The 576,716-nt window shown below is 37.6% G+C and overlaps 2 long non-coding RNA genes across 19 annotated transcripts; one reads left to right on the top strand and one right to left on the bottom strand.

Moving 5' to 3' along the window:
* Positions 1-257,821: 257,821 nt before the first annotated feature.
* LOC146696572 (uncharacterized) lies at positions 257,822-267,813 on the bottom strand. Of its 10 annotated transcripts, none has more exons than XR_014923276.1 (9): positions 267,728-267,813; positions 266,079-267,522; positions 265,380-265,541; positions 264,794-265,127; positions 264,490-264,651; positions 260,501-260,614; positions 259,617-259,774; positions 259,132-259,189; positions 257,822-258,178 (listed from the first exon to the last, which is right to left on the bottom strand). It is a non-coding gene; the product is annotated as an uncharacterized LOC146696572 (long non-coding RNA). The 10 variants fall into 10 exon arrangements; XR_014923275.1 differs by having other exon boundaries at positions 266,079-267,632; XR_014923277.1 differs by having other exon boundaries at positions 264,794-264,913; positions 265,089-265,127; positions 266,079-267,809.
* A 186,844-nt stretch (positions 267,814-454,657) lies between these two features.
* Positions 454,658-466,297, top strand: LOC146696573 (uncharacterized). Of its 9 annotated transcripts, none has more exons than XR_014923283.1 (10): positions 454,658-454,741; positions 454,837-456,390; positions 456,928-457,089; positions 457,342-457,450; positions 457,556-457,675; positions 457,818-457,979; positions 463,399-463,512; positions 464,239-464,396; positions 464,824-464,881; positions 465,835-466,297. It is a non-coding gene; the product is annotated as an uncharacterized LOC146696573 (long non-coding RNA). The 9 variants fall into 9 exon arrangements; XR_014923287.1 differs by adding an exon at positions 463,706-464,014 and having other exon boundaries at positions 454,658-456,390; positions 465,835-466,296; XR_014923284.1 differs by having other exon boundaries at positions 454,947-456,390; positions 465,835-466,296.
* Positions 466,298-576,716: the final 110,419 nt, after the last annotated feature.

The following is a 576,716-nucleotide window of genomic DNA, read 5'->3' on the forward strand; positions in this document are numbered from 1 at the left end:
ACATGCATTTGAATGGGAAACTCGCCTGAAACAAAGTATAGGTTTTCATTATGTGAATAATTTTAAAATCTTAGCTCAAACGGCTGCAAAACCTGTTTGCCCAGCACGGGGATATTGAGTTCTATAAGATAAAGCCATAAACATGTTTGTCTGAGTCTTCTATCAAAAGTTACAGCGATTTATATGAAGTGGTTGAAAAACGCTTTATTTCGCCAAGACAGTGTGTTTCTCACTGTTACATGCATTTGAGTGGGAAACTCGCCTGAAACAAAGTATAGGTTTTCATTATGTGAATAATTTTAAAATCTTAGCTCAAACGGCTGCAAAACCTGTTTGCCCAGCACGGGGACATTGAGTTCTATAAGATAAAGCCATAAACATGTGTGTCTGAGTCTTCCATCAAAAGTTTCAGCGATTTATATGAAGTTGTTCAAAAACGCTTTATTTCGCCAAGACAATGCGTTTCTCACTGTTACATGCATTTGAATGGGAAACTCGCCTGAAACAAAGTATAGGTTTTCATTATGTGAATAATTTTAAAATCTTAGCTCAAACGGCTGCAAAACCTGTTTGCAGCACGGGGATATTGAGTTCTATAAGATAAAGCCATAAACATGTGTGTCTGAGTCTTCCATCAAAAGTTACAGCGATTTATATGAAGTTGTTCAAAAACGCTTTATTTCGCCAAGACAATGCGTTTCTCACTGTTACATGCATTTGAATGGGAAACTCGCCTGAAACAAAGTATAGGTTTTCATTATGTGAATAATTTTAAAATCTTAGCTCAAACGGCTGCAAAACCTGTTTGCCCAGCACGGGGATATTGAGTTCTATAAGATAAAGCCATAAACATGTTTGTCTGAGTCTTCTATCAAAAGTTACAGCGATTTATATGAAGTGGTTGAAAAACGCTTTATTTCGCCAAGACAGTGTGTTTCTCACTGTTACATGCATTTGAATGGGAAACTCGCCCGAGACAAAGTATAGGTCTTCATTATGTGAATAATTTTAAAATCTTAGCTCAAACGGCTGCAAAACCTGTTTGCCCAGCACGGGGATATTGAGTTCTATAAGATAAAGCCATAAACATGTTTGTCTGAGTCTTCTATCAAAAGTTACAGCGATTTATATGAAGTGGTTGAAAAACGCTTTCTTTCGCCAAGACAGTGTGTTTCTCACTGTTACATGCATTTGAATGGGAAACTCGCCTGAAACAAAGTATAGGTTTTCATTATGTGAATAATTTTAAAATCTTAGCTCAAACGGCTGCAAAACCTGTTTGCCCAGCACGGGGACATTGAGTTCTATAAGATAAAGCCATAAACATGTGTGTCTGAGTCTTCCATCAAAAGTTTCAGCGATTTATATGAAGTTGTTCAAAAACGCTTTATTTCGCCAAGACAATGCGTTTCTCACTGTTACATGCATTTGAATGGGAAACTCGCCTGAAACAAAATATAGGTTTTCATTATGTGAATAATTTTAAAATCTTAGCTCAAACGGCTGCAAAACCTGTTTGCCCAGCACGGGGATATTGAGTTCTATAAGATAAAGCCATAAACATGTTTGTCTGAGTCTTCTATCAAAAGTTACAGCGATTTATATGAAGTTGTTCAAAAACGCTTTATTTCGCCAAGACAATGCGTTTCTCACTGTTACATGCATTTGAATGGGAAACTCGCCTGAAACAAAGTATAGGTTTTCATTATGTGAATAATTTTAAAATCTTAGCTCAAACGGCTGCAAAACCTGTTTGCAGCACGGGGATATTGAGTTCTATAAGATAAAGCCATAAACATGTGTGTCTGAGTCTTCCATCAAAAGTTACAGCGATTTATATGAAGTTGTTCAAAAACGCTTTATTTCGCCAAGACAATGCGTTTCTCACTGTTACATGCATTTGAATGGGAAACTCGCCTGAAACAAAGTATAGGTTTTCATTATGTGAATAATTTTAAAATCTTAGCTCAAACGGCTGCAAAACCTGTTTGCCCAGCACGGGGATATTGAGTTCTATAAGATAAAGCCATAAACATGTTTGTCTGAGTCTTCTATCAAAAGTTACAGCGATTTATATGAAGTGGTTGAAAAACGCTTTATTTCGCCAAGACAGTGTGTTTCTCACTGTTACATGCATTTGAGTGGGAAACTCGCCTGAAACAAAGTATAGGTTTTCATTATGTGAATAATTTTAAAATCTTAGCTCAAACGGCTGCAAAACCTGTTTGCCCAGCACGGGGATATTGAGTTCTATAAGATAAAGCCATAAACATGTTTGTCTGAGTCTTCTATCAAAAGTTACAGCGATTTATATGAAGTTGTTCAAAAACGCTTTATTTCGCCAAGACAATGCGTTTCTCACTGTTACATGCATTTGAATGGGAAACTCGCCTGAAACAAAGTATAGGTTTTCATTATGTGAATAATTTTAAAATCTTAGCTCAAACGGCTGCAAAACCTGTTTGCAGCACGGGGATATTGAGTTCTATAAGATAAAGCCATAAACATGTGTGTCTGAGTCTTCCATCAAAAGTTACAGCGATTTATATGAAGTTGTTCAAAAACGCTTTATTTCGCCAAGACAATGCGTTTCTCACTGTTACATGCATTTGAATGGGAAACTCGCCTGAAACAAAGTATAGGTTTTCATTATGTGAATAATTTTAAAATCTTAGCTCAAACGGCTGCAAAACCTGTTTGCCCAGCACGGGGATATTGAGTTCTATAAGATAAAGCCATAAACATGTTTGTCTGAGTCTTCTATCAAAAGTTACAGCGATTTATATGAAGTGGTTGAAAAACGCTTTATTTCGCCAAGACAGTGTGTTTCTCACTGTTACATGCATTTGAGTGGGAAACTCGCCTGAAACAAAGTATAGGTTTTCATTATGTGAATAATTTTAAAATCTTAGCTCAAACGGCTGCAAAACCTGTTTGCCCAGCACGGGGATATTGAGTTCTATAAGATAAAGCCATAAACATGTTTGTCTGAGTCTTCTATCAAAAGTTACAGCGATTTATATGAAGTGGTTGAAAAACGCTTTCTTTCGCCAAGACAGTGTGTTTCTCACTGTTACATGCATTTGAATGGGAAACTCGCCTGAAACAAAGTATAGGTTTTCATTATGTGAATAATTTTAAAATCTTAGCTCAAACGGCTGCAAAACCTGTTTGCCCAGCACGGGGACATTGAGTTCTATAAGATAAAGCCATAAACATGTGTGTCTGAGTCTTCCATCAAAAGTTTCAGCGATTTATATGAAGTTGTTCAAAAACGCTTTATTTCGCCAAGACAATGCGTTTCTCACTGTTACATGCATTTGAATGGGAAACTCGCCTGAAACAAAGTATAGGTTTTCATTATGTGAATAATTTTAAAATCTTAGCTCAAACGGCTGCAAAACCTGTTTGCCCAGCACGGGGATATTGAGTTCTATAAGATAAAGCCATAAACATGTTTGTCTGAGTCTTCTATCAAAAGTTACAGCGATTTATATGAAGTTGTTCAAAAACGCTTTATTTCGCCAAGACAATGCGTTTCTCACTGTTACATGCATTTGAATGGGAAACTCGCCTGAAACAAAGTATAGGTTTTCATTATGTGAATAATTTTAAAATCTTAGCTCAAACGGCTGCAAAACCTGTTTGCAGCACGGGGATATTGAGTTCTATAAGATAAAGCCATAAACATGTGTGTCTGAGTCTTCCATCAAAAGTTACAGCGATTTATATGAAGTTGTTCAAAAACGCTTTATTTCGCCAAGACAATGCGTTTCTCACTGTTACATGCATTTGAATGGGAAACTCGCCTGAAACAAAGTATAGGTTTTCATTATGTGAATAATTTTAAAATCTTAGCTTAAACGGCTGCAAAACCTGTTTGCCCAGCACGGGGATATTGAGTTCTATAAGATAAAGCCATAAACATGTTTGTCTGAGTCTTCTATCAAAAGTTACAGCGATTTATATGAAGTGGTTGAAAAACGCTTTATTTCGCCAAGACAGTGTGTTTCTCACTGTTACATGCATTTGAGTGGGAAACTCGCCTGAAACAAAGTATAGGTTTTCATTATGTGAATAATTTTAAAATCTTAGCTCAAACGGCTGCAAAACCTGTTTGCCCAGCACGGGGACATTGAGTTCTATAAGATAAAGCCATAAACATGTGTGTCTGAGTCTTCCATCAAAAGTTTCAGCGATTTATATGAAGTTGTTCAAAAACGCTTTATTTCGCCAAGACAATGCGTTTCTCACTGTTACATGCATTTGAATGGGAAACTCGCCTGAAACAAAGTATAGGTTTTCATTATGTGAATAATTTTAAAATCTTAGCTCAAACGGCTGCAAAACCTGTTTGCAGCACGGGGATATTGAGTTCTATAAGATAAAGCCATAAACATGTGTGTCTGAGTCTTCCATCAAAAGTTACAGCGATTTATATGAAGTTGTTCAAAAACGCTTTATTTCGCCAAGACAATGCGTTTCTCACTGTTACATGCATTTGAATGGGAAACTCGCCTGAAACAAAGTATAGGTTTTCATTATGTGAATAATTTTAAAATCTTAGCTCAAACGGCTGCAAAACCTGTTTGCCCAGCACGGGGATATTGAGTTCTATAAGATAAAGCCATAAACATGTTTGTCTGAGTCTTCTATCAAAAGTTACAGCGATTTATATGAAGTGGTTGAAAAACGCTTTATTTCGCCAAGACAGTGTGTTTCTCACTGTTACATGCATTTGAATGGGAAACTCGCCCGAGACAAAGTATAGGTTTTCATTATGTGAATAATTTTAAAATCTTAGCTCAAACGGCTGCAAAACCTGTTTGCCCAGCACGGGGATATTGAGTTCTATAAGATAAAGCCATAAACATGTGTGTCTGAGTCTTCCATCAAAAGTTACAGCGATTTATATGAAGTTGTTCAAAAACGCTTTATTTCGCCAAGACAATGCGTTTCTCACTGTTACATGCATTTGAATGGGAAACTCGCCTGAAACAAAGTATAGGTTTTCATTATGTGAATAATTTTAAAATCTTAGCTCAAACGGCTGCAAAACCTGTTTGCCCAGCACGGGGATATTGAGTTCTATAAGATAAAGCCATAAACATGTTTGTCTGAGTCTTCTATCAAAAGTTACAGCGATTTATATGAAGTGGTTGAAAAACGCTTTATTTCGCCAAGACAGTGTGTTTCTCACTGTTACATGCATTTGAATGGGAAACTCGCCTGAAACAAAGTATAGGTTTTCATTATGTGAATAATTTTAAAATCTTAGCTCAAACGGCTGCAAAACCTGTTTGCCCAGCACGGGGATATTGAGTTCTATAAGATAAAGCCATAAACATGTTTGTCTGAGTCTTCTATCAAAAGTTACAGCGATTTATATGAAGTGGTTGAAAAACGCTTTATTTCGCCAAGACAGTGTGTTTCTCACTGTTACATGCATTTGAGTGGGAAACTCGCCTGAAACAAAGTATAGGTTTTCATTATGTGAATAATTTTAAAATCTTAGCTCAAACGGCTGCAAAACCTGTTTGCCCAGCACGGGGATATTGAGTTCTATAAGATAAAGCCATAAACATGTTTGTCTGAGTCTTCTATCAAAAGTTACAGCGATTTATATGAAGTGGTTGAAAAACGCTTTATTTCGCCAAGACAGTGTGTTTCTCACTGTTACATGCATTTGAATGGGAAACTCGCCTGAGACAAAGTATAGGTTTTCATTATGTGAATAATTTTAAAATCTTAGCTCAAACGGCTGCAAAACCTGTTTGCCCAGCACGGGGATATTGAGTTCTATAAGATAAAGCCATAAACATGTTTGTCTGAGTCTTCTATCAAAAGTTACAGCGATTTATATGAAGTTGTTCAAAAACGCTTTATTTCGCCAAGACAATGCGTTTCTCACTGTTACATGCATTTGAATGGGAAACTCGCCCGAGACAAAGTATAGGTTTTCATTATGTGAATAATTTTAAAATCTTAGCTCAAACGGCTGCAAAACCTGTTTGCCCAGCACGGGGATATTGAGTTCTATAAGATAAAGCCATAAACATGTTTGTCTGAGTCTTCTATCAAAAGTTACAGCGATTTATATGAAGTGGTTGAAAAACGCTTTCTTTCGCCAAGACAGTGTGTTTCTCACTGTTACATGCATTTGAATGGGAAACTCGCCTGAAACAAAGTATAGGTTTTCATTATGTGAATAATTTTAAAATCTTAGCTCAAACGGCTGCAAAACCTGTTTGCCCAGCACGGGGATATTGAGTTCTATAAGATAAAGCCATAAACATGTTTGTCTGAGTCTTCTATCAAAAGTTACAGCGATTTATATGAAGTTGTTCAAAAACGCTTTATTTCGCCAAGACAATGCGTTTCTCACTGTTACATGCATTTGAATGGGAAACTCGCCTGAAACAAAGTATAGGTTTTCATTATGTGAATAATTTTAAAATCTTAGCTCAAACGGCTGCAAAACCTGTTTGCAGCACGGGGATATTGAGTTCTATAAGATAAAGCCATAAACATGTGTGTCTGAGTCTTCCATCAAAAGTTACAGCGATTTATATGAAGTTGTTCAAAAACGCTTTATTTCGCCAAGACAATGCGTTTCTCACTGTTACATGCATTTGAATGGGAAACTCGCCTGAAACAAAGTATAGGTTTTCATTATGTGAATAATTTTAAAATCTTAGCTCAAACGGCTGCAAAACCTGTTTGCCCAGCACGGGGATATTGAGTTCTATAAGATAAAGCCATAAACATGTTTGTCTGAGTCTTCTATCAAAAGTTACAGCGATTTATATGAAGTGGTTGAAAAACGCTTTATTTCGCCAAGACAGTGTGTTTCTCACTGTTACATGCATTTGAATGGGAAACTCGCCCGAGACAAAGTATAGGTCTTCATTATGTGAATAATTTTAAAATCTTAGCTCAAACGGCTGCAAAACCTGTTTGCCCAGCACGGGGATATTGAGTTCTATAAGATAAAGCCATAAACATGTTTGTCTGAGTCTTCTATCAAAAGTTACAGCGATTTATATGAAGTGGTTGAAAAACGCTTTCTTTCGCCAAGACAGTGTGTTTCTCACTGTTACATGCATTTGAATGGGAAACTCGCCTGAAACAAAGTATAGGTTTTCATTATGTGAATAATTTTAAAATCTTAGCTCAAACGGCTGCAAAACCTGTTTGCCCAGCACGGGGACATTGAGTTCTATAAGATAAAGCCATAAACATGTGTGTCTGAGTCTTCCATCAAAAGTTTCAGCGATTTATATGAAGTTGTTCAAAAACGCTTTATTTCGCCAAGACAATGCGTTTCTCACTGTTACATGCATTTGAATGGGAAACTCGCCTGAAACAAAATATAGGTTTTCATTATGTGAATAATTTTAAAATCTTAGCTCAAACGGCTGCAAAACCTGTTTGCCCAGCACGGGGATATTGAGTTCTATAAGATAAAGCCATAAACATGTTTGTCTGAGTCTTCTATCAAAAGTTACAGCGATTTATATGAAGTTGTTCAAAAACGCTTTATTTCGCCAAGACAATGCGTTTCTCACTGTTACATGCATTTGAATGGGAAACTCGCCTGAAACAAAGTATAGGTTTTCATTATGTGAATAATTTTAAAATCTTAGCTCAAACGGCTGCAAAACCTGTTTGCAGCACGGGGATATTGAGTTCTATAAGATAAAGCCATAAACATGTGTGTCTGAGTCTTCCATCAAAAGTTACAGCGATTTATATGAAGTTGTTCAAAAACGCTTTATTTCGCCAAGACAATGCGTTTCTCACTGTTACATGCATTTGAATGGGAAACTCGCCTGAAACAAAGTATAGGTTTTCATTATGTGAATAATTTTAAAATCTTAGCTCAAACGGCTGCAAAACCTGTTTGCCCAGCACGGGGATATTGAGTTCTATAAGATAAAGCCATAAACATGTTTGTCTGAGTCTTCTATCAAAAGTTACAGCGATTTATATGAAGTGGTTGAAAAACGCTTTATTTCGCCAAGACAGTGTGTTTCTCACTGTTACATGCATTTGAGTGGGAAACTCGCCTGAAACAAAGTATAGGTTTTCATTATGTGAATAATTTTAAAATCTTAGCTCAAACGGCTGCAAAACCTGTTTGCCCAGCACGGGGATATTGAGTTCTATAAGATAAAGCCATAAACATGTTTGTCTGAGTCTTCTATCAAAAGTTACAGCGATTTATATGAAGTTGTTCAAAAACGCTTTATTTCGCCAAGACAATGCGTTTCTCACTGTTACATGCATTTGAATGGGAAACTCGCCTGAAACAAAGTATAGGTTTTCATTATGTGAATAATTTTAAAATCTTAGCTCAAACGGCTGCAAAACCTGTTTGCAGCACGGGGATATTGAGTTCTATAAGATAAAGCCATAAACATGTGTGTCTGAGTCTTCCATCAAAAGTTACAGCGATTTATATGAAGTTGTTCAAAAACGCTTTATTTCGCCAAGACAATGCGTTTCTCACTGTTACATGCATTTGAATGGGAAACTCGCCTGAAACAAAGTATAGGTTTTCATTATGTGAATAATTTTAAAATCTTAGCTCAAACGGCTGCAAAACCTGTTTGCCCAGCACGGGGATATTGAGTTCTATAAGATAAAGCCATAAACATGTTTGTCTGAGTCTTCTATCAAAAGTTACAGCGATTTATATGAAGTGGTTGAAAAACGCTTTATTTCGCCAAGACAGTGTGTTTCTCACTGTTACATGCATTTGAGTGGGAAACTCGCCTGAAACAAAGTATAGGTTTTCATTATGTGAATAATTTTAAAATCTTAGCTCAAACGGCTGCAAAACCTGTTTGCCCAGCACGGGGATATTGAGTTCTATAAGATAAAGCCATAAACATGTTTGTCTGAGTCTTCTATCAAAAGTTACAGCGATTTATATGAAGTGGTTGAAAAACGCTTTCTTTCGCCAAGACAGTGTGTTTCTCACTGTTACATGCATTTGAATGGGAAACTCGCCTGAAACAAAGTATAGGTTTTCATTATGTGAATAATTTTAAAATCTTAGCTCAAACGGCTGCAAAACCTGTTTGCCCAGCACGGGGACATTGAGTTCTATAAGATAAAGCCATAAACATGTGTGTCTGAGTCTTCCATCAAAAGTTTCAGCGATTTATATGAAGTTGTTCAAAAACGCTTTATTTCGCCAAGACAATGCGTTTCTCACTGTTACATGCATTTGAATGGGAAACTCGCCTGAAACAAAGTATAGGTTTTCATTATGTGAATAATTTTAAAATCTTAGCTCAAACGGCTGCAAAACCTGTTTGCCCAGCACGGGGATATTGAGTTCTATAAGATAAAGCCATAAACATGTTTGTCTGAGTCTTCTATCAAAAGTTACAGCGATTTATATGAAGTTGTTCAAAAACGCTTTATTTCGCCAAGACAATGCGTTTCTCACTGTTACATGCATTTGAATGGGAAACTCGCCTGAAACAAAGTATAGGTTTTCATTATGTGAATAATTTTAAAATCTTAGCTCAAACGGCTGCAAAACCTGTTTGCAGCACGGGGATATTGAGTTCTATAAGATAAAGCCATAAACATGTGTGTCTGAGTCTTCCATCAAAAGTTACAGCGATTTATATGAAGTTGTTCAAAAACGCTTTATTTCGCCAAGACAATGCGTTTCTCACTGTTACATGCATTTGAATGGGAAACTCGCCTGAAACAAAGTATAGGTTTTCATTATGTGAATAATTTTAAAATCTTAGCTCAAACGGCTGCAAAACCTGTTTGCCCAGCACGGGGATATTGAGTTCTATAAGATAAAGCCATAAACATGTTTGTCTGAGTCTTCTATCAAAAGTTACAGCGATTTATATGAAGTGGTTGAAAAACGCTTTATTTCGCCAAGACAGTGTGTTTCTCACTGTTACATGCATTTGAGTGGGAAACTCGCCTGAAACAAAGTATAGGTTTTCATTATGTGAATAATTTTAAAATCTTAGCTCAAACGGCTGCAAAACCTGTTTGCCCAGCACGGGGATATTGAGTTCTATAAGATAAAGCCATAAACATGTTTGTCTGAGTCTTCTATCAAAAGTTACAGCGATTTATATGAAGTTGTTCAAAAACGCTTTATTTCGCCAAGACAATGCGTTTCTCACTGTTACATGCATTTGAATGGGAAACTCGCCTGAAACAAAGTATAGGTTTTCATTATGTGAATAATTTTAAAATCTTAGCTCAAACGGCTGCAAAACCTGTTTGCAGCACGGGGATATTGAGTTCTATAAGATAAAGCCATAAACATGTGTGTCTGAGTCTTCCATCAAAAGTTACAGCGATTTATATGAAGTTGTTCAAAAACGCTTTATTTCGCCAAGACAATGCGTTTCTCACTGTTACATGCATTTGAATGGGAAACTCGCCTGAAACAAAGTATAGGTTTTCATTATGTGAATAATTTTAAAATCTTAGCTCAAACGGCTGCAAAACCTGTTTGCCCAGCACGGGGATATTGAGTTCTATAAGATAAAGCCATAAACATGTTTGTCTGAGTCTTCTATCAAAAGTTACAGCGATTTATATGAAGTGGTTGAAAAACGCTTTATTTCGCCAAGACAGTGTGTTTCTCACTGTTACATGCATTTGAGTGGGAAACTCGCCTGAAACAAAGTATAGGTTTTCATTATGTGAATAATTTTAAAATCTTAGCTCAAACGGCTGCAAAACCTGTTTGCCCAGCACGGGGATATTGAGTTCTATAAGATAAAGCCATAAACATGTGTGTCTGAGTCTTCCATCAAAAGTTTCAGCGATTTATATGAAGTGGTTGAAAAACGCTTTATTTCGCCAAGACAGTGTGTTTCTCACTGTTACATGCATTTGAGTGGGAAACTCGCCTGAAACAAAGTATAGGTTTTCATTATGTGAATAATTTTAAAATCTTAGCTCAAACGGCTGCAAAACCTGTTTGCCCAGCACGGGGACATTGAGTTCTATAAGATAAAGCCATAAACATGTGTGTCTGAGTCTTCCATCAAAAGTTTCAGCGATTTATATGAAGTTGTTCAAAAACGCTTTATTTCGCCAAGACAATGCGTTTCTCACTGTTACATGCATTTGAATGGGAAACTCGCCTGAAACAAAGTATAGGTTTTCATTATGTGAATAATTTTAAAATCTTAGCTCAAACGGCTGCAAAACCTGTTTGCCCAGCACGGGGATATTGAGTTCTATAAGATAAAGCCATAAACATGTTTGTCTGAGTCTTCTATCAAAAGTTACAGCGATTTATATGAAGTGGTTGAAAAACGCTTTATTTCGCCAAGACAGTGTGTTTCTCACTGTTACATGCATTTGAGTGGGAAACTCGCCTGAAACAAAGTATAGGTTTTCATTATGTGAATAATTTTAAAATCTTAGCTCAAACGGCTGCAAAACCTGTTTGCCCAGCACGGGGATATTGAGTTCTATAAGATAAAGCCATAAACATGTTTGTCTGAGTCTTCTATCAAAAGTTACAGCGATTTATATGAAGTTGTTCAAAAACGCTTTATTTCGCCAAGACAATGCGTTTCTCACTGTTACATGCATTTGAATGGGAAACTCGCCTGAAACAAAGTATAGGTTTTCATTATGTGAATAATTTTAAAATCTTAGCTCAAACGGCTGCAAAACCTGTTTGCAGCACGGGGATATTGAGTTCTATAAGATAAAGCCATAAACATGTGTGTCTGAGTCTTCCATCAAAAGTTACAGCGATTTATATGAAGTTGTTCAAAAACGCTTTATTTCGCCAAGACAATGCGTTTCTCACTGTTACATGCATTTGAATGGGAAACTCGCCTGAAACAAAGTATAGGTTTTCATTATGTGAATAATTTTAAAATCTTAGCTCAAACGGCTGCAAAACCTGTTTGCCCAGCACGGGGATATTGAGTTCTATAAGATAAAGCCATAAACATGTTTGTCTGAGTCTTCTATCAAAAGTTACAGCGATTTATATGAAGTGGTTGAAAAACGCTTTATTTCGCCAAGACAGTGTGTTTCTCACTGTTACATGCATTTGAGTGGGAAACTCGCCTGAAACAAAGTATAGGTTTTCATTATGTGAATAATTTTAAAATCTTAGCTCAAACGGCTGCAAAACCTGTTTGCCCAGCACGGGGATATTGAGTTCTATAAGATAAAGCCATAAACATGTTTGTCTGAGTCTTCTATCAAAAGTTACAGCGATTTATATGAAGTGGTTGAAAAACGCTTTCTTTCGCCAAGACAGTGTGTTTCTCACTGTTACATGCATTTGAATGGGAAACTCGCCTGAAACAAAGTATAGGTTTTCATTATGTGAATAATTTTAAAATCTTAGCTCAAACGGCTGCAAAACCTGTTTGCCCAGCACGGGGACATTGAGTTCTATAAGATAAAGCCATAAACATGTGTGTCTGAGTCTTCCATCAAAAGTTTCAGCGATTTATATGAAGTGGTTCAAAAACGCTTTATTTCGCCAAGACAATGCGTTTCTCACTGTTACATGCATTTGAATGGGAAACTCGCCTGAAACAAAGTATAGGTTTTCATTATGTGAATAATTTTAAAATCTTAGCTCAAACGGCTGCAAAACCTGTTTGCCCAGCACGGGGATATTGAGTTCTATAAGATAAAGCCATAAACATGTTTGTCTGAGTCTTCTATCAAAAGTTACAGCGATTTATATGAAGTTGTTCAAAAACGCTTTATTTCGCCAAGACAATGCGTTTCTCACTGTTACATGCATTTGAATGGGAAACTCGCCTGAAACAAAGTATAGGTTTTCATTATGTGAATAATTTTAAAATCTTAGCTCAAACGGCTGCAAAACCTGTTTGCAGCACGGGGATATTGAGTTCTATAAGATAAAGCCATAAACATGTGTGTCTGAGTCTTCCATCAAAAGTTACAGCGATTTATATGAAGTTGTTCAAAAACGCTTTATTTCGCCAAGACAATGCGTTTCTCACTGTTACATGCATTTGAATGGGAAACTCGCCTGAAACAAAGTATAGGTTTTCATTATGTGAATAATTTTAAAATCTTAGCTCAAACGGCTGCAAAACCTGTTTGCCCAGCACGGGGATATTGAGTTCTATAAGATAAAGCCATAAACATGTTTGTCTGAGTCTTCTATCAAAAGTTACAGCGATTTATATGAAGTGGTTGAAAAACGCTTTATTTCGCCAAGACAGTGTGTTTCTCACTGTTACATGCATTTGAGTGGGAAACTCGCCTGAAACAAAGTATAGGTTTTCATTATGTGAATAATTTTAAAATCTTAGCTCAAACGGCTGCAAAACCTGTTTGCCCAGCACGGGGACATTGAGTTCTATAAGATAAAGCCATAAACATGTGTGTCTGAGTCTTCCATCAAAAGTTTCAGCGATTTATATGAAGTTGTTCAAAAACGCTTTATTTCGCCAAGACAATGCGTTTCTCACTGTTACATGCATTTGAATGGGAAACTCGCCTGAAACAAAGTATAGGTTTTCATTATGTGAATAATTTTAAAATCTTAGCTCAAACGGCTGCAAAACCTGTTTGCAGCACGGGGATATTGAGTTCTATAAGATAAAGCCATAAACATGTGTGTCTGAGTCTTCCATCAAAAGTTACAGCGATTTATATGAAGTTGTTCAAAAACGCTTTATTTCGCCAAGACAATGCGTTTCTCACTGTTACATGCATTTGAATGGGAAACTCGCCTGAAACAAAGTATAGGTTTTCATTATGTGAATAATTTTAAAATCTTAGCTCAAACGGCTGCAAAACCTGTTTGCCCAGCACGGGGATATTGAGTTCTATAAGATAAAGCCATAAACATGTTTGTCTGAGTCTTCTATCAAAAGTTACAGCGATTTATATGAAGTGGTTGAAAAACGCTTTATTTCGCCAAGACAGTGTGTTTCTCACTGTTACATGCATTTGAGTGGGAAACTCGCCTGAAACAAAGTATAGGTTTTCATTATGTGAATAATTTTAAAATCTTAGCTCAAACGGCTGCAAAACCTGTTTGCCCAGCACGGGGATATTGAGTTCTATAAGATAAAGCCATAAACATGTTTGTCTGAGTCTTCTATCAAAAGTTACAGCGATTTATATGAAGTGGTTGAAAAACGCTTTCTTTCGCCAAGACAGTGTGTTTCTCACTGTTACATGCATTTGAATGGGAAACTCGCCTGAAACAAAGTATAGGTTTTCATTATGTGAATAATTTTAAAATCTTAGCTCAAACGGCTGCAAAACCTGTTTGCCCAGCACGGGGACATTGAGTTCTATAAGATAAAGCCATAAACATGTGTGTCTGAGTCTTCCATCAAAAGTTTCAGCGATTTATATGAAGTTGTTCAAAAACGCTTTATTTCGCCAAGACAATGCGTTTCTCACTGTTACATGCATTTGAATGGGAAACTCGCCTGAAACAAAGTATAGGTTTTCATTATGTAAATAATTTTAAAATCTTAGCTCAAACGGCTGCAAAACCTGTTTGCCCAGCACGGGGATATTGAGTTCTATAAGATAAAGCCATAAACATGTTTGTCTGAGTCTTCTATCAAAAGTTACAGCGATTTATATGAAGTTGTTCAAAAACGCTTTATTTCGCCAAGACAATGCGTTTCTCACTGTTACATGCATTTGAATGGGAAACTCGCCTGAAACAAAGTATAGGTTTTCATTATGTGAATAATTTTAAAATCTTAGCTCAAACGGCTGCAAAACCTGTTTGCAGCACGGGGATATTGAGTTCTATAAGATAAAGCCATAAACATGTGTGTCTGAGTCTTCCATCAAAAGTTACAGCGATTTATATGAAGTTGTTCAAAAACGCTTTATTTCGCCAAGACAATGCGTTTCTCACTGTTACATGCATTTGAATGGGAAACTCGCCTGAAACAAAGTATAGGTTTTCATTATGTGAATAATTTTAAAATCTTAGCTCAAACGGCTGCAAAACCTGTTTGCCCAGCACGGGGATATTGAGTTCTATAAGATAAAGCCATAAACATGTTTGTCTGAGTCTTCTATCAAAAGTTACAGCGATTTATATGAAGTGGTTGAAAAACGCTTTATTTCGCCAAGACAGTGTGTTTCTCACTGTTACATGCATTTGAGTGGGAAACTCGCCTGAAACAAAGTATAGGTTTTCATTATGTGAATAATTTTAAAATCTTAGCTCAAACGGCTGCAAAACCTGTTTGCCCAGCACGGGGACATTGAGTTCTATAAGATAAAGCCATAAACATGTGTGTCTGAGTCTTCCATCAAAAGTTTCAGCGATTTATATGAAGTTGTTCAAAAACGCTTTATTTCGCCAAGACAATGCGTTTCTCACTGTTACATGCATTTGAATGGGAAACTCGCCTGAAACAAAGTATAGGTTTTCATTATGTGAATAATTTTAAAATCTTAGCTCAAACGGCTGCAAAACCTGTTTGCAGCACGGGGATATTGAGTTCTATAAGATAAAGCCATAAACATGTGTGTCTGAGTCTTCCATCAAAAGTTACAGCGATTTATATGAAGTTGTTCAAAAACGCTTTATTTCGCCAAGACAATGCGTTTCTCACTGTTACATGCATTTGAATGGGAAACTCGCCTGAAACAAAGTATAGGTTTTCATTATGTGAATAATTTTAAAATCTTAGCTCAAACGGCTGCAAAACCTGTTTGCCCAGCACGGGGATATTGAGTTCTATAAGATAAAGCCATAAACATGTTTGTCTGAGTCTTCTATCAAAAGTTACAGCGATTTATATGAAGTGGTTGAAAAACGCTTTATTTCGCCAAGACAGTGTGTTTCTCACTGTTACATGCATTTGAATGGGAAACTCGCCCGAGACAAAGTATAGGTCTTCATTATGTGAATAATTTTAAAATCTTAGCTCAAACGGCTGCAAAACCTGTTTGCCCAGCACGGGGATATTGAGTTCTATAAGATAAAGCCATAAACATGTTTGTCTGAGTCTTCTATCAAAAGTTACAGCGATTTATATGAAGTGGTTGAAAAACGCTTTCTTTCGCCAAGACAGTGTGTTTCTCACTGTTACATGCATTTGAATGGGAAACTCGCCTGAAACAAAGTATAGGTTTTCATTATGTGAATAATTTTAAAATCTTAGCTCAAACGGCTGCAAAACCTGTTTGCCCAGCACGGGGACATTGAGTTCTATAAGATAAAGCCATAAACATGTGTGTCTGAGTCTTCCATCAAAAGTTTCAGCGATTTATATGAAGTTGTTCAAAAACGCTTTATTTCGCCAAGACAATGCGTTTCTCACTGTTACATGCATTTGAATGGGAAACTCGCCTGAAACAAAATATAGGTTTTCATTATGTGAATAATTTTAAAATCTTAGCTCAAACGGCTGCAAAACCTGTTTGCCCAGCACGGGGATATTGAGTTCTATAAGATAAAGCCATAAACATGTTTGTCTGAGTCTTCTATCAAAAGTTACAGCGATTTATATGAAGTTGTTCAAAAACGCTTTATTTCGCCAAGACAATGCGTTTCTCACTGTTACATGCATTTGAATGGGAAACTCGCCTGAAACAAAGTATAGGTTTTCATTATGTGAATAATTTTAAAATCTTAGCTCAAACGGCTGCAAAACCTGTTTGCAGCACGGGGATATTGAGTTCTATAAGATAAAGCCATAAACATGTGTGTCTGAGTCTTCCATCAAAAGTTACAGCGATTTATATGAAGTTGTTCAAAAACGCTTTATTTCGCCAAGACAATGCGTTTCTCACTGTTACATGCATTTGAATGGGAAACTCGCCTGAAACAAAGTATAGGTTTTCATTATGTGAATAATTTTAAAATCTTAGCTCAAACGGCTGCAAAACCTGTTTGCCCAGCACGGGGATATTGAGTTCTATAAGATAAAGCCATAAACATGTTTGTCTGAGTCTTCTATCAAAAGTTACAGCGATTTATATGAAGTGGTTGAAAAACGCTTTATTTCGCCAAGACAGTGTGTTTCTCACTGTTACATGCATTTGAGTGGGAAACTCGCCTGAAACAAAGTATAGGTTTTCATTATGTGAATAATTTTAAAATCTTAGCTCAAACGGCTGCAAAACCTGTTTGCCCAGCACGGGGATATTGAGTTCTATAAGATAAAGCCATAAACATGTTTGTCTGAGTCTTCTATCAAAAGTTACAGCGATTTATATGAAGTTGTTCAAAAACGCTTTATTTCGCCAAGACAATGCGTTTCTCACTGTTACATGCATTTGAATGGGAAACTCGCCTGAAACAAAGTATAGGTTTTCATTATGTGAATAATTTTAAAATCTTAGCTCAAACGGCTGCAAAACCTGTTTGCAGCACGGGGATATTGAGTTCTATAAGATAAAGCCATAAACATGTGTGTCTGAGTCTTCCATCAAAAGTTACAGCGATTTATATGAAGTTGTTCAAAAACGCTTTATTTCGCCAAGACAATGCGTTTCTCACTGTTACATGCATTTGAATGGGAAACTCGCCTGAAACAAAGTATAGGTTTTCATTATGTGAATAATTTTAAAATCTTAGCTCAAACGGCTGCAAAACCTGTTTGCCCAGCACGGGGATATTGAGTTCTATAAGATAAAGCCATAAACATGTTTGTCTGAGTCTTCTATCAAAAGTTACAGCGATTTATATGAAGTGGTTGAAAAACGCTTTATTTCGCCAAGACAGTGTGTTTCTCACTGTTACATGCATTTGAGTGGGAAACTCGCCTGAAACAAAGTATAGGTTTTCATTATGTGAATAATTTTAAAATCTTAGCTCAAACGGCTGCAAAACCTGTTTGCCCAGCACGGGGATATTGAGTTCTATAAGATAAAGCCATAAACATGTTTGTCTGAGTCTTCTATCAAAAGTTACAGCGATTTATATGAAGTGGTTGAAAAACGCTTTCTTTCGCCAAGACAGTGTGTTTCTCACTGTTACATGCATTTGAATGGGAAACTCGCCTGAAACAAAGTATAGGTTTTCATTATGTGAATAATTTTAAAATCTTAGCTCAAACGGCTGCAAAACCTGTTTGCCCAGCACGGGGACATTGAGTTCTATAAGATAAAGCCATAAACATGTGTGTCTGAGTCTTCCATCAAAAGTTTCAGCGATTTATATGAAGTTGTTCAAAAACGCTTTATTTCGCCAAGACAATGCGTTTCTCACTGTTACATGCATTTGAATGGGAAACTCGCCTGAAACAAAGTATAGGTTTTCATTATGTGAATAATTTTAAAATCTTAGCTCAAACGGCTGCAAAACCTGTTTGCCCAGCACGGGGATATTGAGTTCTATAAGATAAAGCCATAAACATGTTTGTCTGAGTCTTCTATCAAAAGTTACAGCGATTTATATGAAGTTGTTCAAAAACGCTTTATTTCGCCAAGACAATGCGTTTCTCACTGTTACATGCATTTGAATGGGAAACTCGCCTGAAACAAAGTATAGGTTTTCATTATGTGAATAATTTTAAAATCTTAGCTCAAACGGCTGCAAAACCTGTTTGCAGCACGGGGATATTGAGTTCTATAAGATAAAGCCATAAACATGTGTGTCTGAGTCTTCCATCAAAAGTTACAGCGATTTATATGAAGTTGTTCAAAAACGCTTTATTTCGCCAAGACAATGCGTTTCTCACTGTTACATGCATTTGAATGGGAAACTCGCCTGAAACAAAGTATAGGTTTTCATTATGTGAATAATTTTAAAATCTTAGCTCAAACGGCTGCAAAACCTGTTTGCCCAGCACGGGGATATTGAGTTCTATAAGATAAAGCCATAAACATGTTTGTCTGAGTCTTCTATCAAAAGTTACAGCGATTTATATGAAGTGGTTGAAAAACGCTTTATTTCGCCAAGACAGTGTGTTTCTCACTGTTACATGCATTTGAGTGGGAAACTCGCCTGAAACAAAGTATAGGTTTTCATTATGTGAATAATTTTAAAATCTTAGCTCAAACGGCTGCAAAACCTGTTTGCCCAGCACGGGGACATTGAGTTCTATAAGATAAAGCCATAAACATGTGTGTCTGAGTCTTCCATCAAAAGTTTCAGCGATTTATATGAAGTTGTTCAAAAACGCTTTATTTCGCCAAGACAATGCGTTTCTCACTGTTACATGCATTTGAATGGGAAACTCGCCTGAAACAAAGTATAGGTTTTCATTATGTGAATAATTTTAAAATCTTAGCTCAAACGGCTGCAAAACCTGTTTGCAGCACGGGGATATTGAGTTCTATAAGATAAAGCCATAAACATGTGTGTCTGAGTCTTCCATCAAAAGTTACAGCGATTTATATGAAGTTGTTCAAAAACGCTTTATTTCGCCAAGACAATGCGTTTCTCACTGTTACATGCATTTGAATGGGAAACTCGCCTGAAACAAAGTATAGGTTTTCATTATGTGAATAATTTTAAAATCTTAGCTCAAACGGCTGCAAAACCTGTTTGCCCAGCACGGGGATATTGAGTTCTATAAGATAAAGCCATAAACATGTTTGTCTGAGTCTTCTATCAAAAGTTACAGCGATTTATATGAAGTGGTTGAAAAACGCTTTATTTCGCCAAGACAGTGTGTTTCTCACTGTTACATGCATTTGAATGGGAAACTCGCCCGAGACAAAGTATAGGTTTTCATTATGTGAATAATTTTAAAATCTTAGCTCAAACGGCTGCAAAACCTGTTTGCCCAGCACGGGGATATTGAGTTCTATAAGATAAAGCCATAAACATGTGTGTCTGAGTCTTCCATCAAAAGTTACAGCGATTTATATGAAGTTGTTCAAAAACGCTTTATTTCGCCAAGACAATGCGTTTCTCACTGTTACATGCATTTGAATGGGAAACTCGCCTGAAACAAAGTATAGGTTTTCATTATGTGAATAATTTTAAAATCTTAGCTCAAACGGCTGCAAAACCTGTTTGCCCAGCACGGGGATATTGAGTTCTATAAGATAAAGCCATAAACATGTTTGTCTGAGTCTTCTATCAAAAGTTACAGCGATTTATATGAAGTGGTTGAAAAACGCTTTATTTCGCCAAGACAGTGTGTTTCTCACTGTTACATGCATTTGAATGGGAAACTCGCCTGAAACAAAGTATAGGTTTTCATTATGTGAATAATTTTAAAATCTTAGCTCAAACGGCTGCAAAACCTGTTTGCCCAGCACGGGGATATTGAGTTCTATAAGATAAAGCCATAAACATGTTTGTCTGAGTCTTCTATCAAAAGTTACAGCGATTTATATGAAGTGGTTGAAAAACGCTTTATTTCGCCAAGACAGTGTGTTTCTCACTGTTACATGCATTTGAGTGGGAAACTCGCCTGAAACAAAGTATAGGTTTTCATTATGTGAATAATTTTAAAATCTTAGCTCAAACGGCTGCAAAACCTGTTTGCCCAGCACGGGGATATTGAGTTCTATAAGATAAAGCCATAAACATGTTTGTCTGAGTCTTCTATCAAAAGTTACAGCGATTTATATGAAGTGGTTGAAAAACGCTTTCTTTCGCCAAGACAGTGTGTTTCTCACTGTTACATGCATTTGAATGGGAAACTCGCCTGAAACAAAGTATAGGTTTTCATTATGTGAATAATTTTAAAATCTTAGCTCAAACGGCTGCAAAACCTGTTTGCCCAGCACGGGGACATTGAGTTCTATAAGATAAAGCCATAAACATGTGTGTCTGAGTCTTCCATCAAAAGTTTCAGCGATTTATATGAAGTTGTTCAAAAACGCTTTATTTCGCCAAGACAATGCGTTTCTCACTGTTACATGCATTTGAATGGGAAACTCGCCTGAAACAAAGTATAGGTTTTCATTATGTGAATAATTTTAAAATCTTAGCTCAAACGGCTGCAAAACCTGTTTGCCCAGCACGGGGATATTGAGTTCTATAAGATAAAGCCATAAACATGTGTGTCTGAGTCTTCCATCAAAAGTTTCAGCGATTTATATGAAGTTGTTCAAAAACGCTTTATTTCGCCAAGACAATGCGTTTCTCACTGTTACATGCATTTGAATGGGAAACTCGCCTGAAACAAAGTATAGGTTTTCATTATGTGAATAATTTTAAAATCTTAGCTCAAACGGCTGCAAAACCTGTTTGCCCAGCACGGGGATATTGAGTTCTATAAGATAAAGCCATAAACATGTTTGTCTGAGTCTTCTATCAAAAGTTACAGCGATTTATATGAAGTGGTTGAAAAACGCTTTATTTCGCCAAGACAGTGTGTTTCTCACTGTTACATGCATTTGAATGGGAAACTCGCCTGAGACAAAGTATAGGTTTTCATTATGTGAATAATTTTAAAATCTTAGCTCAAACGGCTGCAAAACCTGTTTGCCCAGCACGGGGATATTGAGTTCTATAAGATAAAGCCATAAACATGTTTGTCTGAGTCTTCTATCAAAAGTTACAGCGATTTATATGAAGTGGTTGAAAAACGCTTTATTTCGCCAAGACAGTGTGTTTCTCACTGTTACATGCATTTGAATGGGAAACTCGCCCGAGACAAAGTATAGGTTTTCATTATGTGAATAATTTTAAAATCTTAGCTCAAACGGCTGCAAAACCTGTTTGCCCAGCACGGGGATATTGAGTTCTATAAGATAAAGCCATAAACATGTGTGTCTGAGTCTTCCATCAAAAGTTTCAGCGATTTATATGAAGTTGTTCAAAAACGCTTTATTTCGCCAAGACAATGCGTTTCTCACTGTTACATGCATTTGAATGGGAAACTCGCCTGAAACAAAGTATAGGTTTTCATTATGTGAATAATTTTAAAATCTTAGCTCAAACGGCTGCAAAACCTGTTTGCCCAGCACGGGGATATTGAGTTCTATAAGATAAAGCCATAAACATGTTTGTCTGAGTCTTCTATCAAAAGTTACAGCGATTTATATGAAGTTGTTCAAAAACGCTTTATTTCGCCAAGACAATGCGTTTCTCACTGTTACATGCATTTGAGTGGGAAACTCGCCTGAAACAAAGTATAGGTTTTCATTATGTGAATAATTTTAAAATCTTAGCTCAAACGGCTGCAAAACCTGTTTGCCCAGCACGGGGATATTGAGTTCTATAAGATAAAGCCATAAACATGTTTGTCTGAGTCTTCTATCAAAAGTTACAGCGATTTATATGAAGTGGTTGAAAAACGCTTTCTTTCGCCAAGACAGTGTGTTTCTCACTGTTACATGCATTTGAATGGGAAACTCGCCTGAAACAAAGTATAGGTTTTCATTATGTGAATAATTTTAAAATCTTAGCTCAAACGGCTGCAAAACCTGTTTGCCCAGCACGGGGACATTGAGTTCTATAAGATAAAGCCATAAACATGTGTGTCTGAGTCTTCCATCAAAAGTTTCAGCGATTTATATGAAGTGGTTCAAAAACGCTTTATTTCGCCAAGACAATGCGTTTCTCACTGTTACATGCATTTGAATGGGAAACTCGCCTGAAACAAAGTATAGGTTTTCATTATGTGAATAATTTTAAAATCTTAGCTCAAACGGCTGCAAAACCTGTTTGCCCAGCACGGGGATATTGAGTTCTATAAGATAAAGCCATAAACATGTTTGTCTGAGTCTTCTATCAAAAGTTACAGCGATTTATATGAAGTTGTTCAAAAACGCTTTATTTCGCCAAGACAATGCGTTTCTCACTGTTACATGCATTTGAATGGGAAACTCGCCTGAAACAAAGTATAGGTTTTCATTATGTGAATAATTTTAAAATCTTAGCTCAAACGGCTGCAAAACCTGTTTGCAGCACGGGGATATTGAGTTCTATAAGATAAAGCCATAAACATGTGTGTCTGAGTCTTCCATCAAAAGTTACAGCGATTTATATGAAGTTGTTCAAAAACGCTTTATTTCGCCAAGACAATGCGTTTCTCACTGTTACATGCATTTGAATGGGAAACTCGCCTGAAACAAAGTATAGGTTTTCATTATGTGAATAATTTTAAAATCTTAGCTCAAACGGCTGCAAAACCTGTTTGCCCAGCACGGGGATATTGAGTTCTATAAGATAAAGCCATAAACATGTTTGTCTGAGTCTTCTATCAAAAGTTACAGCGATTTATATGAAGTGGTTGAAAAACGCTTTATTTCGCCAAGACAGTGTGTTTCTCACTGTTACATGCATTTGAGTGGGAAACTCGCCTGAAACAAAGTATAGGTTTTCATTATGTGAATAATTTTAAAATCTTAGCTCAAACGGCTGCAAAACCTGTTTGCCCAGCACGGGGACATTGAGTTCTATAAGATAAAGCCATAAACATGTGTGTCTGAGTCTTCCATCAAAAGTTTCAGCGATTTATATGAAGTTGTTCAAAAACGCTTTATTTCGCCAAGACAATGCGTTTCTCACTGTTACATGCATTTGAATGGGAAACTCGCCTGAAACAAAGTATAGGTTTTCATTATGTGAATAATTTTAAAATCTTAGCTCAAACGGCTGCAAAACCTGTTTGCAGCACGGGGATATTGAGTTCTATAAGATAAAGCCATAAACATGTGTGTCTGAGTCTTCCATCAAAAGTTACAGCGATTTATATGAAGTTGTTCAAAAACGCTTTATTTCGCCAAGACAATGCGTTTCTCACTGTTACATGCATTTGAATGGGAAACTCGCCTGAAACAAAGTATAGGTTTTCATTATGTGAATAATTTTAAAATCTTAGCTCAAACGGCTGCAAAACCTGTTTGCCCAGCACGGGGATATTGAGTTCTATAAGATAAAGCCATAAACATGTTTGTCTGAGTCTTCTATCAAAAGTTACAGCGATTTATATGAAGTGGTTGAAAAACGCTTTATTTCGCCAAGACAGTGTGTTTCTCACTGTTACATGCATTTGAATGGGAAACTCGCCCGAGACAAAGTATAGGTCTTCATTATGTGAATAATTTTAAAATCTTAGCTCAAACGGCTGCAAAACCTGTTTGCCCAGCACGGGGATATTGAGTTCTATAAGATAAAGCCATAAACATGTTTGTCTGAGTCTTCTATCAAAAGTTACAGCGATTTATATGAAGTGGTTGAAAAACGCTTTCTTTCGCCAAGACAGTGTGTTTCTCACTGTTACATGCATTTGAATGGGAAACTCGCCTGAAACAAAGTATAGGTTTTCATTATGTGAATAATTTTAAAATCTTAGCTCAAACGGCTGCAAAACCTGTTTGCCCAGCACGGGGACATTGAGTTCTATAAGATAAAGCCATAAACATGTGTGTCTGAGTCTTCCATCAAAAGTTTCAGCGATTTATATGAAGTTGTTCAAAAACGCTTTATTTCGCCAAGACAATGCGTTTCTCACTGTTACATGCATTTGAATGGGAAACTCGCCTGAAACAAAATATAGGTTTTCATTATGTGAATAATTTTAAAATCTTAGCTCAAACGGCTGCAAAACCTGTTTGCCCAGCACGGGGATATTGAGTTCTATAAGATAAAGCCATAAACATGTTTGTCTGAGTCTTCTATCAAAAGTTACAGCGATTTATATGAAGTTGTTCAAAAACGCTTTATTTCGCCAAGACAATGCGTTTCTCACTGTTACATGCATTTGAATGGGAAACTCGCCTGAAACAAAGTATAGGTTTTCATTATGTGAATAATTTTAAAATCTTAGCTCAAACGGCTGCAAAACCTGTTTGCAGCACGGGGATATTGAGTTCTATAAGATAAAGCCATAAACATGTGTGTCTGAGTCTTCCATCAAAAGTTACAGCGATTTATATGAAGTTGTTCAAAAACGCTTTATTTCGCCAAGACAATGCGTTTCTCACTGTTACATGCATTTGAATGGGAAACTCGCCTGAAACAAAGTATAGGTTTTCATTATGTGAATAATTTTAAAATCTTAGCTCAAACGGCTGCAAAACCTGTTTGCCCAGCACGGGGATATTGAGTTCTATAAGATAAAGCCATAAACATGTTTGTCTGAGTCTTCTATCAAAAGTTACAGCGATTTATATGAAGTGGTTGAAAAACGCTTTATTTCGCCAAAACAGTGTGTTTCTCACTGTTACATGCATTTGAGTGGGAAACTCGCCTGAAACAAAGTATAGGTTTTCATTATGTGAATAATTTTAAAATCTTAGCTCAAACGGCTGCAAAACCTGTTTGCCCAGCACGGGGATATTGAGTTCTATAAGATAAAGCCATAAACATGTTTGTCTGAGTCTTCTATCAAAAGTTACAGCGATTTATATGAAGTTGTTCAAAAACGCTTTATTTCGCCAAGACAATGCGTTTCTCACTGTTACATGCATTTGAATGGGAAACTCGCCTGAAACAAAGTATAGGTTTTCATTATGTGAATAATTTTAAAATCTTAGCTCAAACGGCTGCAAAACCTGTTTGCAGCACGGGGATATTGAGTTCTATAAGATAAAGCCATAAACATGTGTGTCTGAGTCTTCCATCAAAAGTTACAGCGATTTATATGAAGTTGTTCAAAAACGCTTTATTTCGCCAAGACAATGCGTTTCTCACTGTTACATGCATTTGAATGGGAAACTCGCCTGAAACAAAGTATAGGTTTTCATTATGTGAATAATTTTAAAATCTTAGCTCAAACGGCTGCAAAACCTGTTTGCCCAGCACGGGGATATTGAGTTCTATAAGATAAAGCCATAAACATGTTTGTCTGAGTCTTCTATCAAAAGTTACAGCGATTTATATGAAGTGGTTGAAAAACGCTTTATTTCGCCAAGACAGTGTGTTTCTCACTGTTACATGCATTTGAGTGGGAAACTCGCCTGAAACAAAGTATAGGTTTTCATTATGTGAATAATTTTAAAATCTTAGCTCAAACGGCTGCAAAACCTGTTTGCCCAGCACGGGGATATTGAGTTCTATAAGATAAAGCCATAAACATGTTTGTCTGAGTCTTCTATCAAAAGTTACAGCGATTTATATGAAGTGGTTGAAAAACGCTTTCTTTCGCCAAGACAGTGTGTTTCTCACTGTTACATGCATTTGAATGGGAAACTCGCCTGAAACAAAGTATAGGTTTTCATTATGTGAATAATTTTAAAATCTTAGCTCAAACGGCTGCAAAACCTGTTTGCCCAGCACGGGGACATTGAGTTCTATAAGATAAAGCCATAAACATGTGTGTCTGAGTCTTCCATCAAAAGTTTCAGCGATTTATATGAAGTTGTTCAAAAACGCTTTATTTCGCCAAGACAATGCGTTTCTCACTGTTACATGCATTTGAATGGGAAACTCGCCTGAAACAAAGTATAGGTTTTCATTATGTGAATAATTTTAAAATCTTAGCTCAAACGGCTGCAAAACCTGTTTGCCCAGCACGGGGATATTGAGTTCTATAAGATAAAGCCATAAACATGTTTGTCTGAGTCTTCTATCAAAAGTTACAGCGATTTATATGAAGTTGTTCAAAAACGCTTTATTTCGCCAAGACAATGCGTTTCTCACTGTTACATGCATTTGAATGGGAAACTCGCCTGAAACAAAGTATAGGTTTTCATTATGTGAATAATTTTAAAATCTTAGCTCAAACGGCTGCAAAACCTGTTTGCAGCACGGGGATATTGAGTTCTATAAGATAAAGCCATAAACATGTGTGTCTGAGTCTTCCATCAAAAGTTACAGCGATTTATATGAAGTTGTTCAAAAACGCTTTATTTCGCCAAGACAATGCGTTTCTCACTGTTACATGCATTTGAATGGGAAACTCGCCTGAAACAAAGTATAGGTTTTCATTATGTGAATAATTTTAAAATCTTAGCTCAAACGGCTGCAAAACCTGTTTGCCCAGCACGGGGATATTGAGTTCTATAAGATAAAGCCATAAACATGTTTGTCTGAGTCTTCTATCAAAAGTTACAGCGATTTATATGAAGTGGTTGAAAAACGCTTTATTTCGCCAAGACAGTGTGTTTCTCACTGTTACATGCATTTGAGTGGGAAACTCGCCTGAAACAAAGTATAGGTTTTCATTATGTGAATAATTTTAAAATCTTAGCTCAAACGGCTGCAAAACCTGTTTGCCCAGCACGGGGACATTGAGTTCTATAAGATAAAGCCATAAACATGTGTGTCTGAGTCTTCCATCAAAAGTTTCAGCGATTTATATGAAGTTGTTCAAAAACGCTTTATTTCGCCAAGACAATGCGTTTCTCACTGTTACATGCATTTGAATGGGAAACTCGCCTGAAACAAAGTATAGGTTTTCATTATGTGAATAATTTTAAAATCTTAGCTCAAACGGCTGCAAAACCTGTTTGCAGCACGGGGATATTGAGTTCTATAAGATAAAGCCATAAACATGTGTGTCTGAGTCTTCCATCAAAAGTTACAGCGATTTATATGAAGTTGTTCAAAAACGCTTTATTTCGCCAAGACAATGCGTTTCTCACTGTTACATGCATTTGAATGGGAAACTCGCCTGAAACAAAGTATAGGTTTTCATTATGTGAATAATTTTAAAATCTTAGCTCAAACGGCTGCAAAACCTGTTTGCCCAGCACGGGGATATTGAGTTCTATAAGATAAAGCCATAAACATGTTTGTCTGAGTCTTCTATCAAAAGTTACAGCGATTTATATGAAGTTGTTCAAAAACGCTTTATTTCGCCAAGACAGTGTGTTTCTCACTGTTACATGCATTTGAATGGGAAACTCGCCCGAGACAAAGTATAGGTTTTCATTATGTGAATAATTTTAAAATCTTAGCTCAAACGGCTGCAAAACCTGTTTGCCCAGCACGGGGATATTGAGTTCTATAAGATAAAGCCATAAACATGTGTGTCTGAGTCTTCCATCAAAAGTTACAGCGATTTATATGAAGTTGTTCAAAAACGCTTTATTTCGCCAAGACAATGCGTTTCTCACTGTTACATGCATTTGAATGGGAAACTCGCCTGAAACAAAGTATAGGTTTTCATTATGTGAATAATTTTAAAATCTTAGCTCAAACGGCTGCAAAACCTGTTTGCCCAGCACGGGGATATTGAGTTCTATAAGATAAAGCCATAAACATGTTTGTCTGAGTCTTCTATCAAAAGTTACAGCGATTTATATGAAGTGGTTGAAAAACGCTTTATTTCGCCAAGACACTGTGTTTCTCACTGTTACATGCATTTGAATGGGAAACTCGCCTGAAACAAAGTATAGGTTTTCATTATGTGAATAATTTTAAAATCTTAGCTCAAACGGCTGCAAAACCTGTTTGCCCAGCACGGGGATATTGAGTTCTATAAGATAAAGCCATAAACATGTTTGTCTGAGTCTTCTATCAAAAGTTACAGCGATTTATATGAAGTGGTTGAAAAACGCTTTATTTCGCCAAGACAGTGTGTTTCTCACTGTTACATGCATTTGAGTGGGAAACTCGCCTGAAACAAAGTATAGGTTTTCATTATGTGAATAATTTTAAAATCTTAGCTCAAACGGCTGCAAAACCTGTTTGCCCAGCACGGGGATATTGAGTTCTATAAGATAAAGCCATAAACATGTTTGTCTGAGTCTTCTATCAAAAGTTACAGCGATTTATATGAAGTGGTTGAAAAACGCTTTCTTTCGCCAAGACAGTGTGTTTCTCACTGTTACATGCATTTGAATGGGAAACTCGCCTGAAACAAAGTATAGGTTTTCATTATGTGAATAATTTTAAAATCTTAGCTCAAACGGCTGCAAAACCTGTTTGCCCAGCACGGGGACATTGAGTTCTATAAGATAAAGCCATAAACATGTGTGTCTGAGTCTTCCATCAAAAGTTTCAGCGATTTATATGAAGTTGTTCAAAAACGCTTTATTTCGCCAAGACAATGCGTTTCTCACTGTTACATGCATTTGAATGGGAAACTCGCCTGAAACAAAGTATAGGTTTTCATTATGTGAATAATTTTAAAATCTTAGCTCAAACGGCTGCAAAACCTGTTTGCCCAGCACGGGGATATTGAGTTCTATAAGATAAAGCCATAAACATGTTTGTCTGAGTCTTCTATCAAAAGTTACAGCGATTTATATGAAGTTGTTCAAAAACGCTTTATTTCGCCAAGACAATGCGTTTCTCACTGTTACATGCATTTGAATGGGAAACTCGCCTGAAACAAAGTATAGGTTTTCATTATGTGAATAATTTTAAAATCTTAGCTCAAACGGCTGCAAAACCTGTTTGCCCAGCACGGGGATATTGAGTTCTATAAGATAAAGCCATAAACATGTGTGTCTGAGTCTTCCATCAAAAGTTTCAGCGATTTATATGAAGTTGTTCAAAAACGCTTTATTTCGCCAAGACAATGCGTTTCTCACTGTTACATGCATTTGAATGGGAAACTCGCCTGAAACAAAGTATAGGTTTTCATTATGTGAATAATTTTAAAATCTTAGCTCAAACGGCTGCAAAACCTGTTTGCCCAGCACGGGGATATTGAGTTCTATAAGATAAAGCCATAAACATGTTTGTCTGAGTCTTCTATCAAAAGTTACAGCGATTTATATGAAGTGGTTGAAAAACGCTTTATTTCGCCAAGACAGTGTGTTTCTCACTGTTACATGCATTTGAATGGGAAACTCGCCTGAGACAAAGTATAGGTTTTCATTATGTGAATAATTTTAAAATCTTAGCTCAAACGGCTGCAAAACCTGTTTGCCCAGCACGGGGATATTGAGTTCTATAAGATAAAGCCATAAACATGTTTGTCTGAGTCTTCTATCAAAAGTTACAGCGATTTATATGAAGTGGTTGAAAAACGCTTTATTTCGCCAAGACAGTGTGTTTCTCACTGTTACATGCATTTGAATGGGAAACTCGCCCGAGACAAAGTATAGGTTTTCATTATGTGAATAATTTTAAAATCTTAGCTCAAACGGCTGCAAAACCTGTTTGCCCAGCACGGGGATATTGAGTTCTATAAGATAAAGCCATAAACATGTGTGTCTGAGTCTTCCATCAAAAGTTTCAGCGATTTATATGAAGTTGTTCAAAAACGCTTTATTTCGCCAAGACAATGCGTTTCTCACTGTTACATGCATTTGAATGGGAAACTCGCCTGAAACAAAGTATAGGTTTTCATTATGTGAATAATTTTAAAATCTTAGCTCAAACGGCTGCAAAACCTGTTTGCCCAGCACGGGGATATTGAGTTCTATAAGATAAAGCCATAAACATGTTTGTCTGAGTCTTCTATCAAAAGTTACAGCGATTTATATGAAGTTGTTCAAAAACGCTTTATTTCGCCAAGACAATGCGTTTCTCACTGTTACATGCATTTGAATGGGAAACTCGCCTGAAACAAAGTATAGGTTTTCATTATGTGAATAATTTTAAAATCTTAGCTCAAACGGCTGCAAAACCTGTTTGCAGCACGGGGATATTGAGTTCTATAAGATAAAGCCATAAACATGTTTGTCTGAGTCTTCTATCAAAAGTTACAGCGATTTATATGAAGTTGTTCAAAAACGCTTTATTTTGCCAAGACAATGCGTTTCTCACTGTTACATGCATTTGAATGGGAAACTCGCCTGAAACAAAGTATAGGTTTTCATTATGTGAATAATTTTAAAATCTTAGCTCAAACGGCTGCAAAACCTGTTTGCCCAGCACGGGGATATTGAGTTCTATAAGATAAAGCCATAAACATGTTTGTCTGAGTCTTCTATCAAAAGTTACAGCGATTTATATGAAGTGGTTGAAAAACGCTTTATTTCGCCAAGACAGTGTGTTTCTCACTGTTACATGCATTTGAGTGGGAAACTCGCCTGAAACAAAGTATAGGTTTTCATTATGTGAATAATTTTAAAATCTTAGCTCAAACGGCTGCAAAACCTGTTTGCCCAGCACGGGGACATTGAGTTCTATAAGATAAAGCCATAAACATGTGTGTCTGAGTCTTCCATCAAAAGTTTCAGCGATTTATATGAAGTTGTTCAAAAACGCTTTATTTCGCCAAGACAATGCGTTTCTCACTGTTACATGCATTTGAATGGGAAACTCGCCTGAAACAAAGTATAGGTTTTCATTATGTGAATAATTTTAAAATCTTAGCTCAAACGGCTGCAAAACCTGTTTGCAGCACGGGGATATTGAGTTCTATAAGATAAAGCCATAAACATGTGTGTCTGAGTCTTCCATCAAAAGTTACAGCGATTTATATGAAGTTGTTCAAAAACGCTTTATTTCGCCAAGACAATGCGTTTCTCACTGTTACATGCATTTGAATGGGAAACTCGCCTGAAACAAAGTATAGGTTTTCATTATGTGAATAATTTTAAAATCTTAGCTCAAACGGCTGCAAAACCTGTTTGCCCAGCACGGGGATATTGAGTTCTATAAGATAAAGCCATAAACATGTTTGTCTGAGTCTTCTATCAAAAGTTACAGCGATTTATATGAAGTGGTTGAAAAACGCTTTATTTCGCCAAGACAGTGTGTTTCTCACTGTTACATGCATTTGAATGGGAAACTCGCCCGAGACAAAGTATAGGTTTTCATTATGTGAATAATTTTAAAATCTTAGCTCAAACGGCTGCAAAACCTGTTTGCAGCACGGGGATATTGAGTTCTATAAGATAAAGCCATAAACATGTGTGTCTGAGTCTTCCATCAAAAGTTACAGCGATTTATATGAAGTTGTTCAAAAACGCTTTATTTCGCCAAGACAATGCGTTTCTCACTGTTACATGCATTTGAATGGGAAACTCGCCTGAAACAAAGTATAGGTTTTCATTATGTGAATAATTTTAAAATCTTAGCTCAAACGGCTGCAAAACCTGTTTGCCCAGCACGGGGATATTGAGTTCTATAAGATAAAGCCATAAACATGTTTGTCTGAGTCTTCTATCAAAAGTTACAGCGATTTATATGAAGTTGTTCAAAAACGCTTTATTTCGCCAAGACAATGCGTTTCTCACTGTTACATGCATTTGAATGGGAAACTCGCCTGAAACAAAGTATAGGTTTTCATTATGTGAATAATTTTAAAATCTTAGCTCAAACGGCTGCAAAACCTGTTTGCAGCACGGGGATATTGAGTTCTATAAGATAAAGCCATAAACATGTGTGTCTGAGTCTTCCATCAAAAGTTACAGCGATTTATATGAAGTTGTTCAAAAACGCTTTATTTCGCCAAGACAATGCGTTTCTCACTGTTACATGCATTTGAATGGGAAACTCGCCTGAAACAAAGTATAGGTTTTCATTATGTGAATAATTTTAAAATCTTAGCTCAAACGGCTGCAAAACCTGTTTGCCCAGCACGGGGATATTGAGTTCTATAAGATAAAGCCATAAACATGTTTGTCTGAGTCTTCTATCAAAAGTTACAGCGATTTATATGAAGTGGTTGAAAAACGCTTTATTTCGCCAAGACAGTGTGTTTCTCACTGTTACATGCATTTGAATGGGAAACTCGCCCGAGACAAAGTATAGGTTTTCATTATGTGAATAATTTTAAAATCTTAGCTCAAATGGCTGCAAAACCTGTTTGCAGCACGGGGATATTGAGTTCTATAAGATAAAGCCATAAACATGTGTGTCTGAGTCTTCCATCAAAAGTTACAGCGATTTATATGAAGTTGTTCAAAAACGCTTTATTTCGCCAAGACAATGCGTTTCTCACTGTTACATGCATTTGAATGGGAAACTCGCCTGAAACAAAGTATAGGTTTTCATTATGTGAATAATTTTAAAATCTTAGCTCAAACGGCTGCAAAACCTGTTTGCCCAGCACGGGGATATTGAGTTCTATAAGATAAAGCCATAAACATGTTTGTCTGAGTCTTCTATCAAAAGTTACAGCGATTTATATGAAGTGGTTGAAAAACGCTTTATTTCGCCAAGACAGTGTGTTTCTCACTGTTACATGCATTTGAATGGGAAACTCGCCTGAGACAAAGTATAGGTTTTCATTATGTGAATAATTTTAAAATCTTAGCTCAAACGGCTGCAAAACCTGTTTGCCCAGCACGGGGATATTGAGTTCTATAAGATAAAGCCATAAACATGTTTGTCTGAGTCTTCTATCAAAAGTTACAGCGATTTATATGAAGTGGTTGAAAAACGCTTTATTTTGCCAAGACAGTGTGTTTCTCACTGTTACATGCATTTGAATGGGAAACTCGCCCGAGACAAAGTATAGGTTTTCATTATGTGAATAATTTTAAAATCTTAGCTCAAACGGCTGCAAAACCTGTTTGCCCAGCACGGGGATATTGAGTTCTATAAGATAAAGCCATAAACATGTTTGTCTGAGTCTTCTATCAAAAGTTACAGCGATTTATATGAAGTTGTTCAAAAACGCTTTATTTCGCCAAGACAATGCGTTTCTCACTGTTACATGCATTTGAATGGGAAACTCGCCTGAAACAAAGTATAGGTTTTCATTATGTGAATAATTTTAAAATCTTAGCTCAAACGGCTGCAAAACCTGTTTGCCCAGCACGGGGATATTGAGTTCTATAAGATAAAGCCATAAACATGTTTGTCTGAGTCTTCTATCAAAAGTTTCAGCGATTTATATGAAGTGGTTGAAAAACGCTTTATTTCGCCAAGACAGTGTGTTTCTCACTGTTACATGCATTTGAGTGGGAAACTCGCCTGAAACAAAGTATAGGTTTTCATTATGTGAATAATTTTAAAATCTTAGCTCAAACGGCTGCAAAACCTGTTTGCCCAGCACGGGGATATTGAGTTCTATAAGATAAAGCCATAAACATGTTTGTCTGAGTCTTCTATCAAAAGTTACAGCGATTTATATGAAGTGGTTGAAAAACGCTTTCTTTCGCCAAGACAGTGTGTTTCTCACTGTTACATGCATTTGAATGGGAAACTCGCCTGAAACAAAGTATAGGTTTTCATTATGTGAATAATTTTAAAATCTTAGCTCAAACGGCTGCAAAACCTGTTTGCCCAGCACGGGGATATTGAGTTCTATAAGATAAAGCCATAAACATGTTTGTCTGAGTCTTCTATCAAAAGTTACAGCGATTTATATGAAGTGGTTGAAAAACGCTTTATTTCGCCAAGACAGTGTGTTTCTCACTGTTACATGCATTTGAATGGGAAACTCGCCCGAGACAAAGTATAGGTTTTCATTATGTGAATAATTTTAAAATCTTAGCTCAAACGGCTGCAAAACCTGTTTGCCCAGCACGGGGATATTGAGTTCTATAAGATAAAGCCATAAACATGTTTGTCTGAGTCTTCTATCAAAAGTTGCAGCGATTTATATGAAGTTGTTCAAAAACGCTTTATTTCGCCAAGACAATGCGTTTCTCACTGTTACATGCATTTGAATGGGAAACTCGCCTGAAACAAAGTATAGGTTTTCATTATGTGAATAATTTTAAAATCTTAGCTCAAACGGCTGCAAAACCTGTTTGCCCAGCACGGGGATATTGAGTTCTATAAGATAAAGCCATAAACATGTTTGTCTGAGTCTTCTATCAAAAGTTACAGCGATTTATATGAAGTGGTTGAAAAACGCTTTATTTCGCCAAGACAGTGTGTTTCTCACTGTTACATGCATTTGAGTGGGAAACTCGCCTGAAACAAAGTATAGGTTTTCATTATGTGAATAATTTTAAAATCTTAGCTCAAACGGCTGCAAAACCTGTTTGCCCAGCACGGGGATATTGAGTTCTATAAGATAATGCCATAAACATGTTTGTCTGAGTCTTCTATCAAAAGTTACAGCGATTTATATGAAGTTGTTCAAAAACGCTTTATTTCGCCAAGACAGTGTGTTTCTCACTGTTACATGCATTTGAGTGGGAAACTCGCCTGAAACAAAGTATAGGTTTTCATTATGTGAATAATTTTAAAATCTTAGCTCAAACGGCTGCAAAACCTGTTTGCCCAGCACGGGGATATTGAGTTCTATAAGATAAAGCCATAAACATGTTTGTCTGAGTCTTCTATCAAAAGTTACAGCGATTTATATGAAGTGGTTGAAAAACGCTTTCTTTCGCCAAGACAGTGTGTTTCTCACTGTTACATGCATTTGAATGGGAAACTCGCCTGAAACAAAGTATAGGTTTTCATTATGTGAATAATTTTAAAATCTTAGCTCAAACGGCTGCAAAACCTGTTTGCCCAGCACGGGGACATTGAGTTCTATAAGATAAAGCCATAAACATGTGTGTCTGAGTCTTCCATCAAAAGTTTCAGCGATTTATATGAAGTTGTTCAAAAACGCTTTATTTCGCCAAGACAATGCGTTTCTCACTGTTACATGCATTTGAATGGGAAACTCGCCTGAAACAAAGTATAGGTTTTCATTATGTGAATAATTTTAAAATCTTAGCTCAAAGGCTGCAAAACCTGTTTGCAGCACGGGGATATTGAGTTCTATAAGATAAAGCCATAAACATGTTTGTCTGAGTCTTCTATCAAAAGTTACAGCGATTTATATGAAGTGGTTGAAAAACGCTTTATTTCGCCAAGACAATGCGTTTCTCACTGTTACATGCATTTGAATGGGAAACTCGCCTGAAACAAAGTATAGGTTTTCATTATGTGAATAATTTTAAAATCTTAGCTCAAACGGCTGCAAAACCTGTTTGCAGCACGGGGATATTGAGTTCTATAAGATAAAGCCATGAACATGTGTGTCTGAGTCTTCCATCAAAAGTTACAGCGATTTATATGAAGTTGTTCAAAAACGCTTTATTTCGCCAAGACAATGCGTTTCTCACTGTTACATGCATTTGAATGGGAAACTCGCCTGAAACAAAGTATAGGTTTTCATTATGTGAATAATTTTAAAATCTTAGCTCAAACGGCTGCAAAACCTGTTTGCCCAGCACGGGGATATTGAGTTCTATAAGATAAAGCCATAAACATGTTTGTCTGAGTCTTCTATCAAAAGTTACAGCGATTTATATGAAGTGGTTGAAAAACGCTTTATTTCGCCAAGACAGTGTGTTTCTCACTGTTACATGCATTTGAGTGGGAAACTCGCCTGAAACAAAGTATAGCTTTTCATTATGTGAATAATTTTAAAATCTTAGCTCAAACGGCTGCAAAACCTGTTTGCCCAGCACGGGGATATTGAGTTCTATAAGATAAAGCCATAAACATGTTTGTCTGAGTCTTCTATCAAAAGTTACAGCGATTTATATGAAGTGGTTGAAAAACGCTTTCTTTCGCCAAGACAGTGTGTTTCTCACTGTTACATGCATTTGAATGGGAAACTCGCCTGAAACAAAGTATAGGTTTTCATTATGTGAATAATTTTAAAATCTTAGCTCAAACGGCTGCAAAACCTGTTTGCCCAGCACGGGGACATTGAGTTCTATAAGATAAAGCCATAAACATGTGTGTCTGAGTCTTCCATCAAAAGTTTCAGCGATTTATATGAAGTTGTTCAAAAACGCTTTATTTCGCCAAGACAATGCGTTTCTCACTGTTACATGCATTTGAATGGGAAACTCGCCTGAAACAAAGTATAGGTTTTCATTATGTGAATAATTTTAAAATCTTAGCTCAAAGGCTGCAAAACCTGTTTGCAGCACGGGGATATTGAGTTCTATAAGATAAAGCCATAAACATGTTTGTCTGAGTCTTCTATCAAAAGTTACAGCGATTTATATGAAGTGGTTGAAAAACGCTTTATTTCGCCAAGACAATGCGTTTCTCACTGTTACATGCATTTGAATGGGAAACTCGCCTGAAACAAAGTATAGGTTTTCATTATGTGAATAATTTTAAAATCTTAGCTCAAACGGCTGCAAAACCTGTTTGCAGCACGGGGATATTGAGTTCTATAAGATAAAGCCATGAACATGTGTGTCTGAGTCTTCCATCAAAAGTTACAGCGATTTATATGAAGTTGTTCAAAAACGCTTTATTTCGCCAAGACAATGCGTTTCTCACTGTTACATGCATTTGAATGGGAAACTCGCCTGAAACAAAGTATAGGTTTTCATTATGTGAATAATTTTAAAATCTTAGCTCAAACGGCTGCAAAACCTGTTTGCCCAGCACGGGGATATTGAGTTCTATAAGATAAAGCCATAAACATGTTTGTCTGAGTCTTCTATCAAAAGTTACAGCGATTTATATGAAGTGGTTGAAAAATGCTTTATTTCGCCAAGACAATGCGTTTCTCACTGTTACATGCATTTGAATGGGAAACTCGCCTGAAACAAAGTATAGGTTTTCATTATGTGAATAATTTTAAAATCTTAGCTCAAACGGCTGCAAAACCTGTTTGCAGCACGGGGATATTGAGTTCTATAAGATAAAGCCATAAACATGTGTGTCTGAGTCTTCCATCAAAAGTTACAGCGATTTATATGAAGTTGTTCAAAAACGCTTTATTTCGCCAAGACAATGCGTTTCTCACTGTTACATGCATTTGAATGGGAAACTCGCCTAAAACAAAGTATAGGTTTTCATTATGTGAATAATTTTAAAATCTTAGCTCAAACGGCTGCAAAACCTGTTTGCCCAGCACGGGGATATTGAGTTCTATAAGATAAAGCCATAAACATGTTTGTCTGAGTCTTCTATCAAAAGTTACAGCGATTTATATGAAGTGGTTGAAAAACGCTTTATTTCGCCAAGACAGTGTGTTTCTCACTGTTACATGCATTTGAATGGGAAACTCGCCCGACACAAAGTATAGCTTTTCATTATGTGAATAATTTTAAAATCTTAGCTCAAACGGCTGCAAAACCTGTTTGCCCAGCACGGGGATATTGAGTTCTATAAGATAAAGCCATAAACATGTTTGTCTGAGTCTTCTATCAAAAGTTACAGCGATTTATATGAAGTGGTTGAAAAACGCTTTATTTCGCCAAGACAATGCGTTTCTCACTGTTACATGCATTTGAATGGGAAACTCGCCTGAAACAAAGTATAGGTTTTCATTATGTGAATAATTTTAAAATCTTAGCTCAAACGGCTGCAAAACCTGTTTGCCCAGCACGGGGACATTGAGTTCTATAAGATAAAGCCATAAACATGTGTGTCTGAGTCTTCCATCAAAAGTTTCAGCGATTTATATGAAGTTGTTCAAAAACGCTTTATTTCGCCAAGACAATGCGTTTCTCACTGTTACATGCATTTGAATGGGAAACTCGCCTGAAACAAAGTATAGGTTTTCATTATGTGAATAATTTTAAAATCTTAGCTCAAACGGCTGCAAAACCTGTTTGCAGCACGGGGATATTGAGTTCTATAAGATAAAGCCATAAACATGTTTGTCTGAGTCATCTATCAAAAGTTACAGCGATTTATATGAAGTGGTTGAAAAACGCTTTATTTCGCCAAGACAATGCGTTTCTCACTGTTACATGCATTTGAATGGGAAACTCGCCTGAAACAAAGTATAGGTTTTCATTATGTGAATAATTTTAAAATCTTAGCTCAAACGGCTGCAAAACCTGTTTGCCCAGCACGGGGATATTGAGTTCTATAAGATAAAGCCATAAACATGTTTGTCTGAGTCTTCTATCAAAAGTTACAGCGATTTATATGAAGTTGTTCAAAAACGCTTTATTTCGCCAAGACAATGCGTTTCTCACTGTTACATGCATTTGAATGGGAAACTCGCCTGAAACAAAGTATAGGTTTTCATTATGTGAATAATTTTAAAATCTTAGCTCAAACGGCTGCAAAACCTGTTTGCAGCACGGGGATATTGAGTTCTATAAGATAAAGCCATAAACATGTGTGTCTGAGTCTTCCATCAAAAGTTACAGCGATTTATATGAAGTTGTTCAAAAACGCTTTATTTCGCCAAGACAATGCGTTTCTCACTGTTACATGCATTTGAATGGGAAACTCGCCTGAAACAAAGTATAGGTTTTCATTATGTGAATAATTTTAAAATCTTAGCTCAAACGGCTGCAAAACCTGTTTGCCCAGCACGGGGATATTGAGTTCTATAAGATAAAGCCATAAATATGTTTGTCTGAGTCTTCTATCAAAAGTTACAGCGATTTATATGAAGTGGTTGAAAAACGCTTTATTTCGCCAAGACAGTGTGTTTCTCACTGTTACATGCATTTGAATGGGAAACTCGCCCGAGACAAAGTATAGCTTTTCATTATGTGAATAATTTTAAAATCTTAGCTCAAACGGCTGCAAAACCTGTTTGCCCAGCACGGGGATATTGAGTTCTATAAGATAAAGCCATAAACATGTTTGTCTGAGTCTTCTATCAAAAGTTACAGCGATTTATATGAAGTTGTTCAAAAACGCTTTATTTCGCCAAGACAATGCGTTTCTCACTGTTACATGCATTTGAATGGGAAACTCGCCTGAAACAAAGTATAGGTTTTCATTATGTGAATAATTTTAAAATCTTAGCTCAAACGGCTGCAAAACCTGGTTGCAGCACGGGGATATTGAGTTCTATAAGATAAAGCCATAAACATGTTTGTCTGAGTCTTCTATCAAAAGTTACAGCGATTTATATGAAGTGGTTGAAAAACGCTTTATTTCGCCAAGACAATGCGTTTCTCACTGTTACATGCATTTGAATGGGAAACTCGCCTGAAACAAAGTATAGGTTTTCATTATGTGAATAATTTTAAAATCTTAGCTCAAACGGCTGCAAAACCTGTTTGCCCAGCACGGGGACATTGAGTTCTATAAGATAAAGCCATAAACATGTGTGTCTGAGTCTTCCATCAAAAGTTTCAGCGATTTATATGAAGTTGTTCAAAAACGCTTTATTTCGCCAAGACAATGCGTTTCTCACTGTTACATGCATTTGAATGGGAAACTCGCCTGAAACAAAGTATAGGTTTTCATTATGTGAATAATTTTAAAATCTTAGCTCAAACGGCTGCAAAACCTGTTTGCAGCACGGGGATATTGAGTTCTATAAGATAAAGCCATAAACATGTTTGTCTGAGTCTTCTATCAAAAGTTACAGCGATTTATATGAAGTGGTTGAAAAACGCTTTATTTCGCCAAGACAATGCGTTTCTCACTGTTACATGCATTTGAATGGGAAACTCGCCTGAAACAAAGTATAGGTTTTCATTATGTGAATAATTTTAAAATCTTAGCTCAAACGGCTGCAAAACCTGTTTGCAGCACGGGGATATTGAGTTCTATAAGATAAAGCCATAAACATGTGTGTCTGAGTCTTCCATCAAAAGTTACAGCGATTTATATGAAGTTGTTCAAAAACGCTTTATTTCGCCAAGACAATGCGTTTCTCACTGTTACATGCATTTGAATGGGAAACTCGCCTGAAACAAAGTATAGGTTTTCATTATGTGAATAATTTTAAAATCTTAGCTCAAACGGCTGCAAAACCTGTTTGCCCAGCACGGGGATATTGAGTTCTATAAGATAAAGCCATAAACATGTTTGTCTGAGTCTTCTATCAAAAGTTACAGCGATTTATATGAAGTTGTTCAAAAACGCTTTATTTCGCCAAGACAATGCGTTTCTCACTGTTACATGCATTTGAATGGGAAACTCGCCTGAAACAAAGTATAGGTTTTCATTATGTGAATAATTTTAAAATCTTAGCTCAAACGGCTGCAAAACCTGTTTGCAGCACGGGGATATTGAGTTCTATAAGATAAAGCCATAAACATGTGTGTCTGAGTCTTCCATCAAAAGTTACAGCGATTTATATGAAGTTGTTCAAAAACGCTTTATTTCGCCAAGACAATGGGTTTCTCACTGTTACATGCATTTGAATGGGAAACTCGCCTGAAACAAAGTATAGGTTTTCATTATGTGAATAATTTTAAAATCTTAGCTCAAACGGCTGCAAAACCTGTTTGCCCAGCACGGGGATATTGAGTTCTATAAGATAAAGCCATAAATATGTTTGTCTGAGTCTTCTATCAAAAGTTACAGCGATTTATATGAAGTGGTTGAAAAACGCTTTATTTCGCCAAGACAGTGTGTTTCTCACTGTTACATGCATTTGAATGGGAAACTCGCCCGAGACAAAGTATAGCTTTTCATTATGTGAATAATTTTAAAATCTTAGCTCAAACGGCTGCAAAACCTGTTTGCCCAGCACGGGGACATTGAGTTCTATAAGATAAAGCCATAAACATGTGTGTCTGAGTCTTCCATCAAAAGTTTCAGCGATTTATATGAAGTGGTTGAAAAACGCTTTATTTCGCCAAGACAATGCGTTTCTCACTGTTACATGCATTTGAATGGGAAACTCGCCTGAAACAAAGTATAGGTTTTCATTATGTGAATAATTTTAAAATCTTAGCTCAAACGGCTGCAAAACCTGTTTGCAGCACGGGGATATTGAGTTCTATAAGATAAAGCCATAAACATGTGTGTCTGAGTCTTCCATCAAAAGTTACAGCGATTTATATGAAGTTGTTCAAAAACGCTTTATTTCGCCAAGACAATGCGTTTCTCACTGTTACATGCATTTGAATGGGAAACTCGCCTGAAACAAAGTATAGGTTTTCATTATGTGAATAATTTTAAAATCTTAGCTCAAACGGCTGCAAAACCTGTTTGCCCAGCACGGGGATATTGAGTTCTATAAGATAAAGCCATAAATATGTTTGTCTGAGTCTTCTATCAAAAGTTACAGCGATTTATATGAAGTGGTTGAAAAACGCTTTATTTCGCCAAGACAGTGTGTTTCTCACTGTTACATGCATTTGAATGGGAAACTCGCCCGAGACAAAGTATAGCTTTTCATTATGTGAATAATTTTAAAATCTTAGCTCAAACGGCTGCAAAACCTGTTTGCCCAGCACGGGGATATTGAGTTCTATAAGATAAAGCCATAAACATGTTTGTCTGAGTCTTCTATCAAAAGTTACAGCGATTTATATGAAGTTGTTCAAAAACGCTTTATTTCGCCAAGACAATGCGTTTCTCACTGTTACATGCATTTGAATGGGAAACTCGCCTGAAACAAAGTATAGGTTTTCATTATGTGAATAATTTTAAAATCTTAGCTCAAACGGCTGCAAAACCTGGTTGCAGCACGGGGATATTGAGTTCTATAAGATAAAGCCATAAACATGTTTGTCTGAGTCTTCTATCAAAAGTTACAGCGATTTATATGAAGTGGTTGAAAAACGCTTTATTTCGCCAAGACAATGCGTTTCTCACTGTTACATGCATTTGAATGGGAAACTCGCCTGAAACAAAGTATAGGTTTTCATTATGTGAATAATTTTAAAATCTTAGCTCAAACGGCTGCAAAACCTGTTTGCCCAGCACGGGGACATTGAGTTCTATAAGATAAAGCCATAAACATGTGTGTCTGAGTCTTCCATCAAAAGTTTCAGCGATTTATATGAAGTTGTTCAAAAACGCTTTATTTCGCCAAGACAATGCGTTTCTCACTGTTACATGCATTTGAATGGGAAACTCGCCTGAAACAAAGTATAGGTTTTCATTATGTGAATAATTTTAAAATCTTAGCTCAAACGGCTGCAAAACCTGTTTGCAGCACGGGGATATTGAGTTCTATAAGATAAAGCCATAAACATGTTTGTCTGAGTCTTCTATCAAAAGTTACAGCGATTTATATGAAGTGGTTGAAAAACGCTTTATTTCGCCAAGACAATGCGTTTCTCACTGTTACATGCATTTGAATGGGAAACTCGCCTGAAACAAAGTATAGGTTTTCATTATGTGAATAATTTTAAAATCTTAGCTCAAACGGCTGCAAAACCTGTTTGCAGCACGGGGATATTGAGTTCTATAAGATAAAGCCATAAACATGTGTGTCTGAGTCTTCCATCAAAAGTTACAGCGATTTATATGAAGTTGTTCAAAAACGCTTTATTTCGCCAAGACAATGCGTTTCTCACTGTTACATGCATTTGAATGGGAAACTCGCCTGAAACAAAGTATAGGTTTTCATTATGTGAATAATTTTAAAATCTTAGCTCAAACGGCTGCAAAACCTGTTTGCCCAGCACGGGGATATTGAGTTCTATAAGATAAAGCCATAAATATGTTTGTCTGAGTCTTCTATCAAAAGTTACAGCGATTTATATGAAGTGGTTGAAAAACGCTTTATTTCGCCAAGACAGTGTGTTTCTCACTGTTACATGCATTTGAATGGGAAACTCGCCCGAGACAAAGTATAGCTTTTCATTATGTGAATAATTTTAAAATCTTAGCTCAAACGGCTGCAAAACCTGTTTGCCCAGCACGGGGATATTGAGTTCTATAAGATAAAGCCATAAACATGTTTGTCTGAGTCTTCTATCAAAAGTTACAGCGATTTATATGAAGTTGTTCAAAAACGCTTTATTTCGCCAAGACAATGCGTTTCTCACTGTTACATGCATTTGAATGGGAAACTCGCCTGAAACAAAGTATAGGTTTTCATTATGTGAATAATTTTAAAATCTTAGCTCAAACGGCTGCAAAACCTGGTTGCAGCACGGGGATATTGAGTTCTATAAGATAAAGCCATAAACATGTTTGTCTGAGTCTTCTATCAAAAGTTACAGCGATTTATATGAAGTGGTTGAAAAACGCTTTATTTCGCCAAGACAATGCGTTTCTCACTGTTACATGCATTTGAATGGGAAACTCGCCTGAAACAAAGTATAGGTTTTCATTATGTGAATAATTTTAAAATCTTAGCTCAAACGGCTGCAAAACCTGTTTGCAGCACGGGGATATTGAGTTCTATAAGATAAAGCCATAAACATGTGTGTCTGAGTCTTCCATCAAAAGTTACAGCGATTTATATGAAGTTGTTCAAAAACGCTTTATTTCGCCAAGACAATGCGTTTCTCACTGTTACATGCATTTGAATGGGAAACTCGCCTGAAACAAAGTATAGGTTTTCATTATGTGAATAATTTTAAAATCTTAGCTCAAACGGCTGCAAAACCTGTTTGCCCAGCACGGGGATATTGAGTTCTATAAGATAAAGCCATAAACATGTTTGTCTGAGTCTTCTATCAAAAGTTACAGCGATTTATATGAAGTGGTTGAAAAACGCTTTATTTCGCCAAGACAGTGTGTTTCTCACTGTTACATGCATTTGAATGGGAAACTCGCCCGAGACAAAGTATAGGTTTTCATTATGTGAATAATTTTAAAATCTTAGCTCAAATGGCTGCAAAACCTGTTTGCAGCACGGGGATATTGAGTTCTATAAGATAAAGCCATAAACATGTGTGTCTGAGTCTTCCATCAAAAGTTACAGCGATTTATATGAAGTTGTTCAAAAACGCTTTATTTCGCCAAGACAATGCGTTTCTCACTGTTACATGCATTTGAATGGGAAACTCGCCTGAAACAAAGTATAGGTTTTCATTATGTGAATAATTTTAAAATCTTAGCTCAAACGGCTGCAAAACCTGTTTGCCCAGCACGGGGATATTGAGTTCTATAAGATAAAGCCATAAACATGTTTGTCTGAGTCTTCTATCAAAAGTTACAGCGATTTATATGAAGTGGTTGAAAAACGCTTTATTTCGCCAAGACAGTGTGTTTCTCACTGTTACATGCATTTGAATGGGAAACTCGCCTGAGACAAAGTATAGGTTTTCATTATGTGAATAATTTTAAAATCTTAGCTCAAACGGCTGCAAAACCTGTTTGCCCAGCACGGGGATATTGAGTTCTATAAGATAAAGCCATAAACATGTTTGTCTGAGTCTTCTATCAAAAGTTACAGCGATTTATATGAAGTGGTTGAAAAACGCTTTATTTTGCCAAGACAGTGTGTTTCTCACTGTTACATGCATTTGAATGGGAAACTCGCCCGAGACAAAGTATAGGTTTTCATTATGTGAATAATTTTAAAATCTTAGCTCAAACGGCTGCAAAACCTGTTTGCCCAGCACGGGGATATTGAGTTCTATAAGATAAAGCCATAAACATGTTTGTCTGAGTCTTCTATCAAAAGTTACAGCGATTTATATGAAGTTGTTCAAAAACGCTTTATTTCGCCAAGACAATGCGTTTCTCACTGTTACATGCATTTGAATGGGAAACTCGCCTGAAACAAAGTATAGGTTTTCATTATGTGAATAATTTTAAAATCTTAGCTCAAACGGCTGCAAAACCTGTTTGCCCAGCACGGGGATATTGAGTTCTATAAGATAAAGCCATAAACATGTTTGTCTGAGTCTTCTATCAAAAGTTTCAGCGATTTATATGAAGTGGTTGAAAAACGCTTTATTTCGCCAAGACAGTGTGTTTCTCACTGTTACATGCATTTGAGTGGGAAACTCGCCTGAAACAAAGTATAGGTTTTCATTATGTGAATAATTTTAAAATCTTAGCTCAAACGGCTGCAAAACCTGTTTGCCCAGCACGGGGATATTGAGTTCTATAAGATAAAGCCATAAACATGTTTGTCTGAGTCTTCTATCAAAAGTTACAGCGATTTATATGAAGTGGTTGAAAAACGCTTTCTTTCGCCAAGACAGTGTGTTTCTCACTGTTACATGCATTTGAATGGGAAACTCGCCTGAAACAAAGTATAGGTTTTCATTATGTGAATAATTTTAAAATCTTAGCTCAAACGGCTGCAAAACCTGTTTGCCCAGCACGGGGATATTGAGTTCTATAAGATAAAGCCATAAACATGTTTGTCTGAGTCTTCTATCAAAAGTTACAGCGATTTATATGAAGTGGTTGAAAAACGCTTTATTTCGCCAAGACAGTGTGTTTCTCACTGTTACATGCATTTGAATGGGAAACTCGCCCGAGACAAAGTATAGGTTTTCATTATGTGAATAATTTTAAAATCTTAGCTCAAACGGCTGCAAAACCTGTTTGCCCAGCACGGGGATATTGAGTTCTATAAGATAAAGCCATAAACATGTTTGTCTGAGTCTTCTATCAAAAGTTGCAGCGATTTATATGAAGTTGTTCAAAAACGCTTTATTTCGCCAAGACAATGCGTTTCTCACTGTTACATGCATTTGAATGGGAAACTCGCCTGAAACAAAGTATAGGTTTTCATTATGTGAATAATTTTAAAATCTTAGCTCAAACGGCTGCAAAACCTGTTTGCCCAGCACGGGGATATTGAGTTCTATAAGATAAAGCCATAAACATGTTTGTCTGAGTCTTCTATCAAAAGTTACAGCGATTTATATGAAGTGGTTGAAAAACGCTTTATTTCGCCAAGACAGTGTGTTTCTCACTGTTACATGCATTTGAGTGGGAAACTCGCCTGAAACAAAGTATAGGTTTTCATTATGTGAATAATTTTAAAATCTTAGCTCAAACGGCTGCAAAACCTGTTTGCCCAGCACGGGGATATTGAGTTCTATAAGATAATGCCATAAACATGTTTGTCTGAGTCTTCTATCAAAAGTTACAGCGATTTATATGAAGTTGTTCAAAAACGCTTTATTTCGCCAAGACAGTGTGTTTCTCACTGTTACATGCATTTGAGTGGGAAACTCGCCTGAAACAAAGTATAGGTTTTCATTATGTGAATAATTTTAAAATCTTAGCTCAAACGGCTGCAAAACCTGTTTGCCCAGCACGGGGATATTGAGTTCTATAAGATAAAGCCATAAACATGTTTGTCTGAGTCTTCTATCAAAAGTTACAGCGATTTATATGAAGTGGTTGAAAAACGCTTTCTTTCGCCAAGACAGTGTGTTTCTCACTGTTACATGCATTTGAATGGGAAACTCGCCTGAAACAAAGTATAGGTTTTCATTATGTGAATAATTTTAAAATCTTAGCTCAAACGGCTGCAAAACCTGTTTGCCCAGCACGGGGACATTGAGTTCTATAAGATAAAGCCATAAACATGTGTGTCTGAGTCTTCCATCAAAAGTTTCAGCGATTTATATGAAGTTGTTCAAAAACGCTTTATTTCGCCAAGACAATGCGTTTCTCACTGTTACATGCATTTGAATGGGAAACTCGCCTGAAACAAAGTATAGGTTTTCATTATGTGAATAATTTTAAAATCTTAGCTCAAAGGCTGCAAAACCTGTTTGCAGCACGGGGATATTGAGTTCTATAAGATAAAGCCATAAACATGTTTGTCTGAGTCTTCTATCAAAAGTTACAGCGATTTATATGAAGTGGTTGAAAAACGCTTTATTTCGCCAAGACAATGCGTTTCTCACTGTTACATGCATTTGAATGGGAAACTCGCCTGAAACAAAGTATAGGTTTTCATTATGTGAATAATTTTAAAATCTTAGCTCAAACGGCTGCAAAACCTGTTTGCAGCACGGGGATATTGAGTTCTATAAGATAAAGCCATGAACATGTGTGTCTGAGTCTTCCATCAAAAGTTACAGCGATTTATATGAAGTTGTTCAAAAACGCTTTATTTCGCCAAGACAATGCGTTTCTCACTGTTACATGCATTTGAATGGGAAACTCGCCTGAAACAAAGTATAGGTTTTCATTATGTGAATAATTTTAAAATCTTAGCTCAAACGGCTGCAAAACCTGTTTGCCCAGCACGGGGATATTGAGTTCTATAAGATAAAGCCATAAACATGTTTGTCTGAGTCTTCTATCAAAAGTTACAGCGATTTATATGAAGTGGTTGAAAAACGCTTTATTTCGCCAAGACAGTGTGTTTCTCACTGTTACATGCATTTGAGTGGGAAACTCGCCTGAAACAAAGTATAGCTTTTCATTATGTGAATAATTTTAAAATCTTAGCTCAAACGGCTGCAAAACCTGTTTGCCCAGCACGGGGATATTGAGTTCTATAAGATAAAGCCATAAACATGTTTGTCTGAGTCTTCTATCAAAAGTTACAGCGATTTATATGAAGTGGTTGAAAAACGCTTTCTTTCGCCAAGACAGTGTGTTTCTCACTGTTACATGCATTTGAATGGGAAACTCGCCTGAAACAAAGTATAGGTTTTCATTATGTGAATAATTTTAAAATCTTAGCTCAAACGGCTGCAAAACCTGTTTGCCCAGCACGGGGACATTGAGTTCTATAAGATAAAGCCATAAACATGTGTGTCTGAGTCTTCCATCAAAAGTTTCAGCGATTTATATGAAGTTGTTCAAAAACGCTTTATTTCGCCAAGACAATGCGTTTCTCACTGTTACATGCATTTGAATGGGAAACTCGCCTGAAACAAAGTATAGGTTTTCATTATGTGAATAATTTTAAAATCTTAGCTCAAAGGCTGCAAAACCTGTTTGCAGCACGGGGATATTGAGTTCTATAAGATAAAGCCATAAACATGTTTGTCTGAGTCTTCTATCAAAAGTTACAGCGATTTATATGAAGTGGTTGAAAAACGCTTTATTTCGCCAAGACAATGCGTTTCTCACTGTTACATGCATTTGAATGGGAAACTCGCCTGAAACAAAGTATAGGTTTTCATTATGTGAATAATTTTAAAATCTTAGCTCAAACGGCTGCAAAACCTGTTTGCAGCACGGGGATATTGAGTTCTATAAGATAAAGCCATGAACATGTGTGTCTGAGTCTTCCATCAAAAGTTACAGCGATTTATATGAAGTTGTTCAAAAACGCTTTATTTCGCCAAGACAATGCGTTTCTCACTGTTACATGCATTTGAATGGGAAACTCGCCTGAAACAAAGTATAGGTTTTCATTATGTGAATAATTTTAAAATCTTAGCTCAAACGGCTGCAAAACCTGTTTGCCCAGCACGGGGATATTGAGTTCTATAAGATAAAGCCATAAACATGTTTGTCTGAGTCTTCTATCAAAAGTTACAGCGATTTATATGAAGTGGTTGAAAAATGCTTTATTTCGCCAAGACAATGCGTTTCTCACTGTTACATGCATTTGAATGGGAAACTCGCCTGAAACAAAGTATAGGTTTTCATTATGTGAATAATTTTAAAATCTTAGCTCAAACGGCTGCAAAACCTGTTTGCAGCACGGGGATATTGAGTTCTATAAGATAAAGCCATAAACATGTGTGTCTGAGTCTTCCATCAAAAGTTACAGCGATTTATATGAAGTTGTTCAAAAACGCTTTATTTCGCCAAGACAATGCGTTTCTCACTGTTACATGCATTTGAATGGGAAACTCGCCTAAAACAAAGTATAGGTTTTCATTATGTGAATAATTTTAAAATCTTAGCTCAAACGGCTGCAAAACCTGTTTGCCCAGCACGGGGATATTGAGTTCTATAAGATAAAGCCATAAACATGTTTGTCTGAGTCTTCTATCAAAAGTTACAGCGATTTATATGAAGTGGTTGAAAAACGCTTTATTTCGCCAAGACAGTGTGTTTCTCACTGTTACATGCATTTGAATGGGAAACTCGCCCGACACAAAGTATAGCTTTTCATTATGTGAATAATTTTAAAATCTTAGCTCAAACGGCTGCAAAACCTGTTTGCCCAGCACGGGGATATTGAGTTCTATAAGATAAAGCCATAAACATGTTTGTCTGAGTCTTCTATCAAAAGTTACAGCGATTTATATGAAGTGGTTGAAAAACGCTTTATTTCGCCAAGACAATGCGTTTCTCACTGTTACATGCATTTGAATGGGAAACTCGCCTGAAACAAAGTATAGGTTTTCATTATGTGAATAATTTTAAAATCTTAGCTCAAACGGCTGCAAAACCTGTTTGCCCAGCACGGGGACATTGAGTTCTATAAGATAAAGCCATAAACATGTGTGTCTGAGTCTTCCATCAAAAGTTTCAGCGATTTATATGAAGTTGTTCAAAAACGCTTTATTTCGCCAAGACAATGCGTTTCTCACTGTTACATGCATTTGAATGGGAAACTCGCCTGAAACAAAGTATAGGTTTTCATTATGTGAATAATTTTAAAATCTTAGCTCAAACGGCTGCAAAACCTGTTTGCAGCACGGGGATATTGAGTTCTATAAGATAAAGCCATAAACATGTTTGTCTGAGTCATCTATCAAAAGTTACAGCGATTTATATGAAGTGGTTGAAAAACGCTTTATTTCGCCAAGACAATGCGTTTCTCACTGTTACATGCATTTGAATGGGAAACTCGCCTGAAACAAAGTATAGGTTTTCATTATGTGAATAATTTTAAAATCTTAGCTCAAACGGCTGCAAAACCTGTTTGCCCAGCACGGGGATATTGAGTTCTATAAGATAAAGCCATAAACATGTTTGTCTGAGTCTTCTATCAAAAGTTACAGCGATTTATATGAAGTTGTTCAAAAACGCTTTATTTCGCCAAGACAATGCGTTTCTCACTGTTACATGCATTTGAATGGGAAACTCGCCTGAAACAAAGTATAGGTTTTCATTATGTGAATAATTTTAAAATCTTAGCTCAAACGGCTGCAAAACCTGTTTGCAGCACGGGGATATTGAGTTCTATAAGATAAAGCCATAAACATGTGTGTCTGAGTCTTCCATCAAAAGTTACAGCGATTTATATGAAGTTGTTCAAAAACGCTTTATTTCGCCAAGACAATGCGTTTCTCACTGTTACATGCATTTGAATGGGAAACTCGCCTGAAACAAAGTATAGGTTTTCATTATGTGAATAATTTTAAAATCTTAGCTCAAACGGCTGCAAAACCTGTTTGCCCAGCACGGGGATATTGAGTTCTATAAGATAAAGCCATAAATATGTTTGTCTGAGTCTTCTATCAAAAGTTACAGCGATTTATATGAAGTGGTTGAAAAACGCTTTATTTCGCCAAGACAGTGTGTTTCTCACTGTTACATGCATTTGAATGGGAAACTCGCCCGAGACAAAGTATAGCTTTTCATTATGTGAATAATTTTAAAATCTTAGCTCAAACGGCTGCAAAACCTGTTTGCCCAGCACGGGGATATTGAGTTCTATAAGATAAAGCCATAAACATGTTTGTCTGAGTCTTCTATCAAAAGTTACAGCGATTTATATGAAGTTGTTCAAAAACGCTTTATTTCGCCAAGACAATGCGTTTCTCACTGTTACATGCATTTGAATGGGAAACTCGCCTGAAACAAAGTATAGGTTTTCATTATGTGAATAATTTTAAAATCTTAGCTCAAACGGCTGCAAAACCTGGTTGCAGCACGGGGATATTGAGTTCTATAAGATAAAGCCATAAACATGTTTGTCTGAGTCTTCTATCAAAAGTTACAGCGATTTATATGAAGTGGTTGAAAAACGCTTTATTTCGCCAAGACAATGCGTTTCTCACTGTTACATGCATTTGAATGGGAAACTCGCCTGAAACAAAGTATAGGTTTTCATTATGTGAATAATTTTAAAATCTTAGCTCAAACGGCTGCAAAACCTGTTTGCCCAGCACGGGGACATTGAGTTCTATAAGATAAAGCCATAAACATGTGTGTCTGAGTCTTCCATCAAAAGTTTCAGCGATTTATATGAAGTTGTTCAAAAACGCTTTATTTCGCCAAGACAATGCGTTTCTCACTGTTACATGCATTTGAATGGGAAACTCGCCTGAAACAAAGTATAGGTTTTCATTATGTGAATAATTTTAAAATCTTAGCTCAAACGGCTGCAAAACCTGTTTGCAGCACGGGGATATTGAGTTCTATAAGATAAAGCCATAAACATGTTTGTCTGAGTCTTCTATCAAAAGTTACAGCGATTTATATGAAGTGGTTGAAAAACGCTTTATTTCGCCAAGACAATGCGTTTCTCACTGTTACATGCATTTGAATGGGAAACTCGCCTGAAACAAAGTATAGGTTTTCATTATGTGAATAATTTTAAAATCTTAGCTCAAACGGCTGCAAAACCTGTTTGCAGCACGGGGATATTGAGTTCTATAAGATAAAGCCATAAACATGTGTGTCTGAGTCTTCCATCAAAAGTTACAGCGATTTATATGAAGTTGTTCAAAAACGCTTTATTTCGCCAAGACAATGCGTTTCTCACTGTTACATGCATTTGAATGGGAAACTCGCCTGAAACAAAGTATAGGTTTTCATTATGTGAATAATTTTAAAATCTTAGCTCAAACGGCTGCAAAACCTGTTTGCCCAGCACGGGGATATTGAGTTCTATAAGATAAAGCCATAAACATGTTTGTCTGAGTCTTCTATCAAAAGTTACAGCGATTTATATGAAGTTGTTCAAAAACGCTTTATTTCGCCAAGACAATGCGTTTCTCACTGTTACATGCATTTGAATGGGAAACTCGCCTGAAACAAAGTATAGGTTTTCATTATGTGAATAATTTTAAAATCTTAGCTCAAACGGCTGCAAAACCTGTTTGCAGCACGGGGATATTGAGTTCTATAAGATAAAGCCATAAACATGTGTGTCTGAGTCTTCCATCAAAAGTTACAGCGATTTATATGAAGTTGTTCAAAAACGCTTTATTTCGCCAAGACAATGGGTTTCTCACTGTTACATGCATTTGAATGGGAAACTCGCCTGAAACAAAGTATAGGTTTTCATTATGTGAATAATTTTAAAATCTTAGCTCAAACGGCTGCAAAACCTGTTTGCCCAGCACGGGGATATTGAGTTCTATAAGATAAAGCCATAAATATGTTTGTCTGAGTCTTCTATCAAAAGTTACAGCGATTTATATGAAGTGGTTGAAAAACGCTTTATTTCGCCAAGACAGTGTGTTTCTCACTGTTACATGCATTTGAATGGGAAACTCGCCCGAGACAAAGTATAGCTTTTCATTATGTGAATAATTTTAAAATCTTAGCTCAAACGGCTGCAAAACCTGTTTGCCCAGCACGGGGACATTGAGTTCTATAAGATAAAGCCATAAACATGTGTGTCTGAGTCTTCCATCAAAAGTTTCAGCGATTTATATGAAGTGGTTGAAAAACGCTTTATTTCGCCAAGACAATGCGTTTCTCACTGTTACATGCATTTGAATGGGAAACTCGCCTGAAACAAAGTATAGGTTTTCATTATGTGAATAATTTTAAAATCTTAGCTCAAACGGCTGCAAAACCTGTTTGCAGCACGGGGATATTGAGTTCTATAAGATAAAGCCATAAACATGTGTGTCTGAGTCTTCCATCAAAAGTTACAGCGATTTATATGAAGTTGTTCAAAAACGCTTTATTTCGCCAAGACAATGCGTTTCTCACTGTTACATGCATTTGAATGGGAAACTCGCCTGAAACAAAGTATAGGTTTTCATTATGTGAATAATTTTAAAATCTTAGCTCAAACGGCTGCAAAACCTGTTTGCCCAGCACGGGGATATTGAGTTCTATAAGATAAAGCCATAAATATGTTTGTCTGAGTCTTCTATCAAAAGTTACAGCGATTTATATGAAGTGGTTGAAAAACGCTTTATTTCGCCAAGACAGTGTGTTTCTCACTGTTACATGCATTTGAATGGGAAACTCGCCCGAGACAAAGTATAGCTTTTCATTATGTGAATAATTTTAAAATCTTAGCTCAAACGGCTGCAAAACCTGTTTGCCCAGCACGGGGATATTGAGTTCTATAAGATAAAGCCATAAACATGTTTGTCTGAGTCTTCTATCAAAAGTTACAGCGATTTATATGAAGTTGTTCAAAAACGCTTTATTTCGCCAAGACAATGCGTTTCTCACTGTTACATGCATTTGAATGGGAAACTCGCCTGAAACAAAGTATAGGTTTTCATTATGTGAATAATTTTAAAATCTTAGCTCAAACGGCTGCAAAACCTGGTTGCAGCACGGGGATATTGAGTTCTATAAGATAAAGCCATAAACATGTTTGTCTGAGTCTTCTATCAAAAGTTACAGCGATTTATATGAAGTGGTTGAAAAACGCTTTATTTCGCCAAGACAATGCGTTTCTCACTGTTACATGCATTTGAATGGGAAACTCGCCTGAAACAAAGTATAGGTTTTCATTATGTGAATAATTTTAAAATCTTAGCTCAAACGGCTGCAAAACCTGTTTGCCCAGCACGGGGACATTGAGTTCTATAAGATAAAGCCATAAACATGTGTGTCTGAGTCTTCCATCAAAAGTTTCAGCGATTTATATGAAGTTGTTCAAAAACGCTTTATTTCGCCAAGACAATGCGTTTCTCACTGTTACATGCATTTGAATGGGAAACTCGCCTGAAACAAAGTATAGGTTTTCATTATGTGAATAATTTTAAAATCTTAGCTCAAACGGCTGCAAAACCTGTTTGCAGCACGGGGATATTGAGTTCTATAAGATAAAGCCATAAACATGTTTGTCTGAGTCTTCTATCAAAAGTTACAGCGATTTATATGAAGTGGTTGAAAAACGCTTTATTTCGCCAAGACAATGCGTTTCTCACTGTTACATGCATTTGAATGGGAAACTCGCCTGAAACAAAGTATAGGTTTTCATTATGTGAATAATTTTAAAATCTTAGCTCAAACGGCTGCAAAACCTGTTTGCAGCACGGGGATATTGAGTTCTATAAGATAAAGCCATAAACATGTGTGTCTGAGTCTTCCATCAAAAGTTACAGCGATTTATATGAAGTTGTTCAAAAACGCTTTATTTCGCCAAGACAATGCGTTTCTCACTGTTACATGCATTTGAATGGGAAACTCGCCTGAAACAAAGTATAGGTTTTCATTATGTGAATAATTTTAAAATCTTAGCTCAAACGGCTGCAAAACCTGTTTGCCCAGCACGGGGATATTGAGTTCTATAAGATAAAGCCATAAATATGTTTGTCTGAGTCTTCTATCAAAAGTTACAGCGATTTATATGAAGTGGTTGAAAAACGCTTTATTTCGCCAAGACAGTGTGTTTCTCACTGTTACATGCATTTGAATGGGAAACTCGCCCGAGACAAAGTATAGCTTTTCATTATGTGAATAATTTTAAAATCTTAGCTCAAACGGCTGCAAAACCTGTTTGCCCAGCACGGGGATATTGAGTTCTATAAGATAAAGCCATAAACATGTTTGTCTGAGTCTTCTATCAAAAGTTACAGCGATTTATATGAAGTTGTTCAAAAACGCTTTATTTCGCCAAGACAATGCGTTTCTCACTGTTACATGCATTTGAATGGGAAACTCGCCTGAAACAAAGTATAGGTTTTCATTATGTGAATAATTTTAAAATCTTAGCTCAAACGGCTGCAAAACCTGGTTGCAGCACGGGGATATTGAGTTCTATAAGATAAAGCCATAAACATGTTTGTCTGAGTCTTCTATCAAAAGTTACAGCGATTTATATGAAGTGGTTGAAAAACGCTTTATTTCGCCAAGACAATGCGTTTCTCACTGTTACATGCATTTGAATGGGAAACTCGCCTGAAACAAAGTATAGGTTTTCATTATGTGAATAATTTTAAAATCTTAGCTCAAACGGCTGCAAAACCTGTTTGCCCAGCACGGGGACATTGAGTTCTATAAGATAAAGCCATAAACATGTGTGTCTGAGTCTTCCATCAAAAGTTTCAGCGATTTATATGAAGTTGTTCAAAAACGCTTTATTTCGCCAAGACAATGCGTTTCTCACTGTTACATGCATTTGAATGGGAAACTCGCCTGAAACAAAGTATAGGTTTTCATTATGTGAATAATTTTAAAATCTTAGCTCAAACGGCTGCAAAACCTGTTTGCAGCACGGGGATATTGAGTTCTATAAGATAAAGCCATAAACATGTTTGTCTGAGTCTTCTATCAAAAGTTACAGCGATTTATATGAAGTGGTTGAAAAACGCTTTATTTCGCCAAGACAATGCGTTTCTCACTGTTACATGCATTTGAATGGGAAACTCGCCTGAAACAAAGTATAGGTTTTCATTATGTGAATAATTTTAAAATCTTAGCTCAAACGGCTGCAAAACCTGTTTGCAGCACGGGGATATTGAGTTCTATAAGATAAAGCCATAAACATGTGTGTCTGAGTCTTCCATCAAAAGTTACAGCGATTTATATGAAGTTGTTCAAAAACGCTTTATTTCGCCAAGACAATGCGTTTCTCACTGTTACATGCATTTGAATGGGAAACTCGCCTGAAACAAAGTATAGGTTTTCATTATGTGAATAATTTTAAAATCTTAGCTCAAACGGCTGCAAAACCTGTTTGCCCAGCACGGGGATATTGAGTTCTATAAGATAAAGCCATAAACATGTTTGTCTGAGTCTTCTATCAAAAGTTACAGCGATTTATATGAAGTTGTTCAAAAACGCTTTATTTCGCCAAGACAATGCGTTTCTCACTGTTACATGCATTTGAATGGGAAACTCGCCTGAAACAAAGTATAGGTTTTCATTATGTGAATAATTTTAAAATCTTAGCTCAAACGGCTGCAAAACCTGTTTGCAGCACGGGGATATTGAGTTCTATAAGATAAAGCCATAAACATGTGTGTCTGAGTCTTCCATCAAAAGTTACAGCGATTTATATGAAGTTGTTCAAAAACGCTTTATTTCGCCAAGACAATGGGTTTCTCACTGTTACATGCATTTGAATGGGAAACTCGCCTGAAACAAAGTATAGGTTTTCATTATGTGAATAATTTTAAAATCTTAGCTCAAACGGCTGCAAAACCTGTTTGCCCAGCACGGGGATATTGAGTTCTATAAGATAAAGCCATAAATATGTTTGTCTGAGTCTTCTATCAAAAGTTACAGCGATTTATATGAAGTGGTTGAAAAACGCTTTATTTCGCCAAGACAGTGTGTTTCTCACTGTTACATGCATTTGAATGGGAAACTCGCCCGAGACAAAGTATAGCTTTTCATTATGTGAATAATTTTAAAATCTTAGCTCAAACGGCTGCAAAACCTGTTTGCCCAGCACGGGGATATTGAGTTCTATAAGATAAAGCCATAAACATGTTTGTCTGAGTCTTCTATCAAAAGTTACAGCGATTTATATGAAGTTGTTCAAAAACGCTTTATTTCGCCAAGACAATGCGTTTCTCACTGTTACATGCATTTGAATGGGAAACTCGCCTGAAACAAAGTATAGGTTTTCATTATGTGAATAATTTTAAAATCTTAGCTCAAACGGCTGCAAAACCTGTTTGCAGCACGGGGATATTGAGTTCTATAAGATAAAGCCATAAACATGTGTGTCTGAGTCTTCCATCAAAAGTTACAGCGATTTATATGAAGTTGTTCAAAAACGCTTTATTTCGCCAAGACAATGCGTTTCTCACTGTTACATGCATTTGAATGGGAAACTCGCCTGAAACAAAGTATAGGTTTTCATTATGTGAATAATTTTAAAATCTTAGCTCAAACGGCTGCAAAACCTGTTTGCCCAGCACGGGGATATTGAGTTCTATAAGATAAAGCCATAAACATGTTTGTCTGAGTCTTCTATCAAAAGTTACAGCTATTTATATGAAGTTGTTCAAAAACGCTTTATTTCGCCAAGACAATGCGTTTCTCACTGTTACATGCATTTGAATGGGAAACTCGCCTGAAACAAAGTATAGGTTTTCATTATGTGAATAATTTTAAAATCTTAGCTCAAACGGCTGCAAAACCTGTTTGCCCAGCACGGGGATATTGAGTTCTATAAGATAAAGCCATAAACATGTTTGTCTGAGTCTTCTATCAAAAGTTACAGCGATTTATATGAAGTTGTTCAAAAACGCTTTATTTCGCCAAGACAATGCGTTTCTCACTGTTACATGCATTTGAATGGGAAACTCGCCTGAAACAAAGTATAGGTTTTCATTATGTGAATAATTTTAAAATCTTAGCTCAAACGGCTGCAAAACCTGTTTGCAGCACGGGGATATTGAGTTCTATAAGATAAAGCCATAAACATGTGTGTCTGAGTCTTCCATCAAAAGTTACAGCGATTTATATGAAGTTGTTCAAAAACGCTTTATTTCGCCAAGACAATGCGTTTCTCACTGTTACATGCATTTGAATGGGAAACTCGCCTGAAACAAAGTATAGGTTTTCATTATGTGAATAATTTTAAAATCTTAGCTCAAACGGCTGCAAAACCTGTTTGCCCAGCACGGGGATATTGAGTTCTATAAGATAAAGCCATAAACATGTTTGTCTGAGTCTTCTATCAAAAGTTACAGCGATTTATATGAAGTGGTTGAAAAACGCTTTATTTCGCCAAGACAGTGTGTTTCTCACTGTTACATGCATTTGAATGGGAAACTCGCCCGAGACAAAGTATAGGTTTTCATTATGTGAATAATTTTAAAATCTTAGCTCAAACGGCTGCAAAACCTGTTTGCCCAGCACGGGGATATTGAGTTCTATAAGATAAAGCCATAAACATGTTTGTCTGAGTCTTCTATCAAAAGTTACAGCGATTTATATGAAGTGGTTGAAAAACGCTTTATTTCGCCAAGACAGTGTGTTTCTCACTGTTACATGCATTTGAATGGGAAACTCGCCTGAGACAAAGTATAGGTTTTCATTATGTGAATAATTTTAAAATCTTAGCTCAAACGGCTGCAAAACCTGTTTGCCCAGCACGGGGATATTGAGTTCTATAAGATAAAGCCATAAACATGTTTGTCTGAGTCTTCTATCAAAAGTTACAGCGATTTATATGAAGTGGTTGAAAAACGCTTTATTTCGCCAAGACAGTGTGTTTCTCACTGTTACATGCATTTGAATGGGAAACTCGCCCGAGACAAAGTATAGGTTTTCATTATGTGAATAATTTTAAAATCTTAGCTCAAACGGCTGCAAAACCTGTTTGCCCAGCACGGGGATATTGAGTTCTATAAGATAAAGCCATAAACATGTGTGTCTGAGTCTTCCATCAAAAGTTTCAGCGATTTATATGAAGTTGTTCAAAAACGCTTTATTTCGCCAAGACAATGCGTTTCTCACTGTTACATGCATTTGAATGGGAAACTCGCCTGAAACAAAGTATAGGTTTTCATTATGTGAATAATTTTAAAATCTTAGCTCAAACGGCTGCAAAACCTGTTTGCCCAGCACGGGGATATTGAGTTCTATAAGATAAAGCCATAAACATGTTTGTCTGAGTCTTCTATCAAAAGTTACAGCGATTTATATGAAGTTGTTCAAAAACGCTTTATTTCGCCAAGACAATGCGTTTCTCACTGTTACATGCATTTGAATGGGAAACTCGCCTGAAACAAAGTATAGGTTTTCATTATGTGAATAATTTTAAAATCTTAGCTCAAACGGCTGCAAAACCTGTTTGCCCAGCACGGGGATATTGAGTTCTATAAGATAAAGCCATAAACATGTTTGTCTGAGTCTTCTATCAAAAGTTACAGCGATTTATATGAAGTTGTTCAAAAACGCTTTATTTCGCCAAGACAATGCGTTTCTCACTGTTACATGCATTTGAATGGGAAACTCGCCTGAAACAAAGTATAGGTTTTCATTATGTGAATAATTTTAAAATCTTAGCTCAAACGGCTGCAAAACCTGTTTGCCCAGCACGGGGATATTGAGTTCTATAAGATAAAGCCATAAACATGTTTGTCTGAGTCTTCTATCAAAAGTTACAGCGATTTATATGAAGTTGTTCAAAAACGCTTTATTTCGCCAAGACAATGCGTTTCTCACTGTTACATGCATTTGAATGGGAAACTCGCCTGAAACAAAGTATAGGTTTTCATTATGTGAATAATTTTAAAATCTTAGCTCAAACGGCTGCAAAACCTGTTTGCCCAGCACGGGGATATTGAGTTCTATAAGATAAAGCCATAAACATGTTTGTCTGAGTCTTCTATCAAAAGTTACAGCGATTTATATGAAGTTGTACGAAAACGCTTTATTTCGCCAAGACAGTGTGTTTCTCACTGTTACATGCATTTGAGTGGGAAACTCGCCTGAAACAAAGTATAGGTTTTCATTATGTGAATAATTTTAAAATCTTAGCTCAAACGGCTGCAAAACCTGTTTGCCCAGCACGGGGATATTGAGTTCTATAAGATAAAGCCATAAACATGTTTGTCTGAGTCTTCTATCAAAAGTTACAGCGATTTATATGAAGTTGTACGAAAACGCTTTATTTCGCCAAGACAGTGTGTTTCTCACTGTTACATGCATTTGAGTGGGAAACTCGCCTGAAACAAAGTATAGGTTTTCATTATGTGAATAATTTTAAAATCTTAGCTCAAACGGCTGCAAAACCTGTTTGCCCAGCACAGGGATATTGAGTTCTATAAGATAAAGCCATAAACATGTTTGTCTGAGTCTTCTATCAAAAGTTACAGCGATTTATATGAAGTTGTACGAAAACGCTTTATTTCGCCAAGACAGTGTGTTTCTCACTGTTACATGCATTTGAGTGGGAAACTCGCCTGAAACAAAGTATAGGTTTTCATTATGTGAATAATTTTAAAATCTTAGCTCAAACGGCTGCAAAACCTGTTTGCCCAGCACGGGGATATTGAGTTCTATAAGATAAAGCCATAAACATGTTTGTCTGAGTCTTCTATCAAAAGTTACAGCGATTTATATGAAGTTGTTCAAAAACGCTTTATTTTGCCAAGACAGTGTGTTTCTCACTGTTACATGCATTTGAATGGGAAACTCGCCCGAGACAAAGTATAGCTTTTCATTATGTGAATAATTTTAAAATCTTAGCTCAAACGGCTGCAAAACCTGTTTGCAGCACGGGGATATTGAGTTCTATAAGATAAAGCCATAAACATGTGTGTCTGAGTCTTCCATCAAAAGTTACAGCGATTTATATGAAGTTGTTCAAAAACGCTTTATTTCGCCAAGACAATGCGTTTCTCACTGTTACATGCATTTGAATGGGAAACTCGCCTGAAACAAAGTATAGGTTTTCATTATGTGAATAATTTTAAAATCTTAGCTCAAACGGCTGCAAAACCTGTTTGCCCAGCACGGGGATATTGAGTTCTATAAGATAAAGCCATAAACATGTTTGTCTGAGTCTTCTATCAAAAGTTACAGCGATTTATATGAAGTGGTTGAAAAACGCTTTATTTCGCCAAGACAGTGTGTTTCTCACTGTTACATGCATTTGAATGGGAAACTCGCCCGAGACAAAGTATAGCTTTTCATTATGTGAATAATTTTAAAATCTTAGCTCAAACGGCTGCAAAACCTGTTTGCCCAGCACGGGGATATTGAGTTCTATAAGATAAAGCCATAAACATGTTTGTCTGAGTCTTTTATCAAAAGTTATAGCGATTTATATGAAGTTGTACGAAAACGCTTTATTTCGCCAAGACAGTGTGTTTCTCACTGTTACATGCATTTGAGTGGGAAACTCGCCTGAAACAAAGTATAGGTTTTCATTATGTGAATAATTTTAAAATCTTAGCTCAAACGGCTGCAAAACCTGTTTGCCCAGCACAGGGATATTGAGTTCTATAAGATAAAGCCATAAACATGTTTGTCTGAGTCTTCTATCAAAAGTTACAGCGATTTATATGAAGTTGTACGAAAACGCTTTATTTCGCCAAGACAGTGTGTTTCTCACTGTTACATGCATTTGAGTGGGAAACTCGCCTGAAACAAAGTATAGGTTTTCATTATGTGAATAATTTTAAAATCTTAGCTCAAACGGCTGCAAAACCTGTTTGCCCAGCACGGGGATATTGAGTTCTATAAGATAAAGCCATAAACATGTTTGTCTGAGTCTTCTATCAAAAGTTACAGCGATTTATATGAAGTTGTTCAAAAACGCTTTATTTTGCCAAGACAGTGTGTTTCTCACTGTTACATGCATTTGAATGGGAAACTCGCCCGAGACAAAGTATAGCTTTTCATTATGTGAATAATTTTAAAATCTTAGCTCAAACGGCTGCAAAACCTGTTTGCAGCACGGGGATATTGAGTTCTATAAGATAAAGCCATAAACATGTGTGTCTGAGTCTTCCATCAAAAGTTACAGCGATTTATATGAAGTTGTTCAAAAACGCTTTATTTCGCCAAGACAATGCGTTTCTCACTGTTACATGCATTTGAATGGGAAACTCGCCTGAAACAAAGTATAGGTTTTCATTATGTGAATAATTTTAAAATCTTAGCTCAAACGGCTGCAAAACCTGTTTGCCCAGCACGGGGATATTGAGTTCTATAAGATAAAGCCATAAACATGTTTGTCTGAGTCTTCTATCAAAAGTTACAGCGATTTATATGAAGTGGTTGAAAAACGCTTTATTTCGCCAAGACAGTGTGTTTCTCACTGTTACATGCATTTGAATGGGAAACTCGCCCGAGACAAAGTATAGCTTTTCATTATGTGAATAATTTTAAAATCTTAGCTCAAACGGCTGCAAAACCTGTTTGCCCAGCACGGGGATATTGAGTTCTATAAGATAAAGCCATAAACATGTTTGTCTGAGTCTTTTATCAAAAGTTATAGCGATTTATATGAAGTTGTACGAAAACGCTTTATTTCGCCAAGACAATGCGTTTCTCACTGTTACATGCATTTGAATGGGAAACTCGCCCGAGACAAAGTATAGGTTTTCATTATGTGAATAATTTTAAAATCTTAGCTCAAACGGCTGCAAAACCTGTTTGCCCAGCACGGGGACATTGAGTTCTATAAGATAAAGCCATAAACATGTGTGTCTGAGTCTTCCATCAAAAGTTTCAGCGATTTATATGAAGTTGTTCAAAAACGCTTTATTTCGCCAAGACAATGCGTTTCTCACTGTTACATGCATTTGAATGGGAAACTTGCCTGAAACAAAGTATAGGTTTTCATTATGTGAATAATTTTAAAATCTTAGCTCAAACGGCTGCAAAACCTGTTTGCCCAGCACGGGGATATTGAGTTCTATAAGATAAAGCCATAAACATGTTTGTCTGAGTCTTCTATCAAAAGTTACAGCGATTTATATGAAGTGGTTGAAAAACGCTTTCTTTCGCCAAGACAGTGTGTTTCTCACTGTTACATGCATTTGAATGGGAAACTCGCCCGAGACAAAGTATAGCTTTTCATTATGTGAATAATTTTAAAATCTTAGCTCAAACGGCTGCAAAACCTGTTTGCAGCACGGGGATATTGAGTTCTATAAGATAAAGCCATAAACATGTGTGTCTGAGTCTTCCATCAAAAGTTACAGCGATTTATATGAAGTTGTTCAAAAACGCTTTATTTCGCCAAGACAATGCGTTTCTCACTGTTACATGCATTTGAATGGGAAACTCGCCCGAGACAAAGTATAGGTTTTCATTATGTGAATAATTTTAAAATCTTAGCTCAAACGGCTGCAAAACCTGTTTGCCCAGCACGGGGACATTGAGTTCTATAAGATAAAGCCATAAACATGTGTGTCTGAGTCTTCCATCAAAAGTTTCAGCGATTTATATGAAGTTGTTCAAAAACGCTTTATTTCGCCAAGACAATGCGTTTCTCACTGTTACATGCATTTGAATGGGAAACTTGCCTGAAACAAAGTATAGGTTTTCATTATGTGAATAATTTTAAAATCTTAGCTCAAACGGCTGCAAAACCTGTTTGCCCAGCACGGGGATATTGAGTTCTATAAGATAAAGCCATAAACATGTTTGTCTGAGTCTTCTATCAAAAGTTACAGCGATTTATATGAAGTTGTTCAAAAACGCTTTATTTCGCCAAGACAATGCGTTTCTCACTGTTACATGCATTTGAATGGGAAACTCGCCTGAAACAAAGTATAGGTTTTCATTATGTGAATAATTTTAAAATCTTAGCTCAAACGGCTGCAAAACCTGTTTGCCCAGCACGGGGATATTGAGTTCTATAAGATAAAGCCATAAACATGTTTGTCTGAGTCTTCTATCAAAAGTTACAGCGATTTATATGAAGTGGTTGAAAAACGCTTTCTTTCGCCAAGACAGTGTGTTTCTCACTGTTACATGCATTTGAATGGGAAACTCGCCCGAGACAAAGTATAGCTTTTCATTATGTGAATAATTTTAAAATCTTAGCTCAAACGGCTGCAAAACCTGTTTGCAGCACGGGGATATTGAGTTCTATAAGATAAAGCCATAAACATGTGTGTCTGAGTCTTCCATCAAAAGTTACAGCGATTTATATGAAGTTGTTCAAAAACGCTTTATTTCGCCAAGACAATGCGTTTCTCACTGTTACATGCATTTGAATGGGAAACTCGCCTGAAACAAAGTATAGGTTTTCATTATGTGAATAATTTTAAAATCTTAGCTCAAACGGCTGCAAAACCTGTTTGCCCAGCACGGGGATATTGAGTTCTATAAGATAAAGCCATAAACATGTTTGTCTGAGTCTTCTATCAAAAGTTACAGCGATTTATATGAAGTGGTTGAAAAACGCTTTCTTTCGCCAAGACAGTGTGTTTCTCACTGTTACATGCATTTGAATGGGAAACTCGCCTGAAACAAAGTATAGGTTTTCATTATGTGAATAATTTTAAAATCTTAGCTCAAACGGCTGCAAAACCTGTTTGCCCAGCACGGGGATATTGAGTTCTATAAGATAAAGCCATAAACATGTGTGTCTGAGTCTTCCATCAAAAGTTTCAGCGATTTATATGAAGTTGTACGAAAACGCTTTATTTCGCCAAGACAATGCGTTTCTCACTGTTACATGCATTTGAATGGGAAACTCGCCTGAAACAAAGTATAGGTTTTCATTATGTGAATAATTTTAAAATCTTAGCTCAAACGGCTGCAAAACCTGTTTGCCCAGCACGGGGACATTGAGTTCTATAAGATAAAGCCATAAACATGTGTGTCTGAGTCTTCCATCAAAAGTTTCAGCGATTTATATGAAGTTGTACGAAAACGCTTTATTTCGCCAAGACAATGCGTTTCTCACTGTTACATGCATTTGAATGGGAAACTCGCCTGAAACAAAGTATAGGTTTTCATTATGTGAATAATTTTAAAATCTTAGCTCAAACGGCTGCAAAACCTGTTTGCCCAGCACGGGGATATTGAGTTCTATAAGATAAAGCCATAAACATGTTTGTCTGAGTCTTCTATCAAAAGTTACAGCGATTTATATGAAGTGGTTGAAAAACGCTTTCTTTCGCCAAGACAGTGTGTTTCTCACTGTTACATGCATTTGAATGGGAAACTCGCCTGAAACAAAGTATAGGTTTTCATTATGTGAATAATTTTAAAATCTTAGCTCAAACGGCTGCAAAACCTGTTTGCCCAGCACGGGGATATTGAGTTCTATAAGATAAAGCCATAAACATGTGTGTCTGAGTCTTCCATCAAAAGTTTCAGCGATTTATATGAAGTTGTACGAAAACGCTTTATTTCGCCAAGACAATGCGTTTCTCACTGTTACATGCATTTGAATGGGAAACTCGCCTGAAACAAAGTATAGGTTTTCATTATGTGAATAATTTTAAAATCTTAGCTCAAACGGCTGCAAAACCTGTTTGCCCAGCACGGGGACATTGAGTTCTATAAGATAAAGCCATAAACATGTGTGTCTGAGTCTTCCATCAAAAGTTTCAGCGATTTATATGAAGTTGTACGAAAACGCTTTATTTCGCCAAGACAATGCGTTTCTCACTGTTACATGCATTTGAATGGGAAACTCGCCTGAAACAAAGTATAGGTTTTCATTATGTGAATAATTTTAAAATCTTAGCTCAAACGGCTGCAAAACCTGTTTGCCCAGCACGGGGATATTGAGTTCTATAAGATAAAGCCATAAACATGTTTGTCTGAGTCTTCTATCAAAAGTTACAGCGATTTATATGAAGTTGTACGAAAACGCTTTATTTCGCCAAGACAGTGTGTTTCTCACTGTTACATGCATTTGAGTGGGAAACTCGCCTGAAACAAAGTATAGGTTTTCATTATGTGAATAATTTTAAAATCTTAGCTCAAACGGCTGCAAAACCTGTTTGCCCAGCACGGGGATATTGAGTTCTATAAGATAAAGCCATAAACATGTTTGTCTGAGTCTTCTATCAAAAGTTACAGCGATTTATATGAAGTTGTTCAAAAACGCTTTATTTCGCCAAGACAATGCGTTTCTCACTGTTACATGCATTTGAATGGGAAACTCGCCTGAAACAAAGTATAGGTTTTCATTATGTGAATAATTTTAAAATCTTAGCTCAAACGGCTGCAAAACCTGTTTGCCCAGCACGGGGATATTGAGTTCTATAAGATAAAGCCATAAACATGTTTGTCTGAGTCTTCTATCAAAAGTTACAGCGATTTATATGAAGTGGTTGAAAAACGCTTTCTTTCGCCAAGACAGTGTGTTTCTCACTGTTACATGCATTTGAATGGGAAACTCGCCCGAGACAAAGTATAGCTTTTCATTATGTGAATAATTTTAAAATCTTAGCTCAAACGGCTGCAAAACCTGTTTGCAGCACGGGGATATTGAGTTCTATAAGATAAAGCCATAAACATGTGTGTCTGAGTCTTCCATCAAAAGTTACAGCGATTTATATGAAGTTGTTCAAAAACGCTTTATTTCGCCAAGACAATGCGTTTCTCACTGTTACATGCATTTGAATGGGAAACTCGCCTGAAACAAAGTATAGGTTTTCATTATGTGAATAATTTTAAAATCTTAGCTCAAACGGCTGCAAAACCTGTTTGCCCAGCACGGGGATATTGAGTTCTATAAGATAAAGCCATAAACATGTGTGTCTGAGTCTTCCATCAAAAGTTTCAGCGATTTATATGAAGTTGTACGAAAACGCTTTATTTTGCCAAGACAATGCGTTTCTCACTGTTACATGCATTTGAATGGGAAACTCGCCTGAAACAAAGTATAGGTTTTCATTATGTGAATAATTTTAAAATCTTAGCTCAAACGGCTGCAAAACCTGTTTGCCCAGCACGGGGACATTGAGTTCTATAAGATAAAGCCATAAACATGTGTGTCTGAGTCTTCCATCAAAAGTTTCAGCGATTTATATGAAGTTGTACGAAAACGCTTTATTTCGCCAAGACAATGCGTTTCTCACTGTTACATCCATTTGAATGGGAAACTCGCCTGAAACAAAGTATAGGTTTTCATTATGTGAATAATTTTAAAATCTTAGCTCAAACGGCTGCAAAACCTGTTTGCCCAGCACGGGGATATTGAGTTCTATAAGATAAAGCCATAAACATGTTTGTCTGAGTCTTCTATCAAAAGTTACAGCGATTTATATGAAGTTGTACGAAAACGCTTTATTTCGCCAAGACAGTGTGTTTCTCACTGTTACATGCATTTGAGTGGGAAACTCGCCTGAAACAAAGTATAGGTTTTCATTATGTGAATAATTTTAAAATCTTAGCTCAAACGGCTGCAAAACCTGTTTGCCCAGCACGGGGATATTGAGTTCTATAAGATAAAGCCATAAACATGTTTGTCTGAGTCTTCTATCAAAAGTTACAGCGATTTATATGAAGTTGTTCAAAAACGCTTTATTTCGCCAAGACAATGCGTTTCTCACTGTTACATGCATTTGAATGGGAAACTCGCCTGAAACAAAGTATAGGTTTTCATTATGTGAATAATTTTAAAATCTTAGCTCAAACGGCTGCAAAACCTGTTTGCCCAGCACGGGGATATTGAGTTCTATAAGATAAAGCCATAAACATGTTTGTCTGAGTCTTCTATCAAAAGTTACAGCGATTTATATGAAGTGGTTGAAAAACGCTTTCTTTCGCCAAGACAGTGTGTTTCTCACTGTTACATGCATTTGAATGGGAAACTCGCCCGAGACAAAGTATAGCTTTTCATTATGTGAATAATTTTAAAATCTTAGCTCAAACGGCTGCAAAACCTGTTTGCAGCACGGGGATATTGAGTTCTATAAGATAAAGCCATAAACATGTGTGTCTGAGTCTTCCATCAAAAGTTACAGCGATTTATATGAAGTTGTTCAAAAACGCTTTATTTCGCCAAGACAATGCGTTTCTCACTGTTACATGCATTTGAATGGGAAACTCGCCTGAAACAAAGTATAGGTTTTCATTATGTGAATAATTTTAAAATCTTAGCTCAAACGGCTGCAAAACCTGTTTGCCCAGCACGGGGATATTGAGTTCTATAAGATAAAGCCATAAACATGTTTGTCTGAGTCTTCTATCAAAAGTTACAGCGATTTATATGAAGTGGTTGAAAAACGCTTTCTTTCGCCAAGACAGTGTGTTTCTCACTGTTACATGCATTTGAATGGGAAACTCGCCTGAAACAAAGTATAGGTTTTCATTATGTGAATAATTTTAAAATCTTAGCTCAAACGGCTGCAAAACCTGTTTGCCCAGCACGGGGATATTGAGTTCTATAAGATAAAGCCATAAACATGTGTGTCTGAGTCTTCCATCAAAAGTTTCAGCGATTTATATGAAGTTGTACGAAAACGCTTTATTTCGCCAAGACAATGCGTTTCTCACTGTTACATGCATTTGAATGGGAAACTCGCCTGAAACAAAGTATAGGTTTTCATTATGTGAATAATTTTAAAATCTTAGCTCAAACGGCTGCAAAACCTGTTTGCCCAGCACGGGGACATTGAGTTCTATAAGATAAAGCCATAAACATGTGTGTCTGAGTCTTCCATCAAAAGTTTCAGCGATTTATATGAAGTTGTACGAAAACGCTTTATTTCGCCAAGACAATGCGTTTCTCACTGTTACATGCATTTGAATGGGAAACTCGCCTGAAACAAAGTATAGGTTTTCATTATGTGAATAATTTTAAAATCTTAGCTCAAACGGCTGCAAAACCTGTTTGCCCAGCACGGGGATATTGAGTTCTATAAGATAAAGCCATAAACATGTTTGTCTGAGTCTTCTATCAAAAGTTACAGCGATTTATATGAAGTTGTACGAAAACGCTTTATTTCGCCAAGACAGTGTGTTTCTCACTGTTACATGCATTTGAATGGGAAACTCGCCTGAAACAAAGTATAGGTTTTCATTATGTGAATAATTTTAAAATCTTAGCTCAAACGGCTGCAAAACCTGTTTGCCCAGCACGGGGATATTGAGTTCTATAAGATAAAGCCATAAACATGTTTGTCTGAGTCTTCTATCAAAAGTTACAGCGATTTATATGAAGTGGTTGAAAAACGCTTTATTTCGCCAAGACAGTGTGTTTCTCACTGTTACATGCATTTGAGTGGGAAACTCGCCTGAAACAAAGTATAGGTTTTCATTATGTGAATAATTTTAAAATCTTAGCTCAAACGGCTGCAAAACCTGTTTGCCCAGCACGGGGACATTGAGTTCTATAAGATAAAGCCATAAACATGTGTGTCTGAGTCTTCCATCAAAAGTTTCAGCGATTTATATGAAGTTGTTCAAAAACGCTTTATTTCGCCAAGACAATGCGTTTCTCACTGTTACATGCATTTGAATGGGAAACTCGCCTGAAACAAAGTATAGGTTTTCATTATGTGAATAATTTTAAAATCTTAGCTCAAACGGCTGCAAAACCTGTTTGCCCAGCACGGGGATATTGAGTTCTATAAGATAAAGCCATAAACATGTTTGTCTGAGTCTTCTATCAAAAGTTACAGCGATTTATATGAAGTTGTACGAAAACGCTTTATTTCGCCAAGACAGTGTGTTTCTCACTGTTACATGCATTTGAGTGGGAAACTCGCCTGAAACAAAGTATAGGTTTTCATTATGTGAATAATTTTAAAATCTTAGCTCAAACGGCTGCAAAACCTGTTTGCCCAGCACGGGGATATTGAGTTCTATAAGATAAAGCCATAAACATGTTTGTCTGAGTCTTCTATCAAAAGTTACAGCGATTTATATGAAGTTGTACGAAAACGCTTTATTTCGCCAAGACAGTGTGTTTCTCACTGTTACATGCATTTGAGTGGGAAACTCGCCTGAAACAAAGTATAGGTTTTCATTATGTGAATAATTTTAAAATCTTAGCTCAAACGGCTGCAAAACCTGTTTGCCCAGCACAGGGATATTGAGTTCTATAAGATAAAGCCATAAACATGTTTGTCTGAGTCTTCTATCAAAAGTTACAGCGATTTATATGAAGTTGTACGAAAACGCTTTATTTCGCCAAGACAGTGTGTTTCTCACTGTTACATGCATTTGAGTGGGAAACTCGCCTGAAACAAAGTATAGGTTTTCATTATGTGAATAATTTTAAAATCTTAGCTCAAACGGCTGCAAAACCTGTTTGCCCAGCACGGGGATATTGAGTTCTATAAGATAAAGCCATAAACATGTTTGTCTGAGTCTTCTATCAAAAGTTACAGCGATTTATATGAAGTGGTTGAAAAACGCTTTCTTTCGCCAAGACAGTGTGTTTCTCACTGTTACATGCATTTGAATGGGAAACTCGCCCGAGACAAAGTATAGCTTTTCATTATGTGAATAATTTTAAAATCTTAGCTCAAACGGCTGCAAAACCTGTTTGCAGCACGGGGATATTGAGTTCTATAAGATAAAGCCATAAACATGTGTGTCTGAGTCTTCCATCAAAAGTTACAGCGATTTATATGAAGTTGTTCAAAAACGCTTTATTTCGCCAAGACAATGCGTTTCTCACTGTTACATGCATTTGAATGGGAAACTCGCCTGAAACAAAGTATAGGTTTTCATTATGTGAATAATTTTAAAATCTTAGCTCAAACGGCTGCAAAACCTGTTTGCCCAGCACGGGGATATTGAGTTCTATAAGATAAAGCCATAAACATGTTTGTCTGAGTCTTCTATCAAAAGTTACAGCGATTTATATGAAGTTGTACGAAAACGCTTTATTTCGCCAAGACAGTGTGTTTCTCACTGTTACATGCATTTGAGTGGGAAACTCGCCTGAAACAAAGTATAGGTTTTCATTATGTGAATAATTTTAAAATCTTAGCTCAAACGGCTGCAAAACCTGTTTGCCCAGCACAGGGATATTGAGTTCTATAAGATAAAGCCATAAACATGTTTGTCTGAGTCTTCTATCAAAAGTTACAGCGATTTATATGAAGTTGTACGAAAACGCTTTATTTCGCCAAGACAGTGTGTTTCTCACTGTTACATGCATTTGAGTGGGAAACTCGCCTGAAACAAAGTATAGGTTTTCATTATGTGAATAATTTTAAAATCTTAGCTCAAACGGCTGCAAAACCTGTTTGCCCAGCACGGGGATATTGAGTTCTATAAGATAAAGCCATAAACATGTTTGTCTGAGTCTTCTATCAAAAGTTACAGCGATTTATATGAAGTGGTTGAAAAACGCTTTCTTTCGCCAAGACAGTGTGTTTCTCACTGTTACATGCATTTGAATGGGAAACTCGCCCGAGACAAAGTATAGCTTTTCATTATGTGAATAATTTTAAAATCTTAGCTCAAACGGCTGCAAAACCTGTTTGCAGCACGGGGATATTGAGTTCTATAAGATAAAGCCATAAACATGTGTGTCTGAGTCTTCCATCAAAAGTTACAGCGATTTATATGAAGTTGTTCAAAAACGCTTTATTTCGCCAAGACAATGCGTTTCTCACTGTTACATGCATTTGAATGGGAAACTCGCCTGAAACAAAGTATAGGTTTTCATTATGTGAATAATTTTAAAATCTTAGCTCAAACGGCTGCAAAACCTGTTTGCCCAGCACGGGGATATTGAGTTCTATAAGATAAAGCCATAAACATGTTTGTCTGAGTCTTCTATCAAAAGTTACAGCGATTTATATGAAGTTGTACGAAAACGCTTTATTTCGCCAAGACAGTGTGTTTCTCACTGTTACATGCATTTGAGTGGGAAACTCGCCTGAAACAAAGTATAGGTTTTCATTATGTGAATAATTTTAAAATCTTAGCTCAAACGGCTGCAAAACCTGTTTGCCCAGCACAGGGATATTGAGTTCTATAAGATAAAGCCATAAACATGTTTGTCTGAGTCTTCTATCAAAAGTTACAGCGATTTATATGAAGTTGTACGAAAACGCTTTATTTCGCCAAGACAGTGTGTTTCTCACTGTTACATGCATTTGAGTGGGAAACTCGCCTGAAACAAAGTATAGGTTTTCATTATGTGAATAATTTTAAAATCTTAGCTCAAACGGCTGCAAAACCTGTTTGCCCAGCACGGGGATATTGAGTTCTATAAGATAAAGCCATAAACATGTTTGTCTGAGTCTTCTATCAAAAGTTACAGCGATTTATATGAAGTGGTTGAAAAACGCTTTCTTTCGCCAAGACAGTGTGTTTCTCACTGTTACATGCATTTGAATGGGAAACTCGCCCGAGACAAAGTATAGCTTTTCATTATGTGAATAATTTTAAAATCTTAGCTCAAACGGCTGCAAAACCTGTTTGCCCAGCACGGGGATATTGAGTTCTATAACATAAAGCCATAAACATGTGTGTCTGAGTCTTCCATCAAAAGTTTCAGCGATTTATATGAAGTTGTACGAAAACGCTTTATTTCGCCAAGACAATGCGTTTCTCACTGTTACATGCATTTGAATGGGAAACTCGCCTGAAACAAAGTATAGGTTTTCATTATGTGAATAATTTTAAAATCTTAGCTCAAACGGCTGCAAAACCTGTTTGCCCAGCACGGGGATATTGAGTTCTATAAGATAAAGCCATAAACATGTTTGTCTGAGTCTTCTATCAAAAGTTACAGCGATTTATATGAAGTTGTACGAAAACGCTTTATTTCGCCAAGACAGTGTGTTTCTCACTGTTACATGCATTTGAGTGGGAAACTCGCCTGAAACAAAGTATAGGTTTTCATTATGTGAATAATTTTAAAATCTTAGCTCAAACGGCTGCAAAACCTGTTTGCCCAGCACGGGGATATTGAGTTCTATAAGATAAAGCCATAAACATGTTTGTCTGAGTCTTCTATCAAAAGTTACAGCGATTTATATGAAGTTGTTCAAAAACGCTTTATTTCGCCAAGACAATGCGTTTCTCACTGTTACATGCATTTGAATGGGAAACTCGCCTGAAACAAAGTATAGGTTTTCATTATGTGAATAATTTTAAAATCTTAGCTCAAACGGCTGCAAAACCTGTTTGCCCAGCACGGGGATATTGAGTTCTATAAGATAAAGTCATAAACATGTTTGTCTGAGTCTTCTATCAAAAGTTACAGCGATTTATATGAAGTGGTTGAAAAACGCTTTATTTCGCCAAGACAGTGTGTTTCTCACTGTTACATGCATTTGAATGGGAAACTCGCCCGAGACAAAGTATAGCTTTTCATTATGTGAATAATTTTAAAATCTTAGCTCAAACGGCTGCAAAACCTGTTTGCAGCACGGGGATATTGAGTTCTATAAGATAAAGCCATAAACATGTGTGTCTGAGTCTTCCATCAAAAGTTACAGCGATTTATATGAAGTTGTTCAAAAACGCTTTATTTCGCCAAGACAATGCGTTTCTCACTGTTACATGCATTTGAATGGGAAACTCGCCTGAAACAAAGTATAGGTTTTCATTATGTGAATAATTTTAAAATCTTAGCTCAAACGGCTGCAAAACCTGTTTGCCCAGCACGGGGATATTGAGTTCTATAAGATAAAGTCATAAACATGTTTGTCTGAGTCTTCTATCAAAAGTTACAGCGATTTATATGAAGTGGTTGAAAAACGCTTTATTTCGCCAAGACAGTGTGTTTCTCACTGTTACATGCATTTGAGTGGGAAACTCGCCTGAAACAAAGTATAGGTTTTCATTATGTGAATAATTTTAAAATCTTAGCTCAAACGGCTGCAAAACCTGTTTGCCCAGCACGGGGATATTGAGTTCTATAAGATAAAGCCATAAACATGTTTGTCTGAGTCTTCTATCAAAAGTTACAGCGATTTATATGAAGTGGTTGAAAAACGCTTTCTTTCGCCAAGACAGTGTGTTTCTCACTGTTACATGCATTTGAATGGGAAACTCGCCCGAGACAAAGTATAGCTTTTCATTATGTGAATAATTTTAAAATCTTAGCTCAAACGGCTGCAAAACCTGTTTGCAGCACGGGGATATTGAGTTCTATAAGATAAAGCCATAAACATGTGTGTCTGAGTCTTCCATCAAAAGTTACAGCGATTTATATGAAGTTGTTCAAAAACGCTTTATTTCGCCAAGACAATGCGTTTCTCACTGTTACATGCATTTGAATGGGAAACTCGCCTGAAACAAAGTATAGGTTTTCATTATGTGAATAATTTTAAAATCTTAGCTCAAACGGCTGCAAAACCTGTTTGCCCAGCACGGGGATATTGAGTTCTATAAGATAAAGCCATAAACATGTTTGTCTGAGTCTTCTATCAAAAGTTACAGCTATTTATATGAAGTTGTTCAAAAACGCTTTATTTCGCCAAGACAATGCGTTTCTCACTGTTACATGCATTTGAATGGGAAACTCGCCTGAAACAAAGTATAGGTTTTCATTATGTGAATAATTTTAAAATCTTAGCTCAAACGGCTGCAAAACCTGTTTGCCCAGCACGGGGATATTGAGTTCTATAAGATAAAGCCATAAACATGTTTGTCTGAGTCTTCTATCAAAAGTTACAGCGATTTATATGAAGTTGTTCAAAAACGCTTTATTTCGCCAAGACAATGCGTTTCTCACTGTTACATGCATTTGAATGGGAAACTCGCCTGAAACAAAGTATAGGTTTTCATTATGTGAATAATTTTAAAATCTTAGCTCAAACGGCTGCAAAACCTGTTTGCAGCACGGGGATATTGAGTTCTATAAGATAAAGCCATAAACATGTGTGTCTGAGTCTTCCATCAAAAGTTACAGCGATTTATATGAAGTTGTTCAAAAACGCTTTATTTCGCCAAGACAATGCGTTTCTCACTGTTACATGCATTTGAATGGGAAACTCGCCTGAAACAAAGTATAGGTTTTCATTATGTGAATAATTTTAAAATCTTAGCTCAAACGGCTGCAAAACCTGTTTGCCCAGCACGGGGATATTGAGTTCTATAAGATAAAGCCATAAACATGTTTGTCTGAGTCTTCTATCAAAAGTTACAGCGATTTATATGAAGTGGTTGAAAAACGCTTTATTTCGCCAAGACAGTGTGTTTCTCACTGTTACATGCATTTGAATGGGAAACTCGCCCGAGACAAAGTATAGGTTTTCATTATGTGAATAATTTTAAAATCTTAGCTCAAACGGCTGCAAAACCTGTTTGCAGCACGGGGATATTGAGTTCTATAAGATAAAGCCATAAACATGTTTGTCTGAGTCTTCTATCAAAAGTTACAGCGATTTATATGAAGTTGTTCAAAAACGCTTTATTTCGCCAAGACAATGCGTTTCTCACTGTTACATGCATTTGAATGGGAAACTCGCCTGAAACAAAGTATAGGTTTTCATTATGTGAATAATTTTAAAATCTTAGCTCAAACGGCTGCAAAACCTGTTTGCAGCACGGGGATATTGAGTTCTATAAGATAAAGCCATAAACATGTGTGTCTGAGTCTTCCATCAAAAGTTACAGCGATTTATATGAAGTTGTTCAAAAACGCTTTATTTCGCCAAGACAATGCGTTTCTCACTGTTACATGCATTTGAATGGGAAACTCGCCTGAAACAAAGTATAGGTTTTCATTATGTGAATAATTTTAAAATCTTAGCTCAAACGGCTGCAAAACCTGTTTGCCCAGCACGGGGATATTGAGTTCTATAAGATAAAGCCATAAACATGTTTGTCTGAGTCTTCTATCAAAAGTTACAGCGATTTATATGAAGTTGTACGAAAACGCTTTATTTCGCCAAGACAGTGTGTTTCTCACTGTTACATGCATTTGAGTGGGAAACTCGCCTGAAACAAAGTATAGGTTTTCATTATGTGAATAATTTTAAAATCTTAGCTCAAACGGCTGCAAAACCTGTTTGCCCAGCACGGGGATATTGAGTTCTATAAGATAAAGCCATAAACATGTTTGTCTGAGTCTTCTATCAAAAGTTACAGCGATTTATATGAAGTTGTTCAAAAACGCTTTATTTCGCCAAGACAATGCGTTTCTCACTGTTACATGCATTTGAATGGGAAACTCGCCTGAAACAAAGTATAGGTTTTCATTATGTGAATAATTTTAAAATCTTAGCTCAAACGGCTGCAAAACCTGTTTGCCCAGCACGGGGATATTGAGTTCTATAAGATAAAGTCATAAACATGTTTGTCTGAGTCTTCTATCAAAAGTTACAGCGATTTATATGAAGTGGTTGAAAAACGCTTTATTTCGCCAAGACAGTGTGTTTCTCACTGTTACATGCATTTGAATGGGAAACTCGCCCGAGACAAAGTATAGCTTTTCATTATGTGAATAATTTTAAAATCTTAGCTCAAACGGCTGCAAAACCTGTTTGCAGCACGGGGATATTGAGTTCTATAAGATAAAGCCATAAACATGTGTGTCTGAGTCTTCCATCAAAAGTTACAGCGATTTATATGAAGTTGTTCAAAAACGCTTTATTTCGCCAAGACAATGCGTTTCTCACTGTTACATGCATTTGAATGGGAAACTCGCCTGAAACAAAGTATAGGTTTTCATTATGTGAATAATTTTAAAATCTTAGCTCAAACGGCTGCAAAACCTGTTTGCCCAGCACGGGGATATTGAGTTCTATAAGATAAAGTCATAAACATGTTTGTCTGAGTCTTCTATCAAAAGTTACAGCGATTTATATGAAGTGGTTGAAAAACGCTTTATTTCGCCAAGACAGTGTGTTTCTCACTGTTACATGCATTTGAGTGGGAAACTCGCCTGAAACAAAGTATAGGTTTTCATTATGTGAATAATTTTAAAATCTTAGCTCAAACGGCTGCAAAACCTGTTTGCCCAGCACGGGGATATTGAGTTCTATAAGATAAAGCCATAAACATGTTTGTCTGAGTCTTCTATCAAAAGTTACAGCGATTTATATGAAGTGGTTGAAAAACGCTTTCTTTCGCCAAGACAGTGTGTTTCTCACTGTTACATGCATTTGAATGGGAAACTCGCCCGAGACAAAGTATAGCTTTTCATTATGTGAATAATTTTAAAATCTTAGCTCAAACGGCTGCAAAACCTGTTTGCAGCACGGGGATATTGAGTTCTATAAGATAAAGCCATAAACATGTGTGTCTGAGTCTTCCATCAAAAGTTACAGCGATTTATATGAAGTTGTTCAAAAACGCTTTATTTCGCCAAGACAATGCGTTTCTCACTGTTACATGCATTTGAATGGGAAACTCGCCTGAAACAAAGTATAGGTTTTCATTATGTGAATAATTTTAAAATCTTAGCTCAAACGGCTGCAAAACCTGTTTGCCCAGCACGGGGATATTGAGTTCTATAAGATAAAGCCATAAACATGTTTGTCTGAGTCTTCTATCAAAAGTTACAGCTATTTATATGAAGTTGTTCAAAAACGCTTTATTTCGCCAAGACAATGCGTTTCTCACTGTTACATGCATTTGAATGGGAAACTCGCCTGAAACAAAGTATAGGTTTTCATTATGTGAATAATTTTAAAATCTTAGCTCAAACGGCTGCAAAACCTGTTTGCCCAGCACGGGGATATTGAGTTCTATAAGATAAAGCCATAAACATGTTTGTCTGAGTCTTCTATCAAAAGTTACAGCGATTTATATGAAGTTGTTCAAAAACGCTTTATTTCGCCAAGACAATGCGTTTCTCACTGTTACATGCATTTGAATGGGAAACTCGCCTGAAACAAAGTATAGGTTTTCATTATGTGAATAATTTTAAAATCTTAGCTCAAACGGCTGCAAAACCTGTTTGCAGCACGGGGATATTGAGTTCTATAAGATAAAGCCATAAACATGTGTGTCTGAGTCTTCCATCAAAAGTTACAGCGATTTATATGAACTTGTTCAAAAACGCTTTATTTCGCCAAGACAATGCGTTTCTCACTGTTACATGCATTTGAATGGGAAACTCGCCTGAAACAAAGTATAGGTTTTCATTATGTGAATAATTTTAAAATCTTAGCTCAAACGGCTGCAAAACCTGTTTGCCCAGCACGGGGATATTGAGTTCTATAAGATAAAGCCATAAACATGTTTGTCTGAGTCTTCTATCAAAAGTTACAGCGATTTATATGAAGTGGTTGAAAAACGCTTTATTTCGCCAAGACAGTGTGTTTCTCACTGTTACATGCATTTGAATGGGAAACTCGCCCGAGACAAAGTATAGGTTTTCATTATGTGAATAATTTTAAAATCTTAGCTCAAACGGCTGCAAAACCTGTTTGCAGCACGGGGATATTGAGTTCTATAAGATAAAGCCATAAACATGTTTGTCTGAGTCTTCTATCAAAAGTTACAGCGATTTATATGAAGTTGTTCAAAAACGCTTTATTTCGCCAAGACAATGCGTTTCTCACTGTTACATGCATTTGAATGGGAAACTCGCCTGAAACAAAGTATAGGTTTTCATTATGTGAATAATTTTAAAATCTTAGCTCAAACGGCTGCAAAACCTGTTTGCAGCACGGGGATATTGAGTTCTATAAGATAAAGCCATAAACATGTGTGTCTGAGTCTTCCATCAAAAGTTACAGCGATTTATATGAAGTTGTTCAAAAACGCTTTATTTCGCCAAGACAATGCGTTTCTCACTGTTACATGCATTTGAATGGGAAACTCGCCTGAAACAAAGTATAGGTTTTCATTATGTGAATAATTTTAAAATCTTAGCTCAAACGGCTGCAAAACCTGTTTGCCCAGCACGGGGATATTGAGTTCTATAAGATAAAGCCATAAACATGTTTGTCTGAGTCTTCTATCAAAAGTTACAGCGATTTATATGAAGTGGTTGAAAAACGCTTTATTTCGCCAAGACAGTGTGTTTCTCACTGTTACATGCATTTGAATGGGAAACTCGCCCGAGACAAAGTATAGGTTTTCATTATGTGAATAATTTTAAAATCTTAGCTCAAACGGCTGCAAAACCTGTTTGCAGCACGGGGATATTGAGTTCTATAAGATAAAGCCATAAACATGTGTGTCTGAGTCTTCCATCAAAAGTTACAGCGATTTATATGAAGTTGTTCAAAAACGCTTTATTTCGCCAAGACAATGCGTTTCTCACTGTTACATGCATTTGAATGGGAAACTCGCCTGAAACAAAGTATAGGTTTTCATTATGTGAATAATTTTAAAATCTTAGCTCAAACGGCTGCAAAACCTGTTTGCCCAGCACGGGGATATTGAGTTCTATAAGATAAAGCCATAAACATGTTTGTCTGAGTCTTCTATCAAAAGTTACAGCGATTTATATGAAGTGGTTGAAAAACGCTTTATTTCGCCAAGACAGTGTGTTTCTCACTGTTACATGCATTTGAATGGGAAACTCGCCTGAGACAAAGTATAGGTTTTCATTATGTGAATAATTTTAAAATCTTAGCTCAAACGGCTGCAAAACCTGTTTGCCCAGCACGGGGATATTGAGTTCTATAAGATAAAGCCATAAACATGTTTGTCTGAGTCTTCTATCAAAAGTTACAGCGATTTATATGAAGTGGTTGAAAAACGCTTTATTTCGCCAAGACAGTGTGTTTCTCACTGTTACATGCATTTGAATGGGAAACTCGCCCGAGACAAAGTATAGGTTTTCATTATGTGAATAATTTTAAAATCTTAGCTCAAACGGCTGCAAAACCTGTTTGCCCAGCACGGGGATATTGAGTTCTATAAGATAAAGCCATAAACATGTGTGTCTGAGTCTTCCATCAAAAGTTTCAGCGATTTATATGAAGTTGTTCAAAAACGCTTTATTTCGCCAAGACAATGCGTTTCTCACTGTTACATGCATTTGAATGGGAAACTCGCCTGAAACAAAGTATAGGTTTTCATTATGTGAATAATTTTAAAATCTTAGCTCAAACGGCTGCAAAACCTGTTTGCCCAGCACGGGGATATTGAGTTCTATAAGATAAAGCCATAAACATGTTTGTCTGAGTCTTCTATCAAAAGTTACAGCGATTTATATGAAGTTGTTCAAAAACGCTTTATTTCGCCAAGACAATGCGTTTCTCACTGTTACATGCATTTGAATGGGAAACTCGCCTGAAACAAAGTATAGGTTTTCATTATGTGAATAATTTTAAAATCTTAGCTCAAACGGCTGCAAAACCTGTTTGCCCAGCACGGGGATATTGAGTTCTATAAGATAAAGCCATAAACATGTTTGTCTGAGTCTTCTATCAAAAGTTACAGCGATTTATATGAAGTTGTTCAAAAACGCTTTATTTCGCCAAGACAATGCGTTTCTCACTGTTACATGCATTTGAATGGGAAACTCGCCTGAAACAAAGTATAGGTTTTCATTATGTGAATAATTTTAAAATCTTAGCTCAAACGGCTGCAAAACCTGTTTGCCCAGCACGGGGATATTGAGTTCTATAAGATAAAGCCATAAACATGTTTGTCTGAGTCTTCTATCAAAAGTTACAGCGATTTATATGAAGTTGTTCAAAAACGCTTTATTTCGCCAAGACAATGCGTTTCTCACTGTTACATGCATTTGAATGGGAAACTCGCCTGAAACAAAGTATAGGTTTTCATTATGTGAATAATTTTAAAATCTTAGCTCAAACGGCTGCAAAACCTGTTTGCCCAGCACGGGGATATTGAGTTCTATAAGATAAAGCCATAAACATGTTTGTCTGAGTCTTCTATCAAAAGTTACAGCGATTTATATGAAGTTGTACGAAAACGCTTTATTTCGCCAAGACAGTGTGTTTCTCACTGTTACATGCATTTGAGTGGGAAACTCGCCTGAAACAAAGTATAGGTTTTCATTATGTGAATAATTTTAAAATCTTAGCTCAAACGGCTGCAAAACCTGTTTGCAGCACGGGGATATTGAGTTCTATAAGATAAAGCCATAAACATGTGTGTCTGAGTCTTCCATCAAAAGTTACAGCGATTTATATGAAGTTGTTCAAAAACGCTTTATTTCGCCAAGACAATGCGTTTCTCACTGTTACATGCATTTGAATGGGAAACTCGCCTGAAACAAAGTATAGGTTTTCATTATGTGAATAATTTTAAAATCTTAGCTCAAACGGCTGCAAAACCTGTTTGCCCAGCACGGGGATATTGAGTTCTATAAGATAAAGCCATAAACATGTTTGTCTGAGTCTTCTATCAAAAGTTACAGCGATTTATATGAAGTGGTTGAAAAACGCTTTATTTCGCCAAGACAGTGTGTTTCTCACTGTTACATGCATTTGAATGGGAAACTCGCCCGAGACAAAGTATAGGTTTTCATTATGTGAATAATTTTAAAATCTTAGCTCAAACGGCTGCAAAACCTGTTTGCCCAGCACGGGGATATTGAGTTCTATAAGATAAAGCCATAAACATGTTTGTCTGAGTCTTCTATCAAAAGTTACAGCGATTTATATGAAGTTGTACGAAAACGCTTTATTTCGCCAAGACAGTGTGTTTCTCACTGTTACATGCATTTGAGTGGGAAACTCGCCTGAAACAAAGTATAGGTTTTCATTATGTGAATAATTTTAAAATCTTAGCTCAAACGGCTGCAAAACCTGTTTGCCCAGCACGGGGATATTGAGTTCTATAAGATAAAGCCATAAACATGTTTGTCTGAGTCTTCTATCAAAAGTTACAGCGATTTATATGAAGTGGTTGAAAAACGCTTTATTTCGCCAAGACAGTGTGTTTCTCACTGTTACATGCATTTGAATGGGAAACTCGCCTGAGACAAAGTATAGGTTTTCATTATGTGAATAATTTTAAAATCTTAGCTCAAACGGCTGCAAAACCTGTTTGCCCAGCACGGGGATATTGAGTTCTATAAGATAAAGCCATAAACATGTTTGTCTGAGTCTTCTATCAAAAGTTACAGCGATTTATATGAAGTGGTTGAAAAACGCTTTATTTCGCCAAGACAGTGTGTTTCTCACTGTTACATGCATTTGAATGGGAAACTCGCCCGAGACAAAGTATAGGTTTTCATTATGTGAATAATTTTAAAATCTTAGCTCAAACGGCTGCAAAACCTGTTTGCCCAGCACGGGGATATTGAGTTCTATAAGATAAAGCCATAAACATGTGTGTCTGAGTCTTCCATCAAAAGTTTCAGCGATTTATATGAAGTTGTTCAAAAACGCTTTATTTCGCCAAGACAATGCGTTTCTCACTGTTACATGCATTTGAATGGGAAACTCGCCTGAAACAAAGTATAGGTTTTCATTATGTGAATAATTTTAAAATCTTAGCTCAAACGGCTGCAAAACCTGTTTGCCCAGCACGGGGATATTGAGTTCTATAAGATAAAGCCATAAACATGTTTGTCTGAGTCTTCTATCAAAAGTTACAGCGATTTATATGAAGTTGTTCAAAAACGCTTTATTTCGCCAAGACAATGCGTTTCTCACTGTTACATGCATTTGAATGGGAAACTCGCCTGAAACAAAGTATAGGTTTTCATTATGTGAATAATTTTAAAATCTTAGCTCAAACGGCTGCAAAACCTGTTTGCCCAGCACGGGGATATTGAGTTCTATAAGATAAAGCCATAAACATGTTTGTCTGAGTCTTCTATCAAAAGTTACAGCGATTTATATGAAGTTGTTCAAAAACGCTTTATTTCGCCAAGACAATGCGTTTCTCACTGTTACATGCATTTGAATGGGAAACTCGCCTGAAACAAAGTATAGGTTTTCATTATGTGAATAATTTTAAAATCTTAGCTCAAACGGCTGCAAAACCTGTTTGCCCAGCACGGGGATATTGAGTTCTATAAGATAAAGCCATAAACATGTTTGTCTGAGTCTTCTATCAAAAGTTACAGCGATTTATATGAAGTTGTTCAAAAACGCTTTATTTCGCCAAGACAATGCGTTTCTCACTGTTACATGCATTTGAATGGGAAACTCGCCTGAAACAAAGTATAGGTTTTCATTATGTGAATAATTTTAAAATCTTAGCTCAAACGGCTGCAAAACCTGTTTGCCCAGCACGGGGATATTGAGTTCTATAAGATAAAGCCATAAACATGTTTGTCTGAGTCTTCTATCAAAAGTTACAGCGATTTATATGAAGTTGTACGAAAACGCTTTATTTCGCCAAGACAGTGTGTTTCTCACTGTTACATGCATTTGAGTGGGAAACTCGCCTGAAACAAAGTATAGGTTTTCATTATGTGAATAATTTTAAAATCTTAGCTCAAACGGCTGCAAAACCTGTTTGCAGCACGGGGATATTGAGTTCTATAAGATAAAGCCATAAACATGTGTGTCTGAGTCTTCCATCAAAAGTTACAGCGATTTATATGAAGTTGTTCAAAAACGCTTTATTTCGCCAAGACAATGCGTTTCTCACTGTTACATGCATTTGAATGGGAAACTCGCCTGAAACAAAGTATAGGTTTTCATTATGTGAATAATTTTAAAATCTTAGCTCAAACGGCTGCAAAACCTGTTTGCCCAGCACGGGGATATTGAGTTCTATAAGATAAAGCCATAAACATGTTTGTCTGAGTCTTCTATCAAAAGTTACAGCGATTTATATGAAGTGGTTGAAAAACGCTTTATTTCGCCAAGACAGTGTGTTTCTCACTGTTACATGCATTTGAATGGGAAACTCGCCCGAGACAAAGTATAGGTTTTCATTATGTGAATAATTTTAAAATCTTAGCTCAAACGGCTGCAAAACCTGTTTGCAGCACGGGGATATTGAGTTCTATAAGATAAAGCCATAAACATGTTTGTCTGAGTCTTCTATCAAAAGTTACAGCGATTTATATGAAGTTGTTCAAAAACGCTTTATTTCGCCAAGACAATGCGTTTCTCACTGTTACATGCATTTGAATGGGAAACTCGCCTGAAACAAAGTATAGGTTTTCATTATGTGAATAATTTTAAAATCTTAGCTCAAACGGCTGCAAAACCTGTTTGCAGCACGGGGATATTGAGTTCTATAAGATAAAGCCATAAACATGTGTGTCTGAGTCTTCCATCAAAAGTTACAGCGATTTATATGAAGTTGTTCAAAAACGCTTTATTTCGCCAAGACAATGCGTTTCTCACTGTTACATGCATTTGAATGGGAAACTCGCCTGAAACAAAGTATAGGTTTTCATTATGTGAATAATTTTAAAATCTTTGCTCAAACGGCTGCAAAACCTGTTTGCCCAGCACGGGGATATTGAGTTCTATAAGATAAAGCCATAAACATGTTTGTCTGAGTCTTCTATCAAAAGTTACAGCGATTTATATGAAGTGGTTGAAAAACGCTTTATTTCGCCAAGACAGTGTGTTTCTCACTGTTACATGCATTTGAATGGGAAACTCGCCCGAGACAAAGTATAGGTTTTCATTATGTGAATAATTTTAAAATCTTAGCTCAAACGGCTGCAAAACCTGTTTGCAGCACGGGGATATTGAGTTCTATAAGATAAAGCCATAAACATGTGTGTCTGAGTCTTCCATCAAAAGTTACAGCGATTTATATGAAGTTGTTCAAAAACGCTTTATTTCGCCAAGACAATGCGTTTCTCACTGTTACATGCATTTGAATGGGAAACTCGCCTGAAACAAAGTATAGGTTTTCATTATGTGAATAATTTTAAAATCTTAGCTCAAACGGCTGCAAAACCTGTTTGCCCAGCACGGGGATATTGAGTTCTATAAGATAAAGCCATAAACATGTTTGTCTGAGTCTTCTATCAAAAGTTACAGCGATTTATATGAAGTGGTTGAAAAACGCTTTATTTCGCCAAGACAGTGTGTTTCTCACTGTTACATGCATTTGAATGGGAAACTCGCCTGAGACAAAGTATAGGTTTTCATTATGTGAATAATTTTAAAATCTTAGCTCAAACGGCTGCAAAACCTGTTTGCCCAGCACGGGGATATTGAGTTCTATAAGATAAAGCCATAAACATGTTTGTCTGAGTCTTCTATCAAAAGTTACAGCGATTTATATGAAGTGGTTGAAAAACGCTTTATTTCGCCAAGACAGTGTGTTTCTCACTGTTACATGCATTTGAATGGGAAACTCGCCCGAGACAAAGTATAGGTTTTCATTATGTGAATAATTTTAAAATCTTAGCTCAAACGGCTGCAAAACCTGTTTGCAGCACGGGGATATTGAGTTCTATAAGATAAAGCCATAAACATGTGTGTCTGAGTCTTCCATCAAAAGTTACAGCGATTTATATGAAGTTGTTCAAAAACGCTTTATTTCGCCAAGACAATGCGTTTCTCACTGTTACATGCATTTGAATGGGAAACTCGCCTGAAACAAAGTATAGGTTTTCATTATGTGAATAATTTTAAAATCTTAGCTCAAACGGCTGCAAAACCTGTTTGCCCAGCACGGGGATATTGAGTTCTATAAGATAAAGCCATAAACATGTTTGTCTGAGTCTTCTATCAAAAGTTACAGCGATTTATATGAAGTGGTTGAAAAACGCTTTATTTCGCCAAGACAGTGTGTTTCTCACTGTTACATGCATTTGAATGGGAAACTCGCCCGAGACAAAGTATAGGTTTTCATTATGTGAATAATTTTAAAATCTTAGCTCAAACGGCTGCAAAACCTGTTTGCAGCACGGGGATATTGAGTTCTATAAGATAAAGCCATAAACATGTTTGTCTGAGTCTTCTATCAAAAGTTACAGCGATTTATATGAAGTTGTTCAAAAACGCTTTATTTCGCCAAGACAATGCGTTTCTCACTGTTACATGCATTTGAATGGGAAACTCGCCTGAAACAAAGTATAGGTTTTCATTATGTGAATAATTTTAAAATCTTAGCTCAAACGGCTGCAAAACCTGTTTGCAGCACGGGGATATTGAGTTCTATAAGATAAAGCCATAAACATGTGTGTCTGAGTCTTCTATCAAAAGTTACAGCGATTTATATGAAGTGGTTGAAAAACGCTTTATTTCGCCAAGACAGTGTGTTTCTCACTGTTACATGCATTTGAATGGGAAACTCGCCTGAGACAAAGTATAGGTTTTCATTATGTGAATAATTTTAAAATCTTAGCTCAAACGGCTGCAAAACCTGTTTGCCCAGCACGGGGATATTGAGTTCTATAAGATAAAGCCATAAACATGTTTGTCTGAGTCTTCTATCAAAAGTTACAGCGATTTATATGAAGTGGTTGAAAAACGCTTTATTTCGCCAAGACAGTGTGTTTCTCACTGTTACATGCATTTGAATGGGAAACTCGCCCGAGACAAAGTATAGGTTTTCATTATGTGAATAATTTTAAAATCTTAGCTCAAACGGCTGCAAAACCTGTTTGCCCAGCACGGGGATATTGAGTTCTATAAGATAAAGCCATAAACATGTGTGTCTGAGTCTTCCATCAAAAGTTTCAGCGATTTATATGAAGTTGTTCAAAAACGCTTTATTTCGCCAAGACAATGCGTTTCTCACTGTTACATGCATTTGAATGGGAAACTCGCCTGAAACAAAGTATAGGTTTTCATTATGTGAATAATTTTAAAATCTTAGCTCAAACGGCTGCAAAACCTGTTTGCCCAGCACGGGGATATTGAGTTCTATAAGATAAAGCCATAAACATGTTTGTCTGAGTCTTCTATCAAAAGTTACAGCGATTTATATGAAGTGGTTGAAAAACGCTTTATTTCGCCAAGACAGTGTGTTTCTCACTGTTACATGCATTTGAATGGGAAACTCGCCCGAGACAAAGTATAGGTTTTCATTATGTGAATAATTTTAAAATCTTAGCTCAAACGGCTGCAAAACCTGTTTGCAGCACGGGGATATTGAGTTCTATAAGATAAAGCCATAAACATGTTTGTCTGAGTCTTCTATCAAAAGTTACAGCGATTTATATGAAGTTGTTCAAAAACGCTTTATTTCGCCAAGACAATGCGTTTCTCACTGTTACATGCATTTGAATGGGAAACTCGCCTGAAACAAAGTATAGGTTTTCATTATGTGAATAATTTTAAAATCTTAGCTCAAACGGCTGCAAAACCTGTTTGCAGCACGGGGATATTGAGTTCTATAAGATAAAGCCATAAACATGTGTGTCTGAGTCTTCCATCAAAAGTTACAGCGATTTATATGAAGTTGTTCAAAAACGCTTTATTTCGCCAAGACAATGCGTTTCTCACTGTTACATGCATTTGAATGGGAAACTCGCCTGAAACAAAGTATAGGTTTTCATTATGTGAATAATTTTAAAATCTTTGCTCAAACGGCTGCAAAACCTGTTTGCCCAGCACGGGGATATTGAGTTCTATAAGATAAAGCCATAAACATGTTTGTCTGAGTCTTCTATCAAAAGTTACAGCGATTTATATGAAGTGGTTGAAAAACGCTTTATTTCGCCAAGACAGTGTGTTTCTCACTGTTACATGCATTTGAATGGGAAACTCGCCCGAGACAAAGTATAGGTTTTCATTATGTGAATAATTTTAAAATCTTAGCTCAAACGGCTGCAAAACCTGTTTGCAGCACGGGGATATTGAGTTCTATAAGATAAAGCCATAAACATGTGTGTCTGAGTCTTCCATCAAAAGTTACAGCGATTTATATGAAGTTGTTCAAAAACGCTTTATTTCGCCAAGACAATGCGTTTCTCACTGTTACATGCATTTGAATGGGAAACTCGCCTGAAACAAAGTATAGGTTTTCATTATGTGAATAATTTTAAAATCTTAGCTCAAACGGCTGCAAAACCTGTTTGCCCAGCACGGGGATATTGAGTTCTATAAGATAAAGCCATAAACATGTTTGTCTGAGTCTTCTATCAAAAGTTACAGCGATTTATATGAAGTGGTTGAAAAACGCTTTATTTCGCCAAGACAGTGTGTTTCTCACTGTTACATGCATTTGAATGGGAAACTCGCCTGAGACAAAGTATAGGTTTTCATTATGTGAATAATTTTAAAATCTTAGCTCAAACGGCTGCAAAACCTGTTTGCCCAGCACGGGGATATTGAGTTCTATAAGATAAAGCCATAAACATGTTTGTCTGAGTCTTCTATCAAAAGTTACAGCGATTTATATGAAGTGGTTGAAAAACGCTTTATTTCGCCAAGACAGTGTGTTTCTCACTGTTACATGCATTTGAATGGGAAACTCGCCCGAGACAAAGTATAGGTTTTCATTATGTGAATAATTTTAAAATCTTAGCTCAAACGGCTGCAAAACCTGTTTGCAGCACGGGGATATTGAGTTCTATAAGATAAAGCCATAAACATGTGTGTCTGAGTCTTCCATCAAAAGTTACAGCGATTTATATGAAGTTGTTCAAAAACGCTTTATTTCGCCAAGACAATGCGTTTCTCACTGTTACATGCATTTGAATGGGAAACTCGCCTGAAACAAAGTATAGGTTTTCATTATGTGAATAATTTTAAAATCTTAGCTCAAACGGCTGCAAAACCTGTTTGCCCAGCACGGGGATATTGAGTTCTATAAGATAAAGCCATAAACATGTTTGTCTGAGTCTTCTATCAAAAGTTACAGCGATTTATATGAAGTGGTTGAAAAACGCTTTATTTCGCCAAGACAGTGTGTTTCTCACTGTTACATGCATTTGAATGGGAAACTCGCCCGAGACAAAGTATAGGTTTTCATTATGTGAATAATTTTAAAATCTTAGCTCAAACGGCTGCAAAACCTGTTTGCAGCACGGGGATATTGAGTTCTATAAGATAAAGCCATAAACATGTTTGTCTGAGTCTTCTATCAAAAGTTACAGCGATTTATATGAAGTTGTTCAAAAACGCTTTATTTCGCCAAGACAATGCGTTTCTCACTGTTACATGCATTTGAATGGGAAACTCGCCTGAAACAAAGTATAGGTTTTCATTATGTGAATAATTTTAAAATCTTAGCTCAAACGGCTGCAAAACCTGTTTGCAGCACGGGGATATTGAGTTCTATAAGATAAAGCCATAAACATGTGTGTCTGAGTCTTCTATCAAAAGTTACAGCGATTTATATGAAGTGGTTGAAAAACGCTTTATTTCGCCAAGACAGTGTGTTTCTCACTGTTACATGCATTTGAATGGGAAACTCGCCTGAGACAAAGTATAGGTTTTCATTATGTGAATAATTTTAAAATCTTAGCTCAAACGGCTGCAAAACCTGTTTGCCCAGCACGGGGATATTGAGTTCTATAAGATAAAGCCATAAACATGTTTGTCTGAGTCTTCTATCAAAAGTTACAGCGATTTATATGAAGTGGTTGAAAAACGCTTTATTTCGCCAAGACAGTGTGTTTCTCACTGTTACATGCATTTGAATGGGAAACTCGCCCGAGACAAAGTATAGGTTTTCATTATGTGAATAATTTTAAAATCTTAGCTCAAACGGCTGCAAAACCTGTTTGCCCAGCACGGGGATATTGAGTTCTATAAGATAAAGCCATAAACATGTGTGTCTGAGTCTTCCATCAAAAGTTTCAGCGATTTATATGAAGTTGTTCAAAAACGCTTTATTTCGCCAAGACAATGCGTTTCTCACTGTTACATGCATTTGAATGGGAAACTCGCCTGAAACAAAGTATAGGTTTTCATTATGTGAATAATTTTAAAATCTTAGCTCAAACGGCTGCAAAACCTGTTTGCCCAGCACGGGGATATTGAGTTCTATAAGATAAAGCCATAAACATGTTTGTCTGAGTCTTCTATCAAAAGTTACAGCGATTTATATGAAGTTGTTCAAAAACGCTTTATTTCGCCAAGACAATGCGTTTCTCACTGTTACATGCATTTGAATGGGAAACTCGCCTGAAACAAAGTATAGGTTTTCATTATGTGAATAATTTTAAAATCTTAGCTCAAACGGCTGCAAAACCTGTTTGCCCAGCACGGGGATATTGAGTTCTATAAGATAAAGCCATAAACATGTTTGTCTGAGTCTTCTATCAAAAGTTACAGCGATTTATATGAAGTTGTACGAAAACGCTTTATTTCGCCAAGACAGTGTGTTTCTCACTGTTACATGCATTTGAGTGGGAAACTCGCCTGAAACAAAGTATAGGTTTTCATTATGTGAATAATTTTAAAATCTTAGCTCAAACGGCTGCAAAACCTGTTTGCAGCACGGGGATATTGAGTTCTATAAGATAAAGCCATAAACATGTGTGTCTGAGTCTTCCATCAAAAGTTACAGCGATTTATATGAAGTTGTTCAAAAACGCTTTATTTCGCCAAGACAATGCGTTTCTCACTGTTACATGCATTTGAATGGGAAACTCGCCTGAAACAAAGTATAGGTTTTCATTATGTGAATAATTTTAAAATCTTAGCTCAAACGGCTGCAAAACCTGTTTGCCCAGCACGGGGATATTGAGTTCTATAAGATAAAGCCATAAACATGTTTGTCTGAGTCTTCTATCAAAAGTTACAGCGATTTATATGAAGTGGTTGAAAAACGCTTTATTTCGCCAAGACAGTGTGTTTCTCACTGTTACATGCATTTGAATGGGAAACTCGCCTGAGACAAAGTATAGGTTTTCATTATGTGAATAATTTTAAAATCTTAGCTCAAACGGCTGCAAAACCTGTTTGCAGCACGGGGATATTGAGTTCTATAAGATAAAGCCATAAACATGTTTGTCTGAGTCTTCTATCAAAAGTTACAGCGATTTATATGAAGTTGTTCAAAAACGCTTTATTTCGCCAAGACAATGCGTTTCTCACTGTTACATGCATTTGAATGGGAAACTCGCCTGAAACAAAGTATAGGTTTTCATTATGTGAATAATTTTAAAATCTTAGCTCAAACGGCTGCAAAACCTGTTTGCAGCACGGGGATATTGAGTTCTATAAGATAAAGCCATAAACATGTGTGTCTGAGTCTTCCATCAAAAGTTACAGCGATTTATATGAAGTTGTTCAAAAACGCTTTATTTCGCCAAGACAATGCGTTTCTCACTGTTACATGCATTTGAATGGGAAACTCGCCTGAAACAAAGTATAGGTTTTCATTATGTGAATAATTTTAAAATCTTTGCTCAAACGGCTGCAAAACCTGTTTGCCCAGCACGGGGATATTGAGTTCTATAAGATAAAGCCATAAACATGTTTGTCTGAGTCTTCTATCAAAAGTTACAGCGATTTATATGAAGTGGTTGAAAAACGCTTTATTTCGCCAAGACAGTGTGTTTCTCACTGTTACATGCATTTGAATGGGAAACTCGCCCGAGACAAAGTATAGGTTTTCATTATGTGAATAATTTTAAAATCTTAGCTCAAACGGCTGCAAAACCTGTTTGCAGCACGGGGATATTGAGTTCTATAAGATAAAGCCATAAACATGTGTGTCTGAGTCTTCCATCAAAAGTTACAGCGATTTATATGAAGTTGTTCAAAAACGCTTTATTTCGCCAAGACAATGCGTTTCTCACTGTTACATGCATTTGAATGGGAAACTCGCCTGAAACAAAGTATAGGTTTTCATTATGTGAATAATTTTAAAATCTTAGCTCAAACGGCTGCAAAACCTGTTTGCCCAGCACGGGGATATTGAGTTCTATAAGATAAAGCCATAAACATGTTTGTCTGAGTCTTCTATCAAAAGTTACAGCGATTTATATGAAGTGGTTGAAAAACGCTTTATTTCGCCAAGACAGTGTGTTTCTCACTGTTACATGCATTTGAATGGGAAACTCGCCTGAGACAAAGTATAGGTTTTCATTATGTGAATAATTTTAAAATCTTAGCTCAAACGGCTGCAAAACCTGTTTGCCCAGCACGGGGATATTGAGTTCTATAAGATAAAGCCATAAACATGTTTGTCTGAGTCTTCTATCAAAAGTTACAGCGATTTATATGAAGTGGTTGAAAAACGCTTTATTTCGCCAAGACAGTGTGTTTCTCACTGTTACATGCATTTGAATGGGAAACTCGCCCGAGACAAAGTATAGGTTTTCATTATGTGAATAATTTTAAAATCTTAGCTCAAACGGCTGCAAAACCTGTTTGCAGCACGGGGATATTGAGTTCTATAAGATAAAGCCATAAACATGTGTGTCTGAGTCTTCCATCAAAAGTTACAGCGATTTATATGAAGTTGTTCAAAAACGCTTTATTTCGCCAAGACAATGCGTTTCTCACTGTTACATGCATTTGAATGGGAAACTCGCCTGAAACAAAGTATAGGTTTTCATTATGTGAATAATTTTAAAATCTTAGCTCAAACGGCTGCAAAACCTGTTTGCCCAGCACGGGGATATTGAGTTCTATAAGATAAAGCCATAAACATGTTTGTCTGAGTCTTCTATCAAAAGTTACAGCGATTTATATGAAGTGGTTGAAAAACGCTTTATTTCGCCAAGACAGTGTGTTTCTCACTGTTACATGCATTTGAATGGGAAACTCGCCCGAGACAAAGTATAGGTTTTCATTATGTGAATAATTTTAAAATCTTAGCTCAAACGGCTGCAAAACCTGTTTGCAGCACGGGGATATTGAGTTCTATAAGATAAAGCCATAAACATGTTTGTCTGAGTCTTCTATCAAAAGTTACAGCGATTTATATGAAGTTGTTCAAAAACGCTTTATTTCGCCAAGACAATGCGTTTCTCACTGTTACATGCATTTGAATGGGAAACTCGCCTGAAACAAAGTATAGGTTTTCATTATGTGAATAATTTTAAAATCTTAGCTCAAACGGCTGCAAAACCTGTTTGCAGCACGGGGATATTGAGTTCTATAAGATAAAGCCATAAACATGTTTGTCTGAGTCTTCTATCAAAAGTTACAGCGATTTATATGAAGTGGTTGAAAAACGCTTTATTTCGCCAAGACAGTGTGTTTCTCACTGTTACATGCATTTGAATGGGAAACTCGCCCGAGACAAAGTATAGGTTTTCATTATGTGAATAATTTTAAAATCTTAGCTCAAACGGCTGCAAAACCTGTTTGCAGCACGGGGATATTGAGTTCTATAAGATAAAGCCATAAACATGTGTGTCTGAGTCTTCCATCAAAAGTTACAGCGATTTATATGAAGTTGTTCAAAAACGCTTTATTTCGCCAAGACAATGCGTTTCTCACTGTTACATGCATTTGAATGGGAAACTCGCCTGAAACAAAGTATAGGTTTTCATTATGTGAATAATTTTAAAATCTTAGCTCAAACGGCTGCAAAACCTGTTTGCCCAGCACGGGGATATTGAGTTCTATAAGATAAAGCCATAAACATGTTTGTCTGAGTCTTCTATCAAAAGTTACAGCGATTTATATGAAGTGGTTGAAAAACGCTTTATTTCGCCAAGACAGTGTGTTTCTCACTGTTACATGCATTTGAATGGGAAACTCGCCTGAGACAAAGTATAGGTTTTCATTATGTGAATAATTTTAAAATCTTAGCTCAAACGGCTGCAAAACCTGTTTGCCCAGCACGGGGATATTGAGTTCTATAAGATAAAGCCATAAACATGTTTGTCTGAGTCTTCTATCAAAAGTTACAGCGATTTATATGAAGTGGTTGAAAAACGCTTTATTTCGCCAAGACAGTGTGTTTCTCACTGTTACATGCATTTGAATGGGAAACTCGCCCGAGACAAAGTATAGGTTTTCATTATGTGAATAATTTTAAAATCTTAGCTCAAACGGCTGCAAAACCTGTTTGCCCAGCACGGGGATATTGAGTTCTATAAGATAAAGCCATAAACATGTGTGTCTGAGTCTTCCATCAAAAGTTTCAGCGATTTATATGAAGTTGTTCAAAAACGCTTTATTTCGCCAAGACAATGCGTTTCTCACTGTTACATGCATTTGAATGGGAAACTCGCCTGAAACAAAGTATAGGTTTTCATTATGTGAATAATTTTAAAATCTTAGCTCAAACGGCTGCAAAACCTGTTTGCCCAGCACGGGGATATTGAGTTCTATAAGATAAAGCCATAAACATGTTTGTCTGAGTCTTCTATCAAAAGTTACAGCGATTTATATGAAGTTGTTCAAAAACGCTTTATTTCGCCAAGACAATGCGTTTCTCACTGTTACATGCATTTGAATGGGAAACTCGCCTGAAACAAAGTATAGGTTTTCATTATGTGAATAATTTTAAAATCTTAGCTCAAACGGCTGCAAAACCTGTTTGCCCAGCACGGGGATATTGAGTTCTATAAGATAAAGCCATAAACATGTTTGTCTGAGTCTTCTATCAAAAGTTACAGCGATTTATATGAAGTTGTTCAAAAACGCTTTATTTCGCCAAGACAATGCGTTTCTCACTGTTACATGCATTTGAATGGGAAACTCGCCTGAAACAAAGTATAGGTTTTCATTATGTGAATAATTTTAAAATCTTAGCTCAAACGGCTGCAAAACCTGTTTGCCCAGCACGGGGATATTGAGTTCTATAAGATAAAGCCATAAACATGTTTGTCTGAGTCTTCTATCAAAAGTTACAGCGATTTATATGAAGTTGTTCAAAAACGCTTTATTTCGCCAAGACAATGCGTTTCTCACTGTTACATGCATTTGAATGGGAAACTCGCCTGAAACAAAGTATAGGTTTTCATTATGTGAATAATTTTAAAATCTTAGCTCAAACGGCTGCAAAACCTGTTTGCCCAGCACGGGGATATTGAGTTCTATAAGATAAAGCCATAAACATGTTTGTCTGAGTCTTCTATCAAAAGTTACAGCGATTTATATGAAGTTGTACGAAAACGCTTTATTTCGCCAAGACAGTGTGTTTCTCACTGTTACATGCATTTGAGTGGGAAACTCGCCTGAAACAAAGTATAGGTTTTCATTATGTGAATAATTTTAAAATCTTAGCTCAAACGGCTGCAAAACCTGTTTGCCCAGCACGGGGATATTGAGTTCTATAAGATAAAGCCATAAACATGTTTGTCTGAGTCTTCTATCAAAAGTTACAGCGATTTATATGAAGTTGTACGAAAACGCTTTATTTCGCCAAGACAGTGTGTTTCTCACTGTTACATGCATTTGAGTGGGAAACTCGCCTGAAACAAAGTATAGGTTTTCATTATGTGAATAATTTTAAAATCTTAGCTCAAACGGCTGCAAAACCTGTTTGCCCAGCACAGGGATATTGAGTTCTATAAGATAAAGCCATAAACATGTTTGTCTGAGTCTTCTATCAAAAGTTACAGCGATTTATATGAAGTTGTACGAAAACGCTTTATTTCGCCAAGACAGTGTGTTTCTCACTGTTACATGCATTTGAGTGGGAAACTCGCCTGAAACAAAGTATAGGTTTTCATTATGTGAATAATTTTAAAATCTTAGCTCAAACGGCTGCAAAACCTGTTTGCCCAGCACGGGGATATTGAGTTCTATAAGATAAAGCCATAAACATGTTTGTCTGAGTCTTCTATCAAAAGTTACAGCGATTTATATGAAGTTGTTCAAAAACGCTTTATTTTGCCAAGACAGTGTGTTTCTCACTGTTACATGCATTTGAATGGGAAACTCGCCCGAGACAAAGTATAGCTTTTCATTATGTGAATAATTTTAAAATCTTAGCTCAAACGGCTGCAAAACCTGTTTGCAGCACGGGGATATTGAGTTCTATAAGATAAAGCCATAAACATGTGTGTCTGAGTCTTCCATCAAAAGTTACAGCGATTTATATGAAGTTGTTCAAAAACGCTTTATTTCGCCAAGACAATGCGTTTCTCACTGTTACATGCATTTGAATGGGAAACTCGCCTGAAACAAAGTATAGGTTTTCATTATGTGAATAATTTTAAAATCTTAGCTCAAACGGCTGCAAAACCTGTTTGCCCAGCACGGGGATATTGAGTTCTATAAGATAAAGCCATAAACATGTTTGTCTGAGTCTTCTATCAAAAGTTACAGCGATTTATATGAAGTGGTTGAAAAACGCTTTATTTCGCCAAGACAGTGTGTTTCTCACTGTTACATGCATTTGAATGGGAAACTCGCCCGAGACAACGTATAGCTTTTCATTATGTGAATAATTTTAAAATCTTAGCTCAAACGGCTGCAAAACCTGTTTGCCCAGCACGGGGATATTGAGTTCTATAAGATAAAGCCATAAACATGTTTGTCTGAGTCTTTTATCAAAAGTTATAGCGATTTATATGAAGTTGTACGAAAACGCTTTATTTCGCCAAGACAATGCGTTTCTCACTGTTACATGCATTTGAATGGGAAACTCGCCCGAGACAAAGTATAGGTTTTCATTATGTGAATAATTTTAAAATCTTAGCTCAAACGGCTGCAAAACCTGTTTGCCCAGCACGGGGACATTGAGTTCTATAAGATAAAGCCATAAACATGTGTGTCTGAGTCTTCCATCAAAAGTTTCAGCGATTTATATGAAGTTGTTCAAAAACGCTTTATTTCGCCAAGACAATGCGTTTCTCACTGTTACATGCATTTGAATGGGAAACTTGCCTGAAACAAAGTATAGGTTTTCATTATGTGAATAATTTTAAAATCTTAGCTCAAACGGCTGCAAAACCTGTTTGCCCAGCACGGGGATATTGAGTTCTATAAGATAAAGCCATAAACATGTTTGTCTGAGTCTTCTATCAAAAGTTACAGCGATTTATATGAAGTGGTTGAAAAACGCTTTCTTTCGCCAAGACAGTGTGTTTCTCACTGTTACATGCATTTGAATGGGAAACTCGCCCGAGACAAAGTATAGCTTTTCATTATGTGAATAATTTTAAAATCTTAGCTCAAACGGCTGCAAAACCTGTTTGCAGCACGGGGATATTGAGTTCTATAAGATAAAGCCATAAACATGTGTGTCTGAGTCTTCCATCAAAAGTTACAGCGATTTATATGAAGTTGTTCAAAAACGCTTTATTTCGCCAAGACAATGCGTTTCTCACTGTTACATGCATTTGAATGGGAAACTCGCCCGAGACAAAGTATAGGTTTTCATTATGTGAATAATTTTAAAATCTTAGCTCAAACGGCTGCAAAACCTGTTTGCCCAGCACGGGGACATTGAGTTCTATAAGATAAAGCCATAAACATGTGTGTCTGAGTCTTCCATCAAAAGTTTCAGCGATTTATATGAAGTTGTTCAAAAACGCTTTATTTCGCCAAGACAATGCGTTTCTCACTGTTACATGCATTTGAATGGGAAACTCGCCTGAAACAAAGTATAGGTTTTCATTATGTGAATAATTTTAAAATCTTAGCTCAAACGGCTGCAAAACCTGTTTGCCCAGCACGGGGATATTGAGTTCTATAAGATAAAGCCATAAACATGTTTGTCTGAGTCTTCTATCAAAAGTTACAGCGATTTATATGAAGTTGTTCAAAAACGCTTTATTTCGCCAAGACAATGCGTTTCTCACTGTTACATGCATTTGAATGGGAAACTCGCCTGAAACAAAGTATAGGTTTTCATTATGTGAATAATTTTAAAATCTTAGCTCAAACGGCTGCAAAACCTGTTTGCCCAGCACGGGGATATTGAGTTCTATAAGATAAAGCCATAAACATGTTTGTCTGAGTCTTCTATCAAAAGTTACAGCGATTTATATGAAGTGGTTGAAAAACGCTTTCTTTCGCCAAGACAGTGTGTTTCTCACTGTTACATGCATTTGAATGGGAAACTCGCCCGAGACAAAGTATAGGTTTTCATTATGTGAATAATTTTAAAATCTTAGCTCAAACGGCTGCAAAACCTGTTTGCAGCACGGGGATATTGAGTTCTATAAGATAAAGCCATAAACATGTGTGTCTGAGTCTTCCATCAAAAGTTACAGCGATTTATATGAAGTTGTTCAAAAACGCTTTATTTCGCCAAGACAATGCGTTTCTCACTGTTACATGCATTTGAATGGGAAACTCGCCTGAAACAAAGTATAGGTTTTCATTATGTGAATAATTTTAAAATCTTAGCTCAAACGGCTGCAAAACCTGTTTGCCCAGCACGGGGATATTGAGTTCTATAAGATAAAGCCATAAACATGTTTGTCTGAGTCTTCTATCAAAAGTTACAGCGATTTATATGAAGTGGTTGAAAAACGCTTTCTTTCGCCAAGACAGTGTGTTTCTCACTGTTACATGCATTTGAATGGGAAACTCGCCTGAAACAAAGTATAGGTTTTCATTATGTGAATAATTTTAAAATCTTAGCTCAAACGGCTGCAAAACCTGTTTGCCCAGCACGGGGATATTGAGTTCTATAAGATAAAGCCATAAACATGTGTGTCTGAGTCTTCCATCAAAAGTTTCAGCGATTTATATGAAGTTGTACGAAAACGCTTTATTTCGCCAAGACAATGCGTTTCTCACTGTTACATGCATTTGAATGGGAAACTCGCCTGAAACAAAGTATAGGTTTTCATTATGTGAATAATTTTAAAATCTTAGCTCAAACGGCTGCAAAACCTGTTTGCCCAGCACGGGGACATTGAGTTCTATAAGATAAAGCCATAAACATGTGTGTCTGAGTCTTCCATCAAAAGTTTCAGCGATTTATATGAAGTTGTACGAAAACGCTTTATTTCGTCAAGACAATGCGTTTCTCACTGTTACATGCATTTGAATGGGAAACTCGCCTGAAACAAAGTATAGGTTTTCATTATGTGAATAATTTTAAAATCTTAGCTCAAACGGCTGCAAAACCTGTTTGCCCAGCACGGGGATATTGAGTTCTATAAGATAAAGCCATAAACATGTTTGTCTGAGTCTTCTATCAAAAGTTACAGCGATTTATATGAAGTTGTACGAAAACGCTTTATTTCGCCAAGACAGTGTGTTTCTCACTGTTACATGCATTTGAGTGGGAAACTCGCCTGAAACAAAGTATAGGTTTTCATTATGTGAATAATTTTAAAATCTTAGCTCAAACGGCTGCAAAACCTGTTTGCCCAGCACGGGGATATTGAGTTCTATAAGATAAAGCCATAAACATGTTTGTCTGAGTCTTCTATCAAAAGTTACAGCGATTTATATGAAGTGGTTGAAAAACGCTTTCTTTCGCCAAGACAGTGTGTTTCTCACTGTTACATGCATTTGAATGGGAAACTCGCCTGAAACAAAGTATAGGTTTTCATTATGTGAATAATTTTAAAATCTTAGCTCAAACGGCTGCAAAACCTGTTTGCCCAGCACGGGGATATTGAGTTCTATAAGATAAAGCCATAAACATGTGTGTCTGAGTCTTCCATCAAAAGTTTCAGCGATTTATATGAAGTTGTTCAAAAACGCTTTATTTCGCCAAGACAATGCGTTTCTCACTGTTACATGCATTTGAATGGGAAACTCGCCTGAAACAAAGTATAGGTTTTCATTATGTGAATAATTTTAAAATCTTAGCTCAAACGGCTGCAAAACCTGTTTGCCCAGCACGGGGATATTGAGTTCTATAAGATAAAGCCATAAACATGTTTGTCTGAGTCTTCTATCAAAAGTTACAGCGATTTATATGAAGTGGTTGAAAAACGCTTTCTTTCGCCAAGACAGTGTGTTTCTCACTGTTACATGCATTTGAATGGGAAACTCGCCCGAGACAAAGTATAGGTTTTCATTATGTGAATAATTTTAAAATCTTAGCTCAAACGGCTGCAAAACCTGTTTGCAGCACGGGGATATTGAGTTCTATAAGATAAAGCCATAAACATGTGTGTCTGAGTCTTCCATCAAAAGTTACAGCGATTTATATGAAGTTGTTCAAAAACGCTTTATTTCGCCAAGACAATGCGTTTCTCACTGTTACATGCATTTGAATGGGAAACTCGCCTGAAACAAAGTATAGGTTTTCATTATGTGAATAATTTTAAAATCTTAGCTCAAACGGCTGCAAAACCTGTTTGCCCAGCACGGGGATATTGAGTTCTATAAGATAAAGCCATAAACATGTTTGTCTGAGTCTTCTATCAAAAGTTACAGCGATTTATATGAAGTGGTTGAAAAACGCTTTCTTTCGCCAAGACAGTGTGTTTCTCACTGTTACATGCATTTGAATGGGAAACTCGCCTGAAACAAAGTATAGGTTTTCATTATGTGAATAATTTTAAAATCTTAGCTCAAACGGCTGCAAAACCTGTTTGCCCAGCACGGGGATATTGAGTTCTATAAGATAAAGCCATAAACATGTGTGTCTGAGTCTTCCATCAAAAGTTTCAGCGATTTATATGAAGTTGTACGAAAACGCTTTATTTCGCCAAGACAATGCGTTTCTCACTGTTACATGCATTTGAATGGGAAACTCGCCTGAAACAAAGTATAGGTTTTCATTATGTGAATAATTTTAAAATCTTAGCTCAAACGGCTGCAAAACCTGTTTGCCCAGCACGGGGACATTGAGTTCTATAAGATAAAGCCATAAACATGTGTGTCTGAGTCTTCCATCAAAAGTTTCAGCGATTTATATGAAGTTGTACGAAAACGCTTTATTTCGCCAAGACAATGCGTTTCTCACTGTTACATGCATTTGAATGGGAAACTCGCCTGAAACAAAGTATAGGTTTTCATTATGTGAATAATTTTAAAATCTTAGCTCAAACGGCTGCAAAACCTGTTTGCCCAGCACGGGGATATTGAGTTCTATAAGATAAAGCCATAAACATGTTTGTCTGAGTCTTCTATCAAAAGTTACAGCGATTTATATGAAGTGGTTGAAAAACGCTTTCTTTCGCCAAGACAGTGTGTTTCTCACTGTTACATGCATTTGAGTGGGAAACTCGCCTGAAACAAAGTATAGGTTTTCATTATGTGAATAATTTTAAAATCTTAGCTCAAACGGCTGCAAAACCTGTTTGCCCAGCACGGGGATATTGAGTTCTATAAGATAAAGCCATAAACATGTTTGTCTGAGTCTTCTATCAAAAGTTACAGCGATTTATATGAAGTTGTTCAAAAACGCTTTATTTCGCCAAGACAATGCGTTTCTCACTGTTACATGCATTTGAATGGGAAACTCGCCTGAAACAAAGTATAGGTTTTCATTATGTGAATAATTTTAAAATCTTAGCTCAAACGGCTGCAAAACCTGTTTGCCCAGCACGGGGATATTGAGTTCTATAAGATAAAGCCATAAACATGTTTGTCTGAGTCTTCTATCAAAAGTTACAGCGATTTATATGAAGTGGTTGAAAAACGCTTTCTTTCGCCAAGACAGTGTGTTTCTCACTGTTACATGCATTTGAATGGGAAACTCGCCTGAAACAAAGTATAGGTTTTCATTATGTGAATAATTTTAAAATCTTAGCTCAAACGGCTGCAAAACCTGTTTGCCCAGCACGGGGATATTGAGTTCTATAAGATAAAGCCATAAACATGTGTGTCTGAGTCTTCCATCAAAAGTTTCAGCGATTTATATGAAGTTGTACGAAAACGCTTTATTTCGCCAAGACAATGCGTTTCTCACTGTTACATGCATTTGAATGGGAAACTCGCCTGAAACAAAGTATAGGTTTTCATTATGTGAATAATTTTAAAATCTTAGCTCAAACGGCTGCAAAACCTGTTTGCCCAGCACGGGGACATTGAGTTCTATAAGATAAAGCCATAAACATGTGTGTCTGAGTCTTCCATCAAAAGTTTCAGCGATTTATATGAAGTTGTACGAAAACGCTTTATTTCGCCAAGACAATGCGTTTCTCACTGTTACATGCATTTGAATGGGAAACTCGCCTGAAACAAAGTATAGGTTTTCATTATGTGAATAATTTTAAAATCTTAGCTCAAACGGCTGCAAAACCTGTTTGCCCAGCACGGGGATATTGAGTTCTATAAGATAAAGCCATAAACATGTTTGTCTGAGTCTTCTATCAAAAGTTACAGCGATTTATATGAAGTTGTACGAAAACGCTTTATTTCGCCAAGACAGTGTGTTTCTCACTGTTACATGCATTTGAATGGGAAACTCGCCTGAAACAAAGTATAGGTTTTCATTATGTGAATAATTTTAAAATCTTAGCTCAAACGGCTGCAAAACCTGTTTGCCCAGCACGGGGATATTGAGTTCTATAAGATAAAGCCATAAACATGTTTGTCTGAGTCTTCTATCAAAAGTTACAGCGATTTATATGAAGTGGTTGAAAAACGCTTTATTTCGCCAAGACAGTGTGTTTCTCACTGTTACATGCATTTGAGTGGGAAACTCGCCTGAAACAAAGTATAGGTTTTCATTATGTGAATAATTTTAAAATCTTAGCTCAAACGGCTGCAAAACCTGTTTGCCCAGCACGGGGACATTGAGTTCTATAAGATAAAGCCATAAACATGTGTGTCTGAGTCTTCCATCAAAAGTTTCAGCGATTTATATGAAGTTGTTCAAAAACGCTTTATTTCGCCAAGACAATGCGTTTCTCACTGTTACATGCATTTGAATGGGAAACTCGCCTGAAACAAAGTATAGGTTTTCATTATGTGAATAATTTTAAAATCTTAGCTCAAACGGCTGCAAAACCTGTTTGCCCAGCACGGGGATATTGAGTTCTATAAGATAAAGCCATAAACATGTTTGTCTGAGTCTTCTATCAAAAGTTACAGCGATTTATATGAAGTTGTACGAAAACGCTTTATTTCGCCAAGACAGTGTGTTTCTCACTGTTACATGCATTTGAGTGGGAAACTCGCCTGAAACAAAGTATAGGTTTTCATTATGTGAATAATTTTAAAATCTTAGCTCAAACGGCTGCAAAACCTGTTTGCCCAGCACGGGGACATTGAGTTCTATAAGATAAAGCCATAAACATGTGTGTCTGAGTCTTCCATCAAAAGTTTCAGCGATTTATATGAAGTTGTACGAAAACGCTTTATTTCGCCAAGACAATGCGTTTCTCACTGTTACATGCATTTGAATGGGAAACTCGCCTGAAACAAAGTATAGGTTTTCATTATGTGAATAATTTTAAAATCTTAGCTCAAACGGCTGCAAAACCTGTTTGCCCAGCACGGGGATATTGAGTTCTATAAGATAAAGCCATAAACATGTTTGTCTGAGTCTTCTATCAAAAGTTACAGCGATTTATATGAAGTTGTACGAAAACGCTTTATTTCGCCAAGACAGTGTGTTTCTCACTGTTACATGCATTTGAATGGGAAACTCGCCTGAAACAAAGTATAGGTTTTCATTATGTGAATAATTTTAAAATCTTAGCTCAAACGGCTGCAAAACCTGTTTGCCCAGCACGGGGATATTGAGTTCTATAAGATAAAGCCATAAACATGTTTGTCTGAGTCTTCTATCAAAAGTTACAGCGATTTATATGAAGTGGTTGAAAAACGCTTTATTTCGCCAAGACAGTGTGTTTCTCACTGTTACATGCATTTGAGTGGGAAACTCGCCTGAAACAAAGTATAGGTTTTCATTATGTGAATAATTTTAAAATCTTAGCTCAAACGGCTGCAAAACCTGTTTGCCCAGCACGGGGACATTGAGTTCTATAAGATAAAGCCATAAACATGTGTGTCTGAGTCTTCCATCAAAAGTTTCAGCGATTTATATGAAGTTGTTCAAAAACGCTTTATTTCGCCAAGACAATGCGTTTCTCACTGTTACATGCATTTGAATGGGAAACTCGCCTGAAACAAAGTATAGGTTTTCATTATGTGAATAATTTTAAAATCTTAGCTCAAACGGCTGCAAAACCTGTTTGCCCAGCACGGGGATATTGAGTTCTATAAGATAAAGCCATAAACATGTTTGTCTGAGTCTTCTATCAAAAGTTACAGCGATTTATATGAAGTTGTACGAAAACGCTTTATTTCGCCAAGACAGTGTGTTTCTCACTGTTACATGCATTTGAGTGGGAAACTCGCCTGAAACAAAGTATAGGTTTTCATTATGTGAATAATTTTAAAATCTTAGCTCAAACGGCTGCAAAACCTGTTTGCCCAGCACGGGGATATTGAGTTCTATAAGATAAAGCCATAAACATGTTTGTCTGAGTCTTCTATCAAAAGTTACAGCGATTTATATGAAGTTGTACGAAAACGCTTTATTTCGCCAAGACAGTGTGTTTCTCACTGTTACATGCATTTGAGTGGGAAACTCGCCTGAAACAAAGTATAGGTTTTCATTATGTGAATAATTTTAAAATCTTAGCTCAAACGGCTGCAAAACCTGTTTGCCCAGCACGGGGATATTGAGTTCTATAAGATAAAGCCATAAACATGTTTGTCTGAGTCTTCTATCAAAAGTTACAGCGATTTATATGAAGTGGTTGAAAAACGCTTTCTTTCGCCAAGACAGTGTGTTTCTCACTGTTACATGCATTTGAATGGGAAACTCGCCCGAGACAAAGTATAGCTTTTCATTATGTGAATAATTTTAAAATCTTAGCTCAAACGGCTGCAAAACCTGTTTGCAGCACGGGGATATTGAGTTCTATAAGATAAAGCCATAAACATGTGTGTCTGAGTCTTCCATCAAAAGTTACAGCGATTTATATGAAGTTGTTCAAAAACGCTTTATTTCGCCAAGACAATGCGTTTCTCACTGTTACATGCATTTGAATGGGAAACTCGCCTGAAACAAAGTATAGGTTTTCATTATGTGAATAATTTTAAAATCTTAGCTCAAACGGCTGCAAAACCTGTTTGCCCAGCACGGGGATATTGAGTTCTATAAGATAAAGCCATAAACATGTTTGTCTGAGTCTTCTATCAAAAGTTACAGCGATTTATATGAAGTTGTACGAAAACGCTTTATTTCGCCAAGACAGTGTGTTTCTCACTGTTACATGCATTTGAGTGGGAAACTCGCCTGAAACAAAGTATAGGTTTTCATTATGTGAATAATTTTAAAATCTTAGCTCAAACAGCTGCAAAACCTGTTTGCCCAGCACGGGGATATTGAGTTCTATAAGATAAAGCCATAAACATGTTTGTCTGAGTCTTCTATCAAAAGTTACAGCGATTTATATGAAGTTGTTCAAAAACGCTTTATTTCGCCAAGACAATGCGTTTCTCACTGTTACATGCATTTGAATGGGAAACTCGCCTGAAACAAAGTATAGGTTTTCATTATGTGAATAATTTTAAAATCTTAGCTCAAACGGCTGCAAAACCTGTTTGCCCAGCACGGGGATATTGAGTTCTATAAGATAAAGTCATAAACATGTTTGTCTGAGTCTTCTATCAAAAGTTACAGCGATTTATATGAAGTGGTTGAAAAACGCTTTATTTCGCCAAGACAGTGTGTTTCTCACTGTTACATGCATTTGAATGGGAAACTCGCCCGAGACAAAGTATAGCTTTTCATTATGTGAATAATTTTAAAATCTTAGCTCAAACGGCTGCAAAACCTGTTTGCAGCACGGGGATATTGAGTTCTATAAGATAAAGCCATAAACATGTGTGTCTGAGTCTTCCATCAAAAGTTACAGCGATTTATATGAAGTTGTTCAAAAACGCTTTATTTCGCCAAGACAATGCGTTTCTCACTGTTACATGCATTTGAATGGGAAACTCGCCTGAAACAAAGTATAGGTTTTCATTATGTGAATAATTTTAAAATCTTAGCTCAAACGGCTGCAAAACCTGTTTGCCCAGCACGGGGATATTGAGTTCTATAAGATAAAGCCATAAACATGTTTGTCTGAGTCTTCTATCAAAAGTTACAGCGATTTATATGAAGTGGTTGAAAAACGCTTTATTTCGCCAAGACAGTGTGTTTCTCACTGTTACATGCATTTGAGTGGGAAACTCGCCTGAAACAAAGTATAGGTTTTCATTATGTGAATAATTTTAAAATCTTAGCTCAAACGGCTGCAAAACCTGTTTGCCCAGCACGGGGACATTGAGTTCTATAAGATAAAGCCATAAACATGTGTGTCTGAGTCTTCCATCAAAAGTTTCAGCGATTTATATGAAGTTGTTCAAAAACGCTTTATTTCGCCAAGACAATGCGTTTCTCACTGTTACATGCATTTGAATGGGAAACTCGCCTGAAACAAAGTATAGGTTTTCATTATGTGAATAATTTTAAAATCTTAGCTCAAACGGCTGCAAAACCTGTTTGCCCAGCACGGGGATATTGCGTTCTATAAGATAAAGCCATAAACATGTTTGTCTGAGTCTTCTATCAAAAGTTACAGCGATTTATATGAAGTTGTTCAAAAACGCTTTATTTCGCCAAGACAATGCGTTTCTCACTGTTACATGCATTTGAATGGGAAACTCGCCTGAAACAAAGTATAGGTTTTCATTATGTGAATAATTTTAAAATCTTAGCTCAAACGGCTGCAAAACCTGTTTGCCCAGCACGGGGATATTGAGTTCTATAAGATAAAGCCATAAACATGTTTGTCTGAGTCTTCTATCAAAAGTTACAGCGATTTATATGAAGTTGTACGAAAACGCTTTATTTCGCCAAGACAGTGTGTTTCTCACTGTTACATGCATTTGAGTGGGAAACTCGCCTGAAACAAAGTATAGGTTTTCATTATGTGAATAATTTTAAAATCTTAGCTCAAACGGCTGCAAAACCTGTTTGCCCAGCACGGGGATATTGCGTTCTATAAGATAAAGCCATAAACATGTTTGTCTGAGTCTTCTATCAAAAGTTACAGCGATTTATATGAAGTTGTTCAAAAACGCTTTATTTCGCCAAGACAATGCGTTTCTCACTGTTACATGCATTTGAATGGGAAACTCGCCTGAAACAAAGTATAGGTTTTCATTATGTGAATAATTTTAAAATCTTAGCTCAAACGGCTGCAAAACCTGTTTGCCCAGCACGGGGATATTGAGTTCTATAAGATAAAGCCATAAACATGTTTGTCTGAGTCTTCTATCAAAAGTTACAGCGATTTATATGAAGTTGTACGAAAACGCTTTATTTCGCCAAGACAGTGTGTTTCTCACTGTTACATGCATTTGAGTGGGAAACTCGCCTGAAACAAAGTATAGGTTTTCATTATGTGAATAATTTTAAAATCTTAGCTCAAACGGCTGCAAAACCTGTTTGCCCAGCACGGGGATATTGAGTTCTATAAGATAAAGCCATAAACATGTTTGTCTGAGTCTTCTATCAAAAGTTACAGCGATTTATATGAAGTTGTACGAAAACGCTTTATTTCGCCAAGACAGTGTGTTTCTCACTGTTACATGCATTTGAGTGGGAAACTCGCCTGAAACAAAGTATAGGTTTTCATTATGTGAATAATTTTAAAATCTTAGCTCAAACGGCTGCAAAACCTGTTTGCCCAGCACAGGGATATTGAGTTCTATAAGATAAAGCCATAAACATGTTTGTCTGAGTCTTCTATCAAAAGTTACAGCGATTTATATGAAGTTGTACGAAAACGCTTTATTTCGCCAAGACAGTGTGTTTCTCACTGTTACATGCATTTGAGTGGGAAACTCGCCTGAAACAAAGTATAGGTTTTCATTATGTGAATAATTTTAAAATCTTAGCTCAAACGGCTGCAAAACCTGTTTGCAGCACGGGGATATTGAGTTCTATAAGATAAAGCCATAAACATGTGTGTCTGAGTCTTCCATCAAAAGTTACAGCGATTTATATGAAGTTGTTCAAAAACGCTTTATTTCGCCAAGACAATGCGTTTCTCACTGTTACATGCATTTGAATGGGAAACTCGCCTGAAACAAAGTATAGGTTTTCATTATGTGAATAATTTTAAAATCTTAGCTCAAACGGCTGCAAAACCTGTTTGCCCAGCACGGGGATATTGAGTTCTATAAGATAAAGCCATAAACATGTTTGTCTGAGTCTTCTATCAAAAGTTACAGCGATTTATATGAAGTGGTTGAAAAACGCTTTCTTTCGCCAAGACAGTGTGTTTCTCACTGTTACATGCATTTGAATGGGAAACTCGCCTGAAACAAAGTATAGGTTTTCATTATGTGAATAATTTTAAAATCTTAGCTCAAACGGCTGCAAAACCTGTTTGCCCAGCACGGGGACATTGAGTTCTATAAGATAAAGCCATAAACATGTGTGTCTGAGTCTTCCATCAAAAGTTTCAGCGATTTATATGAAGTTGTTCAAAAACGCTTTATTTCGCCAAGACAATGCGTTTCTCACTGTTACATGCATTTGAATGGGAAACTTGCCTGAAACAAAGTATAGGTTTTCATTATGTGAATAATTTTAAAATCTTAGCTCAAACGGCTGCAAAACCTGTTTGCCCAGCACGGGGATATTGAGTTCTATAAGATAAAGCCATAAACATGTTTGTCTGAGTCTTCTATCAAAAGTTACAGCGATTTATATGAAGTTGTTCAAAAACGCTTTATTTCGCCAAGACAATGCGTTTCTCACTGTTACATGCATTTGAATGGGAAACTCGCCTGAAACAAAGTATAGGTTTTCATTATGTGAATAATTTTAAAATCTTAGCTCAAACGGCTGCAAAACCTGTTTGCCCAGCACGGGGATATTGAGTTCTATAAGATAAAGCCATAAACATGTGTGTCTGAGTCTTCCATCAAAAGTTACAGCGATTTATATGAAGTTGTTCAAAAACGCTTTATTTCGCCAAGACAATGCGTTTCTCACTGTTACATGCATTTGAATGGGAAACTCGCCTGAAACAAAGTATAGGTTTTCATTATGTGAATAATTTTAAAATCTTAGCTCAAACGGCTGCAAAACCTGTTTGCCCAGCACGGGGATATTGAGTTCTATAAGATAAAACCATAAACATGTTTGTCTGAGTCTTCTATCAAAAGTTACAGCGATTTATATGAAGTTGTACGAAAACGCTTTATTTCGCCAAGACAGTGTGTTTCTCACTGTTACATGCATTTGAGTGGGAAACTCGCCTGAAACAAAGTATAGGTTTTCATTATGTGAATAATTTTAAAATCTTAGCTCAAACGGCTGCAAAACCTGTTTGCCCAGCACGGGGATATTGAGTTCTATAAGATAAAGCCATAAACATGTTTGTCTGAGTCTTCTATCAAAAGTTACAGCGATTTATATGAAGTTGTACGAAAACGCTTTATTTCGCCAAGACAGTGTGTTTCTCACTGTTACATGCATTTGAGTGGGAAACTCGCCTGAAACAAAGTATAGCTTTTCATTATGTGAATAATTTTAAAATCTTAGCTCAAACGGCTGCAAAACCTGTTTGCCCAGCACGGGGATATTGAGTTCTATAAGATAAAGCCATAAACATGTGTGTCTGAGTCTTCCATCAAAAGTTACAGCAATTTATATGAAGTTGTTCAAAAACGCTTTATTTCGCCAAGACAATGCGTTTCTCACTGTTACATGCATTTGAATGGGAAACTCGCCTGAAACAAAGTATAGGTTTTCATTATGTGAATAATTTTAAAATCTTAGCTCAAACGGCTGCAAAACCTGTTTGCCCAGCACGGGGATATTGAGTTCTATAAGATAAAGCCATAAACATGTTTGTCTGAGTCTTCTATCAAAAGTTACAGCGATTTATATGAAGTGGTTGAAAAACGCTTTCTTTCGCCAAGACAGTGTGTTTCTCACTGTTACATGCATTTGAATGGGAAACTCGCCTGAAACAAAGTATAGGTTTTCATTATGTGAATAATTTTAAAATCTTAGCTCAAACGGCTGCAAAACCTGTTTGCCCAGCACGGGGACATTGAGTTCTATAAGATAAAGCCATAAACATGTGTGTCTGAGTCTTCCATCAAAAGTTTCAGCGATTTATATGAAGTTGTTCAAAAACGCTTTATTTCGCCAAGACAATGCGTTTCTCACTGTTACATGCATTTGAATGGGAAACTTGCCTGAAACAAAGTATAGGTTTTCATTATGTGAATAATTTTAAAATCTTAGCTCAAACGGCTGCAAAACCTGTTTGCCCAGCACGGGGATATTGAGTTCTATAAGATAAAGCCATAAACATGTTTGTCTGAGTCTTCTATCAAAAGTTACAGCGATTTATATGAAGTTGTACGAAAACGCTTTATTTCGCCAAGACAGTGTGTTTCTCACTGTTACATGCATTTGAGTGGGAAACTCGCCTGAAACAAAGTATAGGTTTTCATTATGTGAATAATTTTAAAATCTTAGCTCAAACGGCTGCAAAACCTGTTTGCCCAGCACAGGGATATTGAGTTCTATAAGATAAAGCCATAAACATGTTTGTCTGAGTCTTCTATCAAAAGTTACAGCGATTTATATGAAGTTGTACGAAAACGCTTTATTTCGCCAAGACAGTGTGTTTCTCACTGTTACATGCATTTGAGTGGGAAACTCGCCTGAAACAAAGTATAGGTTTTCATTATGTGAATAATTTTAAAATCTTAGCTCAAACGGCTGCAAAACCTGTTTGCCCAGCACGGGGATATTGAGTTCTATAAGATAAAGCCATAAACATGTTTGTCTGAGTCTTCTATCAAAAGTTACAGCGATTTATATGAAGTTGTACGAAAACGCTTTATTTCGCCAAGACAGTGTGTTTCTCACTGTTACATGCATTTGAGTGGGAAACTCGCCTGAAACAAAGTATAGGTTTTCATTATGTGAATAATTTTAAAATCTTAGCTCAAACGGCTGCAAAACCTGTTTGCCCAGCACGGGGATATTGAGTTCTATAAGATAAAGCCATAAACATGTTTGTCTGAGTCTTCTATCAAAAGTTACAGCGATTTATATGAAGTTGTTCAAAAACGCTTTATTTCGCCAAGACAATGCGTTTCTCACTGTTACATGCATTTGAATGGGAAACTCGCCTGAAACAAAGTATAGGTTTTCATTATGTGAATAATTTTAAAATCTTAGCTCAAACGGCTGCAAAACCTGTTTGCCCAGCACGGGGATATTGAGTTCTATAAGATAAAGCCATAAACATGTGTGTCTGAGTCTTCCATCAAAAGTTACAGCAATTTATATGAAGTTGTTCAAAAACGCTTTATTTCGCCAAGACAATGCGTTTCTCACTGTTACATGCATTTGAATGGGAAACTCGCCTGAAACAAAGTATAGGTTTTCATTATGTGAATAATTTTAAAATCTTAGCTCAAACGGCTGCAAAACCTGTTTGCCCAGCACGGGGATATTGAGTTCTATAAGATAAAGCCATAAACATGTTTGTCTGAGTCTTCTATCAAAAGTTACAGCGATTTATATGAAGTGGTTGAAAAACGCTTTCTTTCGCCAAGACAGTGTGTTTCTCACTGTTACATGCATTTGAATGGGAAACTCGCCTGAAACAAAGTATAGGTTTTCATTATGTGAATAATTTTAAAATCTTAGCTCAAACGGCTGCAAAACCTGTTTGCCCAGCACGGGGACATTGAGTTCTATAAGATAAAGCCATAAACATGTGTGTCTGAGTCTTCCATCAAAAGTTTCAGCGATTTATATGAAGTTGTTCAAAAACGCTTTATTTCGCCAAGACAATGCGTTTCTCACTGTTACATGCATTTGAATGGGAAACTTGCCTGAAACAAAGTATAGGTTTTCATTATGTGAATAATTTTAAAATCTTAGCTCAAACGGCTGCAAAACCTGTTTGCCCAGCACGGGGATATTGAGTTCTATAAGATAAAGCCATAAACATGTTTGTCTGAGTCTTCTATCAAAAGTTACAGCGATTTATATGAAGTTGTACGAAAACGCTTTATTTCGCCAAGACAGTGTGTTTCTCACTGTTACATGCATTTGAGTGGGAAACTCGCCTGAAACAAAGTATAGGTTTTCATTATGTGAATAATTTTAAAATCTTAGCTCAAACGGCTGCAAAACCTGTTTGCCCAGCACAGGGATATTGAGTTCTATAAGATAAAGCCATAAACATGTTTGTCTGAGTCTTCTATCAAAAGTTACAGCGATTTATATGAAGTTGTACGAAAACGCTTTATTTCGCCAAGACAGTGTGTTTCTCACTGTTACATGCATTTGAGTGGGAAACTCGCCTGAAACAAAGTATAGGTTTTCATTATGTGAATAATTTTAAAATCTTAGCTCAAACGGCTGCAAAACCTGTTTGCCCAGCACGGGGATATTGAGTTCTATAAGATAAAGCCATAAACATGTTTGTCTGAGTCTTCTATCAAAAGTTACAGCGATTTATATGAAGTTGTACGAAAACGCTTTATTTCGCCAAGACAGTGTGTTTCTCACTGTTACATGCATTTGAGTGGGAAACTCGCCTGAAACAAAGTATAGGTTTTCATTATGTGAATAATTTTAAAATCTTAGCTCAAACGGCTGCAAAACCTGTTTGCCCAGCACGGGGATATTGAGTTCTATAAGATAAAGCCATAAACATGTTTGTCTGAGTCTTCTATCAAAAGTTACAGCGATTTATATGAAGTTGTTCAAAAACGCTTTATTTCGCCAAGACAATGCGTTTCTCACTGTTACATGCATTTGAATGGGAAACTCGCCTGAAACAAAGTATAGGTTTTCATTATGTGAATAATTTTAAAATCTTAGCTCAAACGGCTGCAAAACCTGTTTGCCCAGCACGGGGATATTGAGTTCTATAAGATAAAGTCATAAACATGTTTGTCTGAGTCTTCTATCAAAAGTTACAGCGATTTATATGAAGTGGTTGAAAAACGCTTTATTTCGCCAAGACAGTGTGTTTCTCACTGTTACATGCATTTGAATGGGAAACTCGCCCGAGACAAAGTATAGCTTTTCATTATGTGAATAATTTTAAAATCTTAGCTCAAACGGCTGCAAAACCTGTTTGCAGCACGGGGATATTGAGTTCTATAAGATAAAGCCATAAACATGTGTGTCTGAGTCTTCCATCAAAAGTTACAGCGATTTATATGAAGTTGTTCAAAAACGCTTTATTTCGCCAAGACAATGCGTTTCTCACTGTTACATGCATTTGAATGGGAAACTCGCCTGAAACAAAGTATAGGTTTTCATTATGTGAATAATTTTAAAATCTTAGCTCAAACGGCTGCAAAACCTGTTTGCCCAGCACGGGGATATTGAGTTCTATAAGATAAAGCCATAAACATGTTTGTCTGAGTCTTCTATCAAAAGTTACAGCGATTTATATGAAGTGGTTGAAAAACGCTTTATTTCGCCAAGACAGTGTGTTTCTCACTGTTACATGCATTTGAGTGGGAAACTCGCCTGAAACAAAGTATAGGTTTTCATTATGTGAATAATTTTAAAATCTTAGCTCAAACGGCTGCAAAACCTGTTTGCCCAGCACGGGGACATTGAGTTCTATAAGATAAAGCCATAAACATGTGTGTCTGAGTCTTCCATCAAAAGTTTCAGCGATTTATATGAAGTTGTTCAAAAACGCTTTATTTCGCCAAGACAATGCGTTTCTCACTGTTACATGCATTTGAATGGGAAACTCGCCTGAAACAAAGTATAGGTTTTCATTATGTGAATAATTTTAAAATCTTAGCTCAAACGGCTGCAAAACCTGTTTGCCCAGCACGGGGATATTGCGTTCTATAAGATAAAGCCATAAACATGTTTGTCTGAGTCTTCTATCAAAAGTTACAGCGATTTATATGAAGTTGTTCAAAAACGCTTTATTTCGCCAAGACAATGCGTTTCTCACTGTTACATGCATTTGAATGGGAAACTCGCCTGAAACAAAGTATAGGTTTTCATTATGTGAATAATTTTAAAATCTTAGCTCAAACGGCTGCAAAACCTGTTTGCCCAGCACGGGGATATTGAGTTCTATAAGATAAAGCCATAAACATGTTTGTCTGAGTCTTCTATCAAAAGTTACAGCGATTTATATGAAGTTGTACGAAAACGCTTTATTTCGCCAAGACAGTGTGTTTCTCACTGTTACATGCATTTGAGTGGGAAACTCGCCTGAAACAAAGTATAGGTTTTCATTATGTGAATAATTTTAAAATCTTAGCTCAAACGGCTGCAAAACCTGTTTGCCCAGCACGGGGATATTGAGTTCTATAAGATAAAGCCATAAACATGTTTGTCTGAGTCTTCTATCAAAAGTTACAGCGATTTATATGAAGTTGTACGAAAACGCTTTATTTCGCCAAGACAGTGTGTTTCTCACTGTTACATGCATTTGAGTGGGAAACTCGCCTGAAACAAAGTATAGGTTTTCATTATGTGAATAATTTTAAAATCTTAGCTCAAACGGCTGCAAAACCTGTTTGCCCAGCACAGGGATATTGAGTTCTATAAGATAAAGCCATAAACATGTTTGTCTGAGTCTTCTATCAAAAGTTACAGCGATTTATATGAAGTTGTACGAAAACGCTTTATTTCGCCAAGACAGTGTGTTTCTCACTGTTACATGCATTTGAGTGGGAAACTCGCCTGAAACAAAGTATAGGTTTTCATTATGTGAATAATTTTAAAATCTTAGCTCAAACGGCTGCAAAACCTGTTTGCCCAGCACGGGGATATTGAGTTCTATAAGATAAAGCCATAAACATGTTTGTCTGAGTCTTCTATCAAAAGTTACAGCGATTTATATGAAGTTGTTCAAAAACGCTTTATTTTGCCAAGACAGTGTGTTTCTCACTGTTACATGCATTTGAATGGGAAACTCGCCCGAGACAAAGTATAGCTTTTCATTATGTGAATAATTTTAAAATCTTAGCTCAAACGGCTGCAAAACCTGTTTGCAGCACGGGGATATTGAGTTCTATAAGATAAAGCCATAAACATGTGTGTCTGAGTCTTCCATCAAAAGTTACAGCGATTTATATGAAGTTGTTCAAAAACGCTTTATTTCGCCAAGACAATGCGTTTCTCACTGTTACATGCATTTGAATGGGAAACTCGCCTGAAACAAAGTATAGGTTTTCATTATGTGAATAATTTTAAAATCTTAGCTCAAACGGCTGCAAAACCTGTTTGCCCAGCACGGGGATATTGAGTTCTATAAGATAAAGCCATAAACATGTTTGTCTGAGTCTTCTATCAAAAGTTACAGCGATTTATATGAAGTGGTTGAAAAACGCTTTATTTCGCCAAGACAGTGTGTTTCTCACTGTTACATGCATTTGAATGGGAAACTCGCCCGAGACAACGTATAGCTTTTCATTATGTGAATAATTTTAAAATCTTAGCTCAAACGGCTGCAAAACCTGTTTGCCCAGCACGGGGATATTGAGTTCTATAAGATAAAGCCATAAACATGTTTGTCTGAGTCTTTTATCAAAAGTTATAGCGATTTATATGAAGTTGTACGAAAACGCTTTATTTCGCCAAGACAATGCGTTTCTCACTGTTACATGCATTTGAATGGGAAACTCGCCCGAGACAAAGTATAGGTTTTCATTATGTGAATAATTTTAAAATCTTAGCTCAAACGGCTGCAAAACCTGTTTGCCCAGCACGGGGACATTGAGTTCTATAAGATAAAGCCATAAACATGTGTGTCTGAGTCTTCCATCAAAAGTTTCAGCGATTTATATGAAGTTGTTCAAAAACGCTTTATTTCGCCAAGACAATGCGTTTCTCACTGTTACATGCATTTGAATGGGAAACTTGCCTGAAACAAAGTATAGGTTTTCATTATGTGAATAATTTTAAAATCTTAGCTCAAACGGCTGCAAAACCTGTTTGCCCAGCACGGGGATATTGAGTTCTATAAGATAAAGCCATAAACATGTTTGTCTGAGTCTTCTATCAAAAGTTACAGCGATTTATATGAAGTGGTTGAAAAACGCTTTCTTTCGCCAAGACAGTGTGTTTCTCACTGTTACATGCATTTGAATGGGAAACTCGCCCGAGACAAAGTATAGCTTTTCATTATGTGAATAATTTTAAAATCTTAGCTCAAACGGCTGCAAAACCTGTTTGCAGCACGGGGATATTGAGTTCTATAAGATAAAGCCATAAACATGTGTGTCTGAGTCTTCCATCAAAAGTTACAGCGATTTATATGAAGTTGTTCAAAAACGCTTTATTTCGCCAAGACAATGCGTTTCTCACTGTTACATGCATTTGAATGGGAAACTCGCCCGAGACAAAGTATAGGTTTTCATTATGTGAATAATTTTAAAATCTTAGCTCAAACGGCTGCAAAACCTGTTTGCCCAGCACGGGGACATTGAGTTCTATAAGATAAAGCCATAAACATGTGTGTCTGAGTCTTCCATCAAAAGTTTCAGCGATTTATATGAAGTTGTTCAAAAACGCTTTATTTCGCCAAGACAATGCGTTTCTCACTGTTACATGCATTTGAATGGGAAACTTGCCTGAAACAAAGTATAGGTTTTCATTATGTGAATAATTTTAAAATCTTAGCTCAAACGGCTGCAAAACCTGTTTGCCCAGCACGGGGATATTGAGTTCTATAAGATAAAGCCATAAACATGTTTGTCTGAGTCTTCTATCAAAAGTTACAGCGATTTATATGAAGTTGTTCAAAAACGCTTTATTTCGCCAAGACAATGCGTTTCTCACTGTTACATGCATTTGAATGGGAAACTCGCCTGAAACAAAGTATAGGTTTTCATTATGTGAATAATTTTAAAATCTTAGCTCAAACGGCTGCAAAACCTGTTTGCCCAGCACGGGGATATTGAGTTCTATAAGATAAAGCCATAAACATGTTTGTCTGAGTCTTCTATCAAAAGTTACAGCGATTTATATGAAGTGGTTGAAAAACGCTTTCTTTCGCCAAGACAGTGTGTTTCTCACTGTTACATGCATTTGAATGGGAAACTCGCCCGAGACAAAGTATAGGTTTTCATTATGTGAATAATTTTAAAATCTTAGCTCAAACGGCTGCAAAACCTGTTTGCAGCACGGGGATATTGAGTTCTATAAGATAAAGCCATAAACATGTGTGTCTGAGTCTTCCATCAAAAGTTACAGCGATTTATATGAAGTTGTTCAAAAACGCTTTATTTCGCCAAGACAATGCGTTTCTCACTGTTACATGCATTTGAATGGGAAACTCGCCTGAAACAAAGTATAGGTTTTCATTATGTGAATAATTTTAAAATCTTAGCTCAAACGGCTGCAAAACCTGTTTGCCCAGCACGGGGATATTGAGTTCTATAAGATAAAGCCATAAACATGTTTGTCTGAGTCTTCTATCAAAAGTTACAGCGATTTATATGAAGTGGTTGAAAAACGCTTTCTTTCGCCAAGACAGTGTGTTTCTCACTGTTACATGCATTTGAATGGGAAACTCGCCTGAAACAAAGTATAGGTTTTCATTATGTGAATAATTTTAAAATCTTAGCTCAAACGGCTGCAAAACCTGTTTGCCCAGCACGGGGATATTGAGTTCTATAAGATAAAGCCATAAACATGTGTGTCTGAGTCTTCCATCAAAAGTTTCAGCGATTTATATGAAGTTGTACGAAAACGCTTTATTTCGCCAAGACAATGCGTTTCTCACTGTTACATGCATTTGAATGGGAAACTCGCCTGAAACAAAGTATAGGTTTTCATTATGTGAATAATTTTAAAATCTTAGCTCAAACGGCTGCAAAACCTGTTTGCCCAGCACGGGGACATTGAGTTCTATAAGATAAAGCCATAAACATGTGTGTCTGAGTCTTCCATCAAAAGTTTCAGCGATTTATATGAAGTTGTACGAAAACGCTTTATTTCGTCAAGACAATGCGTTTCTCACTGTTACATGCATTTGAATGGGAAACTCGCCTGAAACAAAGTATAGGTTTTCATTATGTGAATAATTTTAAAATCTTAGCTCAAACGGCTGCAAAACCTGTTTGCCCAGCACGGGGATATTGAGTTCTATAAGATAAAGCCATAAACATGTTTGTCTGAGTCTTCTATCAAAAGTTACAGCGATTTATATGAAGTTGTACGAAAACGCTTTATTTCGCCAAGACAGTGTGTTTCTCACTGTTACATGCATTTGAGTGGGAAACTCGCCTGAAACAAAGTATAGGTTTTCATTATGTGAATAATTTTAAAATCTTAGCTCAAACGGCTGCAAAACCTGTTTGCCCAGCACGGGGATATTGAGTTCTATAAGATAAAGCCATAAACATGTTTGTCTGAGTCTTCTATCAAAAGTTACAGCGATTTATATGAAGTGGTTGAAAAACGCTTTCTTTCGCCAAGACAGTGTGTTTCTCACTGTTACATGCATTTGAATGGGAAACTCGCCTGAAACAAAGTATAGGTTTTCATTATGTGAATAATTTTAAAATCTTAGCTCAAACGGCTGCAAAACCTGTTTGCCCAGCACGGGGATATTGAGTTCTATAAGATAAAGCCATAAACATGTGTGTCTGAGTCTTCCATCAAAAGTTTCAGCGATTTATATGAAGTTGTACGAAAACGCTTTATTTCGCCAAGACAATGCGTTTCTCACTGTTACATGCATTTGAATGGGAAACTCGCCTGAAACAAAGTATAGGTTTTCATTATGTGAATAATTTTAAAATCTTAGCTCAAACGGCTGCAAAACCTGTTTGCCCAGCACGGGGATATTGAGTTCTATAAGATAAAGCCATAAACATGTTTGTCTGAGTCTTCTATCAAAAGTTACAGCGATTTATATGAAGTGGTTGAAAAACGCTTTCTTTCGCCAAGACAGTGTGTTTCTCACTGTTACATGCATTTGAATGGGAAACTCGCCTGAAACAAAGTATAGGTTTTCATTATGTGAATAATTTTAAAATCTTAGCTCAAACGGCTGCAAAACCTGTTTGCCCAGCACGGGGATATTGAGTTCTATAAGATAAAGCCATAAACATGTGTGTCTGAGTCTTCCATCAAAAGTTTCAGCGATTTATATGAAGTTGTACGAAAACGCTTTATTTCGCCAAGACAATGCGTTTCTCACTGTTACATGCATTTGAATGGGAAACTCGCCTGAAACAAAGTATAGGTTTTCATTATGTGAATAATTTTAAAATCTTAGCTCAAACGGCTGCAAAACCTGTTTGCCCAGCACGGGGACATTGAGTTCTATAAGATAAAGCCATAAACATGTGTGTCTGAGTCTTCCATCAAAAGTTTCAGCGATTTATATGAAGTTGTACGAAAACGCTTTATTTCGCCAAGACAATGCGTTTCTCACTGTTACATGCATTTGAATGGGAAACTCGCCTGAAACAAAGTATAGGTTTTCATTATGTGAATAATTTTAAAATCTTAGCTCAAACGGCTGCAAAACCTGTTTGCCCAGCACGGGGATATTGAGTTCTATAAGATAAAGCCATAAACATGTTTGTCTGAGTCTTCTATCAAAAGTTACAGCGATTTATATGAAGTGGTTGAAAAACGCTTTCTTTCGCCAAGACAGTGTGTTTCTCACTGTTACATGCATTTGAGTGGGAAACTCGCCTGAAACAAAGTATAGGTTTTCATTATGTGAATAATTTTAAAATCTTAGCTCAAACGGCTGCAAAACCTGTTTGCCCAGCACGGGGATATTGAGTTCTATAAGATAAAGCCATAAACATGTTTGTCTGAGTCTTCTATCAAAAGTTACAGCGATTTATATGAAGTTGTTCAAAAACGCTTTATTTCGCCAAGACAATGCGTTTCTCACTGTTACATGCATTTGAATGGGAAACTCGCCTGAAACAAAGTATAGGTTTTCATTATGTGAATAATTTTAAAATCTTAGCTCAAACGGCTGCAAAACCTGTTTGCCCAGCACGGGGATATTGAGTTCTATAAGATAAAGCCATAAACATGTTTGTCTGAGTCTTCTATCAAAAGTTACAGCGATTTATATGAAGTGGTTGAAAAACGCTTTCTTTCGCCAAGACAGTGTGTTTCTCACTGTTACATGCATTTGAATGGGAAACTCGCCTGAAACAAAGTATAGGTTTTCATTATGTGAATAATTTTAAAATCTTAGCTCAAACGGCTGCAAAACCTGTTTGCCCAGCACGGGGATATTGAGTTCTATAAGATAAAGCCATAAACATGTGTGTCTGAGTCTTCCATCAAAAGTTTCAGCGATTTATATGAAGTTGTACGAAAACGCTTTATTTCGCCAAGACAATGCGTTTCTCACTGTTACATGCATTTGAATGGGAAACTCGCCTGAAACAAAGTATAGGTTTTCATTATGTGAATAATTTTAAAATCTTAGCTCAAACGGCTGCAAAACCTGTTTGCCCAGCACGGGGACATTGAGTTCTATAAGATAAAGCCATAAACATGTGTGTCTGAGTCTTCCATCAAAAGTTTCAGCGATTTATATGAAGTTGTACGAAAACGCTTTATTTCGCCAAGACAATGCGTTTCTCACTGTTACATGCATTTGAATGGGAAACTCGCCTGAAACAAAGTATAGGTTTTCATTATGTGAATAATTTTAAAATCTTAGCTCAAACGGCTGCAAAACCTGTTTGCCCAGCACGGGGATATTGAGTTCTATAAGATAAAGCCATAAACATGTTTGTCTGAGTCTTCTATCAAAAGTTACAGCGATTTATATGAAGTTGTACGAAAACGCTTTATTTCGCCAAGACAGTGTGTTTCTCACTGTTACATGCATTTGAATGGGAAACTCGCCTGAAACAAAGTATAGGTTTTCATTATGTGAATAATTTTAAAATCTTAGCTCAAACGGCTGCAAAACCTGTTTGCCCAGCACGGGGATATTGAGTTCTATAAGATAAAGCCATAAACATGTTTGTCTGAGTCTTCTATCAAAAGTTACAGCGATTTATATGAAGTGGTTGAAAAACGCTTTATTTCGCCAAGACAGTGTGTTTCTCACTGTTACATGCATTTGAGTGGGAAACTCGCCTGAAACAAAGTATAGGTTTTCATTATGTGAATAATTTTAAAATCTTAGCTCAAACGGCTGCAAAACCTGTTTGCCCAGCACGGGGACATTGAGTTCTATAAGATAAAGCCATAAACATGTGTGTCTGAGTCTTCCATCAAAAGTTTCAGCGATTTATATGAAGTTGTTCAAAAACGCTTTATTTCGCCAAGACAATGCGTTTCTCACTGTTACATGCATTTGAATGGGAAACTCGCCTGAAACAAAGTATAGGTTTTCATTATGTGAATAATTTTAAAATCTTAGCTCAAACGGCTGCAAAACCTGTTTGCCCAGCACGGGGATATTGAGTTCTATAAGATAAAGCCATAAACATGTTTGTCTGAGTCTTCTATCAAAAGTTACAGCGATTTATATGAAGTTGTACGAAAACGCTTTATTTCGCCAAGACAGTGTGTTTCTCACTGTTACATGCATTTGAGTGGGAAACTCGCCTGAAACAAAGTATAGGTTTTCATTATGTGAATAATTTTAAAATCTTAGCTCAAACGGCTGCAAAACCTGTTTGCCCAGCACGGGGACATTGAGTTCTATAAGATAAAGCCATAAACATGTGTGTCTGAGTCTTCCATCAAAAGTTTCAGCGATTTATATGAAGTTGTACGAAAACGCTTTATTTCGCCAAGACAATGCGTTTCTCACTGTTACATGCATTTGAATGGGAAACTCGCCTGAAACAAAGTATAGGTTTTCATTATGTGAATAATTTTAAAATCTTAGCTCAAACGGCTGCAAAACCTGTTTGCCCAGCACGGGGATATTGAGTTCTATAAGATAAAGCCATAAACATGTTTGTCTGAGTCTTCTATCAAAAGTTACAGCGATTTATATGAAGTTGTACGAAAACGCTTTATTTCGCCAAGACAGTGTGTTTCTCACTGTTACATGCATTTGAATGGGAAACTCGCCTGAAACAAAGTATAGGTTTTCATTATGTGAATAATTTTAAAATCTTAGCTCAAACGGCTGCAAAACCTGTTTGCCCAGCACGGGGATATTGAGTTCTATAAGATAAAGCCATAAACATGTTTGTCTGAGTCTTCTATCAAAAGTTACAGCGATTTATATGAAGTGGTTGAAAAACGCTTTATTTCGCCAAGACAGTGTGTTTCTCACTGTTACATGCATTTGAGTGGGAAACTCGCCTGAAACAAAGTATAGGTTTTCATTATGTGAATAATTTTAAAATCTTAGCTCAAACGGCTGCAAAACCTGTTTGCCCAGCACGGGGACATTGAGTTCTATAAGATAAAGCCATAAACATGTGTGTCTGAGTCTTCCATCAAAAGTTTCAGCGATTTATATGAAGTTGTTCAAAAACGCTTTATTTCGCCAAGACAATGCGTTTCTCACTGTTACATGCATTTGAATGGGAAACTCGCCTGAAACAAAGTATAGGTTTTCATTATGTGAATAATTTTAAAATCTTAGCTCAAACGGCTGCAAAACCTGTTTGCCCAGCACGGGGATATTGAGTTCTATAAGATAAAGCCATAAACATGTTTGTCTGAGTCTTCTATCAAAAGTTACAGCGATTTATATGAAGTTGTACGAAAACGCTTTATTTCGCCAAGACAGTGTGTTTCTCACTGTTACATGCATTTGAGTGGGAAACTCGCCTGAAACAAAGTATAGGTTTTCATTATGTGAATAATTTTAAAATCTTAGCTCAAACGGCTGCAAAACCTGTTTGCCCAGCACGGGGATATTGAGTTCTATAAGATAAAGCCATAAACATGTTTGTCTGAGTCTTCTATCAAAAGTTACAGCGATTTATATGAAGTTGTACGAAAACGCTTTATTTCGCCAAGACAGTGTGTTTCTCACTGTTACATGCATTTGAGTGGGAAACTCGCCTGAAACAAAGTATAGGTTTTCATTATGTGAATAATTTTAAAATCTTAGCTCAAACGGCTGCAAAACCTGTTTGCCCAGCACGGGGATATTGAGTTCTATAAGATAAAGCCATAAACATGTTTGTCTGAGTCTTCTATCAAAAGTTACAGCGATTTATATGAAGTGGTTGAAAAACGCTTTCTTTCGCCAAGACAGTGTGTTTCTCACTGTTACATGCATTTGAATGGGAAACTCGCCCGAGACAAAGTATAGCTTTTCATTATGTGAATAATTTTAAAATCTTAGCTCAAACGGCTGCAAAACCTGTTTGCAGCACGGGGATATTGAGTTCTATAAGATAAAGCCATAAACATGTGTGTCTGAGTCTTCCATCAAAAGTTACAGCGATTTATATGAAGTTGTTCAAAAACGCTTTATTTCGCCAAGACAATGCGTTTCTCACTGTTACATGCATTTGAATGGGAAACTCGCCTGAAACAAAGTATAGGTTTTCATTATGTGAATAATTTTAAAATCTTAGCTCAAACGGCTGCAAAACCTGTTTGCCCAGCACGGGGATATTGAGTTCTATAAGATAAAGCCATAAACATGTTTGTCTGAGTCTTCTATCAAAAGTTACAGCGATTTATATGAAGTTGTACGAAAACGCTTTATTTCGCCAAGACAGTGTGTTTCTCACTGTTACATGCATTTGAGTGGGAAACTCGCCTGAAACAAAGTATAGGTTTTCATTATGTGAATAATTTTAAAATCTTAGCTCAAACAGCTGCAAAACCTGTTTGCCCAGCACGGGGATATTGAGTTCTATAAGATAAAGCCATAAACATGTTTGTCTGAGTCTTCTATCAAAAGTTACAGCGATTTATATGAAGTTGTTCAAAAACGCTTTATTTCGCCAAGACAATGCGTTTCTCACTGTTACATGCATTTGAATGGGAAACTCGCCTGAAACAAAGTATAGGTTTTCATTATGTGAATAATTTTAAAATCTTAGCTCAAACGGCTGCAAAACCTGTTTGCCCAGCACGGGGATATTGAGTTCTATAAGATAAAGTCATAAACATGTTTGTCTGAGTCTTCTATCAAAAGTTACAGCGATTTATATGAAGTGGTTGAAAAACGCTTTATTTCGCCAAGACAGTGTGTTTCTCACTGTTACATGCATTTGAATGGGAAACTCGCCCGAGACAAAGTATAGCTTTTCATTATGTGAATAATTTTAAAATCTTAGCTCAAACGGCTGCAAAACCTGTTTGCAGCACGGGGATATTGAGTTCTATAAGATAAAGCCATAAACATGTGTGTCTGAGTCTTCCATCAAAAGTTACAGCGATTTATATGAAGTTGTTCAAAAACGCTTTATTTCGCCAAGACAATGCGTTTCTCACTGTTACATGCATTTGAATGGGAAACTCGCCTGAAACAAAGTATAGGTTTTCATTATGTGAATAATTTTAAAATCTTAGCTCAAACGGCTGCAAAACCTGTTTGCCCAGCACGGGGATATTGAGTTCTATAAGATAAAGCCATAAACATGTTTGTCTGAGTCTTCTATCAAAAGTTACAGCGATTTATATGAAGTGGTTGAAAAACGCTTTATTTCGCCAAGACAGTGTGTTTCTCACTGTTACATGCATTTGAGTGGGAAACTCGCCTGAAACAAAGTATAGGTTTTCATTATGTGAATAATTTTAAAATCTTAGCTCAAACGGCTGCAAAACCTGTTTGCCCAGCACGGGGACATTGAGTTCTATAAGATAAAGCCATAAACATGTGTGTCTGAGTCTTCCATCAAAAGTTTCAGCGATTTATATGAAGTTGTTCAAAAACGCTTTATTTCGCCAAGACAATGCGTTTCTCACTGTTACATGCATTTGAATGGGAAACTCGCCTGAAACAAAGTATAGGTTTTCATTATGTGAATAATTTTAAAATCTTAGCTCAAACGGCTGCAAAACCTGTTTGCCCAGCACGGGGATATTGCGTTCTATAAGATAAAGCCATAAACATGTTTGTCTGAGTCTTCTATCAAAAGTTACAGCGATTTATATGAAGTTGTTCAAAAACGCTTTATTTCGCCAAGACAATGCGTTTCTCACTGTTACATGCATTTGAATGGGAAACTCGCCTGAAACAAAGTATAGGTTTTCATTATGTGAATAATTTTAAAATCTTAGCTCAAACGGCTGCAAAACCTGTTTGCCCAGCACGGGGATATTGAGTTCTATAAGATAAAGCCATAAACATGTTTGTCTGAGTCTTCTATCAAAAGTTACAGCGATTTATATGAAGTTGTACGAAAACGCTTTATTTCGCCAAGACAGTGTGTTTCTCACTGTTACATGCATTTGAGTGGGAAACTCGCCTGAAACAAAGTATAGGTTTTCATTATGTGAATAATTTTAAAATCTTAGCTCAAACGGCTGCAAAACCTGTTTGCCCAGCACGGGGATATTGCGTTCTATAAGATAAAGCCATAAACATGTTTGTCTGAGTCTTCTATCAAAAGTTACAGCGATTTATATGAAGTTGTTCAAAAACGCTTTATTTCGCCAAGACAATGCGTTTCTCACTGTTACATGCATTTGAATGGGAAACTCGCCTGAAACAAAGTATAGGTTTTCATTATGTGAATAATTTTAAAATCTTAGCTCAAACGGCTGCAAAACCTGTTTGCCCAGCACGGGGATATTGAGTTCTATAAGATAAAGCCATAAACATGTTTGTCTGAGTCTTCTATCAAAAGTTACAGCGATTTATATGAAGTTGTACGAAAACGCTTTATTTCGCCAAGACAGTGTGTTTCTCACTGTTACATGCATTTGAGTGGGAAACTCGCCTGAAACAAAGTATAGGTTTTCATTATGTGAATAATTTTAAAATCTTAGCTCAAACGGCTGCAAAACCTGTTTGCCCAGCACGGGGATATTGAGTTCTATAAGATAAAGCCATAAACATGTTTGTCTGAGTCTTCTATCAAAAGTTACAGCGATTTATATGAAGTTGTACGAAAACGCTTTATTTCGCCAAGACAGTGTGTTTCTCACTGTTACATGCATTTGAGTGGGAAACTCGCCTGAAACAAAGTATAGGTTTTCATTATGTGAATAATTTTAAAATCTTAGCTCAAACGGCTGCAAAACCTGTTTGCCCAGCACAGGGATATTGAGTTCTATAAGATAAAGCCATAAACATGTTTGTCTGAGTCTTCTATCAAAAGTTACAGCGATTTATATGAAGTTGTACGAAAACGCTTTATTTCGCCAAGACAGTGTGTTTCTCACTGTTACATGCATTTGAGTGGGAAACTCGCCTGAAACAAAGTATAGGTTTTCATTATGTGAATAATTTTAAAATCTTAGCTCAAACGGCTGCAAAACCTGTTTGCAGCACGGGGATATTGAGTTCTATAAGATAAAGCCATAAACATGTGTGTCTGAGTCTTCCATCAAAAGTTACAGCGATTTATATGAAGTTGTTCAAAAACGCTTTATTTCGCCAAGACAATGCGTTTCTCACTGTTACATGCATTTGAATGGGAAACTCGCCTGAAACAAAGTATAGGTTTTCATTATGTGAATAATTTTAAAATCTTAGCTCAAACGGCTGCAAAACCTGTTTGCCCAGCACGGGGATATTGAGTTCTATAAGATAAAGCCATAAACATGTTTGTCTGAGTCTTCTATCAAAAGTTACAGCGATTTATATGAAGTGGTTGAAAAACGCTTTCTTTCGCCAAGACAGTGTGTTTCTCACTGTTACATGCATTTGAATGGGAAACTCGCCTGAAACAAAGTATAGGTTTTCATTATGTGAATAATTTTAAAATCTTAGCTCAAACGGCTGCAAAACCTGTTTGCCCAGCACGGGGACATTGAGTTCTATAAGATAAAGCCATAAACATGTGTGTCTGAGTCTTCCATCAAAAGTTTCAGCGATTTATATGAAGTTGTTCAAAAACGCTTTATTTCGCCAAGACAATGCGTTTCTCACTGTTACATGCATTTGAATGGGAAACTTGCCTGAAACAAAGTATAGGTTTTCATTATGTGAATAATTTTAAAATCTTAGCTCAAACGGCTGCAAAACCTGTTTGCCCAGCACGGGGATATTGAGTTCTATAAGATAAAGCCATAAACATGTTTGTCTGAGTCTTCTATCAAAAGTTACAGCGATTTATATGAAGTTGTTCAAAAACGCTTTATTTCGCCAAGACAATGCGTTTCTCACTGTTACATGCATTTGAATGGGAAACTCGCCTGAAACAAAGTATAGGTTTTCATTATGTGAATAATTTTAAAATCTTAGCTCAAACGGCTGCAAAACCTGTTTGCCCAGCACGGGGATATTGAGTTCTATAAGATAAAGCCATAAACATGTGTGTCTGAGTCTTCCATCAAAAGTTACAGCGATTTATATGAAGTTGTTCAAAAACGCTTTATTTCGCCAAGACAATGCGTTTCTCACTGTTACATGCATTTGAATGGGAAACTCGCCTGAAACAAAGTATAGGTTTTCATTATGTGAATAATTTTAAAATCTTAGCTCAAACGGCTGCAAAACCTGTTTGCCCAGCACGGGGATATTGAGTTCTATAAGATAAAACCATAAACATGTTTGTCTGAGTCTTCTATCAAAAGTTACAGCGATTTATATGAAGTTGTACGAAAACGCTTTATTTCGCCAAGACAGTGTGTTTCTCACTGTTACATGCATTTGAGTGGGAAACTCGCCTGAAACAAAGTATAGGTTTTCATTATGTGAATAATTTTAAAATCTTAGCTCAAACGGCTGCAAAACCTGTTTGCCCAGCACGGGGATATTGAGTTCTATAAGATAAAGCCATAAACATGTTTGTCTGAGTCTTCTATCAAAAGTTACAGCGATTTATATGAAGTTGTACGAAAACGCTTTATTTCGCCAAGACAGTGTGTTTCTCACTGTTACATGCATTTGAGTGGGAAACTCGCCTGAAACAAAGTATAGCTTTTCATTATGTGAATAATTTTAAAATCTTAGCTCAAACGGCTGCAAAACCTGTTTGCCCAGCACGGGGATATTGAGTTCTATAAGATAAAGCCATAAACATGTGTGTCTGAGTCTTCCATCAAAAGTTACAGCAATTTATATGAAGTTGTTCAAAAACGCTTTATTTCGCCAAGACAATGCGTTTCTCACTGTTACATGCATTTGAATGGGAAACTCGCCTGAAACAAAGTATAGGTTTTCATTATGTGAATAATTTTAAAATCTTAGCTCAAACGGCTGCAAAACCTGTTTGCCCAGCACGGGGATATTGAGTTCTATAAGATAAAGCCATAAACATGTTTGTCTGAGTCTTCTATCAAAAGTTACAGCGATTTATATGAAGTGGTTGAAAAACGCTTTCTTTCGCCAAGACAGTGTGTTTCTCACTGTTACATGCATTTGAATGGGAAACTCGCCTGAAACAAAGTATAGGTTTTCATTATGTGAATAATTTTAAAATCTTAGCTCAAACGGCTGCAAAACCTGTTTGCCCAGCACGGGGACATTGAGTTCTATAAGATAAAGCCATAAACATGTGTGTCTGAGTCTTCCATCAAAAGTTTCAGCGATTTATATGAAGTTGTTCAAAAACGCTTTATTTCGCCAAGACAATGCGTTTCTCACTGTTACATGCATTTGAATGGGAAACTTGCCTGAAACAAAGTATAGGTTTTCATTATGTGAATAATTTTAAAATCTTAGCTCAAACGGCTGCAAAACCTGTTTGCCCAGCACGGGGATATTGAGTTCTATAAGATAAAGCCATAAACATGTTTGTCTGAGTCTTCTATCAAAAGTTACAGCGATTTATATGAAGTTGTACGAAAACGCTTTATTTCGCCAAGACAGTGTGTTTCTCACTGTTACATGCATTTGAGTGGGAAACTCGCCTGAAACAAAGTATAGGTTTTCATTATGTGAATAATTTTAAAATCTTAGCTCAAACGGCTGCAAAACCTGTTTGCCCAGCACAGGGATATTGAGTTCTATAAGATAAAGCCATAAACATGTTTGTCTGAGTCTTCTATCAAAAGTTACAGCGATTTATATGAAGTTGTACGAAAACGCTTTATTTCGCCAAGACAGTGTGTTTCTCACTGTTACATGCATTTGAGTGGGAAACTCGCCTGAAACAAAGTATAGGTTTTCATTATGTGAATAATTTTAAAATCTTAGCTCAAACGGCTGCAAAACCTGTTTGCCCAGCACGGGGATATTGAGTTCTATAAGATAAAGCCATAAACATGTTTGTCTGAGTCTTCTATCAAAAGTTACAGCGATTTATATGAAGTTGTACGAAAACGCTTTATTTCGCCAAGACAGTGTGTTTCTCACTGTTACATGCATTTGAGTGGGAAACTCGCCTGAAACAAAGTATAGGTTTTCATTATGTGAATAATTTTAAAATCTTAGCTCAAACGGCTGCAAAACCTGTTTGCCCAGCACGGGGATATTGAGTTCTATAAGATAAAGCCATAAACATGTTTGTCTGAGTCTTCTATCAAAAGTTACAGCGATTTATATGAAGTTGTTCAAAAACGCTTTATTTCGCCAAGACAATGCGTTTCTCACTGTTACATGCATTTGAATGGGAAACTCGCCTGAAACAAAGTATAGGTTTTCATTATGTGAATAATTTTAAAATCTTAGCTCAAACGGCTGCAAAACCTGTTTGCCCAGCACGGGGATATTGAGTTCTATAAGATAAAGTCATAAACATGTTTGTCTGAGTCTTCTATCAAAAGTTACAGCGATTTATATGAAGTGGTTGAAAAACGCTTTATTTCGCCAAGACAGTGTGTTTCTCACTGTTACATGCATTTGAATGGGAAACTCGCCCGAGACAAAGTATAGCTTTTCATTATGTGAATAATTTTAAAATCTTAGCTCAAACGGCTGCAAAACCTGTTTGCAGCACGGGGATATTGAGTTCTATAAGATAAAGCCATAAACATGTGTGTCTGAGTCTTCCATCAAAAGTTACAGCGATTTATATGAAGTTGTTCAAAAACGCTTTATTTCGCCAAGACAATGCGTTTCTCACTGTTACATGCATTTGAATGGGAAACTCGCCTGAAACAAAGTATAGGTTTTCATTATGTGAATAATTTTAAAATCTTAGCTCAAACGGCTGCAAAACCTGTTTGCCCAGCACGGGGATATTGAGTTCTATAAGATAAAGCCATAAACATGTTTGTCTGAGTCTTCTATCAAAAGTTACAGCGATTTATATGAAGTGGTTGAAAAACGCTTTATTTCGCCAAGACAGTGTGTTTCTCACTGTTACATGCATTTGAGTGGGAAACTCGCCTGAAACAAAGTATAGGTTTTCATTATGTGAATAATTTTAAAATCTTAGCTCAAACGGCTGCAAAACCTGTTTGCCCAGCACGGGGACATTGAGTTCTATAAGATAAAGCCATAAACATGTGTGTCTGAGTCTTCCATCAAAAGTTTCAGCGATTTATATGAAGTTGTTCAAAAACGCTTTATTTCGCCAAGACAATGCGTTTCTCACTGTTACATGCATTTGAATGGGAAACTCGCCTGAAACAAAGTATAGGTTTTCATTATGTGAATAATTTTAAAATCTTAGCTCAAACGGCTGCAAAACCTGTTTGCCCAGCACGGGGATATTGCGTTCTATAAGATAAAGCCATAAACATGTTTGTCTGAGTCTTCTATCAAAAGTTACAGCGATTTATATGAAGTTGTTCAAAAACGCTTTATTTCGCCAAGACAATGCGTTTCTCACTGTTACATGCATTTGAATGGGAAACTCGCCTGAAACAAAGTATAGGTTTTCATTATGTGAATAATTTTAAAATCTTAGCTCAAACGGCTGCAAAACCTGTTTGCCCAGCACGGGGATATTGAGTTCTATAAGATAAAGCCATAAACATGTTTGTCTGAGTCTTCTATCAAAAGTTACAGCGATTTATATGAAGTTGTACGAAAACGCTTTATTTCGCCAAGACAGTGTGTTTCTCACTGTTACATGCATTTGAGTGGGAAACTCGCCTGAAACAAAGTATAGGTTTTCATTATGTGAATAATTTTAAAATCTTAGCTCAAACGGCTGCAAAACCTGTTTGCCCAGCACGGGGATATTGAGTTCTATAAGATAAAGCCATAAACATGTTTGTCTGAGTCTTCTATCAAAAGTTACAGCGATTTATATGAAGTTGTACGAAAACGCTTTATTTCGCCAAGACAGTGTGTTTCTCACTGTTACATGCATTTGAGTGGGAAACTCGCCTGAAACAAAGTATAGGTTTTCATTATGTGAATAATTTTAAAATCTTAGCTCAAACGGCTGCAAAACCTGTTTGCCCAGCACAGGGATATTGAGTTCTATAAGATAAAGCCATAAACATGTTTGTCTGAGTCTTCTATCAAAAGTTACAGCGATTTATATGAAGTTGTACGAAAACGCTTTATTTCGCCAAGACAGTGTGTTTCTCACTGTTACATGCATTTGAGTGGGAAACTCGCCTGAAACAAAGTATAGGTTTTCATTATGTGAATAATTTTAAAATCTTAGCTCAAACGGCTGCAAAACCTGTTTGCAGCACGGGGATATTGAGTTCTATAAGATAAAGCCATAAACATGTGTGTCTGAGTCTTCCATCAAAAGTTACAGCGATTTATATGAAGTTGTTCAAAAACGCTTTATTTCGCCAAGACAATGCGTTTCTCACTGTTACATGCATTTGAATGGGAAACTCGCCTGAAACAAAGTATAGGTTTTCATTATGTGAATAATTTTAAAATCTTAGCTCAAACGGCTGCAAAACCTGTTTGCCCAGCACGGGGACATTGAGTTCTATAAGATAAAGCCATAAACATGTGTGTCTGAGTCTTCCATCAAAAGTTTCAGCGATTTATATGAAGTTGTTCAAAAACGCTTTATTTCGCCAAGACAATGCGTTTCTCACTGTTACATGCATTTGAATGGGAAACTTGCCTGAAACAAAGTATAGGTTTTCATTATGTGAATAATTTTAAAATCTTAGCTCAAACGGCTGCAAAACCTGTTTGCCCAGCACGGGGATATTGAGTTCTATAAGATAAAGCCATAAACATGTTTGTCTGAGTCTTCTATCAAAAGTTACAGCGATTTATATGAAGTTGTTCAAAAACGCTTTATTTCGCCAAGACAATGCGTTTCTCACTGTTACATGCATTTGAATGGGAAACTCGCCTGAAACAAAGTATAGGTTTTCATTATGTGAATAATTTTAAAATCTTAGCTCAAACGGCTGCAAAACCTGTTTGCCCAGCACGGGGATATTGAGTTCTATAAGATAAAGCCATAAACATGTGTGTCTGAGTCTTCCATCAAAAGTTACAGCGATTTATATGAAGTTGTTCAAAAACGCTTTATTTCGCCAAGACAATGCGTTTCTCACTGTTACATGCATTTGAATGGGAAACTCGCCTGAAACAAAGTATAGCTTTTCATTATGTGAATAATTTTAAAATCTTAGCTCAAACGGCTGCAAAACCTGTTTGCAGTACGGGGATATTGAGTTCTATAAGATAAAGCCATAAACATGTGTGTCTGAGTCTTCCATCAAAAGTTACAGCGATTTATATGAAGTTGTTCAAAAACGCTTTATTTCGCCAAGACAATGCGTTTCTCACTGTTACATGCATTTGAATGGGAAACTCGCCTGAAACAAAGTATAGGTTTTCATTATGTGAATAATTTTAAAATCTTAGCTCAAACGGCTGCAAAACCTGTTTGCCCAGCACGGGGATATTGAGTTCTATAAGATAAAGCCATAAACATGTGTGTCTGAGTCTTCCATCAAAAGTTACAGCGATTTATATGAAGTTGTTCAAAAACGCTTTATTTCGCCAAGACAATGCGTTTCTCACTGTTACATGCATTTGAATGGGAAACTCGCCTGAAACAAAGTATAGGTTTTCATTATGTGAATAATTTTAAAATCTTAGCTCAAACGGCTGCAAAACCTGTTTGCCCAGCACGGGGACATTGAGTTCTATAAGATAAAGCCATAAACATGTGTGTCTGAGTCTTCCATCAAAAGTTTCAGCGATTTATATGAAGTTGTTCAAAAACGCTTTATTTCGCCAAGACAATGCGTTTCTCACTGTTACATGCATTTGAATGGGAAACTTGCCTGAAACAAAGTATAGGTTTTCATTATGTGAATAATTTTAAAATCTTAGCTCAAACGGCTGCAAAACCTGTTTGCCCAGCACGGGGATATTGAGTTCTATAAGATAAAGCCATAAACATGTTTGTCTGAGTCTTCTATCAAAAGTTACAGCAATTTATATGAAGTTGTTCAAAAACGCTTTATTTCGCCAAGACAATGCGTTTCTCACTGTTACATGCATTTGAATGGGAAACTCGCCTGAAACAAAGTATAGGTTTTCATTATGTGAATAATTTTAAAATCTTAGCTCAAACGGCTGCAAAACCTGTTTGCCCAGCACGGGGATATTGAGTTCTATAAGATAAAGCCATAAACATGTTTGTCTGAGTCTTCTATCAAAAGTTACAGCGATTTATATGAAGTTGTACGAAAACGCTTTATTTCGCCAAGACAGTGTGTTTCTCACTGTTACATGCATTTGAGTGGGAAACTCGCCTGAAACAAAGTATAGGTTTTCATTATGTGAATAATTTTAAAATCTTAGCTCAAACGGCTGCAAAACCTGTTTGCCCAGCACGGGGATATTGAGTTCTATAAGATAAAGCCATAAACATGTTTGTCTGAGTCTTCTATCAAAAGTTACAGCGATTTATATGAAGTTGTTCAAAAACGCTTTATTTCGCCAAGACAATGCGTTTCTCACTGTTACATGCATTTGAATGGGAAACTCGCCTGAAACAAAGTATAGGTTTTCATTATGTGAATAATTTTAAAATCTTAGCTCAAACGGCTGCAAAACCTGTTTGCCCAGCACGGGGATATTGAGTTCTATAAGATAAAGTCATAAACATGTTTGTCTGAGTCTTCTATCAAAAGTTACAGCGATTTATATGAAGTGGTTGAAAAACGCTTTATTTCGCCAAGACAGTGTGTTTCTCACTGTTACATGCATTTGAATGGGAAACTCGCCCGAGACAAAGTATAGCTTTTCATTATGTGAATAATTTTAAAATCTTAGCTCAAACGGCTGCAAAACCTGTTTGCAGTACGGGGATATTGAGTTCTATAAGATAAAGCCATAAACATGTGTGTCTGAGTCTTCTATCAAAAGTTACAGCGATTTATATGAAGTTGTTCAAAAACGCTTTATTTCGCCAAGACAATGCGTTTCTCACTGTTACATGCATTTGAATGGGAAACTCGCCTGAAACAAAGTATAGGTTTTCATTATGTGAATAATTTTAAAATCTTAGCTCAAACGGCTGCAAAACCTGTTTGCCCAGCACGGGGATATTGAGTTCTATAAGATAAAGCCATAAACATGTTTGTCTGAGTCTTCTATCAAAAGTTACAGCGATTTATATGAAGTGGTTGAAAAACGCTTTATTTCGCCAAGACAGTGTGTTTCTCACTGTTACATGCATTTGAGTGGGAAACTCGCCTGAAACAAAGTATAGGTTTTCATTATGTGAATAATTTTAAAATCTTAGCTCAAACGGCTGCAAAACCTGTTTGCCCAGCACGGGGACATTGAGTTCTATAAGATAAAGCCATAAACATGTGTGTCTGAGTCTTCCATCAAAAGTTTCAGCGATTTATATGAAGTTGTTCAAAAACGCTTTATTTCGCCAAGACAATGCGTTTCTCACTGTTACATGCATTTGAATGGGAAACTCGCCTGAAACAAAGTATAGGTTTTCATTATGTGAATAATTTTAAAATCTTAGCTCAAACGGCTGCAAAACCTGTTTGCCCAGCACGGGGATATTGAGTTCTATAAGATAAAGCCATAAACATGTTTGTCTGAGTCTTCTATCAAAAGTTACAGCGATTTATATGAAGTTGTACGAAAACGCTTTATTTCGCCAAGACAGTGTGTTTCTCACTGTTACATGCATTTGAGTGGGAAACTCGCCTGAAACAAAGTATAGGTTTTCATTATGTGAATAATTTTAAAATCTTAGCTCAAACGGCTGCAAAACCTGTTTGCCCAGCACGGGGATATTGAGTTCTATAAGATAAAGCCATAAACATGTTTGTCTGAGTCTTCTATCAAAAGTTACAGCGATTTATATGAAGTTGTACGAAAACGCTTTATTTCGCCAAGACAGTGTGTTTCTCACTGTTACATGCATTTGAGTGGGAAACTCGCCTGAAACAAAGTATAGGTTTTCATTATGTGAATAATTTTAAAATCTTAGCTCAAACGGCTGCAAAACCTGTTTGCCCAGCACAGGGATATTGAGTTCTATAAGATAAAGCCATAAACATGTTTGTCTGAGTCTTCTATCAAAAGTTACAGCGATTTATATGAAGTTGTACGAAAACGCTTTATTTCGCCAAGACAGTGTGTTTCTCACTGTTACATGCATTTGAGTGGGAAACTCGCCTGAAACAAAGTATAGGTTTTCATTATGTGAATAATTTTAAAATCTTAGCTCAAACGGCTGCAAAACCTGTTTGCAGCACGGGGATATTGAGTTCTATAAGATAAAGCCATAAACATGTGTGTCTGAGTCTTCCATCAAAAGTTACAGCGATTTATATGAAGTTGTTCAAAAACGCTTTATTTCGCCAAGACAATGCGTTTCTCACTGTTACATGCATTTGAATGGGAAACTCGCCTGAAACAAAGTATAGGTTTTCATTATGTGAATAATTTTAAAATCTTAGCTCAAACGGCTGCAAAACCTGTTTGCCCAGCACGGGGATATTGAGTTCTATAAGATAAAGCCATAAACATGTTTGTCTGAGTCTTCTATCAAAAGTTACAGCGATTTATATGAAGTGGTTGAAAAACGCTTTCTTTCGCCAAGACAGTGTGTTTCTCACTGTTACATGCATTTGAATGGGAAACTCGCCTGAAACAAAGTATAGGTTTTCATTATGTGAATAATTTTAAAATCTTAGCTCAAATGGCTGCAAAACCTGTTTGCCCAGCACGGGGACATTGAGTTCTATAAGATAAAGCCATAAACATGTGTGTCTGAGTCTTCCATCAAAAGTTTCAGCGATTTATATGAAGTTGTTCAAAAACGCTTTATTTCGCCAAGACAATGCGTTTCTCACTGTTACATGCATTTGAATGGGAAACTTGCCTGAAACAAAGTATAGGTTTTCATTATGTGAATAATTTTAAAATCTTAGCTCAAACGGCTGCAAAACCTGTTTGCCCAGCACGGGGATATTGAGTTCTATAAGATAAAGCCATAAACATGTTTGTCTGAGTCTTCTATCAAAAGTTACAGCGATTTATATGAAGTTGTTCAAAAACGCTTTATTTCGCCAAGACAATGCGTTTCTCACTGTTACATGCATTTGAATGGGAAACTCGCCTGAAACAAAGTATAGGTTTTCATTATGTGAATAATTTTAAAATCTTAGCTCAAACGGCTGCAAAACCTGTTTGCCCAGCACGGGGATATTGAGTTCTATAAGATAAAGCCATAAACATGTTTGTCTGAGTCTTCTATCAAAAGTTACAGCGATTTATATGAAGTGGTTGAAAAACGCTTTCTTTCGCCAAGACAGTGTGTTTCTCACTGTTACATGCATTTGAATGGGAAACTCGCCCGAGACAAAGTATAGGTTTTCATTATGTGAATAATTTTAAAATCTTAGCTCAAACGGCTGCAAAACCTGTTTGCCCAGCACGGGGATATTGAGTTCTATAAGATAAAGCCATAAACATGTTTGTCTGAGTCTTCTATCAAAAGTTACAGCGATTTATATGAAGTTGTACGAAAACGCTTTATTTCGCCAAGACAGTGTGTTTCTCACTGTTACATGCATTTGAGTGGGAAACTCGCCTGAAACAAAGTATAGGTTTTCATTATGTGAATAATTTTAAAATCTTAGCTCAAACGGCTGCAAAACCTGTTTGCCCAGCACAGGGATATTGAGTTCTATAAGATAAAGCCATAAACATGTTTGTCTGAGTCTTCTATCAAAAGTTACAGCGATTTATATGAAGTTGTACGAAAACGCTTTATTTCGCCAAGACAGTGTGTTTCTCACTGTTACATGCATTTGAGTGGGAAACTCGCCTGAAACAAAGTATAGGTTTTCATTATGTGAATAATTTTAAAATCTTAGCTCAAACGGCTGCAAAACCTGTTTGCAGCACGGGGATATTGAGTTCTATAAGATAAAGCCATAAACATGTGTGTCTGAGTCTTCCATCAAAAGTTACAGCGATTTATATGAAGTTGTTCAAAAACGCTTTATTTCGCCAAGACAATGCGTTTCTCACTGTTACATGCATTTGAATGGGAAACTCGCCTGAAACAAAGTATAGGTTTTCATTATGTGAATAATTTTAAAATCTTAGCTCAAACGGCTGCAAAACCTGTTTGCCCAGCACGGGGATATTGAGTTCTATAAGATAAAGCCATAAACATGTTTGTCTGAGTCTTCTATCAAAAGTTACAGCGATTTATATGAAGTGGTTGAAAAACGCTTTCTTTCGCCAAGACAGTGTGTTTCTCACTGTTACATGCATTTGAATGGGAAACTCGCCTGAAACAAAGTATAGGTTTTCATTATGTGAATAATTTTAAAATCTTAGCTCAAACGGCTGCAAAACCTGTTTGCCCAGCACGGGGACATTGAGTTCTATAAGATAAAGCCATAAACATGTGTGTCTGAGTCTTCCATCAAAAGTTTCAGCGATTTATATGAAGTTGTTCAAAAACGCTTTATTTCGCCAAGACAATGCGTTTCTCACTGTTACATGCATTTGAATGGGAAACTTGCCTGAAACAAAGTATAGGTTTTCATTATGTGAATAATTTTAAAATCTTAGCTCAAACGGCTGCAAAACCTGTTTGCCCAGCACGGGGATATTGAGTTCTATAAGATAAAGCCATAAACATGTTTGTCTGAGTCTTCTATCAAAAGTTACAGCGATTTATATGAAGTTGTTCAAAAACGCTTTATTTCGCCAAGACAATGCGTTTCTCACTGTTACATGCATTTGAATGGGAAACTCGCCTGAAACAAAGTATAGGTTTTCATTATGTGAATAATTTTAAAATCTTAGCTCAAACGGCTGCAAAACCTGTTTGCCCAGCACGGGGATATTGAGTTCTATAAGATAAAGCCATAAACATGTGTGTCTGAGTCTTCCATCAAAAGTTACAGCGATTTATATGAAGTTGTTCAAAAACGCTTTATTTCGCCAAGACAATGCGTTTCTCACTGTTACATGCATTTGAATGGGAAACTCGCCTGAAACAAAGTATAGGTTTTCATTATGTGAATAATTTTAAAATCTTAGCTCAAACGGCTGCAAAACCTGTTTGCCCAGCACGGGGATATTGAGTTCTATAAGATAAAACCATAAACATGTTTGTCTGAGTCTTCTATCAAAAGTTACAGCGATTTATATGAAGTTGTACGAAAACGCTTTATTTCGCCAAGACAGTGTGTTTCTCACTGTTACATGCATTTGAGTGGGAAACTCGCCTGAAACAAAGTATAGGTTTTCATTATGTGAATAATTTTAAAATCTTAGCTCAAACGGCTGCAAAACCTGTTTGCCCAGCACGGGGATATTGAGTTCTATAAGATAAAGCCATAAACATGTTTGTCTGAGTCTTCTATCAAAAGTTACAGCGATTTATATGAAGTTGTACGAAAACGCTTTATTTCGCCAAGACAGTGTGTTTCTCACTGTTACATGCATTTGAGTGGGAAACTCGCCTGAAACAAAGTATAGGTTTTCATTATGTGAATAATTTTAAAATCTTAGCTCAAACGGCTGCAAAACCTGTTTGCCCAGCACAGGGATATTGAGTTCTATAAGATAAAGCCATAAACATGTTTGTCTGAGTCTTCTATCAAAAGTTACAGCGATTTATATGAAGTTGTACGAAAACGCTTTATTTCGCCAAGACAGTGTGTTTCTCACTGTTACATGCATTTGAGTGGGAAACTCGCCTGAAACAAAGTATAGGTTTTCATTATGTGAATAATTTTAAAATCTTAGCTCAAACGGCTGCAAAACCTGTTTGCAGCACGGGGATATTGAGTTCTATAAGATAAAGCCATAAACATGTGTGTCTGAGTCTTCCATCAAAAGTTACAGCGATTTATATGAAGTTGTTCAAAAACGCTTTATTTCGCCAAGACAATGCGTTTCTCACTGTTACATGCATTTGAATGGGAAACTCGCCTGAAACAAAGTATAGGTTTTCATTATGTGAATAATTTTAAAATCTTAGCTCAAACGGCTGCAAAACCTGTTTGCCCAGCACGGGGATATTGAGTTCTATAAGATAAAGCCATAAACATGTTTGTCTGAGTCTTCTATCAAAAGTTACAGCGATTTATATGAAGTGGTTGAAAAACGCTTTCTTTCGCCAAGACAGTGTGTTTCTCACTGTTACATGCATTTGAATGGGAAACTCGCCTGAAACAAAGTATAGGTTTTCATTATGTGAATAATTTTAAAATCTTAGCTCAAACGGCTGCAAAACCTGTTTGCCCAGCACGGGGACATTGAGTTCTATAAGATAAAGCCATAAACATGTGTGTCTGAGTCTTCCATCAAAAGTTTCAGCGATTTATATGAAGTTGTTCAAAAACGCTTTATTTCGCCAAGACAATGCGTTTCTCACTGTTACATGCATTTGAATGGGAAACTTGCCTGAAACAAAGTATAGGTTTTCATTATGTGAATAATTTTAAAATCTTAGCTCAAACGGCTGCAAAACCTGTTTGCCCAGCACGGGGATATTGAGTTCTATAAGATAAAGCCATAAACATGTTTGTCTGAGTCTTCTATCAAAAGTTACAGCGATTTATATGAAGTTGTTCAAAAACGCTTTATTTCGCCAAGACAATGCGTTTCTCACTGTTACATGCATTTGAATGGGAAACTCGCCTGAAACAAAGTATAGGTTTTCATTATGTGAATAATTTTAAAATCTTAGCTCAAACGGCTGCAAAACCTGTTTGCCCAGCACGGGGATATTGAGTTCTATAAGATAAAGCCATAAACATGTTTGTCTGAGTCTTCTATCAAAAGTTACAGCGATTTATATGAAGTGGTTGAAAAACGCTTTCTTTCGCCAAGACAGTGTGTTTCTCACTGTTACATGCATTTGAATGGGAAACTCGCCCGAGACAAAGTATAGCTTTTCATTATGTGAATAATTTTAAAATCTTAGCTCAAACGGCTGCAAAACCTGTTTGCCCAGCACAGGGATATTGAGTTCTATAAGATAAAGCCATAAACATGTTTGTCTGAGTCTTCTATCAAAAGTTACAGCGATTTATATGAAGTTGTACGAAAACGCTTTATTTCGCCAAGACAGTGTGTTTCTCACTGTTACATGCATTTGAGTGGGAAACTCGCCTGAAACAAAGTATAGGTTTTCATTATGTGAATAATTTTAAAATCTTAGCTCAAACGGCTGCAAAACCTGTTTGCAGCACGGGGATATTGAGTTCTATAAGATAAAGCCATAAACATGTGTGTCTGAGTCTTCCATCAAAAGTTACAGCGATTTATATGAAGTTGTTCAAAAACGCTTTATTTCGCCAAGACAATGCGTTTCTCACTGTTACATGCATTTGAATGGGAAACTCGCCTGAAACAAAGTATAGGTTTTCATTATGTGAATAATTTTAAAATCTTAGCTCAAACGGCTGCAAAACCTGTTTGCCCAGCACGGGGATATTGAGTTCTATAAGATAAAGCCATAAACATGTTTGTCTGAGTCTTCTATCAAAAGTTACAGCGATTTATATGAAGTGGTTGAAAAACGCTTTCTTTCGCCAAGACAGTGTGTTTCTCACTGTTACATGCATTTGAATGGGAAACTCGCCTGAAACAAAGTATAGGTTTTCATTATGTGAATAATTTTAAAATCTTAGCTCAAACGGCTGCAAAACCTGTTTGCCCAGCACGGGGACATTGAGTTCTATAAGATAAAGCCATAAACATGTGTGTCTGAGTCTTCCATCAAAAGTTTCAGCGATTTATATGAAGTTGTTCAAAAACGCTTTATTTCGCCAAGACAATGCGTTTCTCACTGTTACATGCATTTGAATGGGAAACTTGCCTGAAACAAAGTATAGGTTTTCATTATGTGAATAATTTTAAAATCTTAGCTCAAACGGCTGCAAAACCTGTTTGCCCAGCACGGGGATATTGAGTTCTATAAGATAAAGCCATAAACATGTTTGTCTGAGTCTTCTATCAAAAGTTACAGCGATTTATATGAAGTTGTTCAAAAACGCTTTATTTCGCCAAGACAATGCGTTTCTCACTGTTACATGCATTTGAATGGGAAACTCGCCTGAAACAAAGTATAGGTTTTCATTATGTGAATAATTTTAAAATCTTAGCTCAAACGGCTGCAAAACCTGTTTGCCCAGCACGGGGATATTGAGTTCTATAAGATAAAGCCATAAACATGTTTGTCTGAGTCTTCTATCAAAAGTTACAGCGATTTATATGAAGTGGTTGAAAAACGCTTTCTTTCGCCAAGACAGTGTGTTTCTCACTGTTACATGCATTTGAATGGGAAACTCGCCCGAGACAAAGTATAGCTTTTCATTATGTGAATAATTTTAAAATCTTAGCTCAAACGGCTGCAAAACCTGTTTGCAGCACAGGGATATTGAGTTCTATAAGATAAAGCCATAAACATGTGTGTCTGAGTCTTCCATCAAAAGTTACAGCGATTTATATGAAGTTGTTCAAAAACGCTTTATTTCGCCAAGACAATGCGTTTCTCACTGTTACATGCATTTGAATGGGAAACTTGCCTGAAACAAAGTATAGGTTTTCATTATGTGAATAATTTTAAAATCTTAGCTCAAACGGCTGCAAAACCTGTTTGCCCAGCACGGGGATATTGAGTTCTATAAGATAAAGCCATAAACATGTTTGTCTGAGTCTTCTATCAAAAGTTACAGCGATTTATATGAAGTGGTTGAAAAACGCTTTATTTCGCCAAGACAGTGTGTTTCTCACTGTTACATGCATTTGAATGGGAAACTCGCCCGAGACAAAGTATAGCTTTTCATTATGTGAATAATTTTAAAATCTTAGCTCAAACGGCTGCAAAACCTGTTTGCCCAGCACGGGGATATTGAGTTCTATAAGATAAAGCCATAAACATGTTTGTCTGAGTCTTCCATCAAAAGTTTCAGCGATTTATATGAAGTTGTACGAAAACGCTTTATTTCGCCAAGACAATGCGTTTCTCACTGTTACATGCATTTGAATGGGAAACTCGCCCGAGACAAAGTATAGGTTTTCATTATGTGAATAATTTTAAAATCTTAGCTCAAACGGCTGCAAAACCTGTTTGCCCAGCACGGGGATATTGAGTTCTATAAGATAAAGCCATAAACATGTGTGTCTGAGTCTTCCATCAAAAGTTACAGCGATTTATATGAAGTTGTTCAAAAACGCTTTATTTCGCCAAGACAATGCGTTTCTCACTGTTACATGCATTTGAATGGGAAACTCGCCTGAAACAAAGTATAGCTTTTCATTATGTGAATAATTTTAAAATCTTAGCTCAAACGGCTGCAAAACCTGTTTGCAGTACGGGGATATTGAGTTCTATAAGATAAAGCCATAAACATGTGTGTCTGAGTCTTCCATCAAAAGTTACAGCGATTTATATGAAGTTGTTCAAAAACGCTTTATTTCGCCAAGACAATGCGTTTCTCACTGTTACATGCATTTGAATGGGAAACTCGCCTGAAACAAAGTATAGGTTTTCATTATGTGAATAATTTTAAAATCTTAGCTCAAACGGCTGCAAAACCTGTTTGCCCAGCACGGGGATATTGAGTTCTATAAGATAAAGCCATAAACATGTTTGTCTGAGTCTTCTATCAAAAGTTACAGCGATTTATATGAAGTTGTACGAAAACGCTTTATTTCGCCAAGACAGTGTGTTTCTCACTGTTACATGCATTTGAGTGGGAAACTCGCCTGAAACAAAGTATAGCTTTTCATTATGTGAATAATTTTAAAATCTTAGCTCAAACGGCTGCAAAACCTGTTTGCCCAGCACGGGGATATTGAGTTCTATAAGATAAAGCCATAAACATGTGTGTCTGAGTCTTCCATCAAAAGTTACAGCGATTTATATGAAGTTGTTCAAAAACGCTTTATTTCGCCAAGACAATGCGTTTCTCACTGTTACATGCATTTGAATGGGAAACTCGCCTGAAACAAAGTATAGGTTTTCATTATGTGAATAATTTTAAAATCTTAGCTCAAACGGCTGCAAAACCTGTTTGCCCAGCACGGGGACATTGAGTTCTATAAGATAAAGCCATAAACATGTGTGTCTGAGTCTTCCATCAAAAGTTTCAGCGATTTATATGAAGTTGTTCAAAAACGCTTTATTTCGCCAAGACAATGCGTTTCTCACTGTTACATGCATTTGAATGGGAAACTTGCCTGAAACAAAGTATAGGTTTTCATTATGTGAATAATTTTAAAATCTTAGCTCAAACGGCTGCAAAACCTGTTTGCCCAGCACGGGGACATTGAGTTCTATAAGATAAAGCCATAAACATGTGTGTCTGAGTCTTCTATCAAAAGTTACAGCGATTTATATGAAGTTGTACGAAAACGCTTTATTTCGCCAAGACAGTGTGTTTCTCACTGTTACATGCATTTGAGTGGGAAACTCGCCTGAAACAAAGTATAGGTTTTCATTATGTGAATAATTTTAAAATCTTAGCTCAAACGGCTGCAAAACCTGTTTGCAGCACGGGGATATTGAGTTCTATAAGATAAAGCCATAAACATGTGTGTCTGAGTCTTCCATCAAAAGTTACAGCGATTTATATGAAGTTGTTCAAAAACGCTTTATTTCGCCAAGACAATGCGTTTCTCACTGTTACATGCATTTGAATGGGAAACTCGCCTGAAACAAAGTATAGGTTTTCATTATGTGAATAATTTTAAAATCTTAGCTCAAACGGCTGCAAAACCTGTTTGCCCAGCACGGGGACATTGAGTTCTATAAGATAAAGCCATAAACATGTGTGTCTGAGTCTTCCATCAAAAGTTTCAGCGATTTATATGAAGTTGTTCAAAAACGCTTTATTTCGCCAAGACAATGCGTTTCTCACTGTTACATGCATTTGAATGGGAAACTTGCCTGAAACAAAGTATAGGTTTTCATTATGTGAATAATTTTAAAATCTTAGCTCAAACGGCTGCAAAACCTGTTTGCCCAGCACGGGGATATTGAGTTCTATAAGATAAAGCCATAAACATGTTTGTCTGAGTCTTCTATCAAAAGTTACAGCAATTTATATGAAGTTGTTCAAAAACGCTTTATTTCGCCAAGACAATGCGTTTCTCACTGTTACATGCATTTGAATGGGAAACTCGCCTGAAACAAAGTATAGGTTTTCATTATGTGAATAATTTTAAAATCTTAGCTCAAACGGCTGCAAAACCTGTTTGCCCAGCACGGGGATATTGAGTTCTATAAGATAAAGCCATAAACATGTTTGTCTGAGTCTTCTATCAAAAGTTACAGCGATTTATATGAAGTTGTACGAAAACGCTTTATTTCGCCAAGACAGTGTGTTTCTCACTGTTACATGCATTTGAGTGGGAAACTCGCCTGAAACAAAGTATAGGTTTTCATTATGTGAATAATTTTAAAATCTTAGCTCAAACGGCTGCAAAACCTGTTTGCCCAGCACGGGGATATTGAGTTCTATAAGATAAAGCCATAAACATGTTTGTCTGAGTCTTCTATCAAAAGTTACAGCGATTTATATGAAGTTGTTCAAAAACGCTTTATTTCGCCAAGACAATGCGTTTCTCACTGTTACATGCATTTGAATGGGAAACTCGCCTGAAACAAAGTATAGGTTTTCATTATGTGAATAATTTTAAAATCTTAGCTCAAACGGCTGCAAAACCTGTTTGCCCAGCACGGGGATATTGAGTTCTATAAGATAAAGTCATAAACATGTTTGTCTGAGTCTTCTATCAAAAGTTACAGCGATTTATATGAAGTGGTTGAAAAACGCTTTATTTCGCCAAGACAGTGTGTTTCTCACTGTTACATGCATTTGAATGGGAAACTCGCCCGAGACAAAGTATAGCTTTTCATTATGTGAATAATTTTAAAATCTTAGCTCAAACGGCTGCAAAACCTGTTTGCAGTACGGGGATATTGAGTTCTATAAGATAAAGCCATAAACATGTGTGTCTGAGTCTTCTATCAAAAGTTACAGCGATTTATATGAAGTTGTTCAAAAACGCTTTATTTCGCCAAGACAATGCGTTTCTCACTGTTACATGCATTTGAATGGGAAACTCGCCTGAAACAAAGTATAGGTTTTCATTATGTGAATAATTTTAAAATCTTAGCTCAAACGGCTGCAAAACCTGTTTGCCCAGCACGGGGATATTGAGTTCTATAAGATAAAGCCATAAACATGTTTGTCTGAGTCTTCTATCAAAAGTTACAGCGATTTATATGAAGTGGTTGAAAAACGCTTTATTTCGCCAAGACAGTGTGTTTCTCACTGTTACATGCATTTGAGTGGGAAACTCGCCTGAAACAAAGTATAGGTTTTCATTATGTGAATAATTTTAAAATCTTAGCTCAAACGGCTGCAAAACCTGTTTGCCCAGCACGGGGATATTGAGTTCTATAAGATAAAGCCATAAACATGTGTGTCTGAGTCTTCCATCAAAAGTTACAGCGATTTATATGAAGTTGTTCAAAAACGCTTTATTTCGCCAAGACAATGCGTTTCTCACTGTTACATGCATTTGAATGGGAAACTCGCCTGAAACAAAGTATAGCTTTTCATTATGTGAATAATTTTAAAATCTTAGCTCAAACGGCTGCAAAACCTGTTTGCAGTACGGGGATATTGAGTTCTATAAGATAAAGCCATAAACATGTGTGTCTGAGTCTTCCATCAAAAGTTACAGCGATTTATATGAAGTTGTTCAAAAACGCTTTATTTCGCCAAGACAATGCGTTTCTCACTGTTACATGCATTTGAATGGGAAACTCGCCTGAAACAAAGTATAGGTTTTCATTATGTGAATAATTTTAAAATCTTAGCTCAAACGGCTGCAAAACCTGTTTGCCCAGCACGGGGATATTGAGTTCTATAAGATAAAGCCATAAACATGTTTGTCTGAGTCTTCTATCAAAAGTTACAGCGATTTATATGAAGTTGTACGAAAACGCTTTATTTCGCCAAGACAGTGTGTTTCTCACTGTTACATGCATTTGAGTGGGAAACTCGCCTGAAACAAAGTATAGCTTTTCATTATGTGAATAATTTTAAAATCTTAGCTCAAACGGCTGCAAAACCTGTTTGCCCAGCACGGGGATATTGAGTTCTATAAGATAAAGCCATAAACATGTGTGTCTGAGTCTTCCATCAAAAGTTACAGCGATTTATATGAAGTTGTTCAAAAACGCTTTATTTCGCCAAGACAATGCGTTTCTCACTGTTACATGCATTTGAATGGGAAACTCGCCTGAAACAAAGTATAGGTTTTCATTATGTGAATAATTTTAAAATCTTAGCTCAAACGGCTGCAAAACCTGTTTGCCCAGCACGGGGACATTGAGTTCTATAAGATAAAGCCATAAACATGTGTGTCTGAGTCTTCCATCAAAAGTTTCAGCGATTTATATGAAGTTGTTCAAAAACGCTTTATTTCGCCAAGACAATGCGTTTCTCACTGTTACATGCATTTGAATGGGAAACTTGCCTGAAACAAAGTATAGGTTTTCATTATGTGAATAATTTTAAAATCTTAGCTCAAACGGCTGCAAAACCTGTTTGCCCAGCACGGGGACATTGAGTTCTATAAGATAAAGCCATAAACATGTGTGTCTGAGTCTTCTATCAAAAGTTACAGCGATTTATATGAAGTTGTACGAAAACGCTTTATTTCGCCAAGACAGTGTGTTTCTCACTGTTACATGCATTTGAGTGGGAAACTCGCCTGAAACAAAGTATAGGTTTTCATTATGTGAATAATTTTAAAATCTTAGCTCAAACGGCTGCAAAACCTGTTTGCAGCACGGGGATATTGAGTTCTATAAGATAAAGCCATAAACATGTGTGTCTGAGTCTTCCATCAAAAGTTACAGCGATTTATATGAAGTTGTTCAAAAACGCTTTATTTCGCCAAGACAATGCGTTTCTCACTGTTACATGCATTTGAATGGGAAACTCGCCTGAAACAAAGTATAGGTTTTCATTATGTGAATAATTTTAAAATCTTAGCTCAAACGGCTGCAAAACCTGTTTGCCCAGCACGGGGACATTGAGTTCTATAAGATAAAGCCATAAACATGTGTGTCTGAGTCTTCCATCAAAAGTTTCAGCGATTTATATGAAGTTGTTCAAAAACGCTTTATTTCGCCAAGACAATGCGTTTCTCACTGTTACATGCATTTGAATGGGAAACTTGCCTGAAACAAAGTATAGGTTTTCATTATGTGAATAATTTTAAAATCTTAGCTCAAACGGCTGCAAAACCTGTTTGCAGCACGGGGATATTGAGTTCTATAAGATAAAGCCATAAACATGTTTGTCTGAGTCTTCTATCAAAAGTTACAGCGATTTATATGAAGTTGTTCAAAAACGCTTTATTTCGCCAAGACAATGCGTTTCTCACTGTTACATGCATTTGAATGGGAAACTCGCCTGAAACAAAGTATAGGTTTTCATTATGTGAATAATTTTAAAATCTTAGCTCAAACGGCTGCAAAACCTGTTTGCCCAGCACGGGGATATTGAGTTCTATAAGATAAAGCCATAAACATGTGTGTCTGAGTCTTCCATCAAAAGTTACAGCGATTTATATGAAGTTGTTCAAAAACGCTTTATTTCGCCAAGACAATGCGTTTCTCACTGTTACATGCATTTGAATGGGAAACTCGCCTGAAACAAAGTATAGCTTTTCATTATGTGAATAATTTTAAAATCTTAGCTCAAACGGCTGCAAAACCTGTTTGCAGTACGGGGATATTGAGTTCTATAAGATAAAGCCATAAACATGTGTGTCTGAGTCTTCCATCAAAAGTTACAGCGATTTATATGAAGTTGTTCAAAAACGCTTTATTTCGCCAAGACAATGCGTTTCTCACTGTTACATGCATTTGAATGGGAAACTCGCCTGAAACAAAGTATAGGTTTTCATTATGTGAATAATTTTAAAATCTTAGCTCAAACGGCTGCAAAACCTGTTTGCCCAGCACGGGGATATTGAGTTCTATAAGATAAAGCCATAAACATGTTTGTCTGAGTCTTCTATCAAAAGTTACAGCGATTTATATGAAGTTGTACGAAAACGCTTTATTTCGCCAAGACAGTGTGTTTCTCACTGTTACATGCATTTGAGTGGGAAACTCGCCTGAAACAAAGTATAGCTTTTCATTATGTGAATAATTTTAAAATCTTAGCTCAAACGGCTGCAAAACCTGTTTGCCCAGCACGGGGATATTGAGTTCTATAAGATAAAGCCATAAACATGTGTGTCTGAGTCTTCCATCAAAAGTTACAGCGATTTATATGAAGTTGTTCAAAAACGCTTTATTTCGCCAAGACAATGCGTTTCTCACTGTTACATGCATTTGAATGGGAAACTCGCCTGAAACAAAGTATAGGTTTTCATTATGTGAATAATTTTAAAATCTTAGCTCAAACGGCTGCAAAACCTGTTTGCCCAGCACGGGGACATTGAGTTCTATAAGATAAAGCCATAAACATGTGTGTCTGAGTCTTCCATCAAAAGTTTCAGCGATTTATATGAAGTTGTTCAAAAACGCTTTATTTCGCCAAGACAATGCGTTTCTCACTGTTACATGCATTTGAATGGGAAACTTGCCTGAAACAAAGTATAGGTTTTCATTATGTGAATAATTTTAAAATCTTAGCTCAAACGGCTGCAAAACCTGTTTGCCCAGCACGGGGATATTGAGTTCTATAAGATAAAGCCATAAACATGTTTGTCTGAGTCTTCTATCAAAAGTTACAGCGATTTATATGAAGTTGTTCAAAAACGCTTTATTTCGCCAAGACAATGCGTTTCTCACTGTTACATGCATTTGAATGGGAAACTCGCCTGAAACAAAGTATAGGTTTTCATTATGTGAATAATTTTAAAATCTTAGCTCAAACGGCTGCAAAACCTGTTTGCCCAGCACGGGGATATTGAGTTCTATAAGATAAAGCCATAAACATGTGTGTCTGAGTCTTCCATCAAAAGTTACAGCGATTTATATGAAGTTGTTCAAAAACGCTTTATTTCGCCAAGACAATGCGTTTCTCACTGTTACATGCATTTGAATGGGAAACTCGCCTGAAACAAAGTATAGGTTTTCATTATGTGAATAATTTTAAAATCTTAGCTCAAACGGCTGCAAAACCTGTTTGCCCAGCACGGGGATATTGAGTTCTATAAGATAAAGCCATAAACATGTTTGTCTGAGTCTTCTATCAAAAGTTACAGCGATTTATATGAAGTTGTACGAAAACGCTTTATTTCGCCAAGACAGTGTGTTTCTCACTGTTACATGCATTTGAGTGGGAAACTCGCCTGAAACAAAGTATAGGTTTTCATTATGTGAATAATTTTAAAATCTTAGCTCAAACGGCTGCAAAACCTGTTTGCCCAGCACGGGGATATTGAGTTCTATAAGATAAAGCCATAAACATGTTTGTCTGAGTCTTCTATCAAAAGTTACAGCGATTTATATGAAGTTGTACGAAAACGCTTTATTTCGCCAAGACAGTGTGTTTCTCACTGTTACATGCATTTGAGTGGGAAACTCGCCTGAAACAAAGTATAGGTTTTCATTATGTGAATAATTTTAAAATCTTAGCTCAAACGGCTGCAAAACCTGTTTGCCCAGCACGGGGATATTGAGTTCTATAAGATAAAGCCATAAACATGTTTGTCTGAGTCTTCTATCAAAAGTTACAGCGATTTATATGAAGTTGTTCAAAAACGCTTTATTTCGCCAAGACAATGCGTTTCTCACTGTTACATGCATTTGAATGGGAAACTCGCCTGAAACAAAGTATAGGTTTTCATTATGTGAATAATTTTAAAATCTTAGCTCAAACGGCTGCAAAACCTGTTTGCCCAGCACGGGGATATTGAGTTCTATAAGATAAAGTCATAAACATGTTTGTCTGAGTCTTCTATCAAAAGTTACAGCGATTTATATGAAGTGGTTGAAAAACGCTTTATTTCGCCAAGACAGTGTGTTTCTCACTGTTACATGCATTTGAATGGGAAACTCGCCCGAGACAAAGTATAGCTTTTCATTATGTGAATAATTTTAAAATCTTAGCTCAAACGGCTGCAAAACCTGTTTGCAGTACGGGGATATTGAGTTCTATAAGATAAAGCCATAAACATGTGTGTCTGAGTCTTCCATCAAAAGTTACAGCGATTTATATGAAGTTGTTCAAAAACGCTTTATTTCGCCAAGACAATGCGTTTCTCACTGTTACATGCATTTGAATGGGAAACTCGCCTGAAACAAAGTATAGGTTTTCATTATGTGAATAATTTTAAAATCTTAGCTCAAACGGCTGCAAAACCTGTTTGCCCAGCACGGGGATATTGAGTTCTATAAGATAAAGCCATAAACATGTTTGTCTGAGTCTTCTATCAAAAGTTACAGCGATTTATATGAAGTGGTTGAAAAACGCTTTATTTCGCCAAGACAGTGTGTTTCTCACTGTTACATGCATTTGAGTGGGAAACTCGCCTGAAACAAAGTATAGGTTTTCATTATGTGAATAATTTTAAAATCTTAGCTCAAACGGCTGCAAAACCTGTTTGCCCAGCACGGGGACATTGAGTTCTATAAGATAAAGCCATAAACATGTGTGTCTGAGTCTTCCATCAAAAGTTTCAGCGATTTATATGAAGTTGTTCAAAAACGCTTTATTTCGCCAAGACAATGCGTTTCTCACTGTTACATGCATTTGAATGGGAAACTCGCCTGAAACAAAGTATAGGTTTTCATTATGTGAATAATTTTAAAATCTTAGCTCAAACGGCTGCAAAACCTGTTTGCCCAGCACGGGGATATTGAGTTCTATAAGATAAAGCCATAAACATGTTTGTCTGAGTCTTCTATCAAAAGTTACAGCGATTTATATGAAGTTGTACGAAAACGCTTTATTTCGCCAAGACAGTGTGTTTCTCACTGTTACATGCATTTGAGTGGGAAACTCGCCTGAAACAAAGTATAGGTTTTCATTATGTGAATAATTTTAAAATCTTAGCTCAAACGGCTGCAAAACCTGTTTGCCCAGCACGGGGATATTGAGTTCTATAAGATAAAGCCATAAACATGTTTGTCTGAGTCTTCTATCAAAAGTTACAGCGATTTATATGAAGTTGTACGAAAACGCTTTATTTCGCCAAGACAGTGTGTTTCTCACTGTTACATGCATTTGAGTGGGAAACTCGCCTGAAACAAAGTATAGGTTTTCATTATGTGAATAATTTTAAAATCTTAGCTCAAACGGCTGCAAAACCTGTTTGCCCAGCACAGGGATATTGAGTTCTATAAGATAAAGCCATAAACATGTTTGTCTGAGTCTTCTATCAAAAGTTACAGCGATTTATATGAAGTTGTACGAAAACGCTTTATTTCGCCAAGACAGTGTGTTTCTCACTGTTACATGCATTTGAGTGGGAAACTCGCCTGAAACAAAGTATAGGTTTTCATTATGTGAATAATTTTAAAATCTTAGCTCAAACGGCTGCAAAACCTGTTTGCAGCACGGGGATATTGAGTTCTATAAGATAAAGCCATAAACATGTGTGTCTGAGTCTTCCATCAAAAGTTACAGCGATTTATATGAAGTTGTTCAAAAACGCTTTATTTCGCCAAGACAATGCGTTTCTCACTGTTACATGCATTTGAATGGGAAACTCGCCTGAAACAAAGTATAGGTTTTCATTATGTGAATAATTTTAAAATCTTAGCTCAAACGGCTGCAAAACCTGTTTGCCCAGCACGGGGATATTGAGTTCTATAAGATAAAGCCATAAACATGTTTGTCTGAGTCTTCTATCAAAAGTTACAGCGATTTATATGAAGTGGTTGAAAAACGCTTTCTTTCGCCAAGACAGTGTGTTTCTCACTGTTACATGCATTTGAATGGGAAACTCGCCTGAAACAAAGTATAGGTTTTCATTATGTGAATAATTTTAAAATCTTAGCTCAAATGGCTGCAAAACCTGTTTGCCCAGCACGGGGACATTGAGTTCTATAAGATAAAGCCATAAACATGTGTGTCTGAGTCTTCCATCAAAAGTTTCAGCGATTTATATGAAGTTGTTCAAAAACGCTTTATTTCGCCAAGACAATGCGTTTCTCACTGTTACATGCATTTGAATGGGAAACTTGCCTGAAACAAAGTATAGGTTTTCATTATGTGAATAATTTTAAAATCTTAGCTCAAACGGCTGCAAAACCTGTTTGCCCAGCACGGGGATATTGAGTTCTATAAGATAAAGCCATAAACATGTTTGTCTGAGTCTTCTATCAAAAGTTACAGCGATTTATATGAAGTTGTTCAAAAACGCTTTATTTCGCCAAGACAATGCGTTTCTCACTGTTACATGCATTTGAATGGGAAACTCGCCTGAAACAAAGTATAGGTTTTCATTATGTGAATAATTTTAAAATCTTAGCTCAAACGGCTGCAAAACCTGTTTGCCCAGCACGGGGATATTGAGTTCTATAAGATAAAGCCATAAACATGTTTGTCTGAGTCTTCTATCAAAAGTTACAGCGATTTATATGAAGTGGTTGAAAAACGCTTTCTTTCGCCAAGACAGTGTGTTTCTCACTGTTACATGCATTTGAATGGGAAACTCGCCCGAGACAAAGTATAGCTTTTCATTATGTGAATAATTTTAAAATCTTAGCTCAAACGGCTGCAAAACCTGTTTGCCCAGCACGGGGATATTGAGTTCTATAAGATAAAGCCATAAACATGTTTGTCTGAGTCTTCTATCAAAAGTTACAGCGATTTATATGAAGTTGTACGAAAACGCTTTATTTCGCCAAGACAGTGTGTTTCTCACTGTTACATGCATTTGAGTGGGAAACTCGCCTGAAACAAAGTATAGGTTTTCATTATGTGAATAATTTTAAAATCTTAGCTCAAACGGCTGCAAAACCTGTTTGCCCAGCACAGGGATATTGAGTTCTATAAGATAAAGCCATAAACATGTTTGTCTGAGTCTTCTATCAAAAGTTACAGCGATTTATATGAAGTTGTACGAAAACGCTTTATTTCGCCAAGACAGTGTGTTTCTCACTGTTACATGCATTTGAGTGGGAAACTCGCCTGAAACAAAGTATAGGTTTTCATTATGTGAATAATTTTAAAATCTTAGCTCAAACGGCTGCAAAACCTGTTTGCAGCACGGGGATATTGAGTTCTATAAGATAAAGCCATAAACATGTGTGTCTGAGTCTTCCATCAAAAGTTACAGCGATTTATATGAAGTTGTTCAAAAACGCTTTATTTCGCCAAGACAATGCGTTTCTCACTGTTACATGCATTTGAATGGGAAACTCGCCTGAAACAAAGTATAGGTTTTCATTATGTGAATAATTTTAAAATCTTAGCTCAAACGGCTGCAAAACCTGTTTGCCCAGCACGGGGATATTGAGTTCTATAAGATAAAGCCATAAACATGTTTGTCTGAGTCTTCTATCAAAAGTTACAGCGATTTATATGAAGTGGTTGAAAAACGCTTTCTTTCGCCAAGACAGTGTGTTTCTCACTGTTACATGCATTTGAATGGGAAACTCGCCTGAAACAAAGTATAGGTTTTCATTATGTGAATAATTTTAAAATCTTAGCTCAAACGGCTGCAAAACCTGTTTGCCCAGCACGGGGACATTGAGTTCTATAAGATAAAGCCATAAACATGTGTGTCTGAGTCTTCCATCAAAAGTTTCAGCGATTTATATGAAGTTGTTCAAAAACGCTTTATTTCGCCAAGACAATGCGTTTCTCACTGTTACATGCATTTGAATGGGAAACTTGCCTGAAACAAAGTATAGGTTTTCATTATGTGAATAATTTTAAAATCTTAGCTCAAACGGCTGCAAAACCTGTTTGCCCAGCACGGGGATATTGAGTTCTATAAGATAAAGCCATAAACATGTTTGTCTGAGTCTTCTATCAAAAGTTACAGCGATTTATATGAAGTTGTTCAAAAACGCTTTATTTCGCCAAGACAATGCGTTTCTCACTGTTACATGCATTTGAATGGGAAACTCGCCTGAAACAAAGTATAGGTTTTCATTATGTGAATAATTTTAAAATCTTAGCTCAAACGGCTGCAAAACCTGTTTGCCCAGCACGGGGATATTGAGTTCTATAAGATAAAGCCATAAACATGTGTGTCTGAGTCTTCCATCAAAAGTTACAGCGATTTATATGAAGTTGTTCAAAAACGCTTTATTTCGCCAAGACAATGCGTTTCTCACTGTTACATGCATTTGAATGGGAAACTCGCCTGAAACAAAGTATAGGTTTTCATTATGTGAATAATTTTAAAATCTTAGCTCAAACGGCTGCAAAACCTGTTTGCCCAGCACGGGGATATTGAGTTCTATAAGATAAAACCATAAACATGTTTGTCTGAGTCTTCTATCAAAAGTTACAGCGATTTATATGAAGTTGTACGAAAACGCTTTATTTCGCCAAGACAGTGTGTTTCTCACTGTTACATGCATTTGAGTGGGAAACTCGCCTGAAACAAAGTATAGGTTTTCATTATGTGAATAATTTTAAAATCTTAGCTCAAACGGCTGCAAAACCTGTTTGCCCAGCACGGGGATATTGAGTTCTATAAGATAAAGCCATAAACATGTTTGTCTGAGTCTTCTATCAAAAGTTACAGCGATTTATATGAAGTTGTACGAAAACGCTTTATTTCGCCAAGACAGTGTGTTTCTCACTGTTACATGCATTTGAGTGGGAAACTCGCCTGAAACAAAGTATAGGTTTTCATTATGTGAATAATTTTAAAATCTTAGCTCAAACGGCTGCAAAACCTGTTTGCCCAGCACAGGGATATTGAGTTCTATAAGATAAAGCCATAAACATGTTTGTCTGAGTCTTCTATCAAAAGTTACAGCGATTTATATGAAGTTGTACGAAAACGCTTTATTTCGCCAAGACAGTGTGTTTCTCACTGTTACATGCATTTGAGTGGGAAACTCGCCTGAAACAAAGTATAGGTTTTCATTATGTGAATAATTTTAAAATCTTAGCTCAAACGGCTGCAAAACCTGTTTGCAGCACGGGGATATTGAGTTCTATAAGATAAAGCCATAAACATGTGTGTCTGAGTCTTCCATCAAAAGTTACAGCGATTTATATGAAGTTGTTCAAAAACGCTTTATTTCGCCAAGACAATGCGTTTCTCACTGTTACATGCATTTGAATGGGAAACTCGCCTGAAACAAAGTATAGGTTTTCATTATGTGAATAATTTTAAAATCTTAGCTCAAACGGCTGCAAAACCTGTTTGCCCAGCACGGGGATATTGAGTTCTATAAGATAAAGCCATAAACATGTTTGTCTGAGTCTTCTATCAAAAGTTACAGCGATTTATATGAAGTGGTTGAAAAACGCTTTCTTTCGCCAAGACAGTGTGTTTCTCACTGTTACATGCATTTGAATGGGAAACTCGCCCGAGACAAAGTATAGCTTTTCATTATGTGAATAATTTTAAAATCTTAGCTCAAACGGCTGCAAAACCTGTTTGCCCAGCACAGGGATATTGAGTTCTATAAGATAAAGCCATAAACATGTTTGTCTGAGTCTTCTATCAAAAGTTACAGCGATTTATATGAAGTTGTACGAAAACGCTTTATTTCGCCAAGACAGTGTGTTTCTCACTGTTACATGCATTTGAGTGGGAAACTCGCCTGAAACAAAGTATAGGTTTTCATTATGTGAATAATTTTAAAATCTTAGCTCAAACGGCTGCAAAACCTGTTTGCAGCACGGGGATATTGAGTTCTATAAGATAAAGCCATAAACATGTGTGTCTGAGTCTTCCATCAAAAGTTACAGCGATTTATATGAAGTTGTTCAAAAACGCTTTATTTCGCCAAGACAATGCGTTTCTCACTGTTACATGCATTTGAATGGGAAACTCGCCTGAAACAAAGTATAGGTTTTCATTATGTGAATAATTTTAAAATCTTAGCTCAAACGGCTGCAAAACCTGTTTGCCCAGCACGGGGATATTGAGTTCTATAAGATAAAGCCATAAACATGTTTGTCTGAGTCTTCTATCAAAAGTTACAGCGATTTATATGAAGTGGTTGAAAAACGCTTTCTTTCGCCAAGACAGTGTGTTTCTCACTGTTACATGCATTTGAATGGGAAACTCGCCTGAAACAAAGTATAGGTTTTCATTATGTGAATAATTTTAAAATCTTAGCTCAAACGGCTGCAAAACCTGTTTGCCCAGCACGGGGACATTGAGTTCTATAAGATAAAGCCATAAACATGTGTGTCTGAGTCTTCCATCAAAAGTTTCAGCGATTTATATGAAGTTGTTCAAAAACGCTTTATTTCGCCAAGACAATGCGTTTCTCACTGTTACATGCATTTGAATGGGAAACTTGCCTGAAACAAAGTATAGGTTTTCATTATGTGAATAATTTTAAAATCTTAGCTCAAACGGCTGCAAAACCTGTTTGCCCAGCACGGGGATATTGAGTTCTATAAGATAAAGCCATAAACATGTTTGTCTGAGTCTTCTATCAAAAGTTACAGCGATTTATATGAAGTTGTTCAAAAACGCTTTATTTCGCCAAGACAATGCGTTTCTCACTGTTACATGCATTTGAATGGGAAACTCGCCTGAAACAAAGTATAGGTTTTCATTATGTGAATAATTTTAAAATCTTAGCTCAAACGGCTGCAAAACCTGTTTGCCCAGCACGGGGATATTGAGTTCTATAAGATAAAGCCATAAACATGTTTGTCTGAGTCTTCTATCAAAAGTTACAGCGATTTATATGAAGTGGTTGAAAAACGCTTTCTTTCGCCAAGACAGTGTGTTTCTCACTGTTACATGCATTTGAATGGGAAACTCGCCCGAGACAAAGTATAGCTTTTCATTATGTGAATAATTTTAAAATCTTAGCTCAAACGGCTGCAAAACCTGTTTGCAGCACAGGGATATTGAGTTCTATAAGATAAAGCCATAAACATGTGTGTCTGAGTCTTCCATCAAAAGTTACAGCGATTTATATGAAGTTGTTCAAAAACGCTTTATTTCGCCAAGACAATGCGTTTCTCACTGTTAAATGCATTTGAATGGGAAACTTGCCTGAAACAAAGTATAGGTTTTCATTATGTGAATAATTTTAAAATCTTAGCTCAAACGGCTGCAAAACCTGTTTGCCCAGCACGGGGATATTGAGTTCTATAAGATAAAGCCATAAACATGTTTGTCTGAGTCTTCTATCAAAAGTTACAGCGATTTATATGAAGTGGTTGAAAAACGCTTTCTTTCGCCAAGACAGTGTGTTTCTCACTGTTACATGCATTTGAATGGGAAACTCGCCTGAAACAAAGTATAGGTTTTCATTATGTGAATAATTTTAAAATCTTAGCTCAAACGGCTGCAAAACCTGTTTGCCCAGCACGGGGACATTGAGTTCTATAAGATAAAGCCATAAACATGTGTGTCTGAGTCTTCCATCAAAAGTTTCAGCGATTTATATGAAGTTGTACGAAAACGCTTTATTTCGCCAAGACAATGCGTTTCTCACTGTTACATGCATTTGAATGGGAAACTCGCCTGAAACAAAGTATAGGTTTTCATTATGTGAATAATTTTAAAATCTTAGCTCAAACGGCTGCAAAACCTGTTTGCCCAGCACGGGGATATTGAGTTCTATAAGATAAAGCCATAAACATGTTTGTCTGAGTCTTCTATCAAAAGTTACAGCGATTTATATGAAGTTGTTCAAAAACGCTTTATTTCGCCAAGACAATGCGTTTCTCACTGTTACATGCATTTGAATGGGAAACTCGCCTGAAACAAAGTATAGGTTTTCATTATGTGAATAATTTTAAAATCTTAGCTCAAACGGCTGCAAAACCTGTTTGCCCAGCACGGGGATATTGAGTTCTATAAGATAAAGCCATAAACATGTGTGTCTGAGTCTTCTATCAAAAGTTACAGCGATTTATATGAAGTTGTACGAAAACGCTTTATTTCGCCAAGACAGTGTGTTTCTCACTGTTACATGCATTTGAGTGGGAAACTCGCCTGAAACAAAGTATAGGTTTTCATTATGTGAATAATTTTAAAATCTTAGCTCAAACGGCTGCAAAACCTGTTTGCCCAGCACGGGGATATTGAGTTCTATAAGATAAAGCCATAAACATGTTTGTCTGAGTCTTCTATCAAAAGTTACAGCGATTTATATGAAGTTGTACGAAAACGCTTTATTTCGCCAAGACAGTGTGTTTCTCACTGTTACATGCATTTGAGTGGGAAACTCGCCTGAAACAAAGTATAGGTTTTCATTATGTGAATAATTTTAAAATCTTAGCTCAAACGGCTGCAAAACCTGTTTGCCCAGCACGGGGATATTGAGTTCTATAAGATAAAGCCATAAACATGTTTGTCTGAGTCTTCTATCAAAAGTTACAGCGATTTATATGAAGTTGTTCAAAAACGCTTTATTTCGCCAAGACAATGCGTTTCTCACTGTTACATGCATTTGAATGGGAAACTCGCCTGAAACAAAGTATAGGTTTTCATTATGTGAATAATTTTAAAATCTTAGCTCAAACGGCTGCAAAACCTGTTTGCAGCACGGGGATATTGAGTTCTATAAGATAAAGCCATAAACATGTGTGTCTGAGTCTTCCATCAAAAGTTACAGCGATTTATATGAAGTTGTTCAAAAACGCTTTATTTCGCCAAGACAATGCGTTTCTCACTGTTACATGCATTTGAATGGGAAACTCGCCTGAAACAAAGTATAGGTTTTCATTATGTGAATAATTTTAAAATCTTAGCTCAAACGGCTGCAAAACCTGTTTGCCCAGCACGGGGATATTGAGTTCTATAAGATAAAGCCATAAACATGTTTGTCTGAGTCTTCTATCAAAAGTTACAGCGATTTATATGAAGTGGTTGAAAAACGCTTTCTTTCGCCAAGACAGTGTGTTTCTCACTGTTACATGCATTTGAATGGGAAACTCGCCTGAAACAAAGTATAGGTTTTCATTATGTGAATAATTTTAAAATCTTAGCTCAAACGGCTGCAAAACCTGTTTGCCCAGCACGGGGACATTGAGTTCTATAAGATAAAGCCATAAACATGTGTGTCTGAGTCTTCCATCAAAAGTTTCAGCGATTTATATGAAGTTGTACGAAAACGCTTTATTTCGCCAAGACAATGCGTTTCTCACTGTTACATGCATTTGAATGGGAAACTCGCCTGAAACAAAGTATAGGTTTTCATTATGTGAATAATTTTAAAATCTTAGCTCAAACGGCTGCAAAACCTGTTTGCCCAGCACGGGGATATTGAGTTCTATAAGATAAAGCCATAAACATGTTTGTCTGAGTCTTCTATCAAAAGTTACAGCGATTTATATGAAGTTGTTCAAAAACGCTTTATTTCGCCAAGACAATGCGTTTCTCACTGTTACATGCATTTGAATGGGAAACTCGCCTGAAACAAAGTATAGGTTTTCATTATGTGAATAATTTTAAAATCTTAGCTCAAACGGCTGCAAAACCTGTTTGCCCAGCACGGGGATATTGAGTTCTATAAGATAAAGCCATAAACATGTTTGTCTGAGTCTTCTATCAAAAGTTACAGCGATTTATATGAAGTTGTACGAAAACGCTTTATTTCGCCAAGACAGTGTGTTTCTCACTGTTACATGCATTTGAGTGGGAAACTCGCCTGAAACAAAGTATAGGTTTTCATTATGTGAATAATTTTAAAATCTTAGCTCAAACGGCTGCAAAACCTGTTTGCCCAGCACGGGGATATTGAGTTCTATAAGATAAAGCCATAAACATGTTTGTCTGAGTCTTCTATCAAAAGTTACAGCGATTTATATGAAGTTGTTCAAAAACGCTTTATTTCGCCAAGACAATGCGTTTCTCACTGTTACATGCATTTGAATGGGAAACTCGCCTGAAACAAAGTATAGGTTTTCATTATGTGAATAATTTTAAAATCTTAGCTCAAACGGCTGCAAAACCTGTTTGCCCAGCACGGGGATATTGAGTTCTATAAGATAAAGTCATAAACATGTTTGTCTGAGTCTTCTATCAAAAGTTACAGCGATTTATATGAAGTGGTTGAAAAACGCTTTATTTCGCCAAGACAGTGTGTTTCTCACTGTTACATGCATTTGAATGGGAAACTCGCCCGAGACAAAGTATAGCTTTTCATTATGTGAATAATTTTAAAATCTTAGCTCAAACGGCTGCAAAACCTGTTTGCAGCACGGGGATATTGAGTTCTATAAGATAAAGCCATAAACATGTGTGTCTGAGTCTTCCATCAAAAGTTACAGCGATTTATATGAAGTTGTTCAAAAACGCTTTATTTCGCCAAGACAATGCGTTTCTCACTGTTACATGCATTTGAATGGGAAACTCGCCTGAAACAAAGTATAGGTTTTCATTATGTGAATAATTTTAAAATCTTAGCTCAAACGGCTGCAAAACCTGTTTGCCCAGCACGGGGATATTGAGTTCTATAAGATAAAGCCATAAACATGTTTGTCTGAGTCTTCTATCAAAAGTTACAGCGATTTATATGAAGTTGTACGAAAACGCTTTATTTCGCCAAGACAGTGTGTTTCTCACTGTTACATGCATTTGAGTGGGAAACTCGCCTGAAACAAAGTATAGGTTTTCATTATGTGAATAATTTTAAAATCTTAGCTCAAACGGCTGCAAAACCTGTTTGCCCAGCACGGGGATATTGAGTTCTATAAGATAAAGCCATAAACATGTTTGTCTGAGTCTTCTATCAAAAGTTACAGCGATTTATATGAAGTTGTTCAAAAACGCTTTATTTCGCCAAGACAATGCGTTTCTCACTGTTACATGCATTTGAATGGGAAACTCGCCTGAAACAAAGTATAGGTTTTCATTATGTGAATAATTTTAAAATCTTAGCTCAAACGGCTGCAAAACCTGTTTGCCCAGCACGGGGATATTGAGTTCTATAAGATAAAGTCATAAACATGTTTGTCTGAGTCTTCTATCAAAAGTTACAGCGATTTATATGAAGTTGTTCAAAAACGCTTTATTTCGCCAAGACAATGCGTTTCTCACTGTTACATGCATTTGAATGGGAAACTCGCCTGAAACAAAGTATAGGTTTTCATTATGTGAATAATTTTAAAATCTTAGCTCAAACGGCTGCAAAACCTGTTTGCCCAGCACGGGGATATTGAGTTCTATAAGATAAAGTCATAAACATGTTTGTCTGAGTCTTCTATCAAAAGTTACAGCGATTTATATGAAGTGGTTGAAAAACGCTTTATTTCGCCAAGACAGTGTGTTTCTCACTGTTACATGCATTTGAATGGGAAACTCGCCCGAGACAAAGTATAGCTTTTCATTATGTGAATAATTTTAAAATCTTAGCTCAAACGGCTGCAAAACCTGTTTGCAGCACGGGGATATTGAGTTCTATAAGATAAAGCCATAAACATGTGTGTCTGAGTCTTCCATCAAAAGTTACAGCGATTTATATGAAGTTGTTCAAAAACGCTTTATTTCGCCAAGACAATGCGTTTCTCACTGTTACATGCATTTGAATGGGAAACTCGCCTGAAACAAAGTATAGGTTTTCATTATGTGAATAATTTTAAAATCTTAGCTCAAATGGCTGCAAAACCTGTTTGCCCAGCACGGGGATATTGAGTTCTATAAGATAAAGCCATAAACATGTTTGTCTGAGTCTTCTATCAAAAGTTACAGCGATTTATATGAAGTTGTACGAAAACGCTTTATTTCGCCAAGACAGTGTGTTTCTCACTGTTACATGCATTTGAGTGGGAAACTCGCCTGAAACAAAGTATAGGTTTTCATTATGTGAATAATTTTAAAATCTTAGCTCAAACGGCTGCAAAACCTGTTTGCCCAGCACGGGGATATTGAGTTCTATAAGATAAAGCCATAAACATGTTTGTCTGAGTCTTCTATCAAAAGTTACAGCGATTTATATGAAGTTGTTCAAAAACGCTTTATTTCGCCAAGACAATGCGTTTCTCACTGTTACATGCATTTGAATGGGAAACTCGCCTGAAACAAAGTATAGGTTTTCATTATGTGAATAATTTTAAAATCTTAGCTCAAACGGCTGCAAAACCTGTTTGCCCAGCACGGGGATATTGAGTTCTATAAGATAAAGTCATAAACATGTTTGTCTGAGTCTTCTATCAAAAGTTACAGCGATTTATATGAAGTGGTTGAAAAACGCTTTATTTCGCCAAGACAGTGTGTTTCTCACTGTTACATGCATTTGAATGGGAAAGTCGCCCGAGACAAAGTATAGCTTTTCATTATGTGAATAATTTTAAAATCTTAGCTCAAACGGCTGCAAAACCTGTTTGCAGCACGGGGATATTGAGTTCTATAAGATAAAGCCATAAACATGTTTGTCTGAGTCTTCTATCAAAAGTTACAGCAATTTATATGAAGTTGTTCAAAAACGCTTTATTTCGCCAAGACAATGCGTTTCTCACTGTTACATGCATTTGAATGGGAAACTCGCCTGAAACAAAGTATAGGTTTTCATTATGTGAATAATTTTAAAATCTTAGCTCAAACGGCTGCAAAACCTGTTTGCAGCACGGGGATATTGAGTTCTATAAGATAAAGCCATAAACATGTGTGTCTGAGTCTTCCATCAAAAGTTACAGCGATTTATATGAAGTTGTTCAAAAACGCTTTATTTCGCCAAGACAATGCGTTTCTCACTGTTACATGCATTTGAATGGGAAACTCGCCTGAAACAAAGTATAGGTTTTCATTATGTGAATAATTTTAAAATCTTAGCTCAAACGGCTGCAAAACCTGTTTGCCCAGCACGGGGATATTGAGTTCTATAAGATAAAGCCATAAACATGTTTGTCTGAGTCTTCTATCAAAAGTTACAGCGATTTATATGAAGTGGTTGAAAAACGCTTTCTTTCGCCAAGACAGTGTGTTTCTCACTGTTACATGCATTTGAATGGGAAACTCGCCTGAAACAAAGTATAGGTTTTCATTATGTGAATAATTTTAAAATCTTAGCTCAAACGGCTGCAAAACCTGTTTGCCCAGCACGGGGACATTGAGTTCTATAAGATAAAGCCATAAACATGTGTGTCTGAGTCTTCCATCAAAAGTTTCAGCGATTTATATGAAGTTGTTCAAAAACGCTTTATTTCGCCAAGACAATGCGTTTCTCACTGTTACATGCATTTGAATGGGAAACTTGCCTGAAACAAAGTATAGGTTTTCATTATGTGAATAATTTTAAAATCTTAGCTCAAACGGCTGCAAAACCTGTTTGCCCAGCACGGGGATATTGAGTTCTATAAGATAAAGCCATAAACATGTTTGTCTGAGTCTTCTATCAAAAGTTACAGCGATTTATATGAAGTTGTTCAAAAACGCTTTATTTCGCCAAGACAATGCGTTTCTCACTGTTACATGCATTTGAATGGGAAACTCGCCTGAAACAAAGTATAGGTTTTCATTATGTGAATAATTTTAAAATCTTAGCTCAAACGGCTGCAAAACCTGTTTGCCCAGCACGGGGATATTGAGTTCTATAAGATAAAGCCATAAACATGTTTGTCTGAGTCTTCTATCAAAAGTTACAGCGATTTATATGAAGTGGTTGAAAAACACTTTCTTTCGCCAAGACAGTGTGTTTCTCACTGTTACATGCATTTGAATGGGAAACTCGCCCGAGACAAAGTATAGCTTTTCATTATGTGAATAATTTTAAAATCTTAGCTCAAACGGCTGCAAAACCTGTTTGCAGCACAGGGATATTGAGTTCTATAAGATAAAGCCATAAACATGTGTGTCTGAGTCTTCCATCAAAAGTTACAGCGATTTATATGAAGTTGTTCAAAAACGCTTTATTTCGCCAAGACAATGCGTTTCTCACTGTTACATGCATTTGAATGGGAAACTTGCCTGAAACAAAGTATAGGTTTTCATTATGTGAATAATTTTAAAATCTTAGCTCAAACGGCTGCAAAACCTGTTTGCCCAGCACGGGGATATTGAGTTCTATAAGATAAAGCCATAAACATGTTTGTCTGAGTCTTCTATCAAAAGTTACAGCGATTTATATGAAGTGGTTGAAAAACGCTTTATTTCGCCAAGACAGTGTGTTTCTCACTGTTACATGCATTTGAATGGGAAACTCGCCCGAGACAAAGTATAGCTTTTCATTATGTGAATAATTTTAAAATCTTAGCTCAAACGGCTGCAAAACCTGTTTGCCCAGCACGGGGATATTGAGTTCTATAAGATAAAGCCATAAACATGTTTGTCTGAGTCTTCCATCAAAAGTTTCAGCGATTTATATGAAGTTGTACGAAAACGCTTTATTTCGCCAAGACAATGCGTTTCTCACTGTTACATGCATTTGAATGGGAAACTCGCCCGAGACAAAGTATAGGTTTTCATTATGTGAATAATTTTAAAATCTTAGCTCAAACGGCTGCAAAACCTGTTTGCCCAGCACGGGGACATTGAGTTCTATAAGATAAAGCCATAAACATGTGTGTCTGAGTCTTCCATCAAAAGTTTCAGCGATTTATATGAAGTTGTTCAAAAACGCTTTATTTCGCCAAGACAATGCGTTTCTCACTGTTACATGCATTTGAATGGGAAACTTGCCTGAAACAAAGTATAGGTTTTCATTATGTGAATAATTTTAAAATCTTAGCTCAAACGGCTGCAAAACCTGTTTGCCCAGCACGGGGATATTGAGTTCTATAAGATAAAGCCATAAACATGTTTGTCTGAGTCTTCTATCAAAAGTTACAGCGATTTATATGAAGTGGTTGAAAAACGCTTTATTTCGCCAAGACAATGCGTTTCTCACTGTTACATGCATTTGAATGGGAAACTCGCCCGAGACAAAGTATAGCTTTTCATTATGTGAATAATTTTAAAATCTTAGCTCAAACGGCTGCAAAACCTGTTTGCAGCACAGGGATATTGAGTTCTATAAGATAAAGCCATAAACATGTGTGTCTGAGTCTTCCATCAAAAGTTACAGCGATTTATATGAAGTTGTTCAAAAACGCTTTATTTCGCCAAGACAATGCGTTTCTCACTGTTAAATGCATTTGAATGGGAAACTTGCCTGAAACAAAGTATAGGTTTTCATTATGTGAATAATTTTAAAATCTTAGCTCAAACGGCTGCAAAACCTGTTTGCCCAGCACGGGGATATTGAGTTCTATAAGATAAAGCCATAAACATGTTTGTCTGAGTCTTCTATCAAAAGTTACAGCGATTTATATGAAGTGGTTGAAAAACGCTTTCTTTCGCCAAGACAGTGTGTTTCTCACTGTTACATGCATTTGAATGGGAAACTCGCCTGAAACAAAGTATAGGTTTTCATTATGTGAATAATTTTAAAATCTTAGCTCAAACGGCTGCAAAACCTGTTTGCCCAGCACGGGGACATTGAGTTCTATAAGATAAAGCCATAAACATGTGTGTCTGAGTCTTCCATCAAAAGTTTCAGCGATTTATATGAAGTTGTACGAAAACGCTTTATTTCGCCAAGACAATGCGTTTCTCACTGTTACATGCATTTGAATGGGAAACTCGCCTGAAACAAAGTATAGGTTTTCATTATGTGAATAATTTTAAAATCTTAGCTCAAACGGCTGCAAAACCTGTTTGCCCAGCACGGGGATATTGAGTTCTATAAGATAAAGCCATAAACATGTTTGTCTGAGTCTTCTATCAAAAGTTACAGCGATTTATATGAAGTTGTTCAAAAACGCTTTATTTCGCCAAGACAATGCGTTTCTCACTGTTACATGCATTTGAATGGGAAACTCGCCTGAAACAAAGTATAGGTTTTCATTATGTGAATAATTTTAAAATCTTAGCTCAAACGGCTGCAAAACCTGTTTGCCCAGCACGGGGATATTGAGTTCTATAAGATAAAGCCATAAACATGTGTGTCTGAGTCTTCTATCAAAAGTTACAGCGATTTATATGAAGTTGTACGAAAACGCTTTATTTCGCCAAGACAGTGTGTTTCTCACTGTTACATGCATTTGAGTGGGAAACTCGCCTGAAACAAAGTATAGGTTTTCATTATGTGAATAATTTTAAAATCTTAGCTCAAACGGCTGCAAAACCTGTTTGCCCAGCACGGGGATATTGAGTTCTATAAGATAAAGCCATAAACATGTTTGTCTGAGTCTTCTATCAAAAGTTACAGCGATTTATATGAAGTTGTACGAAAACGCTTTATTTCGCCAAGACAGTGTGTTTCTCACTGTTACATGCATTTGAGTGGGAAACTCGCCTGAAACAAAGTATAGGTTTTCATTATGTGAATAATTTTAAAATCTTAGCTCAAACGGCTGCAAAACCTGTTTGCCCAGCACGGGGATATTGAGTTCTATAAGATAAAGCCATAAACATGTTTGTCTGAGTCTTCTATCAAAAGTTACAGCGATTTATATGAAGTTGTTCAAAAACGCTTTATTTCGCCAAGACAATGCGTTTCTCACTGTTACATGCATTTGAATGGGAAACTCGCCTGAAACAAAGTATAGGTTTTCATTATGTGAATAATTTTAAAATCTTAGCTCAAACGGCTGCAAAACCTGTTTGCAGCACGGGGATATTGAGTTCTATAAGATAAAGCCATAAACATGTGTGTCTGAGTCTTCCATCAAAAGTTACAGCGATTTATATGAAGTTGTTCAAAAACGCTTTATTTCGCCAAGACAATGCGTTTCTCACTGTTACATGCATTTGAATGGGAAACTCGCCTGAAACAAAGTATAGGTTTTCATTATGTGAATAATTTTAAAATCTTAGCTCAAACGGCTGCAAAACCTGTTTGCCCAGCACGGGGATATTGAGTTCTATAAGATAAAGCCATAAACATGTTTGTCTGAGTCTTCTATCAAAAGTTACAGCGATTTATATGAAGTGGTTGAAAAACGCTTTCTTTCGCCAAGACAGTGTGTTTCTCACTGTTACATGCATTTGAATGGGAAACTCGCCTGAAACAAAGTATAGGTTTTCATTATGTGAATAATTTTAAAATCTTAGCTCAAACGGCTGCAAAACCTGTTTGCCCAGCACGGGGACATTGAGTTCTATAAGATAAAGCCATAAACATGTGTGTCTGAGTCTTCCATCAAAAGTTTCAGCGATTTATATGAAGTTGTACGAAAACGCTTTATTTCGCCAAGACAATGCGTTTCTCACTGTTACATGCATTTGAATGGGAAACTCGCCTGAAACAAAGTATAGGTTTTCATTATGTGAATAATTTTAAAATCTTAGCTCAAACGGCTGCAAAACCTGTTTGCCCAGCACGGGGATATTGAGTTCTATAAGATAAAGCCATAAACATGTTTGTCTGAGTCTTCTATCAAAAGTTACAGCGATTTATATGAAGTTGTTCAAAAACGCTTTATTTCGCCAAGACAATGCGTTTCTCACTGTTACATGCATTTGAATGGGAAACTCGCCTGAAACAAAGTATAGGTTTTCATTATGTGAATAATTTTAAAATCTTAGCTCAAACGGCTGCAAAACCTGTTTGCCCAGCACGGGGATATTGAGTTCTATAAGATAAAGCCATAAACATGTTTGTCTGAGTCTTCTATCAAAAGTTACAGCGATTTATATGAAGTTGTACGAAAACGCTTTATTTCGCCAAGACAGTGTGTTTCTCACTGTTACATGCATTTGAGTGGGAAACTCGCCTGAAACAAAGTATAGGTTTTCATTATGTGAATAATTTTAAAATCTTAGCTCAAACGGCTGCAAAACCTGTTTGCCCAGCACGGGGATATTGAGTTCTATAAGATAAAGCCATAAACATGTTTGTCTGAGTCTTCTATCAAAAGTTACAGCGATTTATATGAAGTTGTTCAAAAACGCTTTATTTCGCCAAGACAATGCGTTTCTCACTGTTACATGCATTTGAATGGGAAACTCGCCTGAAACAAAGTATAGGTTTTCATTATGTGAATAATTTTAAAATCTTAGCTCAAACGGCTGCAAAACCTGTTTGCCCAGCACGGGGATATTGAGTTCTATAAGATAAAGTCATAAACATGTTTGTCTGAGTCTTCTATCAAAAGTTACAGCGATTTATATGAAGTGGTTGAAAAACGCTTTATTTCGCCAAGACAGTGTGTTTCTCACTGTTACATGCATTTGAATGGGAAACTCGCCCGAGACAAAGTATAGCTTTTCATTATGTGAATAATTTTAAAATCTTAGCTCAAACGGCTGCAAAACCTGTTTGCAGCACGGGGATATTGAGTTCTATAAGATAAAGCCATAAACATGTGTGTCTGAGTCTTCCATCAAAAGTTACAGCGATTTATATGAAGTTGTTCAAAAACGCTTTATTTCGCCAAGACAATGCGTTTCTCACTGTTACATGCATTTGAATGGGAAACTCGCCTGAAACAAAGTATAGGTTTTCATTATGTGAATAATTTTAAAATCTTAGCTCAAACGGCTGCAAAACCTGTTTGCCCAGCACGGGGATATTGAGTTCTATAAGATAAAGCCATAAACATGTTTGTCTGAGTCTTCTATCAAAAGTTACAGCGATTTATATGAAGTTGTACGAAAACGCTTTATTTCGCCAAGACAGTGTGTTTCTCACTGTTACATGCATTTGAGTGGGAAACTCGCCTGAAACAAAGTATAGGTTTTCATTATGTGAATAATTTTAAAATCTTAGCTCAAACGGCTGCAAAACCTGTTTGCCCAGCACGGGGATATTGAGTTCTATAAGATAAAGCCATAAACATGTTTGTCTGAGTCTTCTATCAAAAGTTACAGCGATTTATATGAAGTTGTTCAAAAACGCTTTATTTCGCCAAGACAATGCGTTTCTCACTGTTACATGCATTTGAATGGGAAACTCGCCTGAAACAAAGTATAGGTTTTCATTATGTGAATAATTTTAAAATCTTAGCTCAAACGGCTGCAAAACCTGTTTGCCCAGCACGGGGATATTGAGTTCTATAAGATAAAGTCATAAACATGTTTGTCTGAGTCTTCTATCAAAAGTTACAGCGATTTATATGAAGTTGTTCAAAAACGCTTTATTTCGCCAAGACAATGCGTTTCTCACTGTTACATGCATTTGAATGGGAAACTCGCCTGAAACAAAGTATAGGTTTTCATTATGTGAATAATTTTAAAATCTTAGCTCAAACGGCTGCAAAACCTGTTTGCCCAGCACGGGGATATTGAGTTCTATAAGATAAAGTCATAAACATGTTTGTCTGAGTCTTCTATCAAAAGTTACAGCGATTTATATGAAGTGGTTGAAAAACGCTTTATTTCGCCAAGACAGTGTGTTTCTCACTGTTACATGCATTTGAATGGGAAACTCGCCCGAGACAAAGTATAGCTTTTCATTATGTGAATAATTTTAAAATCTTAGCTCAAACGGCTGCAAAACCTGTTTGCAGCACGGGGATATTGAGTTCTATAAGATAAAGCCATAAACATGTGTGTCTGAGTCTTCCATCAAAAGTTACAGCGATTTATATGAAGTTGTTCAAAAACGCTTTATTTCGCCAAGACAATGCGTTTCTCACTGTTACATGCATTTGAATGGGAAACTCGCCTGAAACAAAGTATAGGTTTTCATTATGTGAATAATTTTAAAATCTTAGCTCAAATGGCTGCAAAACCTGTTTGCCCAGCACGGGGATATTGAGTTCTATAAGATAAAGCCATAAACATGTTTGTCTGAGTCTTCTATCAAAAGTTACAGCGATTTATATGAAGTTGTACGAAAACGCTTTATTTCGCCAAGACAGTGTGTTTCTCACTGTTACATGCATTTGAGTGGGAAACTCGCCTGAAACAAAGTATAGGTTTTCATTATGTGAATAATTTTAAAATCTTAGCTCAAACGGCTGCAAAACCTGTTTGCCCAGCACGGGGATATTGAGTTCTATAAGATAAAGCCATAAACATGTTTGTCTGAGTCTTCTATCAAAAGTTACAGCGATTTATATGAAGTTGTTCAAAAACGCTTTATTTCGCCAAGACAATGCGTTTCTCACTGTTACATGCATTTGAATGGGAAACTCGCCTGAAACAAAGTATAGGTTTTCATTATGTGAATAATTTTAAAATCTTAGCTCAAACGGCTGCAAAACCTGTTTGCCCAGCACGGGGATATTGAGTTCTATAAGATAAAGTCATAAACATGTTTGTCTGAGTCTTCTATCAAAAGTTACAGCGATTTATATGAAGTGGTTGAAAAACGCTTTATTTCGCCAAGACAGTGTGTTTCTCACTGTTACATGCATTTGAATGGGAAAGTCGCCCGAGACAAAGTATAGCTTTTCATTATGTGAATAATTTTAAAATCTTAGCTCAAACGGCTGCAAAACCTGTTTGCAGCACGGGGATATTGAGTTCTATAAGATAAAGCCATAAACATGTTTGTCTGAGTCTTCTATCAAAAGTTACAGCAATTTATATGAAGTTGTTCAAAAACGCTTTATTTCGCCAAGACAATGCGTTTCTCACTGTTACATGCATTTGAATGGGAAACTCGCCTGAAACAAAGTATAGGTTTTCATTATGTGAATAATTTTAAAATCTTAGCTCAAACGGCTGCAAAACCTGTTTGCAGCACGGGGATATTGAGTTCTATAAGATAAAGCCATAAACATGTGTGTCTGAGTCTTCCATCAAAAGTTACAGCGATTTATATGAAGTTGTTCAAAAACGCTTTATTTCGCCAAGACAATGCGTTTCTCACTGTTACATGCATTTGAATGGGAAACTCGCCTGAAACAAAGTATAGGTTTTCATTATGTGAATAATTTTAAAATCTTAGCTCAAACGGCTGCAAAACCTGTTTGCCCAGCACGGGGATATTGAGTTCTATAAGATAAAGTCATAAACATGTTTGTCTGAGTCTTCTATCAAAAGTTACAGCGATTTATATGAAGTGGTTGAAAAACGCTTTATTTCGCCAAGACAGTGTGTTTCTCACTGTTACATGCATTTGAATGGGAAAGTCGCCCGAGACAAAGTATAGCTTTTCATTATGTGAATAATTTTAAAATCTTAGCTCAAACGGCTGCAAAACCTGTTTGCAGCACGGGGATATTGAGTTCTATAAGATAAAGCCATAAACATGTTTGTCTGAGTCTTCTATCAAAAGTTACAGCAATTTATATGAAGTTGTTCAAAAACGCTTTATTTCGCCAAGACAATGCGTTTCTCACTGTTACATGCATTTGAATGGGAAACTCGCCTGAAACAAAGTATAGGTTTTCATTATGTGAATAATTTTAAAATCTTAGCTCAAACGGCTGCAAAACCTGTTTGCAGCACGGGGATATTGAGTTCTATAAGATAAAGCCATAAACATGTGTGTCTGAGTCTTCCATCAAAAGTTACAGCGATTTATATGAAGTTGTTCAAAAACGCTTTATTTCGCCAAGACAATGCGTTTCTCACTGTTACATGCATTTGAATGGGAAACTCGCCTGAAACAAAGTATAGGTTTTAATTATGTGAATAATTTTAAAATCTTAGCTCAAACGGCTGCAAAACCTGTTTGCCCAGCACGGGGATATTGAGTTCTATAAGATAAAGCCATAAACATGTTTGTCTGAGTCTTCTATCAAAAGTTACAGCGATTTATATGAAGTGGTTGAAAAACGCTTTATTTCGCCAAGACAGTGTGTTTCTCACTGTTACATGCATTTGAATGGGAAACTCGCCCGAGACAAAGTATAGCTTTTCATTATGTGAATAATTTTAAAATCTTAGCTCAAACGGCTGCAAAACCTGTTTGCCCAGCACGGGGATATTGAGTTCTATAAGATAAAGCCATAAACATGTTTGTCTGAGTCTTTTATCAAAAGTTACAGCGATTTATATGAAGTTGTACGAAAACGCTTTATTTCGCCAAGACAATGCGTTTCTCACTGTTACATGCATTTGAATGGGAAACTCGCCCGAGACAAAGTATAGGTTTTCATTATGTGAATAATTTTAAAATCTTAGCTCAAACGGCTGCAAAACCTGTTTGCAGCACGGGGATATTGAGTTCTATAAGATAAAGCCATAAACATATGTGTCTGAGTCTTCCATCAAAAGTTACAGCGATTTATATGAAGTTGTTCAAAAACGCTTTATTTCGCCAAGACAATGCGTTTCTCACTGTTACATGCATTTGAATGGGAAACTCGCCTGAAACAAAGTATAGGTTTTCATTATGTGAATAATTTTAAAATCTTAGCTCAAACGGCTGCAAAACCTGTTTGCCCAGCACGGGGATATTGAGTTCTATAAGATAAAGCCATAAACATGTTTGTCTGAGTCTTCTATCAAAAGTTACAGCGATTTATATGAAGTTGTTCAAAAACGCTTTATTTCGCCAAGACAATGCGTTTCTCACTGTTACATGCATTTGAATGGGAAACTCGCCTGAAACAAAGTATAGGTTTTCATTATGTGAATAATTTTAAAATCTTAGCTCAAACGGCTGCAAAACCTGTTTGCCCAGCACGGGGATATTGAGTTCTATAAGATAAAGTCATAAACATGTTTGTCTGAGTCTTCTATCAAAAGTTACAGCGATTTATATGAAGTGGTTGAAAAACGCTTTATTTCGCCAAGACAGTGTGTTTCTCACTGTTACATGCATTTGAATGGGAAAGTCGCCCGAGACAAAGTATAGCTTTTCATTATGTGAATAATTTTAAAATCTTAGCTCAAACGGCTGCAAAACCTGTTTGCAGCACGGGGATATTGAGTTCTATAAGATAAAGCCATAAACATGTTTGTCTGAGTCTTCTATCAAAAGTTACAGCAATTTATATGAAGTTGTTCAAAAACGCTTTATTTCGCCAAGACAATGCGTTTCTCACTGTTACATGGGAATGGGAAACTCGCCTGAAACAAAGTATAGGTTTTCATTATGTGAATAATTTTAAAATCTTAGCTCAAACGGCTGCAAAACCTGTTTGCAGCACGGGGATATTGAGTTCTATAAGATAAAGCCATAAACATGTGTGTCTGAGTCTTCCATCAAAAGTTACAGCGATTTATATGAAGTTGTTCAAAAACGCTTTATTTCGCCAAGACAATGCGTTTCTCACTGTTACATGCATTTGAATGGGAAACTCGCCTGAAACAAAGTATAGGTTTTCATTATGTGAATAATTTTAAAATCTTAGCTCAAACGGCTGCAAAACCTGTTTGCCCAGCACGGGGATATTGAGTTCTATAAGATAAAGCCATAAACATGTTTGTCTGAGTCTTCTATCAAAAGTTACAGCGATTTATATGAAGTGGTTGAAAAACGCTTTATTTCGCCAAGACAGTGTGTTTCTCACTGTTACATGCATTTGAATGGGAAACTCGCCCGAGACAAAGTATAGCTTTTCATTATGTGAATAATTTTAAAATCTTAGCTCAAACGGCTGCAAAACCTGTTTGCAGCACGGGGATATTGAGTTCTATAAGATAAAGCCATAAACATGTTTGTCTGAGTCTTCTATCAAAAGTTACAGCAATTTATATGAAGTTGTTCAAAAACGCTTTATTTCGCCAAGACAATGCGTTTCTCACTGTTACATGCATTTGAATGGGAAACTCGCCTGAAACAAAGTATAGGTTTTCATTATGTGAATAATTTTAAAATCTTAGCTCAAACGGCTGCAAAACCTGTTTGCAGCACGGGGATATTGAGTTCTATAAGATAAAGCCATAAACATGTGTGTCTGAGTCTTCCATCAAAAGTTACAGCGATTTATATGAAGTTGTACGAAAACGCTTTATTTCGCCAAGACAATGCGTTTCTCACTGTTACATGCATTTGAATGGGAAACTCGCCCGAGACAAAGTATAGGTTTTCATTATGTGAATAATTTTAAAATCTTAGCTCAAACGGCTGCAAAACCTGTTTGCCCAGCACGGGGATATTGAGTTCTATAAGATAAAGCCATAAACATGTTTGTCTGAGTCTTTTATCAAAAGTTACAGCGATTTATATGAAGTTGTACGAAAACGCTTTATTTCGCCAAGACAATGCGTTTCTCACTGTTACATGCATTTGAATGGGAAACTCGCCCGAGACAAAGTATAGGTTTTCATTATGTGAATAATTTTAAAATCTTAGCTCAAACGGCTGCAAAACCTGTTTGCAGCACGGGGATATTGAGTTCTATAAGATAAAGCCATAAACATATGTGTCTGAGTCTTCCATCAAAAGTTACAGCGATTTATATGAAGTTGTTCAAAAACGCTTTATTTCGCCAAGACAATGCGTTTCTCACTGTTACATGCATTTGAATGGGAAACTCGCCTGAAACAAAGTATAGGTTTTCATTATGTGAATAATTTTAAAATCTTAGCTCAAACGGCTGCAAAACCTGTTTGCCCAGCACGGGGATATTGAGTTCTATAAGATAAAGTCATAAACATGTTTGTCTGAGTCTTCTATCAAAAGTTACAGCGATTTATATGAAGTGGTTGAAAAACGCTTTATTTCGCCAAGACAGTGTGTTTCTCACTGTTACATGCATTTGAATGGGAAAGTCGCCCGAGACAAAGTATAGCATTTCATTATGTGAATAATTTTAAAATCTTAGCTCAAACGGCTGCAAAACCTGTTTGCAGCACGGGGATATTGAGTTCTATAAGATAAAGCCATAAACATGTTTGTCTGAGTCTTCTATCAAAAGTTACAGCAATTTATATGAAGTTGTTCAAAAACGCTTTATTTCGCCAAGACAGTGTGTTTCTCACTGTTACATGCATTTGAATGGGAAACTCGCCCGAGACAAAGTATAGCTTTTCATTATGTGAATAATTTTAAAATCTTAGCTCAAACGGCTGCAAAACCTGTTTGCAGCACGGGGATATTGAGTTCTATAAGATAAAGCCATAAACATGTTTGTCTGAGTCTTCTATCAAAAGTTACAGCAATTTATATGAAGTTGTTCAAAAACGCTTTATTTCGCCAAGACAATGCGTTTCTCACTGTTACATGCATTTGAATGGGAAACTCGCCTGAAACAAAGTATAGGTTTTCATTATGTGAATAATTTTAAAATCTTAGCTCAAACGGCTGCAAAACCTGTTTGCAGCACGGGGATATTGAGTTCTATAAGATAAAGCCATAAACATGTGTGTCTGAGTCTTCCATCAAAAGTTACAGCGATTTATATGAAGTTGTTCAAAAACGCTTTATTTCGCCAAGACAATGCGTTTCTCACTGTTACATGCATTTGAATGGGAAACTCGCCTGAAACAAAGTATAGGTTTTCATTATGTGAATAATTTTAAAATCTTAGCTCAAACGGCTGCAAAACCTGTTTGCCCAGCACGGGGATATTGAGTTCTATAAGATAAAGTCATAAACATGTTTGTCTGAGTCTTCTATCAAAAGTTACAGCAATTTATATGAAGTTGTTCAAAAACGCTTTATTTCGCCAAGACAATGCGTTTCTCACTGTTACATGCATTTGAATGGGAAACTCGCCTGAAACAAAGTATAGGTTTTCATTATGTGAATAATTTTAAAATCTTAGCTCAAACGGCTGCAAAACCTGTTTGCAGCACGGGGATATTGAGTTCTATAAGATAAAGCCATAAACATGTGTGTCTGAGTCTTCCATCAAAAGTTACAGCGATTTATATGAAGTTGTTCAAAAACGCTTTATTTCGCCAAGACAATGCGTTTCTCACTGTTACATGCATTTGAATGGGAAACTCGCCTGAAACAAAGTATAGGTTTTAATTATGTGAATAATTTTAAAATCTTAGCTCAAACGGCTGCAAAACCTGTTTGCCCAGCACGGGGATATTGAGTTCTATAAGATAAAGCCATAAACATGTTTGTCTGAGTCTTCTATCAAAAGTTACAGCGATTTATATGAAGTGGTTGAAAAACGCTTTATTTCGCCAAGACAGTGTGTTTCTCACTGTTACATGCATTTGAATGGGAAACTCGCCCGAGACAAAGTATAGCTTTTCATTATGTGAATAATTTTAAAATCTTAGCTCAAACGGCTGCAAAACCTGTTTGCCCAGCACGGGGATATTGAGTTCTATAAGATAAAGCCATAAACATGTTTGTCTGAGTCTTTTATCAAAAGTTACAGCGATTTATATGAAGTTGTACGAAAACGCTTTATTTCGCCAAGACAATGCGTTTCTCACTGTTACATGCATTTGAATGGGAAACTCGCCCGAGACAAAGTATAGGTTTTCATTATGTGAATAATTTTAAAATCTTAGCTCAAACGGCTGCAAAACCTGTTTGCAGCACGGGGATATTGAGTTCTATAAGATAAAGCCATAAACATGTGTGTCTGAGTCTTCCATCAAAAGTTACAGCGATTTATATGAAGTTGTTCAAAAACGCTTTATTTCGCCAAGACAATGCGTTTCTCACTGTTACATGCATTTGAATGGGAAACTCGCCCGAGACAAAGTATAGCTTTTCATTATGTGAATAATTTTAAAATCTTAGCTCAAACGGCTGCAAAACCTGTTTGCCCAGCACGGGGATATTGAGTTCTATAAGATAAAGCCATAAACATGTTTGTCTGAGTCTTTTATCAAAAGTTACAGCGATTTATATGAAGTGGTTGAAAAACGCTTTATTTCGCCAAGACAGTGTGTTTCTCACTGTTACATGCATTTGAATGGGAAACTCGCCCGAGACAAAGTATAGGTTTTCATTATGTGAATAATTTTAAAATCTTAGCTCAAACGGCTGCAAAACCTGTTTGCAGCACGGGGATATTGAGTTCTATAAGATAAAGCCATAAACATGTGTGTCTGAGTCTTCCATCAAAAGTTACAGCGATTTATATGAAGTTGTTCAAAAACGCTTTATTTCGCCAAGACAATGCGTTTCTCACTGTTACATGCATTTGAATGGGAAACTCGCCTGAAACAAAGTATAGGTTTTCATTATGTGAATAATTTTAAAATCTTAGCTCAAACGGCTGCAAAACCTGTTTGCCCAGCACGGGGATATTGAGTTCTATAAGATAAAGCCATAAACATGTTTGTCTGAGTCTTCTATCAAAAGTTACAGCGATTTATATGAAGTGGTTGAAAAACGCTTTATTTCGCCAAGACAGTGTGTTTCTCACTGTTACATGCATTTGAGTGGGAAACTCGCCTGAAACAAAGTATAGGTTTTCATTATGTGAATAATTTTAAAATCTTAGCTCAAACGGCTGCAAAACCTGTTTGCAGCACGGGGATATTGAGTTCTATAAGATAAAGCCATAAACATGTGTGTCTGAGTCTTCCATCAAAAGTTACAGCGATTTATATGAAGTTGTTCAAAAACGCTTTATTTCGCCAAGACAATGCGTTTCTCACTGTTACATGCATTTGAATGGGAAACTCGCCTGAAACAAAGTATAGGTTTTCATTATGTGAATAATTTTAAAATCTTAGCTCAAACGGCTGCAAAACCTGTTTGCCCAGCACGGGGATATTGAGTTCTATAAGATAAAGCCATAAACATGTTTGTCTGAGTCTTCTATCAAAAGTTACAGCGATTTATATGAAGTGGTTGAAAAACGCTTTATTTCGCCAAGACAGTGTGTTTCTCACTGTTACATGCATTTGAATGGGAAACTCGCCCGAGACAAAGTATAGCTTTTCATTATGTGAATAATTTTAAAATCTTAGCTCAAACGGCTGCAAAACCTGTTTGCCCAGCACGGGGATATTGAGTTCTATAAGATAAAGCCATAAACATGTTTGTCTGAGTCTTTTATCAAAAGTTACAGCGATTTATATGAAGTTGTACGAAAACGCTTTATTTCGCCAAGACAGTGTGTTTCTCACTGTTACATGCATTTGAATGGGAAACTCGCCCGAGACAAAGTATAGCTTTTCATTATGTGAATAATTTTAAAATCTTAGCTCAAACGGCTGCAAAACCTGTTTGCAGCACGGGGATATTGAGTTCTATAAGATAAAGCCATAAACATGTGTGTCTGAGTCTTCCATCAAAAGTTACAGCGATTTATATGAAGTTGTTCAAAAACGCTTTATTTCGCCAAGACAATGCGTTTCTCACTGTTACATGCATTTGAATGGGAAACTCGCCCGAGACAAAGTATAGCTTTTCATTATGTGAATAATTTTAAAATCTTAGCTCAAACGGCTGCAAAACCTGTTTGCCCAGCACGGGGATATTGAGTTCTATAAGATAAAGCCATAAACATGTTTGTCTGAGTCTTTTATCAAAAGTTACAGCGATTTATATGAAGTGGTTGAAAAACGCTTTATTTCGCCAAGACAGTGTGTTTCTCACTGTTACATGCATTTGAATGGGAAACTCGCCCGAGACAAAGTATAGGTTTTCATTATGTGAATAATTTTAAAATCTTAGCTCAAACGGCTGCAAAACCTGTTTGCAGCACGGGGATATTGAGTTCTATAAGATAAAGCCATAAACATGTGTGTCTGAGTCTTCCATCAAAAGTTACAGCGATTTATATGAAGTTGTTCAAAAACGCTTTATTTCGCCAAGACAATGCGTTTCTCACTGTTACATGCATTTGAATGGGAAACTCGCCTGAAACAAAGTATAGGTTTTCATTATGTGAATAATTTTAAAATCTTAGCTCAAACGGCTGCAAAACCTGTTTGCCCAGCACGGGGATATTGAGTTCTATAAGATAAAGCCATAAACATGTTTGTCTGAGTCTTCTATCAAAAGTTACAGCGATTTATATGAAGTGGTTGAAAAACGCTTTATTTCGCCAAGACAGTGTGTTTCTCACTGTTACATGCATTTGAATGGGAAACTCGCCCGAGACAAAGTATAGCTTTTCATTATGTGAATAATTTTAAAATCTTAGCTCAAACGGCTGCAAAACCTGTTTGCCCAGCACGGGGATATTGAGTTCTATAAGATAAAGCCATAAACATGTTTGTCTGAGTCTTTTATCAAAAGTTACAGCGATTTATATGAAGTTGTACGAAAACGCTTTATTTCGCCAAGACAGTGTGTTTCTCACTGTTACATGCATTTGAATGGGAAACTCGCCCGAGACAAAGTATAGCTTTTCATTATGTGAATAATTTTAAAATCTTAGCTCAAACGGCTGCAAAACCTGTTTGCAGCACGGGGATATTGAGTTCTATAAGATAAAGCCATAAACATGTGTGTCTGAGTCTTCCATCAAAAGTTACAGCGATTTATATGAAGTTGTTCAAAAACGCTTTATTTCGCCAAGACAATGCGTTTCTCACTGTTACATGCATTTGAATGGGAAACTCGCCCGAGACAAAGTATAGCTTTTCATTATGTGAATAATTTTAAAATCTTAGCTCAAACGGCTGCAAAACCTGTTTGCCCAGCACGGGGATATTGAGTTCTATAAGATAAAGCCATAAACATGTTTGTCTGAGTCTTTTATCAAAAGTTACAGCGATTTATATGAAGTGGTTGAAAAACGCTTTATTTCGCCAAGACAGTGTGTTTCTCACTGTTACATGCATTTGAATGGGAAACTCGCCCGAGACAAAGTATAGGTTTTCATTATGTGAATAATTTTAAAATCTTAGCTCAAACGGCTGCAAAACCTGTTTGCAGCACGGGGATATTGAGTTCTATAAGATAAAGCCATAAACATGTGTGTCTGAGTCTTCCATCAAAAGTTACAGCGATTTATATGAAGTTGTTCAAAAACGCTTTATTTCGCCAAGACAATGCGTTTCTCACTGTTACATGCATTTGAATGGGAAACTCGCCTGAAACAAAGTATAGGTTTTCATTATGTGAATAATTTTAAAATCTTAGCTCAAACGGCTGCAAAACCTGTTTGCCCAGCACGGGGATATTGAGTTCTATAAGATAAAGCCATAAACATGTTTGTCTGAGTCTTCTATCAAAAGTTACAGCGATTTATATGAAGTGGTTGAAAAACGCTTTATTTCGCCAAGACAGTGTGTTTCTCACTGTTACATGCATTTGAGTGGGAAACTCGCCTGAAACAAAGTATAGGTTTTCATTATGTGAATAATTTTAAAATCTTAGCTCAAACGGCTGCAAAACCTGTTTGCCCAGCACGGGGATATTGAGTTCTATAAGATAAAGCCATAAACATGTTTGTCTGAGTCTTCTATCAAAAGTTACAGCGATTTATATGAAGTTGTACGAAAACGCTTTATTTCGCCAAGACAGTGTGTTTCTCACTGTTACATGCATTTGAGTGGGAAACTCGCCTGAAACAAAGTATAGGTTTTCATTATGTGAATAATTTTAAAATCTTAGCTCAAACGGCTGCAAAACCTGTTTGCCCAGCACGGGGATATTGAGTTCTATAAGATAAAGTCATAAACATGTTTGTCTGAGTCTTCTATCAAAAGTTACAGCGATTTATATGAAGTGGTTGAAAAACGCTTTATTTCGCCAAGACAGTGTGTTTCTCACTGTTACATGCATTTGAATGGGAAACTCGCCCGAGACAAAGTATAGCTTTTCATTATGTGAATAATTTTAAAATCTTAGCTCAAACGGCTGCAAAACCTGTTTGCAGCACGGGGATATTGAGTTCTATAAGATAAAGCCATAAACATGTTTGTCTGAGTCTTCTATCAAAAGTTACAGCAATTTATATGAAGTTGTTCAAAAACGCTTTATTTCGCCAAGACAATGCGTTTCTCACTGTTACATGCATTTGAATGGGAAACTCGCCTGAAACAAAGTATAGGTTTTCATTATGTGAATAATTTTAAAATCTTAGCTCAAACGGCTGCAAAACCTGTTTGCAGCACGGGGATATTGAGTTCTATAAGATAAAGCCATAAACATGTTTGTCTGAGTCTTTTATCAAAAGTTACAGCGATTTATATGAAGTTGTTCAAAAACGCTTTATTTCGCCAAGACAATGCGTTTCTCACTGTTACATGCATTTGAATGGGAAACTCGCCCGAGACAAAGTATAGCTTTTCATTATGTGAATAATTTTAAAATCTTAGCTCAAACGGCTGCAAAACCTGTTTGCAGCACGGGGATATTGAGTTCTATAAGATAAAGCCATAAACATGTGTGTCTGAGTCTTCCATCAAAAGTTACAGCGATTTATATGAAGTTGTTCAAAAACGCTTTATTTCGCCAAGACAATGCGTTTCTCACTGTTACATGCATTTGAATGGGAAACTCGCCTGAAACAAAGTATAGGTTTTCATTATGTGAATAATTTTAAAATCTTAGCTCAAACGGCTGCAAAACCTGTTTGCCCAGCACGGGGATATTGAGTTCTATAAGATAAAGCCATAAACATGTTTGTCTGAGTCTTCTATCAAAAGTTACAGCGATTTATATGAAGTGGTTGAAAAACGCTTTATTTCGCCAAGACAGTGTGTTTCTCACTGTTACATGCATTTGAATGGGAAACTCGCCCGAGACAAAGTATAGGTTTTCATTATGTGAATAATTTTAAAATCTTAGCTCAAACGGCTGCAAAACCTGTTTGCCCAGCACGGGGATATTGAGTTCTATAAGATAAAGCCATAAACATGTTTGTCTGAGTCTTTTATCAAAAGTTACAGCGATTTATATGAAGTTGTACGAAAACGCTTTATTTCGCCAAGACAATGCGTTTCTCACTGTTACATGCATTTGAATGGGAAACTCGCCCGAGACAAAGTATAGGTTTTCATTATGTGAATAATTTTAAAATCTTAGCTCAAACGGCTGCAAAACCTGTTTGCAGCACGGGGATATTGAGTTCTATAAGATAAAGCCATAAACATATGTGTCTGAGTCTTCCATCAAAAGTTACAGCGATTTATATGAAGTTGTTCAAAAACGCTTTATTTCGCCAAGACAATGCGTTTCTCACTGTTACATGCATTTGAATGGGAAACTCGCCTGAAACAAAGTATAGGTTTTCATTATGTGAATAATTTTAAAATCTTAGCTCAAACGGCTGCAAAACCTGTTTGCCCAGCACGGGGATATTGAGTTCTATAAGATAAAGCCATAAACATGTTTGTCTGAGTCTTCTATCAAAAGTTACAGCGATTTATATGAAGTGGTTGAAAAACGCTTTATTTCGCCAAGACAGTGTGTTTCTCACTGTTACATGCATTTGAATGGGAAAGTCGCCCGAGACAAAGTATAGCTTTTCATTATGTGAATAATTTTAAAATCTTAGCTCAAACGGCTGCAAAACCTGTTTGCAGCACGGGGATATTGAGTTCTATAAGATAAAGCCATAAACATGTTTGTCTGAGTCTTCTATCAAAAGTTACAGCAATTTATATGAAGTTGTTCAAAAACGCTTTATTTCGCCAAGACAATGCGTTTCTCACTGTTACATGCATTTGAATGGGAAACTCGCCTGAAACAAAGTATAGGTTTTCATTATGTGAATAATTTTAAAATCTTAGCTCAAACGGCTGCAAAACCTGTTTGCAGCACGGGGATATTGAGTTCTATAAGATAAAGCCATAAACATGTGTGTCTGAGTCTTCCATCAAAAGTTACAGCGATTTATATGAAGTTGTACAAAAACGCTTTATTTCGCCAAGACAATGCGTTTCTCACTGTTACATGCATTTGAATGGGAAACTCGCCTGAAACAAAGTATAGGTTTTCATTATGTGAATAATTTTAAAATCTTAGCTCAAACGGCTGCAAAACCTGTTTGCCCAGCACGGGGATATTGAGTTCTATAAGATAAAGCCATAAACATGTTTGTCTGAGTCTTCTATCAAAAGTTACAGCGATTTATATGAAGTGGTTGAAAAACGCTTTATTTCGCCAAGACAGTGTGTTTCTCACTGTTACATGCATTTGAATGGGAAACTCGCCCGAGACAAAGTATAGCTTTTCATTATGTGAATAATTTTAAAATCTTAGCTCAAACGGCTGCAAAAGCTGTTTGCCCAGCACGGGGATATTGAGTTCTATAAGATAAAGCCATAAACATGTTTGTCTGAGTCTTTTATCAAAAGTTACAGCGATTTATATGAAGTTGTACGAAAACGCTTTATTTCGCCAAGACAATGCGTTTCTCACTGTTACATGCATTTGAATGGGAAACTCGCCCGAGACAAAGTATAGGTTTTCATTATGTGAATAATTTTAAAATCTTAGCTCAAACGGCTGCAAAACCTGTTTGCAGCACGGGGATATTGAGTTCTATAAGATAAAGCCATAAACATGTGTGTCTGAGTCTTCCATCAAAAGTTACAGCGATTTATATGAAGTTGTTCAAAAACGCTTTATTTCGCCAAGACAATGCGTTTCTCACTGTTACATGCATTTGAATGGGAAACTCGCCTGAAACAAAGTATAGGTTTTCATTATGTGAATAATTTTAAAATCTTAGCTCAAACGGCTGCAAAACCTGTTTGCCCAGCACGGGATATTGAGTTCTATAAGATAAAGCCATAAACATGTTTGTCTGAGTCTTCTATCAAAAGTTACAGCGATTTATATGAAGTGGTTGAAAAACGCTTTATTTCGCCAAGACAGTGTGTTTCTCACTGTTACATGCATTTGAATGGGAAACTCGCCCGAGACAAAGTATAGCTTTTCATTATGTGAATAATTTTAAAATCTTAGCTCAAACGGCTGCAAAACCTGTTTGCCCAGCACGGGGATATTGAGTTCTATAAGATAAAGCCATAAACATGTTTGTCTGAGTCTTTTATCAAAAGTTACAGCGATTTATATGAAGTTGTACGAAAACGCTTTATTTCGCCAAGACAATGCGTTTCTCACTGTTACATGCATTTGAATGGGAAACTCGCCCGAGACAAAGTATAGTATAGGTTTTCATTATGTGAATAATTTTAAAATCTTAGCTCAAACGGCTGCAAAACCTGTTTGCAGCACGGGGATATTGAGTTCTATAAGATAAAGCCATAAACATATGTGTCTGAGTCTTCCATCAAAAGTTACAGCGATTTATATGAAGTTGTTCAAAAACGCTTTATTTCGCCAAGACAATGCGTTTCTCACTGTTACATGCATTTGAATGGGAAACTCGCCTGAAACAAAGTATAGGTTTTCATTATGTGAATAATTTTCAAATCTTAGCTCAAACGGCTGCAAAACCTGTTTGCCCAGCACGGGGATATTGAGTTCTATAAGATAAAGCCATAAACATGTTTGTCTGAGTCTTCTATCAAAAGTTACAGCGATTTATATGAAGTGGTTGAAAAACGCTTTCTTTCGCCAAGACAGTGTGTTTCTCACTGTTACATGCATTTGAATGGGAAACTCGCCTGAAACAAAGTATAGGTTTTCATTATGTGAATAATTTTAAAATCTTAGCTCAAACGGCTGCAAAACCTGTTTGCCCAGCACGGGGACATTGAGTTCTATAAGATAAAGCCATAAACATGTGTGTCTGAGTCTTCCATCAAAAGTTTCAGCGATTTATATGAAGTTGTTCAAAAACGCTTTATTTCGCCAAGACAATGCGTTTCTCACTGTTACATGCATTTGAATGGGAAACTCGCCTGAAACAAAGTATAGGTTTTCATTATGTGAATAATTTTAAAATCTTAGCTCAAACGGCTGCAAAACCTGTTTGCCCAGCACGGGGACATTGAGTTCTATAAGATAAAGCCATAAACATGTGTGTCTGAGTCTTCCATCAAAAGTTTCAGCGATTTATATGAAGTTGTTCAAAAACGCTTTATTTCGCCAAGACAATGCGTTTCTCACTGTTACATGCATTTGAATGGGAAACTTGCCTGAAACAAAGTATAGGTTTTCATTATGTGAATAATTTTAAAATCTTAGCTCAAACGGCTGCAAAACCTGTTTGCCCAGCACGGGGATATTGAGTTCTATAAGATAAAGCCATAAACATGTTTGTCTGAGTCTTCTATCAAAAGTTACAGCGATTTATATGAAGTTGTTCAAAAACGCTTTATTTCGCCAAGACAATGCGTTTCTCACTGTTACATGCATTTGAATGGGAAACTCGCCTGAAACAAAGTATAGGTTTTCATTATGTGAATAATTTTAAAATCTTAGCTCAAACGGCTGCAAAACCTGTTTGCCCAGCACGGGGATATTGAGTTCTATAAGATAAAGCCATAAACATGTTTGTCTGAGTCTTCTATCAAAAGTTACAGCGATTTATATGAAGTGGTTGAAAAACGCTTTCTTTCGCCAAGACAGTGTGTTTCTCACTGTTACATGCATTTGAATGGGAAACTCGCCCGAGACAAAGTATAGCTTTTCATTATGTGAATAATTTTAAAATCTTAGCTCAAACGGCTGCAAAACCTGTTTGCCCAGCACGGGGATATTGAGTTCTATAAGATAAAGCCATAAACATGTTTGTCTGAGTCTTCTATCAAAGGTTACAGCGATTTATATGAAGTGGTTGAAAAACGCTTTATTTCGCCAAGACAGTGTGTTTCTCACTGTTACATGCATTTGAGTGGGAAACTCGCCTGAAACAAAGTATAGGTTTTCATTATGTGAATAATTTTAAAATCTTAGCTCAAACGGCTGCAAAACCTGTTTGCCCAGCACGGGGATATTGAGTTCTATAAGATAAAGCCATAAACATGTTTGTCTGAGTCTTCTATCAAAAGTTACAGCGATTTATATGAAGTGGTTGAAAAACGCTTTCTTTCGCCAAGACAGTGTGTTTCTCACTGTTACATGCATTTGAATGGGAAACTCGCCTGAAACAAAGTATAGGTTTTCATTATGTGAATAATTTTAAAATCTTAGCTCAAACGGCTGCAAAACCTGTTTGCCCAGCACGGGGACATTGAGTTCTATAAGATAAAGCCATAAACATGTGTGTCTGAGTCTTCCATCAAAAGTTTCAGCGATTTATATGAAGTTGTTCAAAAACGCTTTATTTCGCCAAGACAATGCGTTTCTCACTGTTACATGCATTTGAATGGGAAACTTGCCTGAAACAAAGTATAGGTTTTCATTATGTGAATAATTTTAAAATCTTAGCTCAAACGGCTGCAAAACCTGTTTGCCCAGCACGGGGATATTGAGTTCTATAAGATAAAGCCATAAACATGTTTGTCTGAGTCTTCTATCAAAAGTTACAGCTATTTATATTAAGTTGTTCAAAAACGCTTTATTTCGCCAAGACAATGCGTTTCTCACTGTTACATGCATTTGAATGGGAAACTTGCCTGAAACAAAGTATAGGTTTTCATTATGTGAATAATTTTAAAATCTTAGCTCAAACGGCTGCAAAACCTGTTTGCCCAGCACGGGGATATTGAGTTCTATAAGATAAAGCCATAAACATGTTTGTCTGAGTCTTCTATCAAAAGTTACAGCTATTTATATGAAGTTGTTCAAAAACGCTTTATTTCGCCAAGACAATGCGTTTCTCACTGTTACATGCATTTGAATGGGAAACTCGCCTGAAACAAAGTATAGGTTTTCATTATGTGAATAATTTTAAAATCTTAGCTCAAACGGCTGCAAAACCTATTTGCCCAGCACGGGGATATTGAGTTCTATAAGATAAAGCCTTAAACATGTTTGTCTGAGTCTTCTATCAAAAGTTACAGCGATTTATATGAAGTGGTTGAAAAACGCTTTCTTTCGCCAAGACAGTGTGTTTCTCACTGTTACATGCATTTGAATGGGGAACTCGACCGAAACAAAGTATAGGTTTTCATTATGTGAATAATTTTAAAATTTTAGCTCAAACGGCTGCAAATCTTAGCTCAAACGGCTGCAAAACCTGTTTGCCCAGCACGGGGATATTGAGTTCTATAAGATAAAGCCATAAACATGTTTGTCTGAGTCTTCTATCAAAAGTTACAGCGATTTATATGAAGTTGTTCAAAAACGCTTTATTTCGCCAAGACAATGCGTTTCTCACTGTTACATGCATTTGAATGGGAAACTCGCCCGAGACAAAGTATAGGTTTTCATTATGTGAATAATTTTAAAATCTTAGCTCAAACGGCTGCAAAACCTGTTTGCCCAGCACGGGGATATTGAGTTCTATAAGATAAAGCCATAAACATGTTTGTCTGAGTCTTCTATCAAAAGTTACAGCTATTTATATGAAGTTGTTCAAAAACGCTTTATTTCGCCAAGACAATGCGTTTCTCACTGTTACATGCATTTGAATGGGAAACTCGCCTGAAACAAAGTATAGGTTTTCATTATGTGAATAATTTTAAAATCTTAGCTCAAACGGCTGCACGGGGATATTGAGTTCTATAAGATAAAGCCATAAACATGTTTGTCTGAGTCTTCTATCAAAAGTTACAGCGATTTATATGAAGTTGTACGAAAACGCTTTATTTCGCCAAGACAATGCGTTTCTCACTGTTACATGCATTTGAATGGGAAACTCGCCTGAAACAAAGTATAGGTTTTCATTATGTGAATAATTTTAAAATCTTAGCTCAAACGGCTGCAAAAAATGTTTGCCCAGCACGGGGATATTGAGTTCTATAAGATAAAGCCATAAACATGTTTGTCTGAGTCTTCTATCAAAAGTTACAGCGATTTATATGAAGTGGTTGAAAAACGCTTTATTTCGCCAAGACAATGCGTTTCTCACTGTTACATGCATTTGAATGGGAAACTCGCCTGAAACAAAGTATAGGTTTTCATTATGTGAATAATTTTAAAATCTTAGCTCAAACGGCTGCAAAACCTGTTTGCCCAGCACGGGGATATTGAGTTCTATAAGATAAAGCCATAAACATGTTTGTCTGAGTCTTCTATCAAAAGTTACAGCTATTTATATGAAGTTGTTCAAAAACGCTTTATTTCGCCAAGACAATGCGTTTCTCACTGTTACATGCATTTGAATGGGAAACTCGCCTGAAACAAAGTATAGGTTTTCATTATGTGAATAATTTTAAAATCTTAGCTCAAACGGCTGCACGGGGATATTGAGTTCTATAAGATAAAGCCATAAACATGTTTGTCTGAGTCTTCTATCAAAAGTTACAGCGATTTATATGAAGTTGTACGAAAACGCTTTATTTCGCCAAGACAATGCGTTTCTCACTGTTACATGCATTTGAATGGGAAACTCGCCTGAAACAAAGTATAGGTTTTCATTATGTGAATAATTTTAAAATCTTAGCTCAAACGGCTGCAAAAAATGTTTGCCCAGCACGGGGATATTGAGTTCTATAAGATAAAGCCATAAACATGTTTGTCTGAGTCTTCTATCAAAAGTTACAGCGATTTATATGAAGTGGTTGAAAAACGCTTTATTTCGCCAAGACAATGCGTTTCTCACTGTTACATGCATTTGAATGGGAAACTCGCCTGAAACAAAGTATAGGTTTTCATTATGTGAATAATTTTAAAATCTTAGCTCAAACGGCTGCAAAACCTGTTTGCCCAGCACGGGGATATTGAGTTCTATAAGATAAAGCCATAAACATGTTTGTCTGAGTCTTCTATCAAAAGTTACAGCGATTTATATGAAGTTGTACGAAAACGCTTTATTTCGCCAAGACAATGCGTTTCTCACTGTTACATGCATTTGAATGGGAAACTCGCCTGAAACAAAGTATAGGTTTTCATTATGTGAATAATTTTAAAATCTTAGCTCAAACGGCTGCAAAACCTGTTTGCCCAGCACGGGGATATTGAGTTCTATAAGATAAAGCCATAAACATGTTTGTCTGAGTCTTCTATCAAAAGTTACAGCGATTTATATGAAGTGGTTGAAAAACGCTTTCTTTCGCCAAGACAGTGTGTTTCTCACTGTTACATGCATTTGAATGGGAAACTCGCCCGAGACAAAGTATAGCTTTTCATTATGTGAATAATTTTAAAATCTTAGCTCAAACGGCTGCAAAACCTGTTTGCCCAGCACGGGGATATTGAGTTCTATAAGATAAAGCCATAAACATGTTTGTCTGAGTCTTCTATCAAAGGTTACAGCGATTTATATGAAGTGGTTGAAAAACGCTTTATTTCGCCAAGACAGTGTGTTTCTCACTGTTACATGCATTTGAGTGGGAAACTCGCCTGAAACAAAGTATAGGTTTTCATTATGTGAATAATTTTAAAATCTTAGCTCAAACGGCTGCAAAACCTGTTTGCCCAGCACGGGGATATTGAGTTCTATAAGATAAAGCCATAAACATGTTTGTCTGAGTCTTCTATCAAAAGTTACAGCGATTTATATGAAGTGGTTGAAAAACGCTTTCTTTCGCCAAGACAGTGTGTTTCTCACTGTTACATGCATTTGAATGGGAAACTCGCCTGAAACAAAGTATAGGTTTTCATTATGTGAATAATTTTAAAATCTTAGCTCAAACGGCTGCAAAACCTGTTTGCCCAGCACGGGGACATTGAGTTCTATAAGATAAAGCCATAAACATGTGTGTCTGAGTCTTCCATCAAAAGTTTCAGCGATTTATATGAAGTTGTTCAAAAACGCTTTATTTCGCCAAGACAATGCGTTTCTCACTGTTACATGCATTTGAATGGGAAACTTGCCTGAAACAAAGTATAGGTTTTCATTATGTGAATAATTTTAAAATCTTAGCTCAAACGGCTGCAAAACCTGTTTGCCCAGCACGGGGATATTGAGTTCTATAAGATAAAGCCATAAACATGTTTGTCTGAGTCTTCTATCAAAAGTTACAGCGATTTATATGAAGTTGTTCAAAAACGCTTTATTTCGCCAAGACAATGCGTTTCTCACTGTTACATGCATTTGAATGGGAAACTCGCCTGAAACAAAGTATAGGTTTTCATTATGTGAATAATTTTAAAATCTTAGCTCAAACGGCTGCAAAACCTGTTTGCCCAGCACGGGGATATTGAGTTCTATAAGATAAAGCCATAAACATGTTTGTCTGAGTCTTCTATCAAAAGTTACAGCGATTTATATGAAGTGGTTGAAAAACGCTTTCTTTCGCCAAGACAGTGTGTTTCTCACTGTTACATGCATTTGAATGGGAAACTCGCCCGAGACAAAGTATAGCTTTTCATTATGTGAATAATTTTAAAATCTTAGCTCAAACGGCTGCAAAACCTGTTTGCCCAGCACGGGGATATTGAGTTCTATAAGATAAAGCCATAAACATGTTTGTCTGAGTCTTCTATCAAAGGTTACAGCGATTTATATGAAGTGGTTGAAAAACGCTTTATTTCGCCAAGACAGTGTGTTTCTCACTGTTACATGCATTTGAGTGGGAAACTCGCCTGAAACAAAGTATAGGTTTTCATTATGTGAATAATTTTAAAATCTTAGCTCAAACGGCTGCAAAACCTGTTTGCCCAGCACGGGGATATTGAGTTCTATAAGATAAAGCCATAAACATGTTTGTCTGAGTCTTCTATCAAAAGTTACAGCGATTTATATGAAGTGGTTGAAAAACGCTTTCTTTCGCCAAGACAGTGTGTTTCTCACTGTTACATGCATTTGAATGGGAAACTCGCCTGAAACAAAGTATAGGTTTTCATTATGTGAATAATTTTAAAATCTTAGCTCAAACGGCTGCAAAACCTGTTTGCCCAGCACGGGGACATTGAGTTCTATAAGATAAAGCCATAAACATGTGTGTCTGAGTCTTCCATCAAAAGTTTCAGTGATTTATATGAAGTTGTTCAAAAACGCTTTATTTCGCCAAGACAATGCGTTTCTCACTGTTACATGCATTTGAATGGGAAACTTGCCTGAAACAAAGTATAGGTTTTCATTATGTGAATAATTTTAAAATCTTAGCTCAAACGGCTGCAAAACCTGTTTGCCCAGCACGGGGATATTGAGTTCTATAAGATAAAGCCATAAACATGTTTGTCTGAGTCTTCTATCAAAAGTTACAGCTATTTATATTAAGTTGTTCAAAAACGCTTTATTTCGCCAAGACAATGCGTTTCTCACTGTTACATGCATTTGAATGGGAAACTCGCCTGAAACAAAGTATAGGTTTTCATTATGTGAATAATTTTAAAATCTTAGCTCAAACGGCTGCAAAACCTATTTGCCCAGCACGGGGATATTGAGTTCTATAAGATAAAGCCTTAAACATGTTTGTCTGAGTCTTCTATCAAAAGTTACAGCGATTTATATGAAGTGGTTGAAAAACGCTTTCTTTCGCCAAGACAGTGTGTTTCTCACTGTTACATGCATTTGAATGGGGAACTCGACCGAAACAAAGTATAGGTTTTCATTATGTGAATAATTTTAAAATTTTAGCTCAAACGGCTGCAAAACCTGTTTGCCCAGCACGGGGATATTGAGTTCTATAAGATAAAGCCATAAACATGTTTGTCTGAGTCTTCTATCAAAAGTTACAGCGATTTATATGAAGTTGTTCAAAAACGCTTTATTTCGCCAAGACAATGCGTTTCTCACTGTTACATGCATTTGAATGGGAAACTCGCCCGAGACAAAGTATAGGTTTTCATTATGTGAATAATTTTAAAATCTTAGCTCAAACGGCTGCACGGGGATATTGAGTTCTATAAGATAAAGCCATAAACATGTTTGTCTGAGTCTTCTATCAAAAGTTACAGCGATTTATATGAAGTTGTACGAAAACGCTTTATTTCGCCAAGACAATGCGTTTCTCACTGTTACATGCATTTGAATGGGAAACTCGCCTGAAACAAAGTATAGGTTTTCATTATGTGAATAATTTTAAAATCTTAGCTCAAACGGCTGCAAAACCTGTTTGCCCAGCACGGGGATATTGAGTTCTATAAGATAAAGCCATAAACATGTTTGTCTGAGTCTTCTATCAAAAGTTACAGCGATTTATATGAAGTGGTTGAAAAACGCTTTATTTCGCCAAGACAATGCGTTTCTCACTGTTACATGCATTTGAATGGGAAACTCGCCTGAAACAAAGTATAGGTTTTCATTATGTGAATAATTTTAAAATCTTAGCTCAAACGGCTGCAAAACCTGTTTGCCCAGCACGGGGATATTGAGTTCTATAAGATAAAGCCATAAACATGTTTGTCTGAGTCTTCTATCAAAAGTTACAGCGATTTATATGAAGTGGTTGAAAAACACTTTATTTCGCCAAGACAGTGTGTTTCTCACTGTTACATGCATTTGAATGGGAAACTCGCCCGAGACAAAGTATAGGTTTTCATTATGTGAATAATTTTAAAATCTTAGCTCAAACGGCTGCAAAACCTGTTTGCCCAGCACGGGGATATTGAGTTCTATAAGATAAAGCCATAAACATGTTTGTCTGAGTCTTCTATCAAAAGTTACAGCTATTTATATTAAGTTGTTCAAAAACGCTTTATTTCGCCAAGACAATGCGTTTCTCACTGTTACATGCATTTGAATGGGAAACTCGCCTGAAACAAAGTATAGGTTTTCATTATGTGAATAATTTTAAAATCTTAGCTCAAACGGCTGCAAAACCTGTTTGCCCAGCACGGGGATATTGAGTTCTATAAGATAAAGCCATAAACATGTTTGTCTGAGTCTTCTATCAAAAGTTACAGCGATTTATATGAAGTGGTTGAAAAACGCTTTCTTTCGCCAAGACAGTGTGTTTCTCACTGTTACATGCATTTGAATGGGGAACTCGACCGAAACAAAGTATAGGTTTTCATTATGTGAATAATTTTAAAATTTTAGCTCAAACGGCTGCAAAACCTGTTTGCCCAGCACGGGGATATTGAGTTCTATAAGATAAAGCCATAAACATGTTTGTCTGAGTCTTCTATCAAAAGTTACAGCGATTTATATGAAGTTGTTCAAAAACGCTTTATTTCGCCAAGACAATGCGTTTCTCACTGTTACATGCATTTGAATGGGAAACTCGCCCGAGACAAAGTATAGGTTTTCATTATGTGAATAATTTTAAAATCTTAGCTCAAACGGCTGCAAAACCTGTTTGCCCAGCACGGGGATATTGAGTTCTATAAGATAAAGCCATAAACATGTTTGTCTGAGTCTTCTATCAAAAGTTACAGCTATTTATATGAAGTTGTTCAAAAACGCTTTATTTCGCCAAGACAATGCGTTTCTCACTGTTACATGCATTTGAATGGGAAACTCGCCTGAAACAAAGTATAGGTTTTCATTATGTGAATAATTTTAAAATCTTAGCTCAAACGGCTGCACGGGGATATTGAGTTCTATAAGATAAAGCCATAAACATGTTTGTCTGAGTCTTCTATCAAAAGTTACAGCGATTTATATGAAGTTGTACGAAAACGCTTTATTTCGCCAAGACAATGCGTTTCTCACTGTTACATGCATTTGAATGGGAAACTCGCCTGAAACAAAGTATAGGTTTTCATTATGTGAATAATTTTAAAATCTTAGCTCAAACGGCTGCAAAACCTGTTTGCCCAGCACGGGGATATTGAGTTCTATAAGATAAAGCCATAAACATGTTTGTCTGAGTCTTCTATCAAAAGTTACAGCGATTTATATGAAGTGGTTGAAAAACGCTTTATTTCGCCAAGACAATGCGTTTCTCACTGTTACATGCATTTGAATGGGAAACTCGCCTGAAACAAAGTATAGGTTTTCATTATGTGAATAATTTTAAAATCTTAGCTCAAACGGCTGCAAAACCTGTTTGCCCAGCACGGGGATATTGAGTTCTATAAGATAAAGCCATAAACATGTTTGTCTGAGTCTTCTATCAAAAGTTACAGCTATTTATATTAAGTTGTTCAAAAACGCTTTATTTCGCCAAGACAATGCGTTTCTCACTGTTACATGCATTTGAATGGGAAACTCGCCTGAAACAAAGTATAGGTTTTCATTATGTGAATAATTTTAAAATCTTAGCTCAAACGGCTGCAAAACCTGTTTGCCCAGCACGGGGATATTGAGTTCTATAAGATAAAGCCATAAACATGTTTGTCTGAGTCTTCTATCAAAAGTTACAGCGATTTATATGAAGTGGTTGAAAAACGCTTTCTTTCGCCAAGACAGTGTGTTTCTCACTGTTACATGCATTTGAATGGGAAACTCGCCTGAAACAAAGTATAGGTTTTCATTATGTGAATAATTTTAAAATCTTAGCTCAAACGGCTGCAAAACCTGTTTGCCCAGCACGGGGACATTGAGTTCTATAAGATAAAGCCATAAACATGTGTGTCTGAGTCTTCCATCAAAAGTTTCAGCGATTTATATGAAGTTGTTCAAAAACGCTTTATTTCGCCAAGACAATGCGTTTCTCACTGTTACATGCATTTGAATGGGAAACTTGCCTGAAACAAAGTATAGGTTTTCATTATGTGAATAATTTTAAAATCTTAGCTCAAACGGCTGCAAAACCTGTTTGCCCAGCACGGGGATATTGAGTTCTATAAGATAAAGCCATAAACATGTTTGTCTGAGTCTTCTATCAAAAGTTACAGCTATTTATATTAAGTTGTTCAAAAACGCTTTATTTCGCCAAGACAATGCGTTTCTCACTGTTACATGCATTTGAATGGGAAACTCGCCTGAAACAAAGTATAGGTTTTCATTATGTGAATAATTTTAAAATCTTAGCTCAAACGGCTGCAAAACCTATTTGCCCAGCACGGGGATATTGAGTTCTATAAGATAAAGCCTTAAACATGTTTGTCTGAGTCTTCTATCAAAAGTTACAGCGATTTATATGAAGTGGTTGAAAAACGCTTTCTTTCGCCAAGACAGTGTGTTTCTCACTGTTACATGCATTTGAATGGGGAACTCGACCGAAACAAAGTATAGGTTTTCATTATGTGAATAATTTTAAAATTTTAGCTCAAACGGCTGCAAAACCTGTTTGCCCAGCACGGGGATATTGAGTTCTATAAGATAAAGCCATAAACATGTTTGTCTGAGTCTTCTATCAAAAGTTACAGCGATTTATATGAAGTTGTTCAAAAACGCTTTATTTCGCCAAGACAATGCGTTTCTCACTGTTACATGCATTTGAATGGGAAACTCGCCTGAAACAAAGTATAGGTTTTCATTATGTGAATAATTTTAAAATCTTAGCTCAAACGGCTGCACGGGGATATTGAGTTCTATAAGATAAAGCCATAAACATGTTTGTCTGAGTCTTCTATCAAAAGTTACAGCGATTTATATGAAGTTGTACGAAAACGCTTTATTTCGCCAAGACAATGCGTTTCTCACTGTTACATGCATTTGAATGGGAAACTCGCCTGAAACAAAGTATAGGTTTTCATTATGTGAATAATTTTAAAATCTTAGCTCAAACGGCTGCAAAACCTGTTTGCCCAGCACGGGGATATTGAGTTCTATAAGATAAAGCCATAAACATGTTTGTCTGAGTCTTCTATCAAAAGTTACAGCGATTTATATGAAGTGGTTGAAAAACGCTTTATTTCGCCAAGACAATGCGTTTCTCACTGTTACATGCATTTGAATGGGAAACTCGCCTGAAACAAAGTATAGGTTTTCATTATGTGAATAATTTTAAAATCTTAGCTCAAACGGCTGCAAAACCTGTTTGCCCAGCACGGGGATATTGAGTTCTATAAGATAAAGCCATAAACATGTTTGTCTGAGTCTTCTATCAAAAGTTACAGCGATTTATATGAAGTGGTTGAAAAAACGCTTTATTTCGCCAAGACAATGCGTTTCTCACTGTTACATGCATTTGAATGGGAAACTCGCCTGAAACAAAGTATAGGTTTTCATTATGTGAATAATTTTAAAATCTTAGCTCAAACGGCTGCAAAACCTGTTTGCCCAGCACGGGGATATTGAGTTCTATAAGATAAAGCCATAAACATGTTTGTCTGAGTCTTTTATCAAAAGTTACAGCGATTTATATGAAGTTGTACGAAAACGCTTTATTTCGCCAAGACTATGCGTTTCTCACTGTTACATGCATTTGGATGGGAAACTCGCCTGAAACAAAGTATAGGTTTTCATTATGTGAATAATTTTAAAATCTTAGCTCAAACGGCTGCAAAACCTGTTTGCCCAGCACGGGGATATTGAGTTCTATAAGATAAAGCCATAAACATGTTTGTCTGAGTCTTCTATCAAAAGTTACAGCGATTTATATGAAGTGGTTGAAAAACGCTTTCTTTCGCCAAGACAGTGTGTTTCTCACTGTTACATGCATTTGAATGGGAAACTCGCCCGAGACAAAGTATAGCTTTTCATTATGTGAATAATTTTAAAATCTTAGCTCAAACGGCTGCAAAACCTGTTTGCCCAGCACGGGGATATTGAGTTCTATAAGATAAAGCCATAAACATGTTTGTCTGAGTCTTCTATCAAAAGTTACAGCGATTTATATGAAGTGGTTGAAAAACGCTTTCTTTCGCCAAGACAGTGTGTTTCTCACTGTTACATGCATTTGAATGGGGAACTCGACCGAAACAAAGTATAGGTTTTCATTATGTGAATAATTTTAAAATTTTAGCTCAAACGGCTGCAAAACCTGTTTGCCCAGCACGGGGATATTGAGTTCTATAAGATAAAGCCATAAACATGTTTGTCTGAGTCTTCTATCAAAAGTTACAGCGATTTATATGAAGTTGTTCAAAAACGCTTTATTTCGCCAAGACAATGTGTTTCTCACTGTTACATGCATTTGAATGGGAAACTCGCCCGAGACAAAGTATAGGTTTTCATTATGTGAATAATTTTAAAATCTTAGCTCAAACGGCTGCAAAACCTGTTTGCCCAGCACGGGGATATTGAGTTCTATAAGATAAAGCCATAAACATGTTTGTCTGAGTCTTCTATCAAAAGTTACAGCTATTTATATGAAGTTGTTCAAAAACGCTTTATTTCGCCAAGACAATGCGTTTCTCACTGTTACATGCATTTGAATGGGAAACTCGCCTGAAACAAAGTATAGGTTTTCATTATGTGAATAATTTTAAAATCTTAGCTCAAACGGCTGCACGGGGATATTGAGTTCTATAAGATAAAGCCATAAACATGTTTGTCTGAGTCTTCTATTAAAAGTTACAGCGATTTATATGAAGTTGTACGAAAACGCTTTATTTCGCCAAGACTATGCGTTTCTCACTGTTACATGCATTTGGATGGGAAACTCGCCTGAAACAAAGTATAGGTTTTCATTATGTGAATAATTTTAAAATCTTAGCTCAAACGGCTGCAAAACCTGTTTGCCCAGCACGGGGATATTGAGTTCTATAAGATAAAGCCATAAACATGTTTGTCTGAGTCTTCTATCAAAAGTTACAGCGATTTATATGAAGTGGTTGAAAAACGCTTTCTTTCGCCAAGACAGTGTGTTTCTCACTGTTACATGCATTTGAATGGGGAACTCGACCGAAACAAAGTATAGGTTTTCATTATGTGAATAATTTTAAAATTTTAGCTCAAACGGCTGCAAAACCTGTTTGCCCAGCACGGGGATATTGAGTTCTATAAGATAAAGCCATAAACATGTTTGTCTGAGTCTTCTATCAAAAGTTACAGCGATTTATATGAAGTTGTTCAAAAACGCTTTATTTCGCCAAGACAATGTGTTTCTCACTGTTACATGCATTTGAATGGGAAACTCGCCCGAGACAAAGTATAGGTTTTCATTATGTGAATAATTTTAAAATCTTAGCTCAAACGGCTGCAAAACCTGTTTGCCCAGCACGGGGATATTGAGTTCTATAAGATAAAGCCATAAACATGTTTGTCTGAGTCTTCTATCAAAAGTTACAGCTATTTATATGAAGTTGTTCAAAAACGCTTTATTTCGCCAAGACAATGCGTTTCTCACTGTTACATGCATTTGAATGGGAAACTCGCCTGAAACAAAGTATAGGTTTTCATTATGTGAATAATTTTAAAATCTTAGCTCAAACGGCTGCACGGGGATATTGAGTTCTATAAGATAAAGCCATAAACATGTTTGTCTGAGTCTTCTATCAAAAGTTACAGCGATTTATATGAAGTTGTACGAAAACGCTTTATTTCGCCAAGACAATGCGTTTCTCACTGTTACATGCATTTGAATGGGAAACTCGCCTGAAACAAAGTATAGGTTTTCATTATGTGAATAATTTTAAAATCTTAGCTCAAACGGCTGCAAAACCTGTTTGCCCAGCACGGGGATATTGAGTTCTATAAGATAAAGCCATAAACATGTTTGTCTGAGTCTTCTATCAAAAGTTACAGCGATTTATATGAAGTGGTTGAAAAACGCTTTATTTCGCCAAGACAATGCGTTTCTCACTGTTACATGCATTTGAATGGGAAACTCGCCTGAAACAAAGTATAGGTTTTCATTATGTGAATAATTTTAAAATCTTAGCTCAAACGGCTGCAAAACCTGTTTGCCCAGCACGGGGATATTGAGTTCTATAAGATAAAGCCATAAACATGTTTGTCTGAGTCTTCTATCAAAAGTTACAGCGATTTATATGAAGTGGTTGAAAAACGCTTTATTTCGCCAAGACAATGCGTTTCTCACTGTTACATGCATTTGAATGGGAAACTCGCCTGAAACAAAGTATAGGTTTTCATTATGTGAATAATTTTAAAATCTTAGCTCAAACGGCTGCAAAACCTGTTTGCCCAGCACGGGGATATTGAGTTCTATAAGATAAAGCCATAAACATGTTTGTCTGAGTCTTCTATCAAAAGTTACAGCGATTTATATGAAGTGGTTGAAAAAACGCTTTATTTCGCCAAGACAATGCGTTTCTCACTGTTACATGCATTTGAATGGGAAACTCGCCTGAAACAAAGTATAGGTTTTCATTATGTGAATAATTTTAAAATCTTAGCTCAAACGGCTGCAAAACCTGTTTGCCCAGCACGGGGATATTGAGTTCTATAAGATAAAGCCATAAACATGTTTGTCTGAGTCTTCTATTAAAAGTTACAGCGATTTATATGAAGTTGTACGAAAACGCTTTATTTCGCCAAGACTATGCGTTTCTCACTGTTACATGCATTTGAATGGGAAACTCGCCTGAAACAAAGTATAGGTTTTCATTATGTGAATAATTTTAAAATCTTAGCTCAAACGGCTGCAAAACCTGTTTGCCCAGCACGGGGATATTGAGTTCTATAAGATAAAGCCATAAACATGTTTGTCTGAGTCTTCTATCAAAAGTTACAGCGATTTATATGAAGTTGTACGAAAACGCTTTATTTCGCCAAGACAATGCGTTTCTCACTGTTACATGCATTTGAATGGGAAACTCGCCTGAAACAAAGTATAGGTTTTCATTATGTGAATAATTTTAAAATCTTAGCTCAAACGGCTGCAAAACCTGTTTGCCCAGCACGGGGATATTGAGTTCTATAAGATAAAGCCATAAACATGTTTGTCTGAGTCTTCTATCAAAAGTTACAGCGATTTATATGAAGTGGTTGAAAAACGCTTTATTTCGCCAAGACAATGCGTTTCTCACTGTTACATGCATTTGAATGGGAAACTCGCCTGAAACAAAGTATAGGTTTTCATTATGTGAATAATTTTAAAATCTTAGCTCAAACGGCTGCAAAACCTGTTTGCCCAGCACGGGGATATTGAGTTCTATAAGATAAAGCCATAAACATGTTTGTCTGAGTCTTCTATCAAAAGTTACAGCGATTTATATGAAGTGGTTGAAAAACGCTTTATTTCGCCAAGACAATGCGTTTCTCACTGTTACATGCATTTGAATGGGAAACTCGCCTGAAACAAAGTATAGGTTTTCATTATGTGAATAATTTTAAAATCTTAGCTCAAACGGCTGCAAAACCTGTTTGCCCAGCACGGGGATATTGAGTTCTATAAGATAAAGCCATAAACATGTTTGTCTGAGTCTTCTATCAAAAGTTACAGCGATTTATATGAAGTGGTTGAAAAACGCTTTATTTCGCCAAGACAGTGTGTTTCTCACTGTTACATGCATTTGAATGGGAAACTCGCCCGAGACAAAGTATAGGTTTTCATTATGTGAATAATTTTAAAATCTTAGCTCAAACGGCTGCAAAACCTGTTTGCCCAGCACGGGGATATTGAGTTCTATAAGATAAAGCCATAAACATGTTTGTCTGAGTCTTCTATCAAAAGTTACAGCGATTTATATGAAGTTGTACAAAAACGCTTTATTTCGCCAAGACAATGCGTTTCTCACTGTTACATGCATTTGAATGGGAAACTCGCCTGAAACAAAGTATAGGTTTTCATTATGTGAATAATTTTAAAATCTTAGCTCAAACGGCTGCAAAACCTGTTTGCCCAGCACGGGGATATTGAGTTCTATAAGATAAAGCCATAAACATGTTTGTCTGAGTCTTCTATCAAAAGTTACAGCGATTTATATGAAGTTGTACGAAAACGCTTTATTTCGCCAAGACAATGCGTTTCTCACTGTTACATGCATTTGAATGGGAAACTCGCCTGAAACAAAGTATAGGTTTTCATTATGTGAATAATTTTAAAATCTTAGCTCAAACGGCTGCAAAACCTGTTTGCCCAGCACGGGGATATTGAGTTCTATAAGATAAAGCCATAAACATGTTTGTCTGAGTCTTCTATCAAAAGTTACAGCGATTTATATGAAGTGGTTGAAAAACGCTTTATTTCGCCAAGACAGTGTGTTTCTCACTGTTACATGCATTTGAATGGGAAACTCGCCCGAGACAAAGTATAGGTTTTCATTATGTGAATAATTTTAAAATCTTAGCTCAAACGGCTGCAAAACCTGTTTGCCCAGCACGGGGATATTGAGTTCTATAAGATAAAGCCATAAACATGTTTGTCTGAGTCTTCTATCAAAAGTTACAGCGATTTATATGAAGTGTTTGAAAAACGCTTTATTTCGCCAAGACAGTGTGTTTCTCACTGTTACATGCATTTGAATGGGAAACTCGCCCGAGACAAAGTATAGGTTTTCATTATGTGAATAATTTTAAAATCTTAGCTCAAACGGCTGCAAAACCTGTTTGCCCAGCACGGGGATATTGAGTTCTATAAGATAAAGCCATAAACATGTTTGTCTGAGTCTTCTATCAAAAGTTACAGCGATTTATATGAAGTGGTTGAAAAACGCTTTATTTCGCCAAGACAGTGTGTTTCTCACTGTTACATGCATTTGAATGGGAAACTCGCCTGAAACAAAGTATAGGTTTTCATTATGTGAATAATTTTAAAATCTTAGCTCAAACGGCTGCAAAACCTGTTTGCCCAGCACGGGGATATTGAGTTCTATAAGATAAAGCCATAAACATGTTTGTCTGAGTCTTCTATCAAAAGTTACAGCGATTTATATGAAGTGGTTGAAAAACGCTTTATTTCGCCAAGACAATGCGTTTCTCACTGTTACATGCATTTGAATGGGAAACTCGCCTGAAACAAAGTATAGGTTTTCATTATGTGAATAATTTTAAAATCTTAGCTCAAACGGCTGCAAAACCTGTTTGCCCAGCACGGGGATATTGAGTTCTATAAGATAAAGCCATAAACATGTTTGTCTGAGTCTTCTATCAAAAGTTACAGCGATTTATATGAAGTTGTACGAAAACGCTTTATTTCGCCAAGACAATGCGTTTCTCACTGTTACATGCATTTGAATGGGAAACTCGCCTGAAACAAAGTATAGGTTTTCATTATGTGAATAATTTTAAAATCTTAGCTCAAACGGCTGCAAAACCTGTTTGCCCAGCACGGGGATATTGAGTTCTATAAGATAAAGCCATAAACATGTTTGTCTGAGTCTTCTATCAAAAGTTACAGCGATTTATATGAAGTTGTACGAAAACGCTTTATTTCGCCAAGACAATGCGTTTCTCACTGTTACATGCATTTGAATGGGAAACTCGCCTGAAACAAAGTATAGGTTTTCATTATGTGAATAATTTTAAAATCTTAGCTCAAACGGCTGCAAAACCTGTTTGCCCAGCACGGGGATATTGAGTTCTATAAGATAAAGCCATAAACATGTTTGTCTGAGTCTTCTATCAAAAGTTACAGCGATTTATATGAAGTGGTTGAAAAACGCTTTATTTCGCCAAGACAGTGTGTTTCTCACTGTTACATGCATTTGAATGGGAAACTCGCCCGAGACAAAGTATAGGTTTTCATTATGTGAATAATTTTAAAATCTTAGCTCAAACGGCTGCAAAACCTGTTTGCCCAGCACGGGGATATTGAGTTCTATAAGATAAAGCCATAAACATGTTTGTCTGAGTCTTCTATCAAAAGTTACAGCGATTTATATGAAGTTGTACGAAAACGCTTTATTTCGCCAAGACAATGCGTTTCTCACTGTTACATGCATTTGAATGGGAAACTCGCCTGAAACAAAGTATAGGTTTTCATTATGTGAATAATTTTAAAATCTTAGCTCAAACGGCTGCAAAACCTGTTTGCCCAGCACGGGGATATTGAGTTCTATAAGATAAAGCCATAAACATGTTTGTCTGAGTCTTCTATCAAAAGTTACAGCGATTTATATGAAGTGTTTGAAAAACGCTTTATTTCGCCAAGACAATGCGTTTCTCACTGTTACATGCATTTGAATGGGAAACTCGCCTGAAACAAAGTATAGGTTTTCATTATGTGAATAATTTTAAAATCTTAGCTCAAACGGCTGCAAAACCTGTTTGCCCAGCACGGGGATATTGAGTTCTATAAGATAAAGCCATAAACATGTTTGTCTGAGTCTTCTATCAAAAGTTACAGCGATTTATATGAAGTTGTACGAAAACGCTTTATTTCGCCAAGACAATGCGTTTCTCACTGTTACATGCATTTGAATGGGAAACTCGCCTGAAACAAAGTATAGGTTTTCATTATGTGAATAATTTTAAAATCTTAGCTCAAACGGCTGCAAAACCTGTTTGCCCAGCACGGGGATATTGAGTTCTATAAGATAAAGCCATAAACATGTTTGTCTGAGTCTTCTATCAAAAGTTACAGCGATTTATATGAAGTTGTACGAAAACGCTTTATTTCGCCAAGACAATGCGTTTCTCACTGTTACATGCATTTGAATGGGAAACTCGCCTGAAACAAAGTATAGGTTTTCATTATGTGAATAATTTTAAAATCTTAGCTCAAACGGCTGCAAAACCTGTTTGCCCAGCACGGGGATATTGAGTTCTATAAGATAAAGCCATAAACATGTTTGTCTGAGTCTTCTATCAAAAGTTACAGCGATTTATATGAAGTGGTTGAAAAACACTTTATTTCGCCAAGACAGTGTGTTTCTCACTGTTACATGCATTTGAATGGGAAACTCGCCCGAGACAAAGTATAGGTTTTCATTATGTGAATAATTTTAAAATCTTAGCTCAAACGGCTGCAAAACCTGTTTGCCCAGCACGGGGATATTGAGTTCTATAAGATAAAGCCATAAACATGTTTGTCTGAGTCTTCTATCAAAAGTTACAGCGATTTATATGAAGTTGTTCAAAAACGCTTTATTTCGCCAAGACAATGCGTTTCTCACTGTTACATGCATTTGAATGGGAAACTCGCCTGAAACAAAGTATAGGTTTTCATTATGTGAATAATTTTAAAATCTTAGCTCAAACGGCTGCAAAACCTGTTTGCCCAGCACGGGGATATTGAGTTCTATAAGATAAAGCCATAAACATGTTTGTCTGAGTCTTCTATCAAAAGTTACAGCGATTTATATGAAGTTGTACGAAAACGCTTTATTTCGCCAAGACAATGCGTTTCTCACTGTTACATGCATTTGAATGGGAAACTCGCCTGAAACAAAGTATAGGTTTTCATTATGTGAATAATTTTAAAATCTTAGCTCAAATGGCTGCAAAACCTGTTTGCCCAGCACGGGGATATTGAGTTCTATAAGATAAAGCCATAAACATGTTTGTCTGAGTCTTCTATCAAAAGTTACAGCGATTTATATGAAGTGGTTGAAAAACGCTTTATTTCGCCAAGACAATGCGTTTCTCACTGTTACATGCATTTGAATGGGAAACTCGCCTGAAACAAAGTATAGGTTTTCATTATGTGAATAATTTTAAAATCTTAGCTCAAACGGCTGCAAAACCTGTTTGCCCAGCACGGGGATATTGAGTTCTATAAGATAAAGCCATAAACATGTTTGTCTGAGTCTTCTATCAAAAGTTACAGCGATTTATATGAAGTTGTACGAAAACGCTTTATTTCGCCAAGACAATGCGTTTCTCACTGTTACATGCATTTGAATGGGAAACTCGCCTGAAACAAAGTATAGGTTTTCATTATGTGAATAATTTTAAAATCTTAGCTCAAACGGCTGCAAAACCTGTTTGCCCAGCACGGGGATATTGAGTTCTATAAGATAAAGCCATAAACATGTTTGTCTGAGTCTTCTATCAAAAGTTACAGCGATTTATATGAAGTTGTACGAAAACGCTTTATTTCGCCAAGACAATGCGTTTCTCACTGTTACATGCATTTGAATGGGAAACTCGCCTGAAACAAAGTATAGGTTTTCATTATGTGAATAATTTTAAAATCTTAGCTCAAACGGCTGCAAAACCTGTTTGCCCAGCACGGGGATATTGAGTTCTATAAGATAAAGCCATAAACATGTTTGTCTGAGTCTTCTATCAAAAGTTACAGCGATTTATATGAAGTGGTTGAAAAACGCTTTATTTCGCCAAGACAGTGTGTTTCTCACTGTTACATGCATTTGAATGGGAAACTCGCCCGAGACAAAGTATAGGTTTTCATTATGTGAATAATTTTAAAATCTTAGCTCAAACGGCTGCAAAACCTGTTTGCCCAGCACGGGGATATTGAGTTCTATAAGATAAAGCCATAAACATGTTTGTCTGAGTCTTCTATCAAAAGTTACAGCGATTTATATGAAGTTGTACGAAAACGCTTTATTTCGCCAAGACAATGCGTTTCTCACTGTTACATGCATTTGAATGGGAAACTCGCCTGAAACAAAGTATAGGTTTTCATTATGTGAATAATTTTAAAATCTTAGCTCAAACGGCTGCAAAACCTGTTTGCCCAGCACGGGGATATTGAGTTCTATAAGATAAAGCCATAAACATGTTTGTCTGAGTCTTCTATCAAAAGTTACAGCGATTTATATGAAGTTGTACGAAAACGCTTTATTTCGCCAAGACAATGCGTTTCTCACTGTTACATGCATTTGAATGGGAAACTCGCCTGAAACAAAGTATAGGTTTTCATTATGTGAATAATTTTAAAATCTTAGCTCAAACGGCTGCAAAACCTGTTTGCCCAGCACGGGGATATTGAGTTCTATAAGATAAAGCCATAAACATGTTTGTCTGAGTCTTCTATCAAAAGTTACAGCGATTTATATGAAGTGGTTGAAAAACACTTTATTTCGCCAAGACAGTGTGTTTCTCACTGTTACATGCATTTGAATGGGAAACTCGCCCGAGACAAAGTATAGGTTTTCATTATGTGAATAATTTTAAAATCTTAGCTCAAACGGCTGCAAAACCTGTTTGCCCAGCACGGGGATATTGAGTTCTATAAGATAAAGCCATAAACATGTTTGTCTGAGTCTTCTATCAAAAGTTACAGCGATTTATATGAAGTTGTTCAAAAACGCTTTATTTCGCCAAGACAATGCGTTTCTCACTGTTACATGCATTTGAATGGGAAACTCGCCTGAAACAAAGTATAGGTTTTCATTATGTGAATAATTTTAAAATCTTAGCTCAAACGGCTGCAAAACCTGTTTGCCCAGCACGGGGATATTGAGTTCTATAAGATAAAGCCATAAACATGTTTGTCTGAGTCTTCTATCAAAAGTTACAGCGATTTATATGAAGTTGTACGAAAACGCTTTATTTCGCCAAGACAATGCGTTTCTCACTGTTACATGCATTTGAATGGGAAACTCGCCTGAAACAAAGTATAGGTTTTCATTATGTGAATAATTTTAAAATCTTAGCTCAAATGGCTGCAAAACCTGTTTGCCCAGCACGGGGATATTGAGTTCTATAAGATAAAGCCATAAACATGTTTGTCTGAGTCTTCTATCAAAAGTTACAGCGATTTATATGAAGTTGTACGAAAACGCTTTATTTCGCCAAGACAATGCGTTTCTCACTGTTACATGCATTTGAATGGGAAACTCGCCTGAAACAAAGTATAGGTTTTCATTATGTGAATAATTTTAAAATCTTAGCTCAAACGGCTGCAAAACCTGTTTGCCCAGCACGGGGATATTGAGTTCTATAAGATAAAGCCATAAACATGTTTGTCTGAGTCTTCTATCAAAAGTTACAGCGATTTATATGAAGTGGTTGAAAAACGCTTTATTTCGCCAAGACAGTGTGTTTCTCACTGTTACATGCATTTGAATGGGAAACTCGCCCGAGACAAAGTATAGGTTTTCATTATGTGAATAATTTTAAAATCTTAGCTCAAACGGCTGCAAAACCTGTTTGCCCAGCACGGGGATATTGAGTTCTATAAGATAAAGCCATAAACATGTTTGTCTGAGTCTTCTATCAAAAGTTACAGCGATTTATATGAAGTTGTTCAAAAACGCTTTATTTCGCCAAGACAATGCGTTTCTCACTGTTACATGCATTTGAATGGGAAACTCGCCTGAAACAAAGTATAGGTTTTCATTATGTGAATAATTTTAAAATCTTAGCTCAAACGGCTGCAAAACCTGTTTGCCCAGCACGGGGATATTGAGTTCTATAAGATAAAGCCATAAACATGTTTGTCTGAGTCTTCTATCAAAAGTTACAGCGATTTATATGAAGTGGTTGAAAAAACGCTTTATTTCGCCAAGACAATGCGTTTCTCACTGTTACATGCATTTGAATGGGAAACTCGCCTGAAACAAAGTATAGGTTTTCATTATGTGAATAATTTTAAAATCTTAGCTCAAACGGCTGCAAAACCTGTTTGCCCAGCACGGGGATATTGAGTTCTATAAGATAAAGCCATAAACATGTTTGTCTGAGTCTTCTATCAAAAGTTACAGCGATTTATATGAAGTGGTTGAAAAACGCTTTATTTCGCCAAGACAATGCGTTTCTCACTGTTACATGCATTTGAATGGGAAACTCGCCTGAAACAAAGTATAGGTTTTCATTATGTGAATAATTTTAAAATCTTAGCTCAAACGGCTGCAAAACCTGTTTGCCCAGCACGGGGATATTGAGTTCTATAAGATAAAGCCATAAACATGTTTGTCTGAGTCTTCTATCAAAAGTTACAGCGATTTATATGAAGTTGTACGAAAACGCTTTATTTCGCCAAGACAATGCGTTTCTCACTGTTACATGCATTTGAATGGGAAACTCGCCTGAAACAAAGTATAGGTTTTCATTATGTGAATAATTTTAAAATCTTAGCTCAAACGGCTGCAAAACCTGTTTGCCCAGCACGGGGATATTGAGTTCTATAAGATAAAGCCATAAACATGTTTGTCTGAGTCTTCTATCAAAAGTTACAGCGATTTATATGAAGTTGTACGAAAACGCTTTATTTCGCCAAGACAATGCGTTTCTCACTGTTACATGCATTTGAATGGGAAACTCGCCTGAAACAAAGTATAGGTTTTCATTATGTGAATAATTTTAAAATCTTAGCTCAAACGGCTGCAAAACCTGTTTGCCCAGCACGGGGATATTGAGTTCTATAAGATAAAGCCATAAACATGTTTGTCTGAGTCTTCTATCAAAAGTTACAGCGATTTATATGAAGTGGTTGAAAAACGCTTTATTTCGCCAAGACAGTGTGTTTCTCACTGTTACATGCATTTGAATGGGAAACTCGCCCGAGACAAAGTATAGGTTTTCATTATGTGAATAATTTTAAAATCTTAGCTCAAACGGCTGCAAAACCTGTTTGCCCAGCACGGGGATATTGAGTTCTATAAGATAAAGCCATAAACATGTTTGTCTGAGTCTTCTATCAAAAGTTACAGCGATTTATATGAAGTTGTACGAAAACGCTTTATTTCGCCAAGACAATGCGTTTCTCACTGTTACATGCATTTGAATGGGAAACTCGCCTGAAACAAAGTATAGGTTTTCATTATGTGAATAATTTTAAAATCTTAGCTCAAACGGCTGCAAAACCTGTTTGCCCAGCACGGGGATATTGAGTTCTATAAGATAAAGCCATAAACATGTTTGTCTGAGTCTTCTATCAAAAGTTACAGCGATTTATATGAAGTGGTTGAAAAAACGCTTTATTTCGCCAAGACAATGCGTTTCTCACTGTTACATGCATTTGAATGGGAAACTCGCCTGAAACAAAGTATAGGTTTTCATTATGTGAATAATTTTAAAATCTTAGCTCAAACGGCTGCAAAACCTGTTTGCCCAGCACGGGGATATTGAGTTCTATAAGATAAAGCCATAAACATGTTTGTCTGAGTCTTCTATCAAAAGTTACAGCGATTTATATGAAGTGGTTGAAAAACGCTTTATTTCGCCAAGACAATGCGTTTCTCACTGTTACATGCATTTGAATGGGAAACTCGCCTGAAACAAAGTATAGGTTTTCATTATGTGAATAATTTTAAAATCTTAGCTCAAACGGCTGCAAAACCTGTTTGCCCAGCACGGGGATATTGAGTTCTATAAGATAAAGCCATAAACATGTTTGTCTGAGTCTTCTATCAAAAGTTACAGCGATTTATATGAAGTTGTACAAAAACGCTTTATTTCGCCAAGACAATGCGTTTCTCACTGTTACATGCATTTGAATGGGAAACTCGCCTGAAACAAAGTATAGGTTTTCATTATGTGAATAATTTTAAAATCTTAGCTCAAACGGCTGCAAAACCTGTTTGCCCAGCACGGGGATATTGAGTTCTATAAGATAAAGCCATAAACATGTTTGTCTGAGTCTTCTATCAAAAGTTACAGCGATTTATATGAAGTGGTTGAAAAACGCTTTATTTCGCCAAGACAATGCGTTTCTCACTGTTACATGCATTTGAATGGGAAACTCGCCTGAAACAAAGTATAGGTTTTCATTATGTGAATAATTTTAAAATCTTAGCTCAAACGGCTGCAAAACCTGTTTGCCCAGCACGGGGATATTGAGTTCTATAAGATAAAGCCATAAACATGTTTGTCTGAGTCTTCTATCAAAAGTTACAGCGATTTATATGAAGTGGTTGAAAAACGCTTTATTTCGCCAAGACAATGCGTTTCTCACTGTTACATGCATTTGAATGGGAAACTCGCCTGAAACAAAGTATAGGTTTTCATTATGTGAATAATTTTAAAATCTTAGCTCAAACGGCTGCAAAACCTGTTTGCCCAGCACGGGGATATTGAGTTCTATAAGATAAAGCCATAAACATGTTTGTCTGAGTCTTCTATCAAAAGTTACAGCGATTTATATGAAGTTGTACAAAAACGCTTTATTTCGCCAAGACAATGCGTTTCTCACTGTTACATGCATTTGAATGGGAAACTCGCCTGAAACAAAGTATAGGTTTTCATTATGTGAATAATTTTAAAATCTTAGCTCAAACGGCTGCAAAACCTGTTTGCCCAGCACGGGGATATTGAGTTCTATAAGATAAAGCCATAAACATGTTTGTCTGAGTCTTCTATCAAAAGTTACAGCGATTTATATGAAGTGGTTGAAAAACGCTTTATTTCGCCAAGACAATGCGTTTCTCACTGTTACATGCATTTGAATGGGAAACTCGCCTGAAACAAAGTATAGGTTTTCATTATGTGAATAATTTTAAAATCTTAGCTCAAACGGCTGCAAAACCTGTTTGCCCAGCACGGGGATATTGAGTTCTATAAGATAAAGCCATAAACATGTTTGTCTGAGTCTTCTATCAAAAGTTACAGCGATTTATATGAAGTTGTACAAAAACGCTTTATTTCGCCAAGACAATGCGTTTCTCACTGTTACATGCATTTGAATGGGAAACTCGCCTGAAACAAAGTATAGGTTTTCATTATGTGAATAATTTTAAAATCTTAGCTCAAACGGCTGCAAAACCTGTTTGCCCAGCACGGGGATATTGAGTTCTATAAGATAAAGCCATAAACATGTGTGTCTGAGTCTTCTATCAAAAGTTACAGCGATTTATATGAAGTTGTACAAAAACGCTTTATTTCGCCAAGACAATGCGTTTCTCACTGTTACATGCATTTGAATGGGAAACTCGCCTGAAACAAAGTATAGGTTTTCATTATGTGAATAATTTTAAAATCTTAGCTCAAACGGCTGCAAAACCTGTTTGCCCAGCACGGGGATATTGAGTTCTATAAGATAAAGCCATAAACATGTTTGTCTGAGTCTTCTATCAAAAGTTACAGCGATTTATATGAAGTGGTTGAAAAACGCTTTATTTCGCCAAGACAATGCGTTTCTCACTGTTACATGCATTTGAATGGGAAACTCGCCTGAAACAAAGTATAGGTTTTCATTATGTGAATAATTTTAAAATCTTAGCTCAAACGGCTGCAAAACCTCTTTGCCCAGCACGGGGATATTGAGTTCTATAAGATAAAGCCATAAACATGTTTGTCTGAGTCTTCTATCAAAAGTTACAGCGATTTATATGAAGTGGTTGAAAAACGCTTTATTTCGCCAAGACAATGCGTTTCTCACTGTTACATGCATTTGAATGGGAAACTCGCCTGAAACAAAGTATAGGTTTTCATTATGTGAATAATTTTAAAATCTTAGCTCAAACGGCTGCAAAACCTGTTTTCCCAGCACGGGGACCTTGAGTTCTATAAGATAAAGCCATAAACATGTTTGTCTGAGTCTTCTATCAAAAGTTACAGCGATTTATATGAAGTGGTTGAAAAACGCTTTATTTCGCCAAGACAATGCGTTTCTCACTGTTACATGCATTTGAATGGGAAACTCGCCTGAAACAAAGTATAGGTTTTCATTATGTGAATAATTTTCAAATCTTAGCTCAAACGCCTGCAAAACCTGTTTGCCCAGCACGGGGATATTGAGTTCTATAAGATAAAGCCATAAACATGTTTGTCTGAGTCTTCTATCAAAAGTTACAGCGATTTATATGAAGTGGTTGAAAAACGCTTTATTTCGCCAAGACAATGCGTTTCTCACTGTTACATGCATTTGAATGGGAAACTCGCCTGAAACAAAGTATAGGTTTTCATTATGTGAATAATTTTAAAATCTTAGCTCAAACGGCTGCAAAACCTGTTTGCCCAGCACGGGGATATTGAGTTCTATAAGATAAAGCCATAAACATGTTTGTCTGAGTCTTCTATCAAAAGTTACAGCGATTTATATGAAGTGGTTGAAAAACGCTTTATTTCGCCAAGACAGTGTGTTTCTCACTGTTACATGCATTTGAATGGGAAACTCGCCCGAGACAAAGTATAGGTTTTCATTATGTGAATAATTTTAAAATCTTAGCTCAAACGGCTGCAAAACCTGTTTGCCCAGCACGGGGATATTGAGTTCTATAAGATAAAGCCATAAACATGTTTGTCTGAGTCTTCTATCAAAAGTTACAGCGATTTATATGAAGTTGTTCAAAAACGCTTTATTTCGCCAAGACAATGCGTTTCTCACTGTTACATGCATTTGAATGGGAAACTCGCCTGAAACAAAGTATAGGTTTTCATTATGTGAATAATTTTAAAATCTTAGCTCAAACGGCTGCAAAACCTGTTTGCCCAGCACGGGGATATTGAGTTCTATAAGATAAAGCCATAAACATGTTTGTCTGAGTCTTCTATCAAAAGTTACAGCGATTTATATGAAGTGGTTGAAAAACGCTTTATTTCGCCAAGACAATGCGTTTCTCACTGTTACATGCATTTGAATGGGAAACTCGCCTGAAACAAAGTATAGGTTTTCATTATGTGAATAATTTTAAAATCTTAGCTCAAACGGCTGCAAAACCTGTTTGCCCAGCACGGGGATATTGAGTTCTATAAGATAAAGCCATAAACATGTTTGTCTGAGTCTTCTATCAAAAGTTACAGCGATTTATATGAAGTGGTTGAAAAACGCTTTATTTCGCCAAGACAGTGTGTTTCTCACTGTTACATGCATTTGAATGGGAAACTCGCCCGAGACAAAGTATAGGTTTTCATTATGTGAATAATTTTAAAATCTTAGCTCAAACGGCTGCAAAACCTGTTTGCCCAGCACGGGGATATTGAGTTCTATAAGATAAAGCCATAAACATGTTTGTCTGAGTCTTCTATCAAAAGTTACAGCGATTTATATGAAGTTGTACGAAAACGCTTTATTTCGCCAAGACAATGCGTTTCTCACTGTTACATGCATTTGAATGGGAAACTCGCCTGAAACAAAGTATAGGTTTTCATTATGTGAATAATTTTAAAATCTTAGCTCAAATGGCTGCAAAACCTGTTTGCCCAGCACGGGGATATTGAGTTCTATAAGATAAAGCCATAAACATGTTTGTCTGAGTCTTCTATCAAAAGTTACAGCGATTTATATGAAGTTGTACGAAAACGCTTTATTTCGCCAAGACAATGCGTTTCTCACTGTTACATGCATTTGAATGGGAAACTCGCCTGAAACAAAGTATAGGTTTTCATTATGTGAATAATTTTAAAATCTTAGCTCAAACGGCTGCAAAACCTGTTTGCCCAGCACGGGGATATTGAGTTCTATAAGATAAAGCCATAAACATGTTTGTCTGAGTCTTCTATCAAAAGTTACAGCGATTTATATGAAGTGGTTGAAAAACACTTTATTTCGCCAAGACAGTGTGTTTCTCACTGTTACATGCATTTGAATGGGAAACTCGCCCGAGACAAAGTATAGGTTTTCATTATGTGAATAATTTTAAAATCTTAGCTCAAACGGCTGCAAAACCTGTTTGCCCAGCACGGGGATATTGAGTTCTATAAGATAAAGCCATAAACATGTTTGTCTGAGTCTTCTATCAAAAGTTACAGCGATTTATATGAAGTTGTTCAAAAACGCTTTATTTCGCCAAGACAATGCGTTTCTCACTGTTACATGCATTTGAATGGGAAACTCGCCTGAAACAAAGTATAGGTTTTCATTATGTGAATAATTTTAAAATCTTAGCTCAAACGGCTGCAAAACCTGTTTGCCCAGCACGGGGATATTGAGTTCTATAAGATAAAGCCATAAACATGTTTGTCTGAGTCTTCTATCAAAAGTTACAGCGATTTATATGAAGTTGTACGAAAACGCTTTATTTCGCCAAGACAATGCGTTTCTCACTGTTACATGCATTTGAATGGGAAACTCGCCTGAAACAAAGTATAGGTTTTCATTATGTGAATAATTTTAAAATCTTAGCTCAAATGGCTGCAAAACCTGTTTGCCCAGCACGGGGATATTGAGTTCTATAAGATAAAGCCATAAACATGTTTGTCTGAGTCTTCTATCAAAAGTTACAGCGATTTATATGAAGTTGTACGAAAACGCTTTATTTCGCCAAGACAATGCGTTTCTCACTGTTACATGCATTTGAATGGGAAACTCGCCTGAAACAAAGTATAGGTTTTCATTATGTGAATAATTTTAAAATCTTAGCTCAAACGGCTGCAAAACCTGTTTGCCCAGCACGGGGATATTGAGTTCTATAAGATAAAGCCATAAACATGTTTGTCTGAGTCTTCTATCAAAAGTTACAGCGATTTATATGAAGTGGTTGAAAAACGCTTTATTTCGCCAAGACAGTGTGTTTCTCACTGTTACATGCATTTGAATGGGAAACTCGCCCGAGACAAAGTATAGGTTTTCATTATGTGAATAATTTTAAAATCTTAGCTCAAACGGCTGCAAAACCTGTTTGCCCAGCACGGGGATATTGAGTTCTATAAGATAAAGCCATAAACATGTTTGTCTGAGTCTTCTATCAAAAGTTACAGCGATTTATATGAAGTTGTTCAAAAACGCTTTATTTCGCCAAGACAATGCGTTTCTCACTGTTACATGCATTTGAATGGGAAACTCGCCTGAAACAAAGTATAGGTTTTCATTATGTGAATAATTTTAAAATCTTAGCTCAAACGGCTGCAAAACCTGTTTGCCCAGCACGGGGATATTGAGTTCTATAAGATAAAGCCATAAACATGTTTGTCTGAGTCTTCTATCAAAAGTTACAGCGATTTATATGAAGTTGTTCAAAAACGCTTTATTTCGCCAAGACAATGCGTTTCTCACTGTTACATGCATTTGAATGGGAAACTCGCCTGAAACAAAGTATAGGTTTTCATTATGTGAATAATTTTAAAATCTTAGCTCAAACGGCTGCAAAACCTCTTTGCCCAGCACGGGGATATTGAGTTCTATAAGATAAAGCCATAAACATGTTTGTCTGAGTCTTCTATCAAAAGTTACAGCGATTTATATGAAGTGGTTGAAAAACGCTTTATTTCGCCAAGACAATGCGTTTCTCACTGTTACATGCATTTGAATGGGAAACTCGCCTGAAACAAAGTATAGGTTTTCATTATGTGAATAATTTTAAAATCTTAGCTCAAACGGCTGCAAAACCTGTTTGCCCAGCACGGGGATATTGAGTTCTATAAGATAAAGCCATAAACATGTTTGTCTGAGTCTTCTATCAAAAGTTACAGCGATTTATATGAAGTGGTTGAAAAACGCTTTATTTCGCCAAGACAATGCGTTTCTCACTGTTACATGCATTTGAATGGGAAACTCGCCTGAAACAAAGTATAGGTTTTCATTATGTGAATAATTTTAAAATCTTAGCTCAAACGGCTGCAAAACCTGTTTGCCCAGCACGGGGATATTGAGTTCTATAAGATAAAGCCATAAACATGTTTGTCTGAGTCTTCTATCAAAAGTTACAGCGATTTATATGAAGTGGTTGAAAAACGCTTTATTTCGCCAAGACAGTGTGTTTCTCACTGTTACATGCATTTGAATGGGAAACTCGCCCGAGACAAAGTATAGGTTTTCATTATGTGAATAATTTTAAAATCTTAGCTCAAACGGCTGCAAAACCTGTTTGCCCAGCACGGGGATATTGAGTTCTATAAGATAAAGCCATAAACATGTTTGTCTGAGTCTTCTATCAAAAGTTACAGCGATTTATATGAAGTTGTACGAAAACGCTTTATTTCGCCAAGACAATGCGTTTCTCACTGTTACATGCATTTGAATGGGAAACTCGCCTGAAACAAAGTATAGGTTTTCATTATGTGAATAATTTTAAAATCTTAGCTCAAATGGCTGCAAAACCTGTTTGCCCAGCACGGGGATATTGAGTTCTATAAGATAAAGCCATAAACATGTTTGTCTGAGTCTTCTATCAAAAGTTACAGCGATTTATATGAAGTTGTACGAAAACGCTTTATTTCGCCAAGACAATGCGTTTCTCACTGTTACATGCATTTGAATGGGAAACTCGCCTGAAACAAAGTATAGGTTTTCATTATGTGAATAATTTTAAAATCTTAGCTCAAACGGCTGCAAAACCTGTTTGCCCAGCACGGGGATATTGAGTTCTATAAGATAAAGCCATAAACATGTTTGTCTGAGTCTTCTATCAAAAGTTACAGCGATTTATATGAAGTGGTTGAAAAACACTTTATTTCGCCAAGACAGTGTGTTTCTCACTGTTACATGCATTTGAATGGGAAACTCGCCCGAGACAAAGTATAGGTTTTCATTATGTGAATAATTTTAAAATCTTAGCTCAAACGGCTGCAAAACCTGTTTGCCCAGCACGGGGATATTGAGTTCTATAAGATAAAGCCATAAACATGTTTGTCTGAGTCTTCTATCAAAAGTTACAGCGATTTATATGAAGTTGTTCAAAAACGCTTTATTTCGCCAAGACAATGCGTTTCTCACTGTTACATGCATTTGAATGGGAAACTCGCCTGAAACAAAGTATAGGTTTTCATTATGTGAATAATTTTAAAATCTTAGCTCAAACGGCTGCAAAACCTGTTTGCCCAGCACGGGGATATTGAGTTCTATAAGATAAAGCCATAAACATGTTTGTCTGAGTCTTCTATCAAAAGTTACAGCGATTTATATGAAGTTGTACGAAAACGCTTTATTTCGCCAAGACAATGCGTTTCTCACTGTTACATGCATTTGAATGGGAAACTCGCCTGAAACAAAGTATAGGTTTTCATTATGTGAATAATTTTAAAATCTTAGCTCAAATGGCTGCAAAACCTGTTTGCCCAGCACGGGGATATTGAGTTCTATAAGATAAAGCCATAAACATGTTTGTCTGAGTCTTCTATCAAAAGTTACAGCGATTTATATGAAGTTGTACGAAAACGCTTTATTTCGCCAAGACAATGCGTTTCTCACTGTTACATGCATTTGAATGGGAAACTCGCCTGAAACAAAGTATAGGTTTTCATTATGTGAATAATTTTAAAATCTTAGCTCAAACGGCTGCAAAACCTGTTTGCCCAGCACGGGGATATTGAGTTCTATAAGATAAAGCCATAAACATGTTTGTCTGAGTCTTCTATCAAAAGTTACAGCGATTTATATGAAGTGGTTGAAAAACGCTTTATTTCGCCAAGACAGTGTGTTTCTCACTGTTACATGCATTTGAATGGGAAACTCGCCCGAGACAAAGTATAGGTTTTCATTATGTGAATAATTTTAAAATCTTAGCTCAAACGGCTGCAAAACCTGTTTGCCCAGCACGGGGATATTGAGTTCTATAAGATAAAGCCATAAACATGTTTGTCTGAGTCTTCTATCAAAAGTTACAGCGATTTATATGAAGTGGTTGAAAAACGCTTTATTTCGCCAAGACAATGCGTTTCTCACTGTTACATGCATTTGAATGGGAAACTCGCCTGAAACAAAGTATAGGTTTTCATTATGTGAATAATTTTAAAATCTTAGCTCAAACGGCTGCAAAACCTGTTTGCCCAGCACGGGGATATTGAGTTCTATAAGATAAAGCCATAAACATGTTTGTCTGAGTCTTCTATCAAAAGTTACAGCGATTTATATGAAGTTGTTCAAAAACGCTTTATTTCGCCAAGACAATGCGTTTCTCACTGTTACATGCATTTGAATGGGAAACTCGCCTGAAACAAAGTATAGGTTTTCATTATGTGAATAATTTTAAAATCTTAGCTCAAACGGCTGCAAAACCTCTTTGCCCAGCACGGGGATATTGAGTTCTATAAGATAAAGCCATAAACATGTTTGTCTGAGTCTTCTATCAAAAGTTACAGCGATTTATATGAAGTGGTTGAAAAACGCTTTATTTCGCCAAGACAATGCGTTTCTCACTGTTACATGCATTTGAATGGGAAACTCGCCTGAAACAAAGTATAGGTTTTCATTATGTGAATAATTTTAAAATCTTAGCTCAAACGGCTGCAAAACCTGTTTGCCCAGCACGGGGATATTGAGTTCTATAAGATAAAGCCATAAACATGTTTGTCTGAGTCTTCTATCAAAAGTTACAGCGATTTATATGAAGTTGTTCAAAAACGCTTTATTTCGCCAAGACAATGCGTTTCTCACTGTTACATGCATTTGAATGGGAAACTCGCCTGAAACAAAGTATAGGTTTTCATTATGTGAATAATTTTAAAATCTTAGCTCAAACGGCTGCAAAACCTGTTTGCCCAGCACGGGGATATTGAGTTCTATAAGATAAAGCCATAAACATGTTTGTCTGAGTCTTCTATCAAAAGTTACAGCGATTTATATGAAGTTGTTCAAAAACGCTTTATTTCGCCAAGACAATGCGTTTCTCACTGTTACATGCATTTGAATGGGAAACTCGCCTGAAACAAAGTATAGGTTTTCATTATGTGAATAATTTTAAAATCTTAGCTCAAACGGCTGCAAAACCTCTTTGCCCAGCACGGGGATATTGAGTTCTATAAGATAAAGCCATAAACATGTTTGTCTGAGTCTTCTATCAAAAGTTACAGCGATTTATATGAAGTGGTTGAAAAACGCTTTATTTCGCCAAGACAATGCGTTTCTCACTGTTACATGCATTTGAATGGGAAACTCGCCTGAAACAAAGTATAGGTTTTCATTATGTGAATAATTTTAAAATCTTAGCTCAAACGGCTGCAAAACCTGTTTGCCCAGCACGGGGATATTGAGTTCTATAAGATAAAGCCATAAACATGTTTGTCTGAGTCTTCTATCAAAAGTTACAGCGATTTATATGAAGTTGTTCAAAAACGCTTTATTTCGCCAAGACAATGCGTTTCTCACTGTTACATGCATTTGAATGGGAAACTCGCCTGAAACAAAGTATAGGTTTTCATTATGTGAATAATTTTAAAATCTTAGCTCAAACGGCTGCAAAACCTGTTTGCCCAGCACGGGGATATTGAGTTCTATAAGATAAAGCCATAAACATGTTTGTCTGAGTCTTCTATCAAAAGTTACAGCGATTTATATGAAGTTGTTCAAAAACGCTTTATTTCGCCAAGACAATGCGTTTCTCACTGTTACATGCATTTGAATGGGAAACTCGCCTGAAACAAAGTATAGGTTTTCATTATGTGAATAATTTTAAAATCTTAGCTCAAACGGCTGCAAAACCTCTTTGCCCAGCACGGGGATATTGAGTTCTATAAGATAAAGCCATAAACATGTTTGTCTGAGTCTTCTATCAAAAGTTACAGCGATTTATATGAAGTGGTTGAAAAACGCTTTATTTCGCCAAGACAATGCGTTTCTCACTGTTACATGCATTTGAATGGGAAACTCGCCTGAAACAAAGTATAGGTTTTCATTATGTGAATAATTTTAAAATCTTAGCTCAAACGGCTGCAAAACCTGTTTGCCCAGCACGGGGATATTGAGTTCTATAAGATAAAGCCATAAACATGTTTGTCTGAGTCTTCTATCAAAAGTTACAGCGATTTATATGAAGTTGTTCAAAAACGCTTTATTTCGCCAAGACAATGCGTTTCTCACTGTTACATGCATTTGAATGGGAAACTCGCCTGAAACAAAGTATAGGTTTTCATTATGTGAATAATTTTAAAATCTTAGCTCAAACGGCTGCAAAACCTGTTTGCCCAGCACGGGGATATTGAGTTCTATAAGATAAAGCCATAAACATGTTTGTCTGAGTCTTCTATCAAAAGTTACAGCGATTTATATGAAGTTGTACAAAAACGCTTTATTTCGCCAAGACAATGCGTTTCTCACTGTTACATGCATTTGAATGGGAAACTCGCCTGAAACAAAGTATAGGTTTTCATTATGTGAATAATTTTAAAATCTTAGCTCAAACGGCTGCAAAACCTGTTTGCCCAGCACGGGGATATTGAGTTCTATAAGATAAAGCCATAAACATGTTTGTCTGAGTCTTCTATCAAAAGTTACAGCGATTTATATGAAGTGGTTGAAAAACGCTTTATTTCGCCAAGACAATGCGTTTCTCACTGTTACATGCATTTGAATGGGAAACTCGCCTGAAACAAAGTATAGGTTTTCATTATGTGAATAATTTTAAAATCTTAGCTCAAACGGCTGCAAAACCTCTTTGCCCAGCACGGGGATATTGAGTTCTATAAGATAAAGCCATAAACATGTTTGTCTGAGTCTTCTATCAAAAGTTACAGCGATTTATATGAAGTTGTTCAAAAACGCTTTATTTCGCCAAGACAATGCGTTTCTCACTGTTACATGCATTTGAATGGGAAACTCGCCTGAAACAAAGTATAGGTTTTCATTATGTGAATAATTTTAAAATCTTAGCTCAAACGGCTGCAAAACCTCTTTTCCCAGCACGGGGATATTGAGTTCTATAAGATAAAGCCATAAACATGTTTGTCTGAGTCTTCTATCAAAAGTTACAGCGATTTATATGAAGTGGTTGAAAAACGCTTTATTTCGCCAAGACAATGCGTTTCTCACTGTTACATGCATTTGAATGGGAAACTCGCCTGAAACAAAGTATAGGTTTTCATTATGTGAATAATTTTAAAATCTTAGCTCAAACGGCTGCAAAACCTCTTTGCCCAGCACGGGGATATTGAGTTCTATAAGATAAAGCCATAAACATGTTTGTCTGAGTCTTCTATCAAAAGTTACAGCGATTTATATGAAGTGGTTGAAAAACGCTTTATTTCGCCAAGACAGTGTGTTTCTCACTGTTACATGCATTTGAATGGGAAACTCGCCCGAGACAAAGTATAGGTTTTCATTATGTGAATAATTTTAAAATCTTAGCTCAAACGGCTGCAAAACCTGTTTGCCCAGCACGGGGATATTGAGTTCTATAAGATAAAGCCATAAACATGTTTGTCTGAGTCTTCTATCAAAAGTTACAGCGATTTATATGAAGTTGTTCAAAAACGCTTTATTTCGCCAAGACAATGCGTTTCTCACTGTTACATGCATTTGAATGGGAAACTCGCCTGAAACAAAGTATAGGTTTTCATTATGTGAATAATTTTAAAATCTTAGCTCAAACGGCTGCAAAACCTGTTTGCCCAGCACGGGGATATTGAGTTCTATAAGATAAAGCCATAAACATGTTTGTCTGAGTCTTCTATCAAAAGTTACAGCGATTTATATGAAGTGGTTGAAAAACGCTTTATTTCGCCAAGACAATGCGTTTCTCACTGTTACATGCATTTGAATGGGAAACTCGCCTGAAACAAAGTATAGGTTTTCATTATGTGAATAATTTTAAAATCTTAGCTCAATCGGCTGCAAAACCTGTTTGCCCAGCACGGGGATATTGAGTTATATAAGATAAAGCCATAAACATGTTTGTCTGAGTCTTCTATCAAAAGTTACAGCGATTTATATGAAGTTGTACAAAAACACTTTATTTCGCCAAGACAATGCGTTTCTCACTGTTACATGCATTTGAATGGGAAACTCGCCCGAGACAAAGTATAGGTTTTCATTATGTGAATAATTTTAAAATCTTAGCTCAAACGCCTGCAAAACCTGTTTGCCCAGCACGGGGATATTGAGTTCCATAAGATAAAGCCATAAACATGTTTGTCTGAGTCTTCTATCAAAAGTTACAGCGATTTATATGAAGTTGTACGAAAACGCTTTATTTCGCCAAGACAATGCGTTTCTCACTGTTACATGCATTTGAATGGGAAACTCGCCTGAAACAAAGTATAGGTTTTCATTATGTGAATAATTTTAAAATCTTAGCTCAAACGGCTGCAAAACCTGTTTGCCCAGCACGGGGATATTGAGTTCTATAAGATAAAGCCATAAACATGTTTGTCTGAGTCTTCTATCAAAAGTTACAGCGATTTATATGAAGTGGTTGAAAAACGCTTTATTTCGCCAAGACAGTGTGTTTCTCACTGTTACATGCATTTGAATGGGAAACTCGCCCGAGACAAAGTATAGGTTTTCATTATGTGAATAATTTTAAAATCTTAGCTCAAACGGCTGCAAAACCTGTTTGCCCAGCACGGGGATATTGAGTTCTATAAGATAAAGCCATAAACATGTTTGTCTGAGTCTTCTATCAAAAGTTACAGCGATTTATATGAAGTTGTACAAAAACGCTTTATTTCGCCAAGACAATGCGTTTCTCACTGTTACATGCATTTGAATGGGAAACTCGCCTGAAACAAAGTATAGGTTTTCATTATGTGAATAATTTTAAAATCTTAGCTCAAACGGCTGCAAAACCTGTTTGCCCAGCACGGGGATATTGAGTTCTATAAGATAAAGCCATAAACATGTGTGTCTGAGTCTTCTATCAAAAGTTACAGCGATTTATATGAAGTTGTTCAAAAACGCTTTATTTCGCCAAGACAATGCGTTTCTCACTGTTACATGCATTTGAATGGGAAACTCGCCTGAAACAAAGTATAGGTTTTCATTATGTGAATAATTTTAAAATCTTAGCTCAAACGGCTGCAAAACCTGTTTGCCCAGCACGGGGATATTGAGTTCTATAAGATAAAGCCATAAACATGTTTGTCTGAGTCTTCTATCAAAAGTTACAGCGATTTATATGAAGTGGTTGAAAAACGCTTTATTTCGCCAAGACAGTGTGTTTCTCACTGTTACATGCATTTGAATGGGAAACTCGCCCGAGACAAAGTATAGGTTTTCATTATGTGAATAATTTTAAAATCTTAGCTCAAACGGCTGCAAAACCTGTTTGCCCAGCACGGGGATATTGAGTTCTATAAGATAAAGCCATAAACATGTTTGTCTGAGTCTTCTATCAAAAGTTACAGCGATTTATATGAAGTTGTTCAAAAACGCTTTATTTCGCCAAGACAATGCGTTTCTCACTGTTACATGCATTTGAATGGGAAACTCGCCTGAAACAAAGTATAGGTTTTCATTATGTGAATAATTTTAAAATCTTAGCTCAAACGGCTGTAAAACCTGTTTGCCCAGCACGGGGATATTGAGTTCTATAAGATAAAGCCATAAACATGTTTGTCTGAGTCTTCTATCAAAAGTTACAGCGATTTATATGAAGTTGTTCAAAAAGGCTTTATTTCGCCAAGACAATGCGTTTCTCACTGTTACATGCATTTGAATGGGAAACTCGCCTGAGACAAAGTATAGGTTTTCATTATGTGAATAATTTTCAAATCTTTGCTCAATCGGCTGCAAAACCTGTTTGCCCAGCACGGGGATATTGAGTTATATAAGATAAAGCCATAAACATGTTTGTCTGAGTCTTCTATCAAAAGTTACAGCGATTTATATGAAGTTGTTCAAAAACACTTTATTTCGCCAAGACAATGCGTTTCTCACTGTTACATGCATTTGAATGGGAAACTCGCCCGAGACAAAGTATAGGTTTTCATTATGTGAATAATTTTAAAATCTTAGCTCAAACGCCTGCAAAACCTGTTTGCCCAGCACGGGGATATTGAGTTCCATAAGATAAAGCCATAAACATGTTTGTCTGAGTCTTCTATCAAAAGTTACAGCGATTTATATGAAGTTGTACGAAAACGCTTTATTTCGCCAAGACAATGCGTTTCTCACTGTTACATGCATTTGAATGGGAAACTCGCCTGAAACAAAGTATAGGTTTTCATTATGTGAATAATTTTAAAATCTTAGCTCAAACGGCTGCAAAACCTGTTTGCCCAGCACGGGGATATTGAGTTCTATAAGATAAAGCCATAAACATGTTTGTCTGAGTCTTCTATCAAAAGTTACAGCGATTTATATGAAGTTGTACAAAAACGCTTTATTTCGCCAAGACAATGCGTTTCTCACTGTTACATGCATTTGAATGGGAAACTCGCCTGAAACAAAGTATAGGTTTTCATTATGTGAATAATTTTAAAATCTTAGCTCAAACGGCTGCAAAACCTGTTTGCCCAGCACGGGGATATTGAGTTCTATAAGATAAAGCCATAAACATGTTTGTCTGAGTCTTCTATCAAAAGTTACAGCGATTTATATGAAGTGGTTGAAAAACGCTTTATTTCGCCAAGACAGTGTGTTTCTCACTGTTACATGCATTTGAATGGGAAACTCGCCCGAGACAAAGTATAGGTTTTCATTATGTGAATAATTTTAAAATCTTAGCTCAAACGGCTGCAAAACCTGTTTGCCCAGCACGGGGATATTGAGTTCTATAAGATAAAGCCATAAACATGTTTGTCTGAGTCTTCTATCAAAAGTTACAGCGATTTATATGAAGTTGTTCAAAAACGCTTTATTTCGCCAAGACAATGCGTTTCTCACTGTTACATGCATTTGAATGGGAAACTCGCCTGAAACAAAGTATAGGTTTTCATTATGTGAATAATTTTAAAATCTTAGCTCAAACGGCTGCAAAACCTGTTTGCCCAGCACGGGGATATTGAGTTCTATAAGATAAAGCCATAAACATGTTTGTCTGAGTCTTCTATCAAAAGTTACAGCGATTTATATGAAGTTGTTCAAAAACGCTTTATTTCGCCAAGACAATGCGTTTCTCACTGTTACATGCATTTGAATGGGAAACTCGCCTGAAACAAAGTATAGGTTTTCATTATGTGAATAATTTTAAAATCTTAGCTCAAACGGCTGCAAAACCTGTTTGCCCAGCACGGGGATAGTGAGTTCTATAAGATAAAGCCATAAACATGTTTGTCTGAGTCTTCTATCAAAAGTTACAGCGATTTATATGAAGTTGTACAAAAACGCTTTATTTCGCCAAGACAATGCGTTTCTCACTGTTACATGCATTTGAATGGGAAACTCGCCTGAAACAAAGTATAGGTTTTCATTATGTGAATAATTTTAAAATCTTAGCTCAAACGGCTGCAAAACCTGTTTGCCCAGCACGGGGATATTGAGTTCTATAAGATAAAGCCATAAACATGTTTGTCTGAGTCTTCTATCAAAAGTTACAGCGATTTATATGAAGTGGTTGAAAAACGCTTTATTTCGCCAAGACAGTGTGTTTCTCACTGTTACATGCATTTGAATGGGAAACTCGCCCGAGACAAAGTATAGGTTTTCATTATGTGAATAATTTTAAAATCTTAGCTCAAACGGCTGCAAAACCTGTTTGCCCAGCACGGGGATATTGAGTTATATAAGATAAAGCCATAAACATGTTTGTCTGAGTCTTCTATCAAAAGTTACAGCGATTTATATGAAGTTGTTCAAAAACACTTTATTTCGCCAAGACAATGCGTTTCTCACTGTTACATGCATTTGAATGGGAAACTCGCCCGAGACAAAGTATAGGTTTTCATTATGTGAATAATTTTAAAATCTTAGCTCAAACGCCTGCAAAACCTGTTTGCCCAGCACGGGGATATTGAGTTCCATAAGATAAAGCCATAAACATGTTTGTCTGAGTCTTCTATCAAAAGTTACAGCGATTTATATGAAGTTGTACGAAAACGCTTTATTTCGCCAAGACAATGCGTTTCTCACTGTTACATGCATTTGAATGGGAAACTCGCCTGAAACAAAGTATAGGTTTTCATTATGTGAATAATTTTAAAATCTTAGCTCAAACGGCTGCAAAACCTGTTTGCCCAGCACGGGGATATTGAGTTCTATAAGATAAAGCCATAAACATGTTTGTCTGAGTCTTCTATCAAAAGTTACAGCGATTTATATGAAGTTGTACAAAAACGCTTTATTTCGCCAAGACAATGCGTTTCTCACTGTTACATGCATTTGAATGGGAAACTCGCCTGAAACAAAGTATAGGTTTTCATTATGTGAATAATTTTAAAATCTTAGCTCAAACGGCTGCAAAACCTGTTTGCCCAGCACGGGGATATTGAGTTCTATAAGATAAAGCCATAAACATGTTTTTCTGAGTCTTCTATCAAAAGTTACAGCGATTTATATGAAGTGGTTGAAAAACGCTTTATTTCGCCAAGACAGTGTGTTTCTCACTGTTACATGCATTTGAATGGGAAACTCGCCCGAGACAAAGTATAGGTTTTCATTATGTGAATAATTTTAAAATCTTAGCTCAAACGGCTGCAAAACCTGTTTGCCCAGCACGGGGATATTGAGTTCTATAAGATAAAGCCATAAACATGTTTGTCTGAGTCTTCTATCAAAAGTTACAGCGATTTATATGAAGTTGTTCAAAAACGCTTTATTTCGCCAAGACAATGCGTTTCTCACTGTTACATGCATTTGAATGGGAAACTCGCCTGAAACAAAGTATAGGTTTTCATTATGTGAATAATTTTAAAATCTTAGCTCAAACGGCTGCAAAACCTCTTTGCCCAGCACGGGGATATTGAGTTCTATAAGATAAAGCCATAAACATGTTTGTCTGAGTCTTCTATCAAAAGTTACAGCGATTTATATGAAGTTGTTCAAAAAGGCTTTATTTCGCCAAGACAATGCGTTTCTCACTGTTACATGCATTTGAATGGGAAACTCGCCCGAGACAAAGTATAGGTTTTCATTATGTGAATAATTTTCAAATCTTTGCTCAATCGGCTGCAAAACCTGTTTGCCCAGCACGGGGATATTGAGTTATATAAGATAAAGCCATAAACATGTTTGTCTGAGTCTTCTATCAAAAGTTACAGCGATTTATATGAAGTTGTTCAAAAACACTTTATTTCGCCAAGACAATGCGTTTCTCACTGTTACATGCATTTGAATGGGAAACTCGCCCGAGACAAAGTATAGGTTTTCATTATGTGAATAATTTTAAAATCTTAGCTCAAACGCCTGCAAAACCTGTTTGCCCAGCACGGGGATATTGAGTTCCATAAGATAAAGCCATAAACATGTTTGTCTGAGTCTTCTATCAAAAGTTACAGCGATTTATATGAAGTTGTACGAAAACGCTTTATTTCGCCAAGACAATGCGTTTCTCACTGTTACATGCATTTGAATGGGAAACTCGCCTGAAACAAAGTATAGGTTTTCATTATGTGAATAATTTTAAAATCTTAGCTCAAACGGCTGCAAAACCTGTTTTCCCAGCACGGGGATATTGAGTTCTATAAGATAAAGCCATAAACATGTTTGTCTGAGTCTTCTATCAAAAGTTACAGCGATTTATATGAAGTTGTTCAAAAAGGCTTTATTTCGCCAAGACAATGCGTTTCTCACTGTTACATGCATTTGAATGGGAAACTCGCCCGAGACAAAGTATAGGTTTTCATTATGTGAATAATTTTCAAATCTTTGCTCAATCGGCTGCAAAACCTGTTTGCCCAGCACGGGGATATTGAGTTATATAAGATAAAGCCATAAACATGTTTGTCTGAGTCTTCTATCAAAAGTTACAGCGATTTATATGAAGTTGTTCAAAAACACTTTATTTCGCCAAGACAATGCGTTTCTCACTGTTACATGCATTTGAATGGGAAACTCGCCCGAGACAAAGTATAGGTTTTCATTATGTGAATAATTTTCAAATCTTAGCTCAAACGCCTGCAAAACCTGTTTGCCCAGCACGGGGATATTGAGTTCCATAAGATAAAGCCATAAACATGTTTGTCTGAGTCTTCTATCAAAAGTTACAGCGATTTATATGAAGTTGTACGAAAACGCTTTATTTCGCCAAGACAATGCGTTTCTCACTGTTACATGCATTTGAATGGGAAACTCGCCTGAAACAAAGTATAGGTTTTCATTATGTGAATAATTTTAAAATCTTAGCTCAAACGGCTGCAAAACCTGTTTGCCCAGCACGGGGATATTGAGTTCTATAAGATAAAGCCATAAACATGTTTGTCTGAGTCTTCTATCAAAAGTTACAGCGATTTATATGAAGTTGTACAAAAACGCTTTATTTCGCCAAGACAATGCGTTTCTCACTGTTACATGCATTTGAATGGGAAACTCGCCTGAAACAAAGTATAGGTTTTCATTATGTGAATAATTTTAAAATCTTAGCTCAAACGGCTGCAAAACCTGTTTGCCCAGCACGGGGATATTGAGTTCTATAAGATAAAGCCATAAACATGTTTGTCTGAGTCTTCTATCAAAAGTTACAGCGATTTATATGAAGTGGTTGAAAAACGCTTTATTTCGCCAAGACAATGCGTTTCTCACTGTTACATGCATTTGAATGGGAAACTCGCCTGAAACAAAGTATAGGTTTTCATTATGTGAATAATTTTAAAATCTTAGCTCAAACGGCTGCAAAACCTGTTTGCCCAGCACGGGGATATTGAGTTCTATAAGATAAAGCCATAAACATGTTTGTCTGAGTCTTCTATCAAAAGTTACAGCGATTTATATGAAGTTGTACGAAAACGCTTTATTTCGCCAAGACAATGCGTTTCTCACTGTTACATGCATTTGAATGGGAAACTCGCCTGAAACAAAGTATAGGTTTTCATTATGTGAATAATTTTAAAATCTTAGCTCAAACGGCTGCAAAACCTGTTTGCCCAGCACAGGGATATTGAGTTCTATAAGATAAAGCCATAAACATGTTTGTCTGAGTCTTCTATCAAAAGTTACAGCGATTTATATGAAGTGGTTGAAAAACGCTTTATTTCGCCAAGACAATGCGTTTCTCACTGTTACATGCATTTGAATGGGAAACTCGCCTGAAACAAAGTATAGGTTTTCATTATGTGAATAATTTTAAAATCTTAGCTCAAACGGCTGCAAAACCTGTTTGCCCAGCAGGGGGATATTGAGTTCTATAAGATAAAGCCATAAACATGTTTGTCTGAGTCTTCTATCAAAAGTTACAGCGATTTATATAAAGTTGTTCAAAAACGCTTTATTTCGCCAAGACAATGCGTTTCTCACTGTTACATGGGAATGTTGAGTTCTATAAGATAAAGCCATAAACATGTTTGTCTGAGTCTTCTATCAAAAGTTACAGCGATTTATATGAAGTGGTTGAAAAACGCTTTATTTCGCCAAGACAATGCGTTTCTCACTGTTACATGCATTTGAATGGGAAACTCGCCTGAAACAAAGTATAGGTTTTCATTATGTGAATAATTTTAAAATCTTAGCTCAAACGGCTGCAAAACCTGTTTGCCCAGCACGGGGATATTGAGTTCTATAAGATAAAGCCATAAACATGTTTGTCTGAGTCTTCTATCAAAAGTTACAGCGATTTATATGAAGTTGTTCAAAAAGGCTTTATTTCGCCAAGACAATGCGTTTCTCACTGTTACATGCATTTGAATGGGAAACTCGCCCGAGACAAAGTATAGGTTTTCATTATGTGAATAATTTTCAAATCTTTGCTCAATCGGCTGCAAAACCTGTTTGCCCAGCACGGGGATATTGAGTTATATAAGATAAAGCCATAAACATGTTTGTCTGAGTCTTCTATCAAAAGTTACAGCGATTTATATGAAGTTGTTCAAAAACACTTTATTTCGCCAAGACAATGCGTTTCTCACTGTTACATGCATTTGAATGGGAAACTCGCCCGAGACAAAGTATAGGTTTTCATTATGTGAATAATTTTAAAATCTTAGCTCAAACGCCTGCAAAACCTGTTTGCCCAGCACGGGGATATTGAGTTCCATAAGATAAAGCCATAAACATGTTTGTCTGAGTCTTCTATCAAAAGTTACAGCGATTTATATGAAGTTGTACGAAAACGCTTTATTTCGCCAAGACAATGCGTTTCTCACTGTTACATGCATTTGAATGGGAAACTCGCCTGAAACAAAGTATAGGTTTTCATTATGTGAATAATTTTAAAATCTTAGCTCAAACGGCTGCAAAACCTGTTTTCCCAGCACGGGGATATTGAGTTCTATAAGATAAAGCCATAAACATGTTTGTCTGAGTCTTCTATCAAAAGTTACAGCGATTTATATGAAGTTGTTCAAAAAGGCTTTATTTCGCCAAGACAATGCGTTTCTCACTGTTACATGCATTTGAATGGGAAACTCGCCCGAGACAAAGTATAGGTTTTCATTATGTGAATAATTTTCAAATCTTTGCTCAATCGGCTGCAAAACCTGTTTGCCCAGCACGGGGATATTGAGTTATATAAGATAAAGCCATAAACATGTTTGTCTGAGTCTTCTATCAAAAGTTACAGCGATTTATATGAAGTTGTTCAAAAACACTTTATTTCGCCAAGACAATGCGTTTCTCACTGTTACATGCATTTGAATGGGAAACTCGCCCGAGACAAAGTATAGGTTTTCATTATGTGAATAATTTTCAAATCTTAGCTCAAACGCCTGCAAAACCTGTTTGCCCAGCACGGGGATATTGAGTTCCATAAGATAAAGCCATAAACATGTTTGTCTGAGTCTTCTATCAAAAGTTACAGCGATTTATATGAAGTTGTACGAAAACGCTTTATTTCGCCAAGACAATGCGTTTCTCACTGTTACATGCATTTGAATGGGAAACTCGCCTGAAACAAAGTATAGGTTTTCATTATGTGAATAATTTTAAAATCTTAGCTCAAACGGCTGCAAAACCTGTTTGCCCAGCACGGGGATATTGAGTTCTATAAGATAAAGCCATAAACATGTTTGTCTGAGTCTTCTATCAAAAGTTACAGCGATTTATATGAAGTTGTACAAAAACGCTTTATTTCGCCAAGACAATGCGTTTCTCACTGTTACATGCATTTGAATGGGAAACTCGCCTGAAACAAAGTATAGGTTTTCATTATGTGAATAATTTTAAAATCTTAGCTCAAACGGCTGCAAAACCTGTTTGCCCAGCACGGGGATATTGAGTTCTATAAGATAAAGCCATAAACATGTTTGTCTGAGTCTTCTATCAAAAGTTACAGCGATTTATATGAAGTGGTTGAAAAACGCTTTATTTCGCCAAGACAATGCGTTTCTCACTGTTACATGCATTTGAATGGGAAACTCGCCTGAAACAAAGTATAGGTTTTCATTATGTGAATAATTTTAAAATCTTAGCTCAAACGGCTGCAAAACCTGTTTGCCCAGCACGGGGATATTGAGTTCTATAAGATAAAGCCATAAACATGTTTGTCTGAGTCTTCTATCAAAAGTTACAGCGATTTATATGAAGTTGTACGAAAACGCTTTATTTCGCCAAGACAATGCGTTTCTCACTGTTACATGCATTTGAATGGGAAACTCGCCTGAAACAAAGTATAGGTTTTCATTATGTGAATAATTTTAAAATCTTAGCTCAAACGGCTGCAAAACCTGTTTGCCCAGCACAGGGATATTGAGTTCTATAAGATAAAGCCATAAACATGTTTGTCTGAGTCTTCTATCAAAAGTTACAGCGATTTATATGAAGTGGTTGAAAAACGCTTTATTTCGCCAAGACAATGCGTTTCTCACTGTTACATGCATTTGAATGGGAAACTCGCCTGAAACAAAGTATAGGTTTTCATTATGTGAATAATTTTAAAATCTTAGCTCAAACGGCTGCAAAACCTGTTTGCCCAGCACGGGGATATTGAGTTCTATAAGATAAAGCCATAAACATGTTTTTCTGAGTCTTCTATCAAAAGTTACAGCGATTTATATGAAGTGGTTGAAAAACGCTTTATTTCGCCAAGACAATGCGTTTCTCACTGTTACATGCATTTGAATGGGAAACTCGCCTGAAACAAAGTATAGGTTTTCATTATGTGAATAATTTTAAAATCTTAGCTCAAACGGCTGCAAAACCTGTTTGCCCAGCAGGGGGATATTGAGTTCTATAAGATAAAGCCATAAACATGTTTGTCTGAGTCTTCTATCAAAAGTTACAGCGATTTATATGAAGTTGTTCAAAAACGCTTTATTTCGCCAAGACAATGCGTTTCTCACTGTTACATGCATTTGAATGGGAAACTCGCCTGAAACAAAGTATAGGTTTTCATTATGTGAATAATTTTAAAATCTTAGCTCAAACGGCTGCAAAACCTGTTTGCCCAGCACGGGGATATTGAGTTCTATAAGATAAAGCCATAAACATGTTTGTCTGAGTCTTCTATCAAAAGTTACAGCGATTTATATGAAGTTGTTCAAAAAGGCTTTATTTCGCCAAGACAATGCGTTTCTCACTGTTACATGCATTTGAATGGGAAACTCGCCCGAGACAAAGTATAGGTTTTCATTATGTGAATAATTTTCAAATCTTTGCTCAATCGGCTGCAAAACCTGTTTGCCCAGCACGGGGATATTGAGTTATATAAGATAAAGCCATAAACATGTTTGTCTGAGTCTTCTATCAAAAGTTACAGCGATTTATATGAAGTTGTTCAAAAACACTTTATTTCGCCAAGACAATGCGTTTCTCACTGTTACATGCATTTGAATGGGAAACTCGCCCGAGACAAAGTATAGGTTTTCATTATGTGAATAATTTTAAAATCTTAGCTCAAACGCCTGCAAAACCTGTTTGCCCAGCACGGGGATATTGAGTTCCATAAGATAAAGCCATAAACATGTTTGTCTGAGTCTTCTATCAAAAGTTACAGCGATTTATATGAAGTTGTACGAAAACGCTTTATTTCGCCAAGACAATGCGTTTCTCACTGTTACATGCATTTGAATGGGAAACTCGCCTGAAACAAAGTATAGGTTTTCATTATGTGAATAATTTTAAAATCTTAGCTCAAACGGCTGCAAAACCTGTTTTCCCAGCACGGGGATATTGAGTTCTATAAGATAAAGCCATAAACATGTTTGTCTGAGTCTTCTATCAAAAGTTACAGCGATTTATATGAAGTTGTACAAAAACGCTTTATTTCGCCAAGACAATGCGTTTCTCACTGTTACATGCATTTGAATGGGAAACTCGCCTGAAACAAAGTATAGGTTTTCATTATGTGAATAATTTTAAAATCTTAGCTCAAACGGCTGCAAAACCTGTTTGCCCAGCACGGGGATATTGAGTTCTATAAGATAAAGCCATAAACATGTTTGTCTGAGTCTTCTATCAAAAGTTACAGCGATTTATATGAAGTGGTTGAAAAACGCTTTATTTCGCCAAGACAATGCGTTTCTCACTGTTACATGCATTTGAATGGGAAACTCGCCCGAGACAAAGTATAGGTTTTCATTATGTGAATAATTTTAAAATCTTAGCTCAAACGGCTGCAAAACCTCTTTGCCCAGCACGGGGATATTGAGTTCTATAAGATAAAGCCATAAACATGTTTGTCTGAGTCTTCTATCAAAAGTTACAGCGATTTATATGAAGTTGTTCAAAAAGGCTTTATTTCGCCAAGACAATGCGTTTCTCACTGTTACATGCATTTGAATGGGAAACTCGCCCGAGACAAAGTATAGGTTTTCATTATGTGAATAATTTTCAAATCTTTGCTCAATCGGCTGCAAAACCTGTTTGCCCAGCACGGGGATATTGAGTTATATAAGATAAAGCCATAAACATGTTTGTCTGAGTCTTCTATCAAAAGTTACAGCGATTTATATGAAGTTGTTCAAAAACACTTTATTTCGCCAAGACAATGCGTTTCTCACTGTTACATGCATTTGAATGGGAAACTCGCCCGAGACAAAGTATAGGTTTTCATTATGTGAATAATTTTCAAATCTTAGCTCAAACGCCTGCAAAACCTGTTTGCCCAGCACGGGGATATTGAGTTCCATAAGATAAAGCCATAAACATGTTTGTCTGAGTCTTCTATCAAAAGTTACAGCGATTTATATGAAGTTGTACGAAAACGCTTTATTTCGCCAAGACAATGCGTTTCTCACTGTTACATGCATTTGAATGGGAAACTCGCCTGAAACAAAGTATAGGTTTTCATTATGTGAATAATTTTAAAATCTTAGCTCAAACGGCTGCAAAACCTGTTTGCCCAGCACGGGGATATTGAGTTCTATAAGATAAAGCCATAAACATGTTTGTCTGAGTCTTCTATCAAAAGTTACAGCGATTTATATGAAGTTGTACAAAAACGCTTTATTTCGCCAAGACAATGCGTTTCTCACTGTTACATGCATTTGAATGGGAAACTCGCCCGAGACAAAGTATAGGTTTTCATTATGTGAATAATTTTAAAATCTTAGCTCAAACGGCTGCAAAACCTGTTTGCCCAGCACAGGGATATTGAGTTCTATAAGATAAAGCCATAAACATGTTTGTCTGAGTCTTCTATCAAAAGTTACAGCGATTTATATGAAGTGGTTGAAAAACGCTTTATTTCGCCAAGACAATGCGTTTCTCACTGTTACATGCATTTGAATGGGAAACTCGCCTGAAACAAAGTATAGGTTTTCATTATGTGAATAATTTTAAAATCTTAGCTCAAACGGCTGCAAAACCTGTTTGCCCAGCACGGGGATATTGAGTTCTATAAGATAAAGCCATAAACATGTTTTTCTGAGTCTTCTATCAAAAGTTACAGCGATTTATATGAAGTGGTTGAAAAACGCTTTATTTCGCCAAGACAATGCGTTTCTCACTGTTACATGCATTTGAATGGGAAACTCGCCTGAAACAAAGTATAGGTTTTCATTATGTGAATAATTTTAAAATCTTAGCTCAAACGGCTGCAAAACCTGTTTGCCCAGCAGGGGGATATTGAGTTCTATAAGATAAAGCCATAAACATGTTTGTCTGAGTCTTCTATCAAAAGTTACAGCGATTTATATGAAGTTGTTCAAAAACGCTTTATTTCGCCAAGACAATGCGTTTCTCACTGTTACATGCATTTGAATGGGAAACTCGCCTGAAACAAAGTATAGGTTTTCATTATGTGAATAATTTTAAAATCTTAGCTCAAACGGCTGCAAAACCTGTTTGCCCAGCACGGGGATATTGAGTTCTATAAGATAAAGCCATAAACATGTTTGTCTGAGTCTTCTATCAAAAGTTACAGCGATTTATATGAAGTTGTTCAAAAAGGCTTTATTTCGCCAAGACAATGCGTTTCTCACTGTTACATGCATTTGAATGGGAAACTCGCCCGAGACAAAGTATAGGTTTTCATTATGTGAATAATTTTCAAATCTTTGCTCAATCGGCTGCAAAACCTGTTTGCCCAGCACGGGGATATTGAGTTATATAAGATAAAGCCATAAACATGTTTGTCTGAGTCTTCTATCAAAAGTTACAGCGATTTATATGAAGTTGTTCAAAAACACTTTATTTCGCCAAGACAATGCGTTTCTCACTGTTACATGCATTTGAATGGGAAACTCGCCCGAGACAAAGTATAGGTTTTCATTATGTGAATAATTTTAAAATCTTAGCTCAAACGCCTGCAAAACCTGTTTGCCCAGCACGGGGATATTGAGTTCCATAAGATAAAGCCATAAACATGTTTGTCTGAGTCTTCTATCAAAAGTTACAGCGATTTATATGAAGTTGTACGAAAACGCTTTATTTCGCCAAGACAATGCGTTTCTCACTGTTACATGCATTTGAATGGGAAACTCGCCTGAAACAAAGTATAGGTTTTCATTATGTGAATAATTTTAAAATCTTAGCTCAAACGGCTGCAAAACCTGTTTTCCCAGCACGGGGATATTGAGTTCTATAAGATAAAGCCATAAACATGTTTGTCTGAGTCTTCTATCAAAAGTTACAGCGATTTATATGAAGTTGTACAAAAACGCTTTATTTCGCCAAGACAATGCGTTTCTCACTGTTACATGCATTTGAATGGGAAACTCGCCTGAAACAAAGTATAGCTTTTCATTATGTGAATAATTTTAAAATCTTAGCTCAAACGGCTGCAAAACCTGTTTGCCCAGCACGGGGATATTGAGTTCTATAAGATAAAGCCATAAACATGTTTGTCTGAGTCTTCTATCAAAAGTTACAGCGATTTATATGAAGTGGTTGAAAAACGCTTTATTTCGCCAAGACAATGCGTTTCTCACTGTTACATGCATTTGAATGGGAAACTCGCCTGAAACAAAGTATAGGTTTTCATTATGTGAATAATTTTAAAATCTTAGCTCAAACGGCTGCAAAACCTCTTTGCCCAGCACGGGGATATTGAGTTCTATAAGATAAAGCCATAAACATGTTTGTCTGAGTCTTCTATCAAAAGTTACAGCGATTTATATGAAGTTGTTCAAAAAGGCTTTATTTCGCCAAGACAATGCGTTTCTCACTGTTACATGCATTTGAATGGGAAACTCGCCCGAGACAAAGTATAGGTTTTCATTATGTGAATAATTTTCAAATCTTTGCTCAATCGGCTGCAAAACCTGTTTGCCCAGCACGGGGATATTGAGTTATATAAGATAAAGCCATAAACATGTTTGTCTGAGTCTTCTATCAAAAGTTACAGCGATTTATATGAAGTTGTTCAAAAACACTTTATTTCGCCAAGACAATGCGTTTCTCACTGTTACATGCATTTGAATGGGAAACTCGCCCGAGACAAAGTATAGGTTTTCATTATGTGAATAATTTTCAAATCTTAGCTCAAACGCCTGCAAAACCTGTTTGCCCAGCACGGGGATATTGAGTTCCATAAGATAAAGCCATAAACATGTTTGTCTGAGTCTTCTATCAAAAGTTACAGCGATTTATATGAAGTTGTACGAAAACGCTTTATTTCGCCAAGACAATGCGTTTCTCACTGTTACATGCATTTGAATGGGAAACTCGCCTGAAACAAAGTATAGGTTTTCATTATGTGAATAATTTTAAAATCTTAGCTCAAACGGCTGCAAAACCTGTTTGCCCAGCACGGGGATATTGAGTTCTATAAGATAAAGCCATAAACATGTTTGTCTGAGTCTTCTATCAAAAGTTACAGCGATTTATATGAAGTTGTACAAAAACGCTTTATTTCGCCAAGACAATGCGTTTCTCACTGTTACATGCATTTGAATGGGAAACTCGCCTGAAACAAAGTATAGGTTTTCATTATGTGAATAATTTTAAAATCTTAGCTCAAACGGCTGCAAAACCTGTTTGCCCAGCACGGGGATATTGAGTTCTATAAGATAAAGCCATAAACATGTTTGTCTGAGTCTTCTATCAAAAGTTACAGCGATTTATATGAAGTGGTTGAAAAACGCTTTATTTCGCCAAGACAATGCGTTTCTCACTGTTACATGCATTTGAATGGGAAACTCGCCTGAAACAAAGTATAGGTTTTCATTATGTGAATAATTTTAAAATCTTAGCTCAAACGGCTGCAAAACCTGTTTGCCCAGCACAGGGATATTGAGTTCTATAAGATAAAGCCATAAACATGTTTGTCTGAGTCTTCTATCAAAAGTTACAGCGATTTATATGAAGTGGTTGAAAAACGCTTTATTTCGCCAAGACAATGCGTTTCTCACTGTTACATGCATTTGAATGGGAAACTCGCCTGAAACAAAGTATAGGTTTTCATTATGTGAATAATTTTAAAATCTTAGCTCAAACGGCTGCAAAACCTGTTTGCCCAGCACGGGGATATTGAGTTCTATAAGATAAAGCCATAAACATGTTTGTCTGAGTCTTCTATCAAAAGTTACAGCGATTTATATGAAGTTGTACAAAAACGCTTTATTTCGCCAAGACAATGCGTTTCTCACTGTTACATGCATTTGAATGGGAAACTCGCCTGAAACAAAGTATAGGTTTTCATTATGTGAATAATTTTAAAATCTTAGCTCAAACGGCTGCAAAACCTGTTTGCCCAGCACGGGGATATTGAGTTCTATAAGATAAAGCCATAAACATGTTTGTCTGAGTCTTCTATCAAAAGTTACAGCGATTTATATGAAGTTGTACAAAAACGCTTTATTTCGCCAAGACAATGCGTTTCTCACTGTTACATGCATTTGAATGGGAAACTCGCCCGAGACAAAGTATAGGTTTTCATTATGTGAATAATTTTAAAATCTTAGCTCAAACGGCTGCAAAACCTGTTTGCCCAGCACAGGGATATTGAGTTCTATAAGATAAAGCCATAAACATGTTTGTCTGAGTCTTCTATCAAAAGTTACAGCGATTTATATGAAGTGGTTGAAAAACGCTTTATTTCGCCAAGACAATGCGTTTCTCACTGTTACATGCATTTGAATGGGAAACTCGCCTGAAACAAAGTATAGGTTTTCATTATGTGAATAATTTTAAAATCTTAGCTCAAACGGCTGCAAAACCTGTTTGCCCAGCACGGGGATATTGAGTTCTATAAGATAAAGCCATAAACATGTTTTTCTGAGTCTTCTATCAAAAGTTACAGCGATTTATATGAAGTGGTTGAAAAACGCTTTATTTCGCCAAGACAATGCGTTTCTCACTGTTACATGCATTTGAATGGGAAACTCGCCTGAAACAAAGTATAGGTTTTCATTATGTGAATAATTTTAAAATCTTAGCTCAAACGGCTGCAAAACCTGTTTGCCCAGCAGGGGGATATTGAGTTCTATAAGATAAAGCCATAAACATGTTTGTCTGAGTCTTCTATCAAAAGTTACAGCGATTTATATGAAGTTGTTCAAAAACGCTTTATTTCGCCAAGACAATGCGTTTCTCACTGTTACATGCATTTGAATGGGAAACTCGCCTGAAACAAAGTATAGGTTTTCATTATGTGAATAATTTTAAAATCTTAGCTCAAACGGCTGCAAAACCTGTTTGCCCAGCACGGGGATATTGAGTTCTATAAGATAAAGCCATAAACATGTTTGTCTGAGTCTTCTATCAAAAGTTACAGCGATTTATATGAAGTTGTTCAAAAAGGCTTTATTTCGCCAAGACAATGCGTTTCTCACTGTTACATGCATTTGAATGGGAAACTCGCCCGAGACAAAGTATAGGTTTTCATTATGTGAATAATTTTCAAATCTTTGCTCAATCGGCTGCAAAACCTGTTTGCCCAGCACGGGGATATTGAGTTATATAAGATAAAGCCATAAACATGTTTGTCTGAGTCTTCTATCAAAAGTTACAGCGATTTATATGAAGTTGTTCAAAAACACTTTATTTCGCCAAGACAATGCGTTTCTCACTGTTACATGCATTTGAATGGGAAACTCGCCCGAGACAAAGTATAGGTTTTCATTATGTGAATAATTTTAAAATCTTAGCTCAAACGCCTGCAAAACCTGTTTGCCCAGCACGGGGATATTGAGTTCCATAAGATAAAGCCATAAACATGTTTGTCTGAGTCTTCTATCAAAAGTTACAGCGATTTATATGAAGTTGTACGAAAACGCTTTATTTCGCCAAGACAATGCGTTTCTCACTGTTACATGCATTTGAATGGGAAACTCGCCTGAAACAAAGTATAGGTTTTCATTATGTGAATAATTTTAAAATCTTAGCTCAAACGGCTGCAAAACCTGTTTTCCCAGCACGGGGATATTGAGTTCTATAAGATAAAGCCATAAACATGTTTGTCTGAGTCTTCTATCAAAAGTTACAGCGATTTATATGAAGTTGTACAAAAACGCTTTATTTCGCCAAGACAATGCGTTTCTCACTGTTACATGCATTTGAATGGGAAACTCGCCTGAAACAAAGTATAGCTTTTCATTATGTGAATAATTTTAAAATCTTAGCTCAAACGGCTGCAAAACCTGTTTGCCCAGCACGGGGATATTGAGTTCTATAAGATAAAGCCATAAACATGTTTGTCTGAGTCTTCTATCAAAAGTTACAGCGATTTATATGAAGTGGTTGAAAAACGCTTTATTTCGCCAAGACAATGCGTTTCTCACTGTTACATGCATTTGAATGGGAAACTCGCCTGAAACAAAGTATAGGTTTTCATTATGTGAATAATTTTAAAATCTTAGCTCAAACGGCTGCAAAACCTCTTTGCCCAGCACGGGGATATTGAGTTCTATAAGATAAAGCCATAAACATGTTTGTCTGAGTCTTCTATCAAAAGTTACAGCGATTTATATGAAGTTGTTCAAAAAGGCTTTATTTCGCCAAGACAATGCGTTTCTCACTGTTACATGCATTTGAATGGGAAACTCGCCCGAGACAAAGTATAGGTTTTCATTATGTGAATAATTTTCAAATCTTTGCTCAATCGGCTGCAAAACCTGTTTGCCCAGCACGGGGATATTGAGTTATATAAGATAAAGCCATAAACATGTTTGTCTGAGTCTTCTATCAAAAGTTACAGCGATTTATATGAAGTTGTTCAAAAACACTTTATTTCGCCAAGACAATGCGTTTCTCACTGTTACATGCATTTGAATGGGAAACTCGCCCGAGACAAAGTATAGGTTTTCATTATGTGAATAATTTTCAAATCTTAGCTCAAACGCCTGCAAAACCTGTTTGCCCAGCACGGGGATATTGAGTTCTATAAGATAAAGCCATAAACATGTTTGTCTGAGTCTTCTATCAAAAGTTACAGCGATTTATATGAAGTTGTACAAAAACGCTTTATTTCGCCAAGACAATGCGTTTCTCACTGTTACATGCATTTGAATGGGAAACTCGCCTGAAACAAAGTATAGGTTTTCATTATGTGAATAATTTTAAAATCTTAGCTCAAACGGCTGCAAAACCTGTTTGCCCAGCACGGGGATATTGAGTTCTATAAGATAAAGCCATAAACATGTTTGTCTGAGTCTTCTATCAAAAGTTACAGCGATTTATATGAAGTGGTTGAAAAACGCTTTATTTCGCCAAGACAATGCGTTTCTCACTGTTACATGCATTTGAATGGGAAACTCGCCTGAAACAAAGTATAGGTTTTCATTATGTGAATAATTTTAAAATCTTAGCTCAAACGGCTGCAAAACCTGTTTGCCCAGCACAGGGATATTGAGTTCTATAAGATAAAGCCATAAACATGTTTGTCTGAGTCTTCTATCAAAAGTTACAGCGATTTATATGAAGTGGTTGAAAAACGCTTTATTTCGCCAAGACAATGCGTTTCTCACTGTTACATGCATTTGAATGGGAAACTCGCCTGAAACAAAGTATAGGTTTTCATTATGTGAATAATTTTAAAATCTTAGCTCAAACGGCTGCAAAACCTGTTTGCCCAGCACGGGGATATTGAGTTCTATAAGATAAAGCCATAAACATGTTTGTCTGAGTCTTCTATCAAAAGTTACAGCGATTTATATGAAGTTGTACAAAAACGCTTTATTTCGCCAAGACAATGCGTTTCTCACTGTTACATGCATTTGAATGGGAAACTCGCCTGAAACAAAGTATAGGTTTTCATTATGTGAATAATTTTAAAATCTTAGCTCAAACGGCTGCAAAACCTGTTTGCCCAGCACGGGGATATTGAGTTCTATAAGATAAAGCCATAAACATGTTTGTCTGAGTCTTCTATCAAAAGTTACAGCGATTTATATGAAGTTGTACAAAAACGCTTTATTTCGCCAAGACAATGCGTTTCTCACTGTTACATGCATTTGAATGGGAAACTCGCCTGAAACAAAGTATAGGTTTTCATTATGTGAATAATTTTAAAATCTTAGCTCAAACGGCTGCAAAACCTGTTTGCCCAGCACGGGGATATTGAGTTCTATAAGATAAAGCCATAAACATGTTTGTCTGAGTCTTCTATCAAAAGTTACAGCGATTTATATGAAGTGGTTGAAAAACGCTTTATTTCGCCAAGACAATGCGTTTCTCACTGTTACATGCATTTGAATGGGAAACTCGCCTGAAACAAAGTATAGGTTTTCATTATGTGAATAATTTTAAAATCTTTGCTCAATCGGCTGCAAAACCTGTTTGCCCAGCACGGGGATATTGAGTTATATAAGATAAAGCCATAAACATGTTTGTCTGAGTCTTCTATCAAAAGTTACAGCGATTTATATGAAGTTGTTCAAAAACACTTTATTTCGCCAAGACAATGCGTTTCTCACTGTTACATGCATTTGAATGGGAAACTCGCCCGAGACAAAGTATAGGTTTTCATTATGTGAATAATTTTCAAATCTTAGCTCAAACGCCTGCAAAACCTGTTTGCCCAGCACGGGGATATTGAGTTCCATAAGATAAAGCCATAAACATGTTTGTCTGAGTCTTCTATCAAAAGTTACAGCGATTTATATGAAGTTGTACGAAAACGCTTTATTTCGCCAAGACAATGCGTTTCTCACTGTTACATGCATTTGAATGGGAAACTCGCCTGAAACAAAGTATAGGTTTTCATTATGTGAATAATTTTAAAATCTTAGCTCAAACGGCTGCAAAACCTGTTTGCCCAGCACGGGGATATTGAGTTCTATAAGATAAAGCCATAAACATGTTTGTCTGAGTCTTCTATCAAAAGTTACAGCGATTTATATGAAGTTGTACAAAAACGCTTTATTTCGCCAAGACAATGCGTTTCTCACTGTTACATGCATTTGAATGGGAAACTCGCCTGAAACAAAGTATAGGTTTTCATTATGTGAATAATTTTAAAATCTTAGCTCAAACGGCTGCAAAACCTGTTTGCCCAGCACGGGGATATTGAGTTCTATAAGATAAAGCCATAAACATGTTTGTCTGAGTCTTCTATCAAAAGTTACAGCGATTTATATGAAGTGGTTGAAAAACGCTTTATTTCGCCAAGACAATGCGTTTCTCACTGTTACATGCATTTGAATGGGAAACTCGCCTGAAACAAAGTATAGGTTTTCATTATGTGAATAATTTTAAAATCTTAGCTCAAACGGCTGCAAAACCTGTTTGCCCAGCACGGGGATATTGAGTTCTATAAGATAAAGCCATAAACATGTTTGTCTGAGTCTTCTATCAAAAGTTACAGCGATTTATATGAAGTTGTACGAAAACGCTTTATTTCGCCAAGACAATGCGTTTCTCACTGTTACATGCATTTGAATGGGAAACTCGCCTGAAACAAAGTATAGGTTTTCATTATGTGAATAATTTTAAAATCTTAGCTCAAACGGCTGCAAAACCTGTTTGCCCAGCACGGGGATATTGAGTTCTATAAGATAAAGCCATAAACATGTTTGTCTGAGTCTTCTATCAAAAGTTACAGCGATTTATATGAAGTGGTTGAAAAACGCTTTATTTCGCCAAGACAATGCGTTTCTCACTGTTACATGCATTTGAATGGGAAACTCGCCTGAAACAAAGTATAGGTTTTCATTATGTGAATAATTTTAAAATCTTAGCTCAAACGGCTGCAAAACCTGTTTGCCCAGCACGGGGATATTGAGTTCTATAAGATAAAGCCATAAACATGTTTGTCTGAGTCTTCTATCAAAAGTTACAGCGATTTATATGAAGTGGTTGAAAAACGCTTTATTTCGCCAAGACAGTGTGTTTCTCACTGTTACATGCATTTGAATGGGAAACTCGCCCGAGACAAAGTATAGGTTTTCATTATGTGAATAATTTTAAAATCTTAGCTCAAACGGCTGCAAAACCTGTTTGCCCAGCACGGGGATATTGAGTTCTATAAGATAAAGCCATAAACATGTTTGTCTGAGTCTTCTATCAAAAGTTACAGCGATTTATATGAAGTTGTTCAAAAACGCTTTATTTCGCCAAGACAGTGTGTTTCTCACTGTTACATGCATTTGAATGGGAAACTCGCCCGAGACAAAGTATAGGTTTTCATTATGTGAATAATTTTAAAATCTTAGCTCAAACGGCTGCAAAACCTGTTTGCCCAGCACGGGGATATTGAGTTATATAAGATAAAGCCATAAACATGTTTGTCTGAGTCTTCTATCAAAAGTTACAGCGATTTATATGAAGTTGTTCAAAAACACTTTATTTCGCCAAGACAATGCGTTTCTCACTGTTACATGCATTTGAATGGGAAACTCGCCCGAGACAAAGTATAGGTTTTCATTATGTGAATAATTTTAAAATCTTAGCTCAAACGCCTGCAAAACCTGTTTGCCCAGCACGGGGATATTGAGTTCCATAAGATAAAGCCATAAACATGTTTGTCTGAGTCTTCTATCAAAAGTTACATCGATTTATATGAAGTTGTACGAAAACGCTTTATTTCGCCAAGACAATGCGTTTCTCACTGTTACATGCATTTGAATGGGAAACTCGCCTGAAACAAAGTATAGGTTTTCATTATGTGAATAATTTTAAAATCTTAGCTCAAACGGCTGCAAAACCTGTTTGCCCAGCACAGGGATATTGAGTTCTATAAGATAAAGCCATAAACATGTTTGTCTGAGTCTTCTATCAAAAGTTACAGCGATTTATATGAAGTGGTTGAAAAACGCTTTATTTCGCCAAGACAATGCGTTTCTCACTGTTACATGCATTTGAATGGGAAACTCGCCTGAAACAAAGTATAGGTTTTCATTATGTGAATAATTTTAAAATCTTAGCTCAAACGGCTGCAAAACCTGTTTGCCCAGCACGGGGATATTGAGTTCTATAAGATAAAGCCATAAACATGTTTGTCTGAGTCTTCTATCAAAAGTTACAGCGATTTATATGAAGTTGTTCAAAAACGCTTTATTTCGCCAAGACAATGCGTTTCTCACTGTTACATGCATTTGAATGGGAAACTCGCCTGAAACAAAGTATAGGTTTTCATTATGTGAATAATTTTAAAATCTTAGCTCAAACGGCTGCAAAACCTGTTTGCCCAGCACGGGGATATTGAGTTCTATAAGATAAAGCCATAAACATGTTTGTCTGAGTCTTCTATCAAAAGTTACAGCGATTTATATGAAGTTGTACAAAAACGCTTTATTTCGCCAAGACAATGCGTTTCTCACTGTTACATGCATTTGAATGGGAAACTCGCCTGAAACAAAGTATAGGTTTTCATTATGTGAATAATTTTAAAATCTTAGCTCAAACGGCTGCAAAACCTGTTTGCCCAGCACGGGGATATTGAGTTCTATAAGATAAAGCCATAAACATGTTTGTCTGAGTCTTCTATCAAAAGTTACAGCGATTTATATGAAGTTGTACAAAAACGCTTTATTTCGCCAAGACAATGCGTTTCTCACTGTTACATGCATTTGAATGGGAAACTCGCCTGAAACAAAGTATAGGTTTTCATTATGTGAATAATTTTAAAATCTTAGCTCAAACGGCTGCAAAACCTGTTTGCCCAGCACGGGGATATTGAGTTCTATAAGATAAAGCCATAAACATGTTTTTCTGAGTCTTCTATCAAAAGTTACAGCGATTTATATGAAGTGGTTGAAAAACGCTTTATTTCGCCAAGACAGTGTGTTTCTCACTGTTACATGCATTTGAATGGGAAACTCGCCCGAGACAAAGTATAGGTTTTCATTATGTGAATAATTTTAAAATCTTAGCTCAAACGGCTGCAAAACCTGTTTGCCCAGCACGGGGATATTGAGTTCTATAAGATAAAGCCATAAACATGTTTGTCTGAGTCTTCTATCAAAAGTTACAGCGATTTATATGAAGTTGTTCAAAAACGCTTTATTTCGCCAAGACAATGCGTTTCTCACTGTTACATGCATTTGAATGGGAAACTCGCCTGAAACAAAGTATAGGTTTTCATTATGTGAATAATTTTAAAATCTTAGCTCAAACGGCTGCAAAACCTCTTTGCCCAGCACGGGGATATTGAGTTCTATAAGATAAAGCCATAAACATGTTTGTCTGAGTCTTCTATCAAAAGTTACAGCGATTTATATGAAGTTGTTCAAAAAGGCTTTATTTCGCCAAGACAATGCGTTTCTCACTGTTACATGCATTTGAATGGGAAACTCGCCCGAGACAAAGTATAGGTTTTCATTATGTGAATAATTTTCAAATCTTTGCTCAATCGGCTGCAAAACCTGTTTGCCCAGCACGGGGATATTGAGTTATATAAGATAAAGCCATAAACATGTTTGTCTGAGTCTTCTATCAAAAGTTACAGCGATTTATATGAAGTTGTTCAAAAACACTTTATTTCGCCAAGACAATGCGTTTCTCACTGTTACATGCATTTGAATGGGAAACTCGCCCGAGACAAAGTATAGGTTTTCATTATGTGAATAATTTTAAAATCTTAGCTCAAACGCCTGCAAAACCTGTTTGCCCAGCACGGGGATATTGAGTTCCATAAGATAAAGCCATAAACATGTTTGTCTGAGTCTTCTATCAAAAGTTACAGCGATTTATATGAAGTTGTACGAAAACGCTTTATTTCGCCAAGACAATGCGTTTCTCACTGTTACATGCATTTGAATGGGAAACTCGCCTGAAACAAAGTATAGGTTTTCATTATGTGAATAATTTTAAAATCTTAGCTCAAACGGCTGCAAAACCTGTTTGCCCAGCACGGGGATATTGAGTTCTATAAGATAAAGCCATAAACATGTTTGTCTGAGTCTTCTATCAAAAGTTACAGCGATTTATATGAAGTGGTTGAAAAACGCTTTATTTCGCCAAGACAATGCGTTTCTCACTGTTACATGCATTTGAATGGGAAACTCGCCTGAAACAAAGTATAGGTTTTCATTATGTGAATAATTTTAAAATCTTAGCTCAAACGGCTGCAAAACCTGTTTGCCCAGCACGGGGATATTGAGTTCTATAAGATAAAGCCATAAACATGTTTGTCTGAGTCTTCTATCAAAAGTTACAGCGATTTATATGAAGTTGTTCAAAAAGGCTTTATTTCGCCAAGACAATGCGTTTCTCACTGTTACATGCATTTGAATGGGAAACTCGCCCGAGACAAAGTATAGGTTTTCATTATGTGAATAATTTTAAAATCTTAGCTCAAACGCCTGCAAAACCTGTTTGCCCAGCACGGGGATATTGAGTTCCATAAGATAAAGCCATAAACATGTTTGTCTGAGTCTTCTATCAAAAGTTACAGCGATTTATATGAAGTTGTACGAAAACGCTTTATTTCGCCAAGACAATGCGTTTCTCACTGTTACATGCATTTGAATGGGAAACTCGCCTGAAACAAAGTATAGGTTTTCATTATGTGAATAATTTTAAAATCTTAGCTCAAACGGCTGCAAAACCTGTTTGCCCAGCACGGGGATATTGAGTTCTATAAGATAAAGCCATAAACATGTTTGTCTGAGTCTTCTATCAAAAGTTACAGCGATTTATATGAAGTTGTACAAAAACGCTTTATTTCGCCAAGACAATGCGTTTCTCACTGTTACATGCATTTGAATGGGAAACTCGCCTGAAACAAAGTATAGGTTTTCATTATGTGAATAATTTTAAAATCTTAGCTCAAACGGCTGCAAAACCTGTTTGCCCAGCACGGGGATATTGAGTTCTATAAGATAAAGCCATAAACATGTTTGTCTGAGTCTTCTATCAAAAGTTACAGCGATTTATATGAAGTGGTTGAAAAACGCTTTATTTCGCCAAGACAATGCGTTTCTCACTGTTACATGCATTTGAATGGGAAACTCGCCTGAAACAAAGTATAGGTTTTCATTATGTGAATAATTTTAAAATCTTAGCTCAAACGGCTGCAAAACCTGTTTGCCCAGCACGGGGATATTGAGTTCTATAAGATAAAGCCATAAACATGTTTGTCTGAGTCTTCTATCAAAAGTTACAGCGATTTATATGAAGTTGTACAAAAACGCTTTATTTCGCCAAGACAATGCGTTTCTCACTGTTACATGCATTTGAATGGGAAACTCGCCTGAAACAAAGTATAGGTTTTCATTATGTGAATAATTTTAAAATCTTAGCTCAAACGGCTGCAAAACCTGTTTGCCCAGCACGGGGATATTGAGTTCTATAAGATAAAGCCATAAACATGTTTGTCTGAGTCTTCTATCAAAAGTTACAGCGATTTATATGAAGTGGTTGAAAAACGCTTTATTTCGCCAAGACAATGCGTTTCTCACTGTTACATGCATTTGAATGGGAAACTCGCCTGAAACAAAGTATAGGTTTTCATTATGTGAATAATTTTAAAATCTTAGCTCAAACGGCTGCAAAACCTCTTTGCCCAGCACGGGGATATTGAGTTCTATAAGATAAAGCCATAAACATGTTTGTCTGAGTCTTCTATCAAAAGTTACAGCGATTTATATGAAGTTGTTCAAAAAGGCTTTATTTCGCCAAGACAATGCGTTTCTCACTGTTACATGCATTTGAATGGGAAACTCGCCCGAGACAAAGTATAGGTTTTCATTATGTGAATAATTTTAAAATCTTTGCTCAATCGGCTGCAAAACCTGTTTGCCCAGCACGGGGATATTGAGTTATATAAGATAAAGCCATAAACATGTTTGTCTGAGTCTTCTATCAAAAGTTACAGCGATTTATATGAAGTTGTTCAAAAACACTTTATTTCGCCAAGACAATGCGTTTCTCACTGTTACATGCATTTGAATGGGAAACTCGCCCGAGACAAAGTATAGGTTTTCATTATGTGAATAATTTTCAAATCTTAGCTCAAACGCCTGCAAAACCTGTTTGCCCAGCACGGGGATATTGAGTTCCATAAGATAAAGCCATAAACATGTTTGTCTGAGTCTTCTATCAAAAGTTACAGCGATTTATATGAAGTTGTACGAAAACGCTTTATTTCGCCAAGACAATGCGTTTCTCACTGTTACATGCATTTGAATGGGAAACTCGCCTGAAACAAAGTATAGGTTTTCATTATGTGAATAATTTTAAAATCTTAGCTCAAACGGCTGCAAAACCTGTTTGCCCAGCACGGGGATATTGAGTTCTATAAGATAAAGCCATAAACATGTTTGTCTGAGTCTTCTATCAAAAGTTACAGCGATTTATATGAAGTTGTACAAAAACGCTTTATTTCGCCAAGACAATGCGTTTCTCACTGTTACATGCATTTGAATGGGAAACTCGCCTGAAACAAAGTATAGGTTTTCATTATGTGAATAATTTTAAAATCTTAGCTCAAACGGCTGCAAAACCTGTTTGCCCAGCACGGGGATATTGAGTTCTATAAGATAAAGCCATAAACATGTTTGTCTGAGTCTTCTATCAAAAGTTACAGCGATTTATATGAAGTGGTTGAAAAACGCTTTATTTCGCCAAGACAATGCGTTTCTCACTGTTACATGCATTTGAATGGGAAACTCGCCTGAAACAAAGTATAGGTTTTCATTATGTGAATAATTTTAAAATCTTAGCTCAAACGGCTGCAAAACCTGTTTGCCCAGCACGGGGATATTGAGTTCTATAAGATAAAGCCATAAACATGTTTGTCTGAGTCTTCTATCAAAAGTTACAGCGATTTATATGAAGTTGTACGAAAACGCTTTATTTCGCCAAGACAATGCGTTTCTCACTGTTACATGCATTTGAATGGGAAACTCGCCTGAAACAAAGTATAGGTTTTCATTATGTGAATAATTTTAAAATCTTAGCTCAAACGGCTGCAAAACCTGTTTGCCCAGCACGGGGATATTGAGTTCTATAAGATAAAGCCATAAACATGTTTGTCTGAGTCTTCTATCAAAAGTTACAGCGATTTATATGAAGTGGTTGAAAAACGCTTTATTTCGCCAAGACAATGCGTTTCTCACTGTTACATGCATTTGAATGGGAAACTCGCCTGAAACAAAGTATAGGTTTTCATTATGTGAATAATTTTAAAATCTTAGCTCAAACGGCTGCAAAACCTGTTTGCCCAGCACGGGGATATTGAGTTCTATAAGATAAAGCCATAAACATGTTTGTCTGAGTCTTCTATCAAAAGTTACAGCGATTTATATGAAGTTGTACAAAAACGCTTTATTTCGCCAAGACAATGCGTTTCTCACTGTTACATGCATTTGAATGGGAAACTCGCCTGAAACAAAGTATAGGTTTTCATTATGTGAATAATTTTAAAATCTTAGCTCAAACGGCTGCAAAACCTGTTTGCCCAGCACGGGGATATTGAGTTCTATAAGATAAAGCCATAAACATGTTTGTCTGAGTCTTCTATCAAAAGTTACAGCGATTTATATGAAGTGGTTGAAAAACGCTTTATTTCGCCAAGACAGTGTGTTTCTCACTGTTACATGCATTTGAATGGGAAACTCGCCCGAGACAAAGTATAGGTTTTCATTATGTGAATAATTTTAAAATCTTAGCTCAAACGGCTGCAAAACCTGTTTGCCCAGCACGGGGATATTGAGTTCTATAAGATAAAGCCATAAACATGTTTGTCTGAGTCTTCTATCAAAAGTTACAGCGATTTATATGAAGTTGTTCAAAAACGCTTTATTTCGCCAAGACAGTGTGTTTCTCACTGTTACATGCATTTGAATGGGAAACTCGCCCGAGACAAAGTATAGGTTTTCATTATGTGAATAATTTTAAAATCTTAGCTCAAACGGCTGCAAAACCTGTTTGCCCAGCACGGGGATATTGAGTTATATAAGATAAAGCCATAAACATGTTTGTCTGAGTCTTCTATCAAAAGTTACAGCGATTTATATGAAGTTGTTCAAAAACACTTTATTTCGCCAAGACAATGCGTTTCTCACTGTTACATGCATTTGAATGGGAAACTCGCCCGAGACAAAGTATAGGTTTTCATTATGTGAATAATTTTAAAATCTTAGCTCAAACGCCTGCAAAACCTGTTTGCCCAGCACGGGGATATTGAGTTCCATAAGATAAAGCCATAAACATGTTTGTCTGAGTCTTCTATCAAAAGTTACATCGATTTATATGAAGTTGTACGAAAACGCTTTATTTCGCCAAGACAATGCGTTTCTCACTGTTACATGCATTTGAATGGGAAACTCGCCTGAAACAAAGTATAGGTTTTCATTATGTGAATAATTTTAAAATCTTAGCTCAAACGGCTGCAAAACCTGTTTGCCCAGCACAGGGATATTGAGTTCTATAAGATAAAGCCATAAACATGTTTGTCTGAGTCTTCTATCAAAAGTTACAGCGATTTATATGAAGTGGTTGAAAAACGCTTTATTTCGCCAAGACAATGCGTTTCTCACTGTTACATGCATTTGAATGGGAAACTCGCCTGAAACAAAGTATAGGTTTTCATTATGTGAATAATTTTAAAATCTTAGCTCAAACGGCTGCAAAACCTGTTTGCCCAGCACGGGGATATTGAGTTCTATAAGATAAAGCCATAAACATGTTTGTCTGAGTCTTCTATCAAAAGTTACAGCGATTTATATGAAGTTGTTCAAAAACGCTTTATTTCGCCAAGACAATGCGTTTCTCACTGTTACATGCATTTGAATGGGAAACTCGCCTGAAACAAAGTATAGGTTTTCATTATGTGAATAATTTTAAAATCTTAGCTCAAACGGCTGCAAAACCTGTTTGCCCAGCACGGGGATATTGAGTTCTATAAGATAAAGCCATAAACATGTTTGTCTGAGTCTTCTATCAAAAGTTACAGCGATTTATATGAAGTTGTACAAAAACGCTTTATTTCGCCAAGACAATGCGTTTCTCACTGTTACATGCATTTGAATGGGAAACTCGCCTGAAACAAAGTATAGGTTTTCATTATGTGAATAATTTTAAAATCTTAGCTCAAACGGCTGCAAAACCTGTTTGCCCAGCACGGGGATATTGAGTTCTATAAGATAAAGCCATAAACATGTTTTTCTGAGTCTTCTATCAAAAGTTACAGCGATTTATATGAAGTGGTTGAAAAACGCTTTATTTCGCCAAGACAGTGTGTTTCTCACTGTTACATGCATTTGAATGGGAAACTCGCCCGAGACAAAGTATAGGTTTTCATTATGTGAATAATTTTAAAATCTTAGCTCAAACGGCTGCAAAACCTGTTTGCCCAGCACGGGGATATTGAGTTCTATAAGATAAAGCCATAAACATGTTTGTCTGAGTCTTCTATCAAAAGTTACAGCGATTTATATGAAGTTGTTCAAAAACGCTTTATTTCGCCAAGACAATGCGTTTCTCACTGTTACATGCATTTGAATGGGAAACTCGCCTGAAACAAAGTATAGGTTTTCATTATGTGAATAATTTTAAAATCTTAGCTCAAACGGCTGCAAAACCTCTTTGCCCAGCACGGGGATATTGAGTTCTATAAGATAAAGCCATAAACATGTTTGTCTGAGTCTTCTATCAAAAGTTACAGCGATTTATATGAAGTTGTTCAAAAACGCTTTATTTCGCCAAGACAATGCGTTTCTCACTGTTACATGCATTTGAATGGGAAACTCGCCTGAAACAAAGTATAGGTTTTCATTATGTGAATAATTTTAAAATCTTAGCTCAAACGGCTGCAAAACCTGTTTGCCCAGCACGGGGATATTGAGTTCTATAAGATAAAGCCATAAACATGTTTTTCTGAGTCTTCTATCAAAAGTTACAGCGATTTATATGAAGTGGTTGAAAAACGCTTTATTTCGCCAAGACAGTGTGTTTCTCACTGTTACATGCATTTGAATGGGAAACTCGCCCGAGACAAAGTATAGGTTTTCATTATGTGAATAATTTTAAAATCTTAGCTCAAACGGCTGCAAAACCTGTTTGCCCAGCACGGGGATATTGAGTTCTATAAGATAAAGCCATAAACATGTTTGTCTGAGTCTTCTATCAAAAGTTACAGCGATTTATATGAAGTTGTTCAAAAACGCTTTATTTCGCCAAGACAATGCGTTTCTCACTGTTACATGCATTTGAATGGGAAACTCGCCTGAAACAAAGTATAGGTTTTCATTATGTGAATAATTTTAAAATCTTAGCTCAAACGGCTGCAAAACCTCTTTGCCCAGCACGGGGATATTGAGTTCTATAAGATAAAGCCATAAACATGTTTGTCTGAGTCTTCTATCAAAAGTTACAGCGATTTATATGAAGTTGTTCAAAAAGGCTTTATTTCGCCAAGACAATGCGTTTCTCACTGTTACATGCATTTGAATGGGAAACTCGCCCGAGACAAAGTATAGGTTTTCATTATGTGAATAATTTTAAAATCTTAGCTCAAACGCCTGCAAAACCTGTTTGCCCAGCACGGGGATATTGAGTTCCATAAGATAAAGCCATAAACATGTTTGTCTGAGTCTTCTATCAAAAGTTACAGCGATTTATATGAAGTTGTACGAAAACGCTTTATTTCGCCAAGACAATGCGTTTCTCACTGTTACATGCATTTGAATGGGAAACTCGCCTGAAACAAAGTATAGGTTTTCATTATGTGAATAATTTTAAAATCTTAGCTCAAACGGCTGCAAAACCTGTTTGCCCAGCACGGGGATATTGAGTTCTATAAGATAAAGCCATAAACATGTTTGTCTGAGTCTTCTATCAAAAGTTACAGCGATTTATATGAAGTGGTTGAAAAACGCTTTATTTCGCCAAGACAATGCGTTTCTCACTGTTACATGCATTTGAATGGGAAACTCGCCTGAAACAAAGTATAGGTTTTCATTATGTGAATAATTTTAAAATCTTAGCTCAAACGGCTGCAAAACCTCTTTGCCCAGCACGGGGATATTGAGTTCTATAAGATAAAGCCATAAACATGTTTGTCTGAGTCTTCTATCAAAAGTTACAGCGATTTATATGAAGTTGTTCAAAAAGGCTTTATTTCGCCAAGACAATGCGTTTCTCACTGTTACATGCATTTGAATGGGAAACTCGCCCGAGACAAAGTATAGGTTTTCATTATGTGAATAATTTTAAAATCTTAGCTCAAACGCCTGCAAAACCTGTTTGCCCAGCACGGGGATATTGAGTTCCATAAGATAAAGCCATAAACATGTTTGTCTGAGTCTTCTATCAAAAGTTACAGCGATTTATATGAAGTTGTACGAAAACGCTTTATTTCGCCAAGACAATGCGTTTCTCACTGTTACATGCATTTGAATGGGAAACTCGCCTGAAACAAAGTATAGGTTTTCATTATGTGAATAATTTTAAAATCTTAGCTCAAACGGCTGCAAAACCTGTTTGCCCAGCACGGGGATATTGAGTTCTATAAGATAAAGCCATAAACATGTTTGTCTGAGTCTTCTATCAAAAGTTACAGCGATTTATATGAAGTTGTACAAAAACGCTTTATTTCGCCAAGACAATGCGTTTCTCACTGTTACATGCATTTGAATGGGAAACTCGCCTGAAACAAAGTATAGGTTTTCATTATGTGAATAATTTTAAAATCTTAGCTCAAACGGCTGCAAAACCTGTTTGCCCAGCACGGGGATATTGAGTTCTATAAGATAAAGCCATAAACATGTTTGTCTGAGTCTTCTATCAAAAGTTACAGCGATTTATATGAAGTTGTACAAAAACGCTTTATTTCGCCAAGACAATGCGTTTCTCACTGTTACATGCATTTGAATGGGAAACTCGCCTGAAACAAAGTATAGGTTTTCATTATGTGAATAATTTTAAAATCTTAGCTCAAACGGCTGCAAAACCTCTTTGCCCAGCACGGGGATATTGAGTTCTATAAGATAAAGCCATAAACATGTTTTTCTGAGTCTTCTATCAAAAGTTACAGCGATTTATATGAAGTGGTTGAAAAACGCTTTATTTCGCCAAGACAGTGTGTTTCTCACTGTTACATGCATTTGAATGGGAAACTCGCCCGAGACAAAGTATAGGTTTTCATTATGTGAATAATTTTAAAATCTTAGCTCAAACGGCTGCAAAACCTGTTTGCCCAGCACGGGGATATTGAGTTCTATAAGATAAAGCCATAAACATGTTTGTCTGAGTCTTCTATCAAAAGTTACAGCGATTTATATGAAGTTGTTCAAAAACGCTTTATTTCGCCAAGACAATGCGTTTCTCACTGTTACATGCATTTGAATGGGAAACTCGCCTGAAACAAAGTATAGGTTTTCATTATGTGAATAATTTTAAAATCTTAGCTCAAACGGCTGCAAAACCTCTTTGCCCAGCACGGGGATATTGAGTTCTATAAGATAAAGCCATAAACATGTTTGTCTGAGTCTTCTATCAAAAGTTACAGCGATTTATATGAAGTTGTTCAAAAAGGCTTTATTTCGCCAAGACAATGCGTTTCTCACTGTTACATGCATTTGAATGGGAAACTCGCCCGAGACAAAGTATAGGTTTTCATTATGTGAATAATTTTCAAATCTTTGCTCAATCGGCTGCAAAACCTGTTTGCCCAGCACGGGGATATTGAGTTATATAAGATAAAGCCATAAACATGTTTGTCTGAGTCTTCTATCAAAAGTTACAGCGATTTATATGAAGTTGTTCAAAAACACTTTATTTCGCCAAGACAATGCGTTTCTCACTGTTACATGCATTTGAATGGGAAACTCGCCCGAGACAAAGTATAGGTTTTCATTATGTGAATAATTTTAAAATCTTAGCTCAAACGCCTGCAAAACCTGTTTGCCCAGCACGGGGATATTGAGTTCCATAAGATAAAGCCATAAACATGTTTGTCTGAGTCTTCTATCAAAAGTTACAGCGATTTATATGAAGTTGTACGAAAACGCTTTATTTCGCCAAGACAATGCGTTTCTCACTGTTACATGCATTTGAATGGGAAACTCGCCTGAAACAAAGTATAGGTTTTCATTATGTGAATAATTTTAAAATCTTAGCTCAAACGGCTGCAAAACCTGTTTGCCCAGCACGGGGATATTGAGTTCTATAAGATAAAGCCATAAACATGTTTGTCTGAGTCTTCTATCAAAAGTTACAGCGATTTATATGAAGTGGTTGAAAAACGCTTTATTTCGCCAAGACAATGCGTTTCTCACTGTTACATGCATTTGAATGGGAAACTCGCCTGAAACAAAGTATAGGTTTTCATTATGTGAATAATTTTAAAATCTTAGCTCAAACGGCTGCAAAACCTCTTTGCCCAGCACGGGGATATTGAGTTCTATAAGATAAAGCCATAAACATGTTTGTCTGAGTCTTCTATCAAAAGTTACAGCGATTTATATGAAGTTGTTCAAAAAGGCTTTATTTCGCCAAGACAATGCGTTTCTCACTGTTACATGCATTTGAATGGGAAACTCGCCCGAGACAAAGTATAGGTTTTCATTATGTGAATAATTTTAAAATCTTAGCTCAAACGCCTGCAAAACCTGTTTGCCCAGCACGGGGATATTGAGTTCCATAAGATAAAGCCATAAACATGTTTGTCTGAGTCTTCTATCAAAAGTTACAGCGATTTATATGAAGTTGTACGAAAACGCTTTATTTCGCCAAGACAATGCGTTTCTCACTGTTACATGCATTTGAATGGGAAACTCGCCTGAAACAAAGTATAGGTTTTCATTATGTGAATAATTTTAAAATCTTAGCTCAAACGGCTGCAAAACCTGTTTGCCCAGCACGGGGATATTGAGTTCTATAAGATAAAGCCATAAACATGTTTGTCTGAGTCTTCTATCAAAAGTTACAGCGATTTATATGAAGTTGTACAAAAACGCTTTATTTCGCCAAGACAATGCGTTTCTCACTGTTACATGCATTTGAATGGGAAACTCGCCTGAAACAAAGTATAGGTTTTCATTATGTGAATAATTTTAAAATCTTAGCTCAAACGGCTGCAAAACCTGTTTGCCCAGCACGGGGATATTGAGTTCTATAAGATAAAGCCATAAACATGTTTGTCTGAGTCTTCTATCAAAAGTTACAGCGATTTATATGAAGTGGTTGAAAAACGCTTTATTTCGCCAAGACAATGCGTTTCTCACTGTTACATGCATTTGAATGGGAAACTCGCCTGAAACAAAGTATAGGTTTTCATTATGTGAATAATTTTAAAATCTTAGCTCAAACGGCTGCAAAACCTGTTTGCCCAGCACGGGGATATTGAGTTCTATAAGATAAAGCCATAAACATGTTTGTCTGAGTCTTCTATCAAAAGTTACAGCGATTTATATGAAGTTGTTCAAAAACGCTTTATTTCGCCAAGACAATGCGTTTCTCACTGTTACATGCATTTGAATGGGAAACTCGCCTGAAACAAAGTATAGGTTTTCATTATGTGAATAATTTTAAAATCTTAGCTCAAACGGCTGCAAAACCTCTTTGCCCAGCACGGGGATATTGAGTTCTATAAGATAAAGCCATAAACATGTTTGTCTGAGTCTTCTATCAAAAGTTACAGCGATTTATATGAAGTGGTTGAAAAACGCTTTATTTCGCCAAGACAATGCGTTTCTCACTGTTACATGCATTTGAATGGGAAACTCGCCTGAAACAAAGTATAGGTTTTCATTATGTGAATAATTTTAAAATCTTAGCTCAAACGGCTGCAAAACCTGTTTGCCCAGCACGGGGATATTGAGTTCTATAAGATAAAGCCATAAACATGTTTGTCTGAGTCTTCTATCAAAAGTTACAGCGATTTATATGAAGTGGTTGAAAAACGCTTTATTTCGCCAAGACAGTGTGTTTCTCACTGTTACATGCATTTGAATGGGAAACTCGCCCGAGACAAAGTATAGGTTTTCATTATGTGAATAATTTTAAAATCTTAGCTCAAACGGCTGCAAAACCTGTTTGCCCAGCACGGGGATATTGAGTTCTATAAGATAAAGCCATAAACATGTTTGTCTGAGTCTTCTATCAAAAGTTACAGCGATTTATATGAAGTTGTTCAAAAACACTTTATTTCGCCAAGACAATGCGTTTCTCACTGTTACATGCATTTGAATGGGAAACTCGCCCGAGACAAAGTATAGGTTTTCATTATGTGAATAATTTTAAAATCTTAGCTCAAACGGCTGCAAAACCTGTTTGCCCAGCACGGGGATATTGAGTTCTATAAGATAAAGCCATAAACATGTTTGTCTGAGTCTTCTATCAAAAGTTACAGCGATTTATATGAAGTTGTACGAAAACGCTTTATTTCGCCAAGACAATGCGTTTCTCACTGTTACATGCATTTGAATGGGAAACTCGCCTGAAACAAAGTATAGGTTTTCATTATGTGAATAATTTTAAAATCTTAGCTCAAACGGCTGCAAAACCTGTTTGCCCAGCACGGGGATATTGACTTATATAAGATAAAGCCATAAACATGTTTGTCTGAGTCTTCTATCAAAAGTTACAGCGATTTATATGAAGTTGTTCAAAAAGGCTTTATTTCGCCAAGACAATGCGTTTCTCACTGTTACATGCATTTGAATGGGAAACTCGCCCGAGACAAAGTATAGATTTTCATTATGTGAATAATTTTCAAATCTTTGCTCAATCGGCTGCAAAACCTGTTTGCCCAGCACGGGGATATTGAGTTATATAAGATAAAGCCATAAACATGTTTGTCTGAGTCTTCTATCAAAAGTTACAGCGATTTATATGAAGTTGTACGAAAACGCTTTATTTCGCCAAGACAATGCGTTTCTCACTGTTACATGCATTTGAATGGGAAACTCGCCTGAAACAAAGTATAGGTTTTCATTATGTGAATAATTTTAAAATCTTAGCTCAATCGGCTGCAAAACCTGTTTGCCCAGCACGGGGACATTGAGTTCTATAAGATAAAGTCATGAATACGTATATCTGAATCTTCTATCAAAAGTTACAGCTATTTATATGAAGTTGTACAAAAACGCTTTATTTTGTCAAGACAGTGGGTTTTAGAGTCTTCATCATTAAATCTCTGGTTGCTTCATTTTTCTATCCTATATCAGATATTTTAAAGGTTAGCTTAGGTAAAGTTCCATTCTCATTGTGAGGCAAAGTGCTTTATGTATGTGTGTGCGGGTGTCATGAACGGCTATAAAAGGCCTATAATTAAAGAACAAAGCGGGGTTTGAGTTTGAGTTGCGGCAGACTGTCACTACTTGTAAATGGAACGCAGCCTTCCTACGGCGGACAGCTAATAACAGGAATCGGACGCGGTCCAGCCAAGTCCACAGCAACCACCATAGCAACCGCCTAGCATGACCTTAAAAACATATTCTGTCTTCATAACTATCAAAATCGTGAAATGATTTGCAAAGTGTGAAAGTGTTACAGCTGCAGAGAGCTATGGCGGTATCTATGGAAGCTGTTTACATAGCTAATAATATACGATGTAACCATGGAGACAGTCAGTCACCTTTTCTACAGTGAATAAGGTGATTGAGTGCACAGCGTCCACACTCTGCAGGGGGTAAAGACATTACTTCAATATTGTTTTATATTGATATATATTTGCCTTCTGTTGACCATCACCTCAGGTTCACCATTATAGTTTCAGCATACAAATGCACACTGTCTAAACACATTCAAAAACTCATGTCTCAGAGATAAGCACAGCTGTTCATGTTTGTCATTAGAGTTTTATTTGTAAGAAAATTATGAACTTCATATTGTGCATTAAATAAAAGAACATTTCACAACTCTGAGTCAACAGAAACAGGTAACAATGTCTCTAATGTGTACAGTGTAGTGTAAGCATTAAAAGATCATAAAGGAAAAACTAACATTTATGTGAAACTAATTGTAATAAAAAATGAGCAGGTGCTTTATAGATTTAAAAGAAAGAATCTGAAAACAACACTTTTTTGGTCTAAGTGATCAAAGTAGAAAACAGAACTGATGTTCAAGAACAAACCGTAGCTGCACTAATATTACACATCTCGATCGTTGTACTGAACAGACATGTTGCTTTTAAAACCACATGCAGTGTGTGACCATGACTGTTCACTGAGACCATGAACGCCACTTCGCTGAAGCATTCTTCGTCTTCTTCTTGCCATTAAATTGGAAGCAGAAGCAGCACGAGCTGATTTGATCTACTGAAAGGAAAAAGCAGAACATCTGAGTTGAAACCAGTCAGCTGAAATCATTAAGACAGGAACAAATTCAATGCAGTGTCTCAAGTGGCTTAGCCTGTTACAACTGTTGATACAAGCTAAATACGGTTAACACACAGTGTCAGGGAGCTCCAGTGTGGGAACTAGTGGCTTTAGGTTTGTAGTCATTTAACTTTCATCCATTCATTCATTTAATTCAGGAGGAAGAAATGCCAGGTTGGTGCAGGCTGGTTACATGCATTTGGTCCCATGCTGTCTTTAATTAAATGACTTGGTTCATTTTATGGCTGGGCTGTATGTGGGGTTATATCATGTTATTTGGGCAGGAGTACCTGTCCCCTGTTAGACTTAGAAAGTTTCTCCATAAGTAGAGTTTCTAACTCTTCTAGCACATCTGTGGCTGACAGCTTTTTGGTGGCTCTTTTTACCCCACACTGGCTGTGAGTGTGTAAATAGCCCCACTAGTTATTTTGGGTTGCAGTTAACTAGGGAGGAAGGGGTGGGTATGCCATGATTAGGTGAATAACAATTATATGTGATACATAAATTTCACAATGCATGCATATATCTCTATCAATTAAACCTGGCCTGAGGGCTGCCATTTTTTACATTCAGTTATTTCTCTTAGAAATGTTGGAACTAAATAATGAATGTGTTACAGTTAAAGTGAAACACTGGTCAGTGTAAATGGCTCATTGGGACACAGAAACCTTTAAATTAAACCTGATATCTAGTGTCAAACAATATCAAAGCTGTAAAAGATGTTTACATTCAGAATTTATAAAACTATGATTGTAAATAAATTCAAACAAGTGAGCTTTTCTCTTTGTGCTGAATATCAACACTGTGGTTTCTTAGACTGTAAGCTTTACTTTAGTGCAACCAGTTGCAGAAGCTGCCACTCCAAATGTCTTTTGATAACAAGAAAAAAATACCTTTTCAGTACACGGCCTGAAGTTCTTCTCCGAAATCTTCTGCAATCGGCTTTGTCTGCTGGTTTGAAGACAATAAACCATAGAAAAGATGATTTAGTCACTTTGTCTGCGTCATGCAGCTCGAATGTGTCGTGTAACGATGTTGAATAGCCGTCGTTATCCCTCTGCTGCGTCAGTAGGATTGTACTGTACAGCATCTCATTGATATGTGAGGAATGCTAATGTAACACGATAACAGACTTACATCATTAAAATATAAAGTGCAGGAGATATTTAGATATTTTTTATATCTATATTACATTTTATAGCTGACGGATATTACTAAATAGATAGAATTTACTAAATAGCTGGATGAACATGAAAAATATGTCTATAATAACAAATGACCATGAGAGCCAGTAGAATTAATTCAGCTGGACACTCGAAAGACGTCCTTAAATGCTCTTTAAGTGGCAGAACAGATGAACAAACAGTTAATCGCTTACTTGAGATGAAATCTGCTCAGCTACTTTGAAAACAGCTTCTAACTGGTTCCTCCTTTAACAGGATGACTGCTCAGGGGTAAGGCCATCATGCAATCCAGCAACCTTTATGGTTCTGCTTTGATTCACCAGGAACTATTAGGGAAACCTTCCAGCGCCTCCTGTGAAAGACACAGGCATAAACACACAAACATTTATTAACATGTTCCACAGTGTTCCAGTTTGATTTTCTTATCCTGTGGACAACAACGTACATGGATGCAGGTTTATTGTTAACTTTTGTAAGGTTTATTTAATGAACATATCCAGCTGCAGCTCCACTGTGATCCTGAACTGGATAAGCACTTAAGAAAATGTGTCAATAAATGGACAAACATCAACTTACTATATTTATCCAAACAGACGGGACCAATAATGCTTCGCTGAGTTAGAGACTTTAACAGACTCTTCTATGTAAGAATGTCTCGTGCTGATATACCTGCAAACTTGACAACAAAGGTTTTTCAGACTACATGTAGCTGTCCTCTATGTCAGCTAACACATTTACATTTATGTCACACTTATTTCTGCTTTCCCATTTTATAATTATTACTTACATTTTGATTAGATACCTTGAGTTTGTAAATGATCAGATTACATAATTGGAATACAATGTATCCAATTCAGGGTTGCGGGAGGATGAAGCCTATCCCAGCTGATACAGGACAAAGACAGGCTGCCAGTTTATTGCAGGGCTAATACAATATGTGTAACAGAAAATCCACTTAAATGTTTGAGATTTCTTATAATAATCATAATTATGACTATTATTTAAAGGTTTCTTCATAAATACATTTTGATTTTTTATAACCCCTAAAATATAAACCTGAGCTGTTTCAGATTCTGACCTCTGACCTCAGTGACCTGGCTGTGTCCTCACTGCAGCTCCCTCTTGGAAGTACGTCTGCTTCTTGTCTTCCCCCAGTGTTGACCGCCTGATATCAAGATATCACGTACTGTAACTGAGGAACAAAAAAGGACAAACACTTGCCTTCATTTAAAAGTACATTCATACAGAGATAATCTATGGAAACACACTAGTTCACAGTTTGGGAGGAACCAGTTCCTGTGAAACATTTCTGTATATGAACATCATGTGGAGAATGAATGAAATGAGTTCTTCAGGTGACTCAGCAGTCCCACACTGACAAATGAAATCTAGTTAAACTATTAAGCATATTTGCTCTTCTGAAATCTGTGTTAAACAACAACAAACATAAATTAGTAACAAAAACTACAGCTGAGTATAGGCTTTACAAACCACCAGCAGCCATAATGCTAAATTTTAATCTTCAAATGTTTCTGAGCTGTCTTCAACCTGCTTTTAGCACATTAAAGTCTCAATAAATAAAGTCAATGCAGACTCAATCCTAAATGTTCAGCACACAGAGACACAGAGGTACTGTTTAAAGTTTAGTGTTAACTTGAGTCACTGATCATTCACAGTATTACAGAGTCTGGCAGTCTTTGCATGATGTCCACGTCACTGTAAGTTTCTAGCTGACTCTCAGGTGTGCCAGCAGGAAAGAGTAATAATAACCTGCATCCTGAGGTTTGTCATGCAGGATTAAAGGAGCCAAGCTTTGTTCACACAGCTAGGATTGTATTTTACACTGACCCTGGGTCAGTATCAACTTCAAGAAGACAGGTGTAACTGTTGATAGAAGAATCACACACACATATTTATGGCTTTGCCTTATAGAATTCAGCATCTCAGTGCTCAGGAAATAGGTTTTGCAGCTGTTTGAGCTAAGATTTTCAAGTTATTCACAAATTAAAACCTATACTTTATGTCGGGCAAGAACTAAATTCAAATGCATGTAACAGTGAGAAACGCACTGTCTTGGCGAAGTAAAGCGTTTCTCATCAACTTCATAGAGCTTGCTGTAACTTTTGATAGAAGACTCAGACAAACATATTCATGGCTTTATCTTATAGACTTCAATATCCCCCCAATGTGTGTGCGAGTCTTCTCTCAAAATTTACAGCTGTCTTTATGAAGTTTATGGAAAAACGCTTTATTTCACCACGTTAGTGCGTTTCTCGCTATTACATGCATTTGAATGGAGTTCTCGCCCGACACAAAGTATAGGTTTTCAATTTGTGAATAACTTGAAAATCTTAGCTCAAACAGCTGCAAAACCTATTTCCTCAGCACGGAGATGCTGAATTCTATAAGGCAAAGCCATAAATATGTGTGTGTGAGTCCTCTATCAAAAGTTACAGCTGTCTTCATGAAGTTGATACTGACCCAGGGTCAGTGTAAAATACAAGTTATTCACATAATGAAAACTTATACTTTGTTTCGTGCAAGAACTCCATTCAAATGCATGTAATAGTCAGAAACGCACTGTCTCGGCAAAATGAAGCCTTTTTGTACAACTTCATGAAGTTAGCTGTAACTTTTGATAAAAGGCTCAAAGCAGAGGGATAACGACGGCTATTCAACATCGTTACACGACACATTCGAGCTGCATGACGCAGACAAAGTGACTAAATCATCTTTTTTGTGGTTTATTGTCTTCAAACCAGCAGACAAAGCCGATTGCAGAAGATTTCGGAGAAGAACTTCAGGCCGTGTACTGAAAAGGTATTTTTTTCTTGTTATCAAAAGACATTTGGAGTGGCAGCTTCTGCAACTGGTTGCACTAAAGTAAAGCTTACAGTCTAAGAAACCACAGTGTTGATATTCAGCACAAAGAGAAAAGCTCACTTGTTTGAATTTATTTACAATCATAGTTTTATAAATTCTGAATGTAAACATCTTTTACAGCTTTGATATTGTTTGACACTAGATATCAGGTTTAATTTAAAGGTTTCTGTGTCCCAATGAGCCATTTACACTGACCAGTGTTTCACTTTAACTGTAACACATTCATTATTTAGTTCCAACATTTCTAAGAGAAATAACTGAATGTAAAAAATGGCAGCCCTCAGGCCAGGTTTAATTGATAGAGATATATGCATGCATTGTGAAATTTATGTATCACATATAATTGTTATTCACCTAATCATGGCATACCCACCCCTTCCTCCCTAGTTAACTGCAACCCAAAATAACTAGTGGGGCTATTTACACACTCACAACCAGTGTGGGGTAAAAAGAGCCACCAAAAAGCTGTCAGCCACAGATGTGCTAGAAGAGTTAGAAACTCTACTTATGGAGAAACTTTCTAAGTCTAACAGGGGACAGGTACTCCTGCCCAAATAACATGATATAACCCCACATACAGCCCAGCCATAAAATGAACCAAGTCATTTAATTAAAGACAGCATGGGACCAAATGCATGAAACCAGCCTGCACCAACCTGGCATTTCTTCCTCCTGAATTAAATGAATGAATGGATGAAAGTTAAATGACTACAAACCTAAAGCCACTAGTTCCCACACTGGAGCTCCCTGACACTGTGTGTTAACCGTATTTAGCTTGTATCAACAGTTGTAACAGGCTAAGCCACTTGAGACACTGCATTGAATTTGTTCCTGTCTTAATGATTTCAGCTGACTGGTTTCAACTCAGATGTTCTGCTTTTTCCTTTCAGTAGATCAAATCAGCTCGTGCTACTTCTGCTTCCAATTTAATGGCAAGAAGAAGAAGAAGAATGCTTCAGCGAAGTGGCGTTCATGGTCTCAGTGAACAGTCATGGTCACACACTGCATGTGGTTTTAAAAGCAACATGTCTGTTCAGTACAACGATCAAGATGTGTAATATTAGTGCAGCTACGGTTTGTTCTTGAACATCAGTTCTGTTTTCTACTTTGATCACTTAGACCAAAAAAGTGTTGTTTTCAGATTCTTTCTTTTAAATCTATAAAGCACCTGCTCATTTTTTATTACAATTAGTTTCACATAAATGTTAGTTTTTCCTTTATGATCTTTTAATGCTTACACTACACTGTACACATTAGAGACATTTCTGTTACCTGTTTCTGTTGACTCAGAGTTGTGAAATGTTCTTTTATTTAATGCACAATATGAAGTTCATAATTTTCTTACAAATAAAACTCTAATGACAAACATGAACAGCTGTGCTTATTTCTGAGACATGAGTTTTTGAATGTGTTTAGACAGTGTGCATCTGTAATCTGAAACTGTAATGGTGAACCTGAGGTGATGGTCAACAGAAGACTAATATATATCAATATAAAATAATATTGAAGTAATGTCTTTACCCCCTGCAGAGTGTGGACGCTGTGCACTCAATCACCTTATTCACTGTAGTAAACATGCACCGCTAGCTCAAGTGACTAACTGTCTCCATGGTTACATCGTATATTATTAGCTATGTAAACAGCTTCCATAGATACCGCCATAGCTCTCTGCAGCTGTAACACTTTCACACTTTGCAAATCATTTCACGATTTTGATAGTTATGAAGACAGAATATGTTTTTAAGGTCATGCTAGGCGGTTGCTATGGTGGTTGCTGTGGACTTGGCTGGACCGCGTCCGATTCCTGTTATTAGCTGTCCGCCGTAGGAAGGCTGCGTTCCATTTACAAGTAGTGACAGTCTGCCGCAACTCGAACTCAAACCCCACTTTGTTCTTTAATTATAGGCCTTTTATAGCCGTTCATGACACGCACACACACACATAAAGCACTTTGCCTCACCATGAGAATGGAACTTTACCTAAGCTAACCTTTAAAATATCTGATATAGGATAGAAAAATGAAGCAACCAGAGATTTAATGATGAAGACTCTGGGTTCTGTAGTGACCTGAATGACTCTTTGCATACAATTTATTGAAGAGGACTTTAGAATGCACTTTACATTTAGACTGTTGCTGTTTAATTTTTTACATTGTTGCGGTGTTATGTCATGAATAAAGTTCACCTGCTGGGGGTTTGATGGATCAGATCATCATAATCAATGGGTCCTGAGGTGGGCGGGACTGTCTCTGGTGATGTCACCATGAAGGAACAGCATCTGGCACGTGTTGCTGAAACATCCCAGTACACTGGTGTAGTTTCCTCTCCAGCTGTTTGACATTTGACACTTCAACATTAAGGGGAAGAAGAAGAAACAGTGTTAGGTCAGGTGACCACATGATTTCTAAAGTAACTGACAGGAAGTAACCAGGCCGTTAGAAATGGATGGCATGTGTTTAGAGTTACTGGAGTTGGGTAACTCTACTTACCAAAAGCAGAAGCACACAGATGAAGGATCAGATGCTGAATGTTGCAGGAACATGCTCGTGCGATGGTCATTCAGTGCTGCTCCGGCAGGTTAGACAGTCCAAGACTGATATACTGCCCATCTGAGAGTTTGAAAACACACATGCAAAGATTTATTTTGTATTACAGTCAAAGTTGGATGTTCATTTTTGTCCTTTAAAAATGTTTGTGTATTTGAAAGCGCTAACATTTAAGGATGACTTGGATCGTCTCCTTTAAAGGGGAGACAAGTGTATCCACTGATCCACGTCACTTTACCTGGATGATGACTCCTCTCCCCCTCACTCAGAAACGCTCCTAATATAACCAAGCAAATAAATAATATTGAAGATTTACTTACATCATTACAAAAACAGGAAAAACATCTCCCTTTGATTCTATTTCTCCATTCCTGCTGAACATCAGGCAACAAATATCTCAATAAATCACAGTAAAATGTAAAGCACATGTTTTCTCTGCTTTGTCTAACCTCTGCAGAGCCTCTGTCAAGAAAAACATATCTGTAAGCATAAAACAAATATACATTTCATAACACGTCACTGGACAAACCTCGGTCAGTTGATTTCCTCTGTGCAGTGCAGACGAACATCAGTCAGCAAGTCAAGGTGGTGAGATGGACTGGTGTCCTTTGTGACTCTGCTGGTTCTTCTGAGGAAATACCACCGTCTCTCCACACCGTCACCATCTGTGAGCACAAACTGCTGCTCTGCTCTGCCAGCATGTAGGAAATCACATATCACACACACAGGGGTGAAGAAACATTAGAACTCAACTTTGGATACTTTAGATCTAAACAGATCAAAGTAGCTCTTAGCTTCAACAATCAGTGAACAGACAAACAATGATACCATACTGATTCTGTATGAATACAATATGGTATTTTCAATACAGGTGTCAAATTAATTTACTAAAACTAATACAGATATATGTTGTTTTTTTTTGATAAATTCGTTTGCTAAATTATAAGAATATATATTTTTTCATTTAACAATTGCAACTGAAAGAAATTAAATATTGAACAAAAATATATTGTCACATTCTGAGCATGCTCAGCATGCTGACAGACTTGAAGTTGCTACAGATTTTAAGAAGTGATAATTATAGGGAAAAAACTTCTCTTTTTCATCCGTTTAATCAAACATTTGATGCCTTAGATGTCTCAGTCCTATAGCATTCTGCAACTACAACTAAGCTGAAGCTTGGATTTGGCTGCAGGTGCCCTGTACACCCTTCTCAACATGTGGGTACCATTTAATCACACTTCTTCCTGAGCTTTGCTTCGTCACAAGACCAAAGGTGGCATCCCGTGTCACGGTCATATCATCATCCAGAAGAAACATTTGAAGAAACATCATGGAGAAGAAACATTTACGCGCCTCCCGGTTTTGTTTTCTGATCCTGCAAAAAGACTGAGGACAACAAAGCCCAGAGAACACGAGATACACAACATCCAACATTCAGACTCAACAGCCTCCATAAATGAAGAGCACCAGGTTGGTTCAGTTATAGTAGATGTCATGGAATTTTTTTAATAAAGTCTGCAACACAGAAAGAGCTGTGATCATGCTATTTATTACTGTGCACAGGAGAGCAAACACACATCAAACATCACAGTTCAGTCATGTCAGCTCTGCCACTTCACGTGTCTCGCTATGAAACCTAACGGATCAATGGTTATGCTGTTTTGTGCCCTTGACGTTATCAGCACCTGTAAAGGGAGTTGTTTTCTCAAACTGCTGAAGTAAGTTCATCTAGTTTTAGAAACTTTCATTGAACAGTCTATAACAGTGTCACAACTAAGCATATGCATAAGCACTTAAATGCTTTAAATGAGAATAACATAAAATTTCTATTACAGGAGCTAGAGCCTGTCCCAGTAGTCATAGGTAGAGCACACCTGGACAGGTCACCAGTCTGTCAGAGGACTAACACAGATGCAGCCTGACTCAATCCTAAATGTTCAGCACACAGAGACACAGAGGTACCGTTTAAAGTTTAGTGTTAACTTGAGTCACTGATCATTTGCAGTATTACAGAGTCTGGCAGTCTTTGCATGATGTCCACGTCACTGTAAGTTTCTAGCTGACTCTCAGGTGTGACAGGTGTGCCAGCAGGAAAGAGTAATAATAGCCTGCATCCTGAGGTTTTTCATGCAGGATTAAAGGAGCCAGGCTTTGTTCACACAGCTAGGATTGTATTTTACACTGACCCTGGGTCAGTATAAGTATCATACAGTTTAAACGAAGCACTGAAACTTGCACATATTTATTACAGATGCACTGAAGCTAATCGAGATATTTGCTGTCAGTCTGTGGCTGCGATTAAACACTTTACTGGAAACTTTATTAACTAGTAACTTCGTCAGTCATGACAGAAGCTAATATTTCTGTGCTAACATCGTTTAAACAGTAACAGCTTTACTCCAATATAAGCTAACGTTTACACCGTAACTTTAAGCTAGCACCATAAAGACGGTAAAACACGTAATAACATCTACAAATGCATCTTAAAGCTGTTATATTAGCACTCGGTGTATTACTAACATAACCACATTAACATTATTGACACTCGCTGGTCTGACTTTTAATAGTCATTCTATAAATGCTGTCCGTTTAAACGGTCTTACCTGTACACACATTGCAGCCAGAGTGGATTCTGGAGTCTTCCCACGCTCCTGTTAGTGATCCTCCATCTGGATGGATGATAACAACCTTCTGAACAATCTAGCAGGAGATGGTCCATATCTAGGGGATATGGACTGATAACAGCCGAAGCGGGTGAATAAAGTCACCCAGTCGCTAGCTGTGCGATTACCCAGCATACACCAGCACAATATTAGGCACAGCACCACCATAGACATTTTCAGTGGTTTTGAATGCAGGACATGGTTATCTTACCTTGTAAAATGCATGACAATAAAACAGCTAACCACCATAAAATGGTATTGTGTATGTATGTATGTGCATGTGTGTGTGTGTGTGTGAGAGAGAGAGAGAGAGAGAGAGAGAAAGAGAGAGAGGGGGGGGGGGGGGGGGAGAGATCAAAGGCGTGCGCTTATGTTTTTTCTTGATCAAGAGTGTGCCTCCTCTCTCTTATTGGATGTATGGTATAGCATGTTTATTCAGGTGCACCTTTGAAGTCTATGAGAATACTTTGCAGCCTGGTCTGAGTGGTCATTTCTGCACAGACACAATGAAGCGTGCACTCAGTTTAGAGGAGGCTGTTGCTGCAGTTTTGCACTCTCCACAAGCAGTGGAGATACTTCTGACAGCGAAGAAGAATTTTTGCCAGGCACCGAGGAGCTTTGCAGCTCATGTGCGGAGGAGGAGAAGGAGGAAGAAGAGCAGGAGGAAGAGACAAGACTGGAGGATGGCCAGTGGAGATCTAAAAATGGAGAAATCATGTGGCAACCCACACACGAAGAGGTCCTGCCATTTTTTCCTCCCCCCATTTTAACCCCAGGACCAACCCATTATGCAATTCGTATAGGATCAGCAGCCCTGTGAGCACTTTCCATCTTTTTTTTGCAGAGGACATTATGCAGCTAATCCTGCATTTCACCAACCTGCAGGGGCAACAGGTCAGTAAAAGACTGGAAGGACATAGATGAGGAGTTGCAGGCTTACATGGGGCTTGTGATGCTGGCTGGCCTGTACAGGTCTCAACATGAAACGACAACAAGCCTGTGAAATGGGGAGACAGGGCTCTTCTGTTTCATGCTACCATGTCAAAAAAAAAAAAAAAAGATTTGAGCAAATTAATCGGGCAGTAAGATTCGATGATCGTCTCTCCCGTCCAGGTCGCTACGGGGGGGGGGCAAGGCTGTGGTTTCCTACATCCCCAAGCAAAGAAAAAAGGCTGTCTTATTGAGCACCAGGCACCGTGAGCTACAAGTCCAGGACTCTGGGAAGAGAAAGCCCCACATCATCCTGGATTATAACAAATGCAAAGGGACTGTGGATCATTTGGACCAGGTAAGCACAATTATAAGTAATTTATTTGCCAAATTGTTTACCGTTTCTCATTGTTATAACTGATAAAGTCAGATAATGTGATTATAATAGTTTTGATATGAGATGATAGTTTTAGACTATGATAGTTTTGATAGTTACAGTAAGGAGGGGGGGGGGGGGGGGGTCCAGTTTGACGCCCACAGGCAGGAAGAATCTCTTGCTTATGGCTGTATAAATCTGTTCATGTCACCTGATCATTTATTTTTGTTTTGCAGGTTTGTGGCAACTACTCCTGCCGTAGAAGGACACGTAGGTGGCCCATGTATCTGTTCTACCACATGATCGAGGTAAGCTGCTATAATGCTTTCATTCAAGACAGCTGTAACTTTTGATAGAAGACGCATATAAACATATTTATGGCTTTATCTTATAAAGTTCGATATCCCCGTGTTGAGCAAACAGGTTTTGCAGCTGTTTGATCTAAGATTTTCAAGTTATTCACAAAATGAATACCTATACTTTGTTTCGTGCGACAACTCCATTCAAATGCATGTAATAGTCAGAAACGCACGGTCTCGGCGAAATAAAGTGTTTTTGTACAGCTTCATGAAGTTACCTGTAACTTTTGATAGAAGGCTCAGACACAGATCAATATGGCTTTGCCTTATACAATTCAGCATCTCCGTGCTGGGGAAACAGGTTTTGCAGCTGTTTGAGCCAAGAGCTTCCAGTTATTGAAAAAATGCAAGCCTATACTTTGTTTCGTGCGAGAACTCCATTCAAATGCATGTAAAAGTCAGAAACGCACTGTCTTGGCGAAATAAAGGGTTTACAACTTCATGAAGACAGCTGTAACTTTTGATAGGAAACTCAGATATACGTATTTATGGCTTTATCTTATAGAATTCAATATCCCCGTTGAGCAAACAGTTTTAAAGCTATGTGAGCTAAGATTTTTAAGTTATTCACAAAATAAAAAGCTATACTTTGTTTCGTGTGAGAACTCCATTTATGTTACGCCCCTAATCTAGGCGTGTAGGGACGCACATAAGGTTGGAGGAGAGAGAGACAAATCCCCGCCCTGGTTCCCAAGCCAAACATCCAAACCAGTTGTGAGTAAAAAAAGGTGATTTTATTTAAGGACAAGAAGCATAGCTCCAGGGTGAGCCCAGGCCAAAATAATAAACAAAACCAACTAAGACCCACCAGAAAAGACTAACTAAACCCTAGGAAAGAAAAAGAACAAACAAATGACAGAGCTATCCCTCGCTCCCTGACCAAGAAAACAGGAGAAAACGATTCCAAAAGAAAAGGCAGCTCACCCCTTCCGCTTCAGCCCACGAGTGCCTAAGCTCTCAGCTAATGCACTAGGAGCGGCTTTTACAATTCACCCTCACACAAATACACAAGATAAGCACAGGCTGGGAAAACCATGGTCAGGACCGCGACGGCTGTCAGGCTACTCGCTTGTTGCACACACTCTCTCTCTCTCTCCCCTCTGGAGCTGTCAGAGCGGCTTTTTGAACGTGGTCACCTGTTCCATGGTCCAATCAGCTGCTCACTACTCTTCATTAGGGGAGGGACCTGTAAAGTGTCTTAAACACAGTAAAGAGACACATGTCTCGCATGTAATAGTCAGAAACGCACTATCGTTGCAAAATAAAGCCTTTTTGTACAACTTCATGAAGTTAGCTGTAACTTTTGATAGAAGATTCAGATTTACGTAGTTATGGCTTTATCTTATAATATTCAGTATCCCCGTGTTGAGCAAACAGGTTTGAGCTAAGATTTTCAAGTTATTCACATAATGAAAACCTATACTTTGTTTCGGTCGAGTTCCCCATTCAAATGCATGTAACAGTGAGAAACGCACTGTCTTGGTGAAAGAAAGCGTTTTTGTACAACTTCATATAAATCGCTGTAACTTTTGATAGAAGACTCGGACAAACATGTTTATGGCTTTATCTTGTAGAACTCAAGGTCCCTGTGCTGGGAAAACAGAACAGGTTTTGCAGCCGTTTGAGCTAAGATTTTAAAATTATTCACATAATGAAAACCTATACTTTGTTTCGGGCGAGTTCCCCATTCAAATGCATGCAACAATGAGAAACGCACTGTCTTGGCGAAAGAAAGCGTTTTTGTACAACTTCATATAAATAGCTGTAACTTTTGATAGAAGACTCAGACAAACATGTTTATGGCTTTATCTTATAGAACTCAAGGTCCCCGTGCTGGGAAAAGAGAACAGGTTTTGCAGCTGTTTGAGCTAAGATTTCCAAGTTATACACATAATGAAAACCTATACTTTGTTTCGGTCGAGTTCCCCATTCAAATGCATGTAACAGTGAGAAACGCACTGTCTTGGCGAAAGAAAGCGTTTTTGTACAACTTCATATAAATAGCTGTAACTTTTGATAGAAGACTCAGACAAACATGTTTATGGCTTTATCTTATAGAACTCAAGGTCCCCGTGCTGGGAAAACAGGATTTGCAGCTGTTTGAGGTAAGATTTCCAAGTTATACACATAATGAAAACCTATACTTTGTCTCGGTCGAGTTCCCCATTCAAATGCATGTAACAGTGAGAAACGCACTGTCTTGGCGAAATAAAGCGTTTTTGTACAACTTCATATAAATAGCTGTAACTTTTGATAGAAGACTCAGACAAACATGTTTATGGCTTTATCTTATAGAACTCAATATCCCCGTGCTGGGCAAACAGGTTGCAGCCGTTTGAGCTAAGATTTTAAAATGATTCACATAATGAAAACCTATACTTTGTCTCAGGCGAGTTTCCCATTCAAATGCATGTAACAGTGAGAAACGCATTGTCTTGGCGAAATAAAGCGTTTTTGTACAACTTCATATAAATAGCTGTAACTTTTGATAGAAGACTCGGATACACATGTTTATGGCTTTATCTTATAGAACTCAAGGTCCCTGTGCTGGGAAAACAGGTTTTGCAGCCGTTTGAGCTAAGATTTTAAAATGATTCACATAATGAAAACCTATACTTAACCTATACTGTCAGTGCGCCCCAGGGCAGCTGTGGCTACAATGTAGCTTGCCATCGCCAGTGTGTGAATGTGTGTGTGAATGGGTGAATGACTGAATGTAGTGTGAAGTGCTTTGGGGTCCTTAGGGACTAGAAAAGCGCTATACAAATGCAGGCCATTTACCATTTACCATTTACTTTGTCTCGGGCGAGTTTCCCATTCAAATGCATGTAACAGTGAGAAACGCATTGTCCTGGCGAAAGAAAGCGTTTTTGAACAGTTGTTCAAATCGCTGTAACTTTTGATAGAGGTCTCAGACAAACATGTTTATGGCTTTATCTTATAGAACTCAATATCCCTGTGCTGGGCAAACAGGTTGCAGCCGTTTGAGCTAAGATTTTAAAATGATTCACATAATGAAAACCTATACTTTGTCTCAGGCGAGTTTCCCATTCAAATGCATGTAACAGTGAGAAACGCATTGTCTTGGCGAAAGAAAGCGTTTTTGAACAACTTCATATAAATCGCTGTAACTTTTGATAGAAGACTCAGACAAACATGTTTATGGCTTTATCTTATAGAACTCAATATCCCCGTGCTGGGCAAACAGGTTTTGCAGCCGTTTGAGCTAAGATTTTAAAATTATTCACATAATGAAAACCTATACTTTGTCTCGGGCGAGTTTCCCATTCAAATGCATGTAACAGTGAGAAACACACTGTCTTGGCGAAAGAAAGCGTTTTCGTACAACTTCATATAAATCGCTGTAACTTTTGATAGAAGACTCAGACACACATGTTTATGGCTTTATCTTATAGAACTCAATATCCCCGTGCTGGGAAAACAGAACAGGTTTTGCAGCCGTTTGAGCTAAGATTTTAAAATTATTCACATAATGAAAACCTATACTTTATCTCAGGCGAGTTTCCCATTCAAATGCATGTAACAGTGAGAAACGCATTGTCTTGGCGAAAGAAAGCGTTTTTGAACAACTTCATATAAATCGCTGTAACTTTTGATAGAAGATTCAGACAAACATGTTTATGGCTTTATCTTATAGAACTCAATATCGCCGTGCTGGTCAAACAGGTTTTGCAGCCGTTTGAGCTAGATTTTAAAATTATTCACATAATGAAAACCTATACTTAACCTATACTGTCAGTGTGCCCCAAGACAGCTGTGGCTACAGTATAGCTTGCCATCGCCAGTGTGTGACTGTGTGTATGAATGGGTGAATACTGAATGTAGTGTGAAGCGCTTTGGGGTCCTTAGGGACTAGAAAAGCGCTATACAAATGCAGGCCATTTACCATTTACCATTTACTTTGTCTCGGGCGAGTTTGCCATTCAAATGCATGTAACAGTGAGAAACGCATTGTCTTGGCGAAAGAAAGCGTTTTTGAACAGTTGTTCAAATCGCTGTAACTTTTGATAGAGGTCTCAGACAAACATGTTTATGGCTTTATCTTATAGAACTCAATATCCCCGTGCTGGGCAAACAGGTTGCAGCCGTTTGAGCTAAGATTTTAAAATGATTCACATAATGAAAACCTATACTTTGTCTCAGGCGAGTTTCCCATTCAAATGCATGTAACAGTGAGAAACGCATTGTCTTGGCGAAAGAAAGCGTTTTTGAACAACTTCATATAAATCGCTGTAACTTTTGATAGAAGACTCAGACAAACATGTTTATGGCTTTATCTTATAGAACTCAAGGTCCCCGTGCTGGGAAAACAGGATTTGCAGCTGTTTGAGCTAAGATTTTCAAGTTATACACATAATGAAAACCTATACTTTGTTTCGGTCGAGTTCCCCATTCAAATGCATGTAACAGTGAGAAACGCATTGTCTTGGCGAAATAAAGCGTTTTTGTACAACTTCATATAAATAGCTGTAACTTTTGATAGAAGACTCAGACAAACATGTTTATGGCTTTATCTTATAGAACTCAAGGTCCCCGTGCTGGGAAAACAGGATTTGCAGCCGTTTGAGCTAAGATTTTAAAATGATTCACATAATGAAAACCTATACTTAACCTATACTGTCAGTGCGCCCCAGGGCAGCTGTGGCTACAATGTAGCTTGCCATCGCCAGTGTGTGAATGTGTGTGTGAATGGGTGAATGACTGAATGTAGTGTGAAGTGCTTTGGGGTCCTTAGGGACTAGAAAAGCGCTATACAAATGCAGGCCATTTACCATTTACCATTTACTTTGTCTCGGGCGAGTTTCCCATTCAACTGCATGTAACAGTGAGAAACGCATTTTCCTGGCGAAAGAAAGCGTTTTTGAACAGTTGTTCAAATCGCTGTAACTTTTGATAGAGGTCTCAGACAAACATGTTTATGGCTTTATCTTATAGAACTCAATATCCCCGTGCTGGGCAAACAGGTTGCAGCCGTTTGAGCTAAGATTTTAAAATGATTCACATAATGAAAACCTATACTTTGTCTCAGGCGAGTTTCCCATTCAAATGCATGTAACAGTGAGAAACGCATTGTCTTGGCGAAAGAAAGCGTTTTTGAACAACTTCATATAAATCGCTGTAACTTTTGATAGAAGACTCAGACACACATGTTTATGGCTTTATCTTATAGAACTCAATATCCCCGTGCTGGGCAAACAGAACAGGTTTTGCAGCCGTTTGAGCTAAGATTTTAAAATTATTCACATAATGAAAACCTATACTTTATCTCAGGCGAGTTTCCCATTCAAATGCATGTAACAGTGAGAAACGCATTGTCTTGGCGAAAGAAAGCGTTTTTGAACAACTTCATATAAATCGCTGTAACTTTTGATAGAAGATTCAGACAAACATGTTTATGGCTTTATCTTATAGAACTCAAGGTCCCTGTGCTGGGAAAACAGAACAGGTTTTGCAGCCGTTTGAGCTAAGATTTTAAAATTATTCACATAATGAAAACCTATACTTTGTTTCGGGCGAGTTCCCCATTCAAATGCATGCAACAATGAGAAACGCACTGTCTTGGCGAAAGAAAGCGTTTTTGTACAACTTCATATAAATAGCTGTAACTTTTGATAGAAGACTCAGACAAACATGTTTATGGCTTTATCTTATAGAACTCAAGGTCCCCGTGCTGGGAAAAGAGAACAGGTTTTGCAGCTGTTTGAGCTAAGATTTCCAAGTTATACACATAATGAAAACCTATACTTTGTTTCGGTCGAGTTCCCCATTCAAATGCATGTAACAGTGAGAAACGCACTGTCTTGGCGAAAGAAAGCGTTTTTGTACAACTTCATATAAATAGCTGTAACTTTTGATAGAAGACTCAGACAAACATGTTTATGGCTTTATCTTATAGAACTCAATATCCCCGTGCTGGGCAAACAGGTTGCAGCCGTTTGAGCTAAGATTTTAAAATGATTCACATAATGAAAACCTATACTTTGTCTCAGGCGAGTTTCCCATTCAAATGCATGTAACAGTGAGAAACGCATTGTCTTGGCGAAATAAAGCGTTTTTGTACAACTTCATATAAATAGCTGTAACTTTTGATGGAAGACTCAGACACACATGTTTATGGCTTTATCTTATAGAACTCAATATCCCCGTGCTGGGCAAACAGAACAGGTTTTGCAGCCGTTTGAGCTAAGATTTTAAAATTATTCACATAATGAAAACCTATACTTTATCTCAGGCGAGTTTCCCATTCAAATGCATGTAACAGTGAGAAACGCATTGTCTTGGCGAAAGAAAGCGTTTTTGAACAACTTCATATAAATCGCTGTAACTTTTGATAGAAGATTCAGACAAACATGTTTATGGCTTTATCTTATAGAACTCAATATCGCCGTGCTGGTCAAACAGGTTTTGCAGCCGTTTGAGCTAGATTTTAAAATTATTCACATAATGAAAACCTATACTTAACCTATACTGTCAGTGCGCCCCAAGACAGCTGTGGCTACAGTATAGCTTGCCATCGCCAGTGTGTGACTGTGTGTATGAATGGGTGAATACTGAATGTAGTGTGAAGCGCTTTGGGGTCCTTAGGGACTAGAAAAGCGCTATACAAATGCAGGCCATTTACCATTTACCATTTACTTTGTCTCGGGCGAGTTTCCCATTCAAATGCATGTAACAGTGAGAAACGCATTGTCTTGGCGAAAGAAAGCGTTTTTGAACAGTTGTTCAAATCGCTGTAACTTTTGATAGAGGTCTCAGACAAACATGTTTATGGCTTTATCTTATAGAACTCAATATCCCCGTGCTGGGCAAACAGGTTGCAGCCGTTTGAGCTAAGATTTTAAAATGATTCACATAATGAAAACCTATACTTTGTCTCAGGCGAGTTTCCCATTCAAATGCATGTAACAGTGAGAAACGCATTGTCTTGGCGAAAGAAAGCGTTTTTGAACAACTTCATATAAATCGCTGTAACTTTTGATAGAAGACTCAGAAACACATGTTTATGGCTTTATCTTATAGAACTCAATAATCCCCGTGCTGGGCAAACAGCCGTTTGAGCTAAGATTTTAAAATGATTCACATAATGAAAACCTATACTTAACCTATACTGTCAGTGCGCCCCAGGGCAGCTGTGGCTACAATGTAGCTTGCCATCGCCAGTGTGTGAATGTGTGTGTGAATGGGTGAATGACTGAATGTAGTGTGAAGTGCTTTGGGGTCCTTAGGGACTAGAAAAGCGCTATACAAATGCAGGCTATTTACCATTTACCATTTACTTTGTCTCGGGCGAGTTTCCCATTCAAATGCATGTAACAGTGAGAAACATTGTCTTGGCGAAAGAAAGCGTTTTTGTACAACTTCATATAAATAGCTGTAACTTTTGATAGAAGACTCGTATACACATGTTTATGGCTTTATCTTATAGAACTTAAGGTCCCCGTGCTGGGCAAAAAGGTTTTGCAGCTGTTTGAGCTAAGATTTTCAAGTTATACACATAATGAAAACCTGTACTTTGTTTCGGTCGAGTTCCCCATTCAAATGCATGTAACAGTGAGAAACGCATTGTCTTGGCGAAATAAAGCGTTTTTGTACAACTTCATATAAATAGCTGTAACTTTTGATAGAAGACTCGTATACACATGTTTATGGCTTTATCTTATAGAACTCAAGGTCCCCGTGCTGGCCAAAAAGGTTTTGCAGCTGTTTGAGCTAAGATTTCCAAGTTATACACATAATGAAAACCTATACTTTGTTTCGGTCGAGTTCCCCATTCAAATGCATGTAACAGTGAGAAACGCACTGTCTTGGCGAAAGAAAGCGTTTTTGTACAACTTCATATAAATAGCTGTAACTTTTGATAGAAGACTCGTATACACATGTTTATGGCTTTATCTTATAGAACTCAAGGTCCCCGTGCTGGGAAAACAGGATTTGCAGCCGTTTGAGCTAAGATTTCCAAGTTATACACATAATGAAAACCTATACTTTGTTTCGGTCGAGTTCCCCATTCAAATGCATGTAACAGTGAGAAACGCACTGTCTTGGCGAAAGAAAGCGTTTTTGTACAACTTCATATAAATAGCTGTAACTTTTGATAGAAAACTCAGACAAACATGTTTATGGCTTTATCTTATAGAACTCAAGGTCCCTGTGCTGGAAAAACAGGATTTGCAGCTGTTTGAGCTAAGATGTCCAAGTTATACACATAATGAAAACCTATACTTTGTTTCGGTCGAGTTCCCCATTCAAATGCATGTAACAGTGAGAAACGCACTGTCTTGGCGAAAGAAAGCGTTTTTGTACAACTTCATATAAATAGCTGTAACCTTTGATAGAAGACTCGGATACACATGTTTATGGCTTTATCTTATAGAACTCAAGGTCCCTGTGCTGGGAAAACAGGATTTGCAGCCGTTTGAGCTAAGATTTCCAAGTTATACACATAATGAAAACCTATTATTTGTTTCGGTCGAGTTCCCCATTCAAATGCATGTAACAGTGAGAAACGCACTGTCTTGGCGAAAGAAAGCGTTTTTGTACAACTTCATATAAATAGCTGTAACTTTTGATAGAAGACTCAGACAAACATGTTTATGGCTTTATCTTATAGAACTCAAGGTCCCCGTGCTGGGAAAACAGGTTTTGCAGCTGTTTGAGCTAAGATTTTCAAGTTATTCACATAATGAAAACCTATACTTTGTTTCGGTCGAGTTCCCCATTCAAATGCATGTAACGGTGAGAAACGCACTGTCTTGGCGAAAGAAAGCGTTTTTGTACAACTTCATATAAAATAGCTGTAACTTTTGATAGAAGACTCGGATACACATGTTTATGGCTTTATCTTATAGAACTCAAGGTCCCTGTGCTGGGAAAACAGGATTTGCAGCTGTTTGAGCTAAGATTTTCAAGTTATACACATAATGAAAACCTATACTTTGTTTCGGTCGAGTTACCCATTCAAATGCATGTAACAGTGAGAAACGCACTATCTTGGCGAAAGAAAGCGTTTTTGTACAACTTCATATAAATAGCTGTAACTTTTGATAGAAGACTCAGACAAACATGTTTATGGCTTTATCTTATAGAACTCAAGGTCCCCGTGCTGGGAAAACAGGTTTTGCAGCTGTTTGAGCTAAGATTTTCAAGTTATTCACATAATGAAAACCTATACTTTGTTTCGGTCGAGTTCCCCATTCAAATGCATGTAACAGTGAGAAACGCACTGTCTTGGCGAAAGAAAGCGTTTTTGTACAACTTCATATAAATAGCTGTAACTTTTGATAGAAGACTCGTATACACATGTTTATGGCTTTATCTTATAGAACTCAAGGTCCCTGTGCTGGGAAAACAGGATTTGCAGCTGTTTGAGCTAAGATTTTCAAGTTATATACATAATGAAAACCTATACTTTGTTTCGGTCGAGTTCCCCATTCAAATGCATGTAACAGTGAGAAACGCACTGTCTTGGCGAAAGAAAGCGTTTTTGTACAACTTCATATAAATAGCTGTAACTTTTGATAGAAGACTCAGACAAACATGTTTATGGCTTTATCTTATAGAACTCAAGGTCCCCGTGCTGGGAAAACAGGATTTGCAGCTGTTTGAGCTAAGATTTTCAAGTTATACACATAATGAAAACCTATACTTTGTTTCGGTCGAGTTCCCCATTCAAATGCATGTAACAGTGAGAAACGCACTGTCTTGGCGAAAGAAAGCGTTTTTGTACAACTTCATATAAATAGCTGTAACTTTTGATAGAAGACTCGTATACACATGTTTATGGCTTTATCTTATAGAACTCAAGGTCCCTGTGCTGGGAAAACAGGATTTGCAGCTGTTTGAGCTAAGATTTTCAAGTTATACACATAATGAAAACCTATACTTTGTTTCGGTCGAGTTCCCCATTCAAATGCATGTAACAGTGAGAAACGCACTGTCTTGGCGAAAGAAAGCGTTTTTGTACAACTTCATATAAATAGCTGTAACTTTTGATAGAAGACTCAGACAAACATGTTCATGGCTTTATCTTATAGAACTCAAGGTCCCTGTGCTGGGAAAACAGGATTTGCAGCTGTTTGAGCTAAGATTTTCAAGTTATACACATAATGAAAACCTATTATTTGTTTCGGTCGAGTTACCCATTCAAATGCATGTAACAGTGAGAAACGCACTGTCTTGGCGAAAGAAAGCGTTTTTGTACAACTTCATATAAATAGCTGTAACTTTTGATAGAAGACTCAGACAAACATGTTTATGGCTTTATCTTATAGAACTCAAGGTCCCTGTGCTGGGAAAACAGGATTTGCAGCTGTTTGAGCTAAGATTTTCAAGTTATACACATAATGAAAACCTATACTTTGTTTCGGTCGAGTTCCCCATTCAAATGCATGTAACAGTGAGAAACGCACTGTCTTGGCGAAAGAAAGCGTTTTTGTACAACTTCATATAAATAGCTGTAACTTTTGATAGAAGACTCGTATACACATGTTTATGGCTTTATCTTATAGAACTCAAGGTCCCTGTGCTGGGAAAACAGGATTTGCAGCTGTTTGAGCTAAGATTTTCAAGTTATACACATAATGAAAACCTATACTTTGTTTCGGTCGAGTTCCCCATTCAAATGCATGTAACAGTGAGAAACGCACTGTCTTGGCGAAAGAAAGCGTTTTCGTACAACTTCATATAAATAGCTGTAACTTTTGATAGAAGACTCAGACAAACATGTTCATGGCTTTATCTTATAGAACTCAAGGTCCCTGTGCTGGGAAAACAGGATTTGCAGCTGTTTGAGCTAAGATTTTCAAGTTATACACATAATGAAAACCTATTATTTGTTTCGGTCGAGTTACCCATTCAAATGCATGTAACAGTGAGAAACGCACTGTCTTGGCGAAAGAAAGCGTTTTTGTACAACTTCATATAAATAGCTGTAACTTTTGATAGAAGACTCAGACAAACATGTTTATGGCTTTATCTTATAGAACTCAAGGTCCCTGTGCTGGGAAAACAGGATTTGCAGCTGTTTGAGCTAAGATTTTCAAGTTATATACATAATGAAAACCTATACTTTGTTTCGGTCGAGTTCCCCATTCAAATGCATGTAACAGTGAGAAACGCACTGTCTTGGCGAAAGAAAGCGTTTTTGTACAACTTCATATAAATAGCTGTAACTTTTGATAGAAGACTCAGACAAACATGTTTATGGCTTTATCTTATAGAACTCAAGGTCCCCGTGCTGGGAAAACAGGATTTGCAGCTGTTTGAGCTAAGATTTCCAAGTTATACACATAATGAAAACCTATACTTTGTTTCGGTCGAGTTCCCCATTCAAATGCATGTAACAGTGAGAAACGCACTGTCTTGGCGAAAGAAAGCATTTTTGTACAACTTCATATAAAATAGCTGTAACTTTTGATAGAAGACTCGGATACACATGTTTATGGCTTTATCTTATAGAACTCAAGGTCCCTGTGCTGGGAAAACAGGATTTGCAGCTGTTTGAGCTAAGATTTTCAAGTTATACACATAATGAAAACCTATTATTTGTTTCGGTCGAGTTCCCCATTCAAATGCATGTAACAGTGAGAAACTTACTGTCTTGGCGAAAGAAAGCGTTTTTGTACAACTTCATATAAATAGCTGTAACTTTTGATAGAAGACTCAGACAAACATGTTTATGGCTTTATCTTATAGAACTCAAGGTCCCTGTGCTGGGAAAACAGGATTTGCAGCTGTTTGAGCTAAGATTTTCAAGTTATATACATAATGAAAACCTATACTTTGTTTCGGTCGAGTTCCCCATTCAAATGCATGTAACAGTGAGAAACGCACTGTCTTGGCGAAAGAAAGCGTTTTTGTACAACTTCATATAAATAGCTGTAACTTTTGATAGAAGACTCAGACAAACATGTTTATGGCTTTATCTTATAGAACTCAAGGTCCCTGTGCTGGGAAAACAGGATTTGCAGCTGTTTGAGCTAAGATTTCAAGGTTTTACACATAATGAAAACCTATACATTGTCTCGGGCGAGTTTCCCATTCAAATGCATGTAACAGTGAGAAACACACTGTCTTGGCGAAAGAAAGCATTTTCGTACAACTTCATATAAATAGCTGTAACTTTTGATAGAAGACTCAGAAACACATGTTCATGGCTTTATCTTATAGAACTCAATATCCCCGTGCTGGGCAAACAGGTTGCAGCCGTTTGAGCTAAGATTTTAAAATGATTCACATAATGAAAACCTATACTTTGTCTCAGGCGAGTTTCCCATTCAAATGCATGTAACAGTGAGAAACGCATTGTCTTGGCGAAATAAAGCGTTTTTGAACAACTTCATATAAATCGCTGTAACTTTTGATAGAAGACTCAGACAAACATGTTTATGGCTTTATCTTATAGAACTCAATATCCCCGTGCTGGGCAAACAGGTTGCAGCCGTTTGAGCTAAGATTTTAAAATGATTCACATAATGAAAACCTATACTTTGTCTCAGGCGAGTTTCCCATTCAAATGCATGTAACAGTGAGAAACGCATTGTCTTGGCGAAAGAAAGCGTTTTTGAACAACTTCATATAAATCGCTGTAACTTTTGATAGAAGACTCAGAAACACATGTTTATGGCTTTATCTTATAGAACTCAATATCCCCGTGCTGGGCAAACAGGTTTTGCAGCCGTTTGAGCTAAGATTTTAAAATGATTCACATAATGAAAACCTATACTTAACCTATACTGTCAGTGCGCCCCAGGGCAGCTGTGGCTACAATGTAGCTTGCCATCGCCAGTGTGTGAATGTGTGTGTGAATGGGTGAATGACTGAATGTAGTGTGAAGTGCTTTGGGGTCCTTAGGGACTAGAAAAGCGCTATACAAATGCAGGCTATTTACCATTTACCATTTACCATTTACTTTGTCTCGGGCGAGTTTCCCATTCAAATGCATGTAACAGTGAGAAACACATTGTCTTGGCGAAAGAAAGCGTTTTTGTACAACTTCATATAAATAGCTGTAACTTTTGATAGAAGACTCGTATACACATGTTTATGGCTTTATCTTATAGAACTCAATGTCCCCGTGCTGGGAAAACAGGATTTGCAGCCGTTTGAGCTAAGATTTCCAAGTTATACACATAATGAAAACCTATACTTTGTTTCGGTCGAGTTCCCCATTCAAATGCATGTAACAGTGAGAAACGCACTATCTTGGCGAAAGAAAGCGTTTTTGTACAACTTCATATAATTAGCTGTAACTTTTGATAGAAGACTCGTATACACATGTTTATGGCTTTATCTTATAGAACTCAAGGTCCCCGTGCTGGGAAAACAGGATTTGCAGCTGTTTGAGCTAAGATTTCCAAGTTATACACATAATGAAAACCTATACTTTGTTTCGGTCGAGTTCCCCATTCAAATGCATGTAACAGTGAGAAACGCATTGTCTTGGCGAAAGAAAGCGTTTTTGTACAACTTCATATAAATAGCTGTAACTTTTGATAGAAGACTCAGACAAACATGTTTATGGCTTTATCTTATAGAACTCAAGGTCCCTGTGCTGGGAAAACAGGATTTGCAGCTGTTTGAGCTAAGATTTTCAAGTTATATACATAATGAAAACCTATACTTTGTTTCGGTCGAGTTCCCCATTCAAATGCATGTAACAGTGAGAAACGCACTGTCTTGGCGAAAGAAAGCGTTTTTGTACAACTTCATATAAATAGCTGTAACTTTTGATAGAAGACTCAGACAAACATGTTTATGGCTTTATCTTATAGAACTCAAGGTCCCCGTGCTGGGAAAACAGGATTTGCAGCTGTTTGAGCTAAGATTTCCAAGTTATACACATAATGAAAACCTATACATTGTCTCGGGCGAGTTTCCCATTCAAATGCATGTAACAGTGAGAAACACACTGTCTTGGCGAAAGAAAGCATTTTCGTACAACTTCATATAAATAGCTGTAACTTTTGATAGAAGACTCAGAAACACATGTTCATGGCTTTATCTTATAGAACTCAATATCCCCGTGCTGGGCAAACAGGTTGCAGCCGTTTGAGCTAAGATTTTAAAATGATTCACATAATGAAAACCTATACTTTGTCTCAGGCGAGTTTCCCATTCAAATGCATGTAACAGTGAGAAACGCATTGTCTTGGCGAAATAAAGCGTTTTTGAACAACTTCATATAAATCGCTGTAACTTTTGATAGAAGACTCAGACAAACATGTTTATGGCTTTATCTTATAGAACTCAATATCCCCGTGCTGGGCAAACAGGTTGCAGCCGTTTGAGCTAAGATTTTAAAATGATTCACATAATGAAAACCTATACTTTGTCTCAGGCGAGTTTCCCATTCAAATGCATGTAACAGTGAGAAACGCATTGTCTTGGCGAAAGAAAGCGTTTTTGAACAACTTCATATAAATCGCTGTAACTTTTGATAGAAGACTCAGAAACACATGTTTATGGCTTTATCTTATAGAACTCAATATCCCCGTGCTGGGCAAACAGGTTTTGCAGCCGTTTGAGCTAAGATTTTAAAATTATTCACATAATGAAAACCTATACTTAACCTATACTGTCAGTGCGCCCCAGGGCAGCTGTGGCTACAATGTAGCTTGCCATCGCCAGTGTGTGAATGTGTGTGTGAATGGGTGAATGACTGAATGTAGTGTGAAGTGCTTTGGGGTCCTTAGGGACTAGAAAAGCGCTATACAAATGCAGGCTATTTACCATTTACCATTTACTTTGTCTCGGGCGAGTTTCCCATTCAAATGCATGTAACAGTGAGAAACACATTGTCTTGGCGAAAGAAAGCGTTTTTGTACAACTTCATATAAATAGCTGTAACTTTTGATAGAAGACTCGTATACACATGTTTATGGCTTTATCTTATAGAACTCAATGTCCCCGTGCTGGGAAAACAGGATTTGCAGCCGTTTGAGCTAAGATTTCCAAGTTATACACATAATGAAAACCTATACTTTGTTTCGGTCGAGTTCCCCATTCAAATGCATGTAACAGTGAGAAACGCACTATCTTGGCGAAAGAAAGCGTTTTTGTACAACTTCATATAATTAGCTGTAACTTTTGATAGAAGACTCGTATACACATGTTTATGGCTTTATCTTATAGAACTCAAGGTCCCCGTGCTGGGAAATCAGGTTTTGCAGCTGTTTGAACTAAGACTTTCAAGTTATACACATAATGAAAACCTATACTTTGTTTCGGTCGAGTTCCCCATTCAAATGCATGTAACAGTGAGAAACGCACTGTCTTGGCGAAAGAAAGCGTTTTTGTACAACTTCATATAAATAGCTGTAACTTTTGATAGAAGACTCGTATACACATGTTTATGGCTTTATCTTATAGAACTCAAGGTCCCCGTGCTGGGAAAACAGGATTTGCAGCCGTTTGAGCTAAGATTTTCAAGTTATACACATAATGAAAACCTATACTTTGTTTCGGTCGAGTTCCCCATTCAAATGCATGTAACAGTGAGAAACGCATTGTCTTGGCGAAATAAAGCGTTTTTGTACAACTTCATATAAATAGCTGTAACTTTTGATAGAAGACTCGGATACACATGTTTATGGCTTTATCTTATAGAACTCAAGGTCCTCGTGCTGGGAAAACAGGATTTGCAGCCGTTTGAGCTAAGATTTCCAAGTTATACACATAATGAAAACCTATACTTTGTTTCAGTCGAGTTCCCCATTCAAATGCATGTAACAGTGAGAAACGCACTGTCTTGGCTAAAGAAAGCGTTTTTGTACAACTTCATATAAATAGCTGTAACTTTTGATAGAAGACTCGGATACACATGTTTATGGCTTTATCTTATAGAACTCAAGGTCCTCGTGCTGGGAAAACAGGATTTGCAGCCGTTTGAGCTAAGATTTCCAGGTTATACACATAATGAAAACCTATACTTTGTTTTGGTCGAGTTCCCCATTCAAATGCATGTAACAGTGAGAAACGCACTGTCTTGGCGAAAGAAAGCGTTTTTGTACAACTTCATATAAATAGCTGTAACTTTTGATAGAAGACTCGGATACACATGTTTATGGCTTTATCTTATAGAACTCAAGGTCCCTGTGCTGGGAAAACAGGATTTGCAGCTGTTTGAGCTAAGATTTTCAAGTTATACACATAATGAAAACCTATACTTTGTTTCGGTCGAGTTCCCCATTCAAATGCATGTAACAGTGAGAAACGCACTGTCTTGGCGAAAGAAAGCGTTTTTGTACAACTTCATATAAATAGCTGTAACTTTTGATAGAAGACTCGGATACACATGTTTATGGCTTTATCTTATAGAACTCAAGGTCCCCGTGCTGGGAAAACAGGATTTGCAGCCGTTTGAGCTAAGATTTCCAAGTTATACACATAATGAAAACCTATACTTTGTTTTGGTCGAGTTCCCCATTCAAATGCATGTAACAGTGAGAAACGCACTGTCTTGGCGAAAGAAAGCGTTTTTGTACAACTTCATATAAATAGCTGTAACTTTTGATAGAAGACTCGGATACACATGTTTATGGCTTTATCTTATAGAACTCAAGGTCCCTGTGCTGGGAAAACAGGATTTGCAGCTGTTTGAGCTAAGATTTTCAAGTTATACACATAATGAAAACCTATACTTTGTTTCGGTCGAGTTCCCCATTCAAATGCATGTAACAGTGAGAAACGCACTGTCTTGGCGAAAGAAAGCGTTTTTGTACAACTTCATATAAATAGCTGTAACTTTTGATAGAAGACTCGGATACACATCTTTATGGCTTTATCTTATAGAACTCAAGGTCCCCGTGCTGGGAAAACAGGATTTGCAGCCGTTTGAGCTAAGATTTCCAAGTTATACACATAATGAAAACCTATACTTTGTTTTGGTCGAGTTCCCCATTCAAATGCATGTAACAGTGAGAAACGCACTGTCTTGGCGAAAGAAAGCGTTTTTGTACAACTTCATATAAATAGCTGTAACTTTTGATAGAAGACTCGGATACACATGTTTATGGCTTTATCTTATAGAACTCAAGGTCCCTGTGCTGGGAAAACAGGATTTGCAGCTGTTTGAGCTAAGATTTTCAAGTTATACACATAATGAAAACCTATACTTTGTTTCGGTCGAGTTCCCCATTCAAATGCATGTAACAGTGAGAAACGCACTGTCTTGGCGAAAGAAAGCGTTTTTGTACAACTTCATATAAATAGCTGTAACTTTTGATAGAAGACTCGGATACACATGTTTATGGCTTTATCTTATAGAACTCAAGGTCCCTGTGCTGGGAAAACAGGATTTGCAGCTGTTTGAGCTAAGATTTTCAAGTTATACACATAATGAAAACCTATACTTTGTTTCGGTCGAGTTCCCCATTCAAATGCATGTAACAGTGAGAAACGCACTGTCTTGGCGAAAGAAAGCGTTTTTGTACAACTTCATATAAATAGCTGTAACTTTTGATAGAAGACTCGGATACACATGTTTATGGCTTTATCTTATAGAACTCAAGGTCCCTGTGCTGGGAAAACAGGATTTGCAGCTGTTTGAGCTAAGATTTTCAAGTTATACACATAATGAAAACCTATACTTTGTTTCGGTCGAGTTCCCCATTCAAATGCATGTAACAGTGAGAAACGCACTGTCTTGGCGAAAGAAAGCGTTTTTGTACAACTTCATATAAATAGCTGTAACTTTTGATAGAAGACTCGGATACACATGTTTATGGCTTTATCTTATAGAACTCAAGGTCCCTGTGCTGGGAAAACAGGATTTGCAGCTGTTTGAGCTAAGATTTTCAAGTTATACACATAATGAAAACCTATACTTTGTTTTGGTCGAGTTCCCCATTCAAATGCATGTAACAGTGAGAAACGCACTGTCTTGGCGAAAGAAAGCGTTTTTGTACAACTTCATATAAATAGCTGTAACTTTTGATAGAAGACTCGGATACACATGTTTATGGCTTTATCTTATAGAACTCAAGGTCCCTGTGCTGGGAAAACAGGATTTGCAGCTGTTTGAGCTAAGATTTTCAAGTTATACACATAATGAAAACCTATACTTTGTTTCGGTCGAGTTCCCCATTCAAATGCATGTAACAGTGAGAAACGCACTGTCTTGGCGAAAGAAAGCGTTTTTGTACAACTTCATATAAATCGCTGTAACTTTTGATAGAAGACTCGGATACACATGTTTATGGCTTTATCTTATATAACTCAAGGTCCCTGTGCTGGGAAAACAGGATTTGCAGCTGTTTGAGCTAAGATTTTCAAGTTATACACATAATGAAAACCTATACTTTGTTTCGGTCGAGTTCCCCATTCAAATGCATGTAACAGTGAGAAACGCACTGTCTTGGCGAAAGAAAGCGTTTTTGTACAACTTCATATAAATAGCTGTAACTTTTGATAGAAGACTTGGATACACATCTTTATGGCTTTATCTTATATAACTCAAGGTCCCTGTGCTGGGAAAACAGGATTTGCAGCTGTTTGAGCTAAGATTTTCAAGTTATACACATAATGAAAACCTATACTTTGTTTCGGTCGAGTTCCCCATTCAAATGCATGTAACAGTGAGAAACGCACTGTCTTGGCGAAAGAAAGCGTTTTTGTACAACTTCATATAAATAGCTGTAACTTTTGATAGAAGACTCGGATACACATCTTTATGGCTTTATCTTATAGAACTCAAGGTCCCTGTGCTGGGAAAACAGGATTTGCAGCTGTTTGAGCTAAGATTTTCAAGTTATACACATAGTGAAAACCTATACTTTGTTTCGGTCGAGTTCCCCATTCAAATGCATGTAACAGTGAGAAACGCACTGTCTTGGCGAAAGAAAGCGTTTTTGTACAACTTCATATAAATCGCTGTAACTTTTGATAGAAGACTCGGATACACATGTTTATGGCTTTATCTTATAGAACTCAAGGTCCCTGTGCTGGGAAAACAGGATTTGCAGCTGTTTGAGCTAAGATTTTCAAGTTATACACATAATGAAAACCTATACTTTGTTTCGGTCGAGTTCCCCATTCAAATGCATGTAACAGTGAGAAACGCACTGTCTTGGCGAAAGAAAGCGTTTTTGTACAACTTCATATAAATAGCTGTAACTTTTGATAGAAGACTCGGATACACATCTTTATGGCTTTATCTTATAGAACTCAAGGTCCCTGTGCTGGGAAAACAGGATTTGCAGCTGTTTGAGCTAAGATTTTCAAGTTATACACATAATGAAAACCTATACTTTGTTTCGGTCGAGTTCCCCATTCAAATGCATGTAACAGTGAGAAACGCACTGTCTTGGCGAAAGAAAGCGTTTTTGTACAACTTCATATAAATCGCTGTAACTTTTGATAGAAGACTCGGATACACATGTTTATGGCTTTATCTTATAGAACTCAAGGTCCCTGTGCTGGGAAAACAGGATTTGCAGCTGTTTGAGCTAAGATTTTCAAGTTATACACATAATGAAAACCTATACTTTGTTTTGGTCGAGTTCCCCATTCAAATGCATGTAACAGTGAGAAACGCACTGTCTTGGCGAAAGAAAGCGTTTTTGTACAACTTCATATAAATAGCTGTAACTTTTGATAGAAGACTCGGATACACATGTTTATGGCTTTATCTTATAGAACTCAAGGTCCCTGTGCTGGGAAAACAGGATTTGCAGCTGTTTGAGCTAAGATTTTCAAGTTATACACATAATGAAAACCTATACTTTGTTTCGGTCGAGTTCCCCATTCAAATGCATGTAACAGTGAGAAACGCACTGTCTTGGCGAAAGAAAGCGTTTTTGTACAACTTCATATAAATCGCTGTAACTTTTGATAGAAGACTCGGATACACATGTTTATGGCTTTATCTTATAGAACTCAAGGTCCCTGTGCTGGGAAAACAGGATTTGCAGCTGTTTGAGCTAAGATTTTCAAGTTATACACATAGTGAAAACCTATACTTTGTTTCGGTCGAGTTCCCCATTCAAATGCATGTAACAGTGAGAAACGCACTGTCTTGGCGAAAGAAAGCGTTTTTGTACAACTTCATATAAATAGCTGTAACTTTTGATAGAAGACTCGGATACACATGTTTATGGCTTTATCTTATAGAACTCAAGGTCCCTGTGCTGGGAAAACAGGATTTGCAGCTGTTTGAGCTAAGATTTTCAAGTTATACACATAATGAAAACCTATACTTTGTTTCGGTCGAGTTCCCCATTCAAATGCATGTAACAGTGAGAAACGCACTGTCTTGGCGAAAGAAAGCGTTTTTGTACAACTTCATATAAATAGCTGTAACTTTTGATAGAAGACTCGGATACACATCTTTATGGCTTTATCTTATAGAACTCAAGGTCCCTGTGCTGGGAAAACAGGATTTGCAGCTGTTTGAGCTAAGATTTTCAAGTTATACACATAATGAAAACCTATACTTTGTTTCGGTCGAGTTCCCCATTCAAATGCATGTAACAGTGAGAAACGCACTGTCTTGGCGAAAGAAAGCGTTTTTGTACAACTTCATATAAATCGCTGTAACTTTTGATAGAAGACTCGGATACACATGTTTATGGCTTTATCTTATAGAACTCAAGGTCCCTGTGCTGGGAAAACAGGATTTGCAGCTGTTTGAGCTAAGATTTTCAAGTTATACACATAATGAAAACCTATACTTTGTTTTGGTCGAGTTCCCCATTCAAATGCATGTAACAGTGAGAAACGCACTGTCTTGGCGAAAGAAAGCGTTTTTGTACAACTTCATATAAATAGCTGTAACTTTTGATAGAAGACTCGGATACACATGTTTATGGCTTTATCTTATAGAACTCAAGGTCCCTGTGCTGGGAAAACAGGATTTGCAGCTGTTTGAGCTAAGATTTTCAAGTTATACACATAATGAAAACCTATACTTTGTTTCGGTCGAGTTCCCCATTCAAATGCATGTAACAGTGAGAAACGCACTGTCTTGGCGAAAGAAAGCGTTTTTGTACAACTTCATATAAATCGCTGTAACTTTTGATAGAAGACTCGGATACACATGTTTATGGCTTTATCTTATAGAACTCAAGGTCCCTGTGCTGGGAAAACAGGATTTGCAGCTGTTTGAGCTAAGATTTTCAAGTTATACACATAATGAAAACCTATACTTTGTTTCGGTCGAGTTCCCCATTCAAATGCATGTAACAGTGAGAAACGCACTGTCTTGGCGAAAGAAAGCGTTTTTGTACAACTTCATATAAATAGCTGTAACTTTTGATAGAAGACTCGGATACACATGTTTATGGCTTTATCTTATATAACTCAAGGTCCCTGTGCTGGGAAAACAGGATTTGCAGCTGTTTGAGCTAAGATTTTCAAGTTATACACATAATGAAAACCTATACTTTGTTTCGGTCGAGTTCCCCATTCAAATGCATGTAACAGTGAGAAACGCACTGTCTTGGCGAAAGAAAGCGTTTTTGTACAACTTCATATAAATAGCTGTAACTTTTGATAGAAGACTTGGATACACATCTTTATGGCTTTATCTTATATAACTCAAGGTCCCTGTGCTGGGAAAACAGGATTTGCAGCTGTTTGAGCTAAGATTTTCAAGTTATACACATAATGAAAACCTATACTTTGTTTCGGTCGAGTTCCCCATTCAAATGCATGTAACAGTGAGAAACGCACTGTCTTGGCGAAAGAAAGCGTTTTTGTACAACTTCATATAAATAGCTGTAACTTTTGATAGAAGACTCGGATACACATCTTTATGGCTTTATCTTATAGAACTCAAGGTCCCTGTGCTGGGAAAACAGGATTTGCAGCTGTTTGAGCTAAGATTTTCAAGTTATACACATAGTGAAAACCTATACTTTGTTTCGGTCGAGTTCCCCATTCAAATGCATGTAACAGTGAGAAACGCACTGTCTTGGCGAAAGAAAGCGTTTTTGTACAACTTCATATAAATCGCTGTAACTTTTGATAGAAGACTCGGATACACATGTTTATGGCTTTATCTTATAGAACTCAAGGTCCCTGTGCTGGGAAAACAGGATTTGCAGCTGTTTGAGCTAAGATTTTCAAGTTATACACATAATGAAAACCTATACTTTGTTTCGGTCGAGTTCCCCATTCAAATGCATGTAACAGTGAGAAACGCACTGTCTTGGCGAAAGAAAGCGTTTTTGTACAACTTCATATAAATAGCTGTAACTTTTGATAGAAGACTCGGATACACATGTTTATGGCTTTATCTTATATAACTCAAGGTCCCTGTGCTGGGAAAACAGGATTTGCAGCTGTTTGAGCTAAGATTTTCAAGTTATACACATAGTGAAAACCTATACTTTGTTTCGGTCGAGTTCCCCATTCAAATGCATGTAACAGTGAGAAACGCACTGTCTTGGCGAAAGAAAGCGTTTTTGTACAACTTCATATAAATCGCTGTAACTTTTGATAGAAGACTCGGATACACATGTTTATGGCTTTATCTTATAGAACTCAAGGTCCCTGTGCTGGGAAAACAGGATTTGCAGCTGTTTGAGCTAAGATTTTCAAGTTATACACATAATGAAAACCTATACTTTGTTTCGGTCGAGTTCCCCATTCAAATGCATGTAACAGTGAGAAACGCACTGTCTTGGCGAAAGAAAGCGTTTTTGTACAACTTCATATAAATAGCTGTAACTTTTGATAGAAGACTCGGATACACATCTTTATGGCTTTATCTTATAGAACTCAAGGTCCCTGTGCTGGGAAAACAGGATTTGCAGCTGTTTGAGCTAAGATTTTCAAGTTATACACATAATGAAAACCTATACTTTGTTTCGGTCGAGTTCCCCATTCAAATGCATGTAACAGTGAGAAACGCACTGTCTTGGCGAAAGAAAGCGTTTTTGTACAACTTCATATAAATCGCTGTAACTTTTGATAGAAGACTCGGATACACATGTTTATGGCTTTATCTTATAGAACTCAAGGTCCCTGTGCTGGGAAAACAGGATTTGCAGCTGTTTGAGCTAAGATTTTCAAGTTATACACATAATGAAAACCTATACTTTGTTTTGGTCGAGTTCCCCATTCAAATGCATGTAACAGTGAGAAACGCACTGTCTTGGCGAAAGAAAGCGTTTTTGTACAACTTCATATAAATAGCTGTAACTTTTGATAGAAGACTCGGATACACATGTTTATGGCTTTATCTTATAGAACTCAAGGTCCCTGTGCTGGGAAAACAGGATTTGCAGCTGTTTGAGCTAAGATTTTCAAGTTATACACATAATGAAAACCTATACTTTGTTTCGGTCGAGTTCCCCATTCAAATGCATGTAACAGTGAGAAACGCACTGTCTTGGCGAAAGAAAGCGTTTTTGTACAACTTCATATAAATCGCTGTAACTTTTGATAGAAGACTCGGATACACATGTTTATGGCTTTATCTTATAGAACTCAAGGTCCCTGTGCTGGGAAAACAGGATTTGCAGCTGTTTGAGCTAAGATTTTCAAGTTATACACATAATGAAAACCTATACTTTGTTTCGGTCGAGTTCCCCATTCAAATGCATGTAACAGTGAGAAACGCACTGTCTTGGCGAAAGAAAGCGTTTTTGTACAACTTCATATAAATAGCTGTAACTTTTGATAGAAGACTCGGATACACATGTTTATGGCTTTATCTTATATAACTCAAGGTCCCTGTGCTGGGAAAACAGGATTTGCAGCTGTTTGAGCTAAGATTTTCAAGTTATACACATAATGAAAACCTATACTTTGTTTCGGTCGAGTTCCCCATTCAAATGCATGTAACAGTGAGAAACGCACTGTCTTGGCGAAAGAAAGCGTTTTTGTACAACTTCATATAAATAGCTGTAACTTTTGATAGAAGACTTGGATACACATCTTTATGGCTTTATCTTATATAACTCAAGGTCCCTGTGCTGGGAAAACAGGATTTGCAGCTGTTTGAGCTAAGATTTTCAAGTTATACACATAATGAAAACCTATACTTTGTTTCGGTCGAGTTCCCCATTCAAATGCATGTAACAGTGAGAAACGCACTGTCTTGGCGAAAGAAAGCGTTTTTGTACAACTTCATATAAATAGCTGTAACTTTTGATAGAAGACTCGGATACACATCTTTATGGCTTTATCTTATAGAACTCAAGGTCCCTGTGCTGGGAAAACAGGATTTGCAGCTGTTTGAGCTAAGATTTTCAAGTTATACACATAGTGAAAACCTATACTTTGTTTCGGTCGAGTTCCCCATTCAAATGCATGTAACAGTGAGAAACGCACTGTCTTGGCGAAAGAAAGCGTTTTTGTACAACTTCATATAAATCGCTGTAACTTTTGATAGAAGACTCGGATACACATGTTTATGGCTTTATCTTATAGAACTCAAGGTCCCTGTGCTGGGAAAACAGGATTTGCAGCTGTTTGAGCTAAGATTTTCAAGTTATACACATAATGAAAACCTATACTTTGTTTCGGTCGAGTTCCCCATTCAAATGCATGTAACAGTGAGAAACGCACTGTCTTGGCGAAAGAAAGCGTTTTTGTACAACTTCATATAAATAGCTGTAACTTTTGATAGAAGACTCGGATACACATGTTTATGGCTTTATCTTATATAACTCAAGGTCCCTGTGCTGGGAAAACAGGATTTGCAGCTGTTTGAGCTAAGATTTTCAAGTTATACACATAATGAAAACCTATACTTTGTTTCGGTCGAGTTCCCCATTCAAATGCATGTAACAGTGAGAAACGCACTGTCTTGGCGAAAGAAAGCGTTTTTGTACAACTTCATATAAATAGCTGTAACTTTTGATAGAAGACTTGGATACACATCTTTATGGCTTTATCTTATATAACTCAAGGTCCCTGTGCTGGGAAAACAGGATTTGCAGCTGTTTGAGCTAAGATTTTCAAGTTATACACATAATGAAAACCTATACTTTGTTTCGGTCGAGTTCCCCATTCAAATGCATGTAACAGTGAGAAACGCACTGTCTTGGCGAAAGAAAGCGTTTTTGTACAACTTCATATAAATAGCTGTAACTTTTGATAGAAGACTCGGATACACATCTTTATGGCTTTATCTTATAGAACTCAAGGTCCCTGTGCTGGGAAAACAGGATTTGCAGCTGTTTGAGCTAAGATTTTCAAGTTATACACATAGTGAAAACCTATACTTTGTTTCGGTCGAGTTCCCCATTCAAATGCATGTAACAGTGAGAAACGCACTGTCTTGGCGAAAGAAAGCGTTTTTGTACAACTTCATATAAATAGCTGTAACTTTTGATAGAAGACTCGGATACACATGTTTATGGCTTTATCTTATAGAACTCAAGGTCCCTGTGCTGGGAAAACAGGATTTGCAGCTGTTTGAGCTAAGATTTTCAAGTTATACACATAATGAAAACCTATACTTTGTTTCGGTCGAGTTCCCCATTCAAATGCATGTAACAGTGAGAAACGCACTGTCTTGGCGAAAGAAAGCGTTTTTGTACAACTTCATATAAATCGCTGTAACTTTTGATAGAAGACTCGGATACACATCTTTATGGCTTTATCTTATAGAACTCAAGGTCCCTGTGCTGGGAAAACAGGATTTGCAGCTGTTTGAGCTAAGATTTTCAAGTTATACACATAATGAAAACCTATACTTTGTTTCGGTCGAGTTCCCCATTCAAATGCATGTAACAGTGAGAAACGCACTGTCTTGGCGAAAGAAAGCGTTTTTGTACAACTTCATATAAATAGCTGTAACTTTTGATAGAAGACTCGGATACACATCTTTATGGCTTTATCTTATATAACTCAAGGTCCCTGTGCTGGGAAAACAGGATTTGCAGCTGTTTGAGCTAAGATTTTCAAGTTATACACATAATGAAAACCTATACTTTGTTTCGGTCGAGTTCCCCATTCAAATGCATGTAACAGTGAGAAACGCACTGTCTTGGCGAAAGAAAGCGTTTTTGTACAACTTCATATAAATAGCTGTAACTTTTGATAGAAGACTCGGATACACATGTTTATGGCTTTATCTTATAGAACTCAAGGTCCCTGTGCTGGGAAAACAGGATTTGCAGCTGTTTGAGCTAAGATTTTCAAGTTATACACATAATGAAAACCTATACTTTGTTTCGGTCGAGTTCCCCATTCAAATGCATGTAACAGTGAGAAACGCACTGTCTTGGCGAAAGAAAGCGTTTTTGTACAACTTCATATAAATAGCTGTAACTTTTGATAGAAGACTCGGATACACATGTTTATGGCTTTATCTTATAGAACTCAAGGTCCCTGTGCTGGGAAAACAGGATTTGCAGCTGTTTGAGCTAAGATTTTCAAGTTATACACATAATGAAAACCTAGACTTTGTTTCGGTCGAGTTCCCCATTCAAATGCATGTAACAGTGAGAAACGCACTGTCTTGGCGAAAGAAAGCGTTTTTGTACAACTTCATATAAATAGCTGTAACTTTTGATAGAAGACTCGGATACACATGTTTATGGCTTTATCTTATAGAACTCAAGGTCCCTGTGCTGGGAAAACAGGATTTGCAGCTGTTTGAGCTAAGATTTTCAAGTTATACACATAATGAAAACCTATACTTTGTTTCGGTCGAGTTCCCCATTCAAATGCATGTAACAGTGAGAAACGCACTGTCTTGGCGAAAGAAAGCGTTTTTGTACAACTTCATATAAATAGCTGTAACTTTTGATAGAAGACTCGGATACACATGTTTATGGCTTTATCTTATAGAACTCAAGGTCCCTGTGCTGGGAAAACAGGTTTTGCAGCTGTTTGAGCTAAGATTTTCAAGTTATACACATAATGAAAACCTATACTTTGTTTCGGTCGAGTTCCCCATTCAAATGCATGTAACAGTGAGAAACGCACTGTCTTGGCGAAAGAAAGCGTTTTTGTACAACTTCATATAAATCGCTGTAACTTTTGATAGAAGACTCGGATACACATGTTTATGGCTTTATCTTATAGAACTCAAGGTCCCTGTGCTGGGAAAACAGGATTTGCAGCTGTTTGAGCTAAGATTTTCAAGTTATACACATAATGAAAACCTATACTTTGTTTCGGTCGAGTTCCCCATTCAAATGCATGTAACAGTGAGAAACGCACTGTCTTGGCGAAAGAAAGCGTTTTTGTACAACTTCATATAAATAGCTGTAACTTTTGATAGAAGACTCGGATACACATGTTTATGGCTTTATCTTATATAACTCAAGGTCCCTGTGCTGGGAAAACAGGATTTGCAGCTGTTTGAGCTAAGATTTTCAAGTTATACACATAATGAAAACCTATACTTTGTTTCGGTCGAGTTCCCCATTCAAATGCATGTAACAGTGAGAAACGCACTGTCTTGGCGAAAGAAAGCGTTTTTGTACAACTTCATATAAATAGCTGTAACTTTTGATAGAAGACTCAGATACACATCTTTATGGCTTTATCTTATAGAACTCAAGGTCCCTGTGCTGGGAAAACAGGATTTGCAGCTGTTTGAGCTAAGATTTTCAAGTTATACACATAATGAAAACCTAGACTTTGTTTCGGTCGAGTTCCCCATTCAAATGCATGTAACAGTGAGAAACGCACTGTCTTGGCGAAAGAAAGCGTTTTTGTACAACTTCATATAAATAGCTGTAACTTTTGATAGAAGACTCGGATACACATGTTTATGGCTTTATCTTATAGAACTCAAGGTCCCTGTGCTGGGAAAACAGGATTTGCAGCTGTTTGAGCTAAGATTTTCAAGTTATACACATAATGAAAACCTATACTTTGTTTCGGTCGAGTTCCCCATTCAAATGCATGTAACAGTGAGAAACGCACTGTCTTGGCGAAAGAAAGCGTTTTTGTACAACTTCATATAAATAGCTGTAACTTTTGATAGAAGACTCGGATACACATGTTTATGGCTTTATCTTATAGAACTCAAGGTCCCTGTGCTGGGAAAACAGGATTTGCAGCTGTTTGAGCTAAGATTTTCAAGTTATACACATAATGAAAACCTATACTTTGTTTCGGTCGAGTTCCCCATTCAAATGCATGTAACAGTGAGAAACGCACTGTCTTGGCGAAAGAAAGCGTTTTTGTACAACTTCATATAAATAGCTGTAACTTTTGATAGAAGACTCGGATACACATGTTTATTGCTTTATCTTATAGAACTCAAGGTCCCTGTGCTGGGAAAACAGGATTTGCAGCTGTTTGAGCTAAGATTTTCAAGTTATACACATAATGAAAACCTATACTTTGTTTCGGTCGAGTTCCCCATTCAAATGCATGTAACAGTGAGAAACGCACTGTCTTGGCGAAAGAAAGCGTTTTTGTACAACTTCATATAAATAGCTGTAACTTTTGATAGAAGACTCGGATACACATGTTTATGGCTTTATCTTATAGAACTCAAGGTCCCTGTGCTGGGAAAACAGGATTTGCAGCTGTTTGAGCTAAGATTTTCAAGTTATACACATAATGAAAACCTATACTTTGTTTCGGTCGAGTTCCCCATTCAAATGCATGTAACAGTGAGAAACGCACTGTCTTGGCGAAAGAAAGCGTTTTTGTACAACTTCATATAAATAGCTGTAACTTTTGATAGAAGACTCGGATACACATGTTTATGGCTTTATCTTATAGAACTCAAGGTCCCTGTGCTGGGAAAACAGGATTTGCAGCTGTTTGAGCTAAGATTTTCAAGTTATACACATAATGAAAACCTATACTTTGTTTCGGTCGAGTTCCCCATTCAAATGCATGTAACAGTGAGAAACGCACTGTCTTGGCGAAAGAAAGCGTTTTTGTACAACTTCATATAAATAGCTGTAAATACTCGGATACACATGTTTATGGCTTTATCTTATAGAACTAGTATAGGTTTTCATTATGTGTATAACTTGAAAATCTTAGCTCAAACGGCTGCAAATCCTGTTTTCCCAGCACGGGGACCTTGAGTTCTATAAGATAAAGCCATAAACATGTGTATCCGAGTCTTCTATCAAAAGTTACAGCTATTTATATGAAGTTGTACAAAAACGCTTTCTTTCGCCAAGACAGTGCGTTTCTCACTGTTACATGCATTTGAATGGGGAACTCGACCGAAACAAAGTATAGGTTTTCATTATGTGTATAACTTGAAAATCTTAGCTCAAACAGCTGCAAATCCTGTTTTCCCAGCACAGGGACCTTGAGTTCTATAAGATAAAGCCATAAAGATGTGTATCCGAGTCTTCTATCAAAAGTTACAGCGATTTATATGAAGTTGTACAAAAACGCTTTCTTTCGCCAAGACAGTGCGTTTCTCACTGTTACATGCATTTGAATGGGGAACTCGCCTGAAACAAAGTATAGGTTTTCATTATGTGTATAACTTGAAAATCTTAGCTCAAACAGCTGCAAATCCTGTTTTCCCAGCACGGGGACCTTGAGTTCTATAAGATAAAGCCATAAAGATGTGTATCCGAGTCTTCTATCAAAAGTTACAGCTATTTATATGAAGTTGTACAAAAACGCTTTCTTTCGCCAAGACAGTGCGTTTCTCACTGTTACATGCATTTGAATGGGGAACTCGACCGAAACAAAGTATAGGTTTTCATTATGTGTATAACTTGAAAATCTTAGCTCAAACAGCTGCAAATCCTGTTTTCCCAGCACGGGGACCTTGAGTTCTATAAGATAAAGCCATAAACATGTGTATCCGAGTCTTCTATGAAAAGTTACAGCTATTTATATGAAGTTGTACAAAAACGCTTTCTTTCGCCAAGACAGTGCGTTTCTCACTGTTACATGCATTTGAATGGGGAACTCGACCGAAACAAAGTATAGGTTTTCATTATGTGTATAACTTGAAAATCTTAGCTCAAACAGCTGCAAATCCTGTTTTCCCAGCACAGGGACCTTGAGTTCTATAAGATAAAGCCATAAACATGTGTATCCGAGTCTTCTATCAAAAGTTACAGCTATTTATATGAAGTTGTACAAAACGCTTTCTTTCGCCAAGACAGTGCGTTTCTCACTGTTACATGCATTTGAATGGGGAACTCGCCTGAAACAAAGTATAGGTTTTCATTATGTGTATAACTTGAAAATCTTAGCTCAAACAGCTGCAAATCCTGTTTTCCCAGCACGGGGACCTTGAGTTCTATAAGATAAAGCCATAAACATGTGTATCCGAGTCTTCTATCAAAAGTTACAGCTATTTATATGAAGTTGTACAAAAACGCTTTCTTTCGCCAAGACAGTGCGTTTCTCACTGTTACATGCATTTGAATGGGGAACTCGACCGAAACAAAGTATAGGTTTTCATTATGTGTATAACTTGAAAATCTTAGCTCAAACAGCTGCAAATCCTGTTTTCCCAGCACAGGGACCTTGAGTTCTATAAGATAAAGCCATAAAGATGTGTATCCGAGTCTTCTATCAAAAGTTACAGCTATTTATATGAAGTTGTACAAAAACGCTTTCTTTCGCCAAGACAGTGCGTTTCTCACTGTTACATGCATTTGAATGGGGAACTCGACCGAAACAAAGTATAGGTTTTCATTATGTGTATAACTTGAAAATCTTAGCTCAAACAGCTGCAAATCCTGTTTTCCCAGCACGGGGACCTTGAGTTCTATAAGATAAAGCCATAAAGATGTGTATCCGAGTCTTCTATCAAAAGTTACAGCTATTTATATGAAGTTGTACAAAAACGCTTTCTTTCGCCAAGACAGTGCGTTTCTCACTGTTACATGCATTTGAATGGGGAACTCGACCGAAACAAAGTATAGGTTTTCATTATGTGTATAACTTGAAAATCTTAGCTCAAACAGCTGCAAATCCTGTTTTCCCAGCACGGGGACCTTGAGTTCTATAAGATAAAGCCATAAAGATGTGTATCCGAGTCTTCTATCAAAAGTTACAGCTATTTATATGAAGTTGTACAAAAACGCTTTCTTTCGCCAAGACAGTGCGTTTCTCACTGTTACATGCATTTGAATGGGGAACTCGACCGAAACAAAGTATAGGTTTTCATTATGTGTATAACTTGAAAATCTTAGCTCAAACAGCTGCAAATCCTGTTTTCCCAGCACGGGGACCTTGAGTTCTATAAGATAAAGCCATAAACATGTGTATCCGAGTCTTCTATCAAAAGTTACAGCTATTTATATGAAGTTGTACAAAAACGCTTTCTTTCGCCAAGACAGTGCGTTTCTCACTGTTACATGCATTTGAATGGGAAACTCGACCGAAACAAAGTATAGGTTTTCATTATGTGTATAACTTGAAAATCTTAGCTCAAACAGCTGCAAATCCTGTTTTCCCAGCACAGGGACCTTGAGTTCTATAAGATAAAGCCATAAAGATGTGTATCCGAGTCTTCTATCAAAAGTTACAGCTATTTATATGAAGTTGTACAAAAACGCTTTCTTTCGCCAAGACAGTGCGTTTCTCACTGTTACATGCATTTGAATGGGGAACTCGACCGAAACAAAGTATAGGTTTTCATTATGTGTATAACTTGAAAATCTTAGCTCAAACAGCTGCAAATCCTGTTTTCCCAGCACGGGGACCTTGAGTTCTATAAGATAAAGCCATAAAGATGTGTATCCGAGTCTTCTATCAAAAGTTACAGCTATTTATATGAAGTTGTACAAAAACGCTTTCTTTCGCCAAGACAGTGCGTTTCTCACTGTTACATGCATTTGAATGGGGAACTCGACCGAAACAAAGTATAGGTTTTCATTATGTGTATAACTTGAAAATCTTAGCTCAAACAGCTGCAAATCCTGTTTTCCCAGCACGGGGACCTTGAGTTCTATAAGATAAAGCCATAAACATGTGTATCCGAGTCTTCTATCAAAAGTTACAGCTATTTATATGAAGTTGTACAAAAACGCTTTCTTTCGCCAAGACAGTGCGTTTCTCACTGTTACATGCATTTGAATGGGGAACTCGACCGAAACAAAGTATAGGTTTTCATTATGTGTATAACTTGAAAATCTTAGCTCAAACAGCTGCAAATCCTGTTTTCCCAGCACGGGGACCTTGAGTTCTATAAGATAAAGCCATAAAGATGTGTATCCGAGTCTTCTATCAAAAGTTACAGCTATTTATATGAAGTTGTACAAAAACGCTTTCTTTCGCCAAGACAGTGCGTTTCTCACTGTTACATGCATTTGAATGGGGAACTCGACCGAAACAAAGTATAGGTTTTCATTATGTGTATAACTTGAAAATCTTAGCTCAAACAGCTGCAAATCCTGTTTTCCCAGCACAGGGACCTTGAGTTCTATAAGATAAAGCCATAAAGATGTGTATCCGAGTCTTCTATCAAAAGTTACAGCTATTTATATGAAGTTGTACAAAAACGCTTTCTTTCGCCAAGACAGTGCGTTTCTCACTGTTACATGCATTTGAATGGGGAACTCGACCGAAACAAAGTATAGGTTTTCATTATGTGTATAACTTGAAAATCTTAGCTCAAACAGCTGCAAATCCTGTTTTCCCAGCACAGGGACCTTGAGTTCTATAAGATAAAGTCATAAAGATGTGTATCCGAGTCTTCTATCAAAAGTTACAGCGATTTATATGAAGTTGTACAAAAACGCTTTCTTTCGCCAAGACAGTGCGTTTCTCACTGTTACATGCATTTGAATGGGGAACTCGACCGAAACAAAGTATAGGTTTTCATTATGTGTATAACTTGAAAATCTTAGCTCAAACAGCTGCAAATCCTGTTTTCCCAGCACGGGGACCTTGAGTTCTATAAGATAAAGCCATAAACATGTGTATCCGAGTCTTCTATCAAAAGTTACAGCTATTTATATGAAGTTGTACAAAAACGCTTTCTTTCGCCAAGACAGTGCGTTTCTCACTGTTACATGCATTTGAATGGGGAACTCGACCGAAACAAAGTATAGGTTTTCATTATGTGTATAACTTGAAAATCTTAGCTCAAACAGCTGCAAAACCTGTTTTCCCAGCACAGGGACCTTGAGTTCTATAAGATAAAGCCATAAAGATGTGTATCCGAGTCTTCTATCAAAAGTTACAGCGATTTATATGAAGTTGTACAAAAACGCTTTCTTTCGCCAAGACAGTGCGTTTCTCACTGTTACATGCATTTGAATGGGGAACTCGACCGAAACAAAGTATAGGTTTTCATTATGTGTATAACTTGAAAATCTTAGCTCAAACAGCTGCAAATCCTGTTTTCCCAGCACAGGGACCTTGAGTTCTATAAGATAAAGCCATAAACATGTGTATCCGAGTCTTCTATCAAAAGTTACAGCTATTTATATAAAGTTGTACAAAAACGCTTTCTTTCGCCAAGACAGTGCGTTTCTCACTGTTACATGCATTTGAATGGGGAACTCGACCGAAACAAAGTATAGGTTTTCATTATGTGTATAACTTGAAAATCTTAGCTCAAACAGCTGCAAATCCTGTTTTCCCAGCACAGGGACCTTGAGTTCTATAAGATAAAGCCATAAACATGTGTATCCGAGTCTTCTATCAAAAGTTACAGCTATTTATATGAAGTTGTACAAAAACGCTTTCTTTCGCCAAGACAGTGCGTTTCTCACTGTTACATGCATTTGAATGGGGAACTCGACCGAAACAAAGTATAGGTTTTCATTATGTGTATAACTTGAAAATCTTAGCTCAAACAGCTGCAAATCCTGTTTTCCCAGCACAGGGACCTTGAGTTCTATAAGATAAAGCCATAAACATGTGTATCCGAGTCTTCTATCAAAAGTTACAGCGATTTATATGAAGTTGTACAAAAACGCTTTCTTTCGCCAAGACAGTGCGTTTCTCACTGTTACATGCATTTGAATGGGGAACTCGACCGAAACAAAGTATAGGTTTTCATTATGTGTATAACTTGAAAATCTTAGCTCAAACAGCTGCAAATCCTGTTTTCCCAGCACGGGGACCTTGAGTTCTATAAGATAAAGCCATAAACATGTGTATCCGAGTCTTCTATCAAAAGTTACAGCTATTTATATGAAGTTGTACAAAAACGCTTTCTTCCGCCAAGACAGTGCGTTTCTCACTGTTACATGCATTTGAATGGGGAACTCGACCGAAACAAAGTATAGGTTTTCATTATGTGTATAACTTGAAAATCTTAGCTCAAACAGCTGCAAATCCTGTTTTCCCAGCACAGGGACCTTGAGTTCTATAAGATAAAGCCATAAACATGTGTATCCGAGTCTTCTATCAAAAGTTACAGCTATTTATATGAAGTTGTACAAAAACGCTTTCTTTCGCCAAGACAGTGCGTTTCTCACTGTTACATGCATTTGAATGGGGAACTCGACCGAAACAAAGTATAGGTTTTCATAATGTGTATAACTTGAAAATCTTAGCTCAAACAGCTGCAAATCCTGTTTTCCCAGCACGGGGACCTTGAGTTCTATAAGATAAAGCCATAAACATGTGTATCCGAGTCTTCTATCAAAAGTTACAGCTATTTATATGAAGTTGTACAAAAACGCTTTCTTTCGCCAAGACAGTGCGTTTCTCACTGTTACATGCATTTGAATGGGGAACTCGACCGAAACAAAGTATAGGTTTTCATTATGTGTATAACTTGAAAATCTTAGCTCAAACAGCTGCAAATCCTGTTTTCCCAGCACGGGGACCTTGAGTTCTATAAGATAAAGCCATAAAGATGTGTATCCGAGTCTTCTATCAAAAGTTACAGCTATTTATATGAAGTTGTACAAAAACGCTTTCTTTCGCCAAGACAGTGCGTTTCTCACTGTTACATGCATTTGAATGGGGAACTCGACCGAAACAAAGTATAGGTTTTCATTATGTGTATAACTTGAAAATCTTAGCTCAAACAGCTGCAAATCCTGTTTTCCCAGCACGGGGACCTTGAGTTCTATAAGATAAAGCCATAAACATGTGTATCCGAGTCTTCTATCAAAAGTTACAGCTATTTATATGAAGTTGTACAAAAACGCTTTCTTTCGCCAAGACAGTGCGTTTCTCACTGTTACATGCATTTGAATGGGGAACTCGACCGAAACAAAGTATAGGTTTTCATTATGTGTATAACTTGAAAATCTTAGCTCAAACAGCTGCAAATCCTGTTTTCCCAGCACGGGGACCTTGAGTTCTATAAGATAAAGCCATAAAGATGTGTATCCGAGTCTTCTATCAAAAGTTACAGCTATTTATATGAAGTTGTACAAAAACGCTTTCTTTCGCCAAGACAGTGCGTTTCTCACTGTTACATGCATTTGAATGGGGAACTCGACCGAAACAAAGTATAGGTTTTCATTATGTGTATAACTTGAAAATCTTAGCTCAAACAGCTGCAAATCCTGTTTTCCCAGCACAGGGACCTTGAGTTCTATAAGATAAAGCCATAAAGATGTGTATCCGAGTCTTCTATCAAAAGTTACAGCTATTTATATGAAGTTGTACAAAAACGCTTTCTTTCGCCAAGACAGTGCGTTTCTCACTGTTACATGCATTTGAATGGGGAACTCGACCGAAACAAAGTATAGGTTTTCATTATGTGTATAACTTGAAAATCTTAGCTCAAACAGCTGCAAATCCTGTTTTCCCAGCACAGGGACCTTGAGTTCTATAAGATAAAGTCATAAAGATGTGTATCCGAGTCTTCTATCAAAAGTTACAGCGATTTATATGAAGTTGTACAAAAACGCTTTCTTTCGCCAAGACAGTGCGTTTCTCACTGTTACATGCATTTGAATGGGGAACTCGACCGAAACAAAGTATAGGTTTTCATTATGTGTATAACTTGAAAATCTTAGCTCAAACAGCTGCAAATCCTGTTTTCCCAGCACGGGGACCTTGAGTTCTATAAGATAAAGCCATAAACATGTGTATCCGAGTCTTCTATCAAAAGTTACAGCTATTTATATGAAGTTGTACAAAAACGCTTTCTTTCGCCAAGACAGTGCGTTTCTCACTGTTACATGCATTTGAATGGGGAACTCGACCGAAACAAAGTATAGGTTTTCATTATGTGTATAACTTGAAAATCTTAGCTCAAACAGCTGCAAAACCTGTTTTCCCAGCACAGGGACCTTGAGTTCTATAAGATAAAGCCATAAAGATGTGTATCCGAGTCTTCTATCAAAAGTTACAGCGATTTATATGAAGTTGTACAAAAACGCTTTCTTTCGCCAAGACAGTGCGTTTCTCACTGTTACATGCATTTGAATGGGGAACTCGACCGAAACAAAGTATAGGTTTTCATTATGTGTATAACTTGAAAATCTTAGCTCAAACAGCTGCAAATCCTGTTTTCCCAGCACAGGGACCTTGAGTTCTATAAGATAAAGCCATAAACATGTGTATCCGAGTCTTCTATCAAAAGTTACAGCTATTTATATAAAGTTGTACAAAAACGCTTTCTTTCGCCAAGACAGTGCGTTTCTCACTGTTACATGCATTTGAATGGGGAACTCGACCGAAACAAAGTATAGGTTTTCATTATGTGTATAACTTGAAAATCTTAGCTCAAACAGCTGCAAATCCTGTTTTCCCAGCACAGGGACCTTGAGTTCTATAAGATAAAGCCATAAACATGTGTATCCGAGTCTTCTATCAAAAGTTACAGCTATTTATATGAAGTTGTACAAAAACGCTTTCTTTCGCCAAGACAGTGCGTTTCTCACTGTTACATGCATTTGAATGGGGAACTCGACCGAAACAAAGTATAGGTTTTCATTATGTGTATAACTTGAAAATCTTAGCTCAAACAGCTGCAAATCCTGTTTTCCCAGCACAGGGACCTTGAGTTCTATAAGATAAAGCCATAAACATGTGTATCCGAGTCTTCTATCAAAAGTTACAGCGATTTATATGAAGTTGTACAAAAACGCTTTCTTTCGCCAAGACAGTGCGTTTCTCACTGTTACATGCATTTGAATGGGGAACTCGACCGAAACAAAGTATAGGTTTTCATTATGTGTATAACTTGAAAATCTTAGCTCAAACAGCTGCAAATCCTGTTTTCCCAGCACGGGGACCTTGAGTTCTATAAGATAAAGCCATAAACATGTGTATCCGAGTCTTCTATCAAAAGTTACAGCTATTTATATGAAGTTGTACAAAAACGCTTTCTTCCGCCAAGACAGTGCGTTTCTCACTGTTACATGCATTTGAATGGGGAACTCGACCGAAACAAAGTATAGGTTTTCATTATGTGTATAACTTGAAAATCTTAGCTCAAACAGCTGCAAATCCTGTTTTCCCAGCACAGGGACCTTGAGTTCTATAAGATAAAGCCATAAACATGTGTATCCGAGTCTTCTATCAAAAGTTACAGCTATTTATATGAAGTTGTACAAAAACGCTTTCTTTCGCCAAGACAGTGCGTTTCTCACTGTTACATGCATTTGAATGGGGAACTCGACCGAAACAAAGTATAGGTTTTCATAATGTGTATAACTTGAAAATCTTAGCTCAAACAGCTGCAAATCCTGTTTTCCCAGCACGGGGACCTTGAGTTCTATAAGATAAAGCCATAAACATGTGTATCCGAGTCTTCTATCAAAAGTTACAGCTATTTATATGAAGTTGTACAAAAACGCTTTCTTTCGCCAAGACAGTGCGTTTCTCACTGTTACATGCATTTGAATGGGGAACTCGACCGAAACAAAGTATAGGTTTTCATTATGTGTATAACTTGAAAATCTTAGCTCAAACAGCTGCAAATCCTGTTTTCCCAGCACAGGGACCTTGAGTTCTATAAGATAAAGCCATAAACATGTGTATCCGAGTCTTCTATCAAAAGTTACAGCTATTTATATAAAGTTGTACAAAAACGCTTTCTTTCGCCAAGACAGTGCGTTTCTCACTGTTACATGCATTTGAATGGGGAACTCGACCGAAACAAAGTATAGGTTTTCATTATGTGTATAACTTGAAAATCTTAGCTCAAACAGCTGCAAATCCTGTTTTCCCAGCACAGGGACCTTGAGTTCTATAAGATAAAGCCATAAAGATGTGTATCCGAGTCTTCTATCAAAAGTTACAGCTATTTATATGAAGTTGTACAAAAACGCTTTCTTTCGCCAAGACAGTGCGTTTCTCACTGTTACATGCATTTGAATGGGGAACTCGACCGAAACAAAGTATAGGTTTTCATTATGTGTATAACTTGAAAATCTTAGCTCAAACAGCTGCAAATCCTGTTTTCCCAGCACGCGGGGACCTTGAGTTCTATAAGATAAAGCCATAAAGATGTGTATCCGAGTCTTCTATCAAAAGTTACAGCTATTTATATGAAGTTGTACAAAAACGCTTTCTTTCGCCAAGACAGTGCGTTTCTCACTGTTACATGCATTTGAATGGGGAACTCGACCGAAACAAAGTATAGGTTTTCATTATGTGTATAACTTGGAAATCTTAGCTCAAACGGCTGCAAATCCTGTTTTCCCAGCACAGGGACCTTGAGTTCTATAAGATAAAGCCATAAACATGTGTATCCGAGTCTTCTATCAAAAGTTACAGCTATTTATATGAAGTTGTACAAAAACGCTTTCTTTCGCCAAGACAGTGCGTTTCTCACTGTTACATGCATTTGAATGGGGAACTCGACCGAAACAAAGTATAGGTTTTCATTATGTGTATAACTTGAAAATCTTAGCTCAAACAGCTGCAAATCCTGTTTTCCCAGCACGGGGACCTTGAGTTCTATAAGATAAAGCCATAAACATGTGTATCCGAGTCTTCTATCAAAAGTTACAGCTATTTATATGAAGTTGTACAAAAACGCTTTCTTTCGCCAAGACAGTGCGTTTCTCACTGTTACATGCATTTGAATGGGGAACTCGACCGAAACAAAGTATAGGTTTTCATTATGTGTATAACTTGAAAATCTTAGCTCAAACAGCTGCAAATCCTGTTTTCCCAGCACAGGGACCTTGAGTTCTATAAGATAAAGCCATAAACATGTGTATCCGAGTCTTCTATCAAAAGTTACAGCTATTTATATGAAGTTGTACAAAAACGCTTTCTTTCGCCAAGACAGTGCGTTTCTCACTGTTACATGCATTTGAATGGGGAACTCGACCGAAACAAAGTATAGGTTTTCATTATGTGTATAACTTGAAAATCTTAGCTCAAACAGCTGCAAATCCTGTTTGCCCAGCACGGGGACCTTGAGTTCTATAAGATAAAGCCATAAACATGTGTATCCGAGTCTTCTATCAAAAGTTACAGCGATTTATATGAAGTTGTACAAAAACGCTTTCTTTCGCCAAGACAGTGCGTTTCTCACTGTTACATGCATTTGAATGGGGAACTCGACCGAAACAAAGTATAGGTTTTCATTATGTGTATAACTTGAAAATCTTAGCTCAAACAGCTGCAAATCCTGTTTTCCCAGCACAGGGACCTTGAGTTCTATAAGATAAAGCCATAAACATGTGTATCCGAGTCTTCTATCAAAAGTTACAGCTATTTATATGAAGTTGTACAAAAACGCTTTCTTTCGCCAAGACAGTGCGTTTCTCACTGTTACATGCATTTGAATGGGGAACTCGACCGAAACAAAGTATAGGTTTTCATTATGTGTATAACTTGAAAATCTTAGCTCAAACAGCTGCAAATCCTGTTTTCCCAGCACCGGGACCTTGAGTTCTATAAGATAAAGTCATAAAGATGTGTATCCGAGTCTTCTATCAAAAGTTACAGCGATTTATATGAAGTTGTACAAAAACGCTTTCTTTCGCCAAGACAGTGCGTTTCTCACTGTTACATGCATTTGAATGGGGAACTCGACCGAAACAAAGTATAGGTTTTCATTATGTGTATAACTTGAAAATCTTAGCTCAAACAGCTGCAAATCCTGTTTTCCCAGCACAGGGACCTTGAGTTCTATAAGATAAAGCCATAAAGATGTGTATCCGAGTCTTCTATCAAAAGTTACAGCTATTTATATGAAGTTGTACAAAAACGCTTTCTTTCGCCAAGACAGTGCGTTTCTCACTGTTACATGCATTTGAATGGGGAACTCGACCGAAACAAAGTATAGGTTTTCATTATGTGTATAACTTGAAAATCTTAGCTCAAACAGCTGCAAATCCTGTTTTCCCAGCACGGGGACCTTGAGTTGTATAAGATAAAGCCATAAACATGTGTATCCGAGTCTTCTATCAAAAGTTACAGCTATTTATATAAAGTTGTACAAAAACGCTTTCTTTCGCCAAGACAGTGCGTTTCTCACTGTTACATGCATTTGAATGGGGAACTCGACCGAAACAAAGTATAGGTTTTCATTATGTGTATAACTTGAAAATCTTAGCTCAAACAGCTGCAAATCCTGTTTTCCCAGCACGGGGACCTTGAGTTCTATAAGATAAAGCCATAAACATGTGTATCCGAGTCTTCTATCAAAAGTTACAGCTATTTATATGAAGTTGTACAAAAACGCTTTCTTCCGCCAAGACAGTGCGTTTCTCACTGTTACATGCATTTGAATGGGGAACTCGACCGAAACAAAGTATAGGTTTTCATTATGTGTATAACTTGGAAATCTTAGCTCAAACGGCTGCAAATCCTGTTTTCCCAGCACAGGGACCTTGAGTTCTATAAGATAAAGCCATAAACATGTGTATCCGAGTCTTCTATCAAAAGTTACAGCTATTTATATGAAGTTGTACAAAAACGCTTTCTTTCGCCAAGACAGTGCGTTTCTCACTGTTACATGCATTTGAATGGGGAACTCGACCGAAACAAAGTATAGGTTTTCATTATGTGTATAACTTGAAAATCTTAGCTCAAACAGCTGCAAATCCTGTTTTCCCAGCACGGGGACCTTGAGTTCTATAAGATAAAGCCATAAACATGTGTATCCGAGTCTTCTATCAAAAGTTACAGCTATTTATATGAAGTTGTACAAAAACGCTTTCTTTCGCCAAGACAGTGCGTTTCTCACTGTTACATGCATTTGAATGGGGAACTCGACCGAAACAAAGTATAGGTTTTCATTATGTGTATAACTTGAAAATCTTAGCTCAAACAGCTGCAAATCCTGTTTTCCCAGCACGGGGACCTTGAGTTCTATAAGATAAAGCCATAAACATGTGTATCCGAGTCTTCTATCAAAAGTTACAGCTATTTATATGAAGTTGTACAAAAACGCTTTCTTTCGCCAAGACAGTGCGTTTCTCACTGTTACATGCATTTGAATGGGGAACTCGACCGAAACAAAGTATAGGTTTTCATTATGTGTATAACTTGAAAATCTTAGCTCAAACAGCTGCAAATCCTGTTTTCCCAGCACGGGGACCTTGAGTTCTATAAGATAAAGCCATAAACATGTGTATCCGAGTCTTCTATCAAAAGTTACAGCTATTTATATGAAGTTGTACAAAAACGCTTTCTTTCGCCAAGACAGTGCGTTTCTCACTGTTACATGCATTTGAATGGGGAACTCGACCGAAACAAAGTATAGGTTTTCATTATGTGTATAACTTGAAAATCTTAGCTCAAACAGCTGCAAATCCTGTTTTCCCAGCACAGGGACCTTGAGTTCTATAAGATAAAGCCATAAACATGTGTATCCGAGTCTTCTATCAAAAGTTACAGCTATTTATATGAAGTTGTACAAAAACGCTTTCTTTCGCCAAGACAGTGCGTTTCTCACTGTTACATGCATTTGAATGGGGAACTCGACCGAAACAAAGTATAGGTTTTCATTATGTGTATAACTTGAAAATCTTAGCTCAAACAGCTGCAAATCCTGTTTGCCCAGCACGGGGACCTTGAGTTCTATAAGATAAAGCCATAAACATGTGTATCCGAGTCTTCTATCAAAAGTTACAGCGATTTATATGAAGTTGTACAAAAACGCTTTCTTTCGCCAAGACAGTGCGTTTCTCACTGTTACATGCATTTGAATGGGGAACTCGACCGAAACAAAGTATAGGTTTTCATTATGTGTATAACTTGAAAATCTTAGCTCAAACAGCTGCAAATCCTGTTTTCCCAGCACAGGGACCTTGAGTTCTATAAGATAAAGCCATAAACATGTGTATCCGAGTCTTCTATCAAAAGTTACAGCTATTTATATGAAGTTGTACAAAAACGCTTTCTTTCGCCAAGACAGTGCGTTTCTCACTGTTACATGCATTTGAATGGGGAACTCGACCGAAACAAAGTATAGGTTTTCATTATGTGTATAACTTGAAAATCTTAGCTCAAACAGCTGCAAATCCTGTTTTCCCAGCACCGGGACCTTGAGTTCTATAAGATAAAGTCATAAAGATGTGTATCCGAGTCTTCTATCAAAAGTTACAGCGATTTATATGAAGTTGTACAAAAACGCTTTCTTTCGCCAAGACAGTGCGTTTCTCACTGTTACATGCATTTGAATGGGGAACTCGACCGAAACAAAGTATAGGTTTTCATTATGTGTATAACTTGAAAATCTTAGCTCAAACAGCTGCAAATCCTGTTTTCCCAGCACAGGGACCTTGAGTTCTATAAGATAAAGCCATAAAGATGTGTATCCGAGTCTTCTATCAAAAGTTACAGCTATTTATATGAAGTTGTACAAAAACGCTTTCTTTCGCCAAGACAGTGCGTTTCTCACTGTTACATGCATTTGAATGGGGAACTCGACCGAAACAAAGTATAGGTTTTCATTATGTGTATAACTTGAAAATCTTAGCTCAAACAGCTGCAAATCCTGTTTTCCCAGCACGGGGACCTTGAGTTGTATAAGATAAAGCCATAAACATGTGTATCCGAGTCTTCTATCAAAAGTTACAGCTATTTATATAAAGTTGTACAAAAACGCTTTCTTTCGCCAAGACAGTGCGTTTCTCACTGTTACATGCATTTGAATGGGGAACTCGACCGAAACAAAGTATAGGTTTTCATTATGTGTATAACTTGAAAATCTTAGCTCAAACAGCTGCAAATCCTGTTTTCCCAGCACGGGGACCTTGAGTTCTATAAGATAAAGCCATAAACATGTGTATCCGAGTCTTCTATCAAAAGTTACAGCTATTTATATGAAGTTGTACAAAAACGCTTTCTTCCGCCAAGACAGTGCGTTTCTCACTGTTACATGCATTTGAATGGGGAACTCGACCGAAACAAAGTATAGGTTTTCATTATGTGTATAACTTGAAAATCTTAGCTCAAACAGCTGCAAATCCTGTTTTCCCAGCACAGGGACCTTGAGTTCTATAAGATAAAGCCATAAACATGTGTATCCGAGTCTTCTATCAAAAGTTACAGCTATTTATATGAAGTTGTACAAAAACGCTTTCTTTCGCCAAGACAGTGCGTTTCTCACTGTTACATGCATTTGAATGGGGAACTCGACCGAAACAAAGTATAGGTTTTCATTATGTGTATAACTTGGAAATCTTAGCTCAAACGGCTGCAAATCCTGTTTTCCCAGCACAGGGACCTTGAGTTCTATAAGATAAAGCCATAAAGATGTGTATCCGAGTCTTCTATCAAAAGTTACAGCTATTTATATGAAGTTGTACAAAAACGCTTTCTTTCGCCAAGACAGTGCACTTCTCACTGTTACATGCATTTGAATGGGGAACTCGACCGAAACAAAGTATAGGTTTTCATAATGTGTATAACTTGAAAATCTTAGCTCAAACAGCTGCAAATCCTGTTTTCCCAGCACGGGGACCTTGAGTTCTATAAGATAAAGCCATAAACATGTGTATCCGAGTCTTCTATCAAAAGTTACAGCTATTTATATGAAGTTGTACAAAAACGCTTTCTTTCGCCAAGACAGTGCGTTTCTCACTGTTACATGCATTTGAATGGGGAACTCGACCGAAACAAAGTATAGGTTTTCATTATGTGTATAACTTGAAAATCTTAGCTCAAACAGCTGCAAATCCTGTTTTCCCAGCACAGGGACCTTGAGTTCTATAAGATAAAGCCATAAACATGTGTATCCGAGTCTTCTATCAAAAGTTACAGCGATTTATATGAAGTTGTACAAAAACGCTTTCTTTCGCCAAGACAGTGCGTTTCTCACTGTTACATGCATTTGAATGGGGAACTCGACCGAAACAAAGTATAGGTTTTCATTATGTGTATAACTTGAAAATCTTAGCTCAAACAGCTGCAAATCCTGTTTTCCCAGCACAGGGACCTTGAGTTCTATAAGATAAAGCCATAAACATGTGTATCCGAGTCTTCTATCAAAAGTTACAGCTATTTATATGAAGTTGTACAAAAACGCTTTCTTTCGCCAAGACAGTGCGTTTCTCACTGTTACATGCATTTGAATGGGGAACTCGACCGAAACAAAGTATAGGTTTTCATTATGTGTATAACTTGAAAATCTTAGCTCAAACAGCTGCAAATCCTGTTTTCCCAGCACCGGGACCTTGAGTTCTATAAGATAAAGTCATAAAGATGTGTATCCGAGTCTTCTATCAAAAGTTACAGCGATTTATATGAAGTTGTACAAAAACGCTTTCTTTCGCCAAGACAGTGCGTTTCTCACTGTTACATGCATTTGAATGGGGAACTCGACCGAAACAAAGTATAGGTTTTCATTATGTGTATAACTTGAAAATCTTAGCTCAAACAGCTGCAAATCCTGTTTTCCCAGCACAGGGACCTTGAGTTCTATAAGATAAAGCCATAAAGATGTGTATCCGAGTCTTCTATCAAAAGTTACAGCTATTTATATGAAGTTGTACAAAAACGCTTTCTTTCGCCAAGACAGTGCGTTTCTCACTGTTACATGCATTTGAATGGGGAACTCGACCGAAACAAAGTATAGGTTTTCATTATGTGTATAACTTGAAAATCTTAGCTCAAACAGCTGCAAATCCTGTTTTCCCAGCACGGGGACCTTGAGTTGTATAAGATAAAGCCATAAACATGTGTATCCGAGTCTTCTATCAAAAGTTACAGCTATTTATATAAAGTTGTACAAAAACGCTTTCTTTCGCCAAGACAGTGCGTTTCTCACTGTTACATGCATTTGAATGGGGAACTCGACCGAAACAAAGTATAGGTTTTCATTATGTGTATAACTTGAAAATCTTAGCTCAAACAGCTGCAAATCCTGTTTTCCCAGCACGGGGACCTTGAGTTCTATAAGATAAAGCCATAAACATGTGTATCCGAGTCTTCTATCAAAAGTTACAGCTATTTATATGAAGTTGTACAAAAACGCTTTCTTCCGCCAAGACAGTGCGTTTCTCACTGTTACATGCATTTGAATGGGGAACTCGACCGAAACAAAGTATAGGTTTTCATTATGTGTATAACTTGAAAATCTTAGCTCAAACAGCTGCAAATCCTGTTTTCCCAGCACAGGGACCTTGAGTTCTATAAGATAAAGCCATAAACATGTGTATCCGAGTCTTCTATCAAAAGTTACAGCTATTTATATGAAGTTGTACAAAAACGCTTTCTTTCGCCAAGACAGTGCGTTTCTCACTGTTACATGCATTTGAATGGGGAACTCGACCGAAACAAAGTATAGGTTTTCATTATGTGTATAACTTGGAAATCTTAGCTCAAACGGCTGCAAATCCTGTTTTCCCAGCACAGGGACCTTGAGTTCTATAAGATAAAGCCATAAAGATGTGTATCCGAGTCTTCTATCAAAAGTTACAGCTATTTATATGAAGTTGTACAAAAACGCTTTCTTTCGCCAAGACAGTGCACTTCTCACTGTTACATGCATTTGAATGGGGAACTCGACCGAAACAAAGTATAGGTTTTCATAATGTGTATAACTTGAAAATCTTAGCTCAAACAGCTGCAAATCCTGTTTTCCCAGCACGGGGACCTTGAGTTCTATAAGATAAAGCCATAAACATGTGTATCCGAGTCTTCTATCAAAAGTTACAGCTATTTATATGAAGTTGTACAAAAACGCTTTCTTTCGCCAAGACAGTGCGTTTCTCACTGTTACATGCATTTGAATGGGGAACTCGACCGAAACAAAGTATAGGTTTTCATTATGTGTATAACTTGAAAATCTTAGCTCAAACAGCTGCAAATCCTGTTTTCCCAGCACAGGGACCTTGAGTTCTATAAGATAAAGCCATAAAGATGTGTATCCGAGTCTTCTATCAAAAGTTACAGCGATTTATATGAAGTTGTACAAAAACGCTTTCTTTCGCCAAGACAGTGCGTTTCTCACTGTTACATGCATTTGAATGGGGAACTCGACCGAAACAAAGTATAGGTTTTCATTATGTGTATAACTTGAAAATCTTAGCTCAAACAGCTGCAAATCCTGTTTTCCCAGCACAGGGACCTTGAGTTCTATAAGATAAAGCCATAAACATGTGTATCCGAGTCTTCTATCAAAAGTTACAGCGATTTATATGAAGTTGTACAAAAACGCTTTCTTTCGCCAAGACAGTGCGTTTCTCACTGTTACATGCATTTGAATGGGGAACTCGACCGAAACAAAGTATAGGTTTTCATTATGTGTATAACTTGAAAATCTTAGCTCAAACAGCTGCAAATCCTGTTTTCCCAGCACAGGGACCTTGAGTTCTATAAGATAAAGCCATAAACATGTGTATCCGAGTCTTCTATGAAAAGTTACAGCTATTTATATGAAGTTGTACAAAAACGCTTTCTTTCGCCAAGACAGTGCGTTTCTCACTGTTACATGCATTTGAATGGGGAACTCGACCGAAACAAAGTATAGGTTTTCATTATGTGTATAACTTGAAAATCTTAGCTCAAACAGCTGCAAATCCTGTTTTCCCAGCACAGGGACCTTGAGTTCTATAAGATAAAGCCATAAACATGTGTATCCGAGTCTTCTATCAAAAGTTACAGCTATTTATATGAAGTTGTACAAAACGCTTTCTTTCGCCAAGACAGTGCGTTTCTCACTGTTACATGCATTTGAATGGGGAACTCGCCTGAAACAAAGTATAGGTTTTCATTATGTGTATAACTTGAAAATCTTAGCTCAAACAGCTGCAAATCCTGTTTTCCCAGCACGGGGACCTTGAGTTCTATAAGATAAAGCCATAAACATGTGTATCCGAGTCTTCTATCAAAAGTTACAGCTATTTATATGAAGTTGTACAAAAACGCTTTCTTTCGCCAAGACAGTGCGTTTCTCACTGTTACATGCATTTGAATGGGGAACTCGACCGAAACAAAGTATAGGTTTTCATTATGTGTATAACTTGAAAATCTTAGCTCAAACAGCTGCAAATCCTGTTTTCCCAGCACAGGGACCTTGAGTTCTATAAGATAAAGCCATAAAGATGTGTATCCGAGTCTTCTATCAAAAGTTACAGCTATTTATATGAAGTTGTACAAAAACGCTTTCTTTCGCCAAGACAGTGCGTTTCTCACTGTTACATGCATTTGAATGGGGAACTCGACCGAAACAAAGTATAGGTTTTCATTATGTGTATAACTTGAAAATCTTAGCTCAAACAGCTGCAAATCCTGTTTTCCCAGCACGGGGACCTTGAGTTCTATAAGATAAAGCCATAAAGATGTGTATCCGAGTCTTCTATCAAAAGTTACAGCTATTTATATGAAGTTGTACAAAAACGCTTTCTTTCGCCAAGACAGTGCGTTTCTCACTGTTACATGCATTTGAATGGGGAACTCGACCGAAACAAAGTATAGGTTTTCATTATGTGTATAACTTGAAAATCTTAGCTCAAACAGCTGCAAATCCTGTTTTCCCAGCACGGGGACCTTGAGTTCTATAAGATAAAGCCATAAACATGTGTATCCGAGTCTTCTATCAAAAGTTACAGCTATTTATATGAAGTTGTACAAAAACGCTTTCTTTCGCCAAGACAGTGCGTTTCTCACTGTTACATGCATTTGAATGGGGAACTCGACCGAAACAAAGTATAGGTTTTCATTATGTGTATAACTTGAAAATCTTAGCTCAAACAGCTGCAAATCCTGTTTTCCCAGCACAGGGACCTTGAGTTCTATAAGATAAAGCCATAAAGATGTGTATCCGAGTCTTCTATCAAAAGTTACAGCTATTTATATGAAGTTGTACAAAAACGCTTTCTTTCGCCAAGACAGTGCGTTTCTCACTGTTACATGCATTTGAATGGGGAACTCGACCGAAACAAAGTATAGGTTTTCATTATGTGTATAACTTGAAAATCTTAGCTCAAACAGCTGCAAATCCTGTTTTCCCAGCACGGGGACCTTGAGTTGTATAAGATAAAGCCATAAACATGTGTATCCGAGTCTTCTATCAAAAGTTACAGCTATTTATATAAAGTTGTACAAAAACGCTTTCTTTCGCCAAGACAGTGCGTTTCTCACTGTTACATGCATTTGAATGGGGAACTCGACCGAAACAAAGTATAGGTTTTCATTATGTGTATAACTTGAAAATCTTAGCTCAAACAGCTGCAAATCCTGTTTTCCCAGCACGGGGACCTTGAGTTCTATAAGATAAAGCCATAAACATGTGTATCCGAGTCTTCTATCAAAAGTTACAGCTATTTATATGAAGTTGTACAAAAACGCTTTCTTCCGCCAAGACAGTGCGTTTCTCACTGTTACATGCATTTGAATGGGGAACTCGACCGAAACAAAGTATAGGTTTTCATTATGTGTATAACTTGAAAATCTTAGCTCAAACAGCTGCAAATCCTGTTTTCCCAGCACAGGGACCTTGAGTTCTATAAGATAAAGCCATAAACATGTGTATCCGAGTCTTCTATCAAAAGTTACAGCTATTTATATGAAGTTGTACAAAAACGCTTTCTTTCGCCAAGACAGTGCGTTTCTCACTGTTACATGCATTTGAATGGGGAACTCGACCGAAACAAAGTATAGGTTTTCATTATGTGTATAACTTGGAAATCTTAGCTCAAACGGCTGCAAATCCTGTTTTCCCAGCACAGGGACCTTGAGTTCTATAAGATAAAGCCATAAAGATGTGTATCCGAGTCTTCTATCAAAAGTTACAGCTATTTATATGAAGTTGTACAAAAACGCTTTCTTTCGCCAAGACAGTGCACTTCTCACTGTTACATGCATTTGAATGGGGAACTCGACCGAAACAAAGTATAGGTTTTCATAATGTGTATAACTTGAAAATCTTAGCTCAAACAGCTGCAAATCCTGTTTTCCCAGCACGGGGACCTTGAGTTCTATAAGATAAAGCCATAAACATGTGTATCCGAGTCTTCTATCAAAAGTTACAGCTATTTATATGAAGTTGTACAAAAACGCTTTCTTTCGCCAAGACAGTGCGTTTCTCACTGTTACATGCATTTGAATGGGGAACTCGACCGAAACAAAGTATAGGTTTTCATTATGTGTATAACTTGAAAATCTTAGCTCAAACAGCTGCAAATCCTGTTTTCCCAGCACAGGGACCTTGAGTTCTATAAGATAAAGCCATAAACATGTGTATCCGAGTCTTCTATCAAAAGTTACAGCGATTTATATGAAGTTGTACAAAAACGCTTTCTTTCGCCAAGACAGTGCGTTTCTCACTGTTACATGCATTTGAATGGGGAACTCGACCGAAACAAAGTATAGGTTTTCATTATGTGTATAACTTGAAAATCTTAGCTCAAACAGCTGCAAATCCTGTTTTCCCAGCACAGGGACCTTGAGTTCTATAAGATAAAGCCATAAACATGTGTATCCGAGTCTTCTATCAAAAGTTACAGCTATTTATATGAAGTTGTACAAAAACGCTTTCTTTCGCCAAGACAGTGCGTTTCTCACTGTTACATGCATTTGAATGGGGAACTCGACCGAAACAAAGTATAGGTTTTCATTATGTGTATAACTTGAAAATCTTAGCTCAAACAGCTGCAAATCCTGTTTTCCCAGCACCGGGACCTTGAGTTCTATAAGATAAAGTCATAAAGATGTGTATCCGAGTCTTCTATCAAAAGTTACAGCGATTTATATGAAGTTGTACAAAAACGCTTTCTTTCGCCAAGACAGTGCGTTTCTCACTGTTACATGCATTTGAATGGGGAACTCGACCGAAACAAAGTATAGGTTTTCATTATGTGTATAACTTGAAAATCTTAGCTCAAACAGCTGCAAATCCTGTTTTCCCAGCACAGGGACCTTGAGTTCTATAAGATAAAGCCATAAAGATGTGTATCCGAGTCTTCTATCAAAAGTTACAGCTATTTATATGAAGTTGTACAAAAACGCTTTCTTTCGCCAAGACAGTGCGTTTCTCACTGTTACATGCATTTGAATGGGGAACTCGACCGAAACAAAGTATAGGTTTTCATTATGTGTATAACTTGAAAATCTTAGCTCAAACAGCTGCAAATCCTGTTTTCCCAGCACGGGGACCTTGAGTTGTATAAGATAAAGCCATAAACATGTGTATCCGAGTCTTCTATCAAAAGTTACAGCTATTTATATGAAGTTGTACAAAAACGCTTTCTTTCGCCAAGACAGTGCACTTCTCACTGTTACATGCATTTGAATGGGGAACTCGACCGAAACAAAGTATAGGTTTTCATAATGTGTATAACTTGAAAATCTTAGCTCAAACAGCTGCAAATCCTGTTTTCCCAGCACAGGGACCTTGAGTTCTATAAGATAAAGCCATAAACATGTGTATCCGAGTCTTCTATCAAAAGTTACAGCTATTTATATGAAGTTGTACAAAAACGCTTTCTTTCGCCAAGACAGTGCGTTTCTCACTGTTACATGCATTTGAATGGGGAACTCGACCGAAACAAAGTATAGGTTTTCATTATGTGTATAACTTGGAAATCTTAGCTCAAACGGCTGCAAATCCTGTTTTCCCAGCACAGGGACCTTGAGTTCTATAAGATAAAGCCATAAAGATGTGTATCCGAGTCTTCTATCAAAAGTTACAGCTATTTATATGAAGTTGTACAAAAACGCTTTCTTTCGCCAAGACAGTGCACTTCTCACTGTTACATGCATTTGAATGGGGAACTCGACCGAAACAAAGTATAGGTTTTCATAATGTGTATAACTTGAAAATCTTAGCTCAAACAGCTGCAAATCCTGTTTTCCCAGCACAGGGACCTTGAGTTCTATAAGATAAAGCCATAAACATGTGTATCCGAGTCTTCTATCAAAAGTTACAGCTATTTATATGAAGTTGTACAAAAACGCTTTCTTTCGCCAAGACAGTGCGTTTCTCACTGTTACATGCATTTGAATGGGGAACTCGACCGAAACAAAGTATAGGTTTTCATTATGTGTATAACTTGGAAATCTTAGCTCAAACGGCTGCAAATCCTGTTTTCCCAGCACAGGGACCTTGAGTTCTATAAGATAAAGCCATAAAGATGTGTATCCGAGTCTTCTATCAAAAGTTACAGCTATTTATATGAAGTTGTACAAAAACGCTTTCTTTCGCCAAGACAGTGCACTTCTCACTGTTACATGCATTTGAATGGGGAACTCGACCGAAACAAAGTATAGGTTTTCATAATGTGTATAACTTGAAAATCTTAGCTCAAACAGCTGCAAATCCTGTTTTCCCAGCACGGGGACCTTGAGTTCTATAAGATAAAGCCATAAACATGTGTATCCGAGTCTTCTATCAAAAGTTACAGCTATTTATATGAAGTTGTACAAAAACGCTTTCTTTCGCCAAGACAGTGCGTTTCTCACTGTTACATGCATTTGAATGGGGAACTCGACCGAAACAAAGTATAGGTTTTCATTATGTGTATAACTTGAAAATCTTAGCTCAAACAGCTGCAAATCCTGTTTTCCCAGCACAGGGACCTTGAGTTCTATAAGATAAAGCCATAAAGATGTGTATCCGAGTCTTCTATCAAAAGTTACAGCGATTTATATGAAGTTGTACAAAAACGCTTTCTTTCGCCAAGACAGTGCGTTTCTCACTGTTACATGCATTTGAATGGGGAACTCGACCGAAACAAAGTATAGGTTTTCATTATGTGTATAACTTGAAAATCTTAGCTCAAACAGCTGCAAATCCTGTTTTCCCAGCACAGGGACCTTGAGTTCTATAAGATAAAGCCATAAACATGTGTATCCGAGTCTTCTATCAAAAGTTACAGCGATTTATATGAAGTTGTACAAAAACGCTTTCTTTCGCCAAGACAGTGCGTTTCTCACTGTTACATGCATTTGAATGGGGAACTCGACCGAAACAAAGTATAGGTTTTCATTATGTGTATAACTTGAAAATCTTAGCTCAAACAGCTGCAAATCCTGTTTTCCCAGCACAGGGACCTTGAGTTCTATAAGATAAAGCCATAAACATGTGTATCCGAGTCTTCTATGAAAAGTTACAGCTATTTATATGAAGTTGTACAAAAACGCTTTCTTTCGCCAAGACAGTGCGTTTCTCACTGTTACATGCATTTGAATGGGGAACTCGACCGAAACAAAGTATAGGTTTTCATTATGTGTATAACTTGAAAATCTTAGCTCAAACAGCTGCAAATCCTGTTTTCCCAGCACAGGGACCTTGAGTTCTATAAGATAAAGCCATAAACATGTGTATCCGAGTCTTCTATCAAAAGTTACAGCTATTTATATGAAGTTGTACAAAACGCTTTCTTTCGCCAAGACAGTGCGTTTCTCACTGTTACATGCATTTGAATGGGGAACTCGCCTGAAACAAAGTATAGGTTTTCATTATGTGTATAACTTGAAAATCTTAGCTCAAACAGCTGCAAATCCTGTTTTCCCAGCACGGGGACCTTGAGTTCTATAAGATAAAGCCATAAACATGTGTATCCGAGTCTTCTATCAAAAGTTACAGCTATTTATATGAAGTTGTACAAAAACGCTTTCTTTCGCCAAGACAGTGCGTTTCTCACTGTTACATGCATTTGAATGGGGAACTCGACCGAAACAAAGTATAGGTTTTCATTATGTGTATAACTTGAAAATCTTAGCTCAAACAGCTGCAAATCCTGTTTTCCCAGCACAGGGACCTTGAGTTCTATAAGATAAAGCCATAAAGATGTGTATCCGAGTCTTCTATCAAAAGTTACAGCTATTTATATGAAGTTGTACAAAAACGCTTTCTTTCGCCAAGACAGTGCGTTTCTCACTGTTACATGCATTTGAATGGGGAACTCGACCGAAACAAAGTATAGGTTTTCATTATGTGTATAACTTGAAAATCTTAGCTCAAACAGCTGCAAATCCTGTTTTCCCAGCACGGGGACCTTGAGTTCTATAAGATAAAGCCATAAAGATGTGTATCCGAGTCTTCTATCAAAAGTTACAGCTATTTATATGAAGTTGTACAAAAACGCTTTCTTTCGCCAAGACAGTGCGTTTCTCACTGTTACATGCATTTGAATGGGGAACTCGACCGAAACAAAGTATAGGTTTTCATTATGTGTATAACTTGAAAATCTTAGCTCAAACAGCTGCAAATCCTGTTTTCCCAGCACGGGGACCTTGAGTTCTATAAGATAAAGCCATAAACATGTGTATCCGAGTCTTCTATCAAAAGTTACAGCTATTTATATGAAGTTGTACAAAAACGCTTTCTTTCGCCAAGACAGTGCGTTTCTCACTGTTACATGCATTTGAATGGGGAACTCGACCGAAACAAAGTATAGGTTTTCATTATGTGTATAACTTGAAAATCTTAGCTCAAACAGCTGCAAATCCTGTTTTCCCAGCACAGGGACCTTGAGTTCTATAAGATAAAGCCATAAAGATGTGTATCCGAGTCTTCTATCAAAAGTTACAGCTATTTATATGAAGTTGTACAAAAACGCTTTCTTTCGCCAAGACAGTGCGTTTCTCACTGTTACATGCATTTGAATGGGGAACTCGACCGAAACAAAGTATAGGTTTTCATTATGTGTATAACTTGAAAATCTTAGCTCAAACAGCTGCAAATCCTGTTTTCCCAGCACGGGGACCTTGAGTTCTATAAGATAAAGCCATAAAGATGTGTATCCGAGTCTTCTATCAAAAGTTACAGCTATTTATATGAAGTTGTACAAAAACGCTTTCTTTCGCCAAGACAGTGCGTTTCTCACTGTTACATGCATTTGAATGGGGAACTCGACCGAAACAAAGTATAGGTTTTCATTATGTGTATAACTTGAAAATCTTAGCTCAAACAGCTGCAAATCCTGTTTTCCCAGCACGGGGACCTTGAGTTCTATAAGATAAAGCCATAAACATGTGTATCCGAGTCTTCTATCAAAAGTTACAGCTATTTATATGAAGTTGTACAAAAACGCTTTCTTTCGCCAAGACAGTGCGTTTCTCACTGTTACATGCATTTGAATGGGAAACTCGACCGAAACAAAGTATAGGTTTTCATTATGTGTATAACTTGAAAATCTTAGCTCAAACAGCTGCAAATCCTGTTTTCCCAGCACAGGGACCTTGAGTTCTATAAGATAAAGCCATAAAGATGTGTATCCGAGTCTTCTATCAAAAGTTACAGCTATTTATATGAAGTTGTACAAAAACGCTTTCTTTCGCCAAGACAGTGCGTTTCTCACTGTTACATGCATTTGAATGGGGAACTCGACCGAAACAAAGTATAGGTTTTCATTATGTGTATAACTTGAAAATCTTAGCTCAAACAGCTGCAAATCCTGTTTTCCCAGCACGGGGACCTTGAGTTCTATAAGATAAAGCCATAAAGATGTGTATCCGAGTCTTCTATCAAAAGTTACAGCTATTTATATGAAGTTGTACAAAAACGCTTTCTTTCGCCAAGACAGTGCGTTTCTCACTGTTACATGCATTTGAATGGGGAACTCGACCGAAACAAAGTATAGGTTTTCATTATGTGTATAACTTGAAAATCTTAGCTCAAACAGCTGCAAATCCTGTTTTCCCAGCACGGGGACCTTGAGTTCTATAAGATAAAGCCATAAAGATGTGTATCCGAGTCTTCTATCAAAAGTTACAGCTATTTATATGAAGTTGTACAAAAACGCTTTCTTTCGCCAAGACAGTGCGTTTCTCACTGTTACATGCATTTGAATGGGGAACTCGACCGAAACAAAGTATAGGTTTTCATTATGTGTATAACTTGAAAATCTTAGCTCAAACAGCTGCAAATCCTGTTTTCCCAGCACGGGGACCTTGAGTTCTATAAGATAAAGCCATAAACATGTGTATCCGAGTCTTCTATCAAAAGTTACAGCTATTTATATGAAGTTGTACAAAAACGCTTTCTTTCGCCAAGACAGTGCGTTTCTCACTGTTACATGCATTTGAATGGGAAACTCGACCGAAACAAAGTATAGGTTTTCATTATGTGTATAACTTGAAAATCTTAGCTCAAACAGCTGCAAAACCTGTTTTCCCAGCACAGGGACCTTGAGTTCTATAAGATAAAGCCATAAAGATGTGTATCCGAGTCTTCTATCAAAAGTTACAGCGATTTATATGAAGTTGTACAAAAACGCTTTCTTTCGCCAAGACAGTGCGTTTCTCACTGTTACATGCATTTGAATGGGGAACTCGACCGAAACAAAGTATAGGTTTTCATTATGTGTATAACTTGAAAATCTTAGCTCAAACAGCTGCAAATCCTGTTTTCCCAGCACAGGGACCTTGAGTTCTATAAGATAAAGCCATAAACATGTGTATCCGAGTCTTCTATCAAAAGTTACAGCGATTTATATGAAGTTGTACAAAAACGCTTTCTTTCGCCAAGACAGTGCGTTTCTCACTGTTACATGCATTTGAATGGGGAACTCGACCGAAACAAAGTATAGGTTTTCATTATGTGTATAACTTGAAAATCTTAGCTCAAACAGCTGCAAATCCTGTTTTCCCAGCACAGGGACCTTGAGTTCTATAAGATAAAGCCATAAACATGTGTATCCGAGTCTTCTATCAAAAGTTACAGCTATTTATATGAAGTTGTACAAAAACGCTTTCTTTCGCCAAGACAGTGCGTTTCTCACTGTTACATGCATTTGAATGGGGAACTCGACCGAAACAAAGTATAGGTTTTCATTATGTGTATAACTTGAAAATCTTAGCTCAAACAGCTGCAAATCCTGTTTTCCCAGCACAGGGACCTTGAGTTCTATAAGATAAAGCCATAAACATGTGTATCCGAGTCTTCTATCAAAAGTTACAGCGATTTATATGAAGTTGTACAAAAACGCTTTCTTTCGCCAAGACAGTGCGTTTCTCACTGTTACATGCATTTGAATGGGGAACTCGACCGAAACAAAGTATAGGTTTTCATTATGTGTATAACTTGAAAATCTTAGCTCAAACAGCTGCAAATCCTGTTTTCCCAGCACAGGGACCTTGAGTTCTATAAGATAAAGCCATAAACATGTGTATCCGAGTCTTCTATCAAAAGTTACAGCTATTTATATGAAGTTGTACAAAAACGCTTTCTTTCGCCAAGACAGTGCGTTTCTCACTGTTACATGCATTTGAATGGGGAACTCGACCGAAACAAAGTATAGGTTTTCATTATGTGTATAACTTGAAAATCTTAGCTCAAACAGCTGCAAATCCTGTTTTCCCAGCACCGGGACCTTGAGTTCTATAAGATAAAGCCATAAACATGTGTATCCGAGTCTTCTATCAAAAGTTACAGCTATTTATATGAAGTTGTACAAAAACGCTTTCTTTCGCCAAGACAGTGCGTTTCTCACTGTTACATGCATTTGAATGGGGAACTCGACCGAAACAAAGTATAGGTTTTCATTATGTGTATAACTTGGAAATCTTAGCTCAAACGGCTGCAAATCCTGTTTTCCCAGCACAGGGACCTTGAGTTCTATAAGATAAAGCCATAAACATGTGTATCCGAGTCTTCTATCAAAAGTTACAGCTATTTATATGAAGTTGTACAAAAACGCTTTCTTTCGCCAAGACAGTGCGTTTCTCACTGTTACATGCATTTGAATGGGGAACTCGACCGAAACAAAGTATAGGTTTTCATTATGTGTATAACTTGAAAATCTTAGCTCAAACAGCTGCAAATCCTGTTTTCCCAGCACGGGGACCTTGAGTTCTATAAGATAAAGCCATAAACATGTGTATCCGAGTCTTCTATCAAAAGTTACAGCTATTTATATGAAGTTGTACAAAACGCTTTCTTTCGCCAAGACAGTGCGTTTCTCACTGTTACATGCATTTGAATGGGGAACTCGCCTGAAACAAAGTATAGGTTTTCATTATGTGTATAACTTGAAAATCTTAGCTCAAACAGCTGCAAATCCTGTTTTCCCAGCACGGGGACCTTGAGTTCTATAAGATAAAGCCATAAACATGTGTATCCGAGTCTTCTATCAAAAGTTACAGCTATTTATATGAAGTTGTACAAAAACGCTTTCTTTCGCCAAGACAGTGCGTTTCTCACTGTTACATGCATTTGAATGGGGAACTCGACCGAAACAAAGTATAGGTTTTCATTATGTGTATAACTTGAAAATCTTAGCTCAAACAGCTGCAAATCCTGTTTTCCCAGCACAGGGACCTTGAGTTCTATAAGATAAAGCCATAAAGATGTGTATCCGAGTCTTCTATCAAAAGTTACAGCTATTTATATGAAGTTGTACAAAAACGCTTTCTTTCGCCAAGACAGTGCGTTTCTCACTGTTACATGCATTTGAATGGGGAACTCGACCGAAACAAAGTATAGGTTTTCATTATGTGTATAACTTGAAAATCTTAGCTCAAACAGCTGCAAATCCTGTTTTCCCAGCACGGGGACCTTGAGTTCTATAAGATAAAGCCATAAAGATGTGTATCCGAGTCTTCTATCAAAAGTTACAGCTATTTATATGAAGTTGTACAAAAACGCTTTCTTTCGCCAAGACAGTGCGTTTCTCACTGTTACATGCATTTGAATGGGGAACTCGACCGAAACAAAGTATAGGTTTTCATTATGTGTATAACTTGAAAATCTTAGCTCAAACAGCTGCAAATCCTGTTTTCCCAGCACGGGGACCTTGAGTTCTATAAGATAAAGCCATAAACATGTGTATCCGAGTCTTCTATCAAAAGTTACAGCTATTTATATGAAGTTGTACAAAAACGCTTTCTTTCGCCAAGACAGTGCGTTTCTCACTGTTACATGCATTTGAATGGGGAACTCGACCGAAACAAAGTATAGGTTTTCATTATGTGTATAACTTGAAAATCTTAGCTCAAACAGCTGCAAATCCTGTTTTCCCAGCACAGGGACCTTGAGTTCTATAAGATAAAGCCATAAAGATGTGTATCCGAGTCTTCTATCAAAAGTTACAGCTATTTATATGAAGTTGTACAAAAACGCTTTCTTTCGCCAAGACAGTGCGTTTCTCACTGTTACATGCATTTGAATGGGGAACTCGACCGAAACAAAGTATAGGTTTTCATTATGTGTATAACTTGAAAATCTTAGCTCAAACAGCTGCAAATCCTGTTTTCCCAGCACGGGGACCTTGAGTTCTATAAGATAAAGCCATAAAGATGTGTATCCGAGTCTTCTATCAAAAGTTACAGCTATTTATATGAAGTTGTACAAAAACGCTTTCTTTCGCCAAGACAGTGCGTTTCTCACTGTTACATGCATTTGAATGGGGAACTCGACCGAAACAAAGTATAGGTTTTCATTATGTGTATAACTTGAAAATCTTAGCTCAAACAGCTGCAAATCCTGTTTTCCCAGCACGGGGACCTTGAGTTCTATAAGATAAAGCCATAAACATGTGTATCCGAGTCTTCTATCAAAAGTTACAGCTATTTATATGAAGTTGTACAAAAACGCTTTCTTTCGCCAAGACAGTGCGTTTCTCACTGTTACATGCATTTGAATGGGAAACTCGACCGAAACAAAGTATAGGTTTTCATTATGTGTATAACTTGAAAATCTTAGCTCAAACAGCTGCAAATCCTGTTTTCCCAGCACAGGGACCTTGAGTTCTATAAGATAAAGCCATAAAGATGTGTATCCGAGTCTTCTATCAAAAGTTACAGCTATTTATATGAAGTTGTACAAAAACGCTTTCTTTCGCCAAGACAGTGCGTTTCTCACTGTTACATGCATTTGAATGGGGAACTCGACCGAAACAAAGTATAGGTTTTCATTATGTGTATAACTTGAAAATCTTAGCTCAAACAGCTGCAAATCCTGTTTTCCCAGCACGGGGACCTTGAGTTCTATAAGATAAAGCCATAAAGATGTGTATCCGAGTCTTCTATCAAAAGTTACAGCTATTTATATGAAGTTGTACAAAAACGCTTTCTTTCGCCAAGACAGTGCGTTTCTCACTGTTACATGCATTTGAATGGGGAACTCGACCGAAACAAAGTATAGGTTTTCATTATGTGTATAACTTGAAAATCTTAGCTCAAACAGCTGCAAATCCTGTTTTCCCAGCACGGGGACCTTGAGTTCTATAAGATAAAGCCATAAAGATGTGTATCCGAGTCTTCTATCAAAAGTTACAGCTATTTATATGAAGTTGTACAAAAACGCTTTCTTTCGCCAAGACAGTGCGTTTCTCACTGTTACATGCATTTGAATGGGGAACTCGACCGAAACAAAGTATAGGTTTTCATTATGTGTATAACTTGAAAATCTTAGCTCAAACAGCTGCAAATCCTGTTTTCCCAGCACGGGGACCTTGAGTTCTATAAGATAAAGCCATAAACATGTGTATCCGAGTCTTCTATCAAAAGTTACAGCTATTTATATGAAGTTGTACAAAAACGCTTTCTTTCGCCAAGACAGTGCGTTTCTCACTGTTACATGCATTTGAATGGGAAACTCGACCGAAACAAAGTATAGGTTTTCATTATGTGTATAACTTGAAAATCTTAGCTCAAACAGCTGCAAATCCTGTTTTCCCAGCACAGGGACCTTGAGTTCTATAAGATAAAGCCATAAAGATGTGTATCCGAGTCTTCTATCAAAAGTTACAGCTATTTATATGAAGTTGTACAAAAACGCTTTCTTTCGCCAAGACAGTGCGTTTCTCACTGTTACATGCATTTGAATGGGGAACTCGACCGAAACAAAGTATAGGTTTTCATTATGTGTATAACTTGAAAATCTTAGCTCAAACAGCTGCAAATCCTGTTTTCCCAGCACGGGGACCTTGAGTTCTATAAGATAAAGCCATAAAGATGTGTATCCGAGTCTTCTATCAAAAGTTACAGCTATTTATATGAAGTTGTACAAAAACGCTTTCTTTCGCCAAGACAGTGCGTTTCTCACTGTTACATGCATTTGAATGGGGAACTCGACCGAAACAAAGTATAGGTTTTCATTATGTGTATAACTTGAAAATCTTAGCTCAAACAGCTGCAAATCCTGTTTTCCCAGCACAGGGACCTTGAGTTCTATAAGATAAAGCCATAAAGATGTGTATCCGAGTCTTCTATCAAAAGTTACAGCTATTTATATGAAGTTGTACAAAAACGCTTTCTTTCGCCAAGACAGTGCGTTTCTCACTGTTACATGCATTTGAATGGGGAACTCGACCGAAACAAAGTATAGGTTTTCATTATGTGTATAACTTGAAAATCTTAGCTCAAACAGCTGCAAATCCTGTTTTCCCAGCACGGGGACCTTGAGTTCTATAAGCTAAAGCCATAAACATGTGTATCCGAGTCTTCTATCAAAAGTTACAGCTATTTATATAAAGTTGTACAAAAACGCTTTCTTTCGCCAAGACAGTGCGTTTCTCACTTTTACATGCATTTGAATGGGGAACTCGACCGAAACAAAGTATAGGTTTTCATTATGTGTATAACTTGAAAATCTTAGCTCAAACAGCTGCAAATCCTGTTTTCCCAGCACGGGGACCTTGAGTTCTATAAGATAAAGCCATAAACATGTGTATCCGAGTCTTCTATCAAAAGTTACAGCTATTTATATGAAGTTGTACAAAAACGCTTTCTTTCGCCAAGACAGTGCGTTTCTCACTGTTACATGCATTTGAATGGGGAACTCGACCGAAACAAAGTATAGGTTTTCATTATGTGTATAACTTGAAAATCTTAGCTCAAACAGCTGCAAAACCTGTTTTCCCAGCACAGGGACCTTGAGTTCTATAAGATAAAGCCATAAAGATGTGTATCCGAGTCTTCTATCAAAAGTTACAGCGATTTATATGAAGTTGTACAAAAACGCTTTCTTTCGCCAAGACAGTGCGTTTCTCACTGTTACATGCATTTGAATGGGGAACTCGACCGAAACAAAGTATAGGTTTTCATTATGTGTATAACTTGAAAATCTTAGCTCAAACAGCTGCAAATCCTGTTTTCCCAGCACAGGGACCTTGAGTTCTATAAGATAAAGCCATAAACATGTGTATCCGAGTCTTCTATCAAAAGTTACAGCGATTTATATGAAGTTGTACAAAAACGCTTTCTTTCGCCAAGACAGTGCGTTTCTCACTGTTACATGCATTTGAATGGGGAACTCGACCGAAACAAAGTATAGGTTTTCATTATGTGTATAACTTGAAAATCTTAGCTCAAACAGCTGCAAATCCTGTTTTCCCAGCACAGGGACCTTGAGTTCTATAAGATAAAGCCATAAACATGTGTATCCGAGTCTTCTATCAAAAGTTACAGCTATTTATATGAAGTTGTACAAAAACGCTTTCTTTCGCCAAGACAGTGCGTTTCTCACTGTTACATGCATTTGAATGGGGAACTCGACCGAAACAAAGTATAGGTTTTCATTATGTGTATAACTTGAAAATCTTAGCTCAAACAGCTGCAAATCCTGTTTTCCCAGCACAGGGACCTTGAGTTCTATAAGATAAAGCCATAAACATGTGTATCCGAGTCTTCTATCAAAAGTTACAGCGATTTATATGAAGTTGTACAAAAACGCTTTCTTTCGCCAAGACAGTGCGTTTCTCACTGTTACATGCATTTGAATGGGGAACTCGACCGAAACAAAGTATAGGTTTTCATTATGTGTATAACTTGAAAATCTTAGCTCAAACAGCTGCAAATCCTGTTTTCCCAGCACAGGGACCTTGAGTTCTATAAGATAAAGCCATAAACATGTGTATCCGAGTCTTCTATCAAAAGTTACAGCTATTTATATGAAGTTGTACAAAAACGCTTTCTTTCGCCAAGACAGTGCGTTTCTCACTGTTACATGCATTTGAATGGGGAACTCGACCGAAACAAAGTATAGGTTTTCATTATGTGTATAACTTGAAAATCTTAGCTCAAACAGCTGCAAATCCTGTTTTCCCAGCACCGGGACCTTGAGTTCTATAAGATAAAGCCATAAACATGTGTATCCGAGTCTTCTATCAAAAGTTACAGCTATTTATATGAAGTTGTACAAAAACGCTTTCTTTCGCCAAGACAGTGCGTTTCTCACTGTTACATGCATTTGAATGGGGAACTCGACCGAAACAAAGTATAGGTTTTCATTATGTGTATAACTTGGAAATCTTAGCTCAAACGGCTGCAAATCCTGTTTTCCCAGCACAGGGACCTTGAGTTCTATAAGATAAAGCCATAAACATGTGTATCCGAGTCTTCTATCAAAAGTTACAGCTATTTATATGAAGTTGTACAAAAACGCTTTCTTTCGCCAAGACAGTGCGTTTCTCACTGTTACATGCATTTGAATGGGGAACTCGACCGAAACAAAGTATAGGTTTTCATTATGTGTATAACTTGAAAATCTTAGCTCAAACAGCTGCAAATCCTGTTTTCCCAGCACGGGGACCTTGAGTTCTATAAGATAAAGCCATAAACATGTGTATCCGAGTCTTCTATCAAAAGTTACAGCTATTTATATGAAGTTGTACAAAAACGCTTTCTTTCGCCAAGACAGTGCGTTTCTCACTGTTACATGCATTTGAATGGGGAACTCGACCGAAACAAAGTATAGGTTTTCATTATGTGTATAACTTGAAAATCTTAGCTCAAACAGCTGCAAATCCTGTTTTCCCAGCACAGGGACCTTGAGTTCTATAAGATAAAGCCATAAACATGTGTATCCGAGTCTTCTATCAAAAGTTACAGCTATTTATATGAAGTTGTACAAAAACGCTTTCTTTCGCCAAGACAGTGCGTTTCTCACTGTTACATGCATTTGAATGGGGAACTCGACCGAAACAAAGTATAGGTTTTCATTATGTGTATAACTTGAAAATCTTAGCTCAAACAGCTGCAAATCCTGTTTTCCCAGCACAGGGACCTTGAGTTGTATAAGATAAAGTCATAAAGATGTGTATCCGAGTCTTCTATCAAAAGTTACAGCGATTTATATGAAGTTGTACAAAAACGCTTTCTTTCGCCAAGACAGTGCGTTTCTCACTGTTACATGCATTTGAATGGGGAACTCGACCGAAACAAAGTATAGGTTTTCATTATGTGTATAACTTGAAAATCTTAGCTCAAACAGCTGCAAATCCTGTTTTCCCAGCACAGGGACCTTGAGTTCTATAAGATAAAGCCATAAAGATGTGTATCCGAGTCTTCTATCAAAAGTTACAGCTATTTATATGAAGTTGTACAAAAACGCTTTCTTTCGCCAAGACAGTGCGTTTCTCACTGTTACATGCATTTGAATGGGGAACTCGACCGAAACAAAGTATAGGTTTTCATTATGTGTATAACTTGAAAATCTTAGCTCAAACAGCTGCAAATCCTGTTTTCCCAGCACGGGGACCTTGAGTTGTATAAGATAAAGCCATAAACATGTGTATCCGAGTCTTCTATCAAAAGTTACAGCTATTTATATAAAGTTGTACAAAAACGCTTTCTTTCGCCAAGACAGTGCGTTTCTCACTGTTACATGCATTTGAATGGGGAACTCGACCGAAACAAAGTATAGGTTTTCATTATGTGTATAACTTGAAAATCTTAGCTCAAACAGCTGCAAATCCTGTTTTCCCAGCACAGGGACCTTGAGTTCTATAAGATAAAGCCATAAAGATGTGTATCCGAGTCTTCTATCAAAAGTTACAGCTATTTATATGAAGTTGTACAAAAACGCTTTCTTTCGCCAAGACAGTGCGTTTCTCACTGTTACATGCATTTGAATGGGGAACTCGACCGAAACAAAGTATAGGTTTTCATTATGTGTATAACTTGAAAATCTTAGCTCAAACAGCTGCAAATCCTGTTTTCCCAGCACGGGGACCTTGAGTTCTATAAGATAAAGCCATAAACATGTGTATCCGAGTCTTCTATCAAAAGTTACAGCTATTTATATAAAGTTGTACAAAAACGCTTTCTTTCGCCAAGACAGTGCGTTTCTCACTGTTACATGCATTTGAATGGGGAACTCGACCGAAACAAAGTATAGGTTTTCATTATGTGTATAACTTGAAAATCTTAGCTCAAACAGCTGCAAATCCTGTTTTCCCAGCACGGGGACCTTGAGTTCTATAAGATAAAGCCATAAACATGTGTATCCGAGTCTTCTATCAAAAGTTACAGCTATTTATATGAAGTTGTACAAAAACGCTTTCTTTCGCCAAGACAGTGCGTTTCTCACTGTTACATGCATTTGAATGGGGAACTCGACCGAAACAAAGTATAGGTTTTCATTATGTGTATAACTTGGAAATCTTAGCTCAAACGGCTGCAAATCCTGTTTTCCCAGCACAGGGACCTTGAGTTCTATAAGATAAAGCCATAAACATGTGTATCCGAGTCTTCTATCAAAAGTTACAGCTATTTATATGAAGTTGTACAAAAACGCTTTCTTTCGCCAAGACAGTGCGTTTCTCACTGTTACATGCATTTGAATGGGGAACTCGACCGAAACAAAGTATAGGTTTTCATTATGTGTATAACTTGAAAATCTTAGCTCAAACAGCTGCAAATCCTGTTTTCCCAGCACGGGGACCTTGAGTTCTATAAGATAAAGCCATAAACATGTGTATCCGAGTCTTCTATCAAAAGTTACAGCTATTTATATGAAGTTGTACAAAAACGCTTTCTTCCGCCAAGACAGTGCGTTTCTCACTGTTACATGCATTTGAATGGGGAACTCGACCGAAACAAAGTATAGGTTTTCATTATGTGTATAACTTGAAAATCTTAGCTCAAACAGCTGCAAATCCTGTTTTCCCAGCACAGGGACCTTGAGTTCTATAAGATAAAGCCATAAACATGTGTATCCGAGTCTTCTATCAAAAGTTACAGCTATTTATATGAAGTTGTACAAAAACGCTTTCTTTCGCCAAGACAGTGCGTTTCTCACTGTTACATGCATTTGAATGGGGAACTCGACCGAAACAAAGTATAGGTTTTCATTATGTGTATAACTTGGAAATCTTAGCTCAAACGGCTGCAAATCCTGTTTTCCCAGCACAGGGACCTTGAGTTCTATAAGATAAAGCCATAAAGATGTGTATCCGAGTCTTCTATCAAAAGTTACAGCTATTTATATGAAGTTGTACAAAAACGCTTTCTTTCGCCAAGACAGTGCACTTCTCACTGTTACATGCATTTGAATGGGGAACTCGACCGAAACAAAGTATAGGTTTTCATAATGTGTATAACTTGAAAATCTTAGCTCAAACAGCTGCAAATCCTGTTTTCCCAGCACGGGGACCTTGAGTTCTATAAGATAAAGCCATAAAGATGTGTATCCGAGTCTTCTATCAAAAGTTACAGCTATTTATATGAAGTTGTACAAAAACGCTTTCTTTCGCCAAGACAGTGCGTTTCTCACTGTTACATGCATTTGAATGGGGAACTCGACCGAAACAAAGTATAGGTTTTCATTATGTGTATAACTTGAAAATCTTAGCTCAAACAGCTGCAAATCCTGTTTTCCCAGCACGGGGACCTTGAGTTCTATAAGATAAAGCCATAAACATGTGTATCCGAGTCTTCTATCAAAAGTTACAGCTATTTATATAAAGTTGTACAAAAACGCTTTCTTTCGCCAAGACAGTGCGTTTCTCACTGTTACATGCATTTGAATGGGGAACTCGACCGAAACAAAGTATAGGTTTTCATTATGTGTATAACTTGAAAATCTTAGCTCAAACAGCTGCAAATCCTGTTTTCCCAGCACGGGGACCTTGAGTTCTATAAGATAAAGCCATAAACATGTGTATCCGAGTCTTCTATCAAAAGTTACAGCTATTTATATGAAGTTGTACAAAAACGCTTTCTTTCGCCAAGACAGTGCGTTTCTCACTGTTACATGCATTTGAATGGGGAACTCGACCGAAACAAAGTATAGGTTTTCATTATGTGTATAACTTGGAAATCTTAGCTCAAACGGCTGCAAATCCTGTTTTCCCAGCACAGGGACCTTGAGTTCTATAAGATAAAGCCATAAACATGTGTATCCGAGTCTTCTATCAAAAGTTACAGCTATTTATATGAAGTTGTACAAAAACGCTTTCTTTCGCCAAGACAGTGCGTTTCTCACTGTTACATGCATTTGAATGGGGAACTCGACCGAAACAAAGTATAGGTTTTCATTATGTGTATAACTTGAAAATCTTAGCTCAAACAGCTGCAAATCCTGTTTTCCCAGCACGGGGACCTTGAGTTCTATAAGATAAAGCCATAAACATGTGTATCCGAGTCTTCTATCAAAAGTTACAGCTATTTATATGAAGTTGTACAAAAACGCTTTCTTCCGCCAAGACAGTGCGTTTCTCACTGTTACATGCATTTGAATGGGGAACTCGACCGAAACAAAGTATAGGTTTTCATTATGTGTATAACTTGAAAATCTTAGCTCAAACAGCTGCAAATCCTGTTTTCCCAGCACAGGGACCTTGAGTTCTATAAGATAAAGCCATAAACATGTGTATCCGAGTCTTCTATCAAAAGTTACAGCTATTTATATGAAGTTGTACAAAAACGCTTTCTTTCGCCAAGACAGTGCGTTTCTCACTGTTACATGCATTTGAATGGGGAACTCGACCGAAACAAAGTATAGGTTTTCATTATGTGTATAACTTGGAAATCTTAGCTCAAACGGCTGCAAATCCTGTTTTCCCAGCACAGGGACCTTGAGTTCTATAAGATAAAGCCATAAAGATGTGTATCCGAGTCTTCTATCAAAAGTTACAGCTATTTATATGAAGTTGTACAAAAACGCTTTCTTTCGCCAAGACAGTGCACTTCTCACTGTTACATGCATTTGAATGGGGAACTCGACCGAAACAAAGTATAGGTTTTCATAATGTGTATAACTTGAAAATCTTAGCTCAAACAGCTGCAAATCCTGTTTTCCCAGCACGGGGACCTTGAGTTCTATAAGATAAAGCCATAAACATGTGTATCCGAGTCTTCTATCAAAAGTTACAGCTATTTATATGAAGTTGTACAAAAACGCTTTCTTTCGCCAAGACAGTGCGTTTCTCACTGTTACATGCATTTGAATGGGGAACTCGACCGAAACAAAGTATAGGTTTTCATTATGTGTATAACTTGAAAATCTTAGCTCAAACAGCTGCAAATCCTGTTTTCCCAGCACAGGGACCTTGAGTTCTATAAGATAAAGCCATAAAGATGTGTATCCGAGTCTTCTATCAAAAGTTACAGCGATTTATATGAAGTTGTACAAAAACGCTTTCTTTCGCCAAGACAGTGCGTTTCTCACTGTTACATGCATTTGAATGGGGAACTCGACCGAAACAAAGTATAGGTTTTCATTATGTGTATAACTTGAAAATCTTAGCTCAAACAGCTGCAAATCCTGTTTTCCCAGCACAGGGACCTTGAGTTCTATAAGATAAAGCCATAAAGATGTGTATCCGAGTCTTCTATCAAAAGTTACAGCTATTTATATGAAGTTGTACAAAAACGCTTTCTTTCGCCAAGACAGTGCGTTTCTCACTGTTACATGCATTTGAATGGGGAACTCGACCGAAACAAAGTATAGGTTTTCATTATGTGTATAACTTGAAAATCTTAGCTCAAACAGCTGCAAATCCTGTTTTCCCAGCACGGGGACCTTGAGTTCTATAAGATAAAGCCATAAACATGTGTATCCGAGTCTTCTATCAAAAGTTACAGCTATTTATATGAAGTTGTACAAAAACGCTTTCTTTCGCCAAGACAGTGCGTTTCTCACTGTTACATGCATTTGAATGGGGAACTCGACCGAAACAAAGTATAGGTTTTCATTATGTGTATAACTTGAAAATCTTAGCTCAAACAGCTGCAAATCCTGTTTTCCCAGCACAGGGACCTTGAGTTCTATAAGATAAAGCCATAAAGATGTGTATCCGAGTCTTCTATCAAAAGTTACAGCGATTTATATGAAGTTGTACAAAAACGCTTTCTTTCGCCAAGACAGTGCGTTTCTCACTGTTACATGCATTTGAATGGGGAACTCGCCTGAAACAAAGTATAGGTTTTCATTATGTGTATAACTTGAAAATCTTAGCTCAAACAGCTGCAAATCCTGTTTTCCCAGCACGGGGACCTTGAGTTCTATAAGATAAAGCCATAAAGATGTGTATCCGAGTCTTCTATCAAAAGTTACAGCTATTTATATGAAGTTGTACAAAAACGCTTTCTTTCGCCAAGACAGTGCGTTTCTCACTGTTACATGCATTTGAATGGGGAACTCGACCGAAACAAAGTATAGGTTTTCATTATGTGTATAACTTGAAAATCTTAGCTCAAACAGCTGCAAATCCTGTTTTCCCAGCACGGGGACCTTGAGTTCTATAAGATAAAGCCATAAACATGTGTATCCGAGTCTTCTATCAAAAGTTACAGCTATTTATATGAAGTTGTACAAAAACGCTTTCTTTCGCCAAGACAGTGCGTTTCTCACTGTTACATGCATTTGAATGGGGAACTCGACCGAAACAAAGTATAGGTTTTCATTATGTGTATAACTTGAAAATCTTAGCTCAAACAGCTGCAAATCCTGTTTTCCCAGCACGGGGACCTTGAGTTCTATAAGATAAAGCCATAAACATGTGTATCCGAGTCTTCTATCAAAAGTTACAGCTATTTATATGAAGTTGTACAAAAACGCTTTCTTTCGCCAAGACAGTGCGTTTCTCACTGTTACATGCATTTGAATGGGGAACTCGACCGAAACAAAGTATAGGTTTTCATTATGTGTATAACTTGAAAATCTTAGCTCAAACAGCTGCAAATCCTGTTTTCCCAGCACAGGGACCTTGAGTTCTATAAGATAAAGCCATAAAGATGTGTATCCGAGTCTTCTATCAAAAGTTACAGCTATTTATATGAAGTTGTACAAAAACGCTTTCTTTCGCCAAGACAGTGCGTTTCTCACTGTTACATGCATTTGAATGGGGAACTCGACCGAAACAAAGTATAGGTTTTCATTATGTGTATAACTTGAAAATCTTAGCTCAAACAGCTGCAAATCCTGTTTTCCCAGCACCGGGACCTTGAGTTCTATAAGATAAAGCCATAAACATGTGTATCCGAGTCTTCTATCAAAAGTTACAGCTATTTATATGAAGTTGTACAAAAACGCTTTCTTTCGCCAAGACAGTGCGTTTCTCACTGTTACATGCATTTGAATGGGGAACTCGACCGAAACAAAGTATAGGTTTTCATTATGTGTATAACTTGGAAATCTTAGCTCAAACGGCTGCAAATCCTGTTTTCCCAGCACAGGGACCTTGAGTTCTATAAGATAAAGCCATAAACATGTGTATCCGAGTCTTCTATCAAAAGTTACAGCTATTTATATGAAGTTGTACAAAAACGCTTTCTTTCGCCAAGACAGTGCGTTTCTCACTGTTACATGCATTTGAATGGGGAACTCGACCGAAACAAAGTATAGGTTTTCATTATGTGTATAACTTGAAAATCTTAGCTCAAACAGCTGCAAATCCTGTTTTCCCAGCACGGGGACCTTGAGTTCTATAAGATAAAGCCATAAACATGTGTATCCGAGTCTTCTATCAAAAGTTACAGCTATTTATATGAAGTTGTACAAAAACGCTTTCTTTCGCCAAGACAGTGCGTTTCTCACTGTTACATGCATTTGAATGGGGAACTCGACCGAAACAAAGTATAGGTTTTCATTATGTGTATAACTTGAAAATCTTAGCTCAAACAGCTGCAAATCCTGTTTTCCCAGCACAGGGACCTTGAGTTCTATAAGATAAAGCCATAAACATGTGTATCCGAGTCTTCTATCAAAAGTTACAGCTATTTATATGAAGTTGTACAAAAACGCTTTCTTTCGCCAAGACAGTGCGTTTCTCACTGTTACATGCATTTGAATGGGGAACTCGACCGAAACAAAGTATAGGTTTTCATTATGTGTATAACTTGAAAATCTTAGCTCAAACAGCTGCAAATCCTGTTTTCCCAGCACAGGGACCTTGAGTTGTATAAGATAAAGTCATAAAGATGTGTATCCGAGTCTTCTATCAAAAGTTACAGCGATTTATATGAAGTTGTACAAAAACGCTTTCTTTCGCCAAGACAGTGCGTTTCTCACTGTTACATGCATTTGAATGGGGAACTCGACCGAAACAAAGTATAGGTTTTCATTATGTGTATAACTTGAAAATCTTAGCTCAAACAGCTGCAAATCCTGTTTTCCCAGCACAGGGACCTTGAGTTCTATAAGATAAAGCCATAAAGATGTGTATCCGAGTCTTCTATCAAAAGTTACAGCTATTTATATGAAGTTGTACAAAAACGCTTTCTTTCGCCAAGACAGTGCGTTTCTCACTGTTACATGCATTTGAATGGGGAACTCGACCGAAACAAAGTATAGGTTTTCATTATGTGTATAACTTGAAAATCTTAGCTCAAACAGCTGCAAATCCTGTTTTCCCAGCACGGGGACCTTGAGTTCTATAAGATAAAGCCATAAACATGTGTATCCGAGTCTTCTATCAAAAGTTACAGCTATTTATATGAAGTTGTACAAAAACGCTTTCTTTCGCCAAGACAGTGCGTTTCTCACTGTTACATGCATTTGAATGGGGAACTCGACCGAAACAAAGTATAGGTTTTCATTATGTGTATAACTTGGAAATCTTAGCTCAAACGGCTGCAAATCCTGTTTTCCCAGCACAGGGACCTTGAGTTCTATAAGATAAAGCCATAAACATGTGTATCCGAGTCTTCTATCAAAAGTTACAGCTATTTATATGAAGTTGTACAAAAACGCTTTCTTTCGCCAAGACAGTGCGTTTCTCACTGTTACATGCATTTGAATGGGGAACTCGACCGAAACAAAGTATAGGTTTTCATTATGTGTATAACTTGAAAATCTTAGCTCAAACAGCTGCAAATCCTGTTTTCCCAGCACGGGGACCTTGAGTTCTATAAGATAAAGCCATAAACATGTGTATCCGAGTCTTCTATCAAAAGTTACAGCTATTTATATGAAGTTGTACAAAAACGCTTTCTTCCGCCAAGACAGTGCGTTTCTCACTGTTACATGCATTTGAATGGGGAACTCGACCGAAACAAAGTATAGGTTTTCATTATGTGTATAACTTGAAAATCTTAGCTCAAACAGCTGCAAATCCTGTTTTCCCAGCACGGGGACCTTGAGTTCTATAAGATAAAGCCATAAACATGTGTATCCGAGTCTTCTATCAAAAGTTACAGCTATTTATATGAAGTTGTACAAAAACGCTTTCTTCCGCCAAGACAGTGCGTTTCTCACTGTTACATGCATTTGAATGGGGAACTCGACCGAAACAAAGTATAGGTTTTCATTATGTGTATAACTTGAAAATCTTAGCTCAAACAGCTGCAAATCCTGTTTTCCCAGCACAGGGACCTTGAGTTCTATAAGATAAAGCCATAAAGATGTGTATCCGAGTCTTCTATCAAAAGTTACAGCTATTTATATGAAGTTGTACAAAAACACTTTCTTTCGCCAAGACAGTGCGTTTCTCACTGTTACATGCATTTGAATGGGGAACTCGACCGAAACAAAGTATAGGTTTTCATTATGTGTATAACTTGAAAATCTTAGCTCAAACAGCTGCAAATCCTGTTTTCCCAGCACGGGGACCTTGAGTTGTATAAGATAAAGCCATAAACATGTGTATCCGAGTCTTCTATCAAAAGTTACAGCTATTTATATAAAGTTGTACAAAAACGCTTTCTTTCGCCAAGACAGTGCGTTTCTCACTGTTACATGCATTTGAATGGGGAACTCGACCGAAACAAAGTATAGGTTTTCATTATGTGTATAACTTGAAAATCTTAGCTCAAACAGCTGCAAATCCTGTTTTCCCAGCACAGGGACCTTGAGTTCTATAAGATAAAGCCATAAACATGTGTATCCGAGTCTTCTATCAAAAGTTACAGCTATTTATATGAAGTTGTACAAAAACGCTTTCTTTCGCCAAGACAGTGCGTTTCTCACTGTTACATGCATTTGAATGGGGAACTCGACCGAAACAAAGTATAGGTTTTCATTATGTGTATAACTTGAAAATCTTAGCTCAAACAGCTGCAAATCCTGTTTTCCCAGCACGGGGACCTTGAGTTCTATAAGATAAAGCCATAAACATGTGTATCCGAGTCTTCTATCAAAAGTTACAGCTATTTATATGAAGTTGTACAAAAACGCTTTCTTCCGCCAAGACAGTGCGTTTCTCACTGTTACATGCATTTGAATGGGGAACTCGACCGAAACAAAGTATAGGTTTTCATTATGTGTATAACTTGAAAATCTTAGCTCAAACAGCTGCAAATCCTGTTTTCCCAGCACAGGGACCTTGAGTTCTATAAGATAAAGCCATAAACATGTGTATCCGAGTCTTCTATCAAAAGTTACAGCTATTTATATGAAGTTGTACAAAAACGCTTTCTTTCGCCAAGACAGTGCGTTTCTCACTGTTACATGCATTTGAATGGGGAACTCGACCGAAACAAAGTATAGGTTTTCATTATGTGTATAACTTGAAAATCTTAGCTCAAACAGCTGCAAATCCTGTTTTCCCAGCACGGGGACCTTGAGTTCTATAAGATAAAGCCATAAACATGTGTATCCGAGTCTTCTATCAAAAGTTACAGCTATTTATATGAAGTTGTACAAAAACGCTTTCTTCCGCCAAGACAGTGCGTTTCTCACTGTTACATGCATTTGAATGGGGAACTCGACCGAAACAAAGTATAGGTTTTCATTATGTGTATAACTTGAAAATCTTAGCTCAAACAGCTGCAAATCCTGTTTTCCCAGCACAGGGACCTTGAGTTCTATAAGATAAAGCCATAAAGATGTGTATCCGAGTCTTCTATCAAAAGTTACAGCTATTTATATGAAGTTGTACAAAAACGCTTTCTTCCGCCAAGACAGTGCGTTTCTCACTGTTACATGCATTTGAATGGGGAACTCGACCGAAACAAAGTATAGGTTTTCATTATGTGTATAACTTGAAAATCTTAGCTCAAACAGCTGCAAATCCTGTTTTCCCAGCACAGGGACCTTGAGTTCTATAAGATAAAGCCATAAACATGTGTATCCGAGTCTTCTATCAAACGTTACAGCTATTTATATGAAGTTGTACAAAAACGCTTTCTTTCGCCAAGACAGTGCGTTTCTCACTGTTACATGCATTTGAATGGGGAACTCGACCGAAACAAAGTATAGGTTTTCATTATGTGTATAACTTGAAAATCTTAGCTCAAACAGCTGCAAATCCTGTTTTCCCAGCACGGGGACCTTGAGTTCTATAAGATAAAGCCATAAACATGTGTATCCGAGTCTTCTATCAAAAGTTACAGCTATTTATATGAAGTTGTACAAAAACGCTTTCTTTCGCCAAGACAGTGCGTTTCTCACTGTTACATGCATTTGAATGGGGAACTCGACCGAAACAAAGTATAGGTTTTCATTATGTGTATAACTTGAAAATCTTAGCTCAAACAGCTGCAAATCCTGTTTTCCCAGCACAGGGACCTTGAGTTCTATAAGATAAAGCCATAAACATGTGTATCCGAGTCTTCTATCAAAAGTTACAGCTATTTATATGAAGTTGTACAAAAACGCTTTCTTTCGCCAAGACAGTGCGTTTCTCACTGTTACATGCATTTGAATGGGGAACTCGACCGAAACAAAGTATAGGTTTTCATTATGTGTATAACTTGAAAATCTTAGCTCAAACAGCTGCAAATCCTGTTTTCCCAGCACAGGGACCTTGAGTTCTATAAGATAAAGTCATAAAGATGTGTATCCGAGTCTTCTATCAAAAGTTACAGCGATTTATATGAAGTTGTACAAAAACGCTTTCTTTCGCCAAGACAGTGCGTTTCTCACTTTTACATGCATTTGAATGGGGAACTCGACCGAAACAAAGTATAGGTTTTCATTATGTGTATAACTTGAAAATCTTAGCTCAAACAGCTGCAAATCCTGTTTTCCCAGCACGGGGACCTTGAGTTCTATAAGATAAAGCCATAAACATGTGTATCCGAGTCTTCTATCAAAAGTTACAGCTATTTATATGAAGTTGTACAAAAACGCTTTCTTTCGCCAAGACAGTGCGTTTCTCACTGTTACATGCATTTGAATGGGGAACTCGACCGAAACAAAGTATAGGTTTTCATTATGTGTATAACTTGAAAATCTTAGCTCAAACAGCTGCAAAACCTGTTTTCCCAGCACAGGGACCTTGAGTTCTATAAGATAAAGCCATAAAGATGTGTATCCGAGTCTTCTATCAAAAGTTACAGCGATTTATATGAAGTTGTACAAAAACGCTTTCTTTCGCCAAGACAGTGCGTTTCTCACTGTTACATGCATTTGAATGGGGAACTCGACCGAAACAAAGTATAGGTTTTCATTATGTGTATAACTTGAAAATCTTAGCTCAAACAGCTGCAAATCCTGTTTTCCCAGCACAGGGACCTTGAGTTCTATAAGATAAAGCCATAAACATGTGTATCCGAGTCTTCTATCAAAAGTTACAGCTATTTATATAAAGTTGTACAAAAACGCTTTCTTTCGCCAAGACAGTGCGTTTCTCACTTTTACATGCATTTGAATGGGGAACTCGACCGAAACAAAGTATAGGTTTTCATTATGTGTATAACTTGAAAATCTTAGCTCAAACAGCTGCAAATCCTGTTTTCCCAGCACAGGGACCTTGAGTTCTATAAGATAAAGCCATAAACATGTGTATCCGAGTCTTCTATCAAAAGTTACAGCTATTTATATGAAGTTGTACAAAAACGCTTTCTTTCGCCAAGACAGTGCGTTTCTCACTGTTACATGCATTTGAATGGAGAACTCGACCGAAACAAAGTATAGGTTTTCATTATGTGTATAACTTGAAAATCTTAGCTCAAACAGCTGCAAATCCTGTTTTCCCAGCACGGGGACCTTGAGTTCTATAAGATAAAGCCATAAACATGTGTATCCGAGTCTTCTATCAAAAGTTACAGCTATTTATATGAAGTTGTACAAAAACGCTTTCTTTCGCCAAGACAGTGCGTTTCTCACTGTTACATGCATTTGAATGGGGAACTCGACCGAAACAAAGTATAGGTTTTCATTATGTGTATAACTTGAAAATCTTAGCTCAAACAGCTGCAAATCCTGTTTTCCCAGCACGGGGACCTTGAGTTCTATAAGATAAAGCCATAAACATGTGTATCCGAGTCTTCTATCAAAAGTTACAGCTATTTATATGAAGTTGTACAAAAACGCTTTCTTTCGCCAAGACAGTGCGTTTCTCACTGTTACATGCATTTGAATGGGGAACTCGACCGAAACAAAGTATAGGTTTTCATTATGTGTATAACTTGAAAATCTTAGCTCAAACAGCTGCAAATCCTGTTTTCCCAGCACAGGGACCTTGAGTTCTATAAGATAAAGCCATAAAGATGTGTATCCGAGTCTTCTATCAAAAGTTACAGCTATTTATATAAAGTTGTACAAAAACGCTTTCTTTCGCCAAGACAGTGCGTTTCTCACTTTTACATGCATTTGAATGGGGAACTCGACCGAAACAAAGTATAGGTTTTCATTATGTGTATAACTTGAAAATCTTAGCTCAAACAGCTGCAAATCCTGTTTTCCCAGCACGGGGACCTTGAGTTCTATAAGATAAAGCCATAAACATGTGTATCCGAGTCTTCTATCAAAAGTTACAGCTATTTATATGAAGTTGTACAAAAACGCTTTCTTTCGCCAAGACAGTGCGTTTCTCACTGTTACATGCATTTGAATGGGGAACTCGACCGAAACAAAGTATAGGTTTTCATTATGTGTATAACTTGAAAATCTTAGCTCAAACAGCTGCAAATCCTGTTTTCCCAGCACAGGGACCTTGAGTTCTATAAGATAAAGCCATAAAGATGTGTATCCGAGTCTTCTATCAAAAGTTACAGCTATTTATATGAAGTTGTACAAAAACGCTTTCTTTCGCCAAGACAGTGCGTTTCTCACTGTTACATGCATTTGAATGGGGAACTCGACCGAAACAAAGTATAGGTTTTCATTATGTGTATAACTTGAAAATCTTAGCTCAAACAGCTGCAAATCCTGTTTTCCCAGCACGGGGACCTTGAGTTGTATAAGATAAAGCCATAAACATGTGTATCCGAGTCTTCTATCAAAAGTTACAGCTATTTATATAAAGTTGTACAAAAACGCTTTCTTTCGCCAAGACAGTGCGTTTCTCACTGTTACATGCATTTGAATGGGGAACTCGACCGAAACAATGTATAGGTTTTCATTATGTGTATAACTTGGAAATCTTAGCTCAAACGGCTGCAAATCCTGTTTTCCCAGCACGGGGACCTTGAGTTCTATAAGATAAAGCCATAAACATGTGTATCCGAGTCTTCTATCAAAAGTTACAGCTATTTATATGAAGTTGTACAAAAACGCTTTCTTTCGCCAAGACAGTGCGTTTCTCACTGTTACATGCATTTGAATGGGGAACTCGACCGAAACAAAGTATAGGTTTTCATTATGTGTATAACTTGAAAATCTTAGCTCAAACAGCTGCAAATCCTGTTTTCCCAGCACGGGGACCTTGAGTTCTATAAGATAAAGCCATAAACATGTGTATCCGAGTCTTCTATCAAAAGTTACAGCTATTTATATGAAGTTGTACAAAAACGCTTTCTTCCGCCAAGACAGTGCGTTTCTCACTGTTACATGCATTTGAATGGGGAACTCGACCGAAACAAAGTATAGGTTTTCATTATGTGTATAACTTGAAAATCTTAGCTCAAACAGCTGCAAATCCTGTTTTCCCAGCACAGGGACCTTGAGTTCTATAAGATAAAGCCATAAACATGTGTATCCGAGTCTTCTATCAAAAGTTACAGCTATTTATATGAAGTTGTACAAAAACGCTTTCTTTCGCCAAGACAGTGCGTTTCTCACTGTTACATGCATTTGAATGGGGAACTCGACCGAAACAAAGTATAGGTTTTCATTATGTGTATAACTTGAAAATCTTAGCTCAAACAGCTGCAAATCCTGTTTTCCCAGCACGGGGACCTTGAGTTCTATAAGATAAAGCCATAAACATGTGTATCCGAGTCTTCTATCAAAAGTTACAGCTATTTATATGAAGTTGTACAAAAACGCTTTCTTTCGCCAAGACAGTGCGTTTCTCACTGTTACATGCATTTGAATGGGGAACTCGACCGAAACAAAGTATAGGTTTTCATTATGTGTATAACTTGGAAATCTTAGCTCAAACGGCTGCAAATCCTGTTTTCCCAGCACAGGGACCTTGAGTTGTATAAGATAAAGCCATAAACATGTGTATCCGAGTCTTCTATCAAAAGTTACAGCTATTTATATAAAGTTGTACAAAAACGCTTTCTTTCGCCAAGACAGTGCGTTTCTCACTGTTACATGCATTTGAATGGGGAACTCGACCGAAACAAAGTATAGGTTTTCATTATGTGTATAACTTGAAAATCTTAGCTCAAACAGCTGCAAATCCTGTTTTCCCAGCACGGGGATATTGAGTTCTATAAGATAAAGCCATAAACATGTGTATCCGAGTCTTCTATCAAAAGTTACAGCTATTTATATGAAGTTGTACAAAAACGCTTTCTTTCGCCAAGACAGTGCGTTTCTCACTGTTACATGCATTTGAATGGGGAACTCGACCGAAACAAAGTATAGGTTTTCATTATGTGTATAACTTGGAAATCTTAGCTCAAACGGCTGCAAATCCTGTTTTCCCAGCACAGGGACCTTGAGTTGTATAAGATAAAGCCATAAACATGTGTATCCGAGTCTTCTATCAAAAGTTACAGCTATTTATATAAAGTTGTACAAAAACGCTTTCTTTCGCCAAGACAGTGCGTTTCTCACTGTTACATGCATTTGAATGGGGAACTCGACCGAAACAAAGTATAGGTTTTCATTATGTGTATAACTTGAAAATCTTAGCTCAAACAGCTGCAAATCCTGTTTTCCCAGCACAGGGACCTTGAGTTCTATAAGATAAAGCCATAAACATGTGTATCCGAGTCTTCTATCAAAAGTTACAGCTATTTATATGAAGTTGTACAAAAACGCTTTCTTTCGCCAAGACAGTGCGTTTCTCACTGTTACATGCATTTGAATGGGGAACTCGACCGAAACAAAGTATAGGTTTTCATTATGTGTATAACTTGAAAATCTTAGCTCAAACAGCTGCAAATCCTGTTTTCCCAGCACGGGGACCTTGAGTTCTATAAGATAAAGCCATAAACATGTGTATCCGAGTCTTCTATCAAAAGTTACAGCTATTTATATGAAGTTGTACAAAAACGCTTTCTTCCGCCAAGACAGTGCGTTTCTCACTGTTACATGCATTTGAATGGGGAACTCGACCGAAACAAAGTATAGGTTTTCATTATGTGTATAACTTGAAAATCTTAGCTCAAACAGCTGCAAATCCTGTTTTCCCAGCACAGGGACCTTGAGTTCTATAAGATAAAGCCATAAAGATGTGTATCCGAGTCTTCTATCAAAAGTTACAGCTATTTATATGAAGTTGTACAAAAACGCTTTCTTTCGCCAAGACAGTGCGTTTCTCACTGTTACATGCATTTGAATGGGGAACTCGACCGAAACAAAGTATAGGTTTTCATTATGTGTATAACTTGAAAATCTTAGCTCAAACAGCTGCAAATCCTGTTTTCCCAGCACGGGGACCTTGAGTTCTATAAGATAAAGCCATAAACATGTGTATCCGAGTCTTCTATCAAAAGTTACAGCTATTTATATGAAGTTGTACAAAAACGCTTTCTTCCGCCAAGACAGTGCGTTTCTCACTGTTACATGCATTTGAATGGGGAACTCGACCGAAACAAAGTATAGGTTTTCATTATGTGTATAACTTGAAAATCTTAGCTCAAACAGCTGCAAATCCTGTTTTCCCAGCACAGGGACCTTGAGTTCTATAAGATAAAGCCATAAACATGTGTATCCGAGTCTTCTATCAAAAGTTACAGCTATTTATATGAAGTTGTACAAAAACGCTTTCTTTCGCCAAGACAGTGCGTTTCTCACTGTTACATGCATTTGAATGGGGAACTCGACCGAAACAAAGTATAGGTTTTCATTATGTGTATAACTTGAAAATCTTAGCTCAAACAGCTGCAAATCCTGTTTTCCCAGCACAGGGACCTTGAGTTCTATAAGATAAAGCCATAAAGATGTGTATCCGAGTCTTCTATCAAAAGTTACAGCTATTTATATGAAGTTGTACAAAAACGCTTTCTTTCGCCAAGACAGTGCGTTTCTCACTGTTACATGCATTTGAATGGGGAACTCGACCGAAACAAAGTATAGGTTTTCATTATGTGTATAACTTGAAAATCTTAGCTCAAACAGCTGCAAATCCTGTTTTCCCAGCACGGGGACCTTGAGTTGTATAAGATAAAGCCATAAACATGTGTATCCGAGTCTTCTATCAAAAGTTACAGCTATTTATATAAAGTTGTACAAAAACGCTTTCTTTCGCCAAGACAGTGCGTTTCTCACTGTTACATGCATTTGAATGGGGAACTCGACCGAAACAATGTATAGGTTTTCATTATGTGTATAACTTGGAAATCTTAGCTCAAACGGCTGCAAATCCTGTTTTCCCAGCACGGGGACCTTGAGTTCTATAAGATAAAGCCATAAACATGTGTATCCGAGTCTTCTATCAAAAGTTACAGCTATTTATATGAAGTTGTACAAAAACGCTTTCTTTCGCCAAGACAGTGCGTTTCTCACTGTTACATGCATTTGAATGGGGAACTCGACCGAAACAAAGTATAGGTTTTCATTATGTGTATAACTTGAAAATCTTAGCTCAAACAGCTGCAAATCCTGTTTTCCCAGCACGGGGACCTTGAGTTCTATAAGATAAAGCCATAAACATGTGTATCCGAGTCTTCTATCAAAAGTTACAGCTATTTATATGAAGTTGTACAAAAACGCTTTCTTCCGCCAAGACAGTGCGTTTCTCACTGTTACATGCATTTGAATGGGGAACTCGACCGAAACAAAGTATAGGTTTTCATTATGTGTATAACTTGAAAATCTTAGCTCAAACAGCTGCAAATCCTGTTTTCCCAGCACAGGGACCTTGAGTTCTATAAGATAAAGCCATAAACATGTGTATCCGAGTCTTCTATCAAAAGTTACAGCTATTTATATGAAGTTGTACAAAAACGCTTTCTTTCGCCAAGACAGTGCGTTTCTCACTGTTACATGCATTTGAATGGGGAACTCGACCGAAACAAAGTATAGGTTTTCATTATGTGTATAACTTGGAAATCTTAGCTCAAACGGCTGCAAATCCTGTTTTCCCAGCACAGGGACCTTGAGTTCTATAAGATAAAGCCATAAACATGTGTATCCGAGTCTTCTATCAAAAGTTACAGCTATTTATATGAAGTTGTACAAAAACGCTTTCTTTCGCCAAGACAGTGCGTTTCTCACTGTTACATGCATTTGAATGGGGAACTCGACCGAAACAAAGTATAGGTTTTCATTATGTGTATAACTTGAAAATCTTAGCTCAAACAGCTGCAAATCCTGTTTTCCCAGCACGGGGACCTTGAGTTCTATAAGATAAAGCCATAAACATGTGTATCCGAGTCTTCTATCAAAAGTTACAGCTATTTATATGAAGTTGTACAAAAACGCTTTCTTTCGCCAAGACAGTGCGTTTCTCACTGTTACATGCATTTGAATGGGGAACTCGACCGAAACAAAGTATAGGTTTTCATTATGTGTATAACTTGAAAATCTTAGCTCAAACAGCTGCAAATCCTGTTTTCCCAGCACGGGGACCTTGAGTTCTATAAGATAAAGCCATAAACATGTGTATCCGAGTCTTCTATCAAAAGTTACAGCTATTTATATGAAGTTGTACAAAAACGCTTTCTTCCGCCAAGACAGTGCGTTTCTCACTGTTACATGCATTTGAATGGGGAACTCGACCGAAACAAAGTATAGGTTTTCATTATGTGTATAACTTGAAAATCTTAGCTCAAACAGCTGCAAATCCTGTTTTCCCAGCACAGGGACCTTGAGTTCTATAAGATAAAGCCATAAACATGTGTATCCGAGTCTTCTATCAAAAGTTACAGCTATTTATATGAAGTTGTACAAAAACGCTTTCTTTCGCCAAGACAGTGCGTTTCTCACTGTTACATGCATTTGAATGGGGAACTCGACCGAAACAAAGTATAGGTTTTCATTATGTGTATAACTTGAAAATCTTAGCTCAAACAGCTGCAAATCCTGTTTTCCCAGCACGGGGACCTTGAGTTCTATAAGATAAAGCCATAAACATGTGTATCCGAGTCTTCTATCAAAAGTTACAGCTATTTATATGAAGTTGTACAAAAACGCTTTCTTTCGCCAAGACAGTGCGTTTCTCACTGTTACATGCATTTGAATGGGGAACTCGACCGAAACAAAGTATAGGTTTTCATTATGTGTATAACTTGGAAATCTTAGCTCAAACGGCTGCAAATCCTGTTTGCCCAGCACAGGGACCTTGAGTTCTATAAGATAAAGCCATAAACATGTGTATCCGAGTCTTCTATCAAAAGTTACAGCTATTTATATGAAGTTGTACAAAAACGCTTTCTTTCGCCAAGACAGTGCGTTTCTCACTGTTACATGCATTTGAATGGGGAACTCGACCGAAACAAAGTATAGGTTTTCATTATGTGTATAACTTGAAAATCTTAGCTCAAACAGCTGCAAATCCTGTTTTCCCAGCACGGGGACCTTGAGTTCTATAAGATAAAGCCATAAACATGTGTATCCGAGTCTTCTATCAAAAGTTACAGCTATTTATATGAAGTTGTACAAAAACACTTTCTTTCGCCAAGACAGTGCGTTTCTCACTGTTACATGCATTTGAATGGGGAACTCGACCGAAACAAAGTATAGGTTTTCATTATGTGTATAACTTGAAAATCTTAGCTCAAACAGCTGCAAATCCTGTTTTCCCAGCACGGGGACCTTGAGTTGTATAAGATAAAGCCATAAACATGTGTATCCGAGTCTTCTATCAAAAGTTACAGCTATTTATATAAAGTTGTACAAAAACGCTTTCTTTCGCCAAGACAGTGCGTTTCTCACTGTTACATGCATTTGAATGGGGAACTCGACCGAAACAAAGTATAGGTTTTCATTATGTGTATAACTTGAAAATCTTAGCTCAAACAGCTGCAAATCCTGTTTTCCCAGCACAGGGACCTTGAGTTCTATAAGATAAAGCCATAAACATGTGTATCCGAGTCTTCTATCAAAAGTTACAGCTATTTATATGAAGTTGTACAAAAACGCTTTCTTTCGCCAAGACAGTGCGTTTCTCACTGTTACATGCATTTGAATGGGGAACTCGACCGAAACAAAGTATAGGTTTTCATTATGTGTATAACTTGAAAATCTTAGCTCAAACAGCTGCAAATCCTGTTTTCCCAGCACGGGGACCTTGAGTTCTATAAGATAAAGCCATAAACATGTGTATCCGAGTCTTCTATCAAAAGTTACAGCTATTTATATGAAGTTGTACAAAAACGCTTTCTTCCGCCAAGACAGTGCGTTTCTCACTGTTACATGCATTTGAATGGGGAACTCGACCGAAACAAAGTATAGGTTTTCATTATGTGTATAACTTGAAAATCTTAGCTCAAACAGCTGCAAATCCTGTTTTCCCAGCACGGGGACCTTGAGTTCTATAAGATAAAGCCATAAACATGTGTATCCGAGTCTTCTATCAAAAGTTACAGCTATTTATATGAAGTTGTACAAAAACACTTTCTTTCGCCAAGACAGTGCGTTTCTCACTGTTACATGCATTTGAATGGGGAACTCGACCGAAACAAAGTATAGGTTTTCATTATGTGTATAACTTGAAAATCTTAGCTCAAACAGCTGCAAATCCTGTTTTCCCAGCACGGGGACCTTGAGTTGTATAAGATAAAGCCATAAACATGTGTATCCGAGTCTTCTATCAAAAGTTACAGCTATTTATATGAAGTTGTACAAAAACGCTTTCTTTCGCCAAGACAGTGCGTTTCTCACTGTTACATGCATTTGAATGGGGAACTCGACCGAAACAAAGTATAGGTTTTCATTATGTGTATAACTTGAAAATCTTAGCTCAAACAGCTGCAAATCCTGTTTTCCCAGCACGGGGACCTTGAGTTCTATAAGATAAAGCCATAAACATGTGTATCCGAGTCTTCTATCAAAAGTTACAGCTATTTATATGAAGTTGTACAAAAACGCTTTCTTCCGCCAAGACAGTGCGTTTCTCACTGTTACATGCATTTGAATGGGGAACTCGACCGAAACAAAGTATAGGTTTTCATTATGTGTATAACTTGAAAATCTTAGCTCAAACAGCTGCAAATCCTGTTTTCCCAGCACGGGGACCTTGAGTTCTATAAGATAAAGCCATAAACATGTGTATCCGAGTCTTCTATCAAAAGTTACAGCTATTTATATGAAGTTGTACAAAAACGCTTTCTTTCGCCAAGACAGTGCGTTTCTCACTGTTACATGCATTTGAATGGGGAACTCGACCGAAACAAAGTATAGGTTTTCATTATGTGTATAACTTGGAAATCTTAGCTCAAACGGCTGCAAATCCTGTTTGCCCAGCACAGGGACCTTGAGTTCTATAAGATAAAGCCATAAACATGTGTATCCGAGTCTTCTATCAAAAGTTACAGCTATTTATATGAAGTTGTACAAAAACGCTTTCTTTCGCCAAGACAGTGCGTTTCTCACTGTTACATGCATTTGAATGGGGAACTCGACCGAAACAAAGTATAGGTTTTCATTATGTGTATAACTTGAAAATCTTAGCTCAAACAGCTGCAAATCCTGTTTTCCCAGCACGGGGACCTTGAGTTCTATAAGATAAAGCCATAAACATGTGTATCCGAGTCTTCTATCAAAAGTTACAGCTATTTATATGAAGTTGTACAAAAACACTTTCTTTCGCCAAGACAGTGCGTTTCTCACTGTTACATGCATTTGAATGGGGAACTCGACCGAAACAAAGTATAGGTTTTCATTATGTGTATAACTTGAAAATCTTAGCTCAAACAGCTGCAAATCCTGTTTTCCCAGCACGGGGACCTTGAGTTGTATAAGATAAAGCCATAAACATGTGTATCCGAGTCTTCTATCAAAAGTTACAGCTATTTATATAAAGTTGTACAAAAACGCTTTCTTTCGCCAAGACAGTGCGTTTCTCACTGTTACATGCATTTGAATGGGGAACTCGACCGAAACAAAGTATAGGTTTTCATTATGTGTATAACTTGAAAATCTTAGCTCAAACAGCTGCAAATCCTGTTTTCCCAGCACAGGGACCTTGAGTTCTATAAGATAAAGCCATAAACATGTGTATCCGAGTCTTCTATCAAAAGTTACAGCTATTTATATGAAGTTGTACAAAAACGCTTTCTTTCGCCAAGACAGTGCGTTTCTCACTGTTACATGCATTTGAATGGGGAACTCGACCGAAACAAAGTATAGGTTTTCATTATGTGTATAACTTGAAAATCTTAGCTCAAACAGCTGCAAATCCTGTTTTCCCAGCACGGGGACCTTGAGTTCTATAAGATAAAGCCATAAACATGTGTATCCGAGTCTTCTATCAAAAGTTACAGCTATTTATATGAAGTTGTACAAAAACGCTTTCTTCCGCCAAGACAGTGCGTTTCTCACTGTTACATGCATTTGAATGGGGAACTCGACCGAAACAAAGTATAGGTTTTCATTATGTGTATAACTTGAAAATCTTAGCTCAAACAGCTGCAAATCCTGTTTTCCCAGCACGGGGACCTTGAGTTCTATAAGATAAAGCCATAAACATGTGTATCCGAGTCTTCTATCAAAAGTTACAGCTATTTATATGAAGTTGTACAAAAACACTTTCTTTCGCCAAGACAGTGCGTTTCTCACTGTTACATGCATTTGAATGGGGAACTCGACCGAAACAAAGTATAGGTTTTCATTATGTGTATAACTTGAAAATCTTAGCTCAAACAGCTGCAAATCCTGTTTTCCCAGCACGGGGACCTTGAGTTGTATAAGATAAAGCCATAAACATGTGTATCCGAGTCTTCTATCAAAAGTTACAGCTATTTATATGAAGTTGTACAAAAACGCTTTCTTTCGCCAAGACAGTGCGTTTCTCACTGTTACATGCATTTGAATGGGGAACTCGACCGAAACAAAGTATAGGTTTTCATTATGTGTATAACTTGAAAATCTTAGCTCAAACAGCTGCAAATCCTGTTTTCCCAGCACGGGGACCTTGAGTTCTATAAGATAAAGCCATAAACATGTGTATCCGAGTCTTCTATCAAAAGTTACAGCTATTTATATGAAGTTGTACAAAAACGCTTTCTTCCGCCAAGACAGTGCGTTTCTCACTGTTACATGCATTTGAATGGGGAACTCGACCGAAACAAAGTATAGGTTTTCATTATGTGTATAACTTGAAAATCTTAGCTCAAACAGCTGCAAATCCTGTTTTCCCAGCACAGGGACCTTGAGTTCTATAAGATAAAGCCATAAAGATGTGTATCCGAGTCTTCTATCAAAAGTTACAGCTATTTATATAAAGTTGTACAAAAACGCTTTCTTTCGCCAAGACAGTGCGTTTCTCACTTTTACATGCATTTGAATGGGGAACTCGACCGAAACAAAGTATAGGTTTTCATTATGTGTATAACTTGAAAATCTTAGCTCAAACAGCTGCAAATCCTGTTTTCCCAGCACGGGGACCTTGAGTTCTATAAGATAAAGCCATAAACATGTGTATCCGAGTCTTCTATCAAAAGTTACAGCTATTTATATGAAGTTGTACAAAAACGCTTTCTTTCGCCAAGACAGTGCGTTTCTCACTGTTACATGCATTTGAATGGGGAACTCGACCGAAACAAAGTATAGGTTTTCATTATGTGTATAACTTGAAAATCTTAGCTCAAACAGCTGCAAATCCTGTTTTCCCAGCACAGGGACCTTGAGTTCTATAAGATAAAGCCATAAAGATGTGTATCCGAGTCTTCTATCAAAAGTTACAGCTATTTATATGAAGTTGTACAAAAACGCTTTCTTTCGCCAAGACAGTGCGTTTCTCACTGTTACATGCATTTGAATGGGGAACTCGACCGAAACAAAGTATAGGTTTTCATTATGTGTATAACTTGAAAATCTTAGCTCAAACAGCTGCAAATCCTGTTTTCCCAGCACGGGGACCTTGAGTTGTATAAGATAAAGCCATAAACATGTGTATCCGAGTCTTCTATCAAAAGTTACAGCTATTTATATAAAGTTGTACAAAAACGCTTTCTTTCGCCAAGACAGTGCGTTTCTCACTGTTACATGCATTTGAATGGGGAACTCGACCGAAACAATGTATAGGTTTTCATTATGTGTATAACTTGGAAATCTTAGCTCAAACGGCTGCAAATCCTGTTTTCCCAGCACGGGGACCTTGAGTTCTATAAGATAAAGCCATAAACATGTGTATCCGAGTCTTCTATCAAAAGTTACAGCTATTTATATGAAGTTGTACAAAAACGCTTTCTTCCGCCAAGACAGTGCGTTTCTCACTGTTACATGCATTTGAATGGGGAACTCGACCGAAACAAAGTATAGGTTTTCATTATGTGTATAACTTGAAAATCTTAGCTCAAACAGCTGCAAATCTTGTTTTCCCAGCACAGGGACCTTGAGTTCTATAAGATAAAGCCATAAACATGTGTATCCGAGTCTTCTATCAAAAGTTACAGCTATTTATATGAAGTTGTACAAAAACGCTTTCTTCCGCCAAGACAGTGCGTTTCTCACTGTTACATGCATTTGAATGGGGAACTCGACCGAAACAAAGTATAGGTTTTCATTATGTGTATAACTTGAAAATCTTAGCTCAAACAGCTGCAAATCCTGTTTTCCCAGCACAGGGACCTTGAGTTCTATAAGATAAAGCCATAAAGATGTGTATCCGAGTCTTCTATCAAAAGTTACAGCTATTTATATGAAGTTGTACAAAAACGCTTTCTTTCGCCAAGACAGTGCGTTTCTCACTGTTACATGCATTTGAATGGGGAACTCGACCGAAACAAAGTATAGGTTTTCATTATGTGTATAACTTGAAAATCTTAGCTCAAACAGCTGCAAATCCTGTTTTCCCAGCACGGGGACCTTGAGTTGTATAAGATAAAGCCATAAACATGTGTATCCGAGTCTTCTATCAAAAGTTACAGCTATTTATATGAAGTTGTACAAAAACACTTTCTTTCGCCAAGACAGTGCGTTTCTCACTGTTACATGCATTTGAATGGGGAACTCGACCGAAACAAAGTATAGGTTTTCATTATGTGTATAACTTGAAAATCTTAGCTCAAACAGCTGCAAATCCTGTTTTCCCAGCACGGGGACCTTGAGTTGTATAAGATAAAGCCATAAACATGTGTATCCGAGTCTTCTATCAAAAGTTACAGCTATTTATATGAAGTTGTACAAAAACGCTTTCTTTCGCCAAGACAGTGCGTTTCTCACTGTTACATGCATTTGAATGGGGAACTCGACCGAAACAAAGTATAGGTTTTCATTATGTGTATAACTTGAAAATCTTAGCTCAAACAGCTGCAAATCCTGTTTTCCCAGCACGGGGACCTTGAGTTCTATAAGATAAAGCCATAAAGATGTGTATCCGAGTCTTCTATCAAAAGTTACAGCTATTTATATGAAGTTGTACAAAAACGCTTTCTTTCGCCAAGACAGTGCGTTTCTCACTGTTACATGCATTTGAATGGGGAACTCGACCGAAACAAAGTATAGGTTTTCATTATGTGTATAACTTGAAAATCTTAGCTCAAACAGCTGCAAATCCTGTTTTCCCAGCACGGGGACCTTGAGTTGTATAAGATAAAGCCATAAACATGTGTATCCGAGTCTTCTATCAAAAGTTACAGCTATTTATATAAAGTTGTACAAAAACGCTTTCTTTCGCCAAGACAGTGCGTTTCTCACTGTTACATGCATTTGAATGGGGAACTCGACCGAAACAATGTATAGGTTTTCATTATGTGTATAACTTGGAAATCTTAGCTCAAACGGCTGCAAATCCTGTTTTCCCAGCACGGGGACCTTGAGTTCTATAAGATAAAGCCATAAACATGTGTATCCGAGTCTTCTATCAAAAGTTACAGCTATTTATATGAAGTTGTACAAAAACGCTTTCTTTCGCCAAGACAGTGCGTTTCTCACTGTTACATGCATTTGAATGGGGAACTCGACCGAAACAAAGTATAGGTTTTCATTATGTGTATAACTTGAAAATCTTAGCTCAAACAGCTGCAAATCCTGTTTTCCCAGCACGGGGACCTTGAGTTCTATAAGATAAAGCCATAAACATGTGTATCCGAGTCTTCTATCAAAAGTTACAGCTATTTATATGAAGTTGTACAAAAACGCTTTCTTCCGCCAAGACAGTGCGTTTCTCACTGTTACATGCATTTGAATGGGGAACTCGACCGAAACAAAGTATAGGTTTTCATTATGTGTATAACTTGAAAATCTTAGCTCAAACAGCTGCAAATCCTGTTTTCCCAGCACAGGGACCTTGAGTTCTATAAGATAAAGCCATAAACATGTGTATCCGAGTCTTCTATCAAAAGTTACAGCTATTTATATGAAGTTGTACAAAAACGCTTTCTTTCGCCAAGACAGTGCGTTTCTCACTGTTACATGCATTTGAATGGGGAACTCGACCGAAACAAAGTATAGGTTTTCATTATGTGTATAACTTGGAAATCTTAGCTCAAACGGCTGCAAATCCTGTTTTCCCAGCACAGGGACCTTGAGTTCTATAAGATAAAGCCATAAACATGTGTATCCGAGTCTTCTATCAAAAGTTACAGCTATTTATATGAAGTTGTACAAAAACGCTTTCTTTCGCCAAGACAGTGCGTTTCTCACTGTTACATGCATTTGAATGGGGAACTCGACCGAAACAAAGTATAGGTTTTCATTATGTGTATAACTTGAAAATCTTAGCTCAAACAGCTGCAAATCCTGTTTTCCCAGCACGGGGACCTTGAGTTCTATAAGATAAAGCCATAAACATGTGTATCCGAGTCTTCTATCAAAAGTTACAGCTATTTATATGAAGTTGTACAAAAACGCTTTCTTTCGCCAAGACAGTGCGTTTCTCACTGTTACATGCATTTGAATGGGGAACTCGACCGAAACAAAGTATAGGTTTTCATTATGTGTATAACTTGAAAATCTTAGCTCAAACAGCTGCAAATCCTGTTTTCCCAGCACGGGGACCTTGAGTTCTATAAGATAAAGCCATAAACATGTGTATCCGAGTCTTCTATCAAAAGTTACAGCTATTTATATGAAGTTGTACAAAAACGCTTTCTTCCGCCAAGACAGTGCGTTTCTCACTGTTACATGCATTTGAATGGGGAACTCGACCGAAACAAAGTATAGGTTTTCATTATGTGTATAACTTGAAAATCTTAGCTCAAACAGCTGCAAATCCTGTTTTCCCAGCACAGGGACCTTGAGTTCTATAAGATAAAGCCATAAACATGTGTATCCGAGTCTTCTATCAAAAGTTACAGCTATTTATATGAAGTTGTACAAAAACGCTTTCTTTCGCCAAGACAGTGCGTTTCTCACTGTTACATGCATTTGAATGGGGAACTCGACCGAAACAAAGTATAGGTTTTCATTATGTGTATAACTTGAAAATCTTAGCTCAAACAGCTGCAAATCCTGTTTTCCCAGCACGGGGACCTTGAGTTCTATAAGATAAAGCCATAAACATGTGTATCCGAGTCTTCTATCAAAAGTTACAGCTATTTATATGAAGTTGTACAAAAACGCTTTCTTTCGCCAAGACAGTGCGTTTCTCACTGTTACATGCATTTGAATGGGGAACTCGACCGAAACAAAGTATAGGTTTTCATTATGTGTATAACTTGGAAATCTTAGCTCAAACGGCTGCAAATCCTGTTTGCCCAGCACAGGGACCTTGAGTTCTATAAGATAAAGCCATAAACATGTGTATCCGAGTCTTCTATCAAAAGTTACAGCTATTTATATGAAGTTGTACAAAAACGCTTTCTTTCGCCAAGACAGTGCGTTTCTCACTGTTACATGCATTTGAATGGGGAACTCGACCGAAACAAAGTATAGGTTTTCATTATGTGTATAACTTGAAAATCTTAGCTCAAACAGCTGCAAATCCTGTTTTCCCAGCACGGGGACCTTGAGTTCTATAAGATAAAGCCATAAACATGTGTATCCGAGTCTTCTATCAAAAGTTACAGCTATTTATATGAAGTTGTACAAAAACACTTTCTTTCGCCAAGACAGTGCGTTTCTCACTGTTACATGCATTTGAATGGGGAACTCGACCGAAACAAAGTATAGGTTTTCATTATGTGTATAACTTGAAAATCTTAGCTCAAACAGCTGCAAATCCTGTTTTCCCAGCACGGGGACCTTGAGTTGTATAAGATAAAGCCATAAACATGTGTATCCGAGTCTTCTATCAAAAGTTACAGCTATTTATATAAAGTTGTACAAAAACGCTTTCTTTCGCCAAGACAGTGCGTTTCTCACTGTTACATGCATTTGAATGGGGAACTCGACCGAAACAAAGTATAGGTTTTCATTATGTGTATAACTTGAAAATCTTAGCTCAAACAGCTGCAAATCCTGTTTTCCCAGCACAGGGACCTTGAGTTCTATAAGATAAAGCCATAAACATGTGTATCCGAGTCTTCTATCAAAAGTTACAGCTATTTATATGAAGTTGTACAAAAACGCTTTCTTTCGCCAAGACAGTGCGTTTCTCACTGTTACATGCATTTGAATGGGGAACTCGACCGAAACAAAGTATAGGTTTTCATTATGTGTATAACTTGAAAATCTTAGCTCAAACAGCTGCAAATCCTGTTTTCCCAGCACGGGGACCTTGAGTTCTATAAGATAAAGCCATAAACATGTGTATCCGAGTCTTCTATCAAAAGTTACAGCTATTTATATGAAGTTGTACAAAAACGCTTTCTTCCGCCAAGACAGTGCGTTTCTCACTGTTACATGCATTTGAATGGGGAACTCGACCGAAACAAAGTATAGGTTTTCATTATGTGTATAACTTGAAAATCTTAGCTCAAACAGCTGCAAATCCTGTTTTCCCAGCACGGGGACCTTGAGTTCTATAAGATAAAGCCATAAACATGTGTATCCGAGTCTTCTATCAAAAGTTACAGCTATTTATATGAAGTTGTACAAAAACACTTTCTTTCGCCAAGACAGTGCGTTTCTCACTGTTACATGCATTTGAATGGGGAACTCGACCGAAACAAAGTATAGGTTTTCATTATGTGTATAACTTGAAAATCTTAGCTCAAACAGCTGCAAATCCTGTTTTCCCAGCACGGGGACCTTGAGTTGTATAAGATAAAGCCATAAACATGTGTATCCGAGTCTTCTATCAAAAGTTACAGCTATTTATATGAAGTTGTACAAAAACGCTTTCTTTCGCCAAGACAGTGCGTTTCTCACTGTTACATGCATTTGAATGGGGAACTCGACCGAAACAAAGTATAGGTTTTCATTATGTGTATAACTTGAAAATCTTAGCTCAAACAGCTGCAAATCCTGTTTTCCCAGCACGGGGACCTTGAGTTCTATAAGATAAAGCCATAAACATGTGTATCCGAGTCTTCTATCAAAAGTTACAGCTATTTATATGAAGTTGTACAAAAACGCTTTCTTCCGCCAAGACAGTGCGTTTCTCACTGTTACATGCATTTGAATGGGGAACTCGACCGAAACAAAGTATAGGTTTTCATTATGTGTATAACTTGAAAATCTTAGCTCAAACAGCTGCAAATCCTGTTTTCCCAGCACGGGGACCTTGAGTTCTATAAGATAAAGCCATAAACATGTGTATCCGAGTCTTCTATCAAAAGTTACAGCTATTTATATGAAGTTGTACAAAAACGCTTTCTTTCGCCAAGACAGTGCGTTTCTCACTGTTACATGCATTTGAATGGGGAACTCGACCGAAACAAAGTATAGGTTTTCATTATGTGTATAACTTGGAAATCTTAGCTCAAACGGCTGCAAATCCTGTTTGCCCAGCACAGGGACCTTGAGTTCTATAAGATAAAGCCATAAACATGTGTATCCGAGTCTTCTATCAAAAGTTACAGCTATTTATATGAAGTTGTACAAAAACGCTTTCTTTCGCCAAGACAGTGCGTTTCTCACTGTTACATGCATTTGAATGGGGAACTCGACCGAAACAAAGTATAGGTTTTCATTATGTGTATAACTTGAAAATCTTAGCTCAAACAGCTGCAAATCCTGTTTTCCCAGCACGGGGACCTTGAGTTCTATAAGATAAAGCCATAAACATGTGTATCCGAGTCTTCTATCAAAAGTTACAGCTATTTATATGAAGTTGTACAAAAACACTTTCTTTCGCCAAGACAGTGCGTTTCTCACTGTTACATGCATTTGAATGGGGAACTCGACCGAAACAAAGTATAGGTTTTCATTATGTGTATAACTTGAAAATCTTAGCTCAAACAGCTGCAAATCCTGTTTTCCCAGCACGGGGACCTTGAGTTGTATAAGATAAAGCCATAAACATGTGTATCCGAGTCTTCTATCAAAAGTTACAGCTATTTATATAAAGTTGTACAAAAACGCTTTCTTTCGCCAAGACAGTGCGTTTCTCACTGTTACATGCATTTGAATGGGGAACTCGACCGAAACAAAGTATAGGTTTTCATTATGTGTATAACTTGAAAATCTTAGCTCAAACAGCTGCAAATCCTGTTTTCCCAGCACAGGGACCTTGAGTTCTATAAGATAAAGCCATAAACATGTGTATCCGAGTCTTCTATCAAAAGTTACAGCTATTTATATGAAGTTGTACAAAAACGCTTTCTTTCGCCAAGACAGTGCGTTTCTCACTGTTACATGCATTTGAATGGGGAACTCGACCGAAACAAAGTATAGGTTTTCATTATGTGTATAACTTGAAAATCTTAGCTCAAACAGCTGCAAATCCTGTTTTCCCAGCACGGGGACCTTGAGTTCTATAAGATAAAGCCATAAACATGTGTATCCGAGTCTTCTATCAAAAGTTACAGCTATTTATATGAAGTTGTACAAAAACGCTTTCTTCCGCCAAGACAGTGCGTTTCTCACTGTTACATGCATTTGAATGGGGAACTCGACCGAAACAAAGTATAGGTTTTCATTATGTGTATAACTTGAAAATCTTAGCTCAAACAGCTGCAAATCCTGTTTTCCCAGCACGGGGACCTTGAGTTCTATAAGATAAAGCCATAAACATGTGTATCCGAGTCTTCTATCAAAAGTTACAGCTATTTATATGAAGTTGTACAAAAACACTTTCTTTCGCCAAGACAGTGCGTTTCTCACTGTTACATGCATTTGAATGGGGAACTCGACCGAAACAAAGTATAGGTTTTCATTATGTGTATAACTTGAAAATCTTAGCTCAAACAGCTGCAAATCCTGTTTTCCCAGCACGGGGACCTTGAGTTGTATAAGATAAAGCCATAAACATGTGTATCCGAGTCTTCTATCAAAAGTTACAGCTATTTATATGAAGTTGTACAAAAACGCTTTCTTTCGCCAAGACAGTGCGTTTCTCACTGTTACATGCATTTGAATGGGGAACTCGACCGAAACAAAGTATAGGTTTTCATTATGTGTATAACTTGAAAATCTTAGCTCAAACAGCTGCAAATCCTGTTTTCCCAGCACGGGGACCTTGAGTTCTATAAGATAAAGCCATAAACATGTGTATCCGAGTCTTCTATCAAAAGTTACAGCTATTTATATGAAGTTGTACAAAAACGCTTTCTTCCGCCAAGACAGTGCGTTTCTCACTGTTACATGCATTTGAATGGGGAACTCGACCGAAACAAAGTATAGGTTTTCATTATGTGTATAACTTGAAAATCTTAGCTCAAACAGCTGCAAATCCTGTTTTCCCAGCACAGGGACCTTGAGTTCTATAAGATAAAGCCATAAAGATGTGTATCCGAGTCTTCTATCAAAAGTTACAGCTATTTATATAAAGTTGTACAAAAACGCTTTCTTTCGCCAAGACAGTGCGTTTCTCACTTTTACATGCATTTGAATGGGGAACTCGACCGAAACAAAGTATAGGTTTTCATTATGTGTATAACTTGAAAATCTTAGCTCAAACAGCTGCAAATCCTGTTTTCCCAGCACGGGGACCTTGAGTTCTATAAGATAAAGCCATAAACATGTGTATCCGAGTCTTCTATCAAAAGTTACAGCTATTTATATGAAGTTGTACAAAAACGCTTTCTTTCGCCAAGACAGTGCGTTTCTCACTGTTACATGCATTTGAATGGGGAACTCGACCGAAACAAAGTATAGGTTTTCATTATGTGTATAACTTGAAAATCTTAGCTCAAACAGCTGCAAATCCTGTTTTCCCAGCACAGGGACCTTGAGTTCTATAAGATAAAGCCATAAAGATGTGTATCCGAGTCTTCTATCAAAAGTTACAGCTATTTATATGAAGTTGTACAAAAACGCTTTCTTTCGCCAAGACAGTGCGTTTCTCACTGTTACATGCATTTGAATGGGGAACTCGACCGAAACAAAGTATAGGTTTTCATTATGTGTATAACTTGAAAATCTTAGCTCAAACAGCTGCAAATCCTGTTTTCCCAGCACGGGGACCTTGAGTTGTATAAGATAAAGCCATAAACATGTGTATCCGAGTCTTCTATCAAAAGTTACAGCTATTTATATAAAGTTGTACAAAAACGCTTTCTTTCGCCAAGACAGTGCGTTTCTCACTGTTACATGCATTTGAATGGGGAACTCGACCGAAACAATGTATAGGTTTTCATTATGTGTATAACTTGGAAATCTTAGCTCAAACGGCTGCAAATCCTGTTTTCCCAGCACGGGGACCTTGAGTTCTATAAGATAAAGCCATAAACATGTGTATCCGAGTCTTCTATCAAAAGTTACAGCTATTTATATGAAGTTGTACAAAAACGCTTTCTTCCGCCAAGACAGTGCGTTTCTCACTGTTACATGCATTTGAATGGGGAACTCGACCGAAACAAAGTATAGGTTTTCATTATGTGTATAACTTGAAAATCTTAGCTCAAACAGCTGCAAATCTTGTTTTCCCAGCACAGGGACCTTGAGTTCTATAAGATAAAGCCATAAACATGTGTATCCGAGTCTTCTATCAAAAGTTACAGCTATTTATATGAAGTTGTACAAAAACGCTTTCTTCCGCCAAGACAGTGCGTTTCTCACTGTTACATGCATTTGAATGGGGAACTCGACCGAAACAAAGTATAGGTTTTCATTATGTGTATAACTTGAAAATCTTAGCTCAAACAGCTGCAAATCCTGTTTTCCCAGCACAGGGACCTTGAGTTCTATAAGATAAAGCCATAAAGATGTGTATCCGAGTCTTCTATCAAAAGTTACAGCTATTTATATGAAGTTGTACAAAAACGCTTTCTTTCGCCAAGACAGTGCGTTTCTCACTGTTACATGCATTTGAATGGGGAACTCGACCGAAACAAAGTATAGGTTTTCATTATGTGTATAACTTGAAAATCTTAGCTCAAACAGCTGCAAATCCTGTTTTCCCAGCACGGGGACCTTGAGTTGTATAAGATAAAGCCATAAACATGTGTATCCGAGTCTTCTATCAAAAGTTACAGCTATTTATATGAAGTTGTACAAAAACACTTTCTTTCGCCAAGACAGTGCGTTTCTCACTGTTACATGCATTTGAATGGGGAACTCGACCGAAACAAAGTATAGGTTTTCATTATGTGTATAACTTGAAAATCTTAGCTCAAACAGCTGCAAATCCTGTTTTCCCAGCACGGGGACCTTGAGTTGTATAAGATAAAGCCATAAACATGTGTATCCGAGTCTTCTATCAAAAGTTACAGCTATTTATATGAAGTTGTACAAAAACGCTTTCTTTCGCCAAGACAGTGCGTTTCTCACTGTTACATGCATTTGAATGGGGAACTCGACCGAAACAAAGTATAGGTTTTCATTATGTGTATAACTTGAAAATCTTAGCTCAAACAGCTGCAAATCCTGTTTTCCCAGCACGGGGACCTTGAGTTCTATAAGATAAAGCCATAAACATGTGTATCCGAGTCTTCTATCAAAAGTTACAGCTATTTATATGAAGTTGTACAAAAACGCTTTCTTCCGCCAAGACAGTGCGTTTCTCACTGTTACATGCATTTGAATGGGGAACTCGACCGAAACAAAGTATAGGTTTTCATTATGTGTATAACTTGAAAATCTTAGCTCAAACAGCTGCAAATCCTGTTTTCCCAGCACAGGGACCTTGAGTTCTATAAGATAAAGCCATAAAGATGTGTATCCGAGTCTTCTATCAAAAGTTACAGCTATTTATATAAAGTTGTACAAAAACGCTTTCTTTCGCCAAGACAGTGCGTTTCTCACTTTTACATGCATTTGAATGGGGAACTCGACCGAAACAAAGTATAGGTTTTCATTATGTGTATAACTTGAAAATCTTAGCTCAAACAGCTGCAAATCCTGTTTTCCCAGCACGGGGACCTTGAGTTCTATAAGATAAAGCCATAAACATGTGTATCCGAGTCTTCTATCAAAAGTTACAGCTATTTATATGAAGTTGTACAAAAACGCTTTCTTTCGCCAAGACAGTGCGTTTCTCACTGTTACATGCATTTGAATGGGGAACTCGACCGAAACAAAGTATAGGTTTTCATTATGTGTATAACTTGAAAATCTTAGCTCAAACAGCTGCAAATCCTGTTTTCCCAGCACAGGGACCTTGAGTTCTATAAGATAAAGCCATAAAGATGTGTATCCGAGTCTTCTATCAAAAGTTACAGCTATTTATATGAAGTTGTACAAAAACGCTTTCTTTCGCCAAGACAGTGCGTTTCTCACTGTTACATGCATTTGAATGGGGAACTCGACCGAAACAAAGTATAGGTTTTCATTATGTGTATAACTTGAAAATCTTAGCTCAAACAGCTGCAAATCCTGTTTTCCCAGCACGGGGACCTTGAGTTGTATAAGATAAAGCCATAAACATGTGTATCCGAGTCTTCTATCAAAAGTTACAGCTATTTATATAAAGTTGTACAAAAACGCTTTCTTTCGCCAAGACAGTGCGTTTCTCACTGTTACATGCATTTGAATGGGGAACTCGACCGAAACAATGTATAGGTTTTCATTATGTGTATAACTTGGAAATCTTAGCTCAAACGGCTGCAAATCCTGTTTTCCCAGCACGGGGACCTTGAGTTCTATAAGATAAAGCCATAAACATGTGTATCCGAGTCTTCTATCAAAAGTTACAGCTATTTATATGAAGTTGTACAAAAACGCTTTCTTCCGCCAAGACAGTGCGTTTCTCACTGTTACATGCATTTGAATGGGGAACTCGACCGAAACAAAGTATAGGTTTTCATTATGTGTATAACTTGAAAATCTTAGCTCAAACAGCTGCAAATCTTGTTTTCCCAGCACAGGGACCTTGAGTTCTATAAGATAAAGCCATAAACATGTGTATCCGAGTCTTCTATCAAAAGTTACAGCTATTTATATGAAGTTGTACAAAAACGCTTTCTTCCGCCAAGACAGTGCGTTTCTCACTGTTACATGCATTTGAATGGGGAACTCGACCGAAACAAAGTATAGGTTTTCATTATGTGTATAACTTGAAAATCTTAGCTCAAACAGCTGCAAATCCTGTTTTCCCAGCACAGGGACCTTGAGTTCTATAAGATAAAGCCATAAAGATGTGTATCCGAGTCTTCTATCAAAAGTTACAGCTATTTATATGAAGTTGTACAAAAACGCTTTCTTTCGCCAAGACAGTGCGTTTCTCACTGTTACATGCATTTGAATGGGGAACTCGACCGAAACAAAGTATAGGTTTTCATTATGTGTATAACTTGAAAATCTTAGCTCAAACAGCTGCAAATCCTGTTTTCCCAGCACGGGGACCTTGAGTTGTATAAGATAAAGCCATAAACATGTGTATCCGAGTCTTCTATCAAAAGTTACAGCTATTTATATAAAGTTGTACAAAAACGCTTTCTTTCGCCAAGACAGTGCGTTTCTCACTGTTACATGCATTTGAATGGGGAACTCGACCGAAACAATGTATAGGTTTTCATTATGTGTATAACTTGGAAATCTTAGCTCAAACGGCTGCAAATCCTGTTTTCCCAGCACGGGGACCTTGAGTTCTATAAGATAAAGCCATAAACATGTGTATCCGAGTCTTCTATCAAAAGTTACAGCTATTTATATGAAGTTGTACAAAAACGCTTTCTTTCGCCAAGACAGTGCGTTTCTCACTGTTACATGCATTTGAATGGGGAACTCGACCGAAACAAAGTATAGGTTTTCATTATGTGTATAACTTGAAAATCTTAGCTCAAACAGCTGCAAATCCTGTTTTCCCAGCACGGGGACCTTGAGTTCTATAAGATAAAGCCATAAACATGTGTATCCGAGTCTTCTATCAAAAGTTACAGCTATTTATATGAAGTTGTACAAAAACGCTTTCTTCCGCCAAGACAGTGCGTTTCTCACTGTTACATGCATTTGAATGGGGAACTCGACCGAAACAAAGTATAGGTTTTCATTATGTGTATAACTTGAAAATCTTAGCTCAAACAGCTGCAAATCCTGTTTTCCCAGCACAGGGACCTTGAGTTCTATAAGATAAAGCCATAAACATGTGTATCCGAGTCTTCTATCAAAAGTTACAGCTATTTATATGAAGTTGTACAAAAACGCTTTCTTTCGCCAAGACAGTGCGTTTCTCACTGTTACATGCATTTGAATGGGGAACTCGACCGAAACAAAGTATAGGTTTTCATTATGTGTATAACTTGAAAATCTTAGCTCAAACAGCTGCAAATCCTGTTTTCCCAGCACGGGGACCTTGAGTTCTATAAGATAAAGCCATAAACATGTGTATCCGAGTCTTCTATCAAAAGTTACAGCTATTTATATGAAGTTGTACAAAAACGCTTTCTTTCGCCAAGACAGTGCGTTTCTCACTGTTACATGCATTTGAATGGGGAACTCGACCGAAACAAAGTATAGGTTTTCATTATGTGTATAACTTGGAAATCTTAGCTCAAACGGCTGCAAATCCTGTTTTCCCAGCACAGGGACCTTGAGTTCTATAAGATAAAGCCATAAACATGTGTATCCGAGTCTTCTATCAAAAGTTACAGCTATTTATATGAAGTTGTACAAAAACGCTTTCTTTCGCCAAGACAGTGCGTTTCTCACTGTTACATGCATTTGAATGGGGAACTCGACCGAAACAAAGTATAGGTTTTCATTATGTGTATAACTTGAAAATCTTAGCTCAAACAGCTGCAAATCCTGTTTTCCCAGCACGGGGACCTTGAGTTCTATAAGATAAAGCCATAAACATGTGTATCCGAGTCTTCTATCAAAAGTTACAGCTATTTATATGAAGTTGTACAAAAACGCTTTCTTCCGCCAAGACAGTGCGTTTCTCACTGTTACATGCATTTGAATGGGGAACTCGACCGAAACAAAGTATAGGTTTTCATTATGTGTATAACTTGAAAATCTTAGCTCAAACAGCTGCAAATCCTGTTTTCCCAGCACAGGGACCTTGAGTTCTATAAGATAAAGCCATAAAGATGTGTATCCGAGTCTTCTATCAAAAGTTACAGCTATTTATATAAAGTTGTACAAAAACGCTTTCTTTCGCCAAGACAGTGCGTTTCTCACTGTTACATGCATTTGAATGGGGAACTCGACCGAAACAAAGTATAGGTTTTCATTATGTGTATAACTTGAAAATCTTAGCTCAAACAGCTGCAAATCCTGTTTTCCCAGCACAGGGACCTTGAGTTCTATAAGATAAAGCCATAAAGATGTGTATCCGAGTCTTCTATCAAAAGTTACAGCTATTTATATGAAGTTGTACAAAAACGCTTTCTTTCGCCAAGACAGTGCGTTTCTCACTGTTACATGCATTTGAATGGGGAACTCGACCGAAACAAAGTATAGGTTTTCATTATGTGTATAACTTGAAAATCTTAGCTCAAACAGCTGCAAATCCTGTTTTCCCAGCACGGGGACCTTGAGTTGTATAAGATAAAGCCATAAACATGTGTATCCGAGTCTTCTATCAAAAGTTACAGCTATTTATATAAAGTTGTACAAAAACGCTTTCTTTCGCCAAGACAGTGCGTTTCTCACTGTTACATGCATTTGAATGGGGAACTCGACCGAAACAATGTATAGGTTTTCATTATGTGTATAACTTGGAAATCTTAGCTCAAACGGCTGCAAATCCTGTTTTCCCAGCACGGGGACCTTGAGTTCTATAAGATAAAGCCATAAACATGTGTATCCGAGTCTTCTATCAAAAGTTACAGCTATTTATATGAAGTTGTACAAAAACGCTTTCTTCCGCCAAGACAGTGCGTTTCTCACTGTTACATGCATTTGAATGGGGAACTCGACCGAAACAAAGTATAGGTTTTCATTATGTGTATAACTTGAAAATCTTAGCTCAAACAGCTGCAAATCTTGTTTTCCCAGCACAGGGACCTTGAGTTCTATAAGATAAAGCCATAAACATGTGTATCCGAGTCTTCTATCAAAAGTTACAGCTATTTATATGAAGTTGTACAAAAACGCTTTCTTCCGCCAAGACAGTGCGTTTCTCACTGTTACATGCATTTGAATGGGGAACTCGACCGAAACAAAGTATAGGTTTTCATTATGTGTATAACTTGAAAATCTTAGCTCAAACAGCTGCAAATCCTGTTTTCCCAGCACAGGGACCTTGAGTTCTATAAGATAAAGCCATAAAGATGTGTATCCGAGTCTTCTATCAAAAGTTACAGCTATTTATATGAAGTTGTACAAAAACGCTTTCTTTCGCCAAGACAGTGCGTTTCTCACTGTTACATGCATTTGAATGGGGAACTCGACCGAAACAAAGTATAGGTTTTCATTATGTGTATAACTTGAAAATCTTAGCTCAAACAGCTGCAAATCCTGTTTTCCCAGCACGGGGACCTTGAGTTGTATAAGATAAAGCCATAAACATGTGTATCCGAGTCTTCTATCAAAAGTTACAGCTATTTATATAAAGTTGTACAAAAACGCTTTCTTTCGCCAAGACAGTGCGTTTCTCACTGTTACATGCATTTGAATGGGGAACTCGACCGAAACAATGTATAGGTTTTCATTATGTGTATAACTTGGAAATCTTAGCTCAAACGGCTGCAAATCCTGTTTTCCCAGCACGGGGACCTTGAGTTCTATAAGATAAAGCCATAAACATGTGTATCCGAGTCTTCTATCAAAAGTTACAGCTATTTATATGAAGTTGTACAAAAACGCTTTCTTTCGCCAAGACAGTGCGTTTCTCACTGTTACATGCATTTGAATGGGGAACTCGACCGAAACAAAGTATAGGTTTTCATTATGTGTATAACTTGAAAATCTTAGCTCAAACAGCTGCAAATCCTGTTTTCCCAGCACGGGGACCTTGAGTTCTATAAGATAAAGCCATAAACATGTGTATCCGAGTCTTCTATCAAAAGTTACAGCTATTTATATGAAGTTGTACAAAAACGCTTTCTTCCGCCAAGACAGTGCGTTTCTCACTGTTACATGCATTTGAATGGGGAACTCGACCGAAACAAAGTATAGGTTTTCATTATGTGTATAACTTGAAAATCTTAGCTCAAACAGCTGCAAATCCTGTTTTCCCAGCACAGGGACCTTGAGTTCTATAAGATAAAGCCATAAACATGTGTATCCGAGTCTTCTATCAAAAGTTACAGCTATTTATATGAAGTTGTACAAAAACGCTTTCTTTCGCCAAGACAGTGCGTTTCTCACTGTTACATGCATTTGAATGGGGAACTCGACCGAAACAAAGTATAGGTTTTCATTATGTGTATAACTTGAAAATCTTAGCTCAAACAGCTGCAAATCCTGTTTTCCCAGCACGGGGACCTTGAGTTCTATAAGATAAAGCCATAAACATGTGTATCCGAGTCTTCTATCAAAAGTTACAGCTATTTATATGAAGTTGTACAAAAACGCTTTCTTTCGCCAAGACAGTGCGTTTCTCACTGTTACATGCATTTGAATGGGGAACTCGACCGAAACAAAGTATAGGTTTTCATTATGTGTATAACTTGGAAATCTTAGCTCAAACGGCTGCAAATCCTGTTTTCCCAGCACAGGGACCTTGAGTTCTATAAGATAAAGCCATAAACATGTGTATCCGAGTCTTCTATCAAAAGTTACAGCTATTTATATGAAGTTGTACAAAAACGCTTTCTTTCGCCAAGACAGTGCGTTTCTCACTGTTACATGCATTTGAATGGGGAACTCGACCGAAACAAAGTATAGGTTTTCATTATGTGTATAACTTGAAAATCTTAGCTCAAACAGCTGCAAATCCTGTTTTCCCAGCACGGGGACCTTGAGTTCTATAAGATAAAGCCATAAACATGTGTATCCGAGTCTTCTATCAAAAGTTACAGCTATTTATATGAAGTTGTACAAAAACGCTTTCTTCCGCCAAGACAGTGCGTTTCTCACTGTTACATGCATTTGAATGGGGAACTCGACCGAAACAAAGTATAGGTTTTCATTATGTGTATAACTTGAAAATCTTAGCTCAAACAGCTGCAAATCCTGTTTTCCCAGCACAGGGACCTTGAGTTCTATAAGATAAAGCCATAAAGATGTGTATCCGAGTCTTCTATCAAAAGTTACAGCTATTTATATAAAGTTGTACAAAAACGCTTTCTTTCGCCAAGACAGTGCGTTTCTCACTGTTACATGCATTTGAATGGGGAACTCGACCGAAACAAAGTATAGGTTTTCATTATGTGTATAACTTGAAAATCTTAGCTCAAACAGCTGCAAATCCTGTTTTCCCAGCACGGGGACCTTGAGTTCTATAAGATAAAGCCATAAACATGTGTATCCGAGTCTTCTATCAAAAGTTACAGCTATTTATATGAAGTTGTACAAAAACGCTTTCTTCCGCCAAGACAGTGCGTTTCTCACTGTTACATGCATTTGAATGGGGAACTCGACCGAAACAAAGTATAGGTTTTCATTATGTGTATAACTTGAAAATCTTAGCTCAAACAGCTGCAAATCCTGTTTTCCCAGCACAGGGACCTTGAGTTCTATAAGATAAAGCCATAAACATGTGTATCCGAGTCTTCTATCAAAAGTTACAGCTATTTATATGAAGTTGTACAAAAACGCTTTCTTTCGCCAAGACAGTGCGTTTCTCACTGTTACATGCATTTGAATGGGGAACTCGACCGAAACAAAGTATAGGTTTTCATTATGTGTATAACTTGAAAATCTTAGCTCAAACAGCTGCAAATCCTGTTTTCCCAGCACAGGGACCTTGAGTTGTATAAGATAAAGTCATAAAGATGTGTATCCGAGTCTTCTATCAAAAGTTACAGCGATTTATATGAAGTTGTACAAAAACGCTTTCTTTCGCCAAGACAGTGCGTTTCTCACTGTTACATGCATTTGAATGGGGAACTCGACCGAAACAAAGTATAGGTTTTCATTATGTGTATAACTTGAAAATCTTAGCTCAAACAGCTGCAAATCCTGTTTTCCCAGCACAGGGACCTTGAGTTCTATAAGATAAAGCCATAAAGATGTGTATCCGAGTCTTCTATCAAAAGTTACAGCTATTTATATGAAGTTGTACAAAAACGCTTTCTTCCGCCAAGACAGTGCGTTTCTCACTGTTACATGCATTTGAATGGGGAACTCGACCGAAACAAAGTATAGGTTTTCATTATGTGTATAACTTGAAAATCTTAGCTCAAACAGCTGCAAATCCTGTTTTCCCAGCACAGGGACCTTGAGTTCTATAAGATAAAGCCATAAACATGTGTATCCGAGTCTTCTATCAAAAGTTACAGCTATTTATATGAAGTTGTACAAAAACGCTTTCTTTCGCCAAGACAGTGCGTTTCTCACTGTTACATGCATTTGAATGGGGAACTCGACCGAAACAAAGTATAGGTTTTCATTATGTGTATAACTTGAAAATCTTAGCTCAAACAGCTGCAAATCCTGTTTTCCCAGCACGGGGACCTTGAGTTCTATAAGATAAAGCCATAAACATGTGTATCCGAGTCTTCTATCAAAAGTTACAGCTATTTATATGAAGTTGTACAAAAACGCTTTCTTTCGCCAAGACAGTGCGTTTCTCACTGTTACATGCATTTGAATGGGGAACTCGACCGAAACAAAGTATAGGTTTTCATTATGTGTATAACTTGAAAATCTTAGCTCAAACAGCTGCAAATCCTGTTTTCCCAGCACAGGGACCTTGAGTTCTATAAGATAAAGCCATAAAGATGTGTATCCGAGTCTTCTATCAAAAGTTACAGCTATTTATATGAAGTTGTACAAAAACGCTTTCTTTCGCCAAGACAGTGCGTTTCTCACTGTTACATGCATTTGAATGGGGAACTCGACCGAAACAAAGTATAGGTTTTCATTATGTGTATAACTTGAAAATCTTAGCTCAAACAGCTGCAAATCCTGTTTTCCCAGCACGGGGACCTTGAGTTGTATAAGATAAAGCCATAAACATGTGTATCCGAGTCTTCTATCAAAAGTTACAGCTATTTATATAAAGTTGTACAAAAACGCTTTCTTTCGCCAAGACAGTGCGTTTCTCACTGTTACATGCATTTGAATGGGGAACTCGACCGAAACAATGTATAGGTTTTCATTATGTGTATAACTTGGAAATCTTAGCTCAAACGGCTGCAAATCCTGTTTTCCCAGCACGGGGACCTTGAGTTCTATAAGATAAAGCCATAAACATGTGTATCCGAGTCTTCTATCAAAAGTTACAGCTATTTATATGAAGTTGTACAAAAACGCTTTCTTTCGCCAAGACAGTGCGTTTCTCACTGTTACATGCATTTGAATGGGGAACTCGACCGAAACAAAGTATAGGTTTTCATTATGTGTATAACTTGAAAATCTTAGCTCAAACAGCTGCAAATCCTGTTTTCCCAGCACAGGGACCTTGAGTTCTATAAGATAAAGCCATAAAGATGTGTATCCGAGTCTTCTATCAAAAGTTACAGCTATTTATATGAAGTTGTACAAAAACACTTTCTTTCGCCAAGACAGTGCGTTTCTCACTGTTACATGCATTTGAATGGGGAACTCGACCGAAACAAAGTATAGGTTTTCATTATGTGTATAACTTGAAAATCTTAGCTCAAACAGCTGCAAATCCTGTTTTCCCAGCACGGGGACCTTGAGTTGTATAAGATAAAGCCATAAACATGTGTATCCGAGTCTTCTATCAAAAGTTACAGCTATTTATATGAAGTTGTACAAAAACGCTTTCTTTCGCCAAGACAGTGCGTTTCTCACTGTTACATGCATTTGAATGGGGAACTCGACCGAAACAAAGTATAGGTTTTCATTATGTGTATAACTTGAAAATCTTAGCTCAAACAGCTGCAAATCCTGTTTTCCCAGCACAGGGACCTTGAGTTCTATAAGATAAAGCCATAAACATGTGTATCCGAGTCTTCTATCAAAAGTTACAGCTATTTATATGAAGTTGTACAAAAACGCTTTCTTTCGCCAAGACAGTGCGTTTCTCACTGTTACATGCATTTGAATGGGGAACTCGACCGAAACAAAGTATAGGTTTTCATTATGTGTATAACTTGAAAATCTTAGCTCAAACAGCTGCAAATCCTGTTTTCCCAGCACGGGGACCTTGAGTTCTATAAGATAAAGCCATAAACATGTGTATCCGAGTCTTCTATCAAAAGTTACAGCTATTTATATGAAGTTGTACAAAAACGCTTTCTTTCGCCAAGACAGTGCGTTTCTCACTGTTACATGCATTTGAATGGGGAACTCGACCGAAACAAAGTATAGGTTTTCATTATGTGTATAACTTGAAAATCTTAGCTCAAACAGCTGCAAATCCTGTTTTCCCAGCACAGGGACCTTGAGTTCTATAAGATAAAGCCATAAAGATGTGTATCCGAGTCTTCTATCAAAAGTTACAGCTATTTATATGAAGTTGTACAAAAACGCTTTCTTTCGCCAAGACAGTGCGTTTCTCACTGTTACATGCATTTGAATGGGGAACTCGACCGAAACAAAGTATAGGTTTTCATTATGTGTATAACTTGAAAATCTTAGCTCAAACAGCTGCAAATCCTGTTTTCCCAGCACGGGGACCTTGAGTTGTATAAGATAAAGCCATAAACATGTGTATCCGAGTCTTCTATCAAAAGTTACAGCTATTTATATAAAGTTGTACAAAAACGCTTTCTTTCGCCAAGACAGTGCGTTTCTCACTGTTACATGCATTTGAATGGGGAACTCGACCGAAACAATGTATAGGTTTTCATTATGTGTATAACTTGGAAATCTTAGCTCAAACGGCTGCAAATCCTGTTTTCCCAGCACGGGGACCTTGAGTTCTATAAGATAAAGCCATAAACATGTGTATCCGAGTCTTCTATCAAAAGTTACAGCTATTTATATGAAGTTGTACAAAAACGCTTTCTTTCGCCAAGACAGTGCGTTTCTCACTGTTACATGCATTTGAATGGGGAACTCGACCGAAACAAAGTATAGGTTTTCATTATGTGTATAACTTGAAAATCTTAGCTCAAACAGCTGCAAATCCTGTTTTCCCAGCACAGGGACCTTGAGTTCTATAAGATAAAGCCATAAAGATGTGTATCCGAGTCTTCTATCAAAAGTTACAGCTATTTATATGAAGTTGTACAAAAACACTTTCTTTCGCCAAGACAGTGCGTTTCTCACTGTTACATGCATTTGAATGGGGAACTCGACCGAAACAAAGTATAGGTTTTCATTATGTGTATAACTTGAAAATCTTAGCTCAAACAGCTGCAAATCCTGTTTTCCCAGCACGGGGACCTTGAGTTGTATAAGATAAAGCCATAAACATGTGTATCCGAGTCTTCTATCAAAAGTTACAGCTATTTATATAAAGTTGTACAAAAACGCTTTCTTTCGCCAAGACAGTGCGTTTCTCACTGTTACATGCATTTGAATGGGGAACTCGACCGAAACAAAGTATAGGTTTTCATTATGTGTATAACTTGAAAATCTTAGCTCAAACAGCTGCAAATCCTGTTTTCCCAGCACAGGGACCTTGAGTTCTATAAGATAAAGCCATAAACATGTGTATCCGAGTCTTCTATCAAAAGTTACAGCTATTTATATGAAGTTGTACAAAAACGCTTTCTTTCGCCAAGACAGTGCGTTTCTCACTGTTACATGCATTTGAATGGGGAACTCGACCGAAACAAAGTATAGGTTTTCATTATGTGTATAACTTGAAAATCTTAGCTCAAACAGCTGCAAATCCTGTTTTCCCAGCACGGGGACCTTGAGTTCTATAAGATAAAGCCATAAACATGTGTATCCGAGTCTTCTATCAAAAGTTACAGCTATTTATATGAAGTTGTACAAAAACGCTTTCTTCCGCCAAGACAGTGCGTTTCTCACTGTTACATGCATTTGAATGGGGAACTCGACCGAAACAAAGTATAGGTTTTCATTATGTGTATAACTTGAAAATCTTAGCTCAAACAGCTGCAAATCCTGTTTTCCCAGCACAGGGACCTTGAGTTCTATAAGATAAAGCCATAAACATGTGTATCCGAGTCTTCTATCAAAAGTTACAGCTATTTATATGAAGTTGTACAAAAACGCTTTCTTTCGCCAAGACAGTGCGTTTCTCACTGTTACATGCATTTGAATGGGGAACTCGACCGAAACAAAGTATAGGTTTTCATTATGTGTATAACTTGAAAATCTTAGCTCAAACAGCTGCAAATCCTGTTTTCCCAGCACAGGGACCTTGAGTTCTATAAGATAAAGCCATAAAGATGTGTATCCGAGTCTTCTATCAAAAGTTACAGCTATTTATATGAAGTTGTACAAAAACGCTTTCTTTCGCCAAGACAGTGCGTTTCTCACTGTTACATGCATTTGAATGGGGAACTCGACCGAAACAAAGTATAGGTTTTCATTATGTGTATAACTTGAAAATCTTAGCTCAAACAGCTGCAAATCCTGTTTTCCCAGCACAGGGACCTTGAGTTCTATAAGATAAAGCCATAAACATGTGTATCCGAGTCTTCTATCAAAAGTTACAGCTATTTATATGAAGTTGTACAAAAACGCTTTCTTTCGCCAAGACAGTGCGTTTCTCACTGTTACATGCATTTGAATGGGGAACTCGACCGAAACAAAGTATAGGTTTTCATTATGTGTATAACTTGAAAATCTTAGCTCAAACAGCTGCAAATCCTGTTTTCCCAGCACGGGGACCTTGAGTTCTATAAGATAAAGCCATAAACATGTGTATCCGAGTCTTCTATCAAAAGTTACAGCTATTTATATGAAGTTGTACAAAAACGCTTTCTTTCGCCAAGACAGTGCGTTTCTCACTGTTACATGCATTTGAATGGGGAACTCGACCGAAACAAAGTATAGGTTTTCATTATGTGTATAACTTGAAAATCTTAGCTCAAACAGCTGCAAATCCTGTTTTCCCAGCACAGGGACCTTGAGTTCTATAAGATAAAGCCATAAAGATGTGTATCCGAGTCTTCTATCAAAAGTTACAGCGATTTATATGAAGTTGTACAAAAACGCTTTCTTTCGCCAAGACAGTGCGTTTCTCACTGTTACATGCATTTGAATGGGGAACTCGACCGAAACAAAGTATAGGTTTTCATTATGTGTATAACTTGAAAATCTTAGCTCAAACAGCTGCAAATCCTGTTTTCCCAGCACAGGGACCTTGAGTTCTATAAGATAAAGCCATAAACATGTGTATCCGAGTCTTCTATCAAAAGTTACAGCTATTTATATGAAGTTGTACAAAAACGCTTTCTTTCGCCAAGACAGTGCGTTTCTCACTGTTACATGCATTTGAATGGGGAACTCGACCGAAACAAAGTATAGGTTTTCATTATGTGTATAACTTGAAAATCTTAGCTCAAACAGCTGCAAATCCTGTTTTCCCAGCACGGGGACCTTGAGTTCTATAAGATAAAGCCATAAACATGTGTATCCGAGTCTTCTATCAAAAGTTACAGCTATTTATATGAAGTTGTACAAAAACGCTTTCTTTCGCCAAGACAGTGCGTTTCTCACTGTTACATGCATTTGAATGGGGAACTCGACCGAAACAAAGTATAGGTTTTCATTATGTGTATAACTTGAAAATCTTAGCTCAAACAGCTGCAAATCCTGTTTTCCCAGCACAGGGACCTTGAGTTCTATAAGATAAAGCCATAAAGATGTGTATCCGAGTCTTCTATCAAAAGTTACAGCTATTTATATGAAGTTGTACAAAAACGCTTTCTTTCGCCAAGACAGTGCGTTTCTCACTGTTACATGCATTTGAATGGGGAACTCGACCGAAACAAAGTATAGGTTTTCATTATGTGTATAACTTGAAAATCTTAGCTCAAACAGCTGCAAATCCTGTTTTCCCAGCACGGGGACCTTGAGTTCTATAAGATAAAGCCATAAACATGTGTATCCGAGTCTTCTATCAAAAGTTACAGCTATTTATATGAAGTTGTACAAAAACGCTTTCTTCCGCCAAGACAGTGCGTGTCTCACTGTTACATGCATTTGAATGGGGAACTCGACCGAAACAAAGTATAGGTTTTCATTATGTGTATAACTTGAAAATCTTAGCTCAAACAGCTGCAAATCCTGTTTTCCCAGCACAGGGACCTTGAGTTCTATAAGATAAAGTCATAAAGATGTGTATCCGAGTCTTCTATCAAAAGTTACAGCGATTTATATGAAGTTGTACAAAAACGCTTTCTTTCGCCAAGACAGTGCGTTTCTCACTGTTACATGCATTTGAATGGGGAACTCGACCGAAACAAAGTATAGGTTTTCATTATGTGTATAACTTGAAAATCTTAGCTCAAACAGCTGCAAATCCTGTTTTCCCAGCACGGGGACCTTGAGTTCTATAAGATAAAGCCATAAACATGTGTATCCGAGTCTTCTATCAAAAGTTACAGCTATTTATATGAAGTTGTACAAAAACGCTTTCTTTCGCCAAGACAGTGCGTTTCTCACTGTTACATGCATTTGAATGGGGAACTCGACCGAAACAAAGTATAGGTTTTCATTATGTGTATAACTTGAAAATCTTAGCTCAAACAGCTGCAAATCCTGTTTTCCCAGCACAGGGACCTTGAGTTCTATAAGATAAAGCCATAAAGATGTGTATCCGAGTCTTCTATCAAAAGTTACAGCGATTTATATGAAGTTGTACAAAAACGCTTTCTTTCGCCAAGACAGTGCGTTTCTCACTGTTACATGCATTTGAATGGGGAACTCGACCGAAACAAAGTATAGGTTTTCATTATGTGTATAACTTGAAAATCTTAGCTCAAACAGCTGCAAATCCTGTTTTCCCAGCACAGGGACCTTGAGTTCTATAAGATAAAGCCATAAACATGTGTATCCGAGTCTTCTATCAAAAGTTACAGCTATTTATATGAAGTTGTACAAAAACGCTTTCTTTCGCCAAGACAGTGCGTTTCTCACTGTTACATGCATTTGAATGGGGAACTCGACCGAAACAAAGTATAGGTTTTCATTATGTGTATAACTTGAAAATCTTAGCTCAAACAGCTGCAAATCCTGTTTTCCCAGCACGGGGACCTTGAGTTCTATAAGATAAAGCCATAAACATGTGTATCCGAGTCTTCTATCAAAAGTTACAGCTATTTATATGAAGTTGTACAAAAACGCTTTCTTTCGCCAAGACAGTGCGTTTCTCACTGTTACATGCATTTGAATGGGGAACTCGACCGAAACAAAGTATAGGTTTTCATTATGTGTATAACTTGAAAATCTTAGCTCAAACAGCTGCAAATCCTGTTTTCCCAGCACAGGGACCTTGAGTTCTATAAGATAAAGCCATAAAGATGTGTATCCGAGTCTTCTATCAAAAGTTACAGCTATTTATATGAAGTTGTACAAAAACGCTTTCTTTCGCCAAGACAGTGCGTTTCTCACTGTTACATGCATTTGAATGGGGAACTCGACCGAAACAAAGTATAGGTTTTCATTATGTGTATAACTTGAAAATCTTAGCTCAAACAGCTGCAAATCCTGTTTTCCCAGCACAGGGACCTTGAGTTCTATAAGATAAAGCCATAAACATGTGTATCCGAGTCTTCTATCAAAAGTTACAGCTATTTATATGAAGTTGTACAAAAACGCTTTCTTTCGCCAAGACAGTGCGTTTCTCACTGTTACATGCATTTGAATGGGGAACTCGACCGAAACAAAGTATAGGTTTTCATTATGTGTATAACTTGAAAATCTTAGCTCAAACAGCTGCAAATCCTGTTTTCCCAGCACGGGGACCTTGAGTTCTATAAGATAAAGCCATAAACATGTGTATCCGAGTCTTCTATCAAAAGTTACAGCTATTTATATGAAGTTGTACAAAAACGCTTTCTTTCGCCAAGACAGTGCGTTTCTCACTGTTACATGCATTTGAATGGGGAACTCGACCGAAACAAAGTATAGGTTTTCATTATGTGTATAACTTGAAAATCTTAGCTCAAACAGCTGCAAATCCTGTTTTCCCAGCACAGGGACCTTGAGTTCTATAAGATAAAGCCATAAAGATGTGTATCCGAGTCTTCTATCAAAAGTTACAGCTATTTATATGAAGTTGTACAAAAACGCTTTCTTTCGCCAAGACAGTGCGTTTCTCACTGTTACATGCATTTGAATGGGGAACTCGACCGAAACAAAGTATAGGTTTTCATTATGTGTATAACTTGAAAATCTTAGCTCAAACAGCTGCAAATCCTGTTTTCCCAGCACGGGGACCTTGAGTTCTATAAGATAAAGCCATAAACATGTGTATCCGAGTCTTCTATCAAAAGTTACAGCTATTTATATGAAGTTGTACAAAAGCGCTTTCTTTCGCCAAGACAGTGCGTTTCTCACTGTTACATGCATTTGAATGGGGAACTCGACCGAAACAAAGTATAGGTTTTCATTATGTGTATAACTTGAAAATCTTAGCTCAAACAGCTGCAAATCCTGTTTTCCCAGCACGGGGACCTTGAGTTCTATAAGATAAAGCCATAAACATGTGTATCCGAGTCTTCTATCAAAAGTTACAGCTATTTATATGAAGTTGTACAAAAACGCTTTCTTCCGCCAAGACAGTGCGTTTCTCACTGTTACATGCATTTGAATGGGGAACTCGACCGAAACAAAGTATAGGTTTTCATTATGTGTATAACTTGAAAATCTTAGCTCAAACAGCTGCAAATCCTGTTTTCCCAGCACGGGGACCTTGAGTTCTATAAGATAAAGCCATAAACATGTGTATCCGAGTCTTCTATCAAAAGTTACAGCTATTTATATGAAGTTGTACAAAAGCGCTTTCTTTCGCCAAGACAGTGCGTTTCTCACTGTTACATGCATTTGAATGGGGAACTCGACCGAAACAAAGTATAGGTTTTCATTATGTGTATAACTTGAAAATCTTAGCTCAAACAGCTGCAAATCCTGTTTTCCCAGCACGGGGACCTTGAGTTCTATAAGATAAAGCCATAAACATGTGTATCCGAGTCTTCTATCAAAAGTTACAGCTATTTATATGAAGTTGTACAAAAACGCTTTCTTCCGCCAAGACAGTGCGTTTCTCACTGTTACATGCATTTGAATGGGGAACTCGACCGAAACAAAGTATAGGTTTTCATTATGTGTATAACTTGAAAATCTTAGCTCAAACAGCTGCAAATCCTGTTTTCCCAGCACAGGGACCTTGAGTTCTATAAGATAAAGCCATAAACATGTGTATCCGAGTCTTCTATCAAAAGTTACAGCTATTTATATGAAGTTGTACAAAAACGCTTTCTTTCGCCAAGACAGTGCGTTTCTCACTGTTACATGCATTTGAATGGGGAACTCGACCGAAACAAAGTATAGGTTTTCATTATGTGTATAACTTGAAAATCTTAGCTCAAACAGCTGCAAATCCTGTTTTCCCAGCACGGGGACCTTGAGTTCTATAAGATAAAGCCATAAACATGTGTATCCGAGTCTTCTATCAAAAGTTACAGCTATTTATATGAAGTTGTACAAAAACGCTTTCTTTCGCCAAGACAGTGCGTTTCTCACTGTTACATGCATTTGAATGGGGAACTCGACCGAAACAAAGTATAGGTTTTCATTATGTGTATAACTTGAAAATCTTAGCTCAAACAGCTGCAAATCCTGTTTTCCCAGCACAGGGACCTTGAGTTCTATAAGATAAAGCCATAAAGATGTGTATCCGAGTCTTCTATCAAAAGTTACAGCTATTTATATGAAGTTGTACAAAAACGCTTTCTTTCGCCAAGACAGTGCGTTTCTCACTGTTACATGCATTTGAATGGGGAACTCGACCGAAACAAAGTATAGGTTTTCATTATGTGTATAACTTGAAAATCTTAGCTCAAACAGCTGCAAATCCTGTTTTCCCAGCACGGGGACCTTGAGTTGTATAAGATAAAGCCATAAACATGTGTATCCGAGTCTTCTATCAAAAGTTACAGCTATTTATATAAAGTTGTACAAAAACGCTTTCTTTCGCCAAGACAGTGCGTTTCTCACTGTTACATGCATTTGAATGGGGAACTCGACCGAAACAATGTATAGGTTTTCATTATGTGTATAACTTGGAAATCTTAGCTCAAACGGCTGCAAATCCTGTTTTCCCAGCACGGGGACCTTGAGTTCTATAAGATAAAGCCATAAACATGTGTATCCGAGTCTTCTATCAAAAGTTACAGCTATTTATATGAAGTTGTACAAAAACGCTTTCTTTCGCCAAGACAGTGCGTTTCTCACTGTTACATGCATTTGAATGGGGAACTCGACCGAAACAAAGTATAGGTTTTCATTATGTGTATAACTTGAAAATCTTAGCTCAAACAGCTGCAAATCCTGTTTTCCCAGCACAGGGACCTTGAGTTCTATAAGATAAAGCCATAAAGATGTGTATCCGAGTCTTCTATCAAAAGTTACAGCTATTTATATGAAGTTGTACAAAAACACTTTCTTTCGCCAAGACAGTGCGTTTCTCACTGTTACATGCATTTGAATGGGGAACTCGACCGAAACAAAGTATAGGTTTTCATTATGTGTATAACTTGAAAATCTTAGCTCAAACAGCTGCAAATCCTGTTTTCCCAGCACGGGGACCTTGAGTTGTATAAGATAAAGCCATAAACATGTGTATCCGAGTCTTCTATCAAAAGTTACAGCTATTTATATAAAGTTGTACAAAAACGCTTTCTTTCGCCAAGACAGTGCGTTTCTCACTGTTACATGCATTTGAATGGGGAACTCGACCGAAACAAAGTATAGGTTTTCATTATGTGTATAACTTGAAAATCTTAGCTCAAACAGCTGCAAATCCTGTTTTCCCAGCACAGGGACCTTGAGTTCTATAAGATAAAGCCATAAACATGTGTATCCGAGTCTTCTATCAAAAGTTACAGCTATTTATATGAAGTTGTACAAAAACGCTTTCTTTCGCCAAGACAGTGCGTTTCTCACTGTTACATGCATTTGAATGGGGAACTCGACCGAAACAAAGTATAGGTTTTCATTATGTGTATAACTTGAAAATCTTAGCTCAAACAGCTGCAAATCCTGTTTTCCCAGCACGGGGACCTTGAGTTCTATAAGATAAAGCCATAAACATGTGTATCCGAGTCTTCTATCAAAAGTTACAGCTATTTATATGAAGTTGTACAAAAACGCTTTCTTCCGCCAAGACAGTGCGTTTCTCACTGTTACATGCATTTGAATGGGGAACTCGACCGAAACAAAGTATAGGTTTTCATTATGTGTATAACTTGAAAATCTTAGCTCAAACAGCTGCAAATCCTGTTTTCCCAGCACAGGGACCTTGAGTTCTATAAGATAAAGCCATAAACATGTGTATCCGAGTCTTCTATCAAAAGTTACAGCTATTTATATGAAGTTGTACAAAAACGCTTTCTTTCGCCAAGACAGTGCGTTTCTCACTGTTACATGCATTTGAATGGGGAACTCGACCGAAACAAAGTATAGGTTTTCATTATGTGTATAACTTGAAAATCTTAGCTCAAACAGCTGCAAATCCTGTTTTCCCAGCACAGGGACCTTGAGTTCTATAAGATAAAGCCATAAAGATGTGTATCCGAGTCTTCTATCAAAAGTTACAGCTATTTATATGAAGTTGTACAAAAACGCTTTCTTTCGCCAAGACAGTGCGTTTCTCACTGTTACATGCATTTGAATGGGGAACTCGACCGAAACAAAGTATAGGTTTTCATTATGTGTATAACTTGAAAATCTTAGCTCAAACAGCTGCAAATCCTGTTTTCCCAGCACAGGGACCTTGAGTTCTATAAGATAAAGCCATAAACATGTGTATCCGAGTCTTCTATCAAAAGTTACAGCTATTTATATGAAGTTGTACAAAAACGCTTTCTTTCGCCAAGACAGTGCGTTTCTCACTGTTACATGCATTTGAATGGGGAACTCGACCGAAACAAAGTATAGGTTTTCATTATGTGTATAACTTGAAAATCTTAGCTCAAACAGCTGCAAATCCTGTTTTCCCAGCACGGGGACCTTGAGTTCTATAAGATAAAGCCATAAACATGTGTATCCGAGTCTTCTATCAAAAGTTACAGCTATTTATATGAAGTTGTACAAAAACGCTTTCTTTCGCCAAGACAGTGCGTTTCTCACTGTTACATGCATTTGAATGGGGAACTCGACCGAAACAAAGTATAGGTTTTCATTATGTGTATAACTTGAAAATCTTAGCTCAAACAGCTGCAAATCCTGTTTTCCCAGCACAGGGACCTTGAGTTCTATAAGATAAAGCCATAAAGATGTGTATCCGAGTCTTCTATCAAAAGTTACAGCGATTTATATGAAGTTGTACAAAAACGCTTTCTTTCGCCAAGACAGTGCGTTTCTCACTGTTACATGCATTTGAATGGGGAACTCGACCGAAACAAAGTATAGGTTTTCATTATGTGTATAACTTGAAAATCTTAGCTCAAACAGCTGCAAATCCTGTTTTCCCAGCACAGGGACCTTGAGTTCTATAAGATAAAGCCATAAACATGTGTATCCGAGTCTTCTATCAAAAGTTACAGCTATTTATATGAAGTTGTACAAAAACGCTTTCTTTCGCCAAGACAGTGCGTTTCTCACTGTTACATGCATTTGAATGGGGAACTCGACCGAAACAAAGTATAGGTTTTCATTATGTGTATAACTTGAAAATCTTAGCTCAAACAGCTGCAAATCCTGTTTTCCCAGCACGGGGACCTTGAGTTCTATAAGATAAAGCCATAAAGATGTGTATCCGAGTCTTCTATCAAAAGTTACAGCTATTTATATGAAGTTGTACAAAAACGCTTTCTTTCGCCAAGACAGTGCGTTTCTCACTGTTACATGCATTTGAATGGGGAACTCGACCGAAACAAAGTATAGGTTTTCATTATGTGTATAACTTGAAAATCTTAGCTCAAACAGCTGCAAATCCTGTTTTCCCAGCACAGGGACCTTGAGTTCTATAAGATAAAGCCATAAAGATGTGTATCCGAGTCTTCTATCAAAAGTTACAGCTATTTATATGAAGTTGTACAAAAACGTTTTCTTTCGCCAAGACAGTGCGTTTCTCACTGTTACATGCATTTGAATGGGGAACTCGACCGAAACAAAGTATAGGTTTTCATTATGTGTATAACTTGAAAATCTTAGCTCAAACAGCTGCAAATCCTGTTTTCCCAGCACGGGGACCTTGAGTTCTATAAGATAAAGCCATAAACATGTGTATCCGAGTCTTCTATCAAAAGTTACAGCTATTTATATGAAGTTGTACAAAAACGCTTTCTTCCGCCAAGACAGTGCGTGTCTCACTGTTACATGCATTTGAATGGGGAACTCGACCGAAACAAAGTATAGGTTTTCATTATGTGTATAACTTGAAAATCTTAGCTCAAACAGCTGCAAATCCTGTTTTCCCAGCACAGGGACCTTGAGTTCTATAAGATAAAGTCATAAAGATGTGTATCCGAGTCTTCTATCAAAAGTTACAGCGATTTATATGAAGTTGTACAAAAACGCTTTCTTTCGCCAAGACAGTGCGTTTCTCACTGTTACATGCATTTGAATGGGGAACTCGACCGAAACAAAGTATAGGTTTTCATTATGTGTATAACTTGAAAATCTTAGCTCAAACAGCTGCAAATCCTGTTTTCCCAGCACGGGGACCTTGAGTTCTATAAGATAAAGCCATAAACATGTGTATCCGAGTCTTCTATCAAAAGTTACAGCTATTTATATGAAGTTGTACAAAAACGCTTTCTTTCGCCAAGACAGTGCGTTTCTCACTGTTACATGCATTTGAATGGGGAACTCGACCGAAACAAAGTATAGGTTTTCATTATGTGTATAACTTGAAAATCTTAGCTCAAACAGCTGCAAATCCTGTTTTCCCAGCACAGGGACCTTGAGTTCTATAAGATAAAGCCATAAAGATGTGTATCCGAGTCTTCTATCAAAAGTTACAGCGATTTATATGAAGTTGTACAAAAACGCTTTCTTTCGCCAAGACAGTGCGTTTCTCACTGTTACATGCATTTGAATGGGGAACTCGACCGAAACAAAGTATAGGTTTTCATTATGTGTATAACTTGAAAATCTTAGCTCAAACAGCTGCAAATCCTGTTTTCCCAGCACAGGGACCTTGAGTTCTATAAGATAAAGCCATAAACATGTGTATCCGAGTCTTCTATCAAAAGTTACAGCTATTTATATGAAGTTGTACAAAAACGCTTTCTTTCGCCAAGACAGTGCGTTTCTCACTGTTACATGCATTTGAATGGGGAACTCGACCGAAACAAAGTATAGGTTTTCATTATGTGTATAACTTGAAAATCTTAGCTCAAACAGCTGCAAATCCTGTTTTCCCAGCACGGGGACCTTGAGTTCTATAAGATAAAGCCATAAACATGTGTATCCGAGTCTTCTATCAAAAGTTACAGCTATTTATATGAAGTTGTACAAAAACGCTTTCTTTCGCCAAGACAGTGCGTTTCTCACTGTTACATGCATTTGAATGGGGAACTCGACCGAAACAAAGTATAGGTTTTCATTATGTGTATAACTTGAAAATCTTAGCTCAAACAGCTGCAAATCCTGTTTTCCCAGCACAGGGACCTTGAGTTCTATAAGATAAAGCCATAAAGATGTGTATCCGAGTCTTCTATCAAAAGTTACAGCTATTTATATGAAGTTGTACAAAAACGCTTTCTTTCGCCAAGACAGTGCGTTTCTCACTGTTACATGCATTTGAATGGGGAACTCGACCGAAACAAAGTATAGGTTTTCATTATGTGTATAACTTGAAAATCTTAGCTCAAACAGCTGCAAATCCTGTTTTCCCAGCACAGGGACCTTGAGTTCTATAAGATAAAGCCATAAACATGTGTATCCGAGTCTTCTATCAAAAGTTACAGCTATTTATATGAAGTTGTACAAAAACGCTTTCTTTCGCCAAGACAGTGCGTTTCTCACTGTTACATGCATTTGAATGGGGAACTCGACCGAAACAAAGTATAGGTTTTCATTATGTGTATAACTTGAAAATCTTAGCTCAAACAGCTGCAAATCCTGTTTTCCCAGCACGGGGACCTTGAGTTCTATAAGATAAAGCCATAAACATGTGTATCCGAGTCTTCTATCAAAAGTTACAGCTATTTATATGAAGTTGTACAAAAACGCTTTCTTTCGCCAAGACAGTGCGTTTCTCACTGTTACATGCATTTGAATGGGGAACTCGACCGAAACAAAGTATAGGTTTTCATTATGTGTATAACTTGAAAATCTTAGCTCAAACAGCTGCAAATCCTGTTTTCCCAGCACAGGGACCTTGAGTTCTATAAGATAAAGCCATAAAGATGTGTATCCGAGTCTTCTATCAAAAGTTACAGCTATTTATATGAAGTTGTACAAAAACGCTTTCTTTCGCCAAGACAGTGCGTTTCTCACTGTTACATGCATTTGAATGGGGAACTCGACCGAAACAAAGTATAGGTTTTCATTATGTGTATAACTTGAAAATCTTAGCTCAAACAGCTGCAAATCCTGTTTTCCCAGCACGGGGACCTTGAGTTCTATAAGATAAAGCCATAAACATGTGTATCCGAGTCTTCTATCAAAAGTTACAGCTATTTATATGAAGTTGTACAAAAGCGCTTTCTTTCGCCAAGACAGTGCGTTTCTCACTGTTACATGCATTTGAATGGGGAACTCGACCGAAACAAAGTATAGGTTTTCATTATGTGTATAACTTGAAAATCTTAGCTCAAACAGCTGCAAATCCTGTTTTCCCAGCACGGGGACCTTGAGTTCTATAAGATAAAGCCATAAACATGTGTATCCGAGTCTTCTATCAAAAGTTACAGCTATTTATATGAAGTTGTACAAAAACGCTTTCTTCCGCCAAGACAGTGCGTTTCTCACTGTTACATGCATTTGAATGGGGAACTCGACCGAAACAAAGTATAGGTTTTCATTATGTGTATAACTTGAAAATCTTAGCTCAAACAGCTGCAAATCCTGTTTTCCCAGCACAGGGACCTTGAGTTCTATAAGATAAAGCCATAAACATGTGTATCCGAGTCTTCTATCAAAAGTTACAGCTATTTATATGAAGTTGTACAAAAACGCTTTCTTTCGCCAAGACAGTGCGTTTCTCACTGTTACATGCATTTGAATGGGGAACTCGACCGAAACAAAGTATAGGTTTTCATTATGTGTATAACTTGAAAATCTTAGCTCAAACAGCTGCAAATCCTGTTTTCCCAGCACAGGGACCTTGAGTTCTATAAGATAAAGCCATAAACATGTGTATCCGAGTCTTCTATCAAAAGTTACAGCTATTTATATGAAGTTGTACAAAAACGCTTTCTTTCGCCAAGACAGTGCGTTTCTCACTGTTACATGCATTTGAATGGGGAACTCGACCGAAACAAAGTATAGGTTTTCATTATGTGTATAACTTGAAAATCTTAGCTCAAACAGCTGCAAATCCTGTTTTCCCAGCACAGGGACCTTGAGTTCTATAAGATAAAGCCATAAAGATGTGTATCCGAGTCTTCTATCAAAAGTTACAGCGATTTATATGAAGTTGTACAAAAACGCTTTCTTTCGCCAAGACAGTGCGTTTCTCACTGTTACATGCATTTGAATGGGGAACTCGACCGAAACAAAGTATAGGTTTTCATTATGTGTATAACTTGAAAATCTTAGCTCAAACAGCTGCAAATCCTGTTTTCCCAGCACAGGGACCTTGAGTTCTATAAGATAAAGCCATAAACATGTGTATCCGAGTCTTCTATCAAAAGTTACAGCTATTTATATGAAGTTGTACAAAAACGCTTTCTTTCGCCAAGACAGTGCGTTTCTCACTGCAACATGCATTTGAATGGGGAACTCGACCGAAACAAAGTATAGGTTTTCATTATGTGTATAACTTGAAAATCTTAGCTCAAACAGCTGCAAATCCTGTTTTCCCAGCACAGGGACCTTGAGTTCTATAAGATAAAGCCATAAAGATGTGTATCCGAGTCTTCTATCAAAAGTTACAGCTATTTATATGAAGTTGTACAAAAACGCTTTCTTTCGCCAAGACAGTGCGTTTCTCACTGTTACATGCATTTGAATGGGGAACTCGACCGAAACAAAGTATAGGTTTTCATTATGTGTATAACTTGAAAATCTTAGCTCAAACAGCTGCAATCCTGTTTTCCCAGCACAGGGACCTTGAGTTCTATAAGATAAAGCCATAAAGATGTGTATCCGAGTCTTCTATCAAAAGTTACAGCGATTTATATGAAGTTGTACAAAAACGCTTTCTTTCGCCAAGACTGCGTTTCTCACTGTTACATGCATTTGAATGGGGAACTCGACCGAAACAAAGTATAGGTTTTCATTATGTGTATAACTTGAAAATCTTAGCTCAAACAGCTGCAAATCCTGTTTTCCCAGCACAGGGACCTTGAGTTCTATAAGATAAAGCCATAAACATGTGTATCCGAGTCTTCTATCAAAAGTTACAGCTATTTATATGAAGTTGTACAAAAACACTTTCTTTCGCCAAGACAGTGCGTTTCTCACTGTTACATGCATTTGAATGGGGAACTCGACCGAAACAAAGTATAGGTTTTCATTATGTGTATAACTTGAAAATCTTAGCTCAAACAGCTGCAAATCCTGTTTTCCCAGCACAGGGACCTTGAGTTCTATAAGATAAAGCCATAAACATGTGTATCCGAGTCTTCTATCAAAAGTTACAGCTATTTATATGAAGTTGTACAAAAACACTTTCTTTCGCCAAGACAGTGCGTTTCTCACTGTTACATGCATTTGAATGGGGAACTCGACCGAAACAAAGTATAGGTTTTCATTATGTGTATAACTTGAAAATCTTAGCTCAAACAGCTGCAAATCCTGTTTTCCCAGCACAGGGACCTTGAGTTCTATAAGATAAAGCCATAAAGATGTGTATCCGAGTCTTCTATCAAAAGTTACAGCGATTTATATGAAGTTGTACAAAAACGCTTTCTTTCGCCAAGACAGTGCGTTTCTCACTGTTACATGCATTTGAATGGGGAACTCGACCGAAACAAAGTATAGGTTTTCATTATGTGTATAACTTGAAAATCTTAGCTCAAACAGCTGCAAATCCTGTTTTCCCAGCACAGGGACCTTGAGTTCTATAAGATAAAGCCATAAAGATGTGTATCCGAGTCTTCTATCAAAAGTTACAGCTATTTATATGAAGTTGTACAAAAACGCTTTCTTTCGCCAAGACAGTGCGTTTCTCACTGTTACATGCATTTGAATGGGGAACTCGACCGAAACAAAGTATAGGTTTTCATTATGTGTATAACTTGAAAATCTTAGCTCAAACAGCTGCAAATCCTGTTTTCCCAGCACAGGGACCTTGAGTTCTATAAGATAAAGCCATAAAGATGTGTATCCGAGTCTTCTATCAAAAGTTACAGCGATTTATATGAAGTTGTACAAAAACGCTTTCTTTCGCCAAGACAGTGCGTTTCTCACTGTTACATGCATTTGAATGGGGAACTCGACCGAAACAAAGTATAGGTTTTCATTATGTGTATAACTTGAAAATCTTAGCTCAAACAGCTGCAAATCCTGTTTTCCCAGCACAGGGACCTTGAGTTCTATAAGATAAAGCCATAAACATGTGTATCCGAGTCTTCTATCAAAAGTTACAGCTATTTATATGAAGTTGTACAAAAACGCTTTCTTTCGCCAAGACAGTGCGTTTCTCACTGTTACATGCATTTGAATGGGGAACTCGACCGAAACAAAGTATAGGTTTTCATTATGTGTATAACTTGAAAATCTTAGCTCAAACAGCTGCAAATCCTGTTTTCCCAGCACAGGGACCTTGAGTTCTATAAGATAAAGCCATAAAGATGTGTATCCGAGTCTTCTATCAAAAGTTACAGCTATTTATATGAAGTTGTACAAAAACGCTTTCTTTCGCCAAGACAGTGCGTTTCTCACTGTTACATGCATTTGAATGGGGAACTCGACCGAAACAAAGTATAGGTTTTCATTATGTGTATAACTTGAAAATCTTAGCTCAAACAGCTGCAAATCCTGTTTTCCCAGCACGGGGACCTTGAGTTCTATAAGATAAAGCCATAAACATGTGTATCCGAGTCTTCTATCAAAAGTTACAGCTATTTATATGAAGTTGTACAAAAGCGCTTTCTTTCGCCAAGACAGTGCGTTTCTCACTGTTACATGCATTTGAATGGGGAACTCGACCGAAACAAAGTATAGGTTTTCATTATGTGTATAACTTGAAAATCTTAGCTCAAACAGCTGCAAATCCTGTTTTCCCAGCACGGGGACCTTGAGTTCTATAAGATAAAGCCATAAACATGTGTATCCGAGTCTTCTATCAAAAGTTACAGCTATTTATATGAAGTTGTACAAAAACGCTTTCTTCCGCCAAGACAGTGCGTTTCTCACTGTTACATGCATTTGAATGGGGAACTCGACCGAAACAAAGTATAGGTTTTCATTATGTGTATAACTTGAAAATCTTAGCTCAAACAGCTGCAAATCCTGTTTTCCCAGCACAGGGACCTTGAGTTCTATAAGATAAAGCCATAAACATGTGTATCCGAGTCTTCTATCAAAAGTTACAGCTATTTATATGAAGTTGTACAAAAACGCTTTCTTTCGCCAAGACAGTGCGTTTCTCACTGTTACATGCATTTGAATGGGGAACTCGACCGAAACAAAGTATAGGTTTTCATTATGTGTATAACTTGAAAATCTTAGCTCAAACAGCTGCAAATCCTGTTTTCCCAGCACAGGGACCTTGAGTTCTATAAGATAAAGCCATAAAGATGTGTATCCGAGTCTTCTATCAAAAGTTACAGCTATTTATATGAAGTTGTACAAAAACGCTTTCTTTCGCCAAGACAGTGCGTTTCTCACTGTTACATGCATTTGAATGGGGAACTCGACCGAAACAAAGTATAGGTTTTCATTATGTGTATAACTTGAAAATCTTAGCTCAAACAGCTGCAAATCCTGTTTTCCCAGCACAGGGACCTTGAGTTCTATAAGATAAAGCCATAAAGATGTGTATCCGAGTCTTCTATCAAAAGTTACAGCGATTTATATGAAGTTGTACAAAAACGCTTTCTTTCGCCAAGACAGTGCGTTTCTCACTGTTACATGCATTTGAATGGGGAACTCGACCGAAACAAAGTATAGGTTTTCATTATGTGTATAACTTGAAAATCTTAGCTCAAACAGCTGCAAATCCTGTTTTCCCAGCACAGGGACCTTGAGTTCTATAAGATAAAGCCATAAACATGTGTATCCGAGTCTTCTATCAAAAGTTACAGCTATTTATATGAAGTTGTACAAAAACGCTTTCTTTCGCCAAGACAGTGCGTTTCTCACTGTTACATGCATTTGAATGGGGAACTCGACCGAAACAAAGTATAGGTTTTCATTATGTGTATAACTTGAAAATCTTAGCTCAAACAGCTGCAAATCCTGTTTTCCCAGCACAGGGACCTTGAGTTCTATAAGATAAAGCCATAAAGATGTGTATCCGAGTCTTCTATCAAAAGTTACAGCTATTTATATGAAGTTGTACAAAAACGCTTTCTTTCGCCAAGACAGTGCGTTTCTCACTGTTACATGCATTTGAATGGGGAACTCGACCGAAACAAAGTATAGGTTTTCATTATGTGTATAACTTGAAAATCTTAGCTCAAACAGCTGCAAATCCTGTTTTCCCAGCACAGGGACCTTGAGTTCTATAAGATAAAGCCATAAAGATGTGTATCCGAGTCTTCTATCAAAAGTTACAGCGATTTATATGAAGTTGTACAAAAACGCTTTCTTTCGCCAAGACTGCGTTTCTCACTGTTACATGCATTTGAATGGGGAACTCGACCGAAACAAAGTATAGGTTTTCATTATGTGTATAACTTGAAAATCTTAGCTCAAACAGCTGCAAATCCTGTTTTCCCAGCACAGGGACCTTGAGTTCTATAAGATAAAGCCATAAACATGTGTATCCGAGTCTTCTATCAAAAGTTACAGCTATTTATATGAAGTTGTACAAAAACACTTTCTTTCGCCAAGACAGTGCGTTTCTCACTGTTACATGCATTTGAATGGGGAACTCGACCGAAACAAAGTATAGGTTTTCATTATGTGTATAACTTGAAAATCTTAGCTCAAACAGCTGCAAATCCTGTTTTCCCAGCACAGGGACCTTGAGTTCTATAAGATAAAGCCATAAAGATGTGTATCCGAGTCTTCTATCAAAAGTTACAGCGATTTATATGAAGTTGTACAAAAACGCTTTCTTTCGCCAAGACAGTGCGTTTCTCACTGTTACATGCATTTGAATGGGGAACTCGACCGAAACAAAGTATAGGTTTTCATTATGTGTATAACTTGAAAATCTTAGCTCAAACAGCTGCAAATCCTGTTTTCCCAGCACAGGGACCTTGAGTTCTATAAGATAAAGCCATAAAGATGTGTATCCGAGTCTTCTATCAAAAGTTACAGCTATTTATATGAAGTTGTACAAAAACGCTTTCTTTCGCCAAGACAGTGCGTTTCTCACTGTTACATGCATTTGAATGGGGAACTCGACCGAAACAAAGTATAGGTTTTCATTATGTGTATAACTTGAAAATCTTAGCTCAAACAGCTGCAAATCCTGTTTTCCCAGCACAGGGACCTTGAGTTCTATAAGATAAAGCCATAAAGATGTGTATCCGAGTCTTCTATCAAAAGTTACAGCGATTTATATGAAGTTGTACAAAAACGCTTTCTTTCGCCAAGACAGTGCGTTTCTCACTGTTACATGCATTTGAATGGGGAACTCGACCGAAACAAAGTATAGGTTTTCATTATGTGTATAACTTGAAAATCTTAGCTCAAACAGCTGCAAATCCTGTTTTCCCAGCACAGGGACCTTGAGTTCTATAAGATAAAGCCATAAACATGTGTATCCGAGTCTTCTATCAAAAGTTACAGCTATTTATATGAAGTTGTACAAAAACACTTTCTTTCGCCAAGACAGTGCGTTTCTCACTGTTACATGCATTTGAATGGGGAACTCGACCGAAACAAAGTATAGGTTTTCATTATGTGTATAACTTGAAAATCTTAGCTCAAACAGCTGCAAATCCTGTTTTCCCAGCACAGGGACCTTGAGTTCTATAAGATAAAGCCATAAAGATGTGTATCCGAGTCTTCTATCAAAAGTTACAGCGATTTATATGAAGTTGTACAAAAACGCTTTCTTTCGCCAAGACAGTGCGTTTCTCACTGTTACATGCATTTGAATGGGGAACTCGACCGAAACAAAGTATAGGTTTTCATTATGTGTATAACTTGAAAATCTTAGCTCAAACAGCTGCAAATCCTGTTTTCCCAGCACAGGGACCTTGAGTTCTATAAGATAAAGCCATAAACATGTGTATCCGAGTCTTCTATCAAAAGTTACAGCTATTTATATGAAGTTGTACAAAAACACTTTCTTTCGCCAAGACAGTGCGTTTCTCACTGTTACATGCATTTGAATGGGGAACTCGACCGAAACAAAGTATAGGTTTTCATTATGTGTATAACTTGAAAATCTTAGCTCAAACAGCTGCAAATCCTGTTTTCCCAGCACAGGGACCTTGAGTTCTATAAGATAAAGCCATAAAGATGTGTATCCGAGTCTTCTATCAAAAGTTACAGCGATTTATATGAAGTTGTACAAAAACGCTTTCTTTCGCCAAGACAGTGCGTTTCTCACTGTTACATGCATTTGAATGGGGAACTCGACCGAAACAAAGTATAGGTTTTCATTATGTGTATAACTTGAAAATCTTAGCTCAAACAGCTGCAAATCCTGTTTTCCCAGCACAGGGACCTTGAGTTCTATAAGATAAAGCCATAAACATGTGTATCCGAGTCTTCTATCAAAAGTTACAGCTATTTATATGAAGTTGTACAAAAACACTTTCTTTCGCCAAGACAGTGCGTTTCTCACTGTTACATGCATTTGAATGGGGAACTCGACCGAAACAAAGTATAGGTTTTCATTATGTGTATAACTTGAAAATCTTAGCTCAAACAGCTGCAAATCCTGTTTTCCCAGCACGGGGACCTTGAGTTCTATAAGATAAAGCCATAAACATGTGTATCCGAGTCTTCTATCAAAAGTTACAGCTATTTATATAAAGTTGTACAAAAACGCTTTCTTTCGCCAAGACAGTGCGTTTCTCACTTTTACATGCATTTGAATGGGGAACTCGACCGAAACAAAGTATAGGTTTTCATTATGTGTATAACTTGAAAATCTTAGCTCAAACAGCTGCAAATCCTGTTTTCCCAGCACGGGGACCTTGAGTTCTATAAGATAAAGCCATAAACATGTGTATCCGAGTCTTCTATCAAAAGTTACAGCTATTTATATGAAGTTGTACAAAAACGCTTTCTTCCGCCAAGACAGTGCGTTTCTCACTGTTACATGCATTTGAATGGGGAACTCGACCGAAACAAAGTATAGGTTTTCATTATGTGTATAACTTGAAAATCTTAGCTCAAACAGCTGCAAATCCTGTTTTCCCAGCACAGGGACCTTGAGTTCTATAAGATAAAGCCATAAAGATGTGTATCCGAGTCTTCTATCAAAAGTTACAGCTATTTATATGAAGTTGTACAAAAACGCTTTCTTTCGCCAAGACAGTGCGTTTCTCACTGTTACATGCATTTGAATGGGGAACTCGACCGAAACAAAGTATAGGTTTTCATTATGTGTATAACTTGAAAATCTTAGCTCAAACAGCTGCAAATCCTGTTTTCCCAGCACAGGGACCTTGAGTTCTATAAGATAAAGCCATAAACATGTGTATCCGAGTCTTCTATCAAAAGTTACAGCTATTTATATGAAGTTGTACAAAAACGCTTTCTTTCGCCAAGACAGTGCGTTTCTCACTGTTACATGCATTTGAATGGGGAACTCGACCGAAACAAAGTATAGGTTTTCATTATGTGTATAACTTGAAAATCTTAGCTCAAACAGCTGCAAATCCTGTTTTCCCAGCACGGGGACCTTGAGTTCTATAAGATAAAGCCATAAACATGTGTATCCGAGTCTTCTATCAAAAGTTACAGCTATTTATATGAAGTTGTACAAAAACGCTTTCTTTCGCCAAGACAGTGCGTTTCTCACTGTTACATGCATTTGAATGGGGAACTCGACCGAAACAAAGTATAGGTTTTCATTATGTGTATAACTTGAAAATCTTAGCTCAAACAGCTGCAAATCCTGTTTTCCCAGCACAGGGACCTTGAGTTCTATAAGATAAAGCCATAAACATGTGTATCCGAGTCTTCTATCAAAAGTTACAGCTATTTATATGAAGTTGTACAAAAACGCTTTCTTTCGCCAAGACAGTGCGTTTCTCACTGTTACATGCATTTGAATGGGGAACTCGACCGAAACAAAGTATAGGTTTTCATTATGTGTATAACTTGAAAATCTTAGCTCAAACAGCTGCAAATCCTGTTTTCCCAGCACAGGGACCTTGAGTTCTATAAGATAAAGCCATAAAGATGTGTATCCGAGTCTTCTATCAAAAGTTACAGCTATTTATATGAAGTTGTACAAAAACGCTTTCTTTCGCCAAGACAGTGCGTTTCTCACTGTTACATGCATTTGAATGGGGAACTCGACCGAAACAAAGTATAGGTTTTCATTATGTGTATAACTTGAAAATCTTAGCTCAAACAGCTGCAAATCCTGTTTTCCCAGCACGGGGACCTTGAGTTCTATAAGATAAAGCCATAAACATGTGTATCCGAGTCTTCTATCAAAAGTTACAGCTATTTATATGAAGTTGTACAAAAACGCTTTCTTCCGCCAAGACAGTGCGTTTCTCACTGTTACATGCATTTGAATGGGGAACTCGACCGAAACAAAGTATAGGTTTTCATTATGTGTATAACTTGAAAATCTTAGCTCAAACAGCTGCAAATCCTGTTTTCCCAGCACAGGGACCTTGAGTTCTATAAGATAAAGCCATAAAGATGTGTATCCGAGTCTTCTATCAAAAGTTACAGCGATTTATATGAAGTTGTACAAAAACGCTTTCTTTCGCCAAGACTGCGTTTCTCACTGTTACATGCATTTGAATGGGGAACTCGACCGAAACAAAGTATAGGTTTTCATTATGTGTATAACTTGAAAATCTTAGCTCAAACAGCTGCAAATCCTGTTTTCCCAGCACAGGGACCTTGAGTTCTATAAGATAAAGCCATAAACATGTGTATCCGAGTCTTCTATCAAAAGTTACAGCTATTTATATGAAGTTGTACAAAAACACTTTCTTTCGCCAAGACAGTGCGTTTCTCACTGTTACATGCATTTGAATGGGGAACTCGACCGAAACAAAGTATAGGTTTTCATTATGTGTATAACTTGAAAATCTTAGCTCAAACAGCTGCAAATCCTGTTTTCCCAGCACAGGGACCTTGAGTTCTATAAGATAAAGCCATAAAGATGTGTATCCGAGTCTTCTATCAAAAGTTACAGCGATTTATATGAAGTTGTACAAAAACGCTTTCTTTCGCCAAGACAGTGCGTTTCTCACTGTTACATGCATTTGAATGGGGAACTCGACCGAAACAAAGTATAGGTTTTCATTATGTGTATAACTTGAAAATCTTAGCTCAAACAGCTGCAAATCCTGTTTTCCCAGCACAGGGACCTTGAGTTCTATAAGATAAAGCCATAAAGATGTGTATCCGAGTCTTCTATCAAAAGTTACAGCTATTTATATGAAGTTGTACAAAAACGCTTTCTTTCGCCAAGACAGTGCGTTTCTCACTGTTACATGCATTTGAATGGGGAACTCGACCGAAACAAAGTATAGGTTTTCATTATGTGTATAACTTGAAAATCTTAGCTCAAACAGCTGCAAATCCTGTTTTCCCAGCACAGGGACCTTGAGTTCTATAAGATAAAGCCATAAACATGTGTATCCGAGTCTTCTATCAAAAGTTACAGCGATTTATATGAAGTTGTACAAAAACGCTTTCTTTCGCCAAGACAGTGCGTTTCTCACTGTTACATGCATTTGAATGGGGAACTCGACCGAAACAAAGTATAGGTTTTCATTATGTGTATAACTTGAAAATCTTAGCTCAAACAGCTGCAAATCCTGTTTTCCCAGCACAGGGACCTTGAGTTCTATAAGATAAAGCCATAAACATGTGTATCCGAGTCTTCTATCAAAAGTTACAGCTATTTATATGAAGTTGTACAAAAACACTTTCTTTCGCCAAGACAGTGCGTTTCTCACTGTTACATGCATTTGAATGGGGAACTCGACCGAAACAAAGTATAGGTTTTCATTATGTGTATAACTTGAAAATCTTAGCTCAAACAGCTGCAAATCCTGTTTTCCCAGCACAGGGACCTTGAGTTCTATAAGATAAAGCCATAAAGATGTGTATCCGAGTCTTCTATCAAAAGTTACAGCGATTTATATGAAGTTGTACAAAAACGCTTTCTTTCGCCAAGACAGTGCGTTTCTCACTGTTACATGCATTTGAATGGGGAACTCGACCGAAACAAAGTATAGGTTTTCATTATGTGTATAACTTGAAAATCTTAGCTCAAACAGCTGCAAATCCTGTTTTCCCAGCACAGGGACCTTGAGTTCTATAAGATAAAGCCATAAACATGTGTATCCGAGTCTTCTATCAAAAGTTACAGCTATTTATATGAAGTTGTACAAAAACACTTTCTTTCGCCAAGACAGTGCGTTTCTCACTGTTACATGCATTTGAATGGGGAACTCGACCGAAACAAAGTATAGGTTTTCATTATGTGTATAACTTGAAAATCTTAGCTCAAACAGCTGCAAATCCTGTTTTCCCAGCACAGGGACCTTGAGTTCTATAAGATAAAGCCATAAAGATGTGTATCCGAGTCTTCTATCAAAAGTTACAGCGATTTATATGAAGTTGTACAAAAACGCTTTCTTTCGCCAAGACAGTGCGTTTCTCACTGTTACATGCATTTGAATGGGGAACTCGACCGAAACAAAGTATAGGTTTTCATTATGTGTATAACTTGAAAATCTTAGCTCAAACAGCTGCAAATCCTGTTTTCCCAGCACAGGGACCTTGAGTTCTATAAGATAAAGCCATAAACATGTGTATCCGAGTCTTCTATCAAAAGTTACAGCTATTTATATGAAGTTGTACAAAAACACTTTCTTTCGCCAAGACAGTGCGTTTCTCACTGTTACATGCATTTGAATGGGGAACTCGACCGAAACAAAGTATAGGTTTTCATTATGTGTATAACTTGAAAATCTTAGCTCAAACAGCTGCAAATCCTGTTTTCCCAGCACGGGGACCTTGAGTTCTATAAGATAAAGCCATAAACATGTGTATCCGAGTCTTCTATCAAAAGTTACAGCTATTTATATAAAGTTGTACAAAAACGCTTTCTTTCGCCAAGACAGTGCGTTTCTCACTTTTACATGCATTTGAATGGGGAACTCGACCGAAACAAAGTATAGGTTTTCATTATGTGTATAACTTGAAAATCTTAGCTCAAACAGCTGCAAATCCTGTTTTCCCAGCACGGGGACCTTGAGTTCTATAAGATAAAGCCATAAACATGTGTATCCGAGTCTTCTATCAAAAGTTACAGCTATTTATATGAAGTTGTACAAAAACGCTTTCTTCCGCCAAGACAGTGCGTTTCTCACTGTTACATGCATTTGAATGGGGAACTCGACCGAAACAAAGTATAGGTTTTCATTATGTGTATAACTTGAAAATCTTAGCTCAAACAGCTGCAAATCCTGTTTTCCCAGCACAGGGACCTTGAGTTCTATAAGATAAAGCCATAAAGATGTGTATCCGAGTCTTCTATCAAAAGTTACAGCTATTTATATGAAGTTGTACAAAAACGCTTTCTTTCGCCAAGACAGTGCGTTTCTCACTGTTACATGCATTTGAATGGGGAACTCGACCGAAACAAAGTATAGGTTTTCATTATGTGTATAACTTGAAAATCTTAGCTCAAACAGCTGCAAATCCTGTTTTCCCAGCACAGGGACCTTGAGTTCTATAAGATAAAGCCATAAACATGTGTATCCGAGTCTTCTATCAAAAGTTACAGCTATTTATATGAAGTTGTACAAAAACGCTTTCTTTCGCCAAGACAGTGCGTTTCTCACTGTTACATGCATTTGAATGGGGAACTCGACCGAAACAAAGTATAGGTTTTCATTATGTGTATAACTTGAAAATCTTAGCTCAAACAGCTGCAAATCCTGTTTTCCCAGCACGGGGACCTTGAGTTCTATAAGATAAAGCCATAAACATGTGTATCCGAGTCTTCTATCAAAAGTTACAGCTATTTATATGAAGTTGTACAAAAACGCTTTCTTTCGCCAAGACAGTGCGTTTCTCACTGTTACATGCATTTGAATGGGGAACTCGACCGAAACAAAGTATAGGTTTTCATTATGTGTATAACTTGAAAATCTTAGCTCACACAGCTGCAAATCCTGTTTTCCCAGCACAGGGACCTTGAGTTCTATAAGATAAAGCCATAAACATGTGTATCCGAGTCTTCTATCAAAAGTTACAGCTATTTATATGAAGTTGTACAAAAACGCTTTCTTTCGCCAAGACAGTGCGTTTCTCACTGTTACATGCATTTGAATGGGGAACTCGACCGAAACAAAGTATAGGTTTTCATTATGTGTATAACTTGAAAATCTTAGCTCAAACAGCTGCAAATCCTGTTTTCCCAGCACAGGGACCTTGAGTTCTATAAGATAAAGCCATAAAGATGTGTATCCGAGTCTTCTATCAAAAGTTACAGCTATTTATATGAAGTTGTACAAAAACGCTTTCTTTCGCCAAGACAGTGCGTTTCTCACTGTTACATGCATTTGAATGGGGAACTCGACCGAAACAAAGTATAGGTTTTCATTATGTGTATAACTTGAAAATCTTAGCTCAAACAGCTGCAAATCCTGTTTTCCCAGCACGGGGACCTTGAGTTCTATAAGATAAAGCCATAAACATGTGTATCCGAGTCTTCTATCAAAAGTTACAGCTATTTATATGAAGTTGTACAAAAACGCTTTCTTCCGCCAAGACAGTGCGTTTCTCACTGTTACATGCATTTGAATGGGGAACTCGACCGAAACAAAGTATAGGTTTTCATTATGTGTATAACTTGAAAATCTTAGCTCAAACAGCTGCAAATCCTGTTTTCCCAGCACAGGGACCTTGAGTTCTATAAGATAAAGCCATAAACATGTGTATCCGAGTCTTCTATCAAAAGTTACAGCTATTTATATGAAGTTGTACAAAAACGCTTTCTTTCGCCAAGACAGTGCGTTTCTCACTGTTACATGCATTTGAATGGGGAACTCGACCGAAACAAAGTATAGGTTTTCATTATGTGTATAACTTGAAAATCTTAGCTCAAACAGCTGCAAATCCTGTTTTCCCAGCACAGGGACCTTGAGTTCTATAAGATAAAGCCATAAACATGTGTATCCGAGTCTTCTATCAAAAGTTACAGCTATTTATATGAAGTTGTACAAAAACACTTTCTTTCGCCAAGACAGTGCGTTTCTCACTGTTACATGCATTTGAATGGGGAACTCGACCGAAACAAAGTATAGGTTTTCATTATGTGTATAACTTGAAAATCTTAGCTCAAACAGCTGCAAATCCTGTTTTCCCAGCACAGGGACCTTGAGTTCTATAAGATAAAGCCATAAAGATGTGTATCCGAGTCTTCTATCAAAAGTTACAGCGATTTATATGAAGTTGTACAAAAACGCTTTCTTTCGCCAAGACAGTGCGTTTCTCACTGTTACATGCATTTGAATGGGGAACTCGACCGAAACAAAGTATAGGTTTTCATTATGTGTATAACTTGAAAATCTTAGCTCAAACAGCTGCAAATCCTGTTTTCCCAGCACAGGGACCTTGAGTTCTATAAGATAAAGCCATAAACATGTGTATCCGAGTCTTCTATCAAAAGTTACAGCTATTTATATGAAGTTGTACAAAAACACTTTCTTTCGCCAAGACAGTGCGTTTCTCACTGTTACATGCATTTGAATGGGGAACTCGACCGAAACAAAGTATAGGTTTTCATTATGTGTATAACTTGAAAATCTTAGCTCAAACAGCTGCAAATCCTGTTTTCCCAGCACGGGGACCTTGAGTTCTATAAGATAAAGCCATAAACATGTGTATCCGAGTCTTCTATCAAAAGTTACAGCTATTTATATAAAGTTGTACAAAAACGCTTTCTTTCGCCAAGACAGTGCGTTTCTCACTTTTACATGCATTTGAATGGGGAACTCGACCGAAACAAAGTATAGGTTTTCATTATGTGTATAACTTGAAAATCTTAGCTCAAACAGCTGCAAATCCTGTTTTCCCAGCACGGGGACCTTGAGTTCTATAAGATAAAGCCATAAACATGTGTATCCGAGTCTTCTATCAAAAGTTACAGCTATTTATATGAAGTTGTACAAAAACGCTTTCTTCCGCCAAGACAGTGCGTTTCTCACTGTTACATGCATTTGAATGGGGAACTCGACCGAAACAAAGTATAGGTTTTCATTATGTGTATAACTTGAAAATCTTAGCTCAAACAGCTGCAAATCCTGTTTTCCCAGCACAGGGACCTTGAGTTCTATAAGATAAAGCCATAAAGATGTGTATCCGAGTCTTCTATCAAAAGTTACAGCTATTTATATGAAGTTGTACAAAAACGCTTTCTTTCGCCAAGACAGTGCGTTTCTCACTGTTACATGCATTTGAATGGGGAACTCGACCGAAACAAAGTATAGGTTTTCATTATGTGTATAACTTGAAAATCTTAGCTCAAACAGCTGCAAATCCTGTTTTCCCAGCACAGGGACCTTGAGTTCTATAAGATAAAGCCATAAACATGTGTATCCGAGTCTTCTATCAAAAGTTACAGCTATTTATATGAAGTTGTACAAAAACGCTTTCTTTCGCCAAGACAGTGCGTTTCTCACTGTTACATGCATTTGAATGGGGAACTCGACCGAAACAAAGTATAGGTTTTCATTATGTGTATAACTTGAAAATCTTAGCTCAAACAGCTGCAAATCCTGTTTTCCCAGCACGGGGACCTTGAGTTCTATAAGATAAAGCCATAAACATGTGTATCCGAGTCTTCTATCAAAAGTTACAGCTATTTATATGAAGTTGTACAAAAACGCTTTCTTTCGCCAAGACAGTGCGTTTCTCACTGTTACATGCATTTGAATGGGGAACTCGACCGAAACAAAGTATAGGTTTTCATTATGTGTATAACTTGAAAATCTTAGCTCAAACAGCTGCAAATCCTGTTTTCCCAGCACAGGGACCTTGAGTTCTATAAGATAAAGTCATAAAGATGTGTATCCGAGTCTTCTATCAAAAGTTACAGCGATTTATATGAAGTTGTACAAAAACGCTTTCTTTCGCCAAGACAGTGCGTTTCTCACTGTTACATGTATTTGAATGGGGAACTCGACCGAAACAAAGTATAGGTTTTCATTATGTGTATAACTTGAAAATCTTAGCTCAAACAGCTGCAAATCCTGTTTTCCCAGCACAGGGACCTTGAGTTCTATAAGATAAAGCCATAAAGATGTGTATCCGAGTCTTCTATCAAAAGTTACAGCTATTTATATGAAGTTGTACAAAAACGCTTTCTTTCGCCAAGACAGTGCGTTTCTCACTGTTACATGCATTTGAATGGGGAACTCGACCGAAACAAAGTATAGGTTTTCATTATGTGTATAACTTGAAAATCTTAGCTCAAACAGCTGCAAATCCTGTTTTCCCAGCACGGGGACCTTGAGTTGTATAAGATAAAGCCATAAAGATGTGTATCCGAGTCTTCTATCAAAAGTTACAGCTATTTATATGAAGTTGTACAAAAACGCTTTCTTTCGCCAAGACAGTGCGTTTCTCACTGTTACATGCATTTGAATGGGGAACTCGACCGAAACAAAGTATAGGTTTTCATTATGTGTATAACTTGGAAATCTTAGCTCAAACGGCTGCAAATCCTGTTTTCCCAGCACAGGGACCCTGAGTTCTATAAGATAAAGCCATAAACATGTGTATCCGAGTCTTCTATCAAAAGTTACAGCTATTTATATGAAGTTGTACAAAAGCGCTTTCTTTCGCCAAGACAGTGCGTTTCTCACTGTTACATGCATTTGAATGGGGAACTCGACCGAAACAAAGTATAGGTTTTCATTATGTGTATAACTTGAAAATCTTAGCTCAAACAGCTGCAAATCCTGTTTTCCCAGCACGGGGACCTTGAGTTCTATAAGATAAAGCCATAAACATGTGTATCCGAGTCTTCTATCAAAAGTTACAGCTATTTATATGAAGTTGTACAAAAACGCTTTCTTCCGCCAAGACAGTGCGTTTCTCACTGTTACATGCATTTGAATGGGGAACTCGACCGAAACAAAGTATAGGTTTTCATTATGTGTATAACTTGAAAATCTTAGCTCAAACAGCTGCAAATCCTGTTTTCCCAGCACAGGGACCTTGAGTTCTATAAGATAAAGCCATAAACATGTGTATACGAGTCTTCTATCAAAAGTTACAGCTATTTATATGAAGTTGTACAAAAACGCTTTCTTTCGCCAAGACAGTGCGTTTCTCACTGTTACATGCATTTGAATGGGGAACTCGACCGAAACAAAGTATAGGTTTTCATTATGTGTATAACTTGAAAATCTTAGCTCAAACAGCTGCAAATCCTGTTTTCCCAGCACAGGGACCTTGAGTTCTATAAGATAAAGCCATAAAGATGTGTATCCGAGTCTTCTATCAAAAGTTACAGCTATTTATATGAAGTTGTACAAAAACGCTTTCTTTCGCCAAGACAGTGCGTTTCTCACTGTTACATGCATTTGAATGGGGAACTCGACCGAAACAAAGTATAGGTTTTCATTATGTGTATAACTTGAAAATCTTAGCTCAAACAGCTGCAAATCCTGTTTTCCCAGCACAGGGACCTTGAGTTCTATAAGATAAAGCCATAAAGATGTGTATCCGAGTCTTCTATCAAAAGTTACAGCGATTTATATGAAGTTGTACAAAAACGCTTTCTTTCGCCAAGACAGTGCGTTTCTCACTGTTACATGCATTTGAATGGGGAACTCGACCGAAACAAAGTATAGGTTTTCATTATGTGTATAACTTGAAAATCTTAGCTCAAACAGCTGCAAATCCTGTTTTCCCAGCACAGGGACCTTGAGTTCTATAAGATAAAGCCATAAACATGTGTATCCGAGTCTTCTATCAAAAGTTACAGCTATTTATATGAAGTTGTACAAAAACACTTTCTTTCGCCAAGACAGTGCGTTTCTCACTGTTACATGCATTTGAATGGGGAACTCGACCGAAACAAAGTATAGGTTTTCATTATGTGTATAACTTGAAAATCTTAGCTCAAACAGCTGCAAATCCTGTTTTCCCAGCACAGGGACCTTGAGTTCTATAAGATAAAGCCATAAACATGTGTATCCGAGTCTTCTATCAAAAGTTACAGCGATTTATATGAAGTTGTACAAAAACGCTTTCTTTCGCCAAGACAGTGCGTTTCTCACTGTTACATGCATTTGAATGGGGAACTCGACCGAAACAAAGTATAGGTTTTCATTATGTGTATAACTTGAAAATCTTAGCTCAAACAGCTGCAAATCCTGTTTTCCCAGCACAGGGACCTTGAGTTCTATAAGATAAAGCCATAAACATGTGTATCCGAGTCTTCTATCAAAAGTTACAGCTATTTATATGAAGTTGTACAAAAACACTTTCTTTCGCCAAGACAGTGCGTTTCTCACTGTTACATGCATTTGAATGGGGAACTCGACCGAAACAAAGTATAGGTTTTCATTATGTGTATAACTTGAAAATCTTAGCTCAAACAGCTGCAAATCCTGTTTTCCCAGCACAGGGACCTTGAGTTCTATAAGATAAAGCCATAAAGATGTGTATCCGAGTCTTCTATCAAAAGTTACAGCTATTTATATGAAGTTGTACAAAAACGCTTTCTTTCGCCAAGACAGTGCGTTTCTCACTGTTACATGCATTTGAATGGGGAACTCGACCGAAACAAAGTATAGGTTTTCATTATGTGTATAACTTGAAAATCTTAGCTCAAACAGCTGCAAATCCTGTTTTCCCAGCACGGGGACCTTGAGTTCTATAAGATAAAGCCATAAACATGTGTATCCGAGTCTTCTATCAAAAGTTACAGCTATTTATATGAAGTTGTACAAAAACGCTTTCTTTCGCCAAGACAGTGCGTTTCTCACTGTTACATGCATTTGAATGGGGAACTCGACCGAAACAAAGTATAGGTTTTCATTATGTGTATAACTTGAAAATCTTAGCTCAAACAGCTGCAAATCCTGTTTTCCCAGCACAGGGACCTTGAGTTCTATAAGATAAAGCCATAAACATGTGTATCCGAGTCTTCTATCAAAAGTTACAGCTATTTATATGAAGTTGTACAAAAACACTTTCTTTTGCCAAGACAGTGCGTTTCTCACTGTTACATGCATTTGAATGGGGAACTCGACCGAAACAAAGTATAGGTTTTCATTATGTGTATAACTTGAAAATCTTAGCTCAAACAGCTGCAAATCCTGTTTTCCCAGCACGGGGACCTTGAGTTCTATAAGATAAAGCCATAAACATGTGTATCCGAGTCTTCTATCAAAAGTTACAGCTATTTATATGAAGTTGTACAAAAACGCTTTCTTTCGCCAAGACAGTGCGTTTCTCACTGTTACATGCATTTGAATGGGGAACTCGACCGAAACAAAGTATAGGTTTTCATTATGTGTATAACTTGGAAATCTTAGCTCAAACGGCTGCAAATCCTGTTTTCCCAGCACAGGGACCTTGAGTTCTATAAGATAAAGCCATAAACATGTGTATCCGAGTCTTCTATCAAAAGTTACAGCTATTTATATGAAGTTGTACAAAAGCGCTTTCTTTCGCCAAGACAGTGCGTTTCTCACTGTTACATGCATTTGAATGGGGAACTCGACCGAAACAAAGTATAGGTTTTCATTATGTGTATAACTTGAAAATCTTAGCTCAAACAGCTGCAAATCCTGTTTTCCCAGCACGGGGACCTTGAGTTCTATAAGATAAAGCCATAAACATGTGTATCCGAGTCTTCTATCAAAAGTTACAGCTATTTATATGAAGTTGTACAAAAACGCTTTCTTCCGCCAAGACAGTGCGTTTCTCACTGTTACATGCATTTGAATGGGGAACTCGACCGAAACAAAGTATAGGTTTTCATTATGTGTATAACTTGAAAATCTTAGCTCAAACAGCTGCAAATCCTGTTTTCCCAGCACAGGGACCTTGAGTTCTATAAGATAAAGCCATAAACATGTGTATCCGAGTCTTCTATCAAAAGTTACAGCTATTTATATGAAGTTGTACAAAAACGCTTTCTTTCGCCAAGACAGTGCGTTTCTCACTGTTACATGCATTTGAATGGGGAACTCGACCGAAACAAAGTATAGGTTTTCATTATGTGTATAACTTGAAAATCTTAGCTCAAACAGCTGCAAATCCTGTTTTCCCAGCACAGGGACCTTGAGTTCTATAAGATAAAGCCATAAAGATGTGTATCCGAGTCTTCTATCAAAAGTTACAGCTATTTATATGAAGTTGTACAAAAACGCTTTCTTTCGCCAAGACAGTGCGTTTCTCACTGTTACATGCATTTGAATGGGGAACTCGACCGAAACAAAGTATAGGTTTTCATTATGTGTATAACTTGAAAATCTTAGCTCAAACAACTGCAAATCCTGTTTTCCCAGCACAGGGACCTTGAGTTCTATAAGATAAAGCCATAAAGATGTGTATCCGAGTCTTCTATCAAAAGTTACAGCGATTTATATGAAGTTGTACAAAAACGCTTTCTTTCGCCAAGACAGTGCGTTTCTCACTGTTACATGCATTTGAATGGGGAACTCGACCGAAACAAAGTATAGGTTTTCATTATGTGTATAACTTGAAAATCTTAGCTCAAACAGCTGCAAATCCTGTTTTCCCAGCACAGGGACCTTGAGTTCTATAAGATAAAGCCATAAACATGTGTATCCGAGTCTTCTATCAAAAGTTACAGCTATTTATATGAAGTTGTACAAAAACACTTTCTTTCGCCAAGACAGTGCGTTTCTCACTGTTACATGCATTTGAATGGGGAACTCGACCGAAACAAAGTATAGGTTTTCATTATGTGTATAACTTGAAAATCTTAGCTCAAACAGCTGCAAATCCTGTTTTCCCAGCACAGGGACCTTGAGTTCTATAAGATAAAGCCATAAAGATGTGTATCCGAGTCTTCTATCAAAAGTTACAGCGATTTATATGAAGTTGTACAAAAACGCTTTCTTTCGCCAAGACAGTGCGTTTCTCACTGTTACATGCATTTGAATGGGGAACTCGACCGAAACAAAGTATAGGTTTTCATTATGTGTATAACTTGAAAATCTTAGCTCAAACAGCTGCAAATCCTGTTTTCCCAGCACAGGGACCTTGAGTTCTATAAGATAAAGCCATAAACATGTGTATCCGAGTCTTCTATCAAAAGTTACAGCTATTTATATGAAGTTGTACAAAAACACTTTCTTTCGCCAAGACAGTGCGTTTCTCACTGTTACATGCATTTGAATGGGGAACTCGACCGAAACAAAGTATAGGTTTTCATTATGTGTATAACTTGAAAATCTTAGCTCAAACAGCTGCAAATCCTGTTTTCCCAGCACGGGGACCTTGAGTTCTATAAGATAAAGCCATAAACATGTGTATCCGAGTCTTCTATCAAAAGTTACAGCTATTTATATAAAGTTGTACAAAAACGCTTTCTTTCGCCAAGACAGTGCGTTTCTCACTTTTACATGCATTTGAATGGGGAACTCGACCGAAACAAAGTATAGGTTTTCATTATGTGTATAACTTGAAAATCTTAGCTCAAACAGCTGCAAATCCTGTTTTCCCAGCACGGGGACCTTGAGTTCTATAAGATAAAGCCATAAACATGTGTATCCGAGTCTTCTATCAAAAGTTACAGCTATTTATATGAAGTTGTACAAAAACGCTTTCTTCCGCCAAGACAGTGCGTTTCTCACTGTTACATGCATTTGAATGGGGAACTCGACCGAAACAAAGTATAGGTTTTCATTATGTGTATAACTTGAAAATCTTAGCTCAAACAGCTGCAAATCCTGTTTTCCCAGCACAGGGACCTTGAGTTCTATAAGATAAAGCCATAAACATGTGTATCCGAGTCTTCTATCAAAAGTTACAGCTATTTATATGAAGTTGTACAAAAACGCTTTCTTTCGCCAAGACAGTGCGTTTCTCACTGTTACATGCATTTGAATGGGGAACTCGACCGAAACAAAGTATAGGTTTTCATTATGTGTATAACTTGAAAATCTTAGCTCAAACAGCTGCAAATCCTGTTTTCCCAGCACAGGGACCTTGAGTTCTATAAGATAAAGCCATAAAGATGTGTATCCGAGTCTTCTATCAAAAGTTACAGCTATTTATATGAAGTTGTACAAAAACGCTTTCTTTCGCCAAGACAGTGCGTTTCTCACTGTTACATGCATTTGAATGGGGAACTCGACCGAAACAAAGTATAGGTTTTCATTATGTGTATAACTTGAAAATCTTAGCTCAAACAGCTGCAAATCCTGTTTTCCCAGCACGGGGACCTTGAGTTCTATAAGATAAAGCCATAAACATGTGTATCCGAGTCTTCTATCAAAAGTTACAGCTATTTATATGAAGTTGTACAAAAACGCTTTCTTTCGCCAAGACAGTGCGTTTCTCACTGTTACATGCATTTGAATGGGGAACTCGACCGAAACAAAGTATAGGTTTTCATTATGTGTATAACTTGAAAATCTTAGCTCAAACAGCTGCAAATCCTGTTTTCCCAGCACAGGGACCTTGAGTTCTATAAGATAAAGCCATAAAGATGTGTATCCGAGTCTTCTATCAAAAGTTACAGCTATTTATATGAAGTTGTACAAAAACGCTTTCTTTCGCCAAGACAGTGCGTTTCTCACTGTTACATGCATTTGAATGGGGAACTCGACCGAAACAAAGTATAGGTTTTCATTATGTGTATAACTTGAAAATCTTAGCTCAAACAGCTGCAAATCCTGTTTTCCCAGCACAGGGACCTTGAGTTCTATAAGATAAAGCCATAAAGATGTGTATCCGAGTCTTCTATCAAAAGTTACAGCTATTTATATGAAGTTGTACAAAAACGCTTTCTTTCGCCAAGACAGTGCGTTTCTCACTGTTACATGCATTTGAATGGGGAACTCGACCGAAACAAAGTATAGGTTTTCATTATGTGTATAACTTGAAAATCTTAGCTCAAACAGCTGCAAATCCTGTTTTCCCAGCACGGGGACCTTGAGTTCTATAAGATAAAGCCATAAACATGTGTATCCGAGTCTTCTATCAAAAGTTACAGCTATTTATATGAAGTTGTACAAAAACGCTTTCTTTCGCCAAGACAGTGCGTTTCTCACTGTTACATGCATTTGAATGGGGAACTCGACCGAAACAAAGTATAGGTTTTCATTATGTGTATAACTTGAAAATCTTAGCTCAAACAGCTGCAAATCCTGTTTTCCCAGCACAGGGACCTTGAGTTCTATAAGATAAAGCCATAAAGATGTGTATCCGAGTCTTCTATCAAAAGTTACAGCTATTTATATGAAGTTGTACAAAAACGCTTTCTTTCGCCAAGACAGTGCGTTTCTCACTGTTACATGCATTTGAATGGGGAACTCGACCGAAACAAAGTATAGGTTTTCATTATGTGTATAACTTGAAAATCTTAGCTCAAACAGCTGCAAATCCTGTTTTCCCAGCACGGGGACCTTGAGTTCTATAAGATAAAGCCATAAACATGTGTATCCGAGTCTTCTATCAAAAGTTACAGCTATTTATATGAAGTTGTACAAAAACGCTTTCTTTCGCCAAGACAGTGCGTTTCTCACTGTTACATGCATTTGAATGGGGAACTCGACCGAAACAAAGTATAGGTTTTCATTATGTGTATAACTTGAAAATCTTAGCTCAAACAGCTGCAAATCCTGTTTTCCCAGCACAGGGACCTTGAGTTCTATAAGATAAAGCCATAAACATGTGTATCCGAGTCTTCTATCAAAAGTTACAGCTATTTATATGAAGTTGTACAAAAACACTTTCTTTCGCCAAGACAGTGCGTTTCTCACTGTTACATGCATTTGAATGGGGAACTCGACCGAAACAAATTATAGGTTTTCATTATGTGTATAACTTGAAAATCTTAGCTCAAACAGCTGCAAATCCTGTTTTCCCAGCACGGGGACCTTGAGTTCTATAAGATAAAGCCATAAACATGTGTATCCGAGTCTTCTATCAAAAGTTACAGCTATTTATATAAAGTTGTACAAAAACGCTTTCTTTCGCCAAGACAGTGCGTTTCTCACTTTTACATGCATTTGAATGGGGAACTCGACCGAAACAAAGTATAGGTTTTCATTATGTGTATAACTTGAAAATCTTAGCTCAAACAGCTGCAAATCCTGTTTTCCCAGCACGGGGACCTTGAGTTCTATAAGATAAAGCCATAAACATGTGTATCCGAGTCTTCTATCAAAAGTTACAGCTATTTATATGAAGTTGTACAAAAACGCTTTCTTCCGCCAAGACAGTGCGTTTCTCACTGTTACATGCATTTGAATGGGGAACTCGACCGAAACAAAGTATAGGTTTTCATTATGTGTATAACTTGAAAATCTTAGCTCAAACAGCTGCAAATCCTGTTTTCCCAGCACAGGGACCTTGAGTTCTATAAGATAAAGCCATAAACATGTGTATCCGAGTCTTCTATCAAAAGTTACAGCTATTTATATGAAGTTGTACAAAAACGCTTTCTTTCGCCAAGACAGTGCGTTTCTCACTGTTACATGCATTTGAATGGGGAACTCGACCGAAACAAAGTATAGGTTTTCATTATGTGTATAACTTGAAAATCTTAGCTCAAACAGCTGCAAATCCTGTTTTCCCAGCACAGGGACCTTGAGTTCTATAAGATAAAGCCATAAACATGTGTATCCGAGTCTTCTATCAAAAGTTACAGCTATTTATATGAAGTTGTACAAAAACGCTTTCTTTCGCCAAGACAGTGCGTTTCTCACTGTTACATGCATTTGAATGGGGAACTCGACCGAAACAAAGTATAGGTTTTCATTATGTGTATAACTTGAAAATCTTAGCTCACACAGCTGCAAATCCTGTTTTCCCAGCACAGGGACCTTGAGTTCTATAAGATAAAGCCATAAACATGTGTATACGAGTCTTCTATCAAAAGTTACAGCTATTTATATGAAGTTGTACAAAAACGCTTTCTTTCGCCAAGACAGTGTGTTTCTCACTGTTACATGCATTTGAATGGGGAACTCGACCGAAACAAAGTATAGGTTTTCATTATGTGTATAACTTGGACATCTTAGCTCAAACGGCTGCAAATCTTTTTTTCCCAGCACAGGGACCTTGAGTTCTATAAGATAAAGCCATAAACATGTGTATCCGAGTCTTCTATCAAAAGTTACAGCTATTTATATGAAGTTGTACAAAAACGCTTTCTTTCGCCAAGACAGTGCGTTTCTCACTGTTACATGCATTTGAATGGGGAACTCGACCGAAACAAAGTATAGGTTTTCATTATGTGTATAACTTGAAAATCTTAGCTCAAACAGCTGCAAATCCTGTTTTCCCAGCACAGGGACCTTTAGTTCTATAAGATAAAGCCATAAACATGTGTATCCGAGTCTTCTATCAAAAGTTACAGCGATTTATATGAAGTTGTACAAAAACGCTTTCTTTCGCCAAGACAGTGCGTTTCTCACTGTTACATGCATTTGAATGGGGAACTCGACCGAAACAAAGTATAGGTTTTCATTATGTGTATAACTTGAAAATCTTAGCTCAAACAGCTGCAAATCCTGTTTTCCCAGCACAGGGACCTTGAGTTCTATAAGATAAAGCCATAAACATGTGTATACGAGTCTTCTATCAAAAGTTACAGCTAATTATATGAAGTTGTACAAAAACGCTTTCTTTCGCCAAGACAGTGTGTTTCTCACTGTTACATGCATTTGAATGGGGAACTCGACCGAAACAAAGTATAGGTTTTCATTATGTGTATAACTTGAAAATCTTAGCTCAAACAGCTGCAAATCCTGTTTTCCCAGCACGGGGACCTTGAGTTCTATAAGATAAAGCCATAAACATGTGTATCCGAGTCTTCTATCAAAAGTTACAGCTATTTATATGAAGTTGTACAAAAACGCTTTCTTTCGCCAAGACAGTGCGTTTCTCACTGTTACATGCATTTGAATGGGGAACTCGACCGAAACAAAGTATAGGTTTTCATTATGTGTATAACTTGAAAATCTTAGCTCAAACAGCTGCAAATCCTGTTTTCCCAGCACAGGGACCTTGAGTTCTATAAGATAAAGCCATAAACATGTGTATCCGAGTCTTCTATCAAAAGTTACAGCTATTTATATGAAGTTGTACAAAAACGCTTTCTTTCGCCAAGACTGCGTTTCTCACTGTTACATGCATTTGAATGGGGAACTCGCCTGAAACAAAGTATAGGTTTTCATTATGTGAATAATTTTAAAATCTTAGCTCAAACGGCTGCAAAACCTGTTTGCCCAGCACGGGGACCTTGAGTTCTATAAGATAAAGCCATAAACATGTGTATACGAGTCTTCTATCAAAAGTTACAGCTATTTATATGAAGTTGTACAAAAACGCTTTCTTTCGCCAAGACAGTGTGTTTCTCACTGTTACATGCATTTGAATGGGGAACTCGACCGAAACAAAGTATAGGTTTTCATTATGTGTATAACTTGGACATCTTAGCTCAAACGGCTGCAAATCTTTTTTCCCAGCACAGGGACCTTGAGTTCTATAAGATAAAGCCATAAACATGTGTATCCGAGTCTTCTATCAAAAGTTACAGCTATTTATATGAAGTTGTACAAAAACGCTTTCTTTCGCCAAGACAGTGCGTTTCTCACTGTTACATGCATTTGAATGGGGAACTCGACCGAAACAAAGTATAGGTTTTCATTATGTGTATAACTTGAAAATCTTAGCTCAAACAGCTGCAAATCCTGTTTTCCCAGCACAGGGACCTTTAGTTCTATAAGATAAAGCCATAAACATGTGTATCCGAGTCTTCTATCAAAAGTTACAGCGATTTATATGAAGTTGTACAAAAACGCTTTCTTTCGCCAAGACTGCGTTTCTCACTGTTACATGCATTTGAATGGGGAACTCGCCTGAAACAAAGTATAGGTTTTCATTATGTGAATAATTTTAAAATTTTAGCTCAAACGGCTGCAAAACCTGTTTGCCCAGCACGGGGACCTTGAGTTCTATAAGATAAAGCCATAAACATGTGTATACGAGTCTTCTATCAAAAGTTACAGCTATTTATATGAAGTTGTACAAAAACGCTTTCTTTCGCCAAGACAGTGCGTTTCTCACTGTTACATGCATTTGAATGGGGAACTCGACCGAAACAAAGTATAGGTTTTCATTATGTGAATAACTTGAAAATCTTAGCTCAAACAGCTGCAAAACCTGTTTTACCAGCACGGGGACCTTGAGTTCTATAAGATAAAGCCATAAAGATGTGTATCCGAGTCTTCTATCAAAAGTTACAGCTATTTATATGAAGTTGTACAAAAACGCTTTCTTTCGCCAAGACAGTGCGTTTCTCACTGTTACATGCATTTGAATGGGGAACTCGACCGAAACAAAGTATAGGTTTTCATTATGTGTATAACTTGGACATCTTAGCTCAAACGGCTGCAAATCTTTTTTTCCCAGCACAGGGACCTTGAGTTCTATAAGATAAAGCCATAAACATGTGTATCCGAGTCTTCTATCAAAAGTTACAGCTATTTATATGAAGTTGTACAAAAACGCTTTCTTTCGCCAAGACAGTGCGTTTCTCACTGTTACATGCATTTGAATGGGGAACTCGACCGAAACAAAGTATAGGTTTTCATTATGTGTATAACTTGAAAATCTTAGCTCAAACAGCTGCAAATCCTGTTTTCCCAGCACAGGGACCTTTAGTTCTATAAGATAAAGCCATAAACATGTGTATCCGAGTCTTCTATCAAAAGTTACAGCGATTTATATGAAGTTGTACAAAAACGCTTTCTTTCGCCAAGACAGTGCGTTTCTCACTGTTACATGCATTTGAATGGGGAACTCGACCGAAACAAAGTATAGGTTTTCATTATGTGTATAACTTGAAAATCTTAGCTCAAACAGCTGCAAATCCTGTTTTCCCAGCACAGGGACCTTGAGTTCTATAAGATAAAGCCATAAACATGTGTATACGAGTCTTCTATCAAAAGTTACAGCTAATTATATGAAGTTGTACAAAAACGCTTTCTTTCGCCAAGACAGTGTGTTTCTCACTGTTACATGCATTTGAATGGGGAACTCGACCGAAACAAAGTATAGGTTTTCATTATGTGTATAACTTGAAAATCTTAGCTCAAACAGCTGCAAATCCTGTTTTCCCAGCACGGGGACCTTGAGTTCTATAAGATAAAGCCATAAACATGTGTATCCGAGTCTTCTATCAAAAGTTACAGCTATTTATATGAAGTTGTACAAAAACGCTTTCTTTCGCCAAGACAGTGCGTTTCTCACTGTTACATGCATTTGAATGGGGAACTCGACCGAAACAAAGTATAGGTTTTCATTATGTGTATAACTTGAAAATCTTAGCTCAAACAGCTGCAAATCCTGTTTTCCCAGCACAGGGACCTTGAGTTCTATAAGATAAAGCCATAAACATGTGTATCCGAGTCTTCTATCAAAAGTTACAGCTATTTATATGAAGTTGTACAAAAACGCTTTCTTTCGCCAAGACTGCGTTTCTCACTGTTACATGCATTTGAATGGGGAACTCGCCTGAAACAAAGTATAGGTTTTCATTATGTGAATAATTTTAAAATCTTAGCTCAAACGGCTGCAAAACCTGTTTGCCCAGCACGGGGACCTTGAGTTCTATAAGATAAAGCCATAAACATGTGTATACGAGTCTTCTATCAAAAGTTACAGCTATTTATATGAAGTTGTACAAAAACGCTTTCTTTCGCCAAGACAGTGCGTTTCTCACTGTTACATGCATTTGAATGGGGAACTCGACCGAAACAAAGTATAGGTTTTCATTATGTGAATAACTTGAAAATCTTAGCTCAAACAGCTGCAAAACCTGTTTTACCAGCACGGGGACCTTGAGTTCTATAAGATAAAGCCATAAACATGTGTATCCGAGTCTTCTATCAAAAGTTACAGCTATTTATATGAAGTTGTACAAAAACGCTTTCTTTCGCCAAGACAGTGCGTTTCTCACTGTTACATGCATTTGAATGGGGAACTCGACCGAAACAAAGTATAGGTTTTCATTATGTGTATAACTTGAAAATCTTAGCTCAAACAGCTGCAAATCCTGTTTTCCCAGCACAGGGACCTTGAGTTCTATAAGATAAAGCCATAAACATGTGTATCCGAGTCTTCTATCAAAAGTTACAGCTATTTATATGAAGTTGTACAAAAACGCTTTCTTTCGCCAAGACAGTGTGTTTCTCACTGTTACATGCATTTGAATGGGGAACTCGACCGAAACAAAGTATAGGTTTTCATTATGTGTATAACTTGAAAATCTTAGCTCAAACAGCTGCAAATCCTGTTTTCCCAGCACAGGGACCTTGAGTTCTATAAGATAAAGCCATAAACATGTGTATCCGAGTCTTCTATCAAAAGTTACAGCTATTTATATGAAGTTGTACAAAAACGCTTTCTTTCGCCAAGACTGCGTTTCTCACTGTTACATGCATTTGAATGGGGAACTCGCCTGAAACAAAGTATAGGTTTTCATTATGTGAATAATTTTAAAATTTTAGCTCAAACGGCTGCAAAACCTGTTTGCCCAGCACGGGGACCTTGAGTTCTATAAGATAAAGCCATAAACATGTGTATACGAGTCTTCTATCAAAAGTTACAGCTATTTATATGAAGTTGTACAAAAACGCTTTCTTTCGCCAAGACAGTGCGTTTCTCACTGTTACATGCATTTGAATGGGGAACTCGACCGAAACAAAGTATAGGTTTTCATTATGTGAATAACTTGAAAATCTTAGCTCAAACAGCTGCAAAACCTGTTTTACCAGCACGGGGACCTTGAGTTCTATAAGATAAAGCCATAAAGATGTGTATCCGAGTCTTCTATCAAAAGTTACAGCTATTTATATGAAGTTGTACAAAAACGCTTTCTTTCGCCAAGACAGTGCGTTTCTCACTGTTACATGCATTTGAATGGGGAACTCGACCGAAACAAAGTATAGGTTTTCATTATGTGTATAACTTGGACATCTTAGCTCAAACGGCTGCAAATCTTTTTTTCCCAGCACAGGGACCTTGAGTTCTATAAGATAAAGCCATAAACATGTGTATCCGAGTCTTCTATCAAAAGTTACAGCTATTTATATGAAGTTGTACAAAAACGCTTTCTTTCGCCAAGACAGTGCGTTTCTCACTGTTACATGCATTTGAATGGGGAACTCGACCGAAACAAAGTATAGGTTTTCATTATGTGTATAACTTGAAAATCTTAGCTCAAACAGCTGCAAATCCTGTTTTCCCAGCACAGGGACCTTTAGTTCTATAAGATAAAGCCATAAACATGTGTATCCGAGTCTTCTATCAAAAGTTACAGCGATTTATATGAAGTTGTACAAAAACGCTTTCTTTCGCCAAGACAGTGCGTTTCTCACTGTTACATGCATTTGAATGGGGAACTCGACCGAAACAAAGTATAGGTTTTCATTATGTGTATAACTTGAAAATCTTAGCTCAAACAGCTGCAAATCCTGTTTTCCCAGCACAGGGACCTTGAGTTCTATAAGATAAAGCCATAAACATGTGTATACGAGTCTTCTATCAAAAGTTACAGCTAATTATATGAAGTTGTACAAAAACGCTTTCTTTCGCCAAGACAGTGTGTTTCTCACTGTTACATGCATTTGAATGGGGAACTCGACCGAAACAAAGTATAGGTTTTCATTATGTGTATAACTTGAAAATCTTAGCTCAAACAGCTGCAAATCCTGTTTTCCCAGCACGGGGACCTTGAGTTCTATAAGATAAAGCCATAAACATGTGTATCCGAGTCTTCTATCAAAAGTTACAGCTATTTATATGAAGTTGTACAAAAACGCTTTCTTTCGCCAAGACAGTGCGTTTCTCACTGTTACATGCATTTGAATGGGGAACTCGACCGAAACAAAGTATAGGTTTTCATTATGTGTATAACTTGAAAATCTTAGCTCAAACAGCTGCAAATCCTGTTTTCCCAGCACAGGGACCTTGAGTTCTATAAGATAAAGCCATAAACATGTGTATCCGAGTCTTCTATCAAAAGTTACAGCTATTTATATGAAGTTGTACAAAAACGCTTTCTTTCGCCAAGACTGCGTTTCTCACTGTTACATGCATTTGAATGGGGAACTCGCCTGAAACAAAGTATAGGTTTTCATTATGTGAATAATTTTAAAATCTTAGCTCAAACGGCTGCAAAACCTGTTTGCCCAGCACGGGGACCTTGAGTTCTATAAGATAAAGCCATAAACATGTGTATACGAGTCTTCTATCAAAAGTTACAGCTATTTATATGAAGTTGTACAAAAACGCTTTCTTTCGCCAAGACAGTGCGTTTCTCACTGTTACATGCATTTGAATGGGGAACTCGACCGAAACAAAGTATAGGTTTTCATTATGTGAATAACTTGAAAATCTTAGCTCAAACAGCTGCAAAACCTGTTTTACCAGCACGGGGACCTTGAGTTCTATAAGATAAAGCCATAAACATGTGTATCCGAGTCTTCTATCAAAAGTTACAGCTATTTATATGAAGTTGTACAAAAACGCTTTCTTTCGCCAAGACAGTGCGTTTCTCACTGTTACATGCATTTGAATGGGGAACTCGACCGAAACAAAGTATAGGTTTTCATTATGTGTATAACTTGAAAATCTTAGCTCAAACAGCTGCAAATCCTGTTTTCCCAGCACAGGGACCTTGAGTTCTATAAGATAAAGCCATAAACATGTGTATCCGAGTCTTCTATCAAAAGTTACAGCTATTTATATGAAGTTGTACAAAAACGCTTTCTTTCGCCAAGACAGTGTGTTTCTCACTGTTACATGCATTTGAATGGGGAACTCGACCGAAACAAAGTATAGGTTTTCATTATGTGTATAACTTGAAAATCTTAGCTCAAACAGCTGCAAATCCTGTTTTCCCAGCACAGGGACCTTGAGTTCTATAAGATAAAGCCATAAACATGTGTATCCGAGTCTTCTATCAAAAGTTACAGCTATTTATATGAAGTTGTACAAAAACGCTTTCTTTCGCCAAGACAGTGCGTTTCTCACTGTTACATGCATTTGAATGGGTAACTCGACCGAAACAAAGTATAGGTTTTCATTATGTGTATAACTTGAAAATCTTAGCTCAAACAGCTGCAAATCCTGTTTTCCCAGCACAGGGACCTTGAGTTCTATAAGATAAAGCCATAAACATGTGTATACGAGTCTTCTATCAAAAGTTACAGCTATTTATATGAAGTTGTACAAAAACGCTTTCTTTCGCCAAGACAGTGTGTTTCTCACTGTTACATGCATTTGAATGGGGAACTCGACCGAAACAAAGTATAGGTTTTCATTATGTGTATAACTTGGACATCTTAGCTCAAACGGCTGCAAATCTTTTTTTCCCAGCACAGGGACCTTGAGTTCTATAAGATAAAGCCATAAACATGTGTATCCGAGTCTTCTATCAAAAGTTACAGCTATTTATATGAAGTTGTACAAAAACGCTTTCTTTCGCCAAGACAGTGCGTTTCTCACTGTTACATGCATTTGAATGGGGAACTCGACCGAAACAAAGTATAGGTTTTCATTATGTGTATAACTTGAAAATCTTAGCTCAAACAGCTGCAAATCCTGTTTTCCCAGCACAGGGACCTTTAGTTCTATAAGATAAAGCCATAAACATGTGTATCCGAGTCTTCTATCAAAAGTTACAGCGATTTATATGAAGTTGTACAAAAACGCTTTCTTTCGCCAAGACAGTGCGTTTCTCACTGTTACATGCATTTGAATGGGGAACTCGACCGAAACAAAGTATAGGTTTTCATTATGTGTATAACTTGAAAATCTTAGCTCAAACAGCTGCAAATCCTGTTTGCCCAGCACAGGGACCTTGAGTTCTATAAGATAAAGCCATAAACATGTGTATACGAGTCTTCTATCAAAAGTTACAGCTAATTATATGAAGTTGTACAAAAACGCTTTCTTTCGCCAAGACAGTGCGTTTCTCACTGTTACATGCATTTGAATGGGGAACTCGACCGAAACAAAGTATAGGTTTTCATTATGTGTATAACTTGAAAATCTTAGCTCAAACAGCTGCAAATCCTGTTTTCCCAGCACGGGGACCTTGAGTTCTATAAGATAAAGCCATAAACATGTGTATCCGAGTCTTCTATCAAAAGTTACAGCTATTTATATGAAGTTGTACAAAAACGCTTTCTTTCGCCAAGACAGTGCGTTTCTCACTGTTACATGCATTTGAATGGGGAACTCGACCGAAACAAAGTATAGGTTTTCATTATGTGTATAACTTGAAAATCTTAGCTCAAACAGCTGCAAATCCTGTTTTCCCAGCACAGGGACCTTGAGTTCTATAAGATAAAGCCATAAACATGTGTATCCGAGTCTTCTATCAAAAGTTACAGCTATTTATATGAAGTTGTACAAAAACGCTTTCTTTCGCCAAGACAGTGCGTTTCTCACTGTTACATGCATTTGAATGGGGAACTCGACCGAAACAAAGTATAGGTTTTCATTATGTGTATAACTTGAAAATCTTAGCTCAAACAGCTGCAAATCCTGTTTTCCCAGCACAGGGACCTTGAGTTCTATAAGATAAAGCCATAAACATGTGTATCCGAGTCTTCTATCAAAAGTTACAGCTATTTATATGAAGTTGTACAAAAACGCTTTCTTTCGCCAAGACAGTGCGTTTCTCACTGTTACATGCATTTGAATGGGGAACTCGACCGAAACAAAGTATAGGTTTTCATTATGTGTATAACTTGAAAATCTTAGCTCAAACAGCTGCAAATCCTGTTTTCCCAGCACAGGGACCTTGAGTTCTATAAGATAAAGCCATAAACATGTGTATACGAGTCTTCTATCAAAAGTTACAGCTATTTATATGAAGTTGTACAAAAACGCTTTCTTTCGCCAAGACAGTGTGTTTCTCACTGTTACATGCATTTGAATGGGGAACTCGACCGAAACAAAGTATAGGTTTTCATTATGTGTATAACTTGGACATCTTAGCTCAAACGGCTGCAAATCTTTTTTTCCCAGCACAGGGACCTTGAGTTCTATAAGATAAAGCCATAAACATGTGTATCCGAGTCTTCTATCAAAAGTTACAGCTATTTATATGAAGTTGTACAAAAACGCTTTCTTTCGCCAAGACAGTGCGTTTCTCACTGTTACATGCATTTGAATGGGGAACTCGACCGAAACAAAGTATAGGTTTTCATTATGTGTATAACTTGAAAATCTTAGCTCAAACAGCTGCAAATCCTGTTTTCCCAGCACAGGGACCTTTAGTTCTATAAGATAAAGCCATAAACATGTGTATCCGAGTCTTCTATCAAAAGTTACAGCGATTTATATGAAGTTGTACAAAAACGCTTTCTTTCGCCAAGACAGTGCGTTTCTCACTGTTACATGCATTTGAATGTCGAACTCGACCGAAACAAAGTATAGGTTTTCATTATGTGTATAACTTGAAAATCTTAGCTCAAACAGCTGCAAATCCTGTTTGCCCAGCACAGGGACCTTGAGTTCTATAAGATAAAGCCATAAACATGTGTATCCGAGTCTTCTATCAAAAGTTACAGCTATTTATATGAAGTTGTACAAAAACGCTTTCTTTCGCCAAGACAGTGCGTTTCTCACTGTTACATGCATTTGAATGGGGAACTCGACCGAAACAAAGTATAGGTTTTCATTATGTGTATAACTTGAAAATCTTAGCTCAAACAGCTGCAAATCCTGTTTTCCCAGCACAGGGACCTTGAGTTCTATAAGATAAAGCCATAAACATGTGTATCCGAGTCTTCTATCAAAAGTTACAGCTATTTATATGAAGTTGTACAAAAACGCTTTCTTTCGCCAAGACAGTGCGTTTCTCACTGTTACATGCATTTGAATGGGGAACTCGACCGAAACAAAGTATAGGTTTTCATTATGTGTATAACTTGAAAATCTTAGCTCAAACAGCTGCAAATCCTGTTTTCCCAGCACAGGGACCTTGAGTTCTATAAGATAAAGCCATAAACATGTTTGTCTGAGTCTTCTATCAAAAGTTACAGCTATTTATATGAAGTTGTACAAAAACGCTTTCTTTCGCCAAGACAGTGCGTTTCTCACTGTTACATGCATTTGAATGGGGAACTCGACCGAAACAAAGTATAGGTTTTCATTATGTGAATAACTTGAAAATCTTAGCTCAAACAGCTGCAAAACCTGTTTTCCCAGCACGGGGACCTTGAGTTCTATAAGATAAAGCCATAAACATGTTTGTCTGAGTCTTCTATCAAAAGTTACAGCTATTTATATGAAGTTGTACAAAAACGCTTTCTTTCGCCAAGACAGTGCGTTTCTCACTGTTACATGCATTTGAATGGGGAACTCGACCGAAACAAAGTATAGGTTTTCATTATGTGTATAACTTGAAAATCTTAGCTCAAACAGCTGCAAATCCTGATTTCCCAGCACAGGGACCTTGAGTTCTATAAGATAAAGCCATAAACATGTTTGTCTGAGTCTTCTATCAAAAGTTACAGCTATTTATATGAAGTTGTACAAAAACGCTTTCTTTCGCCAAGACAGTGCGTTTCTCACTGTTACATGCATTTGAATGGGGAACTCGACCGAAACAAAGTATAGGTTTTCATTATGTGTATAACTTGAAAATCTTAGCTCAAACAGCTGCAAATCCTGTTTTCCCAGCACAGGGACCTTGAGTTCTATAAGATAAAGCCATAAAAATGTGTATCCGAGTCTTCTATCAAAAGTTACAGCTATTTATATGAAGTTGTACAAAAACGCTTTCTTTCGCCAAGACAGTGCGTTTCTCACTGTTGCATGCATTTGAATGGGTAACTCGACCGAAACAAAGTATAGGTTTTCATTATGTGAATAATTTTAAAATCTTAGCTCAAACGGCTGCAAAACCTGTTTGCCCAGCACAGGGACCTTGAGTTCTATAAGATAAAGCCATAAACATGTGTATACGAGTCTTCTATCAAAAGTTACAGCGATTTATATGAAGTTGTACAAAAACGCTTTCTTTCGCCAAGACACTGCGTTTCTCACTGTTGCATGCATTTGAATGGGGAACTCGACCGAAACAAAGTATAGGTTTTCATTATGTGAATAACTTGAAAATCTTAGCTCAAACAGCTGCAAAACCTGTTTTCCCAGCACGGGGACCTTGAGTTCTATAAGATAAAGCCATAAACATGTGTATACGAGTCTTCTATCAAAAGTTACAGCTATTTATATGAAGTTGTACAAAAACGCTTTCTTTCGCCAAGACAGTGCGTTTCTCACTGTTACATGCATTTGAATGGGGAACTCGACCGAAACAAAGTATAGGTTTTCATTATGTGTATAACTTGAAAATCTTAGCTCAAACAGCTGCAAATCCTGTTTTCCCAGCACAGGGACCTTGAGTTCTATAAGATAAAGCCATAAACATGTGTATACGAGTCTTCTATCAAAAGTTACAGCTATTTATATGAAGTTGTACAAAAACGCTTTCTTTCGCCAAGACAGTGCGTTTCTCACTGTTACATGCATTTGAATGGGGAACTCGACCGAAACAATGTATAGGTTTTCATTATGTGTATAACTTGGAAATCTTAGCTCAAACGGCTGCAAATCCTGTTTTCCCAGCACGGGGACCTTGAGTTCTATAAGATAAAGCCATAAACATGTGTATCCGAGTCTTCTATCAAAAGTTACAGCTATTTATATGAAGTTGTACAAAAACGCTTTCTTTCGCCAAGACAGTGCGTTTCTCACTGTTACATGCATTTGAATGGGGAACTCGACCGAAACAAAGTATAGGTTTTCATTATGTGTATAACTTGAAAATCTTAGCTCAAACAGCTGCAAATCCTGTTTTCCCAGCACAGGGACCTTGAGTTCTATAAGATAAAGCCATAAACATGTGTATCCGAGTCTTCTATCAAAAGTTACAGCTATTTATATGAAGTTGTACAAAAACGCTTTCTTTCGCCAAGACAGTGCGTTTCTCACTGTTACATGCATTTGAATGGGGAACTCGACCGAAACAAAGTATAGGTTTTCATTATGTGTATAACTTGAAAATCTTAGCTCAAACAGCTGCAAATCCTGTTTTCCCAGCACAGGGACCTTGAGTTCTATAAGATAAAGCCATAAACATGTGTATCCGAGTCTTCTATCAAAAGTTACAGCTATTTATATGAAGTTGTACAAAAACGCTTTCTTTCGCCAAGACAGTGCGTTTCTCACTGTTACATGCATTTGAATGGGGAACTCGACCGAAACAAAGTATAGGTTTTCATTATGTGTATAACTTGAAAATCTTAGCTCAAACAGCTGCAAATCCTGTTTTCCCAGCACAGGGACCTTGAGTTCTATAAGATAAAGCCATAAACATGTTTGTCTGAGTCTTCTATCAAAAGTTACAGCTATTTATATGAAGTTGTACAAAAACGCTTTCTTTCGCCAAGACAGTGCGTTTCTCACTGTTACATGCATTTGAATGGGGAACTCGACCGAAACAAAGTATAGGTTTTCATTATGTGAATAACTTGAAAATCTTAGCTCAAACAGCTGCAAAACCTGTTTTCCCAGCACGGGGACCTTGAGTTCTATAAGATAAAGCCATAAACATGTTTGTCTGAGTCTTCTATCAAAAGTTACAGCTATTTATATGAAGTTGTACAAAAACGCTTTCTTTCGCCAAGACAGTGCGTTTCTCACTGTTACATGCATTTGAATGGGGAACTCGACCGAAACAAAGTATAGGTTTTCATTATGTGTATAACTTGAAAATCTTAGCTCAAACAGCTGCAAATCCTGATTTCCCAGCACAGGGACCTTGAGTTCTATAAGATAAAGCCATAAACATGTGTATACGAGTCTTCTATCAAAAGTTACAGCTATTTATATGAAGTTGTACAAAAACGCTTTCTTTCGCCAAGACAGTGCGTTTCTCACTGTTACATGCATTTGAATGGGGAACTCGACCGAAACAAAGTATAGGTTTTCATTATGTGTATAACTTGAAAATCTTAGCTCAAACAGCTGCAAAACCTGTTTTCCCAGCACAGGGACCTTGAGTTCTATAAGATAAAGCCATAAACATGTTTGTCTGAGTCTTCTATCAAAAGTTACAGCTATTTATATGAAGTTGTACAAAAACGCTTTCTTTCGCCAAGACAGTGCGTTTCTCACTGTTACATGCATTTGAATGGGGAACTCGACCGAAACAAAGTATAGGTTTTCATTATGTGTATAACTTGAAAATCTTAGCTCAAACAGCTGCAAATCCTGTTTTCCCAGCACAGGGACCTTGAGTTCTATAAGATAAAGCCATAAACATGTGTATACGAGTCTTCTATCAAAAGTTACAGCTATTTATATGAAGTTGTACAAAAACGCTTTCTTTCGCCAAGACAGTGCGTTTCTCACTGTTACATGCATTTGAATGGGGAACTCGACCGAAACAAAGTATAGGTTTTCATTATGTGTATAACTTGAAAATCTTAGCTCAAACAGCTGCAAATCCTGTTTTCCCAGCACAGGGACCTTGAGTTCTATAAGATAAAGCCATAAACATGTGTATCCGAGTCTTCTATCAAAAGTTACAGCTATTTATATGAAGTTGTACAAAAACGCTTTCTTTCGCCAAGACAGTGCGTTTCTCACTGTTACATGCATTTGAATGGGGAACTCGACCGAAACAAAGTATAGGTTTTCATTATGTGTATAACTTGAAAATCTTAGCTCAAACAGCTGCAAATCCTGTTTTCCCAGCACAGGGACCTTGAGTTCTATAAGATAAAGCCATAAACATGTGTATCCGAGTCTTCTATCAAAAGTTACAGCTATTTATATGAAGTTGTACAAAAACGCTTTCTTTCGCCAAGACAGTGCGTTTCTCACTGTTACATGCATTTGAATGGGGAACTCGACCGAAACAAAGTATAGGTTTTCATTATGTGTATAACTTGAAAATCTTAGCTCAAACAGCTGCAAATCCTGTTTTCCCAGCACAGGGACCTTGAGTTCTATAAGATAAAGCCATAAACATGTGTATACGAGTCTTCTATCAAAAGTTACAGCTATTTATATGAAGTTGTACAAAAACGCTTTCTTTCGCCAAGACAGTGCGTTTCTCACTGTTACATGCATTTGAATGGGGAACTCGACCGAAACAAAGTATAGGTTTTCATTATGTGTATAACTTGAAAATCTTAGCTCAAACAGCTGCAAATCCTGTTTTCCCAGCACGGGGACCTTGAGTTCTATAAGATAAAGCCATAAACATGTGTATCCGAGTCTTCTATCAAAAGTTACAGCTATTTATATGAAGTTGTACAAAAACGCTTTCTTTCGCCAAGACAGTGCGTTTCTCACTGTTACATGCATTTGAATGGGGAACTCGACCGAAACAAAGTATAGGTTTTCATTATGTGTATAACTTGAAAATCTTAGCTCAAACAGCTGCAAATCCTGTTTTCCCAGCACAGGGACCTTGAGTTCTATAAGATAAAGCCATAAACATGTGTATCCGAGTCTTCTATCAAAAGTTACAGCTATTTATATGAAGTTGTACAAAAACGCTTTCTTTCGCCAAGACAGTGCGTTTCTCACTGTTACATGCATTTGAATGGGGAACTCGACCGAAACAAAGTATAGGTTTTCATTATGTGTATAACTTGAAAATCTTAGCTCAAACGGCTGCAAAACCTGTTTTCCCAGCACGGGGACCTTGAGTTCTATAAGATAAAGCCATAAACATGTGTATACGAGTCTTCTATCAAAAGTTACAGCTATTTATATGAAGTTGTACAAAAACGCTTTCTTTCGCCAAGACAGTGCGTTTCTCACTGTTACATGCATTTGAATGGGGAACTCGACCGAAACAAAGTATAGGTTTTCATTATGTGTATAACTTGAAAATCTTAGCTCAAACAGCTGCAAATCCTGTTTTCCCAGCACAGGGACCTTGAGTTCTATAAGATAAAGCCATAAACATGTGTATCCGAGTCTTCTATCAAAAGTTACAGCTATTTATATGAAGTTGTACAAAAACGCTTTCTTTCGCCAAGACAGTGCGTTTCTCACTGTTACATGCATTTGAATGGGGAACTCGACCGAAACAAAGTATAGGTTTTCATTATGTGTATAACTTGAAAATCTTAGCTCAAACAGCTGCAAATCCTGTTTTCCCAGCACAGGGACCTTGAGTTCTATAAGATAAAGCCATAAACATGTGTATCCGAGTCTTCTATCAAAAGTTACAGCTATTTATATGAAGTTGTACAAAAACGCTTTCTTTCGCCAAGACAGTGCGTTTCTCACTGTTACATGCATTTGAATGGGGAACTCGACCGAAACAAAGTATAGGTTTTCATTATGTGTATAACTTGAAAATCTTAGCTCAAACAGCTGCAAATCCTGTTTTCCCAGCACAGGGACCTTGAGTTCTATAAGATAAAGCCATAAACATGTGTATACGAGTCTTCTATCAAAAGTTACAGCTATTTATATGAAGTTGTACAAAAACGCTTTCTTTCGCCAAGACAGTGCGTTTCTCACTGTTACATGCATTTGAATGGGGAACTCGACCGAAACAAAGTATAGGTTTTCATTATGTGTATAACTTGGAAATCTTAGCTCAAACGGCTGCAAATCCTGTTTTCCCAGCACAGGGACCTTGAGTTCTATAAGATAAAGCCATAAACATGTGTATCCGAGTCTTCTATCAAAAGTTACAGCTATTTATATGAAGTTGTACAAAAACGCTTTCTTTCGCCAAGACAGTGCGTTTCTCACTGTTACATGCATTTGAATGGGGAACTCGACCGAAACAAAGTATAGGTTTTCATTATGTGTATAACTTGGAAATCTTAGCTCAAACAGCTGCAAATCCTGTTTTCCCAGCACAGGGACCTTGAGTTCTATAAGATAAAGCCATAAACATGTGTATCCGAGTCTTCTATCAAAAGTTACAGCTATTTATATGAAGTTGTACAAAAACGCTTTCTTTCGCCAAGACAGTGCGTTTCTCACTGTTACATGCATTTGAATGGGGAACTCGACCGAAACAAAGTATAGGTTTTCATTATGTGTATAACTTGAAAATCTTAGCTCAAACAGCTGCAAATCCTGTTTTCCCAGCACAGGGACCTTGAGTTCTATAAGATAAAGCCATAAACATGTGTATACGAGTCTTCTATCAAAAGTTACAGCTATTTATATGAAGTTGTACAAAAACGCTTTCTTTCGCCAAGACAGTGCGTTTCTCACTGTTACATGCATTTGAATGGGGAACTCGACCGAAACAAAGTATAGGTTTTCATTATGTGTATAACTTGAAAATCTTAGCTCAAACAGCTGCAAATCCTGTTTTCCCAGCACGGGGACCTTGAGTTCTATAAGATAAAGCCATAAACATGTGTATACGAGTCTTCTATCAAAAGTTACAGCTATTTATATGAAGTTGTACAAAAACGCTTTCTTTCGCCAAGACAGTGCGTTTCTCACTGTTACATGCATTTGAATGGGGAACTCGACCGAAACAAAGTATAGGTTTTCATTATGTGTATAACTTGAAAATCTTAGCTCAAACAGCTGCAAATCCTGTTTTCCCAGCACAGGGACCTTGAGTTCTATAAGATAAAGCCATAAACATGTGTATACGAGTCTTCTATCAAAAGTTACAGCTATTTATATGAAGTTGTACAAAAACGCTTTCTTTCGCCAAGACAGTGCGTTTCTCACTGTTACATGCATTTGAATGGGGAACTCGACCGAAACAAAGTATAGGTTTTCATTATGTGTATAACTTGGAAATCTTAGCTCAAACGGCTGCAAATCCTGTTTTCCCAGCACAGGGACCTTGAGTTCTATAAGATAAAGCCATAAACATGTGTATCCGAGTCTTCTATCAAAAGTTACAGCTATTTATATGAAGTTGTACAAAAACGCTTTCTTTCGCCAAGACAGTGCGTTTCTCACTGTTACATGCATTTGAATGGGGAACTCGACCGAAACAAAGTATAGGTTTTCATTATGTGTATAACTTGGAAATCTTAGCTCAAACAGCTGCAAATCCTGTTTTCCCAGCACAGGGACCTTGAGTTCTATAAGATAAAGCCATAAACATGTGTATCCGAGTCTTCTATCAAAAGTTACAGCTATTTATATGAAGTTGTACAAAAACGCTTTCTTTCGCCAAGACAGTGCGTTTCTCACTGTTACATGCATTTGAATGGGGAACTCGACCGAAACAAAGTATAGGTTTTCATTATGTGTATAACTTGAAAATCTTAGCTCAAACAGCTGCAAATCCTGTTTTCCCAGCACAGGGACCTTGAGTTCTATAAGATAAAGCCATAAACATGTGTATACGAGTCTTCTATCAAAAGTTACAGCTATTTATATGAAGTTGTACAAAAACGCTTTCTTTCGCCAAGACAGTGCGTTTCTCACTGTTACATGCATTTGAATGGGGAACTCGACCGAAACAAAGTATAGGTTTTCATTATGTGTATAACTTGAAAATCTTAGCTCAAACAGCTGCAAATCCTGTTTTCCCAGCACGGGGACCTTGAGTTCTATAAGATAAAGCCATAAACATGTGTATACGAGTCTTCTATCAAAAGTTACAGCTATTTATATGAAGTTGTACAAAAACGCTTTCTTTCGCCAAGACAGTGCGTTTCTCACTGTTACATGCATTTGAATGGGGAACTCGACCGAAACAAAGTATAGGTTTTCATTATGTGTATAACTTGAAAATCTTAGCTCAAACAGCTGCAAATCCTGTTTTCCCAGCACAGGGACCTTGAGTTCTATAAGATAAAGCCATAAACATGTGTATCCGAGTCTTCTATCAAAAGTTACAGCTATTTATATGAAGTTGTACAAAAACGCTTTCTTTCGCCAAGACAGTGCGTTTCTCACTGTTACATGCATTTGAATGGGGAACTCGACCGAAACAAAGTATAGGTTTTCATTATGTGTATAACTTGAAAATCTTAGCTCAAACAGCTGCAAATCCTGTTTTCCCAGCACAGGGACCTTGAGTTCTATAAGATAAAGCCATAAACATGTGTATCCGAGTCTTCTATCAAAAGTTACAGCTATTTATATGAAGTTGTACAAAAACGCTTTCTTTCGCCAAGACAGTGCGTTTCTCACTGTTACATGCATTTGAATGGGGAACTCGACCGAAACAAAGTATAGGTTTTCATTATGTGTATAACTTGAAAATCTTAGCTCAAACAGCTGCAAATCCTGTTTTCCCAGCACAGGGACCTTGAGTTCTATAAGATAAAGCCATAAACATGTGTATCCGAGTCTTCTATCAAAAGTTACAGCTATTTATATGAAGTTGTACAAAAACGCTTTCTTTCGCCAAGACAGTGCGTTTCTCACTGTTACATGCATTTGAATGGGGAACTCGACCGAAACAAAGTATAGGTTTTCATTATGTGTATAACTTGAAAATCTTAGCTCAAACAGCTGCAAATCCTGTTTTCCCAGCACAGGGACCTTGAGTTCTATAAGATAAAGCCATAAACATGTGTATCCGAGTCTTCTATCAAAAGTTACAGCTATTTATATGAAGTTGTACAAAAACGCTTTCTTTCGCCAAGACAGTGCGTTTCTCACTGTTACATGCATTTGAATGGGGAACTCGACCGAAACAAAGTATAGGTTTTCATTATGTGTATAACTTGAAAATCTTAGCTCAAACAGCTGCAAATCCTGTTTTCCCAGCACAGGGACCTTGAGTTCTATAAGATAAAGCCATAAACATGTGTATACGAGTCTTCTATCAAAAGTTACAGCTATTTATATGAAGTTGTACAAAAACGCTTTCTTTCGCCAAGACAGTGCGTTTCTCACTGTTACATGCATTTGAATGGGGAACTCGACCGAAACAAAGTATAGGTTTTCATTATGTGTATAACTTGGAAATCTTAGCTCAAACGGCTGCAAATCCTTTTTTCCCAGCACAGGGACCTTGAGTTCTATAAGATAAAGCCATAAACATGTGTATCCGAGTCTTCTATCAAAAGTTACAGCTATTTATATGAAGTTGTACAAAAACGCTTTCTTTCGCCAAGACAGTGCGTTTCTCACTGTTACATGCATTTGAATGGGGAACTCGACCGAAACAAAGTATAGGTTTTCATTATGTGTATAACTTGAAAATCTTAGCTCAAACAGCTGCAAATCCTGTTTTCCCAGCACAGGGACCTTGAGTTCTATAAGATAAAGCCATAAACATGTGTATACGAGTCTTCTATCAAAAGTTACAGCTATTTATATGAAGTTGTACAAAAACGCTTTCTTTCGCCAAGACAGTGCGTTTCTCACTGTTACATGCATTTGAATGGGGAACTCGACCGAAACAAAGTATAGGTTTTCATTATGTGTATAACTTGAAAATCTTAGCTCAAACAGCTGCAAATCCTGTTTTCCCAGCACGGGGACCTTGAGTTCTATAAGATAAAGCCATAAACATGTGTATACGAGTCTTCTATCAAAAGTTACAGCTATTTATATGAAGTTGTACAAAAACGCTTTCTTTCGCCAAGACAGTGCGTTTCTCACTGTTACATGCATTTGAATGGGGAACTCGACCGAAACAAAGTATAGGTTTTCATTATGTGTATAACTTGAAAATCTTAGCTCAAACAGCTGCAAATCCTGTTTTCCCAGCACAGGGACCTTGAGTTCTATAAGATAAAGCCATAAACATGTGTATCCGAGTCTTCTATCAAAAGTTACAGCTATTTATATGAAGTTGTACAAAAACGCTTTCTTTCGCCAAGACACTGCGTTTCTCACTGTTACATGCATTTGAATGGGGAACTCGACCGAAACAAAGTATAGGTTTTCATTATGTGTATAACTTGAAAATCTTAGCTCAAACAGCTGCAAATCCTGTTTTCCCAGCACAGGGACCTTGAGTTCTATAAGATAAAGCCATAAACATGTGTATCCGAGTCTTCTATCAAAAGTTACAGCTATTTATATGAAGTTGTACAAAAACGCTTTCTTTCGCCAAGACAGTGCGTTTCTCACTGTTACATGCATTTGAATGGGGAACTCGACCGAAACAAAGTATAGGTTTTCATTATGTGTATAACTTGAAAATCTTAGCTCAAACAGCTGCAAATCCTGTTTTCCCAGCACAGGGACCTTGAGTTCTATAAGATAAAGCCATAAACATGTGTATCCGAGTCTTCTATCAAAAGTTACAGCTATTTATATGAAGTTGTACAAAAACGCTTTCTTTCGCCAAGACACTGCGTTTCTCACTGTTACATGCATTTGAATGGGGAACTCGACCGAAACAAAGTATAGGTTTTCATTATGTGTATAACTTGAAAATCTTAGCTCAAACAGCTGCAAATCCTGTTTTCCCAGCACAGGGACCTTGAGTTCTATAAGATAAAGCCATAAACATGTGTATCCGAGTCTTCTATCAAAAGTTACAGCTATTTATATGAAGTTGTACAAAAACGCTTTCTTTCGCCAAGACAGTGCGTTTCTCACTGTTACATGCATTTGAATGGGGAACTCGACCGAAACAAAGTATAGGTTTTCATTATGTGTATAACTTGAAAATCTTAGCTCAAACAGCTGCAAATCCTGTTTTCCCAGCACAGGGACCTTGAGTTCTATAAGATAAAGCCATAAACATGTGTATACGAGTCTTCTATCAAAAGTTACAGCTATTTATATGAAGTTGTACAAAAACGCTTTCTTTCGCCAAGACAGTGTGTTTCTCACTGTTACATGCATTTGAATGGGGAACTCGACCGAAACAAAGTATAGGTTTTCATTATGTGTATAACTTGGACATCTTAGCTCAAACGGCTGCAAATCTTTTTTTCCCAGCACAGGGACCTTGAGTTCTATAAGATAAAGCCATAAACATGTGTATCCGAGTCTTCTATCAAAAGTTACAGCTATTTATATGAAGTTGTACAAAAACGCTTTCTTTCGCCAAGACAGTGCGTTTCTCACTGTTACATGCATTTGAATGGGGAACTCGACCGAAACAAAGTATAGGTTTTCATTATGTGTATAACTTGGAAATCTTAGCTCAAACAGCTGCAAATCCTGTTTTCCCAGCACAGGGACCTTTAGTTCTATAAGATAAAGCCATAAACATGTGTATCCGAGTCTTCTATCAAAAGTTACAGCGATTTATATGAAGTTGTACAAAAACGCTTTCTTTCGCCAAGACAGTGCGTTTCTCACTGTTACATGCATTTGAATGGGGAACTCGACCGAAACAAAGTATAGGTTTTCATTATGTGTATAACTTGAAAATCTTAGCTCAAACAGCTGCAAATCCTGTTTTCCCAGCACAGGGACCTTGAGTTCTATAAGATAAAGCCATAAACATGTGTATACGAGTCTTCTATCAAAAGTTACAGCTAATTATATGAAGTTGTACAAAAACGCTTTCTTTCGCCAAGACAGTGCGTTTCTCACTGTTACATGCATTTGAATGGGGAACTCGACCGAAACAAAGTATAGGTTTTCATTATGTGTATAACTTGAAAATCTTAGCTCAAACAGCTGCAAATCCTGTTTTCCCAGCACGGGGACCTTGAGTTCTATAAGATAAAGCCATAAACATGTGTATACGAGTCTTCTATCAAAAGTTACAGCTATTTATATGAAGTTGTACAAAAACGCTTTCTTTCGCCAAGACAGTGCGTTTCTCACTGTTACATGCATTTGAATGGGGAACTCGACCGAAACAAAGTATAGGTTTTCATTATGTGTATAACTTGAAAATCTTAGCTCAAACAGCTGCAAATCCTGTTTTCCCAGCACAGGGACCTTGAGTTCTATAAGATAAAGCCATAAACATGTGTATCCGAGTCTTCTATCAAAAGTTACAGCTATTTATATGAAGTTGTACAAAAACGCTTTCTTTCGCCAAGACTGCGTTTCTCACTGTTACATGCATTTGAATGGGGAACTCGCCTGAAACAAAGTATAGGTTTTCATTATGTGAATAATTTTAAAATCTTAGCTCAAACGGCTGCAAAACCTGTTTGCCCAGCACGGGGACCTTGAGTTCTATAAGATAAAGCCATAAACATGTGTATACGAGTCTTCTATCAAAAGTTACAGCTATTTATATGAAGTTGTACAAAAACGCTTTCTTTCGCCAAGACAGTGCGTTTCTCACTGTTACATGCATTTGAATGGGGAACTCGACCAAAACAAAGTATAGGTTTTCATTATGTGAATAACTTGAAAATCTTAGCTCAAACAGCTGCAAAACCTGTTTTCCCAGCACGGGGACCTTGAGTTCTATAAGATAAAGCCATAAACATGTTTGTCTGAGTCTTCTATCAAAAGTTACAGCTATTTATATGAAGTTGTACAAAAACGCTTTCTTTCGCCAAGACAGTGCGTTTCTCACTGTTACATGCATTTGAATGGGGAACTCGACCGAAACAAAGTATAGGTTTTCATTATGTGTATAACTTGAAAATCTTAGCTCAAACAGCTGCAAATCCTGATTTCCCAGCACAGGGACCTTGAGTTCTATAAGATAAAGCCATAAACATGTGTATACGAGTCTTCTATCAAAAGTTATAGCTATTTATATGAAGTTGTACAAAAACGCTTTCTTTCGCCAAGACAGTGCGTTTCTCACTGTTACATGCATTTGAATGGGGAACTCGACCGAAACAAAGTATAGGTTTTCATTATGTGAATAACTTGAAAATCTTAGCTCAAACAGCTGCAAAACCTGTTTTCCCAGCACGGGGACCTTGAGTTCTATAAGATAAAGCCATAAACATGTTTGTCTGAGTCTTCTATCAAAAGTTACAGCTATTTATATGAAGTTGTACAAAAACGCTTTCTTTCGCCAAGACAGTGCGTTTCTCACTGTTACATGCATTTGAATGGGGAACTCGACCGAAACAAAGTATAGGTTTTCATTATGTGTATAACTTGAAAATCTTAGCTCAAACAGCTGCAAATCCTGTTTTCCCAGCACAGGGACCTTGAGTTCTATAAGATAAAGCCATAAAAATGTGTATCCGAGTCTTCTATCAAAAGTTACAGCTATTTATATGAAGTTGTACAAAAACGCTTTCTTTCGCCAAGACAGTGCGTTTCTCACTGTTGCATGCATTTGAATGGGTAACTCGACCGAAACAAAGTATAGGTTTTCATTATGTGAATAATTTTAAAATCTTAGCTCAAACGGCTGCAAAACCTGTTTGCCCAGCACAGGGACCTTGAGTTCTATAAGATAAAGCCATAAACATGTGTATACGAGTCTTCTATCAAAAGTTACAGCTATTTATATGAAGTTGTACAAAAACGCTTTCTTTCGCCAAGACAGTGCGTTTCTCACTGTTGCATGCATTTGAATGGGGAACTCGACCGAAACAAAGTATAGGTTTTCATTATGTGAATAACTTGAAAATCTTAGCTCAAACAGCTGCAAAACCTGTTTTCCCAGCACGGGGACCTTGAGTTCTATAAGATAAAGCCATAAACATGTGTATACGAGTCTTCTATCAAAAGTTACAGCTATTTATATGAAGTTGTACAAAAACGCTTTCTTTCGCCAAGACAGTGCGTTTCTCACTGTTACATGCATTTGAATGGGGAACTCGACCGAAACAAAGTATAGGTTTTCATTATGTGTATAACTTGAAAATCTTAGCTCAAACAGCTGCAAATCCTGTTTTCCCAGCACAGGGACCTTGAGTTCTATAAGATAAAGCCATAAACATGTGTATACGAGTCTTCTATCAAAAGTTACAGCTAATTATATGAAGTTGTACAAAAACGCTTTCTTTCGCCAAGACAGTGCGTTTCTCACTGTTACATGCATTTGAATGGGGAACTCGACCGAAACAAAGTATAGGTTTTCATTATGTGTATAACTTGAAAATCTTAGCTCAAACAGCTGCAAATCCTGTTTTCCCAGCACGGGGACCTTGAGTTCTATAAGATAAAGCCATAAACATGTGTATACGAGTCTTCTATCAAAAGTTACAGCTATTTATATGAAGTTGTACAAAAACGCTTTCTTTCGCCAAGACAGTGCGTTTCTCACTGTTACATGCATTTGAATGGGGAACTCGACCGAAACAAAGTATAGGTTTTCATTATGTGTATAACTTGAAAATCTTAGCTCAAACAGCTGCAAATCCTGTTTTCCCAGCACAGGGACCTTGAGTTCTATAAGATAAAGCCATAAACATGTGTATCCGAGTCTTCTATCAAAAGTTACAGCTATTTATATGAAGTTGTACAAAAACGCTTTCTTTCGCCAAGACACTGCGTTTCTCACTGTTACATGCATTTGAATGGGGAACTCGACCGAAACAAAGTATAGGTTTTCATTATGTGTATAACTTGAAAATCTTAGCTCAAACAGCTGCAAATCCTGTTTTCCCAGCACAGGGACCTTGAGTTCTATAAGATAAAGCCATAAACATGTGTATCCGAGTCTTCTATCAAAAGTTACAGCTATTTATATGAAGTTGTACAAAAACGCTTTCTTTCGCCAAGACAGTGCGTTTCTCACTGTTACATGCATTTGAATGGGGAACTCGACCGAAACAAAGTATAGGTTTTCATTATGTGTATAACTTGAAAATCTTAGCTCAAACAGCTGCAAATCCTGTTTTCCCAGCACAGGGACCTTGAGTTCTATAAGATAAAGCCATAAACATGTGTATCCGAGTCTTCTATCAAAAGTTACAGCTATTTATATGAAGTTGTACAAAAACGCTTTCTTTCGCCAAGACACTGCGTTTCTCACTGTTACATGCATTTGAATGGGGAACTCGACCGAAACAAAGTATAGGTTTTCATTATGTGTATAACTTGAAAATCTTAGCTCAAACAGCTGCAAATCCTGTTTTCCCAGCACAGGGACCTTGAGTTCTATAAGATAAAGCCATAAACATGTGTATCCGAGTCTTCTATCAAAAGTTACAGCTATTTATATGAAGTTGTACAAAAACGCTTTCTTTCGCCAAGACAGTGCGTTTCTCACTGTTACATGCATTTGAATGGGGAACTCGACCGAAACAAAGTATAGGTTTTCATTATGTGTATAACTTGAAAATCTTAGCTCAAACAGCTGCAAATCCTGTTTTCCCAGCACAGGGACCTTGAGTTCTATAAGATAAAGCCATAAACATGTGTATCCGAGTCTTCTATCAAAAGTTACAGCTATTTATATGAAGTTGTACAAAAACGCTTTCTTTCGCCAAGACAGTGCGTTTCTCACTGTTACATGCATTTGAATGGGGAACTCGACCGAAACAAAGTATAGGTTTTCATTATGTGTATAACTTGAAAATCTTAGCTCAAACAGCTGCAAATCCTGTTTTCCCAGCACAGGGACCTTGAGTTCTATAAGATAAAGCCATAAACATGTGTATCCGAGTCTTCTATCAAAAGTTACAGCTATTTATATGAAGTTGTACAAAAACGCTTTCTTTCGCCAAGACACTGCGTTTCTCACTGTTACATGCATTTGAATGGGGAACTCGACCGAAACAAAGTATAGGTTTTCATTATGTGTATAACTTGAAAATCTTAGCTCAAACAGCTGCAAATCCTGTTTTCCCAGCACAGGGACCTTGAGTTCTATAAGATAAAGCCATAAACATGTGTATCCGAGTCTTCTATCAAAAGTTACAGCTATTTATATGAAGTTGTACAAAAACGCTTTCTTTCGCCAAGACAGTGCGTTTCTCACTGTTACATGCATTTGAATGGGGAACTCGACCGAAACAAAGTATAGGTTTTCATTATGTGTATAACTTGAAAATCTTAGCTCAAACAGCTGCAAATCCTGTTTTCCCAGCACAGGGACCTTGAGTTCTATAAGATAAAGCCATAAACATGTGTATACGAGTCTTCTATCAAAAGTTACAGCTATTTATATGAAGTTGTACAAAAACGCTTTCTTTCGCCAAGACAGTGCGTTTCTCACTGTTACATGCATTTGAATGGGGAACTCGACCGAAACAAAGTATAGGTTTTCATTATGTGTATAACTTGGACATCTTAGCTCAAACGGCTGCAAATCTTTTTTTCCCAGCACAGGGACCTTGAGTTCTATAAGATAAAGCCATAAACATGTGTATCCGAGTCTTCTATCAAAAGTTACAGCTATTTATATGAAGTTGTACAAAAACGCTTTCTTTCGCCAAGACAGTGCGTTTCTCACTGTTACATGCATTTGAATGGGGAACTCGACCGAAACAAAGTATAGGTTTTCATTATGTGTATAACTTGGAAATCTTAGCTCAAACAGCTGCAAATCCTGTTTTCCCAGCACAGGGACCTTGAGTTCTATAAGATAAAGCCATAAACATGTGTATCCGAGTCTTCTATCAAAAGTTACAGCGATTTATATGAAGTTGTACAAAAACGCTTTCTTTCGCCAAGACAGTGCGTTTCTCACTGTTACATGCATTTGAATGGGGAACTCGACCGAAACAAAGTATAGGTTTTCATTATGTGTATAACTTGAAAATCTTAGCTCAAACAGCTGCAAATCCTGTTTTCCCAGCACAGGGACCTTGAGTTCTATAAGATAAAGCCATAAACATGTGTATACGAGTCTTCTATCAAAAGTTACAGCTAATTATATGAAGTTGTACAAAAACGCTTTCTTTCGCCAAGACAGTGCGTTTCTCACTGTTACATGCATTTGAATGGGGAACTCGACCGAAACAAAGTATAGGTTTTCATTATGTGTATAACTTGAAAATCTTAGCTCAAACAGCTGCAAATCCTGTTTTCCCAGCACGGGGACCTTGAGTTCTATAAGATAAAGCCATAAACATGTGTATACGAGTCTTCTATCAAAAGTTACAGCTATTTATATGAAGTTGTACAAAAACGCTTTCTTTCGCCAAGACAGTGCGTTTCTCACTGTTACATGCATTTGAATGGGGAACTCGACCGAAACAAAGTATAGGTTTTCATTATGTGTATAACTTGAAAATCTTAGCTCAAACAGCTGCAAATCCTGTTTTCCCAGCACAGGGACCTTGAGTTCTATAAGATAAAGCCATAAACATGTGTATCCGAGTCTTCTATCAAAAGTTACAGCTATTTATATGAAGTTGTACAAAAACGCTTTCTTTCGCCAAGACACTGCGTTTCTCACTGTTACATGCATTTGAATGGGGAACTCGACCGAAACAAAGTATAGGTTTTCATTATGTGTATAACTTGAAAATCTTAGCTCAAACAGCTGCAAATCCTGTTTTCCCAGCACAGGGACCTTGAGTTCTATAAGATAAAGCCATAAACATGTGTATCCGAGTCTTCTATCAAAAGTTACAGCTATTTATATGAAGTTGTACAAAAACGCTTTCTTTCGCCAAGACAGTGCGTTTCTCACTGTTACATGCATTTGAATGGGGAACTCGACCGAAACAAAGTATAGGTTTTCATTATGTGTATAACTTGAAAATCTTAGCTCAAACAGCTGCAAATCCTGTTTTCCCAGCACAGGGACCTTGAGTTCTATAAGATAAAGCCATAAACATGTGTATACGAGTCTTCTATCAAAAGTTACAGCTATTTATATGAAGTTGTACAAAAACGCTTTCTTTCGCCAAGACAGTGCGTTTCTCACTGTTACATGCATTTGAATGGGGAACTCGACCGAAACAAAGTATAGGTTTTCATTATGTGTATAACTTGGAAATCTTAGCTCAAACGGCTGCAAATCCTTTTTTCCCAGCACAGGGACCTTGAGTTCTATAAGATAAAGCCATAAACATGTGTATCCGAGTCTTCTATCAAAAGTTACAGCTATTTATATGAAGTTGTACAAAAACGCTTTCTTTCGCCAAGACAGTGCGTTTCTCACTGTTACATGCATTTGAATGGGGAACTCGACCGAAACAAAGTATAGGTTTTCATTATGTGTATAACTTGGAAATCTTAGCTCAAACAGCTGCAAATCCTGTTTTCCCAGCACAGGGACCTTGAGTTCTATAAGATAAAGCCATAAACATGTGTATCCGAGTCTTCTATCAAAAGTTACAGCTATTTATATGAAGTTGTACAAAAACGCTTTCTTTCGCCAAGACAGTGCGTTTCTCACTGTTACATGCATTTGAATGGGGAACTCGACCGAAACAAAGTATAGGTTTTCATTATGTGTATAACTTGAAAATCTTAGCTCAAACAGCTGCAAATCCTGTTTTCCCAGCACAGGGACCTTGAGTTCTATAAGATAAAGCCATAAACATGTGTATACGAGTCTTCTATCAAAAGTTACAGCTAATTATATGAAGTTGTACAAAAACGCTTTCTTTCGCCAAGACAGTGCGTTTCTCACTGTTACATGCATTTGAATGGGGAACTCGACCGAAACAAAGTATAGGTTTTCATTATGTGTATAACTTGAAAATCTTAGCTCAAACAGCTGCAAATCCTGTTTTCCCAGCACGGGGACCTTGAGTTCTATAAGATAAAGCCATAAACATGTGTATACGAGTCTTCTATCAAAAGTTACAGCTATTTATATGAAGTTGTACAAAAACGCTTTCTTTCGCCAAGACAGTGCGTTTCTCACTGTTACATGCATTTGAATGGGGAACTCGACCGAAACAAAGTATAGGTTTTCATTATGTGTATAACTTGAAAATCTTAGCTCAAACAGCTGCAAATCCTGTTTTCCCAGCACAGGGACCTTGAGTTCTATAAGATAAAGCCATAAACATGTGTATCCGAGTCTTCTATCAAAAGTTACAGCTATTTATATGAAGTTGTACAAAAACGCTTTCTTTCGCCAAGACAGTGCGTTTCTCACTGTTACATGCATTTGAATGGGGAACTCGCCTGAAACAAAGTATAGGTTTTCATTATGTGAATAACTTGAAAATCTTAGCTCAAACGGCTGCAAAACCTGTTTGCCCAGCACGGGGACCTTGAGTTCTATAAGATAAAGCCATAAACATGTGTATACGAGTCTTCTATCAAAAGTTACAGCTATTTATATGAAGTTGTACAAAAACGCTTTCTTTCGCCAAGACAGTGCGTTTCTCACTGTTACATGCATTTGAATGGGGAACTCGACCAAAACAAAGTATAGGTTTTCATTATGTGAATAACTTGAAAATCTTAGCTCAAACAGCTGCAAAACCTGTTTTCCCAGCACGGGGACCTTGAGTTCTATAAGATAAAGCCATAAACATGTTTGTCTGAGTCTTCTATCAAAAGTTACAGCTATTTATATGAAGTTGTACAAAAACGCTTTCTTTCGCCAAGACAGTGCGTTTCTCACTGTTACATGCATTTGAATGGGGAACTCGACCGAAACAAAGTATAGGTTTTCATTATGTGTATAACTTGAAAATCTTAGCTCAAACAGCTGCAAATCCTGATTTCCCAGCACAGGGACCTTGAGTTCTATAAGATAAAGCCATAAACATGTGTATACGAGTCTTCTATCAAAAGTTATAGCTATTTATATGAAGTTGTACAAAAACGCTTTCTTTCGCCAAGACAGTGCGTTTCTCACTGTTACATGCATTTGAATGGGGAACTCGACCGAAACAAAGTATAGGTTTTCATTATGTGAATAACTTGAAAATCTTAGCTCAAACAGCTGCAAAACCTGTTTTCCCAGCACGGGGACCTTGAGTTCTATAAGATAAAGCCATAAACATGTTTGTCTGAGTCTTCTATCAAAAGTTACAGCTATTTATATGAAGTTGTACAAAAACGCTTTCTTTCGCCAAGACAGTGCGTTTCTCACTGTTACATGCATTTGAATGGGGAACTCGACCGAAACAAAGTATAGGTTTTCATTATGTGTATAACTTGAAAATCTTAGCTCAAACAGCTGCAAATCCTGTTTTCCCAGCACAGGGACCTTGAGTTCTATAAGATAAAGCCATAAAAATGTGTATCCGAGTCTTCTATCAAAAGTTACAGCTATTTATATGAAGTTGTACAAAAACGCTTTCTTTCGCCAAGACAGTGCGTTTCTCACTGTTGCATGCATTTGAATGGGTAACTCGACCGAAACAAAGTATAGGTTTTCATTATGTGAATAATTTTAAAATCTTAGCTCAAACGGCTGCAAAACCTGTTTGCCCAGCACAGGGACCTTGAGTTCTATAAGATAAAGCCATAAACATGTGTATACGAGTCTTCTATCAAAAGTTACAGCTATTTATATGAAGTTGTACAAAAACGCTTTCTTTCGCCAAGACAGTGCGTTTCTCACTGTTACATGCATTTGAATGGGGAACTCGACCGAAACAATGTATAGGTTTTCATTATGTGTATAACTTGGAAATCTTAGCTCAAACGGCTGCAAATCCTGTTTTCCCAGCACGGGGACCTTGAGTTCTATAAGATAAAGCCATAAACATGTGTATCCGAGTCTTCTATCAAAAGTTACAGCTATTTATATGAAGTTGTACAAAAACGCTTTCTTTCGCCAAGACAGTGCGTTTCTCACTGTTACATGCATTTGAATGGGGAACTCGACCGAAACAAAGTATAGGTTTTCATTATGTGTATAACTTGAAAATCTTAGCTCAAACAGCTGCAAATCCTGTTTTCCCAGCACAGGGACCTTGAGTTCTATAAGATAAAGCCATAAACATGTGTATCCGAGTCTTCTATCAAAAGTTACAGCTATTTATATGAAGTTGTACAAAAACGCTTTCTTTCGCCAAGACAGTGCGTTTCTCACTGTTACATGCATTTGAATGGGGAACTCGACCGAAACAAAGTATAGGTTTTCATTATGTGTATAACTTGAAAATCTTAGCTCAAACAGCTGCAAATCCTGTTTTCCCAGCACAGGGACCTTGAGTTCTATAAGATAAAGCCATAAACATGTGTATCCGAGTCTTCTATCAAAAGTTACAGCTATTTATATGAAGTTGTACAAAAACGCTTTCTTTCGCCAAGACAGTGCGTTGCACTGTTGCATGCATTTGAATGGGGAACTCGACCGAAACAAAGTATAGGTTTTCATTATGTGAATAACTTGAAAATCTTAGCTCAAACAGCTGCAAATCCTGTTTTCCCAGCACAGGGACCTTGAGTTCTATAAGATAAAGCCATAAACATGTGTATACGAGTCTTCTATCAAAAGTTACAGCTATTTATATGAAGTTGTACAAAAACGCTTTCTTTCGCCAAGACAGTGCGTTTCTCACTGTTACATGCATTTGAATGGGGAACTCGACCGAAACAATGTATAGGTTTTCATTATGTGTATAACTTGGAAATCTTAGCTCAAACGGCTGCAAATCCTGTTTTCCCAGCACGGGGACCTTGAGTTCTATAAGATAAAGCCATAAACATGTGTATCCGAGTCTTCTATCAAAAGTTACAGCTATTTATATGAAGTTGTACAAAAACGCTTTCTTTCGCCAAGACAGTGCGTTTCTCACTGTTACATGCATTTGAATGGGGAACTCGACCGAAACAAAGTATAGGTTTTCATTATGTGTATAACTTGAAAATCTTAGCTCAAACAGCTGCAAAACCTGTTTTCCCAGCACAGGGACCTTGAGTTCTATAAGATAAAGCCATAAACATGTGTATCCGAGTCTTCTATCAAAAGTTACAGCTATTTATATGAAGTTGTACAAAAACGCTTTCTTTCGCCAAGACAGTGCGTTTCTCACTGTTACATGCATTTGAATGGGGAACTCGACCGAAACAAAGTATAGGTTTTCATTATGTGTATAACTTGAAAATCTTAGCTCAAACAGCTGCAAATCCTGTTTTCCCAGCACAGGGACCTTGAGTTCTATAAGATAAAGCCATAAACATGTGTATCCGAGTCTTCTATCAAAAGTTACAGCTATTTATATGAAGTTGTACCAAAACGCTTTCTTTCGCCAAGACAGTGCGTTTCTCACTGTTACATGCATTTGAATGGGGAACTCGACCGAAACAAAGTATAGGTTTTCATTATGTGTATAACTTGAAAATCTTAGCTCAAACAGCTGCAAATCCTGTTTTCCCAGCACAGGGACCTTGAGTTCTATAAGATAAAGCCATAAACATGTGTATCCGAGTCTTCTATCAAAAGTTACAGCTATTTATATGAAGTTGTACAAAAACGCTTTCTTTCGCCAAGACAGTGCGTTTCTCACTGTTGCATGCATTTGAATGGGGAACTCGACCGAAACAAAGTATAGGTTTTCATTATGTGAATAACTTGAAAATCTTAGCTCAAACAGCTGCAAAACCTGTTTTCCCAGCACGGGGACCTTGAGTTCTATAAGATAAAGCCATAAACATGTGTATACGAGTCTTCTATCAAAAGTTACAGCTATTTATATGAAGTTGTACAAAAACGCTTTCTTTCGCCAAGACAGTGTGTTTCTCACTGTTACATGCATTTGAATGGGGAACTCGACCGAAACAAAGTATAGGTTTTCATTATGTGTATAACTTGAAAATCTTAGCTCAAACAGCTGCAAAACCTGTTTTCCCAGCACAGGGACCTTGAGTTCTATAAGATAAAGCCATAAACATGTGTATCCGAGTCTTCTATCAAAAGTTACAGCTATTTATATGAAGTTGTACAAAAACGCTTTCTTTCGCCAAGACAGTGCGTTTCTCACTGTTACATGCATTTGAATGGGGAACTCGACCGAAACAAAGTATAGGTTTTCATTATGTGTATAACTTGAAAATCTTAGCTCAAACAGCTGCAAATCCTGTTTTCCCAGCACAGGGACCTTGAGTTCTATAAGATAAAGCCATAAACATGTGTATCCGAGTCTTCTATCAAAAGTTACAGCTATTTATATGAAGTTGTACCAAAACGCTTTCTTTCGCCAAGACAGTGCGTTTCTCACTGTTACATGCATTTGAATGGGGAACTCGACCGAAACAAAGTATAGGTTTTCATTATGTGTATAACTTGAAAATCTTAGCTCAAACAGCTGCAAATCCTGTTTTCCCAGCACAGGGACCTTGAGTTCTATAAGATAAAGCCATAAACATGTGTATCCGAGTCTTCTATCAAAAGTTACAGCTATTTATATGAAGTTGTACAAAAACGCTTTCTTTCGCCAAGACAGTGCGTTTCTCACTGTTACATGCATTTGAATGGGGAACTCGACCGAAACAAAGTATAGGTTTTCATTATGTGTATAACTTGAAAATCTTAGCTCAAACAGCTGCAAATCCTGATTTCCCAGCACAGGGACCTTGAGTTCTATAAGATAAAGCCATAAACATGTGTATCCGAGTCTTCTATCAAAAGTTACAGCTATTTATATGAAGTTGTACAAAAACGCTTTCTTTCGCCAAGACAGTGCGTTTCTCACTGTTACATGCATTTGAATGGGGAACTCGACCGAAACAAAGTATAGGTTTTCATTATGTGTATAACTTGAAAATCTTAGCTCAAACAGCTGCAAATCCTGTTTTCCCAGCACAGGGACCTTGAGTTCTATAAGATAAAGCCATAAACATGTGTATACGAGTCTTCTATCAAAAGTTACAGCTATTTATATGAAGTTGTACAAAAACGCTTTCTTTCGCCAAGACAGTGCGTTTCTCACTGTTACATGCATTTGAATGGGTAACTCGACCGAAACAAAGTATAGGTTTTCATTATGTGTATAACTTGAAAATCTTAGCTCAAACAGCTGCAAATCCTGTTTTCCCAGCACAGGGACCTTGAGTTCTATAAGATAAAGCCATAAACATGTGTATCCGAGTCTTCTATCAAAAGTTACAGCTATTTATATGAAGTTGTACAAAAACGCTTTCTTTCGCCAAGACAGTGCGTTTCTCACTGTTACATGCATTTGAATGGGGAACTCGACCGAAACAAAGTATAGGTTTTCATTATGTGTATAACTTGAAAATCTTAGCTCAAACAGCTGCAAATCCTGTTTTCCCAGCACAGGGACCTTGAATTCTATAAGATAAAGCCATAAACATGTGTATACGAGTCTTCTATCAAAAGTTACAGCTATTTATATGAAGTTGTACAAAAACGCTTTCTTTCGCCAAGACAGTGCGTTTCTCACTGTTACATGCATTTGAATGGGGAACTCGACCGAAACAAAGTATAGGTTTTCATTATGTGTATAACTTGAAAATCTTAGCTCAAACAGCTGCAAATCCTGTTTTCCCAGCACAGGGACCTTGAGTTCTATAAGATAAAGCCATAAACATGTGTATCCGAGTCTTCTATCAAAAGTTACAGCTATTTATATGAAGTTGTACCAAAACGCTTTCTTTCGCCAAGACAGTGCGTTTCTCACTGTTACATGCATTTGAATGGGGAACTCGACCGAAACAAAGTATAGGTTTTCATTATGTGTATAACTTGAAAATCTTAGCTCAAACAGCTGCAAATCCTGTTTTCCCAGCACAGGGACCTTGAGTTCTATAAGATAAAGCCATAAACATGTGTATCCGAGTCTTCTATCAAAAGTTACAGCTATTTATATGAAGTTGTACAAAAACGCTTTCTTTCGCCAAGACAGTGCGTTTCTCACTGTTGCATGCATTTGAATGGGGAACTCGACCGAAACAAAGTATAGGTTTTCATTATGTGAATAACTTGAAAATCTTAGCTCAAACAGCTGCAAAACCTGTTTTCCCAGCACGGGGACCTTGAGTTCTATAAGATAAAGCCATAAACATGTGTATACGAGTCTTCTATCAAAAGTTACAGCTATTTATATGAAGTTGTACAAAAACGCTTTCTTTCGCCAAGACAGTGCGTTTCTCACTGTTACATGCATTTGAATGGGGAACTCGACCGAAACAAAGTATAGGTTTTCATTATGTGTATAACTTGAAAATCTTAGCTCAAACAGCTGCAAAACCTGTTTTCCCAGCACAGGGACCTTGAGTTCTATAAGATAAAGCCATAAACATGTGTATCCGAGTCTTCTATCAAAAGTTACAGCTATTTATATGAAGTTGTACAAAAACGCTTTCTTTCGCCAAGACAGTGCGTTTCTCACTGTTACATGCATTTGAATGGGGAACTCGACCGAAACAAAGTATAGGTTTTCATTATGTGTATAACTTGAAAATCTTAGCTCAAACAGCTGCAAATCCTGTTTTCCCAGCACAGGGACCTTGAGTTCTATAAGATAAAGCCATAAACATGTGTATCCGAGTCTTCTATCAAAAGTTACAGCTATTTATATGAAGTTGTACCAAAACGCTTTCTTTCGCCAAGACAGTGCGTTTCTCACTGTTACATGCATTTGAATGGGGAACTCGACCGAAACAAAGTATAGGTTTTCATTATGTGTATAACTTGAAAATCTTAGCTCAAACAGCTGCAAATCCTGTTTTCCCAGCACAGGGACCTTGAGTTCTATAAGATAAAGCCATAAACATGTGTATCCGAGTCTTCTATCAAAAGTTACAGCTATTTATATGAAGTTGTACAAAAACGCTTTCTTTCGCCAAGACAGTGCGTTTCTCACTGTTGCATGCATTTGAATGGGGAACTCGACCGAAACAAAGTATAGGTTTTCATTATGTGAATAACTTGAAAATCTTAGCTCAAACAGCTGCAAAACCTGTTTTCCCAGCACGGGGACCTTGAGTTCTATAAGATAAAGCCATAAACATGTGTATACGAGTCTTCTATCAAAAGTTACAGCTATTTATATGAAGTTGTACAAAAACGCTTTCTTTCGCCAAGACAGTGCGTTTCTCACTGTTACATGCATTTGAATGGGGAACTCGACCGAAACAAAGTATAGGTTTTCATTATGTGTATAACTTGAAAATCTTAGCTCAAACAGCTGCAAAACCTGTTTTCCCAGCACAGGGACCTTGAGTTCTATAAGATAAAGCCATAAACATGTGTATCCGAGTCTTCTATCAAAAGTTACAGCTATTTATATGAAGTTGTACAAAAACGCTTTCTTTCGCCAAGACAGTGCGTTTCTCACTGTTACATGCATTTGAATGGGGAACTCGACCGAAACAAAGTATAGGTTTTCATTATGTGTATAACTTGAAAATCTTAGCTCAAACAGCTGCAAATCCTGTTTTCCCAGCACAGGGACCTTGAGTTCTATAAGATAAAGCCATAAACATGTGTATCCGAGTCTTCTATCAAAAGTTACAGCTATTTATATGAAGTTGTACCAAAACGCTTTCTTTCGCCAAGACAGTGCGTTTCTCACTGTTACATGCATTTGAATGGGGAACTCGACCGAAACAAAGTATAGGTTTTCATTATGTGTATAACTTGAAAATCTTAGCTCAAACAGCTGCAAATCCTGTTTTCCCAGCACAGGGACCTTGAGTTCTATAAGATAAAGCCATAAACATGTGTATCCGAGTCTTCTATCAAAAGTTACAGCTATTTATATGAAGTTGTACAAAAACGCTTTCTTTCGCCAAGACAGTGCGTTTCTCACTGTTACATGCATTTGAATGGGGAACTCGACCGAAACAAAGTATAGGTTTTCATTATGTGTATAACTTGAAAATCTTAGCTCAAACAGCTGCAAATCCTGATTTCCCAGCACAGGGACCTTGAGTTCTATAAGATAAAGCCATAAACATGTGTATCCGAGTCTTCTATCAAAAGTTACAGCTATTTATATGAAGTTGTACAAAAACGCTTTCTTTCGCCAAGACAGTGCGTTTCTCACTGTTACATGCATTTGAATGGGGAACTCGACCGAAACAAAGTATAGGTTTTCATTATGTGTATAACTTGAAAATCTTAGCTCAAACAGCTGCAAATCCTGTTTTCCCAGCACAGGGACCTTGAGTTCTATAAGATAAAGCCATAAACATGTGTATACGAGTCTTCTATCAAAAGTTACAGCTATTTATATGAAGTTGTACAAAAACGCTTTCTTTCGCCAAGACAGTGCGTTTCTCACTGTTACATGCATTTGAATGGGTAACTCGACCGAAACAAAGTATAGGTTTTCATTATGTGTATAACTTGAAAATCTTAGCTCAAACAGCTGCAAATCCTGTTTTCCCAGCACAGGGACCTTGAGTTCTATAAGATAAAGCCATAAACATGTGTATCCGAGTCTTCTATCAAAAGTTACAGCTATTTATATGAAGTTGTACAAAAACGCTTTCTTTCGCCAAGACAGTGCGTTTCTCACTGTTACATGCATTTGAATGGGGAACTCGACCGAAACAAAGTATAGGTTTTCATTATGTGTATAACTTGAAAATCTTAGCTCAAACAGCTGCAAATCCTGTTTTCCCAGCACAGGGACCTTGAATTCTATAAGATAAAGCCATAAACATGTGTATACGAGTCTTCTATCAAAAGTTACAGCTATTTATATGAAGTTGTACAAAAACGCTTTCTTTCGCCAAGACAGTGCGTTTCTCACTGTTACATGCATTTGAATGGGGAACTCGACCGAAACAAAGTATAGGTTTTCATTATGTGTATAACTTGAAAATCTTAGCTCAAACAGCTGCAAATCCTGTTTTCCCAGCACAGGGACCTTGAGTTCTATAAGATAAAGCCATAAACATGTTTGTCTGAGTCTTCTATCAAAAGTTACAGCTATTTATATGAAGTTGTACAAAAACGCTTTCTTTCGCCAAGACAGTGCGTTTCTCACTGTTACATGCATTTGAATGGGGAACTCGACCGAAACAAAGTATAGGTTTTCATTATGTGAATAACTTGAAAATCTTAGCTCAAACAGCTGCAAAATCTGTTTGCCCAGCACGGGGATATTGAATTCTATAAGATAAAACCATAAATACGTAAATCTGAGCCTTCTATCAAAAGTTACAGCTGTCTTCATGAAGCTGTACAAAAACACTTTATTTCGCCGAGACAGTGCGTTTCTGACTATTACATGCATTTGAATGCAGTTCTCGCCCGAAACAAAGTATAGGTTTTCATTACGTGAATAACTCGAAAATCTTAGCTCAAACCTGTTTGCTCAACACGGGGATACTGAATATTATAAGATAAAGCCATAACTACGTAAATCTGAATCTTCTATCAAAAGTTACAGCTAACTTCATGAAGTTGTACAAAAAGGCTTTATTTTGCAAAGATAGTGCGTTTCTGACTATTACATGCGAGACATGTGTCTCTTTACTGTGTTTAAGACACTTTACAGGTCCCTCCCCTAATGAAGAGTAGTGAGCAGCTGATTGGACCATGGAACAGGTGACCACGTTCAAAAAGCCACAGCTCCAGAGGGGAGAGAGAGAGAGAGTGTGTGCAACGAGCGAGTAGCCTGACAGCCGTCGCGGTCCTGACCATGGTTTTCCCAGCCTGTGCTTATCTTGTGTATTTGTGTGAGGGTGAATTGTAAAAGCCGCTCCTAGTGCATTAGCTGAGAGCTTAGGCACTCGTGGGCTGAAGCGGAAGGGGTGAGCTGCCTTTTCTTTTGGAATCGTTTTCTCCTGTTTTCTTGGTCAGGGAGCGAGGGATAGCTCTGTCATTTGTTTGTTCTTTTTCTTTCCTAGGGTTTAGTTAGTCTTTTCTGGTGGGTCTTAGTTGGTTTTGTTTATTATTTTGGCCTGGGCTCACCCTGGAGCTATGCTTCTTGTCCTTAAATAAAATCACCTTTTTTTACTCACAACTGGTTTGGATGTTTGGCTTGGGAACCAGGGCGGGGATTTGTCTCTCTCTCCTCCAACCTTATGTGCATCCCTACACGCCTAGATTAGGGGCGTAACATAAATGGAGTTCTCACACGAAACAAAGTATAGCTTTTTATTTTGTGAATAACTTAAAAATCTTAGCTCACATAGCTTTAAAACTGTTTGCTCAACGGGGATATTGAATTCTATAAGATAAAGCCATAAATACGTATATCTGAGTTTCCTATCAAAAGTTACAGCTGTCTTCATGAAGTTGTAAACCCTTTATTTCGCCAAGACAGTGCGTTTCTGACTTTTACATGCATTTGAATGGAGTTCTCGCACGAAACAATGTATAGGCTTTCATTTTTTCAATAACTGGAAGCTCTTGGCTCAAACAGCTGCAAAACCTGTTTCCCCAGCACGGAGATGCTGAATTGTATAAGGCAAAGCCATATTGATCTGTGTCTGAGCCTTCTATCAAAAGTTACAGGTAACTTCATGAAGCTGTACAAAAACACTTTATTTCGCCGAGACCGTGCGTTTCTGACATGCATTTGAATGGAGTTGTCGCACGAAACAAAGTATAGGTATTCATTTTGTGAATAACTTGAAAATCTTAGATCAAACAGCTGCAAAACCTGTTTGCTCAACACGGGGATATCGAACTTTATAAGATAAAGCCATAAATATGTTTATATGCGTCTTCTATCAAAAGTTACAGCTGTCTTGAATGAAAGCATTATAGCAGCTTACCTCGATCATGTGGTAGAACAGACACATGGGCCACCTACGTGTCCTTCTACGGCAGGAGTAGTTGCCACAAACCTGCAAAACAAAAATAAATGATCAGGTGACATGAACAGATTTATACAGCCATAAGCAAGAGATTCTTCCTGCCTGTGGGCGTCAAACTGGACCCCCCCCCCCCCCCCCCCCCCTCCTTACTGTAACTATCAAAACTATCATAGTCTAAAACTATCATCTCATATCAAAACTATTATAATCACATTATCTGACTTTATCAGTTATGAGAAACGGTAAACAATTTGGCAAATAAATTACTTATAATTGTGCTTACCTGGTCCAAATGATCCACAGTCCCTTTGCATTTGTTATAAACCAGGATGATGTGGGGCTTTCTCTTCCCAGAGTCCTGGACTTGTAGCTCACGGTGCCTGGTGCTCAATAAGACAGCCTTTTTTCTTTGCTTGGGGATGTAGGAAACCACAGCCTTGCCCCCCCCCCCCCCCCCCCCCCCCCCCCCCCCCTAGCGACCTGGACGGGAGAGACGATCATCGAATCTTACTGCCCGATTAATTTGCTCAAATCTTTTTTTTTTTTTTGACATGGTAGCATGAAACAGAAGAGCCCTGTCTCCCCATTTCACAGGCTTGTTGTCGTTTCATGTTGAGACCTGTACAGGCCAGCCAGCATCACAAGCCCCATGTAAGCCTGCAACTCCTCATCTATGTCCTTCCAGTCTTTTACTGACCTGTTGCCCCTGCAGGTTGGTGAAATGCAGGATTAGCTGCATAATGTCCTCTGCAAAAAAAAGATGGCAAGTGCTCACAGGGCTGCTGATCCTATACGAATTGCATAATGGGTTGGTCCTGGGGTTAAAATGGGGGGAGGAAAAAATGGCAGGACCTCTTCGTGTGTGGGTTGCCACATGATTTCTCCATTTTTAGATCTCCACTGGCCATCCTCCAGTCTTGTCTCTTCCTCCTGCTCTTCTTCCTCCTTCTCCTTCTCCTCCTCCGCACATGAGCTGCAAAGCTCCTCGGTGCCTGGCAAAAATTCTTCTTCGCTGTCAGAAGTATCTCCACTGCTTGTGGAGAGTGCAAAACTGCAGCAACAGCCTCCTCTAAACTGAGTGCACGCTTCATTGTGTCTGTGCAGAAATGACCACTCAGACCAGGCTGCAAAGTATTCTCATAGACTTCAAAGGTGCACCTGAATAAACATGCTATACCATACATCCAATAAGAGAGAGGAGGCACACTCTTGATCAAGAAAAAACATAAGCGCACGCCTTTGATCTCTCCCCCCCCCCCCCCCTCTCTCTCTCTCTCTCTCTCTCACACACACACACACACACACATGCACATACATACATACACAATACCATTTTATGGTGGTTAGCTGTTTTATTGTCATGCATTTTACAAGGTAAGATAACCATGTCCTGCATTCAAAACCACTGAAAATGTCTATGGTGGTGCTGTGCCTAATATTGTGCTGGTGTATGCTGGGTAATCGCACAGCTAGCGACTGGGTGACTTTATTCACCCGCTTCGGCTGTTATCAGTCCATATCCCCTAGATATGGACCATCTCCTGCTAGATTGTTCAGAAGGTTGTTATCATCCATCCAGATGGAGGATCACTAACAGGAGCGTGGGAAGACTCCAGAATCCACTCTGGCTGCAATGTGTGTACAGGTAAGACCGTTTAAACGGACAGCATTTATAGAATGACTATTAAAAGTCAGACCAGCGAGTGTCAATAATGTTAATGTGGTTATGTTAGTAATACACCGAGTGCTAATATAACAGCTTTAAGATGCATTTGTAGATGTTATTACATGTTTTACCGTCTTTATGGTGCTAGCTTAAAGTTACGGTGTAAACGTTAGCTTATATTGGAGTAAAGCTGTTACTGTTTAAACGATGTTAGCACAGAAATATTAGCTTCTGTCATGACTGACGAAGTTACTAGTTAATAAAGTTTCCAGTAAAGTGTTTAATCGCAGCCACAGACTGACAGCAAATATCTCGATTAGCTTCAGTGCATCTGTAATAAATATGTGCAAGTTTCAGTGCTTCGTTTAAACTGTATGATACTTATACTGACCCAGGGTCAGTGTAAAATACAATCCTAGCTGTGTGAACAAAGCCTGGCTCCTTTAATCCTGCATGAAAAACCTCAGGATGCAGGCTATTATTACTCTTTCCTGCTGGCACACCTGTCACACCTGAGAGTCAGCTAGAAACTTACAGTGACGTGGACATCATGCAAAGACTGCCAGACTCTGTAATACTGCAAATGATCAGTGACTCAAGTTAACACTAAACTTTAAACGGTACCTCTGTGTCTCTGTGTGCTGAACATTTAGGATTGAGTCAGGCTGCATCTGTGTTAGTCCTCTGACAGACTGGTGACCTGTCCAGGTGTGCTCTACCTATGACTACTGGGACAGGCTCTAGCTCCTGTAATAGAAATTTTATGTTATTCTCATTTAAAGCATTTAAGTGCTTATGCATATGCTTAGTTGTGACACTGTTATAGACTGTTCAATGAAAGTTTCTAAAACTAGATGAACTTACTTCAGCAGTTTGAGAAAACAACTCCCTTTACAGGTGCTGATAACGTCAAGGGCACAAAACAGCATAACCATTGATCCGTTAGGTTTCATAGCGAGACACGTGAAGTGGCAGAGCTGACATGACTGAACTGTGATGTTTGATGTGTGTTTGCTCTCCTGTGCACAGTAATAAATAGCATGATCACAGCTCTTTCTGTGTTGCAGACTTTATTTAAAAAATTCCATGACATCTACTATAACTGAACCAACCTGGTGCTCTTCATTTATGGAGGCTGTTGAGTCTGAATGTTGGATGTTGTGTATCTCGTGTTCTCTGGGCTTTGTTGTCCTCAGTCTTTTTGCAGGATCAGAAAACAAAACCGGGAGGCGCGTAAATGTTTCTTCTCCATGATGTTTCTTCAAATGTTTCTTCTGGATGATGATATGACCGTGACACGGGATGCCACCTTTGGTCTTGTGACGAAGCAAAGCTCAGGAAGAAGTGTGATTAAATGGTACCCACATGTTGAGAAGGATGTACAGGGCACCTGCAGCCAAATCCAAGCTTCAGCTTAGTTGTAGTTGCAGAATGCTATAGGACTGAGACATCTAAGGCATCAAATGTTTGATTAAACGGATGAAAAAGAGAAGTTTTTTCCCTATAATTATCACTTCTTAAAATCTGTAGCAACTTCAAGTCTGTCAGCATGCTGAGCATGCTCAGAATGTGACAATATATTTTTGTTCAATATTTAATTTCTTTCAGTTGCAATTGTTAAATGAAAAAATATATATTCTTATAATTTAGCAAACGAATTTATCAAAAAAAAAATACATATATCTGTATTAGTTTTAGTAAATTAATTTGACACCTGTATTGAAAATACCATATTGTATTCATACAGAATCAGTATGGTATCATTGTTTGTCTGTTCACTGATTGTTGAAGCTAAGAGCTACTTTGATCTGTTTAGATCTAAAGTATACAAAGTTGAGTTCTAATGTTTCTTCACCCCTGTGTGTGTGATATGTGATTTCCTACATGCTGGCAGAGCAGAGCAGCAGTTTGTGCTCACAGATGGTGACGGTGTGGAGAGACGGTGGTATTTCCTCAGAAGAACCAGCAGAGTCACAAAGGACACCAGTCCATCTCACCACCTTGACTTGCTGACTGATGTTCGTCTGCACTGCACAGAGGAAATCAACTGACCGAGGTTTGTCCAGTGACGTGTTATGAAATGTATATTTGTTTTATGCTTACAGATATGTTTTTCTTGACAGAGGCTCTGCAGAGGTTAGACAAAGCAGAGAAAACATGTGCTTTACATTTTACTGTGATTTATTGAGATATTTGTTGCCTGATGTTCAGCAGGAATGGAGAAATAGAATCAAAGGGAGATGTTTTTCCTGTTTTTGTAATGATGTAAGTAAATCTTCAATATTATTTATTTGCTTGGTTATATTAGGAGCGTTTCTGAGTGAGGGGGAGAGGAGTCATCATCCAGGTAAAGTGACGTGGATCAGTGGATACACTTGTCTCCCCTTTAAAGGAGACGATCCAAGTCATCCTTAAATGTTAGTGCTTTCAAATACACAAACATTTTTAAAGGACAAAAATGAACATCCAACTTTGACTGTAATACAAAATAAATCTTTGCATGTGTGTTTTCAAACTCTCAGATGGGCAGTATATCAGTCTTGGACTGTCTAACCTGCCGGAGCAGCACTGAATGACCACCGCACGAGCATGTTCCTGCAACATTCAGCATCTGATCCTTCATCTGTGTGCTTCTGCTTTTGGTAAGTAGAGTTACCCAACTCCAGTAACTCTAAACACATGCCATCCATTTCTAACGGCCTGGTTACTTCCTGTCAGTTACTTTAGAAACCATGTGGTCACCTGACCTAACACTGTTTCTTCTTCTTCCCCTTAATGTTGAAGTGTCAAATGTCAAACAGCTGGAGAGGAAACTACACCAGTGTACTGGGATGTTTCAGCAACACGTGCCAGATGCTGTTCCTTCATGGTGACATCACCAGAGACAGTCCCGCCCACCTCAGGACCCATTGATTATGATGATCTGATCCATCAAACCCCCAGCAGGTGAACTTTATTCATGACATAACACCGCAACAATGTAAAAAATTAAACAGCAACAGTCTAAATGTAAAGTGCATTCTAAAGTCCTCTTCAATATATGTATGCAAAGAGTCATTCAGGTCACTACAGAACCCAGAGTCTTCATCATTAAATCTCTGGTTGCTTCATTTTTTCTATCCTATATCAGATATTTTAAAGGTTAGCTTAGGTAAAGTTCCATTCTCATGGTGAGGCAAAATGCTTTATGTGTGTGTGTGCGTGTCATGAACGGCTATAAAAGGCCTATAATTAAAGAACAAAGTGGGGTTTGAGTTCGAGTTGCGGCAGACTGTCACTACTTGTAAATGGAACGCAGCCTTCCTACGGCGGACAGCTAATAACAGGAATCGGACGCGGTCCAGCCAAGTCCACAGCAACCACCATAGCAACCGCCTAGCATGACCTTAAAAACATATTCTGTCTTCATAACTATCAAAATCGTGAAATGATTTGCAAAGTGTGAAAGTGTTACAGCTGCAGAGAGCTATGGCGGTATCTATGGAAGCTGTTTACATAGCTAATAATATACGATGTAACCATGGAGACAGTCAGTCACTTGAGCTAGCGGTGCATGTTTACTACAGTGAATAAGGTGATTGAGTGCACAGCGTCCACACATAAACATGTTTGTCTGAGTCTTCTATCAAAAGTTACAGCGATTTATATGAAGTTGTTCAAAAACGCTTTATTTCGCCAAGACAATGCGTTTCTCACTGTTACATGCATTTGAATGGGAAACTCGCCTGAAACAAAGTATAGGTTTTCATTATGTGAATAATTTTAAAATCTTAGCTCAAACGGCTGCAAAACCTGTTTGCCCAGCACGGGGATATTGAGTTCCATAAGATAAAGCCATAAACATGTTTGTCTGAGTCTTCTATCAAAAGTTACAGCGATTTACATGAAGTTGTTCAAAAACGCTTTATTTCGCCAAGACAATGCGTTTCTCACTGTTACATGCATTTGAATGGGAAACTCGCCTGAAACAAAGTATAGGTTTTCATTATGTGAATAATTTTAAAATCTTAGCTCAAACGGCTGCAAAACATGTTTGCCCAGCACGGGGATATTGAGTTCTATAAGATAAAGACATAAACATGTTTGTCTGAGACTTCTATCAAAAGTTACAGCGATTTATATGAAGTTGTACAAAAACGCTTTATTTCGCCAAGACAGTGTGTTTCTCACTGTTACATGCATTTGAATGGGAAACTCGCCTGAAACAAAGTATAGGTTTTCATTATGTGAATAATTTTAAAATCTTAGCTCAAACGGCTGCAAAACCTGTTCTGTTTGCCCAGCACGGGGATATTGAGTTCTATAAGATAAAGCCATAAACATGTTTGTCTGAGTCTTCTATCAAAAGTTACAGCGATTTATATGAAGTTGTACGAAAACGCTTTATTTCGCCAAGACAGTGTGTTTCTCACTGTTACATGCATTTGAATGGGAAACTCACCCGAGACAAAGTATAGGTTTTCATTATGTGAATAATTTTAAAATCTTAGCTCAAACGGCTGCAAAACCTGTTTACCCAGCACGGGGACATTGAGTTCTATAAGATAAAGTCATGAATACGTATATCTGAATCTTCTATCAAAAGTTACAGCTATTTATATGAAGTTGTACAAAAACGCTTTATTTTGTCAAGACAGTGGGTTTTAGAGTCTTCATCATTAAATCTCTGGTTGCTTCCTTTTTCTATCCTATATCAGATATTTTAAAGGTTAGCTTAGGTAAAGTTCCATTCTCATGGTGAGGCAAAGTGCTTTATGTGTGTGTGTGCGCGTGTCATGAACGGCTATAAAAGGCCTATAATTAAAGAACAAAGCGGGGTTTGAGTTCGAGTTGCGGCAGACTGTCACTACTTGTAAATGGAACGCAGCCTTCCTACGGCGGACAGCTAATAACAGGAATCGGACGCGGTCCAGCCAAGTCCACAGCAAACCACCATAGCAACCGCCTAGCATGACCTTAAAAACATATTCTGTCTTCATAACTATCAAAATCGTGAAATGATTTGCAAAGTGTGAAAGTGTTACAGCTGCAGAGAGCTATGGCGGTATCTATGGAAGCTGTTTACATAGCTAATAATATACGATGTAACCATGGAGACAGTCAGTCACCTTTTCTACAGTGAATAAGGTGATTGAGTGCACAGCGTCCACACTCTGCAGGGGGTAAAGACATTACTTCAATATTGTTTTATATTGATATATATTTGCCTTCTGTTGACCATCACCTCAGGTTCACCATTATAGTTTCAGCATACAAATGCACACTGTCTAAACACATTCAAAAACTCATGTCTCAGAGATAAGCACAGCTGTTCATGTTTGTCATTAGAGTTTTATTTGTAAGAAAATTATGAACTTCATATTGTGCATTAAATAAAAGAACATTTCACAACTCTGAGTCAACAGAAACAGGTAACAGAAATGTCTCTAATGTGTACAGTGTAGTGTAAGCATTAAAAGATCATAAAGGAAAAACTAACATTTATGTGAAACTAATTGTAATAAAAAATGAGCAGGTGCTTTATAGATTTAAAAGAAAGATTCTGAAAACAACACCTTTTTGGTCTAAATGATCAAAGTAGAAAACAGAACTGATGTTCAAGAACAAACCGTAGCTGCACTAATATTACACATCTCGATCGTTGTACTGAACAGACATGTTGCTTTTAAAACCACATGCAGTGTGTGACCATGACTGTTCACTGAGACCATGAACGCCACTTCGCTGAAGCATTCTTCTTCTTCTTCTTGCCATTAAATTGGAAGCAGAAGCAGCACGAGCTGATTTGATCTACTGAAAGGAAAAAGCAGAACATCTGAGTTGAAACCAGTCAGCTGAAATCATTAAGACAGGAACAAATTCAATGCAGTGGCTTAGCCTGTTACAACTGTTGATACAAGCTAAATACGGTTAACACACAGTGTCAGGGAGCTCCAGTGTGGGAACTAGTGGCTTTAGGTTTGTAGTCATTTAACTTTCATCCATTCATTCATTTAATTCAGGAGGAAGAAATGCCAGGTTGGTGCAGGCTGGTTACATGCATTTGGTCCCATGCTGTCTTTAATTAAATGACTTGGTTCATTTTATGGCTGGGCTGTATGTGGGGTTATATCATGTTATTTGGGCAGGAGTACCTGTCCCCTGTTAGACTTAGAAAGTTTCTCCATAAGTAGAGTTTCTAACTCTTCTAGCACATCTGTGGCTGACAGCTTTTTGGTGGCTCTTTTTACCCCACACTGGTTGTGAGTGTGTAAATAGCCCCACTAGTTATTTTGGGTTGCAGTTAACTAGGGAGGAAGGGGTGGGTATGCCATGATTAGGTGAATAACAATTATATGTGATACATAAATTTCACAATGCATGCATATATCTCTATCAATTAAACCTGGCCTGAGGGCTGCCATTTTTTACATTCAGTTATTTCTCTTAGAAATGTTGGAACTAAATAATGAATGTGTTACAGTTAAAGTGAAACACTGGTCAGTGTAAATGGCTCATTGGGACACAGAAACCTTTAAATTAAACCTGATATCTAGTGTCAAACAATATCAAAGCTGTAAAAGATGTTTACATTCAGAATTTATAAAACTATGATTATAAATAAATTCAAACAAGTGAGCTTTTCTCTTTGTGCTGAATATCAACACTGTGGTTTCTTAGACTGTAAGCTTTACTTTAGTGCAACCAGTTGCAGAAGCTGCCACTCCAAATGTCTTTTGATAACAAGAAAAAAATACCTTTTCAGTACACGGCCTGAAGTTCTTCTCCGACATCTTCTGCAATCGGCTTTGTCTGCTGGTTTGAAGACAATAAACCACAAAAAAGATGATTTAGTCACTTTGTCTGCGTCATGCAGCTCGAATGTGTCGTGTAACGATGTTGAATAGCCGTCGTTATCCCTCTGCTTTGAGCCTTTTATCAAAAGTTACAGCTAACTTCATGAAGTTGTACAAAAAGGCTTCATTTCGCCGAGACAGTGCGTTTCTGACTATTACATGCATTTGAATGGAGTTCTTGCACGAAACAAAGTATAAGTTTTCATTATGTGAATAACTTGTATTTTACACTGACCCTGGGTCAGTATCAACTTCATGAAGACAGCTGTAACTTTTGATAGAGGACTCACACACACATATTTATGGCTTTGCCTTATAGAATTCAGCATCTCCGTGCTGAGGAAATAGGTTTTGCAGCTGTTTGAGCTAAGATTTTCAAGTTATTCACAAATTGAAAACCTATACTTTGTGTCGGGCGAGAACTCCATTCAAATGCATGTAATAGCGAGAAACGCACTAACGTGGTGAAATAAAGCGTTTTTCCATAAACTTCATAAAGACAGCTGTAAATTTTGAGAGAAGACTCACACACACATTGGGGGGATATTGAAGTCTATAAGATAAAGCCATGAATATGTTTGTCTGAGTCTTCTATCAAAAGTTACAGCAAGCTCTATGAAGTTGATGAGAAACGCTTTACTTCGCCAAGACAGTGCGTTTCTCACTGTTACATGCATTTGAATTTAGTTCTTGCCCGACACAAAGTATAGGTTTTAATTTTTGAATAACTTGAAAATCTTAGCTCAAACAGCTGCAAAACCTATTTCCTGAGCACTGAGATGCTGAATTCTATAAGGCAAAGCCATAAATATGTGTGTGTGATTCTTCTATCAACAGTTACAGCTGTCTTCTTGAAGTTGATACTGACCCAGGGTCAGTGTAAAATACAATCCTAGCTGTGTGAACAAAGCTTGGCTCCTTTAATCCTGCATGACAAACCTCAGGATGCAGGTTATTATTACTCTTTCCTGCTGGCACACCTGAGAGTCAGCTAGAAACTTACAGTGACGTGGACATCATGCAAAGACTGCCAGACTCTGTAATACTGTGAATGATCAGTGACTCAAGTTAACACTAAACTTTAAACAGTACCTCTGTGTCTCTGTGTGCTGAACATTTAGGATTGAGTCTGCATTGACTTTATTTATTGAGACTTTAATGTGCTAAAAGCAGGTTGAAGACAGCTCAGAAACATTTGAAGATTAAAATTTAGCATTATGGCTGCTGGTGGTTTGTAAAGCCTATACTCAGCTGTAGTTTTTGTTACTAATTTATGTTTGTTGTTGTTTAACACAGATTTCAGAAGAGCAAATATGCTTAATAGTTTAACTAGATTTCATTTGTCAGTGTGGGACTGCTGAGTCACCTGAAGAACTCATTTCATTCATTCTCCACATGATGTTCATATACAGAAATGTTTCACAGGAACTGGTTCCTCCCAAACTGTGAACTAGTGTGTTTCCATAGATTATCTCTGTATGAATGTACTTTTAAATGAAGGCAAGTGTTTGTCCTTTTTTGTTCCTCAGTTACAGTACGTGATATCTTGATATCAGGCGGTCAACACTGGGGGAAGACAAGAAGCAGACGTACTTCCAAGAGGGAGCTGCAGTGAGGACACAGCCAGGTCACTGAGGTCAGAGGTCAGAATCTGAAACAGCTCAGGTTTATATTTTAGGGGTTATAAAAAATCAAAATGTATTTATGAAGAAACCTTTAAATAATAGTCATAATTATGATTATTATAAGAAATCTCAAACATTTAAGTGGATTTTCTGTTACACATATTGTATTAGCCCTGCAATAAACTGGCAGCCTGTCTTTGTCCTGTATCAGCTGGGATAGGCTTCATCCTCCCGCAACCCTGAATTGGATACATTGTATTCCAATTATGTAATCTGATCATTTACAAACTCAAGGTATCTAATCAAAATGTAAGTAATAATTATAAAATGGGAAAGCAGAAATAAGTGTGACATAAATGTAAATGTGTTAGCTGACATAGAGGACAGCTACATGTAGTCTGAAAAACCTTTGTTGTCAAGTTTGCAGGTATATCAGCACGAGACATTCTTACATAGAAGAGTCTGTTAAAGTCTCTAACTCAGCGAAGCATTATTGGTCCCGTCTGTTTGGATAAATATAGTAAGTTGATGTTTGTCCATTTATTGACACATTTTCTTAAGTGCTTATCCAGTTCAGGATCACAGTGGAGCTGCAGCTGGATATGTTCATTAAATAAACCTTACAAAAGTTAACAATAAACCTGCATCCATGTACGTTGTTGTCCACAGGATAAGAAAATCAAACTGGAACACTGTGGAACATGTTAATAAATGTTTGTGTGTTTATGCCTGTGTCTTTCACAGGAGGCGCTGGAAGGTTTCCCTAATAGTTCCTGGTGAATCAAAGCAGAACCATAAAGGTTGCTGGATTGCATGATGGCCTTACCCCTGAGCAGTCATCCTGTTAAAGGAGGAACCAGTTAGAAGCTGTTTTCAAAGTAGCTGAGCAGATTTCATCTCAAGTAAGCGATTAACTGTTTGTTCATCTGTTCTGCCACTTAAAGAGCATTTAAGGACGTCTTTCGAGTGTCCAGCTGAATTAATTCTACTGGCTCTCATGGTCATTTGTTATTATAGACATATTTTTCATGTTCATCCAGCTATTTAGTAAATTCTATCTATTTAGTAATATCCGTCAGCTATAAAATGTAATATAGATATAAAAAATATCTAAATATCTCCTGCACTTTATATTTTAATGATGTAAGTCTGTTATCGTGTTACATTAGCATTCCTCACATATCAATGAGATGCTGTACAGTACAATCCTACTGACGCAGCAGAGGGATAACGACGGCTATTCAACATCGTTACACGACACATTCAAGCTGCATGACGCAGACAAAGTGACTAAATCATCTTTTTTATGGTTTATTGTCTTCAAACCAGCAGACAAAGCCGATTGCAGAAGATTTCGGAGAAGAACTTCAGGCCGTGTACTAAAAAGGTATTTTTTTCTTGTTATCAAAAGACATTTGGAGTGGCAGCTTCTGCAACTGGTTGCACTAAAGTAAAGCTTACAGTCTAAGAAACCACAGTGTTGATATTCAGCACAAAGAGAAAAGCTCACTTGTTTGAATTTATTTACAATCATAGTTTTATAAATTCTGAATGTAAACATCTTTTACAGCTTTGATATTGTTTGACACTAGATATCAGGTTTAATTTAAAGGTTTCTGTGTCCCAATGAGCCATTTACACTGACCAGTGTTTCACTTTAACTGTAACACATTCATTATTTAGTTCCAACATTTCTAAGAGAAATAACTGAATGTAAAAAATGGCAGCCCTCAGGCCAGGTTTAATTGATAGAGATATATGCATGCATTGTGAAATTTATGTATCACATATAATTGTTATTCACCTAATCATGGCATACCCACCCCTTCCTCCCTAGTTAACTGCAACCCAAAATAACTAGTGGGGCTATTTACACACTCACAACCAGTGTGGGGTAAAAAGAGCCACCAAAAAGCTGTCAGCCACAGATGTGCTAGAAGAGTTAGAAACTCTACTTATGGAGAAACTTTCTAAGTCTAACAGGGGACAGGTACTCCTGCCCAAATAACATGATATAACCCCACATACAGCCCAGCCATAAAATGAACCAAGTCATTTAATTAAAGACAGCATGGGACCAAATGCATGTAACCAGCCTGCACCAACCTGGCATTTCTTCCTCCTGAATTAAATGAATGAATGGATGAAAGTTAAATGACTACAAACCTAAAGCCACTAGTTCCCACACTGGAGCTCCCTGACACTGTGTGTTAACCGTATTTAGCTTGTATCAACAGTTGTAACAGGCTAAGCCACTTGAGACACTGCATTGAATTTGTTCCTGTCTTAATGATTTCAGCTGACTGGTTTCAACTCAGATGTTCTGCTTTTTCCTTTCAGTAGATCAAATCAGCTCGTGCTGCTTCTGCTTCCAATTTAATGGCAAGAAGAAGACGAAGAATGCTTCAGCGAAGTGCCGTTCATGGTCTCAGTGAACAGTCATGGTCACACACTGCATGTGGTTTTAAAAGCAACATGTCTGTTCAGTACAACGATCGAGATGTGTAATATTAGTGCAGCTACGGTTTGTTCTTGAACATCAGTTCTGTTTTCTACTTTGATCACTTAGACCAAAAAAGTGTTGTTTTCAGATTCTTTCTTTTAAATCTATAAAGCACCTGCTCATTTTTTATTACAATTAGTTTCACATAAATGTTAGTTTTTCCTTTATGATCTTTTAATGCTTACACTACACTGTACACATTAGAGACATTTCTGTTACCTGTTTCTGTTGACTCAGAGTTGTGAAATGTTCTTTTATTTAATGCACAATATGAAGTTCATAATTTTCTTACAAATAAAACTCTAATGACAAACATGAACAGCTGTGCTTATCTCTGAGACATGAGTTTTTGAATGTGTTTAGACAGTGTGCATTTGTATGCTGAAACTATAATGGTGAACCTGAGGTGATGGTCAACAGAAGACAAATATATATCAATATAAAACAATATTGAAGTAATGTCTTTACCCCCTGCAGAGTGTGGACGCTGTGCACTCAATCACCTTATTCACTGTAGAAAAGGTGACTGACTGTCTCCATGGTTACATCGTATATTATTAGCTATGTAAACAGCTTCCATAGATACCGCCATAGCTCTCTGCAGCTGTAACACTTTCACACTTTGCAAATCATTTCACGATTTTGATAGTTATGAAGACAGAATATGTTTTTAAGGTCATGCTAGGCGGTTGCTATGGTGGTTGCTGTGGACTTGGCTGGACCGCGTCCGATTCCTGTTATTAGCTGTCCGCCGTAGGAAGGCTGCGTTCCATTTACAAGTACTGACAGTGCCGCAACTCGAACTCAAACCCCGCTTTGTTCTTTAATTATAGGCCTTTTATAGCCATTCATGACACGCACACACACACATAAAGCACTTTGCCTCACCATGAGAATGGAACTTTACCTAAGCTAACCTTTAAAATATCTGATATAGGATAGAAAAAGGAAGCAACCAGAGATTTAATGATGAAGACTCTAAAACCCACTGTCTTGACAAAATAAAGCGTTTTTGTACAACTTCATATAAATAGCTGTAACTTTTGATAGAAGATTCAGATATACGTATTCATGACTTTATCTTATAGAACTCAATGTCCCCGTGCTGGCCAAACAGGTTTTGCAGCCGTTTGAGCTAAGATTTTAAAATTATTCACATAATGAAAACCTATACTTTGTTTCAGGCGAGTTTCCCATTCAAATGCATGTAACAATGAGAAACGCATTGTCTTGGCGAAATAAAGCGTTTTCGTACAACTTCATATAAATCGCTGTAACTTTTGATAGAAGACTCAGACAAACATGTTTATGGCTTTATCTTATAGAACTCAATATCCCCGTGCTGGGCAAACAGAACAGGTTTTGCAGCCGTTTGAGCTAAGATTTTAAAATTATTCACATAATGAAAACCTATACTTTGTTTCGGTCGAGTTCCCCATTCAAATGCATGTAACAGTGAGAAACACACTGTCTTGGCGAAATAAAGCGTTTTCGTACAACTTCATATAAATCGCTGTAACTTTTGATAGAAGACTCAGACAAACATGTTTATGGCTTTATCTTATAGAACTCAATATCCCCGTGCTGGGCAAACAGAACAGGTTTTGCAGCCGTTTGAGCTAAGATTTTAAAATTATTCACATAATGAAAACCTATACTTTGTCTCGGGCGAGTTTCCCATTCAAATGCATGTAACAGTGAGAAACGCATTGTCTTGGCGAAATAAAGCGTTTTTGAACAACTTCATATAAATCGCTGTAACTTTTGATAGAAGACTCAGACAAACATGTTTATGGCTTTATCTTATATAACTCAATATCCCCGTGCTGGGCAAACAGGTTTTGCAGCCGATTGAGCTAAGATTTGAAAATTATTCACATAATGAAAATCTATACTTTGTCTCGGGCGAGTTTCCCATTCAAATGCATGTAACAGTGAGAAACACACTGTCTTGGCGAAATAAAGCGTTTTTGAACAACTTCATATAAATCGCTGTAACTTTTGATAGAAGACTCAGACAAACATGTTTATGGCTTTATCTTATGGAACTCAATATCCCCGTGCTGGGCAAACAGGTTTTGCAGCCGTTTGAGCTAAGATTTTAAAATTGTTCACATAATGAAAACCTATACTTTGTTTCAGGCGAGTTTCCCATTCAAATGCATGTAACAATGAGAAACGCATTGTCTTGGCGAAATAAAGCGTTTTCGTACAACTTCATATAAATCGCTGTAACTTTTGATAGAAGACTCAGACAAACATGTTTATGGCTTTATCTTATAGAACTCAATATCCCCGTGCTGGGCAAATAGAACAGGTTTTGCAGCCGTTTGAGCTAAGATTTTAAAATTATTCACATAATGAAAACCTATACTTTGTTTCGGTCGAGTTCCCCATTCAAATGCATGTAACAGTGAGAAACGCACTGTCTTGGCGAAAGAAAGCGTTTTTGTACAACTTCATATAAATAGCTGTAACTTTTGATAGAAGACTCGGATACACATGTTTATGGCTTTATCTTATAGAACTCAAGGTCCCTGTGCTGGGAAAAAAGGATTTGCAGCTGTTTGAGCTAAGATTTTCAAGTTATACACATAATGAAAACCTATACTTTGTTTCGGTCGAGTTCCCCATTCAAATGCATGTAACAGTGAGAAACGCATTGTCTTGGCGAAATAAAGCGTTTTTGTACAACTTCATATAAATAGCTGTAACTTTTGATAGAAGACTCAGACAAACATGTTTATGGCTTTATCTTATAGAACTCAATATCCCCGTGCTGGGCAAACAGAACAGGATTTGCAGCTGTTTGAGCTAAGATTTCCAAGTTATACACATAATGAAAACCTATACTTTGTCTCGGGTGAGTTTCCCATTCAAATGCATGTAACAGTGAGAAACACACTGTCTTGGTGAAATAAAGCTTTTTCGTACAACTTCATATAAATCGCTGTAACTTTTGATAGAAGACTCAGACAAACATGTTTATGGCTTTATCTTATAGAACTCAATATCCCCGTGCTGGGCAAACAGGTTTTGCAGCCGTTTGAGCTAAGATTTTAAAATTATTCACATAATGAAAACCTATACTTTGTCTCGGGTGAGTTTCCCATTCAAATGCATGTAACAGTGAGAAACACACTGTCTTGGCAAAATAAAGCGTTTTTCAACCACTTCATATAAATCGCTGTAACTTTTGATAGAAGACTCAGACAAACATGTTTATGGCTTTATCTTATATAACTCAATATCCCCGTGCTGGGCAAACAGGTTTTGCAGCCGATTGAGCTAAGATTTGAAAATTATTCACATAATGAAAACCTATACTTTGTCTCGGGTGAGTTTCCCATTCAAATGCATGTAACAGTGAGAAACGCATTGTCTTGGCGAAATAAAGCGTTTTTGAACAACTTCATATAAATCGCTGTAACTTTTGATAGAAGACTCCGACAAACATGTTTATGGCTTTATCTTATAGAACTCAATATCCCCGTGCTGGGCAAACAGGTTTTGCAGCCGTTTGAGCTAAGATTTTAAAATTATTCACATAATGAAAACCTATACTTTGTCTCGGGTGAGTTTCCCATTCAAATGCATGTAACAGTGAGAAACACACTGTCTTGGCGAAATAAAGGTTTTTTCAACCACTTCATATAAATCGCTGTAACTTTTGATAGAAGACTCAGTCAAACATGTTTATGGCTTTATCTTATATAACTCAATATCCCCGTGCTGGGCAAACAGGTTTTGCAGCCGTTTGAGCTAAGATTTTAAAATTATTCACATAATGAAAAACTATATTTTGTTTCAGGCGAGTTTCCCATTCAAATGCATGTAACAGTGAGAAACACACTGTCTTGGCAAAATAAAGCGTTTTTCAACCACTTCATATAAATCGCTGTAACTTTTGATAGAAGACTCAGACAAACATGTTTATGGCTTTATCTTATATAACTCAATATCCCCGTGCTGGGCAAACAGGTTTTGCAGCCATTTGAGCTAAGATTTTAAAATTAGTCATATAATGAAAACCTATACTTTGTCTCGGACGAGTTTCCCATTCAAATGCATGTAACAGTGAGAAACACACTGTCTTGGCGAAAGAAAGCATTTTCGTACAAGTTCATATAAATCGCTGTAACTTTTGATAGAAGACTCAGAAACACATGTTCATGGCTTTATCTTATAGAACTCAATATCCCCGTGCTGGGCAAACAGGTTTTGCAGCCGTTTGAGCTAAGATTTTAAAATGATTCACATAATGAAAACCTATACTTTGTCTCGGGTGAGTTTCCCATTCAAATGCATGTAACAGTGAGAAACGCATAGTCTTGGCGAAGTTTTTGAACAACTTCATATAAATCGCTGTAACTTTTGATAGAAGACTCAGACAAACATGTTTATGGCTTTATCTTATATAACTCAATATCCCCGTGCTGGGCAAACAGGTTTTGCAGCCGATTGAGCTAAGATTTGAAAATTATTCACATAATGAAAACCTATACTTTGTCTCGGGCGAGTTTCCCATTCAAATGCATGTAACAGTGAGAAACGCATTGTCTTGGCGAAATAAAGCGTTTTTGAACAACTTCATATAAATCGCTGTAACTTTTGATAGAAGACTCAGACAAACATGTTTATGGCTTTATCTTATATAACTCAATATCCCCGTGCTGGGCAAACAGGTTTTGCAGCCGATTGAGCTAAGATTTTAAAATTATTCACATAATGAAAACCTATACTTTGTCTCGGGCGAGTTTCCCATTCAAATGCATGTAACAGTGAGAAACGCATAGTCTTGGCGAAATAAAGCGTTTTTGAACAACTTCATATAAATCGCTGTAACTTTTGATAGAAGACTCAGACAAACATGTTTATGGCTTTATCTTATATAACTCAATATCCCCGTGCTGGGCAAACAGGTTTTGCAGCCGATTGAGCTAAGATTTTAAAATTATTCACATAATGAAAACCTATACTTTGTTTCAGGCGAGTTTCCCATTCAAATGCATGTAACAGTGAGAAACACACTGTCTTGGCAAAATAAAGCGTTTTTGAACAACTTCATATAAATCGCTGTAACTTTTGATAGAAGACTCAGACAAACATGTTTATGGCTTTATCTTATAGAACTCAATATCCCCGTGCTGGGCAAACATGTTTTACAGCCGTTTGAGCTAAGATTTTAAAATGATTCACATAATGAAAACCTATACTTTGTTTCAGGCGAGTTTCCCATTCAAATGCATGTAACAGTGAGAAACACACTGTCTTGGCGAAATAAAGCGTTTTTGAACAACTTCATATAAATCGCTGTAACTTTTGATAGAAGACTCAGACAAACATGTTTATGGCTTTATCTTATATAACTCAATATCCCCGTGCTGGGCAAACAGGTTTTGCAGCCATTTGAGCTAAGATTTTAAAATTAGTCATATAATGAAAACCTATACTTTGTCTCGGACGAGTTTCCCATTCAAATGCATGTAACAGTGAGAAACACACTGTCTTGGCGAAAGAAAGCATTTTCGTACAAGTTCATATAAATCGCTGTAACTTTTGATAGAAGACTCAGAAACACATGTTCATGGCTTTATCTTATAGAACTCAATATCCCCGTGCTGGGCAAACAGGTTTTGCAGCCGTTTGAGCTAAGATTTTAAAATGATTCACATAATGAAAACCTATACTTTGTCTCGGGTGAGTTTCCCATTCAAATGCATGTAACAGTGAGAAACGCATAGTCTTGGCGAAGTTTTTGAACAACTTCATATAAATCGCTGTAACTTTTGATAGAAGACTCAGACAAACATGTTTATGGCTTTATCTTATATAACTCAATATCCCCGTGCTGGGCAAACAGGTTTTGCAGCCGATTGAGCTAAGATTTGAAAATTATTCACATAATGAAAACCTATACTTTGTCTCGGACGAGTTTCCCATTCAAATGCATGTAACAGTGAGAAACGCATTGTCTTGGCGAAATAAAGCGTTTTTGAACAACTTCATATAAATCGCTGTAACTTTTGATAGAAGACTCAGACAAACATGTTTATGGCTTTATCTTATATAACTCAATATCCCCGTGCTGGGCAAACAGGTTTTGCAGCCGATTGAGCTAAGATTTTAAAATGATTCACATAATGAAAACCTATACTTTGTCTCGGGCGAGTTTCCCATTCAAATGCATGTAACAGTGAGAAACGCATAGTCTTGGCGAAATAAAGCGTTTTTGAACAACTTCATATAAATCGCTGTAACTTTTGATAGAAGACTCAGACAAACATGTTTATGGCTTTATCTTATATAACTCAATATCCCCGTGCTGGGCAAACAGGTTTTGCAGCCGATTGAGCTAAGATTTTAAAATTATTCACATAATGAAAACCTATACTTTGTTTCAGGCGAGTTTCCCATTCAAATGCATGTAACAGTGAGAAACACACTGTCTTGGCGAAATAAAGCGTTTTTGAACAACTTCATATAAATCGCTGTAACTTTTGATAGAAGACTCAGACACACATGTTTATGGCTTTATCTTATAGAACTCAATATCCCCGTGCTGGGCAAACATGTTTTACAGCCGTTTGAGCTAAGATTTTAAAATGATTCACAAAATGAAAACCTATACTTTGTTTCAGGCGAGTTTCCCATTCAAATGCATGTAACAGTGAGAAACACACTGTCTTGGCGAAATAAAGCGTTTTTGAATAACTTCATATAAATCGCTGTAACTTTTGATAGAAGACTCAGACAAACATGTTTATGGCTTTATCTTATATAACTCAATATCCCCGTGCTGGGCAAACAGGTTTTTACAGCCGATTGAGCTAAGATTTTAAAATGATTCACATAATGAAAACCTATACTTTGTTTCAGGCGAGTTTCCCATTCAAATGCATGTAACAGTGAGAAACACACTGTCTTGGCGAAATAAAGCGTTTTTGAACAACTTCATATAAATCGCTGTAACTTTTGATAGAAGACTCAGACAAACATGTTTATGGGTTTATCTTATATAACTCAATATCCCCGTGCTGGGCAAACAGGTTTTGCAGCCGTTTGAGCTAAGATTTTAAAATTATTCACATAATGAAAACCTATACTTTGTCTCGGGCGAGTTTCCCATTCAAATGCATGTAACAGTGAGAAACGCATTGTCTTGGCGAAATAAAGCGTTTTTGAACAACTTCATATAAATCGTTGTAACTTTTGATAGAAGACTCAGACAAACATGTTTATGGCTTTATCTTATATAACTCAATATCCCCGTGCTGGGCAAACAGGTTTTTACAGCCGATTGAGCTAAGATTTTAAAATTATTCACATAATGAAAACCTATACTTTGTTTCAGGCGAGTTTCCCATTCAAATGCATGTAACAGTGAGAAACACACTGTCTTGGCGAAATAAAGCGTTTTTGAACAACTTCATATAAATCGCTGTAACTTTTGATAGAAGACTCAGACAAACATGTTTATGGCTTTATCTTATAGAACTCAATATCCCCGTGCTGGGCAAACATGTTTTACAGCCGTTTGAGCTAAGATTTTAAAATGATTCACATAATGAAATCCTATACTTTTTTTCAGGCGAGTTTCCCATTCAAATGCATGTAACAGTGAGAAACACACTGTCTTGGCGAAAGAAAGCATTTTCGTACAAGTTCATATAAATCGCTGTAACTTTTGATAGAAGACTCAGAAACACATGTTTATGGCTTTATCTTATAGAACTCAATATCCCCGTGCTGGGCAAACAGGTTTTGCAGCCGTTTGAGCTAAGATTTTAAAATTATTCACATAATGAAAACCTATACTTTGTCTCGGGCGAGTTTCCCATTCAAATGCATGTAACAGTGAGAAACGCATAGTCTTGGCGAAATAAAGCGTTTTTGAACAACTTCATATAAATCGTTGTAACTTTTGATAGAAGACTCAGACAAACATGTTTATGGCTTTATCTTATATAACTCAATATCCCCGTGCTGGGCAAACAGGTTTTTACAGCCGATTGAGCTAAGATTTTAAAATGATTCACATAATGAAAACCTATACTTTGTTTCAGGCGAGTTTCCCATTCAAATGCATGTAACAGTGAGAAACACACTGTCTTGGCGAAATAAAGCGTTTTTGAACAACTTCATATAAATCGCTGTAACTTTTGATAGAAGACTCAGACAAACATGTTTATGGCTTTATCTTATAGAACTCAATATCCCCGTGCTGGGCAAACATGTTTTACAGCCGTTTGAGCTAAGATTTTAAAATGATTCACATAATGAAAACCTATACTTTGTTTCAGGCGAGTTTCCCATTCAAATGCATGTAACAGTGAGAAACGCACTGTCTTGGCGAAATAAAGCGTTTTTGAACAACTTCATATAAATCGCTGTAACTTTTGATAGAAGACTCAGACAAACATGTTTATGGCTTTATCTTATAGAACTCAATATCCCCGTGCTGGGCAAACAGGTTTTGCAGCCGTTTGAGCTAAGATTTTAAAATGATTCACATAATGAAAACCTATACTTTGTTTCAGGCGAGTTTCCCATTCAAATGCATGTAACAGTGAGAAACGCACTGTCTTGGCGAAATAAAGCGTTTTTGAACAACTTCATATAAATCGCTGTAACTTTTGATAGAAGACTCAGACAAACATGTTTATGGCTTTATCTTATAGAACTCAATATCCCCGTGCTGGTCAAACAGGTTTTGCAGCCGTTTGAGCTAAGATTTTAAAATTATTCACATAATGAAAACCTATACTTTGTTTCAGGCGAGTTTCCCATTCAAATGCATGTAACAGTGAGAAACGCATTGTCTTGGCGAAATAAAGCGTTTTTGAACAACTTCATATAAATCGCTGTAACTTTTGATAGAAGACTCAGACAAACATGTTTATGGCTTTATCTTATATAACTCTATATCCCCGTGCTTGGCAAACAGGTTTTGCAGCCGATTGAGCTAAGATTTTAAAATTATTCACATAATGAAAACCTATACTTTGTCTCGGGTGAGTTTCCCATTCAAATGCATGTAACAGTGAGAAACACACTGTCTTGGCGAAATAAAGCGTTTTTGAACAACTTCATATAAATCGCTGTAACTTTTGATAGAAGACTCAGACAAACATGTTTATGGCTTTATCTTATAGAACTCAATATCCCCGTGCTGGTCAAACAGGTTTTGCAGCCGTTTGAGCTAAGATTTTAAAATTATTCACATAATGAAAACCTATACTTTGTTTCAGGCGAGTTTCCCATTCAAATGCATGTAACAGTGAGAAACGCATTGTCTTGGCGAAATAAAGCGTTTTTGAACAACTTCATATAAATCGCTGTAACTTTTGATAGAAGACTCAGACAAACATGTTTATGGCTTTATCTTATAGAACTCAATATCCCCGTGCTGGGCAAACAGGTTTTGCAGCCATTTGAGCTAAGATTTTAAAATTAGTCATATAATGAAAACCTATACTTTGTCTCGGACGAGTTTCCCATTCAAATGCATGTAACAGTGAGAAACACACTGTCTTGGCGAAAGAAAGCATTTTCGTACAAGTTCATATAAATCGCTGTAACTTTTGATAGAAGACTCAGAAACACATGTTCATGGCTTTATCTTATAGAACTCAATATCCCCGTGCTGGGCAAACAGGTTTTGCAGCCGTTTGAGCTAAGATTTTAAAATGATTCACATAATGAAAACCTATACTTTGTCTCGGGTGAGTTTCCCATTCAAATGCATGTAACAGTGAGAAACGCATAGTCTTGGCGAAGTTTTTGAACAACTTCATATAAATCGCTGTAACTTTTGATAGAAGACTCAGACAAACATGTTTATGGCTTTATCTTATATAACTCTATATCCCCGTGCTTGGCAAACAGGTTTTGCAGCCGATTGAGCTAAGATTTTAAAATTATTCACATAATGAAAACCTATACTTTGTCTCGGGTGAGTTTCCCATTCAAATGCATGTAACAGTGAGAAACACACTGTCTTGGCGAAATAAAGCGTTTTTGAACAACTTCATATAAATCGCTGTAACTTTTGATAGAAGACTCAGACAAACATGTTTATGGCTTTATCTTATATAACTCAATATCCCCGTGCTGGGCAAACAGGTTTTGCAGCCATTTGAGCTAAGATTTTAAAATTAGTCACATAATGAAAACCTATACTTTGTCTCGGACGAGTTTCCCATTCAAATGCATGTAACAGTGAGAAACACACTGTCTTGGCGAAAGAAAGCATTTTCGTACAAGTTCATATAAATCGCTGTAACTTTTGATAGAAGACTCAGAAACACATGTTCATGGCTTTATCTTATAGAACTCAATATCCCCGTGCTGGGCAAACAGGTTTTGCAGCCGTTTGAGCTAAGATTTTAAAATGATTCACATAATGAAAACCTATACTTTGTCTCGGGCGAGTTTCCCATTCAAATGCATGTAACAGTGAGAAACGCATTGTCTTGGCGAAATAAAGCGTTTTTGAACAACTTCATATAAATCGCTGTAACTTTTGATAGAAGACTCAGACAAACATGTTTATGGCTTTATCTTATATAACTCAATATCCCCGTGCTGGGCAAACAGGTTTTGCAGCCGATTGAGCTAAGATTTTAAAATGATTCACATAATGATAACCTATACTTTGTCTCGGGCGAGTTTCCCATTCAAATGCATGTAACAGTGAGAAACGCATTGTCTTGGCGAAATAAAGCGTTTTTGAACAACTTCATATAAATCGCTGTAACTTTTGATAGAAGACTCAGACAAACATGTTTATGGCTTTATCTTATATAACTCAATATCCCCGTGCTGGGCAAACAGGTTTTTACAGCTGATTGAGCTAAGATTTTAAAATTATTCACATAATGAAAACCTATACTTTGTTTCAGGCGAGTTTCCCATTCAAATGCATGTAACAGTGAGAAACACACTGTCTTGGCGAAATAAAGCGTTTTTGAACAACTTCATATAAATCGCTGTAACTTTTGATAGAAGACTCAGACAAACATGTTTATGGGTTTATCTTATATAACTCAATATCCCCGTGCTGGGCAAACAGGTTTTACAGCCGATTGAGCTAAGATTTGAAAATTATTCACATAATGAAAACCTATACTTTGTCTCGGGCGAGTTTCCCATTCAAATGCATGTAACAGTGAGAAACGCATTGTCTTGGCGAAATAAAGCGTTTTTGAACAACTTCATATAAATCGCTGTAACTTTTGATAGAAGACTCAGACAAACATGTTTATGGCTTTATCTTATATAACTCAATATCCCCGTGCTGGGCAAACAGGTTTTGCAGCCGATTGAGCTAAGATTTTAAAATGATTCACATAATGATAACCTATACTTTGTCTCGGGCGAGTTTCCCATTCAAATGCATGTAACAGTGAGAAACGCATTGTCTTGGCGAAATAAAGCGTTTTTGAACAACTTCATATAAATCGCTGTAACTTTTGATAGAAGACTCAGACAAACATGTTTATGGCTTTATCTTATATAACTCAATATCCCCGTGCTGGGCAAACAGGTTTTTACAGCTGATTGAGCTAAGATTTTAAAATTATTCACATAATGAAAACCTATACTTTGTTTCAGGCGAGTTTCCCATTCAAATGCATGTAACAGTGAGAAACGCATTGTCTTGGCGAAATAAAGCGTTTTTGAACAACTTCATATAAATCGCTGTAACTTTTGATAGAAGACTCAGACAAACATGTTTATGGCTTTATCTTATATAACTCAATATCCCCGTGCTGGGCAAACAGGTTTTGCAGCCGATTGAGCTAAGATTTTAAAATGATTCACATAATGATAACCTATACTTTGTCTCGGGCGAGTTTCCCATTCAAATGCATGTAACAGTGAGAAACGCATTGTCTTGGCGAAATAAAGCGTTTTTGAACAACTTCATATAAATCGCTGTAACTTTTGATAGAAGACTCAGACAAACATGTTTATGGCTTTATCTTATATAACTCAATATCCCCGTGCTGGGCAAACAGGTTTTTACAGCTGATTGAGCTAAGATTTTAAAATTATTCACATAATGAAAACCTATACTTTGTTTCAGGCGAGTTTCCCATTCAAATGCATGTAACAGTGAGAAACACACTGTCTTGGCGAAATAAAGCGTTTTTGAACAACTTCATATAAATCGCTGTAACTTTTGATAGAAGACTCAGACAAACATGTTTATGGGTTTATCTTATATAACTCAATATCCCCGTGCTGGGCAAACAGGTTTTACAGCCGATTGAGCTAAGATTTGAAAATTATTCACATAATGAAAACCTATACTTTGTCTCGGGCGAGTTTCCCATTCAAATGCATGTAACAGTGAGAAACGCATTGTCTTGGCGAAATAAAGCGTTTTTGAACAACTTCATATAAATCGCTGTAACTTTTGATAGAAGACTCAGACAAACATGTTTATGGCTTTATCTTATATAACTCAATATCCCCGTGCTGGGCAAACAGGTTTTGCAGCCGATTGAGCTAAGATTTTAAAATGATTCACATAATGATAACCTATACTTTGTCTCGGGCGAGTTTCCCATTCAAATGCATGTAACAGTGAGAAACGCATTGTCTTGGCGAAATAAAGCGTTTTTGAACAACTTCATATAAATCGCTGTAACTTTTGATAGAAGACTCAGACAAACATGTTTATGGCTTTATCTTATATAACTCAATATCCCCGTGCTGGGCAAACAGGTTTTTACAGCTGATTGAGCTAAGATTTTAAAATTATTCACATAATGAAAACCTATACTTTGTTTCAGGCGAGTTTCCCATTCAAATGCATGTAACAGTGAGAAACGCATTGTCTTGGCGAAATAAAGCGTTTTTGAACAACTTCATATAAATCGCTGTAACTTTTGATAGAAGACTCAGACAAACATGTTTATGGCTTTATCTTATATAACTCAATATCCCCGTGCTGGGCAAACAGGTTTTGCAGCCGATTGAGCTAAGATTTTAAAATGATTCACATAATGATAACCTATACTTTGTCTCGGGCGAGTTTCCCATTCAAATGCATGTAACAGTGAGAAACGCATTGTCTTGGCGAAATAAAGCGTTTTTGAACAACTTCATATAAATCGCTGTAACTTTTGATAGAAGACTCAGACAAACATGTTTATGGCTTTATCTTATATAACTCAATATCCCCGTGCTGGGCAAACAGGTTTTTACAGCTGATTGAGCTAAGATTTTAAAATTATTCACATAATGAAAACCTATACTTTGTTTCAGGCGAGTTTCCCATTCAAATGCATGTAACAGTGAGAAACACACTGTCTTGGCGAAATAAAGCGTTTTTGAACAACTTCATATAAATCGCTGTAACTTTTGATAGAAGACTCAGACAAACATGTTTATGGGTTTATCTTATATAACTCAATATCCCCGTGCTGGGCAAACAGGTTTTACAGCCGATTGAGCTAAGATTTGAAAATTATTCACATAATGAAAACCTATACTTTGTCTCGGGCGAGTTTCCCATTCAAATGCATGTAACAGTGAGAAACGCATTGTCTTGGCGAAATAAAGCGTTTTTGAACAACTTCATATAAATCGCTGTAACTTTTGATAGAAGACTCAGACAAACATGTTTATGGCTTTATCTTATATAACTCAATATCCCCGTGCTGGGCAAACAGGTTTTGCAGCCGATTGAGCTAAGATTTTAAAATGATTCACATAATGATAACCTATACTTTGTCTCGGGCGAGTTTCCCATTCAAATGCATGTAACAGTGAGAAACGCATTGTCTTGGCGAAATAAAGCGTTTTTGAACAACTTCATATAAATCGCTGTAACTTTTGATAGAAGACTCAGACAAACATGTTTATGGCTTTATCTTATATAACTCAATATCCCCGTGCTGGGCAAACAGGTTTTTACAGCTGATTGAGCTAAGATTTTAAAATTATTCACATAATGAAAACCTATACTTTGTTTCAGGCGAGTTTCCCATTCAAATGCATGTAACAGTGAGAAACACACTGTCTTGGCGAAATAAAGCGTTTTTGAACAACTTCATATAAATCGCTGTAACTTTTGATAGAAGACTCAGACAAACATGTTTATGGGTTTATCTTATATAACTCAATATCCCCGTGCTGGGCAAACAGGTTTTACAGCCGATTGAGCTAAGATTTGAAAATTATTCACATAATGAAAACCTATACTTTGTCTCGGGCGAGTTTCCCATTCAAATGCATGTAACAGTGAGAAACGCATTGTCTTGGCGAAATAAAGCGTTTTTGAACAACTCCATATAAATCGCTGTAACTTTTGATAGAAGACTCAGACAAACATGTTTATGGCGTTATCTTATAGAACTCAATATCCCCGTGCTGGGCAAACAGGTTTTGCAGCCGATTGAGCTAAGATTTTAAAATTATTCACATAATGAAAACCTATACTTTGTCTCGGGCGAGTTTCCCATTCAAATGCATGTAACAGTGAGAAACGCATTGTCTTGGCGAAATAAAGCGTTTTTGAACAACTTCATATAAATCGTTGTAACTTTTGATAGAAGACTCAGACAAACATGTTTATGGCTTTATCTTATATAACTCAATATCCCCGTGCTGGGCAAACAGGTTTTTACAGCCGATTGAGCTAAGATTTTAAAATGATTCACATAATGAAATCCTATACTTTTTTTCAGGCGAGTTTCCCATTCAAATGCATGTAACAGTGAGAAACACACTGTCTTGGCGAAAGAAAGCATTTTCGTACAAGTTCATATAAATCGCTGTAACTTTTGATAGAAGACTCAGAAACACATGTTCATGGCTTTATCTTATAGAACTCAATATCCCCGTGCTGGGCAAACAGGTTTTGCAGCCGATTGAGCTAAGATTTTAAAATTATTCACATAATGAAAACCTATACTTTGTCTCGGGCGAGTTTCCCATTCAAATGCATGTAACAGTGAGAAACGCATAGTCTTGGCGAAATAAAGCGTTTTTGAACAACTTCATATAAATCGTTGTAACTTTTGATAGAAGACTCAGACAAACATGTTTATGGCTTTATCTTATATAACTCAATATCCCCGTGCTGGGCAAACAGGTTTTTACAGCCGATTGAGCTAAGATTTTAAAATTATTCACATAATGAAAACCTATACTTTGTTTCAGGCGAGTTTCCCATTCAAATGCATGTAACAGTGAGAAACACACTGTCTTGGCGAAATAAAGCGTTTTTGAACAACTTCATATAAATCGCTGTAACTTTTGATAGAAGACTCAGAAGACTCAGAAGACTCAATATCCCCGTGCTGGGCAAACAGGTTTTGCAGCCATTTGAGCTAAGATTTTAAAATTAGTCACATAATGAAAACCTATACTTTGTCTCGGACGAGTTTCCCATTCAAATGCATGTAACAGTGAGAAACACACTGTCTTGGCGAAAGAAAGCATTTTCGTACAAGTTCATATAAATCGCTGTAACTTTTGATAGAAGACTCAGAAACACATGTTCATGGCTTTATATTATAGAACTCAATATCCCCGTGCTGGGCAAACAGGTTTTGCAGCCGATTGAGCTAAGATTGTAAAATTATTCACATAATGAAAACCTATACTTTGTTTCAGGCGAGTTTCCCATTCAAATGCATGTAACAGTGAGAAACGCATTGTCTTGGCGAAATAAAGCGTTTTTGAACAACTTCATATAAATCGCTGTAACTTTTGATAGAAGACTCAGACAAACATGTTTATGGCTTTATCTTATATAACTCTATATCCCCGTGCTTGGCAAACAGGTTTTGCAGCCGATTGAGCTAAGATTTTAAAATTATTCACATAATGAAAACCTATACTTTGTCTCGGGTGAGTTTCCCATTCAAATGCATGTAACAGTGAGAAACACACTGTCTTGGCGAAATAAAGCGTTTTTGAACAACTTCATATAAATCGCTGTAACTTTTGATAGAAGACTCAGACAAACATGTTTATGGCTTTATCTTATAGAACTCAATATCCCCGTGCTGGTCAAACAGGTTTTGCAGCCGTTTGAGCTAAGATTTTAAAATTATTCACATAATGAAAACCTATACTTTGTTTCAGGCGAGTTTCCCATTCAAATGCATGTAACAGTGAGAAACACACTGTCTTGGCGAAATAAAGCGTTTTTGAACAACTTCATATAAATCGCTGTAACTTTTGATAGAAGACTCAGACAAACATGTTTATGGCTTTATCTTATAGAACTCAATATCCCCGTGCTGGGCAAACAGGTTTTTACAGCCGTTTGAGCTAAGATTTTAAAATGATTCACATAATGAAAACCTATACTTTGTCTCGGGCGAGTTTCCCATTCAAATGCATGTAACAGTGAGAAACGCATTGTCTTGGCGAAATAAAGCGTTTTTGAACAACTTCATATAAATCGCTGTAACTTTTGATAGAAGACTCAGACAAACATGTTTATGGCTTTATCTTATATAACTCAATATCCCCGTGCTGGGCAAACAGGTTTTGCAGCCGATTGAGCTAAGATTTTAAAATGATTCACATAATGATAACCTATACTTTGTCTCGGGCGAGTTTCCCATTCAAATGCATGTAACAGTGAGAAACGCATTGTCTTGGCGAAATAAAGCGTTTTTGAACAACTTCATATAAATCGCTGTAACTTTTGATAGAAGACTCAGACAAACATGTTTATGGCTTTATCTTATATAACTCAATATCCCCGTGCTGGGCAAACAGGTTTTTACAGCTGATTGAGCTAAGATTTTAAAATTATTCACATAATGAAAACCTATACTTTGTTTCAGGCGAGTTTCCCATTCAAATGCATGTAACAGTGAGAAACACACTGTCTTGGCGAAATAAAGCGTTTTTGAACAACTTCATATAAATCGCTGTAACTTTTGATAGAAGACTCAGACAAACATGTTTATGGGTTTATCTTATATAACTCAATATCCCCGTGCTGGGCAAACAGGTTTTACAGCCGATTGAGCTAAGATTTGAAAATTATTCACATAATGAAAACCTATACTTTGTCTCGGGCGAGTTTCCCATTCAAATGCATGTAACAGTGAGAAACGCATTGTCTTGGCGAAATAAAGCGTTTTTGAACAACTTCATATAAATCGCTGTAACTTTTGATAGAAGACTCAGACAAACATGTTTATGGCTTTATCTTATATAACTCAATATCCCCGTGCTGGGCAAACAGGTTTTGCAGCCGATTGAGCTAAGATTTTAAAATGATTCACATAATGATAACCTATACTTTGTCTCGGGCGAGTTTCCCATTCAAATGCATGTAACAGTGAGAAACGCATTGTCTTGGCGAAATAAAGCGTTTTTGAACAACTTCATATAAATCGCTGTAACTTTTGATAGAAGACTCAGACAAACATGTTTATGGCTTTATCTTATATAACTCAATATCCCCGTGCTGGGCAAACAGGTTTTTACAGCTGATTGAGCTAAGATTTTAAAATTATTCACATAATGAAAACCTATACTTTGTTTCAGGCGAGTTTCCCATTCAAATGCATGTAACAGTGAGAAACGCATTGTCTTGGCGAAATAAAGCGTTTTTGAACAACTTCATATAAATCGCTGTAACTTTTGATAGAAGACTCAGACAAACATGTTTATGGCTTTATCTTATATAACTCAATATCCCCGTGCTGGGCAAACAGGTTTTGCAGCCGATTGAGCTAAGATTTTAAAATGATTCACATAATGATAACCTATACTTTGTCTCGGGCGAGTTTCCCATTCAAATGCATGTAACAGTGAGAAACGCATTGTCTTGGCGAAATAAAGCGTTTTTGAACAACTTCATATAAATCGCTGTAACTTTTGATAGAAGACTCAGACAAACATGTTTATGGCTTTATCTTATATAACTCAATATCCCCGTGCTGGGCAAACAGGTTTTTACAGCTGATTGAGCTAAGATTTTAAAATTATTCACATAATGAAAACCTATACTTTGTTTCAGGCGAGTTTCCCATTCAAATGCATGTAACAGTGAGAAACACACTGTCTTGGCGAAATAAAGCGTTTTTGAACAACTTCATATAAATCGCTGTAACTTTTGATAGAAGACTCAGACAAACATGTTTATGGGTTTATCTTATATAACTCAATATCCCCGTGCTGGGCAAACAGGTTTTACAGCCGATTGAGCTAAGATTTGAAAATTATTCACATAATGAAAACCTATACTTTGTCTCGGGCGAGTTTCCCATTCAAATGCATGTAACAGTGAGAAACGCATTGTCTTGGCGAAATAAAGCGTTTTTGAACAACTTCATATAAATCGTTGTAACTTTTGATAGAAGACTCAGACAAACATGTTTATGGCTTTATCTTATATAACTCAATATCCCCGTGCTGGGCAAACAGGTTTTTACAGCCGATTGAGCTAAGATTTTAAAATGATTCACATAATGAAATCCTATACTTTTTTTCAGGCGAGTTTCCCATTCAAATGCATGTAACAGTGAGAAACACACTGTCTTGGCGAAAGAAAGCATTTTCGTACAAGTTCATATAAATCGCTGTAACTTTTGATAGAAGACTCAGAAACACATGTTCATGGCTTTATCTTATAGAACTCAATATCCCCGTGCTGGGCAAACAGGTTTTGCAGCCGATTGAGCTAAGATTTTAAAATTATTCACATAATGAAAACCTATACTTTGTCTCGGGCGAGTTTCCCATTCAAATGCATGTAACAGTGAGAAACGCATAGTCTTGGCGAAATAAAGCGTTTTTGAACAACTTCATATAAATCGTTGTAACTTTTGATAGAAGACTCAGACAAACATGTTTATGGCTTTATCTTATATAACTCAATATCCCCGTGCTGGGCAAACAGGTTTTTACAGCCGATTGAGCTAAGATTTTAAAATTATTCACATAATGAAAACCTATACTTTGTTTCAGGCGAGTTTCCCATTCAAATGCATGTAACAGTGAGAAACACACTGTCTTGGCGAAATAAAGCGTTTTTGAACAACTTCATATAAATCGCTGTAACTTTTGATAGAAGACTCAGAAGACTCAGAAGACTCAATATCCCCGTGCTGGGCAAACAGGTTTTGCAGCCATTTGAGCTAAGATTTTAAAATTAGTCACATAATGAAAACCTATACTTTGTCTCGGACGAGTTTCCCATTCAAATGCATGTAACAGTGAGAAACACACTGTCTTGGCGAAAGAAAGCATTTTCGTACAAGTTCATATAAATCGCTGTAACTTTTGATAGAAGACTCAGAAACACATGTTCATGGCTTTATCTTATAGAACTCAATATCCCCGTGCTTGGCAAACAGGTTTTGCAGCCGATTGAGCTAAGATTTTAAAATTAGTCACATAATGAAAACCTATACTTTGTCTCGGACGAGTTTCCCATTCAAATGCATGTAACAGTGAGAAACACACTGTCTTGGCGAAAGAAAGCATTTTCGTACAAGTTCATATAAATCGCTGTAACTTTTGATAGAAGACTCAGACAAACATGTTTATGGCTTTATCTTATATAACTCTATATCCCCGTGCTTGGCAAACAGGTTTTGCAGCCGATTGAGCTAAGATTTTAAAATTATTCACATAATGAAAACCTATACTTTGTCTCGGGTGAGTTTCCCATTCAAATGCATGTAACAGTGAGAAACACACTGTCTTGGCGAAATAAAGCGTTTTTGAACAACTTCATATAAATCGCTGTAACTTTTGATAGAAGACTCAGACAAACATGTTTATGGCTTTATCTTATAGAACTCAATATCCCCGTGCTGGTCAAACAGGTTTTGCAGCCGTTTGAGCTAAGATTTTAAAATTATTCACATAATGAAAACCTATACTTTGTTTCAGGCGAGTTTCCCATTCAAATGCATGTAACAGTGAGAAACACACTGTCTTGGCGAAATAAAGCGTTTTTGAACAACTTCATATAAATCGCTGTAACTTTTGATAGAAGACTCAGACAAACATGTTTATGGCTTTATCTTATAGAACTCAATATCCCCGTGCTGGGCAAACAGGTTTTACAGCCGTTTGAGCTAAGATTTTAAAATGATTCACATAATGAAAACCTATACTTTGTTTCAGGCGAGTTTCCCATTCAAATGCATGTAACAGTGAGAAACGCACTGTCTTGGCGAAATAAAGCGTTTTTGAACAACTTCATATAAATCGCTGTAACTTTTGATAGAAGACTCAGACAAACATGTTTATGGCTTTATCTTATATAACTCAATATCCCCGTGCTGGGCAAACAGGTTTTACAGCCGATTGAGCTAAGATTTGAAAATTATTCACATAATGAAAACCTATACTTTGTCTCGGGTGAGTTTCCCATTCAAATGCATTGTCTTGTCTTGAGAAACGCATTGTCTTGGCGAAATAAAGCGTTTTTGAACAACTTCATATAAATCGCTGTAACTTTTGATAGAAGACTCAGACAAACATGTTTATGGCTTTATCTTATAGAACTCAATATCCCCGTGCTGGGCAAACAGGTTTTTACAGCCGATTGAGCTAAGATTTTAAAATTATTCACATAATGAAAACCTATACTTTGTTTCAGGCGAGTTTCCCATTCAAATGCATGTAACAGTGAGAAACGCATTGTCTTGGCGAAATAAAGCGTTTTTGAACAACTTCATATAAATCGCTGTAACTTTTGATAGAAGACTCAGACAAACATGTTTATGGCTTTATCTTATAGAACTCAATATCCCCGTGCTGGGCAAACAGGTTTTGCAGCCATTTGAGCTAAGATTTTAAAATTAGTCACATAATGAAAACCTATACTTTGTCTCGGACGAGTTTCCCATTCAAATGCATGTAACAGTGAGAAACACACTGTCTTGGCGAAAGAAAGCATTTTCGTACAAGTTCATATAAATCGCTGTAACTTTTGATAGAAGACTCAGAAACACATGTTCATGGCTTTATCTTATAGAACTCAATATCCCCGTGCTGGGCAAACAGGTTTTGCAGCCGATTGAGCTAAGATTTTAAAATTATTCACATAATGAAAACCTATACTTTGTCTCGGGTGAGTTTCCCATTCAAATGCATGTAACAGTGAGAAACACACTGTCTTGGCGAAATAAAGCGTTTTTGAACAACTTCATATAAATCGCTGTAACTTTTGATAGAAGACTCAGACAAACATGTTTATGGCTTTATCTTATAGAACTCAATATCCCCGTGCTGGGCAAACAGGTTTTGCAGCCGTTTGAGCTAAGATTTTAAAATTATTCACATAATGAAAACCTATACTTTGTCTCGGGCGAGTTTCCCATTCAAATGCATGTAACAGTGAGAAACACACTGTCTTGGCGAAATAAAGCGTTTTTGAACAACTTCATATAAATCGCTGTAACTTTTGATAGAAGACTCAGACAAACATGTTTATGGCTTTATCTTATATAACTCAATATCCCCGTGCTGGGCAAACAGGTTTTTACAGCCGATTGAGCTAAGATTTTAAAATTATTCACATAATGAAAACCTATACTTTGTTTCAGGCGAGTTTCCCATTCAAATGCATGTAACAGTGAGAAACACACTGTCTTGGCGAAATAAAGCGTTTTTGAACAACTTCATATAAATCGCTGTAACTTTTGATAGAAGACTCAGACAAACATGTTTATGGCTTTATCTTATATAACTCAATATCCCCGTGCTGGGCAAACAGGTTTTGCAGCCGATTGAGCTAAGATTTTAAAATTATTCACATAATGAAAACCTATACTTTGTCTCGGGCGAGTTTCCCATTCAAATGCATGTAACAGTGAGAAACGCATAGTCTTGGCGAAATAAAGCGTTTTTGAACAACTTCATATAAATCGTTGTAACTTTTGATAGAAGACTCAGACAAACATGTTTATGGTTTTATCTTATATAACTCAATATCCCCGTGCTGGGCAAACAGGTTTTTACAGCCGATTGAGCTAAGATTTTAAAATTATTCACATAATGAAAACCTATACTTTGTTTCAGGCGAGTTTCCCATTCAAATGCATGTAACAGTGAGAAACACACTGTCTTGGCGAAATAAAGCGTTTTTGAACAACTTCATATAAATCGCTGTAACTTTTGATAGAAGACTCAGACAAACATGTTTATGGCTTTATCTTATATAACTCAATATCCCCGTGCTGGGCAAACAGGTTTTTACAGCCGATTGAGCTAAGATTTTAAAATTATTCACATAATGAAAACCTATACTTTGTTTCAGGCGAGTTTCCCATTCAAATGCATGTAACAGTGAGAAACACACTGTCTTGGCGAAAGAAAGCGTTTTCGTACAACTTCATATAAATCGCTGTAACTTTTGATAGAAGACTCAGACAAACATGTTTATGGCTTTATCTTATATAACTCAATATCCCCATGCTGGGCAAACAGGTTTTTACATCCGATTGAGCTAAGATTTTAAAATTATTCACATAATGAAAACCTATACTTTGTTTCAGGCGAGTTTCCCATTCAAATGCATGTAACAGTGAGAAACACACTGTCTTGGCGAAATAAAGCGTTTTTGAACAACTTCATATAAATCGCTGTAACTTTTGATAGAAGACTCAGACAAACATGTTTATGGCTTTATCTTATAGAACTCAATATCCCCATGCTGGGCAAACAGGTTTTACAGCCGATTGAGCTAAGATTTGAAAATTATTCACATAATGAAAACCTATACTTTGTCTCGGGCGAGTTTCCCATTCAAATGCATGTAACAGTGAGAAACGCATTGTCTTGGCGAAATAAAGCGTTTTTGAACAACTTCATATAAATCGCTGTAACTTTTGATAGAAGACTCAGACAAACATGTTTATGGCTTTATCTTATAGAACTCAATATCCCCGTGCTGGGCAAACAGGTTTTTACAGCCGATTGAGCTAAGATTTTAAAATTATTCACATAATGAAAACCTATACTTTGTCTCGGGCGAGTTTCCCATTCAAATGCATGTAACAGTGAGAAACGCATAGTCTTGGCGAAATAAAGCGTTTTTGAACAACTTCATATAAATCGTTGTAACTTTTGATAGAAGACTCAGACAAACATGTTTATGGTTTTATCTTATATAACTCAATATCCCCGTGCTGGGCAAACAGGTTTTTACAGCCGATTGAGCTAAGATTTTAAAATTATTCACATAATGAAAACCTATACTTTGTTTCAGGCGAGTTTCCCATTCAAATGCATGTAACAGTGAGAAACACACTGTCTTGGCGAAATAAAGCGTTTTTGAACAACTTCATATAAATCGCTGTAACTTTTGATAGAAGACTCAGACAAACATGTTTATGGCTTTATCTTATATAACTCAATATCCCCGTGCTGGACAAACAGGTTTTTACAGCCGATTGAGCTAAGATTTGAAAATTATTCACATAATGAAAACCTATACTTTGTCTCGGGCGAGTTTCCCATTCAAATGCATGTAACAGTGAGAAACGCATTGTCTTGGCGAAATAAAGCGTTTTTGAACAACTTCATATAAATCGCTGTAACTTTTGATAGAAGACTCAGACAAACATGTTTATGGCTTTATCTTATAGAACTCAATATCCCCGTGCTGGGCAAACAGGTTTTGCAGCCATTTGAGCTAAGATTTTAAAATTAGTCACATAATGAAAACCTATACTTTGTCTCGGACGAGTTTCCCATTCAAATGCATGTAACAGTGAGAAACACACTGTCTTGGCGAAAGAAAGCATTTTCGTACAAGTTCATATAAATCGCTGTAACTTTTGATAGAAGACTCAGACAAACATGTTTATGGCTTTATCTTATAGAACTCAATATCCCCGTGCTGGGCAAACAGGTTTTGCAGCCGTTTGAGCTAAGATTTTAAAATTATTCACATAATGAAAACCTATACTTTGTCTCGGGCGAGTTTCCCATTCAAATGCATGTAACAGTGAGAAACACACTGTCTTGGCGAAATAAAGCGTTTTTGAACAACTTCATATAAATCGCTGTAACTTTTGATAGAAGACTCAGACAAACATGTTTATGGCTTTATCTTATATAACTCAATATCCCCGTGCTGGGCAAACAGGTTTTTACAGCCGATTGAGCTAAGATTTTAAAATTATTCACATAATGAAAACCTATACTTTGTTTCAGGCGAGTTTCCCATTCAAATGCATGTAACAGTGAGAAACACACTGTCTTGGCGAAATAAAGCGTTTTTGAACAACTTCATATAAATCGCTGTAACTTTTGATAGAAGACTCAGACAAACATGTTTATGGCTTTATCTTATATAACTCAATATCCCCGTGCTGGGCAAACAGGTTTTGCAGCCGATTGAGCTAAGATTTTAAAATTATTCACATAATGAAAACCTATACTTTGTCTCGGGCGAGTTTCCCATTCAAATGCATGTAACAGTGAGAAACGCATAGTCTTGGCGAAATAAAGCGTTTTTGAACAACTTCATATAAATCGTTGTAACTTTTGATAGAAGACTCAGACAAACATGTTTATGGTTTTATCTTATATAACTCAATATCCCCGTGCTGGGCAAACAGGTTTTGCAGCCATTTGAGCTAAGATTTTAAAATTAGTCACATAATGAAAACCTATACTTTGTCTCGGACGAGTTTCCCATTCAAATGCATGTAACAGTGAGAAACACACTGTCTTGGCGAAAGAAAGCATTTTCGTACAAGTTCATATAAATCGCTGTAACTTTTGATAGAAGACTCAGACAAACATGTTTATGGCTTTATCTTATAGAACTCAATATCCCCGTGCTGGGCAAACAGGTTTTTACAGCCGATTGAGCTAAGATTTTAAAATTATTCACATAATGAAAACCTATACTTTGTTTCAGGCGAGTTTCCCATTCAAATGCATGTAACAGTGAGAAACACACTGTCTTGGCGAAATAAAGCGTTTTTGAACAACTTCATATAAATCGCTGTAACTTTTGATAGAAGACTCAGACAAACATGTTTATGGCTTTATCTTATATAACTCAATATCCCCGTGCTGGGCAAACAGGTTTTGCAGCCGATTGAGCTAAGATTTTAAAATTATTCACATAATGAAAACCTATACTTTGTCTCGGGCGAGTTTCCCATTCAAATGCATGTAACAGTGAGAAACGCATAGTCTTGGCGAAATAAAGCGTTTTTGAACAACTTCATATAAATCGTTGTAACTTTTGATAGAAGACTCAGACAAACATGTTTATGGTTTTATCTTATATAACTCAATATCCCCGTGCTGGGCAAACAGGTTTTTACAGCCGATTGAGCTAAGATTTTAAAATTATTCACATAATGAAAACCTATACTTTGTTTCAGGCGAGTTTCCCATTCAAATGCATGTAACAGTGAGAAACACACTGTCTTGGCGAAATAAAGCGTTTTTGAACAACTTCATATAAATCGCTGTAACTTTTGATAGAAGACTCAGACAAACATGTTTATGGCTTTATCTTATATAACTCAATATCCCCGTGCTGGGCAAACAGGTTTTTACAGCCGATTGAGCTAAGATTTTAAAATTATTCACATAATGAAAACCTATACTTTGTTTCAGGCGAGTTTCCCATTCAAATGCATGTAACAGTGAGAAACACACTGTCTTGGCGAAAGAAAGCGTTTTCGTACAACTTCATATAAATCGCTGTAACTTTTGATAGAAGACTCAGACAAACATGTTTATGGCTTTATCTTATATAACTCAATATCCCCGTGCTGGGCAAACAGGTTTTTACATCCGATTGAGCTAAGATTTTAAAATTATTCACATAATGAAAACCTATACTTTGTTTCAGGCGAGTTTCCCATTCAAATGCATGTAACAGTGAGAAACACACTGTCTTGGCGAAATAAAGCGTTTTTGAACAACTTCATATAAATCGCTGTAACTTTTGATAGAAGACTCAGACAAACATGTTTATGGCTTTATCTTATAGAACTCAATATCCCCATGCTGGGCAAACAGGTTTTACAGCCGATTGAGCTAAGATTTGAAAATTATTCACATAATGAAAACCTATACTTTGTCTCGGGCGAGTTTCCCATTCAAATGCATGTAACAGTGAGAAACGCATTGTCTTGGCGAAATAAAGCGTTTTTGAACAACTTCATATAAATCGCTGTAACTTTTGATAGAAGACTCAGACAAACATGTTTATGGCTTTATCTTATAGAACTCAATATCCCCGTGCTGGGCAAACAGGTTTTTACAGCCGATTGAGCTAAGATTTTAAAATTATTCACATAATGAAAACCTATACTTTGTCTCGGGCGAGTTTCCCATTCAAATGCATGTAACAGTGAGAAACGCATAGTCTTGGCGAAATAAAGCGTTTTTGAACAACTTCATATAAATCGTTGTAACTTTTGATAGAAGACTCAGACAAACATGTTTATGGTTTTATCTTATATAACTCAATATCCCCGTGCTGGGCAAACAGGTTTTTACAGCCGATTGAGCTAAGATTTTAAAATTATTCACATAATGAAAACCTATACTTTGTTTCAGGCGAGTTTCCCATTCAAATGCATGTAACAGTGAGAAACACACTGTCTTGGCGAAATAAAGCGTTTTTGAACAACTTCATATAAATCGCTGTAACTTTTGATAGAAGACTCAGACAAACATGTTTATGGCTTTATCTTATAGAACTCAATATCCCCATGCTGGGCAAACAGGTTTTACAGCCGATTGAGCTAAGATTTGAAAATTATTCACATAATGAAAACCTATACTTTGTCTCGGGCGAGTTTCCCATTCAAATGCATGTAACAGTGAGAAACGCATTGTCTTGGCGAAATAAAGCGTTTTTGAACAACTTCATATAAATCGCTGTAACTTTTGATAGAAGACTCAGACAAACATGTTTATGGCTTTATCTTATAGAACTCAATATCCCCGTGCTGGGCAAACAGGTTTTTACAGCCGATTGAGCTAAGATTTTAAAATTATTCACATAATGAAAACCTATACTTTGTCTCGGGCGAGTTTCCCATTCAAATGCATGTAACAGTGAGAAACGCATAGTCTTGGCGAAATAAAGCGTTTTTGAACAACTTCATATAAATCGTTGTAACTTTTGATAGAAGACTCAGACAAACATGTTTATGGTTTTATCTTATATAACTCAATATCCCCGTGCTGGGCAAACAGGTTTTTACAGCCGATTGAGCTAAGATTTGAAAATTATTCACATAATGAAAACCTATACTTTGTTTCAGGCGAGTTTCCCATTCAAATGCATGTAACAGTGAGAAACACACTGTCTTGGCGAAATAAAGCGTTTTTGAACAACTTCATATAAATCGCTGTAACTTTTGATAGAAGACTCAGACAAACATGTTTATGGCTTTATCTTATATAACTCAATATCCCCGTGCTGGGCAAACAGGTTTTTACAGCCGATTGAGCTAAGATTTTAAAATTATTCACATAATGAAAACCTATACTTTGTTTCAGGCGAGTTTCCCATTCAAATGCATGTAACAGTGAGAAACACACTGTCTTGGCGAAATAAAGCGTTTTTGAACAACTTCATATAAATCGCTGTAACTTTTGATAGAAGACTCAGACAAACATGTTTATGGCTTTATCTTATATAACTCAATATCCCCGTGCTGGGCAAACAGGTTTTGCAGCCGTTTGAGCTAAGATTTTAAAATTATTCACATAATGAAAACCTATACTTTGTCTCGGGCGAGTTTCCCATTCAAATGCATGTAACAGTGAGAAACGCATAGTCTTGGCGAAATAAAGCGTTTTTGAACAACTTCATATAAATCGTTGTAACTTTTGATAGAAGACTCAGAAACACATGTTTATGGCTTTATCTTATAGAACTCAATATCCCCGTGCTGGGCAAACAGGTTTTTACAGCCGATTGAGCTAAGATTTTAAAATTATTCACATAATGAAAACCTATACTTTGTTTCAGGCGAGTTTCCCATTCAAATGCATGTAACAGTGAGAAACACACTGTCTTGGCGAAATAAAGCGTTTTTGAACAACTTCATATAAATCGCTGTAACTTTTGATAGAAGACTCAGACAAACATGTTTATGGCTTTATCTTATATAACTCAATATCCCCGTGCTGGGCAAACAGGTTTTGCAGCCGTTTGAGCTAAGATTTTAAAATTATTCACATAATGAAAACCTATACTTTGTCTCGGGCGAGTTTCCCATTCAAATGCATGTAACAGTGAGAAACGCATAGTCTTGGCGAAATAAAGCGTTTTTGAACAACTTCATATAAATCGTTGTAACTTTTGATAGAAGACTCAGACAAACATGTTTATGGCTTTATCTTATATAACTCAATATCCCCGTGCTGGGCAAACAGGTTTTTACAGCCGATTGAGCTAAGATTTTAAAATTATTCACATAATGAAAACCTATACTTTGTTTCAGGCGAGTTTCCCATTCAAATGCATGTAACAGTGAGAAACACACTGTCTTGGCGAAATAAAGCGTTTTTGAACAACTTCATATAAATCGCTGTAACTTTTGATAGAAGACTCAGACAAACATGTTTATGGCTTTATCTTATAGAACTCAATATCCCCATGCTGGGCAAACAGGTTTTACAGCCGATTGAGCTAAGATTTGAAAATTATTCACATAATGAAAACCTATACTTTGTCTCGGGCGAGTTTCCCATTCAAATGCATGTAACAGTGAGAAACGCATTGTCTTGGCGAAATAAAGCGTTTTTGAACAACTTCATATAAATCGCTGTAACTTTTGATAGAAGACTCAGACAAACATGTTTATGGCTTTATCTTATAGAACTCAATATCCCCGTGCTGGGCAAACAGGTTTTGCAGCCATTTGAGCTAAGATTTTAAAATTAGTCACATAATGAAAACCTATACTTTGTCTCGGACGAGTTTCCCATTCAAATGCATGTAACAGTGAGAAACACACTGTCTTGGCGAAAGAAAGCATTTTCGTACAAGTTCATATAAATCGCTGTAACTTTTGATAGAAGACTCAGAAACACATGTTTATGGTTTTATCTTATATAACTCAATATCCCCGTGCTGGGCAAACAGGTTTTTACAGCCGATTGAGCTAAGATTTTAAAATTATTCACATAATGAAAACCTATACTTTGTTTCAGGCGAGTTTCCCATTCAAATGCATGTAACAGTGAGAAACACACTGTCTTGGCGAAATAAAGCGTTTTTGAACAACTTCATATAAATCGCTGTAACTTTTGATAGAAGACTCAGACAAACATGTTTATGGCTTTATCTTATATAACTCAATATCCCCGTGCTGGGCAAACAGGTTTTTACAGCCGATTGAGCTAAGATTTTAAAATTATTCACATAATGAAAACCTATACTTTGTTTCAGGCGAGTTTCCCATTCAAATGCATGTAACAGTGAGAAACACACTGTCTTGGCGAAATAAAGCGTTTTTGAACAACTTCATATAAATCGCTGTAACTTTTGATAGAAGACTCAGACAAACATGTTTATGGCTTTATCTTATATAACTCAATATCCCCGTGCTGGGCAAACAGGTTTTTACAGCCGATTGAGCTAAGATTTTAAAATTATTCACATAATGAAAACCTATACTTTGTTTCAGGCGAGTTTCCCATTCAAATGCATGTAACAGTGAGAAACACACTGTCTTGGCGAAAGAAAGCGTTTTCGTACAACTTCATATAAATCGCTGTAACTTTTGATAGAAGACTCAGAAACACATGTTCATGGCTTTATCTTATAGAACTCAATATCCCCGTGCTGGGCAAACAGGTTTTGCAGCCGTTTGAGCTAAGATTTTAAAATGATTCACATAATGAAAACCTATGCTTTGTCTCGGGCGAGTTTCCCATTCAAATGCATGTAACAGTGAGAAACGCATAGTCTTGGCGAAATAAAGCGTTTTTGAACAACTTCATATAAATCGTTGTAACTTTTGATAGAAGACTCAGACAAACATGTTTATGGCTTTATCTTATATAACTCAATATCCCCGTGCTGGGCAAACAGGTTTTTACATCCGATTGAGCTAAGATTTTAAAATTATTCACATAATGAAAACCTATACTTTGTTTCAGGCGAGTTTCCCATTCAAATGCATGTAACAGTGAGAAACACACTGTCTTGGCGAAATAAAGCGTTTTTGAACAACTTCATATAAATCGCTGTAACTTTTGATAGAAGACTCAGACAAACATGTTTATGGCTTTATCTTATAGAACTCAATATCCCCATGCTGGGCAAACAGGTTTTACAGCCGATTGAGCTAAGATTTGAAAATTATTCACATAATGAAAACCTATACTTTGTCTCGGGCGAGTTTCCCATTCAAATGCATGTAACAGTGAGAAACGCATTGTCTTGGCGAAATAAAGCGTTTTTGAACAACTTCATATAAATCGCTGTAACTTTTGATAGAAGACTCAGACAAACATGTTTATGGCTTTATCTTATAGAACTCAATATCCCCGTGCTGGGCAAACAGGTTTTTACAGCCGATTGAGCTAAGATTTTAAAATTATTCACATAATGAAAACCTATACTTTGTCTCGGGCGAGTTTCCCATTCAAATGCATGTAACAGTGAGAAACGCATAGTCTTGGCGAAATAAAGCGTTTTTGAACAACTTCATATAAATCGTTGTAACTTTTGATAGAAGACTCAGACAAACATGTTTATGGTTTTATCTTATATAACTCAATATCCCCGTGCTGGGCAAACAGGTTTTTACAGCCGATTGAGCTAAGATTTTAAAATTATTCACATAATGAAAACCTATACTTTGTTTCAGGCGAGTTTCCCATTCAAATGCATGTAACAGTGAGAAACACACTGTCTTGGCGAAATAAAGCGTTTTTGAACAACTTCATATAAATCGCTGTAACTTTTGATAGAAGACTCAGACAAACATGTTTATGGCTTTATCTTATATAACTCAATATCCCCGTGCTGGGCAAACAGGTTTTTACAGCCGATTGAGCTAAGATTTTAAAATTATTCACATAATGAAAACCTATACTTTGTTTCAGGCGAGTTTCCCATTCAAATGCATGTAACAGTGAGAAACACACTGTCTTGGCGAAATAAAGCGTTTTTGAACAACTTCATATAAATCGCTGTAACTTTTGATAGAAGACTCAGACAAACATGTTTATGGCTTTATCTTATATAACTCAATATCCCAGTGCTGGGCAAACAGGTTTTGCAGCCGATTGAGCTAAGATTTTAAAATTATTCACATAATGAAAACCTATACTTTGTCTCGGGCGAGTTTCCCATTCAAATGCATGTAACAGTGAGAAACGCATTGTCTTGGCGAAAGAAAGCGTTTTCGTACAACTTCATATAAATCGCTGTAGCTTTTGATAGAAGACTCAGACAAACATGTTTATGGCTTTATCTTATATAACTCAATATCCCCGTGCTGGGCAAACAGGTTTTACAGCCGATTGAGCTAAGATTTTAAAATGATTCACATAATGAAAACCTATACTTTGTTTCAGGCGAGTTTCCCATTCAAATGCATGTAACAGTGAGAAACACACTGTCTTGGCGAAATAAAGCGTTTTTGAACAACTTCATATAAATCGCTGTAACTTTTGATAGAAGACTCAGACAAACATGTTTATGGCTTTATCTTATAGAACTCAATATCCCCGTGCTGGGCAAACATGTTTTACAGCCGTTTGAGCTAAGATTTTAAAATGATTCACATAATGAAAACCTATACTTTGTTTCAGGCGAGTTTCCCATTCAAATGCATGTAACAGTGAGAAACACACTGTCTTGGCGAAATAAAGCGTTTTTGAACAACTTCATATAAATCGCTGTAACTTTTGATAGAAGACTCAGACAAACATGTTTATGGCTTTATCTTATAGAACTCAATATCCCCGTGCTGGGCAAACAGGTTTTGCAGCCATTTGAGCTAAGATTTTAAAATTAGTCACATAATGAAAACCTATACTTTGTCTCGGGCGAGTTTCCCATTCAAATGCATGTAACAGTGAGAAACACACTGTCTTGGCGAAATAAAGCGTTTTTGAACAACTTCATATAAATCGTTGTAACTTTTGATAGAAGACTCAGACAAACATGTTTATGGCTTTATCTTATATAACTCAATATCCCAGTGCTGGGCAAACAGGTTTTGCAGCCGATTGAGCTAAGATTTTAAAATTATTCACATAATGAAAACCTATACTTTGTCTCGGGCGAGTTTCCCATTCAAATGCATGTAACAGTGAGAAACGCATTGTCTTGGCGAAATAAAGCGTTTTTGAACAACTTCATATAAATCGCTGTAGCTTTTGATAGAAGACTCAGACAAACATGTTTATGGCTTTATCTTATATAACTCAATATCCCCGTGCTGGGCAAACAGGTTTTACAGCCGATTGAGCTAAGATTTTAAAATGATTCACATAATGAAAACCTATACTTTGTTTCAGGCGAGTTTCCCATTCAAATGCATGTAACAGTGAGAAACACACTGTCTTGGCGAAATAAAGCGTTTTTGAACAACTTCATATAAATCGCTGTAACTTTTGATAGAAGACTCAGACAAACATGTTTATGGCTTTATCTTATAGAACTCAATATCCCCGTGCTGGGCAAACATGTTTTACAGCCGTTTGAGCTAAGATTTTAAAATGATTCACATAATGAAAACCTATACTTTGTTTCAGGCGAGTTTCCCATTCAAATGCATGTAACAGTGAGAAACACACTGTCTTGGCGAAATAAAGCGTTTTTGAACAACTTCATATAAATCGCTGTAACTTTTGATAGAAGACTCAGACAAACATGTTTATGGCTTTATCTTATATAACTCAATATCCCCGTGCTGGGCAAACAGGTTTTGCAGCCATTTGAGCTAAGATTTTAAAATTAGTCACATAATGAAAACCTATACTTTGTCTCGGGCGAGTTTCCCATTCAAATGCATGTAACAGTGAGAAACACACTGTCTTGGCGAAATAAAGCGTTTTTGAACAACTTCATATAAATCGTTGTAACTTTTGATAGAAGACTCAGACAAACATGTTTATGGCTTTATCTTATATAACTCAATATCCCAGTGCTGGGCAAACAGGTTTTGCAGCCGATTGAGCTAAGATTTTAAAATTATTCACATAATGAAAACCTATACTTTGTCTCGGGCGAGTTTCCCATTCAAATGCATGTAACAGTGAGAAACGCATTGTCTTGGCGAAATAAAGCGTTTTTGAACAACTTCATATAAATCGCTGTAGCTTTTGATAGAAGACTCAGACAAACATGTTTATGGCTTTATCTTATATAACTCAATATCCCCGTGCTGGGCAAACAGGTTTTACAGCCGATTGAGCTAAGATTTTAAAATGATTCACATAATGAAAACCTATACTTTGTTTCAGGCGAGTTTCCCATTCAAATGCATGTAACAGTGAGAAACACACTGTCTTGGCGAAATAAAGCGTTTTTGAACAACTTCATATAAATCGCTGTAACTTTTGATAGAAGACTCAGACAAACATGTTTATGGCTTTATCTTATAGAACTCAATATCCCCGTGCTGGGCAAACATGTTTTACAGCCGTTTGAGCTAAGATTTTAAAATGATTCACATAATGAAAACCTATACTTTGTTTCAGGCGAGTTTCCCATTCAAATGCATGTAACAGTGAGAAACACACTGTCTTGGCGAAATAAAGCGTTTTCGTACAACTTCATATAAATCGCTGTAACTTTTGATAGAATACTCAGACAAACATGTTTATGGCTTTATCTTATATAACTCAATATCCCCGTGCTGGGCAAACAGGTTTTGCAGCCATTTGAGCTAAGATTTTAAAATTAGTCACATAATGAAAACCTATACTTTGTCTCGGGTGAGTTTCCCATTCAAATGCATGTAACAGTGAGAAACACACTGTCTTGGCGAAAGAAAGCATTTTTGTACAAGTTCATATAAATCGCTGTAACTTTTGATAGAAGACTCAGAAACACATGTTCATGGCTTTATCTTATAGAACTCAATATCCCCGTGCTTGGCAAACAGGTTTTGCAGCCGTTTGAGCTAAGATTTTAAAATGATTCACATAATGAAAACCTATACTTTGTCTCAGGCGAGTTTCCCATTCAAATGCATGTAACAGTGAGAAACGCATTGTCTTGGCAAAAGAAAGCGTTTTTGAACAACTTCATATAAATCGCTGTAACTTTTGATAGAAGACTCAGACAAACATGTTTATGGCTTTATCTTATAGAACTCAATATCCCCATGCTGGTCAAACAGGTTTTGCAGCCGTTTGAGCTAAGATTTTAAAATGATTCACATAATGAAAACCTATACTTAACCTATACTGTCAGTGCGCCCCAGGGCAGCTGTGGCTACAATGTAGCTTGCCATCGCCAGTGTGTGAATGTGTGTGTGAATGGGTGAATGACTGAATGTAGTGTGAAGTGCTTTGGGGTCCTTAGGGACTAGAAAAGCGCTATACAAATGCAGGCCATTTACCATTTACCATTTACTTTGTCTCAGGCGAGTTTCCCATTCAAATGCATGTAACAGTGAGAAACGCATTGACTTGGCGAAAGAAAGCGTTTTCGTACAACTTCATATAAATCGCTGTAACTTTTGATAGAGGTCTCAGACAAACATGTTTATGGCTTTATCTTATAGAACTCAATATCCCCGTGCTGGGCAAACAGGTTGCAGCCGTTTGAGCTAAGATTTTAAAATGATTCACATAATGAAAACCTATACTTTGTCTCGGGCGAGTTTCCCATTCAAATGCATGTAACAGTGAGAAACACACTGTCTTGGCAAAAGAAAGCGTTTTCTTACAACTTCATATAAATAGCTGTAACTTTTGATAGAGGTCTCAGACAAACATGTTTATGGCTTTATCTTATAGAACTCTATATCCCCGTGCTTGGCAAACAGGTTTTGCAGCCGATTGAGCTAAGATTTTAAAATTATTCACATAATGAAAACCTATACTTTGTCTCGGGTGAGTTTCCCATTCAAATGCATGTAACAGTGAGAAACACACTGTCTTGGCGAAATAAAGCGTTTTTGAACAACTTCATATAAATCGCTGTAACTTTTGATAGAAGACTCAGACAAACATGTTTATGGCTTTATCTTATAGAACTCAATATCCCCGTGCTGGGCAAACAGGTTTTGCAGCCGTTTGAGCTAAGATTTTAAAATGATTCACATAATGAAAACCTATACTTTGTCTCGGGCGAGTTTCCCATTCAAATGCATGTAACAGTGAGAAACGCATTGTCTTGGCAAAATAAAGCGTTTTTGAACAACTTCATATAAATCGCTGTAACTTTTGATAGAAGACTCAGACAAACATGTTTATGGCTTTATCTTATATAACTCAATATCCCCGTGCTGGGCAAACAGGTTTTACAGCCGATTGAGCTAAGATTTGAAAATTATTCACATAATGAAAACCTATACTTTGTCTCGGGCGAGTTTCCCATTCAAATGCATGTAACAGTGAGAAACGCATTGTCTTGGCGAAATAAAGCGTTTTTGAACAACTTCATATAAATCGCTGTAACTTTTGATAGAAGACTCAGAAACACATGTTCATGGCTTTATCTTATAGAACTCAATATCCCCGTGCTTGGCAAACAGGTTTTGCAGCCGTTTGAGCTAAGATTTTAAAATTATTCACATAATGAAAACCTATACTTTGTCTCGGGCGAGTTTCCCATTCAAATGCATGTAACAGTGAGAAACACACTGTCTTGGCGAAATAAAGCGTTTTTGAACAACTTCATATAAATCGCTGTAACTTTTGATAGAAGACTCAGACAAACATGTTTATGGCTTTATCTTATATAACTCAATATCCCCGTGCTGGGCAAACAGGTTTTGCAGCCGATTGAGCTAAGATTGTAAAATTATTCACATAATGAAAACCTATACTTTGTCTCAGGCGGGTTTCCCATTCAAATGCATGTAACAGTGAGAAACACACTGTCTTGGCGAAATAAAGCGTTTTTGAACAACTTCATATAAATCGCTGTAACTTTTGATAGAAGACTCAGACAAACATGTTTATGGCTTTATCTTATATAACTCAATATCCCCGTGCTGGGCAAACAGGTTTTTACAGCCGATTGAGCTAAGATTTTAAAATTATTCACATAATGAAAACCTATACTTTGTTTCAGGCGAGTTTCCCATTCAAATGCATGTAACAGTGAGAAACACACTGTCTTGGCGAAATAAAGCGTTTTTGAACAACTTCATATAAATCGCTGTAACTTTTGATAGAAGACTCAGACAAACATGTTTATGGCTTTATCTTATATAACTCAATATCCCCGTGCTGGGCAAACAGGTTTTGCAGCCGTTTGAGCTAAGATTTTAAAATGATTCACATAATGAAAACCTATGCTTTGTCTCGGGCGAGTTTCCCATTCAAATGCATGTAACAGTGAGAAACGCATAGTCTTGGCGAAATAAAGCGTTTTTGAACAACTTCATATAAATCGTTGTAACTTTTGATAGAAGACTCAGACAAACATGTTTATGGCTTTATCTTATATAACTCAATATCCCCGTGCTGGGCAAACAGGTTTTTACATCCGATTGAGCTAAGATTTTAAAATTATTCACATAATGAAAACCTATACTTTGTTTCAGGCGAGTTTCCCATTCAAATGCATGTAACAGTGAGAAACACACTGTCTTGGCGAAATAAAGCGTTTTTGAACAACTTCATATAAATCGCTGTAACTTTTGATAGAAGACTCAGACAAACATGTTTATGGCTTTATCTTATAGAACTCAATATCCCCGTGCTGGGCAAACAGGTTTTACAGCCGATTGAGCTAAGATTTGAAAATTATTCACATAATGAAAACCTATACTTTGTCTCGGGCGAGTTTCCCATTCAAATGCATGTAACAGTGAGAAACGCATTGTCTTGGCGAAATAAAGCGTTTTTGAACAACTTCATATAAATCGCTGTAACTTTTGATAGAAGACTCAGACAAACATGTTTATGGCTTTATCTTATAGAACTCAATATCCCCGTGCTGGGCAAACAGGTTTTTACAGCCGATTGAGCTAAGATTTTAAAATTATTCACATAATGAAAACCTATACTTTGTCTCGGGCGAGTTTCCCATTCAAATGCATGTAACAGTGAGAAACGCATAGTCTTGGCGAAATAAAGCGTTTTTGAACAACTTCATATAAATCGTTGTAACTTTTGATAGAAGACTCAGACAAACATGTTTATGGTTTTATCTTATATAACTCAATATCCCCGTGCTGGGCAAACAGGTTTTTACAGCCGATTGAGCTAAGATTTTAAAATTATTCACATAATGAAAACCTATACTTTGTTTCAGGCGAGTTTCCCATTCAAATGCATGTAACAGTGAGAAACACACTGTCTTGGCGAAATAAAGCGTTTTTGAACAACTTCATATAAATCGCTGTAACTTTTGATAGAAGACTCAGACAAACATGTTTATGGCTTTATCTTATATAACTCAATATCCCCGTGCTGGGCAAACAGGTTTTTACAGCCGATTGAGCTAAGATTTTAAAATTATTCACATAATGAAAACCTATACTTTGTTTCAGGCGAGTTTCCCATTCAAATGCATGTAACAGTGAGAAACACACTGTCTTGGCGAAATAAAGCGTTTTTGAACAACTTCATATAAATCGCTGTAACTTTTGATAGAAGACTCAGACAAACATGTTTATGGCTTTATCTTATATAACTCAATATCCCCGTGCTGGGCAAACAGGTTTTGCAGCCATTTGAGCTAAGATTTTAAAATTAGTCACATAATGAAAACCTATACTTTGTCTCAGACGAGTTTCCCATTCAAATGCATGTAACAGTGAGAAACACACTGTCTTGGCGAAAGAAAACGTTTTCGTACAACTTCATATAAATCGCTGTAACTTTTGATAGAAGACTCAGAAACACATGTTCATGGCTTTATCTTATAGAACTCAATATCCCCGTGCTGGGCAAACAGGTTTTTACAGCCGATTGAGCTAAGATTTTAAAATTATTCACATAATGAAAACCTATACTTTGTTTCAGGCGAGTTTCCCATTCAAATGCATGTAACAGTGAGAAACACACTGTCTTGGCGAAATAAAGCGTTTTTGAACAACTTCATATAAATCGCTGTAACTTTTGATAGAAGACTCAGACAAACATGTTTATGGCTTTATCTTATATAACTCAATATCCCCGTGCTGGGCAAACAGGTTTTGCAGCCGTTTGAGCTAAGATTTTAAAATTATTCACATAATGAAAACCTATACTTTGTCTCGGGCGAGTTTCCCATTCAAATGCATGTAACAGTGAGAAACGCATAGTCTTGGCGAAATAAAGCGTTTTTGAACAACTTCATATAAATCGTTGTAACTTTTGATAGAAGACTCAGAAACACATGTTTATGGCTTTATCTTATAGAACTCAATATCCCCGTGCTGGGCAAACAGGTTTTTACAGCCGATTGAGCTAAGATTTTAAAATTATTCACATAATGAAAACCTATACTTTGTTTCAGGCGAGTTTCCCATTCAAATGCATGTAACAGTGAGAAACACACTGTCTTGGCGAAATAAAGCGTTTTTGAACAACTTCATATAAATCGCTGTAACTTTTGATAGAAGACTCAGACAAACATGTTTATGGCTTTATCTTATATAACTCAATATCCCCGTGCTGGGCAAACAGGTTTTGCAGCCGTTTGAGCTAAGATTTTAAAATTATTCACATAATGAAAACCTATACTTTGTCTCGGGCGAGTTTCCCATTCAAATGCATGTAACAGTGAGAAACGCATAGTCTTGGCGAAATAAAGCGTTTTTGAACAACTTCATATAAATCGTTGTAACTTTTGATAGAAGACTCAGACAAACATGTTTATGGCTTTATCTTATATAACTCAATATCCCCGTGCTGGGCAAACAGGTTTTTACAGCCGATTGAGCTAAGATTTTAAAATTATTCACATAATGAAAACCTATACTTTGTTTCAGGCGAGTTTCCCATTCAAATGCATGTAACAGTGAGAAACACACTGTCTTGGCGAAATAAAGCGTTTTTGAACAACTTCATATAAATCGCTGTAACTTTTGATAGAAGACTCAGACAAACATGTTTATGGCTTTATCTTATAGAACTCAATATCCCCATGCTGGGCAAACAGGTTTTACAGCCGATTGAGCTAAGATTTGAAAATTATTCACATAATGAAAACCTATACTTTGTCTCGGGCGAGTTTCCCATTCAAATGCATGTAACAGTGAGAAACGCATTGTCTTGGCGAAATAAAGCGTTTTTGAACAACTTCATATAAATCGCTGTAACTTTTGATAGAAGACTCAGACAAACATGTTTATGGCTTTATCTTATAGAACTCAATATCCCCGTGCTGGGCAAACAGGTTTTGCAGCCATTTGAGCTAAGATTTTAAAATTAGTCACATAATGAAAACCTATACTTTGTCTCGGACGAGTTTCCCATTCAAATGCATGTAACAGTGAGAAACACACTGTCTTGGCGAAAGAAAGCATTTTCGTACAAGTTCATATAAATCGCTGTAACTTTTGATAGAAGACTCAGAAACACATGTTCATGGCTTTATCTTATAGAACTCAATATCCCCGTGCTGGGCAAACAGGTTTTGCAGCCGATTGAGCTAAGATTTTAAAATTATTCACATAATGAAAACCTATACTTTGTCTCGGGTGAGTTTCCCATTCAAATGCATGTAACAGTGAGAAACACACTGTCTTGGCGAAATAAAGCGTTTTTGAACAACTTCATATAAATCGCTGTAACTTTTGATAGAAGACTCAGACAAACATGTTTATGGCTTTATCTTATAGAACTCAATATCCCCGTGCTGGGCAAACAGGTTTTGCAGCCGTTTGAGCTAAGATTTTAAAATTATTCACATAATGAAAACCTATACTTTGTCTCGGGCGAGTTTCCCATTCAAATGCATGTAACAGTGAGAAACACACTGTCTTGGCGAAATAAAGCGTTTTTGAACAACTTCATATAAATCGCTGTAACTTTTGATAGAAGACTCAGACAAACATGTTTATGGCTTTATCTTATATAACTCAATATCCCCGTGCTGGGCAAACAGGTTTTTACAGCCGATTGAGCTAAGATTTTAAAATTATTCACATAATGAAAACCTATACTTTGTTTCAGGCGAGTTTCCCATTCAAATGCATGTAACAGTGAGAAACACACTGTCTTGGCGAAATAAAGCGTTTTTGAACAACTTCATATAAATCGCTGTAACTTTTGATAGAAGACTCAGACAAACATGTTTATGGCTTTATCTTATATAACTCAATATCCCCGTGCTGGGCAAACAGGTTTTGCAGCCGATTGAGCTAAGATTTTAAAATTATTCACATAATGAAAACCTATACTTTGTCTCGGGCGAGTTTCCCATTCAAATGCATGTAACAGTGAGAAACGCATAGTCTTGGCGAAATAAAGCGTTTTTGAACAACTTCATATAAATCGTTGTAACTTTTGATAGAAGACTCAGACAAACATGTTTATGGTTTTATCTTATATAACTCAATATCCCCGTGCTGGGCAAACAGGTTTTTACAGCCGATTGAGCTAAGATTTTAAAATTATTCACATAATGAAAACCTATACTTTGTTTCAGGCGAGTTTCCCATTCAAATGCATGTAACAGTGAGAAACACACTGTCTTGGCGAAATAAAGCGTTTTTGAACAACTTCATATAAATCGCTGTAACTTTTGATAGAAGACTCAGACAAACATGTTTATGGCTTTATCTTATATAACTCAATATCCCCGTGCTGGGCAAACAGGTTTTTACAGCCGATTGAGCTAAGATTTTAAAATTATTCACATAATGAAAACCTATACTTTGTTTCAGGCGAGTTTCCCATTCAAATGCATGTAACAGTGAGAAACACACTGTCTTGGCGAAAGAAAGCGTTTTCGTACAACTTCATATAAATCGCTGTAACTTTTGATAGAAGACTCAGAAACACATGTTCATGGCTTTATCTTATAGAACTCAATATCCCCGTGCTGGGCAAACAGGTTTTGCAGCCGTTTGAGCTAAGATTTTAAAATGATTCACATAATGAAAACCTATGCTTTGTCTCGGGCGAGTTTCCCATTCAAATGCATGTAACAGTGAGAAACGCATAGTCTTGGCGAAATAAAGCGTTTTTGAACAACTTCATATAAATCGTTGTAACTTTTGATAGAAGACTCAGACAAACATGTTTATGGCTTTATCTTATATAACTCAATATCCCCGTGCTGGGCAAACAGGTTTTTACATCCGATTGAGCTAAGATTTTAAAATTATTCACATAATGAAAACCTATACTTTGTTTCAGGCGAGTTTCCCATTCAAATGCATGTAACAGTGAGAAACGCATAGTCTTGGCGAAATAAAGCGTTTTTGAACAACTTCATATAAATCGTTGTAACTTTTGATAGAAGACTCAGAAACACATGTTTATGGCTTTATCTTATAGAACTCAATATCCCCGTGCTGGGCAAACAGGTTTTTACAGCCGATTGAGCTAAGATTTTAAAATTATTCACATAATGAAAACCTATACTTTGTTTCAGGCGAGTTTCCCATTCAAATGCATGTAACAGTGAGAAACACACTGTCTTGGCGAAATAAAGCGTTTTTGAACAACTTCATATAAATCGCTGTAACTTTTGATAGAAGACTCAGACAAACATGTTTATGGCTTTATCTTATAGAACTCAATATCCCCGTGCTGGGCAAACAGGTTTTACAGCCGATTGAGCTAAGATTTGAAAATTATTCACATAATGAAAACCTATACTTTGTCTCGGGCGAGTTTCCCATTCAAATGCATGTAACAGTGAGAAACGCATTGTCTTGGCGAAATAAAGCGTTTTTGAACAACTTCATATAAATCGCTGTAACTTTTGATAGAAGACTCAGACAAACATGTTTATGGCTTTATCTTATAGAACTCAATATCCCCGTGCTGGGCAAACAGGTTTTTACAGCCGATTGAGCTAAGATTTTAAAATTATTCACATAATGAAAACCTATACTTTGTCTCGGGCGAGTTTCCCATTCAAATGCATGTAACAGTGAGAAACGCATAGTCTTGGCGAAATAAAGCGTTTTTGAACAACTTCATATAAATCGTTGTAACTTTTGATAGAAGACTCAGACAAACATGTTTATGGTTTTATCTTATATAACTCAATATCCCCGTGCTGGGCAAACAGGTTTTTACAGCCGATTGAGCTAAGATTTGAAAATTATTCACATAATGAAAACCTATACTTTGTTTCAGGCGAGTTTCCCATTCAAATGCATGTAACAGTGAGAAACACACTGTCTTGGCGAAATAAAGCGTTTTTGAACAACTTCATATAAATCGCTGTAACTTTTGATAGAAGACTCAGACAAACATGTTTATGGCTTTATCTTATATAACTCAATATCCCCGTGCTGGGCAAACAGGTTTTTACAGCCGATTGAGCTAAGATTTTAAAATTATTCACATAATGAAAACCTATACTTTGTTTCAGGCGAGTTTCCCATTCAAATGCATGTAACAGTGAGAAACACACTGTCTTGGCGAAATAAAGCGTTTTTGAACAACTTCATATAAATCGCTGTAACTTTTGATAGAAGACTCAGACAAACATGTTTATGGCTTTATCTTATATAACTCAATATCCCCGTGCTGGGCAAACAGGTTTTGCAGCCATTTGAGCTAAGATTTTAAAATTAGTCACATAATGAAAACCTATACTTTGTCTCAGACGAGTTTCCCATTCAAATGCATGTAACAGTGAGAAACACACTGTCTTGGCGAAAGAAAACGTTTTCGTACAACTTCATATAAATCGCTGTAACTTTTGATAGAAGACTCAGAAACACATGTTCATGGCTTTATCTTATAGAACTCAATATCCCCGTGCTGGGCAAACAGGTTTTTACAGCCGATTGAGCTAAGATTTTAAAATTATTCACATAATGAAAACCTATACTTTGTTTCAGGCGAGTTTCCCATTCAAATGCATGTAACAGTGAGAAACACACTGTCTTGGCGAAATAAAGCGTTTTTGAACAACTTCATATAAATCGCTGTAACTTTTGATAGAAGACTCAGACAAACATGTTTATGGCTTTATCTTATATAACTCAATATCCCCGTGCTGGGCAAACAGGTTTTGCAGCCGTTTGAGCTAAGATTTTAAAATTATTCACATAATGAAAACCTATACTTTGTCTCGGGCGAGTTTCCCATTCAAATGCATGTAACAGTGAGAAACGCATAGTCTTGGCGAAATAAAGCGTTTTTGAACAACTTCATATAAATCGTTGTAACTTTTGATAGAAGACTCAGAAACACATGTTTATGGCTTTATCTTATAGAACTCAATATCCCCGTGCTGGGCAAACAGGTTTTTACAGCCGATTGAGCTAAGATTTTAAAATTATTCACATAATGAAAACCTATACTTTGTTTCAGGCGAGTTTCCCATTCAAATGCATGTAACAGTGAGAAACACACTGTCTTGGCGAAATAAAGCGTTTTTGAACAACTTCATATAAATCGCTGTAACTTTTGATAGAAGACTCAGACAAACATGTTTATGGCTTTATCTTATATAACTCAATATCCCCGTGCTGGGCAAACAGGTTTTGCAGCCGTTTGAGCTAAGATTTTAAAATTATTCACATAATGAAAACCTATACTTTGTCTCGGGCGAGTTTCCCATTCAAATGCATGTAACAGTGAGAAACGCATAGTCTTGGCGAAATAAAGCGTTTTTGAACAACTTCATATAAATCGTTGTAACTTTTGATAGAAGACTCAGACAAACATGTTTATGGCTTTATCTTATATAACTCAATATCCCCGTGCTGGGCAAACAGGTTTTTACAGCCGATTGAGCTAAGATTTTAAAATTATTCACATAATGAAAACCTATACTTTGTTTCAGGCGAGTTTCCCATTCAAATGCATGTAACAGTGAGAAACACACTGTCTTGGCGAAATAAAGCGTTTTTGAACAACTTCATATAAATCGCTGTAACTTTTGATAGAAGACTCAGACAAACATGTTTATGGCTTTATCTTATAGAACTCAATATCCCCATGCTGGGCAAACAGGTTTTACAGCCGATTGAGCTAAGATTTGAAAATTATTCACATAATGAAAACCTATACTTTGTCTCGGGCGAGTTTCCCATTCAAATGCATGTAACAGTGAGAAACGCATTGTCTTGGCGAAATAAAGCGTTTTTGAACAACTTCATATAAATCGCTGTAACTTTTGATAGAAGACTCAGACAAACATGTTTATGGCTTTATCTTATAGAACTCAATATCCCCGTGCTGGGCAAACAGGTTTTGCAGCCATTTGAGCTAAGATTTTAAAATTAGTCACATAATGAAAACCTATACTTTGTCTCGGACGAGTTTCCCATTCAAATGCATGTAACAGTGAGAAACACACTGTCTTGGCGAAAGAAAGCATTTTCGTACAAGTTCATATAAATCGCTGTAACTTTTGATAGAAGACTCAGAAACACATGTTCATGGCTTTATCTTATAGAACTCAATATCCCCGTGCTGGGCAAACAGGTTTTGCAGCCGATTGAGCTAAGATTTTAAAATTATTCACATAATGAAAACCTATACTTTGTCTCGGGTGAGTTTCCCATTCAAATGCATGTAACAGTGAGAAACACACTGTCTTGGCGAAATAAAGCGTTTTTGAACAACTTCATATAAATCGCTGTAACTTTTGATAGAAGACTCAGACAAACATGTTTATGGCTTTATCTTATAGAACTCAATATCCCCGTGCTGGGCAAACAGGTTTTGCAGCCGTTTGAGCTAAGATTTTAAAATTATTCACATAATGAAAACCTATACTTTGTCTCGGGCGAGTTTCCCATTCAAATGCATGTAACAGTGAGAAACACACTGTCTTGGCGAAATAAAGCGTTTTTGAACAACTTCATATAAATCGCTGTAACTTTTGATAGAAGACTCAGACAAACATGTTTATGGCTTTATCTTATATAACTCAATATCCCCGTGCTGGGCAAACAGGTTTTTACAGCCGATTGAGCTAAGATTTTAAAATTATTCACATAATGAAAACCTATACTTTGTTTCAGGCGAGTTTCCCATTCAAATGCATGTAACAGTGAGAAACACACTGTCTTGGCGAAATAAAGCGTTTTTGAACAACTTCATATAAATCGCTGTAACTTTTGATAGAAGACTCAGACAAACATGTTTATGGCTTTATCTTATATAACTCAATATCCCCGTGCTGGGCAAACAGGTTTTGCAGCCGATTGAGCTAAGATTTTAAAATTATTCACATAATGAAAACCTATACTTTGTCTCGGGCGAGTTTCCCATTCAAATGCATGTAACAGTGAGAAACGCATAGTCTTGGCGAAATAAAGCGTTTTTGAACAACTTCATATAAATCGTTGTAACTTTTGATAGAAGACTCAGACAAACATGTTTATGGTTTTATCTTATATAACTCAATATCCCCGTGCTGGGCAAACAGGTTTTTACAGCCGATTGAGCTAAGATTTTAAAATTATTCACATAATGAAAACCTATACTTTGTTTCAGGCGAGTTTCCCATTCAAATGCATGTAACAGTGAGAAACACACTGTCTTGGCGAAATAAAGCGTTTTTGAACAACTTCATATAAATCGCTGTAACTTTTGATAGAAGACTCAGACAAACATGTTTATGGCTTTATCTTATATAACTCAATATCCCCGTGCTGGGCAAACAGGTTTTTACAGCCGATTGAGCTAAGATTTTAAAATTATTCACATAATGAAAACCTATACTTTGTTTCAGGCGAGTTTCCCATTCAAATGCATGTAACAGTGAGAAACACACTGTCTTGGCGAAAGAAAGCGTTTTCGTACAACTTCATATAAATCGCTGTAACTTTTGATAGAAGACTCAGAAACACATGTTCATGGCTTTATCTTATAGAACTCAATATCCCCGTGCTGGGCAAACAGGTTTTGCAGCCGTTTGAGCTAAGATTTTAAAATGATTCACATAATGAAAACCTATGCTTTGTCTCGGGCGAGTTTCCCATTCAAATGCATGTAACAGTGAGAAACGCATAGTCTTGGCGAAATAAAGCGTTTTTGAACAACTTCATATAAATCGTTGTAACTTTTGATAGAAGACTCAGACAAACATGTTTATGGCTTTATCTTATATAACTCAATATCCCCGTGCTGGGCAAACAGGTTTTTACATCCGATTGAGCTAAGATTTTAAAATTATTCACATAATGAAAACCTATACTTTGTTTCAGGCGAGTTTCCCATTCAAATGCATGTAACAGTGAGAAACACACTGTCTTGGCGAAATAAAGCGTTTTTGAACAACTTCATATAAATCGCTGTAACTTTTGATAGAAGACTCAGACAAACATGTTTATGGCTTTATCTTATAGAACTCAATATCCCCATGCTGGGCAAACAGGTTTTACAGCCGATTGAGCTAAGATTTGAAAATTATTCACATAATGAAAACCTATACTTTGTCTCGGGCGAGTTTCCCATTCAAATGCATGTAACAGTGAGAAACGCATTGTCTTGGCGAAATAAAGCGTTTTTGAACAACTTCATATAAATCGCTGTAACTTTTGATAGAAGACTCAGACAAACATGTTTATGGCTTTATCTTATAGAACTCAATATCCCCGTGCTGGGCAAACAGGTTTTTACAGCCGATTGAGCTAAGATTTTAAAATTATTCACATAATGAAAACCTATACTTTGTCTCGGGCGAGTTTCCCATTCAAATGCATGTAACAGTGAGAAACGCATAGTCTTGGCGAAATAAAGCGTTTTTGAACAACTTCATATAAATCGTTGTAACTTTTGATAGAAGACTCAGACAAACATGTTTATGGTTTTATCTTATATAACTCAATATCCCCGTGCTGGGCAAACAGGTTTTTACAGCCGATTGAGCTAAGATTTTAAAATTATTCACATAATGAAAACATATACTTTGTTTCAGGCGAGTTTCCCATTCAAATGCATGTAACAGTGAGAAACACACTGTCTTGGCGAAATAAAGCGTTTTTGAACAACTTCATATAAATCGCTGTAACTTTTGATAGAAGACTCAGACAAACATGTTTATGGCTTTATCTTATATAACTCAATATCCCCGTGCTGGGCAAACAGGTTTTTACAGCCGATTGAGCTAAGATTTTAAAATTATTCACATAATGAAAACCTATACTTTGTTTCAGGCGAGTTTCCCATTCAAATGCATGTAACAGTGAGAAACACACTGTCTTGGCGAAATAAAGCGTTTTTGAACAACTTCATATAAATCGCTGTAACTTTTGATAGAAGACTCAGACAAACATGTTTATGGCTTTATCTTATATAACTCAATATCCCCGTGCTGGGCAAACAGGTTTTGCAGCCATTTGAGCTAAGATTTTAAAATTAGTCACATAATGAAAACCTATACTTTGTCTCGGACGAGTTTCCCATTCAAATGCATGTAACAGTGAGAAACACACTGTCTTGGCGAAAGAAAGCGTTTTCGTACAACTTCATATAAATCGCTGTAACTTTTGATAGAAGACTCAGAAACACATGTTCATGGCTTTATCTTATATAACTCAATATCCCCGTGCTGGGCAAACAGGTTTTGCAGCCGTTTGAGCTAAGATTTTAAAATTATTCACATAATGAAAACCTATACTTTGTCTCGGGCGAGTTTCCCATTCAAATGCATGTAACAGTGAGAAACGCATAGTCTTGGCGAAATAAAGCGTTTTTGAACAACTTCATATAAATCGTTGTAACTTTTGATAGAAGACTCAGACAAACATGTTTATGGCTTTATCTTATATAACTCAATATCCCCGTGCTGGGCAAACAGGTTTTTACAGCCGATTGAGCTAAGATTTTAAAATTATTCACATAATGAAAACCTATACTTTGTTTCAGGCGAGTTTCCCATTCAAATGCATGTAACAGTGAGAAACACACTGTCTTGGCGAAATAAAGCGTTTTTGAACAACTTCATATAAATCGCTGTAACTTTTGATAGAAGACTCAGACAAACATGTTTATGGCTTTATCTTATAGAACTCAATATCCCCATGCTGGGCAAACAGGTTTTACAGCCGATTGAGCTAAGATTTTAAAATTATTCACATAATGAAAACCTATACTTTGTCTCGGGCGAGTTTCCCATTCAAATGCATGTAACAGTGAGAAACGCATTGTCTTGGCGAAATAAAGCGTTTTTGAACAACTTCATATAAATCGCTGTAACTTTTGATAGAGGTCTCAGACAAACATGTTTATGGCTTTATCTTATAGAACTCAATATCCCCGTGCTGGGCAAACAGGTTGCAGCCGTTTGAGCTAAGATTTTAAAATGATTCACATAATGAAAACCTATACTTTGTCTCGGGCGAGTTTCCCATTCAAATGCATGTAACAGTGAGAAACACACTGTCTTGGCAAAAGAAAGCGTTTTCTTACAACTTCATATAAATAGCTGTAACTTTTGATAGAGGTCTCAGACAAACATGTTTATGGCTTTATCTTATAGAACTCAATATCCCCGTGCTGGGCAAACAGGTTGCAGCCGTTTGAGCTAAGATTTTAAAATGATTCACATAATGAAAACCTATACTTTGTCTCGGGCGAGTTTCCCATTCAAATGCATGTAACAGTGAGAAACGCATTGTCTTGGCAAAATAAAGCGTTTTTGAACAACTTCATATAAATCGCTGTAACTTTTGATAGAAGACTCAGACAAACATGTTTATGGCTTTATCTTATATAACTCAATATCCCCGTGCTGGGCAAACAGGTTTTACAGCCGATTGAGCTAAGATTTGAAAATTATTCACATAATGAAAACCTATACTTTGTCTCGGGCGAGTTTCCCATTCAAATGCATGTAACAGTGAGAAACGCATTGTCTTGGCGAAATAAAGCGTTTTTGAACAACTTCATATAAATCGCTGTAACTTTTGATAGAAGACTCAGAAACACATGTTCATGGCTTTATCTTATAGAACTCAATATCCCCGTGCTTGGCAAACAGGTTTTGCAGCCGTTTGAGCTAAGATTTTAAAATTATTCACATAATGAAAACCTATACTTTGTCTCGGGCGAGTTTCCCATTCAAATGCATGTAACAGTGAGAAACACACTGTCTTGGCGAAATAAAGCGTTTTTGAACAACTTCATATAAATCGCTGTAACTTTTGATAGAAGACTCAGACAAACATGTTTATGGCTTTATCTTATATAACTCAATATCCCCGTGCTGGGCAAACAGGTTTTGCAGCCGATTGAGCTAAGATTGTAAAATTATTCACATAATGAAAACCTATACTTTGTCTCAGGCGGGTTTCCCATTCAAATGCATGTAACAGTGAGAAACACACTGTCTTGGCGAAATAAAGCGTTTTTGAACAACTTCATATAAATCGCTGTAACTTTTGATAGAAGACTCAGACAAACATGTTTATGGCTTTATCTTATATAACTCAATATCCCCGTGCTGGGCAAACAGGTTTTTACAGCCGATTGAGCTAAGATTTTAAAATTATTCACATAATGAAAACCTATACTTTGTTTCAGGCGAGTTTCCCATTCAAATGCATGTAACAGTGAGAAACACACTGTCTTGGCGAAATAAAGCGTTTTTGAACAACTTCATATAAATCGCTGTAACTTTTGATAGAAGACTCAGACAAACATGTTTATGGCTTTATCTTATATAACTCAATATCCCCGTGCTGGGCAAACAGGTTTTGCAGCCGTTTGAGCTAAGATTTTAAAATGATTCACATAATGAAAACCTATGCTTTGTCTCGGGCGAGTTTCCCATTCAAATGCATGTAACAGTGAGAAACGCATAGTCTTGGCGAAATAAAGCGTTTTTGAACAACTTCATATAAATCGTTGTAACTTTTGATAGAAGACTCAGACAAACATGTTTATGGCTTTATCTTATATAACTCAATATCCCCGTGCTGGGCAAACAGGTTTTTACATCCGATTGAGCTAAGATTTTAAAATTATTCACATAATGAAAACCTATACTTTGTTTCAGGCGAGTTTCCCATTCAAATGCATGTAACAGTGAGAAACACACTGTCTTGGCGAAATAAAGCGTTTTTGAACAACTTCATATAAATCGCTGTAACTTTTGATAGAAGACTCAGACAAACATGTTTATGGCTTTATCTTATAGAACTCAATATCCCCATGCTGGGCAAACAGGTTTTACAGCCGATTGAGCTAAGATTTGAAAATTATTCACATAATGAAAACCTATACTTTGTCTCGGGCGAGTTTCCCATTCAAATGCATGTAACAGTGAGAAACGCATTGTCTTGGCGAAATAAAGCGTTTTTGAACAACTTCATATAAATCGCTGTAACTTTTGATAGAAGACTCAGACAAACATGTTTATGGCTTTATCTTATAGAACTCAATATCCCCGTGCTGGGCAAACAGGTTTTTACAGCCGATTGAGCTAAGATTTTAAAATTATTCACATAATGAAAACCTATACTTTGTTTCAGGCGAGTTTCCCATTCAAATGCATGTAACAGTGAGAAACACACTGTCTTGGCGAAATAAAGCGTTTTTGAACAACTTCATATAAATCGCTGTAACTTTTGATAGAAGACTCAGACAAACATGTTTATGGCTTTATCTTATATAACTCAATATCCCCGTGCTGGGCAAACAGGTTTTGCAGCCATTTGAGCTAAGATTTTAAAATTAGTCACATAATGAAAACCTATACTTTGTCTCAGACGAGTTTCCCATTCAAATGCATGTAACAGTGAGAAACACACTGTCTTGGCGAAAGAAAACGTTTTCGTACAACTTCATATAAATCGCTGTAACTTTTGATAGAAGACTCAGAAACACATGTTCATGGCTTTATCTTATAGAACTCAATATCCCCGTGCTGGGCAAACAGGTTTTTACAGCCGATTGAGCTAAGATTTTAAAATTATTCACATAATGAAAACCTATACTTTGTTTCAGGCGAGTTTCCCATTCAAATGCATGTAACAGTGAGAAACACACTGTCTTGGCGAAATAAAGCGTTTTTGAACAACTTCATATAAATCGCTGTAACTTTTGATAGAAGACTCAGACAAACATGTTTATGGCTTTATCTTATATAACTCAATATCCCCGTGCTGGGCAAACAGGTTTTGCAGCCGTTTGAGCTAAGATTTTAAAATTATTCACATAATGAAAACCTATACTTTGTCTCGGGCGAGTTTCCCATTCAAATGCATGTAACAGTGAGAAACGCATAGTCTTGGCGAAATAAAGCGTTTTTGAACAACTTCATATAAATCGTTGTAACTTTTGATAGAAGACTCAGAAACACATGTTTATGGCTTTATCTTATAGAACTCAATATCCCCGTGCTGGGCAAACAGGTTTTTACAGCCGATTGAGCTAAGATTTTAAAATTATTCACATAATGAAAACCTATACTTTGTTTCAGGCGAGTTTCCCATTCAAATGCATGTAACAGTGAGAAACACACTGTCTTGGCGAAATAAAGCGTTTTTGAACAACTTCATATAAATCGCTGTAACTTTTGATAGAAGACTCAGACAAACATGTTTATGGCTTTATCTTATATAACTCAATATCCCCGTGCTGGGCAAACAGGTTTTGCAGCCGTTTGAGCTAAGATTTTAAAATTATTCACATAATGAAAACCTATACTTTGTCTCGGGCGAGTTTCCCATTCAAATGCATGTAACAGTGAGAAACGCATAGTCTTGGCGAAATAAAGCGTTTTTGAACAACTTCATATAAATCGTTGTAACTTTTGATAGAAGACTCAGACAAACATGTTTATGGCTTTATCTTATATAACTCAATATCCCCGTGCTGGGCAAACAGGTTTTTACAGCCGATTGAGCTAAGATTTTAAAATTATTCACATAATGAAAACCTATACTTTGTTTCAGGCGAGTTTCCCATTCAAATGCATGTAACAGTGAGAAACACACTGTCTTGGCGAAATAAAGCGTTTTTGAACAACTTCATATAAATCGCTGTAACTTTTGATAGAAGACTCAGACAAACATGTTTATGGCTTTATCTTATAGAACTCAATATCCCCATGCTGGGCAAACAGGTTTTACAGCCGATTGAGCTAAGATTTGAAAATTATTCACATAATGAAAACCTATACTTTGTCTCGGGCGAGTTTCCCATTCAAATGCATGTAACAGTGAGAAACGCATTGTCTTGGCGAAATAAAGCGTTTTTGAACAACTTCATATAAATCGCTGTAACTTTTGATAGAAGACTCAGACAAACATGTTTATGGCTTTATCTTATAGAACTCAATATCCCCGTGCTGGGCAAACAGGTTTTGCAGCCATTTGAGCTAAGATTTTAAAATTAGTCACATAATGAAAACCTATACTTTGTCTCGGACGAGTTTCCCATTCAAATGCATGTAACAGTGAGAAACACACTGTCTTGGCGAAAGAAAGCATTTTCGTACAAGTTCATATAAATCGCTGTAACTTTTGATAGAAGACTCAGAAACACATGTTCATGGCTTTATCTTATAGAACTCAATATCCCCGTGCTGGGCAAACAGGTTTTGCAGCCGATTGAGCTAAGATTTTAAAATTATTCACATAATGAAAACCTATACTTTGTCTCGGGTGAGTTTCCCATTCAAATGCATGTAACAGTGAGAAACACACTGTCTTGGCGAAATAAAGCGTTTTTGAACAACTTCATATAAATCGCTGTAACTTTTGATAGAAGACTCAGACAAACATGTTTATGGCTTTATCTTATAGAACTCAATATCCCCGTGCTGGGCAAACAGGTTTTGCAGCCGTTTGAGCTAAGATTTTAAAATTATTCACATAATGAAAACCTATACTTTGTCTCGGGCGAGTTTCCCATTCAAATGCATGTAACAGTGAGAAACACACTGTCTTGGCGAAATAAAGCGTTTTTGAACAACTTCATATAAATCGCTGTAACTTTTGATAGAAGACTCAGACAAACATGTTTATGGCTTTATCTTATATAACTCAATATCCCCGTGCTGGGCAAACAGGTTTTTACAGCCGATTGAGCTAAGATTTTAAAATTATTCACATAATGAAAACCTATACTTTGTTTCAGGCGAGTTTCCCATTCAAATGCATGTAACAGTGAGAAACACACTGTCTTGGCGAAATAAAGCGTTTTTGAACAACTTCATATAAATCGCTGTAACTTTTGATAGAAGACTCAGACAAACATGTTTATGGCTTTATCTTATATAACTCAATATCCCCGTGCTGGGCAAACAGGTTTTGCAGCCGATTGAGCTAAGATTTTAAAATTATTCACATAATGAAAACCTATACTTTGTCTCGGGCGAGTTTCCCATTCAAATGCATGTAACAGTGAGAAACGCATAGTCTTGGCGAAATAAAGCGTTTTTGAACAACTTCATATAAATCGTTGTAACTTTTGATAGAAGACTCAGACAAACATGTTTATGGTTTTATCTTATATAACTCAATATCCCCGTGCTGGGCAAACAGGTTTTTACAGCCGATTGAGCTAAGATTTTAAAATTATTCACATAATGAAAACCTATACTTTGTTTCAGGCGAGTTTCCCATTCAAATGCATGTAACAGTGAGAAACACACTGTCTTGGCGAAATAAAGCGTTTTTGAACAACTTCATATAAATCGCTGTAACTTTTGATAGAAGACTCAGACAAACATGTTTATGGCTTTATCTTATATAACTCAATATCCCCGTGCTGGGCAAACAGGTTTTTACAGCCGATTGAGCTAAGATTTTAAAATTATTCACATAATGAAAACCTATACTTTGTTTCAGGCGAGTTTCCCATTCAAATGCATGTAACAGTGAGAAACACACTGTCTTGGCGAAAGAAAGCGTTTTCGTACAACTTCATATAAATCGCTGTAACTTTTGATAGAAGACTCAGAAACACATGTTCATGGCTTTATCTTATAGAACTCAATATCCCCGTGCTGGGCAAACAGGTTTTGCAGCCGTTTGAGCTAAGATTTTAAAATGATTCACATAATGAAAACCTATGCTTTGTCTCGGGCGAGTTTCCCATTCAAATGCATGTAACAGTGAGAAACGCATAGTCTTGGCGAAATAAAGCGTTTTTGAACAACAACATATAAATCGTTGTAACTTTTGATAGAAGACTCAGACAAACATGTTTATGGCTTTATCTTATATAACTCAATATCCCCGTGCTGGGCAAACAGGTTTTTACATCCGATTGAGCTAAGATTTTAAAATTATTCACATAATGAAAACCTATACTTTGTTTCAGGCGAGTTTCCCATTCAAATGCATGTAACAGTGAGAAACACACTGTCTTGGCGAAATAAAGCGTTTTTGAACAACTTCATATAAATCGCTGTAACTTTTGATAGAAGACTCAGACAAACATGTTTATGGCTTTATCTTATAGAACTCAATATCCCCATGCTGGGCAAACAGGTTTTACAGCCGATTGAGCTAAGATTTGAAAATTATTCACATAATGAAAACCTATACTTTGTCTCGGGCGAGTTTCCCATTCAAATGCATGTAACAGTGAGAAACGCATTGTCTTGGCGAAATAAAGCGTTTTTGAACAACTTCATATAAATCGCTGTAACTTTTGATAGAAGACTCAGACAAACATGTTTATGGCTTTATCTTATAGAACTCAATATCCCCGTGCTGGGCAAACAGGTTTTTACAGCCGATTGAGCTAAGATTTTAAAATTATTCACATAATGAAAACCTATACTTTGTCTCGGGCGAGTTTCCCATTCAAATGCATGTAACAGTGAGAAACGCATAGTCTTGGCGAAATAAAGCGTTTTTGAACAACTTCATATAAATCGTTGTAACTTTTGATAGAAGACTCAGACAAACATGTTTATGGTTTTATCTTATATAACTCAATATCCCCGTGCTGGGCAAACAGGTTTTTACAGCCGATTGAGCTAAGATTTTAAAATTATTCACATAATGAAAACCTATACTTTGTTTCAGGCGAGTTTCCCATTCAAATGCATGTAACAGTGAGAAACACACTGTCTTGGCGAAATAAAGCGTTTTTGAACAACTTCATATAAATCGCTGTAACTTTTGATAGAAGACTCAGACAAACATGTTTATGGCTTTATCTTATATAACTCAATATCCCCGTGCTGGGCAAACAGGTTTTTACAGCCGATTGAGCTAAGATTTTAAAATTATTCACATAATGAAAACCTATACTTTGTTTCAGGCGAGTTTCCCATTCAAATGCATGTAACAGTGAGAAACACACTGTCTTGGCGAAATAAAGCGTTTTTGAACAACTTCATATAAATCGCTGTAACTTTTGATAGAAGACTCAGACAAACATGTTTATGGCTTTATCTTATATAACTCAATATCCCCGTGCTGGGCAAACAGGTTTTGCAGCCATTTGAGCTAAGATTTTAAAATTAGTCACATAATGAAAACCTATACTTTGTCTCGGACGAGTTTCCCATTCAAATGCATGTAACAGTGAGAAACACACTGTCTTGGCGAAAGAAAGCGTTTTCGTACAACTTCATATAAATCGCTGTAACTTTTGATAGAAGACTCAGAAACACATGTTCATGGCTTTATCTTATATAACTCAATATCCCCGTGCTGGGCAAACAGGTTTTGCAGCCGTTTGAGCTAAGATTTTAAAATTATTCACATAATGAAAACCTATACTTTGTCTCGGGCGAGTTTCCCATTCAAATGCATGTAACAGTGAGAAACGCATAGTCTTGGCGAAATAAAGCGTTTTTGAACAACTTCATATAAATCGTTGTAACTTTTGATAGAAGACTCAGACAAACATGTTTATGGCTTTATCTTATATAACTCAATATCCCCGTGCTGGGCAAACAGGTTTTTACAGCCGATTGAGCTAAGATTTTAAAATTATTCACATAATGAAAACCTATACTTTGTTTCAGGCGAGTTTCCCATTCAAATGCATGTAACAGTGAGAAACACACTGTCTTGGCGAAATAAAGCGTTTTTGAACAACTTCATATAAATCGCTGTAACTTTTGATAGAAGACTCAGACAAACATGTTTATGGCTTTATCTTATAGAACTCAATATCCCCATGCTGGGCAAACAGGTTTTACAGCCGATTGAGCTAAGATTTGAAAATTATTCACATAATGAAAACCTATACTTTGTCTCGGGCGAGTTTCCCATTCAAATGCATGTAACAGTGAGAAACGCATTGTCTTGGCGAAATAAAGCGTTTTTGAACAACTTCATATAAATCGCTGTAACTTTTGATAGAAGACTCAGACAAACATGTTTATGGCTTTATCTTATATAACTCAATATCCCCGTGCTGGGCAAACAGGTTTTTACAGCCGATTGAGCTAAGATTTTAAAATTATTCACATAATGAAAACCTATACTTTGTTTCAGGCGAGTTTCCCATTCAAATGCATGTAACAGTGAGAAACACACTGTCTTGGCGAAATAAAGCGTTTTTGAACAACTTCATATAAATCGCTGTAACTTTTGATAGAAGACTCAGACAAACATGTTTATGGCTTTATCTTATAGAACTCAATATCCCCGTGCTGGGCAAACAGGTTTTGCAGCTATTTGAGCTAAGATTTTAAAATGATTCACATAATGAAAACCTATACTTTGTTTCAGGCGAGTTTCCCATTCAAATGCATGTAACAGTGAGAAACACACTGTCTTGGCGAAATAAAGCGTTTTTGAACAACTTCATATAAATCGCTGTAACTTTTGATAGAAGACTCAGACAAACATGTTTATGGCTTTATCTTATATAACTCAATATCCCCGTGCTGGGCAAACAGGTTTTGCAGCCATTTGAGCTAAGATTTTAAAATTAGTCACATAATGAAAACCTATACTTTGTCTCGGGCGAGTTTCCCATTCAAATGCATGTAACAGTGAGAAACACACTGTCTTGGCGAAATAAAGCGTTTTTGAACAACTTCATATAAATCGTTGTAACTTTTGATAGAAGACTCAGACAAACATGTTTATGGCTTTATCTTATATAACTCAATATCCCAGTGCTGGGCAAACAGGTTTTGCAGCCGATTGAGCTAAGATTTTAAAATTATTCACATAATGAAAACCTATACTTTGTCTCGGGCGAGTTTCCCATTCAAATGCATGTAACAGTGAGAAACGCATTGTCTTGGCGAAATAAAGCGTTTTTGAACAACTTCATATAAATCGCTGTAACTTTTGATAGAAGACTCAGAAACACATGTTCATGGCTTTATCTTATAGAACTCAATATCCCCGTGCTTGGCAAACAGGTTTTGCAGCCGTTTGAGCTAAGATTTTAAAATTATTCACATAATGAAAACCTATACTTTGTCTCGGGCGAGTTTCCCATTCAAATGCATGTAACAGTGAGAAACACACTGTCTTGGCGAAATAAAGCGTTTTTGAACAACTTCATATAAATCGCTGTAACTTTTGATAGAAGACTCAGACAAACATGTTTATGGCTTTATCTTATAGAACTCAATATCCCCGTGCTGGGCAAACAGGTTTTGCAGCCGATTGAGCTAAGATTGTAAAATTATTCACATAATGAAAACCTATACTTTGTCTCAGGCGGGTTTCCCATTCAAATGCATGTAACAGTGAGAAACACACTGTCTTGGCGAAATAAAGCGTTTTTGAACAACTTCATATAAATCGCTGTAACTTTTGATAGAAGACTCAGACAAACATGTTTATGGCTTTATCTTATATAACTCAATATCCCCGTGCTGGGCAAACAGGTTTTTACAGCCGATTGAGCTAAGATTTTAAAATTATTCACATAATGAAAACCTATACTTTGTTTCAGGCGAGTTTCCCATTCAAATGCATGTAACAGTGAGAAACACACTGTCTTGGCGAAATAAAGCGTTTTTGAACAACTTCATATAAATCGCTGTAACTTTTGATAGAAGACTCAGACAAACATGTTTATGGCTTTATCTTATATAACTCAATATCCCCGTGCTGGGCAAACAGGTTTTGCAGCCGTTTGAGCTAAGATTTTAAAATGATTCACATAATGAAAACCTATGCTTTGTCTCGGGCGAGTTTCCCATTCAAATGCATGTAACAGTGAGAAACGCATAGTCTTGGCGAAATAAAGCGTTTTTGAACAACTTCATATAAATCGTTGTAACTTTTGATAGAAGACTCAGACAAACATGTTTATGGCTTTATCTTATATAACTCAATATCCCCGTGCTGGGCAAACAGGTTTTTACATCCGATTGAGCTAAGATTTTAAAATTATTCACATAATGAAAACCTATACTTTGTTTCAGGCGAGTTTCCCATTCAAATGCATGTAACAGTGAGAAACACACTGTCTTGGCGAAATAAAGCGTTTTTGAACAACTTCATATAAATCGCTGTAACTTTTGATAGAAGACTCAGACAAACATGTTTATGGCTTTATCTTATAGAACTCAATATCCCCATGCTGGGCAAACAGGTTTTACAGCCGATTGAGCTAAGATTTGAAAATTATTCACATAATGAAAACCTATACTTTGTCTCGGGCGAGTTTCCCATTCAAATGCATGTAACAGTGAGAAACGCATTGTCTTGGCGAAATAAAGCGTTTTTGAACAACTTCATATAAATCGCTGTAACTTTTGATAGAAGACTCAGACAAACATGTTTATGGCTTTATCTTATAGAACTCAATATCCCCGTGCTGGGCAAACAGGTTTTTACAGCCGATTGAGCTAAGATTTTAAAATTATTCACATAATGAAAACCTATACTTTGTCTCGGGCGAGTTTCCCATTCAAATGCATGTAACAGTGAGAAACGCATAGTCTTGGCGAAATAAAGCGTTTTTGAACAACTTCATATAAATCGTTGTAACTTTTGATAGAAGACTCAGACAAACATGTTTATGGTTTTATCTTATATAACTCAATATCCCCGTGCTGGGCAAACAGGTTTTTACAGCCGATTGAGCTAAGATTTGAAAATTATTCACATAATGAAAACCTATACTTTGTTTCAGGCGAGTTTCCCATTCAAATGCATGTAACAGTGAGAAACACACTGTCTTGGCGAAATAAAGCGTTTTTGAACAACTTCATATAAATCGCTGTAACTTTTGATAGAAGACTCAGACAAACATGTTTATGGCTTTATCTTATATAACTCAATATCCCCGTGCTGGGCAAACAGGTTTTTACAGCCGATTGAGCTAAGATTTTAAAATTATTCACATAATGAAAACCTATACTTTGTTTCAGGCGAGTTTCCCATTCAAATGCATGTAACAGTGAGAAACACACTGTCTTGGCGAAATAAAGCGTTTTTGAACAACTTCATATAAATCGCTGTAACTTTTGATAGAAGACTCAGACAAACATGTTTATGGCTTTATCTTATATAACTCAATATCCCCGTGCTGGGCAAACAGGTTTTGCAGCCATTTGAGCTAAGATTTTAAAATTAGTCACATAATGAAAACCTATACTTTGTCTCAGACGAGTTTCCCATTCAAATGCATGTAACAGTGAGAAACACACTGTCTTGGCGAAAGAAAACGTTTTCGTACAACTTCATATAAATCGCTGTAACTTTTGATAGAAGACTCAGAAACACATGTTCATGGCTTTATCTTATAGAACTCAATATCCCCGTGCTGGGCAAACAGGTTTTTACAGCCGATTGAGCTAAGATTTTAAAATTATTCACATAATGAAAACCTATACTTTGTTTCAGGCGAGTTTCCCATTCAAATGCATGTAACAGTGAGAAACACACTGTCTTGGCGAAATAAAGCGTTTTTGAACAACTTCATATAAATCGCTGTAACTTTTGATAGAAGACTCAGACAAACATGTTTATGGCTTTATCTTATATAACTCAATATCCCCGTGCTGGGCAAACAGGTTTTGCAGCCGTTTGAGCTAAGATTTTAAAATTATTCACATAATGAAAACCTATACTTTGTCTCGGGCGAGTTTCCCATTCAAATGCATGTAACAGTGAGAAACGCATAGTCTTGGCGAAATAAAGCGTTTTTGAACAACTTCATATAAATCGTTGTAACTTTTGATAGAAGACTCAGAAACACATGTTTATGGCTTTATCTTATAGAACTCAATATCCCCGTGCTGGGCAAACAGGTTTTTACAGCCGATTGAGCTAAGATTTTAAAATTAGTCACATAATGAAAACCTATACTTTGTCTCGGGCGAGTTTCCCATTCAAATGCATGTAACAGTGAGAAACGCATAGTCTTGGCGAAATAAAGCGTTTTTGAACAACTTCATATAAATCGTTGTAACTTTTGATAGAAGACTCAGACAAACATGTTTATGGCTTTATCTTATAGAACTCAATATCCCCGTGCTGGGCAAACAGGTTTTTACAGCCGATTGAGCTAAGATTTTAAAATTATTCACATAATGAAAACCTATACTTTGTTTCAGGCGAGTTTCCCATTCAAATGCATGTAACAGTGAGAAACACACTGTCTTGGCGAAATAAAGCGTTTTTGAACAACTTCATATAAATCGCTGTAACTTTTGATAGAAGACTCAGACAAACATGTTTATGGCTTTATCTTATAGAACTCAATATCCCCATGCTGGGCAAACAGGTTTTACAGCCGATTGAGCTAAGATTTGAAAATTATTCACATAATGAAAACCTATACTTTGTCTCGGGCGAGTTTCCCATTCAAATGCATGTAACAGTGAGAAACGCATTGTCTTGGCGAAATAAAGCGTTTTTGAACAACTTCATATAAATCGCTGTAACTTTTGATAGAAGACTCAGACAAACATGTTTATGGCTTTATCTTATAGAACTCAATATCCCCGTGCTGGGCAAACAGGTTTTGCAGCCATTTGAGCTAAGATTTTAAAATTAGTCACATAATGAAAACCTATACTTTGTCTCGGACGAGTTTCCCATTCAAATGCATGTAACAGTGAGAAACACACTGTCTTGGCGAAAGAAAGCATTTTCGTACAAGTTCATATAAATCGCTGTAACTTTTGATAGAAGACTCAGAAACACATGTTCATGGCTTTATCTTATAGAACTCAATATCCCCGTGCTGGGCAAACAGGTTTTGCAGCCGATTGAGCTAAGATTTTAAAATTATTCACATAATGAAAACCTATACTTTGTCTCGGGTGAGTTTCCCATTCAAATGCATGTAACAGTGAGAAACACACTGTCTTGGCGAAATAAAGCGTTTTTGAACAACTTCATATAAATCGCTGTAACTTTTGATAGAAGACTCAGACAAACATGTTTATGGCTTTATCTTATAGAACTCAATATCCCCGTGCTGGGCAAACAGGTTTTGCAGCCGTTTGAGCTAAGATTTTAAAATTATTCACATAATGAAAACCTATACTTTGTCTCGGGCGAGTTTCCCATTCAAATGCATGTAACAGTGAGAAACACACTGTCTTGGCGAAATAAAGCGTTTTTGAACAACTTCATATAAATCGCTGTAACTTTTGATAGAAGACTCAGACAAACATGTTTATGGCTTTATCTTATATAACTCAATATCCCCGTGCTGGGCAAACAGGTTTTTACAGCCGATTGAGCTAAGATTTTAAAATTATTCACATAATGAAAACCTATACTTTGTTTCAGGCGAGTTTCCCATTCAAATGCATGTAACAGTGAGAAACACACTGTCTTGGCGAAATAAAGCGTTTTTGAACAACTTCATATAAATCGCTGTAACTTTTGATAGAAGACTCAGACAAACATGTTTATGGCTTTATCTTATATAACTCAATATCCCCGTGCTGGGCAAACAGGTTTTGCAGCCGATTGAGCTAAGATTTTAAAATTATTCACATAATGAAAACCTATACTTTGTCTCGGGCGAGTTTCCCATTCAAATGCATGTAACAGTGAGAAACGCATAGTCTTGGCGAAATAAAGCGTTTTTGAACAACTTCATATAAATCGTTGTAACTTTTGATAGAAGACTCAGACAAACATGTTTATGGTTTTATCTTATATAACTCAATATCCCCGTGCTGGGCAAACAGGTTTTTACAGCCGATTGAGCTAAGATTTTAAAATTATTCACATAATGAAAACCTATACTTTGTTTCAGGCGAGTTTCCCATTCAAATGCATGTAACAGTGAGAAACACACTGTCTTGGCGAAATAAAGCGTTTTTGAACAACTTCATATAAATCGCTGTAACTTTTGATAGAAGACTCAGACAAACATGTTTATGGCTTTATCTTATATAACTCAATATCCCCGTGCTGGGCAAACAGGTTTTTACAGCCGATTGAGCTAAGATTTTAAAATTATTCACATAATGAAAACCTATACTTTGTTTCAGGCGAGTTTCCCATTCAAATGCATGTAACAGTGAGAAACACACTGTCTTGGCGAAAGAAAGCGTTTTCGTACAACTTCATATAAATCGCTGTAACTTTTGATAGAAGACTCAGAAACACATGTTCATGGCTTTATCTTATAGAACTCAATATCCCCGTGCTGGGCAAACAGGTTTTGCAGCCGTTTGAGCTAAGATTTTAAAATGATTCACATAATGAAAACCTATGCTTTGTCTCGGGCGAGTTTCCCATTCAAATGCATGTAACAGTGAGAAACGCATAGTCTTGGCGAAATAAAGCGTTTTTGAACAACTTCATATAAATCGTTGTAACTTTTGATAGAAGACTCAGACAAACATGTTTATGGCTTTATCTTATATAACTCAATATCCCCGTGCTGGGCAAACAGGTTTTTACATCCGATTGAGCTAAGATTTTAAAATTATTCACATAATGAAAACCTATACTTTGTTTCAGGCGAGTTTCCCATTCAAATGCATGTAACAGTGAGAAACACACTGTCTTGGCGAAATAAAGCGTTTTTGAACAACTTCATATAAATCGCTGTAACTTTTGATAGAAGACTCAGACAAACATGTTTATGGCTTTATCTTATAGAACTCAATATCCCCATGCTGGGCAAACAGGTTTTACAGCCGATTGAGCTAAGATTTGAAAATTATTCACATAATGAAAACCTATACTTTGTCTCGGGCGAGTTTCCCATTCAAATGCATGTAACAGTGAGAAACGCATTGTCTTGGCGAAATAAAGCGTTTTTGAACAACTTCATATAAATCGCTGTAACTTTTGATAGAAGACTCAGACAAACATGTTTATGGCTTTATCTTATAGAACTCAATATCCCCGTGCTGGGCAAACAGGTTTTTACAGCCGATTGAGCTAAGATTTTAAAATTATTCACATAATGAAAACCTATACTTTGTCTCGGGCGAGTTTCCCATTCAAATGCATGTAACAGTGAGAAACGCATAGTCTTGGCGAAATAAAGCGTTTTTGAACAACTTCATATAAATCGTTGTAACTTTTGATAGAAGACTCAGACAAACATGTTTATGGTTTTATCTTATATAACTCAATATCCCCGTGCTGGGCAAACAGGTTTTTACAGCCGATTGAGCTAAGATTTTAAAATTATTCACATAATGAAAACCTATACTTTGTTTCAGGCGAGTTTCCCATTCAAATGCATGTAACAGTGAGAAACACACTGTCTTGGCGAAATAAAGCGTTTTTGAACAACTTCATATAAATCGCTGTAACTTTTGATAGAAGACTCAGACAAACATGTTTATGGCTTTATCTTATATAACTCAATATCCCCGTGCTGGGCAAACAGGTTTTTACAGCCGATTGAGCTAAGATTTTAAAATTATTCACATAATGAAAACCTATACTTTGTTTCAGGCGAGTTTCCCATTCAAATGCATGTAACAGTGAGAAACACACTGTCTTGGCGAAATAAAGCGTTTTTGAACAACTTCATATAAATCGCTGTAACTTTTGATAGAAGACTCAGACAAACATGTTTATGGCTTTATCTTATATAACTCAATATCCCCGTGCTGGGCAAACAGGTTTTGCAGCCATTTGAGCTAAGATTTTAAAATTAGTCACATAATGAAAACCTATACTTTGTCTCGGACGAGTTTCCCATTCAAATGCATGTAACAGTGAGAAACACACTGTCTTGGCGAAAGAAAGCGTTTTCGTACAACTTCATATAAATCGCTGTAACTTTTGATAGAAGACTCAGAAACACATGTTCATGGCTTTATCTTATATAACTCAATATCCCCGTGCTGGGCAAACAGGTTTTGCAGCCGTTTGAGCTAAGATTTTAAAATTATTCACATAATGAAAACCTATACTTTGTCTCGGGCGAGTTTCCCATTCAAATGCATGTAACAGTGAGAAACGCATAGTCTTGGCGAAATAAAGCGTTTTTGAACAACTTCATATAAATCGTTGTAACTTTTGATAGAAGACTCAGACAAACATGTTTATGGCTTTATCTTATATAACTCAATATCCCCGTGCTGGGCAAACAGGTTTTTACAGCCGATTGAGCTAAGATTTTAAAATTATTCACATAATGAAAACCTATACTTTGTTTCAGGCGAGTTTCCCATTCAAATGCATGTAACAGTGAGAAACACACTGTCTTGGCGAAATAAAGCGTTTTTGAACAACTTCATATAAATCGCTGTAACTTTTGATAGAAGACTCAGACAAACATGTTTATGGCTTTATCTTATAGAACTCAATATCCCCATGCTGGGCAAACAGGTTTTACAGCCGATTGAGCTAAGATTTGAAAATTATTCACATAATGAAAACCTATACTTTGTCTCGGGCGAGTTTCCCATTCAAATGCATGTAACAGTGAGAAACGCATTGTCTTGGCGAAATAAAGCGTTTTTGAACAACTTCATATAAATCGCTGTAACTTTTGATAGAAGACTCAGACAAACATGTTTATGGCTTTATCTTATATAACTCAATATCCCCGTGCTGGGCAAACAGGTTTTTACAGCCGATTGAGCTAAGATTTTAAAATTATTCACATAATGAAAACCTATACTTTGTTTCAGGCGAGTTTCCCATTCAAATGCATGTAACAGTGAGAAACACACTGTCTTGGCGAAATAAAGCGTTTTTGAACAACTTCATATAAATCGCTGTAACTTTTGATAGAAGACTCAGACAAACATGTTTATGGCTTTATCTTATAGAACTCAATATCCCCGTGCTGGGCAAACAGGTTTTGCAGCTATTTGAGCTAAGATTTTAAAATGATTCACATAATGAAAACCTATACTTTGTTTCAGGCGAGTTTCCCATTCAAATGCATGTAACAGTGAGAAACACACTGTCTTGGCGAAATAAAGCGTTTTTGAACAACTTCATATAAATCGCTGTAACTTTTGATAGAAGACTCAGACAAACATGTTTATGGCTTTATCTTATATAACTCAATATCCCCGTGCTGGGCAAACAGGTTTTGCAGCCATTTGAGCTAAGATTTTAAAATTAGTCACATAATGAAAACCTATACTTTGTCTCGGGCGAGTTTCCCATTCAAATGCATGTAACAGTGAGAAACACACTGTCTTGGCGAAATAAAGCGTTTTTGAACAACTTCATATAAATCGTTGTAACTTTTGATAGAAGACTCAGACAAACATGTTTATGGCTTTATCTTATATAACTCAATATCCCAGTGCTGGGCAAACAGGTTTTGCAGCCGATTGAGCTAAGATTTTAAAATTATTCACATAATGAAAACCTATACTTTCTCTCGGGCGAGTTTCCCATTCAAATGCATGTAACAGTGAGAAACGCATTGTCTTGGCGAAATAAAGCGTTTTTGAACAACTTCATATAAATCGCTGTAGCTTTTGATAGAAGACTCAGACAAACATGTTTATGGCTTTATCTTATATAACTCAATATCCCCGTGCTGGGCAAACAGGTTTTACAGCCGATTGAGCTAAGATTTTAAAATGATTCACATAATGAAAACCTATACTTTGTTTCAGGCGAGTTTCCCATTCAAATGCATGTAACAGTGAGAAACACACTGTCTTGGCGAAATAAAGCGTTTTTGAACAACTTCATATAAATCGCTGTAACTTTTGATAGAAGACTCAGACAAACATGTTTATGGCTTTATCTTATAGAACTCAATATCCCCGTGCTGGGCAAACATGTTTTACAGCCGTTTGAGCTAAGATTTTAAAATGATTCACATAATGAAAACCTATACTTTGTTTCAGGCGAGTTTCCCATTCAAATGCATGTAACAGTGAGAAACACACTGTCTTGGCGAAATAAAGCGTTTTCGTACAACTTCATATAAATCGCTGTAACTTTTGATAGAATACTCAGACAAACATGTTTATGGCTTTATCTTATATAACTCAATATCCCCGTGCTGGGCAAACAGGTTTTGCAGCCATTTGAGCTAAGATTTTAAAATTAGTCACATAATGAAAACCTATACTTTGTCTCGGGTGAGTTTCCCATTCAAATGCATGTAACAGTGAGAAACACACTGTCTTGGCGAAAGAAAGCATTTTGTACAAGTTCATATAAATCGCTGTAACTTTTGATAGAAGACTCAGAAACACATGTTCATGGCTTTATCTTATAGAACTCAATATCCCCGTGCTTGGCAAACAGGTTTTGCAGCCGTTTGAGCTAAGATTTTAAAATGATTCACATAATGAAAACCTATACTTTGTCTCAGGCGAGTTTCCCATTCAAATGCATGTAACAGTGAGAAACGCATTGTCTTGGCAAAAGAAAGCGTTTTTGAACAACTTCATATAAATCGCTGTAACTTTTGATAGAAGACTCAGACAAACATGTTTATGGCTTTATCTTATAGAACTCAATATCCCCATGCTGGTCAAACAGGTTTTGCAGCCGTTTGAGCTAAGATTTTAAAATGATTCACATAATGAAAACCTATACTGTCAGTGCGCCCCAGGGCAGCTGTGGCTACAATGTAGCTTGCCATCGCCAGTGTGTGAATGTGTGTGTGAATGGGTGAATGACTGAATGTAGTGTGAAGTGCTTTGGGGTCCTTAGGGACTAGAAAAGCGCTATACAAATGCAGGCCATTTACCATTTACCATTTACTTTGTCTCAGGCGAGTTTCCCATTCAAATGCATGTAACAGTGAGAAACGCATTGACTTGGCGAAAGAAAGCGTTTTCGTACAACTTCATATAAATCGCTGTAACTTTTGATAGAGGTCTCAGACAAACATGTTTATGGCTTTATCTTATAGAACTCAATATCCCCGTGCTGGGCAAACAGGTTGCAGCCGTTTGAGCTAAGATTTTAAAATGATTCACATAATGAAAACCTATACTTTGTCTCGGGCGAGTTTCCCATTCAAATGCATGTAACAGTGAGAAACACACTGTCTTGGCAAAAGAAAGCGTTTTCTTACAACTTCATATAAATAGCTGTAACTTTTGATAGAGGTCTCAGACAAACATGTTTATGGCTTTATCTTATAGAACTCTATATCCCCGTGCTTGGCAAACAGGTTTTGCAGCCGATTGAGCTAAGATTTTAAAATTATTCACATAATGAAAACCTATACTTTGTCTCGGGTGAGTTTCCCATTCAAATGCATGTAACAGTGAGAAACGCATTGTCTTGGCAAAATAAAGCGTTTTTGAACAACTTCATATAAATCGCTGTAACTTTTGATAGAAGACTCAGACAAACATGTTTATGGCTTTATCTTATATAACTCAATATCCCCGTGCTGGGCAAACAGGTTTTACAGCCGATTGAGCTAAGATTTGAAAATTATTCACATAATGAAAACCTATACTTTGTCTCGGGCGAGTTTCCCATTCAAATGCATGTAACAGTGAGAAACGCATTGTCTTGGCGAAATAAAGCGTTTTTGAACAACTTCATATAAATCGCTGTAACTTTTGATAGAAGACTCAGAAACACATGTTCATGGCTTTATCTTATAGAACTCAATATCCCCGTGCTTGGCAAACAGGTTTTGCAGCCGTTTGAGCTAAGATTTTAAAATTATTCACATAATGAAAACCTATACTTTGTCTCGGGCGAGTTTCCCATTCAAATGCATGTAACAGTGAGAAACACACTGTCTTGGCGAAATAAAGCGTTTTTGAACAACTTCATATAAATCGCTGTAACTTTTGATAGAAGACTCAGACAAACATGTTTATGGCTTTATCTTATATAACTCAATATCCCCGTGCTGGGCAAACAGGTTTTGCAGCCGATTGAGCTAAGATTGTAAAATTATTCACATAATGAAAACCTATACTTTGTCTCAGGCGGGTTTCCCATTCAAATGCATGTAACAGTGAGAAACACACTGTCTTGGCGAAAGAAAGTGTTTTCGTACAACTTCATATAAATCGCTGTAACTTTTGATAGAAGACTCAGACAAACATGTTCATGGCTTTATCTTATAGAACTCAATATCCCCGTGCTGGGCAAACAGGTTTTGCAGCCGATTGAGCTAAGATTGTAAAATTATTCACATAATGAAAACCTATACTTTGTTTCAGGCGAGTTTCCCATTCAAATGCATGTAACAGTGAGAAACGCATTGTCTTGGCGAAATAAAGCGTTTTTGAACAACTTCATATAAATCGCTGTAACTTTTGATAGAAGACTCAGACAAACATGTTTATGGCTTTATCTTATAGAACTCAATATCCCCGTGCTGGGCAAACAGGTTTTGCAGCCGTTTGAGCTAAGATTTTAAAATTATTCACATAATGAAAACCTATACTTTGTCTCGGGCGAGTTTCCCATTCAAATGCATGTAACAGTGAGAAACGCATTGTCTTGGCGAAATAAAGCGTTTTTGAACAACTTCATATAAATCGCTGTAACTTTTGATAGAAGACTCAGACAAACATGTTTATGGCTTTATCTTATAGAACTCAAGGTCCCCGTGCTGGGCAAACAGGTTTTTACAGCCGATTGAGCTAAGATTTTAAAATTATTCACATAATGAAAACCTATACTTTGTTTCAGGCGAGTTTCCCATTCAAATGCATGTAACAGTGAGAAACACACTGTCTTGGCGAAATAAAGCGTTTTTGAACAACTTCATATAAATCGCTGTAACTTTTGATAGAAGACTCAGACAAACATGTTTATGGCTTTATCTTATATAACTCAATATCCCCATGCTGGGCAAACATGTTTTACAGCCGTTTGAGCTAAGTTTTTAAAATGATTCACATAATGAAAACCTATACTTTGTTTCAGGCGAGTTTCCCATTCAAATGCATGTAACAGTGAGAAACACACTGTCTTGGCGAAATAAAGCGTTTTTGAACAACTTCATATAAATCGCTGTAACTTTTGATAGAAGACTCAGACAAACATGTTTATGGCTTTATCTTATATAACTCAATATCCCCGTGCTGGGCAAACAGGTTTTGCAGCCATTTGAGCTAAGATTTTAAAATTAGTCACATAATGAAAACCTATACTTTGTCTCGGACGAGTTTCCCATTCAAATGCATGTAACAGTGAGAAACACACTGTCTTGGCGAAAGAAAGCATTTTCGTACAAGTTCATATAAATCGCTGTAACTTTTGATAGAAGACTCAGAAACACATGTTCATGGCTTTATCTTATAGAACTCAATATCCCCGTGCTGGGCAAACAGGTTTTGCAGCCGTTTGAGCTAAGATTTTAAAATGATTCACATAATGAAAACCTATACTTTGTCTCGGGCGAGTTTCCCATTCAAATGCATGTAACAGTGAGAAACGCATAGTCTTGGCGAAATAAAGCGTTTTTGAACAACTTCATATAAATCGCTGTAACTTTTGATAGAAGACTCAGACAAACATGTTTATGGCTTTATCTTATAGAACTCAATATCCCCGTGCTGGGCAAACAGGTTTTGCAGCCGTTTGAGCTAAGATTTTAAAATTATTCACATAATGAAAACCTATACTTTGTCTCGGGCGAGTTTCCCATTCAAATGCATGTAACAGTGAGAAACGCATTGTCTTGGCGAAATAAAGCGTTTTTGAACAACTTCATATAAATCGCTGTAACTTTTGATAGAAGACTCAGACAAACATGTTTATGGCTTTATCTTATAGAACTCAAGGTCCCCGTGCTGGGCAAACAGGTTTTACAGCCGATTGAGCTAAGATTTTAAAATTATTCACATAATGAAAACCTATACTTTGTCTCGGGCGAGTTTCCCATTCAAATGCATGTAACAGTGAGAAACGCATTGTCTTGGCGAAATAAAGCGTTTTTGAACAACTTCATATAAATCGTTGTAACTTTTGATAGAAGACTCAGACAAACATGTTTATGGTTTTATCTTATATAACTCAATATCCCCGTGCTGGGCAAACAGGTTTTTACAGCCGATTGAGCTAAGATTTTAAAATTATTCACATAATGAAAACCTATACTTTGTTTCAGGCGAGTTTCCCATTCAAATGCATGTAACAGTGAGAAACACACTGTCTTGGCGAAATAAAGCGTTTTTGAACAACTTCATATAAATCGCTGTAACTTTTGATAGAAGACTCAGACAAACATGTTTATGGCTTTATCTTATATAACTCAATATCCCCATGCTGGGCAAACATGTTTTACAGCCGTTTGAGCTAAGTTTTTAAAATGATTCACATAATGAAAACCTATACTTTGTTTCAGGCGAGTTTCCCATTCAAATGCATGTAACAGTGAGAAACACACTGTCTTGGCGAAATAAAGCGTTTTTGAACAACTTCATATAAATCGCTGTAACTTTTGATAGAAGACTCAGACAAACATGTTTATGGCTTTATCTTATATAACTCAATATCCCCGTGCTGGGCAAACAGGTTTTGCAGCCATTTGAGCTAAGATTTTAAAATTAGTCACATAATGAAAACCTATACTTTGTCTCGGACGAGTTTCCCATTCAAATGCATGTAACAGTGAGAAACACACTGTCTTGGCGAAAGAAAGCATTTTCGTACAAGTTCATATAAATCGCTGTAACTTTTGATAGAAGACTCAGAAACACATGTTCATGGCTTTATCTTATAGAACTCAATATCCCCGTGCTGGGCAAACAGGTTTTGCAGCCGTTTGAGCTAAGATTTTAAAATGATTCACATAATGAAAACCTATACTTTGTCTCGGGCGAGTTTCCCATTCAAATGCATGTAACAGTGAGAAACGCATAGTCTTGGCGAAATAAAGCGTTTTTGAACAACTTCATATAAATCGTTGTAACTTTTGATAGAAGACTCAGACAAACATGTTTATGGCTTTATCTTATATAACTCGATATCCCCGTGCTGGGCAAACAGGTTTTTACAGCCGATTGAGCTAAGATTTTAAAATTATTCACATAATGAAAACCTATACTTTGTTTCAGGCGAGTTTCCCATTCAAATGCATGTAACAGTGAGAAACACACTGTCTTGGCGAAATAAAGCTTTTTTCAACCACTTCATATAAATCGCTGTAACTTTTGATAGAAGACTCAGACAAACATGTTTATGGCTTTATCTTATATAACTCAATATCCCCGTGCTGGGCAAACAGGTTTTACAGCCGATTGAGCTAAGATTTGAAAATTATTCACATAATGAAAACCTATACTTTGTTTCAGGCGAGTTTCCCATTCAAATGCATGTAACAGTGAGAAACACACTGTCTTGGCGAAATAAAGCGTTTTTGAACAACTTCATATAAATCGCTGTAACTTTTGATAGAAGACTCAGACAAACATGTTTATGGTTTTATCTTATATAACTCAATATCCCCGTGCTGGGCAAACAGGTTTTTACAGCCGATTGAGCTAAGATTTTAAAATTATTCACATAATGAAAACCTATACTTTGTTTCAGGCGAGTTTCCCATTCAAATGCATGTAACAGTGAGAAACACACTGTCTTGGCGAAATAAAGCGTTTTTGAACAACTTCATATAAATCGCTGTAACTTTTGATAGAAGACTCAGACAAACATGTTTATGGCTTTATCTTATATAACTCAATATCCCCATGCTGGGCAAACATGTTTTACAGCCGTTTGAGCTAAGATTTTAAAATGATTCACATAATGAAAACCTATACTTTGTTTCAGGCGAGTTTCCCATTCAAATGCATGTAACAGTGAGAAACACACTGTCTTGGCGAAATAAAGCGTTTTTGAACAACTTCATATAAATCGCTGTAACTTTTGATAGAAGACTCAGACAAACATGTTCATGGCTTTATCTTATAGAACTCAATATCCCCGTGCTGGGCAAACAGGTTTTGCAGCCGTTTGAGCTAAGATTTTAAAATGATTCACATAATGAAAACCTATACTTTGTCTCGGGCGAGTTTCCCATTCAAATGCATGTAACAGTGAGAAACGCATTGTCTTGGCGAAATAAAGCGTTTTTGAACAACTTCATATAAATCGCTGTAACTTTTGATAGAAGACTCAGACAAACATGTTTATGGCTTTATCTTATAGAACTCAAGGTCCCCATGCTGGGCAAACAGGTTTTACAGCCGATTGAGCTAAGATTTTAAAATTATTCACATAATGAAAACCTATACTTTGTCTCGGGCGAGTTTCCCATTCAAATGCATGTAACAGTGAGAAACACACTGTCTTGGCGAAAGAAAGCATTTTCGTACAACTTCATATAAATCGCTGTAACTTTTGATAGAAGACTCAGACACACATGTTTATGGCTTTATCTTATAGAACTCAATATCGCCGTGCTGGGCAAACAGGTTTTGCAGCCGTTTGAGCTAAGATTTTAAAATGATTCACATAATGAAAACCTATACTTTGTCTCGGGCGAGTTTCCCATTCAAATGCATGTAACAGTGAGAAACGCATTGTCTTGGCGAAATAAAGCGTTTTTGAACAACTTCATATAAATCGCTGTAACTTTTGATAGAAGACTCAGACAAACATGTTTATGGCTTTATCTTATAGAACTCAATATCCCCGTGCTGGGCAAACAGGTTTTGCACCCGATTGAGCTAAGATTTTAAAATTATTCACATAATGAAAACCTATACTTTGTCTCGGGCGAGTTTCCCATTCAAATGCATGTAACAGTGAGAAACGCATAGTCTTGGCGAAATAAAGCGTTTTTGAACAACTTCATATAAATCGTTGTAACTTTTGATAGAAGACTCAGACAAACATGTTTATGGTTTTATCTTATAGAACTCAAGGTCCCCGTGCTGGGCAAACAGGTTTTACAGCCGATTGAGCTAAGATTTTAAAATTATTCACATAATGAAAACCTATACTTTGTCTCGGGCGAGTTTCCCATTCAAATGCATGTAACAGTGAGAAACACACTGTCTTGGCGAAAGAAAGCATTTTCGTACAACTTCATATAAATCGCTGTAACTTTTGATAGAAGACTCAGACACACATGTTTATGGCTTTATCTTATAGAACTCAATATCGCCGTGCTGGGCAAACAGGTTTTGCAGCCGTTTGAGCTAAGATTTTAAAATTATTCACATAATGAAAACCTATACTTTGTCTCGGGCGAGTTTCCCATTCAAATGCATGTAACAGTGAGAAACGCATTGTCTTGGCGAAATAAAGCGTTTTTGAACAACTTCATATAAATCGTTGTAACTTTTGATAGAAGACTCAGACAAACATGTTTATGGTTTTATCTTATATAACTCAATATCCCCGTGCTGGGCAAACAGGTTTTTACAGCCGATTGAGCTAAGATTTTAAAATTATTCACATAATGAAAACCTATACTTTGTTTCAGGCGAGTTTCCCATTCAAATGCATGTAACAGTGAGAAACACACTGTCTTGGCGAAATAAAGCGTTTTTGAACAACTTCATATAAATCGCTGTAACTTTTGATAGAAGACTCAGACAAACATGTTTATGGCTTTATCTTATATAACTCAATATCCCCGTGCTGGGCAAACAGGTTTTGCAGCCATTTGAGCTAAGATTTTAAAATTAGTCACATAATGAAAACCTATACTTTGTCTCGGACGAGTTTCCCATTCAAATGCATGTAACAGTGAGAAACACACTGTCTTGGCGAAAGAAAGCATTTTCGTACAAGTTCATATAAATCGCTGTAACTTTTGATAGAAGACTCAGAAACACATGTTCATGGCTTTATCTTATAGAACTCAATATCCCCGTGCTGGGCAAACAGGTTTTGCAGCCGTTTGAGCTAAGATTTTAAAATGATTCACATAATGAAAACCTATACTTTGTCTCGGGCGAGTTTCCCATTCAAATGCATGTAACAGTGAGAAACGCATAGTCTTGGCGAAATAAAGCGTTTTTGAACAACTTCATATAAATCGTTGTAACTTTTGATAGAAGACTCAGACAAACATGTTTATGGCTTTATCTTATATAACTCAATATCCCCGTGCTGGGCAAACAGGTTTTTACAGCCGATTGAGCTAAGATTTTAAAATTACTCACATAATGAAAACCTATACTTTGTTTCAGGCGAGTTTCCCATTCAAATGCATGTAACAGTGAGAAACACACTGTCTTGGCGAAATAAAGCGTTTTTGAACAACTTCATATAAATCGCTGTAACTTTTGATAGAAGACTCAGACAAACATGTTTATGGCTTTATCTTATAGAACTCAATATCCCCGTGCTGGGCAAACATGTTTTACAGCCGTTTGAGCTAAGATTTTAAAATGATTCACATAATGAAAACCTATACTTTGTTTCAGGCGAGTTTCCCATTCAAATGCATGTAACAGTGAGAAACACACTGTCTTGGCGAAATAAAGCGTTTTTGAACAACTTCATATAAATCGCTGTAACTTTTGATAGAAGACTCAGACAAACATGTTCATGGCTTTATCTTATATAACTCAATATCCCCGTGCTGGGCAAACAGGTTTTGCAGCCATTTGAGCTAAGATTTTAAAATTAGTCACATAATGAAAACCTATACTTTGTCTCGGACGAGTTTCCCATTCAAATGCATGTAACAGTGAGAAACACACTGTCTTGGCGAAATAAAGCATTTTTGTACAAGTTCATATAAATCGCTGTAACTTTTGATAGAAGACTCAGAAACACATGTTCATGGCTTTATCTTATAGAACTCAATATCCCCGTGCTGGGCAAACAGCTAAGATTTTAAAATTATTCACATAATAAAAACCTATACATTGTCTCGGGCGAGTTTCCCATTCAAATGCATGTAACAGTGAGAAACACACTGTCTTGGCGAAAGAAAGCATTTTCGTACAACTTCATATAAATCGCTGTAACTTTTGATAGAAGACTCAGAAACACATGTTCATGGCTTTATCTTATAGAACTCAATATCCCCGTGCTGGGCAAACAGCTAAGATTTTAAAATTATTCACATAATAAAAACCTATACATTGTCTCGGGCGAGTTTCCCATTCAAATGCATGTAACAGTGAGAAACACACTGTCTTGGCGAAAGAAAGCATTTTCGTACAACTTCATATAAATCGCTGTAACTTTTGATAGAAGACTCAGACACACATGTTTATGGCTTTATCTTATAGAACTCAATATCCTCGTGCTGGGCAAACAGGTTGCAGCCGTTTGAGGTAAGATTTTAAAAGTATTCACATAATGAAAACCTATACTTTATCTCAGGCGAGTTTCCCATTCAAATGCATGTAACAGTGAGAAACGCATTGTCTTGGCGAAAGAAAGAGTTTTTGAACAACTTCATATAAATCGCTGTAACTTTTGATAGAAGACTCAGACAAACATGTTTATGGCTTTATCTTATAGAACTCAATATCGCCGTGCTGGGCAAACAGGTTTTGCAGCCGTTTGAGCTAAGATTTTAAAATGATTCACATAATGAAAACCTATACTTTGTCTCGGGCGAGTTTCCCATTCAAATGCATGTAACAGTGAGAAACGCATTGTCTTGGCGAAAGAAAGAGTTTTTGAACAACTTCATATAAATCGCTGTAACTTTTGATAGAAGACTCAGACAAACATGTTTATGGCTTTATCTTATAGAACTCAATATCCCCGTGCTGGGCAAACAGGTTTTTACAGCCGATTGAGCTAAGATTTTAAAATTATTCACATAATGAAAACCTATACTTTGTTTCAGGCGAGTTTCCCATTCAAATGCATGTAACAGTGAGAAACACACTGTCTTGGCGAAATAAAGCGTTTTTGAACAACTTCATATAAATCGCTGTAACTTTTGATAGAAGACTCAGACAAACATGTTTATGGCTTTATCTTATATAACTCAATATCCCCATGCTGGGCAAACATGTTTTACAGCCGTTTGAGCTAAGATTTTAAAATGATTCACATAATGAAAACCTATACTTTGTTTCAGGCGAGTTTCCCATTCAAATGCATGTAACAGTGAGAAACACACTGTCTTGGCGAAATAAAGCGTTTTTGAACAACTTCATATAAATCGCTGTAACTTTTGATAGAAGACTCAGACAAACATGTTTATGGCTTTATCTTATATAACTCAATATCCCCGTGCTGGGCAAACAGGTTTTGCAGCCATTTGAGCTAAGATTTTAAAATTAGTCACATAATGAAAACCTATACTTTGTCTCGGACGAGTTTCCCATTCAAATGCATGTAACAGTGAGAAACACACTGTCTTGGCGAAAGAAAGCATTTTCGTACAAGTTCATATAAATCGCTGTAACTTTTGATAGAAGACTCAGAAACACATGTTCATGGCTTTATCTTATAGAACTCAATATCCCCGTGCTGGGCAAACAGCTAAGATTTTAAAATGATTCACATAATAAAAACCTATACATTGTCTCGGGCGAGTTTCCCATTCAAATGCATGTAACAGTGAGAAACACACTGTCTTGGCGAAAGAAAGCATTTTCGTACAACTTCATATAAATCGCTGTAACTTTTGATAGAAGACTCAGAAACACATGTTCATGGCTTTATCTTATAGAACTCAATATCCCCGTGCTGGGCAAACAGGCTTTGCAGCCATTTGAGCTAAGATTTTAAAATTAGTCACATAATGAAAACCTATACTTTGTCTCGGACGAGTTTCCCATTCAAATGCATGTAACAGTGAGAAACACACTGTCTTGGCGAAAGAAAGCATTTTTGTACAAGTTCATATAAATCGCTGTAACTTTTGATAGAAGACTCAGAAACACATGTTCATGGCTTTATCTTATAGAACTCAATATCCCCGTGCTGGGCAAACAGGCTTTGCAGCCATTTGAGCTAAGATTTTAAAATGATTCACATAATGAAAACCTATACTTTGTCTCGGGCGAGTTTCCCATTCAAATGCATGTAACAGTGAGAAACACACTGTCTTGGCAAAAGAAAGCGTTTTCGTACAACTTCATATAAATCGCTGTAACTTTTGATAGAAGACTCAGACAAACATGTTTATGGCTTTATCTTATATAACTCAATATCCCCGTGCTGGGCAAACAGGTTTTGCAGTCGTTTGAGCTAAGATTTTAAAATTATTCACATAATGAAAACCTATACTTTGTCTCGGGTGAGTTTCCCATTCAAATGCATGTAACAGTGAGAAACACACTGTCTTGGCGAAATAAAGCTTTTTTCAACCACTTCATATAAATCGCTGTAACTTTTGATAGAAGACTCAGACAAACATGTTTATGGCTTTATCTTATATAACTCAATATCCCCGTGCTGGGCAAACAGGTTTTGCAGCCGATTGAGCTAAGATTTGAAAATTATTCACATAATGAAAACCTATACTTTGTCTCGGGTGAGTTTCCCATTCAAATGCATGTAACAGTGAGAAACGCATTGTCTTGGCGAAATAAAGCGTTTTTGAACAACTTCATATAAATCGCTGTAACTTTTGATAGAAGACTCAGACAAACATGTTTATGGCTTTATCTTATAGAACTCAATATCCCCGTGCTGGGCAAACAGGCTTTGCAGCCATTTGAGCTAAGATTTTAAAATTAGTCACATAATGAAAACCTATACTTTGTCTCGGACGAGTTTCCCATTCAAATGCATGTAACAGTGAGAAACACACTGTCTTGGCGAAAGAAAGCATTTTTGTACAAGTTCATATAAATCGCTGTAACTTTTGATAGAAGACTCAGAAACACATGTTCATGGCTTTATCTTATAGAACTCAATATCCCCGTGCTGGGCAAACAGGCTTTGCAGCCGTTTGAGCTAAGATTTTAAAATGATTCACATAATGAAAACCTATACTTTGTCTCGGGCGAGTTTCCCATTCAAATGCATGTAACAGTGAGAAACACACTGTCTTGGCAAAAGAAAGCGTTTTCGTACAACTTCATATAAATCGCTGTAACTTTTGATAGAGGTCTCAGACAAACATGTTTATGGCTTTATCTTATAGAACTCAATATCCCCGTGCTTGGCAAACAGGTTTTGCAGCCGTTTGAGCTAAGATTTGAAAATTATTCACATAATGAAAACTTATACTTTGTCTCAGGCGAGTTTCCCATTCAAATGCATGTAACAGTGAGAAACGCATTGTCTTGGCGAAATAAAGCGTTTTTGAACAACTTCATATAAATCGCTGTAACTTTTGATAGAAGACTCAGACAAACATGTTTATGGCTTTATCTTATAGAACTCAATATCCCCGTGCTGGGCAAACAGGTTTTGCAGCCGATTGAGCTAAGATTTTAAAAGTATTCACATAATGAAAACCTATACTTTGTCTCAGGCGAGTTTCCCATTCAAAAGCATGTAACAGTGAGAAACGCATTGTCTTGGCAAAATAAAGCGTTTTTGAACAACTTCATATAAATCGCTGTAACTTTTGATAGAAGACTCAGACAAACATGTTTATGGCTTTATCTTATAGAACTCAATATCCCCGTGCTGGTCAAACAGGTTTTGCAGCCGTTTGAGCTAAGATTTTAAAATTATTCACATAATGAAAACCTATACTTAACCTATACTGTCAGTGCGCCCCAGGGCAGCTGTGGCTACAATGTAGCTTGCCATCGCCAGTGTGTGAATGTGTGTGTGAATGGGTGAATGACTGAATGTAGTGTGAAGTGCTTTGGGGTCCTTAGGGACTAGAAAAGCGCTATACAAATGCAGGCCATTTACCATTTACCATTTACTTTGTCTCGGGCGAGTTTCCCATTCAAATGCATGTAACAGTGAGAAACGCATTGACTTGGCGAAAGAAAGCGTTTTCGTACAACTTCATATAAATCGCTGTAACTTTTGATAGAAGACTCAGAAACACATGTTCATGGCTTTATCTTATAGAACTCAATATCCCCGTGCTGGGCAAACAGCTAAGATTTTAAAATGATTCACATAATAAAAACCTATACATTGTCTCGGGCGAGTTTCCCATTCAAATGCATGTAACAGTGAGAAACACACTGTCTTGGCGAAAGAAAGCATTTTCGTACAACTTCATGTAAATCGCTGTAACTTTTGATAGAAGACTCAGAAACACATGTTCATGGCTTTATCTCATAGAACTCAATATCCCCGTGCTGGGCAAACAGGTTGCAGCCGTTTGAGCTAAGATTTTAAAATTATTCACATAATGAAAACCTATACTTTGTCTCAGGCGAGTTTCCCATTCAAATGCATGTAACAGTGAGAAACACACTGTCTTGGCAAAAGAAAGCGTTTTCGTACAAACTTCATATAAATCGCTGTAACTTTTGATAGAGGTCTCAGACAAACATGTTTATGGCTTTATCTTATAGAACTCAATATCCCCGTGCTTGGCAAACAGGTTTTGCAGCCGTTTGAGCTAAGATTTTAAAATGATTCACATAATGAAAACCTATACTTTGTCTCGGGCGAGTTTCCCATTCAAATGCATGTAACAGTGAGAAACACACTGTCTTGGCAAAAGAAAGCGTTTTTGAACAACTTCATATAAATCGCTGTAACTTTTGATAGAAGACTCAGACAAACATGTTTATGGCTTTATCTTATAGAACTCAATATCCCCGTGCTGGGCAAACAGGTTTTGCAGCCGTTTGAGCTAAGATTTTAAAATTATTCACATAATGAAAACCTATACTTTGTCTCGGGTGAGGTTCCCATTCAAATGCATGTAACAGTGAGAAACACACTGTCTTGGCGAAATAAAGCGTTTTCGTACAACTTCATATAAATCGCTGTAACTTTTGATAGAAGACTCAGACAAACATGTTTATGGCTTTATCTTATAGAACTCAATATCCCCGTGCTTGGCAAACAGGTTTTGCAGCCGTTTGAGCTAAGATTTTAAAATTATTCACATAATGAAAACCTATACTTTGTCTCGGGTGAGGTTCCCATTCAAATGCATGTAACAGTGAGAAACACACTGTCTTGGCGAAATAAAGCGTTTTCGTACAACTTCATATAAATCGCTGTAACTTTTGATAGAAGACTCAGACAAACATGTTTATGGCTTTATCTTATATAACTCAATATCCCCGTGCTGGGCAAACAGGTTTTGCAGTCGTTTGAGCTAAGATTTTAAAATTATTCACATAATGAAAACCTATACTTTGTCTCGGGTGAGTTTCCCATTCAAATGCATGTAACAGTGAGAAACACACTGTCTTCGCGAAATAAAGCTTTTTTCAACCACTTCATATAAATCGCTGTAACTTTTGATAGAAGACTCAGACAAACATGTTTATGGCTTTATCTTATATAACTCAATATCCCCGTGCTGGGCAAACAGGTTTTGCAGCCGATTGAGCTAAGATTTGAAAATTATTCACATAATGAAAACCTATACTTTGTCTCGGGTGAGTTTCCCATTCAAATGCATGTAACAGTGAGAAACGCATTGTCTTGGCGAAATAAAGCGTTTTTGAACAACTTCATATAAATCGCTGTAACTTTTGATAGAAGACTCAGACAAACATGTTTATGGCTTTATCTTATAGAACTCAATATCCCTGTGCTGGGCAAACAGGCTTTGCAGCCATTTGAGCTAAGATTTTAAAATTAGTCACATAATGAAAACCTATACTTTGTCTCGGACGAGTTTCCCATTCAAATGCATGTAACAGTGAGAAACACACTGTCTTGGCGAAAGAAAGCATTTTTGTACAAGTTCATATAAATCGCTGTAACTTTTGATAGAAGACTCAGAAACACATGTTCATGGCTTTATCTTATAGAACTCAATATCCCCGTGCTGGGCAAACAGGCTTTGCAGCCGTTTGAGCTAAGATTTTAAAATGATTCACATAATGAAAACCTATACTTTGTCTCGGGCGAGTTTCCCATTCAAATGCATGTAACAGTGAGAAACACTGTCTTGGCAAAAGAAAGCGTTTTCGTACAACTTCATATAAATCGCTGTAACTTTTGATAGAGGTCTCAGACAAACATGTTTATGGCTTTATCTTATAGAACTCAATATCCCCGTGCTTGGCAAACAGGTTTTGCAGCCGTTTGAGCTAAGATTTGAAAATTATTCACATAATGAAAACCTATACTTTGTCTCAGGCGAGTTTCCCATTCAAATGCATGTAACAGTGAGAAACGCATTGTCTTGGCGAAATAAAGCGTTTTTGAACAACTTCATATAAATCGCTGTAACTTTTGATAGAAGACTCAGACAAACATGTTTATGGCTTTATCTTATATAACTCAATATCCCCGTGCTGGGCAAACAGGTTTTGCAGCCGATTGAGCTAAGATTTTAAAAGTATTCACATAATGAAAACCTATACTTTGTCTCAGGCGAGTTTCCCATTCAAAAGCATGTAACAGTGAGAAACGCATTGTCTTGGCAAAAGAAAGCGTTTTTGAACAACTTCATATAAATCGCTGTAACTTTTGATAGAAGACTCAGACAAACATGTTTATGGCTTTATCTTATAGAACTCAATATCCCCATGCTGGTCAAACAGGTTTTGCAGCCGTTTGAGCTACGATTTTAAAATTATTCACATAATGAAAACCTATACTTAACCTATACTGTCAGTGCGCCCCAGGGCAGCTGTGGCTACAATGTAGCTTGCCATCGCCAGTGTGTGAATGTGTGTGTGAATGGGTGAATGACTGAATGTAGTGTGAAGTGCTTTGGGGTCCTTAGGGACTAGAAAAGCGCTATACAAATGCAGGCCATTTACCATTTACCATTTACTTTGTCTCGGGCGAGTTTCCCATTCAAATGCATGTAACAGTGAGAAACGCATTGTCTTGGCGAAAGAAAGCGTTTTTGAACAACTTCATATAAATCGCTGTAACTTTTGATAGAGGTCTCAGACAAACATGTTTATGGCTTTATCTTATAGAACTCAATATCCCCGTGCTTGGCAAACAGGTTTTGCAGCCGTTTGAGCTAAGATTTTAAAATGATTCAAATAATGAAAACCTATACTTAACCTATACTGTCAGTGCGCCCCAGGGCAGCTGTGGCTACAATGTAGCTTGCCATCGCCAGTGTGTGAATGTGTGTGTGAATGGGTGAATGACTGAATGTAGTGTGAAGTGCTTTGGGGTCCTTAGGGACTAGAAAAGCGCTATACAAATGCAGGCCATTTACCATTTACCATTTACTTTGTCTCGGGCGAGTTTCCCATTCAAATGCATGTAACAGTGAGAAACGCATTGTCTTGGCGATTTTGAACAACTTCATATAAATCGCTCTAAATTTTGATAGAGGTCTCAGACAAACATGTTTATGGCTTTATCTTATAGAACTCAATATCCCCGTGCTGGGCAAACAGGTTTTTCAGCCGTTTGAGCTAAGATTTTAAAATGATTCACATAATGAAAACCTATACTTTGTTTCAGGCGAGTTTCCCATTCAAATGCATGTAACTTTCGCATTGTCTTGGCGAAAGAAAGCGTTTTTGAACAACTTCATATAAATCGCTGTAACTTTTGATAGAAGACTCAGACAAACATGTTTATGGCTTTATCTTATAGAACTCAATATCCCCGTGCTGGGCAAACAGGTTTTGCAGCCGTTTGAGCTAAGATTTTAAAATGATTCACATAATGAAAACCTATACTTTGTCTCGTGCGAGTTTCCCATTCAAAAGCATGTAACAGTGAGAAACGCATTGTCTTGGCGAAAGAAAGCATTTTTGAACAACTTCATATAAATCGCTGTAACTTTTGATAGAAGACTCAGACAAACATGTTTATGACTTTATCTTATAGAACTCAATATCCCCGTGCTGGGCAAACATGTTGCAGCCGTTTGAGCTAAGATTTTAAAATGATTCACATAATGAAAACCTATACTTTGTCTCGGGCGAGTTTCCCATTCAAATGCATGTAACAGTGAGAAACACACTGTCTTGGCGAAAGAAAGCATTTTCGTACAAGTTCATATAAATTGCTGTAACTTTTGATAGAAGACTCAGACAAACATGTTTATGGCTTTATCTTATAGAACTCAATATCCCCATGCTGGGCAAACAGGTTTTGCAGCCGTTTGAGCTAAGATTTTAAAATTATTCACATAATGAAAACCTATACTTAACCTATACTGTCAGTGCGCCCCAGGGCAGCTGTGGCTACAATGTAGCTTGCCATCGCCAGTGTGTGAATGTGTGTGTGAATGGGTGAATGACTGAATGTAGTGTGAAGCGCTTCGGGATCCTTAGGGACTAGAAAAGCGCTATACAAATGCAGGCCATTTACCATTTACCATTTACTTTGTCTCGGGCGAGTTTCCCATTCAAATGCATGTAACAGTGAGAAACGCATTGTCTTGGCGAAAGAAAGCGTTTTTGAACAACTTTATATAAATCGCTGTAACTTTTGATAGAGGTCTCAGACAAACATGTTTATGGCTTTATCTTATAGAACTCAATATCCCCGTGCTGGTCAAACATGTTGCAGCCGTTTGAGCTAAGATTTTAAAATGATTCACATAATGAAAACCTATACTTTGTTTCAGGCGAGTTTCCCATTCAAATGCATGTAACTTTCGCATTGTCTTGGCGAAAGAAAGCGTTTTTGAACAACTTCATATAAATCGCTGTAACTTTTGATAGAAGACTCAGACAAACATGTTTATGGCTTTATCTTATAGAACTCAATATCCCCGTGCTGGGCAAACAGGTTTTGCAGCCGTTTGAGCTAAGATTTTAAAATGATTCACATAATGAAAACCTATACTAAACCTATACTGTCAGTGCGCCCCAGGGCAGCTGTGGCTACAATGTAGCTTGCCATCGCCAGTGTGTGAATGTGTGTGTGAATGGGTGAATGACTGAATGTAGTGTGAAGCGCTTTGGGGTCCTTAGGGACTAGAAAAGCGCTATAAAAATGCAGGCCATTTACCATTTACCATTTACCATTTACTTTGTCTCGGGCGAGTTTCCCATTCAAATGCATGTAACAGTGAGAAACGCATTGTCTTGGCGAAAGAAAGCGTTTTTGAACAACTTCATATAAATCGCTGTAACTTTTGATAGAAGACTCAGACAAACATGTTTATGGCTTTAACTTATAGAACTCAATGTCCCTGTGCTGGGCAGCTGTTTGAGCTAAGCTTTTAAAATTATTCACATAATGAAAACCTATACTTTGTCTCAGGCGGGTTTCCCATTCAAATGCATGTAACAGTGAGAAACACACTGTCTTGGCGAAAGAAAGTGTTTTCGTACAACTTCATATAAATCGCTGTAACTTTTGATAGAAGACTCAGACAAACATGTTCATGGCTTTATCTTATAGAACTCAATATCCCCGTGCTGGGCAAACAGGTTTTGCAGCCGTTTGAGCTAAGATTTTAAAATTATTCACATAATGAAAACCTATACTTTGTCTCGGACGAGTTTCCCATTCAAATGCATGTAACAGTGAGAAACGCATTGTCTTGGCGAAAGAAAGCGTTTTTGAACAACTTCATATAAATCGCTGTAACTTTTGATAGAAGACTCAGACGAACATGTTTATGGCTTTATCTTATAGAACTCAATATCCCCGTGCTGGGCAGCTGTTTGAGCTAAGATTTTAAAATTATTCACATAATGAAAACCTATACTTTGTCTCGGGCGAGTTTCCCATTCAAATGCATGTAACAGTGAGAAACACACTGTCTTGGCGAAAGAAAGCATTTTCGTACAACTTCATATAAATCGCTGTAACTTTTGATAGAAGACTCAGACAAACATGTTTATGGCTTTATCTTATAGAACTCAATATCCCCGTGCTGGGCAAACAGGTTTTGCAGCCGATTGAGCTAAGATTTTAAAATTATTCACATAATGAAAACCTATACTTTGTCTCGGGCGAGTTTCCCATTCAAATGCATGTAATACGGGGAAAAACGCATTGTCTTGGCGATAGAAAGCGTTTTTGAACAACTTCATATAAATCGCTGTAACTTTTGATAGAAGACTCAGACAAACATGTTTATGGCTTTATCTTATAGAACTCAATATCCCCGTGCTGGGCAAACAGGTTTTGCAGCCGATTGAGCTAAGATTTTAAAATTATTCACATAATGAAAACCTATACTTTGTTTCAGGCGAGTTTCCCATTCAAATGCATGTAACAGTGAGAAACGCATTGTCTTGGCGAAAGAAAGCGTTTTTGAACAACTTCATATAAATCGCTGTAACTTTTGATAGAAGACTCAGACAAACATGTTTATGGCTTTATCTTATAGAACTCAATATCCCCGTGCTGGGCAGCTGTTTGAGCTAAGATTTTAAAATTATTCACATAATGAAAACCTATACTTTGTCTCGGGCGAGTTTCCCATTCAAATGCATGTAACAGTGAGAAACACACTGTCTTGGCGAAAGAAAGCATTTTCGTACAACTTCATATAAATCGCTGTAACTTTTGATAGAAGACTCAGACAAACATGTTTATGGCTTTATCTTATAGAACTCAATATCCCCGTGCTGGGCAGCTGTTTGAGCTAAGATTTTAAAATTATTCACATAATGAAAACCTATACTTTGTCTCGGGCGAGTTTCCCATTCAAATGCATGTAACAGTGAGAAACACACTGTCTTGGCGAAAGAAAGCATTTTCGTACAACTTCATATAAATCGCTGTAACTTTTGATAGAAGACTCAGACAAACATGTTTATGGCTTTATCTTATAGAACTCAATATCCCCGTGCTGGGCAAACAGGTTTTGCAGCCGATTGAGCTAAGATTTTAAAATTATTCACATAATGAAAACCTATACTTTGTCTCGGGCGAGTTTCCCATTCAAATGCATGTAATATGGGGAAAAACGCATTGTCTTGGCGATAGAAAGCGTTTTTGAACAACTTCATATAAATCGCTGTAACTTTTGATAGAAGACTCAGACAAACATGTTTATGGCTTTATCTTATAGAACTCAATATCCCCGTGCTGGGCAAACAGGTTTTGCAGCCGATTGAGCTAAGATTTTAAAATTATTCACATAATGAAAACCTATACTTTGTCTCGGGCGAGTTTCCCATTCAAATGCATGTAACAGTGAGAAACGCATTGTCTTGGAACAGTGAATACGTACCATGAACCATGAATACGTATATATGAATCATTCACATTTCACCAGGACCTGTGGTCATGGCTGATGCAATCCAAATTATACCAGTACCAGTGCTCCCTGTGATGCCATCTTCACCACACCAGGGCCTGCTTTTCTGGCTGAGGCCATCCACATTGCACCAGTGCCACTGCTCATTGTGAGGCCATATTCAACACACAAGGGCGTGTGCTGCTGGCTGATACCATCCTCATTTCACGAGGGCCTGCGTTGCTGGCTCATGCCATCCACATTACAACAGGTCCAGTGCTCCCTGTGAAGCCATACTTACAACACCAGGGCCTGCGTTGCTGGCTGAGGCCATCCTCGTTTCACCAGGGCCTGCATTGCTGTCTGATGCGATCCACAATACACAAGGGCTTGTGCCACTGGCTAAGGCCATTCACATTACACCAGGGTATTGGTGGTGCTGACCAATACCATCCATATTTCACCAGGGCCACTGTTGTTGGCTGAGGCCATACACATTACACCAGGGACAGGGCTTCCTGTGAGGCTATCTTCACCACACCAGGGCCTTTGCTGTGGGCTGAGGCCATCCACATTACATCACAGCCTGTGATGCCGGCTTCTACCATCTACATTACACCAGGGACAGTGCTTCCTGTGAGGCCATCTTCACCCCACCAGGGCCTCTGCTGATCGTTGATGTGCCTGTGGTGCTGACCGATATCATGCACATTTCACCAGGGCCAGTGGTGTTGGCTAAGGTCATTCACATTACACCAGGGCCTTTACTACTGGCTTAGGACATTTACATTACACCATGGCTGAGGCCAACTACAACAACAACTACATCACCGGGGCCTGTATTGGTGGCTGATCCCATCCACAATATACAAAGGCCTGTGCTTCTGGCTGATGCCATCCACATTACACCAGGGCCAGTGGTTTTGGCTGAGGACATTCACATTACACCTGGGCCTGTGGTGCTGAACGATATCATCCAGGCCATCCACATTACAACAGAGCATGTGGTTTTGGCTGAGGACATTTACATTTCACCAGGGCCTGTGTTGGTGGCTGATCCCATCCACAATATACAAAGGCCTGTGCGACTGGCTGATGCCATCCCCATTACACCAGGGCCTGCGTTGCTTGGTCATGCCATCCATATTACACCAGGGCCTGTGCTACTGGGTGAGATCAACTACATTTCACCAGGGCTTGTGTTGCTGACTGACGACATCCACAATACCCAAGGGCATGTGATACTGGCTGATGCCATCCACATTACACCAGAGGCAGTGGTGTTGGCTAAGGCCATTCACATTACACCAGGGCCAGTGGTGCTGACGAATACCATCCATATTTCACCAGGGACAATGTTGTTAGATGAGGCAATCCATATTTCACAAAGGCCTGCATTGCTGGCTCATGCCAACTACATTTCAACAGGGCCTGTGCTAGTCGTTGATGCCATCCACATTAAGTGGTGCAAGTGGTGCTGTCCGAAACCATCCACATTTCACCAGGGCCAGTGTTGTTGGATGAGGCCATCCACATTACGCCACTGCCAGTACTTCCATTGAGGCCATCATCAACACACCAAGGCCTGTGGTGATGAATGAGGCCATCCACATTACACCAGGGCCTGTGCTACTTGTTGATACTATCCACATTTCACCAGGGCCATCCAACAGTGGTGTTGGCCGATGACATTCACATTACACCAGGTCCTGTGGTGCTGGCCAATACCATTCACATTTCACCAGGGCCACTGTTGTTGGCTGAGGCCATACATTTTACACCAGGGAGAGTGCTTCCTGTGAGGCGATCTTCACCACACAGGGGCCTTTGTTGCTGGCTGAGGCCATCCACATTACACCAGGGCCTGTTCTACTGCGTGAGGCCAACTACATTTCACCAGGGCATGTGTTGCTGGCTGATGCCATCCACATTAAACCAGGGCCTTTGGTGCTGGCCAATACCATCCACATTTCACCAGGGCCTGTGTTGCTGGTTGATGCAATCCAAATTTGACCAGGGCCTGTGCTACTGGCTGAGGCCAGCAAAATTTCACCAGGGCGTGTGTTGCTGGCTGAGGCCATCTACATTACATCAGGGCCTGTGGTGCTTGCCGATACCATCCACATTTCACCAGGGCCAATGTTGTTGGCTAAGGCCATCCACATTACACCAGGGTCTGTGGTACTGGACATTACCATCCACATTTCTCCAGGGCCAGTGTTGTTAGATGAGGCCATCCACATTACAACAGGGCCTGTGCTACTGGCTGAGGCTAACCAAATTTCACCAGGGAGTATCTTGCCGGCTGAGGCCATTTACATTTCACCAGGGCCAGTGTTACTGGCTGAGGCCAACTACATTTCACCAGGTCCTGTGTTGGTGGCTGATGCCATCCACAATAAACAACGACCTGTGCTACTTGCTGATGCCATCCCCATTATACACCAGGGCCAGTGGTGTTCGCTGAGGACATGCACAATACACCAGGGCCTTTGGTGCTGGCCAGTACCATCCACATTACACCAGGGACCGTGCTTACTGTGAGGCCATGTTAACCACACTTGGGCCTGTGCTGTTAGCTAAGGCACTCCACATTTCACCAGGGCCTTTGGTGCTGGCCAATACCATCCACATAACACCAGGGCCTGTGTTGCTGGTTGATGCAATCCAAATTTAACCAGGGCCAGTGTTACTGGCTGAGGCCAACTACATTTCACCAGGTCCTGTGTTGGTGGCTGATGCCATCCACAATAAACAACGACCTGTGCTACTTGCTGATGCCATCCCCATTATACACCAGGGCCAGTGGTGTTCGCTGAGGACATGCACAATACACCAGGGCCTTTGGTGCTGGCCAGTACCATCCACATTACACCAGGGACCGTGCTTACTGTGAGGCCATGTTAACCACACTTGGGCCTGTGCTGTTAGCTAAGGCACTCCACATTTCACCAGGGCCTTTGGTGCTGGCCAATACCATCCACATAACACCAGGGCCTGTGTTGCTGGTTGATGCAATCCAAATTTAACCAGGGCCTGTGCTACTGGCTGAGGCCATCTACATTTCACCAGGGCGTGTGTTGCTGGCTGAGGCTTTCCACATTACAGCGGGGCCTTTGGTGCTTTCCGAAACCATCCACATTTCACCAGGGCCAGTGGTGTTGGCTAAGGCCTTCCACATTTCACCAGAGCCAGTGTTACTGGCTGAGGGAAACTACATTTCACCAGGTTCTGTGTTGGTGGCTCCTACCATCCACAATACACAAGGGCTTGTGCTACTGGCTGATTCCATCCACATTACACCGGGGTGAGTGCTCCCTGTGAGGCAATCTTCATAACAAAAGTCAGAAACACCTCAGGTGTTTCTGATCTGAGGCCAACTTTACCAGACCAGGGCATGTATTGCTGGCTGAGGCCATCCACATTACAACAGGCCTAGTGCACCCTGTTAGGCCAACATCACGACAGCAGGGCCTCCGCTGCTGACTGAGGCCATCTACATTTGACCAGAGCCTGCATTGATGGCTGATGCCATCCACATTACACTAGGGCCTGTGTTGCTGGCTGAGGCCATTTACATTTCACCAGGGCCTGTGTTGCTGGCTGAGGCCAACTACATTTCACAAAGACGTATGTTCATGGCTGAGGCCATCTACATTTCACCAGGGACTGTGTTGTTAGCTGAGGCCAACTACATTTAAACAGGGCCTGTGTTGCTGGCTGATGAATCCACAATACACCATTGTCTCTATTAGTCGCTGATGCCATCCACATTTCACCATGGCCAGAGCTCCCTGTGAGGCCATCTTCACAACACCACGGCCTGTGCTGTTGGCTGAGGCCATCTTCACCAGACCAGGGTCTTTGCTGCTGGCTGATGCCATCCAAATTACACCAGGGCCAGTGTTTCCTGTGAGTCCATCTTCACCAGACCAGGGCCTGTGGTGCTGGCCAATACCATCCACATTACACCAGGGACAGTGCTTCCTGTGTGGCCATCTTAACCACACTAGGGCCAGTGGTGTTGGCTAAGGCCATCCACATTACACCAGGGTCTTTGGTACTGGCCATTACCATCCACATTTCACCAGGGCCAGTGTTGTTAGATGAGGCCATCCACATTACACCATGGCCTGTTCTTCCTGTGAGGCCATCTTCAACACCCCAGGGCCTGCGCTGCTGCCTGAGGCCATCTACATTTGACCAGAGCCTGCATTGCTGATGATGCCATCCACATTACACCAGGGCCTGTGTTGCTGGCTGTTGCCATCCACAAAACTCACGGGAGTGTGTTGCTGGCTGTTGCCATCCACAAAACTCACGGGAGTGTGTTGCTGGCTGTTGCCATCCACAATACACAAGGGCCTCTGCTGCTGGCTGATGCCATCCACATTACCTCAGGGCCTTTGGTCCTGGCCAATACCATCCACATTTCACGAGGGCCTGTGGTACTTGCCGATACCATCCACATTTCACCAGGGCCAATGTTGTTGGCTAAGGCCATCCACATTACACCAGGATCTGTGGTACTGGACATTACCATCCACATTTCTCCAGGGCCAGTGTTGTTAGATGAGGCCATCCACATTACAACAGGGCCTGTGCTACTGGCTGAGGCTAACCAAATTTCACCAGGGAGTATCTTGCCGGCTGAGGCCATTTACATTTCACCAGGGCCTGTGTTCAAGGCTGAGGCCAACTACATTTCACCAGGTCCTGTGTTGGTGGCTGATGCCATCCACAATACACCAGGGCCAGTGGTGTTCGCTGAGGACATGCACAATACACCAGGGCCTTTGGTGCTGGCCAGTACCATCCACATTACACCAGGGACAGTGCTTCCTGTGAGGCCATGTTAACCACACTTGGGCCTGTGCTGTTAGCTAAGGCACTCCACATTTCACCAGGGCCTGTGGTGCTTGCCGATACCATCCATATTTCACCAGGGACACTGGTGTTGGCTAAGGCCTTCCACATTACACCAGTGAATGTGCTGTTGGCCGATACCATCCACATTTCACCAGGGCCATTGGTGTCGGCTAAGGCCATCCACATTTCGCCAGGGCGTATGTTCCCGACTAAGGCCATCTACATTTAACCGGGGCCTGTGTTCGTTGGCTGAGGCCAACTACATTTCACCAGGTCCTGTGTTGGTGGCTGATGCCATCCACAATACACAAAGGCCTGTGCTACTGGCTGATTCCATCCACATTACACCAGGGTCAGTGCTCCGTGTGAGGCCATCTTCACCACACCAAAACTTTGCTTCTGGCTTAGGCATTATTTACCAGACCAGGGCCTGTGCTATTGGCTGATGCCATCCTCACTATACCAGGTCATGTGCTCCCTGTGAGGCCATCTTCACCACACCAGGGCCTTTATTGCTGCTGTCTGAGGCCATCCACATTGCACCAGGGCTAATACTCACTGTGAGGCCATCTTCACGACAGCAGGGCCTGTGCTGCTGTCTGAGGCCATATAAATTTGACCAGAGCCTGCGTTGCTGGCTGAGGCCATCTACATTACACCAGGGCCTTTGGTGCTGGCCAATACCATCCACATTTCACCAGGGCGTGTGTTGCTGTATGAGGCCATCTACATTTCACCAGGGCATGTGTTGCTGGCTGATGCCATCCACGTTACATCAGGGCCTGTGGTGCTTGCCGATACCATCCACATTTCACCAGGGCCAATGTTGTTGGCTAAGGCCATCCACATTACACCAGGGTCTGTGGTACTGGATATTACCATCCACATTTCACCAGGGCCAGTGTTGTTAGATGAGGCCATCCACATTACAACAGGGCCTGTGCTACTGGCTGAGGCTATCCACATTACACCAGGGTCTGTGGTGCTGGCCATTACCATCCACATTTCACCAGAGCTTGTGGTACTGGCTGAGGCAAACTACATTTCACCAGGTTCTGTGTTGGTGGCTGATACCATCCACAATACACAAAGACCTGTGCTACTGGCTGATGCCATCCACAATACACAAGAGCTTGTGCTACTGGCTGATTCCATCCACATTACACCGGGGTCAGTGCTCTCTGTGAGGCCATCTTCACCACAAAAGTAACTGTGTTTCTGCCTGAGGCCAACTTTACCAGACCAGGGCCTGTATTGCTGGCTGAGGCCATCCATATTACAACAGGGCTAGTGAGGCCAACATCACAACAGCAGGGCCTGCGCTGCTGCCTGAGGCCATCTACATTTGACCAGAGCCTGCATTGCTGATGATGCCATCCACATTACACCAGGGCCTGTGTTGCTGGCTTAGCCCATCCTCAATACACAAGGCAGTGTGTTGCTGGCTGTTGCCATCCACAAAACTCACGGGAGTGTGTTGCTGGCTGTTGCCATCCACAATACACAAGGGCCTCTGCTGCTGGCTGATGCCATCCACATTACATCAGGGCCTGTGGTCCTGGCCAATACCATCCACATTTCACGAGGGCCTGTGGTACTTGCCGATACCATCCACATTTCACCAGGGCCAATGTTGTTGGCTAAGACCATCCACATTACACCCGGGTCTGTGGTACTGGACATTACCATCCACATTTCTCCAGGGCCAGTGTTGTTAGATGAGGCCATCCACATTACAACAGGGCCTGTGCTACTGGCTGAGGCTAACCAAATTTCACCAGGGAGTATCTTGCCGGCTGAGGCCATTTACATTTTACCAGGGCCAGTGTTACTGGCTGAGGCAAACTACATTTCACCAGGTCCTGTGTTGGTGGCTGATGCCATCCACAATACACAAAGACCTGTGCTACTTGCTGATGCCATCCCCATTATACACCAGGGCCAGTGGTGTTCGCTGAGGACATGCACAATACACCAGGGCCTTTGGTGCTGGCCAGTACCATCCACATTACACCAGGGACCGTGCTTACTGTGAGGCCATGTTAACCACACTTGGGCCTGTGCTGTTAGCTAAGGCACTCCACATTTCACCAGGGCCTTTGGTGCTGGCCAATACCATCCACATCTCACCAGGGCCTGTGTTGCTGGTTGATGCAATCCAAATTTAACCAGGGCCTGTGCTACTGGCTGAGGCCAGCAAAATTTCACCAGGGCGTGTGTTGCTGGCTGAGGCTTTCCACATTACAGCAGGGCCTTTGGTGCTTTCCGATACCATCCACATTTCACAAGGGCCAGTGGTGTTGGCTAAGGCCTTCCACATTACACCAGGGTCTTTGGTGCTGGCCATTACCATCCACATTTCACCAGAGCCAGTGTTACTGGCTGAGGCAAACTACATTTCACCAGGTTCTGTGTTGGTGGCTCCTACCATCCACAATACACAAAGACCTGTGCTACTGGCTGATGCCATCCACAATACACAAGGGCTTGTGCTACTGGCTGATTCCATCCACATTACACTGGGGTCAGTGCTCCCTGTGAGGCAATCTTCATAACAAAAGTCAGAAACACCTCAGGTGTTTCTGATCTGAGGCCAACTTTACCAGACCAGGGCATGTATTGCTGGCTGAGGCCATCCACATTACAACAGGCCTAGTGCACCCTGTTAGGCCAACATCACGACAGCAGGGCCTCCGCTGCTGACTGAGGCCATCTACATTTGACCAGAGCCTGCATTGATGGCTGATGCCATCCACATTACACTAGGGCCTGTGTTGCTGGCTGAGGCCATTTACATTTCACCAGGGCCTGTGTTGCTGGCTGAGGCCATTTACATTTCACCAGGGCCTGTGTTGCTGGCTGAGGCCAACTACATTTCACAAAGACGTATGTTCATGGCTGAGGCCATCTACATTTCACCTGGGCCTGTGTTGTTAGCTGAGGCCAACTACATTTAAACAGGGCCTGTGTTGCTGGCTGATGAATCCACAATACACCATTGCCTCTATTAGTCGCTGATGCCATCCACATTTCACCATGGCCAGAGCTCCCTGTGAGGCCATCTTCACAACACCACGGCCTGTGCTGTTGGCTGAGGCCATCTTCACCAGACCAGGGTCTTTGCTGCTGGCTGATGCCATCCAAATTACACCAGGAAAAGTAATGCCTGTGAGTCCATCTTCACCAGACCAGGGCCTGTGGTGCTGGCCAATACCATCCACATTACACCAGGGACAGTGTTTCCTGTGTGGCCATCTTAACCACACTAGGGCCAGTGGTGTTGGCTAAGGCCATCCACATTACACCAGGGTCTTTGGTACTGGCCATTACCATCCACATTTCACCAGGGCCAGTGTTGTTAGATGAGGCCATCCACATTACACCAGGGTCTTTGGTACTGGCCATTACCATCCACATTTCACCAGGGCCAGTGTTGTTAGATGAGGCCATCCACATTACACCCGGTCCTGTGCTGCTGTCAGAAGCAATCCACATTACACCATGGCCTGTTCTTCCCGTGAGGCCATCTTCAACACACCAGGGCCTGTGCTGCTGGCTCAGGCCATCTACATTACACCAGGGCCTTTGGTGCTGGCCAATACCATCCACATTTCACCAGGGCCTGTGTTGCTGGTTGATGCAATCCAAATTTAACCAGGGCCTGTGCTACTGGCTGAGGCCAGCTAAATTTCACCAGGGCGTGTGTTGCTGGCTGAGGCCATCTACATTTCACCAGGGCATGTGTTGCTGGCTGAGGCTTTCCACATTACAGCAGGGCCTATGGTGCTTTCCGATACCATCCACATTTCACCAGGGCCAGTGGTGTTGGCTAAGGCCATCCACATTACACCAGGGTTTGTGGTGCTGGCCATTACCATCCACATTTCACCAGAGCCAGTGTTACTGGCTGAGGCAAACTACATTTCACCAGGTTCTGTGTTGGTGGCTCATACCATCCACAATACACAAAGACCTGTGCTACTGGCTGATGCCACCCACAATACACAAGGGCTTGTGCTACTGGCTGATTCCATCCACATTACACCGGGGTCAGTGCTCCTTGTGAGGCCATCTTCACCACTAAAGTAACTGTGTTTCTGCCTGACGCCAACTTTACCAGACCAGGGCCTGTATTGCTGGCTGAGGCCATCCACATTACAACAGGGCTAGTGCTCCCTGTGAGGCCAACATCACGACAGCAGGGCCTGCGCTGCTGTCTGAGGCCATCTACATATGACCAGAGCCTGCATTGCTGGCTGATGCCATCCACATTACACCAGGGCCAGTGATTCCTGTGAGTCCATCTTCACCAGACCAGGGCCTGTGGTGCTGGCCAATACCATCCACATTACACCAGGGACAGTGCTTCCTGTGTGGCCATCTTCACCACACCAAAACTTTGCTTCTGCCTTAGGCATTATTTACCAGACCAGGGCCTGTGCTATTGGCTGATTCCATCCACATTACACCAGGGACAGTGCTCCCTGTGAGGCCATCTTCACCACACCAGGGCCTTTATTGCTGCTGTCTGAGGCCATCCACATTGCACCAGGGCTAATGCTCACTGTGAGGCCATCTTCACGACAGCAGGGCCTGTGCTGCTGTCTGAGGCCATCTAAATTTGACCAGAGCCTGCGTTGCTGGCTCAGGCCATCTACATTACACCAGGGCCTTTGGTGCTGGCCAATACCATCCACATTTCACCAGGGCCTGTGTTGCTGGTTGATGCAATCCAAATTTAACCAGGGCCTGTGCTACTGGCTGAGGCCAGCTAAATTTCACCAGGGCGTGTGTTGCTGGATGAGGCCATCTACAATTCACCAGGGCATGTGTTGCTGGCTGAGGCTTTCCACATTACAGCAGGGCCTTTGGTGCTTTCCGATACCATCCACATTTCACCAGAGCCAGTGTTCCTGGCTGAGGCAAACTACATTTCACCAGGTTCTGTGTTGGTGGCTCATACCATCCACAATACACAAAGACCTGTGCTACTGGCTGATGCCATCCACAATACACAAGGGCCTGTGCTACTGGCTGATTACATCCACATTACACCGGGGTCAGTGCTCCCTGTGAGGCCATCTTCACCACTAAAGTAACTGTGTTTCTGCCTGAGGCCAACTTTACCAGACCAGGGCCTGTATTGCTGGCTGAGGCCATCCACATTACAACAGGGCTAGTGCTCCCTGTGAGGCCAACATCACGACAGCAGGGCCTGCGCTGCTGTCTGAGGCCATCTACTTTTGACCAGAGCCTGCATTGCTGGCTGATGCCATCCACATTACACCAGAGCCTGTGTTGCTGGCTGATGTGATCCACAACACACATTGGCCTGTGCTACTGGCTGATGGCATCCCCATTACACGAGGGCCAGTGGTGTTGGCTGATGCCATCCAATTTGCAGCAGGGCCAGTGATTCCCGTGAGTCCATCTTCACCAGACCAGGCCCTGTGGTGCTGGCCAATACCATCCACATTTCACCAGGGCCAGTGTTGTTAGATGAGGCCATCCACATTTCAATAAGGCCTCTGCTACTGGCTGAGGCCAACTACATTTAACCAGGGCGTGTGTTGCCGGCTGAGGACATCTACATTTCACCAGGGCCTTTGGTGCTTGCTATACCATGCACATTTCACCAGGGCCTGTGTTGCTGGCTTAGCCCATCCACAATACACAAGGGAGTGTGTTGCTGGCTGTTGCCATCCACAAAACACACGGGAGTGTGTTGCTGGCTGTTGCCATCCACAATACACAAGGGCCGCTGCTACTGGCTGATGCCATCCACATTGCACCAGGGCCAGTGGTGTTGGATGAGGACATTCACACTACACCAGGGCCTGTGTTGCTGGCTGAGGCCATTCACATTTCACCAGGGCCTGTGTTGCTGGCTGAGGCCAACTACATTTCACAAAGGCGTATGTTCATGGCTGAGGCCATCTACATTTCACCTGGGCCTGTGTTGTTAGCTGAGGCCAACTACATTTAAACAGGGCCTGTGTTGCTGGCTGATGAATCCACAATTCACCAGGGCCTCTGCTAGTCACTGATGCCATCCACATTTCACCATGGCCAGAGCTCCCTGTGAGGCCATCTTCACAACACCAGGGCCTGTGCTGTTGGCTGAGGCCATCTTCACCAGACCAGGGTCTTTGCTGCTGGCTGATGCCATCCAAATTACACCAGGAAAAGTGATTCCTGTGAGTCCATCTTCACCAGACCAGGGCCTGTGCTGCTGGCTGATACCATCCACATTACACAAGGGCCTTTGCTACTCGTCATCCACATTACCCACGGGCATGTGTTGCTGGCTGAAACCATCTACATTAGAGCAGTGCCTGTGGTGTTGGCCAATACCATTAACATTTCACCAGGGCCAGTGTTGATTGCTGAGGCCATCCACATTACACAGGGGACAGTGGTGCTGGATATTACCATCCACATTTCACCAGGGCCAGTGTTGTTAGATGAGGTCATCCACATTACAACTGGAACTGTATTGCTGGCCATCCACATTGCACCAGGGCTAGTGCTCCCTGTGAGGCCAACATCACGACAGCAGGGCCTGCGCTGCTGTCTGAGGTCATCTACATTTCACCAGAGCCTGTGTTGCTGGCTGATGCGATCCACATTACACCAGAGCCTGTGCTACTGGTTGATGCCATCCACATTAAACCAGGGCCTGTGGTGCTGGCTGAAATCATCCACATTTCACCATGGCCTGTGTTGCTGGCTGATGTGATCCACAATACACAATGGCCTGTGATACTGGCTGATGGCATCCCCATTACACGAGGGCCATTGGTGTTGGCTGATTCCATCCAATTTGCAGCAGGGCCAGAGATTCCCATGAGTCCATCTTCACCAGACCAGGGCCTGTGGTGCTGGCTAATACCATCCACATTTCACCAGGGCCAGTGTTGTTAGATGAGGCCATCCACATTTCAATAAAGCCTCTGCTACTGGCTGAGGCCAACTACATTTAACCAGGGCGTATGTTGCCGGCTGAGGACATCTACATTTCACCAGGGCCTGTGTTGCTGGCTTAACCCATCCACAATACACAAGGGAGTGTGTTGCTGGCTGTTGACATCCACAAAACACACGGAGTGTGTTGCTGGCTGTTGCCATCCACAATACACAAGGGCCTCTGCTACTGGCTGATGCCATCCACATTGCACCGGGGCCAGTGGTGTTGGATGACGACATTCACATTACACCAGGGCCTGTGTTGTGGCTGAGGCCATTCACATTGCACCAGGGCCTGTACTCCCTGTGAGGCCATCGTCAGCACACCAGGGACTGTGCTGCTGTCTGAGGCCATCTATATTTCACCAGGGCCTGTGCTACTGGCTGAGGCTAGCAACATTTCATCAGGGAGTATGTTGCCGGCTTAGGCCATCTACATTTCACCAGGGCCTGTGTTCATGGCTGAGGCCAACTACATTTAAACAGAGCTTGTGTTGGTGGCTGAGATATCCACAATACACAAGGGCCTGTGTTGCTGGCTGATGCCATCCAATTTGCAGCAGGGCACTGTGAGTCCATCTTCACCAGACCAGGGCCTGTGGTGCTGGCCAATACCATCCACATTACACCAGGGACAGTGCTTCCTGTGTGGCCATCTTAACCACACTAGGGCCAGTGGTGTGGGCTAAGGCCATCCACATTACACCAGGGTCTGTGGTACTGGCCATTACCATCCACATTTCACCAGGGCCAGTGTTGTTAGATGAGGCCATCCACATTACACCAAGTCCTGTGCTGCTGGCAGAGGCAATCCACATTTCACCATGGCCTGTTCTTCCTGTGAGGCCATCTTCAACACACCAGGGCCTGTGCTGCTGGCTGATGCCATCCACATTACATCAGGGCCTGTGGTGCTGGCCAATACCATCATCATTTCACGAGGGCCTGTGGTGCTTGCCGATACCATCCACATTTCACCAGGCAAATGTTGTTGGCTAAGGCCATCGACATTACACCAGGGTCTGTGGTACTGGACATTACCATCCACATTTCACCAGGGCCAGTGTTGTTAGATGAGGCCATCCACATTACAACAGGACCTGCGTTCAAGGCTGAGGCCAACTACATTTCACCAGGTCCTGTGTTGGTGGCTGATGCCATCCACAATACACAAAGACTTGTGCTACTTGCTGATGCCATCCCCATTACACCAGGGCCAGTGGTGTTGGCTGAGGACATGCACAATACACCAGGGCCTTTGGTGCTGGCCAGTACCATCCACATTTCACCAGGGCCTGTGTTGCTGGCTGAGGCCAACTACATTTCACAAAGGCGTATGTTCATGGCTGAGGCCATCTACATTTCACCAGGGCCTGTGTTGCTGGCTGTTGCCATCCACAAAATACACGGGAGTGTGTTGCTGGCTGTTGCCATCCACAATACACAAGGGCCGCTGCTACTGGCTGATGCCATCCACATTGCACCGGGGCTAGTGGTGATGGATGAGGACATTCACATTTACACCAGGGCCTGTGTTTCTGGCTGAGGCCATTCACATTTCACCAGGGCCTGTGTTGCTGGCTGAGGCCAACTACATTTCACAAAGGCGTATGTTCATGGCTGAGGCCATCTACATTTCACCAGGGCCTGTGTTGTTAGCTGAGGCCAACTACATTTAAACAGGGCCTGTGTTGCTGGCTGATGAATCCACAATTCACCAGGGCCTCTGCTAGTCGCTGATGCCATCCACATTTCACCATGGCCAGAGCTCCCTGTGAGGCCATCTTCACAACACCAGGGCCTGTGCTGTTGGCTGAGGCCATCTTCACCAGACCAGGGTCTTTGCTGCTGGCTGATGCCATCCAAATTACACCAGGAAAAGTGATTCCTGTGAGTCCATCTTCACCAGACCAGGGCCTGTGCTGCTGGCTGATACCATCCACATTACACAAGGGCCTTTGCTACTCGTCATCCACATTACCCACGGGAATGTGTTCCTGGCCGAAACCATCTACATTACAGCAGTGCCTGTGGTGTTGGCCAATACCATTAACATTTCACCAGGGCCAGTGTTGATTGCCGAGGCCATCCACATTACACAGGGGACAGTGGTGCTGTCCATTACATCCACATTTCACCAGGTCCAGTGTTGTTAGATGAGGTCATCCACATTACAACAGGAACTGTATTGCTGGCTTAGGCCATCCACATTGCACCAGGGCTAGTGCTCAGTGTGAGGCCTGCTGTCTGCGCTGCTGTCTGAGGTCATCTACATTTCACCAGAGCCTGTGTTGCTGGCTGATGCGATCCACATTACACCAGAGCCTTTGCTACTAGTTGATGCCATCCACATTAAACCAGGGCCTGTGGTGCCAGCTGAAATCATCCACATTTCACCAGGGCCTGTGTTGCTGGCTGATGTGATCCACAATACACAATGGCCTGTGATACTGGCTGATGGCATCCCCATTACACGAGGGCCATTGGTGTTGGCTGATTCCATCCAATTTGCAGCAGGGCCAGAGATTCCCATGAGTCCATCTTCACCAGACCAGGGCCTGTGGTGCTGGCCAATACCGTCCACATTTCACCAGGGCCAGTGTTGTTAGATGAGGCCATCCACATTTCAATAAAGCCTCTGCTACTGGCTGAGGCCAACTACATTTAACCAGGGCGTATGTTGCCGGCTGAGGACATCTACATTTCACCAGGGCCTTTGGTGCTGGCCTATACCATCCACATTTCACCAGGGCCTGAGTTGCTGGCTTAGCCCATCCACAATACACAAGGGAGTGTGTTGCTGGCTGTTGACATCCACAAAACACACGGAGTGTGTTGCTGGCTGTTGCCATCCACAATACACAAGGGCCTCTGCTACTGGCTGATGCCATCCACATTGCACCGGGGCCAGTGGTGTTGGATGACGACATTCACATTACACCAGGGCCTGTGTTGTGGCTGAGGCCATTCACATTGCACCAGTGCCTGTACTCCCTGTGAGGCCATCTTCAGCACACCAGGGACTGTGCTGCTGTCTGAGGCCATCTATATTTCACCAGGGCTTGTGCTACTGGCTGAGGCTAACGACATTTCACCAGGGAGTATGTTGCCGGCTTAGGCCATCTACATTTCACCAGGGCCTGTGTTCATGGCTGAGGCCAACTACATTTAAACAGAGCTTGTGTTGGTGGCTGAGATATCCACAATACACAAGGGCCTGTGTTGCTGGCTGATGCCATCCAATTTGCAGCAGGGCCAGTGATTCCTGTGAGTCCATCTTCACCAGACCAGGGCCTGTGGTGCTGGCCAATACCATCCACATTACACCAGGGACAGTGCTTCCTGTGTGGCCATCTTAACCACACTAGGGCCAGTGGTGTTGGCTAAGGCCATCCACATTACACCAGGGTCTGTGGTACTGGCCATTACCATCCACATTTCACCAGGGCCAGTGTTGTTAGATGAGGCCATCCACATTACACCCGGTCCTTTGCTGCTGGCTGATGCCATCCACATTACATCAGGGCCTGTGGTGTTGGCCAATACCATCATCATTTCACGAGGGCCTGTGGTGCTTGCCGATACCATCCACATTTCACCAGGGCAAATGTTGTTGGCTAAGGCCATCGACATTACACCAGGGTCTGTGGTACTGGACATTACCATCCACATTTCACCAGGGCCAGTGTTGTTAGATGAGGCCATCCACAATACAACAGGCCCTGTGCTAATGGCTGAGGCTAACCAAATTTCACCAGGGAGTATGTTGACGGCTGAGGCCATTTACATTTCACCAGGGCCTGTGTTCAAGGCTGAGGCCAACTACATTTCACCAGGTCCTTTGTTGGTGGCTGATGCCATCCACAATACACAAAGACCTGTGCTACTTACTGATGCCATCCCCATTACACCAGGGCCAGTGGTGTTGGCTGAGGACATGCACAATACACCAGGGCCTTTGGTGCTGGCCAGTACCATCCACATTACACCAGGGACAGTGCTTCCTGTGAGGCCATGTTAACCACACTTGGGCCTGTGCTGTTGGCTAAGGCCCTCCACATTTCACCAGGGTCTGTGGTGCTTGCCGATACCATCCATATTTCACCAGGGACACTGGTGTTGGCTAAGGCCTTCCACATTACACCAGGGAATGTGCTGTTGGCTGAGGCCATCCAGATTACAACAGGGCCTTTGCTGCTTGCCGATACCATCCACATTTCACCAGGGCCATTGGTGCCGGCTAAGGCCATCCACATTTCGCCAGGGCGTATGTTCCCGACTAAGGCCATCTACATTTAACCGGGGCCTGTGTTCATGGCTGAGGCCAACTACATTTCACCAGGTCCTGTGTTGGTGGCTGATGCCATCCACAATACACAAAGGCCTGTGCTACTGGCTGATTCCATCAACATTACACCAGGGTCAGTGCTCCGTTTGAGGCCATCTTCACCACATCAAAACTTTGATTCTGCCTTGGTCATTATTTACCAGACCAGGGCCTGTGCTATTGGCTGATGCCATCCTCATTATACCAGGTCATGTGCTCCCTGTGAGGCCATCATCACCACACCAGGGCCTTTATTGCTGGCTTAGGCCATCCACATTGCACCAGGGCTAATGCTCACTGTGAGGCCATCTTCACGACAGCAGGGCCTGTGCTGCTGTCTGAGGCCATCTAAATTTGACCAGAGCCTGCATTGCTGGCTGAGGCCATCTACATTTCACCAGGGCCTGTGTTGCTGGCTGAGGCCATTTAAATTTCACCAGGGCATGTGTTGCTGGCTGATGCCATCTACATTACACCAGGGCCTTTGGTGCTGGCCAATACCATCCACATTTCACCAGGGCCTGTGTTGCTGGTTGATGCAATCCAAATTTTACCAGGGCCTGTGCTACTGACTGAGGCCAGCTAAATTTCACCAGGGCGTGTGTTGCTGGCTGAGGCCATCTAGATTTCACCAGGGCGTGTCTTGCTGGTTGAGGCTTTCCACATTACAGCAAGGAATTTGGTGCTTTCAGATACCATCCACATTTCACCAGGGCCAGTGGTGTTGGCTAAGGCCATCCACATTACACCAGGGTCTGTGTTGCTGGCCATTACCTTCCACTTTTCACCAGAGCCAGTGTTACTGGCTGAGGGAAACCACATTACACAAGGTTCTGTGTGGTGGCTCATACCATCCACAATACACAAAGACCTGTGCTACTGGCTGATGCCATCCACAATACACAAGGGCTTGTGCTACTGGCTGATTCCATCCACATTACACCGGGGTCAGTGCTCCCTGAGAGGCCATCTTCACCACAAAACTAACTGTGTTTCTGCCTGAGGCCAACTTTACCAGACCAGGGCCTGTATTGCTGGCTGAGGCCATCCACATAACATCAGGGCTAGTGCTCCCTGTGAGGCCAACATCACGACAGCAGGGCCTGCGCTGCTGTCTGAGGCCATTCACATTTGACGAGAGCCTGCATTGCTGGCTGATGCCATCCACATTACACCAAGGCCTGTGTCACTGGCTGAGGCCATCCACATTACAACAGGGCCTGTGCTACTGGCTGATGCCATACCTATTACACCAGGGCCAGTGGTGTTGGCTGAGGACATGCACAATACACCAGGGCCTTTGGTTCTGTCCAGTACCATCCACATTACACCAGGGACAGTGCTTCCTGTGAGGCCATGTTAACCACACTTGGGCCTGTGCTGTTGGCTAAGGCACTCCACATTTCACCAGGGCCTGTGGTGCTTGCCGATACCATCCATATTTCACCAGGGACACTGGTGTTGGCTAAGGCCTTCCACATTACACCAGGGAATGTGCTGTTGGCTGAGGCCATCCAGATTACACCAGGGCCTGTGCTGCTTGCCGATACCATCCACATTTCACCAGGGCCATTGGTGTCGGCTAAGGCCATCCACATTTCGCCAGGGCGTATGTTCCCGACTAAGGCCATCTACATTTAACCGGGGCCTGTGTTCATGGCAGAGGCCAACTACATTTCACCAGGTCCTGTGTTGGTGGCTGATGCCATCCACAACATACAAAGGACTCTGCTACTGGCTGATTCCATCCACATTACACCAGGGCCAGTGCTACTGGCTAAGGCCATTCACATTAAACCAGGGTGTGTGGTGCTGACCAATACGATCCATATTTCACCAGGGCCACTGTTGTTGGGTGAGGCCTAACACATAACACCAGGGACAGTGCTTTTGGCTGAGGCCATCATCACCACACCAGGGCGTGTGGTGCTGGATGAGGCCATCCACATTACACCAGGGCCTGTGGTGCTGGCCAATACCATCCACATTTCACTAGGGCCACTGTTGTTGGCTGAGGCCATACACTTTACACCAGGGATTGTGCTACTGGCTAATGCCATCCACATTACACCAGGGCCTGTGGTTTTGGCTGAGGACATTCACATTACACCTGGGCCTGTGGTGCGGAACGATATCATCCACATTTCACCAGATCAAGTGCTGTTGGCTATGGCCATTCACATTACACCAGGGTGTGTGGTGCTGACCAATACCATCCACATTTCACCACGGTTTGTGTTGCTGTCTGATGCGATCCACAATACACAAAGGCCTGTGCTACTGGCTGAAGACATTAACATTACGCCAGGGCCTGTGGTGCTAGCCAATACCATCCACATTTCACCAGGACCACTGTTGTTGGCTGAGGCCATACACTTTACATCACAGACAGTGCTTCCTGTGAGGCCATCTTCAACACAAAAGGGCCTGTACTGTTGGCTGAGGCCATCCACATTACTCCAGGGACTGTGGTGCTGGCCAATACCATCCACATTTCACCAGGGACACTGTTGTTGGCTTCTACCATCCACATAACACCAGGGACGGTGCTTCCTTTGAGGCCATCTTCACCCGACCAAGGCCTCTGCTGCTTGTTGATGCCATCCACATTACACCAGGGCCTGTGCTACTGGCTGATGCCATCCACAATACACAAGGGCCTGTGCTACTGGCTGATGCCATCCACATTACACTAGGGCCAGTGGTGTTGGCTGAGGACATTCACATTACACCTGGGCCTTTGGTGCTGAACGATATCATGCACATTTCACCAGATCAAGTGGTTTTGGCGATGGCCATTCACATTAAAGCCAGGGTGTGTGGTGCTGACCAATACCATCCATATTTCACCTGAGACAGTGTTGTTAGATCAGGCCATCCGCATTACAACAGTGCCTGTGATACTGGCTGAGGACATTTACATTTCACAAGGGCCTGTGGTCATGGCTGAGGCCAACTAAATTTCACCAGGGCCTGTGTTGGTGGCTGATGCCATCCACATTACACCAGGGCCAGTGCTCCCTGTGAGGCCATCTTCACCACACCAGGGCCTGCGTTGCTGGCTGATGTGATCCACAATTCACAAGGGCCTGTGCTACTGGCTAAGGCCATTCACATTAAACCAGGGTGTGTGGTGCTGACCAATACGATCCATATTTCACCAGGGCTACTGTCGTTGGCTGAGGCCATACACATAACATACTGGCTGATGAAATCCACATTACCCCACGACCAGTGCTTCCTGTGAGGCCATCATCACCACACCACCACGCCTGTGGTGCTGGATGAGGCCATCCACAATACACCAGGGCCTGTGGTGCTGGCCAATACCATCCACATTTCACCAGGGCCACTGTTGTTGGCTGAGGCCATACACTTTACACCAGGGACAGTGCTTCCTGTGAGGCCATCTTCACCACACCAGGGCCTGTGCTACTTGCTGATACCATCCACATTACACCTGGGCCTGTGGTGCTGACCAATATCATGCACAATTGACCAGGGACACTGGTGTTGGCTAAGGCTATTCATATTACACCAGGGTGTGTGGTGCTGACCAATACCATCCACATTTCACCAGGGCCACTGTTCTTAGCTGAGGCCATCCACATTACACCAGGGACAGTGCTTCCCTTGAGGCCATCTTCACCCAACCAGGGCCTCTGCTGCTCGTTGATGCCATCCACATTACACCTGGGCCTGTGGTGCTGACCAATATCATGCACATTTCACCAGGGCCAGTGGTGGTGGCTAAGGCCATTAATTTTACACCAGGGTCAATGCTTTTGGCTGAGGCCATCATCCCCACACCAGGGCGTGTGGTGCTGGACGAGGCCATCCACATTACAACAGGGCCTGTGGTGCTGGCCAATACCATCCACATTTCACCACGGCAAATGTTGTTGGCTTCTACTATCCACATTACACAAGGGACAGTGCTTCCTGTGAGGCCATCTTCACCCGACAAGGGCATCTGCTGCTCGTTGATGCCATGCACATTACACCTGGGCCTGTGCTCCTGAATGATGCCATCCACAATACATAACGGTCCTGTCCTACTGCGTGAGGACATTTACATTTCACCAGGGCCAGTGGTGATAGCTGAGGTCAACTACATTTCACCAGGGCCTGTGTTGGTGGCTGATCCCATCCACAATATAAAAAGGCCTGTGCTACTGGATGATGCCATCCACATTGCAACAGGGCCACTGCTCCCTGTGAGGCCATACTCACCACACCAGGGCCTGATTTGCTGGCTGAGGCCATCCTCATTTCACCAGGGCCTGAGTTGCTGGCTGATGAGATCCACAATACCCAAGGACCTGTGCTACTGGCTAAGGCCATTCACATTACACCAGGGTGTGTGGTGCTGACCAATACCATCCATATTTCACCAGGATCACTGTTGTTGGCTGAGGCCATCCACATGTTGCTGTCTGCGATCCACAATACACAAAGGCCTGTGCTACTGGCTGAAGACATTCACATTACACCAGGGCCTGTGGTGCTGGCCAATACCATCCACATTTCACCAGGACCACTGTTGTTGGCTGAGGCCATACAATTTACATCACGGACAGTGCTTCCTGTGAGGCCATCTTCAACGCAACAGGGCCTGTACTGTTGGCTGAGGCGATCCACATAACACAGGGGATGGTGCTTCCTGTGAGGCCATCTTCACCCGACCAGGGCCTCTGCTGCTGGTTGATGCCATCCACATTACACCAGGGCCTGTGCTACTGGCTGATGCCATCCACATTACACCAGGGCCAGTGGTTTTGGCTGAGGACATTCACATTTCACCAGGGCCACTGTTGTTGGCTGAGGCCATACACTTTACACCAGGGACAGTGCTTCCTGTGAGGCCATCTTCACCACACCAGGGCCTGTGCTACTTGCTGATACCATCCACATTACACCTGGGCCTGTGGTGCTGACCAATATCATGCACAATTGACCAGGGACACTGGTGTTGGCTAAGGCTATTCATATTACACCAGGGTGTGTGGTGCTGACCAATACCATCCACATTTCACCAGGGCCACTGTTCTTAGCTGAGGCCATCCACATTACACCAGGGACAGTGCTTCCCTTGAGGCCATCTTCACCCAACCAGGGCCTCTGCTGCTCGTTGATGCCATCCACATTACACCTGGGCCTGTGGTGCTGACCAATATCATGCACATTTCACCAGGGCCAGTGGTGGTGGCTAAGGCCATTAATTTTACACCAGGGTCAATGCTTTTGGCTGAGGCCATCATCCCCACACCAGGGCGTGTGGTGCTGGACGAGGCCATCCACATTACAACAGGGCCTGTGGTGCTGGCCAATACCATCCACATTTCACCACGGCAAATGTTGTTGGCTTCTACTATCCACATTACACAAGGGACAGTGCTTCCTGTGAGGCCATCTTCACCCGACAAGGGCATCTGCTGCTCGTTGATGCCATGCACATTACACCTGGGCCTGTGCTCCTGAATGATGCCATCCACAATACATAACGGTCCTGTCCTACTGCGTGAGGACATTTACATTTCACCAGGGCCAGTGGTGATAGCTGAGGTCAACTACATTTCACCAGGGCCTGTGTTGGTGGCTGATCCCATCCACAATATAAAAAGGCCTGTGCTACTGGATGATGCCATCCACATTGCAACAGGGCCACTGCTCCCTGTGAGGCCATACTCACCACACCAGGGCCTGATTTGCTGGCTGAGGCCATCCTCATTTCACCAGGGCCTGAGTTGCTGGCTGATGAGATCCACAATACCCAAGGACCTGTGCTACTGGCTAAGGCCATTCACATTACACCAGGGTGTGTGGTGCTGACCAATACCATCCATATTTCACCAGGATCACTGTTGTTGGCTGAGGCCATCCACATGTTGCTGTCTGCGATCCACAATACACAAAGGCCTGTGCTACTGGCTGAAGACATTCACATTACACCAGGGCCTGTGGTGCTGGCCAATACCATCCACATTTCACCAGGACCACTGTTGTTGGCTGAGGCCATACAATTTACATCACGGACAGTGCTTCCTGTGAGGCCATCTTCAACGCAACAGGGCCTGTACTGTTGGCTGAGGCGATCCACATAACACAGGGGATGGTGCTTCCTGTGAGGCCATCTTCACCCGACCAGGGCCTCTGCTGCTGGTTGATGCCATCCACATTACACCAGGGCCTGTGCTACTGGCTGATGCCATCCACATTACACCAGGGCCAGTGGTTTTGGCTGAGGACATTCACATTTCACCAGGGCCACTGTTGTTGGCTGAGGCCATACACTTTACACCAGGGACAGTGCTTCCTGTGAGGCCATCTTCACCACACCAGGGCCTGTGCTACTTGCTGATACCATCCACATTACACCTGGGCCTGTGGTGCTGACCAATATCATGCACAATTGACCAGGGACACTGGTGTTGGCTAAGGCTATTCATATTACACCAGGGTGTGTGGTGCTGACCAATACCATCCACATTTCACCAGGGCCACTGTTCTTAGCTGAGGCCATCCACATTACACCAGGGACAGTGCTTCCCTTGAGGCCATCTTCACCCAACCAGGGCCTCTGCTGCTCGTTGATGCCATCCACATTACACCTGGGCCTGTGGTGCTGACCAATATCATGCACATTTCACCAGGGCCAGTGGTGGTGGCTAAGGCCATTAATTTTACACCAGGGTCAATGCTTTTGGCTGAGGCCATCATCCCCACACCAGGGCGTGTGGTGCTGGACGAGGCCATCCACATTACAACAGGGCCTGTGGTGCTGGCCAATACCATCCACATTTCACCACGGCAAATGTTGTTGGCTTCTACTATCCACATTACACAAGGGACAGTGCTTCCTGTGAGGCCATCTTCACCCGACAAGGGCATCTGCTGCTCGTTGATGCCATGCACATTACACCTGGGCCTGTGCTCCTGAATGATGCCATCCACAATACATAACGGTCCTGTCCTACTGCGTGAGGACATTTACATTTCACCAGGGCCAGTGGTGATAGCTGAGGTCAACTACATTTCACCAGGGCCTGTGTTGGTGGCTGATCCCATCCACAATATAAAAAGGCCTGTGCTACTGGATGATGCCATCCACATTGCAACAGGGCCACTGCTCCCTGTGAGGCCATACTCACCACACCAGGGCCTGATTTGCTGGCTGAGGCCATCCTCATTTCACCAGGGCCTGAGTTGCTGGCTGATGAGATCCACAATACCCAAGGACCTGTGCTACTGGCTAAGGCCATTCACATTACACCAGGGTGTGTGGTGCTGACCAATACCATCCATATTTCACCAGGATCACTGTTGTTGGCTGAGGCCATCCACATGTTGCTGTCTGCGATCCACAATACACAAAGGCCTGTGCTACTGGCTGAAGACATTCACATTACACCAGGGCCTGTGGTGCTGGCCAATACCATCCACATTTCACCAGGACCACTGTTGTTGGCTGAGGCCATACAATTTACATCACGGACAGTGCTTCCTGTGAGGCCATCTTCAACGCAACAGGGCCTGTACTGTTGGCTGAGGCGATCCACATAACACAGGGGATGGTGCTTCCTGTGAGGCCATCTTCACCCGACCAGGGCCTCTGCTGCTGGTTGATGCCATCCACATTACACCAGGGCCTGTGCTACTGGCTGATGCCATCCACATTACACCAGGGCCAGTGGTTTTGGCTGAGGACATTCACATTTCACCAGGGCCACTGTTGTTAGATTAGATTAGATTAGATAGAACTTTATTAATCCCTCGGTGGGTTCCTCTGGGAAATTCGATTTCCAAAAAAGCACAGCACCGACAGAACTTACAGAGTTACAGAATATTAAATATATATATATATATATATATATATATATATATATATATATATATATATACACATATATGTAAATACAGAGACAATATAAATAAAATATACGAAGGGGATAAATAGAATAAATAGGAATAAACACCAGGGACAGTGCTTCCTGTGGTTCC

This window comes from Copadichromis virginalis, linkage group LG12 (assembly GCF_057382275.1).
Source record: "Copadichromis virginalis isolate Kocher_CV1m ecotype Utaka linkage group LG12, C_Virginalis_male_GT1.1, whole genome shotgun sequence".
NCBI classification, from domain to species: Eukaryota; Metazoa; Chordata; class Actinopteri; order Cichliformes; family Cichlidae; genus Copadichromis; species Copadichromis virginalis.